Source organism: Triturus cristatus, chromosome 1_1 (assembly GCF_964204655.1).
Source record: "Triturus cristatus chromosome 1_1, aTriCri1.1, whole genome shotgun sequence".
NCBI classification, from domain to species: Eukaryota; Metazoa; Chordata; class Amphibia; order Caudata; family Salamandridae; genus Triturus; species Triturus cristatus.
Window position 1 is genome coordinate 634,242,829 of NC_140579.1, and position 576,716 is coordinate 634,819,544.

Sequence of the window (576,716 nt, forward strand, 5' to 3'; positions counted from 1 at the left end):
GTGCCACGCTGGTCACTGGCTAGTGACTGTGAACACTGTCCCCTCTGCTTACAGGTCTTCAACATCTCCGATCCACTCTTGGATCCACTGCATCTCTTCCCGACCGACCGCCTGCAGCATCTTTGTCCCAGGCTCAACGGAACAGATAGAAGAAACCCGACGCACTTTGAGGCCTATGCACCCGCTTCCTGTGGGTGAGGTAAAGCTGGTACTCCGGTGCCCATGTGTAGTAATACATCTCTAGTGCCTGTGTTCCAAATCTTAAGTTCCTAGGTCATCCGGAAGATTCCTTTTGCAGTAACTTTGTACTTTTTACGCACCCATTGAAACCTATGGGAGCCCGCGTGTGACTATTTGCTCTGCACACGCCACCCGTGGACCTCCTGGTCACTAACTGACGTTAGCTCCTCGTAGGCCCAGCGATTCTAGAGGCCCTAGGCCTTTTCCCTTTTCTGTTCGTGGTACTTATACCACTATTTTAGTATATGGTTCGAGTGGCCACCAGGGCCTATCCATATAAAGTGCAACTTCTGTGTATTCTGTGATAATCTTGTTTGACGATTTGTGCTCCTGTGCTCATAAAGAGACTAGGGGTTACTTTGAGAAATAAATACATATATATTTTGAATATATATCTGTGTGGTGTCCTTTCATTGGTATAAAAGGGGGTTGCATTTGGTAAAACAGCTGGCTTAACACGCATCACGAGTTTAGCCTCAAAGACTGCTTAGCCTACGCTACCACTAGGGCAGCTAGTCCAAAAAGGTTGACTTACAACCACACCATAAGGGTTGCTTGGCATGGTACAAGGTGGTCACTAGAACTAGTGAACAGCATATACCAGGCCAACTTCTCACAGTAACCTACTAATAAAGGCTACCAGACACTTTCTACCTTTGTCATCCAGTTGAGCTAACACACCTCCAACTTCCCTGTCAGAGGCATCGGTTTGTACAATGAAGGCTGACTGTAGTCAGGAGACTCCAGGACAGGTGCATTGCATAGTGCTGTTTTCAGTGCCTTAAATGCCATTTGGCAACACCGCTCAGTCGACATCACCTTTCTGGGTTGTTTCTTGGAGGTCAAAGAAGTCAATGAAGCAACTATACTTCCATAGTTTGCCATGAAGTTCATGAAGTTCATGTAATACCCATGTAATACCCATTGAATTCTAAAAAGGCCCTCACTTCAGTCTTGGTAGTAGGCACCTCCCATTCTATCGCAGGCTGAATCTTGGCATCCAACAGGCGATCTTCCAATTACCCACCCCATACCCAAGGTAAACTACAGAGGACAGCCGTCCCTCACATTTGGTCGCCTTGACTGTCAGTTTAGCCCCTTGTATCATAGCCAACACCTGTTCTTTGGGTATCAGTTGATCCCGCCAAAAATTGCTAAACATCGCAGCATCATCCAGGTAGGCCACACAGAACTCCTCCAGCCCTGTAAGAACATGGTTCACCAGGCGTTGAAAAGTGTCAGGAGCATTGTCTGGCCAAAATCATCTGGTACTAAGGTTATCTGCCAGTACCCAATGGTCAACTCAAGGTTGCTATTGTACTTTGCAGCACCTAACTGATCCACAAGTTCATCCACTCTTGGGATTGGATGGCCATCGGTCTTGGTTACCTCATGGAGGGCTTATCCACACAGAACCTCAAGTCCATAGACCCTTTCTTTGGTACTAGCACCACAGGACTAGACAATGGACTACGAGATTTCTCCAGGACCCAAAGTCCAACATCATGGCAACCTCCACGTTGATGCATCCCTGAACCCAGTCATACATTCTGCTCTTCACTGGCAGACTGCCGCATGTGTCTGTCATGCACACAGACAGATGTCAACCCTTCAGTCTGGGAGAAGAGTTTGGAGAACTATCCAAACCCTTCTCTACATTCTTTTTGTTGCTTTAACTCGGGGGCTAACTGAACACCCTCCGAATTACCATCGCTCATGTCACTATGCAGCAGGTCAGGAAGAGGCCTAATATCTTCCTCAGCCTCCTCTGTCATTGCCATGATATTAACTGTGTAATCACTCCAGTGGTAAAGCTTCAGTTGGTTTACATGGAGCATGTAGGAGAGTAGGATCTGCACTTATGTTGCCCTCACTTTTTTTCTGATGTTAACACTGGTTTCTGGCTATAGTCTGGCTGGGTCCCTGCTAATCAGGGCCCCAGTCTCTCTGTTCTCTCTAAACGACTTGGAGTGCATATTAGATGCACTAGTGATTGGATACTGTGGTGCCTTATGAGCCCCTAGTATATGGTACCTTAGGTACCAAGGGCATAGGTACTTTACAGGCCTACCAGGGGCTGAAGCATGTATTATGCCACCCCTGGGAAGCAGACTAAATCTGACACCTCAGGTCTGCTACTGCAGCCTGGGTGAGGTAGTGTTAGCACTCCTCACAGAGGTATAGGTTCCTATATCTCACCATACACACACATATAAACCTATCAGTCACCCCTAAAGCAGGCCCTATCAATCCTGAGGGCAGGGTGCTTGGTTTATATTGTGAGGGGGTGCCTCTGCCTGAGCAGGGCCCCTCTGCAGCTGTCAGGGTCTATTCCCTTTGGCTGTTTGTGGATGCGGTTAAACCATATACTCTTAAGTGCATTATAACCTCCCGGCATATGCTAACTTTGGAATGACTGCATCAAAACATGTTGTGTTTGGTGTCAAACAACTTGGAATCATAGCCCCACACCAGTAACTGGTGTGGGAGTATGATCCCACCCTTCTAGAGGGGACGACATGCACCCACTGTGGAAACACGGTAGAAATCTGAAAGAGTCCTAGCATCACAAAATGGATGCCACCAGCACAGACACTGGGCTGCCCTCCTGCTGCTGACTGAAACTCGCAGTGGAGGAGGCCCAACAATAGGCATCCTGTCACAGGGAGGTGTCACCACCTTCCAGACAGGATTTAGTGTATTGGAGCTGGGTGGGTGCACTCTTAGAGTGCTTTGAAGTCCTACACTGGGGGAGCAGTAGGCTCCTCTGTGCATATGCCAGGTCGAACCGGTTCAGGGGCTACCAGCCCCTGCTATGGCGCGAAACTGGACAAAGGGAAGTGGGTGTAACCACCCACCCCCCTGACCCTCCAAGAGAAGTGGTCATAGAGCTAGTCCCTCCCTTTCTTTTACTATAAGATAGGTACACCTTGCCATTGAAAGTTAGATATCCCTGGACGACGCTTTACAAGAAGAATCCTGGCCCTTCGACGTTCCACTACATTTGGAAGACGGAAGAATCTCCCTTGGAGTCAAGGAGTGACTCCCCTGCTTGGCGGGCACCAAAAACTTGAATCAACGGTTGCAAACTTTCCCGCTCCCGTCAAAGTCCGAAGTCCCTGCAGCCCCAGAAGTGGATTTCCTGACTTCTCGACGGCCATTGTGAGTCCCCAGCAGAGCTGAGGCGAGTGGACCCCACGAGTGACGAGGAACAGCAATTACCGGGTACCGTGCACTATTGTCAAGTGCAACCCCTTCACGACGTTCTGCGAATTTGTGCTTTGGACCACATGTGGCCCAAGACTCCAGCAGGATTTTTCTTGAAAATCAGAGGCCTGCCTTTTCCCGAGTGACCGTGGGCTCCTGTGAAGCGAATCCTCATGAGGCGTCTTTGCGATCCACTGCCGGCTGGCTTGTGGGTCTCCTGAAGACTTCTTCATCAAACCAAAGGGCTCCCCTGGTTGCTCCAGGCCTACCCTGACTTACCCTTGCTGGGTGAGTTCTTCAGACCTTGCTGGTCTGCACTGCTGACTTTTCTTAAATTCCACAAGACTTGCTGTTACCAAGGCTTGTTGGCTCCAATCCGGTTGCCGACACCTCAGTAGGCTGCAGACTTTGTGGGACACTCCGAATCGAGCTCCTGGCCATCGTCAACACCTCCTGGTCCTCGTGGTGGAAGAGTCAAAATACCCTAAATACCTTAGGCAAAAATGGGACCTTTTACTTCCCTGCCTTCTGTTTGCATACAGGGAGGTCCCACAGAAGGGGGTTGGCTACAGCCCTTTTGAACTTCTGTTTGGGCACCCTGTCAGAGGTCCATTATGTTTGGTGAATGAGGGCTGGGAGTTACCTCCCAAACAGGTTGTGATGGACTATGTACTTGGTCTCTGCTCCAGGATGGCTGAATACATGAAGAAGGCGACCAAAAACCTGGAGGCAATCCAAGAACTTCAAAAAGCTTGGCATGAACAAAAGGTTGTGCTGACTAAATACCAGCCAGGACAGAAAGTGTGGGGGTTGGAGCCTGTGGCCCCAGCAGCTCTCCAAGATAAGTGGAGAGGCCCCCATACAATTGTTGAGAAAAAGGGAGAAGTCACCTACTTGGTGGATCTTGGAACTCCCAGGAGCCCCCTTAGGGTGCTCCATGTCAACAGATTGAAACCATATGTTGACAGGGCTGACATGGACTTGCTCATGGCAACTGACGAGGAACAGGAGGAGGAGAGTGACCCTCTCCCTGACCTGCTCTCATAGAACCCTGATGATGGGTCAGTAGATGGTGTTGCTTTGGCAAGCAGCCTCACTGACCATCAGCAAACTGAATGCAGACAAGTTCTGCAGCAGTTCAGACATATGTTTAGCCTGACCCTTAGTCAGACTTCCTGGTGCACCCATGAGGTGAACACTGGAGACAGTCTGCCTGTCAAGAGTAAAATCTACAGGCAACCTGACCATGTCAGGGACAGTAAAACGACTGAAGTCCAGAAAATGTTGGAATTAGGAGTGATTGAGCTTTCAGATAGCCCTTGGACTAGTCCAGTAGTCCTCATGCCTAAACCTCATACCCAGGGTGGTAAGAAATAAATGAGGTTTTATGTAGACTACAGAGGCCTCAATGCAGTCACCAGGACTGACGCCTATCCAATTCAAAGGGCAGATGAGCTCATTGATACTTTGGCCTCAGCCAAATATATGAGTACATTTGATCTAACAGCTGGCTACTGGCAAATCAAGTTAGCTGATGATTTCAAGGCCAAAACAGCATTTTCGACCCCTGGTGGGCACTATCACTTTGTGGTGATGCCCTTTGGTTTGAAAAATTCACCTGCCACTTTCCAGAGGTTGGTGAACAAAGTTCTGACAGGTATGGAAACTTATTGCTCAGCTTATCTTGATGATATTGCTGTCTTTAGTTCCACCTGGCAGGATCACCTGGTCCACCTCAGAGATGTTCTGGAGGCCCTGCAGAAAGCAGACCTCAGTATCAAGGCCACTAAGTGCCAGATAGGGCAGAGTCAGGTTGTGTACCTGGGCTACCTTGTAGGTGGAGGCCAGGTTCAACCTTTGCAGAGCAAAATCCAAACCATCATGGAATGGGTAGCTCCAACCACCCAGACACAGGTGAGATCCTTTTTAGGCCTGACTGGGTACTACAGGAGGTTTGTTAAGGGATATAGATCTATAGTGACCCCCTTAAATGATCTTACCTCTAAGAAAATGCCAAAGAAGGTTCAGTGGACAGCTAGCTGTCAAAAGGCATTTGATGATCTGAAGCAGGCCATGTGCACTGCCCCCATCTTACAGAGTCCAGACTACACAAAAAAGTTCATTGTCCAAACAGATGCTTCTAAGCTGGGTGTGGGAGCTGTACTGTCTCAACTGAATGATGATGGTCAAGACCAGCCAGTAGCTTTTATAAGCAGAAGGCTGACCCCTAGAGAGAAACGTTGGTCAGCTCCAGAGAGGGAGGCCTTTGCTGTGGTATGAGCCATGAAGAAGCTGAGGCCATACTTGTTTGGCACTCACTTCATAGTTCAGACTGACCACAAGCCCCTCAAATGGCTCAAACAGATGAAAGGTGAAAATCCTAAATTGCTAAGGTGATCCATTTCCCTACAGGGGATGGACTAGACAGTGGAACATAGACCTGGGACCCAACATGCCAATGCAGATGGACTCTCAAGGTATTTCCACTTAGAACACAAAGACTCAACTGGCCAAGGTTATTTTAGTGTCCCTGCGTTTGGGGGGGGGGTTGTTTAGGAGAGTAGGATCTGCACTTATGTTGCCCCCACTTTTTTCTGATGTTAACACTGGTTTCTGGCTATAGTCTGGCTGGGTCCCTGCTAATCAGGGCCCCAGTCTCTCTGTTCTCTCAAAACGACTTGGAGTGAATATTAAATGCACTAGTGATTGGATACTGTGGTGCCTTATGAGCCCCTAGTAAAAGGTACCTTAGGTACCAAAGGCATAGGTACTTTACAGGCCTACCAGGGGCTGAAGCATGTATTATGCCACCCCTGGGAAGCAGACTAAATCTGACAGCTAAGGACTGCTACTGCGGCCTGGGTGAGGTAGTGTTAGCACTCCTCACAGAGGTATAGGTTCCTATATCTCACCATACACACACATATAAACCTATCAGTCACCCCTAAAGCAGGCCCTATCAATCCTGAGGGCAGGGTGCTTGGTTTACATTGTGAGGTGGTGCCTCTGCCTGAGCAGGGCCCCTCTGCAGCCGGCAGGGTCTATTCCCTGTGGCTGTTTGTGGATGCGGTTAAACCATATACTCTGAAGTGCATTATAACCTCCCGGTAAATGCTAACTTTGGAATGACTGCATCAAAACGTGTTTGGTGTCAAACAACTTGGAATCATACCCCCACACCATTAACTGGTGTGGGAGTATGATCCCACCCTTCTAGAGGGGACGACATGTACCCACTGTGGAAACATGGTAGAAATCTGAAAGAGCCCTGGCATCACAAAATGGATGCCACCAGCACAGATACTGGGCTGCCCTCCTGCTGCTGACTGAAAATCGCAGTGGAGGAGGCCCAACAATAGGCATCCTGTCACAGGGAGGTGTCACCACCTTCCAGACAGGATTTAGTGTATTGGAGCTGGGTGGGTGCACTCTTAGAGTGCTTTGAAGTCCTGCACTGGGGGAGCAGTAGGCTCCTCTGTGCATATGCCAGCTCAAACCGGTTCAGGGGCTCCCATCCCCTGCTCTGGCGTGAAACTGGACAAAGGGAAGTGGGTGTAACCACCCACCCCCCTGACCCTCCTAGAGGAGTGGTCATAGAGCTAGTCCCTCCCTTTCTTTTACTATAAGATAGGTACACCTTGCCATTGCAAGTTAGATATCCCTGGACAACGCTTTACAAGAAGAATCCTGACCCTTCGACGTTCCACTACCTTTGGAAGACGGAAGAATCTCCCCTGGAGTCAAGGAGTGACTCCCCTGCTTGGCAGGCACCAAAAACTTGAATCAACGGTCGCAAACTTTCCCGCTCCCGTCGGAGTCCGAAGTCCCTGCAGCCCCAGAAGTAAAATTCCTGACTTCTCGATGGCCATTGTGAGTCCCCAGCAGAGCTGAGGCGAGTGGACCCCACGAGTGACGAGGAACAGCAATTCCCGGGTACCGTGCACTATTGTCGAGTGCAACCCCTTCACGACGTTCTACGAACTTGTGCTTTGGACCACATGTGGCCCAAGCCTCCAGCAAGATTTCTCTTGAAAATCAGAGGCCTGCCTTGTCCCGAGTGACCGTGGGCTCCTGTGAAGCAAATCCTTACGAGGCGTCTTTGCGATCCATTGCCAGCTGGCTTGTGGGTCTCCTGAAAACTTCTTCATCAAACCAAAGGGCTCCCCTGGTTGCTCCAGGCCTGCCCTGACTTACCCTTGCTGGGTGAGTCCCTCAGGCCTTGCTGGTCTGCACTGCTGACTTTTCTTAAATTCCACGAGACTTGCTGTTGCCAAGGCTTGTTGGCTCCAATCCGGTTGCCGACACCTCAGTAAGCTGCAGACTTCGTGGGATACTCCGAATCCAGCTCCTGGCCATCGTCGACACCTCCTGGTCCTAGTGGTGGAAGAGTCAAAATACCCTTGATCACCTGAAATCACCCGACTTCCGTGGGCATCCATCTTCCTGGCCCCGGGTCACTGGCAAGTGACTGTGAACACTGTTCCTTCTGCTTTCAGGTCATCTTCATCTTGAATCCAGCCTTGGATTCCATCGGACACTTCTTCAGTCTTCGCAAACAGCAAATGTTATTTGGCTGCCATAGAAAACAGCGACGCGACCCGACATCAAAAGACACCTATGCACCCGGCTTCCCTGGGTGAGGTAACTCGTGCACTCCGGTGCCCTAGTGTGTGTTGGCCCTCAAATTACTTACCTTGTAAGTGGCTTGCTTGTAGACTTCCTCGAAGTACCCTAAAACTTTAAAAATCCAACCGCGACTTGCTCCATTGAAGTCAATAGGGAACCCGCGGCTGTGTTCTCACACTGCACACGTCTCCCGTGGGTCTTTTACTTACCTGCCTTGGGTGGATCAGTGAAGCCCCAGCGATTCTACAGGCCCTAGGCCTTGTCCCCTTGCAAGTCGACTTTCCTAAACCTCTTTTTTAGTATATGGTCTGGTACGCCCCTAGGACCCCAGCCATATTTGTGCTTAACTTATTGTGAAACGTTGATATTTGAATGTGTTCCTGACTTCTAATCTCATAAAGAGATTAGTAGAGTGTGTCTAGAAAAAAATACATATATATTTGATATATATACCTGTGTGGTGTCCTTTCATTTGGTAATTCAAGAGATTATAAGGTAAAACAAGCTGCTTTACATTCCTCTGAGACTTAGCCTGAAGGCTGCTCTCCACAGCTACCACTAGGATAGCTTTCTTTAAAAGGTTGTCTTAAACCTATCTACCATAAGAGTCGAATTGAACTGGTGCAAGGTGGCCACTATAACTTGTGACCAGCATATGCCAGGGCAACTTCTCACAGAGCACATTCCTAGGTTTCCATGTGACACCCGAGTAATTAACCTCAAATTTTCTGTACTATCTTGTATGGTCCATACCATTTGTCCTCTAAAGCCCTGGGGCAAATATACATCAGCACCAACACTTCCTGACCTTTCTGATGCCCAGTCAGTGCAGCTTTCAGGCCGTACCATTCCATCATAAGCGCTTGGCTAGCCTGAAGGATTTCCTTCGCCTGACTCCTGTATTGTGCCATCAATTTCTGAGGCCAATCACATAGTCCAGGACATCCTTCTGTGGAGACTCTGCGGTTCCTTCCCACCCTTCTCTGAATAAAGTGAGTAGACCCCGCTCTGGGCATCCATACAGAAGTTCAGAGGGACCGAACCATACTCCCTTCTGCGGATTCTCCCTGTAGGCAAACAAGAGGCATGGAAAGAGAAGATCCCACTTCCTCCTAAGGCTTTCTGGCAGAGTTCACATCATGCTCTTAAGTGTTTTGTTAAACAGTTCCACCAAACTATTGATTTGTGGGTGTTATGCCGTGGAGTAATGATAGGTCACACCAGTTTGCTCCTACAAAAGGAAATCCATGTGCACTAACAGAACTATTAGTCTCTCCATAGAGTATGCCATATTCCCAGCCAACATAGTGTTTCCTAACCACTTCCTTGCTGACATGTTCCTGGGCTTCCTTAAGAAGTCCCCACTCTTCCTGTGGTTTGCAGAAATTATCCCAGTTAGGTCCTCCAGAAGCTAACAAACTCTGTGGTAGCTCCTGGAACTGACTCAGACTCCTGCACCTTGTGTGCTTCAGGACCCTCATCCTCTTCTCCCCCTGGAGCAGAAGCAATGACCTCCACGGCCCATGCCTTCCCAGAGTCTGTCCTTTCCTGCAAACTACCTTGTTCTGTTCCGTGCAAATCCTGAGACTGAGACCTGGAATGGTCCCAATCTCATTCTGCAGCCTATGTTCTGGTCAACACAGCAGACGTGGACCAAGCCATTAAAGTTTTAGGTTTTGCACCACGCCAGGGGCAACCAGATCCTTCACCAAGGGACATTCAATGCCTTGCTTTTCCCTTACCCCAACAATGACCATGGCCACCTTGCAGTTAAGCTCAATCTCAATTTGAGCACGGGGGTATCCATGCCCTCCCCACTGGCTATCAAACCTGTATCCTTAGTAGCAAGGAGAATCTCCTTGGGTTTAAGGTACTTCCTCTCACCCATAGTGCTCAAGACTCCAGTTTGTCTCATGGTAGGCACTTTACTCCCAATTATACTAACACACTGTACAAACCCCATTGTGTTAAGATGAATGTTTCAGAGCATATGGATCCCTCTCCCAGATGTCCATCACCACTAGGTTGAGCACAAACGTGTCCTCTCAGGCCCCTTCCCCCACATGTACCATACTCGCTATCCCATACGCAGCTGAGAGAGGGTCTTTCACCTGAATGTCCCTCATATAGTGTCCCTACTGGTGTCACTTTTCACAAGTCACTACCTTGGACTTGGAAGAACCTCCCAATCCCACTTTTTCATGATGCTCCTTCCTGAACACACCATTACCACTCTCATTTCCCCTGGGCCCTCCTTGGGATCCATAGGAATTATCCTGGCCCTTATCTTTCGGTTTGGAACCAGTCTGTAAAGAGTTCTTCTCTCCCCTTGGGCTTAGAACCGTGGAGTTCTAGCCTTTTGTGAACCCGGTTAGCAAACCACTTGTCAGCCAACGCTGCGAGCTTCTCTGGATCCCTTTCTGTCATATCGGCCAGATGTTGCCTAAGTGGGGTAAAGCACTCCTCCTTGAGTCACTCTTTCACCATCAACTGGTTAAGGGACTGAAAATTGTTGGCCTCCATCCCTCTCACCCACTCATTCTAGTCATGCATTACATCATGAATCCAGGTCTCAAATGGAATACCATCTGTTTAGTTAGGGTGAATGAGGAGGACTGTTATGGCAAGACAATCACCCAAAAACGCCCTAGAAATTTTGCCTAGGGCAGCTTATGATCGGGGCTAAGATCTCACAAATACTTACCTTTATTGCTGGGTTTCAAACTTAGTGATAGTAAACAATTGCTTGTTCTGACTTAGACAGGATTCTTCAATTTGCGCAGGACATGTCTTCATTTGCTTTACAGAGGTCTCATCAGTGCAGACAGGAGTCATGATACAAACGAGCTGAAGAAAGGTGATAACAGTTAGGAAGGGTAAGATAATGGCAGAAACTCCGCTGTGGATAACAGCTCGCCTTTAGGGAAGTGAGAAAGCCAAGGGGCTTCAAGGTATGGAATCTTACTGGTATCCCAAAGGTGAGAGATTTGCCAATCAATAGGTGCTGATGCCATATAAGAGGTTAAAGGGAAAGTACAAATTACACAATAGGGAGTTTGGCAAATTCTTGCAAATTACATGACCTAATGAATCATGCAAATCTGCTGAAGTGATCCGCTTTAGATAGGAGGGTGCTGAAGCACAACACCAGCTCAAACATATGGGACACTGGTGAAAACTGCTCCAAAAATCTGAAGAAGCGGTTTGGAAATGAGAGAGACACTTTGGGGGAAATTAAATTGTAGCAGGGAAGAAATATTAGGTTATCCAGGAGAAACTGGATTCAAATCGGTTTCTCCTCATAAATCACAAACTTTCATGCAAAACCTGCTTTATAAGGGACCCCCTTATTTAGATGCAGGTGGAGGGGCTGCCTATTATGTTTACAATGTGGTTCAGAAAAGCGAACATTTTAGCTATCTTTTTAGGAATGCCAAGTGATTCTGCAATATTGGCCGGGGGGGGGGGTTTGAAGTAAAATGGGGTGCTTGGGCTCCCTATTGTGTTTACAGTGTGGTTCAGAGGCGCACACATTTTATCACAGATTTTGGGGATGTATAGCTAAGCATAGTCTGGAATGCAGTCTATTCATGGAACAGCACCAGATCAAACTTGTCTTTATTACTGAGGCCTGGACAAACAACTCCTCAGGCCCCGATATTCTGAAGGCCCTCCCGGTAAATTTCCTCTGCTTCACGTTGGACCGTCCGTCAGGAAGGGGGGTTTTCCATAGCCTCCAACAATGCGTGTGAGGCCCTATCTATCATCGCTCGCCTCTCTCCCCATAATACGTTTAAAGCACTTCTGATCTACCGTCCCCCTGGTATCAGATGCACGTTTTTAGAGGCACTTGGTACTTTGGTAGAGGATGGACATTGTGCCCACTCGTTCACCGTCATGGGTGATTTTAACTTCTATCTGGAGGATCTATCAGATCCAGACACTATGCAACTTACAGAATTTATGGTTGCAGGAGGGTTGGAACAGAGGGTGGCAGGACCTTCGCATACTGCAGGGCACACTCTGGATGGCATTTTTACTAACAATCATGACCTGGATATCGTAGATATTCTGCCACTCCCTTGGTCCGATCATGCGGCTATCATTTTTACACTTTCCTCTGGGTCCCAGACACAGTCAAGCTCCAAGCCAAGGGTTAATATTGTGAGCCGGGCTTGGAAAAACATAGATAGGGTAGAAATGTGGGAGTACTTAAGGCTCAATACCCCCTGTATCCCGTCGGACGTAAATAAAGCTGTGGACTCATATTCCAAGTGGGTTGAGAGGGCCTGCGATATTTTTGCGCCAGAAAAAGCTTTCACACCTAGAAGGGCGTTGCCTTCGGCGCCATGGTTCTCGGAATCTCTGCAGACTGCCAAAACGGTTGGTAAGAAATTGGAGAGAAAATGGCGTAACGGGTACTGTCCAACTAATAAAGAAAGGTACAAAAGGAGCCTCTCTATTTATAAAAATCTAATAAATGAAGCCAAAAAAACTTACTTCACGGAGCAAATAGAGAGGGCTAGTTCTTCCTCTACAGCAGGGGTACTCACAAACTTTCTCTCGGGGGCCAAATTTACAGTGTGGTTTGTGGCCGAGGGCCGCACCGGTGGGGGCGGGGGCAGTGGGGGAGGGGGCGGGGCTAGAGCAAAAAAAAAACTGTGACCATGAGGTTGAACACAGGCCCCTGCAGCAGACGCCTTCGTCCACTGAGCCACCAGACCCGGCATTCACACATCTCTATCTATCTATCTATCTATCTATCTATCTATCTATCTATCTATCTATCTATCTATCTATCTAGCTCTGTCTCCCTCCCTCCCGACCGACCTCCCTCTATCAATCTCCCTCTATCACTCTCCCTCTCTCTCTATCTATTTCTCTCTCTCTCCCTCTGTCTCCCTTTCTCTCTCCCTCCCTCAGTCTCTGTCTCCCTCTGCTCACTCACTCTGTCTCCCTCCCTCTGTATCTCCCTCCCTCTGTATCTTCCTCCCTCTGTATCTCCCTCCCTCTGTGTCTCCCTCCCTCTCTGTCTCCCTCCCTCTCTGTCTCCCTCCCTCTCTGTCTCCCTCTTGTCTCCTTCCTTCTTGTCTGTCTGTCTCCCTCCCTCTTGTCTGTCTGTCTCCCTCTTGTCTCCCTCCCTCTATCTCCCTCCCTCTGTCTCCCTCCCTCTGTGTCTCCCTCCCTCTGTGTCTCCCTCCCTCTGTGTCTCCCTCCCTCTGTGTGTCTCCCTCCCTCTGTGTCTCCCTCCCTCTGTCTCCCTCCCTCTGTGTCTCCCTCCCTCTGTGTCTCCCTCCCTCTCTGTTCACATGGTCCGGATGGGTACGTTTTCCTTTCTGCTCCTTGAAACAGTGTCACGCTGCCAATGCAAAAACAGAACGACTCAGAGTAGAATCGCATCCCTTTTCCTGCTAAAATGCGTTTCATAATCCTACACTAATCAACCGTGTTAAGCCTAGTGTTTTAAATTCTACCTCATGCCAATACCTCCCCCCAAACCCCCCATCAATTGCCCATGATCTTTCTGCCCCGGCGTGCACCCTTCTTCCCCAGGAGCAGCAGGTTGAGCTTCTTAGATATGAGCAGTCATTTCACCACGGTGGAGACATGGGCTGCGCTTCCGGGTGAGGAGCACAAAGTACAGAACTACTGCGTGCGAGAACATTTTACCCTTTTCATTTAGAACTGCATACACGTGGGAGTGACCGTATCATAAGATGTTTTTTAACATGGCGTTCGCTGCCACTGTTCTGGTTAGTCGGTGCTCCAGAATAACTTACTAAGCTTCGTTTTACCAAACACAAGAGTATCCTATTCATCAACATAAAAAGGCTAAACGGCAAAGTAGTCCCCGTCGGATTCGAACCCCTCGGATCTCAAAAGTGGTAAGTTAAAATAGGTTTCAGTTGTACACCTGCCACCTCCCCCCCCCCCCCCCCCTGTCCGTCACCTCACCCCGCGCTGAGTCAGCTTCCCTGGAACGCGCAGCCGCCGCACCCAAGTACTTCACAGGTCTTTTAAAGACCATTCACTTGGTAATGAGGCTTTGTTGTATTTCACTACTTCTTAGCGCCCCTGCATCTCCACTCAATCAGAGTGGAGATGCAGGGGCGCTAAAGAAGAGGTGAAATAGAACAAAGCCTCATTAACAAGTGAATGGTTTTTAAAAGAATCGCCCGGCCCCCATAGCTCCGCGCTGCTGCAACCGGCGGTGCTTCCACAGATACGATGTCTGCAAGGTCCGCGGGCCGCCAAGGAAGGCTTGCCGGGCCGCTGGCGGCCCGCGGGCCGTACTATGAGTACCCCTGCTCTAGAGAGTTGTTTAAGACCATAACCAAACTTACGACTCCGGCGGAACCGATCTCAGCAACCAGTGCTGATATGTGTGAGACCTTGGCCACCTTTTTTCAGACTAAAGTGGCGGGGATCTTCTCCTCATTTGACGAAGTTTATGGAGAGGGTGGAACTGCAGCACAAAGGGCGGATGCCGGGTCAGTTTGGCCGCAGGATAGATTAAGTGGCTTTAGCCCGTTTCAATTGGTGGAGGTCACTGGTCTTTTGCTGGCTGCACGCTCGGGAGCCCCTAGTGATCCGTGTCCGGTGGCAGTCCTAAAAAACTGCCCAGAAGTAATTGCCACCACGTTGACCCCTCTCTTCAACGCTATCATTGAGTCAGGTACTTATCCTAGGAGATGGAAAGCTGCTTCTATCCTACCTCTAATTAAAAAACCAAATCTAGATAAAAGTGACCCTACCAGCTATAGACCAATTTCGCGGCTCCCATTGCCTGCGAAATTATTTGAGAAGGCCATAAATAGGCAACTTAGCCTTTTCTTGGAGAGAACGAAGGCCCTGGATTCCACGCAATTCGGGTTTCGTGCAGGACATAGCACAGAAATGGCCCTGATTAAGGCGACGGAGGAGGTGAGAGAGGCGGTGGATCAGGGGGGTGAGGTAGTCCTGATTCTGCTGGACCTGTCTGCGGCATTCGACACAGTGCATCATGGTGTGTTGTTGGACCGGTTGGCCAAGGCTGGAGTGGAAGGCACGTCCGGGAGCCTCCTGAAGTCTTTTTTGGCCGATAGAACCCAAACCGTGGAGCTGGGTGCCGAGGTGTCCAAACCATTTTCCCGCCCGTGCGGTGTTCCGCAAGGGTCTTCCCTGAGCCGCACTTTCTTTAACATTTACGTTAGTCCGTTGGGAGCCTTGATTATATCCCATGGCCTCCAACTTACTTCGTACGCAGATGACACGCAAATCGTGCTATCGATACAAAGAGAGTCTAAAGTGGATATGACAACTACGTGTCATGATTGTCTGAAAGATATCGCAAACTGGATGGACGCAAATTGCCTCAAATTGAATGCCGGCAAGTCTGAGGTCATGATATTTGGAAATAATCCAAATACCTGGTCGCCAGCCATGTGGCCCGAGGCCCTAGGGAAGCAGCCAGTGCCCACCCCAAAAGCTAGGAATCTGGGAGTCATCATGGACCAGAAATTGGACTTTGGAGGTCAGGTCAGCGGAGTGGTTTCTTCATACTTTCACATCAGCAGGATACTAAGGAAGGTAAAAACATTCCTGCCCAAGGATGGTTTCTGGTTAGCAGTCTCAGCTTTGATCCTGTCGCGCCTTGACTACTGCAATAGTTTGTACCTCAATCTGAAAAAAAAACATCTGGACAGACTGCAGGTAGTTCAAAACGCGGCAGCGAGACTATTGACTGGTGCTCCTAATTATGTTTCAGTTCGAGAAGGAATAAGGAAACTCCATTGGCCTCCGATTCACAGACGCTCTCAATTTAAGGCCATTTGTACGGTTTTCAAGGCCTTGAAAGGCACTGGCCCAGAGTTCATGAGGGATTGTTTTAGGCGGTATGTGCCAGGGAGGGCACTGCGCTCTGCTGAGAACAACCTCGTGGTTGTTCCCAGGATAAAAAAGGACAGCTGGGGTGGAAAGATGTTTTCCTTTGGCGCGGCCTCCGCATGGAATTGCCTTCCAGCACATCTTAGGAGAGAGGAGAAACTTATGTCTTTTAGGAGAGGGCTGAAGACTTGGCTGTTCAGGGATTAGACCCTCGTTCTTTCAGGGATGCTCAGCATGACAGCGCCAGGACACCCTTAGGTATTAGTGCGCTTTATAAGCTCCTAAATAAATAAATAAATACACCAAAAATGGCTCAAGGTGGGCACCAAGACAAATTGGGAGTTCGGACAAGTAATCAGATTGTAAGCATAGCTGGTGTTGTTGGGGATGTTTTGGGAAATGGAAGGTATGTGAAACAGCTTACGGATTTGAGCCTGAACCTGGTGAAAGGGAATATTGGGGCCCCTGGAAGGATGGAACTAGGAGTTGGAGTAGCAAGTAACAGTGGAAGCAGGAAAGGTCACGAGGGTGTTGGAAATGGAAATATGGATGAAAAAAATAGTACCTGAAATAAAATTACTGGTGTGCCAGTTTCAATGCACTAGCTTCATCATAAATTAATTGTATCCAGATCAGTTCAGTCATGAAGCTGCGTTGTTCTACTGCTTCGCATTTTTACCAAGATGGAAGAGGTAGATTTAGATGGCCGCAGATTTAGGCATAAGGCTGGCAATCAATACAAAGACGAGACTGTTGGATTTGGTCCTTTTCCCTGAATTTATTTTGCTTTTATGAGAAACAACGTGTTATGTGAAAGCATGTTAAATGCAAATGTTAAATGCTGTGCAATGGTTTATGCACCTTTATCTCCCCCATGGTAGAGAAATGTATAGGCCATGTGTGGTGTGAGATGCCATAATGCATACTGCGCAATGGCGTGCGCAGACTGACTTTCCCTGTTTTAACATGCTACGTTTAAAATGGATGCCATGGCTGTGTGGGTGTGCCGCCTGACTGAGCTGGGTTACCAGTCTAGTTGTTATTTCTCAGCAACCGCAGCTTTTGGAGGGACGCTTGGCACCCAGGGTGCTCTACACCTCCCCCTGAACCAGTTAGAACCAGTTTCCCCAGACGCTTCTAGAAGCTTCTGGAACTGTCTGGTAGGCGGAGCTGGGCTGCCATGTGCTCAGTCAGAGCGTGGACCTGAACGATAGGGGACCTGCTTCCAGGAGGTACCGCCACATGGGTCTGTGTGCTGGGCCCTGAGCTTATCTGAACCCCTCTGCTGTCCACAGGGCTAGTGAGAGCCCCTCTGCTGGAATGGAGGCTGCTCTATCAGGAGGAGTGCCACGTTGCAGAGGAGGATGGTTCCTAGGACCTACAGCCCTGTTCTGATGAGTACCCACTGACTGCTGATCTCACCCTGTAGTGCCTGCTGCTCTGCTACCTTGCGCCTGGATAAGAAGAGCGCTATCCTGGACTGGACTGTGCTCCCTGTCTGCACCCTAGCGCCTTGTGGGACCCTGACTGCGTGCCCTCCGTAAGGTGAGCGCTGTATGGGACTGGACTGCACTTCCAGGAGGTGAGGCGTGTGGGCGCTCCGTGCTGGGGTGGGTCCCTGACTGCCTGCCTGCACCCTAGCGCCTCGCGAACGCTATATTCCATTGCCCCAGAAGGAGGGAGGAGCGAGTGACACCTGCGGCGCTGGGAGGCCTGGGAGAGCTGTTTATTTAAGAAGAGGAAGACTATCTTATGCCCCTGGAGCTGATGGGGCTGCCTAGCGCCTGTGAAGCGCTTTACTTAATGGCCCAGTAGCGCTGTGTGGAGAGAAGAACTGTTTCATTTGAAAGCGCCGCGTGGGTGCCGCTTTTCGGTGCGTGAGATTGCAGCGGGTGCCCACCCCGCATTTTGCCCCAGGAGGAGGATTCATATTCCCAGCGGGGCCCCCGTGTACCAGGGGGAGCCCCGCGTTCCAAGGAAGAGCGGGTGCCCACCCCGCGTGCGACCAGAGAGAGCGGCTATCGTAAAAGGCAGCGGGAGCCCACCCCACTGCCTGCTGAAGAAGCGGGTGCCCACGCCGTGTGTGTGCGCGCTGGGGCCTATTAAAATAAAGCGGGTGTTTATTGAAGTCGGCGGGAGCCCACCCCGCACTTCAAAACCGACAAAAATCACCGCCGCCGGCCCGAGTCCCGGCGCACCTGAAGCGGGTGCTGAGGATCACCGCCGCCAGCTCGGGAGGCTCAGGAGCGCCGCACAGGCTTCCCCGTGACGTCAGGGGAGTCGTGCAGCGATTGGCACCAGCTGGAACGCCGCCAGGAAGTCCCGCCTACCAGAGGAAGCGCAGGACGGCTCGCTCTGCCCCAGCAATCCACTGAAGTCGTCCGGAGCCCGGCGGGCTCAGCATCAAAGTCTCGGGTCCCAGGAGGGGGCCCGGGTGAAGTTGAAGGAGGAGCTGCCGTCAGCAGGGCTCCCCGTGAGCGGAGGAGAGCCCTGTACGTGGGGAGACGTCCGGAGCCTGCCCGGGACTGACGGTGAGTCCTGAGCGGCCCGCAGGATAGCGGGCCGCTCCAACACTAAGAGTGATCGCCGCTCGGAGGCTGCAGCGGACGGCGGCGGACTACTTGGCTCAGCCCCCAAGGAGTGGTGAGTGGGGCTGAGCCGCTCATGGTGATTCATCCCCCGTGGGGAGTGCCCCCCCCCACCCCGGGCCGCAGAGGTGACAGGCCTGGGTCTAGTTTAGCTACCCAGCGGCACCGCAGTTGCGGGCCGCTGCAGCGGTTCTTCTTGGGGGCATTGCTGATTTGGGGAGCCCCAGAAGAGGGGCTCCCACGTTACCAGTACCGTACTGGCTGTACTTGACGCAACTGCCCCGCCGGACAGTGGGCAGTTGTAACGTTGGGGGCAAGGGTTATTTAGAGGCCCAGAGTGGGGTTTATACCTGCCCAGGGTGCCAGTGTTATCTGCATCGGTGGGCTCTACTGACTATGTTGTAAGCCCCGTGAGTATGGGTTTATGCCTAACGTACCTGAACTAATGCTTTTACGCCTAATGAGACGCATTTTGTTTTTATGCCATGATGTCTCCATAATGCATGTGTTTATAATGCGAATTAGTTCTTTTCCCTAAGGCTACAGCGTTGGTGTTCTGCCTCAGGAGCTCTGCCTAATTTTTATGCCCACAGGTTCAGGCTCGAGAGTAATGCCTTATGCATCTGCTAATGCATAATGCGATGTTGCCTGGCGTTTTACCCTAATGAGAATGCTTCATGCCTGCTATGTTTATGCCCACAGGTGGATGCCTAATGTTGTCCCCTTACAGCGTTCCTGCCTCAGGGGTCATTCATATTGTTTATGCATATGGTGATGCCATGATGTTTTTTTGCAGGTGTTCCGGCCTAATGCCTAATGTTATGCCCTGATGTGTTTTATTGCAGGATTGAGGCTGATGGACTTTACCTTTATTCTTTGTACTTCGCAATGGTTCTGGCAGCGGCCCGATTGGCCATGCCATGTATATAATTCCCCCCTGTAAATATTGCCTTGGCGCCGGTTGGTGCAGTATAGAGATTACTGAAAAATACCTTGTGTTCCTACAATACAAAAGTTATTCTTACACAATCTTGTGTAGCGTCTCTGTTTTGAGTGTGCCTTGTGTGTCGCCTGTGTGTACTGCGTGGATGCTTTGCACATTTCCTTTGGAGTTTGGCCCACCCGCTCTGCACCACGCTTCCCGTTTCCAACAGACACCTTAAACTAGGGCACATGATTTTTCATCATTGGGAAATATTGCTTAATTTGTTTTAGATTTGAATGTGCATTATGTCAAATTTTAAAGCGTTAAGTGGGATTAAGATTATCCCCAAGCCCGACTGAAGGAGTTTCCAACTTTTACAAAAAATGCTGCTGTCTTCTGTAAGTCGGTAAATATTTTTATATGTATTTTAGAACCCAGTGTTTTCTTTCATATTTGACGGAGCCTAAGCTTGCATATCGATGTTGGGTGTGTGGAATTGTGAATCTTGATGGAGTGATGGCTATGACTTGGCTCAGACCAAAATGTCCTGCAGGACCGAGCAAGCAAAACGCCCCTCTAGACGAACCTGGCTGTTGAGGCAGTGGTGCTGTGTGCACGCATGTACCAATGCCCATGTAGCCACCAAACAAATGTCCAGGACAGGTACTTTGTGTGCTAGCACAGACATTAGCCTTAGCTCTAGTGAAATAAGACCATAAGCCCTCTAGATTCTGCTTCACCAGTGTGCAACAGATTTTTATGCAGAAAACAGTCAAACTGGAGAAAGTCGCTTTTCCACTGCCTTGCCCTGCTTTATTCTGGGGAATACTACAAAGAGATGATCGTCCACCCGATGTGCTTTGGTGCAATAGGTATAAAAACTTAGCTCCCTTTCTGGATTGAACCGATGGAATCTCTCTTCCTCCTTAGACAGATGAGGTGGGACAAAGATTGACAGAAGGGTGGTTGCATGAAATGTGGTGTCCATATATTTTTTAACATAACTTTTTATTGAGGACAAGATTAGACAATTTAGACATAATACAATCATGTCCATTTGGAGTATTATACTGGTAAAGGGTGAACAACAAACCTGTGGACACAGGTTAGCTACATACAGTTTGCACTGGACCCACTTATGGCAGGTCATTTGGATCATCGCCTCTTCTGGGTTGTGGGAGGATCACAAAGCTGGTTTACATTTAAATACAATATAGAGGATATATTTGTCCCAGACGTGCATCCACTTAGTGGGACACTCCCTGGATTCATATATGGCCCCCTGTCACCATATACCAGTCCATATCTTTCCCCCACTCGTCCAACGTTGGTGGCTCTTGCTCTCTCCATTTTCTTGCTATATTTCTTTTGGGAACCATAAGCCCATGAGTCACCCATATTCTCTCTTTAGTAGTCAAATCTGTTGGGCCCCAGATATTCAGGACACATAATTTAATGTTACAGTCGATTTTGTGTCCCATTACTCTTTCCATTCACCCCGCTAACGCTGACCAGTATCTCTGGATAGTTGTACACTCCCAGAGTATATGTATAAAAGTGCCCTCCTGTCCACATTTCCTAAAGCAAGCGGCCTCAGTGTCATACCCCATTCTTACCATTGTTGGTCCTGCTAGGTATATTCTGTGGAGTATCTTCAATTGCACTAATCTGAGCCTTGAGGAGATGGCTATTTCTCTAGGAGAGGCCAGAGCCTCAAGCCATTCCTCATCTTCGGGCCCAGCGACATCATAGTCTCACTTTGTTCGGAGTAGAGGGTCCGTCATATTGTTAATTAGTTTTTTATATACTAGTGATATGGCTTTTTCTGGGAGATTCCTGTCTATGACCCTATCTTCTAGCGGGGAGGATTCTGGTGGTGTCTCTCCCTTTTTTATTACCGCTAGCAAAGCATGTCGGATCTGCAAGTACCTGAAATATTCAGTGTTAGCCAGCTCATACTCCAGTCGCAGTTGGGCGAAGGGAATCACTCCACCCCCTTCCATAAATCTCCCATCCCTCGAGATACCTATCAAGTCCCAACGGTCAAATCCACGGGTATGTCTTAATTTGCCCAGTAGGTCAATGTCCCAAAGGGGTGTGGCTTGCGTGATCTTACCCTCCCAGCCCAGGCTCCTTGTAGCTGCCCGTCACACTTGGACTGCGTGTCCCGTAAGTTTCAGCTTGGCTGGGTTTGTATATAGTGCCCCTGTAAAACCTACCCCTGGGAGGTGCCTTCTATCCAAGTGGAATCAGGGTCTCCCTATATCCTGTATGTACATTGATTTATCACGGCGATTTGTGTTGCCCAGTAATATTTTCTAATGTCTGGGAGACCAATTCCACCATCATACAACCCTAATGTTGGCTTCTGAGTGGCAATCCAGTGGTTTCCGTCCCACAAAAGTTCTTTCAAGGCATTATTGATGTCTTTGAAGTAATCCGATCCAACCTGGTGTGGTGTGTTCTGTAAGACATATAAGAACCGAGGGAGGGACATCATTTTAAATAGGGCTGCACGCCCCAATAGGGACAGAGGGAGCGATTTCCAATGTAGGACATTTCTCTTAAGTTGCTGTAATGGGGGCAGAAGATTGTGCTCATAAAAATGGGCGGGGTCTTTAGAGACCCGGATTCCCAAGTATTTGAAATCTACCTTCGCTTCCGTGATAGTGAAACCTCTAGGCAATGAAGGCATCGTCCCATTTAGTACATAGATAACTGACTTAGACCAATTAATCCTGTACCTGGCCAATCTACCAAACACAATGAAGATGTGCAATATCCTATTCAAAGAGGCCGCCAGAGATGCTAGATACAATAAAATATCATCGGCATACAGTGATATACCGACTTCCCAGTCCTCAGCCCACCTGCGGCCCCTGATAACTGGGTCTTTCCGTATCCACATCGCTAGTGGTTCGAGTGTCAGAGCAAAGAGCAATGGGGAGAGGGGGCAACCCTGTCTGGTACCTCTACTAAGTTTTAAAGAATGGGATTTCCTATTGTTGACCACTATTTGGGCAAGCGGTTCCTTATATAAGAGGCGGACCTACCTCATAAATTCCTGGCCAAATCCCAGTTTCTTTAACACTGAGAACGTGTAGGACCATTCGATTGTATCGAATGTCATGACCGCATCAAGAGACACCACCACCGCTTCCTCACTGATCGTATTGGCTCGGTCTAGTACTCCACGTAGCCTCCGCAAATTAAGAGAGGTATTTCTGGACGGCATAAAGCTCGATTGATCCAGGTGAACTAATTTTGTGATTACCCATATTAAGCCAGTACCCAAGACTTTCGCTAATATCTTGGCTTCCGCATTAAGCAGTGATATTGGCCTATACGAGGAACACATGTTCTTCGGCTTCCCCTCCTTATGAATGACCACTGTCGTTGCCAACCTCTGATCAATGGGGAGCAAACCCACTTCCTTACTCTCCTAGAACATTTTAGTTAGGTGAGGTGCGGTTTTACTCGGGGCTAGTTTATATAATTCAATGGGCAAGCCATTTGGACCTGTTGCTTTACCAACATGCAAGTCTTGTATGGCCTTTTCTACCTCTACACTGGTCAGTTCTTGTTCCAGGTCCGATCGCTCTACGTCAGTAAGCATCGGCAGCGTAATGTCCCTCAAAAAGGAGTGTGCCTCCTCTTCTGTGTGTGGCGTCTGGGACGCATAGATATCTTGATAATGTTGACCAAATGCATCTACGATCGTCTGCGGTTCAGTGAGCCTCCTATCAGACTCTACCTCCAGTTCTACTACTAACCTATTGGCTTGGTCCCTACGGTCTAGCCAGGCCAGTAGTTTCCCCGCCTTGTCCCCGACATCATAGATTCTGCTGAGTGTTGCCCCATAGTGTGTCTTGGCTGCATCGTTGGTCAAGTCGGTGTATTCTTTTGTTTTCAGATGTAGAGCATGCCTCACCTCTTCAGAGTTATCTTCTCTGAGGTTTTTCTAAAGCTGCAATATATCTTTTTCTAAACGTACTACTACTGCCTGTTTCTCTTTTTCAGACCCCGCGATTTGAGCTATGGCTGCACCTCGGATAACGACCTTGTACGCCTCCCACAGTGTCAGAGCTGAATCTACCGAACCCTCGTTCTCTTGGAAATATAGTTCTGTGTCGCGTATAATTCTCTCTAATTTCTGGGGGATATTAAGATACCATGGGTTGACAGGAGCCGTCCTACTTGTAATGGGTTCTCTCACCTCCAACCGGTACCAGGGCGAGTGATCTGATATATCCCTGGCTAGGTGGTTCACTTCTTTAATGCTATTCATCTGGGCCGCCAGCGTTACGATGTAGTCAATCCTAGACATGCTTCGATGAGCCCCAGAGTAGAACATATACTGTTATTCCACTGGGAGGAGCATCCTCCATGTGTCAACTAGACCCATTGCTCCCAAAAAATTGTGAATTTGTGCACAGGCAGGTGGCAAATCTCTCGGGGTCCCCATTCTAAAGAATCAGAGACAATCGAGTTAAAGTCGCCTCCAATCACTAGTCTTCCCTCCAGTAGTTCAAGAAGAAGGTTGCCAAGATCCCTGAAGGCAGGGGCTTGAAGACCTGGCGGTATGTAGGCTGAGACTAGGTTTAACGTGCTGCCATCCCACGTCCCCAAGGTCGCTACAAATCTACCCAGGTTATCTGTCCATGTGCAGTTGGTCGTCATTTCAAAAGTTTTCCGCGTCATTATACCCACACCCCTTGAACCTGAACCAAATGCAGAATGTGCCACGAGTTTGAACACCCATCTCGACAGTGTGTTACATGCATTTCCTAGTAAATGTGTCTCTTGTAGCAAAATCACATCTGGGGAGTGCCATTTTATGAATTGGAGCACTATTCCCCTCTTTATCTTGTCCCCCAGTCCGTTTGCATTCCAGGACAAAAGCTTGAGTCCTTGTTTAGCTGTTGACCCCATAGTCGCTTAAAGTGTTTATCTGCATTCACAAGGGGAGTTCCCTGTAGTTTCCAGTGTTCTGTTCAGCATCCATCATCCACTCAACCCTACCATCTGCCAGTGTCACTTTGCCAAACTTACTACGAGGATTATCGCCAGTTTTCTGTCTGCTGTCAATCTTGCCCAAACTGTTCTTGAACTGAACTAAACTTCCCTGACCCCCCTTTGTGCCACTAGAGAGTTTTATCTGTTTTTTAGTGTTTTGGATATAAAATGTATTGGAGTTTCTCAGTGACAGGAGTTCCACCCCCCTTGTAGTAAACTTCACCTCCCTCCACGCCTCCCTGCATGGCGGTATCGGAACCTCCCACCACCTTTAACTTGCAGAGTGCCTATCACCCACCCCTGTAACTTAAGGTACGTGTGCCAACCCCACCCCGTTCGAAAATTACTTCAGTGAATTACTGGATCAATATTTCAATGCTCCCATCAACATCTTCATTGAGTGACTGTTAGAACCGGGGTCTCCAGTTGGCCGGGGTATGCACCTTAGTCCAAGTAGGGACCACCGCTTCCGACAGGGTAGCTTGGCACGAGGCACGTAGGCTAACGCAGGAGGCAACTTGTGAAGTGATTGTGCAGCACACTTTCACACTGACACAGTAAAGCACACACAAAAGAGACACTACTTCAGTTGTATGCAAAAATTGTAGTTATCATTATCTTAGGTTCAGGAAAAATCTGCCATAAAGGAATGCACTTATAATCAGGACTTTCCTTGTGCAGAATAACCATAAACGGAATGTACAGGCTCAAGGAGTCTCTTTATCCAACTCTTACCAAGCTCAGAAATAGAAGGAAGTCAGTGTCCACACCAAGCAGGGTTCACAGGGGTAATGTCCCCAACAAGCTCTCACTAGGAGGGTTCCATTAACCTACGTTCATGTGGGCGCAGTAATTTCTTTGGAAGTTACACGTCAGTCTCAGGGGAGATCAATATCAACGGAATGCACAATACTTATGAGCCTCTATCCCTCTGGAAGAACAGTACTTCCCAATCAGGGCCAAAGTAGGGCTGAAATAGCTATCAGGTTTGGGCGGGCAGCGCTGGGAAGAACAGTCAATTAACACAGGCAGAGTTCCAACTATCAGGGGTATGGCTGCATAGACCCTGGCGCGCTGGTTGAAAGAATACTGCTCCCAAGAGGAAAACCAACACCGCTATCCTGGAACCAGCCGACCTGCAACCCGCCCCTTGCAGCAATCTGGTGGCGCCGAGGCTTTACCTGGGGACGCGGTTGCGGGCGCTGGTGCGAGGCTCCTTTCACTCTGGGGCTCTCTCTCAGCTGGCGCTGCATGTTGAGAGGCCCCTGGTGGCTCCAGCTCCCGTGTCTCTCTTCCCGGCAGCAGTGGACCCGAGCCGGGGGTGCGGGGTGACGTCTCACGCTCCCAGGAGCTCCACGCAGTTTCTCCCGGGCGGGCCCCTCGTTGCCGGCAACACCCCGCGCAGGAGCCAATCCCTGCGCGGCTTCCCCCGAATGCTGGCGATGACGCGGCCGGGACTCCTGAGGTTCCCGGGCCGCCGCCGCGATCCCGGCAGGAACTTCAGGCTGTATGGACTCGGGCAGGGGCAGTGATCTCGGGCATCCAGCGCTTTCTGACACAGCGCCTCTCACCGCAGTAGGAGCCCCGGGCACCGGCAGCGATCTCAGGCCCACAGCGCCCTCCGGGCCCCGCGCCTCCAGCCGCAATGCAGTCCAGGCTCCCAGGCAGCAGGGGTGGGCTCCAGGCTCTCAGCGCTTCCAGTTCACAGCACTGCACACAGCATTTGGGGATACTGGGTAGCGGCGGTGATTTCTGGCTCTCGGCGCTTTCCAGGCAAGTTACAGTCCCCTGGCAGCGGCGGTGAGTTCAAAGAAATCAGCGCTCTTTTCCCAGCAGTAGGTGGAGACACTCTGGAGATGTTACCTCTGGCAGGGCAAGATCAGCAGTCAGTAGGGCAGCGCAGCACGTTGGGGGCAGCAGATCCTAGGAGCAGTCAGCCTCAACAGTGTGGCAATCCTCCTGGCACCACAGTCTTTACTCCTGCAGAGAGGTGTTCTGTCCAGCAGTGTAACCGAGATATGTAGCTCCCACCCTTCCTTTTATACCCTAAAGTCAGGTGATCAAAAAGGGGGGCAAGTTCTGGAAGCATCTAGGGGGATGGAAATCTCTGGAAGGTTTTAGGAGACTCGTGGGGCATTTCCTTCCTTCCCTACCTGTCCGTCTACCGTGACAAAAAGGCGGGCCTGTAAGGGCTACTGTTGCAAGAAGTCCCAGAAATGGCGGCCAAATAGGAGGCAAAAAGGGAAAAACATGTAGGGGAAGACCAACCTACGGCTAACAGGTCTAACACGTGTCCCCCCCCCAGCCGAAAGTGGGGAGAGCTACCCAACCTCTAGGGAGTTCTCGTCACTAAGGCGGAAAAACCTAGAGAGACCGTCAGCATCAGCGTGGTCTACTCCGGGTTTGTGTTCCACCCTGAAGTCCATACCCTGGAGGGAAATGGACAACCTCAACAATTTAGGGTTTTGGCCCCTCTTTTGCATGAGCCAACGAAGGGGCCGGTGGTCGGTCTGAATCCGGAAGTGAAAGCCAAAGAGGTATGGCCTCAGCTTCTTCAGGGCCGAGACCACCACAAAAGCTTCTCATTTGATTGCACTCCACCGTTGTTCCCGGGGGAGTAATCTTCTGGATATGAAAGCCGCTGGTTGGTCCAGGCCCTCCTCATTGAGTTGCGAGAGTACTGCCCCAATGCCATGTTCAGAGGCGTCCGTTTGAACAATGAACTGCTTAGAGAAGTCTGGGGTCCTAAGCACAGGAGCAGTGCACAAAGCCTGCTTGAGGGAATCAAAGGCTTTCTGGCAAGCTTTGGTCCAAATTACTCTCCTAGGTTGTTTCTTGGAGGTTAGCTCCGTCAAGGGAGCCACAATGGTGCCATAACCCTTGACAAATCGGCTGTAGTAACCAGTGAGGCCCAGGAAAGCCCGGACCTCCGTCTGGGTTTTGGGGGGCTCCCAGGCTAGGATGGTTTTGATCTTGGCCTGTAGGGGCTGCACCTTACCGCCCCCCACCAGTTATCCTAGGTATACTATGGACCCCTGTCCAATATGGCATTTGCTGGCCTTGATGGTCAGGCCCGCCTGCTGTGGGGCCTGAAGCACCTCCCGGAGGTGCCCCAGATGGTCCTCCCAGCTGCCACTGAAGACGGCCATGTCATCCAGGTAGGCAGCGGAGAAGGCCTCTAGACCAGAGAGCACCCAGTTTACCAACCGTTGAAAGGTGGCAGGAGCGTTTTTCAGTCCAAAGGGCATCACCCTAAACTGGAAGTGGCCCTCCGAGGTGGAAAAAGCGGACTTCTCCTTGGCTCCTTCCGTTAGGGCGATCTGCCAGTACCCTGACGTAAGGTCAAAGGTACTCAAATATTGGGCAGCCCCCAGTCGATCAATGAGCTCATCCGCCCTAGGGATGGGATGAGCATCCGTCTTGGTCACCAAATTGAGTCCTCGGTAATCCACAAAGAACCGAAGTTCAGGTGTGGTGCCCGGTGGGGCAGCTTTTGGTACCAAAACTACCGGACTGGATCAGGGGCTGTAGGAGGGCTCAATCACCCCCAACTCCAGCATCTAAGTGACTTCACTCCAGATGCTGGCCTTCACCTTATCTGACAGCCTGTAGGTCTTGGTCTTGACAGGGAGGCTGTCCCCTGTGTCCACATCATGGGTACACAGGTGGGTAATCCCCGGGATAAGGAAAAACAGAGAGGAATGCTGCTCCAATACCTGGCGGCAGTCCCTCTGTTTCTCAGGTGTCAAGGACGGGGAGAGGACCGCTCCCTCCACCGATCCATCTTTTTCCTGGGAAGCCAAGAGGTCAGGAAGCGGCTCGCTTTCCTCTTCCTCGCCCCCATCAGTCACCATCAGTAAGGTGAGGTCCGACCTCTCGTGGTGTGGCTTAAGGCGGTTGGCATGCAACACACGATGGGGTTGCCTTGGGGTCTTAAGATCCACCATGTAAGTGGCTTGGCCCTTCCTCTCCAATATTTCATACGGGCCAGTCCACCGGTCCTGAAGGGCAATAAGCTCTCCGGGCTCCATGACCCACACCTTCTGTCCAGGCTCCAACTACTCAGGGTGGGCATTCTGGTCATACCATTCTTTCATGACCGCCTGGCTGGCCTCCAAGTTGTCAGATGCCTCTTTCCACATCTTAGCCATCTGGCTGCGGAACGCCAACATGAAGCTCACTACATCTTGGGGACGCCTCCTAGGAGCCTTCTCCCACCCCTCCTTCACCAGACTGAGATGTCCCCTAACAGGGTGTCTGTACAGAAGCTCAAATGGGCTGAAGCCCACCCCCTTCTGCGGCACCTCCCTGTAGGAAAACAATAGGCAGGGCAAGAGGACGTCCCACATTTTCCTCAGGCCGACTCCGGATCATGCCTTTCAGGGTCTTATTGAATCTTTCAACAAGCCCGTTGGTCTGGGGGTGGTAAGGGGTGGAGAACTTGTAAGTCACCCCACACTCCTTCCACATGGCCTGCATATAGGCGGACATGAAATTGGCGCCCCTGTCCGACACCACTTCTCTGGGGAAACCCACTCTGGTAAAAAATCCCCATCAAGGCCCAGGCCACCGCAGGTGCAGTAATGGTCCGCAGAGGGATAGCCTCTGGGTACCGGGTGGCGTGGTCCACCAGAGCCAGGATGAACCTGTGTCCAGAAGAGGTCGGCGGATCCATAGGCCCAACAATGTTGATGCCCACCCTTTCAAAGGGGGTACCAATGACCGGTAGTGGTTCCAGGGGGACCTTCAATTTGGTCCCTGTCTTCCCACTAGCTTGACAGCTCACACAGGTCCTGCAAAAGGTATCAGAGGAAATCCTCATCCTGGGCCAATAGAAATGTGGGACTAGATGAGCAAAAGTTTTATCTTGGCCCAAGTGTCCTGCCAAGGGAATCTCGTGAGCTAACACCAAAAAGAAGGCCCTGTAGCATTGGGGGACCACTAAGGCCCAGATGACCCATGCACAGGAGCCTTAGGTTCACTGTAAAGGAGGCCCTGCTCCCAAATGTGGTATTTTCCAGAAACACTTCCTGCTGCCTGGGCTTCGGCCTGTCGCTGCATGCGCTCCAGGGTGGGGCACTCCTTCTGTGTCCGACAAAACTCCTCCCGGGTAGGCCCTCCTGCCACTCTGCAGGGGTAGGCAAGTCCCCCAAGGAAACAACGTCATCCTCCGTGGACTCCGGTGCAACCACGGCAGGTGCCCCATCCATCTCACGGGGTGCGCTTTCCAGAGTGGGTTTCCCACGCCCCTCAGGTTTTTCCTTTGTTAGCAGCTGACTGAGCCATTGTTCCAGGCTCCAGCCTTGGTTGACTCCCTTCCCGGGCAGCCATAGACCGTGTGGCAGGTCCACTCTGGTAATCCCAGCATCTCTGCGTGTGCTTTGTGCTCCACCCCCTTCCAGGCAGTGTACTCAAGGTCATTGCCCAATAGGCAGTCGATTGGCATGGCAGCGCTTACTGCAACTCTCAGAAGGCCTGAAACCCCTCCCCACTCAAATGGAACTTGGGCCACGGGACCCTCCCTGTTGTCAGCCATCACAACTGGGTGGAATACATCCGGAACCACTTGCTCCGGGGACACCAGCTGACTCCTTACCATAGTCATGCTGGCACCTGTGTCCCTCAGAGCCTCCACCCCCTGACCATTGATGTTGACCCACTGCCGATACTTGGTGGTATTTGAGGGCACATGAATCTTTGGGACCATCTCGCTGAACCCCAGGGATACTAGGGTCAGCCCTGCCCACTTTCGAGGGACAGCTCTTCCCCAGCGCTACACTCGCCACCCCAGGGTTCTTACCCGCAGTAGAGGCTGGGGCCCTTTTCCGACACTGGGGATCTGTCTTGTAGTGTCCGATTTTCCCACACTCATAGCACCGGACCGTTCTGGGCTGCTGACTCTTGTCAGGATAAATGGGCTTCTGATGGCCAGATTGGGCCTGGGAACCAAACCCTCTCCCTTGTGATCTGTTTTGGGGGCCTTTGGAGAACTCCTTTTTATCTCCCCCCTCTTTCTTCTGGTGGAAACCCTGTCCACCCTTTTGGGAGTCCCCCCCAGATCCCTTGTTGGACACCCTGGTACTGGCCCAGGTGTCCGCCTCCTCCGCAAGTTCCCTCGGATCGGTCAACTTGCGGTCAACCAGGTGTTGGCGCAGCTCTGGAAAACATTTCTCTAGGAGGTGCTCTCTTAGGAACAAATTATACAGCCCTTCATAATCAGCTACCTCACTGCCCCGCACCCAACCTTCCAATGCCTTCCTAGCATAATACAGGAAATCTAACCAGTTCTGTGTGGGAAGTTTGTGGCTATTCCTAAACTGCCTATACTTCTCAGGGGTAAGACCAAACTTTTTGACTAACACTTCCCTCATAACAGGATAGCTGGTCTAATCTGCCTTGTCTAGTGTAAGGAGTGTGTCCCTCCCCACCGGAGGCATGTACCTATATAGGCTACCTCCCCAGTAACTCTTGGGGACCCCATGGGCTCTTAAGGACACCTCATAGGCGGCTAGCCACTTGTTAATATCATCCCCCACGTTAAAACTGGCCACAACATCTTTAGGCATATAGAACCTGGACTCACGTGAAGCTTCAGTAGGTACGCTGCCACCATTTGGGTTGCTGTTAGCCCCTATTTGTAGGGCTCTGATTTCCAGCTCCTTCTGGCTGAGCTCATGTGCAAGTTTCCTTTTCTACATGACCAGACTCTTTCCCTCACGCTCCTTCTCTAACCTGGCAAGCTCTAGCTTGAGCTGTCTCTCCTCCCTCCTGTCCGCTAACTCCTCTGAATGCAGGCTCCTCACTGAGACACTACTGCCTGCCCTTGAAGGTATACCTGGCCCTGGCAATAAATTGTCACTATTCTCTGTCGGCAATGGGTCCAAGTCGTCTGGGGCATCGTGCTCCGTCCTCCCACCGCCCCTTTCCTCCTCTGGGTGGGCCATTGCCCATGCTCTCAAGGTTTTTGAAGCTCTTCCCTCTTAGCACCTCGCTTGAAGAACACTCCTTTCCCCTGGCAGAAATCCTTAAGCTGCACCACCGTGTAAGCTTCCAGGTTGGCCAGCTCGAATTCCATCTTGCTAGGTAGGGCCTCAGACGTTCTCAGGGAAAACCAATGGGACTTAGGCAACAAGACTTTGAACAAGATAACTTGCAATCAGGCAGTCAGGGAGAATTTCGAGCTTGCATTGCGTCAGGTGTAGGATTGTGGCGCACACTGACTCCCAGGCAGCGGCGGTGGGCTCCAGGCTCTCAGAGCTTCCAGTTCACAGCGCTCCACACAGCATTTGGGGATTCCGGGTAGCGGCGGTGATGTCTGGCTCCCGGTGCTTTCCAGGCCAGTTACAGTCCCCCAGCAGCGGCAGTGAGTTCAAAGTAATCAGCGCTCCATTCCCAGCAGGAGGTGGATACACTCTGGGGATGTTGCCTCAGTCCCTCTGGCAGGGCAAGATCAGCAGTCAGCAGGGCAGCTCAGCACGTTGGGCGTAGCAGATCCTGGGAGCAGTCAGCCTCAACAGTGTGGCAATCCTCCTAGCACCACAGTCTTTACTCCTGCAGAGAGGTGTTCTGGTCTGTGAGAAAGTGGCTCTGCATATACTGTTCCCAAATAGGTACAGGGTGTACAGAATCCACAGTCCCCAGAGGTTTGGCAGAGGCTAAAGTTAGATATAACCTTACTCTCTAAAGTGGTAGCTTGGTCGAGCAGTAAGGCAGTATCAGAGGACAGTGTAAAGCATTTGTTGCACACACTCAGCCAGCAAATGGTCTCACACACAATAACTGAACTCTAGGCCAATGGTTTATATATAAAAAATATATGCTTGTTTTATTTTAGAACCAACAATAGGTATTAAAATATACTTTCTCAGAATGAGATGCTTTATATAAATACTTTTGCAATATGCAATTGACTTTTGTAGAAAGTTACCAGTGGTTGCAATAGGCAACACAATTCTAAACACAATAATGCATTGAGTTCAATGGAAGTTTCAAGTTATTTGCCACAGATTACTTTTAGGATTACTTTTGGAATTCCAGGACTGGATCCTAGATTCAGCCCTGGGTCAATACTTGGAATCAAGTGATAAAAGTCGACTTAATTACTGTGATGATTTTTAGGCAATATTTTGCTATTTTAAAAGTTGACACTTAGAAAATATTTCATAGAAAACAATCAATGATTCCCTATGGCAGAAAATTCAAGTTGTAGGTATAGTATGTTCTCGTTACTTTTGTAATCCAGTACTGGGTGCCTAGACTCAGTACTGGGACCTTTATCCAAAACAGGTAAGTAATTACGTTTTCAGATATTATACAATTTTTAAAGAATATTTATAGATTGCAGAAATTGACACTTGGAAGAAATTTCACAGAAAAACAGTCAATGATTTCCTATGGAAGAAAATTGGGTTACGGGTAAGTACAGTTGTAAGTATTTTTCTGAGTCAGTGCTGGGCACCAAGATCCAGCACTGGGAGCTCACCTAAGAGCAGGTGAGTATTTTATTTTTCGTTATTCGGCTGATTTTTGGTGAATATTTTAAGTTTTGAAAAGTCTACACTTTGAAGAAATTTAAGGAAAAGCCAATTAATGTTACCCTATGGAGAAAATTGAGATATCGGTTTAAAGGTAAGTACTCGACTGGCAGAGTTAAGGTTCTGGGCATAGACTCAGGGGTCTCCCAGGGTCAGGTAGGTACAGTTGGTTCACCCTCAGCGGCACAAGGGCGGCCGGGTGCAGAGAGAGTTAGGCCAAATGTTATCCTATGAGAGGTAGGGGGGCCTTGATTAGTGACTGCTGACTAGCAGGCCACGCGGCTGTGGGAGCTGGGCGCCTGGTCACTTACTCAGGGCAAGTGGGGAAGTAGATAGGTGTAGAGGTTACACTGCCAGGGCCACTCGGGCGGCTGGGTGCAGGGTGCTTTTGAGCCTTCGGGCGCTCAATTGATTTCAATGGGAAATCTCCGGTTTAGAAAAAGACTACAAGCTCGGGACGAAGATTCTTCAGGTGCCACCACCACTTCGAGAGGTAAGTTGGGTAGTTGGAGGATAGGTAGGTACCCTGGGATTGGGCACAGGGGGCCGCGGGGCGCAGGGGTGCCTTTTGGTGTTGGGAAATCTTACCCTCTGTTGATCGCGGTTGGGGGGGCACCTGGTTCTGAGGCTGCAGGCTTCTTCAGGAGTGTCGAGAGATGTCCTTGGGTGCCGGACTCGGGGTCACAGTCGCCGTGGGGTCGTCCTCGTGGTCTTTGTTCACTCCGGCACAGGCCAGGCTTGGCGGATGCAGAGTGGGCTGGGTTCGCGGTTACGGGCTGCTGCCAGGGATTAGAAGTAGATTTTGAGTAGAGCCTCTACTCATGGGAGTCCCAGTGGGCTTAGAGTCAAGAGGTAGCCAGGTCCTCCGGTGTTTGTGAGGTTGCTGGCCACAAGAGATGCTGGGATGGAGCAGGAGCAGGTTCGAGGGTCGACAGGCCGGTAGGGCTGGGGCCAAAGCAGTTGATGTCTTCCTCTTCTTAGCAGCTGCAGGCCAGGTCTTCTTTCTTCTAGCTCTTCTTCGGATTTCGGAATCTGGAATCTGGGGAAGGAAGGTTCAGGGTGCCCCTAAATACTAGATTTAGGGGCGTTACAGGTAGGTGAAGGGCAGGGACCAATGGGTCCCTGTCCTGGGAAGGGTACACCCCCTATCCTGCCTCTCTCCTGTGGGAGGGGGGCAGTAGCCTAATCCTGATTGGGCAGGGCTTCCCATCTTCAAGCTGGCGAGAGCCCGGAGATGTGCTTCACCTCGCCTCCCCCACCTGAGGGGTGGGGTTGGCAGGCTGGCACATCCGTGTCCCTATTTGGGGTGTCCGGCCAAGCTTCCCGCCAGAGTGGGGGGTTGCAGTGACCTGGGAAAGCTCACAGAGGCGGCACGCCTTTGAAGCTTCTCCCTGCCCATCCTGGGGGAGGAGATTTAGCGCCTCGCCCAGGATGTGCATTGTTGCAGGCCCAGGGAAGCAGGGGCTCTCCTACCCAGGGGTCCAGCAACATGTCTGCTGTGTGGCAGCCTAGGCAGCCTCAGGACAGACATGGATTGAAGGTTAGGTTTTAGGGGGCATCTCTAAGATGCCCTCTGGGGTGCTTGGTACATTAAATCCCACACTGGCATCAGTGTGGGTTTAATGTGCTGAGAAGTTTGATACCAAACTTCTCAGTCTTCAGTTGTGCCATTATGGTGCTGTGGAGTTCGTGTTTGACGAGCTCTCAGTACCATGGGCTCTTAAATGGCAGCACTGCACTTACAGTGCCCAGGAATGGATCTGGGTACTGTAGGGGCACAGGGCTCCTGCTCCTGTGCCCACACCACTGGCATAGGGCACCCAGCTAGAGGGGTGGCTGATGTATGCCATGGCAGTGTAGGTGGTGGGCATGGCACACAGGGATGTGTGCCATGTCGACTCTTTGTTTTGTCTGGTACCCAGACACCCAGCCAGCAAGGGCAGTGTATGTGTGTAAGGGTACAGGGCCTCTAAGGGTGGCACAATGAGTGCTGCAGCCCTTAGAGGCCTTCCCTGGCCATGAGGCCCTGGGTACCATTTACCAGGGGCTGACATGTGGCCAGGGTTTGCCAATTTTTGTGTTTTGTGTTTTAGGGAAGGAACATAGGCCCTGGGCACCTGATTGGCAGGAGTCCGGGGCACACTCAGTCAAAGTACATTCAGCAATTCAGCAAAAAGTGGGGTCATACCATGCAAGAAAGATGGCACTTTCTCACACAACCCCCCACCCCCGCAAACGAAAGGTGATGAGACTAACCTTGCTCTAAGGAATCTTCATTGTCTAAGTGGAAGAACCTGGAAAGTCCATCTGGATTGGCATGGGCAGTCCCTGGTCTGTGTTCCACTTCAAAGTCCATTCCCTGTAGGGAGATGGACCACCTTAGTAGTTTAATAGTCCCCGAAGTAGTTTAATAGTCCCCGAAGTAGCCCTAGCAAATGATGAGAGACACCTTAAGAGGAGCAAGGTCGCTGAGTACCCCGAGACCTTGACGCTAATTAGGGAAGATGTAAATAAAGCATTAATAGATTTGGGATCCCTCGTGAAGACTGCTGACCCCCAGGCCTGTATTGTCCAAGTGCATGAAAAACTCTTTGATCTGCTGAAGACTTATTTTTGTAAACCGGGCCTTGGAAATAAGAAAAATAGAAGGAATGTAGAAAGTTGGTACAATGCGGCTTGTAAACAAGCCAGATTGAATCTGGGTGTAGCAATAAAGAAGCAGGATCCCGTTTTGGTAAGAGTGGCGAGGGGGCTGTATAAGAAGGTCCAGAATGAGGCGAAGAAGTTATGGGATAGATGTAAGTGGCAGGAGTTGAAAGACGCATGTAAAGCCAAGAATCCAAAATTGTTTTGGGATATATTTAAATGGGACAAGGGGGGGGGTGTCCTGAACGCCCACAGAATAATGTTGCGCAACACTTGTGGGTAGAGTATTTTAAACCACAATATGCACGCAGTGGAAGTTATGAGTGTGGTAACACCACCCAATATACATCTTATAAAGATGTTACCTTTAGTTTCAAAGATGTGGACAGGGCTCTAGAGACTGTAACAGATGGCAGGGCCCCAGGTATGGATTGCATCCCCGCAGATGTTTTCTTAAATGATAAGCAAACATGGCGGGTATATATAGCTCAATTGGCAAATGCCATAGCCCTGGGCGGGGCTGTTCCTCCCTCATGGAAGGAGGCAGAAATAGTGCCGGTTTATAAAAAGGGGGATAAGGCTGTTGTAGGTAATTATAGGCCATCAGCCTGATTGACTCGTGTTAGACCTGGCACCTTGGCGTGAGTTTCCCTTCCACTTTTTTGATGGTGTGCCTCAAATGTTTTGCTGGTGTTGTCCGCTCAGGGCACTGCGCCACGGCTAATCCGTGCCGCAGTGCAAGTGCTCCCTAGGTAAAGTGTACCTGTAATTGATGTTCATGATTGGTTTATTGGATTTACTGTCAGCCCCCAGTAAAGTGCACCAGGGGTGCCAGGGCTTGTGAATGCCAATGCTGCTGGTGGGCTTGCAGCGCTGGTTGCGCCACCCACAGAAGCGGCCCGGTAAAAAGTGTCTAGGGTCTGCCACTGCAGACCCTGCGTGCAGTCTGGTACTGTCGCGCTGACTGCGCAAGTGCCCCCACTTGCCAGTCCCTAAATGTGAGAAGTTGGCCTGGTATATGATGCTCACTAGTTAAAGTGATCACCTTGTACCATGCCAAGCAACCCTTATGGTGTGGTTGTAAGTCAACCTTTTCGGACTAGCTGCCCTAGTGGTAGCGTAGGCTAAGCAGTCTTTGAGGCTAAACTCGTGAAGCGTGTTAAGCCAGCTGTTTTACCAAATGCAACCCCCTTTTATACCAATGAAAGGACACCACACAGATATATATTCAAAATATATATGTATTTATTTCTCAAAGTAACCCCTAGTCTCTTTATGAGCACAGGAGCACAAATCGTCAAACAAGATTATCACAGAATACACAGAAGTTGCACTTTATATGGATAGGCCCTGGTGGCCACTCAAACCATATACTAAAATAGTGGTATAAGTATCACTAACAGAAAAGGGAAAAGGCCTAGGGCCTCTAGAATCGCTGGGCCTACAAGGAGCTAACGTCAGTTAGTGACCAGGAGGTCCACGGGTGGCGTGTGCAGAGCAAATAGTCACACGCGTGCCCCCATAGGTTTCAATGGGTGCGTAAAAAGTACAAAGTTACTGCAAAGAGGATCTTCCGGATGGACTAGGAACTCAAGATTTGGAACACAGGCACTAGAGATGTAATACTACACTTGGGCACAGGTGTGCCAGCTTTACCTCACCCACAGGAAGCGGGTGCATAGGCCTCGAAGTGCGTCGGGTTTCTTCTATCTGTTCCGTGGAGCTTGAAGACAAAGATGCTGCAGGCGGTCGGTCCGGGACAGATGCAGTGGATCCAAGAGTGGATCGGAGATGTTGAAGACCTGTAAGCAGAGGGGACAGTGTTCACAGTCACTAGCCAGTGACCAGCGTGGCACCAGGTGGGTACCAGGCAATGTCGGGTGCAAACAGGAAGAAAGGGATAGCTTGTCTCTGCAGCCACGTGGTCCCTGGAGGTCGACGACGTCCAGGAGTCGAGTCACGAGCTGTCCCACGCAGGCTCTCGCTGTCGGCGGTGTCGGCGACTTGATCGAAGCAAACAAGCCTTGGCAACAGCAATTGTTGTAGGAAAAGGAAATAAGCTGATGGTTCTGACCAGCAAGGTCAGAAGGACTGCTCCTTTGGAGGGGAGCAAGGGCCAGTCTGGAGCAACCAGACCAGCAGTGTATTTCTTGAAGTTCGTCGCCAAGATGGCTACTAGCCAGCGGGCCAGCAACCGGTTAGGCGCGTCGAGTGGCAAAATGCAGAAGGGCCCCACGCAGATCGTGGAGATGCTGGAGGGCTCACCTTTGGTGCAGATGCTGCTCGGGTGTTGGGCTTCTCAGATCCCAAAGCACAACTTGGAGGGAGCCTCGGTTGTTGCACTTGTCAGCTTGTCGTAGTCGTTCCAAGATGGCTGGCTCCACGTGTCTCGGTGCCTCCACGGGTCTCCTCTTTTCAGGGACTGTGGATCGGGCGGTGAGAGGTCTGGAGGTCCAGGTCTTGTCAGTCTCTGGGCTCGGGCTCCGGCGGGAGGCGGCGGCAAAGCAGACGTTGATTCGCTGGATGGTGCTTGCGTTAGCAAGGTGGTCACTCCCTGACCACAGGGGAGATTGGCTTCAGTCCTCTGTGCAGCAGAGCGTCGAAGTTCCCGTCTTCTTCTTAGTATTAAGTTGATTCCAGGATGTCTGAAGTCTTAGGACACAGCTCCTACCTTTAAGCGGATTCTAGGGGCCGGACTACCTGCTAGGTCCCTCCCTATGGGTGGGACCAGGAAGGGGGGTGGTTACACCCCCAATCCTTTGTCCAGCTCGCCCCAGGCCCGGGACTGGTGTGCCCCAGGACCGGTTTGAACTGGCATATGCACCGAGGCTCCTTGTGAGCCACAGGCATGTCTGGTTTCTTTCAAGCCCTACCTGACCAATACACAAAATCCTGTCTGGGGTGGTGCACGCACCTCCCCTGGCAGGAAACCCTTTGTCCACACCTCCCAAGCTGGAAGGACTCCCAGCAGCAGGAGGGCAGACTTGTGTCTGTGGTGGCAGCATCCATTTTGTGGAGCTGAGGCTATGTCTGATTTTACCCGGGTTTCAGGCACTGTACATGTCGTGTCCCTCTAGAAGGGTGGAATGCTAACCCCGTCGCCAGAATTGGCGAGGGGTTAGTATTCCAATTCGTATGACACCTTACTCGACATGTTTTGATAAAGCCAAACCAAAGTTAGTATTTAACCGCGAGGTTCATAATGCACTTAAGAGTATATGGTATGACGATATCTGGAAACAGTAGAAGGAAGTTGTTCCGACCACTGCAGACAGGCTCAGCTCATGCCAGAGCACCATCTCACATGGAACCAAGCACTCTGCCTTCAGGATTGTTAAGGCCTGCCATAGGAGTGACTTATAGGTTACCAGGTGTCCCATTTAAGGTTAGGTATAGGTATACTACACCTAAGTAAGAGGTGATTACACCAACTTACCCCAGCTGAGTGATCAGCCAGTTGTGTCAGATTGTTAGGCCAAGCCTGGGGTGGCATAATACATGCTTCAGCCCCTGGCAGGCCTTGGGTACACCAATGCCCTGGGTACCTAGTGTACACTGGTACAGGGGCTGACAGGGTGATCCACTTCCAATTGGTTATGCACCTAGGGTGCATAGTTTTAATTTAGTAGAGAGAACAGCAGGCTGGGGGTCTGATTGGCAGGCCCACAGCCTCAATATGTCAAAAACCAGTGAAGCAAAAAGCAAAAATTTGGGGTGACCATAGGATAGCAGACCCTACTCTCCTACACAACCCCCCCCCAAACGCTGGGACATTAAACTAGCCTTGACCAGTCTCGTCTTCATGTCCTAAGTGGAAGTACCTGGAGAGACCATCTGCATTCCCATGGTCAGTACCTGGCCGGTGCTCCACTGTAAAGTCCATCCCCTGTAGGGAAATGGACCACCTAAGCAGTTTGGGGTTTTCACCCTTCATCTGATTTAGCCACAAGAGGGGCTTATGGTCGGTCTGAATCTTGAAGTGAGTGCCAAACAAGTATGGCCTCAGCTTCTTCAGGGCCCACACCACAGCAAAGGCCTCCCTCTCAATAGCTGACCAATTCTTCTCTCTGGGGGTCAACCTTCTGCTAATAAAAGCAATGGGTTGGTCTTGACCATCTACATTAAGTTGTGACAGCACAGCTCCCACACCCAACTCAGAAGCATCTGTTTGGACAATAAACTCTTTGGAGTAGTCAGGACTTTTCAGGATAGGTGCAGAGCACATGGCCTCCTTCAGGTCATCAAATGCCTTTTGACAGCTTACTGTCCACTGAACCTTTTTGGGCATCTTCTTGGATGTCAGATCATTAAGAGGAGTCACAATGGACCCATAGTTCTTAACAAACTTCCTGTAGTACCCAGTCAAGCCCAAGAAAGCTCGAACTTGAGTCTGGGTGGTTGGAGGGGACCAGTCCTTGATGGATTGTATCTTACTCTCCAGTGGTTGAACTTGGCCTCCACCTACAAGGTGGCCCAAATACACAACCTTACTCTGCCCTATCTGGCACTTTGTAGCCTTGATAGTGAGGCCTGCCCTTTGCAGAGCCTCCAGAGCCTTCTTCAGGTGGATCAGGTGATCCTCCCAGGTGGAGCTAAAGACAGCAATGTCATCCAGATATGCTGCGCAAAAGTCATCCAACCCAGTAAGGACTTGGTTCACCAGCCTTTGGAAGGTGGCAGGTGCATTCTTCAGACCAAAGGGCATCACCACAAACTGGTAGTGCCCACCGGGGGTTGAGAATGCTGTTTTGGCCTTAGACTCCTCAGCTAATCTGATTTGCCAATAGCCAGCTGTTAAGTCAAATGTGCTCAAAAACTTTGCAGAAGCTAGTTTGTCTATGATCTCATCTGCCCTTGGAATAGGGTGTGCATCTGTCCTGGTGACAGCATTGAGACCCCTGTAGTCCACACAGAACCTCATCTCTCTCTTGCCATCTTTGGTGTGAGGTTTGGGGACCAGAACCACTGGGCTAGCCCAGGGGCTCTCTGAGGGTTCAATGACACCTAATTCCAGCATTTTATGTACCTCAGCCTTTATACAGTCCCTGACGTGGTCAGGTTGTCTGTAAAGCTTGTTCTTTACAGGCAGACTGTCACCAGTGTCCACCACATGGGTACACCAGTCAGTTTGACTAGGTATCAAGGAAAACATATGTGAAAATGATTGTAGAACCTGTCTACATTCAGTCTGCTGATGGGCAGTGAGGTTGCCTCCAAGGGTCACTCCTTCAACTGAGCCATCTTCAGGGTTCTGAGACAACAGGTCTGGGAGAGGGTCACTCTCTTCCTCCTGTCCCTCATCTGTAGCCATGAGCAAGCCCATGTCTGCCCTGTCAACATATGCTTTAAGCCTGTTAACATGGAGTACCCTGTGGGGACTCCTGGGAGTTCCTAGGTCGACCAAGTAGGTGACCTCTCCCTTCTTTTCCAGGATTGTATGGGGTCCAGACCATTTGTCTTGGAGTGCTGTTGGGGCCACTGGCTCCAACACCCATACCTTCTGTCCTGGCTGAAACTCAACCAAGACAGCCTTTTGGTCATGCCAAGCTTTCTGTAAGGCCTGGCTTGCCTCAAGGTTTTTGGATGCCTTCTCCATATACTCAGCCATCCTGGAGCGGAGACCAAGTACATAGTCCACTATGTCTAGCTTAGGCTTTTTGAGAGGTAACTCCCATCCTTCCTTCACCAAACACAGTGGGCCTCTCACAGGGTGCCCAAACAACAATTCAAAGGGGCTGTAGCCAACTCCTTTTTGTGGGACCTCTCTGTAAGCAAACAGAAGGCAGGGTAGAAGGATATCCCATCTTCGCCTGAGCTTTTCAGGTAATCCTTTGATCATACCCTTTAGGGTCTTGTTGAATCTCTCAACAAGCCCATTGCATTGTGGGTGATAAGGGGTGGTGAACTTGTAGTTGACACCACATTCCTTCCACATAGCTGTCAAGTATCCTGACATAAAGTTGGTACCTCTGTCAGATACTACCTCCTTAGGAAACCCCACTCTGGAGAATACTCCCAGCAGGGCCCTGGCCACAACAGGAGCTGTAGTGGTCCTAAGGGGAATTGCCTCTGGATACCTGGTGGCATGATCCACTACCACCAGTATAAATCTGTGCCCAGATGCAGTGGGAGGATCCATGGGACCCACTATATCTATTCCCACTCTTTCAAAGGGAACCCCCACCACAGGTAGTGGTATCAGGGGGGCCTTTGTTGTGCCACCTGATTTGCCACTGGCTTGGCAGGTAACACAGGAGCGACAAAACTCCTTTGTATCTTCATTCATATGAGGCCAGTGAAAGTGAGGGACAAGTCTGTCCCAGGTCTTATTCTGGCCTAGGTGTCCTGCTAAGTTAATATCATGGGCCAAGGTAAGAAGGAAGCCCCTAAATTGCAGAGGTATAACCAACCTCCTGGTTGCACCAGGCTTGGGGTCTCTAGCCTCTGAATAAAGGAGCCCTTCATCCCAATACACTTTATGGGTACCTTGAGCATTCCCAGCAGCCTCAGCAGCAGCCAGCTGTCTGAGGGGTTCAAGAGAGGGACAGGATAACTGAGCCTGCCTCAAGTCAGCCCTTGAAGGTCCCCCTGTCCCCAGAAACTCAACCTGATCAGGTTCAAGCTCTTCAGGGACAGTTCCTTCAGGGTCCTCTAGATCAGCTTCCTGGGAAGGCTGATCATCACTCTGAGGCAGGGGGGAAGGCACAGCCTTGACCCTCCTGTTCTTCTTCTTGGTAGGTGCTTGGTCCATTGTTCCAGGATCCAAGACCTGAGGTTCAGTGAGGCACTTTTTGGCCTGTGACCTGGTCACAGCAAGGACATGTGATGATATACCTAACATCTCTGCATGAGTCCTGTACTCCACTTCTGACCATAGAGAACTCTCTAGGTCATTGCCCAACAAACATTCTACTGGGAGGTCTGCACTAACCACAACCCTTTTGAGGCCAGTTACCCCTCCCCATGAGAAGTTAACAACTGCCACACTGTGTGAAGTAGTGGCATTGCTGGCATTGGTCACCAGGTAGTTCTCACCTGGTATGTACTGTCCAGGGTCCACAAAGCCTGGTGTCACCATAGTGACACTGGCACATGTGTCCCTGTAGGCTTGAGCCACTTTGTCATTAATTAAAGGAGTCTGTCTGTACTTGCCCAGGTTACTGGGGCTCACAGTCAGGGACAAATCAATGTCCCCATCACAGATCAAGACTGCCTGTGTCAGGGTTCTGTCTAAGTCAGAATCTCCTTCAGTTCCCATAGTGATTCCCACTACACCCTTTGTCTGGGGACCAACACTGCTAACAGTAGTACTGGGAGCAGGTGCCTTAGGGGCAACAGTGTTGGGGGCTCCACCCTTTTTGCAATCACTAGTCCAGTGAGTTGTATTTTTGCAATGATTGCACCAGGGTTTCTTTTGACCTTCTTTCTTCTTTTTGGACTGTTGTTGGGACCCACCCTCCTTAGCAGTAGTTTGGGGCCCTGTTGAAGACTTCTGGTCTTTAGATTTCTGATCTCCACCCTTTTGGTCTGTTTTCTTCTGATCACCCCCTTGGCCCTGGTTCTGGTTCTTTTGCTTAACCCTGGTTCTGACCCATTTGTCTGCCTTCTTTCCCAATTCTTGGGGAGAGGTCAGATCAGAGTCAACCAAGTGTTGATGCAGTTGCTGGTTTTGACAGTTATTTAAAATCTGTTCTCTCATCATCAAATTATACAATCCTGTAAAATCAGATACCTTACTTCCCAGCAACCAACCCTCCAAAGCCTTAGTGGCACATTCAACATATTCAGACCAGTCCTGAGTCTGTGTCTTTTGGGTGTCTCTGAACATTAACCTGTACTGTTCAGTGGTTAAGCCTAACCCATCTACCAGAACACTCTTCAGGACTCTGTAGTTTCTGACATCCTCTTCTCTAACAGTGAGGAGTCTGTCTCTGCCTCTTCCTTCAAAGGAGAGCCAGAGGATTGCTGCCCACTGGTCTTCAGGAACCTGCTGTACTTTGCAGGCTCTCTCAAGAGCAGTTATCCATTTGTGGATGTCATCCCCACTTTTGTAGGGGGGCACAACCTTAGACAGGTTCCTATTATCAAAGACCCTATCTTTGTCCTTAGGGACAATGCTGCCACCAGTGGGTATAGACCCACTCTCTCTAGGTTGCCTAGCCTTGTTCAGTTTTTCTTCCATCAGGGCTACTTCTAGCTCCTGCTTCCTGATCCTCAGCTGGGCTTCCTGCATTCTGGCCTCATGTTCCCTCCTCTGAGGGGTGGTCAGTCTCCTTCTGGAGTGACCTTGAGAGCCTCTAGAGCCATGGGAAGCATTGGAGTCACCTGAGCGATTCCTTTGCCTTCCAAGCCCTGTGTTAAGTCCACTGGGGAGATCCAATGGGGTGAACCCACTGTCAGTCCCCAATAGCCTTAGTTTAGCTGGGCCAAGTATAACACTTGGCACTGGGCTAGTTCTCCCTTCATCCCCACTCACATCTGTATCCCCATCACTTTCTTCCTCTGTGGTAGGCATCCCATCTAAGGGGTGACTATTGGAAGGGGGTACCTCTGTGGCATCTTCAGAAGGGGGGCCTCCTGTTCCTGTCCCTAAGGGGGCTAACTGGGAAGCTTTCTTGAGTTCTCTCTGATTCTCATCATTCTGTAAGAGTTCTCTGAGCTCAGCAGAGTTAGGGTTCTTGGGCTGTTTAAGGCCTCTAAGAGTTGCCAAATGCCTGAGCTCATTCTGATTAAGGGTAGCAAAGCTGGATGGTGCCCTCTGGGGGTCACTCTCAACAGAGATGGGTACAGTGGACCCCTCTGCCCCGGCCATTGCTCTTAAGTGTGGGTGGATGTGTTGCAATCTACCTACACTTGGGTTTACCTACTAAACCTATCTAGTAGTTGTAGTCAGGGTGTGCTACTCCCTTTGCTCTACAACAACTAAGTTCAGTAGAACTTATGTATATCTAATCTTGTTTTATATGTACCTACAGGTACCTATGTGATCTTTCAATTGGTAACCAAGAGATTACAATGGTAAAACACAGCAAGCTCAAATCCCACCGCTGCTCACCAATGTGAGAAGTTGGCCTGGTATATGATGCTCACTAGTTAAAGTGATCACCTTGTACCATGCCAAGCAACCCTTATGGTGTGGTTGTAAGTCAACCTTTTCGGACTAGCTGCCCTAGTGGTAGCGTAGGCTAAGCAGTCTTTGAGGCTAAACTCGTGAAGCGTGTTAAGCCAGCTGTTTTACCAAATGCAACCCCCTTTTATACCAATGAAAGGACACCACACAGATATATATTCAAAATATATATGTATTTATTTCTCAAAGTAACCCCTAGTCTCTTTATGAGCACAGGAGCACAAATCGTCAAACAAGATTATCACAGAATACACAGAAGTTGCACTTTATATGGATAGGCCCTGGTGGCCACTCAAACCATATACTAAAATAGTGGTATAAGTATCACTAACAGAAAAGGGAAAAGGCCTAGGGCCTCTAGAATCGCTGGGCCTACAAGGAGCTAACGTCAGTTAGTGACCAGGAGGTCCACGGGTGGCGTGTGCAGAGCAAATAGTCACACGCGTGCCCCCATAGGTTTCAATGGGTGCGTAAAAAGTACAAAGTTACTGCAAAGAGGATCTTCCGGATGGACTAGGAACTCAAGATTTGGAACACAGGCACTAGAGATGTAATACTACACTTGGGCACAGGTGTGCCAGCTTTACCTCACCCACAGGAAGCGGGTGCATAGGCCTCGAAGTGCGTCGGGTTTCTTCTATCTGTTCCGTGGAGCTTGAAGACAAAGATGCTGCAGGCGGTCGGTCCAGGAGAGATGCAGTGGATCCAAGAGTGGATCGGAGATGTTGAAGACCTGTAAGCAGAGGGGACAGTGTTCACAGTCACTAGCCAGTGACCAGCGTGGCACCAGGTGGGTACCAGGCAATGTCGGGTGCAAACAGGAAGAAAGGGATAGCTTGTCTCTGCAGCCACGTGGTCCCTGGAGGTCGACGACGTCCAGGAGTCGAGTCACGAGCTGTCCCACGCAGGCTCTCGCTGTCGGCGGTGTCGGCGACTTGATCGAAGCAAACAAGCCTTGGTAACAGCAATTGTTGTAGGAAAAAGAAATAAGCTGATGGTTCTGACCAGCAAGGTCAGAAGGACTGCTCCTTTGGAGAGGAGCAAGGGCCAGTCTGGAGCAACCAGACCAGCGGTGTATTTCTTGAAGTTCGTCGCCAAGATGGCTACTAGCCAGCGGGCCAGCAACCGGTTAGGCGCGTCGAGTGGCAAAATGCAGAAGGGCCCCACGCAGATCGTGGAGATGCTGGAGGGCTCACCTTTGGTGCAGATGCTGCTCGGGTGTTGGGCTTCTCAGATCCCAAAGCACAACTTGGAGGGAGCCTCGGTTGTTGCACTTGTCAGCTTGTCGTAGTCGTTCCAAGATGGCTGGCTCCACGTGTCTCGGTGCCTCCACGGGTCTCCTCTTTTCAGGGACTGTGGATCGGGCGGTGAGAGGTCTGGAGGTCCAGGTCTTGTCAGTCTCTGGGCTCGGGCTCCGGCGGGAGGCGGCGGCAAAGCAGACGTTGATTCGCTGGATGGTGCTTGCGTTAGCAAGGTGGTCACTCCCTGACCACAGGGGAGATTGGCTTCAGTCCTCTGTGCAGCAGAGCGTCGAAGTTCCCGTCTTCTTCTTAGTATTAAGTTGATTCCAGGATGTCTGAAGTCTTAGGACACAGCTCCTACCTTTAAGCGGATTCTAGGGGCCGGACTACCTGCTAGGTCCCTCCCTATGGGTGGGACCAGGAAGGGGGGTGGTTACACCCCCAATCCTTTGTCCAGCTCGCCCCAGGCCCGGGACTGGTGTGCCCCAGGACCGGTTTGAACTGGCATATGCACCGAGGCTCCTTGTGAGCCACAGGCATGTCTGGTTTCTTTCAAGCCCTACCTGACCAATACACAAAATCCTGTCTGGGGTGGTGCACGCACCTCCCCTGGCAGGAAACCCTTTGTCCACACCTCCCAAGCTGGAAGGACTCCCAGCAGCAGGAGGGCAGACTTGTGTCTGTGGTGGCAGCATCCATTTTGTGGAGCTGAGGCTATGTCTGATTTTACCCGGGTTTCAGGCACTGTACATGTCGTGTCCCTCTAGAAGGGTGGAATGCTAACCCCGTCGCCAGAATTGGCGAGGGGTTAGTATTCCAATTCGTATGACACCTTACTCGACATGTTTTGATAAAGCCAAACCAAAGTTAGCATTTAACCGCGAGGTTCATAATGCACTTAAGAGTATATGGTATGACGATATCTGGAAACAGTAGAAGGAAGTTGTTCCGACCACTGCAGACAGGCTCAGCTCATGCCAGAGCACCATCTCACATGGAACCAAGCACTCTGCCTTCAGGATTGTTAAGGCCTGCCATAGGAGTGACTTATAGGTTACCAGGTGTCCCATTTAAGGTTAGGTATAGGTATACTACACCTAAGTAAGAGGTGATTACACCAACTTACCCCAGCTGAGTGATCAGCCAGTTGTGTCAGATTGTTAGGCCAAGCCTGGGGTGGCATAATACATGCTTCAGCCCCTGGCAGGCCTTGGGTACACCAATGCCCTGGGTACCTAGTGTACACTGGTACAGGGGCTGACAGGGTGATCCACTTCCAATTGGTTATGCACCTAGGGTGCATAGTTTTAATTTAGTAGAGAGAACAGCAGGCTGGGGGTCTGATTGGCAGGCCCACAGCCTCAATATGTCAAAAACCAGTGAAGCAAAAAGCAAAAATTTGGGGTGACCATAGGATAGCAGACCCTACTCTCCTACACTAAACCTTCCCTTAACTACATATTAGCCACCCCTCTGGTAGGCCCAAGGGCAGGGTGCATTGTAGGCATAAGGTAGGACATGCCCTGATGTGTGTGGCATGCCCTAGTAGTGAATTACAGCCATTTCCGTTTTTCACTATTGAAGGCTACCTGCTCTCCATAGGCCAGACTGGGCTGCTGAAGTCACTACACGCTGTGACCCCAGTGGACTCATAGAGCATGGTAGAATGTCAAGTTTAGTATGCCTGAACTCAGAATAATAAAATACTTCTTGTAGTCAAGTTTATTTTAATATCCTGGGTTTGTAAATACTACTTTTAGAAAGTTAGTATTTACTGACCTGGCCATTTCAGTCCGCCTCTGCTGTGTGTGTGTGTTCTGCCTAGCAACAGTAAGGAGCAGGGTTGGGGAATCCCCAGAGACAGGCTGGCTGCCAGGTGGTGGGTAGAGAGATTACACCAGGATGGGTGGGAGGAGTACACCTTGACTCTTGAATAGACCGTGCTCTGCCACCACAAAGCCGGCTCCGCCCCCTGTGGAGCGGCTGATGTCTCTGCCCTGCTGCCGAAAGGAAAGAGCAGAGTCACCATAACAAAGTGCTCCAGAACTGGACTGAGCCAGGCCCAGGCCCCCTGGCGCTAAAGAACAAAAGAATCACTGTATAAAAGTAGGAGCCTGGCTCCTAAGAAATTAGAATCCTGTTTTACCACAAAGAACCTCTGCCCGACTAGAAGGAGAAGAAGACGCTGGAAGGACTGGCCTGCTGCTTGCCTTGCTGAGGAAGGAGAGGAAAAGACTTGCTGAATAGACTTTGCTGCTTTGTGCTTGAACATTCTCCAAGGGCTTGATCTGAGCTTGCCCCCTGAACTGAACCCCAGGACCAGTGGGTTCTCTGTGCCTTTGCTCGTCCTGAAGCTCGAGCTGTGTTTGCATCCCGCTGGAGAAAGACTGCGCCCCTCATCGCCCCCTCCTAGGGCCGTGACACTCGGGAGCTTGCCTGCCTTTGACCCCGTGAGAGCCTCGCTCCGACCAGAGCCGCTCTCTGCCCCGGGCTAGGCTACCTGCTCCTCTGCCACCGTTCGCTACTGGAGCGCGCTGAAACGCGGTCGCCCCTCCCGCCGGAATTCCTCCGACGATTGTGATCCTCGCCGGGTCATCAGCTGCACGAACCGTGCCCTGTGACCCCGCTTCGCTATCCCGGACTAAATCAGGCCGCGCCGCCCCCGCTGTGGAGACCCCCGCACCGCCGTGCTGAGGGTCGTGGGCCGCGCCTGCCTGCCTGCGTGCACCCGCTGACAAAAGGCCCCAAAGGTACCCCCAGAGTTACAGAGTCGCACTGACCCGTGCCGACTCCCAAAGCAACATTCCTCAAGTTCCAGTATCGGGCTCGGGGCCCGCAACGCCTTATTTCCCCGTCATCAGGAGCCGATCGAGCCAGAGGGCTGTGCTGTCGTCAGAGTCTTGCAGGGTGAGTGAGAGCGAGTGTCCATCTCCCCCCATCACCCCCGGGACCCCAAGCCCCCTGATCGGCACCCTGTTCCCCGTAGCCCCACCGCACCGCAAATCCGTCTCTCCTCCAGAGCTGTCTCAGAGCTGCTGAGGGAAGAGCCGTGCCCGGCGCAGGCGTGTCCACGCCCGATGCGTGAGTCGCGGTAGGGCCCGGGCCGCTACTTGAAAGGAGGGAGAGAGAGCGAAGCGCCCCGACGGGCTAAGACCGGCCTAACAGTGACTGGAACCCGGAAAGTAACATTGTTCAAAGAGACTGAGAAGTATCCATTTCTTGAAACTGCAACACAGAACATTCGCCTGCTATAACAACCTGGTGGCCTACAAAGAAACGTTATTGGTCTTGTGATAAGTCTGCATATATATCTATACCTATTTTTTTACATAAAGGAGCGTATTTTCACATAACCAAGCCTGGTGTCCGTTTCTGGGGGGATTAATGTGTTTACTGTGTGCGGTTACAATTGCTTAACTAAAAACGCCTGAAGAATCGCCTTGGCTGCTCACGCCACGCACCTAGAGGGTGAGCAAGGGTCATTCCCAAAGGGGTTATCCTGTGCCCTGACGTGGAGGAGAGGGTCCCTGCTTGACACAAGGACATCCTTGCGCCAATCAGAGATCCCCGACTCTAACAACTCCATTCAAAAAATTATGGGAAGGCTAGTCCTATTTAAAATGCAGGATTGGATGGATGACAACAATATCTTGAGTTCATTACAGGCGGGATTTCGTAGGAAAATTAGCACAATTGATCAAGTTTTTCGGTTTGTAACCTTCTACTGGCACACTGTGGTTCTAGGGAAAGGGTCTTTGTATGCAGTGTTCGTGGATTTGAGGGCAGCCTTTGACCTAGTCCCACGTGGCAAATTCTGGCAGGTTTTGAAAGATTTGGGGATGGCCTCGTAACTTCTAACATTGATCGTCCGCATGCATGAGGACACTTTTGCACGGGTGCGGTGGGGATTACAGGGGGAGGTGACTGTAGCCTTCCCCGTTGAGCGGGGGGTGCGGAAGGGGTGCGTAATGGCGCCTACCCTGTTCTCGCTCATTGTCAATGGGGTGGTGGATTACCTTTCTCTGACCCCCACTGACGCCCCGGTGCTGGATGGTATTCGCATCCCTGTCCTCATGTTCGCAGACGACACTTTGATCATCTCTAAAACTCCCTGCGGCCTTCAGAAAGCCCTATTGCGCTTTGAAGATTTCTGTCGCCTGCATGGGTTGGAGATAAACACTGCCAAAACTAAGTTCATGGCGTTTAATGAACACAGATCCTTTAGAGGCAATATAGTCATGGATAAATGCCAGAACAGGTGGACGTTTTTACTTACCTAGGGGTGACTTTGCAGAGGGACATGCGTTGGAATAACCATATTGATTTGGCTGTCCTTAAGCATCAGCAACAAGCAGGTTGTCTCTTGCAAAAATTCAAAACTTCACAGACAAAACCTATTCGCCCAGCTCTCGAGATTTATGGGATGAAGGTATTGAGTTCAGCCCTATATGGAGCCGAACTATGGGGCTTTGAAAATGTAACTCGTTTGACCAAGGTGGAAAATGAGTTTTTTCGCAAGATGACCGGTGTCCCACAAAGTACCCCTTTAATTCCCCTACAATGGGATCTAGGTAGAAAAGGGATTAAAGATTTAGTAATTTTGCGCCCATTGTTATACTGGTGTAGAATATGGAGCACAGAGGAATTAACGCAATATGCGCGAGGCCTCATGGATATCATTAATAATGATCCTTTCCATAAAATAAAATGGCTGAGGGAGATTAGATCCCCATTAGGGAAGATGGGAATGGCAGAACTGTGGGATAATCCTCAAAATGCAACCTTCCCAAGTAAAAAAATTCTGAAAGCAAGATATTGGGAAATGGTGCACCATTCAACAATGTTGGAAAAGCTATCAACAAATCTCACGGGTCGTTTTCTTGAATTTAAGACCAGGCCTGTGTTTAAAGAATATTGGGATGTTATTGAAAGACCTTATGATCGCAAATTGTATTTTCAATTTAGGGTTGGTACCCTCCCAATTAGGCAGTTTATGGTGAAATTGGAGGGGTCTCCAAGTGACAGATGCCCCTGGTGTCCGGCCAAACAAGAATCTGTCAGTCATATTTGTTTGGCTGTCCTCAATATCTTGCACCTCGCCGAATGTGGATAAAACCCATTTGTCGGCTCATGGGCACTCGGAGGTATGTTGATGCTCTGAGAATTTTAAGTACAGATTCTAACCCTACAATTGCGATAGCTGTGGCGAAATTTCTCAAATGGGCCTGGTCAATTTGTTCTAAACTACTGTCCTTACTTAGAGTATAATTGTATATAAAAGGAGTACGTGAGGTAACCATACAGCTAAATAGCCATATGTGATACATTAGATTAGTTGCTTCATAAGGTTCTGTGTTTATGTGCTGCGATGGAGATTGGTATCCATTACTGATTGAAATGTGTTAGCTATGATGGATTAGTTTTAGATTATAGTAAATTGGGAATATTTTAAAGATATCGTAGTTTGAAATAATTGTCGAGAGTTGTCTCATGGAATTTAATGTTATGTTTAACTATTTACGTATTTTGGGAAATTCGTCGTATTTTGAATAATTGATGTATTCTTTTTTTTTGTGTGCGTTTATGATGTACTTTGATGACTCAACCGTCGAATAGAGTTATGATGATGATTTTCCCCTTTCATCTGCATTAGCCATCTGAGTGGTCTGTGGTCAGTTTGAACCAGAAAGTGAGTACCAAACAAGTATGGCCTCAACTTCTTCAGGGACCAAACCACAGCAAAGGCCTCCCTCTCAATGGCAGTCCAATGCTGCTCTCTGGGGAGTAGCCTCCTGCTTATAAAAGCAACAGGTTGGTCTTCGCCTTCATCATTGGTCTTGGATAGGACCGCTCCTATCCCTAGCTCAGAGGCATCAGTCTGCACTATGAACTGCTTGGCATAATCTGGAGCTTTTAGAATTGGTGCTGAGCACATTGCTTCTTTCAGGGTGTCAAAAGCCTTTTGGCAACTAACTGTCCAGTTAACCTTCTTGGGCATCTTCTTGGAGGGGAGTTCTGTGAGGGGGTCACAATGGACCCATATCCCTTCAAAAACCTCCGGTAGTACCCAGTCAAGCCAAGGAATGCCCTGACTTAGGTCTGGGTTGTTGGAGCTATCCAGTCCGTGATGGCCTGGATCTTGGGTTGTAAGGGTTGTACTTGGCCTCCACCTACAAGGTGGCCCAAGTGCACCACAGTGCCCTGCCCTATCTGGCATTTGGATGCCTTGATAGTGAGACCTGCATTTTGCTGAGCCTCTAAAACCTTGCCAAGGTGGATCAGGTGATCCTGCCAGGTGGAGCTAAAGGCAGCAATATCATCAAGATAAGCTGCACTAAAGGATTCCTGCCCAGCCAGGACATGGTTCACCAACCTCTGGAAGGTGGCAGGGGCATGCTTTAGCCCAAAGGGCATTACAGTAAACTGATAATGCCCATCATGGGTGGAGAATGCTGTCTTTTCTTTTGCTCCTGGGGCCATGCCAATCTGTCAGTACCCTGCAGTTAAGTCAAAGGTACTGAGGAATTGGGCTGCCCCTAACTTATCTATCAGCTCATCTGCACTTGGAATAGGGTGAGCATCTGTCTTGGTGACAGAGTTGAGCCCTCTATAGTCCACACAGAACCTCATCTCTCTCTTTTCCCCTTGTTGATGAAGTTTGGGGCTCTCAGAGGGTTCAATGACCCCTAACTCCAGCATCTTGCTGACCTCAGCTTTGATGCTTTCCTTGACTTGGTCTGACTGTCGATAGATTTTGTTCTTGACAGGTGCACTGTCACCAGTGTCCACATCATGGGTACACCAGTTTGTCAGACCAGGGGTCAGGGAAAAGAGGCTAGCATACTGTTGCAAGACTTGCTTGCAGTCAGTCTGCTGTTGGGCAGAGAGGGTGTCTGAAAAGATCACACCATCTACTGACCCATCTTGTGGGCTGTAGGAGAGGATGTCAGGGAGAGGTTCACTCTCTGCTTCCTGTTCCTCATCAGTCACCATCAGCATGGTTTATGTCAGCCCTGTCATTGTAGAGCTTAAGGCGGTTCACATAGATAACCCTTTTGGGTGTCCTGCTAGTGCCCAGGTCAACTAAATAGGTGACCTCACTCTTTCTTTCTAGGATAGGGTAAGGGCCACTCCATTTATCTTGGAGGCCCCTTGGTGCCACTGGCTCCAAAACCCACACCTGTTGCCCAGGTTGAAATTCAACCAGTGCAGCTTTTTGGTCATACCAGTGCTTCTGGAGCTCCTGGCTGGCCTCAAGGTTCTTGGATGCTTTTTCCATGTACTCAGCCATTCTGGACCTTAGGCCAAGCACATAGTCCACTATGTCTTGTTTGGGCTCTTGAAGAGGCCTCTCCCAGCCTTATTTTACAAGACAAAGTGGTCCCCTTACAGGATGACCAAACAGAAGTTCAAAGGGTGAGAAACCTACTCCCTTCTGTGGTACCTCCCTGTAAGCGAAAAGCAGGCATGGTAACAGGACATCCCATCTTCTTTAGAGTTTTTCAGGGAGACCCATGATCATACCTTTCAATGTTTTGTTGAATCTCTCAACAAGGCCATTGGTTTGTGGGTGGTAGGGTGTAGTAAACTTGTACTGCACTCCACACTCCTTCCACATGTGTGTCAGGTAAGCAGACATGAGGTAGGAACCTCTGTCTGAAACCACCTTCTTAGGAAACCCTACCCTGGTGAAGACACCCAGGAGGGCCTTGGCTACTGCAGGAGCTGTAGTAGTCCTAAGTGGAATTGCTTCAGGGTACCTAGTAGCATGATCCACTACTACTAGAATACATTTGTTCCCTGAGGCTGTGGGAGATTCAAGTGGACCCACAGTGTCCACTCCTACCCTTTCAAAGGGTACCCCCACCACTGGTAGTGGGATGAGGGGGGCCTTTGGGTGGCTACCTGTCTCGCCTCTGGCTTGACAGGTAACACAGGAGCTGACAAACTCCTTCACCTTTTGGTGCAGCTGGGGCCAGGAAAAGTGACTCACTAGCCTTTCCCAAGTTTTGAATTGCCCCAGATGTCCAGCTAGGGGATGTCATGAGCCAAAGTTAGGAGGAACTCCCTGTATTTCTGTGGCACTACCACCCTCCTGGTGGCTCCAGGTGTGGGGTTTCTTGCCTCAGCATACAGTAATCCCTCTTCTCAATAAGCTCTGTGGGTACCACTGACATCTCCCTTTGCTTCTGAAACAGCTTGCTGCCTCAGGCTTTCAAGAGTGGGACAGTCTCGCTGACCCTGGTACAGCTCTTCCCTAGAGGGTCCCCCTGGGCCCAAGAGTTCAACCTGGTAAGGGTAAAGCTCCATGGACTCAGTTCCAACAGGGGTATCCAGATCCTCTCCTTGTGGAGAGGGGTCATGAATGTTTTGCTGTACAGAAGCTGGTTCCCCAGTCTACTTACCTTTTCTCTTGGTTGGTTGGGCCATTATTTCAGGCTCCAGACCTACTTTCTCACCCTTCCTCTTGCTCTGTGCTCTGGTTTGCACACACACCAATTCAGGGATGCCCAGCATGGCTGCATGGGCCTTTAGCTCAACCGCAGCCCAGGCTGAGGTTTCCAGATCATTTTCAAGCAGACATGCAGCTGGCAACTTTGGAGAGACCACTACCTGTTTCAGGCCAGTAACCCCCCCCCCCCCCCCAGCCTAATGTCACCATGGCCATGGGATGACTAGTGGTGACACTGTCAGCGTTGGTGACTGGGTAAGACTTCCCAATCAAATATTGCTCAGGGGAAACCAGTATGTCTTTCACCATCGTGACACTGGCACCTGTATCCCTCAGAGCTTCTACCCTAGTTCCATTCACCCAGGGGTACTGTAAATATTTCTTTAAGTTGGGTGGCCACACAGCTACAGTGGCAAACTCCACTTCTCCCAGGGAGACTATGCTTGCTTCAGTGTGATCCCAGATTTGCTCATTTCGGAATGGGCCCTTTGTCGATTGCAGGGGCCACATGGCCGGTACTGGCCGGATATACGCCTCATCCCCGCTACCTACAGGTGACGGTGGCTGAGTTGCGTGTACTGCACACTGCCCTTATTACAGTACATAGGGCTTTAGTGCAGTACGTGTCACGCAACGTGCAGGTGGTCGCTACTGCTGTTGCGGGACAACCGACGGACCACCACGCGGTGGTTATTAGTCCTGTTATGGTTAATTCGGTTGTGGGCAAGCGACCCCAAAATAGGGATGATTTCCCTTATTGGCTTGCTGAGAAATTTGACCAGATAGAAACGGTTTATCCGCATACGACTCCTGTGGAGAAACAAAGGATCCTTACCATCACTTTGCCGAAAGACTTAGTCCCAGACATGGCCGATTGTGAGAACTGGGGTAAAGTCTTTGCAGCGACATACTCGAAGTGCTTTTGCACTCCGTCTCTGTCGGTACTGCCCTCCGTTATAAAACGTGTTCAGGAGAATCATGGTGCGGAGGCTGCTGTTGAATTGGGAATGAGGCTTGTCGGTGTGTTCGATGTGGTTCCTACCATGATACTGGGCAACCTCAAAGGAGATGCTATGCAATTCCAGGTGCTTAATAAATTAGACGCAGTGAACGAAGACGACAAGCCGAGGGAATTTGCGAAAATTATCGTGAACGCCTATAAACAAGTTGGTCGTAGCGCCTTAGGTGTTAAACCAACTGTGAAGAATCCTGATTTAATACAGCAGACAAAGGCAAACTCGTCTGGTAAGGACGAACGCCCTAATTCTCCAAAACAAAGTTGGCGGGCGAAAAAACAGGAGAAGCAACAACAGAAACAGGGGTTTCGTCCTGCCTCTCCAGTACAGTCAGGTAGTGAACGCACTTATGATCTGCGTGATCGTGCTACTATTAAGTCACCGGATCGATTTCAGGTCTCTGAACAACGTTCTCCTCGTTCTTCACAGGAAACATCGGCTTCACAGTCCGGTGGCGGAGGCGGTGGCAAAAGTCGGGGTGCACCGCAACCACGTGAGCAATCCTGACGGCAAAGGCAAGCAAGAGGACTCTGCACGTCAACGACCCCCGTTTCAGAAGAAGAAAGTTGCTGCACTGACAGCGAGGTATGCCTCAGATGGTACGGACGCAGCTTCAGAACCTGACATGGGCGCTAACGATGCTAGACAGCGCAGCGGAAGTTACAGTAGTGCGACAAGCACTGCGTCCATATCTGGTGGCGACAGCAACTGATATATTTGTGAATATTGAAACTGCTGACACTCGGGTGTCTCCCCCTGATAGACTGTATAATATAGTCATTCAAATTAAAGGTGACATACAACGTACAATTCAAGGTTTTTTTTGGGATAATCTGACCACTACCTATGATATTCTGTTGGCGGAGGCAGATTGGCCCCAGGCTTTCGTTTTAGATGTTCCTAGAGGGGAGGAGGTGATCCTCCCGTCCTTTGCGCACACAGTGCCTAAGGTCCTAGCTAAAAAGTACGCCGGGCAAGCACCTGCGTTATATCGAAATCAGGTTGGCTGGGATAAAATGTCTCCCGTACAACACAACAAGACCTACCCCGAAAAGAAATTCTAATTAAAATTTATATAGTATCTAGGTACTCAATATCTGTAGTGCCTGTCTCACTGTCACTCACTGGTGTTTCTGCCACATAAAAATGAAAAGGTTGCTGTTAAGCACAACCTGCGCATAAATTCACGGGGTGTAACAACAACAACACGACCCTAAGTGTCAAAGTGTTTCCCTACACTGTGGTGCTGTAAAAACCTGCTAGTGATCAGGCCAAAACCGAAAAAGGTAAAAAAGGTGTGATAGGACGACCGCGCCTCACGGAAGCAGCCCCAACGAGGTTTATGTAGACAGGTGCTCGCCTACTACCTCCTGTTGTCATCATCGGTCACTGCCGCCCAAACAGAAACAGAAAAGTAGGAAAATGATAAAGAACGCTGGAACCCTCGTGTTAGTCCTAATGACTGGTGTCTACGGGGCAAACTATATAGTGAAATGTGTCTGGTAATCTAAGGAAAAGAGGAAGTGTCGACCCAACTGTTGGTGAACTGAGTCTGATCAGGACTCAAGTCACTCCAATTAAAACCGAGCAGCACTACACTGGCTATATGGTACTTTATTCTAAGCTGTGTCGCTGCTCATTAAAACCAACATGTTTCGTTGCCCGTTCAATTTACCGGCAACTTCATCAGGGCTTGGGTCGACTGGTCTCTCTGCAACGCTAGTGTAGACCAGCGATTACTTTTAGTCAGCACCTGGGGGAAACACAATTAAAAACACACATACTCAGTATCTCACCCATCCGGTCACAACTAGTCCTTCCGAGCATCTGCTCGTCATCCAAGTTACCAGCTTCACGCCTGACATGTGCATTTACCGTCAAAGTGGCTGTCTTTCAGCATACATGCACCTTCAGTGTGTAAGTATCTGTAAAGTTTTGCAAAGACCCTTTGGCTGTTTCTTCCAAGGCTGCGGAACTGCGTTTCTATAAGTGCACACATAAAAAATGTAACAGTTAATGAAATGGCATGGTGTATATACTGTATAGTCACCTCTGCTCAAGTATCGTGTATCGACTCCTTTACTAATGACTACATCCCAGTGATAGCAGAGCCCTGCCGTGATGCCTTTGTTCGAAAATCACCCTGGATTGATGCTGTTTATTTTCATGAATGGTCAGATGTAAAATTGTAATTGACACACTGCGCTGCGAAACGCTGTTGCCGCGGCTGCCTGAAGTTTGAAAACCCATGACTGCCCTGATGTTACGCGGCTAATCAGCGTGCGCTTGTCATGCGCTGGCACGGTGCTAAACAAACTGCCCTCGTCAGCCTATATGAGGAAATTACACTGCTCAGCCCGCTACACCGGGTCTTACCTCGTTAGCCTGTGCGCCGGGACTTGACTAATCCTCGATCACTGGGAAGTGGCCTGCTTCCTGTTTAAATGTGTCATTCGCGCGGCAACCGCGCATGCGCACTGAATTGCTGAGGGGATTGGCGGCCATCTTGTGTAAACCGCCGCTGTTGATTACACTATGACTACTGACTCCCTGATTGTTTTTAAATGTTTTTGAATGTTTTTTCAAAAAGGGGGCATGATGTGGTGTGCCAACAACCTCCCTAGTTCATAAATATGTAGTTTACACAATTCATTATGAAAATACGGAAAATAGATGTATTTATATATTTAAACTGGTATATTCCTATGGATGTCTTTATATATTTAAACTGGTAAATTCCTTATCTGCATGGTGCAGATTGTGGGGGCGGTTATAGATGTGCTGGGATCCTACACCTAAGCTCGGCCCCGGTCAGTGAGTTTATAGGTATACCTGACTCCGCTGAATTCTGTGGTCGATGGTGCGGGGTCAGCAGCCTCATGTGTTGATGCCTAACCCTGGCGATTGAGACCTTGTATCACAGTACCACCTTACCCCATTCAATGAAGTCATTAAGGCCCTGTTGGTCTGCCTTCTCCTGGTAAATCCAACGGGCCTCTTTGGTCGAGAGCCTTGCTTCCATATTGTGGGAGTCGCCCACCACCCGTTCTAGTACTACCCATTGTACATCTCTAGGGTTATGTCCAGTTGTCAAAAAATGCTGTACCAGCTTCGTTGTTAATTTGCCCACCCTGATAGTACTGAGGTGTTCCTGTATTCTGATTTTTACCTTGCGTGAGGTAAGACCAATGTAGTGCAAACCACATGGGCACGTTAGCCTATAGATGACATTTTGTGTGTTGCAGTTACTAAATGAGTTCAGGTACCAGGTCTTCCCATTTCTCAAGGTGACATTTTTAGTGGGGGTGGTAAGCTCACACACTGTACACCCACCACATTGGTAATGCCCCGGCGGGATGCCAGTGTCCGTGGACTTAGACTGGGGTCGTGAGTGCACTAAACGGTCACGCAGATTAGTGGACCGCTTGAAGGCAAATCGCGGATGTGGCATCGTCATGGTCGGAGTGTTGAGCAGGGGCCAGTGTCTTCTAATTACCTGTCTGATTTTGGTAGACAGGGGGCCAAAGGTGGTGACAACCGGAATGCAATCACCCTTGATTTTGGGTGTTCTTTCTAGTAGAGCAGCTCTGGGGGTGTTGAGGGCTCGTTTCCGTGCTTGTTTAATTATCTTTGTGGGATATGATCTTTCCTCCAGTTTGTTGGATAAGGCTTCAGCTTGTGTGATGAATTCCTCTGTGGAGGAACAGTTCCTGCGATACCGTAAGAACTGTCCCACGGGCAGATTGTCTCTCAAGGCCCTGGGGTGGTAGGATCTGTAGTGCAGCAAGGAATTCTTGTCGGTTGGCTTTTGATGGACATTGGTGACAAGTTTACGATTTTCTGCCCTGATGTCCAAATCCAAGTATGTGGCTGTCACATCACTGATGGTCCAAGTGAATTTCAGGCATTCATCCAAGTTGTTAAGCCACACGAGGAACTCATCCAAGTCGGTCCTGGGTCCCGTCCATATACACAGGACATCATCTATATATCGCTTCCAGAGGGCAATGTTCCTCTGGAAGGGATTGTCGTGATGTAGGACGTACCCAGTTTCGAATTGCCCCACATAGATACAAGCTAAGCTTGGAGCAAATGTAGCTCCCATGGATGTCCCGGACACTTGCAAATATAGCTGGTCTTTGTAAGCAAAGAAGTTTTTTGTGAGAGCCAATTCAACACACTGGAGCACGAATGATTGAGGGACATCGTAGAACCATTCACACGTCCCCAGGGCACGTGCTGCTGCCACCAGCGTGGCTGCCTGGGGAATGCTCGTGTATAATGATTCTATATCGATTGTCACCAGGAATTGATGTTGCGGGTCATACTCGATGTCATGGAGAATCCTCAGGACGTCGGTGGTGTCCTGGACGTATGATGGTTGCGTGATCACACATTCCCTGAGGAAGAAGTCGGCGTACTGGGACAATGGTTCCAGTATTGATTGAATGCCCGAGACTATCGGCCGCCCCGGAGGGGGCCTTTGTGCTTTGTGAATCTTCGGGACAATGTAGAAAGCCGGGACCCGAGGCTTCTCGTTGATAAGGAAATCGGCCTCCTTGGCCGTCAACCACTTCTTTTCTTTGGCCTCTGCGACCATTGTGTGGATAGTCGTCTGGAGGTTCTTGGTGGGGTCCCTCATCAAGGGTTGGTAATTTTGGCGAACACCCAGTAGCCTGAACACCACGGTTTCGTAATCGGCTGTGTTAAGCAGTACCACTGCCCCGCCCTTATCTGCAGGCTTGATGGTGATGGTATTATTCTGCTGAAGAGATTGTATAGCTAGCCAGTCAGCGTGTGTCATATTGCTGCGGCTGTAACTGTGTTGCTGTTCCTCGAGGGCGGTGATATCCTGTATCACCTTCTGTTCGAAAACCAAGACCTCTGGACCTATAGAGTGCATGGGGGGACAGAACAGTGAAGGGCGTCTAAGGTTGGTTGCAAAGACCGACGGGGCTTCGGCCTCCTTTCCCTCAAAATGTTTTTTGAGTTTGATTTTCCTCATTAGGCCATGTAGTTCACCCCTGAGCTTGAAGCTGTCATGTTTGGGTGTAGGAACATATCCCAGGCCCTTGTTCAAAACCCTATGTTCATCAGTTGTTAATACATGTGATGATAGGTTGACCACAATGTTATTTTCCTTTTTTGTTAGAGCGGTGTTCTGCCCCTGCTGCGTGTGATCCTGGGTGAGGAATTCTGCCATTGTACGTTGTTGTTGTGGCGTGCTCTGCCTCTGCCCCTGCCCCTGTGGCTGATCCCTCTCTGGTCCGGGGGGCGCTGTTCTAAAAAATTCCTCAGTAAGACTCCGAGGTCTTCATTGGACCTGTCTGTGGTGTTGAACCTCACTCTTTGGTTGGTAACTGGAATAGAGCTTGAGGTAGAGGGTTGTTCGGTGGTATCATCGTCCTCACTGCTCGTGTTATCAAACGTCCAGTTGTTGAACGTGCGTCTACCTTGGCGTCTGCCACCCCTGGACCCTCGTGAATAGAGTGGTACTTCTTGAGGTTGCTGGTAATGGCTGTCCTCAACATACGGGAAAGCCCATTCATGGCTGAACCTTTCGAGATTCCTTTTGAGTCCCTTGATCTTTTGGTTCACCATGTAGATCTGATATTCCGCCACATCATTCTGAATGATTGTAAGTTGCTCCTTAAGATCTTTTATGGTGGTATCGGCTTTCAGAGCTGTTTCTAGTTCTAAGATTTCCTTGAGCAACTCCTCACTTAGCCTTTTTGCAGTGTTGATAATCAATACCAACCAGTCACGGGTGCATTTATTTGCTATATAGCTCCAGTCTACTCGGAAACGCTTATCCTCTAAGAAGATCTTTGGTTCTATGCGGACCAGTAGACTGGCTGGTGCTGCCCCCGCTCTAAGGTATTCAGTCATGAGGGCGCCATGTAGGGCTATCCTGATTTGTCGTTTTTTGATGTTGGACAGTTTTTCCCATTCTTCCCTGGCTGAACCTATGCCGCTCAAGGGTGCATTAGGAAGGAGTGATGGGCCTGCTAGAATAGAGGCAATGTGGTCGTCTGTAAAAGCCAGACAGAAGCGGTCCATGGTGAAGGCCGGGACTGTCCACGTGAGGGCAGCCAAGCGGGAGAAGACAGTGGCTCAGCTACACTATGCTAGAAGAACAGGAATGACTAGGAATGAGAAATACTGAGTCAGTGTTCCCACAGATTGTGGGGAATAATCTGGTATGTGTACCTAGAAAATTGTGAATTAAAAATGCTCTCACGGCTAAGCTGCCGTTCTCTTATCTCTCAAACAAAGGAGCCTAGGGGGTTAAAGGGTAGGAAGCCCCCCTCTCAAGACCGTACAACACAACAAGACCTACCCCGAAAAGAAATTCTAATTAAAATTTATATAGTATCTAGGTACTCAATATCTGTAGTGCCTGTCTCACTGTCACTCACTGGTGTTTCTGCCACATAAAAATGAAAAGGTTGCTGTTAAGCACTACCTGCGCATAAATTCACGGGGTGTAACAACAACAACACGACCCTAAGTGTCAAAGTGTTTCCCTACACTGTGGTGCTGTAAAAACCTGCTAGTGATCAGGCCAAAACCGAAAAAGGTAAAAAAGGTGTGATAGGACGACAGCGCCCCACGGAAGCAGCCCCAACGAGGTTTATGTAGACAGGTGCTCGCCTACTACCTCCTGTTGTCATCATCGGTCACTGCCGCCCAAACAGAAACAGAAAAGTAGGAAAATGATAAAGAACGCTGGAACCCTCGTGTTAGTCCTAATGACTGGTGTCTACGGGGCAAACTATATAGTGAAATGTGTCTGGTAATCTAAGGAAAAGAGGAAGTGTCGACCCAACTGTTGGTGAACTGAGTCTGATCAGGACTCAAGTCACTCCAATTAAAACCGAGCAGCACTACACTGGCTATATGGTACTTTATTCTAAGCTGTGTCGCTGCTCATTAAAACCAACATGTTTCGTTGCCCGTTCAATTTACCGGCAACTTCATCAGGGCTTGAAGTTGCCGGTAAATTGAACGGGCAACGAAACATGTTGGTTTTAATGAGCAGCGACACAGCTTAGAATAAAGTACCATATAGCCAGTGTAGTGCTGCTCGGTTTTAATTGGAGTGACTTGAGTCCTGATCAGACTCAGTTCACCAACAGTTGGGTCGACACTTCCTCTTTTCCTTAGATTACCAGACACATTTCACTATATAGTTTGCCCCGTAGACACCAGTCATTAGGACTAACACGAGGGTTCCAGCGTTCTTTATCATTTTCCTACTTTTCTGTTTCTGTTTGGGCGGCAGTGACCGATGATGACAACAGGAGGTAGTAGGCGAGCACCTGTCTACATAAACCTCGTTGGGGCTGCTTCCGTGAGGCGCTGTCGTCCTATCACACCTTTTTTACCTTTTTCGGTTTTGGCCTGATCACTAGCAGGTTTTTACAGCACCACAGTGTAGGGAAACACTTTGACACTTAGGGTCGTGTTGTTGTTGTTACACCCCGTGAATTTATGCGCAGGTAGTGCTTAACAGCAACCTTTTCATTTTTATGTGGCAGAAACACCAGTGAGTGACAGTGAGACAGGCACTACAGATATTGAGTACCTAGATACTATATACATTTTAATTAGAATTTCTTTTCGGGGTAGGTCTTGTTGTGTTGTACGGTCTTGAGAGGGGGGCTTCCTACCCTTTAACCCCCTAGGCTCCTTTGTTTGAGAGATAAAATGTCTCCCGGCCATGAGATTCCGTTGCGGACTACGCCCCAACCTCAACCCCAATACGCCATGCGTTGCGAAGCTAGACCTCACGTCGCGTCGATCCTTGAACAATTGGAATATCAAGGAGTTATCGAAACATGTGTGTCACCTATGAATAATCCCTTGTTCACTGTGACGAAGCCTGACGGGTCGTACCGCCTAGTTTTGGATTACCGGCACTTAAACTCTCATTGCCGGACCTGTGCAGTACAGAACACCCACAGTTCGGCTCTCGTCGATAGTCTCGTGAGAAAAAGGTTTAAAACCACACTTGACATTTCCAATGGCTTTTACAGCCATAACCTGTCCTCTCTTAGTAGTGAGTGGACGGCGTTCACCTCTGGTGGCAAACAAAAACAATTCAAAAGATTACCAATGGGCTATAAGAACAGCCCGGGAGTCTTTGCCACTCGCGTGGTCTCCCTCTTGGAGGGTATAGACCCTGATGCGTACTCGTATGTGGATGACATTTATCTCACAGATGACGAGTTGGACCCGCATCTCTGTCGCGTTGATCGCATTATTGTTTTGTTTGCAGACTTCGGTTACAAATTCAACTTTGCGAAGTCACACATTGCGGAATATACAGTGTTGTTCTTGGGGTACGAACTCAACAATGAAGGTCGAGGATTGGCTCCGCACTTTCTAGAGAAGTGCGCATGCCTCCGTGCTCCTACTTCGCTGAAAAAATTACAATCTTTGCTGGGTTTTCTGAATTTCGGTCGAACTTACATCCCGGATTATGCCCAGCGTATCAAGCCGCTTTATGCCTTGGTACAACCTACTTTTTACAAATCTTGTTGGCTGCCAGAGCATTCAGCTATATTGCAGTTATTGCAAGCTGATCTTCTTGCTTCTAAATACTTACTGACGCGTGATAACCACACTAACCTGGTCATAAGAATAGTACCCGGCGCAGTTGGTTTCACATACTTAACGTTCAATGAGGGTGACACCGTCCCCATTGCTTACAAATCTCACTTGTACACTTCAGCTGAACTGCGTTTTTCCGCTGTCGAGAAAGTTCTGACAGCAGTGCAGATGGCGATTCTGAAAGAACGAGCGCTGTCGCAGGGAAAACGCATGTTGGTGGTAACACCCTATCCTGCCCTTGAGGCAGTGACAAAGGCAAGTGTACTGAATTCTAAAGCTTTGCATCCAAGGTGGATACAATGGGCCACTTCCTTGACCTCGCCGGACGTCACTTTTATCTTTGACGTGGCACTTCAGACTCAGGAGTTTTTGCAGTATAAATTCGTTCATCCGGCTCCTCTGTCCTTGCGCCCGCTCGAGGATTACCATTGTGTCATATACACTGACGGTTCTGCGCAACCCGCAACGGGATCAAAGCACGCCTATTCAGCGGCTTGCGCAATTGTGGTCGGTACTTTCGTAAATGGAGAATTCCAGTCCAATGTCGTGCATACGCAGTCATTAGGTGATTGTACCGCGCAGTTGGCGGAGCTCCGTGCTCTGGTGCTTGCACTGGAGTTTGCTGATCCCCGGGTCACTACTCTTATAGTGAGTGACTCCTTTTATTGTGTTCAATCTTACAACGACAATTTACACTTTTGGTCTCAGAATGACTACCATGATTCCAAAGGTAGCACAATTAAGCATAAACTGCTTTGGGTTCCAGTGGCAGATCTTAAAGAACGCCTGCCGCTCGTGAATGTAATTCACACTCTTGGTCACCAACGAGTTGGTGTCCATGCTGTCGGCAACAGCCTAGCTGACGAGGCAGCAAAAACAGCAGTGGCGACATACTTAGTAGCAGCAGTTACAAGATCCAAAAGTAAGATCGATGATGACATCTTGGCAGCTATTGCTGCTACAGAGCAGGGAACGAAGCCACCAAGAGGATTCCCTGCTCGTTACCATTATCGCTTAAGTCCTGCTAATGTCCCATTAGTGAGGATTAATGACGTTGGGGACAGATTGATTCCCAACGCGGACTGCAGACCTTCTTTGATATTAGCGGCTCACGAGGGCATGGCGTCAGCGCATGCCGGCGTTGCAGCTACTGTATCTTTGTTACAACAACGTTACTGGTGGTGCGGCTTGTATAAACAAGCCAGAGCTTTTTTTCTTAATTGTGACATTTGCCAGCAGATTAAACCTTCAACTGCGGCGCGCCCACCACAAACTCAGTTGTACATATCTAATAAACCAATGGGTTGTGTTTATTTAGATCATTGCGGTCCTTTTACCTCTGATACTGCGTACAAATACATCTTGGTTGTAGTTGATTCGTGCACACGTTTTCTGTGGGTGTGGCCACAAAGGAGTGCTGATTTTCGCACTGTCATACAAGATTTGCATGTCTTTGTTGGGAGTTTTGCATGTGGTACCTTTCATTCTGATCAGGGCCCGGCGTTCGCCTCTAAGGCGTACAAAGAGGCCATGAGAAATTTGGGGATCCAAGTCAAATTTTCGTCTCCATACCGGCCTGAGGGTAATAGTATAGTGGAGCGAATGAACCGTGACTTAAAGCAATCTTTGACAGCCAGAGTTTTGGGTACTGGCCGGAACTGGCTAGCCAACTTGTATGATGTGCAACGTGCACTTAATAATCTCCCTAGAAGGTCTCTGGGTGTGCGGACCCCATACATGATGCTCTTTGGTGTACGAATGTTTGTCCCAGACCTTGATGGTCTAGACATGGCGGCGTCAGCCGTACCCTTTGACGTAGATGAACACTGTGCTGTATTGCAGAATCTTCAAGAAGCCAGAAACAGTCTAGCGAAGGAACACGTACCCTCCTCATCTGAAGCTGAAATTCAGATTCCGGTAGTCGGCTGGCTACCTCGAGTTGGTGATCTGGTCCGTGAGAAGGTGGAGAACAAGAAGGAGTTCGGCCCCTCTTATTGTGCACCGGTTCCAGTGCTTGGAGTGCAGGGTACTAGAACAGTCATTTTACCTCCGCTTCCTGGTCGAAAGGATAACAGGTACATTTCGATTGACAATGTCAAACTACAGCGAGTGGCCGAATTCTTCTTAGTATGACTCCGGCAGTCTCCTGCCCTTCGATGCTGAGAAATTCTGTTGTGGCCCGAGCTTCTGACACAGTGCCTGATGTTGCCATCGAGATGCATGCCGTTACTGGTCCCTTGTTGCCACAAACGCCTAGTGGTGTGCTTGAAGAAGTTGAGTATGCTTATCCTGCGGATGTTACCTTGCCTGTTTTACAATCCACCACAGTTGCCCTCTCACAAGACTCTTTTGATTCTTGTTCAGTGACTTCCATTGCCCCGTCCAAAGTTTCAATTTTTGTGGCTTGGTTCAAAAGACATTTTTTAATACCCCCTTGGACTTACATTTGGCTGGTGCTCATATGTGTTTTTTTGTTTATGTCAATTGGCTTTGTGGTAGTGTTTTTTAGACTTATCAATGGACACTACCTGAATGAAAGGTCTACGATTCGACTAATTAATGGAACTTTGCCCCCCCCCACTCCTCATCACACATTATGAAGAGGGACCAGACTTTTGTGAACATTACTGCCTGGCCTGTACGTGATGGGATCGCTTGGGATGCCGTTAAATTTCAAATTCATGGCCCCACTGAAGTGATTAATGTGCCAAATGTATTTCGTGTTTCTATGGGTGATGTCGTTAAGCAGAACATTCATTCAGATGATTGGGATGTTCAAGCCATAGAAGCACTGTTTTCTGATTTGAAATATTATGCTGCATTTGATGCTGAGGATTTGTATTTGGAAACTGCTAATTATGATGAGCAATTTTGTTATCAACATTATGGCACGCATTTCCTACACAAAGCAAATACGTTTAGAAATTTTGTAAATTTTACGCAGTGGGAACACTGCCCCGCCCCTAGGATGGGCAGCTCTGCCACGTTAGTGGAAAAGATCACTTATTTTTCTGATTTTAGTGTGCCCAATCCGGCCTCCTTTTATTTTAAAGTTGCGCCTAAGTCTGCTTCTAAAGTTAGACTGACACACACCAAATTGTTGTATTCCAAGTCCTTTATGGACGAGTTGGCACTTGGCGGGTATGATCTGTGCAAAGCTACAGTCGATCTTAAATCGGTTTGGGGCTCCAAACGATGGCAAGTACAGGGAACAGAAGCTTTGCATCGTGCCTGTCTTATCCCGAATCACATGTTGTTTTTAAATTCATCCATTTTTCAGACAACCTGTTTTGGATTGGCTACTTCTAAAAAATTAAATTCTCCCTCCGTTCCGGGTCTGGGTGCTTATCCCAATTGGGGTAATCATACGGATATATCCCTTGCTATGTTGGAGACACAGGTTTCCAACACGTCCTTCAATATTTCTGAATTGAATCCGGAAGGGTGGTTGGTGTGGCAAACGAGTTCGGACTCCTGTCAACATCGGTTTCTGGATTTAAAGCAGGGGTATACACAGGTTCGTGTAGACCCCCGTTGTGAATCTTCTCACACTGTAACTACCTACTCAGTAGGGAAGTTATGCCAGTCTTGGCTGCAACATTCCACTTTAGCGTCTGTTAAACTTCATTTAGCACGTTTAAATGACAAAATAGATTTGAATGATTTTGTTAAGGGTCCTGCTGTTGGCAGGCCCAAACGATGGGTGTATGCTGTTTATAGCGAAGTTTGGAAGTTATCACAAGTTGAGGCTGCATCCAGATTACGTGCTATTGATCAAGCCAATATGGAAAAAGTGTTGGCTGTAATAGATAATAGTATTAACACCCTCTCTTCTAGAATTTATACCTTAGATAATATTGTATCGTCTGTGGTAGACATTGTGCAGGATGATTTGTCTGTATTGTATCATGATCAAAATCAATTGCGCTCTGTTATGCAGTTTGCATGGACGTTGCAAACTTTAAAGGCAGGGAAGGTCCCTTAGGATTATATGAATACTTCATCTTTATTCCTCCCTTTTAATTTAACTGCAAAACAGCAATTCATGTCCATGAAAGATGCTACATATTCATTGCTACACATTGAAAAGTTAGAACCTTTGCCTTTCTCTGTTGCTGAATTGAATTCTACTGTGTGGCTTGTACATGGGTTGATCACGTTACCGTTTCCCCTGTTTAAGTTTAGTTCGTGCATGAAACATTATGCTCTAGGCAGATACGAACAATTGGGAACTGCCTTCCTGCATGAAGTTTGGTCACTCCCTTTCACATACAGATGTGTGAGGGACGGCAAGGAGGTTTACTTGAAAGGTGAGGAGTGCACTTCCACTCCGGATCATTCTGTTGTGTGTAGGCACATTCAATTGCATGGTGCATGTAATGTGCACGCCCCTAATTTAGCTTGCGCCCTGAAAGGGATTCCTGTGCCAGTTATTACTCCGTCTTTTACGCTGCTTGCTAACGGTAGTTATTTGCTGTTAAATAATGAAGCTTGCTGTGGGATGTTAGTGGGAATTCCCTACATAGTGACTGTATCACAGAGAGTAGTTTGCTGTAATAACGTCCTGTTCCCACCCCCGCATGGCCGGCTCGATGTATCCATCTGGCCTTCCATTCCAACCTTGAAAGCAGAGTTCAACAAGATGTGCAGAATAAGGGCTCTATTGTCTCAAAAAGAAGTCGCGTTGACTTCGTCCCGGGAAACATTTGTCCTTCACGTAGCAAACACGCGCACTGAGGTGCAAGCACTTTTGAATACTGATCTACCACTTCATTTTGGGACTCTGATTCAGACTATCTGTAACGCCTCGTCCACAAGTGGCATAGCTCATTTTTTTTTAATTGTGGGCTCCGGCCTCGTGACCTCTTTTCAAGCTATTTTTGGTGTGATCCCGGCCTTTTTTCATTCTATTTTTTCCAGTGTCTTCGGAGGTCTCCCTTTACACTCTTTCTTCTAGAATTTATACCTTAGATAATATTGTATCGTCTGTGGTAGACATTGTGCAGGATGATTTGTCTGTATTGTATCATGATCAAAATCAATTGCGCTCTGTTATGCAGTTTGCATGGACGTTGCAAACTTTAAAGGCAGGGAAGGTCCCTTAGGATTATATGAATACTTCATCTTTATTCCTCCCTTTTAATTTAACTGCAAAACAGCAATTCATGTCCATGAAAGATGCTACATATTCATTGCTACACATTGAAAAGTTAGAACCTTTGCCTTTCTCTATTGCTGAATTGAATTCTGCTGTGTGGCTTGTACATGGGTTGATCACGTTACCGTTTCCCCTGTTTAAGTTTAGTTCGTGCATGAAACATTATGCTCTAGGCAGATACGAACAATTGGGAACTGCCTTCCTGCATGAAGTTTGGTCACTCCCTTTCACATATAGATGTGTGAGGGACGGCAAGGAGGTTTACTTGAAAGGTGAGGAGTGCACTTCCACTCCGGATCATTCTGTTGTGTGTAGGCACATTCAATTGCATGGTGCATGTAATGTGCATGCCCCTAATTTAGTTTGCGTCCTGAAAGGGATTCCTGTGCCAGTTATTACTCCGTCTTTTACGCTGCTTGCTAACGGTAGTTATTTGCTGTTAAATAATGAAGCTTGCTGTGGGATGTTAGTGGGAATTCCCTACATAGTGACTGTATCACAGAGAGTAGTTTGCTGTAATAACGTCCTGTTCCCACCCCCGCATGGCCGGCTCGATGTATCCATCTGGCCTTCCATTCCAACCTTGAAAGCAGAGTTCAACAAGATGAGCAGAATAAGGGCTCTATTGTCTCAAAAAGAAGTCGCGTTGACTTCGTTCCAGGAAACATTTGTCCTTCACGTAGCAAACACGCGCACTGAGGTGCAAGCACTTTTGAATACTGATCTACCACTTCATTTTGGGACTCTGATTCAGACTATCTTTAACGCCTCGTCCACAAGTGGCATAGCTCATTTTTTTAAAATTGTGGGCTCCGGCCTCGTGACCTCTTTTCAAGCTATTTTTGGTGTGATCCCGGCCTTTTTTCATTCTATTTTTTCCAGTGTCTTCGGAGGTCTCCCTTTACTTCTCGCCCTCATAGCTGGAATACTGTTGTTGATCTGCGCCCTGCGCTATGGATGCACAACTTGCGTCACACGACAACATGTCCTGGCTGCTCCATCTTCGTAACCGGATGCTTGAATACTATGGCACTTTACCACTGGCAACTCTAAGCATAGCCTATGGATTGTCTTTCCGGTTTCCCTACTTTACCTGTGTGCAGCCCATCTTTCATTGCCTAGATTGTCCGTTCCAATGGGCTCTGGATCTGTGTCTGTCAAACTCGGTGTCTCCTGTCCCGGATTATGATCGGCTAATGAGCCCCTTAGTGGCTCATGAGTTGGACTGTTCTGGCGTCGGGATTATGGCCTGTGGAGCAGCACATGGAGTCCTTGGGAATTGGGACATCGGAACGGCTGCGATTGACTTCTTAGCAAGAAGTTATCTTGAAGAACACGCCAGTTGTCCTCGTCTGGTGCTGGAAGCTCCGGTGGTTGAGGAGCATGTATGTTCCTTCCCCGTCCTGAACTGGATGGCAGATAATTTTGCGGAACGTTCCAATGATTTCCTCTTGGAAGCTGTTGCAACTTATTGTGCCTATACATTGATGGATTGACTTTTGTACTTTCATTTCGTCCTACGTCCTTCAATGATGTTTTTTTTTATCCTCTACATGGTTTTTTTCACTCCGTGTTTAACTTTTTTTTTTTTTTTTTTTTTTCTCTTTGATCTTTTTCACTTCCCTTATATGGACTTACAGTTCATGCCCTTGGTTCCGATCTATCAAACTTGAACTCTGCGTTCTTGCAAGTGCGCCCCTACTGGTTAATGGTCCGATCAAGGGGGGGTGTAGTGAAGATCATTATCTACATATGTACAATGCTAAGTTAGCATAACCGCGTTAGATGTTAGAAAGCCATCTTGCCGCTTTTGCTGCTTTTGCACACGACACTGTAGTCACATGTTATTAAATTGAGAAATGCTTACTCGACTTTGCTTCACATGAGAACTGTCTGTTGTTAACATCCCAAACAGTGAGCAGCGACCTTGGTCTGTACACAGTGTAAAAGAAACAGTCTGGGTCGCTAGACGGTGCATGTTGTTGAGTTCAGGTTGATCGGCCCACTAGTTTAGCCATAACACGCACGCAGCTGCAAATACCTGAAAATCAAGTGCTTTTAATATTGCAGTGTTACATGTTTTCAACACATTCGGAAGAAGAGCGTTCCTAGGAGCAGAGCATAGCTGATCCTGTGATGTGAACTCTCTGAGCTGATCTTTACGGTATGGGGTTCCCCATTCAAGCCTAGAGACCTTTTATTAGTCTAATAATACTATTAGTGTGTTAGAGAAAGGAAGGTGGCTTAGATCCACTGTCATTTTAGTATGATTGCTCCTTTCATATTCTATGGTATTGTAACTATGCTGATGATTTTGATTTTAATCGTTTGTCTGCTCATGTTAGCCAAACTGCTGCATCTTAGGACACGAGGTTTATAAAATAAACTCTTTAAACTTTTACCGTGTCTGTGTTTATTCTGTTGTGGACTGGTACGAGATTAATTACGAAAAGGTATTTCTGATTCCCACCATTCCTGAGATATATACTAAGTCGCTTGTTCTGGGTTGTCTATACATTGGGACCGCCGAGCTAAACCTCGGATAACGAATGGGACACTGATGCTGGCCGGATAAGGGGTTCTTGGTTCTGAGGTGAGTTTTTGGTACACCGCAATTCACTGAGGGCCTGGGTTCCTGCGCATAGTTCTGCGCATAAGCAGAATCCCTGCAACACCAGGTGGAGCTAAAGGCAGCAATATCATCAAGATAAGCTGCACTAAAGGATTCCAGCCCAGCCAGGACATGGTTCACCAACCTCTGGAAGGAGGCAGGGGCATGCTTTAGCCCAAAGGGCATTACAGTATACTGATAATGCCCATCAGGGGTGGAGAATGCTGTCTTTTCTTTTGCTCCTGGGGACATGCCAATCTGTCAGTACCATGCAGTTAAGTCAAAGGTACTGAGGAATTGGGCTGCCCCTAACTTATCTATCAGCTCATCTGCTCTTGGAATAGGGTGAACATCTGTCTTGGTGACAGAGTTTAGCCCTCTATAGTCCACACAGAACCTCATCTCTCTCTTTTCACCTTGTTGATGAGGTTTGGGGACCAGAACCACTGGGCTAGCCCAGGGGCTCTCAGAGGGTTCAATGACCCCTAACTCCAGCATCTTGCTGACCTCAGCTTTGATGCTTTCCTTGACTTGGTCTGACTGTCGATAGATTTTGTTCTTGACAGGTGCACTGTCACCAGTGTCCAAATCATGGGTACACCAGTTTGTCAGACCAGGGGTCAGGGAAAAGAGGCTAGCATACTGTTGCAAGACTTGCTTGCAGTCAGTCTGCTGTTGGGCAGAGAGGGTGTCTGAAAAGATCGCACCATCTACTGACCCATCTTGTGGGCTGTAGGAGAGGAGGTCAGGGAGAGGTTCACTCTCTGCTTCCTGTTCCTCATCAGTCACCATCAGCATGGTTTATGTCAGCCCTGTCATTGTAGAGCTTAAGGCAGTTCACATGGATAACCCTTTTGGGTGTCCTGCTAGTGCTCAGGTCAACTAAATAGGTGACCTCACTCTTTCTTTCTAGGATAGGGTAAGGGACACTCCATTTATCTTGGAGGGCCCTTGGTGCCACTGGCTCCAAAACCCACACCTGTTGCCCTGGTTGAAATTCAACCAGTGCAGCTTTTTGGTCATACCAGTGCTTCTGGAGCTCCTGGCTGGCCTCAAGGTTCTTGGATGCTTTTTCCATGTACTCAGCCATTCTGGACCTTAGGCCAAGCACATAGTCCACTAGGTCTTGTTTGAAGAGGCCTCTCCCAGCCTTCTTTTACAAGACAAAGTGGTCCCCTTACAAGATGACGAAACAGAAGTTCAAAGGGTGTGAAACCTACTCCCTTCTGTGGTACCTCCCTGTAAGCGAAAAGCAGGCATGGTAACAGGACATCCCATCTGCTTTAGAGTTTTTCAGGGAGACCCATGATCATACCTTTCAATGTCTTGTTGAATCTCTCAACAAGGCCATTGCTTTGTGAGTAGTAGGGTGTAGTAAACTTGTACTGCACTCCACAATCATTCCACATGTGTGTCAGGGAAGCAGACATGAAGTTGGAACCTCTGTCTGAAACCACCTCCTTAGGAAACCCTACCCTTGTGAAGACACCCAGGAGGGCCTTGGCTACTGCAGGAGCTGTAGTAGTCCTAAGTGGAATTGCTTCAGGGTACCTAGTAGCATGATCCACTACTACTAGAATAAATTTGTTCCCTGAGGCTGTGGGAGGTTCAAGTGAACCCACAGTGCAGGGCCGGACTGGCTACCGGGCGTTTTGGCATGCTGCCGAGCTGGGGGCTGATGTCACTGCAGTGGGGGCTAATTTTGTTGATGGAGACCTGCGTGTGCTTTGAAATAAACAAAGCGAAACGAATTTCGTTTAGCACAGGCAGGTCCCCATCAACGAAATCAGCCCCCAGCTCGGCAGCATGCTAAAACGCCCGGTAGCCAGTCCGGCCCTGCGACAGTGTCCACTCCTACCCTTTCAAATGGTACCCCCACCATTGGTAGTGGGATGAGGGGGGCCTTTGGGTGGCCACCTGTCTTGCCACTGGCTTGACAGGTAACACAGGAGCTGACAAACTCCTTCACCTTTTGGTGCAGCTGGGGCCAGGAAAAGTGACTCACTAGCCTTTCCCAAGTTTTGGATTGCCCCAGATGTCCAGCTAGGGGGATGTCATGAACCAAAGTTAGGAGGAACTCCCTGTATTTCTGTGGCACTACCACCCTCCTGGTGGCTCCAGGAGTGGGGTTTCTTGCCTCAGCATACAGTAATCCCTCTTCCCAATAAGCTCTGTGGGTACCACTGACATATCCCTTTGCTTCTGAAACAGCATGCTGCCTCAGGCTTTCAAGAGTGGGACAGTCTCGCTGACCCTGGCACAGCTCTTCCCTAGAGGGTCCCCCTGGGCCCAAGAGTTCAACCTGGTAAGGGTCAAGCTCCATGGGCTCAGTTACCTCAGGGGTATCCAAATCCTCTCCCTGTGGAGAGGGGTCCTGAATGTTTTGCTGTACAGAAGCTGGTTCCCCAGTCTTCTTACCTTTTCTTTTGGTTGTTTGGGCCATTATTTCAGGCTCCAGACCTACTTTTTCACCCTTCCTCTTGCTCTGTGCTCTGGTTTGCACACACACCAATTCAGGGATGCCCAGCATGGCAGCATGGGCCTTTAGCTCAACCGCAGCCCAGGCTGAGGTTTCCAGATCATTTCCAAGCAGACATGTAGCTGGCAACTTTGGAGAGACCACTACCTGTTTCAGGACAGTAACCCCCCCCCCCCCCCCCCCCCAGCCTAATGTCACCATGGCCATGGGATAACTAGTGGTGACACTGTCAGCGTTGGTGACTGGGTAAAACTTCCCAATCAAATATTGCTCAGGTGAAACCAGTGTGACTTCCACCATAGTGACACTGGCACCTGTATCCACCAGAGCTTCTACCCTAGTTCCATTCACCCAGGGGTACTGTAAGTATTTCTTTAAGTTGGGTGGCCACACAGCTACAGTGGCAAACTCCACTTCTCCCAGGGAGACTATGTTTGCTTCAGTGTGTTCCCAGATTTGCTCAGGGTACACTTCTGATCCCATCTCTATACTTGCTGCCCCAGGAGTAGCTGTACTGCGTGCCTTAGGGGCTTTGTTGTGGGGGAAAGATTTATCTACAGTTATTACACCAAGCCTTTAAGGCAGAGCTTTCCAAACTCTGTGTCGCGACACGGTACTGTGTCGCCTGGTAATGGTGGGTGTGTCGCGGGATTACGCCGGTACTTTGACGTTCATACGCCGGACGTATGTGGAGAAAGGAGGAGACTCTTAGGCGAGCGTGTGCGCGTGGCACATGCGCAGTTTCGGGACGATGAAGAAACGGCGGACCGCGAGAACAATCCTGTCCTGTGGCCGCGGCGTAAGAAGGCCTTGACATTCTTGACATTCTCACAAGTACCGGTGTTGACGTGCGCGCCTTTCTTATCTGTGTTTCAGATAACACAGCTGGCCGCAGCCTCAGCTGAACCGACCAAGGCGGATAATTGCTGCTGGGGTCACTGGCAGCCAGCTGATTGACTAAGCAGAGCTGCCAGGGCCGATTCGTGAAAAGTCACTGACGCGCCAGACCACGCTGCTGCAGCTGGCTAGCACTGACGATGATCTCCCCAACGCCTGCCACTTCACTTCAAGCACGCGTCATAACTTCTACTATTTCCGTTATATAAAACACAAAATAAATGCTTATGTCGATCAAATTATACATTTGTTAATGTTGTGTCAGAGCGCGCGATCTCGCTAAGGGCGTTTGGGGAACTTTAATCCGTCAGCCTACACAGACTCCATGAAGAGAATGCCCGACATGAAGTAGACTACGAAGTTGGGGTGGATGACACACACAGCGAGTTGTCAGTCACTCGGGGCATGACTGTGCACTTCAAAGATCCTAATGTTTTCACATCATTTTACCGATCAGGTTTAGCTGCCTTCGGTGCGGTCCATTAGGGCTGGCTGTCCGTTTCATCCTTCTCTGCAGCTAATATTTCTGTTAGTGCCATTCAGTTGGACAAGAAAGCATTGCAATACCATGCCTATAATTAACTTTTCAGTTCACCTAGAAACAATTATTCCTAATTTCCACAATGTCAGTAAGTAAACTGTAGCTGATAAAGACATATGGCTATGTTTACTTGTTTTATTTGCAGGAGTTCATAAAGAAGTGACGCAACGTATCGCACATTAAACTGCTAAAAATAAGTTTCTCGTTATGCAAATGGCTGTAATTTGGGATATTTATAGGTTTCCCTCTTCATTCCTTCATTTTGCTTGTCACTCATACTCGATCAACTGTCACTCATAATCGCACTGAAATTATGAAAATGTCACACGTGGCAATCTGAAACCCTGGAAGCTATGGTTTCCTAGCTGTGCTTTGTTTTCCCCAGCTGTCATTTGAGGTGTTCCTCAGAAAGTTTGGTGACAGGAGAAATTACGACTCCTGTTGATTTGGAGCAGTACTTGTCATTAACTCGAAGGAATTTTGTTTTCAGTGTATCTGCTTTAGAAAGTGCAATGGATAAATAAAAACGAGCACACAACAAACACACACCTGCATCAGGGGCGGCCTTAGGCATGTGCAAGCTGTGCACCTGCACAGGGCCACCAAACCCCAGGGGCCACCACGAGGAATCGGATACAATACATATTTGTGGCGGCCCCTGGCAGGGATTTGGCGCATAAACGACTGAGGCGTGCTAAATCTAATGTGATGCACGCTGAATGGTTGTTCTTATACTCTTTTCCTTTCTAACCCAGTCTCGTCTTTGTGTGGGGTCGGCCTTGTTTCGGGCTCTTCTGGTAAGTCTTGTGCTTGTTTAGAACTTTTTTTCCAGGAGAATCGAGCTTGTTTTAATAGTCCAGATCTGGCACCTCCGGAGGCTCGCATGCGCGCGCATGCGCAGTGCCCGCGAGTCCTGCAGCGAAGGGGTTACAGAAGCACCATGCATCACTGGCGGCAGGAGGGGTGGCAGCACCCGTGCCCGGCGTGCAGCGAGCAGCACCGAGACCGGCCGAGGCCATGCACCGGCGCGCCTAGAGACCCTGGGCAAGAAAGGCCGCCTTGCAGAGGATAGCATTCCAGTGTGCAACCTTTGGTGCCAGCTGCGAGGTGAGCAGCTGAGGGTCAGGGCATGGGGAGGGGGAGTGAGTAGGTCAGCGTGTGCCACTGCATAGTGAACCCGAGGGAAGGTGAGCCATTGGATGAGGGTGTGGGGAGCCCTGGGGAGGAGGGCAGATCAGGCATAGGAATGTATCCCAGCCCGTGGGGGTGAGGAGCCGGGGGCGTGGGGAAGGTTGGGTGAGGATGGTGTGTGCTTTGGGTCTGGGTGGAGGTAAGCCATGTGAGGTGGCGAGCTGGAGGTATTCTGGTGGTCATGGGAAGGGAGGGCATGATGAATCGTGAGAGAGAGCCTCTCTCTCACGATTCATCTCTGAGAGGGCACGGGTCGGAGAGGTGGTCACTGTGCGCCAGGGGTAAGGAGTGGTACAGATCGGCGCTGTTTGTTGAGGGAAATGTGAGTCAGGAGTGCAGGGGCGGTGTTTACTTGTGGCTGAGGGGAGGCATGGTGACTTTTGGAGGTGTAACTTGGGAGGCACGGTCGTATTGGGGGGAAGAGGAGAGCAGGGTACGAGGTGTTAGACGTAATGTTAAGGATTCATTAAAATGATTACAATTACTTATCAACAATCATGAAAACAGAGTATGAAGCTGATACTTGTGATCTAATGAGTGGATCTGCCTGCACAAATCTTTTAAAACATCGAGTGTTCGAATGTACTTGGCATTTGGTTATGTCTGTTTATATGGTGTTGAGGCAGACATGAAATGCAAGCACCTATGGATGGACGCCTGGAATAGGATGGCAGTGCCTACCCATGTTAACTCAATCTAATGCCCTTTTGCAGAGACCTTGGTAGGAGACTGGCTTCTTGATCATTTCTTTAATTACATTCCAGTGCTTGTCATGTGACTAGCAGAGAAAACTAGTTTAACTAGTCCTCAGTTTGCAATTGGTGAAGCAGCCTTCTCTGTCCATACTAGGGGCATAGTTACCATTGGTTCAGCAAGTACAGTGGTACTGAGACCCAAAATCCTCAGGGGCCCATTGAACCCTGATAATTGCTATATTTTACTTCCTGAGCAGCAGCCAAAGGGGCCATTTTCCTTGCTTATGCCACGGCCCATGGGGTCGTTGGTACGCTGTGCTAGTGATTCGTACGTCTGCTTGAAAGTTGTCTCCTGACTGGATGTTCCTTGCACATTAATTTTGCTTCAGTGAACCTCTAGTGCCTTTTCATAGCCTTAGGACTCACTGTAATTAATCTTTGTTTAATAGGTGCTCTGTAAAGCGAGCAGAACTGGTTGCTGGAATATGGCACTATACAAGAAACCTTAATTAAATATATTGTATTTTGTCTTTTGACAATGTGGTAAAGTGGACGAGTCTTTGGTTACCTGTAGGCTGTCTTCAGGATCAGTTAGTGACGTACTGAGACAGGTCTCTGTGTGCCATGATTTCAAGGTAGCTTACTCTCTTCCTGCTAAGGTCACTTCCCAAATAGATCATGAACTATTCTCCAGGCTCTACTGTTCTCAGTGGACTGAGAAAACAGACCTTGTATGCCAAGTCACATGATCTACCCTATAGTTTTATAACACTCTTCAAATAAACCTTCCATATGTGGCTAGTCCTCATAATGTGTCATACATGTAGTGGGAAGGGTAATTACTATCAATCAGTCAGAGTTTGTAAAGCTCAGCTGCTTCACACATAAGGGTCTCGAGGCTGTGTGGGATTCATGCTGCTGGATCATGCTGCTTGTTGGTTGAACAGCGAGGTCTTGTGGTCCTTCCTGAACTGCTGGAGCGATGGTGAGGCTCTGAGGTGCAGGGGGAGGGTTTTCAGGTCTTCACTGCCAGGTGGGAGAAGTAGCGGCCTCCACTGTTTTATCAGCGGCTGCATTGGGTGGCTGCTAGGGAGATGGTTCTGGAACATATTTTCCTGGTAGGTTGGTGGAAATTCACTCGTTCATTAAGTTATGCTGGTCCTTCATTGTGTAGTCCAGGGAAGACATGGCTTGGCAGTTCGGGCTGGACTGTTCCCATGAGACACAGGGTCAAGGCTGATTTGCATATGGCCATGTCTGAACTGGGGTGGTGTGGTGAGCAAAAAAACGATGGATTTAGGCCCAGATCTCTGTACTGGGGTGAATGTATGACATTGTTCTGCATTCTGTCCATCAACTGTTGTTTTTGCAAGAAAATAAAAATGACACATCAAAATTTTTCAGCAGCCGCCACTGCTGATTGTCTTCTTTTTTTCCCTACCCACTGCTAGCCTCGCCCGCTGCATTGCAAGCAAAATGAAGAGAATTCGAGTACACAAATCTGGTTATTCGAAACGAAAGAGAAAGGTGGCTCAGCAGGCTTTCGTAGTGTCACAGGAAGGAGCAATCCTGAACTTTATCACCCAAGGGAAACCTAAAGATGGAGAATCCTCTGGCCAGAGTACTGCTGATGCACTAGGTAAAACAGGCGCTGACGACCATAAAGAACAAAAAAATGATGATATCCATGAGCAGAATGATACTCATGAGCAGACCAATGAAAATGAACAAGGTGACTCTGAAATTGATACAAACATGCAGCAATTACCAACTCAGGATGAGGATTATTACAAAAGACCCTCAGACAGAGAAACTGAAACATCATTCATCGGTCCATCAACATCTGGCATTCTGAAGGAGGTTCAGAGTTTACAGACGGATGATGCTGGTATTGAAGAGGAAGCCAAAGAGCAAGACCATGTTACAGACCCGTGTTCTGAATATGATTTATGTGATTGGAGGGATCCTACTTTGTGGCCGAACTCTCTTACGGACGCGCAACGTGTTTTTCTTGTTGAAAGGGGTCCCTCCAGAGACCCAGATTCTAAAACAAAGTATCCAAGTGATGAGCACTCAAAAAGTAAACGTCGTTTTTCTGTTACCATGTTACTGCTCATCTAACGCCTTTTCTGGACGTTTTATTAAAACACCTTCCTGAGCTCCGCCCCGCCCGGACCCCCTCTTCCGGGGCCCCCTACCTGCGCTCCCTGCACAGGGCCACCATGAGCCTAGAGCCGCCCCTGCCTGCATGATACAGTACGACGTGGTTTTAAAATAGAGTGCAAAATCTTCTAAGTAAAAACAATTAGCTGTCCACGTCCAATCAGCGAAGAGCTAAAAACGATTGTGTCAATTTTTAGAACGGTGCAAAGTTCTATATATAAGAAGCAGTGGAAAAAGAAAAAGGGTTTCCTTCACAAAAACAATTCTCTTTCTTGTCATCTTTTTCCACATTATAAAATGCAGAGCTGCATTGGAAATTAACCCTCCAATCCCCAAAGCTTTGAATGGCCCTGGCTGGCAGCAGGACTCTTTCATGCGTTGGGCCAGTTTGTTGTCATCCTCAGCAATGCTCTGTTTGCTGGCTTGGCAAGCTGCCCAGGTATTGTTGTTCACGACTGAGCTTCGATGTCACAACACATGGGCGCAGAAAATCAACACTAAATTTAGAAGGCACGGCGTGAGACTTTGGTCTCCAATTAATCTGGCAACAACAAAACATTAGTTTAACCTCGTGTGAAAGCACCTCAAAGGATTTTGCTAGAGCGCTTGTGAAACAGCACTTGTCACATATTTCTATAGATTTGTCTTTAAAATTGAACATTGTTACATTAAAAAAAAGTACATTGAAGTTACCTTTACAGTGGTGCGGCTAGGGGGTGGGGGAGGCTATCCACCCCAGGCAGCACTCTTTTTGGGGGCAGCCACCTAAATGAAGTTCACAAAACTGTGGATTACGCCTTGCGCCTACGCTTGCCTTTTAGGTTGTGCCATAGAAGTCAATGTTCATGCTTTATTTTTTCATTTATTTTATTTTTACTTGTGAAGTTTGCCATTGTCGTATAAAAAAGAAGGCAAAAGTTGATGCACAATTTAATTTCTGATACAGATATGTGGTACCTCTGGCTATTTTATTGTTTGGTAATCAATTTGCATGGCCAGACAGGTTACGTTTTGCCACTTCAATTCTGCATGATGTCTGCTACATTCGCTGTCTCTCTTGATCTTAACGTGGAATAAAACTCAATCCAAGATTTTTTATTTTTAAGAGGAGGTCTTTCTTCAAATTCATAGTGGTCTTGCCCCAGCTATATCCCTTCTTCCAATGCAGAATAGCGCAAACTAGACCTGAAGGTATCAGAGCGCTTTATTCCACTGCACGTAACTGGTGCTCATGTAGTCAGCTATGCTTAATACAAGTTTCCAGACATTTCTTTGAATTGAGGCTGCAGGAGACCTCTTTGCTTCCTTATATTTGGGAACAAGAGGGATGTAATGTGCCTGGATTACATTACATGCCCAAAGAGAAAATTACATCACAGAATAAGAGTTTTTATTGGAAAGAAGCGCTATGACTTATGAAGAATGTGGTATTCAACTGTACATAATGCTGTTTAGTCATGTTACTCTGTCACTCACTGGACATTGTTACAGGTTTCCCACAAGACAATGGTCCATGGTTAATCAGGAAAATTCATAGCACTTTTTCCTGCTTCACTGAGAAATCCCACTACTAGGAACTTGGGGTGAAGTCAGGTTTTCAGGACATTCTTGGTGCAGTGTCTTTCTGTGACTGAAAACATCAGTCAGAATTACAGCAAGTTTGACCCACCCTTCCATACTTCCAAAACATTGGTAAGTATATTGCTTGTATTTTTACAGCACTTAGACACGGCCACATGCAAAATGTAGTGCTATATTTAAGGCGTAAATTCTCTTTTTCTTTCCAGTCTGCCCTATTTTTCATTTTTGAATTCTTCTATTTTTGCACAACATTGCCTTCAAGGTCATGAACATTTTCCACACCACCTACATTTGCTGTTGGTGGGTTCTTCAGTAGCTTGCAATGCATAATAAAGGCCGAAAGATGGAATTAAATTTTTTTCCATTTGCTATTGTTGGCAAAGAGGAGAATCACATTTACCTGGATGGGCCAGAGTGGGCCTAGTCTCGATGTTTGGGAGAGGGATGTGTGTGAATAGGTAGGTAGGCAGTGGCGGAGGAAGTACGCGGAGGAAGTAAGCCTCCATAAAATGTAGACATGATGTTAAAGTGGAAGATGATCTGCAGGTTTTGGGGGGTGCTGTCTTTGTTAGAACAGATTCACAATTGCTTTATTAACCTTCCTGCTTTCTCAAATTTGCTTGAAAATGCACCATTTGCCCACTATATTTTCAAAATTTTCTAGGAGGGAGAACCTCCCTGAACCTCCCTTAGGTGGTTCGAGCTCACTCGCTCACTTTACCGTGTCACAAAGCAGGAATGTATAAAAAGTGTGTCACCAACATGAAAAGTTTGGAAAGCTATGCTTTAAGGGATCAAAGTTCTTCCCCCTATAGGGTTGAGGACATAGGGAGTAGTTTGGGTCCCACCCACCTGAACAGGTTTTGGGGGCCCTTTGGAAGACTCAGACTTTTTATCTTGGGGATTCTCACCACCTTTCCCCTGGGGAGGCTTTGTGACCACTTTCTTCTGGTCACCCCATGTGGTTGTCCTTGTCACCCTAGTCTTGACCCAGTGGTCTGCCTTCTTTCCCAATTCTTGGGTAGAAATTAGACTTAGGTCTACCAAATGCTGATGCAACTTTTCATTTGTGCAGTTACTTAATATATGTTCCTTCATGAATAAATTGTACAATCCAGTAAAATCCTGCACACCATGTCCAGCTAACCAACCATCCAGTGTCTTCGCTGAGAAGTCAACAAAATCAATCCAGGACTGGGTCTGGGTTTTGTGAGCCCCCTAAATCTAATTCTATACTCCTCAGTGGTGAATCCAAATCCCTCAATCAGAGCTTTCTTCATGAGGTCATAGGATCCTGCTTCTGGCCCAGAGAGGGTCAGAAGCCTGTCTCTGTAGTTACCAGAGAACAGCTCCCACAGGAGTGCCCCCCAGAGAGGTTTCTTTACTTTTCTGATGTCACAAGCCCTCTCAGAGGCTATGAACCATTTGGTGATATCATCACCTTCCTCAAATTTAGGGACAATCCCTTTGGGGATTTTAAGGTCGGAAGTTTCCTCCCTATCCTTGTTTTTATTATTGCTGCCACCATTGATGGGTGCTAAACCCATCTCTCTCCTTTCTTTTTCTAGAGCCAGGAGCCTGGACTCTAGCTCTAATCTTTTGGCCAGCCTTACAAGGCTGTCCTCTTCACTAGTGGGTCCCCCAGTGATCTCTTTGGTACCAGAGTCACCTGTTTGATCTCTAGGTCCCCAGATGCTAATTCTTTAATTGAAGGGTATGGGTGCCCTCTCCTCCCTAGGGAATAGTGTGTGTGTGTATCCACCTCCTCTTCTTCCCCTTCCTCAACAGACTGGCCATCACCTTGTTCAGACGGGTGGTCCTTAGCATACTCAGCCAAGAGCTCCTGGAGCCCTGGTTTGGTTGGATGCAGGTCCATTGGTATATTTTTAAGTTTGCATAGGGACCTCAATTCCTTGAAAGACAAGTGCAAGGAAGGTGTGAGGTCGAGCTCTTCCACCAGGTCCATGTTAATATTTTCACTAATAGCTGGGTTTGTTTGAGTCATTCTAACCTGGCAGTTCTAATCCTCTACCCTGACTATAGTGACTTTTATTTTTCTAAAATAAATTCTAATGGGACTTAAGCAAGGCCCTAGCAAGACTTTTAGTATTTTTGGAAAATACCAATCAGAATTCTAAAGGCAATTTTAGGAGTTCTGTCGTGTGATCAGATGGTAACCAAGTAGTCCAACAAATGCAAGTTTGTATCCCACCGCTGATCCACCAATATGAGAAAGTGGCTCTGTATATACTGATCCCAAATAGGTACAGGGTGTACAGAGTCCACAGTCCCCAGAGGTTTGGCAGAGGCTAAAGTTAGATATAACCTTACTCTCTAAAGTGGTAGCTTGGTCGAGCAGTAAGGCAGTATCAGAGGACAGTGTAAAGCATTTGTTGCACACACTCAGCCAGCAAATGGTCTCACACACACTAACTGAACTCTAGGCCAATGGTTTATATATAAAAAATATATGCTTGTTTTATTTTAGAACCAACAATAGGTATTAAAATATACTTTCTCAGAATGAGATGCTTTATATAAATACTTTTGCAATATGCAATTGACTTTTGTAGAAAGTTACCAGTGGTTGCAATAGGCAACACAATTTTAAACACAATAATGCATTGAGTTCAATGGAAGTTTCAAGTTATTTGCCACAGATTACTTTTAGGATTACTTTTAGAATTCCAGGATGGATCCTAGATTCAGCCCTAGGTCAATACTTGGAATCAAGTGATAAAAGTCGACTTAATTACTGTGATGATTTTTAGACAATATTTTGCTATTTTAAAAGTTGACACTTAGAAAATATTTCATAGAAAACAGTCAATGATTCCCTATGGCAGAAAATTCAAGTTGCAGGTATAGTATGTTCTCGTTACTTTTGTAATCCAGTACTGGGTACCTAGACTCAGTACTGGGACCTTTATCAATCAATCAATCAATCAACAAAGCTTTATTTCGACATGTGATATCATAAAAGCACAATTACACATAAAAACACAATTCAGAAAAATACATTTAATAACAGGTCGTAAAAGAACCTTTTTGATACAATAAATATTTTAAAAATATATTAAACGTGAGCAGCTTTGTTAGTATTAAAAAACATTTTAAAAAATTAATCAGGTAGCCTTCTGCCTAATCAACCATGCCCAACCGAGAAATTTGGCCACCCCGCACACTATGGTAGTATTAACATCAGTCTTGAGGATTCTAAGTGCAACGGAATGGTCCCTGGTTCCAAGCTGCAGGCACACAGGTTTTAGCCATTTCTCTCTTACACCTGGACAATTTGGACAGTCCACAGGGGTCTGGTGCGGGGGATTCCACCTACTTGTACGATCACGAAGGGGAAGGGTACCAATCCTAAACTGAATAAAAAGTGATCTATCCCTAGGCTTCGTAATAAAATCTAAGTAAGGTTCCAGGCGGGGCATAAACTTGTGCTGCCGAAATGCCTCAGTCAATCTGCCTGGGTTATGATTTCTCTGCTCCTGAAGATCGACCCATGCCCAAAAGGCTCTCTTGGTTTCTTCCTTTGATAACCGCGCCCCAGACTCCCAAGCAGTTATGAGGCCAGTTGCCAACAAAAGCTTCTTTAAATTAGCAAACCAGCCTATTTTATGGGCTCCTTGAAGATTCATAACCTCTCTTAGGCCATCAGCGTATCTAGAGAGCTCAGGGGTACGCCATAACCGTGCCCAATATAAAAGAGGACGCAGAGTGGCTAGGTCTTTAACAGATCGCCGGCCCAGATCACTCAAAAGTGGCTTGGTTGGGGTGCCCCTCGGGAGCGATACAAGCTCCCTAAAAAACTTGTTTTCTCCAGTAACAAGTGCATCTATACAACCAAAACCCCATAGCTCTGCGCCATAGAGGGCACAACCTACAGCATAGGCAGCGTATATTTCCAGAGCTGGAGCAATGGGTTTGGTAGTGGAGGCACGAAGTTCCCTACCTAGAGCTCCTACTACCCGCCTATGATTGAGCGCCATTTTATCAATGTGAGGCTGCCACTTGAGTTTATCAGAAATTCTAATCCCCAGGTAGTCAAACTCTTTGACACGCTCCAATGGCTTCCCATCGAGAGTCAGGGTGGATCTGGATGATCTACTCGAGTTAAAATAGAGAAGTTTGATTTTAGAAGTGTTAATAACAAGGCCCCTCAGCTTGCAAAACAAAGAGAAGCAATCCAGTAGCTTCTGCAATCCTGCTGGTGTTTTCGATATTAAAAGCGTGTCGTCCGCAAAAAGTAATGCAGGGACTTTATCACCCGCCAGGACAGGGACATGGGCATTCACTTCAAGCAAGAAAGAAACTACACCGTTCACAAAAAGCGTGAAGAGTGTAGGAGCCAATACACAACCTTGGCGAACCCCTCTATTCACCGGGATTTTGTCAGTTTTTTGCTCCTGGGACCCCCATCTAATGCGAGCATAGTTACCATCATGCATCCGAACCAAAAGATTCAGAATGTATGGAGGAATCCCCATCTCCTCCAAGATCAGCCACAAGCAGTCACGGGGGACCAGGTCAAAGGCGGCCTTGAGGTCAATGAACGCCAAGTAAAGGCCGCCCTTGCAGATAGTGACCACCTTCCAGTATAGGAGCACCAGCCTAAATGCCTGGTCGATCGTGCTTGTGCAAGTCCTAAAGCCAGCCTGAAATTGTGAAATGATATCATTATCATCCACCCAAGAGTGGATCCTCTCCAGGAGGACCCTGCCAACCAGCTTCTGTCCAGTATCAATAAGACTAATTGGACGATAGTTGGCTGGGTCCCCCTTAAGCCCCTCTTGTAAATGGGGATTACTTCAGCTCCCTTCCAGGAGTTCGGTACCGGCGAGCCTTCCAACAAGGCATTAATAAAAATCACAAAATAAGAGGCCCGTCCCTCAACGATCGCTTTAAATAAATCACCCGGAATACCATCTGGTCCCGGGGCCTTGGCGGATACAATCTTATTGATAGCTGCCTCGACCCTCTATGCTCTATCCTGTTAAATAAAGCCTGATCAAGATCAGTTACTGTGAACCCAGCTCGAGGCCATGGATCACCCATGTGCTCATCCCCTACATATAGCTTCCTGAAATGCTCGAACCATTCCCTATCCGTAATGTGGTTGGGAATTTGGTCCGGTTCGCAGCTATTGGATCTTCTCACTATGGACCAGAAGAGCTTGCCGTTCTTTGAGTGGCTCGCAGTTTTTAGGGTATCCCAGCGTAACTCTTCCCATTCCTTCTTTGCAACTGCAAGGGCCTGCCTATATTGCAATCTTGCCAGCCGGACCTCACCCGGGTTGTTGGATTTGATAGCAAGGACCAAGCTGTCTTTCTTCGATCTGCAATTCCTATTAAACCACTTCTGTGCTGGCTTAACACTCATCTGACGCTTTATACTATGATCAAGAAACAAAGTGCCGATCGAATCTATAGTTTCCACATAGACTTTTACTGCAGCAGCAGGGCCAACCCTATCCCTGCAAACTGCAGAAAGCCTAAGAGTCTGATCAATGAGAATTTCTTCAAGGGTGGTTAGTTTTAGATAACTCAAAATAAACTTAGGCCATTTAAGGAACCTATTACAGTTAGATGGTAAGACTGTCTTAGATAGCATTTGCATTCCAGAAGTCGGGGTGTGCTTCTTCCTAAGCCACATTTCTGACATTTTAAGAGACAAGGGGTTATGGTCACTATTTATTGATGGTATAATGACCATATCTACAACAAATTTCCATGCCCTCCTGTCGACCAATATATAGTCAATTCTACTTTGGCAGGGGACCCTATTAAAAGTGTTGGCTCCCATTACGTCAGAAATTGTGCGCCCATTTACAGCTCTTAACCCAAATTCTAGCGATAAAGCATTTATTTGGATGACAGCCGGTGACCATCTTTTCACTGGCTTAAGTGACAATGAAGGAATGCCCCATCTAGCATCCTCATCATAAATACCCAGGATGTCATCTGTTGCGAGGGGCTCGAATGAACAGTTAAGGTCACCAGCAACCAAAACAAAGGAGTCAGAAGGACAACAACGGAGCATATCTGAAAGAGCTGAGATGGTAGAGGATTTTGCACCCCCTTGGGTTCCTCGGGCATATACGTTAAAGAGTTCCCAAGTATAATTACTCTTGGTGCACTTAATGGAGAGTCTCATTACATCTAATGTAGAGCAACTATGATGTGTGATCTTAAGGTTAAGTTCAACCCTGACCCAGATTAGGTGCTGCATTAGCGCAGGTCGCGCTGCCATTGCGCTGTGGTTTTAAAACTACCAGTTTTGTATTTTCGTTATTTTGTTTGGATTCTCCCTTGCTTTTACTACTATTCTGCCTGGGTACTCGTCCCCTTACCTGCATTTAATTTTTGGAAAGTGCACCGCTGTTTGGCGGGTCCGGGTCCCGGGGTTGGACTCTTGTGGGCGCCATCTTGGCTTGGGTTAGTGGAAATTTAGGCGGGCGCCATCTTGGAGCGTCCCGACGCTCGAGCTCTTCATTGCGACGTCTTCTTAAGGCGGACTCGCTTGTCTTTCACTCAGATTAGGTGCTGCATTAGCGCAGGTCGCGCTGCCATTGCGCTGTGGTTTTAAAACTACCAGTTTTGTATTTTCGTTATTTTGCTTGGATTCTCCCTTGCTTTTACTACTATTCTGCCTGGGTACTCGTCCCCTTACCTGCATTTAATTTTCGGAAAGTGCACCGCTGTTTGGCGGGTCCGGGTCCCGGGGTTGGACTCTTGTGGGCGCCATCTTGGCTTGGGTTAGTGGAAATTTAGGTGGGCGCCATCTTGGAGCGTCCCGACGCTCGAGCTCTTCATTGCGACGCCTACTTAAAGTCGTCCTCTCCCGCGCAGTGGGACGCCGTCGCTTAGCCGGAGTCGTGCCAGAGTCCTGCCCGTCTGCGCTCGTCCGCGTCGAGGAAGCGTGAGCGGGGCCTGGACTCTGGCATTTAGTCATCTTACCATCATGCAGAATACCTTGACGCTCAGGTACAATCGCGCCGCTCTGCTTTCTATTAGAGAGAGGCTCACGGTGTGTGTTCATGATCCTGGGCACCCGTTGTCGGGTCCTTATGACTGTGCCTGTGGCAGTTTGTCACTCGATACCCCGTCTGGGGTGCGCTCTGTGGAAAGGAATGCCCCAAATACACGTACTAATATCTCTGAGCGTGTGCTTAGCATCTGGAGTCTGAACGTGAGATCGTTGGTCAAGCACCATCAGTCCTTACGTGACATGATCGGAAAGGACTCTCCTGACCTCATCTTCCTCACTGAGACTTGGCTTCAGGATGCGGACACTGCAATAATCAATCTGGCATTCCCTTCCAACTACACAGTGTTCACTCTTAACCGCACTTCTAGAGGGGGTGGCATAGCTATGGTGATAAAATCTTACTTCCCGGCTGAATGGAAAGCTCTTGACTTACCAGCGTGTGAGAGCGCTTCTTTTAAGGTAGCCTTCAGTCATCAGTTTACACTTAGCGGTATGCTTATCTACCGCCCGCCAGGGAGGGAACGACACTGTCTTCAAGGCCGCTCTTGCTGACGTGGTTAGCTCTTTAGCTCCGAGATGTGCCAATTTTAACATCGTAGGCGACCTCAATATCCATTTTGATCAGGGGTCATCAGCACCTATTAATACCTTGCTAGCGGACCTTGAAGCCATGCAAATGATCCAACTAGTTACCTCCCCTACCCACATAGGAGGTCATATCCTTGACCCCTTCTTTACCACACTGGAGCGGGCTAGGGTCTCTGACCCGATGGTGGTAGGCTGGACTGACCATCTGCTGGTTAAAGTTTCATGTCCTATAGATGACCCACAATTTAAACCTGTGGATAGACTGATCCTTAAAAGAAATTGGCATAAGCTCAAACTGGAGGAGTTTTATAAGATCTTGGAGGCGCAGCCCCTGGGCAATCTGCTGAATGTGGAACAAGGATACGAGCAGTTTCGTAACTGGGTCCTAGCCACCCTTGACTCTCTTATACCGATGCGCTGGTCGAAATGCCATGCTAAAGTTCCCAGCCCATGGTATAATGACACTCTTGCCGAGCTTAAGAGAACGTGCCGGCAAGCTGAGAGGGCGTGGAGGAAATCCTTTGATCCCACCTTGAAATCTTTGTATTTTGCCCAGCTTAAGATCTATCACAGGGCAATCTGTCAAACCCGGGCCGCACACTATGCTTTCGAGTTTCAGAGTAGCCCCAACCCGTCTAAATTAATCTTTAAGGTTCTTAAAGACCTTATGGGGAAACGGGCCACCTCGGTGGAAATCTGCACGGACTCTCACTGTGAAAGTCTGGCATCCTTTTTCGTGGAGAAAGTGCAGGCGATTTACCGAGGATTTACGTCATCTGTCAGTGCCGTGCCTGGTGCTGAGCAAACTGGTGTGATGGCTACGGTTCATGAAACCCTGTCCTCCCTGCCAGTAATGTCTGACGAGGTCTTCGATACTCTGAGCCTCAAAATTAAATCCGGTTCTCCATTAGATCTGCTGAAGCCAGAGGTATTTAGACTTCTTCCTCCCTTATGTCGTGAGCCTATACTGGATCTGATCAATCTATCGCTCACATCGGGCGTGGTCCCTTCTTCCTGGAAGCAGGCAGTGGTCAGCCCAATTTTAAAGAAGCCTAACCTTGACCCCCTATTACCAGAAAACTACCGTCCCATCTCCCTCCTGCCCTGGACCGCCAAGGTTACTGAGGCACATGTGAACTCCATCTTGTCCGCCCACCTTTCTCGAAATAACATTCTAGACCAGAGCCAGAATGGTTTTCGTGCACAACACAGCACCGAAACTGCACTGCTCTTTATGACCGAGCACTTGCGAACGGTGCTGGATGCTGGGCAGACAGCGGCGCTCCTCCTGTTAGATCTGAGCGCCGCGTTTGACACGGTGTCTCACGACATTCTGATCCGGCGCTTGGAGGGAGTGGGAATTGAGGGTATTGCTCTCCAATGGTTTCGCTCTTTCCTCTCGGACCGGTTTTTTAAAGTGGCTATTCCACCTTGTCAGTCCTCTTTCCATCCACTGGGGCTGGGGGTTCCGCAGGGCTCTGCGTTGAGCCCCACTCTGTTCAACCTATATGTGAAACCGCTGGCTGCACTCGTCAGACAATGTGGCTTTGTGGAAATATGGATTTTTATGGTCGGTTATGTCCCCTATCTTGGACCCCAACGGTTTCATGTATAAATCACAAGTACATGTATGTTCCCTCCAGTTCCAGTTATGAAGACGCAAACACATGTGCGTCCACCGTCAACATGTCCTCTTTCAGATCCGCCATGAATGGGCTGGATATTCTATTCCTAAGTATGAAAGGCCACCGGCTTTATATGGTTCATTTATCCCATTTTACAGTCCAGGCGAGTAGGCCCTGATTCTGCCACCAAGCCTTTTCCTGCCTTCTGCCTCTGAAAGCTCCAGTCTGAGCCTGCATCTGTGACCATGAACTTTGTCCTACTCCCTGTGCGGCTAACGGTGCCTGATCCAGCCCGTAGCCTGCCAGAAAACTGTACTTCACCTTCAAGATTATCTCCTCCGCCCCTCATCCGATGCATTCCTGTCTCGTAGTTTAGGTAAACATTCCTCCAGCTACCGTGCAAAGGGGCCAGGCCTCGCTGTCCTCATGCAAGTAATTCATAAACCCTGTTACCATGGAATATTCCTACCCCCTCGCATCTAGTGTAGACACTTTGACACTTGTACACGCACTAACAGTCAGTATAGTCAGTATAGAATAAGATTCTATCCTAAGAGACCTCTCTTTTTGGATAACACAGTTCTTTAAACATAGGATATTAGATATGATTTGGGATTATGTTGACATAACCCCAGACTTTTGTCTCCACATGTAGAGCTAAATGTCAAGTCCCATTCTCCCCCTAGTTGCACGTCAAATCACACGTCATGCTGCCGCGCGCGCATCTCTGCCAAGTATTTTTGCTGACATTGCGAAATTCTTTCATGGAACCACCCATTTGTGACATCATACCTAATGACGTTCTTTAGTTACGCCTAGTTACACCCATTTTAGTTACGCATGTATATCTTTATCTCTGTTATCAACTGTTACGCCTCCTGCATCTGTTTCACTGTAATGCCTCTTCTATAAAAATGATTACCTGTCAATAATGTATTGTCCTTCACTTCCTGAACCTCCGCGGTGATGGAATATGAAGCCAACAATTCGAATTGTTATTGGAATAAAGCCCGTTCCGAATCTCTAATACCACGGATTCTGCCTCTTATTTTACTGAGCTATTCTTATTAATTTTCCGCATCAAATTAAGTACCGGTAATTAAATTATTTACCACATATATGGCGCCCGAAGAGGGACACTTTCTCATCTCACGCGCCGGAGGTGCGTTGCAGGCCCGGTCTCCTGCCACAGCTGGACGGACAACAACGCGTACCCACAGGATTTCCTGTATCTCCCTCCTGCCGAGCGGGGGTAACTGAGGCTGCGATCAACACCCAGACGAGGCGGTGAGAAGTGCGAAGTATCCCGACCAGAGCCTAGCTGAGAGAGCAAGATCCGAGGTATACAGAGGCCCACCAGGTTCCGAAGTTCTGAAGTTTCGAGTCGAGTCCAGTCCGGTCCAAGTCCAGTTCAGTTCAGTTCCGAGGCCTTCCGTTCCGTGCTACCCGGTGAGTACCATTGCCGGGGAGGCGTTCTGACGTGCACATAGGTTGTGCCGGTCAAGACGGGTTTGGGTACACAAATCCGGTCTGCACTGTTTCAGCAGTGTATCTGTACTGTTTAGCAGTATATCTAGTATGTCTAGTATATAATTCAGAATACCTAGTTAGTGCCGAGTATTATGCTTAGTGACTAGTTCCCTAAATGGCCATCATTGTTGTTTATTAAATATTAAATGTTAAATGTTTTAAATACGTTCTGCATATTGTGGTGTGAATGACTGTTCATTGTTGTGTTTTATTGTATTAAACGTGTTCAAAATTAGGTCTCAGATCAGTTCTCAATATGCCGCTCTTTTCGAAATTAAGACAGATCAAAACCAGAAAAGGGGTACTCGAAGAAGCTGTTCCCATTCCTCCTAGGGACACTCCAGGGTACTTCATGTATCATAAACATGGCCTAGACGCCATATTATTTCTTGATTTATGGGTAGACTACACCAAGGAATTACCAGAAAGTCAGAGGTGGCCCGCAGCTGGGACCTGGGATGCAGATTGCATCATGAAAATAGAGGAAGAATTATGGAAAAAGAAAGCTAGACAATCACAGAAAGATGCCATTGAATTATGGCGTAAAGAATCGTATAGACGTACAGAAAAAGCACTCAGACAGGAAGAGAAAAGTAAGGAGAATTCAAATAAAATCCGAGAAAATCTATTAATTGAAGAAGGTACCCGAGCAAAAGCAGAACAAATAGACAGACAAAGAAATGCCCTTATGAATGGTATGTATCCTCTTCTGGCCGAAGGGTTACCTAAGGCTACTCCGGAGATACCAAAAGACTTGCCACCTCCATTGTTTCCGATAAAAGCACATCCCAAAGGGCATCCCAGAACCGCAGAAGATGTTTTCCTTTCCTCTTATTTAGACGACGCAGCTCCCGAGTATGCTAATACTGCACCACATAGACCGCCTGCCGAGGGGGTTCAACGCCAAGACCCTCCGTCTGTACCTCCGCAACAACAAACTCCGACACAAGTTCCGGCAAGCACATCTGTTTCTACAGCTGTACCCACACCTATGGTTGCTATATCACGTTCAACGAATCCTTTCACATCCAGCACCCCAGGCGGTGCTACAGGAGGTACGACAAACATTTTTTCCACGCCACCCAGAGTAAATAAACTTTCCTTTCAAGAATTAGCCCACCAACGTACGCCCAAACTAGTAACTCCCGACATGCTTAAGGAACTTCTAGTAGATTGTAGATATGACCCTGTGCCCGGCAAAGAGGACGAAATGCTGCTGGCATCATTACGTATCCGACGAGCTGCAATATATTTAGGGAGGCTACCAGGAATGACTACACATTTAGAAAATATATATCACTTTGTCCAGTCAGGGCGAGATTCTGAAAGTATTAATAGAGCCATGGAGTACCAGAAAGTGGAGATACAGGGGGAACTGTTACGTTTCCTCATAAATTGTGTGATCAGAAATCAAGACCGACCAGGGGTAAATCCGGAGGAAATGCGAATTCTTACCACATGGAGTCGGAATATATCAGAGGGGAGACATGATAGATTATTAAATATAGTAGCTATGTGCCGAAAGATCCGCAAAGAAGTAGAACGAATACACGAAGAAAGATTGGCGGTAGACCAGCCTGAACAAAACGAGGAGGAGGAAGAATTAGAACTGCCCACAGGACAGTTAGAAACTATGGCCTATGTAGGTAGAGGAAGATCTTGTAATAATACTAGAGGCTTTACTGATCCGATACGTCCGATACGTCCAGAGAATAACAGAAATTTCCAAACCCCTATAATAAATATAAGGTCCCCCGAACATTCGTTCCAAGCCGCTGACAAATTACTCCGAGAACGAAGGGGTTATCATATACTCGATTCTATGGACGAACAAGAATTAGCCAGGTCAGCCGTTCACTGGGTTGACAGTCCCAGAAAATATAGTGATGATACACTAGCGCACACGTTTTTTAACCTCACCCCAGATGAACAGCGTTTAGCTGGTATCTACATGATTCAACAACTCCTTATATTATATAAAAGCCAACACTCCGATCCTAGTCCCTTACCTGATATATTGACTGAATTACTCACGAATAAATGGAGAGGTTCAGGTACTGAGTTAATTAGAGAAATACTAAAATCCAGAAAGCAGTACATTCTTTTTGTATGCCCCGAACATGTCTCACTGCCCATCAAGGAAAGAACGACGTATTATATGGATAGACAGAATCCCTTACGCGAAGTGCACCCGATAAAAGGTGATGACAATCAGTTTAAACGTGTGTTTGTATACACACCCATATCTAAAATGGAACTATTAGAAATGAAGAAAGTGGTACCCAGTCATGACAAAGACCCAGCGGGTTTCCACCGTGAAATTAAAGACATGCTGCTCATGGGAGAGTATACCTATCCCGACATTATGAAAATATTAAAGGTATTAATGCCTGCGGGCATTTATGAAAAACTCAAAGAAAAGGATTGGGAGGTGGGAGACCAAAAGATAGATTGGACAGCATTAGAAAACGAAGAAACAGCTCGAGGTCCAGGTTTAGGGCTTGGGGAAAAGACCAAAATACTACCAGGTTTATTAGTACAGGTACTGCCACGTTTATTAACTACGAAAAAGGAAGACTGGGGTGCAATATCAGCCTGTAAACAAAAGCAAGATGAAGACACTAGTGATTTTTATGCCCGATTCGAAAAATGTTTTGGTATAAATAGTGGAATAAAAGCAAGTAGCGAATCGTATCCACATCTGTTTGTGACAAAATTAGTTGAAAATGCCTTGCCCCAAGTTAAGAATAGAGTATTGAAATTCGAGAGTACCTGGCAAGGTAACACTCCGTCACAAATGTTACAAATGCTACAGTACCATCACAATAGAATTAGAGAGGAACAAGAACATGAACAAAGACGCATGAAAGACACGAAAATGAAAATGCTAGTTTCCCAGACAGTTCCAGCTGACGGTCATAAAAAGGGTATGACACAGTCCAGTGTTTCAGCAGGTTCTGTAAAAGGGACATGCAACTATTGTAAACAGCCAGGTCATTATGTACACGATTGTCCAGTTTTAAAACATAATATCGCCATAGGTAATACAAAAGAAAGACCACGGCCACTTAGACAGGATCAGAACCAACAAGGAGCCCCGCAGCATGCACAGGCCATGCCAGCTCCGCAACAGTCTATGCCAGCTCCATCACCGCAGCCTATTGCTGCCACACCAACAACGACACGACAGATGTACCAGACCGCACAGTATGACTATCCTGATTATCAACGATACTCATGAAACAGCCTAGAGAGGGAAGTTGGCTTACCCCTTATCGAGGTCCCTGTAGATCAAGAAGGACCTTATGTACACAGTGAACTATTAGGCCAAGATAGAAAATTTTTACTTGATACAGGGGCAAGCCGAACAACCATAAAACGTAGTGAAGTTCCAGGGGCACCCCTCTCAGGCTCACAGAATATTTCCCTTGGTTTTTCAGGAAAACCTATCATTAACGAAGTATCACAGCCTCTTCCACTTACGATTGGTCCCTTGACACGAACTACAGATTTATTGCTTACAAAATCATGTCCAGAAAACCTGTTAGGTATAAAAACATTGAAAGCTCTAGGAGCTATAATATATTGTTCTCCGGAAGGAGTAAGATTGTTTTTACGTGATTTCAAAGGGCACTATGTGTCCCGAGACATGGATCACCGACTACAGACTTTACCCACGCATTTATGGGCACAAGGCCCTACAGATGTTGGTTGCATGAACATTACACCATATCGAGTCACACTAAAGACAGGAGTGGTACTACCACGAATGCGACAATACAAGTTACCCCCAGATGCTGTAGTGGCTTTACTGCAAATCATTGACGAGCTTATTACCCAAGGAGTGGTTGTGGAAACCGACTCCAATGTATGTAATTCCCCTATAATTCCGATTCTTAAACGAACTGATCCAAAAGCCCCGCCAGTATATCGATTGGTTATTGATCTGCGCGAATTAAATAAATGTATCGTACCACAATACCCCGTAGTTCCAGACATTTCTTCATTACTGACAGCCATTGATTCCGAAGCAACATTCTTTACTGTAATTGATCTCAAGAATGCCTTTTTCAGCGTCCCAATAGATCCGGAAAGCCAATACTTGTTCGGATTTAGTTTAAATGGACGAAGCTTTAAATTCACACGCGCACCTCAAGGATTCACAGAAAGCCCCAGCATCTATAGCCAAGCACTGAAACGAGAACTTGACAGTATCCACATGCCAGTCAACACTGCCCTGCTTCAATATGTCGATGATCTGCTGATCACCGCTAGAAGCGAAACTGAATGTGAAAAAGCTTCACTGACGGTTTTACAATTTTTGGCCGAAAAGGGGCACAAGGTGTCCCCTTCTAAGCTGCAATTCTGTGTCCAGCGAGTTGTTTACCTTGGGCACTCGCTGTCCAAGGAGGGAAGGCAGCTTACGTCAGATCGCATCCAGTTAATTGCTAACATACCAATACCCAAGACACAAAAGGAGGTACGGGCTTTTATAGGCCTCACTTCATATTGTAGGCAGTGGATCCCTCAGTATGCATGTCTAGCAAAACCACTCATTCAGTTGACAACACAGGAGGCGGCCACATCGACTGTCCTCCCTTGGACTCAGGAACATACACAAGCTTTTGAAAGCCTAAAGAAAGCTTTATGTCAAGCACCTGTCCTAGCAACACCATGTTACAGTAAACAGTTTACACTCTTTGTTACAGAACGCGAAGGTACTGCTTTGTCAGTACTCACACAGGAACAAGCAGGATCACACAAACCATGTGCTTATTTTTCTAGTACATTAGATCCCGTAGCTCAGGCTCTGCCTGCGTGCCTGAAATCAGTGGCAGCGACAGCTTTAGCAATCAGAAAAAGCGATGCCATAGTGTTAGGACATCCATTGACAGTACAAGTACCACACGCAGTAGAGGTTCTTGTGAACCGAACGCAAACACAACACTTGACTATAGCAAGACTTACCGGTTACGAATTGACATTGTTTCAGCCACACATAGAAATCAGACGTTGTAATACATTGAATCCTGCCACACTTTTGCCAGTAAACGGAACAGACCCACTAGCACATGATTGTATCGAAGTTATTACTATCACGACGAAACCCAGACAAGACTTGACAGATATCCCATTGTCAGATCCAGACCTGACGTTGTATGTAGATGGTTCATGTATGAGAACAAGTACAGGAGAGCTAGTGGCCGCGTATGCAGTCACAACAGACACTGAAGTCATTGAAACAAATTGCATAAACACCTTGTCAGCTCAAGCAGCAGAGCTCATCGCTCTGACACAAGCCTGTATTCAAGCCACAAATAAGAAAGTCAACATATACACTGATTCACGTTATGCATTCGGAGTTGTACATGACTTCGGCGTACTGTGGCGAGAGAGAGGTTATTTAACTTCTCACGGTGCCCACATTCAGCACGGACCCCTCATTCATGCCTTATTAGATGCAATACATCTACCCACTGCAATATCAATTATGAAATGTAAAGCTCATACGAAAGTTACTGATATCATTTCCCAAGGCAATAACCTAGCTGACAGAACAGCTAAACAGACTGCTCAGAATCAAACTCACACATCTGACATGACAAAGACAATAGTTCTGACACCAACACATTGCATGACGGTTAAGGATCCCGCTCTTGACGTAATTGACATACAGACACATGCTACACCAGATGAAATAAAGAAATGGACTGAATTAGGAGGGATCCAAACGAATCAAGGATGGATGACGAAGGAAAAATCTATATGGTTTCTTCCCGACTCTATGGTTCAAGTTATCATTAATACAATACATAGTCCAGCGCACCTAGGAGAAAAAGCTATGCTAGACAGCATTCAACACATTTGGTTCAACAAACATTTACGAGCAGCAGCTAAACAAAAAGTTCGTACCTGTATGATCTGTTGTCAGTTTAACCCAGGTAAAAGCATTCCCGTAGAACAGGGTGGATTTCAGCCTCCTGATCACCCTTTTGAAGTCCTCCAGATGGATTATATCCAGATGGAACGATGTCGAGGATTCAAATATGTTCTTGTAGTTGTCTGTGCTCTTTCCCGTTGGACAGAAGCCTACTCGGTCTCAGATTACACTGCCCCGACTACTGCCAAACAGTTGGTTCGAGAATTCTTCCCACGGTACGGTTTACCACGTGTTGTCTACTCAGATAACGGACAGCCGTTCTCATCCGAACTAATGAAACACGTTTCACTTTTGTTAGGCTATCAATGGAGATTTCACTGTGTCCGACACCCCGAGGCAGCAGGTCTCGTGGAACGACATAATCAAACTCTGAAAATTAGATTGTCCAAAATATGTAGAGAGAAAGGTGTCGATTGGGTAGTAGCCTTACCAGTTGCACTCTTTTACATGAGAATGGTGGCGCACTCTCGAACAGGGCTATCCCCTTATGAGGTGATCTTTGGCAGACCACCAAATATGTGGGGGACGCCTATACCACGCAAAATAACTGATGTTGACTGTAATATGCTGACAGATTACCTGGCTTCCTTGATGTCTGCACTACAATCTTGTCGTTCACAGGTAGCTGCAGCCTTTCCCGACTACACCGAGGTGAAACCCCATGACGTAGTTCCCGGGAACCTGGTGTTAGTGCGTAATTTTGACCGGAAGACTCAGCTGGATCCTAGGTGGAAATCGCCTCAACTTGTACTACTCACCACGAGGACAGCCGTGAAGATCGAGGGTCGCAAAGGATGGTTACATTCAAGTCATATCAAGAAATTTCATGGACTACCGTCTGATGTAAACGTTACGCCTCGCGTGTCTTCACCGATTGACTCAAAGCTCCCTTTGGTTGAACAAAGCGATAAGGAACTATACAAACTAAAATTACGGTCTAATAAGTCAGACAATTTGATTGTTTAAGTCCTCTCCAAGGTGAATCGGTCGAATTTGTCTCTGACATGTATCCCCTAGACCTGAATAGAGAAAGAAACCGAAAGATGCAGTTGAAAAAGCATGCGTACTGTAAATCACTGTGTAGTCATTGCACAGTGACGTTATTAATCTTGTTTTTCTTAAGTCTTTTAATAATCGCTGCAAGTATATTGTTGCACATATATTATCCTATTTCTAAACATGTTTACAATATTACTGCTGAACATTCTTTTAGTGAATTACCCCCGCATGAGTTGTCCTATAGATTTGCGCTGCGCAATAACACTTTCATTAGTATGCTACATCATTCCCATCAAACCAGCAATGCCACAAATTGTTGGATATGTGGCCGACTCCCTCCCTATCAGAACTATAAGGGAGTTTTGCCCCTCTTTCCTTATCCGTTCACACACAATGGCTCCTGTGGAGCATGGTTTAGTTTGATTAATTCCCTAGATTCGAATTCCGCAGTCTATCAAGACAACTGGGTATGGGGAAACCTGAACTTAGTTTTGCTTAAAGTCTGCTACCCTAACAAGGAGGGACTTCCCAAAAGAACAGGAACTGATCTAGAAAATGAAGTATATGGATTAGGTAATTTTACACTTAACCTCATGATCCTGAACGTTGAATCTGAAGCTACACCAATCTTGCCCGCCATGTCCGTATTCCCAGAAAAAGGGGAACTATGTATAAGAAAGAATGGCTCCATACACATGGGCCATAGTAAATGCACCACTGTGATAAAATTCAGTGATCAAGGCAAGTCTACATTTAGAGCTTCTCGTCATTCCTACTTTATATGTGGCCAGACCGCATATATACGCCTACCTCTAGATTGGGATGGTACCTGTTACATAGCATTCCTCCTACCACCTGTTTTTCTAGCTCCTCCTGATTATCATAGAAATACTCATTTGGTACACAATAGACAGCAGAGAGATCTCCCAATCGTCGATTACACTGAAACAGCATGGGAAAAATACACAGATTTCAATAAAGGTTTCTTTCCCTATATAGGTACAGTCACTAATAGTAAATTGATACGTAGATTAACCAGAACCCTTGAAGCAGTAGTGAACGAAACTATTTCCGCCTTAGGCAATTTAACAGAAGAACAGTCTGCTATGCGGATTGTTGTGCTTCAGAATCGTCTTGTCCTTGACGTCATCCTGGCCGATAGGGGCGGAGCTTGTAGGGTCATCGGATCAAGTTGTTGCATTTTCATACCAGAAAATTCACCGTCAGTATATAAAGCCATAACCCGCCTTCATAAGATTGTAAGCCAGATACACCAGAGTCCAGGCACCTGGACTTGGTCCGGTTGGTTCTGGGGCGTGTTGTCAGCCTGGGGATGGAGAATGCTCTCCTTCCTAGGTATTGGCTTTCTCATACTATTCAGTTGCTGCTTATGTCTACAATGTGGGCCAGCGATTTGTGGTCTGTGTGCCACCTCGTGTATCCCACATCCAAGTTTTCGTTCGAGATCCCGGAAGAAGAAAGAAGAACAAATGATGTTATATGAACAGATCGATGGATTGATGAAGATTGATATCTCCTAAGGGCCAGTAGGGGACAAGGAGGGAATGTGGAAATATGGATTTTTATGGTCGGTTATGTCCCCTATCTTGGACCCCAACGGTTTCATGTATAAATCACAAGTACATGTATGTTCCCTCCAGTTCCAGTTATGAAGACGCAAACACATGTGCGTCCACCGTCAACATGTCCTCTTTCAGATCCGCCATGAATGGGCTGGATATTCTATTCCTAAGTATGAAAGGCCACCGGCTTTATATGGTTCATTTATCCCATTTTACAGTCCAGGCGAGTAGGCCCTGATTCTGCCACCAAGCCTTTTCCTGCCTTCTGCCTCTGAAAGCTCCAGTCTGAGCCTGCATCTGTGACCATGAACTTTGTCCTACTCCCTGTGCGGCTAACGGTGCCTGATCCAGCCCGTAGCCTGCCAGAAAACTGTACTTCACCTTCAAGATTATCTCCTCCGCCCCTCATCCGATGCATTCCTGTCTCGTAGTTTAGGTAAACATTCCTCCAGCTACCGTGCAAAGGGGCCAGGCCTCGCTGTCCTCATGCAAGTAATTCATAAACCCTGTTACCATGGAATATTCCTACCCCCTCGCATCTAGTGTAGACACTTTGACACTTGTACACGCACTAACAGTCAGTATAGAATAAGATTCTATCCTAAGAGACCTCTCTTTTTGGATAACACAGTTCTTTAAACATAGGATATTAGATATGATTTGGGATTATGTTGACATAACCCCAGACTTTTGTCTCCACATGTAGAGCTAAATGTCAAGTCCCATTCTCCCCCTAGTTGCACGTCAAATCACACGTCATGCTGCCGCGCGCGCATCTCTGCCAAGTATTTTTGCTGACATTGCGAAATTCTTTCATGGAACCACCCATTTGTGACATCATACCTAAGGACGTTCTTTAGTTACGCCTAGTTACACCCATTTTAGTTACGCATGTATATCTTTATCTCTGTTATCAACTGTTACGCCTCCTGCATCTGTTTCACTGTAATGCCTCTTCTATAAAAATGATTACCTGTCAATAATGTATTGTCCTTCACTTCCTGAACCTCCGCGGTGATGGAATATGAAGCCAACAATTCGAATTGTTATTGGAATAAAGCCCGTTCCGAATCTCTAATACCACGGATTCTGCCTCTTATTTTACTGAGCTATTCTTATTAATTTTCCGCATCAAATTAAGTACCGGTAATTAAATTATTTACCACAGCTTAACCATGACATCGTATGCCGACGACACGCAGCTGGCGGTGACACTCAGCGGTGATCCCGAGGTGAACGCTCCCAGATTCCGTGCAGGACTCATAGCCGTGGCAAATTGGATGCGAACTAACTGTCTGCAGTTAAATGCCAAAAAAACCGAGGTCCTGATCTTAGGAAAGCAGGCGGAGCTCTGGGGAGACCAGTGGTGGCCTCCAGAATTGGGGGTGACTCCCATCCCAGCTGCCGAAGTTAAGAACTTGGGGGTCTGGCTGGATCCTACACTCTCCTTCACCAGCCACACGAAGAAGGTTGCAGCTACCTGTTATGGTATTCTGCGAGGGCTGAGACCGGTCCTCAAATTCTTCGACCCCCCTACTCGGCAACTGGTGGTCCAAGCCTCCATTCTTTCTCGGCTGGACTATGGGAGTGCGCTGCTGCTCGGAGTGAATCAGGCGGAGGCTACTAGATTGCAAAGGGTGCAGAATGCCGCGGCGCGAGCCATCGTTGGCCTTCCTAGCCAGTGCTCTGTCTCTGCAGTTTTGACCTCTCTCCACTGGCTGCCGGTCAGACAGAGAATTAAATTTAAGGCTCTCTGCCTGACATTTAAAATCTTGAAGCTTTCCTCTCCTCCAGCCCTCGCTAAGCTTGTTTCCTCCTATGTTCCTACGCGGTCTCTTAGATTGGAATTTCTCCATCTGGCGGCCAATACACGGTTTAGACTGAGTAGGATGGGAGGTCGCTCCTTTCGAGTATTAGCGGCAGGATTATGGAATTCTCTCCCTGTCCATATTCGAGCCCTGAACAGCCTTACTTCTTTTAGGCGCGCCATAAAAACTTTTTTGTTTCCAACTGCTGACTGATTCCTTCCTCTCCTTCCCAGCATCGATTTGTTGTGTTGTGGTACCTGATCAGGCGCCGGGACGCCCCTTGGCTGGGGCAGCTGCGCGCGTTATAAAAATGACTAACATAACATAACATAACATACCATGAGCCCACCAGATGGACGACCTCGACCTACCGAGGTGGCTGGTACAAAAAAACAGGAGAAGCCCGGCTTATACAGCGGCTCAAGGCTCCAGGTTTCCTGGAAAAAACACAGGTCATACCCGTCAATAAAAACATTCCAATCCGGGAGAGAAAGCTTGATGCGCAAACCTGCCACATTCCATGAAACAAGCTTAAGATGGCTGGAAGGGCTGTCACGGGAAGTTAGGACACTTGGGGAATGATCCAAATATGTATCAGCGATGTTAGTAACCCTCTGTGGTGATATGACAAGGGTGGATAGTTCTAGACTCGGAGCCTTTGATGCAGTAATAGAACCAAAAGTACAACAACCTAGGGGGAGCAAAGGACCAATTGATGCTTCTCCTCCTCTACCCTCGAGTCAGTCGACAGCCTCCAAACTACTAAATCGATTTTGGGTGGAGATAGAATCTAGGGGCGGTAAGGGTCTAAGCCAACCCCCTTGTGTCAACCCCCTCCCATTACGCTGTACCAATGTCCAGCCATCCACTAGTGAAGTAAAATGACCAGGGGGATAAAAATAGGTCAGAGGAAGGGAGCGAATGGATGCTCCTGAGCTAGGGTGTCTCCAATTACAGATGTACTCAACTATTTTGGGGTCATTGAAGTTGATTATTATACAGTCCCCCCTTATATTCTTAGCCAGGTGACCTACCCATGGCACCCTCCTAACCATGAGTATCTTGCACACTGAATATATTGGCAATGGTGTGTTTTGATTAAGCCAATGCACAACCCTGTTCCTCAGGGTTGTAGGAGATTCAACTTCGTGTGTGCCCAATTTGGGGACCCCTGTTAAGATTACCACAAATGGAGAAACTTCTGGGGGTAGATTTGGAATATTTTCCCCCCTAAAGACCTGGGAATTAGAGATCCTACCATCCTCTTTAGGCTGGGATATATTATGCTGCGAAGATTTATTGTCAACATACGCAGCTGTACCCTTATTAGCTTCAGTTGGGGCCTGATGATATCGGGACAATACTGTGGGATCTTTTGGAAGAGCCGGGACATTTTCTACTCTGGCAATATCCAGTAATTTGGAAACCCTAGGGTGAGGATCATTCTTTAGAGAATCAACAATTCCCCCGAGACTTTGCTCAATCCTTGATAAGTGCTGTTCGATCTTACATATTCTATCCTCCACAGGGCGAAGGAGAAGCCTGATTGTATCATATATATTGAGCAACTCAGGGACCATTCCCGCGGCCCTATCAGCTTCACATATCCCCCCACTTGCGGCCTGATGTACCATTCCAGTGAATGGTAGAGAGTCTAAAGGTGCAACTTTATTTGCTAAGGCAACCATAACGGACAGCTCCAGTAAAGCCGGGGTTATTCTAGAATTTCTAGTATGACTCGCAGCTTTCGGTTTCTTTCTGCTAGTCTTATTCTTCCCACCATTATTGATAGAAGGCCCTTACTTATTTTTAGGAACAGCCCCAGGGTGTCTCTCTCGCAGTTGCCTGGTACTAAGCTCTGGCGCTAAGCTGGGGGCAAACGGCAACAAACAAGGGGATGTCAACAGTGAGTCAGAAACCGTAGACTGTTCCCCCAGGGAAACAGGAATAGCTCCACTGGGTAATACATCTGTAGTCAGAGAGTCTGGGCTTGAACATGCAGCAGCACCACCGTTAGCAACTTGATAAACAGGGGACCGTGCATTAGCAATGTGTCCCATTGAAGACCTCCTGGCCGCCGCAAGGTCCTGAGACACTAGACGTTCCAACAGCGTGATCTCTTGGTCAATGACACAGTTTACCTTGGTAATAAACTGATCCATGGTTCCTGTAAGATGAACATTAGCCACTCTGCCTCTAGTATCTTTAGGTGGCATAGTTACACCGGCAAAACAATATGATACACTTAGACACGGTGTACTCACAGATCAGAGGAACTCCAAACAGGAAGAAAGAGGACTGGCCCGTCCCGGCCTTTACCGGTCTATAACGGGCTAAAACGGGCTAAAACGGGCCAGCCCTTGGCCCGGGCTTCGCCCGGCACGTCCCGCGAATCCGGCCTCTGTGGTGCTTTAATGCGCCTCCGGGCGCTGGCGTGGCGTGCACAGTGCGCGCCGCCGCTGGGGGCTTCGGGAATTGTAGTCGCGTGGCGGCAGCGCATTTTACGGCAAGCAAGAACTCCTGGCGGTGTCAGCGTCTATGAGGCAAGGCTCCCCCCGCTCCGCCGGCCTCTGTGGTGCTTTAATGCGCCTCCGGGCGCTGGCGTGGCGTGCACAGAGCGCGCTGCCGCTGGGGGCTTCGGGAATTGTAGTCCCGTGGCGGCAGCGCTTTTTACGGCAAGCAAGGACTCCTGGCGGTGTCGGCGTCTATGAGGCAAGGCTCCCCCCGCTCCGCCGGCCTCTGTGGTGCTTTAATGCGCCTCCGGGCGCTGGTGTGGCGTGCACAGAGCGCGCCGCCGCTGGGGGCTTCGGGAATTGTAGTCCTGTGGCGGCAGCACTTTTTACGGCAAGCAAGGACTCCTGGCGGTGTCGGCGTCTATGAGGCAAGGCTCCCCCCGCTCCCTCTGTGGTGCTTTAATGCGCCTCCGGGCGCTGGTGTGGCGTGCACAGAGCGCGCCGCCGCTGGGGGCTTCGGGAATTGTAGTTCCGTGGTGGCAGCGCTTTTTACGGCAAGCAAGGACTCCTGGCGGTGTCGGCGTCTATGAGGCAAGGCTCCCCCTTTATCCAAAACAGGTAAGTAATTACGTTGTCAGATATTATACGATTTTTAAAGAATATGTAAAGTTTGCAGAAATTGACAGAAGAAATTTCACAGAAAAACAGTCAATGATTTCCTATGGGAGAAAATTGGGTTACTGGTAAGTACAGTTGTAAGTATTTTTCAGAGTCAGTGCTGGGCACCAAGATCCTGCACTGGGAGCTCACCTAAGAGCAGGTGAGTATTTTCGTTTTCGTTACTCGGCTGATTTTTGGTGAATATTTTAAGATTTGAAAAGTCCACACTTAGAAGAAATTTCAGGAAAAGCCAGTCAATGTTACCCTATGGAGAAAATTGAGTTATCGGTTTAAAGGTAAGTACTCGACTGGCAGAGTTAAGGTTCTGGGCGTAGACTCAGGGGTCTCCCAGGGTCAGGTAGGTACAGTTGGTTCACCCTCAGCGGCACAAGGGCGGCCGGGTGCAGAGAGAGTTAGGCCCAATGTTATCCTATGAAAGGTAGGGGGGCCTTGGTTGGTGGCTGCTGACTAGCAGGCCACGTGGCTGTGGGAGCTGGGCTACTGGTCACTTACTCAGGGGAAGTGGGGAAGTAGATAGGTGTAGAGGTTACACTGCCAGGGCCACTCGGGCAGCTGGGTGCAGGGTGCTTTTGAGCCTTCGGGCGCTCAATTGATTTCAATGGGAAATCTCCGGTTTAGAAAAAGACTGCAAGCTCGTGGACGAAGATTCTTCAGGTGCCACCACCACTTCGAGAGGTAAGTTGGGTAGTTGGAGGATAGGTAGGTACCCCGGTATTGGGCACAGGGGGCCGCGGGGCGCAGGGGTGCCTTTTGGTATCAGGAAATCTTACCCTCTGTTGATCGCGGTTGGGGGGGCACCTGGTTCTGAGGCTGCAGGCTTCTTCAGGAGTGTTGAGGGAGGTCCTTGGGTGCCGGACTCGGGGTCACAGTCGCCGTGAGGTCGTCCTCGTGGTCTTTGTTCACTCCGGCACCGGCCAGGCTTGGCGGGTGCAGAGTGGGCTGGGTTTGCGGTTCCGGGCTGCTGCCAGGGATTAGAAGTAGATTTTGAGTAGAGCCTCTACTCATGGGAGTCCCAGTGGGCTTAGAGTCAAAAGGTAGCCAGGTCCTCCGGGGTTTGTGAGGTTGCTGGCCACAACAGATGCCGGGTTGGAGCAGGAGCAGGTTCGAGGGTCGACAGGCGGGTCGGCCTGGGGCCAAAGCAGTTGATGTCTTCCTCTTCTTAGCAGTTGCAGGGCAGGTATTCTTTCTTCTAGCTCTTCTTCGGATTTCGGAATCTGGAATCTGGGGAAGGAAGGTTCAGGGTGCCCCTAAATACTAGATTTAGGGGTGTTACAGGTAGGTGAAGGGCAGGGACCAATGGGTCCCTGTCCTGGGGTGGGTACACCCCCTATCCTGCCTCTCTCCTGTGGGAGGGGGGCAGTAGCCTAATCCTGATTGGGCAGGGCTTCCCATCTTCAAGCTGGCGAGAGCCCAGAGATGTGCTTCACCTCGCTTTCCCCACCTGAGGGGTGGGGTTGGCAGGCTGGCACATCACCTGTCCTTATTTGGGGTTTCCGACCAAGCTTCACGCCAGAGTGGGGGGTTGCAGTGGCCTGGGGAAGCTCACAGAGGCGGCATGCCTTTGAAGCTTCTCCCTGCCCATTCTGGGGGAGGAGATTTAGCGCATCACCCAGGATGTGCATTGTTGCAGGCCCAGGGGAGCAGGGGCTCTCCTACCCAGGGGTCCATCAACATGTCTGCTGTGTGGCAGCCTAGGCAGCCTCAGAACAGACGTGGATTGAAGGTTAGGTTTTAGGGGGCATCTCTAAGATGCCCTCTGGGGTGCTTGGTACACTAAATCCCACACTGGCATCAGTGCGGGTTTAATGTGCTGAGAAGTTTGATACCAAACTTCTCAGTCTTCAGTGTTGCCATTATGGTGCTGTGGAGTTCGTGTTTGAAGAGCTCTCAGTACCATGTGCTCTTAAATGGCAGCACTGCACTTACAGTGCCCAGGAATGGATCTGGGTACTGTAGGGGCACAGGGCTCCTGCTCCTGTGCCCACACCACTGGCATAGGGCACCCAGCTAGAGGGGTGGCTGATGTATGCCATGGCAGTGTAGGTGGTGGGCATGGCACACAGGGATGTGTGCCATGTCGACTCTTTGTTTTGTCTGGTACCCAGACACCCAGCCTGCAAGGGCAGTGTGTGTTTGTGTAAGGGTACAGGGCCTCTTAGAGGCCTTCCCTGGTCACAAGGCCCTGGGTACTATTTACCAGGGGCTGACATGTGGCCAGGGTTTGCCAATTTGGGTTTTGGGTTTTAGGGAAGGAACATAGGTCCTGGGCACCTGATTGGCAGGAGTCCAGGGCACACTCAGTCAAAGTACATTCAGCAATTCAGCAAAAAGTGGGGGCATACCATGCAAGAAAGATGGCACTTTCTCCTCACACAACCCCCCCCCACCCCCAAACGAAAGGTGATGAGACTAGTTTTGGATTTTCCCATTTCATCTGCATTAGCCATCTGAGTGGTCTGTGGTCAGTTTGAACCAGAAAGTGAGTACCAAACAAGTATGGCCTCAACTTCTTCAGGGACCAAACCACAGCAAAGGCCTCCCTCTCAATGGCACTCCAACGCTGCTCTCTGGGGAGTAGCCTCCTGCTTATAAAAGCAACAGGTTGGTCTTGGCCTTCATCATTGGTCTGGGATAGGACCGCTCTTATCCCTAGCTCAGAGGCATCAGTCTGCACTATGAACTGCTTGGCATAATCTGGAGCTTTTAGAATTGGTGCTGAGCACATTGCTTCTTTCAGGGTGTCAAAAGCCTTTTGGCAACTAACTGTCCAGTTAACCTTCTTGGGCATCTTCTTGGAGGGGAGTTCTGTGAGGGGGGTCACAATGGACCCATATCCCTTCACAAACCTCCTGTAGTACCCAGTCAAGCCAAGGAATGCCCTGACTTGGGTCTGGGTTGTTGGAGCTATCCAGTCCATGATGGCCTGGATCTTGGGTTGTAAGGGTTGTACTTGGCCTCCACCTACAAGGTGGCCCAAGTACACCACAGTGCCCTGCCCTATCTGGCATTTGGATGCCTTGATAGTGAGACCTGCATTTTGCAGAGCCTCTAAAACCTTCCCAAGGTGGATCAGGTGATCCTGCCAGGTGGAGCTAAAGGCAGCAATATCATCAAGATAAGCTGCACTAAAGGATTCCAGCCCAGCCAGAACATGGTTCACCAACCTCTGGAAGGTGGCAGGGGCATGCTGTAGCCCAAAGGGCATTACAGTAAACTGATAATGCCCATCAGGGGTGGAGAATGCTGTCTTTTCTTTTGCTCCTGGGGCCATGCCAATCTGTCAGTACCCTGCAGTTAAGTCAAAGGTACTAAGGAATTGGGCTGCCCCTAACTTATCTATCAGCTCATCTGCTCTTGGAATAGGGTGAGCATCTGTCTTGGTGACAGAGTTTAGCCCTCTATAGTCCACACAGAACCTCATCTCTCTCTTTTCACCTTGTTGATGAGGTTTGGGGACCAGAACCACTGGGCTAGCCCAGGGGCTCTCAGAGGGTTCAATGACCCCTAACTCCAGCATCTTGCAGACCTCAGCTTTGATGCTTTCCTTGACTTGGTCTGACTGTCGATAGATTTTGTTCTTGACAGGTGCACTGTCACCAGTGTCCACATCATGGGTACACCAGTTTGTCAGACCAGGGGTCAGGGAAAAGAGGCTAGCATACTGTTGCAAGACTTGCTTGCAGTCAGTCTGCTGTTGGGCAGAGAGCGCGTCTGAAAAGATCACACCATCTACTGACCCATCTTGTGGGTTGTAGGAGAGGAGGTCAGGGAGAGGTTCACTCTCTGCTTCCTGTTTCTCATCAGCCACCATCAGCATGGTTTATGTCAGCCCTGTCATTGTAGAGCTTAAGGCGGTTCACATGGATAACCCTTTTGGGTGTCCTGCTAGTGCCCAGGTCAACTAAATAGGTGACCTCACTCTTTCTTTCTAGGATAGGGTAAGGGCCACTCCATTTATCTTGGAGGGCCCTTGGTGCCACTGGCTCCAAAACCCACACCTGTTGCCCAGGTTGAAATTCAACCAGTGCAGCTTTTTGGTCATACCAGTGCTTCTGGAGCTCCTGGCTGGCCTCAAGGTTCTTGGATGCTGTTTCCATGTACTCAGCCATTCTGGACCTTAGGCCAAGCACATAGTCCACTATGTCTTGTTTGGGCTCTTGAAGAGGCCTCTCCCAGCCTTCTTTTACAAGACAAAGTGGTCCCCTTACAGGATGACCAAACAGAAGTTCAGAGGGTGAGAAATCTACTCCCTTCTGTGGTACCTCCCTGTAAGCGAAAAGCAGGCATGGTAACAGGACATCCCATCTGCTTTAGAGTTTTTCAGGAAGACCCATGATCATACCTTTCAATGTCTTGTTGAATCTCTCAACAAGGCCCTTGGTTTGTGGGTGGTAGGGTGTAGTAAACTTGTACTGCAATCCACACTCCTTCCACATGTGTGTCAGGTAAGCAGACATGCCGTTGAAACCTCTGTCTGAAACCACCTCCTTAGGAAACCCTACCCTGGTGAAGACACCCAGGAGGGCCTTGGCTACTGCAGGAGCTGTAGTAGTCCTAAGTGGAATTGATTCAGGGTACCTAGTAGCATGATCTACTTATACTAGAATAAATGTGTTCCCTGAGGCTGTGGGAGGTTCAAGTGGACCCACAGTGTCCACTCCTACCCTTTCAAAGGGTACCCCCACCACTGGTATTGGGATTAGGGGGGCCTTTGGGTGGCCACCTGTCTTGCCACTGGCTTGACAGGTAACACAGGAGCTGACAAACTCCTTCACCTTTTGGTGCATCTGGGGCCAGCAAAAGCGACTCACTAGCCTTTCCCAAGTTTTGGATTGCCCCAGATGTCCAGCTAGGGGGAATGTCATGAGCCAAAGTTAGGAGGAACTCCCTGTATTTCTGTGGCACTACCACCCTCCTGGTGACTCCAGGAGTGGGGTCTCTTGCCTCAACATACAGTAATCCCTCTTCCCAATAAGCTCTGTGGGTACCACTGACATCTCCCTTTGCTTCTGAAACCGCTTGCTGCCTCAGGCTTTCAAAAGTGGGACAGTCTCGCTGACCCTGGCACAGCTCTTCCCTAGAGGGTCCCCCTGGGCCCAAGAGTTCAATCTGGTAAGGGTCAAGCTCCATGGACTCAGTTCCCTCAGGGGTATCCAAATCCTCTCCTTGTGGAGAGGGGTCATGAATGTTTTGGTTGGTTGGGCCATTATTTCCGGCTCCAGACCTACTTTCCCACCCTTCCTCTTGCTCTGTGCTCTGGTTTGCACACTCACCAATTCAGGGATGCCCAGCATGGCTGCATGGGCCTTTAGCTCAACCGCAGCCCAGGCTGAGGTTTCCAGATCATTTCCAAGCAGACTTTGGCAACTTTGGAGAGACCACTACATGTTTCAGGCCAGTAAACCCCCCCACCCCCCAGCCTAATGTCACCATGGCCATGGGATGACTAGTGGTGACACTGTCAGCGTTGGTGACTGGGTAAGACTTCCCAATCAAATATTGCTCAGGGAAAACCAGTGTGTCTTTCACCATAGTGACACTGGCACCTGTATCCCTCAGAGCTTCTACCCTAGTTCCATTCACCCAGGGGTACTGTAAATATGTCTTTAAGTTGGGTGGCCACACAGCTACAGTGGCAAACTCAACCTCTCCCAGGGAGACAATGCTTGCTTCAGTGTGTTCCCAGATTTGCTCAGGGTACACTTCTGATCCCATCTGTATACTTGCTGCCCCAGGAGTAGCTGTACTGGGTGCCTTAGGGGCTTTGTTGCGGGGACAAGATTTATCTACAGTTAGGTGTCCTGACCTCTTACAGTTATTATACCAGGCCTTTAAGGGATCAAAGTTCTTCCCCCTATAGGGTTGAGGCACATAGGGAGTAGTTTGGGTCCCACCCACCTGAACAGGTTTTTGGGGCCCTTTGGAAGACTCAGACATTTTATCTTGGGGATTCTCACCCCCTTTCCCCTGGGGAGGTTTTGTGACCACTTTCTTTTGGTCACCCCCAGTGGCTGTCCTTCTCACCCAAGTCTTGACCCAGTGGTCTGCCTTCTTTCCCAATTCTTGGGGAGAAATTAGACCTAGGTCTACCAAATGCTGATGCAACTTTTCATTTGTGCAGTTACTTAATATATGTTCCTTCATGAATAAATTGTACAATCCAGTAAAATCCTGCACACCATGTCCAGCTAACCAACCATCCAGTGTCTTTACTGAGAAGTCTACAAAGTCAATCCAGGACTGGGTCTGGGTTTTGTGAGCCTCCCTGAATCTAATTCTATACTCTTCAGTAGTGAATCCAAATCCCTCAATCAGAGCTTTCTTCATGAGGTCATAGGATCCTGCTTCTGGCCCAGAGAGGGTCAGAAGCCTGTCTCTGCAGTTACCAGAGAACAGTTCCCACAGGAGTGCCCCCCAGAGAGGTTTCTTTACTTTTCTGATGTCACAAGCCCTCTCAGAGGCTGTGAACCATTTGGTGATATCATCACCTTCCTCAAATTTAGGGACAATCCCTTTGGGGATTTTAAGGTCAGACGTTTCCTCCCTATCCTTGTTTTTATAATTGCTGTCACCATTGATGGGTGCTAAACCCATCTCTCTCCTTTCTTTTTCTAGAGCCAGGAGCCTGGACTCTAGCTCTAATCTTTTGGCCAGCCTTACAAGGCTGTCCTCTTCACTGGTGGGTCCCCCAGTGATCTCTCTGGTACCAGAGTCACCTGTGTGATCTCTAGGTCCCCAGATGCTAATTCTTGGATTGAAGGGTATGGGTGCCCTCTCCTCCCAAGGGAATAGTGTGTGGGGGGTTATTATCACCTCCTCTTCTTCCCCTTCCTCATCTGACTGGCCATCACCATGTTCAGATGGGTGGTCCTCGGCATACTCAGCCAAGAGCTCCTGGAGCCCTAGTTTGGTTGGATGCAGGTCCATTGGTATATTTTTAAGTTTGCATAGGGACCTCAATTGCTTGAAAGACAAGTGCAAGTAAGGTGTGAGGTCGAGCTCTTCCACCAGGTCCATGTTATTATTTTCACTAATAGCTGGGTTTGTTTGAGTCATTCTAACCTGACAGTTCTAATCCTCTACCCTGACTATAGTGACTTATTTTTCTAAAATAAATTCTAATGGGACTTAAGCAAGGCCCTAGCAAGACTTTTAGTATTTTTGGAAAAGACCAATCAGAATTCTAAAGGCAATTTTAGGAGTTCTGTCGTGTGATCAGATGGTAACCAAGTAGTCCAACAAATGCAAGTTTGTATCCCACCGCTGATCCACCAATATGAGAACGTGGCTCTGTATACACTGTTCCCAAATAGGTACAGGGTGTACAGAGTCCACAGTCCCCAGAGGTTTGGCAGAGGCTAAAGGTAGATATAACCTTACTCTCTAAAGTGGTAGCTTGGTCGAGCAGTAAGGCAGTATCAGAGGACAGTGTAAAGCATTTGTTGCACACACTCAGCCAGCAAATGGTCTCACACACATTAACTGAACTGTAGGCCAATGATTTATATATAAAAAATATATGCTTGTTTTATTTTAGAACCAACAATAGGTATTAAAATATACTTTCTCAGAATGAGATGCTTTATATAAATACTTTTGCAATATGCAATTGACTTTTGTAGAAAGTTACCAGTGGTTGCAATAGGCAACACAATTTTAAACACAATAATGCATTGAGTTCAATGGAAGTTTCAAGTTATTTGCCACAGATTACTTTTAGGATTACTTTTAGAATTCCAGGATGGATCCTAGATTCAGCCCTAGGTCAATACTTGGAATCAAGTGATAAAAGTCGACTTAATTACTGTGATGATTTTTAGACAATATTTTGCTATTTTAAAAGTTGACACTTAGAAAATATTTCATAGAAAACAGTCAATGATTCCCTATGGCAGAAAATTCAAGTTGCAGGTATAGTATGTTCTCGTTACTTTTGTAATCCAGTACTGGGTGCCTAGACTCAGTACTGGGACCTTTATCCAAAACAGGTAAGTAATTAAGTTTTCAGATATTATACGATTTTTAAAGAATATTTAAAGTTTGCAGAAATTGACAGAAGAAATTTCACAGAAAAACAGTCAATGATTTCCTATGGGAGAAAATTGGGTTACTGGTAAGTACAGTTGAAAGTATTTTTCAGAGTCAGTGCTGGGCACCAAGATCCAGCACTGGGAGCTCACCTAAGAGCAAGTGAGTATTTCCGTTTTCGTTACTCGGCTGATTTTTGGTGAATATTTTAAGTTTAAAATTAAGAAATTTCAGGAAAAGCCAGTCAATGTTACCCTATGGAGAAAATTGAGTTATCGGTTTAAAGGTAAATACTCGACTGGCAGAGTTAAGGTTCTGGGCATAGACTCAGGGGTCTCCCAGGGTCAGGTAGGTACAGTTGGTTCACCCTCAGCGGCACAAGGGCGGCCGGGTGCAGAGAGAGTTAGGCCTAATGTTATCCTATGAGAGGTAGGGGGGCCTTGGATGGTGGCTGCTTACTAGCAGGACACGCGGCAAGTGGGGAAGTAGATAGGTGTAGAGGTTACACTGCCAGGGCCACTCGGGTGGCTGGGTGCAGGGTGCTTTTGATCCTTCGGGCGCTCAATTGATTTCAATGGGAAATCTCCGGTTTAGAAAAAGACTCCAAGCTCGTGGACGAAGATTCTTCAGGTGCCACAACCACTTCGAGAGGTAAGTTGGGTAGTTGGAGGATAGGTAGGTACCCAGGGATTGGGCACAGGGGGCCGCGGTGCGCAGGGGTGCCTTTTGGTGTCAGGAAATCTTACCCTCTGTTGATCGCGGTTGGGGAGGCACCTGGTTCTGAGGCTGCAGGCTTCTTCAGGAGTGTTGAGGGAGGTCCTTGGGTGCCGGACTCTGGGTCACAGTCGCCGTGGGGTCGTACTCGTGGTCTTTGTTCACTCCGGCACAGGCCAGGCTTGGCGGGTGCAGAGTGGGCTGGGTTCGCGGTTCCGGGCTGCTGCCAGGGATTAGAAGTAGATTTTGAGTAGAGCCTCTACTCATGGGAGTCCCAGTGGGCTTAGAGTCAAAAGGTAGCCAGGTCCTCCGGGGTTTGTGAGGTTGCTGGCCACAAGAGATGCCGGGTTGGAGCAGGAGCAGGTTCGAGGGTCGACAGGCGGGTAGGGCTGAGGCCAAAGCAGTTGATGTCTTCCTCTTCTTAGCAGCTGCAGGGCAGGTCTTCTTTCTTCTAGCTCTTCTTCGGATTTCGGAATCTGGAATGTGGGGAAGGAAGGTTCAGGGTGCCCCTAAATACTAGATTTAGGGGCGTTACAGGTAGGTGAAGGGCAGGGTCCAATGGGTCCCTGTCCTGGGGTGGGTACACCCCCTATCCTGCCTCTCTCCTGTGGGAGGGGGGCAGTAGCCTAATCCTGATTGGGCAGGGCTTCCCATCCTAAAGCTGGCGAGAGCCCAGAGACGTGCTTCACCTCGCTTCCCCCACCTGAGGGGTGGGGTTGGCAGGCTGGCACATCCCCTGTCCTTATTTGGGGTTCCCGTCAGATTGGGGGGTTGCAGTGGCCTGAGGAAGCTCACAGAGGCGGCATGCCTTTGAAGCTTCTCCCTGCCCATCCTGGGGGAGGAGATTTAGCGCCTCGCCCAGGATGTGCATTGTTGCAGGCCCAGGGGAGCAGGGGCTCTCCTACCCAGGGGTCCAGCAACATGTCTGCTGTGTGGCAGCCTAGGCAGCCTCAGAACAGACGTGGATTGAAGGTTAGATTTTAGGGGGCATCTCTAAGATGCCCTCTGGGGTGCTTGGTACATTAAATCCCACACTGGCATCAGTGCGGGTTTAATGTGCTGAGAAGTTTGATACCAAACTTCTCAGTCTTCAGTGTTGCCATTATGGTGCTGTGGAGTTCGTGTTTGAAGAGCTCTCAGTACCATGTGCTCTTAAATGGCAGCACTGCACTTACAGTGCCCAGGAATGGATCTGGGTACTGTAGGGGCACAGGGCTCCTGCTCCTGTGCCCACACCACTGGCATAGGGCAACCAGCTAGAGGGGTGGCTGATGTATGCCATGGCAGTGTAGGTGGTGGGCATGGCACACAGGGATGTGTGCCATGTCGACTCTTTGTTTTGTCTGGTACCCAGACACCCATCCTGCAAGGTCAGTGTGTGTGTGTGTGTGTGTGTAAGGGTACAGGGCCTCTAAGGGTGGCACAATGAGTGCTGCAGCCCTTAGAGGCCTTCCCTGGTCACAAGGCCCTGGGTACCATTTACCAGGGGCTGACATGTGGCCAGGGTTTGCCAATTTGTGTTTTAGGGAAGGAACATAGGCCCTGGGCACCTGATTGGCAGGAGTCCAGGGCACACTCAGTCAAAGTACATTCAGCAAAAAGTGGGGGAATACCATGCAAGAAAGATGGCACTTTCTCACATGGTCCAGCAGTGTAACAGAGATATGTAGCTCCCACCCTTCCTTTTATACCCGAAAGTCAGGTGACCAAAAAGGGTGGCAAGTTCTGGAAGCCTCTAGGGGGATGGAAATCTCTGGAAGGTTTTAGGAGACTCTTGGGGGGGGGGGGCGGGGAGGGGGGGAGTTTACTTCCTTCCCTACCTGTCCGTCTACTGTGACAAAATGGCGGGCCCGTGAGGGCTACTGTTGCAAGAAGTCCCCGACTAGGCAGACTAACAGTGTGCAAGTGGAAGGTGTAGACCTCACCACAGTAACAGGGGCCTGTGGCAGAGATGTCACCATGCCTTTAAGGGAGAGCACCTGCACCTCAGCACTGTTTAGCAGTGGTAAGGGGCCCAGAGTCCTATGTCCAACAAAATGGCGGCCAAATTGGAGGCAAAAAGGGAAAATAAATGTAGGGGAAGACCACCCTAGGGCTGACAGGTCTAACAGTGACATTATTCAGTCCTGCACCGTCTAGAAAATTACCTACTTCATGCCTCACCCTTGCATGTTTCTCAACTGGAGGGACAAGCACATATAGGGCCCAGGGAAAGAGTTCTATAGGACCTCTGCAATTACAGTGATGCATACAGACTAGTCCTCACTTGTCGCCTTCAACCGCCGTGTATTCACCAGGTGGAGATCTTGCCCCCTGCTCCCCTCGAAGTTTCTCTTGTCTGTTTCGTTGGCTTTGGTGATTTTTCTTCCCGGACAGCCGAAAGCCATCCAGCCAATCCCATGCCTCTTCAGGGGTAACAAAGAACCAAACCTTTCCCTCTGATTCCACTCTTAATTTGGCTGGGAAGAGCATTGCGTATTTAATGTCCTTTTACCGCAGTGCTCTTTTAATTTCGAGGAAGCTGAGCCTCCGACGTTGTACCCTGAGCATAAAGTCTGGTAAGAAAGTCACTTTACTGTTTTGAAATTCAATTGGAGGTGCTGTGCGAGCAGTTTGTAGTATGATGTCTCTGTCCCTGTAGTTGAAGATTCTCGCCACTATAGGTCTCGGGGGCACCAGGTTTTGGCTTGCCCCCAGGCACTCTATGCGCCCTCTCGACCGCAAAGAATTTTGACAGTCTCGTAGGTTTCAGGTAGGTCGTGACTAGCTCCTCCACAGACAAGTCCATCGCCTGTTCTTCCGCGTGCTCCGGAACCCCAAGTATTCTCACGTTATTGCATCTTGAGCGGCCGTCATATTCGTCCAACTGAGCCTCCATCGTTCATCCCGGGCCTGAAGATCATCCATCATCTGCTGAAGGGTGGCCTTATCTTTGACTAGGGAGCCTGCAGTCGATTCGACATCCCTGAGTCTGGTGTTCGTAGAGCGCATATCCGCTCCTATTAAGGAGACTTCTGAGGACGCAGAGTCAATCCTGGACTCCAGTGATGTTCTCACCGTCGTGATGGCAGTCAGTAAATCCTGGAGGGTCAGCTCTTGCGCACCAGCAACTTCCTGCTGCTTCTCAGGCAGGTCTTCTGCATCCTTGTCTCTGGGGCCGGAACCGTTACTCCATGCGTACTTATCCAGTTTGGCCTGCATGGAGGACTGGGTGTTTCGACCTCCTGCTAGTTCAGTATTTCAAGATTACGTCCTCTCACTAGGATGAAGCGGACGGGTGCGTGCGCTGGTTACTGCCTCTTATTTTATGCCCCCTGAGCAAGTCTACTGTTACTCTGCAAGTCTATTGTTACTCTCTGCTGTCTCCGGTATTCCCCAGGTTCCTCTTTCAGAGCAGCAGGCTTCCTTCCAGGCTCACCAATGGATGTTAAGGCTTCAGGACGCAAGATTCCTCAAATCGATATCAGCCCTGTGTTCCCTTCTAATTAAGAGAAAGCAGTCTTTCGTCCCAGCTGTAGAATGGCATCAAGCTTGCGCTGCGTTGGAAGGGCAGAACCATGGAAGTCAGGCGGCGAGAAGCCTCTACTCCAGTGTCTACGATCAATATCCCAATAGGCTGCCTGTTAGGACACGTCTTCAACCGGGCCACCAGGATCAACACCCAAAGCGCCTGCTCTCTCAACTTTTCGGCTGCAACTTAGTGTAAGTTTGCTTTCACTGACCTTCAATGTTTATCTAGACATTTCCGGCTTCGATCGGGGAAGCCAGGCCTATGTCTCCTCCGGGAATATTTGGAGTGGGGTCAGGCTAATATGCGTCTCGCTCCTTTTGAGCTCAAGGGTATAAGTAGTCAGTGCCTAAGCCTTCCGCCGCCCCATCGCCTTCCAGGCAGACTCCAGCGGTCAGGGTTTTGTAGCGCTGCTCAAATCATGCAGGTTAGCCCCACAGTCAATCCCGCTTGGAGCTGCTCACCTCTCCGGCGCTTTGCTCACCGGAGTTACTGCGTCACCAGGGACCAGCGGGATTCAGGCACCAACCTCCACCGACCACAATCTGAGGCTCTTCAGGTTTGTGCGTATCACAGGTCTATCAGTCGGTTCGATGTCGAAGACTAATATTCACTATGAGCGCCGGGGCCAGAGCGCCCCTCCCCCACCGCCAGTGCTGCTTCTCCAGGCCAGCCGCGTGGTCAGGCCGATCTCAGCCGTCCCTCGCTCAATCCGCTTGGTTCATGGCTCTAAATGCTCTTGCTGGGTTCCTTGGCACAAAACTGGTATTATATTATCAGTATTCACGGATCATTGGACAAATTATCTCAGGAACCGGTGTGCTCGGACAGAGCCACCTCAAGGTGCAGCTATTTTGCTCGGCGGTTGGCCATGCCCTAGTGGTGTCTATTTTTGGTAGAAAGGAAGCTCAGGTCCACTAAACCAACTTATCTGGAAAGAATGTTGTATAAGGTGAACTGACAGAAAGAACGTGCAGCTCGCTCAAATGCCTAGCTGATGTTATGGGAATGAGAAAAATGTTTTTCAGTGTCTAAAGTCTTAACGGATGGCTGTGCAACAGCTGAAAAGGAGTGCACATCAAAGAGTGAAAACTAAATTCAAGTTCCACTGTGGCATCACAAAGGATTTTGGTGGAAATAAATGTTGCAAATCTTTAAAAAAATGTCATCATACCAGGGGATTTAAATAAAGAAGGCTGATCCAGCAACTGCAAAAAGCTGAAATCACCAACAAATAGCCCTTAACAGTGTCCAAAGTAAGTCCTTGCTAGGCCAGGGAGAAAACAAAACACTGTAAGCCAACCTAACTTGTAGGGTGTAGATTTTTCGAGTGCCACACGTTTGTCCCAACGACTGGCGTACACCAATTTTATAGATGAACGCCTCACAGCCACCATGACATCAATGGCCTCAGGAGGAAGGTCTAAAGGAGGTCAACTGCCACCGCTCAATCTCCAGGCATGAAGATGCAGTTTGTGCAGGCCCAGGAACCTGCCCTGTTGCAGCAAGATAAGATTCTTCCGAAGTGGCAGATTGGTCGGAGGACAAGATGCTCATGCCTAGAAGTTCCGTTTACCACATCGTCCCGGCCAAATCCGGTACCACTAGGATGCCTTGCCATGTCTTTCTTCATCTTCTTCAGAACTCGGGCAGGAGAGGGAGCAGCAGGGAGGCATACAGGTGTCCCAAGCTTCACTCTAGATGGAATGCAACTCCAAGAGACAGCTGACTTGGAAACTCCAAAGAGCAAAAGTGCTGACATTGCTTGTTATTGGCGGTGGTGACAAGATGGAGCCAGGGTTCTCCCCACTGATGGAAGACACCTGCACTACCTCGGAGTGCAACTTTATGATCTAGTAAGCGTCCTCAACTGAGTTTGCATGCCCTGGTGATTAGCGATCCCGCCAGGTGGTTCACCACCAGGGACATTTCCTGACGGTTCAGACACTTCAGAGGTGTAGAGCCTCCTGACACAGGGCCCATGACCCAGACCCGGCCTGCTTGTGGCAGTACTACATGGCGGTGGTGTTGCCCATGAGCTTCTGCACCAGTCTTTATCGGATGTTGGGCCAGGTGGTCTTCAACATCAAGAGAATCACCCTCAACTCTAACAAATTGATGTGAAATTAAGTCTCTACTGCCAGGTCTGGGTTGGGTAAGGCGAGGGGGTCTGCCACTGACCGAATCACAGTCCAGCAGCCACTACTGCAGTCTCCTCTGAAATCTGGATACAAGCTGACAGATTCCGCTGATGGTGTGCCCACTGGGTTTTGAGGTCCCACTGAGAACCTGCTAGTTCTACCAGGTATGCTTGGCCAGCAGGATGCAGGAAGCCAACAATCCCAGCAGCCTCAGAGTCATCTGTACTGAGATCTAAGACAGAGGATGAAGCATTGGGATCATTGCCCAAATGTACTGTACCCTTCACTGCAGAAGAAGGCATGAAACCGCACTGAATCCAGAATAGCTCCGATGCACTGGAGCATCTGCCAAGGAGGCAGGTGTGACTTTGGCACGTTGATAGTGAACCCCAATGATGTTAAGAGGTTTGATGTCATCTGGTGGTGTTCCACAACTGTCTGGGTGAGCCCACTTTCAGCAGCAAGTTGTCAAGTACAGAATGACTGGTACCCCTGACTTCTGAAGGTGTGCTGCCACCACTGACATCATGTTTGTGAACATTTGAGGGGCCCTAGAGAGGCCAAAAACCAGCACTGTAAACTGAAAATGCTTGTGGCCCACTATGAACTGCAGGTAGCTCCTGTAGGCCTGCAGGAAGTGAATATGGAAATAAGCATCTTGCTAGTTCCGCACTAACATCCAGTCTCTGCAGTTTAGGGCAGACACGACATGGGCTAAAGTGACCATTTTGAATTTGTCCTTCTAAAGGAAGGCGTTGTGAGGGCAAAGATCTCAAATACGGTGAGGGCCTCTGTCCTTCTACGGCACAAGGAAGTAACAGGAGTAACACCCAGTTCCTACTTCCGAGTGCGGGACCCTGTCTATGGCCCCTTTGGTCAAAGGGCATGCACGTCCTGCTACAAAACAGACAGATGATCCTCTGTCAGCTGCACTGATGGTGGTAGAAGGTGCGGCAGGAAGAGAGAAATAAAAGGTAGTAACCCCAATGTACACTTTGGAGGACGCTCTTGCCTGAAGTGATGGCCTGCCATCCTGGAGGGAAAAACTAGATCTCATGTCCGACAGAGTGACTGTGCATTGGCAAGGAAATACTCGGAGGTTTTTCTGGAGGGGTGGGGGACTAAGCTGCACGTTGTCTATGCTGCCCTGGACGATGTCTTTGAGAACAGCGGCCTCAACCACAAACGGCCTGCTGAGCCGGTGGAGGGGTCTGGTATTGCCAAAATTGAAAAACCCAACCATAGCCAGGCAAAGGACGAAATTGCTGGTGGAACTGTCTAGTGGGGACAGAAAGACTCAGGGAAAGGTGCTGTGGCCCAAATCTCCTTAAACCGTTTCAGGGTCACATACACTTTTTCGCCAGAAGTTAGAGCTGTTGAATGGCACGTCCATCAGGGATGCTTGGACGTCCCAGGAGAAGCCCGTAGACCTCACGCAGGCATGGCGTCAAAGTGCCACACTGGTGCCTATTGCTTGACCTAAACAGCTGGTCAGGTCCAAACAAGAACATATGACATATTTCGCTGCATTCTGGCCATCCTGAATAGCTTGAGTAAGAGACGCCTGAAGGACGTCTGGAACAACCAGTAAAACTTCCGTCACCTTGTCCCAAAGGGCATGGGAGTAGCTACTTTGAAGGCAGCTGACATTCACTGACCTCAGATCAAAGGCTCATAGACGAGAAAACCTGTTTGCCAAATGTCTATCCGTTTTGATACACAACCAGGTGAGGAGGTAGGAAAGGCATTGGGATTGACTTTACGGGTGGATGCCTGTACCACTAAACTTTATAATGAGATACTGTATAAGAAAGGCCAGGTCCCCCAGTGCAGGACGATGGTGATGAACAACCTGCCTATTACCAAAGTCCTGAACAAGGTTTTGCCAAAGTGCTTAAGAGGATAACTGTTGGGGCTCATTAAAAGGCAGCAGAGAGTTTGTCGGGGCCTTACGTGACTGAAGTACCTCTGCTCATACACCCCTCTAGTGGGCAGTTGCAGCCTAACACTTCTGCTGCCTTTCACAACACAACTGCAAAGGAGGCACATTCCTCCATAGCATAACCGGCAGGGGGCCACAAAACCAGTATCTGGAGAAGTATCCAGAACAGAGTCAAAACTGAAAAGAGTGTACAGAGCTTGGTCCCTACCGTGTGGTAAGGGTAAAGTCTCAGAATAGTAGGATTGTCTATTGGCCGGCCTCTGGTTGGACCTGGGCATGGCATCGGTCTTGGTGGATTCTGCTCAGAGTCGGCTAGCACAATGAGCTGCACCAGAATCAGAACCAAAGTTGGCACTGGAGATATGTTAAACCCAAAGCAGGCTCAAGGGGCACACTTTGCACCGAGAGCAGACCAACAGGCAGAAGTTTGACTGGAAGCCCCTCTGGATTCTTGGGGATGAAGGCAAGCAAGAGGGAACCGTTAAAATGTCAAAATATGTGCAGCATGGCTTCTCTGAAGGCCTCTACTTGCTGCAACATAGCAGACAGATCTGGAAACTCAGGCTATAGTGCGGCCCAATTCTGATCATCTTCAATGGAGATCAGGACTGAGACCGGGTCATTGAGCTCAGGACTGACACACTGACAACCTCATGCCCTCTCTGGAGTCCGAAAATGGAGGGAAGGGGCAGATTCACGCTTCAACTTCTTATGCTTTTCTTGTACTAATCCAAAGACTGTGTCCGTTCGTTTAAACTTCAATCGGCTGTGCTGTGGAGTATTCTTAGGTTGGTGATGTAAAGTTTGGCCTTGCTGTCGCCACAGGACCTGGAGTCGGGTTCCAATCCGAGGCTCCAAAGATGCACTTTGTGAGGGTCCATCACAGACATCTGTTTGCGACAGTCCCTACACTGTTTGAACCCTGTTTAAGGGGCGATAATTTTCCCAAAAAAGTGGTCTTGGAGACCAAAGAAAAGCCCAGGATCCCTCTCTGAAGGAGCAGAAAGAAAGGAACTGATGTCTGCACACATGGGTGGTGCTCGTACAAGTCTCCATCTGTCACTTCAAGAAAATAACAATGTGGTGTGGACCCCGCATGATGCCACTCACCAGAGAGCCGGAGTACTGCTCGAAAGTTCCCTGATCCAGGCTGATGCCTGGAGAATAATCACCAGGTGCGGTATCTGCGGTTAGAAGTATCCATCAGAAGTAAGAGTAACCCCTTGCATAGCTTCTGAACGATCGGAAGTGACTCCAATTGGGAGGGATTCAACTGCTGGTTCAGTCGTGGTTGTCTCATGTTAAAGGCCATTAGGAGCTTCATTCAATAAAGAGAAGTAAGAAAATTGCTAATGTACTTTCACAGAGAGAGGACTGCTAATGGCCTAAAACATTGTTCGTAATGTAATCACTAAAAATTGAGGTAGCTGTTTTATGTTTTATACTATTGTATTCTTGCTGCTGGATACAATAAAATAAATACTTGGGCAGTATCAATGACTGACCTACACTAATAAAAGTCTGACTTTTATTTGCGACAGCCTGGTTATAGCTGTTTGATTCAACAGCTTTCTGCTACATGACCCTGCGGCCCTCCTCCGAAAATGGTTTCTGTGTAGTTTGGAAGAGTCCTTCCCAGAATAGAAAACAGAAATATTTATATTAGAATTGTAACATCGCTGAGAGGAAAGAAAGCCACAATGACCAAGCCCAAACTGGTTAGTCTTTCATTCATAATCATATCCAGGGCACGAGTCGGGGGTACACGGCGTCCAACCACTCTTTTCACAGGGTGGACACCGTCCACCCTGCCCAAGAAGTTGGGCCCCACTGAAAAATATGCTGAATTCATCCTGGGGTAATTTGCACACACCGGGAGACATTTAGCAGCGCCTGCACGCTGTTTGTCTGCTTTTGATCCGCAACAAAGTGCAGATAGGGAGGGGGCTTTCTTAGTTCAGACTCCAGCTGGGCCCATAACAAAGGTCGAATCTGAGGGGTCATCAGGCCTCCTTTTGATGGAGTCTCCTGGCTGGCAGCAGTCAGGAGCCTCACACCTAGAAGCAAATGCAGCAGAGGGGAAACAAAGGCTTACACCTTGTTCACTTCACACATACTTAAGAGAGGCAGATTTTCACTTTGTTCAGGCTCTGTTTAGAATGTCAGATGCACTGTAAGAATGTTAGATGTTTAGGTCTTTCCCAGTATTTACACAAAATAAATAGCATTTATATAGTGCTTATTACCCCTGAGGTGTTTTAATAATTTAAATATCACTATTTTTTCTTGTAAAGCACTATGGGTAGAGGAAGTTTACGCTGACAAAAGGCAACATTGTTTTATGTGTAGCTTACTAAAGTGTGAACCTTCAGGAGGGTTTCCCTGTATACTGGAAATATGCTCCGATGTACTCATAATAGACATGTTAAACATATATGTGAGGGCTTAAGATCTGATGCCGCTTCCTGTGATGTCACGTGCTGTGACGTCACGCACTGTGATGTCCCTTGCATACTGATTAACTAGGGTAGTCCCCCCCCCCCCCCCCACTTCTTTTTTAGGACTTGTGCCCTGATTATATCCCTGGATTCCTTGTACTTCCCTAATGCTTATAGATCTATGTAATCTCTTTCATTCCCTAGCCAACTACAATGCCCCCCAACCCCATGCTTCCATATACCTCTGTGCCATTTTATTCATTCCTTCCTTTCTTTCTTTATTGTCTGATCGGATTATTTAATCTAAGTACAAGGCACTTTTAACATCCCTAAAAACACATGCAAGTACATTTGAGAAAATCCATTAAAAAATATTTAAAAAGATTAAATGGAAACATTTGAAAGAAAAATATCAGCAGCTATTATCTCCTATCCCCATCAGCTTAAGTCTTCTCAGCCATGCTGCATACAAAAGTCTAGAAACACAATACACACTAACCAGAGCTTCATTTGAGCTGCTAGTTTCCGGTGCTCTGCACCAGCCCTTAATTGTCAACAACAGCACTTATGACAGTCTGCCACATGGTGGTGCTCTTAAACTTATTTAGAGATGAGTATAGCAACAGTTGTTTAACATTTCAATATATATTAAAAAATACTATTACCAGCTGCCCATGCCATTCTTATAGCTTGAGGGCCTGGAATAGTCTGGATTGTCACACTTGTAGGAGCGTGATGGTTAGTAGTTGTGTTGGTAATGTCATTGGCAGCGCTAACAGGGCAATGGGTTGTGCAAGCAGCAGTGGCCTAATGACAAGGGAGATGGCACTTTTTTTTTTTTACAAATTAAAAATGGACGATAACCATCTTTGAATCAGTTTTGGAGATTCTAAGCGCATTTATCCAGTTCGATTTCACGATATAGCATTACAATCCATTTAACCCTGGATCTAGAATAAACGGGGCAAAAAACTTACTTTGGATTCTGCTATGCTAGGACCCATACATAAACATAAGCGATATTTAGTCCATGAAGAAGGCCACAAAGATGTACATTTCACTTGGGGTAAAACACCATATCTTAATTTCAGGTACAAGGATCTAGTGAATAGTGGATTAACAATCTAAAAATTCCATGCACTTGAAAACAGTTTTGTGTTGCAAGAATGCTTGTGATAAACTGCCTAGCATTGCAGAGGATTCCCTCCTCTTCATTAATATTTCCCAGTATCTGGCCTTCACAATGGTGGGTACATTTGGGCTTACGGAAGAAGGATTTTGCCAATAACCTCTCTGGCCAAGATCGACCAGGATCTTCTTAATGTAGCTTAGCCAAGGGATCTTTGATGATCGAGGTAGAGTAATAATATCTTGCAACGCATTCCTGAATGGACTGAGCCCAGTAGTGGTCCAAAAACTGATTAAGTATAGTATGGGCCTCAAACTTGGTAAGCTCTACAATAGGTTTTAGTACACGATCTAATCATAAAGAGAGCAGGGTTTACCCTGGCATAGGTTCTACAAGGACCTCAAATTTATTCTCTTCCATGCCTAAACTTGAAACATCACAGTGACCCTCATGGGTCAGCTCCATAAAGAGCAGTGTTAAATACTTGAACTTTATACATTTCTATTGCAGGGGAAATGGGGTATGAAGAGATGCAATTGACAAACCTAAGAATGGTCAAGGCCCTAATTTGTAATAGGGGAAAATGTTGCGATTTGTGACGTCCATAAATTAATGTAGATTAATTTAATCCCCAATCCCCAACTAGTCTTCTGGGCATTCACACTGTGTGGAAATTGTAGTATGTGCAAAATGTCAATAAATGGAATTAAGGAATTTAAATACAATGTATCCCATAGGTATCGGATAAGCACGCATATTGATTGTATGATGAAATATGTTTTTTATGTAATTATCTCCAAATGTGTGACAATCTACATTGGGAGTACTATACAATCATTGAAGGATCGTATTGCGGAACATTTCAGAGCTCTTAAGAACTTGGGCGATAGATATCCTTTTGGGGCTCATGCAAAGGAATGTGCAGCGCAAAACAAGCAACTATGTTTCAAATTTCATGGTATTGAATCTGATGCAATGATGTGAGGGGTGGAAATCTAGATCTAAAACTTAGACAATTTGAGGCCCACTGGATCATGAAATTACATGCTGTTGACAAGGGCCCCAGTATGGATAATGAACTACAATATTTCCTGGGTACTTAAGGTGCATGCTGACTGATTTAAACCTCTCTATATCTTTAAACCTTACATTTTACCTATCAGACACTATCTAATGGTACTTCACACCTTCTATAATCAATTCAGAATTGGGATCAGAAGGGACTTGGAATTTTGGCCTTAATACTTATAGACCATTAATGCCTATGAGCTTACTGTTTTAATGCTAAATGACTAGGTAGTTACAAATAGCGTTAAAACTGAGACATACTAATGTAGGTGCTTTGCTAACGGCTAGACATGACCCATTGATATATTAGTAGTGGATGATTTATACATGTCATTACCCTCTTGAACAAGGTGTTCATGAATTGTACGATTAATATTTTTATAGCACACTAGATGACTATACGATGCAGTTTGTATTTAATACAGTACAAGTACTCTCTGGAGTTAATTATTGAAATGATAGTCAGGAGTATTGAGGACTGGCAATAGATATGGATATGATTACATATTCGTGTATCCAGTTGGACTTCTAAGATGGCATTTAAGAACACAGCCTTTGTAAACTGTCTGCGTTAGTCCCTTGCGATCATTAGTAATTATGTACTTCAAATACTTATGGGTGTTTGAGAATGGTGTGCATGTGATATGCCGCTTTTTAGATTTGTAAATAAATTATGAATGATTTCAAACTCTGATCGTAAGCATATTTTTACCTTTTAGGAACAAGGTGCTTACGGGTTGAATAACTACTAATTTGGAACTTTTAAGATGGCACTTACGTATTTAGCCTTTTGAATATTTCTGTGTTAGTCCGTTCACGATTACAAGTATTACGCACTTCAGGTATATATGGGTGATTACGAATGGCGTGCATGCCGCTGTTCAATGAGGAGCACTTTCCTTTCGAGCAGGAGGAAAGATTAAACATTGTGATGTGTTGTTCTGTCCTTTTAGGTGATCTTTTTGTGATGAATATGCGGACTGAAAACTGTGTTTGTGGTCTCCCATTAGTTCTAAATATATTGACCCGAAGGTTTGTAGTGAGATTGTATAAATCTGTAAATTATAGTGTTCTTTGACTGTCGCTCAATGTTTAGTATGCGTGACCTTGTCTCTACTATATACCTATGCACTATTTATAATAGGTTGTCTTATGACATTTGAACCGCCTGCCCTTGTTTAGATCGATTTGGTTTTCCTTCGTATCAGTTGCTTTCTATAAACATGTGTTGGTACAGATAACATACCAATAATTTGACCATCAGTGAAGATTAAATAAGAACCATAGGTATGAGATGTCAATATACATAATAATTTTGATATTTTGTTTATGATTTACCTTATCACCAGATTATGACTAATGATACATCTCAATGACTAGGTGTTGGAGAGAATGTATGGCTCTATTTGGTGACATGGAAATTGTTTTTACTTTGAATAATGTGGTGAGTTGATTTATGTTTGTACTAGGGTTTAGTGGTAACTTGGAATTGCACTACCTTTTCATTTACTCACTTATTTGGCCATACTGTTGTACTGTTATTAGGCACAACTATTAAGATGCACAAGGGATAGACTTTGGATTCGATTTAGACACTCGTTTTACAAATGCAAAACTCTTTTATATCATTTTCTCTTTTCTTTATTACTTCTACTCTTTACACCCCCCTTTTTTCTTTTCTTTTCTATATTACTCATGATCACAGGTTCTTTTTCATGTCCGTTCATATCTTACAGGGTAAGTGGTCCAGACAGTCATGTGTTGTATTTGTCTTGATGTAGCCCTGAGGAAGTCGGTGGGAGCTTAGCCACAAGAGGAAAGACGTGTTGGCTACATTTGTGCTTTGGACTGGCTCCAATTTTATAGACTTTGGAATACAATACTAAAAATATAATGATGAAGGACTGGCTGTAATATTGCTGGATTTGGAATTCAACACTGAAAATAACAAGTACTGAAAATGCAATAGGTCTCGCCTTTGATTAAGTTAAAGGCAATTGCTTTGCTATGCTAATGGTATTGTATTCTAGCTTTGCATTATTTAGTGTATATTTGTGATATGTTGTAGTTGTATGTAGTTAGAATTGTTTTGTTAGCTGTGTAGTAGTTTAAAGCATAGCGTTTGTAGGAAAAGAGCAGTGTTTCAGATTTGGGAGGTGAATGAATAGAAGAGTAGTATATGTGTTAATTTCGTATAGTGAGGATTACAATAGCAAGAGGCAGACGAAAGGGGCGGTGGGAGAGCAAATATATGCACATATCACAAATATACACTAAATAATGCAAAACTAGAATACAATACCATTAGCAAAGCAAATGGCTTTAACCTAAAGGCGAGACCTATTGCATTTTCAATGCTTGGATTTTCACGTTTCACATCTCGCTCGAGTTTTAAGAACCGCTCCAGAAGTGCCCTGTAAAAATTGCACACCGAGCAATCCAACATATTAAAAAATATATATTTAGTGATTGCAGGCACTGATGTAAAGGTGTCCGTACACTGAAGTGAACATCGCCAGAGCAAGTTAAATAAAAAAAATGGGGGGGGGAATGGGGGAGGTAGGTTTAACGGGCCAAACTACACACACTTACCTATGCTTGCCCCTAGTACAGCCGTCAGTTCTGGAGGTGTAATACAAAGCGAGATGTGCTCTATTATCCACTCCTCAGTGCAGGGGGGTCCCTGAATCTTACTCCTGTGTTGGCCTGGAGAGTAATGGCCACCGCCCCGCTTCTCAAACAAAATATCTCACTACTCTCTTTGCGTATACTGAGCATGTAATTTTATGCATCGTGAAATTACTCAGCAGGGTTCTGAGCCCGATAATGTGATTTTTTTTGTAGCACTTGCCACTGCATTGTTGTTTTTAGCGCTCTAAATAGGGGTGTTAGTATCAACAATTATGAAGCGTCGGCATTGAAAACCTCTGCACGAAACGGGTTATAGTCAAATATTTAGTTACAGCCAGGCTGTATTTTAAAAAAAACATATTAAAAGGATTACTCCTCTTGTGTGTGCTTGCGTTCAAGAGATAGAGTCTCAGAGCGAGTAAACATCACACTAGTGCGGCACAATTGTATAAAAAAAAAAGCAGTTGAAATAAATCTTGCCCGCACTCCACAGTTCTGGACAGTGTGATATTATCAAGCAATGCTCCGGCAGGCAATGGATTTCACGTTTGACTTCTCGCTCGAGTTTTAAGAACCGCTCCAGAAGTGCCCTTTAAAAATTGCACACCGAGCAATCCTCTTCTTTTATAGGCCATCCTTTCAAATAACAGTAGTACTGAAATTGACATACATAGTTCCCGTTGAGAGGAAGGGCATGTCAGTTGTTCGCACAGATGATTGGTTTGCAAGCGAGTTAACCAAACTGCACTTAATTTAAATAGTTGGGCCCACCATGCTATCCAAATGCAAGAAAAGGGGGAAACCACTATTGACACTTGACAGCGGAGTAATGTTTCTTCACGGTTCAAATCGGTAACCTGTTGCAACTTTCTTGGGTGTTTGGAACGTCATGAGTGTTGTGCCTAGCTCGTGATTGGAAGCTGAGTTTCGACAGTTACCTTTTGTTTCTCATTTAATTGGTTTTGAGGCTACTTTGGCTATGTTACTGTTTGCTATGCAGTTGTTCTCCCCTGTGGTTGGTTGCCATGGCCGTTCCCAGAACCGTGAATAGTTAAGGGGAAGGATATTGACTTTCCTGTTATGTGGGCTGATCTCGGTAAACGAAAGTAGGTTTCAGCTTTACATTCAGCCGTGCACCTAGCCGCGGAACTGCATGTGCGCCTTGTGGACTTGTGTGTTTGTAGTGGATAAGGGAGTTAAGGGAGTGCTGGCTATGTCCGCTTCCCAAGAGCCAGGGGATTCTGTAGGTAATAGGAAGACGGGGGAAAGAGGCCAAGGAAGCCGAACTACACGTACGAGGAGCTGCAGCTGCTGATCCACATGGTGCACCACAACTACGACTGGTTGTACGGGGAGGGTCAGACGAAGAACGACCAGCGGCGAAAGGAGGTCTGGCACCGCCTGGTGGAGTCCATCAATGGCCAGGGCTTGGTGGTGTGCACCAAGGACGAGCTGCAGCACAAGTACCGTGACTTGCAGGCCGAGGTGAAGAAGAAGCTGCACGAGATTCAACGACAGTCGCAGGAGGGTAGAGATGGCATGCCAGTCTCAGTTTCGTTGACATTGCTGGAGAAGCCGATTGCTGCCAACATCAACCATGGCTTCCAGCAGCTGCACTGCACCCTTCCCGGTAAGCGTCATCAGTTTGTTCACATTTGCATCGCGCTTTCACTTTAAGTGAAAGCGCGATGCAAAAATAAACAAGCGGTCGCCATTGTGGAAAGGCTTTCTCCTTAATGAAAAAAACAAAGTGCCTACAACGACTAATGAAGGAGAGAGTGTCACGCTGCCAGTAAAAGATCTAGTCCACCTCGGTGGGGAAAAAAGTGGACAGGGTGGTAACCAGGAGAGACTAAAAAGCCTCCGGGACAGTCATGACACCCTGTTTAGCATAGTAGGTGATGCAAAATGACGCGCACCAATTGAAAATACACACGGAGCAGAAAGCCAGCTTCTGAAATCGTATTGATTCCAAGAAGCCCTTACATAGCTAGCAGCGCATGCGCGCTGCTACGCCAGGCGAGACCTAAAAAGAAGTCTCTTCGACAACATACTGGTGGATTCTATTTTGTACTGGATATTTGCTCAGGATAAAGATCTTTTGTGTAATTCACATCCAGACCATGCGTATCACAGAAAACAGGGAACTCATTCATTCTGCTTCTGACCTCAGTGGCTTCTCACTCACCCTCTCTTATAAAAAGTTTTTTACGTGGACAGGTACTGTCCAATACTGAGTACCTGCACTTCTTTAATTTGAAAGGGAGAGTACCTGCACTTCTCAGGACTGGTACAATACTTTTAATGGGAGTGTATCTGCATTTCTCAGGGGTAAGCAGGTACTCTGTAGAGTGAGTGAAAAGCACGTATGTATTTCCATTTAAAGGACTACACTGCAGTCTCCAAGCCCTCCCTTCCTGCCCCCCTTCACTTTGTAGCATCTAATCATGTATGTGATCGTCAAAGGAATTTTCTCGGTGACTTTAACAGCAGTCAACTCATGCTTCTATGAAGTCTCACTCATCTGACTCGTGCCCTAATATGTAGAGCCTGTAAAGCATGCATAAGTGGGACTTCAACATCTGCTCATTCATTTATCTACTCCCCATGTCCACTACTGCACCCATGCATCGGACAAGAAAATGCCAACTAACATGTTAGCTCAGGAGGACTGCAGGACATTCTGCAAGCAATCAGAGGTGAAAACAGAACCATCACAAAACAAATGCACATAAGCATGTAAACTACGGCATACAAGTCTGGAAACCTTTAACCACCCTCTTATGATCTGAAGGTACAAATGAAATCAGTCACATTTAATAGTGCAAGAAAGCAGTTTAAGTTTTAGAGAAGTGTTTCAGGTTCAACAATGCCCTCTTTGTGTCTTTGCCAGAAACAATAAAGGGCTTTGCAAAGTCTTTTTTTACTTAAAATGACTTTTTGTTATTAAATTAATGTGCATCAGAGTAGCCAACATGGGTCCTAGGCTTTCTCGAATAAGGCTCATTGTGTTATAGCACTGCTGGTTTTTCAGAGACACCAGACTTTTATGAAATCTTTCAGTTTACCTACAGAGTACGTGTCCTTCACACCATACAGTAAAGGATGGCACAGACATGTCTGTCATTTTTACAAAGGTATTGCTAAGTTTTTTTCTGTGACCACAAATAATATGAAATTAGATTACATTTTTCTGTCTGCATGTTCTACCTAATTTTTGTTATGTGAATAGCAAATGGGAAAACTGCTGTTATGCTTGCAAATTAGCTTCTTCCCAAGCTCCATTTTAGTAGAAAAGGAGATCAACACAAGAAGGTTTAATTTTTAGTAACAGTGAACAGAAGGCCTAGCTATTGCAAGACTTTAACGCAAAGAACCAGAATGTTGACAATAACTCAAAGAAACAGATCTCACAAATCTATCGGGAAGACATGGGGTTCTCAAAACTCTAACTTAGCCTAAAGAAACAGGGATATGTGAATTTCACCCTAAAGTTCAGAAGTGTAACCTAAAGATCTAGGGGCGTAATATCTCAAAAGCAAAGTCTGAGGACTCCAAATCAAAGATGCAAGGCTCTCAAAACACAACCCCAAGGACATAGAGCTCACACAATTCTAACCCAAAGTCTAAGCTTCTCAGAACCCTAACTCAAATACAGAGAATCCCTAAACCAAAGATTCAACAGTGTCACAACTCAACCCTATATGTAAATATAGATATGTAAGGACTGTAATGTAAATATACAGATTTCCTGCACGAGTTGGCGGCAGATCTAGAGAAAAAGGGTGTTACAACAAAAGTATTTAAATATAGCCCCATTTATTTGCTTTACCCTCTGTCGCATGGTCACTACACAACTGCTATTATGCTAAAGTGTTCACAATAAAATCAGAGGAACAAGTGATGATAAATTAGGATCTTGGTGGCTTGCATTGTTCGTATGAAGGCCCCATAGAGGCTGTTACTGATGAAAATCCTTTTTTCAACATAATGGAAGAGAGGCATGAAACAGCCGAAATGAGTGTTTCATGAGCAATATTATACCAGTCTTGCGGTGGTGTCTCAGAGCCACGTTCCAGAGCTCCCCACAACTTTGACTCCATGACCACCTCTACTGCACTGGTAAATCCTTCGGCCATGATGACTAAAACAAAAAACGTCAAGAGCGGGAGGGGGATGTCAATGATTTGAAGGGAGTGGAGGAAAGATCCAGTTCATAAAAGTTAACAAACAACTATCAAACAACTGCAGGTGCATCATCAGAGACCAATAGAAAGGGAAGCTGCTCTCCGCTCCCCTGTTCCATCATAGCATGTTTCCTTAGTTTATTTCTCTTTGCCGGCCAAGTGGACTCCACGTGTTGCCTCACTGCCAGGTGGCTGGGGTGAAGTTTGAAACTTCACAGACTTCTTGGACGGAATTCCCAAAGTGGGTGTAAGTCAGCCGAAGTCGCATCTTCAGTGGCACCTGGGAGGGGAAAGAGTGAAATAAAGTAGAGGTAGGAAGTTGAAAGTAGGATGGAAGGGGCAGTAACAGCAAAGCAGAAGAACAGAAGCAAGAGAAAGTAAAAGTGAATGATGTGAGACATTATATTAGACACAAACTGGATGTCAGCCAGATTATTGCATTAAGTCATCTCTGTAGGCTTAATTATCACACTCACTTTTTCTGTGTGCTAGTTGTCTCGTATTCTTAGTTTCCAAGCTTTTTACCTGTCATTGCTTCCATGCACTCTACTACAATTCTTCCTGTGAAACATCACCACATCCATTTTGCTCCCCGTGTCTGAATATCCCACCAACTGCTGTCCTTGTAACACATACACTCAATTCTCTTCCTGATGATCACAATCACTGTTCTTCAAGCCTTGAGTTTTCAAACTCGCTGCACTCCGTGTTTGATTATCACGTTTGCTGATCTACCAGTGTCTAATTATCACGCTGTGAGAAAGTGCCATCTTTCTTGCATGGTATGCCCCCACTTTTTGCTAAATTGCTGAATGTACTTTGATTGAGTGTACCCTGGGTTCCTGCCAATCAGGTGCCCAGGGCCTATGTTCCTTCCTTAAACCACACAAACTCCAAATTGGCAAACCCTAGCCACATGTCAGCCCCTAGTAAATGGTACCCTAGGTACCCAGGGCCTTGTGGCCAGGGAAGGCCTCTAAGGGCTGCAGCACTCATTGTGCCACCCTCAGAGGCCCTGTACCCTTACACACACACACTGCCCTTGCAGGCTGAGTGTCTGGGTGCAGGACAAAACAAAGAGTCGACATGGCACACATCACTGTGTACCATGCCCATCACCTACACTGCCAAGGCATATGTCAGCCACCCCTCTAGCTGGGTGCATTACGCCTATGGTGTGGGCACAGGAGCAGGAGCCCTGTGCCCCTACAGTACCCGGGTCCATTCCTGGGCACTGTAAGTGCAGTGCTGTCATTTAAGAGTACATGGTGCTGAGAGCTTGTCAAACACGAGCTCCACAGCACCATAATGGCAACACTGAAGCCTGGGAAGTTTGGTATCAAACTTCTCAGCACATTGAACCCACACTGATGCCAGTGTAGGATTTAATGTACTAAGCACCCCAGAGGGCATCTTAGAGATGCCCCCTTACAGCTAACTTACAATCCACGTCTGCTCTGAGGCTGCCCAGGCTGCCACACAGCAGACACGTTGCTGGACCCCTGGGTGGGAGAGCCCCTGCTCTCCCGGGCCTGCAACAATGCACATCCTGAGTGAGGTGAGAAATCTCCTCCCCCAGGATGAGCAAAGGGAAGCTTCAAAGGCAGGCCGCCATTTGAAGTTTCCCCAGGCCACTGCAACCCCCCACTCTGGCGGGAAGCTTGGCCGGAAACCCCATACAAGGACAGGGGATGTGCCAGCCTGCCCACCCCACCCCTCAGGTGGGGGAGGCGAGGTGAAGCACATCTCCGGGCTCTCGCCATCTAGAAGATGGGAGGCCCTACCCTATCAGGATTAGGCTACTGCCCCCCTCCCACAGGAGAGAGGCAGGATAGGGGGTGTACCCACCCCAGGACAAGGACCCATTGGTCCCTGGCCTTCACCTACCTGTAACGCCCCTAAATCTAGTATTTAGGGGCCCCCTGAACCTTCCTTCCTCAGATTCCAGATAGAAAATTACAAGAAGAGCAAGAAGAACAAAGACCTGCCCTGCAGCTGCTAAAAAGAGAAGAAGACACCAACTGCTTAGGCCCCAGCCCTACCGGCCTGTCGACTCTCGAACCTGCCCCAGCGCGGCATCTCTCGTGGCCAGCAACCTCACCAACCCCGGAGGACCTGGCTACCTTTTGGCTCTACGCCCCTGGGACTCCCATGAGTAGAGGCTCTACTCAAGAAACCTATTTTTAACCCCTGGCAGCAGCCCGGAACCGCGGACCCAACACACTCTGCACCAGCCAAGCCTGGCCAGTGCCGGAGTGGACAAAGACCCTGAGGACGACCCCACGGCGACTGTGACCCCGAGTCCGGCACCCAAGGACCCCCCCTCGACATCCCGGAGGAAGCCTGCAGCCTCAGAACCAAGTTCCACCCCAACCGCGATCAACCAGAGGGTAAGATTCCCGACGTCAAAAGGCACCCCTGCACCCGGCGCCCTGCGGCCCCCTGTGCCCAATCCCGGGGTACCCACCTAACCTACAACTACCCAACTTACCTCTCGAAGTGGTGGTGGCACCTGAAACATCCTCGTCCCCGAGCCTGCAGCCTTTTTCCAAACCGGAACATTCCCATTGATTTCCATTGAGCGCCCGAAGGCTCAAAAGCACCCTGCACCCAGCCGCCCGAGTGGCCCTGGCAGTGCCCTCCCTACACTAACCTACTTCCCCACTTGCCCTGAGTAAGTGACCAGGAGCCCAGCTCCCACAGCCGCGTGGCTTGCCAGACAGCAGCCACCAACCAAGGCCCCCCTATCCCTCATAGGATAACATTGGGCCTAACTCTCTCTGCACCCGGCCGTCCTGAAACCGCTGAGGGTGAACCAACTGTACCTACCTAACACTGGGGGACCCCTGAGTCCATGCCCGGAATTTCAACTCTGCCAGTCGAGTACTTACCCTTAAACCGCTAACTTCATTTTCCTCATAGGGTAACGTTGACTGGCTTTTTCTTCAAAAATCTTCTGTGTGAACTTTTCAAAACTGCAAAAATTCACCAAAAATCAGCCAAGTGACAAAAACGAATTTACTCACCTGCTCCTAGGTGAGCTCCCAGTGCTGGATCTTGGTGCCCAGCCCTGACCCTGAAAAGTGTTCACAACTATACTTACCTCTAACTCATTTTTCTCCCATAGGAAACCATTGTCTGCTTTTCTGTGAAATTTCTTCTAAGTGTCTATTTTTGCAAATTTGAAATATTCTTTTAAAATCGTACCATTTCTGCAAACGAAATTACTTACCTGCTTTTGATAAGGACCCCAGTCCTGGGTCTAGGTACCCAGTCCTGGATTACTAAAGTAACGATAAAGTACTCTACCTGCAATTTGAATTTCTTTCCATAGAGATCCATTGAATGTTTTCTTTGAAATATTTTCTAAGTGCTAACTGTTGAAATAGCTAAATATTATTTAAAAATCTTTACAGTTATTAAGTCGACTTTCATCACTTGATTCTGAATACTGACCCCAGGCTGGTTCTAGAAGCCAGACCTGGAATTCCAAAAGTAATCTGAAAAGTAATTTATTACAAATAACCTGAATTTATCATTGAGCTCAATGCATTGTTATGTTTAGGAAATAGGATTGTTTATTGCAACCAACTGTGACGGTTTACACAAATTTATTGCTTAAGACAAAAGTATTTCTATTCAACCTCTCATTCTGAGAAAGTATATTTTTACCCCCTTTGTGGTTCTAAAAATAAAACAAGCATATATTTTATATATATAAACCATTGGCCTAGAGTTCAGTTATTGAGTGTGTGAAACCATTTGCTGACTGAGTGTGTACAATAAATGCTTTACACTGTCCTCTGGTACTGCCTTACTGCTCGACCAAGCTACCACTTTTGAGAGTAAGGTCATACCTAACTTTGACCTCTATCAGCCTCTGGGGGACTGTGGACTCTGTACACCCTGTACCTATTAGGGAACAGTATATACAGAGCCACTTTCTCACATTGGTGGATCAGCGGTGGGATACAAACTTGCATTTGTTGGACTACTTGGTTACCATCTGATCACACGACAGAACTCTTAAAAATTGCCTTTAGAATTCTGATTGGTTTTTCCAAAATTACTAAAAGTCTTGCTAGGGCCTTGCTTAAGTCCCATTAGAATTTTAGAAAAATAAAAGTCACTGTAGTCAGGGTAGAGGGTTAGAACTGTCAGGTTAGAATGTCTCAAATAAACCCAGCTATTAGTGATAATAATAACATGGACCTGGTGGAGGAGCTCGACCTCACACCTTACTTACACTTGTCTTTCAAGGAATTGAGGTCCTTATGTAAACTCAAAAATTTACAAATGGGTCAGCATCCAACCAAACAAGGGCTCCAGGAGATCCTGGCTGAGTATGCTAAAGACCACCCATCTGAACATGGTGATGGCCAGTCAGATGAGGAAAGGGAAACAGGGGAGGTGGACAGCAACCTCCCCATACTATTCCCTAGGGAGGAGATGGCACCCATACCCTCCAACTCAAGACATAGCATCTGGGCACCTAGAGACCACACAGGTGGCTCTGGTCCCAGAGACAACACTGGGGGACCCCCCAGTGAAGAGGACAGCCTTGTGAGGCTGGCCAAAAGAATAGATCTAGAGTCCAGACTCCTGGCCCTAGAAAAGGAAAGGAGAGAGATGGGTTTAGCACCCATCAATGGTGGCAGCAATAATAAAAACAAGGATAGGGAGGAAACTTCTGACCCTAAAATCCCCAAAGGGATTGTCCCTAAATTTGAGGAAGGTGATGATATCACCAAATGGTTCACAGCCTTTGAGAGGGCTTGTGATATCAGGAAAGTAAAGAAACCTCTCTGGGGGGCACTCCTGTGGGAACTGTTCTCTGGTAACTGCAGGGACAGGCTTCTGACTCTCTCTGGGCCAGAAGCAGGATCCTATGACCTCATGAAGAAAGCTCTGATTGAGGGATTTGGATTCACCACTGAGGAGTATAGAATTAGATTCAGGGGGGCTCACAAAACCCAGACCCAGTCCTGGATTGATTTTGTAGATTTCTCAGTGAAGACACTGGATGGTTGGTTAGCTGGACATGGTGTGCAGGATTTTACTGGATTGTACAATTTATTCATGAAGGAACATATTTTGAGTAACTGCACAAATGAAAAGTTGCATCAGCATTTGGTAGACCTAGGTCTAATTTCTCCCCAAGAATTGGGAAAGAAGGCGGACCACTGGGTCAAGACTAGGGTGACCAAGACAACCACTGGGGGTGACCAAAAGAAGGTGGTCACAAAACCTCCCCAGGGGAAAGGTGGTGAGAATCCCCAAGATAAAAAGTCTGAGTCTTCCAAAGGGCCCCAAAAACCTGTTCAGGTGGGTGGGACCGAAACTACTCCCTATGTGCCCCAACCATATAGGGGGAAGAACTTTGATCCCTTAAAGGCCTGGTGTAATACCTGTAAGAAGCAGGGACACCTAACTGTATCTTGCCCCCAAAACAAAGCCCCTAAGGCACCCAGTACAGCCACTCCTGGGGCAGCAAGTATACAAATGGGATCAGAGGTGTACCCTGAGCAAATCTGGGAACACACTGAAGCAAGTTTAGTCTCCTTGGGAGAAGTGGAGTTTGCCACTGTGGCTGTGTGGCCCCCCAACTTAAAGAAATACTTACAGTACCCCTGGGAAAATGGAACTAGGGTAGAAGCTCTGAGGGATACAGGTGCCAGTGTCACTATGGTGAAAGACACACTGGTTTCCCCTGAGCAATACTTGATTGGGAAGTCTTACCCAGTCACCAACGCTGATAGTGTCACCACTAGTCATCCCATGGCCATGGTAACATTAGGCTGGGGGGGGGGGGTTACTGGCCTGAAACAGGTAGTGGTCTCTCCAAAGTTGCCAGCTGCATGCCTGCTTGGAAATGATGTGGAAACCTCAGCCTGGGCTGAGGTTGAGTTAAAGGCCCATGCAGCCATGCTGGGCATCCCTGAATTGGTGTGTGTGCAAACCAGAGCACAGAGCAAGAGGAAGGGTGAAAAAGTAGGTTTGGAGCCTGGAATAATGGCCCAACCAACCAAGAGGAAGGGCAAGAAGACTGGGGGACCAGCTTCTGTACAGCCAAACACTCAGAACCCCTCTCCCCCTGGAGAGGATGTAGATACCCCTGAGGGAACTGAGTCCATGGAGCTTGACCCTTACCAGGTTGAACTCTTGGGCCCAGGGGGACCCTCTAGGGAAGAGCTGTGCCAGGGTCAGCGAGACTGTCCCACTCTTGAAAGCCTGAGACAACAAGCTGCTTCAGAAGCCAGGGGAGATGTCAGTGGTACCCACAGAGCTTATTGGGAAGAGGGATTACTGTATGCTGAGGCAAGAGACCCCACTCCTGGAGCCACCAGGAGGGTGGTAGTGCCACAGAAGTACAGGGAGTTCCTCCTAACTTTGGCTCATGACATCCCCCTAGCTGGGCATCTGGGGCAATCCAAAACTTGGGAAAGGTTAGTGAGTCACTTTTACTGGCCCCAGATGCACCAAAAGGTGAAGGAGTTTGTCAGCTCCTGTGTTACCTGTCAGGCCAGTGGCAAGACAGGTGGCCACCCAAAGGCCCCCCTCATTCCACTACCAGTGGTGGGGGTCCCCTTTGAAAGGGTAGGTGTGGACATTGTGGGTCCACTTGAACCTCCCACAGCCTCAGGGAACAAATTCATTCTAGTAGTAGTGGATCATGCTACTAGGTACCCTGAAGCAATTCCACTTAGGACTACTACAGCTCCTGCAGTAGCCAAGGCCCTCCTGGGTGTCTTCACCAGGGTGGGTTTTCCTAAGGAGGTGGTTTCAGACAGAGGTTCCAACTTCATGTCTGCTTACCTAACACACATGTGGAAAGAGTGTGGAGTGCAGTACAAGTTTACTACACCCTACCACCCACAAACCAATGGCCTTGTTGAGAGGTTCAACAAGACATTGAAAGGTATGATCATGGGACTCCCTGAGAAACTCAAAAGGAGGTGGGATGTCCTGCTACCATGCTTGCTTTTCGCTTACAGGGAAGTGCCACAGAAGGGAGTAGGTTTCTCACCCTTTGAACTTCTGTTTGGTCATCCTGTAAGGGGACCACTGTGTCTTGTAAAAGAGGGCTGGGAGAGGCCTCTTCAAGAACCCAAACAGGACATAGTGGACTATGTGCTTTGCCTAAGGTCCAGAATGGCTGAGTATATGGAAAAGGCATCCAAGAACCTTGAGGCCAGCCAGGAGCTCCAGAAGCACTGGTATGACCAAAAAGCTGCACTGGTTGAATTTCAACCAGGGCAACAGGTGTGGGTTTTGGAGCCAGTGGCACCAAGGGCTCTCAAAGACAAATGGAGTGGCCCTTACCCTATCCTAGAGAGAAAGAGTGAGGTCACCTATCTAGTTGACCTGGGCACTAGCAGGACACCCAAAAGGGTCATCCATGTGAACCGCCTTAAACTCTACAATGATAGGGCTGACATCACCATGCTGATGGTGACTGATGAAGAACAGGAAGCAGAGAGTGAGCCACTCCCTGACCTCCTATCCTACAGCCCAAAAGATGGGTCAGTAGATGGTGTGATTTTTTCAGACACCCTCTCTGCCCAACAGCAGACTGACTGCAAGCAAGTCTTGCAACAATATGCTAGCCTCTTTTCCCTGACCCCTGGTCTGACAAGCTGGTGTACCCATGATGTGGACACTGGTGACAGTGCACCTGTCAAGAACAAAATCTATCGACAGTCAGATCAAGTCAAGGAAAGCATCAAAGCTGAGGTCAGCAAGATGCTGGAGTTAGGGGTCATTGAGCCTTCAGAGAGCCCCTGGGCTAGCCCAGTGGTTCTGGTCCCCAAACCTCATCAACAGGGTGAAAAGAGAGAGATGAGGTTCTGTGTGGACTATAGAGGGCTCAACTCTGTCACCAAGACAGATGCTCACCCTATCCCAAGAGCAGATGAACTGATAGACAAATTGGGGGCTGCCAAATTTCTCAGTACCTTTGACTTAACTGCAGGGTACTGGCAGATTGGCATGGCCCCAGGAGCAAAAGAAAAGACAGCATTCTCCACCCCTGATGGGCATTACCAGTTTACTGTGATGCCCTTTGGGTTAAAGAATGCCCCTGCCACCTTCCAGAGGTTGGTGAACCATGTCCTGGCTGGGTTGGAGTCCTTTAGTGCAGCTTATCTTGATGATATTGCTGTCTTTAGCTCCACCTGGCAGGATCACCTGATCCACCTTGGGAAGGTTTTAGAGGCTCTGCAGAGTGCAGGTCTCACTATCAAGGCGTCCAAATGCCAGATAGGGCAGGGCACTGTGGTGTACTTGGGCCACCTTGTAGGTGGAGGCCAGGTACAGCCCTTACAACCCAAAATCCAGGCCATCATGGACTGGATAGCTTCAACAACCCAGACCCAAGTCAGGGCATTCCTTGGCTTGACTGGGTACTACAGGAGGTTTGTGAAGGGGTATGGGTCCATTGTGACCCCCCTCACAGAACTCACCTCGAAGAAAATGCCCAAGAAAGTTAACTGGACAGTTAGTTGTCAAAAGGCTTTTGACACCCTAAAAGAAGCAATGTGCTCAGCACCAATTCTAAAAGCTCCAGATTATGCCAAGCAGTTCATAGTGCAGACTGATGCCTCTGAGCTAGGGATAGGAGCGGTCCTATCCCAGACCAATGATGAAGGCCAAGACCAACCTGTTGCTTTTATAAGCAGAAGACCCTAGAGAGCAGCGTTGGAGTGCCATTGAGAGGGAGGCCTTTGCTGTGGTTTGGTCCCTGAAGAAGTTGAGGCCATACTTGTTTGGCACTCACTTCCTAGTTCAAACTGACCACAGACCTCTCAGATGGCTAATGCAGATGAAAGGGGAAAATCCAAAACTACTGAGGTGGTCCATCTCCCTACAGGGAATGGACTTTGAAGTGGAACACAGACCAGGGACTGCCCATGCCAATGCAGATGGACTTTCCAGGTTCTTCCACTTAGACAATGAAGACTCCATAGGACAAGGTTAGTCTCATCACCTTTCGTTTGGGGGGGGGGTTGTGTGAGAAAGTGCCATCTTTCTTGCATGGTATGCCCCCACTTTTTGCTAAATTGCTGAATGTACTTTGATTGAGTGTACCCTGGGTTCCTGCCAATCAGGTGCCCAGGGCCTATGTTCCTTCCTTAAACCACACAAACTCCAAATTGGCAAACCCTAGCCACATGTCAGCCCCTAGTAAATGGTACCCTAGGTACCCAGGGCCTTGTGGCCAGGGAAGGCCTCTAAGGGCTGCAGCACTTATTGTGCCACCCTCAGAGGCCCTGTACCCTTACACACACACTGCCCTTGCAGGCTGAGTGTCTGGGTGCAGGACAAAACAAAGAGTCGACATGGCACACATCACTGTGTACCATGCCCATCACCTACACTGCCAAGGCATATGTCAGCCACCCCTCTAGCTGGGTGCATTACGCCTATGGTGTGGGCGCAGGAGCCCTGTGCCCCTACAGTACCCGGGTCCATTCCTGGGCACTGTAAGTGCAGTGCTGTCATTTAAGAGTACATGGTGCTGAGAGCTTGTCAAACACGAGCTCCACAGCACCATATTGGCAACACTGAAGCCTGGGAAGTTTGGTATCAAACTTCTCAGCACATTGAACCCACACTGATGCCAGTGTAGGATTTAATGTACTAAGCACCCCAGAGGGCATCTTAGAGATGCCCCCTTACAGCTAACTTACAATCCACGTCTGCTCTGAGGCTGCCCAGGCTGCCACACAGCAGACACGTTGCTGGACCCCTGGGTGGGAGAGCCCCTGCTCTCCCGGGCCTGCAACAATGCACATCCTGGGTGAGGTGAGAAATCTCCTCCCCCAGGATGAGCAAAGGGAAGCTTCAAAGGCAGGCCGCCATTTGGAGTTTCCCCAGGCCACTGCAACCCCCCACTCTGGCGGGAAGCTTGGCCGGAAACCCCATACAAGGACAGGGGATGTGCCAGCCTGCCCACCCCACCCCTCAGGTGGGGGAGGCGAGGTGAAGCACATCTCCGGGCTCTGGCCATCTTGAAGATGGGAGGCCCTACCCTATCAGGATTAGGCTACTGCCCCCCTCCCACAGGAGAGAGGCAGGATAGGGGGTGTACCCACCCCAGGACAAGGACCCATTGGTCCCTGGCCTTCACCTACCTGTAACGCCCCTAAATCTAGTATTTAGGGGCCCCCTGAACCTTCCTTCCTCAGATTCCAGATAGAAAATTACAAGAAGAGCAAGAAGAACAAAGACCTGCCCTGCAGCTGCTAAAAAGAGAAGAAGACACCAACTGCTTAGGCCCCAGCCCTACCGGCCTGTCGACTCTCGAACCTGCACCAGCGCGGCATCTCTCGTGGCCAGCAACCTCACCAACCCCGGAGGACCTGGCTACCTTTTGGCTCTAAGCCCCTGGGACTCCCATGAGTAGAGGCTCTACTCAAGAAACCTATTTTTAACCCCTGGCAGCAGCCCGGAACCGCGGACCCAACACACTCTGCACCAGCCAAGCCTGGCCAGTGCCGGAGTGGACAAAGACCCTGAGGACGACCCCACGGCGACTGTGACCCCGAGTCCGGCACCCAAGGACCCCCCTCGACATCCCGGAGGAAGCCTGCAGCCTCAGAACCAAGTGCCACCCCAACCGCGATCAACCAGAGGGTAAGATTCCCGACGTCAAAAGGCACCCCTGCACCCGGCGCCCTGAGGCCCCCTGTGCCCAATCCCGGGGTACCCACCTAACCTACAACTACCCAACTTACCTCTCGAAGTGGTGGTGGCACCTGAAACATCCTCGTCCCCGAGCCTGCAGCCTTTTTCCAAACCGGAACATTCCCATTGATTTCCATTGAGCGCCCGAAGGCTCAAAAGCACCCTGCACCCAGCCGCCCGAGTGGCCCTGGCAGTGCCCTCTCTACACTAACCTACTTCCCCACTTGCCCTGAGTAAGTGACCAGGAGCCCAGCTCCCACAGCCGCGTGGCTTGCCAGACAGCAGCCACCAACCAAGGCCCCCCCTATCCCTCAAAGGATAACATTGGGCCTAACTCTCTCTGCACCCGGCCGTCCTGAAACCGCTGAGGGTGAACCAACTGTACCTACCTAACACTGGGGGACCCCTGAGTCCATGCCCGGAATTTCAACTCTGCCAGTCGAGTACTTACCCTTAAACCGCTAACTTCATTTTCCTCATAGGGTAACATTGACTGGCTTTTTCTTCAAAAATCTTCTAAGTGTGAACTTTTCAAAACTGCAAAAATTCACCAAAAATCAGCCAAGTGACAAAAACGAATTTACTCACCTGCTCCTAGGTGAGCTCCCAGTGCTGGATCTTGGTGCCCAGCCCTGACCCTGAAAAGTGTTCACAACTATACTTACCTCTAACTCATTTTTCTCCCATAGGAAACCATTGTCTGCTTTTCTGTGAAATTTCTTCTAAGTGTCTATTTTTTCAAATTTGAAATATTCTTTTAAAATCGTACCATTTCTGCAAACGAAATTACTTACCTGCTTTTGATAAGGACCCCAGTCCTGGGTCTAGGTACCCAGTCCTGGATTACTAAAGTAACGATAAAGTACTCTACCTGCAATTTGAATTTCTTGCCATAGAGATCCATTGAATGTTTTCTTTGAAATATTTTCTAAGTGCTAACTGTTGAAATAGCTAAATATTATTTAAAAATCATTACAGTAATTAAGTCGACTTTCATCACTTGATTCTGAATACTGACCCCAGGCTGGTTCTAGGAGCCAGACCTGGAATTCCAAAAGTAATCTGAAAAGTAATTTATTACAAATAACCTGAATTTACCATTGAGCTCAATGCATTGTTATGTTTAGGAAATAGGATTGTTTATTGCAACCAACTGTGACTGTTTACACAAATTTATTGCTTAAGACAAAAGTATTTATATTCAACCTCTCATTCTGAGAAAGTATATTTTTACCCCCTTTGTGGTTCTAAAAATAAAACAAGCATATATTTTATATATATAAACCATTGGCCTAGAGTTCAGTTATTGAGTGTGTGAAACCATTTGCTGACTGAGTGTGTACAATAAATGCTTTACACTGTCCTCTGGTACTGCCTTACTGCTCGACCAAGCTACCACTTTTGAGAGTAAGGTCATACCTAACTTTGACCTCTATCAGCCTCTGGGGGACTGTGGACTCTGTACACCCTGTACCTATTAGGGAACAGTATATACAGAGCCGCTTTCTCACACACGCTTCCTCCTGGTCCTTCGTACCAGATTTACTGCTCTAACAGATCTTTTATCACACACGCAGTTCTCCCAGGCTACACAGTACAATCAGTGCCAATCACTGTTCTTCCTGTGCCTTATAATCACATTCATGGTGCTGCATGTGTCTGATTTCACTATCATGATGCCCGAAGTGTACACTCGCTGATCTTCTAGTGCATGACTATCACACTGAATTCTCAATGTGTGCCTAGAACACTACCTGAGTTTTCGTTGTACAGTTTTCATTCTTTCTCCTGGGCTTATCATCCCACACGGTGCACTTTAAACTCTTAGTGTCCATTTGTCATATTTAACGCACTTTCAGAGACAGATTACTATACTTTCTCGTTTTCTTGTGTCCATTATCTTACTCACTCTTGGTGGTTGATTATCACATACGCTAGACTTGGCACATAATAATCACATTCACTATCCTCTTAGTGCAGGAGTATATCTACCACTCTCTCTTCTCCGAGTATCTCATTCACTGCTCTCTCTCTGCCTGGTTAATACATTCATTGCCCTGTCGCTGCCTGGTTATTTCATTCATTGCGCTTTCAGTGCCTGGTTATTACATTCATTGTTCTCTCTGTGCCTGGTTATTGTATTCATTGCTCTCTCTGTGCCTGGTTATTACATTCATTGCTCTCGCGGTGCCTGGTTAATACATTCATTGCTCTCTCGATGCCTGGTTATTTCATTCATTGCTCTCTCGGTGCCTGGTTATTACATTCATTGCTCTCTCGATGCCTGGTTATCACATTCATTGCTATCTCAGTGTCTGGCTATTACATTCACTGCTCTCTCAGTGGCATATCCTCACAATCACCGCTCTCTTTGTGCCAGAATATTACATTTTCTATTCTCTTGGTGCCTTTTTGATGATTATATACTGATCCCGCAGTGCATCCTCATCATCTTCACACTCTCTCAGAGCCTGGTTACCACTTTCATTGTTCTCTTTGATCATGGTTATTCCATCGCTGTCCCCAAAGCTGGTTCTCACACACACTCCTCTTGGGGACTTTGCCTCCTTACCTTCTGGGGGTTCAGTATCCGTATCAGCTGAGTGATGACTCCCTTGTTGGAGGCTGGGACCACGCTGCCGCTGGGGGCCTGGAGCTGGAGCTGAAGGTTCTGGAACAGAAGACAGCCTCAAGTTACACCTTTCAACCGGAGTCTGTTCTCACTGTCCTTTGCCTGACATCTTAGAAAGGCCACTTTGTTACCGCTGTATACCGCACAGCCCCTGACAAACACTTTCTTAACTGTCCAGACCCACCAGTGCTGGCGACCATCTATACAAACCCACTGTGCACTTTAAAATTACTGAGGTTCAGGATCGAAAACCCAGACCCAGAGCAGACATAGAGCAAAAGTGGGCAGAGGGTTCGAATGAGTGCACAGCGAGGATCAGAGGTGACCAGCTAGGGATCAGAGGTGACCAGCTAGGGATCAGAGGTGACCAGCTAGGGATCAGAGGTGATTGGCTAGGTGGAAAGCACTTGGCTTTGCACATGTCGACATTCTTCCCCGTAGAAACTAAAGAAAAGTTCCAGAAATCATGCTGAAACTGTGGCCTCCACCTCTTCCTCAAACCAGGGTACCACATTCACAAATCGACTCAGACTGCACACTAAAAGAGGACAGCGATTAAAGCCACTCCTAGGAAGAGGCAACCCCTACAAGCACGGATCTGGTAAGTTGCTGGGTACTAGACAGGAAGCTCTAGTTCAGGTGTATCCAACCTTTTGTGGAATAAGATTTACTTGTGTTCAATGAAAGTCACTGCCAGCTACTAATATTGTTAGCGCTGTAATAGTGGCCACATCAGACAAGATTACATTAGTGGCCACCATATGTTACTAGCAGTAATTACCTCAGTGCATCAGACAGGGTTGCCACCAGTAACGAAAAAAAGTCTGTCTATTGGAATTCCTATACATGGGTAATACAAAACAGCTGGAGTTTCAATGCCCCTGGCACAAGTAATGATAATAGTAATGTCTCCTGAAATAATTCACTACAAAAAAAAATAAGGTTCAAAATGTATTTTGGAAATTCATCCATTTTTCTACGAACATCAGCTCATACGTTCTGAAAATACACGTTGTGGTCTTGCATACCCAGTTTTGGCATACATACATTAATGTAACCAAGAAAAAGGTTTTTAGTAGTCTGGAATGCATACAGAAGAGCTATTTACAGGTAGCTAGAGCGCCAGCAGTAGCTCACCAGCTACTCGTTGGAGAAGCCGCCTCGAGTTTAACCCATTTGCTCCATCTGCAAAACTGCAGCCACCCTCCCCAGTTCCCACTACCCAAAGTGATCTGCGATCCAAAATGTTTTCATCACATGTGGCTCAGAGCTAGTTGTGTATTAACTTGCAAACATGGTTTTGCTCATGAGGGCTGTTGCCAAATAGGTTGTGAAGAAGTCTAGTTACGCTGTTGTATGTCCTGAAATAATGAACGTTATATATAGGTTTAAAGGCTTTGTCTGAAGCAAAGTAAATCTCAAATTCAAGCGTGCTCAGTTATTACACAAAATATAGAATGCATATTTCATCACGAACACGTGCAACTCAAAAACAAAGCAGTAATGAAAATGAATCAAGGAACACTGATGTGTAGTTGTCTCTGACCAGCTAAATGTGGTTGCACATGAGAAAAAGCTGTAAAAGGTTTTTGCAATAAATAAACTTCAAACATACGCTACCAAACTCCTTAGTACCCATAAATACATTTGAACAAAATTTCCAGCTGAAGCTTTTTCTACCAAGAAGCACGCACCTCGAAATATGATAGCATTGGAACTGCAACATTATACGAGGACTGCCCGTCTTTGTGTGTGTGTAATACACACATACAGATTTACACACACACACACACACACATATATATATGTATATGTATATATTCACTGAAAAAACCACAGGTTTCAGGGACGTTCTAGTTAGACATTTCACTCGTACAAAACCAGAGAAATTCGGCCGTTATAGTTAGTAGAGCTAACTATAACTCGCGCCCCCGCAATGCACTGCTGATGATGTCACATATTATATCATGCATGACATGGTCGGTGACATCACTGATGAAATCACTGATGAAATCTCAAATGACATCACTGATGACATCACTGATGACATCATCCAGTAAATGTGTGTTTCTTTAAAGTTTAAATATGTTTTATTGAATTGAATTGAAAAGGCTCTTATATAGCGCATGGCTACTCGGAAGCAACCCAGTGCTCAGGAAAGATATATATATTTATATATATATGTCAAGGTGTATTGAAGAATGAGTGGGTGTTTAAGTGTCTGAATGGATGATTTAGTAGGTGAGTGACTGATTGTATAAGTGACTGATTAAGCGTATCTTACTGAATGCATGGGTTAGTGAGTAAACTGTGTAAATATCTGTATCAGTCTGTCAGTTGGTGTATAAGCGGCTGCATGGGTTGGTGAGTAGCTACATGACTGTCTATATGGGTTATTGATTGGTTGTCTGAGTATCTGTATGGGTGCCTGAGTGTCTGTGAGTGGTGGGGGTGGTTGACTCAGTGCCTAGATGTGAGAGTGGGTGATTCACTGGGTGTATGGGTTCAAGAGTGCATCTGTGAAGGGTTGTATGGGTGGGTGAGTGTGTGTATGGCTGTGTTGGTGAGTGAATAGATGTCCCAGTGGGATATGTGTGAGTAACTACATATGTGAAAGGCAGTATATATGAGTGTTGAGGTATATAAATAACTATACGTGAGAGTGAGTGATTGTGAGAGTGGCTGCATGGATGAGTGGCTGCATGGATGAGTGATTGTATAAGAGAGTAAGTATGTGTTAGTATTTGTATAAATAAGTGAGGTGGTCTGTGTAGAACTCTATAGGTGACTAAATTGGTGTGATTGATTCTTTGCATGACTGAGGAGGTGTGTGAGTAAGTCTATGGATGAGTGGCGGTTTGTCAGTGTATGTATAGGTGTACCAGTGCATATGATAGTGCTGTATTGATGAGTGACTGCATTTATGAGTTACTGTATGGGTGAATGAGTGGATGTGTGTGTGTGTAGACCTAAGAATCAGTGAGTGCATATGTAGTAACTGGTATTGGTGTGCCTATGATTTCAAAAATGGTGGTCTGTATTTTAGAGTGGGTGTATCAAAGGTCATATTAGGGTGTGAGGAGGTGCATCAGATTATCACATGGATGATGTCATCAGTGATGTCATTTGAGATGTCATCAGTGATGTTATCAGTGATGTCACTGACCATGTCATGAGTGATGTAATATGGGACGTTATCAGCAGTGCTTTGCGGGCGCGCGAGTAATAGTTCGCTCTAACTATCTATAACAGCCGAATTTCTCTGGTTTGGTACGAGTGAAATGTCCAACTAACTATAACGTCCCTGAAACCTATGTTTTTTTTCAGTGAATTTCTAAGGTTTTTTTAAACGCTAATTTCTAACTAGAACGTGCCTGAAACCTATGGTTTTTTCAGTGAATTTCAAAGGTTTTTTTAAATGCTAATTTCTAACTATAATGTCCCTGAAACCTATGTTTTTTTCAGTGAATTGCATAGATTTTTTAAAATGCTAATTTCTAACTATAACGTCCTTGAAATCTATAGTTTTTTCAGTGAATTTAAAAGGTTTTTTAAATGCTAATTTCCAACTATGGCTAAAAAGGTGGGACATGTGAAGAAAGAGGAACAAAGGCACAGAAAGAAGCAAGAGAAATGCAGTGATTGTTTTTATCTTATTATATATATATTCAATGTATATTGAAAAAATACATCATACTGATTACTATTTTTAATGTGTTGGTTTAAAATAATATCCTTTTTCATTGTTGCACATATTTATTTGCATATGTATTGGCATATTATATGTCTTCCTACCAATTGTTTTTTAATACAAGTTGGTATTTGCAAACGTGTAAAATTTATGTAATGAACTGAAATCATGAAATGGAGTTCATGAGAGTGAGTGAGAATGAATGAGTGAGTGCAAGTGAGTGAGAATGAAGGAGAGCAAGTGTGAGTGAGTGAATGGGAGTATAGGTGGAAATGTGGTGCAATGCTTGCAAGTTTTCCATTGTCTCCGACAAACTAAATTTAATTCTTGGATCTAGAGACACCTACACAAGACACTTGTGCCGGTATAATGTAAGTAATTCTTAGCATGACAGACAACTGTGACAAAATACTGGCATTTGCAATTTAGCACACTAGGGGTAATTTATAGCATAATGGGCACACATGGCAACAAAATAGTACTGGCATACTTGAAGAAATGTATACTATGGAAAACCCATGGGAAATGCTGGCTCTGGCACACTTGAGGAAATAAGCATAGGAAGCGCCCATGGCACAATGCTGGTGCTAACACACTAGAGATAATTCTTGCCATAAGGAAGGACAAATGTGGCATATGAGAGAGAGTAACCATGACACAATGCTTGCCCTGTCATACTAGAGATAATTATGACCTAAGGATCACCAATGGTATATGGACAGGATGGCATTAATGGCAAAATTCTGGCATGTTGTATTTAATTTGTGTCATAAGGGAGCACCCATGGCATATAGAATGCACTCATGACAAAATGCTTTCCCAACTCTAATGGAGGCAATTGTTTACATAGGAGAGCACCCATAGCATACTTTAAAAACAATGGAGTCAGTTCCTGGGAAGCATCAGGTTTCGCTGCCTTGTCACACCTTGAAAGGACTTTAAAATGTAATAACTGCCCTTACAGAACCTATGCCTTTTTAGCAAATGTATATGAAACTTATAGTTTAAAATGCTATTTGACCCCCATATTTTTCAGAATGTTTATAGGGGAGAACCCCTCTCCCCCCCGTAATCACATTAGAAGAGAGCTGACTCACTCACTTCGCTTTCCAGCTACAATTCAGGGCATGTACTACACCCAATCACTTTAAAAGTTCAAGTCAGCACCATGATATAGATGGTATTTAAAATAGACATTTGTCTGTGTTATGTTTTTATAATAGTCATGCAGTTATTATGGAACTTCAGCGAAGCCACTTATTGTAAAGTCATCAGAACTAAGGTAATGTGACATCCCTTCCTTGGAAGATTCAGGTTCAAAGGCCATATGATGTAATTTCCTGTTATGTCATTAAGGTCCAAGGAAGTGTGAGGTCCCTTTCGCTACCACTGGCATATTGGTGAATAGATGGCCAGGGAGCTTGAAAATGAAGGTTTAAATATATTAGTCTGTTGTTTCTACATCAAATCTATAGCATATATGCTGAAAATATTTACATGCACTCGCTTTCGTTAGAGAAACTGTTCCTGCGAGCTACTGGATGACAAGGTGAAGAGTGCTTCAGAGACTGAAATCTAAAATTATTGTTTTAAGTAAAAAAAACATTTTATTTTTATTTGAACTCAACAGTCTTGATCAGTGTTGCTCAACACACCCTTCTGTTATTGATAGATGGCTTAGCCTATCTAATTCGATGTAATGAATGTGCCATTTATGTGGATAAATAGCCTGATAATGACCGTCGCCCATCACCATCTCAGTCTTATTTAGCATATTATAACATAATATAGTGATGTGTAGGCCTGCCTAGTAAGAATAAGCTACGAAGTAAGGCTTGATTATTTCTCTTTCAGATTCTGACTTTATCTTGCTTAACGGCAGTGCTTGATATTGGCTTTGACCTGATCTTATGTCATCTTGCATACTAATTTTGCTCTTTTTCATGAATAGAGGCTTATGCTTGAGTGACTCAATTTTCTGAGCTGTCGCCATTTTCTGAGCTTCACTAGGTGAGAAGGCCATGTTTTCCTTTTCACTTGTTTTTCGCACTTTACTGACCAGAAAGAACTGGATCTTGTCAGAGGAATGTGCTCGCTCTGCTCTGAAGCCATAACAGACGCCTGGCCAGCTGAAGCTGTGGCCTTGGTGCGGAGTGGTACGGACTCTGATGGGAAAAGGGGGCGAGGCTCACCAGGAGCTTCGTCTTACGTCTCCACTTGTACTAAAGGAGGTGTCTGGGTTCTGTTTGGTGGAAGTTCATGCCGTGGAGCAGACATGTTGTCACGGAAGAGTGGGGGCTGGTGTCACCTCTGAGCTTTCACCCGGTTCAAGCAATGGACTCCCCTTGGGCGAAGTGGGGTGAAATGATGAAGCAGTAGGTGAGGTATCTCTGCTACTAACTGTCTCTTGATTCTTTACTGATTCTTTCCTTTCCCTCTTATTTTCTGATATATATATATATATATATATATATATATGCTTTGATTGTGTATTTCAATTGGTTATTTGATATGTGCGAGTCTGCCTTGATCAATATATATACTTGGCCTGCCCGTGATTGAAGTATTGTGTTTAATAAATTTATATATTCCATATGTTTGAATTTGTCTTTTCCTTGTCATAGGAGGTGATGAGTGTGTCCTCCTGGCAAGTGATGTGCAAAGTATATCTCGCTCTAGAGAAGTGTTGTGTGTGTTACCTTGGTCTAGAGAAGACTCATGTGATAGTTTTCTTGCCTTGCCTTTGGGGGAGTGTTGAAAGTTTGCCCACCTTAGGAAGTGCTGTGTATATGTTATATTCCATAAGTTTAGAACCGATATTCTCGCCCTGGGAAAGTGACTGTACATACCTTGGTCCAGGGGAGATCTGAAACCTTTCATTACATTTTGGCGTCATGACTCACGAACAGGATCGAAGATGTGGAATTAAGGGAAAGAAATGTGTTGTTTTCTAGAAATTGAAACCGGATTCTCAGATACCAATTGATTTATTTGAATGGGGGAAGCCCATATAGTGTGCTGGCTCGTGAAGTGAGCTAATTGTGCTGAGTTAGAATTGGTGTTTGTGTGTTTAGGTGTGTTTTGTAAAAAGTGTGTAGTAATCAAGTCCAGGCTGATTGTGATGTTTCAAGAGGATTTATTCAGGTTGGTTACAAGATGAGTAATACTGTAGTATTCAGCCCCACCAGGAGCAGCCAGCAAGGCGCTCAGCCCTTCTCCAACTGTGTAATTCATACACCAACATTCTATGTTACATCATCTCTAGAGTGTTCCACACTGGATGACATGTAAAGCATAATAACCAAGATACTACATATCCTCCTTTCTTCCAGAAGGAAAACAGAAAATAGAAATAAAGAATTAGATGTAGAAGCTAGAAGAACAAAATAGAGAGAAGATTTCTAGATAGAAACAAAGCAGAGGTAGAGAGAAAGAAAGCAACCAAAAATCTTAAAGAAACAGATAAACATAACCTGTTTCCCATCCTCCTTTCTATAAATGAGAGAAAGAAATAAAGAAAAGAAAAAGAAACCATCAATAAGTACTCTCTGTACACCAACTGGCCAGGTAAGTATGCAAGAGAGCAATCCACATCAGGAAGAAACAAGATGACAGAGAAGAAGAGAAATACAAAGGATTACTCATGCTTCCCTGTAATAAAACATATTAAGATAATAAAATGTTAACAGCACTGGGTGAAACAGTCTACTAAAACAAGAAGCAATACGTAGAGGATAAACATAACACCCATTGTACTGAAACCCTGCACCATAGAAATAGGACAAGAAGAACCCAAACTATGCACCCAGTAAGGGTAAGAATAAGCGTGTGCAGGAATGACCTCGAGAGAAGATCTAAATAATGTGCACTGTAGAATAAAACAAAAAACCCACACTAGACACCTTAAGTAAGGTAGGAACGTGCACTGCAGTGAAGGTATAAGTCATGTAATGACATGTGTAATGTCATGTCCGTGTAAGGACGCACCTCGACTGGAGGTACAATGTTATGCGCAAGATGATTGGGAGACCCAACAAACATACCTCAGAGAAGTCAAGAGAAGTGCATTGTTGATGCGCGATAGAAACCACGGAATGTGTGAACCTAGATAGGTGTGCACTGAAACAAAAGAAACAACTACCTCGTGAAGAGGTAAGAACAATGTGCACTGTAATGACAGGACTAAAAACCCCTGTGCACTGTAATGACGGGACTAAAACTCCTGCAAAACACCTTGTGTTGAGGTAAAGATTGTGCACTGTGTGAAGGTAAAACAATTGTGCACTGTACCACACTAAAGAAATTGTGCACCAAACAAAAAAACCCCATCCCATGAGGTAAAAACAAAATGCACTGTGTCAATAAACTATGTAATAAGAGAAAAACCAGAAGAAATATGTTGCCATCGGAAACATGACGTCAAAAAAACCCACACATTTCTTAAATGAATTAAACCACAACTACTTGGTAAAACAGTAAACAAAAAAATGCTTGTTGTTTAACCAAGATCAAAGGTGTGCCTGTCACCGCAATGATAGACAGGCTACAGTTCTTGAAGACGTGCATGATGGTACTCTGCAACATACACAATGCCAACAGAAACAGAGTACTTGGCAGCAGAACAAAGTCATTGAAGCAGGCATAATTCCCATCGAAGATGGAGATGAAACGTGAAGATAACTTACCGCAAGACTTAAAGGCACAGTCTGTTGTAAAATGTCCAGTGACTGGAAAAGAAAAAAACGTTGCCCAAAAGTTGAAACAGGAGAGGCGTATTGAAAATAAAGGCCGGTGTCGAGTGACAAGGTTACTTGAACGATGTACTGAAGAGGCGGACACATGAGGGTTAAAGAAACAGTACCTGCAGAGCAAAAGAATCCATTGTACCGTTGTCCTGAAGCATGAAGATAACCAACAGAGATTCCATCAGCACGAAGATCAAAGAGAAAAAAAAACAGGGTCTGAGGTGTAGGCGCTGGATTCGAACAGAAGATGGAGGCACGTTGAATTTTATTGTAAAACACTTCACTCAAACAAAAAAAAACGTGGTTGGTGGCCAGGGTTAAGAGAAACAGCATTGGCTGCCGCCAACAACAAGATGGCGGCCCATTCTCTGACGTCCGGCCGGGTGGCTCACAGCACCTCTGTGCAGGAAGAGATAGGTGGGAACAGCAGGCACAGTCATAAAGGACTCGAGGGAGCAAATAGAAATATGCGCGAGGAGCAACTTTTGAAGAGGTAAGGCTCGCGCTGGCTGACAGAAGATGTTGGTTATTTTCTCTATGGCGCAGCAATAAAAAAAAAACGTAAACCGTCATAACCATAACTGGAAGCAGGACCAGGCCCAAAAACATGTCTCCCTAACCTCACTAGAACATGTTTCTGCAACACAGTAGTATTCAGGGTGGAAAAGTCAATGAGAGCAAGCAGCAAGACTAGAAAACACTAACCTGGGTACTTAACAGCAGTCAGAACAAGCAAAGGAAGGCAGCAAGTAAAGTCTTTGGCAGTACCAATTTAGTGGCAGGACTCTCCATGTGAAATTTGGCAGAATCATATGATGGTGTGCAGGCATCTGAGCAGACACAAAGACAGTGTGCATAAGAGTTCAGAGACACCTTGACTGGCACACACATGAGAAAACAAACTTCTTCACCAGACAGTGTGTAGACATTGATGATGGCAGGCTTACAGCACAAGATGTAGGCGTTGTCAGACACAGGCGTTGGCAGGCTTACCCTCACTGAAGGCTCAGCACAAAAGCGTAATGGAGGAGACACAGGCAGCTTTGATGACATTTAACAAGGAGATGCAGTTGAAATAGACTGTAGGAACAGTAAGAACAGACCTTAGAGATGCTGTGGGAACAGCAGGCAGAGACTTGAGCTGCGTAGAAACTGGAACTGGCACCTTTGCGTTGAGGGCGACCGGTGGGAGGTCACTGGTGGGGCTGATGTGTGCCAGTAGAAGAGTAAGTGCAGCTGTAGATTCAGAAGTAGCTTGAGGTTGAGAGTAGGAACTCAAGATGTCCTCAAAGGTAGCAGACGCAGGTTCTTTGGTTCAAATCGTCGCCAATAAAATGTAGTAATCAAGTCCAGGCGGATTGTGATGTTTCAAGAGGATTTATTCAGGTTGGTTACAAGATGAGTAATACTGTAGGATTCAGCCCCACAAGGAGCAGCCAGTAAGGCGCTCAGCCCTTCTCCAACTGTGTAATTCATACACCAACATTCTATGTTACATCATCTCTAGAGTGTTCCACTAGTGGAGCAGTGGATGACATGTAAAGCATAATAACCAAGATACTACAAAGTGCTTATAAATAGCTTGCTACGTTAGGCAGAAAGGGCTGGATCCCTTTCAAGTGTTTATTAAGAAATGCATATAAAATGTGTTCAGCTGTAACATGAATGTGAGACATTAGAGAAAAAATTTGTTCAGCAGGAGATCAATGATATTTTAGACAGAGACAGGGGTGTTATTCTGAATGTGTTGTTGTTTGATATGCATCAACCATTTGAGCATTTGCAAAAAGAACGTAGTGAGCTGAAGAAACAGTTAGTTGATGTCCAGTTTGAAAATATATCTTTGAAGACAGAATTAAACACGTGTATGATTTAGATGTGAAAAATGTAACAGAGAATCCAGTCAGGCTACAAGTTGCACAGATAATTTTCATTAATTCTTCCGAAGAGGTTTTTCAGCCAGAAAGGAATGTGCAGGGAGATAAACAGACCAGTGTTTTAGACTTAACGATCACCGGTTGCGGATTTAAATTAGACATGACAGTGAATGATACATTTTGCTTCAAAAGAGAAATGCAACAATATGATTTTGAATGTAAACAGCAGATTGTGTACAATAATTCTGATATATGGTCAATTCAGAAATATGAAAATGTATTTTGTGAGTTAATTCAAGAGCAATTTGCCCTTTTTAGTTACAGGAAAGTGCAGGGAAAGAAGAGGTCACTTTTAAATTCAGATGCTGGACAAATGCAGATGATTCTGTGCTTTTGCGCACCAAAAGATACTGGACAGAACAGAGTTAGAGAAAATTTGATTTGCCGATGGGAGGAAGTAATGGTTATTAAGTGGCATGTACAGACAGAAAAACAGTTTGCACAGGATTTAATAGAAGGTCCAGAGGTGGAGTTTGAAGCACAAGATTCCCCAGTGAAGGTGCCCCATATTACAAAGGAAATTCATTTGAAACAGTATAGAATGCCAGATGGGCGCGAAGGGATCAGTGAGATCATACAGGGCTTGACAGATGCAGAGGTGGTGACCCTAATCACAAATGCTTGAAATGATTTTGTGTAGGACTGATGCTGTCCCAGATATTGTTACAGAAGTAGCATGGGACTTGGTATGTGACTTTTGATATTGCCAATGCTTTTTTCTTTTTGATACCAATAGCCCCTGAATGTCAAGAGCAGTTTCGTTTTTTTTTCATGAGGTGGTAGACTAATGACAGTTAAGAATTTGCTTGAATTAGTTAGACAGAATGGTGGAGCATTTTCAGATTAAAGAATGCGAAGTCTTGCTGGAGGTCAGGAGACGTTAAAGCGGTTTTTCCTCTCAGACATGTAAAGAGTTGTTCTGGGAGTGGGTGGCATAGAGATAGATGTTCGGGAGGCTTGCAAATAGGAGCAGTTTTCCCTCCTCCCCTCTGCAAAAGAATAGGGAGGGGTTGAGAGGAACAGGGCAGACAGGAGAGAGTTTGTTGCTGGCTTGCCATGACCTTGGTGCGATAAGATGGCATTCCACAGCGTCTGCAGAAGCTTTGTAAAGGAGGGGCTAGTGCAGGGAGCAGAGAAGGTTCTGCTTGTTATTTTTGGCAAGGGGCCAGTTAGTGTCCGCAGTGATTTTGTGAAGGCGGGGCAGCGCCTGTGAGGGGTGCAGTGAGTGAAGGAGACTGTGCCAGCCCTTTTGGCTGTGTAGAGAAAAAGAGAGATTTTATCAAGAATTCAGAGGTTAAAGTGTGGGTAGAATTCTTAGTCAAATTCCCTAGATCTAGAGGAGATCTATGTAGACAGAAATGAAAATATTGTACTTTCAGAAATGCAAGAAATGTGTGCTTTTGAAAAAAAAAGTATTTGCAAGAAAAGTGATGCTTGTTTCTTATTTCAGATTATTGTACTGCGGCGCCTTGGTGTGCGTGGTGCCCAGTCCCCGTATGAGTGGGTCCCCCCCCCCCCTCTCCCCTCCTTCTCCCCCAAGCCTGGAGTGATCACCAGACCAGACGATGGAAGATGATGTCCTGTGGCTGACCGGACAGGATGGGGTCCTCCTTTGTTGAGAAGATACAGATGAAGATAGATGCAGGAGAGTTGTGTCCTACACAGATGGACTGCTTCTGTCCAAGCGAGGAGGGATCAGCAGAGTTTGCTGCGATTGGAACGGTTTCCTTTACGTGAGGTTAGCTTTACATGCATGAGGGCTATGTGTCTTTCACACGGGGGAACTGCTTGTGTAAAAGTGAAGAAGAGGGAACTACAGGATGTGCTTTGCCAGAACTGTGAACTGTTTTATCAACGTGAAGTTCAGATGCGATGGGAGAAGGCTGTGTGTTTTTTCACGCAGAAGGACTGTTTTTGTTTTTAGGGATGGAGACCAATAGAGACACTTTGCTGCAATTAGAGTAGATATTTTCTGACCTAGAGATTGAAGAGAAAAAAAACCTGTTGCTGTTGCTACAATAAATGAGTTTGGCTACTTTAACAGTAGAGGTTCCAGTTTAACCATTGGAGATATTAGGGGCATTCAAGAGCTTGATAAATTGTATTCATTTAACATGTATCCAAATATCTATGAGCTATTTCTAGATGCACCTGAGGTATTGCTTTTACATGTATTTAGGGAATGCAGTCTTTATTTGCTCTAAAGTGATTATCATATACTTTTGATGAGTTTTTCAGTTTTGCAATGTATTTCGATCATAGTTGCTTTTTAGTCATGATTTGTTTGGAATTATATATTTTTGTGTAGCCACTTCAACACGAGTTGCTGTTTCAACATGTGCTTTTTAGTAGTTGTGTCTTTCAATTTAGAAATGTAGTTTTAAATGGTTTTGCTTTCAATTGAGACATGCAGTGCTTCAATGATAGTTTTGTTTTTCAGTTATGATTTTCAGTTTCTATTCGCTTTGCAATAATTCAATTTTGCAGTTAAGAGATGCAGTACTTCATTCATAGTTGTGCCTTTAGTTAAGAGATTTTGTTTTTGACATATGTGAATGGTGATGATCATGGGGTGCAATGTAGTGAATGAGCCACTTTTGTGGTCCGACACCCTATGGTGACCCTCAACCACCACCATTTCAACTGATTTTAGTGTGTTATGTTAGCCTAGCCTTAATGTAGGATGGTCTTGCATATGCCTGCTTCTCTTCTGTTCTATAATCTTGCTGTCTTTCAGTAGAATAGTTTTGCCAAGAATAAAGGGTGGTGGGACTGGTTTTTTGGGTGGCTACCAGATTTTGGTATGCTACGTTCTATCTTGGGTGGTGCACTCTTAGTTATTTGTTTTTTAGTTGCATTATGTTGTTGCATTCAATGTGTGCCTAATCTTTTTGGAATGATCCGTCCTCGGATTACCTATGCTCAGTCTATACGTTATGTTTCTTTTTATTCCAGAGATGGTTTGCATACTGTTTAAAGTTTTTGTATGTTTGATGGTGTTGGACGATGGTCATAGGTGGAATGTAATGAATGTGCCATTTATGTGGATAAATAGCCTGATAATGACCGTCACCCATCACCATCTCAGTCTTATTTAGCATATTATAACATAATATAGTGATGTGTAGGCCTGCCTAGTAAGAATAAGCTACGAAGTAAGCCTTGATTATTTCTCTTTCAGATTCTGACTTTATCTTGCTTAACGGCAGTGCTTGATATTGGCTTTGACCTGATCTTATGTCATCTTGCATACTAATTTTTCTCTTTTGCATGAATAGAGGCTTATGCTTGAGTGACTCAATTTTCTGAGCTGTCGCCATTTTCTGAGCTTCACTAGGTGAGAAGGGCATGTTTTCCTTTTCACTTGTTTTTCGCACTTTACTGACCAGAAAGAACTGGATCTTGTCAGAGGAATGTGCTCGCTCTGCTCTGAAGCCATAACAGACGCCTGGCCAGCTGAAGCTGTGGCCTTGGTGCGGAGTGGTACGGACTCTGATGGGAAAAAGGGACGAGGCTCACCAGGAGCTTCGTCTTACGTCTCCACTTGTACTAAAGGAGGTGTCTGGGTTCTGTTTGGTGGAAGTTCATGCCGTGGAGCAGACGTGTTGTCACGGAAGAGTGGGGGCTGGTGTCACCTCTGAGCTTTCACCCGGTTCAAGCAATGGACTCCCCTTGAGCGAAGTGGGGTGAAATGATGAAGCAGTAGGTGAGGTGTCTCTGCTACTGTCTCTTGATTCTTTACTGATTCTTTCCTTTCCTTCTTATTTTCTGATTCTTATATCCATACATGAGGAAGGGCGCACGCCCGAAACTCGTTGGACGGAGGGAACGCTTGAGGAGGATGTTCGTGGTTGCTGCTTTTGCCGATGGGCGTTTCCCTGTTTGCGAGTGCTGTCCCGCCGAGGGGCAACTCTTTTTCTGACATTTATGTGGCCGGCCCGGCCACGGGACGGCACCACCACGAGACCCGAATGGGTCCGCTGCTGCGGATCTATGCAGCTGTTATGCGGAGCAGAAGGGGCTTTTCATCTAGCAAGAGCAACTCTACAAAGACAATTCTTTCCTCGATGAAAACTTTGTTAATGGATTCAAGGCGGCGACCCACATGGGTTTACACTAACCACCAGTCCCATAATGCAACATCAATACTCACTTGAGTGACACCTGTTAAAGGAAATAAATGAGGGGTTGTACTGGTGCTGACTGCTTGCCTTGTTTCTTTTAAGACTGTCCATGAGGAAGGGCGCACGCCCGAAACGCGTTGGACGGAGGGAACGCTTGAGGAGGATGTTCGTGGTTGCTGCTTTTGCCGATGGGCGTTTCCCTGTCTGCGAGTGCTGTCCCGCCGAGGGGCAACTCTTTTTCTGACATATATATTTATATATATATATATATATATCCACTGAAAAAACCATAGGTTTCAAAGGCGTTATAGTTAGCTGGACTTTTCACTCGTACAAAACCATTGAAATTCCCCCGTTATAGTTAGTTCAGCTAACTATAACTCGCGCGCCCGCAATGCACCGCTGATGACGTCACATATTACATCACTCATGACATGGTCAGTGACATCACTCATGACATCACTGATGACATCTCAAATGACATCACTGATGACATCTAAAATGACATCATCCAGTGAATGCGTGTTTTTCTGAAAATTACATACGTTTTATATATGTATATCTCAAGGTCGATGGAAGAATAAATGGGTATATAAGTGTCTAAATGGATGATTTGTTTTTGAAAAAATGATTGAATAACTGACTGATTAAGTGTATCTTAGTGAATACATGGCTTAGTGAGTAATGTTTAAATATGTAAATATCTGTATCAGTCTCTCACTTTGTGTATAAGTGGCTGCATGGGTTGGTGAGTAGCTACATGAGTGTCTATATAGGTTATTAGTTGGTTTTTTGAGTATCAGTATGAGTGTCTGAGTGTCTGTATAGTTCGGTGGGGGGTATTACGTAGTGCATAGGTGCATGAATGAGTGACTCACTGTTTGTATGTGTTGAAGACAGCATGTGTGCAGGACTGTATGGGTGGATGAGTGTGTGCATGGGTGTGTTAGTGAGTGAATGACCGTCTCAATAGTGTCTTTATGAGCAACTACATATGTTTTAAACTAGTATATGTGACTATTGGTGTATATAAGTGAGTATATGTGAGAGTGAGAGATTGAAAGAGTTCCTGTATGAATAAGTATGTGTTTCTATAAGTGATTGTTTAAAAGACTAAGTATGTGTAAGTTTCTGTAGAAGTAAGTGTGGTGGTGTGTGTATAACTGTATATGCAAGTAAATGGATGTTTGATTCTTTATTAGCATGAGTGACTGTGTGTGTGAGTAACTCTATGGATGAGTGGCGTTGTGTAACAGGATGTATAGGTGTATGAGTACATATGATGAGTGAGTACATGTATGAGGGACTGTATAGGACTGTTGGTGAATGAGTGGATGTTTATGTGGATCTTAGAATTACTGAATAGGTTGTTGTAACTGATATTGGTGTTAGACGGACCGGGAGGGTCGGCCGAGGACAAGGGGAGAGGTCTCCGGGGAGAGCCGTCTCCAGCGATCGTACAGATGAGTAACTTCCCCCCCACAGATACACACCACACAAGGATAGGATTTAACGTTCTTTATAGGCGATTTCTTGAGGTACGATGCAATGGTACAAGGAGGTCTGGACTCAGGGGTCCCCTCGATTCTAGTCTCTGGGTTTGGGAAAAGGGGGTAGCGGGACAGTCTGGTTACCAATCTGGTAGCTGAGATGGTATGGTGGGTAGCTCACAATCCTCGAGCTCGGTGTTCTAGCTTGGACGGGCCGCGGCAGTGCCAGCAGGTCCCGGTGAAGGTGGTCGTTACACGGTCCGCGGCAGCGCCAGCAGGTCCCGGTGAAGGTGGTTGTTACACGGTCCGCGGCACCGCCAGCAGGTCCCGATGAAGGTGGTCGTTACACGGTCCGCGGCAGCGCCAGCAGGTCCCGATGAAGGTGGTCGTTACAACGGTCCGCGGCAGCGCCAGCAGGTCCCGATGAAGGTGGTCGTTACAACGGTCCGCGGCAGCGCCAGCAGGTCCCGACGAGGATGGATGATGCAGAGGGCCGCGGCAGCGCCAGCAGGCAGGACGATAATTCACAAGGCAGGGCTACGGCAGCGCCAGTAGTCCGTCAAGGCTGAGTTCTTCTCGGTGTCTCTCGACTCCAGGATACAACTGCCTTCCTGCTCTGGAGCTGCCCTAGTTATAGGTCTGGCGCCCTTTGATGTCCGGACCCTCGCACTTGGAGGTCGGGGGGTCCGGGATGAGGGAGTCCAGACACCCAGCAGGGGGTGGAGCCAGCGCCCGGGGGAGCTGGAGGCGATCGGCACCTGGCGGGGGAGAGCCATCGACACTTCTTTCTCCCATTGACCTGCCAAGTGGTCCGTTCACCTCCTGGGTGGATGGTGGTGCCGGGCTGTCGGGCCGGGCCAGGCCCAGGGTTAGGGTCGAGCTGAGGCCACGCGGCCTCGTGGCGCAGTGTCCAAGATGGCGGCTGATCCGGCCGGGGGAGCCGGTAGGGGTTCGGCCCCATGATACATGGATGTCCGGGGGCAGGAGTTCCGTCGGGAGACGGGGTGCGGGTTGCTCTTGTGAGTAACACCTAGGAGTCCGGGGCTTGGGCCGTGTCATGCGGGGAGGGAGCGAGCCCTTCATGTGGCCTGTCCAACATGCGTCCCCCCCAGCTGAAGGCGGGGAGAGTCACCCATCCTCTTGGGGACTCTCCTCGTCGAGGCGGAAAAAGCGTGACAGGCCATCTGCGTTGGCGTGGTCTTGGCCCGGTCGATGTTCCACAGTGAAGTCCATCCCCTGCAGGGAGATGGACCAGCGCAATAGTTTTGGGTTTTCCCCCCGCATCTGCATTAGCCACTGCAGGGGTCGATGATCGGTTTGCACCCGGAAGTGGGTACCGAAGAGATAGGGCCGGAGCTTTTTGAGGGCCCACACCACTGCGAAGGCCTCCCTCTCGATTGTGCTCCAGCGCTGTTCTCGGGCCAGGAGGCGTCTGCTGATGAAGGCCACCGGCTGGTCAAGACCCTCGGGGTTCAGCTGGGAGAGAACCGCCCCGATGCCGTGGTCGGAGGCGTCCGTATGCACAATGAATTCCCGACTGTAATCGGGGGCCTGGAGCACAGGGCGGCTTTCAGCTTCTCGAAGGCCGCTTGACAGTCGGGGGTCCAGTTAATCTTCTTCGGTTGGTTTTTGGACGTGAGACCCGTGAGGGGCCCCACAATGCTGCCATAGTCCCTCACGAACCGCCGGTAGTAGCCGGTGAGTCCCAAGAAGGCTCGGACCTCGGTCTGCGTGACTGGGGGTTGCCAGGACTGGATGGCAGCGATTTTGAGTTGCAGAGGTGCCACCAGACCGCTTCCCACCTGGTGTCCGAGGTAGGTCACGGACCCCTGACCAATCTGGCACTTGCCGGCCTTGATTGTGAGGCCGGCCCGCTGGAGGGCTTGCAGGACCTCTCGGAGGTGGTGGAGGTGGTCGGACCAGTGGTGGCTGTACACAGCGATATCGTCCAGGTAGGCGGCGCTGAACTCTTCGAGCCCCGCCAAGACCTGGTTCACTAGTCGCTGAAAAGTAGCTGGGGCATTCTTCATGCCGAAGGGCATGACCTTGAAGTGGTAGTGGCCATCGGGGGTAGAAAAGGCGGACCGTTCTTGGGCTCGGGGTGTGAGACCGATCTGCCAGTAGCCCGCTGTCAGGTCGAAGATGCTGAGGTAGCGGGCAGCCCCCATGCGGTCGATCAATTCATCCGCTCGGGGGATGGGATGAGCGTCGGTCCTGGTGACAGCATTCAAGCCCCGATAGTCGACGCAGAATCGGAGTTCAGGAGTGGTGCCGGGGGCAGCGGCTTTGGGGACCAGCACGACCGGGCTGGCCCAGGGGCTGTCCGAGGGCTCGATGACCCCGAGCGTGAGCATCTTGAACACTTCCTCTTGGATGCAGGCCCGCACCCGATCTGGTACGCGGTATGCCCGGTGTCTGATAGGGGGACTGTCCCCCGTGTCCACGTCGTGCAAGCACCAGGGGGTGACCCCTGGGGTGAGGGAAAACAGAGTAGCAAACTGCAGCAGGAGGTCCCGGCAGCCTTGGCGTTGCTCTGGGGTGAGGGCATCGGAGAGCCGGACCCCGTCCACGGAACCGTCTTTCTCCTGAGTCTTCAGGAGATCAGGGAGAGGCTCGGAGTCTTCTTCCGCCCCACTGTCTGTAGCCATCAGGAGGCTGAGTTCCGAGCGCACAAAGTGGGGTTTGAGTCTGTTGGTGTGGAGGACCCGGAGGGGGTTCCGGGGAGACTCCATATCGATGAGATAGGTGACGGGGCTCTTGCGTTCGACCACTTTGAAGGGCCCCGTCCACTTGTCCTGCAAGGCACATGGTTCGGTGGGGGACATCACCCACACTTGTTGACCAGGTTCGAATTCGACGGAGGAGGCATTTTGATTGTACCATTTTTTCATGTCCTCCTGACTGGCCTCAAGATTCGCTTTTGCCATTTCCCTGAATCGCCGGGTCTGATTGCGTAGTGCCAGGAGGTACTTGAAGACGTCTGGAGGGGTCTTTAGGGGGGCCATCTCCCAACCTTCTTTGACTAGGCTGAGGGGCCCTCGCACAGGGTGCCCGTACAATAGTTCGAAGGGGCTAAAACCGAGGGACTTCTGGGGAACTTCTCGATAGGCGAAGAGGAGGCACGGAAGTAGTACATCCCACTGGCGACGGAGGGGCTCTTCCAATCCCCCAATCATTCCCTTGAGCGTGCGGTTGAATCGCTCAACTAGTCCGTTTCCTTGAGGATGATAGGGGGTCGTGAATCGGTAGGTGACCCCGCACTGTTGCCAGAGGGACTTCATGTATTTCGAGATAAAGTTTGTGCCTCGGTCGCTGACGACTTCTCGGGGGAAGCCCACCCGGGAGAAGATCCCCATTAAGGCCCGGCCGACCACCGGAGCTGTTACAGTTCGCAGGGGCACAGCCTCGGGGTAGCGGGTGGCGTGGTCCACCAGTACCAGGATGAACCGATGTCCTTGTGCTGTGCGGGGGTCCAGGGGCCCCACAATGCTATTCCCACCCTCTCGAACGGGGTGGTGACAACTGGGAAGGGTTGCAGAGGTGCTTTGAGCTTGCGGCCGCTCTTCCCGCTGGCCTGGCACGTGGGGCAGGACCGGCAGTGGTTGAGGACGTCGTTTCGCATCCTCGGCCAGAAAAAGTGGGTCACCAGGCGACTGTAGGTTTTGTCCTGGCCCAGGTGTCCCGCCAGAGGGACATCGTGGGCCAAATTTAGCAGGAAGTCTCTGAAACGGAGGGGCACCACCAGCACTCGACTGGCCCCTAACTCCGCGATTCTCTGTTCACTGTATAACAGGTCGTTATCCCAATAGACCCAATGGGCTCCGGTGGAGTCCCCTGCGCTCTGGGCGATGGCTTGCTGGCGGAGTCCCTCGAGGGAGGGACAGGTCTTCTGCTCCTGGCGGAACTGTTCCTGGGTGGGCCCCCCTTCTTGACGCCACTGAGCCAGGCCGGGAAGGTCCTGGGGCTGGGCCACCCCTTCGGGGGTTGGCTCTGGGGGGTCGGTATAGTCGGTGTCCTCTACTGGAGCGATCGGGGGAGGAGGTGCAGGCCAATCTGGTTCTTCTGGTCGGGGGATGGCACGGGCGGCCATGGACCGGGTGGTTACGCACGCCCAGTCCGGGAGGCCCAGCATCCCCAGGTGCTCTCTTCTTTCGACGGCGGCCCACGGGGAACTCTCAAGATCATTCCCCAGGAGACAGTCCACGGGGGCATCATCCCGGACCGTCACCTTCAACATGCCGGAGACCCCTCCCCATTCGAAGGGGACGCAGGCCATCCGACATAGACTCTCGGAATTGTCGGCTGAGCGGACGGGGCAGAGAATGCTCGGCAGGATCTGCTCTGGTTTTACCAGGTGACAGCGGACGGCCGTCACACTGGCCCCTGTGTCACGTAGGGCTTCGGCCCGGCGCCCACTAATGTTCACCCACTGGCTATATTTTCTGGTGTTGGCGGGTAGGGGAGCCCGCGGGACCATGTATTTTCCCCCTAGGCACGCTAGAACCATGGCGGCCGGTTCCCACTCTTGTTGTGCCTGCTCATATTCTTCTTGTTCCTCGGAGATTTGTTCTCCCCCCAGGGCGGCGGCAGCTACCTGGCGGGGTTTTGGTGTTTGGTTCTGCGGGCAGTTCGGGTCATTGGCGTAGTGGCCGACTCGCTGGCATCGGTGACACGTGACGTTGGCTCGGAACCCCGGGCGCATCGGGGGGTTGCCCCGGCCGGCCGGGGGCGGGGTGCTGGCAGCGGGAGTGGCCGGGACGGTGTCTCTCCCTCGCCCCTGGCCTCCTCCTCCTCCTCGGGGACGGTGCTGACCTTGGTTGTTCCGCTTTTGCTCGTGTGGCCCTCTCCGGCCCACTCGGGTGCTTTCCCACCGGTCAGCTTCGGCGGCGAGTTGCCGTGGGTCAGTCAATTTACTGTCGAGGAGGTGCTGCCTGAGCTCGACTAAGCAGTTGTTAGACAGGTGCTCCCACACCATGAGGTTAAAAAGTTGCTCGTAGGTCGTTACGTGGCTTCCCTTGATCCAACCCTCGAAGGCTCGGCTGAAATAGTTGACATATTCCACCCCTGTTGTACCCGGGATCCGGGTGCAGTCCCGAAACCTCTGGCGGTACATTTCGGGTGTGAGCCCATATCGGGTGAGGAGGGCAGCCTTCATGTGGTCATAGGATGACATCTGATGGTCTGGGAGCTGCAGTAGGGCATCGCGGCCTTCGTTGACGAACCTCCCCCATAGGCCGGCTCCCCAGTCACTCCGATCGATCCGGTGGGAGGTCATGGCGATCTCGTAGGCCTTGAACCACTGTTGTATGTCGTCCTCTCGGACATACTCTCGGACAACATCCTTGGGGATGTGGACTTTCTTTTCTGTCACTCCCGGGGTGCGCGGTCGCTCGGGCACCTCCGGTTCTTTGTTCTGCTTCCGTAGTTCTATTTCTGCCAGTTTGCGCTCGTGTTCGAATGTTAGTCTTTTTTCTTCGAGCTCTCTCTGCCTCTGTTTTTCTTCCCGTTCTTCTCGGAGCCGCAGATGTTCTAGGTTCAGTTTTTGCTCGGCTAATTTTAGTTCACCGTCCATTTTGAGTCGTGCCATTTCCAACTCATGTAATCTGTTTTTTTCTCTTTCTTGGATCTCTTCCTGCGAGAGGCCCGTTCCTCGCTCCTCGGGAGCCGTGGCGTTCCTCTCCGATGCTGCACCGTTTTGGTCTGGGGATCCGGCGACCCCGGTTTCTGCCCACGACTCAATGGCGTGCTTAAAATCGTCTTTGGTACTCAGGCCGGTGGTAGCAATGCCTAGTTCCATGCAGAATTGTTTCAGTTCACGATGGCTATACTCTTCCAATTTATTCATCTGGAATTTTTCGGTGGATCCGCTCTCTTTGGTTGACATCGTGGTTTTGTCGTGGGGTGAGCTACTCTCTGTACGATTACGCGTTGATTCGGATCGCGCCGCTGGCCACCAATGTTAGACGGACCGGGAGGGTCGGCCGAGGACAAGGGGAGAGGTCTCCGGGGAGAGCCGTCTCCAGCGATCGTACAGATGAGTAACTTCCCTCCCACAGATACACACCACACAAGGATAGGATTTAACGTTCTTTATAGGCGATTTCTTGAGGTACGATGCAATGGTACAAGGAGGTCTGGACTCAGGGGTCCCCTCGATTCTAGTCTCTGGGTTTGGGAAAAGGGGGTAGCGGGACAGTCTGGTTACCAATCTGGTAGCTGAGATGGTATGGTGGGTAGCTCACAATCCTCGAGCTCGGTGTTCTAGCTTGGACGGGCCGCGGCAGTGCCAGCAGGTCCCGGTGAAGGTGGTCGTTACACGGTCCGCGGCAGCGCCAGCAGGTCCCGGTGAAGGTGGTTGTTACACGGTCCGCGGCAGCGCCAGCAGGTCCCGATGAAGGTGGTCGTTACACGGTCCGCGGCAGCGCCAGCAGGTCCCGATGAAGGTGGTCGTTACAACGGTCCGCGGCAGCGCCAGCAGGTCGCGATTAAGGTGGTCGTTACAACGGTCCGCGGCAGCGCCAGGAGGTCCCGACGAGGATGGATGATGCAGAGGGCCGCGGCAGCGCCAGCAGGCAGGACGATAATTCACAAGGCAGGGCTACGGCAGTGCCAGTAGTCCGTCAAGGCTGAGTTCTTCTCGGTGTCTCTCGACTCCAGGATACAACTGCCTTCCTGCTCTGGAGCTGCCCTAGTTATAGGTCTGGCGCCCTTTGATGTCCGGACCCTCGCACTTGGAGGTCGGGGGGTCCGGGATGAGGGAGTCAAGACACCCAGCAGGGGGTGGAGCCAGCGCCCGGGGGAGCTGGAGGCGATCGGCACCTGGCGGGGGAGAGCCATCGACACTTCTTTCTCCCATTGACCTGCCAAGTGGTCCGTTCACCTCCTGGGTGGATGGTGGTGCCGGGCTGTCGGGGCCGGGCCAGGCCCAGGGTTAGGGTCGAGCTGAGGCCACGCGGCCTCGTGGCGCAGTGTCCAAGATGGCGGCTGATCCGGCCGGGGGAGCCGGTAGGGGTTCGGCCCCATGATACATGGATGTCCGGGGGCAGGAGTTCCGTCGGGAGACGGGGTGCGGGTTGCTCTTGTGAGTAACACCTAGGAGTCCGGGGCTTGGGCCGTGTCATGCGGGGAGGGAGCGAGCCCTTCATGTGGCCTGTCCAACAATTGGTATGTCCATTGTTTTGAAAATTTTAGTTTCTATTTTTGAATGTGTGTAGCAAAGGTTATATTAGGGGGAGAGGAGGTCTGCCACTCTATCACAAGGATGATGTCATCAGTGATGTCATTTGAGATGTCATCAGTGATGTCATGAGTGATGTCACTGACCATGTCATGAGTGATGTAATATGTGACGTCATCAGCAGTGCATTGCGGGCGCGCAAGTTATAGTTAGCTGAACTAACTATAATGGGGGAATTTCAATGGTTTTGTACGAGTGAAAAGTCCAGCTAACTATAACGCCCCTGAAACCTATGGTTTTTTCAGTGAATTTCTAAGGTTTTTTAAAAGCGAATTCCTAACTATAACGTGCCTGAAACCTATGCTTTTTTCAGGGAATTTCAAAGGTTTTTTAAATGCTAATTTCTAACTATGCCTACAGAGATAGGACATGTGAAGAAAGAAGAAAAAACGCACAGAAAAGTGCAGGAAGAAGGATAACCTGCAGAAAGAACAAACAGAAGAGCAGAAAGAAGCCTTGTTGCAAAATCATCCTGTACCCTCAACTTTTTCAGACGGATACTGGTGGTAACTGAGTCTGACTAACCAGTCCTAGAGCCAGTGCTACGTTAAAAGACACTCAGAATACAGTGAAAACACCTACATACACTAGGGAACACTATGCGTTGGGGTCACCCTGTGATCAGCATGACCTCCTCTGTAAGCCCCTAGTATATAATAGGGCAGGGGATTAAAACTACCTCTCAAAACGCACCACAGGGCGTGTTTGCACACGTCACCTCAGGCCCCGTCCCCTCACTTCCCCACTGTGTAAACACGCCCTGTGGCCGTTTTAATTTGGGAGATTAAGTCCCCTTGAATCCTGAGGATCCCTAGGGTCCAACTAGACCACTAGGTACCTCCAGTAAGCGCCACAGATCTGCGTTGCAGAGAGATGTAAAAAGGGGCACAGCCCAGACCACCTCTCTGCAACGTAGCACAGTGGCGCTTACTGGAAACACCTGGTGGGCTAGTTGGCCCCCAGGCTCCCTCAGGATTGAAGGGGAATTATTTCCCCAACTTAAAATGCGCCACATGGCTTGTTTGCACACGTTAACTCAGGCCCCGTCCCCTCCCTTCACCACGGTGTAAACACACCCTGTGGCCGTTTATTAAGTTGGGAGATTAAGTCCCCTTGAATCCTGAGGATCCCTAGGGGCAAAATAGCCCACTAGGTACATCCAGTAAGCGCCATTGCAGAGAGGTGTAAAAAGGGGCACGGCCTGCACCACGTCTCTGCAACGCAGAGCAGTGGCGCTTACTGGAAGCACCTGGTGGGCTAGTGGGCCCCCAGGGTCCCTCAGGATTGAAAGGGAATTATTTCCCCAACTTAAACGCGCCACAGGGCGTGTTTGCACACGTCACCTCAGGCCCCGTCCCCTCCCTTCACCACTGTGTAAACGCGCCCTGTGGCAGTTCTAAGTTGAGAGATTAAGTTCCCTTGAATCCTAAGGGTCCCTAGGGTCAAACTAGCCCACTAGGTACCTCCAGTAAGCGCCACAGAGCTGCATTGCATAGAGGTGTAAAAAGGGGCGTGGCCCGGAACACCTGTCTGCAACGCAGCTCCCTGGCGCATACTGGAGATACCTGTTGGGCTAGTTGGCCCTCAGGGACCCTCAGTATTGAAGGGGAATTAATTCCGCAACTTACAACTAGCCAGGGGGCGCGTTTGCAGAGTGCTGCAAGGAGGGGGCGTGGCCTCCGGCGCGATGCCAGTCTTTTATTCATTTTATTTTTTTAAGAAGGAGGGCTGTGTGGCCCCCCTTCTTTTTCTAATTTACTGGCCCTGGGGACCCCATCCCCCAGGGCCTGCACCCTAATTTTTTTTGTTGAAAAAAATAAATTTGGCCCTCCCAAGGCCTTAATCAGCCCCGGGGACCCCAACCCCCGGGTCATGGCCTTTTTTAAAAAAAAAATTCTTTAGGAGGGGGCTGCGTTGTCCCCCTCCTCAGGCAACTTATGGCCCCGGGGACCCCATCCCCCGGGGCCGGCCTTTGTTTTTTATTATTTTAAAAAAAATATATATTTATAGAAACACCTAGGACATGCTGGACAAACCGTATGTACCTATCACCATGACGATTTGCGTGCTATTCATTAAAAGGCGACTATGCATAGAATGAATCCACGTGGAATGTATTTACACCGCTAGTGAAGCTCTGACGTGTCTGACGCCCTACCGTGCCTACTCCCGGCGCCCCCGCCGGTGGGTACTCTCTGTTGTTTATTTATACAAACATGGGTAGCTATTGACGGGCACATTTAATATACACGGACACCAAGCCATCAAAGGGGATTCGACAAAAATTCGACCAAACTATGCAAGAAACCCCCCTCACTGTTAATAAAACACACATCCACCGCCGGATGTGTAATACTTTTTATTTTGCTCTCTGGAAAGGAGACGAACCTCACTTGAGAGTCACAGCGTGCTCCTGGCTGAGCCAAATGCTGTGTTACACCCACCAGTGCCCGCCGAGTGCCTCACACCTCTGTGTTGTATTCCACCAGCTAGTGCGTATGCTATGACACTCTCTAGCCCATGTGCACAGTAACACCACCCCGTGAATATGTCATGCCACACTTGCCTTCGCACGGGTTATATTGCCCCATCTATCTTGTCTTCCTCAATGCCTATGTTATAACGCACAGCGCTATGCCATACATATTACAATCTGGGATCCATATCTTTGTCACAGTGCCTATGCAACGTTACACTCCCCAGGACATATTTTATATTACAACTTTAGAGACTAGTTAGGTTACACAACACTGCCCTGTGCATATTACACTCCAAGGCGCATATCGCATAGCACGCGCTAGTGCCTGTGCTATCTCGCGCTCTCCAATGAATCTGTCATTGCGCACAATGTATTGCATATTATATTTCACGCAACGGGTTCATCTTATATCACACTTTTTGGTGCATAGTTCATACCATATACTATATCTACCTTTCATTTTCAATCGTGCTCTCAGGACTATGTTCTATATAACACTGCGTCCACCTACCCTTTTCACGGGCATTACATTTTGCGATGGGGGGTGGAGGGTCAGGGGGTGTTTCTGCCAAGTGAGCCCGGAGTCACAGTCACAAACGTCCTCTTCTTCCTGAATAAAAGTGAGATTATGCTGCATACTTGTTCATATTTTAAGTAGTTCGCACATACACACATTTTAAAAACAATAAAGTTCCTAATACCCACCTTCTCTGAACAGTTAGCTTGCTGCCCCATCCACCTCCTCCCTATCCTCTGTTGTCTGAATCCATGGACTAGCCTCCTCCCTCCTGTCATGCATGGTCTGATGTGCTGCCACTGCCCTCCATTTAGCATGATGTACCAGTCCACTCCTCCTGCCCTCCATTGCCCAATTCTATGGCCCATCATTGACCTCCTGCTTAGCCTCTGTGCTTAGCTTGCTGCCCCTATTCTCCTTCCCCCCTGCCCTCCGATGTCTTTGTGCATGCCCCTGCTCCATCCTTTTTGCCCACCATGTTCCATGGACCTGCCACTCCTATCTACTCTGAGTGTTCTGTTGAGCTGCCACTCCCCTCCCACCTGCCTAGCATTGTCAGATGACTGTAACCTGTCCCTGCCACCTCCACTCTGCCTGTCCACATGCCATGCCCCTATCCCCTTCCTCCTGTCCTCCATGGTCCATTTTACTGCCACACCCTTCTGCCCTCCCTGGTCTGTTGTGCTGCAACTGCTCCTCCTGCCTGCCCCGTGCGGTCTGTTGTGAGGCCCCTTCCCCTGAACTCTGTTGTCTGTGCCCAGGTCCTGACCCTCCCTTCTATCCTCCATGGTCCTTTGTGCATGCCCCTGCATCCTCCTTCTTGCCCATCATAGCCATTGTGCTGCCACTAACCCTCCCGCTTGCCATGCATGGTCTTCTGTGCTGCCATGGCCCCTCCCACCTTCCCTGTGTGGTCAGCTAGCTGCCCCTGACACCCTCCCACCTTCCCTCCATGGTCTGTGTGACCCCCTGTGCTCCCACGGCTGGTCGCTCCTCACCTCCTGCTGCTGCTTGTCGCTAACGGACGCCTCCTGCTGCCTGTTACTTCGCGACTGCTCCTGCTGCCTCATGCTCGCTCCCCCAGTCCTCCGCTTCCTCTGCCTCACCGCCGCTGACCTTTTGCCTCGGTAGGTGCTGCCGCCCTCCCTCACACGCGCCTTCTCTCCTGCCGCTGCCCCGGGTCCTCTTCTTCCTTCCCGCCGCTGACCCCGGATCCCGCCCCCACTCACTGCCCATTGGTCTCCCGCCTCCCAGCTGACCCCCCCCTCCCGGCTCCTTACTTAAGGGGACCGAGGCGGGCTGGTCAGTGTGACCCCCTGTGCTCCCATGGCTGGTCGCTCCTCACCTCCTGCTGCTGCGTGCCGCTAATGGACGCCTCCTGCTGCCTGTTACTTCGCGACTGCTCCTGCTGCCTCACGCTCGCTCCCCCGGTCCTCCGCTTCCTCTGCCTCACCGCCGCTGACCTTTTGCCTCGGTAGGTGCTGCCGCCCTCCCTCACACGCGCCTTCTCTCCCGCCGCTGCCCCGGGTCCTCTTCTTCCTTCCCGCCGCTGACCCCGGATCCCGCCCCCACTCACTGCCCATTGGTCTCCCGCCTCCCGCCTCCCAGCTGACCCCCCCTCTCGGCTCCTTACTTAAGGGGACCGAGGCGGGCTGGTCAGTGTGACCCCCTGTGCTCCCACGGCTGGTCGCTCCTCACCTCCTGCTGCTGCCTGCCGCTAACAGACGCCTCCTGCTGCTTGTTACTTCGCGACTGCTCCTGCTGCCTCACGCTCGCTCCCCCGGTCCTCCGCTTCCTCTGCCTCACCACCGCTGACCTTTTGCCTCGGTAGGTGCTGCCGCCCTCCCTCACACACGCCTTCTCTCCCGCCGCTGCCCCGGGTCCTCTTCTTCCTTCCCGCCGCTGACCCCGGATCCCGCCCTCACTCACTGCCCATTGGTCTCTCGCCTCCCGCCTTCCAGCTGACCCCCCCTCCCGGCTCCTTACTTAAGGGGACCGAGGCGGGCTGGTCAGTGTGACCCCCTGTGCTCCCACGGCTGGTCGCTCCTCACCTCCTGCTGCTGCCTGCCGCTAACGGACGCCTCCTGCTGCCTGTTACTTCGCGACTGCTCCTGCTGCCTCACGCTCGCTCCCCCGGTCCTCCGCTTCCTCTGCCTCACCGCCGCTGACCTTTTGCCTCGGTAGGTGCTGCCGCCCTCCCTCACACGCGCCTTCTCTCCCGCCGCTGCCCCGGGTCCTCTTCTTCCTTCCCGCCGCTGACCCCGGATCCCGCCCCCACTCACTGCCCATTGGTCTCCCGCCTCCTGCCTCCCAGCTGACCCCCCCTCCCGGCTCCTTACTTATGACGCCCCCCCAGCGACCGCGCAGCGGGAGCGCCGAAGGTGCGCCAAAGGTAAGCCCGTCTGCGCCCGTCCGCGCCTGGACCGCGCCCAGCGCCAGAACCCCTGGCCCCCGCGTCCGCCAACCCCCCCACAGGACCTACGATGCCGCCACGCTCATCGCACTCAACACCGCCCGAGCCCCCGGGTGCTACCGAGCATCCCCGCGACGCACCCATGGACCCTTCGTCTGCCGATCCTGCAACTTCTCCTGCCTCCGAACCTGCACCGCACCCACCAAGACGGACAACAGCAACCACCTCAAGTGCATCCTGATCAACACCCGCTCCGTCCACAGACACGCCGTGGAACTCTGGAACCTCCTCGACACCGCATCTCCAGACGTCGCCTTCCTCACGGAAACCTGGATGAACGCCTCCTCAGCCCCCGACATCGCCATAGCCATCCCGGACAGCTACAAGATCATCAGGAAGGATCGCGCCAACCAGACCGGAGGGGGCATCGCCATCGTTCACAAAAGCACCATTCGCATCTCGACTGACTCCATCGACGCATTCAACGCCGCCGAATACCTGCACTTCCAGATCCACACCGACCCCAAGACTACCCTCAGAGGCACCCTCATCTACAGACCCCCGGGACCACGCGCACAGTTCTGCGAAGACATCACGGACTTAATCAGCCCTCACGCCCTCCCCTCCGCCGACTACATCCTCCTCGGGGACCTCAACTTCCACCTGGAGAACAACAATGACCGCAACACCACCACCTTGCTGGACAACCTTGCCAACCTCGGACTCAAGCAACTGGTCAACACGCCCACCCACTACGCCGGCCACACGCTCGACCCCCTCTTCTCATCCAGCAAGCATGTCACCTTCAGCCACTCCACCGGACTTCACTGGACTGACCACAGCTGCGTCCACTTCAGCTTCAAAAAGAACACGGTCCACCACCACCCGAAGCAGGTTCCCCAGAGAAACTGGAGCAAGATCACCGTCGACCAGCTCGCCACCTCCCTCAGCCAGAACCCACCTGTCAGGACAACGGACCCTAACACAGCAGCCCTCGACCTCACGCAGTGGCTGACCTCCTGTGCCGACGACCTCGCCCCACTGAAGAACCCTCTCACCAGGCACAGAAGCAAGAAGTCCCCCTGGTTCACCCACGAACTCAAGGACTCCAAGAAGGCCTGCCGCACCCTCGAGAAGGCCTGGATCCTCGAAAAGACCGCCGACAACATGACCGCCCTCAAACTCGCCACTCGCAGACATCACCAGCTCATCCGCACCGCAAAGAAGAAAGCTCTGAAGGAACGACTGGACAAAAACGCCCATGACAGCAAGGAGCTCTTCAACATCGTCAAGGAGTTCTCCAACCCCAGCACTGGCAACAATGACATCACCCCCTCGCAGGACCTCTGCGACTCCCTCGCCTCGTACTTCCACCGCAAGATCGCCGACATCCACAACAGCTTCGGCGTCCCTCCCCCGCACCCATCGGTCGAACCTACGCACCCCGCCGCCATCCTCCAGACATGGACCGAGGTGACCCACGAAGACACGACACGCATGATGAACACCATCCACTCCGGATCTCCGACCGACCCGTGCCCCCACCATGTCTTCAACAAGGCCGCCGCTACCATCGCACCCCACCTCCGAGACATCATCAACACCTCCTTCGACACAGCCACCTTCCCGGAGAGCTGGAAGCACGCCGAGCTCAGCGCTCTGCTGAAGAAACCAACAGCAGACCCGACCGACCTCAAGAACTTCCGCCCCATCTCGCTCCTTCCCTTCCCTGCCAAAGTCATCGAGAAGGTCGTCAACAAGCAACTGGCCGCCTTCCTCGAGACGAACGAATCCCTCGACCCATCGCAGTCCGGGTTCAGAGCCAACTACAGCACCGAGACCGCCCTCATCGCAGCCACCGACGACATCCGAGCCCTGCTCGACAACGGTGAAACAACGGCACTCATCCTCCTAAACCTCTCCGCAGCATTTGACACTGTCTGCCACCGCACCCTAGTCCAACGCCTCAACGACACCGGCATCCAAGGGAAGGCTCTGGAATGGATCATCTCATACCTCTCCGGCAGAACACAGAGAGTACACCTCCCTCCGTTCCGCTCTGAGGCCACTGAAGTCATCTGCGGCGTCCCGCAAGGATCGTCGCTCAGCCCCACTCTCTTCAACATCTACATGAAACCCCTCGCTGCCATCACACGCCAACACAACCTCAACATCATTTCCTACGCCGATGACACCCAGTTGATTCTCTCCCTCACCAGAGACCCCGACACCGCCAAAGCCAGCCTACACGAAGGGATGAAAGACGTCGCCGAATGGATGAACACCAGCCGCCTGAAATTGAACACGGACAAGACAGAAGTCCTCATCCTGGGACCGTCGCCCTCCGCATGGGACGACTCCTGGTGGCCCCCGGCCCTAGGCACCGCACCCAAGCCAACGGACCACGCACGCAACTTGGGCGTCATCCTGGACTCCTCCCTATCGATGACCAGACAAGTCAACGCCGTCTCCTCATCTTGCTTCCGCATGCTCCGCAAGATCTTCCGTTGGATCCCGACCGAGACCAGGAAGACGGTCACCCAGGCCCTCGTCACCAGCAGACTAGACTACGGAAACACCCTCTACGCCGGTACAATAGCCAAGCTTCAGAAAAGACTTCAGCGCATCCAGAAGGCCTCCGCCTGACTCATCCTGGACGTCCCCCGACGCAGCCACATCTCGAGCCACCTGAGAGACCTGCACTGGCTCCCTATCAACAAGAGGATCACGTTCAGACTCCTCACCCACGCACACAAATCCCTCCACGACCTGGGCCCAAGGTACCTCAACGACCGCCTGACCTTCTACACGCCCACCCGCCAGCTACGATCCGCGAACCTCGCCCTCGCCGTCGTCCCTCGCATCCAGAGAGCTACCGCCGGAGGAAGATCCTTCTCCTACCTGGCGGCTAAGACATGGAACTCCCTGCCCGTCCACCTGCGGCTGACCCAGGACCACCTCGCCTTCAGGAAACAGCTCAAGACCTGGCTGTTCGAGCAGTAGCAGACCCCCTCCCCCAGGCGCCTTGAGACCCTTCCGGGTGAGTAGTACGCGATATAAATTCCATGATTGATTGATTGATTGTGTGTATGCCATCATAGTCTCAGTGTTGCTCTCCATGGTGCGTTTTGTTTCTAGTGCCCATCCTGCCTGACCTCCATGGTCATCTTGCTGCTCCTGCCCTGCCCCCTTGCCCCCAGCCCTCTGTTTCCATGTGCAGACCCCTATTCCCTCCCTCCTGGCTTGTCTGTTCCATTGTAATGCCCCAGATCCGTCCCTCCGTCCCTCCTGCCCTTTATGGTCTGTTATGCTGCAGCTTTCTCTCCTGTCTGTCCATTATGGTCAGCTAGCTACCATTGCCTCTTTTCCCTCTGTTCTCTGTTGTCCATGTGCATGGTCCTGTCCCCTCCCTATTGCTTTCTATGGATTGTTGTGCTGCACTCCCGTCCCGCATGCGCTGTGTGGTGTATTGTGCTGCTGCAAACCCTCATGCCTGCCCTGTAGGGTCAGTTTGGTGCACCTCTCCATGTCCCTCCTGTTCTCTGTTATCCGAGTCCATGTCCCTACCCCCAATTCCTCCTGCCTACCATGATCCAATGTACCATACTTGCGAACATTTTGAACTTGGTAAGAGGGAGATTTTGAAAAAAAAACTGGGGTATTGATTTTCCCCTTTGAGTTGCATTGAAACAGAGGAGATTGTAGACAGGAGACAGATCAAATAAAGCCCATTTGAGTTTAAAAACATTGGACGTTTCCTGGCTGAAACGGGTCTGTTGGCATGTATGGTTGTACTACCACTGCCTCCTCCTTCTGCCCACAATGGTATATTATATTGCCACAGCCTCTCTTGCCAGTCCTGTATTGTTGGTTTGTTGCCCCCGCCCCCCTTTCCACTGCCCTCCATAGTCTGTTGTGCTGCCACTGCCCTTCCTGCCTGCCCAGTGTGGTCAAATTGTTGCCTCTGCACTCTCCTACCTGCCTTCAATTTTCAGAGTCCGTGCCCCTGGCCTCTGCCTCTCAACAGTATCCCAATGAACAACTAGATTGCTAACATTCTATATTTATTACAAAAGTGTGGAACGCCTGACGTCATCTTGATGTAATCAAAACTGTAATACCTAGAGTATTTCCTTTAGAAATTACATATATGAGAGGGTCTTATTTGCATCAAAATTATGGTTAGTGCTCTAAAAAACTAAAATGAGGACATATTTTCTGAGTTTTCAAATAGCGACAAAGAACTTTTAAATTATTTGTTATCTTTATGTTTTTTTATCCAGTTGACCACTTGATTAAATGTTGCACCTAGGGGAGAGGATGTGGTGTTACTTCCAGAGCTGCAGACTTTGCAACTGGGGAACCAGGTTGGAGTTTCTGCTTCAGCTCAACATTCTGTGATTCTGGTCAAATCACTTAATCTCCCCATGTCTACAACCAAACTGAATTTGATCTTGTGTGATGTAACCAATGCTCGTGTAAAGCACTCCAATACCTGACAAGTCTGCACTATATAAAACTGCAAATACACAAATAAGTGTTTTGCACACTTCTGTCATTGGGCTACATGTGGGCTACATCTGGGTGATATTTGGGCTACATTTGGGCTCTTTTGTCTCTGGTGGCCATTTTGGGAGACTTATTTGTTATGATGTTTCCTAATTTCCTCATTTACTACAGTCTACTCAGTAGGTAATACTTTGTTTTTTACTTTGATTCCATCAAGAAGGCATTCAGATGTGTCACGCATTTGCCATAAATTCAAAATGTTAGCACTCTAGTTGCTTATTAGATCACTGTAGTAAAGTTACTGCTCACCAGGGAAGTCTGCTGCTGGTATTGAAAGTGCATGTTTCAGTCTCAATTTTTTAATGCAATAGAAGAGGATTTGAGAAGTCACTCAAAATGTGCCCTAATTTTTCTTTCTGCAGCACTAATCATACTTTCTATGGCAATATGAACCCCCTCATTTTGTTCCTTTTTAAATTAAATGTTTTAAGAGTTACCACTTTATTCCAACCAAGATGGCGTCAGGTGTGCCATACGTTTGTCAGAAGTAGGTCTGTTAGCGCTCTAGTTGTTCTTTAGAACACTCTGGGAAGCTGCAGTAGAACACAAAGGAATCAACTGACAGTCTCTGCCCTTGTTGGATGTACATGTTTTACTGAGAATGTCAGACTTCATTCTCACATGACTGAGAAAGATAATGTGAATTTACAGAAAATATGCTCTCAGTTTAGCTTATAGATCACCTTCCAAACCTCTGTGGGAAAAGCATGAGAAAATAGTTTTCTCTCAAACATGATTCATGATATCACAGCAGAAGGCTTTTTCACATGGTAAAATCACCTTAGAACACACCACAATTCCTAAAATGAGTATGGTACCATCAACAAATGATTTATAATGTAACTAAAGTCTTAAAACCTTCTATTAACTGCAATGCTTTTTAATGAGGTGCTATCATGTATATTGGTCCCAAAATGGCTGCCAACACTTCTTGGATGAAGTGCTGACAGCCAATCAGATCTCACGATGAGAAGTGTGGTTAGGCTCTGCCCAGATATACATGTGATTTTACTTTTGATTTTCTCAGGAACTACTGAAGGGATTTACACCATTTAAGCAAAAGGCCTCTAGAGGTGCATAGGGGGTCCCAGAAGGACCCCCTGGGCCCCCCCCCCCTTTTTTCTTTTAAACAGTGAAATACGCGCACGGTGCGCGCATCCTAACGCGTTGGGTGCACAGATTCTCAAGCGTTGGGTGCGCGGATCCACGGCAATGTTTTTTGAAAAAAGACAAGAAATCATTGGTTGTATGACTACTTTCTACACTGAAAGGTAGGGTGTATATTTCTGTTTTTTAAAGGTATGATTCTTATTAGTTAACAAAAACAGATTGTAAGGAACATTATATATGATAAGCTGATATGTTGAAAAGTCAACCACACTTCCTGTCTTGTGTAGGAACATTGTGTGCTGAACTTGTGACCTGTGAGCTCAGTGCAGTGTTCCATGACCTGTTTCTATGGTAACAGGCAGAAGGCAGATTGGGGGAAGGGTTGAAATGTCTTTCAGTTGGAAAGGGTTGAAATGTTTAACCAATAGAAATGTGTGTTTGCTTTTGAGTTTATGTGTGAAGGATTCTGATTTGATGTTTACATGTATATGTGTGGAAAATGAAAGGGAAACTTTTCCATTCTTTGTTTTTGCTGAGAGGTGCACAGTGCAGAGATTCTGTAAAAGAAAATATGGTGAGTGATTGATATACTTCTTAATCTACAAAAGAACTTGAAAGATGAGTTATTTAATTGTGAGGGGATGTATGTAGACTATTTTGATTTTAATCAGACTAATGTATTTCTCCTGCTAAAGTGTAGGGAGTACTTTTTTTCTCTACAATGTGTGTGCATGTAGAAACCATTCTGTGATAAGCATTTGTGTTTTTCATGTGTTTGTAGACAGATAACTGTGCTGTTTTTATATTTTGGTATAATTAGAAACCAGTCATTGTTTATGAATTTGTGAAATGAGTTATGTTATGTTTCTATAGTAAAATGTAGTACTACTTCTAGATGAAGAAATGTGTTTTGGTATAGTGCAAGGGATAGTGTTGTTTGTCTAGAATCACACAGTGAGTCTGTGTGTATTTGGGAACCACTGTGAGAGAAGCTTTTGGTAACATCGTGTATTTGCTGACAGATAACTGTTTTAACTTGTCATGTTGTGAAGTTTTAGTAGCATTAGAAGACAGTTATGGCTTATGATTTGATTAAATGAGTCAGGCATTGGCAGTAAATTGCAGTCGTGAAATATGTAGATTACATGGAGTTCCCTTACCACTTGCACTGTAGTGAATGAGTTTTGGCAAACTCATAGGGATAGTGGTGCTTGTCTAGAATCACACTGTGAGTTATTGTGTATTTGGGATCAGTGTGAGACAAGCATTTGGTAACATCATGTATTTGCTGACAGATAACGGTTTTAAAACCCGTCATGTTGTGAAGTTTTAGTAGCATTAGAATCCAGTCTTTGCTTATGCGTTGATTAAATGAGTCATGCTTTGACACTGATGTGCTGTACTTAAATATGTAGATTGTGTTCAGTACCATTAACTCTTCTAGACTAGTGAATGAGTTTTGGTAAACTCCTAGGATAGTGTCGATTGTCTAGAATCACACTGTGAGTCTGTGTGCATTTGGGAACCACTGTGAGAGAAGCATTTGGTAACATCGTGTATTTACTGACAGATAACTGTTTTAAAACCGGTCATGTTGTCAAGTTTTAGTAGCATTAGAAGCCAGTCTTTGCTTATGCTTTGATTAAATGAGTCAGGCATTGACAGTAAATTGCTGTTGTGAAATATGTAGATTGTGTGCAGTTCCCTTACCACTTGCACTGTAGTGAATGAGTTTTGGTAAACTCATAGGGATAGTGGTGCTTGTCTAGAATCACAGTGTGAGTTAGTGTGTATTTGGGATCACTGCGAGAGAAGCATTTGGTAACATCGTGTATTTGCTGACAGATAACTAATTTAAACCTCTCATGTTGTCAAGTTTTAGTAGCATTAGAAGCTAGTCTTTGCTTATGCATTGATAAAATGAGTCAGGGTTTGACACTAAGGTGCAGTACCATGTACTATTCTGTTTACTGTGGCAGAACTGAAAATTTTAAAGTTTTACCTAAGCACTGTCCTAGAAGAAGTCTGATTATTTAGTCAGTTTCTAAGTACCAAATAGATTGCTTCAAATGTCTATGCAGTATGCATGTAGTGTTCTAACGTACTATACACTTGTCTTTTACACCTTCAATTCCCTAGTCAGTATCCATACACTTCCAGGAAACATCCTGTCACTTCCTTTGCAGTCCTCTAGAGACCCATTCAACAGCATGTACTAATCCATTCACTTTGCTAAAACCCAAACACTTATAAATTCACCAAGACACTCTCTTTCCAGTACTCTAATGATTCAGTCACTGCCTAAGTATTCATGCACTGAGCCAGGTCTTAGCACATGGACTTCTTCAAACCCCTATCCACTATGCATGCAGTCCTCTAACCATCTAAACACTTGTCTTTCACACCTTCAACTCCCCAGTCAGTATACGTTCACTTCCAGCAAACACTCTGTCCCTGCCGTTGCACTCCTCTAGTGACCCATTCAGCATCATGTACTAATCCATTCACTTCGCCAAACCCTAATAAATTCACCCAGGCACTCTCCTTGCTGTACTCTAATCATTCAGTCAGGACCCAAGTACTCATCCAGTGACCCAGGCCTTAGTATATGGACTGCTTCAAACCCTTATCCACTATGCATGCAGTCCTCTAACCACGTACACAATTGTCTTTAACACCTTCAATTCCCTAGTCAGTATCCATACACTTCCAGGAAATACCCTGTCACTCCCTTTGCAGTCCTCTAGTGACCCATTCAGCACCATGTACTAATCCATTCACTGTGCTAAAACCCAAACACTTATAAATTCACCAAGATACTATCTTTGCAGTACTCTAATCATTCAGTCAGTGCCTAAGTATTCATACACTGAGCCAGGCCTTAGCACATGGACTGCTTCAAACCCCTATGCACTATGCATGCAGTCTTCTAACCACCTAGACACTTGTCTTTCACACTTTCAATTTCCTAGTCAGTATCCATACAGTCCAGCACTTGTCACTGCCTTTGCACTCCTCTAGTGACCCATTCAGGACCAAGTACTAATCCATTCCCTGTGCGAAAAGCCTAGCACTTATCAATTTAGCTAGGCACTCTCCTTGCTGTACTCTAATCATTCAGTCAGTACCCAAGTAGTGATGCAGTGAGCCAGGCTTTAGCACATGGACTGCTTTAAATGCCTATGCAGTATGGATGCAGTCCTCTAATCACCTACACAGTTGTGTTTCACATCTTCAATTCCCTAGTTAGTATTCATACTCTTCTAGCAAACACCCTGTCACTCACCCAGTGTGTCTCCTTATAGTACTGTAATCATTTAGTCAGTTAGCATGTAGTTTTTTAGTGAGGTAGGCTTTAGGGCATGAACTGCTTCAAAGTAGTATGCACTATGCATGTAGTGTTTTAACGATCGTCACACTTGTGGTTCAGGGCTATAGTTTCTTAGTCAGTTTAGTGTGTTTGTACAGTAATGGAATAGTATAAATTTGAAAGTTATTAATATACATTTATTTGTGATTCTTTTTTACAGATACAGAACAGGAGTGTTTCTCATCTGTTTTCACTCTTCTCGTGCAAGATTGTTTGGATGAAGGGTCCTTAGGTGTTTCATAATACTTGCTGTGCCGCACGAGTATTTTTGGTTAGGATCCCCTCGTAACGGAACTCTTTGGCAAATCTTGCGAGTGATGAAGGTGGCATTGGTCTTTGTTTGCCCCTTGGGAAAAGTAAAACATTTCCTCACCACTGAAGAAAAACGTTGTGGGCGTGGTGCCTTCTGCAAAAAAAAATCCTCAGATTCGGTAAATATTTTAAAGCGGCAATATTTACAGTTTTTGTAAGTTAAACTTATAAAATTTTGTTAGCTGTATGCATTTTATATATCTGTGATTTGTTTCTTGTGGTATTTTGTTGAGAATACCATGTTGTTTTTTTTTTTAACAATCTTTCTGATTTTCCAGGTCTGTCGTCGACATCCATGATTCCCACAGGAGTGTTCCGCCTTGTTGTTTTGTATTATTGTTGTTACATTTTGTTTATTAGTTTATTGTTCATATATATGTTAATAAAAAAATTAAGTTTGAAAATAGTTTATCGTTTATATATTTATTATTATAAAAAATAAAGTTTGAAAAAAAAATTAATAATGTTTTTGGTTGTTCTCTTAACTGCTGTGTGACTCTTTCTTGTTCTTATTACTGTTATTTGATGGAGTCCACCATGGTGTTAAATTTTGGGGCACTTATCGCTGGAATACTGGTGATATCTGCAGTTTGCACCAACTTCTGAATAGTGTGTTAGATTTATCTCAACTTTACTTCCATTAAAGTGCTGATAATGAAATGGAGAGTAGCCGTTCCTGTGCAAAAAGACACGAGGTGCACCTTTCCGATTTATTCTAAATACTAAAATCCTGTATTGAATTGCACTGAGGTATTACAGTGTACACACAAAATCTATTAAGAAATCTCATTGTATTTATATTGACTGGGAATAGTGCGTCAGGTGCTGGATCTTGACGAGATACACTGCTCAGTTTGTATATTGTTCTGCACACGAAAAAAATCACATCACAACTTTCACACCAATTGCAATGCGAAACAAATTCCAGCGATAAGACACGTTAGCACCAGGGATTTTAAGCAGGACAACTACCTGCACCATGAAAGGGAACACGGCCAAGAGCCACACCAGAACACCCACAGGTGCCATAGAGTCAATGAGCATGATACAGGGATACCCATGAGGGCCACAAGACTCATCGCAACAACTTCAGGACCGCCAATGCCCCCCAAACCCGCATCTGAGCAAGTGTGTCCCCTGTGGTCATTGTGTTAGCATGATAGCCACGAGCCCTGCAATATCACAGTGTGCTGTCACCTCAGCTTTGGCAGTGAGCCTGGACCTGTAGCTACGCACGCATCCTCCTGCATGTACAACCGGCTTGTGTTGGTCCGGGGTACACAGGTCAGCGCAGGGGTGTGCCTATTCGGCAAGGGGAACGGGGTGTCTCGGACATGTCCGTGTACAGAAAGTGCGGTAAGTGTGTCTCTGTGTTCTGGTGTGGCCTGCCACAAGGGCCGCAGCAGTCGATGTTGTAAAGTGGCATGCACCACCTCCAAACGGCACTGTGATGGTGTAGTTGGAATGCAGCAGGACATGCGCGAAAAGGCATTACAATGGTGTGCCGTACGAGTTCACGAGATACAACAGCGCACCATACATAAGTGTGGGGGTCGTGTGAGGGAGGAGCAGCTGTTTGGCAACGTGACAGACAGTGAACTCGCCCATGTGCCACGTGCTGGGCATCTCATCCATGATGACCACGGTCGCAGACATCCCACAACACTAACGACTGGCCTTTGTACACATCCTGTATGAATGCAGCGTGGTTTTCACTTCTATGCTCGTTCAGTGGTGTGATGTTGGCGGGTTGTGTGACTTGTGCTCCTTGTTGGTGTGTTTCATTTTGGCCATTGTTAGTCTATATGTGTGTTGTACTTAATTGTGCATGTGTGCCATTCTGCCCATCTCCCCCCCTCCCCCCACTTTCTGCTTCTTCCTCTTCCTAGTGCTGTTGTGTCTATAATTTTGTTGCTGCACACATAAATACATGTAAAGAATAAATTAGAATAGTTGCTTGATTCTTTTAGGTTTCAAAACTTCTCTTTTGGTTTCTTTTTAATTTTCCATATGAACCGTTTTTTTAATATTCAACAACACATAGAAGTCAGAAGTGCAACGTATTCTATCAACACACTTTCTATAACATTCTACAATACGTTCATCAATTTTTTAAAACTTTACGATATTTTTTTGTAACATTTTCTCGAACATTTAATGACACGTGCAGGTTAAAATTTGACGATTGTTTTAAGTTCGAACAGTGCCTTCCAAATGCAAGTAGCAGGTGTGGTTGAGCTGAGCAAATTTTATCCTATGATATGTACTCCACGTTGAAACTGCTTTTTCTTAACCAATCACAAAGATGCTTTTCCACAACACTAATGTGCACCCTACTTTTAAAAAAGAATGCTTTTCATGATATCTTTAGAGATAAGTTATAGATAGGAATTAGCATTTAAAAAACCTTTGAAATTCACTGAAAAAACCATAGGTTTCAGGGGTGTTATAGTTAGGAATTGGCATTTGAAAAACCTTTGAAATTCACTGAAAAAACCAAAGGTTTCAGGGGCGTTATAGTTAGGAATTGGCATTCGAAACACCTTAGAAATTCACTGAAAAAACCATAGGTTTCAGGGGTGTTATAGTTAGCTGGACATTTCCCTCGTACAAAACCCTAGAAATTCCCCTGTTATAGTTAGTTCAGCTAACTATAACTCGCGCCCCCGCAATGCACTGCTGATGACGTCACATATTACATCACTCATGACATGGTCAGTGACATCACTGATGACATCACTGATGACATCTCAAATGACATCACTGATGACATCACTGATGACATCATCCATGTGATAAATTACTTCATCGTCTCACACCCTAATTTAACCGTTGATACACAAACTCAAAATTTCAGACGTCCATTCTCAAAACCATAGATACTCCAATACCAATAACTAAATACCCACTTATTAACTCTTAGGTCTACATACACCTCCACTCATTCACATGTACAGTCACTCATACTTACAGTCACTCCGTACAAGACTATCATATGCATGTATACACCTACAGAGACACTCACACACCACCAATCATCCATAGAGGTACTGTCACACCTAGTCAGTAATGCAAATAATTAATCACACTCCCATTTACTCACCTATGCAGTTATACACAATCAAGTTCACTTACTCATAAAAATAGTACCACATTCTTACGCTCTTATACAATCATTGATACAAGCACATCCATACAGCCACTCTCACAATCACACACTCTCACATATACCCACTTATATACTCTTACACGCATATATACTGCCTTTCACATATGTAGTTAATCACAAATTTACCACTGAGATATACATTCAATCCCTAACACACCCATACATACACTCACTCAACCATACAGTTAATCACAGATGCACCCATAGAATCACCCACTCACACATCTATGCAGAGTCACACACAGCCAACCCACACAAACACTCAGGCACCCATACAGTTACTCAGACAACCAATCGATAACCCATATAGACACTCATATAGCTATTCACAAAACCATGCAGCCACTTATACACCAACAGACAGAAACATACAGACATTCACACAGTTTAGTCACTAGTCTGCAGTAAGATACATTTAATGACTCACTTATAGAGTCAGTTACGCACCTAGAAAATCATCCATTCACACACTTGTACAGCCACTCATTCTTCCACAGGCCTTTCACTATAAATATATAAAACATATTTAAACTTTACAGAAACACACAGTCACTGGATGATGTAATCAATGATGTCATTTGAGATGTCATCAGTGATGTCATCAGTGATGTCACTGACCATGTCATGAGTGATGTAATATGTGACGTCATCAGCAGTGCATTGCGGGGGCGCGAGTTATAGTTAGCTGAACTAACTATAACAGGGGAATTTCTAGGGTTTTGTACGAGGGAAATGTCCAGCTAACTATAACACCCCTGAAACCTATGGTTTTTTCAGTGAATTTCTAAGGTTTTTTTAATGCCAATTCCTAACTATAACTCCCCTGAAACCTATGGTTTTTTCAGTGAATATATATATATATATATATATATATATATATATATATATATATATATATATTTGCTTTGATTGTGTATTTCAATCGGTTATTTGATATGTGAGAGTCTGCCATGGGCAAGTGATGTGAAAGTATATCTCGCTCTAGAGAAGGGTTGTGTATGTTACCTTGGTCTAGAGAAGACTCATGTGATAGTTTTCTTGCCTTGCCTTTGGGGGAGTGTTGAAAGTTTGCCCACCTTAGGAAGTGCTGTGTATTTGTCATATTCCATAAGTTTTGAACTGATATTCTCGCCCTGGGAAAGTGACGGTACATACCTTGGTCCAAGGGGAGATCTGAAACCTTTCATTATATTTGATACTATACATTTGACAACGCTTGTGATGCAGTTCCACGTGCACCTATTTCAATAACTAAAGTGACTCTAATCCCGATAATTAAGACGTTGTGCACACCACAACGATGTCTAGGCCCAGATAATAGGGGCTAAAAGAAGTGTCCAGTCAAACAACTCGTCCTGAGTCTCCAGTTTCACCCTTCTCTGCAAGGAATGACATGCAAACTCTGAACATCACACTTTGTTTGCCATGACATTCCGGCCTATGCCTGCCTGCCATTCTCTTCCACAAAAGGTACCTCATGAACGCGGGACATGGCAAATTCAACAGTGTACTGCATCAGAGTATTACACTCCCTCAAACAAACTATATTACCAGATTCCATCATCCAATATAGACAGACGACACACAATGCAGTGGCATAACGCAACATGATGCCCCTCCCCCTTCCATCTGCAGAATGTGATGAGGTGCCCCTAAGACTCCCATATCTAAAACATGTTAATAGCCCTAATCATATGACTTGTTTCCTCAGTAAACTCAGTCACGGACTGGACACATTCATAAAACCTACTTGGTCTTCAATATTCCTTTCGTCTATTTTACCACGCGAATTTGATAATGAAAAATGTCAGTGAGGCAATGATATGTGAAATTAGTAGGGCAGCATTCATGAAGATCTAGCTTCACAGACTGTCTTTGTATGGCCCGAACAGTACTGCAAAAAAGTAGCACGTTTGCTCTTTTACATGTGGAAATTCATCTGATGATCTAACTTTTTGCTCAGTTTTACTCTTTTTCTGCCTCTAAAGTAACGTATCAGTTATTTTGTTTTCATCATTAGTCACACGGCTCAATAAATTTAAAGTCACAAAATAAAAAGGAATACCATTACTCTTAGGGTGAAATAGACATTTGTAATCTGTAATATTATTGAATGAGAGCTGTTGTTGGTGGTAAATCTGTAGCCCCGGTGTGAGAAAGTGGCTCTGTATATACTGTTCCCAAATAGGTACAGGGTGTACAGAGTCCACAATCCCCAGAGGTTTGGCAGAGGTTAAAGTTAGATATAACCTTACTCTCTAAAGTGGTAGCTTGGTTGAGCAGTAAGGCAGTATAAGAGGACAGTGTAAAGCATTTGTGGCACACACTCAGTCAGCAAATGGTTTCACACACTCAATAACTGAACTCTAGGGCAATGGTTTATATATAAAAAATATATGCTTGTTTTATTTTAGAACCAACAATAGGTATTAAAATATACTTTCTCAGAATGAGATGCTTTATATAAATACTTTTGCAATAAGCAATTGGCTTTTGTAGAAAATTACAAGTGGTTGCAATAAGCAACACAATTTTAAACACAATAATGCATTGAGTTCAATGGAAGTTTCAAGTTATTTGCAATAGATTACTTTTGGGATTCCAGGACTGGATCCTATATTCAGTCCTGGGTCAGTACTTAGAAACAAGTGATAAAAGTCGACTTAGTTACTGTTGTAATTTTTAGACAATATTTTGCTACTTTAAAATTTGACAGAAAATATTTCATAGAAAACAGTCAATGATTCCCTATGGAAGAAATTTCAAGTTGCAGGTATAGTATGTTCTCGTTACTTTTGTAATCCAGTACGGGGTGCCTAGACTCAATACTGGGACCTTTATCCAAAACAGGTAAGTAATTAAGTTTTCACAATTTATACGATTTTTAAAGAATATTTAAAGTTTGCAGAAATCGACACTTAGAAGAAATTACACAGAAAAACAGTCAATTGTTTCCTATGGAAGAAAATGAATATGCTACTTACCAGTATGCATCTGTTCTTGGCATGTAGGGCTGCTGACATTCATATCTGTGCATAGATCGACGCCTAGTGTTGGGTCCGGATGTTTGCACGTTGTTGTCCTGGAAGAGTATTCGAAGTATCCTGAGATAGGTGACTCCTCCCCTGGACTACGGTGCGCATGGGCATCCTCTCCATCCTCAGATTGGTTTTCGCCATTGTGGCAGTGATGGAGTAGATACAGAAAGTGATGACCATGCTATACAGTAATTCTGAGAGCTGCAGCTGCTACAGGCGCCGGGGAGGAGGGTGGGCGATATGAATGTCAGCAGCCCTACATGCCAAGAACAGATGCATACTGGTAAGTAGCATATTCAGTTCGAGGCATGTGGGCTGCTGAATTCATATCTGTGCATAGAATACATAGCAGTACCTCCTATTAGCGGCGGCTACCAGTGCCAGCTGCAGCGGTCTGAAAAAGAGTTTTGAGAACAGCCTGTCCTACAGCTGCCTGCTGTTTTGAGTGTACATCTACACAGTAGTGTTTGTTAAATGTATGTAGAGTGGACCATGTGGCTGCTCTACATATTTCCTGTAAAGGAATGTTTCCCAGGAAAGCCATGGACGCCCCTAACTTACGTGTTGAGTGGGCTCGTGGGGGAATCGTTAATGTGCGTTTAGCCTTTTGAGAGCAAATTTGAATACATTTAACGATCCATCTGGCTATACCTGCTTTGGAAATGGCGTTGCCCTTGTGCTGTGGAGAAAAGGCAACGAAAAGTTGTTTTGTCTTCCTGAAGACCTTAGTTCTGTCTATATAGTACATGAGGGCTCTCTTTACATCTAGTGTATGGAGCATTCTCTCTGCTACATTCTGTAGATTTTGAAAGAAGACAGGCAGTTCAATAGTTTGATTCATGTGGAACTGCGATATTACTTTAGGCATGAATTTGGGGTTGGTACGTAGTACGACCCTGTTTGCGTGAACCTGTATGAATGGCTCTTGAATGGTTAGTGCCTGGAGTTCACTAACTCTTCTTAACGAAGTGATTGCCACTAGGAAAGCAACTTTCCAGGTGAGGAATTGAATCTCACATGAGTGGAGAGGTTCGAAGGGTGGACCCATCAGTCGGGTGAGGACCACGTTGAGGTTCCACACCGGTGCTGGTGGGTGTCTTGGGGGAATTACTCGTTTAAGTCCCTCCAAGAAAGCTTTGATGGCAGGCACTCTGAATAAGGAGAGGTGCTGCCTGTTCTGGAGATAGGCTGCTATTGCGGTCAAATGGATAAGTATTGAGGTGTATGCCAGTTGTAAGAGGTAACCGATTATATTTTGAATGGATGCGTCTAGCGGGTTAATGTCATTGTTGTTGCAATAAATGACAAACCTCTTCCATTTAGCTGCATAGCAAGCTCTAGTAGTGGGTCTCCTGGCCTCCTTAATGATCTCCATACAGTCAGGTGGCAGGTTTAGGTAGCCAAACTCTAGGACTTCAGGAGCCAGATTGCCAGGTTCAGCTGTTGCGGATCTGGGTGCTGAATTTCTCCATGGTTCTGCGTCAAAAGCGCGGGTTTGATCCGCAGCCTTTGATGCGGCACCACGGAAAGTTCCAGAAAGGTTGTGTACCATGGCTGGCGTGCCCATGTTGGAGCAACCAGGATGAGTGTCATTGAGTGCTGTCGCAGTTTGTGTGCCACCAGCGGTATCAATGGAGCTGGGGGAAAAGCGTACGCAAATCTGCCGGACCAGTTCATCCATATCGCATTGCCCTGCGACTGTGGATGTGGGAACCTGGCGGCAAAGCTTTGGCATTTTGCGTTTTCGCTTGTCGCGAATAGGTCTATCTCTGGATGACCCCACTGCTGGAAGTACGGTTGGAGTACTGATGGGTGTAACTCCCACTCGTGCATCTGGTGGCTGTGTCTGCTGAGCAGATCCGCCATCTGGTTGTCCTTGCCTGGGAGGTGTTCCGCCATGAGGAATATGTTCCTCTGAATGGCCCACTTCCACATGCTCTGAGCCAGATGAGACAACTGTGGAGAGTGTGTTCCTCCCTGTTTCTGTATGTAGTACATGGCAGTCATGTTGTCCGTCCGGATCAACAGGACCTTGTTGCACAGATGTACTTTGAATGCCTTCATGGCTAGGAAGATTGCCAACAGTTCCAGAAGGTTGATGTGCATCTTCTTTTGTTGTGTTGTCCATAGTCCCTGCACTGTGTAATTGAGTACATGAGCTCCCCATCCCTGGAGAGACGCGTCCGCTGTCAGTATTATTTGTGGAACAGGATCTTGGAACGGTCGGCCCTTGCAAAGGTTTTGTGGATTCCACCAATGCAGAGAGTTGTATGCCCGACCGCTCACCAACACTAGGTCTTTTAATTGCCCGTGAGCCTGATTCCATTGACGTGCTAAGCACTCCTGAAGCGGGCGCATATGTAGTCTCGCGTGTGGGACTATGAAAATGCAGGAGGCCATCATGCCTATCAACTGCATGAACACTCGCGCAGGAAGGGAGTGTTGGGGTTTGAACTTTGAGATCAGCAGTTGCATGCTGTTGATCCTCACTAAATTTGGCTGAGCTGTGGCTGCCAGAGTGTCTATGGTCGCACCTAGGTACTGTTGTACGTGTGCGGGTTGGAGATGTGATTTTGGGTAATTTAGTGAGAATCCCAGACTGTGAAGAAGCTGAATGGTGCGGGACATGTGGCTGGCACATTGCTGGGCTGACTGTGCCTGAACAAGCCAGTCGTCCAGGTAAGGGTAGACGTGAACGTGTTGCCTCCGTAGATGTGCAGCCACGGTAGCTAGGCACTTCGTGAAAACTCTGGGTGCTGTTGTCACTCCGAAGGGGAGGACTTTGAATTGATAGTGCTGACCCTGAATGGTGAACCGGAGATATTTTCTGTGTGATGGGTGTATGGGTATGTGGAAATGCGCATCTTTGAGGTCTAGCGTGGCTAGGAAATCCCCCTGTCTGAGGAGCGGGAGAACCTGCTGCAGGGTGAGCATGTGAAAATGCTCTGAGAGAATGTATTGGTTGAGGGGTCTCAGGTCTAGGATAGGTCTGAGTGACCCGTCCATTTTTGGTATTAAGAAGTACAGAGAGTACACCCCTGTTCCCTGCTGGTGTACGGGCACGACCTCTATTGCGCCTTTTTGCAGCATACTTAGCGCTTCCTGCTGTAATAACGCTAAGTGCTCTGAGGACATAGGACGGTGCCTTGGCGGTATGGTGGGTGGAGTGGAGGTTAATTCGAGACAGTAACCGTGTTGGATAACATCTTTGACCCACCTGTCTGTGGTGATGGAATTCCACGTGGACAGGAACCGCTGAAGTCTCCCCCCGACAGGTGTTATGTGGTCGGGGGGAAGGGAGAGGGCGTCACTGTTTGTTCTTAGGGGAGGACCTGGTATTGCCGTAACCGCGTCCTCTGCCCTTGGTGCTGGAGCCACGATATCCACCTCGGGTGTTTTTATCGTAGGAACTCTGTGTGCCCCCTTTATTGTAGGTTTGCTGTGCCCCCTGTCCTCTACCTGCACCTCTATTTCCGGGGCGACGAAAGGAGCCACTACGAAATGTCTGCGTTTGCAGGGGGCCCATTGACTTCGCAGTGTCTTTTTTTTATCTTTTCTAAGGTGGCGTCAACCTCCGGTCCAAATAAGTAGTCGGGGTTGACCGATTGATTGAGGATGTTATTTTGGACCTCAGGTTTGAATCCGGAGATTCGTAACCAGGCGTGTCGTCGTAGCATGACGCTGGTGTTTATTGCCCTTGCAGCAGTGTCTGCAGCATCTAGTGCACACTTGATGGATGCGTTTGTGAGCAGTTGTCCCTCCCTGATGAGGAGCTCCGCTGCCTCTTTGTACTCGTCTGGCAGGTGTTGGAGTAGGGACTCTAGCGTGTCATAGTGTGAGCGGTCGTAGCGAGCTAGGAGGGCCTGTGTATTGGCGATGCGCCATATGTTTGCTGCCTGGGCTGCAATCCGTTTGCCGGAGGTCTCTAGAACCTTGGACTCTTTGTCCGGGGGAGGAGCATCACCAGTTGTCTGCGAGTGTGCCCGTTTGCGAGCATTGGCAACCACAATGGAGTCCAGAGGCAATTGGCTCCTAATGTACGTGGGGTCCCCAGGTGCGGGTTTGTATTTTTTCTCGATCCTGGGGTTTATTACCCGTGCCCTGGTGGTCTCTTTGAAAATGTCCTTTGCTGGCTTGAGGACACCTTTTAACATGGGCAGAGTTTTTACAGTCCTCTCGGAGGATGCGAAAGTGTCCACCAAGAAATCATCCTCGATAGTGTCTGAGTGGAGTTGCACTTCATGATTGGCTGCGGCCCGTTCAATGAGGGCGTTGAATGCAGCAGTGTCCTCTGTGGGGGACGTTTTTGCGCCATAAAGTTGTGTGTCCTGTGTATCCAGAGCGGCACCTGGCTCTACGGGGTCATCCCAGACCTGATCAGGGTCTTGCTGGCCCTCAGGGTCCATGTCTTCGGGGTATGTGGCGTCGTCACCCATGTAGTCCTCCACTGCATCCGTGTCGGAGTGCGTTGGAGAGAATGATGGATCTGTGTAAGAGGTGTGGATGCGTTCATAAAGAACTGGTTCCGATTCCGCCGGCATTTTTTGTTTTAGCGGGATCCTATAAGAGTCCAAAGCGTGCCCTGAAGTGATCTTCCGCTTTCGGAGCATAAGCCTGCCGGTGTCGGCGTCAATGAAGTGGGACGGCGATGTCCCAGTAGTCGAGTGTTCGGTAGATGGGGACCTTGTCTGGGTAACGCGGGTTCTGATTTCGAACATCTTCGGCGCCGTGGATGGCGGCAAACCAAAGGTGATGTTGGCCGGTGCCGAAGGTGCCTTCTGTGCCCGTTTCGGTTCGGAGCCCGACGAGGTCTGGAGGGCTGCCTTTTCCCTGATGCGTTGCAAGGACGCTGCCACTTGTTGCACCTGGAACGCCGACGGTTCTTTGGCGCTGAGAGGTTCCGTCGAGGCAGGTGTGGACTTCTTCGAAGTCACCGGGTTATCGAGCCGAGGAGGGGTAGTAGCCGTCGACGGCGTCGATGAATGTACCTTAGTAGGTGCCTTCGAGGTTGATAGCGATGCAGTGGCCATTTTCACCTTGATGGCTGGTGCCGATTGCTTCGGTGCTGGGGGCCTTGGCGCTTTGACGGTACCGATGGATTTTCTTTTTGGGTCGGCGCCGACATCGGCTGCAGCGAGTTCGGCACCGAAGTCCCTTTTGGTGCGGTCGGAGCCGACGGGTTTGGCTGGCGTCGAAGGTGTGGTGGTCCTCGAGCCGGCCAGTGTCAGTTTCACTTTCGGTTTCTGTTGAACCGGTGCGATGATTGGTTTCGGTTTCGTGGTAGGGAAACCAGTCTTTTTAGGTAACAATGGCTCTCGCTGAACGTCTGTGGCCGGGCCAGAGGGCGGGGCCGAGGAACTGCGGGATTGGTCTTGGGTAAGGCCCGAAGGCGATCCCTCGACCGGAGCTGTCGACTGACTCACTGGGATATCCTCCATTTGGACGGGTAGGCCTTGCTCCTCACCGGAGCTACCTTCTTCGGCCCCTAAGGCCTCGTCGTAGTCTCCTACCTCATCGTCGGCTTCTTCCCTGTGAAAAAGCTCTTCATCGACATCTTCCGATCGGGAACCGTGTTCGGAAGTGGGGCTGGAGGGTGTATTTTCCACGCTTTCGACATCTTCGTCCTCGGTGCTGAAGATGTTGGTCGGGGCCGGTGCCGCTTGCTGCGCTTCCAGTCGCGCGGCTCGTCGATTCCGTAGAGTCTTCTTGGATCGGAATCGGGCACAGGCCATGCATTTTGATTCGTCATGATCCGGTGAGAGGCATTTGTTACACACCGGGTGGACGTCGATATGGGGGTATTTGGCGTGGCAAACAGGACACCGCTTGAATGGGGTCCTCGATTCCATCGTCGAAGTTCGGTCGATGGTCGGATTTAATGGATCCGAAAAGTTGTTAAAATCGCTAAACAAGCCTGTAAACTGTCGATACCGATCGGGAACAGTACCGTCGAAAACTAAAGGCCTTTTGGCCTAAAACTAGATTTTCCTAACTTGAGTCAAGATAAGCACATCCGAACCCAATGGCGGAAAAAAACAATCTGAGGATGGAGAGGATGCCCATGCGCACCGTAGTCCAGGGGAGGAGTCACCTATCTCAGGATACTTCGAAGACTCTTCCAGGACAACAACGTGCAAACATCCGGACCCAACACTAGGCGGCGATCTATGCACAGATATGAATTCAGCAGCCCACATGCCTCGAACTTGGGTTACTGGTAAGTACGGTTGTGAATATTTTTCAGGGTCAGTGCTGGGCACCAAGATCCAGCACTGGGAGCTCACCTAATAGCATGTGAGTATTTTCGTTTTCGTTACTCTGCTGATTTTTGGTGAATATTTTAAGTTTTGAAAAGTCCACAGAAGAAATTTCAGGAAAAACCAGTCAATGTTACCCTATGGAGAAAATTGAGTTATCGGCTTTCAGGTAAGTACTTGACTGGCAAAGTTAAGGTTCAGGGCACAGACTCAGGGGTCAACCAGGGTCAGGTAGGTACAGTTGTTGCACCCTCAGCGGCACAGGGGCAGCCGGGTGCAGAGTGAGTTAGGCCCAATGTTATCCTATGGGAGGCAGGGGGGCCTTGGTTGGTGGCTGCTGACTAGCAGGCCACGCGGCTGTGGGAGCTGGGCTCCTGGTCACTTGCTCAGGGCAAATGGGGAAGTAGATAGATGCAAAGGTTACACTGCCAGGGCCACTCGGGCGGCTGGGTGCAGGGTGCTTTTGAGCCTTCCGGCGCTCAATTGATTTCAATGGAAAAGCTCCGGTTTAGAAAAAGAATGCAAGCTCGGGGACGAAGATTCTTCAGGTGCCACCACCACTTCGAGAGGTAAGTTGGGTAGTTGGAGGATAGGTAGGTACCCAGGAGTTGGGCACAGGGGGCCGTGGGGCGCCGGGTTCAGGGGTACCTTTTGGTGTTGGGAAATCTTACCCTCTGTTGATCGCGGTTGGGGGGGGGATACCTGGTTCTGAGGCTGCAGGCGTCTCCAGGAGCGTCAAGGGAAGTCCTTGGGTGCCGGACTCGGGGTCACAGTCGCCGTAGGGTCGTCCTCGTGGTCTTTGTTCACTCCGGCACAGGCCAGGCTTGGCGGGTGCAGGGTGTGTAGGGTTCGTGGTTCTGGGCTGATGCCAGGGATTAGAAGCTGATTTTGAGTAGAGCCTCTACTCGTGGGAGCAGGTTCGAGGGTCGACAGGCCGGTAGGGCTGGGGCAAAAGCAGTTGGTGTCTTCCTCTTCTTAGCAGCTGCAGGGCAGGTCTTCTTTCTTCTTGCTCTTCTTTGTATTTCGGAATCTGGAATCTGGGGAAGGAAGGTTCAGGGTGCCCCTAAATACTAGATTTAGGGGCGTTACAGGTAGGTGAAGGGCAGGGACCAATGGGTCCCTGTCCTGGGGTGGGTACACCTTCTATCCTGCCTCTCTCCTGTGGGAGGGGGGCAGTAGCCTAGTCCTGATTGGGCAGGGCTTCCCATCTTCAAGATGGCGAGAGCCCGGAGATGTGCTTCACCTCGCCTCCCCCACCTGAGGGGTGGGGTTGGCAGGCTGGCACATCCCCTGTCCTTATTTGGGGTTTCCGGCCAGGCTTCCTGACAGAGTGGGGGCTGCCAGTGGCCTGGGGAAGCTTCCCCCTGCCCATCCTGGGGGAGGAGATCTAGCACCTCGCCCAGGATGTGCATTGTTGCAGGCCCAGGAGAGCAGGGGCTCTCCTACCCAGGGGTCCAGCAACATGTCTGCTGTGTGGCAGCCTAGGTAGCCTGCTGTGTGGCAGCCTAGGTAGCCTCCCATACCAGACGTGGATTGTAGGTTAGGTTTCAGGGGGCATGGGGTGCTTGGTACATTAAATGCCACACTGGCATCAGTGCGGGTTTAATGTGCTGAGAAGTTTGATACCAAACTTCTCAGTCTTCAGTGTTGCCATTATGGTGCTGTGGAGTTCGTGTTTGACGAGCTCTCAGCACCATGTACTCTTAAATGGCAGCACAGCACTTACAGTGCCCAGGAATGGACCTGGGTACTGTAGGGGCTCAGGTCTCATGCTCCTGTGCCAGCACCACTGGCATAGGGCACCCAGCTAGAGGGGTGGCTGATGTATGCCAGGTTAGTGTAGGTGGTGGGCATGGCACACAGGGATGTTTTTAAAATGAAATGCTTTTTTTGGACCTGGGGGTCCTTGAGCAGGCCTAGGAGGTTAGGGTGTTTCTACCCTGACCCCTTTTCTTGTTTTTCACCTTTTTTTCTACGGATTTCTTGTGACTCGGTTACCGAGTCACAAGATGCCTGCCAACACTTCCTGGTTTGGAGTGTTGGCAGCCAATCCGAAGTCAGCTCGTGCTCAGATATCGATATTTTTCATTTTTAAATTTGTCAGGAACTACTGAACGGATGATTTACACCATTTTAAAAAACAGGGCTCTTTCTGAACTAAGGGTTACCTTTTTGCCAAATTTGGTGTGATTTCGTTCAGCAGTTTGGGCTGTAGCCTGTTCCAATTTTTCCTATGGAAATTAACATGGGGAAAACGCGTTTTGGGACACCCTTTTTTCTTGGCCCCCGCTTGATGAATCACCCCAAAACTTCCAAGATCTGAGCTGACCAGCGCAGGCCATTAGTTTTGAAAATTTCACGAAGATTCGTCAACTGGCGCCAAAGATATTGGGAAAAGAAAAACGCTATTTGAATAGAAACGAGATCCTAACTATAACTACCTACTGGCGACCGCCAGTAAGAAGAAAATATTATATAAATAATAAATATATATATATATATATGCAAATTCACTGAAAAAACCATAGGTTTCACACATGTTATAGTTAGCGGAAATTTTACTGATAAAAAACCAATGAAATTCCCCCGTTATAGTTAGTGCAGGCAACTATAACTCACGAGACCGCAATCTTCTGCTGATGCTAATACTGTATTTAGACACTTATTTGCCCATGTCTTCTTCCATAAATTTTTAGCTATACATATATTACAAATATTTTTTTTTCATAAAGACACATATGTCATCAGCAGAAGATTGCGGTCGCGTGAGTTATAGTTGCCTGCACTAACTATAACGGGGGAATTTCATTGGTTTTTTATCAGTAAAATTTCCGCTAACTATAACATGTGTGAAACCTATGGTTTTTTCAGTGAATTTGCAAGGTTTTTTAAATGCTAATTCCTAACTATAACGTGTGTGAAACCTATGGTTTTTTCAGTGAATTAGTACGGTTTTTTAAATGCTAAGTTACTTTACGCCATTCGTGGCGTGCGCGCCCACTTAACGCAGTTCGTTCCGTGCGCGCACGGTGCGCTTTGCGCACCGTGCGCGCACAGTGAGCACGCGGTGCACTTCGCGCACCACGCGGCCACTTTACGCAGTTAGTGCCGTGCACGCACGGTGGGCACGCGGTGCGCTACGCGCACCGCGTGCCCACGTTACGCTAGATGGGCCATGTACGCACGATGCGCTTCGCGCACCGTGCGCACATGGGGGACATATGATGCACTTCGTTTTGAAAGGTAATATTTTACTTTTTCATACCAGTTGTAAGCCATGCACAAATGGTGCCCTTCTGGCACCATTTGCACACGGGGTGGGGAGAGTGTGGATAATTTGTTTTTTTAAATATTTTTTTACCGTACGCGTACGGTAAGCGTAATCGGCGAACTTTGCGAAAAAATAAAAATTCGGTTTTTGGCCTTGGGGGATCTTTGGGGACTCCCTCAACATGGCTAGGTGCTTTGGAGCTGTCCAAACAGCCCCTGTACATGTTTTTGTCCTTTGTTTTTAAATCCACACTCACAGTGCGAGAGAGAAAATGGCGGCCGCCGCTTCCTGGTTTCGGCCGATTCGAATGTTTACTAAGATCTAAGAGCCAATCAGAATCGCGTTCGCGCACGCCACCGTACGCGTACGGTAAGCGCACCGTAAGCTGGCTCAGATATATATATTGATTTAAAGGCTATTTTCTCAGAATCTACTGAACAGATTTACACCAAACCTACAAAAGGCACTTCCTTGACCTGAGGACTACCTCTCTGCCAAATTTCAAGTAATTCTGTTCAGCCGTTCGGGCTGTAGCTGTGTCTAAAGGTCCTATGGAAAAATGCATGGGAAAAACGCGTTTTGGGACCCCCCTTTTATCTCAGCCCCCGCTTGACGAATCCCCCCGAGACTTTCAGGGTAGGAGCGGAGCGTAGCGCCCCACCTATTTTGAAAAATTCGCGAGGATTCGTCGACCGGCGCAAAAGTTATTCAAAATAGAATGTTGCGGATTTCCTATGGAAACGTGGTCCTAACTATAACTACCTACTGGCGACCGCCAGTAGGTAATATATATATATATATATATATATATATATATCTCCGCAAATTCGTCAAAGTATTGGACGCACTCTCAGAGGTCAAGTTGCTACACCAAAAGTTTTAATTTTTGTTAACCGCTACGCGTTTCGACACCAACAAAGTGTCTTGATCACACGATAATTCAGTTTCACAAAAGTGCATAAATAGACAATGAACATAGAAGAAGGACCAACAAGTGCATAAGTGTACAAAGTAACGGTGGCGGCCATATTGTTAAAGGTTAGATTTCACCTAATGACAAGTCTTTACAATTTGTGTGTCACATAAAATTGGCCATTTCAATCAGAGGCATGTATAGCCCGAAGTAATAAGATTGCCAAATGCGAGGTGTCACAGGCACTCGTGTTATCAAAGGCAAGGCAATTTTAACAAAAATAGCGTTAAGCTAGTGTTTACTTCGGGCTATACATGCCTCTGATTGAAATGGCCAATTTTATGCGACACCACCGTTACTTTGTACACTTATGCACTTGTTGGTCCTTCTTCTATGTTCATTGTCTATTTATGCACTTTTGTGAAACTGAATTATCGTGTTATCAAGACACTTTGTTGGTGTCGAAACGCGTAGCGGTTAACAAAAATTAAAACTTTTGGTGTAGCAACTTGACCTCTGAGAGTGCGTCCAATACTTTGACGAATTTGCGGATTATTCACTTCTGGCTCAGGGCTTTGCCGGCTGACGCGCCACCTGACTCGGGACTGGTCCCAGGAGATAGATAGATAGATAGATAGATAGATAGATAGATAGATAGATAGATAGATAGATAGATAGATAGATAGATAGATAGATAGATAGATAGATAGATAGATAGATAGATAGATAGATAGATAGATAGATAGATAGATAGATAGATAGATAGATAGATAGATAGATAGATAGATAGATAGATAGATAGATAGATAGATAGATAGATAGATAGATAGATAGATAGATAGATAGATAGATAGATAGATAGATAGATATATATATATATATCCTCTTTAGGTAGAGGGGTGGATGTGCTCTGTAGTCCCTGTCACTAGAGGACACCAAAGTTAACCCTAAATACAGGTACAACTATCCTAACAACCAGCTACTGACACACATATGGACAGCCAAATAGTTTGAACGCAAGAGGACTCCGATTTTGAATAAGATCGTTCGGAAACTAAACAGGCTTCGGCTAGAAAGCGCTTGCCTCTCAGTTTGGTACCATTTCCCTCTCGGAAATCTGGATATTCTATGTGAAAGGGGGAGTCCTCCTATGAGCTTCCCATGGTGGCACTCTGCCTATTTGTTAGTTTCAGTTTCACACCATGCCACATGTATTTTAAATCTCAAATGGAGCAAACATATACATCCGATTATATAGGAGTAATATCTTTGGAGAGAACAGGGAGATGGCCCTGTAGCATTGTGAGGCCTGTATGAGTCCCAATATGTGGACATTCAAATCTGGGTGTCGAGGTGGGAGAAGGGGTCAGTGTCCCCTTACTTGAGTGTGGGCATCTTTACTTTACATATATTTAAGCCGAGCCTACTAGACAGTGAATGCGCTGTCCGTTGAAAGACATATTGTGGGTTTACCAAGAACCCACAGGGGCATGGAGTCCGCCCACTATTTACCATTGGCTGGTTTTCTTATCACTCTCATTTGCCTGCTTCTTATTCATGTCCAAGCGTGTAAATCTTGTGTTGTCCCTCCCATGGAGCATAGTCTCTTTACAATATCTTTTGAATGGCTGGCTTCCATGTAGTGCTTAATCTAAAAACAAAATAAGTGCAGGTACCCAAATGTTTTCTTAGGATGTGCAATCCACTTCCTCCACTGGATCCGCCCATTTCCTCAACTGGCTCCACCCACTTCCCCTATTTGCTCTACCAATCCACTGACTCTGCCCACCCCCACAACTGGCGCTGCTGAAAGCCAGGTGTAATACCTTGCATGAACTTCACCACGCGAGCAAAGTGTATGAACCTTCCTCAGGGAGGATTTTGAAGAGGGCGGGGGGGGGGGAGGGGCGGGGAGCAGGGTGCCTTTCTAACCAAATTACTCCTACATGTCACATGAAGCAATGGACTGTTTCAACATGGATACTCAATTATAAATACAGAGATTTCGAAGGCTGATGAAAATATACCTTTAAACTACATTGCAAATGTGAACAGTCATTGTGTGCCTAATAGGGTTAGTTTCACTCTGGTGTCTCCATCCTTGGTTATCTGGTTATGCTTTGGCAACAGATAAATTTAGTTATTTTAATTTTGTTTGGAAAGCCCTTAAGAAGAAGATCTGCACACATTATGGCATACTATCACACTTACCACTGTACACAAAACTGGAAAGGAGAAGAGAGAGGGAGTAGCCAGCCTGACACAAATCAATAAAGAAAACCTGTGCACGAACCTGCTCCACAGAATCATTCCCAAGCCAAATACAGAGTGCAAACATTGGCACTGATGTATCGGAGTGCCATGCAGGCATTTGACATCTGCAGAGTGGCAAGGATAGAAGACGAAAAGAGCAAGCTAAAGGGTGCAGCAAGAAAAAAAATTGGAAATTAGAGAGTAACGTCAAATCAAACAGAAAGCGAAGTAAAGTACTTGGTAAGAAGAGAAAAGGAGTACAAAGAAATATAATTGAAACTGTATGGAGTGCTTCACTCACACAATGGAAATTGCTGGGACACAAATAAGGTATAGTAGTAAATAAGCATTGGCATAGCCAATAGGTCTCGCCTTTGGGACGTTACAAGTGTTTAGCAGGAGCTATTTGCTTTGCAAATGTTTTTAAGCTACGTTGTAGAGCATTGTGGCTGCTGGGCAGCATATTGAAAAGTTACAATAAAAAGGTTTTATAAGAATTTTTGCTACCCTTTATATAACCAAGAAGACATTATGTACTAATGAACGACCCTTAACATAAACAATGTCTTCTAGTTTTTTCTGTCCTTGCAAGGCTGGCCACTTCTTCCTGCCTGTTCAAAACAGATATACAAGGCCCTCAAACAAGAAAATCCCATCTCACATAACCATATACAAATGTATGTCACCCCAAATATATCTATCCAAACTCTGGGCTGCTGGCAAGGCCACATCAAAGGGGAACACCGATGCGGGACTCCGCCATTAAATGCAAAGAGACCTTTGCAGAACAACAATGCTTGCACTCTCCAGAAAAGATATTCGACAAGTCCATCCCTAGAACTGAGGAAACAACTAGAAGTAGAGGAGTCATTACATACTTTTTTCACATTCAAAGCAGAAAACTATCAGTAAATCAAAAATGACACCATTATAATCTGGAGAGCTGGTGTGAGGAACGATAGTAGGTCAGGCTGTATTTACTCTCAATTAGGTGTTATAATAGAGTGTTATGTGCAAAACGTTATTGAGATCTTATTCTGAATTGTTTCCTGGAAACCGTACTTGATCAGATATTATTATTACTATATTGTAGAGGGTTATAAAATACCAATAAAGAGTGTTGCACAAAAAAGTGACATTTTAACACCCTATGCCACCATTTACAGAAAGTGGCATTTGTAACGTTCCAAGAAATACTGACAACAGTAGTACTTGTGCATCCTCAGACACCCAATGTCAGAAAGTGGCAATGATATCATAGCAAGACCACCACTGTCAAAGAACTGGCAAACATAACATCCACTATCAGTAAGTAGCGCAGGTAGTATCCCCATACACTGATTGTCAGCCAATAGAACTTCGAACACCCCCAAGCATTCAGAGTCCAATAGAACCACTCGTAATATACCAAGATACTCATTGTTGGTAAGTTGAGAACATAACACTGCCAGAAACAGGTAGTTGTAATTTCACATGGCATTTGCTGTCTGAAACAGGCACTTGTGATATCCCAGGTTGCCCAACTATCTGAAAATGGCATCTGTAATATTATGATACTAAAAGCCAGAGGTTGGTGATTGCAACATTTCAAGAAACAACGCCAGTCAGTGCAAAATATAACATCACAAGAAATTCATTTTTAGAAAGTTCCACATAACAACACCCTAACACAGAGGAACAGCCAACAACCAGAACTATCCAATGTTAGAAATGGGCATTGATAACATCCTCAACATCTAATTTCGGAAAATGTCATATAAGCATCCCAAGGCATTGTGAAAAGGCTTCACTTTGTTTCCTTAACATAGATTAAATAAATTACATAAAGTTTTACTCATAGCATCTGATCACGGAAAGTGACACTTGTATAATTCAAAAGCACTCACTGTGAGACAGCAAACCGTGCTAACATCGCGTAAAATAATCTCAGAAAAGAGCACTTGCAGTCTACCAATGCATTTAATGCCACATGTTGGCAGCTACAAAATCTGATAACATCCACGAAAAAAAAGTCCCTAAAGTGGAGGGTTGTTAAGGCAGACTAAACGGTCTACATATTAGACTGCAAAAACTATATGTTAAAGAAAATGAGTCGGATGTTAGAAAAAGGAAAATGAATACGTTAACTGTGACAGATGGGAGCCCTCAAAGTTGCACAACAATGGCCCCATCTCGCCATCAAGTACACTAACGGACAGCAGCAGGACACCTTCATCTGATTGTTGGGTGGGGGAACAGTGAGTGTGAGGGCAGGAGTGAACACAAACAGTTGGCACATGAGTGGGTAGTAGGAAGGCAAACTTAAGAATGAGAAGGCCGAGAGCCTCCCCTCTGATTAGGGGAGGCACTTGTAGGTTATTAGCACAAGGAAGGCACATGCTGCTGGACCAAGCACAAGAAAGTTGATGGGGGGAAGGCTGACAGAGAGATCACAGTCTTAGAAATAGCAGAAACTGGCACACGCAGAGGGACGGGCAAGTGTTGCTAGAGGCAAACAACCTCCTTAGAGGAGGGGGGGGGGGGGGGGGGTGATAATGGGATTTCACAGGCATAGGACAGGGTTAAAGAAAAAGCATTTGGTGTTCAAGCTTGGGTATAGGCAAGCCCCATAACAAAAGATTACAGTCACGTGCATGGAACCAAGGCACAGGGCAAAGGATTTGCTGGAAGCACAGCTCAAAAGGCAGGAGACAAGAAAGCATGAGCTTGGGGTTCAGGCAAATTTGGTATGTTATTAAGCTAAGCAGGAGTCAGGTTTTCATGCAAGCAGGTTGCACAGCCAGGAGCACTGGCAGGGGAGGACGGTAATCACCCAAAAGTCTCAGGCAGAGTTTTGGACAAAGGGCACACGGAGGAGACTCCTTAGTACAGGGGAGCCGCTGCAGAGTATCTACCTGGAGGACTCCACTTTGAAGCTGCTGCCGTCCAACAGGCAAATCTTGCAAACCAGGATCCAGTTCACGAAGGGCACAGAGAACAGCTTGTTCAGGTCTCAAACACAAAGCGCGGCGGCCATGAGGCAACCCTGTGCTGCTTTTCAAGCAGACCAAGCCCTCTACTAGTATGCCCCCAAAGCAGAGCAAGACGGAAGCTCTACATAGCAGCACCTCAAGTGTTTGAAAAAAAGAAAAAAGTTGACGCAACCAGTGACGGTGGGAGGTGGTGGTGTGAGGACGTTACCAGGAAGATTACGTGATTAATGGAACTGCGAGCAGTGACGGGCAAGAGACTAGAAGGAAACCATGAGAGTGGCCAACTTTGAAGCTCAGAGGTCGGCTCCTCTGGCGGGTTAATAAAAATAAAGCGGCGGCCCTGATGCGGTTACGCGCTGAAGAAAGGAAAAATAGCCATCAGCTGAGCACGAGCCGATGCAGGCAAAAAAAACAGTGCTCACAAAGTGTAATAAATAACATGAAGGGTAAGAGCACATGTAACAGGGGCAGTCCTCATGAGAGGTTACAAAAGTATAAAAGGAGGGACTACTAAGCATATTAACAAAAAAAAAGCAGGCAGTTACAAAGGACAGGAAAAGAAAAACAATTAAAATGATGGGTGGTGCTTGAAGCCCATATGGTAGAAAAAGCATGTCTCAAAGAGACAGCGTGCATGCGCTGCCTAACCGAGACCTAAAAAGGAAGAAAGTCGAAGGTGAAGAAACTGAAAACACAGAAGAGGTATGGGGTCTGGGGAATAGAGGCTGGGGAACTACTGAAAGCTCTAACCCAATATCTGGCTCTGCTTGAGACCCTCAAACCCAAATGAAGCCTCATTGTCTACGCAGTCCTCCCGTCCTGCAGTGGCAGCACTGGCCACCTGCGCGCCATGAGAGGTACTTTACCTGTTTTTACGTTATTGGCAGTCCACACGGCACCCCTTTACACTGACCTACTCCCTGCTGACGAGAGGCAACTACCTCGAAACACGTGTCCAGGGATGGCTAATGCGACACATACTTTTTTCAAACACTGTGGCATAGGCGTACTCGCCGTCGCCACTACATCTACCAGAGTTCTTTGGGGCAACTTGCTGGTGTGACGAGCAGTGTGCGGCCAACTGGATTTGTTATATAAAGGCTCCCTTGAGCCATTTGGGCTGACGAGCTCTGGACCAGCACCTGCGCGCCATGAGAGGTACTTTACCTGTTTTTACGTTATTGGCAGTCCACGCGGCACCCCTTTACACTGACCTACTCCCTGCTGACGAGAGGCAACTACCTCGAAACACGTGTCCAGGGATGGCTAATGCGACACATACTTTTTTCAAACACTGTGGCATAGGCGTACTCGCCGTCGCCACTACATCTACCAGAGTTCTTTGGGGCAACTTGCTGGTGTGACGAGCAGTGTGCGGCCAACTGGATTTGTCATATAAAGGCTCCCTTGAGCCATTTGGGCTGACGAGCTCTGGACCAGCACCTGCGCGCCATGAGAGGTACTTTACCTGTTTTTACGTTATTGGCAGTCCACGCGGCACCCCTTTACACTGACCTACTCCCTGCTGACGAGAGGCAACTACCTCGAAACACGTGTCCAGGGATGGCTAATGCGACACATACTTTTTTCAAACACTGTGGCATAGGCGTACTCGCCGTCGCCACTACATCTACCAGAGTTCTTTGGGGCAACTTGCTGGTGTGACGAGCAGTGTGTGGCCAACTGGATTTGTTATATAAAGGCTCCCTTGAGCCATTTGGGCTGACGAGCTCTGGACCAGCACCTGCGCGCCATGAGAGGTACTTTACCTGTTGTTACGTTATTGGCAGTCCACGCGGCACCCCTTTACACTGACCTACTCCCTGCTGACGAGAGGCGACTACCCCGAAACACGTGTCCAGGGATGGCTAATGCGACACATACTTTTTTCAAACACTGTGGCATAGGCGTACTCGCCGTCGCCACTACATCTACCAGAGCTCTTTGGGGCAACTTGCTGGTGTGACGAGCAGTGTGCGGCCAACTGGATTTGTTATATAAAGGCTCCCTTGAGCCATTTGGGCTGACTAGCTCTGGACCAGCACCTGCGCGCCATGAGAGGTACTTTACCTGTTTTTACGTTATTGGCAGTCCACGCGGCACCCCTTTACACTGACCTACTCCCTGCTGACGAGAGGCAACTACCTCGAAACACGTGTCCAGGGATGGCTAATGCGACACATACTTTTTTCAAACACTGTGGCATAGGCGTACTCGCCGTCGCCACTACATCTACCAGAGTTCTTTGGGGCAACTTGCTGGTGTGACGAGCAGTGTGCGGCCAACTGGATTTGTTATATAAAGGCTCCCTTGAGCCATTTGGGCTGACGAGCTCTGGACCAGCACCTGCGCGCCATGAGAGGTACTTTACCTGTTTTTACGTTATTGGCAGTCCACGCGGCACCCCTTTACACTGCCCTACTCCCTGCTGACGAGAGGCAACTACCTCGAAACACTTGTCCAGGGATGGCTAATGTGACACATACTTTTTTCAAACACTGTGGCATAGGCGTACTCGCCGTCGCCACTACATCTACCAGAGTTCTTTGGGGCAACTTGCTGGTGTGACGAGCAATGTGCGGCCAACTGGATTTGTTATATAAAGGCTCCCTTGAGCCATTTGGGCTGGCGAGCTCTGGACCAGCACCTGCGCGCCATGAGAGGTACTTTACCTGTTTTTACGTTATTGGCAGTCCACGCGGCACCCCTTTACACTGACCTACTCCCTGCTGACGAGAGGCAACTACCTCGAAACACGTGTCCAGGGATGGCTAATGCGACACATACTTTTTTCAAACACTGTGGCATCGGCGTACTCGCCGTCGCCACTACATCTACCAGAGTTCTTTGGGGCAACTTGCTGGTGTGACGAGCAGTGTGCGGCCAACTGGATTTGTTACATAAAGGCTCCCTTGAGCCATTTGGGCTGACGAGCTCTGGACCAGCACCTGCGCGCCATGAGAGGTACTTTACCTGTTTTTACGTTATTGGCAGTCCACGCGGCACCCCTTTACACTGACCTACTCCCTGCTGACGAGAGGCAACTACCTCGAAACACGTGTCCAGGGATGGCTAATGCGACACATACTTTTTTCAAACACTGTGGCATAGGCGTACTCGCCGTCGCCACTACATCTACCAGAGTTCTTTGGGGCAACTTGCTGGTGTGACGAGCAGTGTGCGGCCAACTGGATTTGTTATATAAAGGCTCCCTTGAGCCATTTGGGCTGACGAGCTCTGGACCAGCACCTGCGCGCCATGAGAGGTACTTTACCTGTTGTTACGTTATTGGCAGTCCACGCGGCACCCCTTTACACTGACCTACTCCCTGCTGACGAGAGGCGACCTCGAAACACGTGTCCAGGGATGGCTAATGCGACACATACTTTTTTCAAACACTGTGGCATAGGCGTACTCGCCGTCGCCACTACATCTACCAGAGTTCTTTGGGGCAACTTGCTGGTGTGACGAGCAGTGAGCGGCCAACTGGATTTGTTATATAAAGGCTCCCTTGAGCCATTTGGGCTGACGAGCTCTGGACCAGCACCTGCGCGCCATGAGAGGTACTTTACCTGTTTTTACGTTATTGGCAGTCCACCCGGCACCCCTTTACACTGACCTACTCCCTGCTGACGAGAGGCAACTACCTCGAAACACGTGTCCAGGGATGGCTAATGCGACACATACTTTTTTCAAACACTGTGGCATAGGCGTACTCACCGTCGCCACTACATCTACCAGAGTTCTTTGGGGCAACTTGCTGGTGTGACGAGCAGTGTGCGGCCAACTGGATTTGTTATATAAAGGCTCCCTTGAGCCATTTGGGCTAGCGAGCTCTGGACCAGCACCTGCGCGCCATGAGAGGTACTTTACCTGTTTTTACGTTATTGGCAGTCCACGCGGCACCCCTTTACACTGACCTACTCCCTTCTGACGAGAGGCAACTACCTCGAAACACGTGTCCAGGGATGGCTAATGCGACACATACTTTTTTCAAACACTGTGGCATAGGCGTACTCGCCGTCGCCACTACATCTACCAGAGTTCTTTGGGGCAACTTGCTGGTGTGACGAGCAGTGTGCGGCCAACTGGATTTGTTATATAAAGGCTCCCTTGAGCCATTTGGGCTGACGAGCTCTGGACCAGCACCTGCGCGCCATGAGAGGTACTTTACCTGTTTTTACGTTATTGGCAGTCCACGCGGCACCCCTTTACACTGACCTACTCCCTGCTGACGAGAAGGCAACTACCTCGAAACACGTGTCCAGGGATGGCTAATGCGACACATACTTTTTTCAAACACTGTGGCATAGGCGTACTCGCCGTCGCCACTACATCTACCAGAGTTCTTTGGGGCAACTTGCTGGTGTGACGAGCAGTGTGCGGCCAACTGGATTTGTTATATAAAGGCTCCCTTGAGCCATTTGGGCTGACTAGCTCTGGACCAGCACCTGCGCGCCATGAGAGGTACTTTACCTGTTTTTACGTTATTGGCAGTCCACGCGGCACCCCTTTACACTGACCTACTCCCTGCTGACGAGAGGCAACTACCTCGAAAAACGTGTCCAGGGATGGCTAATGCGACACATACTTTTTTCAAACACTGTGGCATAGGCGTACTCGCCGTCGCCACTACATCTACCAGAGTTGTTTGGGGCAACTTGCTGGTGTGACGAGCAGTGTGCGGCCAACTGGATTTGTTATATAAAGGCTCCCTTGAGCCATTTGGGCTGACGAGCTCTGGACCAGCACCTGCGCGCCATGAGAGGTACTTTACCTGTTTTTACGTTATTGGCAGTCCACGCGGCACCCCTTTACACTGACCTACTCCCTGCTGACGAGAAGGCAACTACCTCGAAACACGTGTCCAGGGATGGCTAATGCGACACATACTTTTTTCAAACACTGTGGCATAGGCGTACTCGCCGTCGCCACTACATCTACCAGAGTTCTTTGGGGCAACTTGCTGGTGTGACGAACAGTGTGCGGCCAACTGGATTTGTTATATAAAGGCTCCCTTGAGCCATTTGGGCTGACTAGCTCTGGACCAGCACCTGCGCGCCATGAGAGGTACTTTACCTGTTTTTACGTTATTGGAAGTCCACGCGGCACCCCTTTACACTGACCTACTCCCTGCTGACGAGAGGCAACTACCTCGAAACACGTGTCCAGGGATGGCTAATGCGACACATACTTTTTTCAAACACTGTGGCATAGGCGTACTCGCCGTCGCCACTACATCTACCAGAGTTCTTTGGGGCAACTTGCTGGTGTGACGAGCAGTGTGCGGCCAACTGGATTTGTTATATAAAGGCTCCCTTGAGCCATTTGGGCTGACGAGCTCTGGACCAGCACCTGCGCGCCATGAGAGGTACTTTACCTGTTTTTACGTTTTTGGCAGTCCACGCGGCACCCCTTTACACTGACCTACTCCCTGCTGACGAGAGGCAACTACCTCGAAACACGTGTCCAGGGATGGCTAATGCGACACATACTTTTTTCAAACACTGTGGCATCGGCGTACTCGCCGTCGCCACTACATCTACCAGAGTTCTTTGGGCAACTTGCTGGTGTGACGAGCAGTGTGCGGCCAACTGGATTTGTTAAACAAGAAAGAGGAGTTCATATGCGCCTCCTGCAAGTTCTCATGCAGTCTCCCATACCCTAAACCCACCATTCCTGCACCAACAGCACTCAGCACCCCACTCACACAAACCAGCCACCCGCTCACACAGGCCAAACACCACCCAAACAGGCCACACTTACATGCATGCTTCTCAACTCCTGCTCACTCACCAAACATGCTGCGGAGATATGGGACCCTCTGCATGACCAAGCTTTCTCATAGAAACATGGCTAAAATCAGCCTCGGCAGCAGACACTGCTACAGCCATCCCCACCTGCTAGGAGATTGTTAGTCAAGACTCCCAGCACAAGCCAGGAGGTGGAGTCACCATCATATTCAAAGATACCATCAGCTTTACTCCCTAAATGGACCCCCCTCCCAACAGATACCTAGAACACCTCAAGTTCAAGATATGCATCACAGCCAACTTCTCCCTGGGCAGAACCCTCATATAAAGACCACCAGGATTCTGCATCAATTTCGCATCGCAGACTTTGTCACACCCCCAGTCATCAAAGCCAGCACTTTTATCCACCTGAGACCTTAACTTTCACCCAGTAGACCGCATTGACCCAGGCTCTACAGCCCTTCTAGAAAACCTTGGAAACCTTGACCTTCCTCAGCAATTTACCAAACCCACCACCCACCGGACACCTTTTGGACCAGATTTTCTCCTCAATCATCAACATCACAGTCAACAAGCCAGCAACTATGAACTGGATAGACTACACTCTTGTCAGGTTGAGCACACCCATCCCACACCATCACGGACCTACCACCACCAGAACCGCCTGCTGCAGCTGGAAAATCATTGCAGAAGAGGAGTGGGCTTCCGCCCTCTACTGGCACTGGACCGATAACACCAGCAACTTGCTGAAAGCCACCAAAAACCCCAACAGCTGGCTCACCACATGAGCAGACACCCTGGCTCCCCTGAAGCGCAACCCAACAGCAAGAGCCCGGCCACAGTTCAGCTGCTGCATAGTTGAACTCAGGCTGACGAAACACCACTGCAAGCAACTGGAGCACAAAGGAAGAACAAGTATGGCACAGCAGATAAAGACATCTTCAAATCACCCTCAGACGCTACCACTAGCAGATACAGAAAATCAAGTGCACAGCTCTTGCAGATCGCACCAATGCCAGCACCAACAGCATCGGCGTACAAAAAAAGAGCCTGTCACCACCGCAACTCAACTTCCCATAACAGCGGTTGAACGGACCCTGGCCTCGTGACCTGCTGTCACCACCACCAGAATTGCTGCTACCATGAAGACCATCCACTCAGGGGCTTCATCTGAACTTGCCACCACTACATCTTCACTAAAGGGCTCCTATCGATCACAGAAGAGCTAACACCCATCCTCAACACCTCCATTGGCTCAACTATGTTCCCAGACACTTGGAAACATGCCACTGTCATGCCCCAGCTCCAGAAACCATCAACTGACCCAACTACACTTTCCAACTACAGACTCATCTCCCTCCTACCATACCTGGCAACGGTATTAAAGAAGCTAATCAACCAACCACCTCAGTAACCACCAGCTCCTCAACGCCATGCAGTCTGGATTTAGGCCAAACCACAATACACAAACAGCACTTATCGCCACCACAGATGACATCTGCATGATCCTTGACAGAGGAGACAAGGCAGCCCTCATTCTCTTGGACCTCTATGCGGCAAGTCACACCCCATTCTCATCTGGCACCTGTACGAGATTGGCATCCAAGGACTCACTCTCTGCTGGATCTCGGGAGTCTGCAAACTCATCTGCAGAGTGCCTAAAAGTTAATCGCTCAGCCCCACCTTCTTACAGACATATATGATTCCTATGGCCAACATCACCAGCGCACACATTAACATCCTTTCCTATGCAGATAAAACGCAACTCATACTCTCTCTCTCTCAGACAAGACACCCAACACAAGAAACAAGTTCACCGCCTGCATGACCAAAGTTGCCAACCGGATGAAAGCAAACAGTCTCAAGCTCCACACCAGTAGTGGTCTTCATCAAGAACACCTCACCATGGGACTCCAAATGATGGCTGGCCGAACTTGGAGCCACACCCAGAACCCATGCCAGGAACCTTGAAATAATCATCAAAAGCAACTGGGCACGACTGCACAAGTTAACACCATCACTGCATGCTGCTTCCACACCCTGAAATTGCTGAGGAAGATCTTCAAATGGCTACCAAGCAACACTAGAAAAAGAAGCCCAAGCCCTGATCACATACAAAAAGTGTCCAAGAAAAAAAGAGAGTCTCCACGTCTTGTTCCTGTATTCAGCCAGACTTCATTTTATTCAGAACGTCAAATCAGCCTCACCCCAGCCAAAACGTGTTTTGTCTTCGGGTTTAATGTCACCCTACGACTTCTTCATGGCTGCCAAAAGTACGGTTAGGCATCGTGTGTATGATGGTACTAACTCCTATATCCTATTCAAGATTCAGTCCAGTAAAGTAAATACTTGTGTGTCTTTTGGTGACACATCCAGAGTACGGGAAATAACGTCCGACTCCACCTTAGTGATCAGTAATGGCGTACATTGTACTTCCCGTACTCGGGAAGTGTCACCAAAAGACACGATCGCGTAGAGTCTTCGTGGACCGAAACGACTTACAAGTGTCGCAGTCTTCCTCCTTGTGCTCCAGAGAGAGGCATAAGTTACAAACTTGATGTAGGTCAGTGCGAGGGTACTTGGCGTGGCACCCTGGACACAACTGGAATGGAGTCCGTTCCATTGGCAGATGGCTGAACCGACACGGTTAGGCCCGATGGCCGCCCACTAGGTTTTCGATCGAAAATGGAGAGTTTGTTGAGCGATTCAATACGCGGAGAACAGGGAAACGTGTACGGAAACACTACCGTCGAGGGAAGAGTGGATTCCGCACCTAGGGGAACCCGAAGAAATGTTTTCGAACCGGAGCACAGCAATACACGTCCGAACCTGAGGGCAGAAAAAAACAATCCAACAAAGGAGTTAATGTCTATGCACACTTATCTCGTGGCTGGAAAGACTTCTTCGAAGAAAAACAACTTACACACATACAGACCCAACACTAGATGGCAGGAGTATGCAAAGCATGTGTATCTACAGCACACATGCCTCAAACACAGGTATCGTGGGTGGATGGACACAATAGGTGCCCACGGAAAAAAAAAAATTCCATCCTCTGACTTTCATCTCTGGAGCACTCGGAGTACTGCAAGACTAAGGCACCTGACCCACTGTGCAGCCAGGCTCCAATTGATCCAAGGCAGCTCTATCTGTTTGTTGATCTAGCAGATTTCTCTGCACCTACTGTCTGGGTTGGAAATTTCATCTACAAGGGATGCATTTTAACTACTGGTCCTTTAGTTGAATACTCACTGCACATAGAGCACAAGCACGCAGGTCCTCACACTAGTTGTGCCATTCTGCTCCTAATGTTTAACTTTTTAGCGGGTCTTATTTGTTCCCTTCCAGCAAAACTAACATCTGAGAGCACATCAGAGGTGTTCCATACTTTTTGTGTTGTGCACTAACATAGAATTGCATATAGCTCTGCTTGACTGAGGACATTCCACATAGTTGAGTAGCTACTGCCCCTTGAAAAGGGCTATCAGGAGGCTGACAAAGTCAGCTAATATTCTACTGAGGGGCATAGGTATTTTACAGATACACCTGAGAGAGGAGTCTACTCACTCCGAGTGAAATCCTTCCAATCACCCACAGGTGGTGTCATTATCCTCCCCATAAGTGTGTGCCGTTTGTTCGGTCTTGGAGACCATATAAGGCGTACAAATATGAAGATATTCACTCTATGAGATTTATTGTTAAACAAAAACATTGAACATATCCACATGGGGTACATCAGCTAGCAAAGTTCAAATATTCATCGTACACGGAAGGGAAACTCCATATACATAAGTTCAGAGTTGCTTTTCATAAATGTATGATAATCCACTCTTATTGTAGAAATAGTCAGAGTTTAGCACTTTAATTATGGATTGAATTTTCTCAATCGTAAGATTTGAACCAAGAAGTTGAACCATTGTCAACGTTTTGTTTTTTCTGGTATACTGAATAACTGAGACCAACTTTAGGACTATATTGCATAGGAATTAAATGACAGACCCCTAAATGATTCAAACTCCTTTGTAGGACGGCTGGAACATATTGTTAAGTGTGCTTAAAAGTCGTGCAAAGGCGACTTCAAGCACTGATTGGTGGTTGTAGATTTTAAATCAATTGTTCTTACTTTACATGCTTAATGCTGCAAGATAACGCTATATGTGTTATGATTTATTTCCTGCAAGCGAATGAATCAGGGTCTAGGCACGGCAGCAAGACAGCTTGGATACTGAGCAGCAGTTGGCACTGTTTAATGTAAATGTGTTTTTCATTCCTGTTTTTCATATTATTTTTGATGTTTTTGTGTTTTTTAACATTTGTTGGGACTTATTGTTTGAACAAGTACTTGCATCATAGATACAATAGTTCTTTCCGCTAATATTCTTGGTAGACAACTGGTCAACCATACATTGAAATCCACTGTTGAGTGATAACTACGTAGGCATGTATTGTACTTTCAAAAAATGTGTAGACCATAATGTTGTAGCATATGCTTTGACGTAAAACCTTTCAGTCCACTGTCTTATAACATTCTAAACTACCACTTCTCAACTCCTAACCCTCTGCGGCCCATTGAGTACTTCCTAGTATGCTGCGTATATTATATGAAGCAGCTCCTGCTGAGTCGATGTATTTGGTAGGAGGATAGTATATGTTTTGGATTACATACCAATATTTGTGTTATACCCGCTGCATTCGTGTAGTTCTCTAAATGGGCATTGTACTGTGTTGTTGTCTACCATATAGCTCTCCGCAGGGAGTGGAGCTAGTGCTTGATGCGTCTTTCTCATATTTTAAGTCCTGTAGAATGTCCTCCCAAGCCTTAGTCATTTCCATGGTGCTCTGTCCTCTTTTAGCCTCCCTAAAGAGATTAGCACTTTTTTATGTGCCCCATTGAAGAAACTCACTTTTTCACCGATTTGTGAGGTTTTCCGTGCTTTCAAGTTTATTGTGCTATGTCTTTTTGCTATGATGAATGCCAGATCAATAAATTTCGAGGTGACTTTAAACTTGACGGGTCGTGGGAATTGGCCCAGTATGCGTATCAGTGGAGTGTTAGGGATATTGCGGCCAGTAATATTGTTTATAATCTCTATGATATCGGTCCAGTATTCCATCAGGTGTGCACAATCTCACTCCATGTGAATCATGTCCGCCCCCTCCATTCTGTACCTGGGCCACCCTGTGTGGGCCTGTGGAAACCATGTTTTAATTTTACGGGGCGTAAAATGTGCCCTGTGTAGGTAATAGAAATTAATTTAACTCTGGCATTCTTAAAGACTCTTGGGATTCTATCTAATATTTCCATCCATCCTGCATTATCAATTGGGGGTACCAATATCTTCCGCCCACTTGTCTTTTACAGCAGACAAGCGTGTAGTTATATATGTTCTTGAAGCTTTGTTTAGCCCCGTAACTGCCTTATATCTGCCTTTGGTTGAGCATAATATATTGCATCCATGATGAGCTTTTGGTTCTTCCAAGCCTATCTTCCATTTTTTCTGTATAGTCGCTACCATTGCTCCATGGAAGAGGAAGTTTCCCACTGGCAGGTCAGACTGCGCCTGGAGTTCCTCAAATGATCATATTTCCCCCATTACATGTCTTCCAGTTTATTAATCCCTTCATTGGTCCATTCTGTCGGACAACCCCATCTGTTTGCCTGCATAATAATGGTTAGTGAATGCAGCGGGAAATTTGGGGAGTACGGGGTTTCTGTTTTAGTTTTTTGTAGCCAGCGCGTTCAGCAGTGCTTGGTGACAGCCCAGAGGGTACTGGGTCCCGTTTGCGTTTGTTTTGGTATATTATAATCTGTAGATTTAGCCAACGACGGTGCAGTGGCGGCTACTCCACTGTGGCAGAGGAGCGTCACTCCACTGCTTTTAAGCAGTGGCAAGTAGAAACATAAAATGATAATAATTTAGAGTTATCATCATTTTATGCTTCGTGTCCTGCTGCTTTGCAGGCAGGGCTGCTCTGCACTCGGATCAGAGGAGGTTTGTCCACTCCTAAGTGAGCAACGACTGTTTGGTAAGCCCTCTCAGGCTGCCCAAACAAAGTAATGCGCACTTTCCCCATTCTCCATGCAGGCTGCATTACAGCCTGCATGGAGAACATGCCCACCCCTCCAGCCCCTGGCGCTCAGACCAATACTGCCACGTTGCAGCGTTGTGATTGGCTTAGGGGAGGGAGCCTGGCTTCCTGCTCATGGAGTCGGAGGTAGGAGAACAGGAGCAGAGACGCGGGACCCGGCCTCAAGGTAGGCTTATTTATCCCCCTCCCCCCCAGCGACCCCTAGCACCCGCCCCGACATCCGTGAGCCATGTCGGCCACCACTGCAAAGGTGTGCCCACTTCTACCTGGTCTACCATACTATGCCATTACCCATTACCCATAGTTCACCCATCTTACTAACCATTGTATTTGTGCTGCTATTTAATAGGATTCAAAATCTGGGGCTGCTAGTCCTCCATCTGTTACTTGGTGCGCTGCATTTTCGACAAAGCTACTCTTTTCCTCCCCTTTACCTATATAAGATCAATGACCAGTGAATCCAATTCTTAAAACATGTGCCTGGGAATTATCACTGGGAGGACAGTGAAGAAATAGAAGCACGGTAATTTTATCATTTTTGCAATTGCAACTTTTCCAGCCACCGACAAAGAAAGTGTTTTCCAAAAAAATATTCCTGTCCGTACTGATGTGATAGCCTTTACTAGGTTTCCTTCTAGTATACTTTGGTCATCTCTGTATAGCCAAGCCCCCTAGTACGTCAGTGCTGCTTGTTCCCATCTGAGTCCCGTTATGGGCAATTGGTCATCTGGTTGTAGTCTGAGGGGGAATAAGGTAGACTTTTGCCAGTTTATACCTAAACCTGAAATTTCACCTAAGTCATTTAATAAATTGATGGCTTTTACAGTGTCTGATTGGATTTCATTAAGAAAAATCATCAAGTCATCTGCATATAGTGCCACATGATGTTTTATCCCCTAGTCTTGTATCCGATTAAAATGGATTCTCAGTCTCGCTCTGCAGGCCAATGGTTCGATTGCTAGAGTGAACAATAAAGGGGATAACAGGCACCCCAGCCTTGTGTCAAATTTAACTTTATAGGAGTCTTCACCCTTGCACTGAGATCGGAGTATCAGAGGCGGGTACATCCTATAAATCCCTCGCCCAGACCAAACCTGAACATCACAACATACAGATATTGCAATGTTCAGGCTATCACATCTATCGGCTGTGTCCTTAACAATATACTCTCCGGATGTTTATAGCTTTGGGTATAAAGCCTGTCTGGTCGGGGTGAATTAGTTGTTGAATGTGTGGCAGTAGGCAAGATGAGAGTATACTGCTTAATATTTTATAGTAGATATTTTGCATGGACATGGTCTGTAGGCCTTTACCTTGTGTGGGGCTCTGCCAGGTTTACGCAGGGGGACCACCAGTGCCTCTCTTGTAGACCTCGGAAATGTAAGGGCCTCCTTAGCAGCTGCATACATGTGCAGTAGATGTGTGGCTATTTGTACTAGATATGTAGCATAGAACTCCACTAGAAGTCCATCTGATGCCGGCACTTGCTTTCTGGCCATATTTGTAACTCCTCCACATATCTCTTTGATAGTGACATTGGATCCCAGAGTCTCTACCGCATCTGGTGGGAGCAAGGGTAGTGGCAGTTGTTCTAGGAAGTCTCTGATAGCATTTTCTGTCTGGTGGGGTTTTCTCAGCTAGAGCGTGGTGTAATAGCTTTTGAACCGCTCGTTTATATCTGACAGTCTATATAGTCTGACCGCTAGTTCATTTTTAAGTTCCAAAATCTGTAATCCCCCTTCCGCAGGTTAGCTAGCTAGGCCAGTAAAGATCCTACTTTGACATTTCCAGCATGCTTCCTAACCGAAGGAATTGTAGTTTTGGTCCAATGGGTCAAGTATAACCATGGATTGACACCTAGTTACATAATACAGAAAAATTGTTTGGTATCAAACTAACCTGCTGCTTTGGCCTGATTATCTTTCACTCTCTCTCCTAGTCTCACTCTAATAATAAACGCAAGAGGGCTGAATATTTTCAGTACTATGGCCCACATTTTGGAACTATCTTCAACTCCAGTTTTCGAAGATCTACTCTATGAGGCCCTTCCTAAAATGCTTCAAAAGCTGATTTCCTGCTAATTACCTTGTCCTTCATGGCATTTATATGACATTTTAGTGCCTAGATAGTTTAGTACATGTTGTCCGTTCCACAAATAAATACAGAAGTGATAATGACTGGATTATTAAGAGTTATCAAAATGAGGAACCTCTAGGTCTGGAATAAGAGTAAGTGGTTATTGATGGTTTGCAATTAGACGAAGAACCAGATCTAGGTGGTTTTACCTTAACTAAGTTTTTTACCAAAAAAATTAGGAAGAATTTGGTTCTCTCTTATAATATGGTTCTACGAGTTGGCATTGGGAAGAGTGTAGGTATTGGGACTAAAATGATTATATGCATGTAACGGATATGGAAGGTGTACCAGGAGTATAAGGTGGATACTTTTATTGTGTTTAGATCTACGTAGCAGGGTAACTGTGTAATTGACTTTGTTGAGTATTCAGAAATAGATGCATAATCATATACCAATCATTCTGGTGTCTACTTAATTCTTAAACAGGGTTTATTAACAGGAGATGTATTGGAGATACTGTAAAGCAGATAATTCATTGTTTGAGTAGAGTAAGAAACTGCTATAGTGTTGACGGACTCTGAAACCGTTTTGATAGGGTGGACTGGAGATATATAAAATCTGTGATGAACAAGATTTGCCTTTAATAATGTTTTGTTAAATTAAATAGAACTCTATAGTCTGGGCCACAGGCAAAGTATTGGCCCTAGGGTTTGATACAGAAAAGTTTGAGCTGAGAAGACGGAAGCAGGCAAAAAGGTCTTCTGTTCCAGCTAATTATTTGACATGGTGTTGGGGCTTTGGGGTGATTACTGGCACCGACTTTGGTTGAAGTCGTTAGAAATCAAGCAATACTTCTGTTGATCATTTTCAGCGCAAGCTACTATGAAATGAATGGCATGGCTCTGGAATACCAGATTAACCGCATGGTCTGAAAAAATAATTCCAGCTTCGCAAACTAAGAACACCTGTTGCTCCAGATTTACCGAGCTCTTTGGGAAATAGTCTAGCACTCAACAGCAATCTAATGACCATACTTTGCTGGCGGACAATACCTGGGTTTACATAAAAACCTCTTTAGCCAGAATGATCCTTTCAAAGAACCGTCACACTTCCCAGAGGTTCAGACACATCATTGATTGGGAGTAGTAGGTAAGCTAATCCTCAGGGTTCCCTGCGCTCCCACAAGAAACCACTGGCCCTCCCTAGTCTACTGAACATGTAAATTCTATCTACAAGCTTTAATATACATTGGTCCAGCTCTCAACGTCTGCTAGCACAGCTAAGATTTACCCAGGACACCGTAGCCTTGGGCCTTTCTGAATTCTGAGTTGCTGCGCATCTGGACTCTAACCATCTTCTAATGAAACAGGAAGACCTTAAAAAAGAGATAATCTTATTTTCCTCTGAACAATCATCTTCCCTTTTGCACATTCTGTGAAGTAGAGGTGTGCTATGTGAAAATTCTTTTAGGTAGTGAATTAATTCATCCATACGTTCACTCATTCTTTCCCAAATACCTAAAGCTACATAGTCCAAGGTGGTTAATTTTTGCAACTCTACAGTGAACAGCACAATCCCCAACTTAAAGATGAACATTTACAGCCCCTAATGATACCGTGTTCACCAAACATAGGAACCTACCTTGGGCACTGCAGCTTGGAACACAAAGTCGCTGATGTCGGCTGCATTGGAATTGCTGGCGGTAGTGGTGATGACCAATAGTGCTGAGCTGGACTCTGGCCTCTCAAAGGTGAACGAGACCTGTAGTCCATTCTTGTTGAACACCATAAGGGGCGGGATTGTTGCTACCAGGAAGAGGGCAAAAGGCAAAGATGTGAGATATAGAAAAGAATGCTTGTGACCAACAATGAAAGGTCTGTCTTTACTTTGTACTGTGCACAATGCTATCTCTAAAGCTTTGCATTCTGCACCCACAGCTCTGGGTTCCTCTCTCCGCAAACCATGTGGACCAGTACCTTACTAGTCTACAAAGAAGGGCTAATCTTGTAAAACAGCTAGTTTACTAACTGGTCATTTATACTGTGCTTGCTGCATACATAGGCAGACACTGCAAGGCCTATGACCAAGCCCTCTATGTACCAGACACAGCCATGCCATCTACCTGTTATTACAGGGGCAATAAGATTGACTCTGACTGAAATACAATTTGATGAGGTCACTGGTGATGTCGGATGTGATTTGTGAGGTCATTTGTGATGAAATCTGTGATGTTGTGCTAAATTATCAAAAATGCATTTGAAGATAAAAATGGGTGTGTAGTAAACATTTTAGGTAGTTCTTAATGTTTTCTTTGATGAGACAGTCCCAACTTTTAATAGTTAATTGTATAGTTCTTTTTGATCTGGAATGAGATACAGAAACAATTGTTTTCTTTAAAGGGGTTATGGAGCCCCATCTAGCTGCATCACATGACAAAACACACTTCTTTTCAACAGAGGGAGAATGACATCTCCAATTTACATTCAGGGATATTGTAACAACCCATATGCTAGCACAGCTTAACTTTCACGTTTTAGAAAGGCATTGTGTAAAGCCCTACAGGTTAATACACTGTACAAACCTAAACAGGACAAGGCTGTCTGGAAACATAATCAATCTTGGTCCTTAGGAGGAGAGAGGGTAGCCATCACTTCTGCTAGGGAAGGAAGTGACTATCACCATACCACTTACTAATCACTACCATGAAATGAGAGACACACCTTTTCTGGTGAACATGAACATAAACCCTTCCTGCAGAAATGTCAAGTGTAGAGTGGTACCTGGAGTAGGAAGCACACTTAGTAGGTCAAGCAGGATCCCTCCATATGGAGCGTTCTGATCAACAAGAGGAGCCACTGGGATGACAGGGTTATTGTCAGACTCTCCCAGTAGGTCCAGCAGATCTGTGACCTAAAAGTAACAAAGGCATGTGGATAGTAATAACTTATGGGACGATAAACCATCTAAAACATACTATAGGATACAGCATGCACAAGGTACAAAGGATAGCCATGTTAATATCAGAGCACCAGCAACACCATGCGTGAGTTTTGGAGGTGAGGTTAGACCCCGTTTGGTGGGAGGGGGACCACATCGCAGACAGAGGCTAACTGGCCTCGAATATTGGGGTTGAGATTGTTTGCCACTGGTGTCCTGGGGTTCCTTTTACTACGACTCTTCAAAGTGGGCAAAGTGCAACCCTGTTCACACCCGACTCTTACAGTAACAATGGCAAGCAGTCAAGACTCAAGCTATGGAGGACAGTGACATTGACACACCATCCCTAATACCCTACGGTACAAGAAAATGTGTATGGCTAGTTAAGAGGAGGATGGCACTTTCAGCACTATTGTGAATCCCAAGAACCACGGTTTGCAGTAGATGGAACAAGCAGGACTGCACTACCAATAGCACAAGGCCCTCTAAGACTAAGGGGTGCAGAAGATCAGGTATACCTATGGTATGGAGGACGGCACCCCTAGTGGGGTGGGACAGCATCCCTTGGCAACATGAGAAGCAGAAGACAGAGGAGGTCCAATCAAGACACCATCAGCAGCATAGCACCAAATAAACCAATGCTATTATTAAATGCAAGAGCAGAGGCATGCCCAGACAGAAGAGCATGCCTAATGCCTTGGCCATTGATGGTTTATGTCATTTGCATCAGTCAAAGAAGAAGCAGTAAAGCACTCCCTGACACTAGGCATGGGTAAACATTTGATTCTTACATGACCAGAGTGCTGGATGGAGTTCAGTGGTGGGACTTCCTCTTTGATACTAGGCGGTTTCTCCTCTTTTCTTGACTCATCGTCATCCTCATTCTGACCAGATTGCCCTTTGTCCATTAACGGCATTTTCTCCAATACAGCGCCCCTAGAGGAAAAGCAGACAAGGTTTAAGACGAGAGACAAGAGAGGGGAAAATGGTGGGGAAGACAAGAGAGGGTTGGAGAGGAAGCAGATCAATGGGTGAGAAAGTGAAGGAGTTGGGTACACTGGAGAAAAAGCACTGGCAAAGCCAATGTTTTGTAGCCATGCTGTACAGCCGAGCAGATAACATCAGGTGTCACAATAAAAGTAGACAACATTTATTTGAAGTGCATGTGGAATAGTAAAACATTGCTACAAATGGCAAGAGGTTTAACAAGTATGGCAGGGAAGAAGAAAAATAAAAATAGTGCCTCAATCACAACGCCGTCAGCAGAATGACAGTAATCAAGCTAAACAATCAGTATTTGGTCCATGCTCCAGCCGCAAGAAGAGGAAGTGAGGCCAGCATGCTCTGGTCAATTAGAAGGCAGAAAATAAGAGTGACAATGAAGCCAACAAATGTTTGGCAGTGGGCGGGCTGCACTCCCCTAGTTGTATACAATATCTCTCGCAAGCGAGAGCGCATACAGCGCGTGCCCTGTCGCAGGTGAGACCTTAAAAAGGGGTCCAACATGGCTAACAAAACTGCATCAACTCCATGGGCTTGTACTGCTGTTGTGAGAGCAGACCATAACATGTTCCCCAATGGGGTTCTCACTGCTGACCTCTGCTCCAGATTAGGATCTTGGTCTTATCAGACCCAATGAAATGAGAGTTTGTCCTCATCATCTCTGGCAGACTAAAAGGGCACCTCTCCATTCAATTGGTGGGCCTTCCTACCCGCCTGGGAGTTACTTTACACCAGAGACAGCAATCAGCCTGTTTAGTGTTCCTCCTAAACCTTTGTTTTTAGCTGAGCTGAAAACCCACCGACTCATCTTTCATTCTATGCAAGATCCTTCCTCTCTGTAGCAATGCTAGCAATGCACCAAATTATCGGGTCAAGTGGCTAAAATCAGGGCAATTGGTCAATCCCCCGGGGCCAGCATATCCCTTTAATCTGTAATCAGATGTATGGTTAATTTCTGGGGAACCATCAATGTGTATAAAGTGGAAGGGTTTGTCCTGAGAAACTTAAATTGACAGCAGAAAAAGTCAGTTCAACCCGCCTTAGTGTCACTTGGCCACCTTCATCCTCTCCCTGCCGGCTAACGATGGGCACAGTGATGTATAACCAGTCACGTCTGGTAGACTGTGATATTTCCTGGTTCCTATCGGCTTCTAACTGATTTTCATTTTGAATTAAGTAAAAATCTGAACTCTTTTACTTATCCAGTTTATTGTTTGAATGTCATCGAATCAGCCCCATCTCTACTTGCATTTGAAGGTATCAATCCATCATGAAGATGTAATAACAGAGGTCACAACTGCAATATAAATGCCAATAATGTATCAAAATCCCTGAGGCAATTACCCCATTAGGAATGGCACCTACAGTTCTCTGCATCTCGATCTAGTTGGCAAACTAACACACAGCAATAAATGACACAGACTAACTTGTAATAAACGACATTGCCTGCATAAAGCAGTCAATTAGTGCTTTTATTGAAACTTTGACATTCCCCAGACCATACCTTAATGCAGTGGTCTCCAAACTTTTTAGAACCACAACCAACTTTTTAGAACAACAAACTTTTGTGACTCACGTAACTTTTTGGGACGTGAGGAGGGGCTATTTTTAGGTCTTGCCTGGCGAAAGCAGCGCATGCGCTGCTCTCGTCAGAGAGACCTTTTGGAATCGATTCTCCCCAACGCTTGCATGCACGCGTCTGCATGAACAAAGATGGCTGCTCTCGCCATCTGTCCAATGCAGACAGCATGCGCGCGTCCATGGGACAGTGGACAGTCCCACGCCATTTTGTTTTCATAGCTCGGGTTTTCCCGTCGCACAAGCGCGCGCACATGGTGGCGTGCTTTTAAATAGCGTGGCCTTAGCGCGATCGCATTCACTTTCGCGCGGCCTTGCTTGTTCTCACTCTGGTAGAATGTACTGCTCCCCTAATACAGCCTTTGATCTCTTTTTAGAGGCCGAAAATAGCCAGTAAGCCCCAAATCCGACATTTGGCAGGCAGGCCTGTTTGGCATCTTTGATTAACTACTTATATTTCGCTGGATGTGTCTCGGGGCGAGCGATAGCGGATCCTTAATTTACATTTTCAACGCTTGCCGGAGCACTTTTAATTTAGTACACGACACACCTGCAGGACAGACGGAGATTTTATCAGTCTTGGACGTGTTCTCAGTGCGTGTGTGTGTGTGTGTGTGCGCACAGCTTCTCTCCTAATTATGCTTGTTCTTGCTGGGTATTTAGACTTCTTGAAGAAGTCTGCATTTTCCTGTTGCAGCTCCCCCGTGGCGTCCCCCCAACTGACTTAGAGTGCTGCTCACCTCCTCTTATCAATCGGTTCTGCCAGGCCCTGGGGCTGACTAGACCAGCATACCGCTAGGACATCCGGTCCGTCAACCTAGCCGGTCTTTGCCCTCAGGAGGTGTTTTTCAGGCTCTACAACTCACTCCGTCCCGCACCCGTTCTTTTCAGGGATCCAAAGAAGGTCTGTGTATCTACAGGCGAGCGTCGTCATGCAGGCCTCTGCTTATCTTCATTTCCTTTGCAGCTGCAAAGCATTTCCTCTACTGTAGATAAGCCAGTACAGCTCTACAGCTATTGATCCTTTCAGGTAGTCCGTCTAAGCTAGAGCTCCCTCGTTTCATTTTCAGTATCTACCAGAGTGTCAGAGAATAGTGCAACACTGCATGCATGTCAACATTTTCAAGCTGGTAAGAGAGAGATTTTGAAAACAAAATCTGGGGAATTTATTTTCCCCATTGTCTTATGTCGGAGCAGAGGAGAATATAGGTGGGAGACACCTCAAATACAGCCATTTTGAACTTACTAAATCAAGTGTCTCCCACCTGAATTGAATCAGTTGACATGTATGATACTATGTTTTTCTTCTGTGTATTTATGCTCTTAATCGCTAATGTTTTTTAGAAACTTGGAATTTTGGCAGATCATTAGTTCAGGTTGCAGACCTCTTTAGCAAGTGCTGCCATTTTGGATTGTGGTTCCTTGGTATTCCAAAACCCATCCCCCAGACCTTTTCCATCATAGTCCTAAAATTCCACCCATCTATTACATTTTTTAAATCATTTTGGGAAGATGTTAGCCTTGTTGTTTAACAAACAATCAGCATGGTTTTCCTTTCCCGCGTTTCTGCATTCACATGCTCTCAGTTGCACCCTTTTTCCCTTGCATTATTTATTAGGGTTTTAAGCCAAATAGAGCGTAATGTTCCACTTCTGTCCCATTTATATTGTAGCTGCTGTACCGGACATCTAAACTCCGTCTGCAGTCTCTTAACAGATTTGGTTCATTAAAAAAAATGGCCACCAACTTTGCACAGACATACAGTTTTATAGATAAAACTATTCAGTACTTAATAGTATTAAAGTTAACAATTCTGAGCTCTTCCTGGGGCTACTCATCTATAGGCCTCCAGGGGCAAGGTCATCCTTCACCAACTCACTCCAGACCTTTATGGAATCTTGTCTAGATATCCACACCTTCACGATATTAGGGGATTTCAATTTCCATTTGGAAGCGTATAACAACCATGATACCACTAACTTGACAGATAACCTTGCAGGTTTTGGGCTGCGGCAGATTGTATCCGAGCCAACTCACATAGCAGGCCACATGCTGGATGTTATATTCACTAACAACAAAGACATCGAAATAGTGAGTTTGATGCCAGTACCGTGGTCTGATCACAATGTTATTCTTTTTAACATAAAAATTCCTACAATAGGCGGCATCAGAATAGACCGCCTTTGGTTAAATCGCGTCCATGGAAATCAATTCTAAGAAATGATTTGATAACAGCCCTGGCATCTAATCCCCGAACCTGGTTCCAGACTCCAATATGGCAGCTAGAAACTATGAATACTGGATCAGGATATCAGTAGACAGCCTCACTCCTGAAATAACTAAGCACCCTCAGAGAAATCAGGCATCATCACCGTGGTATACAGCTGAGCTTAGACAGATTAAAACCAAATGCAGGCGCAAGGAGCGACTCTGGAGAACTGATTATAGTATAAATGGAATAGTTGAACATCTTAGTAGTTCCCCTACTGAAGCTCCCATATTGGCTGGAGCACGCGTACCTGTCCTCATGTTCGCGGACGACACCCTAATTGTCTCACGAACCCCGAGCGGCCTGCAGAAGGCCGTTAATGCATTTGGAGAGTTCTGCCAACAACGTGGTCTTGAGATCAATACCTCAAAGACAAAGTTCATGTCTCTGAACCAGGCCAATTCCTTTAAGGGTAAAATCTTTCTTGATGGTACATCCCTTGAACAGGTTGACTCCTTTGCTTATCTTGGAATCTTGTTACAGACTAATATGGGATGGAATTGTCACATGGATATGGCTATATTAAAATTCCACCAGCTTGCAGGTGCCCTATCTTTTAATCATAGGTCCTCTTTAACAAGGCCAATTACACCTGCCCTTGAGGTGTATAACATGAAAGTTAACACAGCCCTCTATGGATCTGAGCTTTGGGGTTTTTCCAACTTGAACCGCCTAGTTAAAGCAGAGAATACTTTTTTACGTAACCTGGTTGGAGTGCCTCAAAGTACCCCAACTGTACCTCTTCTGTTGGATCTAGGTAGAAAAAACATCGCTGACCTAGCCAGGTTGCGACCACTTTTGTATTGGAGACGTATTTGGACCACCCCTGAACTAACGCATTATGTACAGGGTTTGAAGGATGTGATCCCGGCCGATAAATTCCATAAAATTCAGTGGCTCAAGGAAATTAGGTCCCTTTTATTAAAGTTAGATCTGAGTACCTTATGGGATAAACCGGATCCTTCAATTTTCCCAACAAAAAGACACATGAAAGAAAAATATTGGGAAATGGTCCGGTAAGAATCCCATAGAGCTATTATGTCCACGAATCTAACTGGTCGGTTTCTAGATCACAAATCGCGTCCAATATGTGAATTATATTGGGACATTATTGAGAGGCCACAAGACCGGAAGTTATATTTTCAATTTAGAGTAGGTACTCTTCCGGTCAAGTCATTTACAAATAAATGGTCCTCAACTTTGGACGATAGTTGTCATAATTGCTCAGATACGCCTGAATCTGTTGCACATGTATTTTTTGCATGCCCTCTTTATGCTGCTCCGCGTCGCAAATGGCTTAAACCCATCTGTCTTAGGTTAGCCACCCGAAGACATATTGAAGCACTAAGGATATTGGGGTCTGATTGTTCACCTCCCATAGCTGTGGCTGTAGCTACATTTTTAAGTTGGACCTGGATAATACGTTCTCGTACTTCCTTCCAACCAGCTGTTAGTTTGTGTTCTTTATGAGCTAAGTACTCCTTTTTTGTGTTCTGTGAATGTTCACCTCCCATAGCTGTGGCTGTAGCTAAATTTTTAAGTTGGACCTGGATAATACGTTCTCGTACTTCCTTCCAACCTGCTGTTAGTTTGTGTTCTTTATGAGCTAAGTACTCCTTTTTTGTGTTCTGTGAATGTTCACCTCCCATAGCTGTGGCTGTAGCTAAATTTTTAAGTTGGACCTGGATAATACGTTCTCGTACTTCCTTCCAACCTGCTGTTAGTTTGTGTTCTTTATGAGCTAAGTACTCCTTTTTTGTGTTCTGTGAATGTTCACCTCCCATAGCTGTGGCTGTAGCTAAATTTTTAAGTTGGACCTGGATAATACGTTCTCGTACTTCCTTCCAACCTGCTGTTAGTTTGTGTTCTTTATGAGCTAAGTACTCCTTTTTTGTGTTCTGTGAATGTTCACCTCCCATAGCTGTGGCTGTAGCTAAATTTTTAAGTTGGACCTGGATAATACGTTCTCGTACTTCCTTCCAACCTGCTGTTAGTTTGTGTTCTTTATGAGCTAAGTACTCCTTTTTTGTGTTCTGTGAATGTTCACCTCCCATAGCTGTGGCTGTAGCTAAATTTTTAAGTTGGACCTGGATAATACGTTCTCGTACTTCCTTCCAACCTGCTGTTAGTTTGTGTTCTTTATGAGCTAAGTACTCCTTTTTGTGTTCTGTGAATCTTAACTATTAATAATGATTTAACTTTTTATCGACAGTAATCAATTGGATTAATGGTTTCTTTTAAAAAATGTGTGTTGATTGACTTGTGTATCTTAGCTATGAATAATGTTTTAACTTTATCATCGACAGAAATTAATTGGATTTAATGGTTTTTTTAAAAAAATGTTGTGGATTGTCTTGTGATATTTATTCTGTTAGTGTTTAATGTGTTGATGTGCTTTCAAGACATACTGTCGAATAAAGCTTTTTGATATGATGATGATTATAGTGTTGAACACAAAAAGGATTATAACAAAGCCCTAGAGGAATATAAGGCAGCAATAATAAATGCTAAAACTGTATATTTTACAACTAAAATCCTGGTGATCAAAAATTCCTCGAAGGAGCTTTTTAAAACGGTGACAGCCCTAAGTGCCCACAAGACTTCTCCCGCAAATGCACATGCTCCCATTCTTCCCCCACTGGTAACATTGCCGCCTTAATTTCTCTGTCCTGGGCTTGTCGAGTAGTCCATACCTCATATGGTCATATTTTTTGAACAGGGCGTTGTATTCCACAGCCCTCTGCTGAAGTTCCACGTCAATGCAGCTACCGTAGATAGACACCACCTGCCGGATCCGGCTGAAAGGGAAACCACATGAAATTCATAACTAACTTATCTGGGCGCGAGGGGCATGCACAGTTATTAACAAGCATTGGCAATGACATTCAGTCAGGCTCTGGCAAGTGAGTAATGTTTTTGCCGCTTTTTTTTGGCTAACACATGCAATTTGGCTAACATTTAAAAATATAATGATGAGTGTCTCCGCAGCCCAGGCTAATCATCCTTAGCACTGAAGTACACTCCTTTTCAATCAGCTGTGAACATATGACCAGGCAAAAGAATGTCACTCATAGCATAAGATAGTCAATGGATGAAGTGGACTAATCCATTGCACCGTGCTATTTGCTGTTGTAGGCAGGAGCAGAATGTGAATGACACTTGAACAGTTCAATTGATGAAGAACCAAAAGCACCTGTATGTATGCATTATTTTAATTATAATTGTTTTATTAAAGAAGACCTAAAGAGTACTACTGCAGAGATAATACATATAGAGATTTTTTTTGTTTTAAAAGACCGGAGATAGCAAGAAAAGGCGCAGTGCATTCAGAAATGAAAAAACCCTAAAGGGGGACCTACTCCACGTTCTCTCGGAGGCGCGTGCTCAGCTTCATGATGGCTGTAAGTGCGTATGCCCTTGTTGTGGGCAGCGACATGTGCGACTGAAGCACTCTCTCCAAAAGGTCCAGGACATCATCTTCTGATACCTGGGATAAAGAGTGGGACAAGCGGTCAGTCACCACAGAGAAATAAAGCTTTTGTTCTCCAACATGAAGCGTACCTAACAACTCATTCGCCTCCCACTGCTTTTTCTTGCACTGGGCACAGGTGGCAGCGACTGAACAGTATCTGTGATGTCTGCCTGCCATGGAATAAGCAGTGTTGTAAAAATGAAGCCCTGTTGCATCAGGTTTGTTCTGCATCTCATCAATGGGATTTCTGAATGCTGGGGAGTCCATTTCCTGTCCTAGCATTAAAAGATGGAGGACTACTCGTGCACATCACAGGGACCAGGCTGCAGCATGGAAAGCTTTAACCTACATCGCCCGCCCACATCCCTCCCTTGTGAGCTCTGGACATATGACGATGTTAGTTAAAGAGGACGTGCATTGAGCCAAGCACCCTTCACAGATGGCGCTCTACAGATGCTCAATTCAGATGATCACTTCCTCGTTTTGAGCCCAGAATGTAGGTTATCAAGTGGAGGAGATGCTGGTTGAGGTTAAATCTCTTCAGTTTGGGATTTGCCCTCTAGATAGAACTCTTCCTTGTACACAGGGAACAGGTTCAACTTAACTGGGCCAATACTACGAGATCCCCAATATAATAATAAGGTAAATAAAAGTGCTGGACTGGAAGCTACGTGTCCAGGTAACAGTGTCACATGGGAAAATCAGAGAAGTTCAAACCCAATGAAGGTGGCTTGGTGAGGTGAATTTATACTCTGGAGAAAAGGACAGGAGATCCCAGGGCCTGCCTGAAGTCCAAGGCCAGAAAGGGGCTTCGAAAAACATTTCCATTCTAAGTAACTCATTTCCACCAGCACTAGCACAGATTGTTGTGCTGGAAGCGTGTGTACCTGATCAACCCCTCTGCATTTTTTAGGGATAAGATTATGATAGAAATAGCCTGTAGCCAGGGTAGTATTTTCTTCTAAAGCTGCATATCAATAAACCAACCAACTAGTGTTGGTATGTCTGGGTGTGTTTTTCTCTAAAATTTTCTCTTAGGTCGGATTACGAGGTTGTTAGATTTTGGTGCAAGGTTGTTGAGGATGGGTGGGCAGAATGCAATATAAGTACCAAAAACAAGGAACTATGGGCCACACTGTATGAAAGTAGCATTTTGCGATTACCAAATAACAATTTAAAAAAAAAACGCTATTTGGTAATCACAAAATGCGATGTAACAAAACAGACCGGAAACAGCGATTTCCTAATTGCGATTTTTTAAAAATTGCAAACGCAATTAGGGGATTGCTTTTTGTAATTGCTACTCCATTAATTCCTGTGGGCCTCACGGCCCATAGGTGCAAATGGTCTTGTATTGCCTATATGTAATCGTAAATTAGGTAATGCAAAGGCAAGGATGTCCGGGGGCCTAAGGCCCCCTTTAAGCACCCCTAAAAAATTTTTTTTAAAAAGGTACACATGTAAGGCAAACACGCCACATAACATTTTGGAAAATGCATTTTGTTTTGCATTTTCCAAAATTGCACATCTTTACCATCGATTTGAAATCATGTTTACGACCGAATTGAAATCGATGGTAATAGCCTTTCCCAAATGCACAGTTCGCATTTAGGAAAGGCTTCTTACATGTGCATTAGGGATTCGCAAATTGCGATTTCCTATTTGCATTCACAATTTAGATAATCGCTAAAAATTGCGATTACCTAAATTGCGAATCTCATATCCTTTCATTAATTGAGAAAGGCCATTTTGCATTTGCAAACGGGTGAATTTTGCGATTCGCACCGTTTGCAAATGCAAAATACTTTGATACATGTGGCCCTATGAGTTTCTTTCCCTGGAATTGGCGAAAAAACAGCTAGACTCGGGAATACTTGGTCGTTTTCTGCTGTTTTTTCAAATGTGATTCCAAGGTCAAGTCTGTTGATATTTATGCCTGGTCAGAGCAGTCTAAAATATTAAGCCAAAGGGCTGGTGGGAGTCAGGGGTGAAGTGCGTGTAAAGGGGTATAGGGGTCAAGGGCAAGTTTGTGAGAGGTCATGAAGAGTGTTGTCTGCTCCCTTCGTTGTGCTGCAGAGGTCAGGCTTTGCTCCTGCCAAAGCCACTGACCCTACTATGGTTTCACCAGATGTAGAACTTGACCCGGTTTTCAGGATCTGAAATGATTAGGTCCAGAGAGACCAGACAACTTCTAATAGTGAGGAGCAGCCCCCTCCCAGGGTTAACGCAGCAGATGGCATACCGCCCTTGTAATCTGGGCTTGGTGCTTGCGTGCGTATCTGTCTCTTCCATTGTCTGCATACGAGTATGTCTCCCTGAAATGCTTTCAGTGTTTGCATATTTCAGCATTTCCTTGTCTCTGGCTTTTGTTAGAGGCTGCAGCTGACTTTGTTGTAAGGCTGCTGCCATGGCTACACACAAAACATGCTGGATTACCAGAGATCTAGATTTTTTCGCACATAGAAAATAATTGCATATATATAGGTAAACTAACCCTCAACACAAAAACTGGCACAGAATGGGCAGGTTTTCACCATGCTGCGATGTTGTATTAGCACATCTGTAACAGGATAATCTATTGATTTCAATTAATGAAAAGCAATCGGATTACTTCAGATGTGCCACACTATGGCCTTCTTTAAATAAAGGCCCTAGACTTTGTAAATCAGTTATTCCTGAAATACACTAGCATTTTACTCAAATCTTAACTTGATGGTTTTATTTAGGCTGTCCTTGAAATATCTCTGTGTTTGTATATGTGGCGTTCCTGACAATCTCCTCTGAATGTTTGTATATGTGGTGTCCCTTAACTCCTCTCACTGTATCATGTTCCTGAAGTCCTCTCTTAGTATTTGTATATGTGGCGTCCCTGGCATGAGCTCTCAATGTCTGTACATGTGGTGTTCCTGAAATCCTCTCTTAGTGTTTGTACATTCAGTGTCCCTGAAGTCACCTTTCAGTATCTGTGTATGTCGTGTCCCTAAAGTCCTCTTTCGGTGTCTGTACATGTGGTGTCCCTGAAGTCCTCTCAGTGTTTGTATACGAGGTGTGCCTGAAATCCTCTCTTAGTGTTTGGTCTGTACATGCGGTGTCCCTCAAGTCCTCTCTCAGTGTCTGTACATGCAGTGTCCCTGAAATCCTCTTTTTGTTTCTATAGATGTGTCCCTGAGGTCCTCTCTCAGTGTTGCTACAGATGTGTGCCTTCCGAAAATCCATTCTCAACACTGCGTACATTTGCTGTCCCTGGCAATCCTGCCTCATTCTTTGTATTTGTGGTGTATTTGAAATCCTGCCTCACTGTTAGTATATTCGGTGTCTCGACATCCCTCCTCAGTGCCAGCATGCAGTAGGCTTTCTGAGTTTCCAGCTCCCTGTTTGCATGTGATCTTCTCCTTGGAATCTTCTCTCTCGTGATCAGAGTTTGTTGCCTAAATAAATTTAAAAACCAAGAGACTCTAGCCAACATTGAGGTGAAAAACTCACATGGAGATGATGAAATCTAGATGTAGTTCTTGTTGCCCTCCTGGGGGATACCCACCCCATGGTCAGTATCTCTGCCTTGTGGCACCCCATATCTTGATGACAGTGCAGGCATGCATATGTACCCACATGATACTTACATGGCAGGCTACATTTGGGTGCCTTCTACTTATCTAAGCGCCATATCCTGGATAAGTTTCGCCTGTGGGAAAATGGAGTGGGTCCCATTGGCACCATATCTCGCCCACCGGGTTTCCCCAGCCCCTCTTTGTCCTCTGCACCTCAGTGAACTGGTAACTAGGATGGCTGCTGTGAATGAGCCCACTGATGGCTCACACCTAGGTGTGTGCTAGATCACTCATCGCGGAGGGTCCCGACCATCTTCCGGGAGAGACCTGTCCCTGCATGGACTGCCCTATACTTCCATGTCACAGACGCAGGGCCAACACAGCCCAAGTCCCAGCACTAACAAGTCACTCTTCCTTCCTGGCAAGAAGCCCATGTCCCTCCCCATCTCCTGGACCCACTAACAGTGGCAGTATTGAAGCACCTTAAGGGCCTGCAGGGGGAGCCCCACACAACATACATCTAAAGATTCGAGCTAGTCTCCATGCACACTCTCATGTTGGTAGAGAAAAAGACCCCTATGGTCTCAATCACCGTGGACCAGCAATGGAGGGCCCCTTACAACACTGCATGATCCCTTAGTCTCTGGACTCACAAGCACACACTTCCACACTGCCTGCCTTCCTTTGCACATCCCATAGAATTTCATGAAACTGCAAAGTGGCTTACCTCGGCAGGCTCGGCCTCCTCACAGGTGCCCTGCAGAAGCTGGTCTCCATACTCCCCGATGCACCAGGACGCCACCTGCACCAGAGGTTGCTGAGTAGAAATAGTGTAAGACAGTAAATCGTGGGGGTCAGTACTCCCTTTGCATGCTTTTTTTTCTTTTTAATAATACTTATTACATTTTCACCCGATCATAGAAAGATACGAAATCTGTAGCAGGATACATATTTTGGACATATCATCATAAATACAAATGCCCATGTGGTGGGGGCAACAGATTATGGTTGGGGCAGTAATCATGAACCAGTAACATTAATCTTTGCCAAAGTCTTTCCTAAGTACTTCGAGCTTAATAACTGTACATTTTTACAATAACAAACATTATTCACTATAACTAGGGTGCCTGTCCGGCTATTATCATACAAAAGTGACAGCTATCTTTGCTGTGTGCCAACAGTGATTACTGCGAGGTATGTAAACATGTGTAAAATGCGAGGGTGGGAGGGAGGCGATAGCACAGTCATAATTTCTCAATGTGGTCCTGGTGTGTCGGGCTTGGGTGCGTAGGTATGATTGCCTTGTGGCGCAGCAAATTTCCAGTTCTATATGTGTACGTATGAATTGTGGACACAATGTGACTCTATATCTAATGACGAGAGAAGGCGGATGGTGGAAGAGAGATAAAGGGTGTAATTGCACGTGGGAGATGCACCCCTAATACAGCCTATATATCTATACATTCCCTTTGAGGCATTCTGGTAGATCATGGCTGCAGTGTCGCTGGTATGTTACGAGTTTGTGTGTGCCCTGATAAGTTTAGATTCTATTAAGGATAAATAATTTTGGCACTCTACAGGTTGGGTCCTTAAGGACAATAGTAGACTATGAGATGACTAAGTTTCATGTCCAGCCACCAAAGCCCGACGGAGGGCCAGTAACCAGGCATGTATAGTGAGGTCTACAGGTGACTTCCAGGCCACAGCCAGTGTGAGTTTAGCCCAAACCAGTGCTAAATCCAGGAATTTATTAAAATTCTTGTGATGTGCATTGCGTTTCGTAATACCGAGAAGGAAATGTGCTACCTGGGCTGAAATTGGAGTTACCACTGCTGCTGTTTGTATGTCGGAGACAACCCCCCAGTATGTCGAAAGTTGAGGGCATGTCCAAACCATATGTGAGAATGTGGCATCTGTATTTTGGCATCTAGGACAGAGATCCATGGATGTTGGATACATGCGCACCTGTTTGTCGGGGTTAAATATGCATGATGGACGTAGTTGAATTGGGTACATTTTAGTCTAGCATTTGTGGATATTATCTTGGGGATCCCCACACATTGAGTCCATTGTTTGTCAGTAATTTCGACTGATAATGTTGTGTTCCAGAATTCACGCAGTGGTGTTAGTGAGGGGGCGTATCTGCTCTGAGGGAATTATAAATGGCCGCACTTGCCTTTCTGCCCGTACCATGTGTTAATAATGTCTGTAGGGCACCGGAGGATGTAGGTTCAGTGCTTATATTCCCCCATATTTGTAGTGTCTGTGGCGTTAATGTTGCATATTATAAGAAAGTCCCTGGTGACACACTGTAGTCGTCCATCAAAGTGTCAAAGCCACACAATGATGATTCGATGAATAAATCAACCCATGTAGCCAAACTGACTGCTTGCCATTCAGCCAATTCTGGGTGTTTTAGGCAAGTGTATGAACCAGGTGTCACCTCGAGGGGGAAGTCAGGGGCATAAGGTGGTGATTGGCACCTGGTAGTACATATTTCATCCAAGTGTTACGGGCTGCTGTCATCAGGATGCTCCCGTGGTTCCTTTATAGTGGCGTTTTGGAACCAGACAGCCACTATAGCATAGCTGTCGTAGTGATATTGTCCAGGCGTCTAATTCAGTCAAACTGTTTTCCCTCAACCATCGCATGTGCCACTGGAGTTGCTCAGCTGCGTAATAGTGTTCATAATTGGGCGCCCCTAGGCCACCTTCCGACAGGGGGAGGTACAGTTTTGAGTGTACTACCCTGGAACCACCCCACATCAGGGATACAAGTAGCAACCTCAGGTCTTTAAATATTTTCAGGGTGATCCTATGGGGGAGGAATGCAAAGAAGTAAAGGAGTAAAAGCATCTTGGAGATAGCTACATGACCCATGGAAGACAATGGCAGATTAGTCCAGAACGGGATTGTAGCACGAGCACCAGCAAACGCTTTGCCCAAGTTGCCATCAACAAGGTCTATCGGGGAATGGTAAATCTGGACCCCTAAATATTTAAAAGAGTTATATGCCCTGGCAAGTAGGGCATAGGGTTGATGCCATCTCTGTTGTATGGGTATAGGTGACATTGGGAACAGCATTGGCTAAGTCAAATTTATTTTCAAGCCAGACAGCCGAATGTGTGCATCCAACAGTTCAATAAGGCCTCGGAGGGCCTTTTATTTATTACAGAGGTAGATCAACGCATCATCCACTTAGAGGGAGACTATATGCCACTGTGTGTACACTTGTATGCTCCAATCCAGGATGCGGCTGCGTAATGTGCATGCCAGAGGCTCCATGGCCAATATGAAGATAATTGGTGATAGAGCAGGGAACCAGACAGAGTTGCCTGCTATCTCAAAAGGGGGCAAAACAATACGACCCGTCTTTACCCAAGCTCGTGGATTGGTATATAGTATCTTCACCCATCTTAGGAACTTGGGACCCATGCGGAACTTTGCCAACTCTGCTAGCAGATAATCCCAACCAAAAGGTATCGAATGCCTTCTTGATATCCAAGGCAGCGATCCAGTGCTGTTCATTTGTCGATTGTGCCTATTCTAGCAGTTTAAATGATCAACGTAGATTCAGTCCTGTGTTTCTGCCCAGGATAAACCGGTTTTGATCTGTATGTACCAGGATTTGAACAATGTCTATAAGCCTATTAGCCAAGGGCTTACCTGGAATTTTGTAGTCAGAATTTAATAAGGAAAACGGGCGATAAGAGCCCATGAGGAGTGAGTCCCTGCCGGGCTTCGGAAGCACCACCAATATCGCCTCACAAAGAGAAGGCGGTAATATACCTCGGTCAAATGATTCCTTATAAAAGGTAGATAAGCAGGGAGCTAACTGTGGTATAAAATTCCGTGGGCCATCCGTCCATCCCGGAGCTTTACTGTTTGCTAGCTGTTTAATTGTTGCAGAGATTTCAGCCTCTGTGATAGGGGCCTCTAGCACTGTGAATGGGAGATTGTGTTATCTGTGGAAGAGCTGCTCGCTCTAGGAAAGTTTGCATTGCCTGAGAATCACCGGAGTCAGGGGCTTTGTATAATTTGGTGTAATAATGATGGAAGGAGTCATTTATCTGTTCTTGTGTATTCACTAATTGGCCGTCTGAAGTATAAATAGCTGTGATAGGGCTGCAAGATATCGTTTCTCAGTAGCCATGCTAGTGTCTTACCTGCGTTGTCGCCCTCTACATGTCGTCTAGCTAAGTATTGTTTATAATCCAAAGCACATAGTTTGTCCAGTATTTCCTTATGAGTCAGTCTGGTTTTGGTTAGCGAGGGTATTATGTGTGGGTCAGTGGGGGCGATGCATTCACAGCGCATTGTTTCTGCTTCTAGTTCCTTCAGTTCCTTAGAGAGGGACAAACGAGACCCATAAACTGTTTTAATGACCTGTGCACGTAAAACCACCTTGAGCTCATCCCACTCAATGCTAGCATGTGTTGCTGTTACTGCATTAGTCTGAAAATACGTTGTTATGGATTGTGATATAGAGGCGCTAAGGGTGGGATCACGAAGCGCCTCCAGGGGAAGGCGCCAGGTTGGTATACTAGATTTATATGTATAAGGACAGCTGCAGTTGTAGGGGGCTGTGCTCAGAAAGTGTACGAGCTAAGTACTCAGCGTGAGACACCTGGGCTATAGCTGGTTCTGAACAATAAATGGCATCAATTCTTGTGTACAGGTCATGGAGTTTTGAAAAGTGTGAGTATACCTATTCTGTGGTGTGTCTAGCGCGCCAAATATCACTTAATTGCATATGGGTGGTCCAGATCTTCATGTGGTGTGCAAGCCCAACAGCCTGTGCCCCTGGAAATGGTGGATGTTAGCGATCCAAATAGAGGTCGGGACGCAATAAGAAATCCCCCCCCCCCCCCCCCGTATGTTGGTACTGACGGCTAAGTAATGTTGGAGTCAATGTTGCAGGAATGTGAATTAACCTGAATTTGGTGCACATAGGGAAACCAATATCAGAGGGAGGCTGTCTAGGGTACCCTCTAAGATTGCATACTGGCCTTGGGGATCAACTTGCGTGCGTTTAACTTCCATGAAGGAGGATCTGTGGCGTTGTACCAATTATGTAGTCCGGGTAAACGTGCACCATGGCATTCTCAATAACCCATGGGCCACGGGCCTGTGTCACCTGCAAAATATCATCCTGTCGCGGTCATTGAAGAGGCGTGCGACCACGGGTCTTGGGGGGGGTTGCCCGAGTGAAGGGGGAGGGGGTGGCACTATGAGCACGTTCTACTGGGAAGAACTTGGAGTGCTTGCCTTTAAGGATGTCTTCCGTGAACCAGTTATTGAGGTACAGTTCCATACTTTGCCCCTCAATGCATTCCGGTAGTCCCACTACGCACACATTGTTTCTGTGGGACCTGCCCTCCTGGTCGTCATCTCGATTCTTGAGATACTCCACCTTTACCTGCAATGTTTTGATCTGAGCTGCTGACGAAGCCACAGAGGGTCTGATTGAGGCCATTGTCGACTGAGTCTTCTACTCTATTCTTCAATTTTTTATTGTCTTCACGTAGAAATACCAACTCGGCGCATAGTGTGTTTATTTTGGGGACCAAATTGGATTTAATGTCCATTACAGCCGCCATGAATTTGTCGACTCGGTGCGAGAGGTCTGCCTGGGGCTTGGGTTGTACTGCCAATGGCTGCTCGGTGCTCTCGACGCAAGGAGGTTGACCCACTGTTTCGCTTGTTTGACCTCCAGAGAAGAAATCCGCTTTAGGCAATGTGCACATGTAGCGTTGTGTTGCGTTTTCTCTAAGCAGGGTGTTGTCCTGTCCCAGAATGTCCAATCATTGCCCGAGTTCTGAGCTGGGGTATGGTGAGGGTCCCAGGCTCCGCACCCCCACTGGTCCAGATAATATTGTGATGTGTTGTTGCGAGGTGTAGTGTGGCACTGCCAGAGACAAAAGGGGTGACAAAGTTCACCAGCACGTGTATGTAGGATTATGGTGACCACGGCTTGCAAACCGACGGAACACAGTGGGAGCGTCAATTAAAAGTAGTACAGCTTGCATGAGTCAATGCTTGTTCAGTCTAATTATGCAGGCCATTGTGGTGTGGAGTACGGCATATAGGGCTCAAGCCCGCGCAGTGGTCCGTGGGTCTTCACATGTGCCTGGACTGGTTAGGCCAGAGGGTACACAGGGTGTGTCAGGTCCCTTCAGGCCACACGGTTCCCCTCGCCTTGCTGATGGCCTTTTGGGTCTCTGAGCCCCAAACAAATGCCCAACTGGGGCAGGGATAGTTCGTTGCAGCATATGGTCCGCTTTTGAACTGCGGCCCAAGTGTTAGAGTCAGGCAGGGAGTTGCGTATCGGAGGGCCCAGGCCGTAAGGAAGCGAGAAATGGCTTACTGGCTGTGGTCGACAGGTTCACTCCAGGGAGCCTGATTGAGTCTCGGTTGAGCAGCAGAACAGCTCCGGGCACTCCCAGTTACAGTGGGGCGCCCGTCCCCGACACCCAGGTGGTATCTCACTTTCGTGCTACGGGAGGGGCAGGCGGTGAATTCCAACCATGCCAGCTCGATCATCCTCACCTCCAGCTGATGTTCTACGCAAGTCCGGGGGGACGCATAGCGGGTCCCCTGGTCTAGTCCGCCACGTGAGTATTGCACAACTGCTGCGCTGGAGGCGATGTCTGAGAGATTAGAATTATTAGCGTGACCGGGTGATGTGCCGTCGCTCTCCCAGGAGGCAATTTGTCACCGGTTACAAGAGTTTCAGCAGGTTTGTGAAGGCTAAGTTCAGGATATTTGACGGTCCAGTGCCGAGCTGATTACAGATGCGCCCGCTCACGTCGCCATCTTGGCCACGCCCCCTCCCTTTGCATGCTTACCAACATTTCCCACCACTCCTGCAACTCACATGATTCACAAGGAACCGCATGGATTGACCAAGTAAAGTGTGTGTGGGGGGTCCAGGACTGGTTCCTTGGACACTGCTGACCCAGGGTCCCTAATGCATCGGGTCGGATCCCCTGGCTTGGCAGTGAAAAGTAGTTAGTAACAGGGGTGAAGTGTGTTTTCCCCACCCCTCCTGGGCCCTGGTGCCACTGCATCAGCTATGCTGAGTGGTGGCCACGCACTGCCATCCCACACTCAAGTAGTGTGTGTATTGTGCCACACAGACTCACAGCACTGGAGACTCGGGCGTTTGCAGTTGGGGTGGTCAGCGCGACACTTTTGCGACAACATCCAGACTGAGGTAGTCGGTTTAGATTGCAGACGATGGCTATGATATGTGAGGACTCTAAAGTCACCCACTACTAAAAGGGTGTTGGCTGGCCTCATGCGTGGCCTCAAAGTTATTAGAACAGATGACCTCAACGGTCACTCAAAGGAAAAGGGGGCACATTATCATGTAAAGGAGCAAGAGCTCTTCGGTCATCTTATAAGAAGACCTCAAAGGTCACTAAATGGGCGCAGGGTGGCTGGGTAATCATATCCGATGACCTCTGAGGTCACAGGAGAGTGATGCCAAGTTATCATATCAGAGTACGTCAAAGGTCACAGAACAGGAAATGGGTCTTGGATCATGGTAGTTCATGAGCTGAACCTCATGAAACAATATGTTGAGTTGTGAAAAGACTGCACTGGGAGGGATGGAATACTTAAAGAGCAGCTGTGTTGCCACTGGACACACGAGGACACATCTGTAAAGCTGTAGCTCTTTCCGGAGGCCACACCTTGAGTAGTGTGCCGAGTGCTGGGTGTGCTTGGTGTATTGTGGCCACCTCTGGTGACCATACCACACTTGGAATACTGTGTCTCGTTCTGGGTGTCAATCCTATGTTATGGTGTTCTCTTCTGTAATAGTGTGTTTAGTTTTGGAGATCGCTGCGAGGAAGACCACATTGTGACTTCTGTGTCCCCAGTTCTGAGGTCCATATTTACAGCATGGTGTTGAGATATTGAGACCACGTCTGCGTATTGTCTACAGCTATAGGGGCTGCGCGTGCGTGTCCTTTTACCTGTCTATTGACCCCCGTCCCACCAAGAGGTTTTCCATCATTTCTCCACCATATCAACTGTACCAAACTTGTGATGGGTGGCACACGTGCCTGTGTGAAACATGTAACACTGGCGCAATCTGATGGTTTAAAAAGGTTTCTGCGGACAATTGAACTGTGTTTTTCAGTTCGGTGAACTCACCTGTGAAATATCGTCCTGGATGGCCGCAAAGAGCTTCAGCACCGTGTACCCGTGGAGTTCGCTGGCGCAGCTGATCAAGTGGATCAAGTTGGAGACTGCGTCGTCTCTTACAAACCCACCGGCCTGAGAAGCAAAGAGAGAACACTGCAGCACAATCGGCCTGTACAGACCACACACTTGTCTACAACACCGATGGCTGAAAGACACTTATTAAAAAGCCAATGGTTAAAAGGAAGATCAAAAGTTCACTCTATATATACTGTTGGCAATAAATCAGCTTGTAACACTGGCAAAATCCAGACCTACAAATGCTACATTTATGGAAGGGAAAGAGGTGAGAGAGAGTGTGTGAGAGAGTGTGTGAGAGAGAGAGCGAGAGAGAGTGTGAGAGCGAGAGAGTGTGAGAGCGAGAGAGAGTGTGAGAGCGAGAGAGAGTGTGAGAGCGAGAGAGAGTGTGAGAGCGAGAGAGTGAGAGCGAGAGAGTGTGAGAGAGAGAGCGAGCGAGAGAGTGCGAGAGAGAGAGTGCGAGAGAGAGAGAGCGAGCGAGAGAGAGCGAGCGCGCGTGTGTGTCTGTCTCTCTAAGATAGAGAGGGAGCACATTGAAGAGGAGGTAATGCAAGAAAGTGCATGCAGAAAGAACAAGCATTTGCAATGCAATAGGTCTCGCATTTGCGAAAGTTTGAGTTATTGGCATTGCAAATTGCGTTTGAAAACCTGCAAGCTGTGCGTAAACAAGCACTTTGTACTATAGTCCATGCTTATGAGAAGCAAGGCTGGCAGTCTCTTTTACTGCCAGCCTTGCTTCTCGTAAGCAAGGACTATACGTACAAAGTGCGTGTTTATGCACCGATTGCAGGTTTTAAAAACAAATAAATAAAAGGCATTGTCATTTACAATGCCAATAGCTCGAACTCTCGCAAATGCGAGACCTATTGTATTGCAAATGCTTGTTGAGAATTACAGCTGTGTCAAAAAAATACCCTACAACCATGCTGCTCAATTTTAAAACACACAAAATGACCAATGAAACTGTGACATGACTGGTGCAGTAAAATCCGCCACAAACTTCACCATAAAAGTGGAACTAGCAGACATATGTGGAAATTACAGAGAGCAACTTCGAAAAAGGGGTCTTCAAAAAAAGGTACTGCAATTTTTTTTAGGTCTCGCCTACGCAGCGAGCATGTGCTGTGTAGGAGGGCCTTTAGCCGTCGCTCTGCCTATTTTCAAGCACACACTCGTGCTTGTGGCAGCATCCACCTTGCGGGAGCGAGCAGCGGCGCGCCACACGCATGAGTGCAGTGCTTGAAAATGAGCAGACTGCTCTCCCAAGCGCGCGCGCGCACACACACACCACTCGCATGCTCACCTCCTGCTCCCTACCTCATCTCTCTCTCTCTCCTCGCCCACACGTCCCGGCCACTCACTCGCTCCGCCACTAGGCTCGTGCACAAGCTCTTAGAGCTAAGGCTGACCCATGGCTCTGCCCACGACCTTGCATGTGATAAACATTTCACCTAATGGAAGACAGAACTATTGGCTTGGTCAGTGCTTACTCAGTAAGGTTTTTTCATCGTTTGTTTAGAACGCACGCTTCGGGTCTGGAACAGCTTTCGGTGACTGGACAGCGCTCAGAGGTTTGTTTAAAAGTTGTTTTTAAAGAGGACCGGAAAGCAGCCTCAGGTATGTTTCTACCAGTCTGCCATGTCAACAGACAGGAACAAGCCTGGGCTTTATCGTTACCTCCGCACAGAACATCCGTTTACAAAACACTGTCACTCATCTCCCAGGCTCGTCATTTCCAGGCTGTCTCTGAGCTTTGTCGACATTCCGTTTCCTTCTTCCTCCCTGATGTTAGACCTGTTAAAAACATGTTTCTCTTCTTTTTTTAATTTTCCGACTTGTTGGCTTGTTTAATTTGACAAGTGTTTGTTTATCTGGATATGATCGGCAACAGCTGAGCGAGTTTACGGAGCTCTCAGCAGGATATGATCTAAACCTAAAAAGTAGGGTTTTGTATTCACTTTGAATTTTGGACGCACCATTCACCAGATAATACAAAATTTCCTTTAAGAGAAATTGTGCCCTCTTGGATCTTCTTAAATGTATGCACACGTTTCTTTAACAGGGGTATAAAATATACGTTTTAAAAAGCGTACAATCGAATTGCTTTCACCAACAAGGTTTGGCTGCGCATAGACTTTGATCATTAAACAAATGAAACCCAATAAAACATGTAAAGTCACGTCATCCTGTACTGCTTTCATAGTAGGGTGAAAACTATTGTGTTATTTTGTTGGCGATATGACACAAGCATTGGCAAAGCCAACATGTCTCGCCTTTATGAACTGTTGGCTTTTTGCCAAAAGTTTTAGCTACGCTGTCGTGCAGACGCACCGCAATGGTGTGCAGGGTGGCTACAGTTAACAAGCATTTGTAATGCACTAGGTCTCGCAATGACATTATTTTGAGCTATTGACATTGTAAATGGCAATGCCTTTAACAAAATTTAATGGCATTGTTATTTACAATACCTAAAGCAACACCTACTGCATTGCATAGCGCGGTGTCCGTGAAAACGACGCAGCGCTTATTAAAGTTTAAAAAAAAAAAAGTGTGTTGGGGGGCAGAGAGCATTGGCATAGCCAATAGGTCTAGCTTTTGGGACCTTATAAGTTTTTAGTTATGCAGCACAATATCCTTGGTGCAACAACATCAACTGTTTTATGGCTAAACACTTATAAGGTCCCAAAGGCGAGACCTATTGGCTATGCCAATGCTTGTGTTATAAAATCTGCAACATAGCATCCTGAAGATCTCAGTTTGCTGATAACACAGAGGTAGGTGGTATACGTATACAAATAGGAACAGGTGTTCACTTAGAAATAGGAGTGTTTAAAATTGGATCATGTTGATATAAACTAACAATGGACCCATTTACAGAAACATTTCACAAGTTGACTAACACAGGCATAATCAGCAATTAAAAAGCATGAATAAAAAATTATCGACACATACTAACCCTTGTTCATCTGAAAATGGCTATACAGCATAGAGTATTTTAGTACAGCAAAAGAGAGGTGCAATATAACACTTAAAGCAAGGTTACGCACAGCATCTTAGTTGATAAATATTCACAGGAATGCATGTAATGCAACGGTAACACATGTAAATATAAACAGAAAAATGGCATACATATGCACCCTTCTGCAGCAAAAAAAGACAGACATAGCAGGCAATGACCCATCAAGTGGGTAACAGAAATACTGAATGACCAACATTTCGCTAAATGAAAGGCTAACTTTTTTGAATGATAATGCATTTCAAAACACACTGACGTCCTGCAAATGATGTGGATCTTTTCATGCAAAGAAAGTACCTTCCAATCTAGAAAAAAAATTATTGATGCATAGTCTTCCGTAACATAAGACACTTGTATGGTGATGTTTGGCTCACTTAAAACCACCCACTATGAACAACTTTAATTTAAAGAGTCATGTGATCTGACAATATGAGCAACGCACGCCAAAGCATTGGTACAAACGTGGGTGTTTTCCCTCTCAAAAGAAGGCCATCAATAAAGATGAAGGGTGAAGATTCATCTGAAAAGAGAAACCTGTAGTCCAAACCTTCAACTGAGATATCTGCTTATGTAAAGCGACAACAGCTGTCCAGAGCTATCTTAGATTACACATAAAAGACCAAAGAATGTTCCTACTTTACCAGTTTTTATCCAATTTGTAGCTCACTAGCCTGGCAATAAAATTACACCGTCGATCCCTTGTACTGCACACACCAGCAGAACGCAAAATAATAAAATGTAAGCCCTGCAACGGAGAGGATGTGCGCATTCTGGTATCAGTGTGCTCCTCTCAGTAGGGGGAGGAGAGTGGTTGCAGAAAACACACACCTGCAGTGACTCTTGACGTTGCGTTCACCTGCGCTTAACAGAGAAATGGTGCATGTGCCAAGAATGCTGCTCAAGGGATGGAGGGTAAAACCACAAATAGACAATTAGCATTGCTTGTGCTCTAGGCTCCATACACTTGACCCTCCCCCTGTTTTACAGGATTCAATGGCAAAATTGGCGTATTTTGGAAAGCTTCCACTCTTACATTCTGCCTGGTCCATCCTCACTCTCCGGAGTGCGGCTCCAGACTGTGATGGAGAGCTCCTCTCAGGTGATAGCACACAGATAGAGCCTCCTCCCTCTGGAGCGGTGTGCTAGGAACACATTCAACCAGGGGCTGATTTTGGCTCCTTGTTTGGAGGGGTCCTCACGAAGCTGCTCGTCAGGAGTTGTTCCAGGGTTGCAAGCTGAGACTGTCCATGGTTCCTTATTGCCAGAATCCCTGTCAGCCAGTTAGGTTTTTTTTTTTTGGAAGGGTATATATTTTGACGGCTATCTTCTTCGGCCTCCCTGAGCTCGCGCTCGCCTAGGTGCCTCCTCTTCCTCTCGTGCACGCGCGAGCCAGCTCCTCTCAAGTTGGCAAACAGTGGCTGACAATGGCAAAGGAGCGCGAGCCGGTGGTACAATGCTGAAGCGTACGTTCTAGCCTGTCAGCGCCAGAGAGAAAAGCGAACCCCTCCTGCCATTGGCTGCTCTCGTGGCACGTGACTTTGAGTTCGAAAACCTCAAAGGGAGCCAGCGGTAGGTTGTATTGACGCCATTTTGGATGCCGGGGAACGAGGTTTCCTAGAGTACGTAGTAGAGGAAGTGGTAGTCCGTTGTGGAGAGTCAGTGGCATGTGTTCCTTTTACCGCCCTTGAGCTACGAGCAACGAAGCGGGCAATTCTGTTATTTTAAACGTAGTATGGCACAATTCATCTGTGAGGGCCTTCACGTTACCATGAGTGCGGGGAATACCTGGGGCTCTACTAGTCACCACACATTTCATCTTATCAGTGAAGCAGTGTTTTTGGGGAAATACGTTGAGATCCCGCCTCTCACTTACAAGCATCGGGTGATTCCATTCTGTCACCAAGTCATAGATGCCAAAGTGACCGCATGTTATGTGGAGACGCTGCCTGTAAGAGATGCCGTGCGCGAACGTTCGTGAGCTAAATCTCCAGTCCGGGTGGGCAGGGCCTAAGGGAGACAGGGCGGTCACCAACCCCACTTCCAAAGATACCAGACAGAAAACCAACGACAATAGATCTCGCCAAGGCGAGCAGCGCATGTGCTGCAACGCAGGCGAGACCTAAAAAGAGAGTAATAAGACAGATGGAGTCCAAGGAGATATGAGATATGTAGACAGAGGATTTTAGAAAGAAACCGTGAGAAAAAGAAAGTGAGTCTCTCAGAGTGAGATTGGTGTGAAGGGAAAAAACGGGAGTGATTGAGACACTTCAAAAACATAAGCCCCGCACAACCTTTAGTAATGTTTAATGTTCACAGTTTCATATTTTCTGAAACAAAACATTTTCAATTCTAATTATTCGCACGAAAATGACTATAGTTACCTATTTATCTGATACTTCTAACATGGTCTTTCTTGTTTTAAGTGAATGTCTATCATCGTTTGATAACTCTGAGTGCAATAACAGAAGGCTCACGGAGAAGCCACTACTACTGGTCAGGCCTAGGATGAAAAGAGAAGCTCACGATTTGTATTGAATATGCTACTTACCAGTATGCATCTGTTCTTGGCATGTAGGGCTGCTGACATTCATATCTGTGCATAGATCGCCGCCTAGTGTTGGGTCCGGATGTTTGCACGTTGTTATCCTGGAAGAGTCTTCGAAGTATCACGAGATAGGTGACTCCTCCCCTGGACCACAGTGCGCATGGGCATCCTCTCCATCCTTAGATTGTTTTTCGCCATTGTGGCAGTGATGGAGTAGATACAGTAAGTGATGACCATGCTATACAGTAATTCTGAGAGCTGCAGCTGCTACAGGCGCCGGGGAGGAGGGTGGGCGATATGAATGCCAGCAGCCCTACATGCCAAGAACAGATGCATACTGGTAAGTAGCATATTCAGTTCGAGGCATGTGGGCTGCTGAATTCATATCTGTGCATAGAATACATAGCAGTACCTCCTATTAGCGGCGGCTACCCGTGCCAGCTGCAGCAGTCTGAAAAAGAGTTTTGAGAACAGCCTGTCCTACAGCTGTCTGCTGTTTTGAGTGTACATCTACGCAGTAGTGTTTGGTAAATGTATGTATAGTGGACCATGTGGCTGCTCTACAGATTTCCTGTAAAGGAATGTTTCCTAGGAAAGCCATGGACGCCCCTAACTTTCGTGTTGAGTGGGCTCGTGGGGGAATCGTTAATGTGCGTTTAGCTTTTTGATAGCAAATTTGAATACATTTAACGATCCATCTGGCTATCCCTGCTTTGGAAATGGCGTTGCCCTTGTGTTGTGGAGAAAAAGCAACGAAAAGTTGTTTTGTTTTCCTAAAGTCCTTAGTTCTGTCTATATAGTACATGAGGGCCCTCTTTACATCTAGTGTATGGAGCATTCTCTCTGCGACATTTTGTGGACTTGGAAAGAAAACAGGCAGTTCAATAGTTTGATTCATGTGGAACTGTGATATCACTTTGGGCATGAATTTGGGGTTGGTACGAAGTACAACTCTGTTTGCGTGAACCTGTATGAATGGCTCTTGAATGGTTAGCGCCTGGAGTTCACTAACTCTTCTTAACGAAGTGATTGCCACTAAGAAAGCTACTTTCCAGGTGAGGAATTGAATCTCACATGAATGGAGAGGTTCAAAGGGTGGACCCATTAATCTGGTGAGGACCACATTGAGGTTCCACACCGGTGCCGGTGGCTGTCTTGGGGGAATTACTCGTTTGAGTCCCTCCAGGAAGGCTTTGATGGCAGGCACTCTGAATAAAGAGAGGTGCTGCCTGTTTTGAAGATAGGCTGCTATCGCGGTTAAATGGATACGTATTGAATTGTATGCCAGATTGCATCGGTATAAGTGTAAGAGGTAACAGATGATGTTTTGAATGGATGCGTCTAGCGGGTTAATGTCATTGTTGTTGCAGTAAATGACAAACCTCTTCCATTTAGCCGCATAGCAAGCTCTGGTAGTGGGTCTTCTGGCCTCCTTGATGATATCCATACAGTCAGGTGGCAGGTTTAGGTAGCCAAACTCTAAGACTTCAGGAGCCAGATTGCCAGGTTCAGCTGTTGCGGATCTGGGTGCTGAATTTCGCCATGGTGCTGCGTTAAAAGTGCGGGTTTGATCCGCAGCCTTTGATGCGGCACCACGGAAAGTTCTAGAAAGGTGGTGTACCATGGTTGGCGCGCCCATGTGGGAGCAACTAGGATGAGTGTCAGTGAGTGTTGTCGCAGTTTGCGTGCCACTAGCGGTATCAATGGCGCTGGGGGAAAGGCGTACGCAAATCTGCCGGACCAGTTCATCCATATCGCATTGCCCTGTGACTGCGGATGTGGGAACCTGGCGGCAAAGCTTTGGCATTTTGCGTTTTCGTTTGTGGCGAATAGGTCTATCTCTGGATGACCCCACTGTTGGAAGTACGGTTGGAGTACTGACGGATGTAGCTCCCACTCGTGCATCTGGTGGCTGTGTCTGCTGAGCAGATCCGCCATCTGGTTGTCCTTGCCGGGGAGGTGTTCCGTCATGAGGAATATGTTCCTCTGAATGGCCCACTTCCACATGCTCTGAGCCAGATGAGACAACTGTGGAGAGTGTGTTCCTCCCTGCTTCTGTATGTAGTACATGGCAGTCATGTTGTCCGTTCGGATCAACTTGACTTTGTTGCACAAGTGTACTTTGAATGCCTTCATGGCTAGAAAGATTGCCATCAGTTCCAGAACGTTGATGTGCATCTTCTTTTGTTGTGTCGTCCATAGTCCCTGCACTGTGTAAGTGAGTACATGAGCTCCCCAACCCTGGAGAGAGGCGTCCGCTGTCAGTATTATTTGTGGAACAGGCTCGTGGAACGGTCGGCCCTTGCAAAGGTTTTGTGGATTCCACCAATGCAGAGAGTTGTATGCCCGACCGCTCACCAACACTAGGTCTTTTAATTGCCCGTGAGCCTGATGCTATTGACGTGCCAAGCACTCCTGAAGCGGGCGCATGTGTAGTCTCGCGTGCGGGACTATGAAAATGCAGGAGGCCATCATGCCTATCAACTGCATGAACACTCGCGCAGGAAGGGAGTGTTGAGGTTTGAACTTTGAGATCAGCAATTGCATGCTGTTGAGCCTCACTAAATGTGGCTGAGCTGTGGCTGCCAGAGTGTTTATGGTTGCGCCCAGGTACTGTCGTACGTGTGCGGGTTGGAGATGTGATTTTGGGTAATTTAGTGAGAATCCCAGACTGTGAAGAAGGTGAATGGTGAGGGACATGTGGCTGGCACATTGCTGGGCTGACTTTGCCTGAACAAGCCAGTCGTCCAGGTAAGGGTAGACGTGAATGTGTTGTCTCCGTAGATGTGCAGCCACCGTAGCTAGGCACTTGGTGAAAACCCTTGGTGCTGTTGTCACTCCGAAGGGGAGAACTTTGAATTGATAGTGATGGTCCTGAATAGTGAACCTGAGATATTTCCTGTGTGATGGGTGTATGGGTATGTGGAAATACGCATCTTTGAGGTCTAGTGTGGCTAGGAAGTCTCCCTGACTGAGCAGCGGGAGAACCTGCTGTAGGGTGAGCATATGGAAATGCTCTGAGAGAATGTAGTGGTTGAGGGGTCTGAGGTCTAGTATAGGTCTGAGCGACCCGTCCTTTTTTGGGATTAAGAAGTACAGAGAGTACACCCCTGTCCCCTGCTGGTCGACGGGCACGACCTCTATTGCACCTTTTTGCAGCATACTTAGCACTTCCTGCTGCAATAATGCCAAGTGCTCTACGGACATAGGACGGTGCTTTGGCGGTATGTTGGGTGGAGTGGATGTTAATTCGAGACAGTAACCGTGCTGGATAATGTCCCTGACCCACCTGTCTGTGGTGATGGTTTTCCACGTGGACAGGAACCGCTGGAGTCTCTCCCCGACAGGTGTTCTGTGGTCGGGGAGAAGGAAGAGGGCGTCACTGTTTGTTTTTGGGTGAGGACCTGGTGTTACCGTAATCACGTCCTCTGCCCTTGGTGCTGGAGCCACGATATCCACCTCTGTTGGTTTTATCGTAGGTACTCTGTGTGTTCCCTTTAGTGTATTACTGCTGTGACCCCTGACCTCTAGCTGCTCCTCTATTCCCGGGGCGACGAAAGGAGCCACTGCGAAACTGCTGCGTCTGCAGAGCCCCCATTGATTTGGCAGTGTCAGTGTCTTTTTTAATTTTCTCGAGGGTAGTGTCAACTTCAGGGCCGAATAAGTAGTCGGGGTTGACTGGTTGATTTAAGATGTTGTTCTGAATCTCCAGCTTGAAGCCTGAGATTCTCAACCATGCGTGTCGTCTCAACATGACGCTTGTGTTGATTGCCCTCGCCGCTGTGTCGGCAGCATCCAGGGCGCACTTGATGGATGCATTGGTAAGGAGTTGTCCCTCTCTGATGAGGAGCTCCGCTGCCGCTTTATATTCGTCTGGCAAATGTTGGAGTAGTGATTCGAGTGTGTCGTAGTGGGAACGATCATAACGGGCCAGGAGTGCCTGTGTGTTGGCAATGCGCCAGATGTTTGCTGCTTGCGTTGCAATCCTTTTGCCTGATGTCTCCAGCACTTTGGACTCCTTGTCTGGGGGAGGAGCATCACCTGTTGTTTGCGAATGGGCTCGTTTGCGAGCGTTAGCAACTACCATGGAGTCCAAAGGTAACTGACCCCTAATGTACATAGGGTCTCCGGGTGCAGGCTTGTATTTTTTTTCAATCCTGGGGTTTAGCACCCGTGCCCTGGTTGTTTCCTTAAAAATGTCTTTTGCAGGTTTGAGAACTCCTTTCAACATGGGCAGAGTTTTTACAGTTCTTTCGGAAGAGGCAAAAGTGTCCACCAAGAAGTCTTCTTCGACTGTGTCAGAATGGAGTTGTACTCCATGATTGGCAGCAGCCCGTTCTATGAGGGCATTGAAGGCAGCAGTGTCCTCTGTGGGAGATGTCTTTGTGCTGTAAAGCTGCGTGTCATGGGTATCTGGTGCGGTACCCTGGTCTGTAGGGTCATCCCATGCTTGATCTGGGTATTGCAGATGCTCATCAGGATCGACATCCCCAGGGTAGGTGGTATCATCCCCCATATAGTCCTCTACTGCGTCTGTCTCTGAAGGCGTAGGAGAAAAGGACTGGGGATCCCGAAGGGAGGGTTGTAAGCGTTCATGAAGCAGTGGCTCCGACCCTGCTGGTAATTTGTGCTTGAGAGGGATTCTGTAGGAGTCCAATCCCCTCTCTGGCGTGATTTTCCGCTTGCGGAGCATCAGTCTACCAGTGTTGGCGTCGATGAACTGTGGCTGTGAAGGCTCAAGATCTGTGTGTCCAGGAGACGGGGACTGTGTCTGTCGGACACGTGTTCGGATCTCGAACATCTTCGACGCCGTGGACGGCGGCAAGCCAAACGTGATGTTGGTCGGCGCCGAGGGTGCTTTCGGAGCCTTGTGCGTGTCGGGGCCCGACGTGGATCGGAGGGCTGCCCGTTCCCTGATGCGTTGCAACGATGCCGCGACCTGTTGCACGGAGAACGCCGAAGGCTCTTTGGAACCGGTCGGCACCTTGGAGGTAGGCATCGACTGCTTTGGAGCCATGGGGTCATCGATCCGAAGAGAGGCATCGACGGTCGTTGGAGTCGACGACTTTGCGGGCGTCGCTGTCTTCGACGTCGACGCAGATGGAGCGGCCATTTTGACTTTGGTGGTCGTGGCCGACGGCTTCGGTGCCAGAGGCGCTTTGTGGGGACCGAGGGCCTTTTTCTTCGGGTCGGCACCGATATCCGCTGCAGTGAGCTGGTCGCCGAAATCCCTTTTACTGCGTTCGGGGCCGATGGCCTTTGCTGGCGTCGAAGGAGTGGAGGGCTTCGAGGCCTTCGAGCCGATTACAGCCAGTTTCACTTTTGGTTTCGTTGGAACTGGAGCGACGATTGGTTTCGGTTTCGTTGAAGGGAAGCCAGTCGTTTTCGGTAATAATGGCTCGTGCGGAATGTTCAAGGCCGGGCCTGAAGGCGGGGCCGAAGAACTTTGAGATTGATCTCGGGAAAGGCCTGGAGGCGATCCCTCGACCTGAGCCTTATGATGACGCATTTTGTCGGCCTCCGTATCGACGGGTGGGCCTAGCTCCTCGCTAGAGCTATCTTCTTCGGCCCCAAAGGCCTCATCGTAGTCTCCTACCTCGTCAATGGCTTCTTCCCTTTGAAAAAGCACCTCATCGTCGTCTTCCGATCGGGAGTCGTGTTCGGAAGCGGGGCTGGAGTCTACTTCTTCCACGCTCTCGGCGTCCTCGTCTTCGGTGCTGAAGATGTTGGCCGGGGCAGGCGCCGATTGCTGCGCTTCTAATCTCGCCGCCCGTCGATTCCGGAGAGTCTTCTTCGATCGGAATCGGGCACAGGCCATACATTTCGACTCGTCGTGATCCGGTGAGAGACATTTGTTGCATACCGGGTGGACGTCGATGTGTGGGTATTTTGCGTGGCATAAAGGACACCGTTTGAATGGAGTCCTTGATTCCATCGTCGATGGAAGTTCGATGTTCGGACCAAACGGATCCGAAAAGCTGGAAAAAGGTTCTAAAGTACTAAAGAAACTAGTTGATACCGAACGGGAACAGTACCGACGATAACTTTCGTTTTGGCCTTAATCTGAATTTTCCTAACTTGAGCTAAGATAAGCACATCCGAACCCAATGGCGGAAAAAAACAATCTAAGGATGGAGAGGATGCCCATGCGCACTGTGGTCCAGGGGAGGAGTCACCTATCTTGTGATACTTCGAAGACTCTTCCAGGACAACAACGTGCAAACATCCGGACCCAACACTAGGCGGCGATCTATGCACAGATATGAATTCAGCAGCCCACATGCCTCGAACTCACATCTTTTAAACCACTTCCTTAATTACGTAGATTGTCTCTTGGAAAGGAGATCTAATTAAACTTCTTTGGCCACGCCCCTTTTTAGAAACCCGCGCCCACCCCACCTAAAGTACTTACTTGCAGTGTGTAAAAGCACAGCATGTACAAACCGTCTGAGGTCACAGCTCAGCAGCTGCAAGGGACGGGCATTTCTGACGTTCAAGGCTGTGTTTCTCTTTGTGTGTATTAAATATAGGTTTCTTTAAAAATATAAATACCTTGGACTGGACTCTGGTGCGTCCGTGGTGTCACCATATGTGCTAAATTGTACCTGAAGCGTGAGTAGGGACTACGTGCTGCCCCGTAGCTATCACTGGAGATTGGGCGTGGGCAAGTCTTTGCGTACAAAAGCATGTGGGTGCATCTCTGCACTTGTCCAGCGCCCCCAACCCCCAGGACCCGAAGAACCAGCCTGACAACCACAAATGTTTGGCCTTCCTGTGAGGAGGTGGGGCCCCATGCACACAGGCTGAGGCAGCATGCTACAGACAACTTCAATTGATTCAAATGAAAGCCTCCAACTAGTCGCCACAGGCACGAGACCAGCTGGGAGCGGGCCACTGAGTAAATGTACACAGCACACGTCACGAAGACGGACAGTATCCACACACACGACAATGAAGCAGTCACTGCAAACACTCACAGTATGAGATGGGGTGGGAGGCCCGAGGCCAGACTGACTTACCGTGGTCAGCACCTGCATGATGGTGTCTATGTGCCAGCGCTTGGAGGGTGCGAACCTGAGGCAGGAGGCGTCAGCGAGGAGAGAAAAGGGGAGAGGTGGAGTTAAAGCAGTTCAAATACGCAGCCCAAACCAGCGTAACACTCGTACATGTCCAGCGTCGTCTAGTCACCCACCCGAGAGCCCCTCAAAGGTACTCCAGGTCTTTCATTGATTTGAGAAAACTTGAGTTTATTCCGCCCTAATGGCCGTTTAACCTACACTGTTACTTACAGCCTCCCTTTCTTTGTTTGGCCCACCCGTATGAGCTTTTTGGTTTCACCTTGGTAGAGTAATCACTTTTTCCTGCTCCGAACGCAGCATTTATTTTAAAGGTTTTATATAGCGCTGGCTGGACCCGGAGGTATCAGAGCGCTTTACATGAGTATCAAACCACAGTTGCAGGTTACATCGTTATAAAGGTTACACAGTTATTAGAGCATGGCAACATAGTTATATGTAAGGTCGAAACAAACAATAAGGACATATACATAAGGGAAAAAGCAGGCAAGGGGAGAGATTCAGTGGGGGGTAGGAGCAGGGGAAGTAGACAGAGAACGAATGAGGGAAAGAGGAGAGAAGGGTGAGAGACACAGCATGGAAAGAGGAGGGGGGTGACAGGGACACAAACCGGTTGACGAGTCATAGCTGCGTCCAAAGTCCAGTAAGCTGTGATCCCAGGGGAAGTGGTTCATTTCCCCATCTCTGTAGCGAGAGGTTCCCTTTACACAGTGGACTCTCTGAGAGGGGTCTCTGAGACTCCAAGGCCTACACACTGGATCCTTCCCCAAAAAAGGGGAGAGGGAGTGCTTTGGCAAGGGGGCCATACCATACCTCAACTGTGAGTGGCTCCCCTGGCGCTGTGGACTCTCTCAGCGGGTTCGCTGAGACTCCAGAGTATAAATATTGGATCTTTCCCCAACAAGGGGAGAAGGAGTGCTTAGTAAAAGGGCACAAAGGACAGGGGGCTAGGCAGTGTAGCAGGCAAGGGGAGAGATTATGGGGAGAGGGGATAGGAGCAAAGGAAGTAGACAAAGAAAGAAAGAGTACTATGAATTATGAGCGCTTTACATGAGGAGAGTTGCGTATCTTACAAATTCTACATTGTTACATCAGGCACAACAGTTACAAGTTACATTTTTTAGAAAAATGGCATGTAGAGGGGTAAGGGGTAAAGTAAAAGGGTGAGGGGAGGGAGAATTTAACGGAGCATAGGCAAAAGGATAGACAAAGAAAGCCGGTGGAGTGGAATTCTGGAGAGAGAGGAAGGGAAAGGAGAGGTAGCCAAGGGATGAAGGAGGGAAGCGGAGGTGGAGGGGGTAGGGGAAACAGCGTGGTGAACAAGGAGAGTAACTGTGTTTGAACGTCCGGTAGGGTGGGGCAGGGATCATTTTTCAGTCCTCAGTTTTGTGTGATTCCCAAATTCACGGTGGACTCTCTCAGCGGTGAGACTCCATGGCTCTCAAGGTCCCAATCCCAGACCCAGTCCTGAGGCGGAAGCCGGGAGCTGGAGGTACGATTCAGACCTTGCAACCATCGTGTTTTTAAAATTGTGTGGTGTCACTGATTGATTTGCTTTGTGATCATTACTGTTCCTGCCACTAACAGTAAAAGCCTCTTGAAGCTCACAGCGGTGCAAACGCTGTCGCGCTATTGTTTCGATAAAGCTGCCGCCATTAGACCAGGCGCGCTCGCCGACCACGCCCACTAGAGGCCACGCCCCCTTTTTAGACTACTTAAACGCTGATCGTCAGCGCAACGTTCCAATCCCTGACCCAGTCCTGAGGCGGAAGCCGGCAGCTGGAGGTACGATTCAGACCTTGCAACCATCGTGTGTTTAAAATTGTGTGGTGTCACTGATTGATCTGCTTTGTGATCATTACTGTTCCTGCCACTAACAGTAAAAGCCTCTTGAAGCTCACAGCGGTGCAAACGCTGTCGCACTATTGTTTTGATAAAGCGGCCGCCATTAGACCAGGCGCGCTCGCCGACCACGCCCACTAGAGGCCACGCCCCCTTTTTAGACTACTTAAACACTGATCGTCAGCGCAACGTTCCAATCCCTGACCCAGTCCTGAGGCGGAAGCCGGGAGCTGGAGGTACGATTCAGACCTTGCAACCATCGTGTTTTTAAAATTGTGTGGTGTCACTGATTGATTTGCTTTGTGATCATTACTGTTCCTGCCACTAACAGTAAAAGCCTCTTGAAGCTCACAGCGGTGCAAACGCTGTCGCACTATTGTTTTGATAAAGCGGCCGCCATTAGACCAGGCGCGCTCGCCGACCACGCCCACTAGAGGCCACGCCCCCTTTTTAGACTACTTAAACACTGATCGTCAGCGCAACGTTCCAATCCCTGACCCAGTCCTGAGGCGGAAGCCGGGAGCTGGAGGTACGATTCAGACCTTGCAACCATCGTGTTTTTAAAATTGTGTGGTGTCACTGATTGATTTGCTTTGTGATCATTACTGTTCCTGCCACTAACAGTAAAAGCCTCTTGAAGCTCACAGCGGTGCAAACGCTGTCGCGCTATTGTTTTGATAAAGCGGCCGCCATTAGACCAGGCGCGCTCGCCGACCACGCCCACTAGAGGCCACGCCCACTCTCCCTAGAAATGTGCATGCATAGGAAGCGCAGCGGACGAGCGCAGCGGGAGCGCCGAAGGCGCGCCGAAGGCGCGCCTAAGGCAAGCCCGTCTGCGCCCGTCCGCGCCAAGACCGCGCCAGGCGCAGGAACTCCTGCCCAAATTCCTCCCATCATCAGGTATGCTCCTAACGACCTCCACCAACTCCGAGGCGGACTCGGCTGCCCCTGTAAACTTGATCTATCAAAAGTACTCGGTTCCACCAGCTGTTACAAATGTCGCTGGACACTCAACTTTGATGCCGAGCGGCCAACCTCCCCCAAAATCCTGCGACCTTTCTTCACAGGTGGCCTGATAAACGCCAGATCGATGTGTAAACATAGCCAGGATATTCACGATCTCATCATTGACCATGACCTGGATTGTCTCATGATCACTGAGTCCTGGCTCACTGAAGACAGTAACCCAGACATAGCCGTTGCCCTCCCCCCGGGTTACTCCTTCCACAGACAGGATAGACAGAAAGGTAGAGGAGGAGGTGTTGCATTTATCCTAAGGAACACCTTTAGCTGCCACACCTTCTGCCTTGACCCTCTTACTGACGTAGAGGGACTAGGTTTTTGTATTAAACTCAGTGAAGCTCTCTCCTTTTCCGGTGGCCTGATCTACCGCCCACCTGGCAATGCTGCTAAATTCCTTGACTCCCTAAACGATGCCCTTGGACACTTCCTACTCCGTTACCCACATTTTACCCTGCTGGGAGATTTCAACCTACACCTCGAGACCTTAGCCGACTCTCACACCAGAAACTTCCTGCAGACATTGGATATCTTTAATCTACAACAAAGCGTCAAGCTGCCTACCCACTCCCTTGGCCATACCTTGGACGGCGTTTGCTCCAATTTCCCGTCCATCTCCACCCTGCTCCCCATTCCCCAGATTTGGACTGATCATTGTCTGATCCCCTTTCATATCTCTAGCTGCCACCCTCCTACCTGCAAAAAACGCACGCGCCAACACGTTCACTCCATTAATTGGAAAACTGTCCAGAAAAATCTTATTCTTCATCCCTTTTCCCCAACCAATGCCCCCTCTCCCTCTGGTAACATCGATAGAGATGCAGTTTGTCTCAATAACTGGCTCTCTCAAGAAATTACAAAACGATGCCCACCCAATCAACAGGACAGTACTTTGAAGAAAACTAAAATCAAAGCCCCCTGGTACACGCCTGACCTAACAGCCGCACACCTCCTCTGCAGGAAAGCGGAACGTAAATGGCGCAGAACCTACAATAATGGCGATCGTAGTAATTACATTCTACAGAGGAAAAACTATCTTTCAACTATCAAATCAGCTAAAAGAACTTATTATGTAAACGCCATTAAGGATGCAAGCCAAAAGCAAAAAACCCTCTTTACAATAGTAAAATCCTTCACCAAACCCAAAGCTCTCCAACCGGAAATCCCCCCATCTCAAGAACTATGTGACAAGATTTCCGACTACTTTGATGATAAAATCACCTCCATCCATAAAAACTTCCCCCCTCCCCCTCCTGTTCAATCAATCCCGGATCTGGATCAACCGCGCCTGATTGCTAACAGTCTCAAAAACTTTACCCCGGTGACTCTGACTCAGACCAGAGAAGCGATCCTTTCATGCAAATCTGGCTCCCCCTCAGACCCTTGTCCCCCAAAGGTCCTTCACCTCATCATTGATGAAGTTAACCCCATCATCAATGAAATAATCAACCTATCCCTCAATTCCGGTTCTGTTCCCCTCTCTTGGAAAAAAGGTGTGGTTAAGCCACTCATGAAAAAGGCGAACAAACCCCCTTCGGATTTGACCAACCTCCGCCCCATCACCCTGCTACCCGCGTTGGGTAAAATAACTGAACAGTTAGTCCACAAGGAGCTCAAGACCTTTCTGGATTCCCATAACATACTTCACCCCCAGCAATCCGGGTTCCGGTCTAAACATTCTACCGAAACTGCCTTGATCGAACTGACCGATACCATCAAAATCCTTCAGGATCAAAGGAAGAAGGCCATTTTGATCCTTCTTGACCTCACGGCAGCTTTCGACACCATTTCCCACTCCATTCTGATTAATAGACTCATGGACATCGGCGTTACCAACTCTGCTCTATCTTGGATTAGTTCTTTCCTCAGCGACAGGTACCAAACTGTCACCCTTGGCCCCTTCCAATCTAATGAGAAAAAGGTGTCCTGTGGAGTTCCCCAGGGTTCCATCCTAAGTCCCCTCCTCTTCAATATCTATCTTATCCCTCTTCTTACCCTTATATAGAATCGTTCGGCATAACCGTCACCTCCTATGCCGACGATACTCAGCTTATCATCCCCCTAGACGACAATTCCAATATGGCAGAGCTCAATCTGAAACACTGCCTAACAGAAGTCTTTCAATGGATGGACGCTAACCACCTCCACTGCAACTCTAATAAAACCGAGATCCTTCCCATTGGAAAGAATGCCTCTTTCTGCCCTGCCCTGTGGTGGCCTGACAATTCTGCTGCTCCACCTCAGACAGTTTCATCGGCCAGAAACCTTGGGGTCCTTTTCGACTCTGAGCTCTCTTTCGATCTCCACGTCTCGACCGTAGCAGGAAAATGCTTCGGCATAATTAAGTCCCTGAGAAAGTTTTTTGATTTCCTCCCGCTCGACTCCAGAAAGACTGTGGCGGTAGCCCTTATACTCTCTCGAGTGGACTACTGTAATGGTCTTCTGGCAGGGACCAAAAAGTCCACTCTTTCAAAACTTCAAAGTGTTCTGCACACTGCCGCCCGTCTTGTCTTAAAACTTCCACGCAAATCCTCTATTTCTACAGCCCTTAAAACCTTACATTGGCTCCCCTTGCACAAGAGAATACTCTTCAAAATTCTCATTGTAGCCTTCCGAGCCTGCAACAAATCCGGTCCGTCCTACTTGTCTAGACGCTTCCCTCACTATACTCCGTGCCGCTCCCTCAGATCCTCAAGAAAACCTCATGACCCCCACCAAATTCAATCTGAAGTCTAAAGGCGGAAAAACTCTCAGCACCCTGGCTATTAAAGCCTGGAACAGCATGCCAAGGCATCTCAGACTTCAGACACTCGAGAAGCCTTTTAGGAAGCTCCTCAAAACGTGGATTTTTAATCTTTCAGACGACTGGACTAAAGCTGCCATCTAGCCCCCCCCTCCTTTCACTCTGTGGACTGGTTACAGGATTTACAGCGCCATGATGCTCCTTCCGGAGCGAACGTCTGCGCTTTAGAAATACCCCTCCAAATTCCAAATTCCAAGAATGCAGGATCCCTCCCCAACAAGGGTTGAGGAGTGCTTTAGTCACGGGCACACTCTGAGGTATGAAGGAGGGAAGAGGTGGGGGAGAGGGAAGGAAAACCCAGCAGGAACGCAGTGTCTGACGTCCGGCAGGGTAGAAGACGGTTCCCGTTGTAAGGAGATCGGTGACCCAGGGACTGGCACAGGGGCTCTCACCCAGTCTCTCATCCCTCGGGTCTGTACTGTGATCACTGTCTCTGCCTCCCTGGACGGCTCACCACTTCTTCAGTCGCAGCTCCCTCGTTAATCACCGGCCTCTTACGGGTGCTGCCATGGATTTCCTATGGTCCATGCACCGGTGATCTCACCACAGGGCTGCATTACTGGGCCGTCGGGGGGGCCTCCCCCGCCCGTGCGGGTACAAATTAGGCCGAGATCAAGCACAGCCGCAATATCAGGACGCCGCCTGACTGTAGGGCGCCGGGACAGCTTCCCGTTTGTTCCGACCTCTCCCGAGCCGGCGCTTTGCCGTCAGGCTCTGGGGGAGAGCAAGCACTCCGCCTCAGCTCCCTCACCTCGGGTGAAGAGTTCTTTCCGTGGGCCGCACCTGATTGGACACGTCCTCAATCCTTGTGGCAGGCAGCCGAGGCAAATTCAAAAGCACCGTCGGCTCCGAACTCCACTCCTCAATGGCGATATCAGTGCGATCGCCGAGCCGCCGTCTTGTGGCGTATTCACCTCTGCAGCCTCCTCACTTCTTATCCTGATTTTCGCGCCATCAGTCATTAGATCCGTGGGCATCGGGTACTCGCCACTGCATGCCTGGCAGTGGCGCCCTCAGTGACTGACCACACTCAGAGGCAGCCTCTCTCAGGGGCAGACTGCCTTCAGTGACCCAGCAGCGCCCCTGGCCAGGGCTCCCTCCCTCGTTCTTCAGCAACGAAGATTCGCAGCCCGTTTCATCCGCGCATATTATCCAGCATTTCCACTTCACGCTGCCATCTTAGCCGCCAAGGGGGATGTGCCAGTTCACTTCAATTAAACACACAGCGCTGTCTTCATGTTTCATATAGACGTACAGCAGGATTGGCACTTATCAGTGCACCGATCAGGGATCGTCGGTACATACTAGTTAGGTGGTGTGTGCTGCTGGTGTGTTGTTTCTTCAGTCCGATTTGGTGGGCGCCGCCATTTTCTCTTCCTCGCGCACAGTACGATATCCGCATAGATTTCCTAAGCGTAGAAATCGAATTACGTGGACATAGTGGTGTCAATCTGCTCCGCTACCATTCCGATGTCCAAATTTGCTGCTTGGGTACTGCGGTGTTCGATATTTATGCCGATATTTTGCAAATCGCCGCTCCGGCCTTCAGAGCAGCATTAGTGCGCGGCCATTTTCAATGGGCAGGGCCGGCGAGAGCATTGTAAATAAAGCCATGTTTAAACACCGGTTTGCTTTTGGTGTCACCTAGCGGTCACTAATAAAAATGCAGCAGAAACTGGACGATACATAGAACATCGACCTTGGCAGGCAGATATGGAAACACTACTTTAAACAAACACTAGCTTAGCAAATTGAATAGGTCTCTTATGTAAAGGTAGGTGAGGCCGATTAGCATTGCCAATGCTTGTTTAGGGCTTGTTTCCAGCACCCCCACGTTCAAAGGAGAGCAGCAATGCTTGGCTGACGCTATAACAAAAACCATAAATGAGTGGCTTCTCCATGGTCCTGGAGTCTAAGAGGGCACGTGCTCGTTCAGGCACCTCCTCTAAGGACCATCGGTCTCCAGTCAGGGCATTCATTCAGAGGGGCACACTCACCTCTCTGGACCTGCTCATGTGAATGGGCCCACCAATAGCGTGATAAACCTGGCACGGTTATCAACACCCCCCAACTGACAGTGCTCAGTTCTATTATCTACTGCACCCCCATACAACTCCCTACAATCCGTGTTCCTGCGCCATTACCTACAGCCGCCGCAAACAGTGCTACGTCATTACCTACAAGCCAGCCATCATCTACAGCCCCTTAGCAGCACGCTCTACTTGTCTACTTACAGCCTCCCCAGATGACAGCACTCCTACGCCACTATCATCTGCACGCTAGTGGTAGCGCCCCAATACTGGTACTTGAAGCCCCATAATGACAGGACCCTACATCATAGCCAATTGCTCCCTACAAGCAGCGCTTCAACACTAGTAACCACAGCCCTCAGCTACCAGAGCTCCGGCCTCATTATTTCCAACACCCTCCAGCCCACGGGTAGTGCCCACTCCACTCTCCGCAGGCCCCTGGCGAGGCGGGCTCCTGCGCTGCACTGTGCTGGTGAAGGAACCAGGGCTCCTTACTGCCTCTCAGCAAGTCTTGCGCAGCGCTTTTCTGAGTGACGCACGTGATTCGATACCCAATGCGCAAACCGAAAGGTGTGTAAATGGACAAGTACTTCTCTGCCGCCAGGAACATTCCAGATGTGCAGTCGGCCTTCAGCTCCGGCTGACACGTCTCCAGGAAATGCTGCAGCTCCTTCATCATCCCACGCACATTGGAGCTGTTCACGAGTGCATAGCTCAGCTCAAGGGCTCTCCTGTGTGGAGACAGAGGGCACGGAACAGTGCATTAACTGGGGGCCATTATGAGGAAAAGTCCTACCTGATGGTGACACTGGAGATCAGGGAACGTGAGGTCTGGTGGCATCAATGTAATACACATGGCCAGGCTCTCTCAGCTGGGAACACTTAATAAGATGGCATGATGGCACAGAGCATGCATGCAGCGGTTCACAGATGACTGGGCTCTATCTGATGGGACACTGTAAATAAGATGGCATGATGGCACAGAGCATGCATGCAGCGGTTCACAGATGACTGGGCTCTATCTGATGGGACACTGTAAATAAGATGGCATGATGGCAAAGAGCATGAATTCACCCGGGGCACAGATGACAGGGCTCTATCTGAAGGGACACTGTAAATAAGATGGCATGATGGCACAGAGCATGCATGCACCGGGGCACAGATGACATGCACAGAGTATGCATGCAGCGGGTCACAGATGACAGGGCTCCATATGATGGGACACTGTAAATAAGATGGCACAGAGCATGCATGCACCGGGGCACAGATGACAGGCACAGAGTATGCATGCACCGGGGCACAGATGACAGGGCTCTATCTGAAGGGACACTGTAAATAAGATGGCATGATGGCACAGAGCATGAATGCACCAGGGCACAGATGACAGGCACAGAGTATGCATGCAGCGGGTCACAGATGACAGGGCTCCATATGATGGGACACTGTAAATAAGATGGCACAGAGCATGCATGCACCGGGGAACAGATGACAGGCACAGAGTATGCATGCACCGGGGCACAGATGACAGGTCTCTATCTAATGGGACACTGGATATGAGAAAGCAGGATCTCACAGGGCACCAGTGTAATGCATCACAGAGGGCAGGACCCAGTCTTAGAGGCACAATAGAGTTTACAGTTAATGAAGGGAAAGTGCATTAATGGAAGAGGTCCCTGAAGTTCTGTAACACTATATTAGTCTCACGCACACTGGAGATCAGAGGGCATAAAGGAAAAGGATATTTCTGTTGAAGTCTCAGAGAGCACACCATGTGCGTGAGTACAATGGTGATCAGCATGCATGGAAAAGGGCATACAGTAGTTACCCAATTAGTCACCTAACTAAGCTATCTATGTAAAATGCCACCGATAGTCATGGCAGAACACACTCTTGTTGACCTGGGACAAATAGAGCTATTGACTGGCTCATCCTTTCATTATCCCCAACTCCCACACTTCATCCCGGACTCACTCACTCTATCTCTGATTCAAGCACACTATATTCTGGATGTATCCAGTCACTTTCAATGACTATTTATCCCAATCCCATCGCTCACTCCTAGATATGACATCACCCTTCTCATCCCTCTCCAATCTCCCCTCTGCCTCCTATCTAGTTCCATCACACACCTGTTCACGGAGGCATCCGAATCCTTAAGTAAATCCACAATGGTGCTTCGATGCCTCTGTACGGCCGTGTGATCTGTCTGTACCAGCCGCAGGAGTGAGGTGAGCGCCACATATCTACAAAGAGAGCTGGCGTGAGAAAGGCTAGGGAATCCCACTCTCACCCTACTATTACCACAAACCCTACAATTGTTTATGCCCATCCAATGTCAATGTAAAGTAACCACTGTTGGGACGGGCAAATATTCCGCCTGCCAAGTTTTTCCTCCCCCCTCCCACCTTGACTATACTGCTACAGAGACAAAATAATTTGAAACACAAGGTTAAATACAGAGAATGATCGTAGACATTAATACTCTCCTGAGGAAGGCCATATACTATTTCAAAGCAGAAACATGTCGAGAAATTGAAATATTTAAATGCACCAGAGAAAGCAGAGATTAAATGTCAGAAACTTATGTTCGATTTTCACACATCATGAAAGTGAACACCTTCTCCTCAAATGTGGAAGAAACTCAATGAAGGTATGTATGTTGAATATCCTTAGTGAAGAGTTTGCTGGAATTTTCAATGAAATGTCTATTTAAGACTATTGTCTTAAAAGCAATACCATTCTAGAATATTCCTTATAATTCCTTTCCATCCTACACAAATATTGATCCGGTGCTAGTTCAACATCCAGTGAATTAATCAGCACAATAAATATTTAACAGCTCCATGAATAACAATAATTGTTTGATCAATAAAGGAGATTGCAATCTCCTTCCTAGCTTCAAGAACATAAAACAGTCCCAAAAAACATGTTCTAAATCAGCTTTTATATTCAACCAACAAATATATTGTTTGTTATGTTTTCTAATTTGTGTAGATAAAGCTGTAAACACCAAAAGTGTATTTATAGCCAAAATCCTACAATGGATCTAACTCCACAGATAAGGAAACATTGGTTGTATATATGGATGTATGCGGTATTTCTATAGCACAAACCTAACCAAAAAGCAGCCCTGCACAGGTTCAAAGAGAAGCATAAAGTCAATGAGTGATAGAAGTGGGTGATTTGTGGAATGCTAATCCACTGCGATGTAGTGTTCTTTAAAGAGGTGTATCTTCAACTCTTTCCCTAAATGAAGCATTGCGTGGTCTCAATCGATACAGGAATATTATTTCAGATCCTAAGGGTGCATAGATAGAAAAAGCCAGTGACCTTGTTTTTCTTTTTTATGCTCCTTAATGGCAGCGGGAGTACCAAGATCACCAGAGATGGTGAGCTTGTCTGGAAGATAAGCGGGAGTGCTGATCGTGATGGCCTGGCCAATCAGCCAATTCCTTTTTAGTGAAATGGAAGATCTGGCGCACACATACTGCTAAACAAAACATGAGGACTGCATGCAGGCCTAAAGATGAAGTGTCCTCCTCAGGGCCATCTCAGAGTAATCCCCCTCGAGTGGCCCTAAAGAGAAGACATTCAATAACTCCACCCATCTGTCTCTTAACCACATAGCAAGTCTGCTGCTTCCCTCCCATAACTATGTTCCAACAGTAAGAATAATTTTATCTTGACAAAAAAGGTGTACGGAGGAGAAGAAGAAAGGTTATCTTGGGGTGGCAAGTGCAAAGAGTAGGTGTATTTTACAGAGTGTTTTTGGCAACAGATTCTATATCTTATCCAACCCTACTGCCTCTAACTTAACACACGGAGAAAGATTCAAACTTTTCTACAGAATGCATCTTCCTAAATTACCCAATACACAGAGGGGTCCAACGAAGGCATTGCTGTGGGTTTAAAAGTAAGGGGTGGTGGGGGCATTACCTATAGAAAGAAGGGTGGACTTAACTACCATCTGATGCACTTTTCATTTCACATTATAAGCAAATTCTTTCCCTAAATATGTGTCCTGGGATACCTGTTCCAATTAGTTTCACATAATTGTCATAAAAATGGAAGTTAGCGCAAGGCAAAAATGATCATTTTCACTTCTTCAATAATAACTATTAGCTTATTAATTACACAATATTGCTTAGTTGTAAGTGATTAATATTAGTAGTGTCTGCTTTGGATTTGGAACTAGAACAAATAAGGAATTAATTTAAAGCACTACTGGGATATGGAAGAACACTTTAAGCGGTACAGCTGGTATGTTCAGCTAGCTGTTAGTCATAACATATAAGGAATTCACTGTAAGCCCTGTTTGGATGGGCAAGGAATTCGTTAAAAGCACTGTCCATAAATGCAAGTACCTTATTGGCAGTACTAGGAATTTGCAGCTAGCTGATCACCAAAACGATAAGGAATTTGCCGAAGGCACGTAGAATGTATACAAAGGTTCCATGTCTGGCATATGCAAGGAATTAAGGGAATGCATTGCCACAACGTGCACGAAACTCAGTGGAGGTCCTGTTGCGGTGTGAAGGCAGTCCTTTGGAACAGCCAGGACACAGAACTTATTCAGCAGAACCTCAGCAGAGATGTGTGATAAACTTAGTGTGTCTTGATCAGAATGCGGACAGCGCGGCGTGTAGTGGATGTCCTGTTGGATGTACAGGCAGCTCTTACCAACCATGGCCAGAACCAATGAAACATTCATTGCAAGGGCTATTGGGATGTGAAAACAATGCTAAAGATGTTTTACTGCTTGCTGGGCAGTGCGTGGAATTAGGTGTGGCACGAACTTTAGGGGATGTGCAGTTTGGTGTGGAGGTAGACCTAAGGCACTGATCCACTGGAAAATGAATTCAGTGAAGCGACACTGAGATGTGCACGGGATTCAGAGAAGGTATCTTTAGACTGTGCAAGGAACTTAGTGACGGCACTATAGAGATATGTGCACCATTGGGATAAGGAAAATGCTGGCATGCACAAAGGCTTCTGCCCCAGCTTCCCAAGGACACAGGGGCAAAAACCAGACACTTAAATAAGGATACCTAGGGGTAACAAAGGACACAATGCTCTCCTAACATCTTTACCTGATGTTCTTATCATTATTCACAAGAAAGCGTCCCAGGATGTTCACCGCCAACACCTGAGAAGACAGAAACCAGTATATGGCTAAAACAGAAGGTCAAATGAACAGTAAGGGGATGTACAGTGAGTTAGAGGGAGAAACTACATCAAGAAGAAGACGCCTTACACTTGATATTGACAAAACGTGAACTTCGTGGTTTAAGGTACATCTTTTTATCCATGGTATTCAATACTTACAACCCCAAAGCAGGACACACCCGATTAGTGACAAATGCTGAGGAAAAGGTAGGATTCAGAACACGTCCAAATACTCTTAGTGGGTAAAGATATGGGAGTTTATGCTGTTCCTGTTCCTACCACTTGTGTCTGTGATCCAAGTTGCTTACCCGCAGCCCACTGACAGATTTAATGTCCATAATGGTGAGAACCGTCTCGTACAGGATGGCGTTTCCGGCATTCCGATTGGTATCTGTGTTTGTGGCAACCTAAAAAAACAGAAAACCAGAAAGATCAGCAGGAGGTAAAGCAGCCCCCATGCTTGTTCCCGTATCTTTTAGAGGCATGTGCAGCCCTGTCCGAGCTTCTAGCTGTAAGAACAGCTGTGTTCCTCTTGCTTCCCTACACTCTCCTAGGCTGGGATACATCAAATGCATTCGCAGGCCCGACGTGTGGTGTCAGTGAAAGAAGAGCCATTGGATGCTTCTCGTACTAAGAAACAAGGGAGCCCTAGAGTCGCCAGGGACCTTGGGTAGTCCTAGTACATCAAAACAGTGGTCCCCAGATACACAATATCAGCAATCTTAAATAACGAATGGTTGTTTTATTTCTAACAAAAGAAAAAAATATTGTAAAAAATGGAAAATCAAACTTGTTAACAATAGCGCAGTGTGTAAAAACAAGATTGATGCTCGCTTTTAGGTGATACAAACTTGATAGTAGTGGTTAAAGTGCTTATCCAAAACAAGAACAGCACAGCCCATTGCAAATGAATAAACAGTGCAAATAGGGTCAGTAACAACAGCAGACGTTTCGATCAGTGGATATCGGGATCATCTTCAGGACTCAAACGTTTTTTAGGATTTTGATGGTAAAAAGCTTCAAAGCGCTATCGGTAGAACTACTGAAGATACTAGTAAAAAATCCAGACTAGGAGGTGTCAGTATCCCAAAGTGCTCCAAATAAAGATCTGAGGGCAGCCGGCGCTCCAGTGAAAAGGATGAGAAGTGCCGACATGGGGTAGAGTGCTCCGGGACCACAGCTGTTCAACCTAGGGGAGAAAGAAATATATACACAGATGTAATACAGTGACCAAACTTCTGCAGAGTCGCTCACGCTTCAGCAGCCTGGAGTCACAGACGATGTTCTTCCTGTCGCGGACGATGTTCTTCCTGTCGCGGACGATCACCAGTTCACTGTGGCACCAGCCTGGGTGCTCGATGGATTCAGTCTGTTTGACGGCTCTGCCTTGAAGTTGTTCTCACAGTCTTTTCTTCGCTTTACTTTCTTGGCGACAAATGCAGTTGAGTTCTTGTGGTTCACCGCTAGATGTTGCCGTTCATCTTTTCGTCCAGTCCTTTTCTTTATCTGTGGCGTGTGTTCTGTTGTGCAAAAGACGGGTCATTCGCAAGACACCCCTCTCACCAGGATGCCCCTCTCGCCGGTGTTCCCCTGCCACGGGATATCCCCGAGGCCCTCTTCATCAGATCTGGCCTGTGTTGAGTGTCCTGTATCGTGTTACTCCCATGCCGATAAGCGGGTGCGGAGGAGACGACAGGTCTCACCTCAGATTCCGCAGTCAGACCTGGAGGGTAGCTGTTGGCTCCTGTCTTTGCGCGCGACGTCTTCATCCTCCTGGGACCTTTGCTGAAGGGCGGCTGATGACCATCTCTCGTCGCGGGGACACTCTCTCTCACTGGCATCCCTGAGGCCTTTGCCCCTGAGTCACCACGGCTGGCATTGACCAGTGTCCGCGTGACCCCAAAGGTGGATTGTGAGAAGTTGGCCTGGTATATGCTGTTCACTAGTTCTAGTGACCACCTTGTACCATGCCAAGCAACCCTTATGGTGTGGTTGTAAGTCAACCTTTTTGGACTAGCTGCCCTAGTGGTAGCGTAGGCTAAGCAGTCTTTGAGGCTAAACTCGTGAAGCGTGTTAAGCCAGCTGTTTTACCAAATGCAACCCCCTTTTATACCAATGAAAGGACACCACACAGATATATATTCAAAATATATATGTATTTATTTATCAAAGTAACCCCTAGTCTCTTTATGAGCACAGGAGCACAAATCGTCAAACAAGATTATCACAGAATACACAGAAGTTGCACTTTATATGGATAGGCCCTGGTGGCCACTCAAACCATATACTAAAATAGTGGTATAAGTACCACGAACAGAAAAGGGAAAAGGCCTAAGGCCTCTAGAATCGCTGGGCCTACAAGGAGCTAACGTCAGTTAGTGACCAGGAGGTCCACGGGTGGCGTGTGCAGAGCAAATAGTCACACGCGTGCTCCCATAGGTTTCAATGGGTGCGTAAAAAGTACAAAGTTACTGCAAAAGGAATCTTCCGGATGACCTAGGAACTTAAGATTTGGAACACAGGCACTAGAGATGTATTACTACACATGGGCACCGGAGTACCAGCTTTACCTCACCCACAGGAAGCGGGTGCATAGGCCTCAAAGTGCGTCGGGTTTCTTCTATCTGTTCCGTTGAGCCTGGGACAAAGATGCTGCAGGCGGTCGGTCGGGAAGGGATGCAGTGGATCCAAGAGTGGATCGGAGATGTTGAAGACCTGTAAGCAGAGGGGACAGTGTTCACAGTCACTAGCCAGTGACCAGCGTGGCACCAGGTGGGTACCAGGCGATGTCGGGTGCAAACAGGTGATGAGGGGTAGCTTGTCTCCGCAGCCACGTGGTCCCTGAAGGTCGACGACGTCCAGGAGTCGGCTCACGAGCTGTCCCACGCAGGCTCTCGCTGTCGGCGGTGTCGGCGACTTGATCGAAGCAAACAAGCCTTGGCAAAAGCAATTGCAGGAGGATTCGGAAATCAGCTGTTGGTTCTGACCAGCAAGGTCAGAGGGATTGCTCCTTTGGAGGGGAGCAAGGGCCAGTCTGGAGCAACCAGACCAGCGGTGTTTGTCGTAGATTTCGTCGCCAAGATGGCCACTAGCCAGCGGGCCAGCAACCGGTTAGGCGCGTCGAGTGGCAAAATGCAGAAGGGCCCCACGCAGATCGTGGAGATGCTGGAGGGCTCACCTTTGGTGCAGATGCTGCTCGAGGGTTGGGCTTCTCAGGACCCAAAGCACAACTTGGAGGGAGCCTCGGTTGTTGCACTGGTCAGCTTGTCGTAGTCGTTCCAAGATGGCTGGCTCCACGTGTCTCGGTGCCTCCACGGGTCTCCTCTTTTCAGGGACTGTGGATCGGGCGGTGAGAGGTCTGGAGGTCCAGGTCTTGTCAGTCTCTGGGCTCGGGCTCCGGCGGGAGGCGGCGGCAAAGCAGACGTTGATGCGCTGGATGGTGCTTGCGTTAGCAAGGTGGTCACTCCCTGACCACAGGGGAGATTTTCTTCAGTCTTCTGTGCAGCAGAATGTCGAAGTTCCCGTCTTCTTCTTAGTTTCAAGTTGATTCCAGGATGTCTGAAGTCTTAGGACACAGCTCCTACCTTTATTCGGATTCTAGGGGCCGGACTACCTGCTAGGTCCCTCCCTATGGGTGGGACCAGGAAGGGGGGTGGTTACACCCCCAATCCTTTGTCCAGCTCGCCCCAGGCCCGGGACTGGTGTGCCCCAGGACCGGTTTGAACTGGCATATGCACCGAGGCTCCTTGTGAGCCACAGGCATGTCTGGTTTCTTTCAAGCCCTACCTGACCAATACACAAAATCCTGTCTGGGGTGGTGCACGCACCTCCCCTGGCAGGAAACCCTTTGTCCACACCTCCCAAGCTGGAAGGACTCCCAGCAGCAGGAGGGCAGACTTGTGTCTGTGGTGGCAGCATCCATTTTGTGGAGCTGAGGCTATGTCTGATTTTACCCGGGTTTCAGGCACTGTACATGTCGTGTCCCTCTAGAAGGGTGGAATGCTAACCCCGTCGCCAGAATTGGCGAGGGGTTAGTATTCCAATTCGTATGACACCTTACTCGACATGTTTTGATAAAGCCAAACCAAAGATAGCATTTAACCGCGAGGTTCATAATGCACTTAAGAGTATATGGTATGACGATATCTGGAAACAGTAGAAGGAAGTTGTTCCGACCACTGCAGACAGGCTCAGCTCATGCCAGAGCACCATCTCACATGGAACCAAGCACTCTGCCTTCAGGATTGTTAAGGCCTGCCATAGGAGTGACTTATAGGTTACCAGGTGTCCCATTTAAGTTTAGGTATAGGTATACTACACCTAAGTAAGAGGTGATTACACCAACTTACCCCAGCTGAGTGATCAGCCAGTTGTGTCAGATTGTTAGGCCAAGCCTGGGGTGGCATAATACATGCTTCAGCCCCTGGCAGGCCTTGGATATACCAATGCCCTGGGTACCTAGTGTACACTGGTACAGGGGCTGACAGGGTGATCCAACCAATTGGGTATGTACCTAGGGTACATGGAGTCCATTTTACAGAGAGAGCAGATAGCCTGAGAGCCTGAATGGCAGGATCTCAGGCCAACTAAGTCGAAAAACCAGCTAGACACTAGGCAAAAATTTGGGGGTAACCATAGTCAGATATCCACCTTCCTACACAACCCCCCCCCAAACGAAGGGAGATAAGGCTGACCTTGACCAGGTAAGCCTATATTGCCCAAGTGGCCATATAAGGAGGAACCAGCACTGGCATGGTTACCCCCTGTCTCATGGTCCACTAAGCAATCCCTCACACTAAGGGTATCAGAGGGTCTCCACCATAGGGAATCTCTACCTGTGGTGTGTCTTGGCAAAGTAAAAGGCTGGTGTTGAGATGGAGTACTGAAGTGAGTGTCCTCAAAGTGAGGCCTCAGCCTCCTCCAATCATCCTCCACCATGGATGCCTTTCTTTCTTTAACTGAGTTGCACTGTGCTCTCAGGGTCAGCCTCTGGCTACCTAAAGCTGGAGGCTGGGTCCCTTTTGTGGGCTTACTGGAGGGACAGGTCAGGTTTGGGGCCCTAAGGTCCCATGTTTGCCTGTGCCCAACAGAATCCCCCTGGGGGAGGTCCCTAACTACCTGTAAAGGAGATCCCTCAGGAATGTTTTTACCCATCACCTGACTAGGGCTACTAGCCAGGCAATCCTCATTCTTTTGATGGGGGGGTTCTTGTGGACAGGGGCCCTCTGGGGGTCCACTGGCCTCCCTGACCTCTGCAGCCCTGGGCTGACTGAGGCAGGGTAGAGAGAGGCAGGCTACCTGCACCAGACTGGATCCCACCTTGGAAGGGGCCACTGACATCAGAGGCTCTGCCAGGCCAGGCCTGGCTACCTCTGGGGCAGTTCCTTCACAAGGGGTGAGGTCAGATCCCTGAGGAGGCTGACCTTTTCCTAATGTCTGGGGAGAGGGAGACTTTTCTTCCTCCCCACTACTCTCAGTTTGTGTGGAGTGATCCATTGTTTCAGGCTTCACTACACCTATGTCAGTCTGAGTATAGGCTGAGACCATTACAGCCTTGCCAACCTTTTCAGGGGGGCACTCAGTTTGTGTTTGAGCTGTGACTGTCACAGCTCTGCCAGTCCCTACAGGGAAGTCTGTCTGTGCCTGGGCTGTGGCTACCACTGCCCTTCCAACCTTTTCAGGGAGGAAATCTATTTGGACAGGGGTTGTGAATGGCACAACCCCCCTACCCTTTTGTGAAAGGCCTACCATTTTAGAATGGGTGTCTTGTTCAACTCCAGCCCAAGCTGAGAGTTCTAAGTCATTCCCCAGTAAGCAGTCTACAGGCAAGGTTGGGGACACTGCTACCCTTTTAGGGCCAGTGACCCCTCCCCAGCTGAGACATACCTCTGCCATGGGATGACTGTTCTGTTTGCCATCAATGTTAGTCACCTGGTAGGAGAAACCGGGCAAAAGCTGCTCAGAGGGAACTAGCCAATGGGCCACCATTGTGATGCTAGCCCCAGTGTCTCTGTAGGCCTCAGCTTTTGTACCATTGATGTAGGGCTCCTGTCTGTACCTACCCAAAGTGTTGGGACAGGCAGTGAAGTTGGCAAACCCCATGCCACCATCACAGACAAGAGTGGTTGCTGTAGGGGAATTGGCTAAGCCAGGGTCCCCCTGTGTTCCCCAAGTAAACCCACCCAGATTTCTGGGGGCACTCCCACCACCTGGGGGATTACTGCTGACAGTAATAGGTGGTGTGACAGGAGTAATTGGAGGAACAGTTTTGTTTTTAGCCCTTGGGCAACCGCTGTCAGTTTTCCAATGCCCAGGAGTTTTACACTCATGGCAGTAGGGCTTTTTAGCTGTGGTAGAGGAGGGAGCTTGGGACCCACCACCCTGTGTGGAGTTTTGGGGCCCTGAGGAAGGTTTCTCTTTTTCTTTATCCCCACCCTTCTCTTGAGGCTTGGTGGTATCTTTCTTTTGGTCACCACCCTGGTTTTTAGGCCTGATCCTGGTCCTGACCCATTTATCTGCCCTCTTTCCCAATTCTTGGGGAGAGGTCAAATCTGAGTCTACCAGGTGTTGATGGAGAAGCTGGTTTTGACAATTACTTAAAATCTGCTCTCTCATCATCAAATTGTACAATCCTGTATAATCCGACACCTTACTTCCCAGCAACCAACCCTCCAAAGCCTTAGTGGCACATTCCACATATTCAGACCAGTCCTGAGTCTGTGTCTTCTGGGTGTCTCTGAACATTAACCTGTACTGTTCAGTGGTTAAGCCTAACCCATCAACTAGGACACTCTTCAGGACTCTGTAATTTCTGACATCCTCTTCTCTAACAGTGAGGAGTCTATCTCTGCCTCTCCCCTCAAAGGAGAGCCATAAGATTGCTGCCCACTGGTCTTCAGGAACCTGCTGCACTTTGCAGGCTCTCTCAAGAGCAGTCATCCATTTGTGGATGTCATCCCCACTTTTGTAGGGGGGCACAATCTTGGACAGGTTCCTATTGTCAAAGACCCTATCTTTGTCCCTAGGGACATTGCTGCCACCAGTGGGTATAGACCCACTCTCTCTATGCTGCCTAGCCTTGCTCAGTTTTTCTTCCATCAGGGCTACTTCTAGCTCCTGCTTCCTGATCCTCAGCTGGGCTTCCTGCATTCTGGCCTCATGTTCCCTCCTCTGAGGGGTGGTCAGTCTCCTTCTGGAGTGACCTTGAGAGCCTCTAGAGCCATGGGAAGCATTGGAGTCACCTGAGCGATTCCTTTGCCTTCCAAGCCCTGTGTTAAGTCCACTGGGGAGATCCAATGGGGTGAACCCACTGTCAGTCCCCAATAGCCTTAGTTTAGCTGGGCCAAGTATAACACTTGGCACTGGGCTAGTTCTCCCTTCATCCCCACTCACATCTGTATCCCCATCACTTTCTTCCTCTGTGGTAGGCATCCCATCTAAGGGGTGACTATTGAAAGGGGGTACCTCTGTGGCATCTTCAGAAGGGGGGCCTCCTGTTCCTGACCCTAAGGGGGCTAACTGGGAAGCTTTCCTGAGTTCTCTCTGATTCTCATCATTTTGTAAGAGTTCTCTGAGCTCAGCAGAGGTAGGGTTCTTGGGCTGTTTAAGGCCTCTAAGAGTTGCCAAATGCCTGAGCTCATTCTGATTAAGGGTAGCAAAGCTGGATGTTGCCCTCTGGGGGTCACTCTCAACAGAGATGGGTACAGTGGACCCCTCTGCCCCGGCCATTGCTCTTAAGTGTGGGTGGATGTGTTGCAATCTACCTACACTTGTGTTTACCTACTAAACCTATCTAGTAGTTGTAGTCAGGGTGTGCTACTCCCTTTGCTCTACAACAACTAAGTTCAGTAGAACTTATGTATATCTAATCTTGTTTTATATGTACCTACAGGTACCTATGTGATCTTTCAATTGGTAACCAAGAGATTACAATGGTAAAACACAGCAAGCTCAAATCCAACCGCTGCTCACCAATGTGAGAAGTTGGCCTGGTATATGCTGTTCACTAGTTCTAGTGACCACCTTGTACCATGCCAAGCAACCCTTATGGTGTGGTTGTAAGTCAACCTTTTTGGACTAGCTGCCCTAGTGGTAGCGTAGGCTAAGCAGTCTTTGAGGCTAAACTCGTGAAGCGTGTTAAGCCAGCTGTTTTACCAAATGCAACCCCCTTTTATACCAATGAAAGGACACCACACAGATATATATTCAAAATATATATGTATTTATTTATCAAAGTAACCCCTAGTCTCTTTATGAGCACAGGAGCACAAATCGTCAAACAAGATTATCACAGAATACACAGAAGTTGCACTTTATATGGATAGGCCCTGGTGGCCACTCAAACCATATACTAAAATAGTGGTATAAGTACCACGAACAGAAAAGGGAAAAGGCCTAAGGCCTCTAGAATCGCTGGGCCTACAAGGAGCTAACGTCAGTTAGTGACCAGGAGGTCCACGGGTGGCGTGTGCAGAGCAAATAGTCACACGCGTGCTCCCATAGGTTTCAATGGGTGCGTAAAAAGTACAAAGTTACTGCAAAAGGAATCTTCCGGATGACCTAGGAACTTAAGATTTGGAACACAGGCACTAGAGATGTATTACTACACATGGGCACCGGAGTACCAGCTTTACCTCACCCACAGGAAGCGGGTGCATAGGCCTCAAAGTGCGTCGGGTTTCTTCTATCTGTTCCGTTGAGCCTGGGACAAAGATGCTGCAGGCGGTCGGTCGGGAAGGGATGCAGTGGATCCAAGAGTGGATCGGAGATGTTGAAGACCTGTAAGCAGAGGGGACAGTGTTCACAGTCACTAGCCAGTGACCAGCGTGGCACCAGGTGGGTACCAGGCGATGTCGGGTGCAAACAGGTGATGAGGGGTAGCTTGTCTCCGCAGCCACGTGGTCCCTGAAGGTCGACGACGTCCAGGAGTCGGCTCACGAGCTGTCCCACGCAGGCTCTCGCTGTCGGCGGTGTCGGCGACTTGATCGAAGCAAACAAGCCTTGGCAAAAGCAATTGCAGGAGGATTCGGAAATCAGCTGTTGGTTCTGACCAGCAAGGTCAGAGGGATTGCTCCTTTGGAGGGGAGCAAGGGCCAGTCTGGAGCAACCAGACCAGCGGTGTTTGTCGTAGATTTCGTCGCCAAGATGGCCACTAGCCAGCGGGCCAGCAACCGGTTAGGCGCGTCGAGTGGCAAAATGCAGAAGGGCCCCACGCAGATCGTGGAGATGCTGGAGGGCTCACCTTTGGTGCAGATGCTGCTCGAGGGTTGGGCTTCTCAGGACCCAAAGCACAACTTGGAGGGAGCCTCGGTTGTTGCACTGGTCAGCTTGTCGTAGTCGTTCCAAGATGGCTGGCTCCACGTGTCTCGGTGCCTCCACGGGTCTCCTCTTTTCAGGGACTGTGGATCGGGCGGTGAGAGGTCTGGAGGTCCAGGTCTTGTCAGTCTCTGGGCTCGGGCTCCGGCGGGAGGCGGCGGCAAAGCAGACGTTGATGCGCTGGATGGTGCTTGCGTTAGCAAGGTGGTCACTCCCTGACCACAGGGGAGATTTTCTTCAGTCTTCTGTGCAGCAGAATGTCGAAGTTCCCGTCTTCTTCTTAGTTTCAAGTTGATTCCAGGATGTCTGAAGTCTTAGGACACAGCTCCTACCTTTATTCGGATTCTAGGGGCCGGACTACCTGCTAGGTCCCTCCCTATGGGTGGGACCAGGAAGGGGGGTGGTTACACCCCCAATCCTTTGTCCAGCTCGCCCCAGGCCCGGGACTGGTGTGCCCCAGGACCGGTTTGAACTGGCATATGCACCGAGGCTCCTTGTGAGCCACAGGCATGTCTGGTTTCTTTCAAGCCCTACCTGACCAATACACAAAATCCTGTCTGGGGTGGTGCACGCACCTCCCCTGGCAGGAAACCCTTTGTCCACACCTCCCAAGCTGGAAGGACTCCCAGCAGCAGGAGGGCAGACTTGTGTCTGTGGTGGCAGCATCCATTTTGTGGAGCTGAGGCTATGTCTGATTTTACCCGGGTTTCAGGCACTGTACATGTCGTGTCCCTCTAGAAGGGTGGAATGCTAACCCCGTCGCCAGAATTGGCGAGGGGTTAGTATTCCAATTCGTATGACACCTTACTCGACATGTTTTGATAAAGCCAAACCAAAGATAGCATTTAACCGCGAGGTTCATAATGCACTTAAGAGTATATGGTATGACGATATCTGGAAACAGTAGAAGGAAGTTGTTCCGACCACTGCAGACAGGCTCAGCTCATGCCAGAGCACCATCTCACATGGAACCAAGCACTCTGCCTTCAGGATTGTTAAGGCCTGCCATAGGAGTGACTTATAGGTTACCAGGTGTCCCATTTAAGTTTAGGTATAGGTATACTACACCTAAGTAAGAGGTGATTACACCAACTTACCCCAGCTGAGTGATCAGCCAGTTGTGTCAGATTGTTAGGCCAAGCCTGGGGTGGCATAATACATGCTTCAGCCCCTGGCAGGCCTTGGATATACCAATGCCCTGGGTACCTAGTGTACACTGGTACAGGGGCTGACAGGGTGATCCAACCAATTGGGTATGTACCTAGGGTACATGGAGTCCATTTTACAGAGAGAGCAGATAGCCTGAGAGCCTGAATGGCAGGATCTCAGGCCAACTAAGTCGAAAAACCAGCTAGACACTAGGCAAAAATTTGGGGGTAACCATAGTCAGATATCCACCTTCCTACATGGATGTTCCGAACGGTCCGGCCTGCTCACCTCTGCAGATCCCAGGTGTGCTGAAAGCATCGTCAAGCAGATGATCTTCTCTCCGTGCCTCGGGTGTTCTTCAGGACTTGCGCTCCGTGTTCTGACGCTTGTCACCTTCCTTGTCTTTGAGGTGTGAGTAGTCTTGCCACACTCTCCTCTCTTTCCTCTATTTCTTTCTCCGTGAGGGTGTCATGTCACTCTGACTTCTTCTTTTGTTGCAGTGGCAACCGTGCCACTCAGATCTCTTTCTTTCCCCTTTTCTTTTAGTGGCAGACGTGCCACTCTGATGTCATCTTCCTTCTCTTCTTGTAGTGGCAAGCGTGCCACTCAGATATCTTCTTCCCTTCGCTTCACGACCTACTCTGGACCATTTCTGTTCTCCTCTTGGTCTGGCCAGGCTTCTCCATGCAGCGCGCGCACTCTGCACGTGTTCCCCCTGGTCTTGTCCTCGTCCGAAAACACTCTCTTCATCTTCCTCAACATTCCGAGTTAGGGTCGTGACCTTCTCTTCATCTTTTCCTTTTCACCAGTTACTTTGGTTGAAGTTCGTGGGGCCATACTCTTGGTCCGCTTCGTTCTTCTCCTTTTCACCAGTTACTTTGGTTCTTCTTGAGCTTCTTGGACCACTTGACGGTCCGCGCTGCCGATCACTGGCAGGATATCTTCGGTCTTGTCGTCAGACCTCTTGCTTTGTAGCTTCACTGACCCGTGCGTCGGTCACCTCCTTGTGCAACCCCTGGCGGGTTGGCTTTGTGGTGCGACCATGTGGCTGGTCGGCTTGGCCTTTGTGGTGCGACCATTTGGCTGGTCGGCTTGACCTTTGTGGTGCGACCATTTGGCTGGTCGGCTTCACGAGGTGTGTCACGTCGTGTGACTACCTGTGTTCACGAGGTGCGTCACGTCGTGTGACTACCTGTGTCCGCTGCCTTGTCAGGCGCTGGTGCGTGCTACTCTTCGTACCGTCGTGGTACATCTTCAGTGTAGCGTTGCTCCTTGTACCATGATCTCTTGATGTGGTGGCTTCTTGGCGCCACTGGGTGTGGCTCGACATCCTTGCCCGCCAGTGTTGGATACTTGCTGCGCCCATCCTCTTCAGTGGGTTCCTCTCCTGTAGGTGCTGCAGTGTACCTTCCGCGTCCGGGGTACATCTGCGCTGAGTCCTTTAGTTCTCTCGAGGGTTCGCTCCACTTGATGCAGCGACAGCGCAGTCCTCGCTGGGGTGGATGTGGCTTGACACCGTTCTTCTTTCTTCCTCCTTGTCGCTGTGGGATAGCGCTGCATCCCTGTGGCACACTGTCTCTTCTCCCTTGCGCTTCTGTCGCGTTCCTGCGCTTCTGGCGCATTCCTGTGCGCCTCCGTCGCATTCCCGTGCGCTCACCATCGCGCATCCGTCAGACCTTGCGGTACGTGCCTTGCTGCCTCTTCTTCCTTGCGCTGCGATCCGTCGGTCTCCTGTGGCTGCTGGACTTCCTTGGCTTGCTGCAGGTTTGTTTGTTTCTCTGTTGCTGCAGTACCACCAGTGGCCACTAGATGGCAGCGTTGCTTTCCTCCATGCAGCAGCACCCTTCTTGGCTGCTAGAGCTTTCCTCCATGTTCTCTTCCTTTTCAGGCTTCACCGGCTGGGTAGGAGAGCTGGAGCCAGGCAGACCAGTGGAGTCCAGATGGGGCCAGAGCTGCAGCAGAGCAGTGGAGTTCAGGACAGCAGGTAAGTCTCTTTTACTTTAGTTTGTTGAGAGGCAGGGGGCACAGGCATTGCCAGGGAGCTGCCCAGGGGAGGAGGCATCACTCTATGGGGCACTGTTTATCCCTTTAGTTTATTGATCGCCGGGCTGTGCAGGGGAGCACACTCCACCTTGGCCTTGCGTGGGGAGGGAGGTCAGGCCGTGGGAGTGCTCCGCTTTGCACCGTGAGCCCCGTTGCCTTAATCCGACTTTTAAACCCCTTCTCGCCCCCTTGCTGCAGGCATTCCGACCTCACTGGCCTGGGGGCTGTTGCAGCTCTCTTCGGCCGCCTGGGTGTCCCTCGCGCTCTTCGCGCTTATGTCACTTTGGTCTTTGGAGCGCGCCACCGGCCACACGCTGCCCAGTACGTTGCTCTCCCCGCCCTCGGCAGCTCCTTCATTCGCTCGCTGGCCGGGGCAGGGGAGTGAGCTGCTGCTCTGCCGGGCGGTGTGTTTAAACAGGGGAGACAGGTCCCTGCTCCGTGCTGCGGGTGGGCTCCGCTTGTACTTTGGTTTTCGAACGGCCTCGGGCCGCGCGCCGATTCTTTCTTTCCCTCCCGCCCCCGCAGCCTCACTCGGCTAGCATGCCGCGCGGGGAGCGGGCGGGGAGACGGGATCTAATCACGATGCGGCGTTTGAGGGTGGGCTCCTCTTTTACGCCGGTGCCGCTTCTACTTTTCGTCGCGGGTGGGCTCCGCTTTTACTTTCAGTTCAGTCCGCCCCTTCTCGCAGCCGGTCTCCTCACCTCACGGGCCGCGCGGGAAGGGGGTGCAGGCGCCGCTCTGCCACGGCCAGTTGCGGGTGGGCTCCGCGTGGTTGCCGCCGATGCGGGTGGGCTCTGCTCGGCTTGCCTTCCTCTTCGGGCACCTCGGGGCACAGCGGCAGGGTCGACGGGGTCGGGGTGGGCACCCGACCTCCGCCTGCAGACTCACGGCGTCGCGGCCGATGCGGGTGGGCTCCGATCGGTCCGCTTGTCTTCGGGGCGCTTCCCCCCCCACCAGGGTCACAGTGGCGGGCGCCTGAGGTGCGGGGTGGGCTCCCGGTCGCCTCGAGGCATGCTGCGGGCTCTGCTTCGCCCTGCCGGCTTCTCGGCGCGTCGCGCCTTCTCCAAGGGGGGGGGGGGGGGGGGCAGCTCGCCCTCTCTCCCCCACCTTCTCGCCGAACGAAGGCTGCACACACGGGGTGTAGTACCACTCTCGTCGCCATTGTTATGTTGGGGCCCTAGGCCCTCATGCTCGGTAAAGGAGTGACACAGGACGCATGGCTGGGGTAGTGGGTTAACTGGCCTCGAGCACGTGCGCTCGGCCCTTTTATTAGCAGCGTCACCTGACCCAGGACACTACAACAGCATGCTCCAAATGGAAGGTCCAAACTGTCAGGGGAAGCAGCGCTTGAGAGGCTAGTACTGAAAGCACCCAGCTTGGAAAAGGGCCATGAAGGGAAGTGCAATGGGTAGTAGCAGGGAACCTGGCGAGCTGCAGGGAAGACTTCGAAGGGGGTCCTACTTCCTCCCCCCCCCCCCCCCCAAGCGCCCCCCCCCCCCCCACGTTGCAGAGCGGATGCCACTGAGAGTAGGTCTTGGCTCGCCTTCTATAGAGGCAACTTACGCCAGCTTGCAGCAGAGCCACCACCAGGGTGCAGGTGTCACTGGAAAAGGCAATCCTAGGTTCAGATCTTCCTCGTCAGGGGCTTGATCCCTTCAGCAGTATCCGTGCCAGCGTAAGAACTATGGGTATTACTGCAGGGGTAGTGATCCTCACTCATTTGCAGTCTATGCTCCCGATGTTCAGGCCACACAAACACCACGGATACTTCCAGGAGACCTGCCAAGATCAGGGTTGCATCACATCACATCAAAGTCCCATCATTTTTAAATGAAAAAAAATCATCAGCACACTGCATCGCTACTGGCGAGTTTATGAGTTGCAGCCAAATGATTTTAGGAGTGACTTAGTTCAAATTGAAGTGCAGCTTATTTCTGTATAGAAACCGCTTACATCTCGATAAAGAGTATAGCCATGGGCTCACCATTTTATACGCATAAGAAAATATGTACATCTGTGCATGGTCTGATGGCGCAAGAAGTGACGTGGGCTTTCAGAGGGCAATACAACATTAACATCCACGCGCAAGGAGCAGAGATAACCTGCTCAAAGTGTGGGACTGAACTAAATATGTGTTCACGTGACGGGAAAAATGCACATAATTAATTATACAAGGATATCCGTTTGAAATAAACCCAAACGCAAGAATTAATTAGCAATTTGGAAAAATTTCTGTTAAACAATAAATTACAACCAAAATGTTTACTAGGCTCACCGAAGTGAAAAGTACCTGGCAAGAAACACCTATACTGAAATTTAGAAATCTAAAAAAATTAAATTGCACAAAAGCTGAGAAATAGAGCAACTCGGCTGTGGAAAGCATGAAGAATTCCCATAATGCAGATGTGTTGGAATGGGCTTTCAATAAAGTAAAGAAGACTAGTAAATAGACGGTATTGTATCCTGGCAAAGACAAGAATGTTACTAAAATCCAGAGTTATAAACAGCATTAATATATATAGGTCATTCCTGCCCCATTAATTAACAATCATTGGGTGATTCAATCTGCAGATGACAGTCTTTAAAAAATACTAACTAACCATGTTAAGATAATATTTAGAAGAGCATTGAACTTAAATCAGATACAGACCTACAGTCAGCACCGTCTATTTCCTTTTCATAGCTGATCGCAGGGCACATTACCAGGTTTTCTCAAAAGTGCAAAATGTAGTATTTGTAAATACGAGTTACAGGAAAACACCAGTAAAAAAAAATAAGCGGAGACAGCAGTTGTGTCAAAAAATCAACTAACTTATTAATTGTGATGCCAAATACAAACTAGTCATGAGCACTTCAGAATGAATGGAACACTTTATGAATGTGAGTTGAACTATTCACTCTTTATCAAGACAATAACCCAGGAGCATGATAATGGCATTAGAGCCAGAAACAAGAAATATGCGACTCTGGAAGACCTCTCAGAATTACATGACGTTGATATATCAAGGTTACAGCTTTGGGAGACTGTGCAATATAGAATAAGAAATGTGTGAGTAAACACATACTGAGACTGTGACAATTAAAATCTAAATGCATGTGGTAATTCTGGTGCATCCTGGTAGTCTAGATGTACACCCAGGATTGCCTGTTTTTATGAGCAACACTTTATAGCTGCCTGAAGATGAAAGCAGATGTGTAAAAATAGTTTAAACAGGAATTTTCAACAGAATACTGATTTATCATATAATGTATGCGTGCTATATTGCTTTACTTAAGACTCACCATGTGCGTGCAGTTTTTAAGAAGCATTATTTTCTGTTTCATTTAGTTTGCATTTGGTTTCAATGATTTACTTCCCTATCCTCGATTGTATTAGAGGCCAATAATTAATCCCAGAGTATGATAGGATAAGAGATCTCAGTGTAACCAAACATACATAGTTACTTAAGAAGAACTATATTTTGCATGATAAAATAATCATTCTTTAAGGACACGGCGCATAAAACATTTTTACATTTGTAGCAGTTTTAAGCGGTCAACAAGAATGGCGGATTTCTACGTCTGAGAACCACGGTTTGTACGACACATGCAAAAAAGCTAAATTGTTCTATCCGATATTCTTGTGCTTGCCCTGACCAGCATCTGTGGAGGTGAAAGCACTTGGGTCGCAGTCTGTCCGCGGCCGATCTGGAGTGGATGATTTCATCTTTTCAGTTTAAATAGGGCATTTGTTGCAGGCCTCTTTGTGGCAATGTTGCTGCCTCTAAGAGCAATGTTTGGTCACTACAGCAAAAAAAGGAGTCCTTGGCTCTCTCCTCCCCAGCACTGCATTTCTTCAGCAGCACGGTCTTATGCAAACCAGCTCCATTTCATCTGTAACAACTGACCTTATGCCAACTGAGTTACTTTCAGCCAGTTCTGGATGTTTGTCCAACATCATTTACATTCAGAGTCCCATAGGTATATACTTACAATGGAGAACGTAAAACTACAAATCCCAACATACTTAAAATTTCACAATGAGTAAAATTGGTGCCACAACATGGGCCCCACTGCAAGAGAACACTTGGCCACTGCAACAAAATCACTTGACTCCATAATGCAATATAACCTCTCCTCCTCCCCCCTCCTCTTGCTTCACCCTTTACCTGCGCCAGGGTGTCGTTCATGGCATCACTGCAGGCCTCATCGTTCTGACCCAAAACTCTTAGAAGGTGTAGGATCTGAACCTGTGTGAAAAGAGAGAACAATAAGACAAGGTGTGTACCGCTGAGGGGGCAAGATGAAAGAGAGGCATATAAGAGCAGTAGATGCACACACTGAGGCGGAGGTTACGTGTGTAAGGGTGGACCAGAAAAATAGGGGGGGGGGGGGAGGAGAAAATCATTTATGGGGGAAATATATCTTACAGTAAAAACAGACTATGTTCCCGTCATCAACCCGTTTTAAAGTACTCATTTTCTTACAGCTACTCAACAAGCACACACCCATATGGGTAGCTGCTTTGGTGGGTGCGGTCAGTGATACAGAGCCACAAATTGGGACCTGCCTAATGATTATTAGGCAGGTCATCCTCCAACACCTCCCTCTCTGCCCCCGCAATTCCTTTTTTTTGAGAACCAACCTCTTGGTACATAAGTTGGTTCATAAAATAAAATACTGGTCCAAAAGGTTGATGTTTAAATCAAAGACACAAATTTTCATTTTATAAAAATTGATTTTTGTTCTGCAGGGAGTTTAGGACTGAAGGTCAGAGAAGGATAGGTAGAGTTGCCTAATAGTCTGTAGTAAAAGGCCCACTTATGTTACTGCACATATCAGAAACGTATCAGAAGAGTATTGTGATAAAAAAATCACACCCCTGCGAAGGCTGAACGGATTGTAATGAAATTTCACAGCAAACGTGTAGATTATCATTTTTGCTATTGCAAGTGATTATGAAGTTATAAGGGCCAAAAACGCAGAGCTATCAGAGTAGCACAATACTACTGAAAGTAGCAAGGAAGCCCAAAAAATAAACTAGACTGCATATGTAAAGTTTCAGATTTACTACAGGAACAACAGAAAGACCCATTTATGGTCATATGCTAATGGAAAACCAAAAAACAAAGACATAACAAATACAATACATCTTAAACTACATGTGTTTTCTTTGCATGCTCTCAGTCTCACAAAATAAAACTGTGCCCAACAACCCAAACAAAAAACATTTTCCCTATGCACTCCTGTGCAACAAAATGTAAAAGTGACCTAGCAGTGAGCTTCACAAACTACTATATGGAGGATATAACTGACTTTCATTCACTTTGGGCTTCGTATGTAGCACAATCCTACTATAAGTTGCAAGGAAGCACAAAAAAATAAACTAGGCTGCATATATAAAGTTTCAGAATTAATTCATGAACAACTAAGAGACACATTTGATTGCCACTCTGTAGTTATAATTAAAATTCCAAGAGATAAGAATTCCTCACATTTTTGCCCCCCAATAACTTTTTACCCATTTGACAAATCACCACAAAACTTTCCAGACCTATAGCATTTTCAACATTTTGTGACACTGTACATTTTTGTGATGTATCATTAAGGGGGTGCACAGATGAAAGGGGGGGGGGGTGTGAAGAGTCCCAAAACTTGTTTTTCCACAAATGCATTTTCCATAGACTACTATATTTCAGCACAAATGGCTGAACGGATTTACATGACAATTGGCAGGTTAATACATTATGGAGTGCAGATGATCCTTTTTGGATACTGGAGGTAAGGAGTGTAAGTATTTTTTAAGTTAAAAGACATTTAAACTTAGTGATATCTGTGACCACAGTACTTTCATGGATTTAGTGACATTTTGTGAATCTACTGTGGTACATGGCAATGACAAGTCATTATCTGATTGGATAATGACTGCCTTTACAAAAGTTTAATGTAACCATGTTGCTTTAAGGCCACTTTGCCAGTGTTCTGGCTTAGGGCCTTAGATATAGCTAAGTATTAGGTGTTATAGTTTTTCCCTACCTATTACCACTTTAGTAAAGTGGTAATAGGTAGGCAAAAATTATCGCTAGTCTCTATATATTCTAAAAACAATTTATCGAGTACAGCCATACAACCCAAGAAGTAATGAAGTACTTAAAGAAAAAATATCTTAAAAATATCTAAAAAGGGGGGCGTGTCCAAGATGGCGACGGAGTAGGACGTGCTTTCTGTCCCTCCGCCGCCGTACCTGCTTAGCGTTGTGTTGCGCCTTCCCTTGGGTCTCCCGGCTGACACCCGGAGCTGGCGCTTGTCCCCCGGAGGCCCTGGAGGAGCTTTGCCGCTTTTTGCGACCTCGGGAGCAGAGGCGGATCCACTGGCGGCGTTGGGGCCTATAGTGAGTGAGGCCGGCGGACAAGACCGGGAGCCTTGCGTGCGGACGCGGCTGGGGGCGGGCCCTTTGCCGCGCTCCCACTACAGAGTTGCTTCAGGCACCAGTGCTGCGAGCCTTACGGAGCGTCGACCGGCAGCCCGGCCGGAGGGGGACTGCCCGGTTGATCTCGCGGCAGGATCGGTGCTGTGAGGGGTGCGCGCTGGTGGCGGCCGCGCCGAGCGGAGGTCACGCCTGTGAGGAGCTGCGGTGAGATCCGGAGGGCGCCGACGTTGGAGGAGTGGCATTGGACCGTCGGGTTCGTGGACCACCCGGATCTGTGGAGAGCTGGCGGGAACTTGGGGGCCCGAGGAGACTCCACTCCAGCCGGGGCATCGGCAGAGGACCTGCGGAGGTAGGGAGCGCCCTCTTGTGCAACGCTCGGGCCTGGGCGATCATTGTTGGTGTGAGGCCTTCTTCATCCCTCGAACCGCTGCTTCCATACGCCGGTGAGCTTTCTCCCCCCCCCCCCCCCCCCTTCGTTGGAATGTCGCTGGGCCCGAGAGCCCTGGGAGGTTACATGTGGGGCATCGCTGCTGCTGCACCTAGCTGAGGGGAGAGACCTGCAACCTGCGTACCTGTGGGCCTGAATGCGGTTGGTGGGACGCGCATTCCCTGCCTTAGCTGTGCCTACAGGCGTCAACTGCTGACCACCTTGGCGGCTCAGGACCGCGACAACAGGACCTTCCGGGGGCCATACAGTGGAGGTGCGGACGCTGGCCTGGCTGGCGGGGTGTAGAGGAGAGGTGGAGGTCGTGTGCTCCAGCGACGGTGGGCTCGCCTTACGGTGTGTGGCGAGGAGTCCCTGACGCGGGGCCCCAGTCTTGCGATAGCACCGGTGGAGCAGTAGCGGAGGAGCTGCCCGCCGTGGTGAAGACGGTCGAAAGAAGAGGAGTCCACCCCCGGTCTTGCATACCATACGCCCACCAGATCGCGCACGATGTCAACTGGGCCCCGCAAGGGCAAAACGGGCAGAGAAGGGCCCCCAAGAGGCGCGCAGCCGGCGACGCCCCGGGGTACCAGCGCTTCCTCTCAGCAGTGAGACGAGGACGCACCTGCCACTAAAGCCTTTATGTTAGAACTTTTCTCTGCCATCAAAGAGGATATCTCGAACCTCCGCTCCCAGCTCGCATCAGATCTTAGAGAGGTGAGAAGAGATGTGGACGGCATTGGCGAGCGGGTGGCAACATTGGAGGAGCATGATCTCGGCCTGGCGGGCGACGTCCACCAGCTTCAACAGGAGGTGCTTCGACTAACGGAGCAGAACTTGGATCTTCAGGCCCATGCGGAAGACCTGGAAAACCGATCTCGTCGAAACAACATCCGTATTCGAGCGGTGCCCTGGGACGGCGAGGCGGGAGATCTGCGTGGATATGTTGAAGCTCTCTTCTTGCAAATCCTTGGCGACGATGATCTCCACGAGGTCAAGATGGACAGGGTTCACAGAGTGGGGCTGCCGCGAGGTTCGGGGTCCCCCCACCAGACATCTTGGTTTTCGTCAATGATTTCCAGCTCAAGGAACGTATTCTTCGAAAGGCGAGGAGTATCGCTAATTTACCCTTCAGGGATCACCATCCTCAGCTCTTCCAAGATCTGGCGGCCTCTACGCTGCAGAAGCGACGTGTATTTCGGCCCGTGACGATGTTCCTACACGACCAGAATGTGGCGTACTCCTGGGGTCATCCCTTTCGCCTCATCTTTCGATGGCAGAACAGGCTGGTCCAACTTAGATCACTGCAGGCGGCCAGGGACCTTCTTGGGTTGGAGGACACTGCACCCTTTCGGGGAGATGGGCGTTTACCCTCGGGGCGCCGGCGGTGCTCTTCATCCTGGCACTGATTAGGAAGGCAGGCGGAGCAGAACGGGCCGGACACGGCGGCCAGTCAGCAGGAACGGAATGGAGCGGTGGCCTCCGTGGTGACTGCAACGGGGGTATCGCCGCGGGACAGCTCGTTGGCTGCTTGAAGGCAGAGGGAAGGCTGTTTGGCGGTGGAGGGACGCCCCCCCCTCTTCCACTCAGGTACCGTGGGTAACTATGTACTTTTGGGGAAGACGCCCCGGGCCGATGAGCGACTGGGACACTGACTGTCTCCTGGGACATCGTTTCCTGAGGGTCTCAACGTCAGCCCTCTTGGTTGAAATGTTTGTGTTGTTGCAATTTTTATGTTGGGGTTGGTTTTTATTTTTTGCCTTTGGGTTTTGTTTGAGTGTTGGGTGGGGGGTTTTTGGGGGGAGAGGGGGGGCTGCGGGGAGGGGTGGGGGGAGGAGGGATGGGGAACTGTCAGTGGTGGTGGCCAAAAGCTGCTTGAAAGGTGGATTTGCGGGTCTCAATCAGTGGGGGTGTGGAGAGGGGGGCCGGGGAGGGTAGGGGGGAGCGGTTGTGTGGTGAGGGATGGGAGACACGCTAGGCTTCGAAGGGGCCTGTACTCGAGGCGGGGTGGGGGGTCTGCAGTTACGTGCGCTGTCACTTAGGCTCTGGGTCGCCCTGGGGCACGAGCCAGGGCTGTCGCTGGGGATGGTCTGGGGGTGGTGGCCCTGAGGTGAGCTACTGGCCTGCTTGGGAGGAGGCGTTTCTGGACAGCGATGGTATATGGAGCGGGGAGTTCCCTTTGTATAGATGGATTCTGGGTGAGCTGGGAGTTGGGCTGTGTGAAGAATGCCTGTTACCTTAGGAACTTGGAATGTGAAGGGGTTGAACTCTCCCCAGAAACGCCAAAAGGTCTGGAAGTATATCTTGGATCACCACCTAGATGTGGTTGGTCTCCAGGAGACCCACCTGGCTCGGCGAGATGAAGCCCGGTTGAAGCATAAGCAATTCCCCCTTATTTATAGGTCCTCGGCGGCTTCCAAGCAGCGGGGAGTAGCCCTGATGTTCCGCTCGACGCTTCACTTCCAACCTTTGGGAGTTAGAAGCGACAGGGAGGGTAGGTGGCTCCTTGTCAAGGGGGTGCTTCTTGGTAGGACTTGCTCGTTCCTCGTGCTGTACGCTCCCAACGTGGGGCAAAATAGGTTCCTCCTGGACCTTCTGCGATCTGTGGAGGACTTTGCGGAAGGGGCACTCTTCGTGCTGGGAGATTTTAACTTGGTGTGGGATCGGGAGTTGGACTGCTCTCATAGCCGGAGAACGGAGATAGGGGTATTCTCCGACGAGACGCGCAGGCGCTTTGAGGAGCTGGGCTTGTTAGACGGATGGCGTTCCCTATACCCACTCTCTCGAGACTACACTTTTTCTCCCATGTGCATCACTCGTATTCACGGTTAGATCACATTTCTTTTAGTCAGTCCCTCCGGGGGTCCCTGAGAGAAGCCAAGATTTTTCCTCTTGCTATCTCTGATCACAGCCTGTTTGCGCTGGGCCTCCAGTGGGCGCCGGAGGGGGATGCTCCGCGCCGGTGGTATTTTCCGGCGTCACTGGTGAGAGACGACCCCTCCTGCAGGGCGCTCCATAAGGCGATTTGGGAGTTCTTTGAGCTTAATCCGGTGCAGGACACCTCGGTTTTTACTACCTGGGATGCCTTTAAGGCTTCTATACGGGGTAGTTGCTTGGCCATTAACGCGGCTCTTAACAGATTGAGGAGGGCGGAGCGCGAGGCGTTGGAGGCAGAGCTCGCGGTGCGGGAGCAGGCGCATAAGGCCCAACCTTCCAGGCAGACGTTGCGGCCCCTGACTGCTATCCGGGGCAAACTCCGAGCTCATTAAAACAATCGGTCGGAGTGATGGAGCAGGGTTTTTACTTTAAACCCAAATACCTGTTTCATTTTCGCATGTTATAATTAAAAGTACTACTGATTAATTATTAATCACTAAAGATTTGTCGAGTCTTGTCTAATCAACCTTATTAACAGAAGAATTACACGTGGGAATGCTATTGCATGGCTAAAATAATAAGTGAACTAAGTTGGTGAGCAAACTGACAGAAATAGATGTTGCTTATGTAATGTTATTTTGTTTTGCGCTTATAATTAATACGCATTAATGGCTTTTGATGTCGCAAATGGCTAGGTAAATGCATACACATAAGGGTATTAGCAGGGGAATAATACTGTATAATCATTTCTATGCAGTAATTATGTTTTGTGTTTCTTTTTACTTAAGTTAACCATTGTGGCCTGTTAGAAAATGGCTACCACCCGCAGCCTGCATTTGTGTAGATGAATAATTGAAAGGAGGCTTCGCGCTGACTGCGACCTTGCCCTCCTGATGAACTGAAAAGCCATGAACATGATGACAAATCTGGGAGAGATGCCAAATGCCCCTGAACGTGGAGATTTGTTACTAATCCAAATACCGACATGATGAACTTATAGTGGTCCCACGGAGGGGATACAATTTACCCTAAAGAGACATCCGTAGAAGTAACAAATTAGTTATGGACTCCTAATTTCTATTAATTATTTGAGACTATCAATGCGTGAGAGAAACTACCGTTGTATCTCAATGTACCAAGACGACATAATTACAGCCATTCGACGGTTTTGTAAGATATGATTGCAACATTTGGAATGTAATTTTAGTATAAATATTAGTAGACTAGAGAGGTCTAGCGCCACTTCTTCCCAAACTGATGATCAGAGGTCCCGATGCTGACGGAGAGGACGGTGACTCTACATGACGGCTAAAACTAACTATTTTGCTGAGGACCGGTTCTGACTTAGGATCTGACTTTTAGCCAGAATAGGTAAATATGAGAGAAATGAACTTGCATTTAATTGGCTTTTCTTACAATTTTTAGATAATCAAAATTCTGTTTGAATTACTGTGTCGGGTGGTTATTTTATTGTCATGTTATTTGAATATGGAGTGTAATATGATGTTTTTCACCAAATCTATAGCAACTAGTTGATGCCATTGACCTCAAGGTATATGCAGATTTCTTTAGGTAAAGAAAAAGGTGTTTCCCCTTATACATGGCACGGATAGAGTGGTAGGATGAACGTTGGTGTTATGGGCCCCACCAGCGTGTGATGTGTGTGTGCGTGTGTGACTGTGAGATCATTCCGTCCGTGGAAGTAGAGGGGATTCGGAAGCTCTGATCTGCACCAGTTTCTTGGTAGCAGAATGATGGTTAACTATTGTCTTGATCTGGTGAATTTGCGTGTATATAAGCTTATTGATTATTGATTGATATTGATGTTTGCACTAACACTGTTTATTGAAATCGTATTGAGTTTTGTGTAGTGTGTACGGCTTCTGGGACGTAGGAAGTCGGTGACAGTTCCGTAGTAGGGCAAGGGAGTGCTGCTCTCGGAAAAAAGGCGGGATTGTTAGCCCTGTATGTAGACAGGGGAAAACGTGTGACAATTGAAGTTGCGCGTCGCATTGTCTGGGTTCGATGAGGTAGCATCGCTGTGTGTTACCATTAGAAACGTATTTTCTGTGTGAGAGAAGTGTATATGATAGCGAAGGTTATCTGTGAAGTTCTGGTCTTAGGTATCAGGGATCCTTATGGCATTCCGTTAACGCTTATCACTAGAAAGGTAATAGGTATTCTCTGAGCATGTTAGAAGGACAGAGCAGAGGTAAGCGCTGCTTTGTTAATGTGTGATATAATTCTGTAGTAGGACAGACTGTTCGCTGTTCTCGGGAAAGACAGAATTCTGTGTGAATGTACTACATTTTCTGGTGTGAAAGTGCGTGAATGAGAAGGCATTCTGGTTAATTGTGAAACTCTTAGGAGCATTCCGGAGAAAACAGTTAATTGGTGCTTGTTAGAAGGGTAGAGTAGAGGGATGTGCTACTTTATCAACGGAAGTAACGATTCTGTAGTAGGGCAGAGGTAAGCGCTGCTCTCGGGAAAGGCGGAATTCTCGTGGGAAAGGTCTTTTGCTGTTCTGTGGCTAGCGAAGCAGACAATGGAGATGTTTGTATGTTGTAACTAACAGACTCGTAGAAGTTGAAACAAAGTCTACCGAGTAGTTTTGTAAAGGAGGGGTAGACGAGAGAGACAGGAGACAGGATCAGAAGCTGCTGCAGCGACTGCTGACGTCAGGAAGACCGCGCTGTGATTGGACGGTGGGTTAGAACGGTGGAAGCACGGTGATTGGTGTGCTAGTGTACGCCGCGCAAGGATTGGGAGACATACAGGGTGACTTAGACGCTCCAGGATTGGTGCGTTAGTGTGAGTCGCGCTGCAATTGGACAGGAGATCGAACAGTTGTAGAAAGACAAAAGGGTTGGGGAAAATAAGAAAATGTATTACCACTCTGAGGAAAAGAAAAATAAATCCTTGTTTAGTAAAGTTAAGAACTGGTTTGACAAGGATAAGGATATTGTGACTAGGGAAGGACAGTTACTTCCTCCGATAAGGACCCCCGCATCCTTCATGGTTGCGAAATATGGGTATCATACCTGTATTTGGTTAGACAACTGGGTAAAGTATACTAAAGATGATGGAGTTTTAGCGTTCCCAGAGCATGGCTCATTTAATCTGGCCATAATGAGGAACTTACGGGAGAGGATGATGGGCCTAGAGCCTCGGCCTAGGCCAACGCAATTTGAGGCATTGACTGAATGGGAAGATGAAGTGCATGAGCGAGAAAAGCAGAGAAGTGGAGGGAATTACAGGTATATGTTCGGGCGGAAGTATGATCGCGAAACTCATCATGATCGGATGAGAAGATGGCGAGATGCCAGCATGACTGAGGGATTATATCCTGTAAGAACTGCAGAGGAGACAGAAGGGAGAAAGTGTACAGAGAAAGAACATAATGTAGAAACAAGGAGGTATGGGGCGAATGAGTCTGATGACGATGTCTTAGATGACATGTTCTACAAAAGACCACCCCCGTATAGACGAGAACCAGAGGTAGGAACAGCAGTTACCCCAATGAGAGACACCCTGCGGATTATAAAAACAGAGGTTATGACCCCTGAGTTGAAAAGCAGTAATTCCCTTGCAGAGAGAGAGAGAGAGAGAGAGAGAGAGAGAGAGAGAGAGAGAGAGAGAGAGAGAGAGAGAGAGAAGAGAGAGAAAGAGAAAGGGAGAATGAAATTGAGGATGAAAAGACAAGAGAACTAGCAAGGACCACATTTGAATTGACGGAGAAAATCAGAGAACTGACGAAAAATCTTGAAGCAGTTACGGTGCCTGTAACAATAGGTCCGGTTATGCCTGTGTTCGACAAGCAGAGGGTTGGCGAAAGTGGTTTGACAGTTCCATATGTAGCCAACAAATTGATTGTTCCTCCAGAGCAGACAGAAATGAAAACGGGAGAAAATCAGTGGAGACCAGGAGAAAATCAGTGGAGACATACCATATGTGGAGGAGAGTTGAATGTGCAGACTAACTCAGGTTTGAATTCTGGTTGTGTGGAAGGGAACAGAATGATTGGAGGATCGATCTTAGAACCACAAAGAGTGACAGAGCCAGGGAGTGCAGAAAAATCCGCAGGGATAACTGCGGAAGATTTGAATGATTGGCTGAAAGCTTTGCAGAGGAAAGAAAAGGAATCCCATGGAATTGATGTAGCTAGAATACGTATGGAAATGGAGGAGCTGATTGTAGGAATAATCCCTACAGAAACGCTGAAAAATTATCAGGAAGGGGAGATTTTATTCCTGTGCAAGAGTATCACATGGAGAGCAAAGAACATACATGACAGATTGAAAGGAATAGCCAGTGAAATGGGAATCGACATGGACAAGGTAAAAGCTTTACAAAAGCCTTACCGAGTGGATTTTACTGATAAAGACATTGAGAATCTGAATAATGCAGGCCGAACAGGACAGATTAAGGAGATGATTGCTTTGCTGAGAAAATGGGGAGATGTGGAAAGATGGAAAGATAGATGGTATAGAAAGCGAGAGGATGCAGCAGACAGAACTTACTCAACATTCCCCCTGAAAGAAAAGGAGAAAGCAGTGACAGCTTATCCCATGAGGGAGATTCCAGGAGGAGGGTACGTACATGTCCCATGGACCAGACAAGATATTTTGTCATTTACAAATGATTTCCCTCGGCTAAGGGAGAAGCCAGTTGAGTGGTATAGACAGGTTGACAGGTTTGTGAAGTTGTCAAAAGTGCTGTGGATCGACCTGAATAGTCTGTTTGATATAATTGTACCAGCAGATCTGTGGGCTGAATGTAAGATAGTCATAGACTGGCCCACTAAAGAATATCCGAGAGATCCAAACCCGGAGGTTATGAACAAAGTATGAGCAGGTTATGGCTTTCCTGAAAAATAAGATACCCCCCAAGGAAACAGACTGGGTTAAAATAGATCGAACACATCAGGAAGTGAAAGAATCAGTCCATGCTTACTATGAAAGGCTAATACTGGCTTTCAAACAGTTCAGTGGAGAGGAACATCTGGGTGACAAGGATCTGAGCCATTTTGTATATAGATTTGTGTATGGCTTGCGACCTGAAATCAGTGAAATGATAAGGCAGCATACCGTAGACTGGCAGAGCAAAAAGATTGATGAGATCCTGAGACATGCAAAATACTTCAGTGATGAGATTGAGGCAAAGCAAAGGAAACTGAAGGAAAAGGCAATGTGGGCACAGGTGAAAGTTGCAGAAAGACAGGAAGCTCAGTTGGCGGAACAAGCAAATAATCCAGGAAATAAACCTAGATTTGGCCCAGGAAAAGGGAAAGGTAATATTGAGGAAGCAAAGTTCCTGCCACAACTGTGGAAAATTAGGGCACTGGAAATCCGAGTGTAAAAATCCACCGTCTACTAATGATGACAATCCATCATTGAATTCACAGGTGCAGAGTGAGGGGTGTGGTCAGCATCAGCAACAGCAGAAGGCTGTTAAGCAGCAGAATCAGGTGCCAAAACCACCCTTGCCACAAAGAAGAGGATCCCAGAAGTACAGCCAAGATTTGGGGTTCTACGATGAAGAGCAGGTAAACAAGCCAAAATGCGCAAGCGCTGTGTCACAATATTGGCTAAGGAATGAGGGAAGTGATTGAGGGAGAATTTTGACGGTGCCGAAGAGAGGAGGAGGAGTGCGTACTTGGCGCAACTCTAGAAATAGACCAGGCAGGACCATTTGTAGATGGAAAAATCAATGGTGAAAGTGTTACTTTTCTAGTTGACACAGGAGCTACAAGATCGACTGTCAGGTCAGCTGATATAAAGAATCTTCCTCTCTCGGATGAAGCAATCCAAGTAGTTGGTGTATCCAACACACAGATAAAAACTCATCTTACTGAACCAGTAAGAGTTAGAATAAGGAAATTTTCAGAAATGCACCGATTTGTGGTGTGTGACACTAGTCCCGTGAACTTGCTAGGCAGGGACCTGCTGTGCAAGATGAATTACACTATTTTCTGTACTCCAGATGGAATAACCTTTGAAACACCAGACGAGGATGTCCTATACAGAATGACCATGGATAACGGGGAATGTGAGGCTTTGGGAACATATGCTGTGTTTAATCCAGGTGCATTACCCCCAGAATTAAAACAGACAGTAAAAGCAGCAGTTTGGGATTTTACTGGAGAAGATGTGGGCTTGATGAGAAATGTAGATCCAGTAAAAATTACCGTAAAAGAGGGAGTGGTTTACCCAAACATTCCACAATACAGACTGACACCTGAAATAATTGAAGGAATAACACCCATAATTGAGAAAATGATCCAGCAGGGGGTGTTAAGAGAAATATTGAGCAGCCCATGTAATTCACCAATAATGGGACTGAAGAAACCTAATGGAAAGTTCAGAATAGTACAGGATTTGAGAAAAATTAACAAGATTGTCGTGTCATGCTGTCCCATTGTGCCAAATCCATCAGTGATTTTGTATCAGATTCCCCATGATGCAGAATGGTATACAGTAATTGATTTGTGCCATGCTTTCTTTTCAATCCCGTTGCTTCATGACAGCCAGCCGATTTTTTCATTTAGATTTGGAGAGTGAATTTTGGCATGGTGCCGAATTCCACAGGGGTATATAGAAAGCCCTTCGATATTTAATCAATTGCTGAAGAAATCTCTGGAGAGTCTAACAATGCCTGAAAATTCAGTTTTGGTCCAATATATTGATGACCTGCTTGTGGCATCAAAAACACGTGAAGCTTGTGAAGTAGACACCATTGCTTTACTGAATCATTTGGCAGATAGAGGATTAAAGGTATCTCCAGCCAAATTACAATTCTGCAAGAAAGAAGTCCAGTATTTGGGACATAATATTGAGAAAGGCCTGAGGAAAGTGACCATTGACAGGATTAAAATCATCAGAGGAATGAGAGCCCCAATGACACAAAGGGAAGTAAGAATGTTCCTGGGAATGGTTGGTTACTGTCGTCAGTGGATAAGTAACTTTTTCCTGATTGCCAAGCCACTGATTAAAATTGACAAAAAGTGAGGTGAAAGACCCATTGGAATTAAACCGAGAAGAAATGGCAGCATTTAAAGAGTTAAAGAACAGGCTATGTGAAGCTCCTGCCCTTGGAATGCCAGATTACGAAAAATAATTTGAGCTGTACTGTAGTGAGAGAAATGGATGTGCACTTTCAGTGTTAATCCAGAAACATGGACGTCTGAGGAGGCCAATTGCGTACTTCTCATCAACACTTGACCCAGTAGCTGTGGGTTTACCAGGTTGCCTGAAAGCAGTAGCTGCTACATGCAGAAGTCTGGAACAAAGTGAAGGAATCATAATGGGATATCCTGTACGGGTATTCGTACCTCATGATGTGGCAATCCTTTTAACAAGGAGCCAGACACAGTTCATGTCTCCTAGTCGGCTGACTAAATACGAGAAAGTCATTCTTGGTGCAACAAATGTGAGCCTTGAGAGATGTGTGAATGTAAATCCAGCGACACTGTTGCCTGATGCTGAATGTGTGGGAGTGAGGATTTAAGTTAATCATGACTGCCTGGATGTGCTTGATTACTGTACAAAACCAAGACCAGACATAAGAGATCTGCCACTGCCTGAGAGTGATCATGTGTTGTTTGTGGATGGATCTTGCTTGAGAACAGATGAAGGAACACTGAGTGCCGCATATGCTGTGTGTACAGTTTCAGGAGTTGTGGAAGCATCACCTTTGAAAGGAGTTAAATCCGCTCAGGTGGCAGAATTGGTAGCCCTAACGAAAGCTTGCAAGATTGGAAGAAATGTGAGAGTGACTGTGATGACTGACAGCCAGTATGGCTTCGGAGTTGTCCATGATTTTGGCCAGTTATGGCTACAAAGAGGTTTCCTGACCTCAAGTGGAACTCCCATAAAGAATGCTGAAGTGGTTGGAAAATTGCTAGAGGCGATACAGCTGCCTAAAGAACTAGCAGTTGTAAAATGTGCTGCTCATGGTCAAGGTGATGATTTCGTCACCGTTGGGAACAGATTTGCCAATGACATAGCACAATACTGTGCAAGGAATAATCATTCCATTAATCGGAGTAAAGAAAGAGAAATGTCTTCTTGTTCCTTAATGTTTACTAATGTGGTGGGAACATGGGAGGAAGTGAAGCAGTTGCAGGATGAGGCAGGAGATGAGGAAATGAAAGATTGGGTGAAAGCAGGTTGCGCACCAAGGGAAAAAGACCATGTGTGGGTCTATAGGGATGGAAGACCAGTCATGCCCAATAGCATGTTGTCAACAATGGCAAGGATGTATCATGGCCAAGGACACCTGGGGAGGGATGCTATGATAAGGGCCTTTAGGCAGACCTGGTACAGTCCAAAATTCAGGCTGATAGCAGAGAGTCTCTGTCAGAGATGTCTGATATGTCAGCAATTCAATCCTGGAGAGAGAACAGTGGTGAGCCTAGGAACTATAGGCAGGGAGGGAGGACCCTTCACAAGAATGCAGATAGATTTCATCGAAATGCCCCAAGTCAACATATTGAGGTATGTCCTGGTGGTGGTCTGTTTGTTCTCCAGGTGGGTGGAGGCATATCCAACAAGAAGAAATGATGGGATAACAGTGGCCAAGCTACTGTTAAGAGAATTCATCCCAAGGTATGGGTTCCCAGTGACCATTGAATCAGACAGAGGAGGACATTTTTTATAATGAAATCATGGGTTTGATCTGTGAAGCATTGAGTGTACAGCAGAAGCTACATTGTGCTTACCGACCAGAGGCTTCTGGTGTGGTTGAACAAATGAATGGTACCATCAAAAATAGAATTGGAAAAATGTGCCTGGCCACAGGAATGAAATGGCCTGATGTCTTGTCTCTAGTCCTGATGACAATTAGGTCTACTCCAGACAGAACCACAGGTTTGAGTCCACATGAAATTATCATGGGACGTGCTATGAGACATGCCTTTGTACCAGTCAACAAGCTGATGACTATAACTGATGACATGATTTTGGATTACTGTAAGGGCCTGGCTGACGCAGTTCATTCTGTGTTTCACCAGGTTGGAGAAGACGCCACCACACTTGAAAAGAAACCAGCCCATGATCTGAACCCAGGGGACTGGGTAAGAATAAAAGTCCACAGAAGAAGGAATTGCCTGGTTCCAAGGTGGGGGAAGGCCAAGACAAGTCATTCTGACCACAACGACTGCTGTGAAGTGTGCTGGAGTGAAAAATTGGATACATGCAAGTCACACACAGAGTTCCAAATCCAAGAGACGGTACTGGAAAAGAATACTTTGAAGAAACAGATTCCAGTGATGATGCAGACAGTGAGGCAGTAAAAAGGAAAAAGAATCCTGAAAGTGAGTCAAGAGAAATTTTCATCCCACCAGAGGAAGTTGTAAAAAGAACATTGCAAACTACTGAGACTAGTCCAGATTCTGAAGAAGTGCCTGAAGTTCCAACTGACAGTGATAAACACAAAAAGAAAGAAAGAAAAGAAAAGAAAAGAACATTCCAACAGAAGTGATACCTGAATCAAATGAGATAATTGGACAGGTTCCACCTGAGATAATTCTTGAAGAAGAAGGGACAGAAAAAGAAAGAGAGAGGGACAGATTGCGGAAAAACCCCGAGGAGGTGTAGGGAACATCAACAACAAGCTAGGTGAAGGGACAAGTAGACAGCGAGAAGATTGCGTGTCGGAGACCCGAGGAGGGACAGAAGTAGGGAAATCTCAAGTGGTGGAAAAAGAGACTGTTGGAGAAAAGGAAGCTGTTGGAGAAAAGAAAACTGTTGATGAACAAGAGGCAACTGAGACAGAATCTGATGAAAGTGAAAATGAGATACATGGAGGACGAGTTCTGAGAAGGAGAACTTGGATTGGAGAAAGAAACAATAAAGAAGGAAGACAAAACAGAAATGCTAAAGGAGATCTTTGGCCCAACAAGATAAAGAGACTGAGGTATCGACTGACACGAGTTAACTCTTCGAAAGCTGAACAAGTGAACGAAGTGTCAAGTCAAAACCCAACAAAAGAAGAGGAAACAAAGATATCTGAAGGAACTAAAAGAATCAGAAAACCAAACCAGAAGTATAAGTCACCAGAATGGACGTATGTGGCACTGCCTGAACAAGGAGAAGAGGCAGACAGTCAAGGAAGTCCAGAGGAGGCTTTACTGAAAGTGGTTGATGAAGAAGAAGCAGTGGGAATCCTGAGAGTTATCTTGTCCGACATTGGAGAAGAGACGGATGTTCAGGACCTAATACAGTTTGATGATGATGAAGAAACAGTGAAAAGTGATGAAAATCCAAATTGAATAAATCCAAAAGAAATCTTTTGGAGAAGAAAGGAAAAGAAGTAAAATTAAAACTAGTAGATTGTAATAATCTGTTGGGTACTTGCTGCCCTAAAGTTCGGTAGTGGAGTAGAAGAGGCTAAGTCAAAAGACACGGTCAAATCTAACAAGATGGCTAACACTGAGAATAATCAAAGTAGATGTACCTTCTTGAGAAGATGGTGCAAAATGTGCTGCTGCTGTACAGGATTATTAATGCTGCTTTGGAGCATGCTTGCTCTACTGATCTCTTTTAGAGTAACAATAGACACTTTAGAAGGACATACTGAGAACAAGACTAATATAGGGAAAAGTTCACAGAAGATAGTTCCAACTAGAACTAGTAATGTATATATACATAAGGATAGGTCAATTAATGATTTTTCTAGCAATGTGTTTTCAAAATTGCTGTATGAATACGTAAAGACAATGGATGTAAGGGATTGCTACGTCTGTATGCAATTACCTGCTTCTGTTTCGGAAGGAGTGACTTATCATCTTCCGGCTACGTATGGAATTTCATGTAGTGTGTTGATTAGTATATTTTATCAATTAGGGAAATTAGATTATAATATGTCTAACATAGATAATATTCTTGGGCAACTGCCTTTGAATAAAGAACTGAATCCTGCAAAAGAAGCTAACACTTTAGGTGAGATTTTTATAGAAACTAGAGAATTAACATTAGAATATGTTTTTAGAAATAATTTAACCTGCAGTTTGAAAGAAGAAGAGAAAACTTTCCTAGATATGGTTGAGAGAAGAAGGTTAAACATGCACAAGAAAGCAGAAGGGCATAAAATGAGTGAAACAATGTGGGATATTGAGAAAGAAAAAGAGTTGAAAAATGAAGCCAGTCCAACTATGGCTATAGATGCACCACAGAAAGGCAAATTATGCATTACCAGGAAGAGATCCCAGTATGATTATTATTTCATAGGGACTAGTGAGTGCCATGATACATACTTTATTGCAACCGGATGGGGATTTAGAGGAGGAGAAGATCCAGTTTTTCCGGGAGTGTACTATATTTGTGGGAATAAGGCTTATTACCGTTTGCCTGACCATTGGTTTGGCACATGTTATGTTGGCCTGGTCTTTCCAAAGATTTTTCACATGGATAGAGTAGACAATGCTGAACATACTAATCCCTTAACCCGCTATAGAAGAGAAACATGGACAGAAATTGTAGGAGATATTTTTGGAGCTTTAATTCCAGCAGTGGGAATTTCATTGAATGCATTTGGCATTCGGAAGCTGTCAACAGTGGTAGATCGCTTGTCAACAAGCACCGCTGGAGGCTTTCTTTTGGTAAATACTGAAATGGTTGCTTTACGCGCTATGGCGATGCAAAATCGACTTGCCCTCGACATTCTTTTGGCAAAAGAGGGTGGAGTCTGTGGAATGCTGAAAGTTCAACATTGTTGCACTTACATTCCTGACGAAAGCAAAGATCTAAAGGTCTATATCAAAAATATTACTGATTTGCACGAAGAATTAGTACCACTGGAAGCTGAAAGTATCTGGACTAAAATGGCTAATAAGATGATTGCTATTAAGAATTTTGTAGCTAAAATAGGTGGTACCATTTTTGGTAAGATATTATTTCCATTAACGTGTGTAATTGTTGCTTTATTGATTCTTAGATTGGGGTGTATGTGTTGTAGATATAGAAGAAATAAAAAGAAAATAACAAGAGAAAATGTTAAAAAGAGACAAAAGAAACCAGAAAGAGATCCACAAGAAATAGAATTAGAAGAATTGAGAGAAAGCATGTATATAGAAACTAAGAGAGAAGATGATATGGAAACAAGAGTTAAAAAAATTAAACAAGAAGACATTTTGAATTCCTTCAAAAGGGGAAATTAAATTGATTTTTGGGGTTTTTGATTTTGTGGTGATAAGATATCACCAAAGGGGGGATTGATGGAGCAGGGTTTTTACTTTAAACCCAAATACCTGTTTCATTTTCGCATGTTATAATTAAAAGTACTACTGATTAATTATTAATCACTAAAGATTTGTCGAGTCTTGTCTAATCAACCTTATTAACAGAAGAATTACACGTGGGAATGCTATTGCATGGCTAAAATAATAAGTGAACTAAGTTGGTGAGCAAACTGACAGAAATAGATGTTGCTTATGTAATGTTATTTTGTTTTGCGCTTATAATTAATACGCATTAATGGCTTTTGATGTCGCAAATGGCTAGGTAAATGCATACACATAAGGGTATTAGCAGGGGAATAACACTGTATAATCATTTCTATGCAGTAATTATGTTTTGTGTTTCTTTTTACTTAAGTTAACCATTGTGGCCTGTTAGAAAATGGCTACCACCCACAGCCTGCATTTGAGTAGATGAATAATTGAAAGGAGGCTTCGCGCTGACTGCGACCTTGCCCTCCTGATGAACTGAAAAGCCATGAACATGATGACAAATCTGGGAGAGATGCCAAATGCCCCTGAACGTGGAGATTTGTTACTAATCCAAATACCGACATGATGAACTTATAGTGGTCCCACGGATGGGATACAATTTACCCTAAAGAGACATCCGTAGAAGTAACGAATTAGTTATGGACTCCTAATTTCTATTAATTATTTGAGACTATCAATGCGTGAGAGAAACTACCGTTGTATCTCAATGTACCAAGACGACATAATTTCCGCCATTCGACGGTTTTGTAAGATATGATTGCAACATTTGGAATGTAATTTCAGTATAAATATTAGTAGACTAGAGAGGTCTAGCGCCACTTCTTCCCGAACTGATGATCAGAGGTCCCGATGCTGACGGAGAGGACGGTGACTCTACATGACGGCTAAAACTAACTATTTTGCTGAGGACCGGTTCTGACTTAGGATCTGACTTTTAGCCAGAATAGGTAAATATGAGAGAAATGAACTTGCATTTAATTGGCTTTTCTTACAATTTTTAGATAAACAAAATTCTGTTTGAATTACTGTGTCGGGTGGTTATTTTATTGTCATGTTATTTGAATATTGAGTGTAATATGATGTTTTTCACCAAATCTATAGCAACTAGTTGATGCCATTGACCTCAAGGTATATGCAGATTGGTTTAGGTAAAGAAAAAGGTGTTTCCCCTTATACATGGCACGGATAGAGTGGTAGGATGAATGTTGGTGTTATGGGCCCCACCAGCGTGTGATGTGTGTGTGCATGTGTGACTGTGAGATCATTCCGTCCGTGGAAGTAGAGGGGATTCGGAAGCTCTGATCTGCACCAGGAGCTCACCCTCCTGAAGCTTCACCAGCTCTCCTACGCTCAGGGGAACAAGGTGGGGAGGCATTTGGCCCGCCAGTTGCGCCGCAAGCGTGAAAGAGACTACATAGGAGGCATCCAGGATACAACCGGCTCGTTACGGCAGTGTGATGCGGCCAAGGCCGAGCGCTTCGGGGAGTTCTATGCGGCGTTGTACGCGGGGAGTCCCTGGACCCCACTACCCAGAGGGAGTATTTGCGCGTGCTTTCGCTCCCACAGGTGTCTGGGGCCTGGAACGACTTGCTTTCTGCCCCCATCTCTAGCGAGGAGGTGCTGGGGGCCATTAAGTCCCTGAAGCCCCACAAGGCGCCAGGTGCGGACGGTTTCACGGCCCTTTTCTACCAGACCTTTGCCGCTGATATTAGTGGCTTCTTGGTTCAGTTGTTCAACGCTATGGCCGAATCGGGGACTTCCTCGGCATCTATGGCAGAAGCGGTTATCTCGGTCCTCCCCAAACCCGCTAAAGACCTCACAGTATGTTCATCGTACAGGCCGATCGCCTTGCTCAATATCGATGCCAAACTTTACTCTTCCATCCTTGCGGCCCGCTTGCAAGATCTGATGCCGGCTATTATCCACCCGGACCAATCGGAGTTTATCAAGGGGCGTCAAACTCATGATAACACTAGGAGGGTGATCCACCTCATTGAGAAGGCCCATCGCTTCAACATCCCAGCGGTATTAATCGGCTTAGATGCCGAAAAGGCCTTTGACCGGGTGAACTGGCAGTTCCTCTTCCATACCCTGGCGGCGTTTGGGTTCTCGGATCGCTTCCTGACCATGCTCAAGGCCAACTATAGCGGCCCCCGTTCGAGGGTCGCGGTTAATGGCTACTTATCACCCCTTTTTCCGCATACGCGGGGTACGCGGCAGGGGTGCCCTCTCTTCCCCTTGCTGTTTGCGCTGAGTATCGAACCCCTGGCGCTGGCGATCAGGGGTAACCCGGACATACGAGGTTTGCCCTTTACAGGCGAACAACACAAGATCTCCCTGTTTGCGGACGACGTCTTGCTTACACTTGCGGACCCTGTGCACTCCCTTCCCCACGTTCAGACAGCCCTGGCGAGCTTTGAGGCGGTGGCGGGCTTTAAGGTGAACTATGACAAATCTTATATCCTTAACCTCACGCTTTCGTCAGTAGAGGTGGAGCGCCTCCAACCGCTTTCACCCCTGTCGTGGGCTCATTCCTCCTTACTGTACTTGGGAGTGCATTTGACTCCCACGGTGGGGAAACTGTATTCTGCTAATTTCCCCCCCTTGCTGGCCACGATCCAATCTGATTTGAACCGCTGGAAGCCGTTGTTTATCTCCTGGCTGGGTAGGATACACGCGATTAAAATGACGCTCCTCCCGAAGCTCTTATATTTATTCCAGGCGCTCCCTATTGTCCTGGACAGTGACTTCTTCCGCCACCTAAAGACGCTTATGCTCCGCTTCGTTTGGCAGGGGGGACGGGCTAGATTCTCCTTTGCCGCTCTCCGGCGCCCTCTGGGGGAGGGTGGGGTGGGCTTCCCGGACCCGCTCCTTTATTATAAGGCAGCGCAATTGCGGATATTGGTGGAATGGACCCAACCACTCTTGGAGAAACACTGGCTTCACATGGACAGAAGTGTGACGGGGCGCACGATCTGGGACTTAGTATGGAAGCCTAAGGGGGATAGACCCAAGAATGCATACATCAGCACGCCTACCGGCACTACACTTAAGGTTTGGGACTTGGTTTCTGGAGACTAGCGTTGGACTACGTTCCCGTCGCCTTTTACTCCCATTTATTTCAATCCGGCCTTTCCGCCTGCAATGCAAGAGGGACCTTTTGATGCTTGGAGAGAGGGGGGACGTCTCGCTCTCACGCATCTGTTTCATGGCACTGCCCCGCTCTCGTTTACTAACTGTGGCCGGGATTATGAGGTTCCCCAGACGGAACAGTTCCGCCACACACAAATGCTGCACTGGGCCCTCTCCCCGTCGGTTCGAGAGGTGGCGACGCGGCCGCCCACCCCTTTTGAGGCCTTTCTTTCTCGCACCTCGACGATGCGCGGGGCCATCTCCTTTATTTATGGCCACCTCTTGACTACCGTGCTCACCCCGAGACCGCACTACATGGGCCTATGGGAGGACATCCTGGGACGTGCCGTCTCAGAGGAAGACTGGTCCCACTTGTGGAGAGATTTGACCAAACACAATCGCTCGGTGGAACTCCGCGAGGCACATCTCAAGACCATGATGGACTGGTACCTTTCACCCGCCAAGTTACACCGCATCTTCCCTGCCACTTCCGACCGGTGTTGGAGGGGCTGTGGTCTCCTGGGGGACTTCCGCCACATCTGGTGGGACTGCCCGATCATCCGGCCCTACTGAGAGGAAATACTGTCCCATATTAAGGAGATCCTGGGATATCCGATCGCGGGTTCCTTGGCCTACGTGCTGCTGGGCCTTCGGGATCCCCTTCTTGAGCACCAGACGCGTGCGGACAAAAAGATCCTTTGGCTTTGTGTAGGGGCGGCTAAGATAACTCTGGCGGCGGCCTGGAGGAGAAGGGAAGCCCCGGCGATCTCTTTGTGGCATGCGAGATTGTGGAAGTTGCTGAGCATGGAACGGATGGCTGACGTCTTCTTGGGGCTACCGGCGGAGGTGTGTCCTCCCTCGACTAGAGCCCTCCACTTGGTTCAAGTATAAATATGGCTAGGAGTTTGTCATAAGTATGACTGGTAGCCACCACCACTAGGGGGGGGGGATGGGGGGGTTAGGGGGGGGGGGGGGGATGTGGGGTAGGGGGAATTTGTTATTTTGAGTTTGGTTCCCTTTGACGCTACTGGAGGTGGAGGGGGTGCCAGAACGTGCTAAGTTTGAAACGACCAGCCCCAATAGCTTGAGCCCTGCAGGGTCATGCTGTCAAGCGAGAGAGGAGCCCTTCTACTGGATTTTGCACCCCAGGCCTAGTTTTGATCCCTCTATTATTATGTGGCTGGCTGCTTGGTTCGGTCGGAGACTTGGAGGCTCTTTGCGCTCTCTGGCCCCCCCTACTATTGTGAGTGCCCCCTGCGAGGGAAGTTGTGCGGGAATGTCGCCTGGTTTTTCTTTTCGTGTTTAAAATGTTTAAAAAAAATATTTAAAAAAATATATATATATATCTAAAAAAAACAAATCTAGTTTTAAAAAAAAGTGTATGGTGTATCTCAGAAATATCTTTAAAAAATTCCTCTACTTTAATAAAGTGGTAATAAGTAGGTAACTCCAAAAAAACCTACTACTTACCTATATCTAAGGCCCCAGCACTGAACACAGCCAAAGTGTAGTAAAAACAATATAGATGCCTCTAAAGACAGCTATTACCCAATTATATACTGGCTTGTCTTCTCCATGTACCACAGTATAACGCAAAGTTACCCTGGTATACCATGGGTCAAAATATAACTAAGGCCTATCTGTATCATTGTATTGTAATCCCCTTGTTTCACACATGGTGTTGCATGGGTAACACAATGCTTAAGTCAGATTTACAAAGTAACGCAAGGCCACCATGCGTAGCCCTAGTTGATTGATAAATCTGGAGAAACGCAACGCTGCACAATTCGCTGTTTGCGTTACTCTGCACACCCTAATCTACATTGTTGCTAAATTTCACATATATCCATACGCCACTCCACTGTACGCCACTACACTATACACCACTCCACACTACGGTATTCCAGCATACACCACTTTAGTGTACACAACATCACTGCGCCACTTTACTCAATGCAAAGCCGCTATGCCACTCCACTATACGCTATTCCACTCTACACCACTGCACTCTACTCACCTCCACTGTACGCCAATCTACTCTACGCCAATCCACTCAATTCTACTCCATTTTACGCCATTCCAGTATATACTACTCCACTCTACGCCACTCCAGTGCCTGGCACTCCACTCTTGCCACTACATTATACGCTATTCCATTGGACGCCACTCCCCTCCACTGTACACCACGCCAGTCTACGCTACTCCACTTTACACTATTACACTCTATGCATCTCCACTGTACAACATTCCACTCTATGCTATCACACTGTATGTCACTCCACTATACACTATTCCACTCTACGCCACTTCACTGCACGTTATTACACTCTATCCCACACCAGTCTACACTTCACTGTATGCCACTGCACTGTAAGCTACTCCACTCTACGCTATTCCACTCCACTATGTGCTCTTCCTCTCTACCCCACTCCAGTGTACCCCACTCTACAGCACTCCATTCTACTCTAGTCCATGGGATGCCACTCCACTCTATGCCACTCCACTGTATGCTATTCAATTCTACCCCACTCCACACCACTCTGCTGGACGCTATTACACTGCTTCACTCAAGTCAAGTTCCACTCTATGACACTCTACTTTACTCCACTCTGTGCTGTTCTACTCTACGTTACGCTATTACACTGTATGCTCTAACAATCTCCTCCATCTATGTAGACCATGCAAGTCAATTTTTAGTTAATAGAGGACAATTCTGCTCTTTGTACTGCCTCCTTGGTTCGCAACCTTAGAGTCTATATGGACAGTGACGTTTTCCTCATTAATCATGTCAAAAGTCTGTCTACTTCTTGTTTTTGCATAATGAGAGTTGTTCACAAAATCTTGCCCTTTTTCCCCTAGGCTGTGTCACCGCTCTGGTGGTGTAGTCTTCAGCCTGAGGACACTGAATTAATGCAACAGATTGGGGGCCACATTTATTTACTCAAATATGTTCATTGTATTCAACCTGCAACTGCTAGATTAGCACGGTCTCTTTCACCTCCCCTATCCAGAGATATACATCAGGTTAGACCTCATTTGTTAAAGAAGAAATGTAAATATTACTTCTCTCTTATAGCCCTGGCCAAATCCAATCTTTTCGTGTTTCCAAAGCTTAAAAATTCATGAGCAGGTGGTCATGCCTTTGCTGTAGAACCAGCTCGGCTTTGGAACAAAAGGCCTTTCTGTTTTCGCTACATCAGGGATCTTCTGGCTTTCAAGAAAGCCATAAAAACTTGGCTCTGTTCCCTTCAGTTCTTGGTGTGGGCTTACTGCAGTGATCAGTGCTTGGACATCTTTTTAGCTGATAGATTCTGCTCAGTCTCAATTGCTGGTGGTCGTGACAGATTGCCAGGCTACAACGGACGAGCAACAATATATTTCTCTCTCAAATTCTAGCAGTGGAGTGTATTCAAAAGAGAATTAAATATGCTTGTGCCAAAAAAGCACTGCTTCTTGACTGGGAGAGTCACTCTGTTCCCTCTACAACCCAGGTCAAACACTGTTTTAGTTTCCCTGTTAACACCACTGTATGGTTTTAAGGTCGCGCATGCGCTGCATAGGAGGGGACCTCTTGTAATCGACTCGCTTTTTTGGGCAAAAACGTGCACACATTGCATTGCTTTCAATGGCAACGCGTGCACGTTTGGTGATTCCCTTGCGGGAGCGAGCTTTGAAACCATCTGTTTGTAATTAACAGATGGTTCCTGCTCGCTCCCGCAAGGGAAACAGGCGCAGGCCCCCTCCTCTCTCCCCTCCCCCTCCTCTCCTCGTGAAACTTTTTTTTTTTTTTTAATCTTTCAGCGCAATGTGCGCTTGTTTGTCAGCTCATGAGCCCACTCTTTGCCTCTCTGAAATCAATGGTTCCTGCTTCTCTTTACTACCTTTCTATAAAGTTTATTTGCCTTGTCATACACACTGACAAGATACCCGTAGGATGTTGGATTCATCTGAGAGGTGTAGGGTCTTTGACCTGTGCCCTGCTGCCCATTTCCCTGAAACAGCCTTTAAAACAGCACCAGTCAGCTGCACAGAGCCGCGGGAGGAGGACCAAGAGATGCAGCACACGGGGAGAGACATTCTCTAGGGGTTTCCACTATAGTGAATCCACTAAAACACATAATAAAAACCAGATGTTCCGGAACGTACAGTTAACATACTTCAATGTTGAAATATTTAATCTTGAAAACTCATGTAAAATATTCATTTAATAGACTTCAAAACTTTTGGAAGTACAACTTCGATTCTTAAAAACGTTATCTTTGTTACTTTTAATGAACTTTTCACAAATCTGTATAATTCTAACGACTGACGGTGATACTTTTTTTTACTGTGCGCTGCTATGGGCGGCCCTAGTGTTAGTAGAGGGCTCAGGGCCAGCGCTGGGGTTAGAATTAGCTGTAGATGAAGACCGGGGCTTCGAGTAGTTTTAGGATCACAGTTCGGGGAGACGTATTTGGATCAGGTCCGTTAGGTTCACTTTTAATTACAATTTCGGTGCTATAGTAATAAATACTGCAATTATTTTAGGTATTTAAAATTCTGTACTTTGTTTGCAACATATGGGTTTTAGTCCAAAATGTGTAGGTATAATGGCATACAAACAGGACTCGTCTGCAAACACTAAGGGCTTAGCTTTACGGCGCTACTGCATTTTTCTTAGCTGTTTGCTTCAGATATGAAAGCCGGATCCTTTCAAACAACCTTCAACACACACTTGGGGGCTGCCCCACACTGCTCTGCCGCATGCTTCAGAGGTGAGGTTAACGCAGATTACCTACGCATTCCAGGGGGTGTGGGGGGCTGTGCGGGTCCCTTGCTAATAATGCAAGAATTCTCCAAGACCTGGGCTGTGACCTCAATGGAGGTCACGGAGAAGTCACCTCAAGGTCATATAAAGCTCAATGGGACATGCATCGCTAATTTATTGTGGACCACGGAATGTTAAAATATAATGCATAGGGTCACATACCTTGGACCAGCATGTTAGCATTAATTATTCTCCTCCCATTGATAGTGACCAGCTTACTTTTTCTTCAGGCACAAAATCTGGGGTCACTTTACTAACGTTTGGAAGAAATTGTTCCCGACTGAGGGGGAGGAACTCCTTGGCGGGCCTTGAACGTGTGCAATTTGCAATTCTGCAGCAAACTATTACAAAATGACAGATGTGTGGTTTATAAGCTTATAGTGCCACTTCAAGCAGTTTTTGTACATATATGTTTTTCTGCATGTATGTATGTTTCATATGGGTCGATCGGTATGCATACATCGCTGCATATCAAACGGCATCTGTCACGTGCCTCTAGTTACCTGTGCACGTGGTATACCTGCACGCGTGTGTTTCCTTGTTAGGTCTTGCCTGGTGTGGGCTGCGCACATGCACAGTCTCGCTGGCGAGATTTAATGATTTTGTGTATTTTGTGTAAAGGGCATTAAGCCCCGCCCCTCTTTTCCATTGGCTGGCATCACCGTTTATGCTAAACGGTGGCCAGCCATTGGAAAAGAGCTGTTCGTGACGTTTTTGTTTGGCTTTTTGAGCCCTCCCACTTGGACGGGCTTGTCTGCCTTCCTTGCGTCGTAAAAGAATTCTTATCTTTATGGGGCCATGTGTTTAAACACATGGCCCCATAAAGACAAGAGATCCTCTTTCACTTTCGGGACCGCGTCGTGGTTGTTAGCACTTGCAGGCTTGCTTTATGTGACTGCTTATACTTTTGGCCTCGGTGCGCTGTGACGAGATCTGCAAACAATAAACAGACCATGAGTACGTGGATTTACAATGAATGCATAAGCCACTTTTGTGCCTATTCAGGATGTTGCTGAACATCCAGACATGCAGTTGGCTCTGTTTTCTCCGCAGCATTTCTGCATTAGCTGTTTTTTTCACGAGGACACTGCTTATTTCTTTGTTACCAACACTCTTTCAAGACAATAACATTCCAGAGCGAACTAACAGCGTGACCTTCGGTCAGCAAGCCTTTTTTTTTTTCTTGCACGCATGTGAAATCCGAGCAGCAGTTCCTGGAATCCATGCAGCCTAGTGGCACACTTACATGCAATACTCCCAGAAGCAGGTCAGTTGTGTTGCCAGCAGTGCATCCGGGTCGCTGGGGGCCTGGGTGGGTGGTTCGGGGCAGAGGGAAAGGGAAATTACACGCAGACAACCAACGAGCCGGTAGGGTGGGGGCGAGTGAGGCAGAGAGACTCTCTGGGCCTTGAAAAGCAACAGCAAGGCATTCCTGCTCGAGTGAGGAGTCACTGGTAGGAAGAGGCCTCGCTGCTCGAGGGAAGCCTTGTTCGGTGATCTCTTCCACGTTGGTGCCTCACCGTGGGTAGGAGGTTATTATTGTACGGCACGGTGCGATCAAGAGCAGCACACTATATTTTTGTCCCTCCTTTTATTTTGAAAAACTAAGAGTTATAAATTGTTGCCATCCATGAGAAACGGAAATCCCCCGAGAGTGCAGTGTTGTCACAGGCGTAATTTATAAACACCCAGTGAGGTATACGTGTGTGTGTTTTTTTTCTCTTTCCCGTTAACGTTAATAAGGCCCAATACGTGGCATTAACATAGGTTATTTTGTTTGCATGTGTCAATCCAGATAAAAATATTTTGTAATAACTCTTCCAATATTGAAAGGGCAGGCACTTTCATAGTGTTTTTGTTGTGCATTTTTCACAGCATATGTAAAAACACCAGGGTTTGTCTGTTGGGCATTAGTATACACCCCATACACACACCTCCCCGTTGTCACAAGTGCAATCGATGGTCTTGCTTTATTTGGTGTCGCAGTGAAGGTACGTCCATCCCCATAGCTGACAAACCTCCCCTGGAGGTATCTGTTGTCCGTTTCACTGCTGGTGGCCTAGATGTGCCAACCCTCTCGTGAGACAGTCAGTTGACAAGCGACAGCTGAATGAGTTCTCTCTTGCTATGTTGGTGCAGCGCCCAGAAGTAGACAAATACTCTCTAAATACACATGTGCCTTGAGGTGCACCATATTCACAGGCGGCGCTGTGGGTCATTTAAAAAACAATGTTGTATACCTGGGCCAGTGCTGTGTGTTTAGAAATATATCGCTATAAATAGACCACTAAGGCGGGGCGGTGGCTCTTCCTGTGCCGTATTGGTTGAATCAGACTATTTAGTTAGCATTTGGGCTTTTGAAACTCTTTTCTTTCAGCATTTTTCCTCCGATTTATTGCAGAGGTAAAAACACAGACAATGCGACAGTTAGTTATAAGGGCGTTTTAAGAAAGATATGTGCTGTCTTGTGGCGACTGTTGTAGGGACCCAATTTGAAGGGGCGTTTTTGTGAAATATTTTCATCTTGTTTGATGCAGTCATTAATGCTGCGGAGGGGGCGGTGTCACCGGGGAGAAAGGTCTTGGTTCCCCCTTGTGTGCAAAGGTTGATTGCCGCTAAAAGCTGTGTGTAACTGGGGCCTAGCTGATGGCGTGCAGCAAGCAAGCACTGTGAATGGGGAGAGGCTAGGCCTGTGTTTGTCAGTGCTGGCTCCTGTGTGGTTTTCTTGTTAAATAGATGTGTCGGCGTTATCGTGTTCTGCTGCAGGCATTGTTTAGCAGAGTAAACCCTGGCTATTGTGCAGTTCTCTGTCCTTTGCCAGCTTTTTGAATCGCGCACCCACTTTCCTGTAGAGCAGTTCGTGGATTGTTAACAATGTGGGCTACTTCTCAGCCACATTGGAGCGAAGTGCTGGATGTGTACATTAACATTTCACCGGCAGTAGACAAGACCACACATGTTTTCATTGAAGTTAAATTATGCTGCTGGCTCCATTGCGTTGATCCTGTGACCCTAGGGCAGTATTGCCTTTTCTGCTCCCAATGGAGTGGTTTGCTGCACAAATGCCTTTAACACCATTGGAAGCGTTAGTGCAAAAACTCAAGAGCAAGAAATATAACGTACACTGATCAGTGACATGTTGTTTAAGGGTTAGTGTTAGGGAGGGATTCATCATAGAAAAAGGCAACAAAAGGAGGACTCCGAGTGGCACTGCCCGTAAGTGCAGTGTGGGTCCAATATGGCTTCCTTAATTTATACAGCAGGAACAGGATCCCTGGGAGGCCTCTCCTATCTACTATAGGGAGGAGAGGTATTTGCTGTGGCATTGGTATGAAATACTAAGTTGGGGTCCTCATAATGACGCAATAAGCTTCTTACTCACCTGTACAAAACCTCAGACGTGCACTGTCTCCTATAATAATTATTTTAATATGCTTAATCTAAAAATATTATGTATGAAATATTTGTCTTATATGCCATGTGCTTCCAATCAGTTTTAACACAATTCCTCTGACTTTGGAATTAAAACCTTAAATGAGAGAGAAAAAATGTGAGAACATTGGAATTGTCGTGCCCGCATACGTCATGTTTATTGGACTATCAACACATTATGGTAAATGGTGTGGTTGCTGCATAAAAAACGCTTGTAATCAGTTTACCTCAACACATATGTCGAAAGCATGGCATGTCTTTCCTTTTTCTGCATACATCGGAAGTTGTTTTACAATTGCTAATGTTCTATGGTGAAAGTGCACCCATGCTGAACAGTGGTGCAACTCCAGTGTGGTGCTGGGCATGAAAACCACACATGGTAGAGGGTTGATTCTTGATGGTTCCGGAGTGTGCACTTTACATGTGAAGGCCAGTTCTTGTTGATATATTGATTTTGTAGCGGGAGTGAACTAGCCTGCAAAATTTCTCACCCTCTTTTTGATATCGATACATTAAAAAAATATATACATAATAATCACCAGAAATCGTTGGGTCTGTGCTGTGGTGATTACCATCAGCTGGGCTTGTCATTGTGCTGAATATACGTGTGACTGAGGCTATGGTGCAATAATGTTTGATAATGTGCTGAACCGCTAAATACTTATAAGGTGTCAAAGGCGAGACCGATTGCATTGCAAATGCTTGGTTTTTCTGTGCGTCCGAGTTCAGAGATCGTGTTTGCTTGTGAGACCATGTTTGTGCCTGCCTTAAATCACCAGTGAAAGCGAGTTCTCCCCTCCTGCTTCTGATTAAGACGAGGTCCTATCAAACTCGGGGAACCATTAATCACCATGTGCCGAGCTCCAACATCGCCAGCACCAGCAGAGGCCCGGCTGACATGCCAGGGCTCTGGCTGCCCGCCTAGGGGGCGAATTAATATTTACGGAGTGTGCCCAGCTGGAGGCAATCAAGGTGGGATTCCGTCGGCCACTTCCAGGCCTTTTCAGCGCATTCCTTCCCCGACAAAAGGACGGAAGTAGAGAGAGTTCCACGGGGAGCGCTGCGGAGCCAGGCACGCGCCACTGGCACTGGCCGCCATACCGGCGCTCCACGCTGCAGGGCCCGGCCGGGGGCTCGGACGCAGCGCAGCAGAGGTCATGCAGAATGCACGTGCCGCGCAGAGCACCTCGTGTCTTGATCGGCCTGCACTACAGAAGTATCCGACCTCATGGCATGCCAGCCCAGTCCGTGCATGATGCACGGTGCATCCCTGCTAGTGCTGTAATGCGCAGGCTCCAATGGTCCAGCAAAGCACTACAGAGCTCACAGTGGCAGTGCTGGGCAAACTGCATGGACTGAGGCTGAGTGGCAGTCCTGGGGCCTGCAGGAACTTGGTCTTGCAGTTGGTAGTGCTGTGAAATGCAAGCTAGCATGACTGCAGGTCATACAGTGGGGATCACGACTAGAGTTGGCGGTAGCAGCCCTGTGTTGAGTGGGGTTAGGGGAAGAGAAGGGCAGATGAAGGGACTGAGAGGAACTGCAGGTCTGCAGGATGTCAGGGTTCTAGACCAAAATGCCACAAAAATTAGACATTAACATCGACGAGCATGTTAACTTAGAACCATCCCAGGAGACGGTGTGGAGGGTGATGGCGAGTCAAGAGAGGCTGGCATCATCCATGAGAGTGGGTGAATGATATGTCTGAGTTCGGAAAGCTCTAGGCAAGATCACAAACCAATTAAGGCTAACCTAATTGTACATGAGGGAACAACGGCAGTGAGAAAATACTGGTGCTCTATGGAAGAGAGCAAAGGGTAAATCTCTGAACATGAAGGTGTATATACAAGCAGAACAGCAACACAGCTGAACAAAGTAGCAAAAAACAAGATGTATTTTTCAGACTGTCCACTTATAACCAGCGTATGTAAAAGGCTAACTCTAGAAATAAAAACATATTGTAAGTTGGCACTCCTGAGAGTAACCTTAATCAGGACAGTTAAGACCCGCGCTGGCAAGCAGGCACAGACTGACTGGCATCAACTATACATTCTGTGAAAAGACAAACACTACCTCTCTTAGCCAAATTCAGACCCGACGTGCAATATCTACTACTCCCAATGAAGTACGTCCATCATGTCACAGTTAGACACATCAAATGCCTGAATAAATAAAACACTATCACTGGAAGAGCTTCACTGTCTGTGCCATCCCCAAAACCCATTGCATCTTCTTCAATGCGGTAACAGGCCACAATCCAACAGATTCTGCAGAAAAAACACAACACCCAAAGCCTTCACAATGCCAAAGAGGGAGTCACAAACTGCATAAGAAAACAAGCATTGGCATAGCCAATAGGTCTCACTTTTGGGACCTTCTAAGTATTTAGTTATGTAGCACAATACCCTTGGTGCAACTGATGGAGCTTAGATTTCACCTATAAAATGTATGCATTATTATATGACAAAAAGCTGCAGACATGAGTTTTATAATGGCACGCAGATTGTGGAAAAGCAAGTTGAAAACATAGGGCTTCAGTTTGGAGGTGCTTTTATGTGAAAACATGCTTAATTAGTTGAACAGCCATGCTTATATGTGATTAATCCATATGTAATCTCACTATAGAATGCACATTCATTTAGAAAATGTATTTGTACTTTTAAAATGGCATCATGTATTTTTGCAAGAGTAGAAATGTGCTGAATTGTGTTTCACAGTGTAGAAAACCACGTGAATTTAGTTTGCTTTAGTGGACTAAACTGAAACACTATTTTGGAATGTGCTCCTCTTTCCCTAGCAACTTTCAATGAAAGGGCCCTGATAAAAAATCCTGCTTACCGCTTCCTCCAACCTTCAAAATGTTGCATATTTTTGTAGCCTGTTTAAACGTGGAGAGAAGAACACACGTTTTTTTTCATAAATCACAAGACTGAAATTTGAACAGGAACAAGCCTGATTAATGACGTATCCAGTCAGCCCATGGGGAGATGATATGTCTTGAAGTTCTGATTGGACCAGCTATGAGGACTGAGCACGTGAACTTTTACTTGAAATATGGCTTACAAGTGAGAGGAGTGCCTTTTTTTTGCCTTGCTTTTTGCCTCTCTCTTCTTTTTTCATTTTCCTGAGAGCCAGGCCCAGTTTCTGTGCTGGAGACAGAGACAGGGAGGGGCTGCATTCTGTGGGGGCTATGGTGCAGCTTGAGACAGAGACACAGACTAGCACAGCGAAGCAGAGGCAGAGGGAAAGAGCTGAAAGGATCAGAACAGATTTAGATTTTAGGTGCAAAACTGCATTTATTTATCTTTATGGGATATTTTTGTGATTATTAATTATTGATTAACCTTGTAAGACTTACTCTTTTTCTTAGAAACTCTTTAAGAGTTTTGACTGAATTTGCGCCACATTTCCCTTCCTATATGTGATGCTTATTTGCAGACTGTAATATGTTCTGTATTAATGCTATTTTTCCTATTTTTCAATTCTGTAACCTGATTGATATTTGACTAATGAATAAAGAATTGGAGAACCTTAACTTTTGACTTAAATAAAACCCTTTAAAAATAACTCACCATTCTCATTATTGCCTCTAATATTGTTTGCATTTAATTCTTATATTTATGTAAAGTCTCCTGTTTGGTGAAACACGGTCATCAAAAGATCCATCATTTTTCACCCTTTACAGCGGTAAACCATAAGTGATGTGGTTTTGAACAGGGAAATTACCAGGTAATTACCGCTGGATAACAACCAAATCAACTGTTGCGTGGCTAAACACTTATAAGGTCCCAAAGGCGAGACCTATTGGCTATGCCAATGCTTGGTGTGGTTGTGTGTGTGGTTGTGTGTGTGTGGTTGTGTGTGTGTGGTTGTGTGTGTGGTTGTGTGTGTGGTTGTGTGTGTGGTTGTGTGTGTGTGGTTGTGTGTGTGTGGTTGTGTGTGTGGTTGTGTGTGTGGGTGTGTGTGTGGGTGTGGGTGTGTGTGTGGTTGTGTTTGTGGGTGTGTGGTTGTGGTTTTGTGTGTGGTTGTGTGTGTGGCTTTGTGTGTGTGGCTTTGTGTGTGTGGCTTTGTGTGTGGGTGTGTGTGTGTGTGTGGTTGTGTGTGTGTGGTTGTGTGTGTGTGGTTGTGTGTGTGTGGTTGTGTGTGTGTGGTTGTGTGTGTGGTTGTGTGTGTGGTTGTGTGTGTGGTTGTGTGGTTGTGTGTGTAAGGTTGAGGTTTTGTGTGTGGTTGTGTGTGTGTGTGGTTGTGTGTGTGGTTGTGTGTGTGTGTGAGGTTGTGTGTGTGAGGGTGTGTGTGTGAGGGTGTGTGTGTGAGGTTTTGTGTGTGTGGTGTGTGTGTGGTTGTGTGTGTGTGGTTGTGTGTGTGTGGTTGTGTGGTTGTGTGTTTGTGGTTGTGTGTTTGTGGTTGTGTGTGTGTGGTTGTGTGTGTGTGGTTGTGGGTGTGGGGTTATGTGGGTGGGTGTGGGGTTATGTGGTTGTGTATGGGGTTATGTGGTTGTGTGTGTGGTGTGTGTGTGGTTGTGGTTGTGTGTGTGGTTGTGTGTGGGGTTGTGTGTGGGGTTGTGTGTGTGGGGTTGTGTGTGTGGGGTTGTGTGTGTGTGGGGTTGTGTGTGTGTGGGGTTGTGTGTGTAGTTGTGTGGTTGTGTGTGTGACAGTAATACTAAAAGCATCTCAAAATAAAGGAACACAAACATTGAGTTTGTGGAAAGAGAAAGCACGTTGCAAGTCAAACGGAGCAGCAAAGCATTAACACAACAACAAAACAAACAAGATCACTTAGTGAAGACTGAGTGCTGATAATGGATACACACAGCCCATCGTCTTAAGAGTTCGATTGCAGCCAATGTGCACTCAAACCTGCCCCTGCCCCCTCCTTGTGAGTTGCACCCCATATTTCATGAGTTGTAACTGCTGCACCCACCATAGCGCTTTGAGATCTAAAGCGCAACATAGGTCTAATCGATTAACCAGTCGCCAACATGCTGTGCTTTTAAAGAGAATGTGCAAAAAGTTCCCAGCTTCCTCATCATGTCCTCATGAAAGCACCAACGGAAGGACTCCCTGAATGGTGCAACGGACATGAAGCATTCGCTGCGATCAGAAATAAACACTGTGAACGTTGTCCAGTTTCACAGTAACATTTCCTTAATGTTCTTTAAGTCACAAAACAGTAATACTAAAAGCTTCTCAAAATAAAGGAACACAAACATCGAGTTTGTGGAAAGAGAAAGCAATTGTAAGTCAAATGGGCGCAGCAAAGCATTAACACAACAATATGTTCTTTGATGTTTGATGTTCTTTGAACGAGAACATCAAAGGGGCGCCGCGAAAGTGATCGCGGGCGAAAGTGAAAATGATCGTGGGCGCTTAATGAGCATGATGTTTGTGTAAATGTTCCCTGAAATCCTAGCTCGGTGTTGTTCATACATGTGTCTTGCTGCAGTACACTACATGGGTGTCCTCAGGAAGTCTTCTACGTGCATTAGGTACAGATCTCTCTGAGACCGCATCAAAGTATATGTAGTGTAAACCATGAAGTGCCATCTCAGTGACAGTAATGGCCAACCACGTCTACAGGTATCCAGAAGAACACAGGGCAAGCCACATGTTTGGAGGACTAGAGGGAGTTGACTCAGCATTTCCTTATGGAACAAAAGGTTGATGTAACTGGTGATAGTGTAACTGGTTTCAGAATAATTGAAGACTGCTGTTGTCTGATTAGCGGCCAGCGTACGCGAGCCAGAGTGTATGAGGGAGTGGAAAGTTCAGAGAAATACACTGGTATCTAAGGAATCTGGAGAGATGTTTCTGAGTTCTGCCCAAGGGGCAGTACGTCCAGAACTAGTACAGCTAGTATGAAGGTGACATTATCTATTGTAGCAAGGACTCGGACAGGCCTAGGGCATCCAACCAAAAGGAAATGCCAGACATGAAGCGGACACGAAAGCTGAATAGCCTGACACTAAGAATTTGTTTAGCATTGGGCAAATTCCGCAAAGATCTTTATCTCATGAATCCCACTGTCATGCTTACCCATGGAAATTCCAAAGAAGGCAGTTTCAGATGAATAAGACACCCCTCCTCCCCACCCAATGGGACTTCCCGATATCAGGATCAACCAATGATAATATAGGGAGGGCAGCCTCCACGCTGAAATGACAGAGGAAATGATCAGAATAGACGAAATTCATAAGCTAGCATGAAATATCTGTCCAATCTACCCATTACCGTATAGGACTTCAAATGGGAGGGGAAAACTCAGATCTCAATAACATATCCAAGTAGAAGAGCCAGGAAATAATCAAAGGAACATGATTAATCTAAATATCCATAAACACAGTTCTATACTTTAAGAGGCTGAGCTTCAGACACAGTCCCATACAAGGTAAACCTAACCCATGAACAATACTCGGAAGGCAACCAAAGCAGTTTCTTCACGACTCGGTAAAAAGAAGGTGTAATAAGACAATGTACAAAAATGAATTTGCCTGAATGCAAACTGCTCCATTTGTATCGATGTGATATGATTTTGTGTCATTTGTGGCACCTCCGTCAGTACTAGCAATTGACACAACAGCACCGCAAGCTGGGCTTTTCAGCCTACATTTTACGGTTGTATGCCATTACAAATCATTCTGTTGCAACGCATGCCTTTACTACGCATGCGTTATAACACGAATGCGTTACCACGAATAACATTTACCACGAAAATGCATTTACCACGCATATCGGTAAAGGCATTTTCGTGCTAAATGTTCTTTTTTTTTTTTTTATAAATAATACCCCTGTGCGACCCCCCCGCCCCTTTTTCTTCTAATAAATTCCCCTCCCCTCAACATTTAATAATTTTCCCTGTGTGATTCCCCCACCCACAAACTCTTAAATTTACCCCTTCGCTACAAGTCCCCCTCTTTAATTCCTTAAACTAAATTCCCCCTTACCTCACTAGGTCCTCTCCTCTTAATGCTCTTCCGATCTGCGTCGCACGTCGTAAAGAGGAAGCGGAAGTGCCTTTCCGTTTCCTCTAACGACGGTACGACGCCGATTGCCTCCAATCAGGTTTTTTTTTTTTTGGGGGGGGGGGGGGGGGGGACACCCCCCCACCCCCCCTTTTTTTGATATTACGTTTACCACACATGCCTTTACTACGTATCTCGTAGGCAATCGTGGTAACCACGCATGCGTTGTAATGCATGCGTGGTTACTGTTATGCGTGGAAACGGCCGCGTTGTAGTGGCCGTTTCGCACATTTTACACAATGCTCCACTGGGTACAGGGAAACAAGCAACAACGACGTGGGAAGAAGAAGAAAAGAAAAGAGACTCCACCCCTGCACAAATGGCAGCGGAAACAACCTAATCAAAAAGAAGCTATCTGTACTTGGTCATTGCTCCATGGAAGGGTGAAACGAACGAAGAGAAAGTGAAACTGGCACGTGCTGATCAATCAGGAGCCAGCAGGGGGGGCGTGGCTTGACGCCCAATGGAGTCGGCGGTAAGCGGGTGAAGCTCCCTGGCGGATTTCGGAGCCATCACGCTTCCGACCCGTTTCGCGGCGACATGGTGACGAACCTGTGCCTATGAAGAACGGCGGAACAAGATGACATCTACAACGCATTTCAAAAGCCCCAGCAAGTAACTTTATTTTGCATAAGTGTACCTCACATTGGTCGCGCTATTCTGCGGCCGCCATTTTGACAATTTGCCGCGATCGCGTTTTACTTCAAAACGCATACATTTGTTCCATTAAGTGTCTCATGATGCTCCCAGGACTATTTCATCCTTGTCATATGCTGTTTTTCTCTTTATGGAGCCGTCTTTGATGCTGCACAACGTTCTTAAATATTTTTTTTTTTTACATGATGTGAGGTGCTGGGGTCTGGCAGCTATTTTGAGGTGTTCACTTAAGTTTGTCAGAAACTCCATCGTCCTTTTCCGTACATGGCTGACTGAGAATTGGCTCCTTTTGTTAACAATTCTTCGCACTGGTTGTTCTACAGAATTGTGGCATCACTTAGCTTTTTGAACACTTCAAGATAATTCAATGTTGCTGATACTGTCGGCAAAGTCTCTATGGTTTTTGTATATGAGCGGCCATTTTGCAAACTTCGGCACTCTTCCTCAGGAAGTACCCTTCTTCATTTATGAGAAGTTTTTTGGAGGAAATGTATTTATTTATTTATTTATTTTTCCTTCTTGATTTATGGGCAGAATAAGAGTGACTCGCCCTCCCTCTTCCAAGCAGCATATCTTCATAAAAAACTCAAAACATTTTTCAGAATTTTCCAAGTTTGAAGACTCCCTATCATTCACTTCTCAGTGCCTTGATACAAATATGGATCCTCCCTTTGGCGCCCCTGGGAAATCTATCTCCAAACGCCTTAAAAAATCCCCCCCTTCACCGCCTATGTCAGCATCACACTTGAGGAGATAATAACCCTCCGACCTTTTATGAAAGAAACCAACAATAAGTTGCAGACTCTCACAGATAATTGGTCTCAAATGGATATGAGAGTCTTCGCGGTTGAGAACACTGTTGCTTCCTTAAAAGAAACTTGCACCACAGTCTCTCAACTCAAGTCCCAGGTATGCACGCTTCAGAAGCAGGTCGAGGAACTTGAAAACCGGAATAGACGGAACAATCTACGCATTTATGACCTGGGAGAAGGACTTGAAGGATCCGACCCAATCTCCTTTTTCAAATCCTTCCTTCCTTAACTTCTTCATCTGCCTGATGGAACTTTACTCAACATCCAAAGAGCTCACAGGTTGGGACGTCTTCCATCTCACGTTTCTTCCCCACAAAGACCAAGAGGAGTCATTTTATATTTCTTGGAGTATACTGATTTGCTGAAAGTCCTTTCTGCGGTCAAAGCTTCTCCAAGACATACATGGTCAGGCTCAGCTCTATTCTTTGCGCAGGACTATGCTAAAGCTACTGCTAGTAGACGCAAAGCTTTCCTCGGCATGAGAGCTGATCTCCGTTCCATGGGAGCTCGCTACGGCCTTTTCCATCCTTGTCTTTTTAAGGTTACGTATAACAATAGAACTACGACGTATGAAGACCCGGCAAGGCTACAGAGCTTCATCAATTCCTGCAAAACGAATGCCATGGATTTTTCTGAACCCTCGACCTCTTCTATCACATGATAACAATTTTTCTTTTCACAGGTTCCCTAGTTTTTGATGTTTCTCTTAAGATATCTTGATCTATGAGTTTGTATCCTTTCTTTCGTCATATTTGTTGTTTCTACAGAGTTATGTTTCCCACCTACATTTGTTCTCTTCATCGTTGCTATTATTGTTCAGTATTTGATTCATCGCTTGTTTAATTCTCCTCCTTTCTTATTTAATTTTAATACTTTTGTTTGTCGCATTTACATGTTTTATAATCCCTTATCGTGAGGTCTCCTTGATCTTCCGTTTGGCTCCCCCGGATTTGTGGCCCTCTCCAAGTGGTTTCATCCCCCCCCCCTCGTATATTTTTGAGTCCTCTTCTGTGGGTATGTTACCTTCATGTCCTATCATGGATCTGTTTGTTGTAGTCTTTCTTGTTTTTCTCTATTGATTCGTATTTTCTATTTTGATGGTGTCCTTGGTTTGTTCATCACTTATTGTCTTTTCACTCTTGTTGATGTTGCGGTCAATACAATTTCTATTTCTCTTATCTTCTTATCCTTTTACTGCCTACCTACTTGGTCTTTCCCTCTCCTCCTTCATATTTTCTTCTCTTTTTCAGGTTTGTTGATACTTATACTTTTTCTTACTTCAATATTGCATTTATTCTTTTCAACTTCTCCTTTTTTCATTCGTTTAATAATCACTTTCATGAATTGGATTTATATTTGACAACTTTGGTTCATCTTACTTACCATTACTAATGTCATTAAAGTTGATTACATGGAACGTTAAGGGTTTACACTCTCCCATCAAGAGGCAGAGAGTCCTGACTCATTTAGCTAAATTGGGCGCTGACATCGTTTTTTTTACAGGAAACTCATCTCTCGGCCCCAGAGTCAATAAAGTTAAAAAGAGGATGGGTAGGGGAGATCTTTTTCTCTCCAGGGGACGGAAGACGTAATGGAGTAATGATATTATGTCGTAAGTCCCTTTCGTTTTCACTTATATCTCAAGAGTCAGATGCAGATGGCAGACGGGTGAATGTCAAACTATCCTTGAAGGGGGTTCCTGTCTCTCTTTTAAATATTTATGCCCCTACAGGTGGTACACCCTCCTTTTGGCCGACTTTGGCTCAACAAATTACACAATGTATACAAGATAATTTCATATTAGCTGGTGACTGTAATCACATTTTTGATCCGTTTCTTGACAGAAATTCAAAATCCCCCTATGTTCCTAATAAATCACACAAGTCTTTTGTGCAGGTTATTTCCCAATATAAACTCCTGGATGCATGGCGTCTTTGCAATCAGACTACTAGAGAGTATACTTTTTATTCCCCTTCTCACCATACTCATTCAAGAATTGATTATATATTTGTTTCACATAATATAATATCTCGCAAACTCTTACAAGTGCTGAGATTGGCCCTATTTTATTGTCAGATCACGCTCCAGTTTCAATAGGCCTCGACATCCTTCCCCCGGTCACTGGTCCTAGAAGGTGGCGTTTTTAATAATGCCCTCCTCCTAGATCCGAAATTTACTGCTTCCTTCACTACATTTTCTTATGAGTTCTTTGAAATAAATCAAACCCCTTCTATGCCACTTGCCACGATATGGGATGCATTTAAGGCCTCGGCAAGGGCATTTCATAATAGGTTTTGTTGCCTCGAAAAGGAAAATCTCCCGTAAGTTCACTAGCGATCTCCTTCAGGACATTAAGCGTTTGGAACATACATATTACACTTCACCTTCAAAAGATTGTCTCACAGCCCTCGTAAATGCCAAATTACAATACAATAAAAAAATCAACGGAAGATGCCTCCTTATATTCATTAAAATCAAGTGCGAAATATTATGGGGGTAAAAATAAAGCCGGGAAAATATTAGCCAATTATTTAAAAGTTAAACACAATAAGTTGAATATCGAATCTATTTATGACACTCAATCAGTATTACAATTTAAGGATGCTGAAATTTTGAATGAGTTTTCCCTTTTTTACAAGTCATTATACACTACCGAATCACAACCTTCTAATACTTCTCTTTCTCATTTTATTTCCAACATCCAGAAATCTCCACATAGCATACCTGATTTTTCCTCCTTAGAGCTTGACTTAACTGGTCAAGAATTACTAATAGCTTTGCAACATCTTAAAAAAGACAAAGCCCCGTAACCAGATGGTTTCACTGTAGAATTTTACCAACACTTCTCTAAACTCTTATTGCCTAGGCTACACTCCCTACTTACTTCTTTCACCACGGTGGGTAGTTCCTCAGGCACTTTTTCAGAAGCACATATATGTCTCATTCCCAAGCCTGGCAGAGACTCTAAACACTGTAAGAACTATAGGCCCATATCCTTGGTTAATATGGACTATAACATTTTTGCTAAAGCGCTGGCCATTCGATTAGACTCCTACTTACCTAATCTGTTAGGGAAAGAGCAATCTGGATTTGTCAAAGGCAGATTCATTACCGATAATACAAGGCTCCTTTTTAATGTTTTATCCAAGTCCTCTCGTCTAGACAATTCCCTAGCGGCGATAGCATTAGATGCCGAAAAGGCGTTTGATAGAGTTGAGTGGCCTTATTTATTCCACACACTCCATTGGTTTGGCTTTGGCCCTAAATTTATATCCCTGATTTCTCTTCTCTATTCTAACCCTCGGGCGGCGGTTTGCGCTAATGGGTTAGTCTCCGCATTTTTTGATTTACAGAGAGGTGTACGTCAAGGTTGCCCTCTTTTCCCTTTTCTCTTTAATTTGGCATTGGAACCTTTTCTTTCTAAATTACGGCAGAACCCAAAATGACAAGGCTTTCTAACTCCTAATTCCCATATTAAACTTGCGGCTTATGCCGATGACATTTTGCTTTTTATATCAAAGCCGAACGATTCGATTCCTGCCTTTTTGGCGGAAGTACAAGCTTATTCCCTTATTTCTGGATACAAATTAAACGAAGATAAATGTGAAATTTTACTCTTAAATAAGTTCACATTTAAGTCGTATTTCAGTGCTTCTAACTTTACTTGGAGTCCCAATCATATTAAATACTTAGGTCTACATGTTACTTCCTCAATTTCTGATACAGTAGCTTTATGAATGAATAAATGCATACAAAAGATTTCGGATCTAACTACTAAGTGGCATCCTCTTTACTTATCCTGGTGGGGTCGCCTAGACACTATAAAAATTATGCTATCGCCTATAATATTATATACTATTTCTAATATCCCGGTGTCTATCCCCATTAAATTCTTTAAGAAAATTAATTCAACCCTCTCTTCCTTCTTATGGAATAAAAAGAAGTCCCGAATGTCGCTACTTAAATTGACACGACCAAAAATAGAAGGGGGGGTCAACTTTCCCGACTTCCAGGCGTATCACAAAGCATTTCTTTTACGACAAGCTTCACTTTGGCTACTTAGTCCTACAGATGACTGTCCTTTATGGACTACGATTGAGCGTCTTTTCTTATCCCCCTTCTCTTTTTCTGAATAACTCTCTTTCTCACGCAAACCACAGAGTGTATCCACTCCCATAATTAAGCTGACCTCCAAACTCTTGGATACTACACATGCTTCTACACCTATTACCGTTCATTCTTTTCTTAATTCTACAATTTGACATAACAAAGAAAGGAAAGGTATTAGGCCAGGAATACCTGGAGGCAGCCACTTTTATAAGTGACCAATCACACTCAATGCAAGAAGCAGAAGAGGGGGCAAGCTCCACACGTGAAATAAAGTTTCCACAAGTGTTTCTATAGGAGTGTCTCTAAAATCCCCACTCAGTGTTTGTATATGTGCACCACCCTGAACTCCATATACAGAGGCAAAGGCCGCTGCAATCGAGGCAGAGATTTTCCTATGGAACAGTAGAAGGAAATTATTAATGTAAAAAAAAGAATTAACATTTTTCTATGTAAAATGTTATCGTTTAATAATTTTATATATATTTTAAATTCAAATTATTTTAAAGATTTTTTTAATTAAACTCCCCTAAAGTAAAATGTTTATATTATAAAAAGGTTACTAAAAGTTATGTATCAGATTGATTTAATTTTTATTTTCAAATAGGTATATTTATTTTTTTGTTTGAAAAATTCATTACAATTTCAAAATATTTTTTTAAAAATAATTTCTATTTAATTTTTAACATAAGTCTATTTTTTTTAAAGTTGTATATTAATTTTAATATTATTTCTTGTGGGGTTTTGAATGAATTCCATGTTTCCATTATTTTACTAAGGGGCGGTGTTGCAGTGCCTCAAAGTGGCGATGGGCAGTGCTGGACTTACTGCAGTTCTGAGCTGGAGTACATTTATGGCTGTTTTGGGTCCCATTTGTCTCTAGTAACTTTAAAAGTGCAGTTCCTGAATAGGAGAGGAAGGGGCTTACTTCAGTATCAAAACTCTTTATTCGATCAAAATTTAAAATGATCATAAAAGAATAAATACATTCACATCCCAAATTCATAAAATGGCATCATTAAAAACCAATCATGTTACAACATATCATAAAAAAAGATCAATTACTGTTCTAGGTACCTCTCACAGATCTCGTAACCAACCCCTTTCTCTTCTTCAAACAAGCCCATAAAAAAGAGGCCATTGAGAAACAGACAAACGGGTCAGGTAAAGATTTTAAAATGTATAAGGCCACCCGACATTGTGTAAACCTCATCTTATTTAAAATCGGCATCAGGTACGCTTTTCTTTCCTTTTTATATAATGTACAGAAAAGGACTAAATGTATCTCCGATTGAGTTGATGCATTGTCACACGGACATACACTTAAATCATTAATGCTATACGAGTTTTCAGGATAGCCTAGCATTCAGGTTAGCTCGAAACCTTAACAAAATGTATCTATGCTGTGGGATATTTACTATTGCTAGATATGAGAACCCTCCCTCTATCATAGGTGTGCTTCCATGGTATAACCGGAGAGCATGTTTCCCCACATCATTTTCGACCTCTTATATTCCGCCTTACAAGAAAACCCATTGATAACCTTTTGTTTTTATATCCCTTTACATACGAACTGATCGTTAAAAAGTTCTGGAAGCCCTATTTCTTTAAAAGTGTCCTCCACATAACTCAGCCACCTGGATCTCTTCCAGTGATCCATGTCTAGGCAGCTCTTAATAATTAGCTGCGTAAGCGGAACAGAATCCCTCCTCCAGATTGAGTACCACAAGAGTAATGGGGACACTTTAATTTGATCAGCGATATATGGGATATCTAACTCCATATGTAGTATACGATTTACGAAGGATGGAGGGAGACCTACTACAGATTTAAAATATTTATTCTCAGCTATCTGCAGTGCAGTAGAGTTGGCCACCCCCAAACTCCTGCACCATAAGATACAGATGCTTTTACCCGGGCCTGATAAATGTTCTTAATGGTAGGGAGGGGTTTGGTGCCCAGTTTTGTAGCAAAGGATTTCAGAGCGGTTATACCCCTCTTCATGACCCTCTTTCTGCCTTCCACTAGTTTTTTCCAAGAGAGATCTTTATCGAAGAGGATGCCCAAGTATGGGAAAGTATCTACCACTTCGATGTTGTTCTCTTCCGCATAAAAACTTGGGATTTCTCTTTTTTTCCCGCCCCTGCTACGATTACAAACGACTTTGTATGGTTAACTCTCATCTGGAGGATGCCCATTAAAGAGACATATTCCGTAATCAATCTCTGTAACCCCAGCCCCGTCTTTGCGATTAACACAGCATCATCTGCGTACGCCAGTATGGGAATTCTGTGAGTTCCAAAACTAGGGACATCCTCAGTTGCCGTTAAAAGTGCTTGCTCTACTCCATTGGTGTACAGAGAGAAGAGGTAAGGAGCCAGCACGCATCCCTGCCGCACCCCCCTACCAATTTTAAATGGGCGCGTGCAGTCTCCATTTTTCGTGTAACGGACTGAAGCAGTTGCATTGGCGTATAACTGCCTTATGAAATTTAGCATAGCCAGGTCGAACCCCATCTACTGCATTATACTCCACAGCTTGTCATGGACCACACAGTCAAAGGCTGCGCTCAGGTCCATGAACGCCATATATAGTTTTCCTTCCTTTATGCTAGTGTACTTGCCTATCGTCAAGGCTAAGTTTAGGGCTTGATCTATAGTGCCTCTCCCCTGCTGGAATCCGTATTGGGCTTGGATAAGGATGTTATTTTCCCTTCCCCATTTCTCTAACCTTGACAATAAGAGTCAGCCCATTAACTTTGAAGTTGTGTCCAACAGAGAGCTAGGTCTATAATTAATCGGATTAGACCCATCTCCCTTTTTGTAAATCAGGGCAATCACTCCGAAGGACCATGATGGGGGGGACCAACCCGGGTGATGCTGTTCAAAACATTTGTCAGTAGCGGTGTCCATAGATCTACATTTTCACAGAAAATATCTATTGGAACGCCGTCGGGCCCGGGAGCTTTCCCCAAGCTACAGGCCTCCAGCCCATTCTTGACCTCATTGTAAGTAAATGTTAGGGTTTGACTTTGAAACTCATTTTAAGGCCCGGTTGGATATATGTACCACAAAAGATTTGTTCAAAGTGACAGACCAAGCTTCCTCTCCCACATTTATGTCTAGGGACGGGTCAATTTCGGTTTTAAAATACGGGGCATTTATCAGTCTCCAAAACTCAGAGCTATTTCCGAGTTGGGCAGCTCTATCTAGGTCTGCCCATAGTTCTGCCCTAATCTCCCTCTCTCTGGTTTTCCTAGCTGCTTTATACGAGGCTCTGAGACTATTTATATGGGCTGGGTTCCTAGGTTTAGTCCTAAGCTCTCTATACAGGGTAGCCCTTGCCTTTATACAAGCAGCATCAAACCAGCCTTTCTTTACGTCTATGGCACTTTTTTTTTTGTCTTAATAATAGTGCTCCTTTGATATTTCTCAAGATTCCACCAAAAGCCTGTACTACATCCGAAGGGATCGCTTCCGAGTTCAGGCACATCTTAATTTCTTCCTGTGAGTTAGAGACTATCTCCTGGGTAACCTTGATATTGTCTATCTTTCCCCATTTTAACTGGACCCCGTTACTTCTTCCTACTGCGGGGTTACCAACATTTCTAATAAACTGTCTCACTTGGTGGGCAGACTTCAGCTCATATGAGACTATGGCGTGATCGCTATAGATGCTAAAGAGATGGCTAACCTTACATACCCTGTGACTTAGTGGAGAGGTTAGCAGAATATAATCAAGCGTTGTCTCCACTCCGTTCCTCCTAAATGTTTTCACAGTGCTTCCAGTCCCTGGGGTATCTTGGCATACCATGTCCATATTTAACTCTATAACCGCCTGGTTTAATCTGTCCGCATACTCATCGTGTGCAAAATGCTGGGTTGGATTGCCCCTTGTATCTACCACGCCACATATAGAGAGTACATTATATTTATTGGGGTGTATGTTAAAGTCCCCCTGCCATATTTTGTTGGTAATAACCCTACTGGTCTTATTCAATACTGTGGTGATCTCTTTCTCAACCTTCCCCACCAACTGATGCATCTGCGGTCCAAATCTGTTGTTATAGTAATTGACTAACAACCATCTCCCTTCATGCAGTATTTCCAACAATAGAATGTGAAAGTTTGGGTTATGATTACTCTGCATTGTCACAGTGGCCGATAGATCATTCTGAATTAAGGTTAATAGACCCCCTTTTGCCCTTCCTGAGAGGGATGGAATTGCTTTAGTTTGAAAGGATCTATAGCCATTTATAAAGACCGGATCCGTAGCCCAAGTTTCTTGGAAGCACACTAAATGGTGATCCTGCCACTCTTTCAACCACCTATTTCAGTCCGCTTGTTTGATAGTCCTGCCACATTCCAGGAGGCCATTTTTAAATTGTCCCTTTGGGCCCCAAACCCAATGCTGGTTGAGACAAAATATCACTTGCATTTTTAATAGTTAGGGGTGCCTGGTCTTCTAAATTACATTCAACGCACGGGGGGTTGGCTTGGTGTCAATCACACTCCTTTAAATCAGATAGGGGTGCAAAACATTTCTGGTGGTTCGTAACTAATAAGCCCCTATTACCATCAACCCGCTGGAAATTCGTGCCCTGATTGATAGTATACAGAATCTGTGGCTGCGCTCTCTGAACTCTGGGCGGCCTATAAAAATAACCCAGAGGTAAAGGTACGATATTGGAGAAACTTGGCGCCATTTGGCCTAAATGTGATAAAATAGAACCTACTGCATGCCTACTATTAAAATTCACAACTACACAGTCCCCCTCCCAGTGCTTGCTTGTGGGCCCCACCCATGCAACCCTTCTTGCCATCAATATTTGAATTGCTTCCAACCCACCCGACACTCCTGTTTTATTTAGGGTTCGATTTAACCAGTGAAGGGCTTTCGATATCAGCTGTGGGGTAGACTCATCTTGGTCCCTCCTTAACTGGGGGACGTTTCCCAGTACTAATCCAGGGGTGCCGCTGCTGGTGGGAGATGTAGGGTTTGATCCAACCTCACCACCTGCCCCTAAGTCTGACCTGTTTCCCTCCATACGGCATCCCCTCGTTGACCCGCTGGCATTGATGCCTCTTCCATGTCCCGTAAATTTGTAGCACTGATATTATTATTTCCTGGGTTCTTGTCTAAATGGCCCCGTGGCATCTTTGCATTCGGGTCTTCGGGGGTGTTTGAGTCTAAATCAGACCCTCTTGACCTGCTTGGTCTATAGTCGGTTGGCCTCATTATCGGAGACGCAATGGGAGCGTCCTGCCTCTGTGTGTTTTGCCTTAGCTCCTCCATTGTATTGTGTAATTCCGACACTTGCGCCCCAAGATCACTAATTTTTTGGTCCATCTGTGTCAGCCTTTCTGTGATAGGATTTAACAAGGAAGAGACCAGGGTTTCAAATCTAAGCCATGACGCTTCGTCGAGTCCAGGATTTGTATCTGGTATCACATTGTTTGAAATGGCCCCCTCACCCTGGCATCCCCCTCCAACATCTCCCTCATCCTCACATAAACTTTTACTCTTATTTAATTTTGAGACCTTTGCTGCGTCTGCCCTTTGCGGGCCCCCTGCCCGCTTTCTTTTTGCCCCCATGTCCCGTTTGCTTTCCTAGGATTTTGTCTTGGTTTGGGCCCTTGTGGAGGTCTTCTCTGCGTTCTTACTGGGTGCTATTAGTTCTGGGGTTTGCAGTGTCACATCCTCCATTACCACCGCTGATGCTTCCTCCGAAACCAACTCAATAGTCTCTTGGCCACCCAGACCAATGTTCTTTACGAATACTCCTAATGAGGATCTTTTCTGGGGTAGAAATTCCGCAGAGAGACAGCGCTTAGTCATCGCTATCTCGTTTTCCAAGATGTTTGTCGCTCTCGTCAGGAAAGAGTACAGGGTATTCACTATCTTACCCATCATCTGGAGATTCGCGGGGATTACCGAGCCTCTAGTACCTCTAGTACTCCGGGCCGGAGTTGGGGGCCTGAATGCAAACTGCTCCATTTGTATCGATGTGAAATGGTTTAGTGTCATTTGTGGCACCTCCGTCAGTACTGCCCATTGACACAACAGCACCGCAAGCTGGGATTTTCAGCCTACATTTTACACAATGCTCCACTGGGTACGGGGAAACAAGCACAACGACGTGGGAAGAAGAAGAAAAGAAAAGTGACTCCATCCCAGCACAGATGGCAGCGGAAACAACCTAATCAAAATGAAGCTATCTGTACTTGGTCATTGCTTCATGGAAGGGTGAAAAGAACGAAGAGAAAGTGAAACTGGCACGTGCTGATCAATCAGGAACCAGCAAATAAGAATGACAAGGAAACCAATGAAAGGTAAGCAATGGGAGGGCTTCAAGCCAGTTTTAGTCAACAAAATGTCTCACAAGTGACAGCACATGCAGTGTCTCAGGCGAGATCTAAAAATGAATTTAGAAAAAAGACAAGTCTACTGGAAATGGAAAGGTTCAGCAGGTGGCAGCACAGGATTAAGCAATTTTCAGTAGAGCAAAATTCCAGTAAGTCAGAAGAACAGCAAAGGGCCAGGATACAATTTTGCTCCCACAAAGAAAGGAAAGGTATTAGGGCAGGAATACCTGGAGGCAGCCACTTTTATAAGTGACTATTCACACTCAATGCATGAAGCAGAAGAGGGGGCAAGCTCCACACATGAAATAAAGTTTCCACAAGTGTTTCTATAGGAGTGTCTCTAAAATCCCCACTCAGTGTTTGTATATGTGCATCACCCTGAACTCCATATACAGAGGCAAAGGCCTCTGCAATCGAGGCAGAGATTTTCCTATGGAACAGTAGAAGGAAATTATTAATGGTTATTAAAGTGAAAAAAATAATTACAATTTTTCTATGTAAAATGTTATCATTTAATAATTTTATATATATTTTAAATTCAAATTCTTTTAAAGTTTTTTTTAATTAATCTCCCCTAAAGTAAAATGTTTATATTATAAAAAGGTTACTAAAAGTTATGTATCAGATTGATTTAATTTTTTTATTAACAAATAGGTATATTTATTTTTTAATTGAAAAATTCATTACAATTTCAAAATATTCTTTTAAAATAATTTCTATTTAATTTTTAACATAAAAAAGTCTATTTTTTTCGAAAAAGTTGTATATTAATTTTAATATTATTTCTTGTGGGGTTTTGAATGAATTCCATGTTTCTATTATTTTCTAAGGGGCGGCGTTGCAGTGCCTCAAAGTGGCGATGGGAAGTGCTGGACTTACTGCAGTTCTGAGCTGGAGTACATTTATGGCTGTTTTGGGTCCCTTTTGTCTCTAGTAACTTTAAAAGTGCAGTTTATGAATAGGAGAGGAAGGGGTTACTTGTTTGTGGATGCATGCATGTCCCTCACTAAACCCTCACTAGCCCCCATATACCCCTTTTTACTGCTCCCAAGACCCCTCCCATTTAGTTGTAAATATTGCCCATTATCCAGCTACTCCCCCCTTACCTCCTACCTATACTACAAAAAAAGTATACCTGCATGTGCGGAGATCTCTGCAGTTAGGCGAAGATCACCGCACATATAAGATAGGAGAGGTAGAATTAGAGACCTTCGCACATAGGTTTGTGAATAACATTTCCTGTATGGTACTAGCACTATTGTAGTACTACTAACACTTCAAAATGCAGTTTGTGAATAGCCAGCTTAGTGTTTGGGATAGTTCATCAATCTCTTGCAGTGCTGGCATATCATTCATTTACCTTCCTGGGGTATCCCATTGTTATTTATTTATGTGTCCCTCTATGAAATACCCCTTCATGCCTTCATTTAGAATATACTGGATAGTTTGCAGTAATGTCACTTCTGGAAAATGCATTATTGTAACTGGTGATAGCAACATTACCATACATTTAGATATAGCTGGGGGCTTATTTATTGGGGCGAAGTTAGCACCTGTGTTTTTTGCTAATACTAGTGGCCTCTAATTTGCCATTCAGATAAATACATAATACAAACACAAAAAGCTGTTGGAACTGTGTTGCTCAACGAGGCTCCATTGTGGTAACTTTGTACCAAAAAACGTATAGACAAAAATTAGAAGTATCAGGTCATAGATCAGACCCTGCGGCCAATCATCATTGTGCAGCCTGCAGGCCAAACACAGTGGGCAGCCTCCTGTAAGCTGCGTACAGGGCAACCCACCACTGCTCAGAGATGAAGGCAATGTGCATGGTGTAGGGGTGATTGTCTTTGAAGGGTGTTGGCAGTCTGCAGGGAGATGGGAGCCGGGCCTATACAGAAACCAATGGACGTCTCGACTTAATGAGTTTCAGCTCTAGAAGCAAACATAGCACTGAACTTGCCTTGATTACAGCTTCAGAACAAGTGAGACGAACGGTCATTGTAGGAGGCAGTGCGGCATTAGTTCCATTGGACTTATCCGCAGTGTTTGACAGGATCCACCACAACGCATTTTTGGACCGTCTCGCAGCTATTGGGATAAAAGGTCTTGCCCCTTCTCTACTCAAATCCTTTCTTGAAAATCGTGAGCAGTTTGTGGCTCTGGAAGATTACCACTCTCCTACCGTTTCCCTACCATGTGGCGCACAACAGGGGTCGTCACTAAGTCCCACTCTTTTCAATATTTATGTGGCCCCGCTGGCCAAACTGATCAAATCCTATGGATTTACAGTGGTATCCTATGCCGATGACACAGCGGTAGCCAGCAACCCTGATGAAACTGCCTTGCGCTTTCAGGACTGCATGCTCCAGGTCTGCAAATGGATGGCCTCATACTGCTTAAAGCTTAATTCTAGCAAAACTGATGTCATGCTTTTTGGAAGAAACAGCACCTTCTGGTCCCCTACCTGGTGGCCACAGGAATTAGGAACCTTACCCACTCCAGTTGACAAAAGTAAGGAATCTTGGAGTAGTCTGTAGTAATAACATATCCTTTGAGGGAAATGTTAATGCTGTTGCATCTGGCTCTTGTTTCACCATAAAAACTCCTTAGAAAATATTTCCGTTTATCCCTCCCGACCTTTGAAAAACATTGGCGTCTGCCATAGTACTTTCAAGGTTTGACAACTGCAATGGCCTGTTTGTAAACATCAGGAAGAAATCCTTGAATAAAATTCACATTGTGCAGAATGCGGCTGCACTCCTTCTCCTAGGTATCCCTAAATACATATCTGCTTCTTCTGCACTCCAGTTAGGAAGCATATAGATTTTAAAGCACTGTGCATTGCTTTTAAACCTCTTAAGGGCAATGGTCCTGAATATTTCAGGAACTGCTTCCAATGGTATGTTCCATCCAGACCACTTCGTTCCACTGCAGAACACAATCTTTTTGTGCCAACATTCAGGAAGCCAACTGGGGTGGCAGAGGCTTTGTTGTAGGCACCGCCAGATTATGGAACTCTCTACCTTGTATGCTGAAAGGGATTGCTAATCGGTTAGCTTTCAGGAAGGTACTTAAAACATGGTTATTTAATCTCTAATCTTATCTTCCTCTTTCATGCAGTTTACCTATCAGAGACTAGTGCCTAGATGCCCCCGGCAGTAGTGCACTTTACAAATCCCTTTGTCCTTTAATTTCATAGGATGCAGCTATCACATACTATGCAAGGCTTCGGCCGTGCGCAGTGAAGGCTGGCATACAGTGGGATGAGTGTAGGGTCAACCCACTGTTACACACAGTTGAAGGCTGTATCCAGTGGAGGAGGTTTGGCTGCCCATTCAGGAGATTTGCCACCTATGGGGAGCTCTGCACAGGGCCTGGCCAGCACCTAGCGCATTGCCTAAGGCTATGAGAAGGCCGTGCGCAGTGGGGTTTGGCAGCCCATGGGGGGGGGGGGGGGGGATAGCCATGTCTGGGGCTAACCCTAGCTGCACTTGACCTTCAGTTGGCTACCTGTGGGAACTGGGGGCAGGGCCTGCGACCAACCCCTGCTGCACAGAGTGAGGTTTGGCCCCTCTTGGAAGGCAGTGGCACTGGTTGCCCTTGGGGGTTATGCTTATGGTCACCTTTAAATAAGATCAAAAACCCATAAATCTACTGGTAAAAAAACAAATGTTAAAGTGATGTAATAGTTAGGTGTTGAAATTAGATAAGAACTAACACTTAAAAAACGAAAAATTGCTCACGTATGAAAATTATAGTCTAGTGAACTAACTGTAGACAGTTTATAATCTCACATATTACATAATTTATGATATGGTAAATTAAATCATTGATGACATCACTGATAACATCATCCAGTGATTGTGACAGTGTGCCATAGGGCTCCTGGACTGGAAGTAAGTCAACAAACTACGCCCAAGTTTGTAGCACCAACTGATAACGGACATAATCTTTGGCCAAATGCTGGACACATAGCATATTTGTCAATGCACCCACATTTGGCGGACGTTACCCTCTTGATAGTAGTATTCACTCAACTAACAAACAAAATGTTTCCATAGACTTTAATGGGGTCACCTACTTTATGGATCTTCAGCACTCTCAAAACAAAATTGTTTGTTCTCTACTCACCTTAATGGGATCACCCTTTTGAAGATTTTACATGATCCCCAATTTTAAGTCAAGTGGCTGACAGGTGTGCATTAGCCATTAATACAACACATTCAACCAGGTCCTATTGACAACCCTCCAAATTTTGGTAAAATACACTACAAACATTAATGAGATGACCACTACAGTATACAACCTAACAGCGTTGGTTACAACCACACTGCGAGTTAAACCACCTCTAATTGGGTCACCCCCACATTCTATATTATTCAACAGTCAGCAATTCCACAAGATCTTCCATGGATTTCTGTAAATAAACATCCACACCTTATAAACATCCTCTTTACATAATATTTTTCTATAGCATTGTAGAACAACTATAAAATATTGGCACATGCCCATACATCCACTGGTTAATAATCTACTGCGAACAGGAGCTTGTCTTTTCTCTCATTTGCTTTTCAACAGGGTTCGGCTGAAAGACACAACCTATTTTGAAATATGCTCCTTCAACCCACATCAGGACTGTTCAGCCAGAGTGCTACTTACTCTCAAAACTTTACAAGTTGGTAAACAATGCACCATATAACTCACAATGCACAGCCACACTTGCTTCCAGGTCTTACACTATTTCCAGTCTATTCACCCACACAGGTATACACAGCACTTCTATGTTTTATATATCTACTGGCCCCTCACTAACAACTTTCTTTTTTTAAATGATGTGATGATTTATGGAGTAATGTCAATAATAGCATTAAGGATGACGTCATCAGTGATGTTATCAATGAACATTATATATATCAGAAATGTGATATAACAGGTCCAATGCTGGGGGTTTGTGCACATGTGAAAAGACAGACCTGCAGAAAAGGGTCGCTGACTCCGGATACAGTATGCTCGGGCGAGTACCCAGACATCACAATGTTCTTCAGGAGTTGAACCAGCTGAGGGACGAGCTACAGAGAGGAGAGAAGGCCAGGAGTTACCAAATGCACCTTCATAAACAAGTTTACTGTGCTCCCTTACACACCCATAGCTAATTTGTAGTATGCTTTCATGGGCATCTGTAAGCGATATTGACTGTGCCCCTATAGAAATGAATAATGTTTCTATGTATGTATACACCTCCACTGGTCTCCACAGCACACCTTTACAGACTTTAGAAATATATAACTTTGCCATGTCTCTGTATACATATTCATAGGCCTCAAATGTGCATCTTTACAGACTTATATGAAATACCCATATAAATAATATCATATAGATAACTGAAGGCTTTTCTCTGACAACTTCTGTCCATATTTATAAAATGATATTTTCAGGTGCACCAGCATTAATATAAGGTTTCCTTGGATTTCCTGGACACAAGACTGCCTGTAGGCAATGCAAGATATGGAGAGTTTCTAATGCCCATCCACACACTTGTGGCATTCTCAGAGCTCCTAAATACAATTACCTGAAGATCACTCATTCTTCCTTCGCACTCATACTTGGTGATCAAAGTAGCATGCACAAATTGGGTTTTACTTTTAACAATGCTTTAATACACTCATTTGAGTGGATCTCACTGATGCTATATGAAACTCTTCTAGTTGTATACACATGGGGCCTCCTCCTTGGTCATGCCTGGGGCCTTATGCATAAAGGAGTTATTACTGTTCAAAATATTCTGGTTTATAAAGCTATATGAAGATTTATAAAGCTGCATACAAATCACAGTAGTTCCCAGACGTATTCTCTTTTCCAGCACACCTGCAGAATGGTCTCCAAGTTCGCGTGATGTAGGAAATGTCCCTGCTCTCACCTTTCGGAGGTCCTTTAATGCAGTCGGGCTCCGCTTGCACATCTCCGTCATCAGGATCACTGCTCCATGCTGTACACCTGAAAGAAGGCAATCATGACTAATGGTTCACAGAAAAGAAACAAATAATTCCTCTCCGGATCCCCTCACTGATAGCAAATCCTCACCTCAATAATTACAGTCTTCAAGCAGCTTTCCAGTAGGAGTGGGGCCTCTATGTTGAAATGTACATTCCCCGGTACAATACCCATCTCTTCTAGTTTCGAACATTAATTCTCTGCCTGAATTTTACCTCGTCCATTTTATGTTACCACATCTGTCTGAACAGTCGTCCAAAGTATCTAAGCTTTCTGGAGAAACATTCCCTTATCCAACTGATGTACTTGAGATTATTCACCAGTATGCTCCAACAGATTCATACTCTGTTAGAAAGTCCCCTTAGGTCACTGAAAGGCTTCTTTTATCTTTTCTTTGACTTTTTAATCATTGCTACCAATGCCAAAAATCTAGGATTGTGGAAGTGGTTGATCAAATACCTGTGCAGCACCTCCTAACTAGGTGGTGTTCAAGGCCTAGTGGCATATCTCCACATACTGTTTAACAAGATCATTCCTGTAAGCAACTTCAAATTGTGGGTTGATAAGAAATCTAGCAAGCAAGCATCCATTTGTAATATATACACAAACTCTTGGTCTGCACCTAGTTGGTACATGCCTCTCCAAGGCATGTACCAATGTATGACTCATTCTCTTCAATCATACGCTTGGTGTAGCCAAAGATCATGCCGCTTTCAAGGTTGAATTATGCACTTGTCTTCCTTGGAGGGAACAAGTCGAAATACCTACTGGAAATTATTCAAATGTTCATATTTGAATGCCACCATGAATAACAAGTGTTAGGCATGAGAGCCTTTCACAACCAATCTGGTGATGCATTGATTAAGTGCAAACCACCCTCCGTAGAGGGGTCACACTGGAATGACTGTGAACCACCACAAACATTAACATCATCGCTGCAATGCTGAACATGTTCATTCCCATCCATTCTCAACCAGCAGAGCTGTCTTGAACACTCTTGGTGTTTCACTAAATTTGAGGTATCCAAGACACAGTGCACAATTAACAAGAGGATACTATGGAGTCACCAACTGAGCAAAGAAAAACCATTATATAAAGCAAAGTAACTTAATCTGAAATTTAACAAGTGAACTCTTCAAGATATTCCATGAAATATCTGACCCATAGATTCTGAAAACTGCACACAACATCATTGTCCTCCATGAAATCTAACATCACTGAGAATCAACTTAAAGTTATCAAGGACTAACAGTCTGATCATTTGCTCAATGACTTCCTCTTAGAATCAGCACCAATCTTCTTGCATTCAAGCAGACAAACCTGACGCAAGTGCTAGATTTATTCACAAATAAGAACACCATGATCAGCCCAGCACATTTGTGCTCAAGGAGTTCTTCTGCTTGCTGGTCCCTAACCTAACCAATGTATATCGCAATGACGATGAGACAGGTAGTGAGCACCCTACTGCTCAAAAAGATTTTTCAGACCCAAAGTTAAGTCTGACTACAAAATCCATCTCAAACCTGCAAAATAGTGGAAAGAGAGGTCAAAATGAAACATAAGCAACACACAGAAACCAAAAATGTATTTCAAGGCAATCAGGCTTTAGATCCTCAAGAAAAAGATCTGAATGCTAACAAATGTCCGCGCAAGTATTTCCAAGGTGCCTATGATTGAATCTTCAGGATATATCTGCAGACTACCACACAATGCACCGCAAATGGGAAGAGAAGAGCATGCAGGTTACAACAGGGATCCACATTGCCCTTATCCAACATGTACAGGCGACTTCTGGCTTACGCTTTGGAGCCCTGCCACCTTTTGTTGCAGAAATAGCACTACAATATCATGACCAATCTTCATTTGGAGTGGGACCCAAAGCAACATCATCAGGCACCTCCATAGCATGTTTACCTGAATGAAGGAAAACATCCTATTCTTGAATGAAAGGAAGGAAGAGAGAGGTACATATCTGCTGGTTTTTGGAACGCTTCCATGAAAAACCTAAGATTTGTCCATTAGGACCAAGTTAAATACAGTGGACACATTTACAATCTTTCAGCTCTCCGTGATCAAACAAAAAGCTGTCCAGACTTTAAAACCACTGCGTTGGTTCCCATGACACCAAATGATTCTTTTCAACGTCCTTCATGCACAAGGATAGCTGGAAAAGACACCCACATTACCTGCAAATGTTGGCATCCAACAATGTTCTCACGAGGAACCAGTATTCAAGAATGTTTCATGAATGTGCCAGAGCAGGTTCAGCTAGATAAGACAAGGAGAAACCTTCTAGGTCCTGAAATACCACCTGAAGAACAAACTGGACCCTGCCTGATATGGCTACTAAGTGACAGTGAAAGTCAGAAAAGTGCTGAAACTACTCTTTACAAGTACACTTTTATAGCATGAAGTATGGAACAAGATCACCCTGAACCCCACCTGCCCATTTCAGGGAGTAGGACCTTGCTCGTAACAAGTGCTAAACAGGACCTCTTAGAGTTCTGAGTTGACAGCCAGAAGCAGGTTTCTTAACACATCCCCCTCACCAAAACACCAATAAGGTCCTCTCTTGAGAAGACAACACTCACCAGGAAGAGCATCAAGTAAGTGAAGCAATATTCTGAACTGGTCATGTGCTCCGCCACCCACCATGAAGCAACAGGGGATACAAATCCCTCTAAATTAATGAATACATTTTTCATTTCTACTGTAATTTAGGCATATCCATCTGAAATAGGTTTTTGTTCCCTCGACTCTGAAAGTTAAAATAGCTCAGTTGTCTGGGAGAATTTAGATGTAATCTATTTCAATGACCATAAATCTGACAACACTCATTTCTCCAGGAGAATCTAACATTTTGCCTCAGAAACTTCCTGGTTATCTTTACTGTCATATCTAAAGTAACTCAACCCCACACTCTTTTTTCCGCTGGTCTCTAAACAGCCCTAAATCCACTGTGGGATTCTCGCCTCAATCCCACCCTTTAAGGAGACTCTTCCCACTCCTTGCCTAGTACATACCGTGACTCCTTTCACTTAGGAGTTTCTTGCAGGCCGGCAGGAACATATCAATTTGGTCGGGAACCTTTCGGATGATGTGAACTGCACACACCACAGCCTGATAGAGGAGAAGATGGAATGAAAAGATGATCACCAAGTCTCATCACTGTGGCCTGCCTCGAAAATTCACCAACACAGAGGCACCGGGTCTTTTGCAGTTAGGTATTCATTCACAACTGCACAATGACACTTCACTGATTGACTGTGAGCTAATGCATAGCAAATTCCTCATTTTCAAATGGCCTTTTGCTGCGAATCAATAAATAAGAGTAAATAACAGTCCACTGCAGCTCTCAGAACCCAGACACCCTTCCAATCGTTTGATGACCGTTCCTATGGATTTAACCCGGTACAGTTCTCGGCTAGGTTTAGATTATTCGAATAGCACATATATACATACTGAAGAGTACACAATTTGATAGCAAATCAGGGTAACCTTCTCCTAGAAACGCCCACTGAGTACAGAGGTCTTGGTTTCATTACATAAGTTCCCATGCTCCCCACCACTCTAACCCCATGTGCCAGCTGTACCCATCATCCTGCAGTATATGTAAAAGATCACATCCAGCCAAGCCAGACATGCCATGAATTCTAAGTAATGGACCTTCAACATGCACATCACCTTCTTTTTGACGTAGCAGTTTGAGGTCTTGAGGAGCTGTGCCACCTCATTGGCCAGGTCCCTGCACATTTCCGAGGAGCCCATGCACCCAAGGGTGCAGAGCGCCAGTCCCTGCACAAACTGGACACTGCTGTTCAGGTCTCTGTGGAGAAAGTTAGGTAGTCAAGAATCATTTTAGAAAGCAGAAGGAGGAGAGATTTACCAACACATCTACTGAAAAATATCTAAGCTCTTTGAACCCCACCAATCAATGAAACCTACGAACACATCCATCAATCAACACATTTGATAATCGACCAACCCATTAATGAGTAAATCCGCTAGTTAACCGAGGACCTTCTAATATATCCATGGAATAGCCAACCCATTGCCATATCCACCTCATTCACTCCAACTCACAATCCATCCCTCCATAAATCCACCTGTTCAAAAACAGCCATTTCACGGTTCATGTACAACCACTAATTCATTATTTCAGTCAAATAATCTCCAACAAATCCACATCTACTTATGCATTGCTGTCCCCCACATCTCTCTAGCCCTCTAAGTTTATCGTCCAATACATATTGACTCTGCCCAGGCAACACACATATGTACTCACACATAACTCACGTTTTGATGCTGTTGGTGATCAGGAGATGAGCATCCTGCCTTTCGTCCAATAGAAGCATGGCACCAAGGTAACCAATCCGCTTGTCTGTAAACTTCTGGGAGGCAATCAGCTTTAAACACTCCATCTTGAGAAGGAGTTAGCAAAAGTGTGAAAAGAAGAGGATTCAAAATGGGTTAAATGACAAAGGAAGGAAGCATAATAAAGATTTCACACTGCATGCTACACTACACACTGAACTAAACACACCAAAGCATATCCTAAGGGTAGTTCACCATGTGCTGTCTGAGGGATATGAGTAATCTGAGAAATAGTGCTGTTGCACGCAGCCTAAGCCTGCAAGATGGGTGTCGTAGAAGGGATAGCTCTGCTGACAAATACATCAGCCTGTATGATGCAGCCAGACTGATATCTCCACTATATGAATGCGGAGTCTGCAATATCTGTTCAGTTTCAGGGATAATTATGCTCTTAGCACCATGAGCATGTTAATATGTAGGAAAGGTAACTCAGCTGTCTGTGGCCTCAGTCTGCAAGATGACTCTTTGGTAATACTTGGTATAACCTCAACTATATAGAACATTACACATGTTTTTTTAGACACAGGGAGATTAAGTAATTTACGCAAGATCACAGGATGTTAAGTTGAGAGGGGATTTGAATCTGGTTCCTCAGTTCCAACGTTGGCGCTCTAACTGCTGGGCCACATCTCCTCTTGGATATTTATATTTGCCTCGAGATAAACAAGGCTGACCAGCACTTTAGTGTGAAGGGGTGCTAGGTTGGAGGCTGAAGAGAGACCGAGGTTTCTACACAGAAGAATTTGGTCTATTTCCATATTACATTGAACTGTGGCGGCTTTAGGCTTCAGTGTTTTAATGGGTTCTCCTAATAGAGCTTAGGTGCAAAGGACCATAACTTTAGTCAAGCTTCTGCTGCAAAAGACAATGGGCCTTTTCAAGCTTCAAATATGGCCCCACGAGCCAAGGATTTCAAAAGCCTGCAGTTTGACCAAAAAAGCCTCAAGGTGCAATGAAGCTTGAAGTTAGCGCTTCAGTATAGTCAAGGTTAGAGTGTAAATAAGCTTGAAGGTGACCAAACTAGAGCACAGGTTTAATCAAGCTTGGAGACTGGTGACACAAGTTAATGAGTGTAATAGAGACTGGGGGTGGTCCAAATTGAGCTTTTAAATGTAATTACCTTGAAGGATGGTCAAACGTGAGGTGGCATAACGAGGCAAAGTTGCTGGCTGAACAAATAATTGGCACAACTGAGCTTCAGTTTTGGAGAAACAAATGTGCTAGTCCAAAAAGTCTTGCATGTTGGCCAAGTAAGGCTAGGGCGACAGCCAACAGCACCCTTCAACAATATGAAAATGTACTGAGCGCTATACCGGAAAGCAAGTGTCTTGCACAAATCTCACAGGTTTCCTTGTTTAAGGCAGGCTCACTTGGCATTGTGTGGGCAGCAATTTCCAATCGGACCCTGCTATGAAAATTCCACCACACTACCACTTCTTCTTGTATCTTGCTCAGAGTGATAGATACCTGACAGATCCCTCAGCTAATGTCCCAGAGCAGCCCAACATGAACCACACATTTAAGTAGCTAGCTCACTTTAGGATTCAAGCCAAATGAACAATAAAAAAAAGTGATGCTTAAATTAATACCGGCCACGGTCGATTACTCAGGACACATCCCGGACCATATATTTTTTTTGCCAACCATCCCACCTCAGATTAGACCTGCTATGAGCAAATCAGCCTTGGCAGTGCCCAAACTACCAAGGCAGGTCCTCTCTGACATGGAAAAAAAAGCAACCCAAGACTGGTATTGGCCTTTTAAGCCTCTTCAGTCGGGTGTAGCTTGGGTCAAGTGGAACAGAAAACACAGGGCCCATGTCTGGGCATACCTGTAAGACTTAGGATGTCACAATGAAGAATTTTAAAAAGTGATGGATGGACCGCTTGAATTAATCTCAGCCACTGGTAATTACCTGGGGCCGCGTCCCAGTCAATCATTTTTTTGCTCATAATGAAGTGAGTTCATAAAAGTTTTATAAATTTAGAGTAAGAAATGCTTCCACATAAATTAATTAAATGCCATTTCAGAAAGAGCCCTTTGTAGCAAAAACATAGAATCACTAATAAGTGACCTCAACTCAGCAATATCACTAAAATGTCAGCTTCAAATATATCACTGAATTGCAATATATTTATCCCCAAACATCAGCTTCACTTTCCTGGAAAAAAATACCAGATGTTCTCAAATTCCAGCTTTTTATTTTAGGTAAATAAGTTTACATTCTCCAGACTTTCTGTTAACATACGAGCCTTTCATTTCCAGAAATCCCACAAGTTTGGTTTCAAAAGACCATTTTCTCTTTTCATCAAATGCTCAAATCTACCACTGGCCACACATGCGCAGGATCAGCTTACATGCCTACCCACTGCAATCACATGCTAGGGATGCACATCATATGCCATTTGTAGCTACTATATGTAAGAGATTGGCACCATATGCCAGGTGGCTTATCAAAAGCTATCGGCAGACCCTATGTGCCGGAGATAGCCACCACTACGAATGGGCTGGCCGGGATTATGGCAAAGATTCTGGAGTTTTCGATTCTGATGGCCACTTCATTCCAGAGCCACCATTATACCAATGTTCGTCAGCATAATTCTTCTCGCTCTTCTTCCTTTCTGCAAACTCTCCGTTTACTTTCTTGCTTGTTCTTCCTCATTCTTTTTTCTTCACACTATCCACTTTTTTATTATAATTCTTTAACCTCGTTTTGTCGACTCTTCCTTCATCTCCCATTCTATCTTTACTCTTCTCTTTTGTGTTTTTTCTTGCTCTCCTTCTTTGCCCTAATTTTCCTTTCTTTCATCGCCCTTTTTTTTTCTTTTCTATTGTATTTTTATTATTTATCTTTATTACTCTCTGCCGCCTTTGAAATCCCAGAACTGCACTCTTTGAGTCTGTAACCCTAATACAGTGTTGTTGATGAGGCCCTCCAAGGGGAGAGTGCCCAAAAAGAGCATTTTGAAGCTGTAGACAACCCCAACACAGCAGCCGGTGTAGCAGATACTGGAAGAACAAACAAGTGCATTGGCCTGAATTTTTGTTGATTAGATTTTACATACTAACAAAGCTGTCAAATGTACTAAGTGTCAACTCCTCTAGCCAAGATGTTTTTTCAAAGTGAGACTTACAACAAACTTATGATTTTAGATATCTGAGATAACTTTGATAATTTAAGTGGAAACATAAGATTAGAGATTATGATACAGATTACCCTTATACACATGTTATCTGTTATGTAATTATTACGTACGTTATTAAGAATACATGTTATATCACATATATACAGTCTGTGGTGGTCTAGGAATTTATTTTGAATTACTTAGATCATAAATTCTTCAGTACATGTTAGGCTGAAAAAGACCGCAAATATTTATTTTGCAGAAAAATGATGTTTGTTTGCAACTACAGCAAGCATTTGCAATGCAATCGGTCTCGCATTTGTGAAAGATAACGCTGTTGGTGTTGAAAATTACAATGTTTGTAATTTTTATATTGGCAGTGGAGTCCGTCGCGGCTGGCATGACTCACGGGTGTTTGGTCGTGGGAGTTGGGGGGGGCGGGGATTTTAAATAAAAACTTACCTTCGCCAGCTTGGTCCGGTCCCGTGTCGCAACGTCTCGTCTGGTCTCTGCTGTTAGTCCTCGCAGGAAGCTGGCAGCCTCCCTCCCCTAAGCGGTACAAAAGGGGGTGGTGATGGACGGAGCATCAGAACCAATCAAACACTCACACCCAGTCAACAGATCTGGGTTTGATCCATCACCGTTCTTTAGCCCACTCTGCCACCCCAGTTCAGACATGGCCATATGCAAATCAGTCTGACCCTGTGCCTCATGGGAACAGTCCAGCCCGAACTGCCAAGCCATGCCTTCCCTGGACCGGAAACAAGCTTCCTAGGACCGGTTTCTGGCATTTCAGCCATCTTCAGCCAGGCTTGCTTGAATCCAGTGGCAAAGTGAGCAAGGGACTCAACCTCGGAGCATACCCTGCCAACTTATGGCGAACAAAGCGGTACTGATGCCAGTGTGGGCTTTAATGTACCAAGCACCCCAGAGGGCATCTTAGAGATGCCCCCTAAAACCTAACCTTCAATCCACGTCTGTTCTGAGGCTGCCTAGGCTGCCACACAGGAGACATGTTGCTGGACCCCTGGGTAGGAGAGCCCCTGCTCTCCTGGGCCTGCACCAATGCACATCCTGGGCGAGGTGCTAAATCTCTTCCCCCAGGATGGGCAGGGGGAACCTTCAAAGGCATGCCGCCTCTGTGAGCTTCCCCAGGCCACTGTAACCCACCCACTCTGGCGGGAAGCTTGGCTGGAAACCCCAAATAAGGACAGGGGATGTGCCAGCCTGCCAACCCCACCCCTCAGGTGGGGGAGGCGAGGTGAAGCACATCTCTGGGCTTTCACCAGCTTGAAGATGGGAAGCCCTGCCCAATCAGGATTAGGCTACTGCCCCCCTCCCACAGGAGAGAGGCAGGATAGGGGGTGTACCCACCCCAGGACAGGGACCCATTGGTCCCTGCCCTTCACCTACCTGTAACGCCCCTAAATCTAGTATTTAGGGGCACCCTGAACCTTCCTTCCCCAGATTCCAAAATCCGAAGAAGAGCTAGAAGAAAGAAGACCTGCCCTGCAGCTGCTAAGAAGAGGAAGACATCAATTGCTTTGGCCCCAGCCCTACCGGCCTGTCGACCCTCGAACCTGCTCCTGCTCCAACCCGGCATCTCTTGTGGCCAGCAACTTCACAAACCCCGGAGGACCTGGCTACCTTTTGACTCTAAGCCCCTGGGACTCCCATGAGTAGAGGCTCTACTTAAAATCTACTTCTAATCCCTGGCAGCAGCCCAGGACCGTGAACCAAGCACACTCTGCACCTGCCAAGCCTGCCCTGTGCAGGAGTGAACAAAGACCACGAGGACGACCCCACGGCGACTGTGACCCAGAGTCCGGCACCCAAGGACCTCCCTCGAACTCCTGAAGAAGCCTGCAGCCTCAGAACCAGGTACCCCCCCAACCGCTATCAGCAGAGGGTAAGACTTCCCGACACCAAAAGGCACCCCGGCGCCCCGCGGCCCCCTGTGCCCAATCCCGGGGTACCTACCTATCCTCCAACTACCCAACTTACCTCTCGAAGTGGTGGTGGCACCTGAAGAATCTTCGTCTCCGAGCTTGCAGTCTTTTTCTAAACCGGAGATTTCCCATTGAAATCAATTGAGCGCCCGAAGGCTCAAAATCACCCTACACCCAGCTACCCGAGTGGCCCTGGCAGTGTAACCTCTACATCTATCTACTTCCCCACTTGCCCTGAGTAAGTGACCAGGAGCCCAGCTCCCACAGCCGCGTGGCCTGCTAGTCAGCAGCCACCAACCAAGGCCCCCCTACCACTCATAGGATAACACTGGGCCTAACTCTCTCTGCACCCGGCCGCCCATGCGCCGCTGAGGGTGAACCAACGGTACCTACCTGACCCTGGGAGACACCTGAGTCTATGCCCAGAACCTTAACTCTGCCAGTCGAGAACTTACCTTTAAACCGATAACTCAATTTTCTCCATAGGGTAACATTGACTGGCTTTTCCTGAAATTTCTTCTAAGTGTGGACTTTTCAAAACTTAAAATATTCACCAAAAATCAGCCGAGTAACGAAAACGAAATTACTCACCTGCTATTAGGTGAGCTCCCAGTGCTGGATCTTGGTGCCCAGCACGGACTCTGAAAAATACTTACAACTGTACTTACCAGTAACCCAATTTTCTCCCTTAGGAAATCATTGACTTTTTCTGTGAACGCGCTTAGAAATCCTTGGAACCAGCTTTACTCACCCTGACAACCGCCGTGAGGGGAACGGCCTGTAAGGGGGTGAAATTGAACTCCTACAACTGATTGTCCAGCCCGCCGTGAGGGGAACGGCCGCTTGGGACTCCATTTCCCAGCATTCCAGTGCCTACTCTGGGCGCCTGCCTTAGTCATCATCAGGCAGCGCCAAAGGGACCATAAAAGACCTGATAGCACACCACAGCGCAGGCAGCGCCCGGGCGAAGCCCGGGCCAAGGGCGGGACCGTCCTTGCCCGTCGATGACCAGAGGAGGCCGGGCAGGGCCAGGACTCTTGGCTGCATCTCGCCGTTCTACCCGTTAGAAGGTATTGTGCCACGAAACAGCATTGTACGCTATACGGACCCAAACGCCTTTTGTTGTTTCAGGAGGTGTTTTCCCTGACTCTGGAGTTGTATAACCTTACACGGTTATTGTAGAGACAGTGTTTTGGCGTGGTTGATAACAGCCCGCACTGTGTTATAGATATCTGTAAGCAAGGGTCCTGTACTGTCTTACACTGATTCTCAGGAAGTGGGGAAGGGATTGTACACCGGACACATTATGGGGAAGAGGAAAACTTCTTCGATTGCTTCCTCTACTGCAAACAAGAAAACACTAAGTAAGAATGGGGGAGGGCCTTGCCTGTCATTATTGACAGGTGCTATGGGCGCTATAGAAAAACAAATTCTTACGGTAGAAGAAGCTATGAAACCTGATAAAACTGTTCCTGGCGAGGGTGCGGGCCCGACTTTATCGGTTAGTGATAAAGGAGTAACTGACCCTCCGGTGGACCCTTTAGCGGATAAACTTAGTGGGACAGGCACTAGTAATGGCTGTGTGGTGAATATATCTGACCATGTTAGTGATAGCGACTCAGAGAGCGACCCTCAACCACCCTCGAAGCTTCCCAGAAATCCTGATCCTATATGTAAAACAAGCATTTACAATGCAATGGTCTCGGCATTGGTAAAGTTAGAGCTATTGGCATTGCTCATGACATTTTTGTTTATGTTTTTTGTTTTTAAAACATTTAAAGAAACGGCATTGTCATGAGCAATGCCAATAGCTCTAACTTTAACAATGCCGAGACCGCTGCATTGTAAATGCTTGTTTTTAGACTGTACACAAACTCCCTGAAGGGGTCTAACACACTGAGCTATCCTACACGTAGTGCAATGTGTAATATGCGAGCGTCTCATGGATTTCCGCAGCAGGCACACGACCCACTGATCTGCCTTACTGAGTAGCCTATGGCGTTCAGCAGCATAGAAGACGGAGATCTGTACAGTAGGCACCTACAACACCCTGCTGGAAGTACTAAAACACGTGGTGTGCATGTGATAGGCTCATCTCATCGGCAGGCTCAGTCCGAGTTTGGAGCGCGAGAGTTACAGCAGATTAGACACAGAAAACGGAAGCAGGCGCCTAACCCGCGGAACTATAGCACCAGCTGATCGTGAACTCGGGTTGCAGTTTGAATAGTTATTTCCTCCTCTCTTTCAAGGGATTACATCGGTGATCCAGTCTGATGGGTCGGACAGCTCTAGTATTAGAAGCCAGAATTGTAAGAGTTCTGAAATGGATATGGAGCTAAATCCCACAACAATGTCAGGGAGTCTCTGACAGGGAGTTAGCCTACATTATTAAAAGCGCCCATTGAGACCACATATGACCCGTGTCACAGCCGTTAAAAGAACATAGGGTTGGTTACAGACAGAGATAAACCTCCTAGAAATGGAGGCTAGAAAATACAGAGTCCGTCCTTTCGCGCCTACAGTTCTACAGGCTATCTTTGAACCGGTGCGGGGTGGCAGATCTGAGGCTTAACTCACCCGCAGCCAGGAAACATGGTATATCCCGCTGATCTATCCACATCCAGAAATAGTGCTAGTTCTCACTGCACATACCTCCCTGTCCCCTCTATCCCGCCTGGAGAGGTGTGAGGATAAACAAACATCACAGGGGAGAGGCCCGCTGCTCCGGCTCCCGGGCCGGGGCCCCCCGCAGCGCTTCTCCTCGCCTCCCATGGCTTTCCCCTACTCATCTTGACTTTATCTCCTGTCGACTGCGGGAGGGGGTGTGGTGGTGGAAGTGGGAGGCCATGAGGCAGCAAGGGGCGTGGCGCATCTGCGTGTGACACAATGACGGGGCACTGGAGCAGGAACCATTTGAGGGGGAGGTGTGAGGGGAAGGGCAAGGAAGGGGTGAAGGTACCCGCTCCTGGGGGAACATGGGTACAGACAGTAGCTTGGGCAAACCCCGGTACATCCTCGAATTCTATACTTTCTAATGACTATCAGTTTGGTGCGAATACCACCTTAATTTGCACTATATTTACAACCTGAATACTAAGAAATAAAGCAAAATTGGTCAAAACCCTGGAAATTATTGCATCCAATTTTATACCAGCGCAAAACATAGAGATAACTGATAAGTCCATGAAATACCTCGGAATGAGAGATGCGCCGGAGGTATGTCGGAATGCTTTTCTGCGAATGTCTTTGTGCTGCGGGTATATCGGGAACGGAGCGCGCCTGCTTAAATTCCCTGTTAACGCCCTGCTGTTTTAGAGCGGAGCGGAGACTCCGGGTTACGGAATGAGCACGGACGCTGCCCATGACGCGGGTCCGTCACCTCAGCGGCCAAGCACAGAGCTCCTGCCGTACAGTAGGAGATCAGGTGAGGGAGCAACGCCGGGACACCACCGCCTTTCTCCGAGGCACAGCAGAAAATGCCTCGGAGAAAGGGAGTGTCCTTTTCGGATTGGGGGGCGTGTTTTGCTGTTGTCTCCTCCCTGAGACTTCTCGCAAAAAACACGCCCCCCGATCCGAAAAGGACGGGGCAGGATTAGAGTGACGGGACCTCTTCTCCAATGGCTGGCCAGCATTTACTAGGCCAGCCAATGGAGAACAGGGAAGAAGAGGGGCGGGTTCAAGCCCCTCTTCTCCCAAGTCATTATGTCTCACGAGCGAGACTGCACAAGCGCAGCCATCGCTAGCCGAGACCTAAAGAGTAAGGAAACAGGAATAAAGAATAAGACAAATGTGGGTTCAATACAAAAAAGGTTGTCAAACAAGGTTAAGGCATCCGCTGCGAACAAACAAACTAGAGGAGGGATAGCGACTATCAGCTATGGTGATTCAATGCAGAGTGAAGTACTGGATTTGAAAAATAAGTTTAATGCCCTAGACAGCTTTTTAAGGGAGTCTATAACTGACTTAATAAGTAGGGTGGGGGAAGTGGAAAAAGTATTGTCAAAATGTTATAAACGTGAGCCCCTTGAACCTAAGGATACTTTGAATAACAGGAAAATAAATATTAACCCTGTTACCCAGTCAAATACCCCTATCCGGCGAGAATACCTGCCAGTTGGCGATGACGTTATTAGGTCGCATTATAATTCAACTGACCAAAGTAGGTTGAGAACCGATTCTAAGGAAGGGCCCATGGCAGGGGGTATAAGGGGACTCACGACGGACGCGGTTTCTGAGAATTGGAATAGGCATATAGACCTACCCCTAGCATCAACACCATATACAATAATACTAGCTAATGTCCCCAGAATGCAACAGGGAATGAATGAAACCTGTGAGAGTCTAAGAAATAAATCGATATCTTGGTTGGGGAGCAGGACCGGGTTAACCGAGAGACTTTTCTAAGAGTTCAAAATGGCAAGAAGGATGAGGTGGATAGGCAGGGGGGCTAAAGATTTGGCAGGTGACTGCGTCATATTAAATTTCAAAACCCCCCAACTAATCGATTTAATTTTAAATAGGGCTGGAAGTAATCAGATTTCTGAACATCATATTGATATTGTACCTTTAGGTTTTTTCTACAAACCCAGCTACCATGGCCATATTGGACAAGGTATGGATGTACACATAACCGTTTTCAGGCGCTAACAAATCTGGAAGAAGTGGACTGACTGAAGGAACCTGGCACTAATATAACTAGGCTCAACCCCAGTAATAGTAAGGAAGAACTAGGTGTGGATAGACCACCCCCTGATTCCATCACTGGGAATAATAAATCTAGGAATTACCGTGATGAGAATATTACAGGGGGAAGGGACACACTGGCTTTACACGACTATAGGGGGCAAAGGGACATATTGAATCTTGTCCCGACACATAACTTGTATGAAATTGTCCCTTTAGCAGCCTGTGCAAAAATATCAACCTCATCGTTATCATCAGGTGAAGATTCCAATATACCACATTTATCACGGGGGGGGGGGGGTAGCCAGCCAGTACCTAAAACGGTGGAGAACTTTGATAATTGTATAAATGATCCTGATAATAACAGCTGTAACTTTTTGTTTTGGAATATAGCAGGCCTAAAATCAAAGATAAGGAATGTAGAATGGAATAATTTTGTACATAGGTTCGAATTCATTTGTCTACAGCAGTGGTTCCCAAACTTTTTTGACCCGTGGCTCCCTTGACCTAATTGGCAGTTGGCCGTGGCTCCCCACCATTTTTTTCCGGGTGGGCGTGGGGTGGGAGGGGGATGTAAGCCCGACCTCGGGAGTACTTCCTGTTGTCTTCCTTAAATTAATTGGGATGCAATGAAGGTATTATAATCATATTTGTAACAAAATACGAAGATAACAGCTGTTTAATAAAAATGTGTTAAGTGTGAAGCGATACAAGATTAATAGCCAAATATGTTTCCATGAAACTTTTTTTAACCACACAATAGTTCAAAATTTTTTATACAATAAAATATCTTTTCAATGGACAGGTAAAACAACAGAGGCTGAAATTTACTTTACAAATCCTAGTGAGATGGATGTGCTTGTTTTTCCTTACATAACTCCTGAAATCTTGGAGTTATTTTCGAGATCGCAACACGCATTTCTTTTTCAAGGTTAATTTTTGCCCTATATTTAGACTTTATCACTGCAACTGCTGAGAAACCAGCTTCACAAAGGTACGAAGTAGCAAAAGGGATCAAAACATGCAGGGCTCTCTTGCTTATCATTGGATATTCATCACCAGCTTGGCACCAGAAGTCAAGCAGTGACTGAGACTGGAACCTTACTTTCAATGTTGAGTCACTTGAAACATCAATAAGCTGTTCTGCTTCCTCATTGCTGAAATGCTGAGGTATCTCAGCATTGAAGGGGTCTCTCACCCATTTTATTGGCTCCACTTCATCCTCTGGAAAATATTTATCAAGGTAAAAACGCAGTTGAGACAAATACAGAACAAAAACGGTCCTCAGTTCCGCCTTTAACACCATCTCATTCTCCTGCAGAAACTGGTCCAATGAAGGAAAACATGTATAGTCACCTTTGCTTATACTACTTTTCCAAAGGATCACTTTCTTCTTAAAGCCTGAAACTTTGTCTGACAGTTGCAAGATGTTAGTATTATTGCCTTGCAAGGACTTGTTCAGTGCATTCAGTTTTTCAAATAGATCAGAAAGAAAAGCCATTTGTATTAGAAAGTCTGCATCACTAAACTTGTCAGCAAAACAATGTTCATCATCATGTAGATACGAGTATATTTCATTCCTCAGTTCATACACCCTAAGCAGGAAGTTACCTAGAGACAGCCACCGAGAACTGCTGTAGAACAAGAGACATGAGTGTTCCGCACCCATGTCCTCACACAGTTTAGCAAAAAATCTTGCTTTCAATGGTCTTGTTTTAATATAATTTACCACTCTGATGACAATTTTCAGAATACCATGCAGTTCTTCACTGAGGTTTCCTGCTGCCAGTGCTTCTCTGTGAATTATGCAGTGTGTCCAAACAGCATTAGGAGCTTTAGATCGTATGCGAGCTTGAAGTCCTTGGTAGCATCCTGCCATGGAACGGCCCCCATCTGTAAAAACTCCAACACATCTCTCCCAGTCAATTTGATTCTGTTGCATAAAATCATCCACAACGCATACAAGTCTTGGCCTGTAGTTCCACCTTTGATTTCTTTACAGAACAACAAATCCTCAACAATTTGTTTTTCGTGTAGAAACCTGACATAGCAAATAAGGTGGGTGTCTTTGTGGTTGTCTGTTGCCTCATCCAGCTGGAGTGCAAAGTCTTTGCCTCTTAGATTACAGATGAGCTGCTCGTTAATATCTTCAGCCATATCATTTATCCTCCGGCTGATAGTATTATTAGAAAGAGGCACTTTCAGCAGCTGTTTACCCGCATCATCGCCGAGCATGATTGTTACCATCTCAACAGCAGCAGGCAAAATCAGCTCTTCTGCAATTGTGTGGGGTTTTTTACTCTGTGCAACTAGATAGGCCACTTTATATGAAGACAGGAGGGCGTTACTATTAATTTTGGTTTGTTTTGAGAAAGTGGACTTTTGTAGTTTGGCTTCTGCAACTTTTCTTACAAAAAATTCCCTTGGCTTTCCGACCACATTTGGGTGAAGACTTTCAAGATGTCGCTTAAGTTTACTTGGAAGCATGGATTCCAGAGCCAAAACTTTTAAACAGATTGCACATTGAGGACGGTCCTCGTTATTAACCTGGACACACGTGAAACCATAATCCAAATACCTGTCATCGTACTTTCTGTACTTGGCCTTTCGTTTCCCGTCCTCTTTTTTGTCAGAAGAACCTGCAACTTCACTTTGCTCAGACGAACTTGACATTAGAAATCTCTTCATTGTCAATCAGAAAGATGGGAATCAGTTCCTCTCGTCTTAATTATTCGGATTGAGAAGAATATACAAAATACATAAAGAAAGGTCTTTCTATCTGTAAAGTTCCTGGCCGACTTTTCTTTTCCTTTGCTGAAGTATTTTCAGGTTTCTTGCGGGTCTCATCCACAGTCTCCACGGAATAATAAGCCTGAAGTACAAAACATCCAGGTAAGACAAGTAGAAGTAGAACTAAAGTTATTCTCTGCCTAATGATGGATCTGTTATTTCTGTTATTTTGCTATAGTAGCCCATGATGATGGTGACCATTTGGACTTATTATTCTTATTGGCACCCCGCACAGACAGAAAGAGCATTCAGTTTTTACACGAAATCTAAGGTCAAATAAAATGGCAAATGGAAAGTTTTCTGCAATTTAGTGCAGCGGTTGCAACCAACAATAGAAAACATGAGCAACTCTGACTTAGTTCAAACAGTGCTGGATTCCTGGGTGGACCGGCTTTAGAACTGGTGGTGCCCAGTGCCAATGTTTTTTGGCGCCACCCCTCACAATGACCACCTCCGACACGGATGCCCTCCCTACTACCCTTCAACAGTCTCCATAACCACTCTCTCTCAGATGCATTTAATACATTTTATAGCGTCACTCATAAAAGTGAAGGCAGGGCCGGCTCTAGGGAGGTGCGACCGGTGCCACCACACCGGGTGCTGACTTCGCACAGGGGCGTAAATGCACCTGCTGCCCCGTTTCTGGCCTCTAGCAGTGTCCAGGCAGCAATTAAAATGTCAATAAAGCTACGGTGATTAATGTTCTCCCACGCGAGATCAGAGTTTTGCCTAATAGAAGTTTTGACTCAAAGTTGTTATTCTTGGTTAGGTAGTGCAGAGGGTTGATATGCCTGCTGCACAGAACATTTACCATGCAGATCACCAAGCAAAATTCATTTTGCCAGTTCCATCGTGATTCTACCATACACTCAGCTGGGGTGAAAAGGGCGAGGCCGGGACAGAGACCCAGGCACAGCTGAGGCAGGCAGGGCCAGCAGGACTAGGCAGGGACACTTTGGGAACCACTGACCTATTGGTATTGTAAATGACAATGCCTTTTATTATTGCAGGTTTTTTGAACACATAAATAAAAGGCCTGCACACGTCACTTTTTCCTTTTATATCGTATCGTTTGCTACCTCTAGTATTTTATTTGCTCTTGATACTTGCACAATTGTAACTATTGCCTCATGTAACGTAACGTTCTGGGTGGAGACGAGGGAAAGTGTGCATGACTGTTATGGTCGGCTCGAGAGGGCCAGACAAACAGTTGTGTGCACCTTGGAGTGGTGGAAAATCACCCCACGGCTGCTCTGTCAGCCCCGCCTCGCAAAGCTTAACTGCCGTGCACTAATAAGGAAAAAATAAAATGATGATAACTCAGTTATTATCATTTCATTTTTTCTTACAGTGCTGAAAAAAACAGTGGGCAAGTCCAATATAAAGTCATACTGTATGCCAGACATGTGGCTGGTTGTGTGCATGTATGTACATCTTAAAAACAGGGACCATGAGAGTGAATGATAAAAGCGTGGATTCCCAACACACCTCTAACGCATAGTGGTTCCTCTATTTCTTTAATTCAGTGTAAATTGTTAAACAACAATCTAGTATTATATTAAAAAAGAAGCTAGAGGTTAGCCATGAACCTAAATAATTTACCTGCTTTCTTTTGGTGATAGATGTTTCAAGTTATGATATAGGATGTTTATGAAAAGCCTTTGAAATACTGCAACTTCTTTGTACTATTAGGGACAATCAGACTGTAGGCATTATATAAGGACTTTCTAATGGTAGCTGTTCTATCCTGAATCACAAAGTTTTCATGTAAAAATTAAAACCTATTAAATAACACACATTCAACGGAAAATCTTGTGTGTCATTCTGAGGCCTACAGAGAAAGTAGTGTTGAGCAATAACAGCTGTTTTTAATAATCAAATGCAAGCAATTGAGCTGTGGCGCACACTGCGTAAACGCCCAGTATTATTAAAAGTGCAGGCAGTCATGCACTGTGCTTGAATTACGTTTTTATTTTGGCACAGCTCCCTCAAATCATGTGCATTCAGTGTGGGTACCGACTCTTTTGTCTGGTTTCACTGACAGAAGTCATTATGCAGGAGGTCGCCGGCACTGGCTTTTCCCCTTCTGCTGAGCCACGTTTTAAATCTGTGGAGACTGCTGCGACCTGATCTGTAAACTACATGTAACGGACCTTCGTGTTTCACACCACAAAACCTTTTCGTTTCTAGGATGAGCCAGTGCAGTGCTGGAACGTTTCAAATATCAGCTGGGCCTTGTCCATATTTTGTGCCTCCATTTGATGAGTAAAGTCTGCCACCATAGTTAAAATCCACGAACGGAACGACGATAAAAACGGAGACCAGCTCAACAAAGACTTCAATTGCTTGTAATTCTCATTACGATGATTATTAAGCGTCATTAAAATGCAAAAGATAATTTGCTTAGAGTATTTCCTGTTTCTCTTTGTTTCTTGGAATGTCTAGATAATGTTCTTAATCGCAGAGATTCACCTGTTACAAGAAGCTGCCAATGTTGCCACGTACAGAAACTGAGTCACAGGCTGATCGAGTGGATCACTCGACAGCTCTCTGACACCTTCGCTTCGGGTAAAGTCCGCGCTATACAAATACGCATTAAAGAAATAAATAAGTCTCAACAGGACCCACAGGAATCCCTCCCAAGACAGTCCCAACAACTTCACTTACCTGATGTTGGAAGAGGGTCCTACAAGAAGACGGCGGGCGGCAGAAGACGGCGGGCGGCAGAAGACGGCAGCATTAACTTCCTGCAAACGACCGAGCTGCGTATGAGTAATGGAGACTGCATACGACGCGTATATGTACGCACGCATGGCGGCAGTGCGCCTCTTGGGACAAACCATGTCCCCAGTTTTTGAGGGTGAGTTCACATTGTCACATTGTGGTCGCGGCGCCCCTGGCTCCTCATTACGGCGCACCGGGGTGCCGCGGCGCACACTTTGGGAACCATGGGTCTACAGGAAACCTTGTCAGTGGAGCCGATACATATAAATGGATATAAAACCATACACATGCCAGCAATAACCTCAAACCATGGTAGAGCTAAAGGGGGCCTATGTACCTATGTTTCGAACCTGCTGAACTTAGGTAATATCTATACGGTAGCGGAGGACTTATATTACCATATTATTAGTCTATCTCTGGAAAAATCCCGAATAGTATTATTAGTGAACTTCTACAATAATGCGCCTCATGACCAAATAGAAAGGACTCTTAAAGCTATATCTGGCTACTTTCACAAGATTCAGGAATTTGCATCTAGGGACTTATTGATTATCTGGGGTGGGGATTTTAATTCTGGGCTGTGTCAACATTCAGATTCTGGGAATTGTGGCATGGTTTATGATATGGAAACAACATTTCCTCATTTCCCTCACTCGAAGTATGGTGAGAGCCTAAATGATATAGCGTCCGATTTCGATTTGGGTTTTGCGAATACCTTGTGTTCTCCTCCTGTTGCATTTGGTCCAACTTTCAATGGTCGTGGAATTTTTTCTACAATAGATTTTATTATGGTCACCAATAGGCACTGTTCGAGAATTACTAGTTTCCACATTCATAAGATTGCTATAAGTGACCATTTTCCACAGAGTGTTGGAATCTTACTGTCCAGAAACAAAAGCTTGAGATCTAAAAGCCCTAATCCCATATTAAGGGATATTCGTATCGCAAGGCAAAATGGATTTGCTTTAAGATGGGATAAAATAGATCCGAATGAGGTAATGAACAAGGTTCTATTGAAATGTAATGATAAGATACTGGTATGTCTGGATGAGTATTCCACAAGCAATGAAATCATTAAAGGTTTCACTGTTATTACAAATCAAATTAAGGAGGAGCTTACTGCTAAAATTAATAGTAAGAATGGTATTCAGAAGAAAGAAGGCTGGTTTGATTCTAATTGTACAAGGGCTCATAGGAATCTTAAAAAGGTCCTTCATATGGAAAATAAAGACAAGGTTAGGATCAGAGAGGCGCGAAAAGAGTACAATTGTCCCCTTAAAGAGAGAAGAAAGGCCCTAAAACTGGAAGCTTGGACGGCTTTACGGGAAGCCTCTCAAAGTAGAGATACTAGCGCCTTCTGGAAGGCAGTTAATGCCCCTTTTTTGATTTAAAAAGATACAGCTACAATAGAGGTGGCGATAACTGAGCAGGCGTAGATTTAGCATTTTTCCGCTCTGTATAATGACCCCAATGTAGGACCCCAGAGCTTTCCCGAACATGAGAGAGAGCAAGTGAACATAGTGGGTCAGGGTCTACAACTGCACTTTGAGCTCAATGAGGTGATCCTTGCAATTGATAAAAGCCTGGGGGGAAAAGCCGCCGGCCCAGATGGCGTCCCAGTTGATATTTTTAAATGTAGTTTGGAAGTATGGGCCCCATTGCTGACACAAGTTTTTAATGCCTGTGGCCCCGCAGGTTTTCCTGCCACATGGTATGAATCCATCCTGGTACTTATTTTTAAAAAAGGCGACAGGTCTGACCCGTCCTGTTATCGGCCAATATCCTTGCTGGATTCTACCGTGAAAGTCGTGGGCCGAGTGATCCTGAATAGATTACAGGAATGGGCGGAGGAACAGGCAGTGATAAGTGACTTGCAATATGGGTTTCGTAAAAAGCTAGGTACAATAGAGCAGGGCCTTAATCTTCAAAGCTAAAAAAGGTCCACTATACATGGCATTCGTTGACTTATCGTCAGCGTTTGACTGCGTAATCCACAACAAACTATGGCTCATACTTGAGGAGATGGGCGTGGAAGCGGTTTTGATCTCTTATCTAAGGCAGCTATATCAAGGGGCTAAGGCGCAGGTTCGCCTCGGGGTAAGGGGGGAATGCACTAGACACTTTTAAAGTGAGGCGTGGTGTGAGACAGGGCTACGTCCTTGCTCCATTTCTCTTTACATTATATATAAATAGTTTGGAAAAGGTTTTAATACAGGAATGCAGGGATTTACCAGTAGTTGCTAAACGACCTATCCCTGCCTTACTATATGCGGATGACGCGGTCTTGATGGCACACACCTCACAGGGATTACAAAGGGTTGTAGATAGTTTTGCAAATTTTATGTCTGAGAGGGGCTTAACCATTAATTCATCTAAGACACTTATAATGAATTGTGGGACAAGATGTATAAAGCCCCAGACTATTTTTATTGATAAAAAACAGATCGAAAGCACAAAAACTTTTTCCTACCTTGGCATTTTATTTGAACGTACGGGTTCCTAGGTGGGGGCGGTTAAAACCAGAAGGCTACTATTTACAAGAACCCTGACTGCCCTATCTAACTTTAGTAGGAAAATGGGCAGACGCCCGACGGTGGAACTACTAAATATATACAAAGCAAAATGTGTCACAGTAGCCACATATGGAGCGGGCGTATGGGGATATATGGATGTAAACCCCATCCAGGTAGCTGAGAATATTTTTTTAAGGTTTTTATTGATGGTCCCAAATAGCACTTCCTCTTTTATTTGCCACACAGAATTAGGGTTGACATATTTGGAAGATATCATAAAGATTCAACCGATTCTGTTGTGGCATAGGGTCTGGACAACAGAGAAGATGAAACTTAACCGCCTGATTATCACAGACTGTATGGGTTTAGATGGAGTGAAACAAGTTAAATGGTTGCTCTATGTCAAAACATTTCTATACAATTTGGGCCACCAAGAATTTTATGATGAACCTTTTACTATGCTCAGGATAACAAGGAAGGACCTCAAGAAAGAGTCCTTAAGTTTCCTGAGCGAACAGAGGTTATGTATAGAAATGAATAAAAAAACGGTCCAGGCTCATAACCTCATTTTAACATCCTTAAAATTGCAACCATACCTAGACCTGACAGTATGTGACTGTGAAATTTCTTCTGTCAATTTCTGCAAACTTTAAATATTCTTTAAAAATCGTATAATTTCTGAAAACGTAATTACTTACGATAAATGTCTCAGTCTAGGCACCCAGTACTGGATTACAAAAGGAACGAGAACATACTATACCTGCAACTTGAATTTTCTGCACTAGGGAATCATGGACTGTTTTCTATGAAATATTTTCTAAGTGTCATCTTTTAAAATAGCAAAATATTGTCTAAAAACCATCACAGTAATTCAGTCGACTTTTATCACTTGTTTCGAAGTACTGTCCCAGGACTGAATCTAGGAACCAGTCCTGGAATTCCAAAAGTAATCCAAAAAGTAATCTACTGCAAATAACTTGAAACTTCCATTGAACTCAATGCATTATTGTGTTTAGAATTGTGTTGCCTATTGAAACAACTTGTAATTATTTACAAAAGTCAATTGCCCATTGCAAAAGTATTTGCCTACAGCATCTCATTCTGAGAAAGTATATTTTAATACATATTGTTGGTTCTAAAATAAAACAAGCATATATTTTTTATATATAAACCATTGGCCTAGAGTTCAGTTATTGAGTGTGTGAAACCATTTGCTGACTGAGTGTGTACATCAAAATGCTTTACACTGTCCTCTGATACTGCCTTACTGCTCGACCAAGCTACCACTTTAGAGAGTAAGGTTATATCTAACTTTAGCCTCTGCCAAACCTCTGGGGACTGTGGACTCCGTACACACTGTACCTATTTGGGAACAGTATATACAGAGCCACTTTCTCACACCAGTGCATTCCATAAAGGAGGTGTGATTAGAATGAAAAAGAAGCTTTTAACACTGCTGGGCAAGCTACTAAAAATGTTTTGAAGCTTATGACCTACGTGGAATGTTGAAAAACATATACTTTTGTGTTTGGTGGGGTGGTAGTGGGGGTGGGCAAGGAGTGTTGTGGGAGGGGTGATGGGCTGGGCGAGATGGCATGGGCGCGAGTAAGTAACCCCCAAGTTCCCTTAAGCTATGTTGTTGCAAATAAATAAAATTCCCTAGGGAACCAGCAAGGTATCCGGATACATATTTTTGTAAAGACTTATGCTCGGAGAGTGTTTGTCCACTGGAGAAAAGAGAACGGGGTGGGAATACTACCAGCTCCTGCTGCTTGAGTGTTAATTACTTGATGTAGCTACTGGAAGAGGAAATGGGAGATGGGAGGAGGACCGTCAAATCATAGGGCTCTGCAGCTCAATAAACTTGTGCGAGAGCATAGGTGCTGGAGAGGAGGGAAGGTACTGGTGCCAAAAATGCATAGAGAAATCTGGCAGGTATTGAAGCTTGCACCAAACTCTCTTTATATGCACAGGCACTTGCTATACTGGTTTATGTGAATAATAGGAGTCCCTTAGACAAGGCTGCCCTATTCCTCTCAGCGTTACCGCTGTTCATTACACAAACCTTTGCGTAAACTGCCTGAGCTGTGAAGGTTGTTACTGTACTCTGAGAATTACAAAGAAGAAATAAACGCAAAAGACGCAATGTTAAAGGCAGCGGTTTAATGGCATTTCGTTCCCTGTTAATGCCTTTAAAGCGGAGCAATGCAGCGAAAGAAACAGAACACGCAGCCAACTGCTGGGCAACTAGCAGCTGCTACCCATCAGACGTGTGCAAGAAGTAAAATGGGTTAACGGCTTACCAAGCGGTTGCCGTGCGTTCTGGTCCATCTGTCTAGCTATCGGCCGCCTCTTAGTGTTGTGATAGAGCTCAGCCAGAACTCCAGCTCAAACTGAGCATGCCTAGTGCAAACAACAAATGATCTAATTCTATCACTAGGGGGAACATTAGATGGAAAGACATTGGCTGTCTCTCAGCAGGAAGGGACTGAAGTCACTAGGACATCAGCTAATTCTGCAGAACTTGGAGGTATGACATAAGCCATAATCTCTTTGATCAGAGGCATCCCTTCCTCATGCACTCTTCAAGAACAGTTATTCTCTTGAAAATGGATGTGCAATCTACCATAATGAATTTAATGAAAGCTGCTCAGAAAGGAATGTTATATTCATGCTGGGGTGTCTGCAAAGTTACACATCCAACAGGAGAGTTACTGGTGGCAACTACTGCAAAAACAAACTAAACATTATATATTACATTGTGAAATTTGTAAAAACAAAAAAAAGCATTCTAGGATTGTTGGACCTCCACCGGTTCTGCTGGAGAAAGTAGAAAATGCCTTCCAAATTGTTTACCTGGATCATATTGGTCCATTACAAACAACTGACAGGTATAAATTAATCAAGCAGCTGTAGACTCAGGCACCCGATTTATGTAGGTATGGTCCCCAATGGCAGGTAACAGTTTGCAGTCATAAAAGACTTGATTGACTTAGTGGCAATGGGTAGAGTTCATACATTTCATTTTGATCAAGGGCCAGCTTTTGCCTTTAAGGCGTTAGCAGAGGCATCTGCTAAGACAGGAGTACATCTCCAGTTCTCATACTCTCTTATACTCAGCTCAAACAGGGTCATAGAGGAAGCTAATTGTACCCTAAGAAAAGCTTAACTAAAAATGTATTGACAATGGTGGGCCATGGGTCCAACATCTGTTAGGAGAACAGAGAGCAATAACTAATATTGCAAGATGTGCACTGTCCATCAGTATGCGATGCTCTTCAGAAATAAAATGCATGTACCGGACCTTTCATGAAGGGAGGATCATGCTAATAAATCTGCCTTACTCTGTTGCAGGACTGTCAGCTATACATGGGATAGTCAACGTCAGACTTCAAAACCAGCGTTGTATCCAAGGCTGGCTAGTTACCAGAAGTTTGTGACCTTGTGGCAGGGGGATGAGACTGAAGGAAGAGTTTGGTCTGACATATCGAGCTCCTGTACCAGAGTGTGCGAATTGTAATATTAGCACCGCTGCCTAAGAGAAAGAGAACAAGACTGGCGTCAGTGGACACAGTAAAATTGTTATCATGTGGCCCATCCTTTACTGCAGACCAGTGCAACTTCTAAAACCACTGCTGACTAAAACTGGTGCCTTTATTGCAGTGTCCCAGTCAGATACATCTCATAGAAATGAAGAGCAACCAGTCCTACGCACAGATCGGCAAGTGGTAATCACTGTGAGAAGTTCTGACAATGAGACATTTCTGACTGGACTCCCTCTTCTATTGGAAAATGAACCAGATGAACATTTTGAAAGCTGTTGTGACCATAACTCTCAAGATTCGAGGACAGAATTATCAGAATGTGAAGGTATTCCTTTAAATGGTTTGATGTTGAGAAGTCATCCCACTCAGAGAACCTAACTGAAAAGCATAAAAAGCTAAATAATCAAAGTGAAATAAATAGAGTGACTAGGGAAGTATCTCAGAAAATAATGGTAGTCAACCTGATATAAAATGGTGTCTAAAGGGAGGAGTTAGCTCACCAAATGAAAGCACAAGCACGAACAGTTCACGTTCCACACCCTTTGTGTCTTGAGTCAGATGACATTTTAGCTCCAAGCATCTTACAAGTGAATTGTACAGACACACTGCGAAAAATGTGCTTAGGGAAGCCCAAATGCATGCTTGGATGTACAATGCTGATCCTCATCTCACTGTAGAGAATCAGAAGCAGATGTCCTGCTACACAATGTATGATGACTGGTATTTACATATATAAAATGCAACAAGAACATTACACAAACTTGGAAACAGTACCCAGTTCTGGTAATCAAGAATAAACCAAAGTTTGAAAAAAACTGTCCTTCATTTAACTCTCCAGTGATGTACAAAAGTGATGCTGAAACATACTTCCATAACCAAAATGCAACAAACCTTGTGTGTTTATATTTAGGAACAAAGTAATACATTAATTTGAATTCCCAGATGAGTATATTGACAAAGGATATTAGACTTGGAATATAACCATACCAGTAAAATCGGTATGGAGAACAGAAAGTTGGCAGATTCAAGGGGCACTTACTTTATTACAAGCATGTTATTTTCAAGAATATTTTATATTTTTGAATTATATAATTCAATAAATAATGTGTGCTGGTTTCACAGGTGTTAATGAATCACTAACACCTTTAATGCCCAGAGACAACAGTGTTTGCTTCTTAGATGGCAAGAAGAGCATTGAATGAGAATGAAATACAAGCATTGGCTAAGAAAATCTATCTCCTGAATCTGTAAAAATGTGTGTGTGGAATTCCCAAACAAATTAATGCTATGAACAATTTATTTCAGGAGCAATAGGACCATCGGCCAATAACCCAGACCTGAGGTATAACAAAGTACATATTGACACTGATAGTACAGGTACATTTTGTCTAGTAGGTGAATGACTTCTCTCTCTCACTAAAAGTTTTAAAACAACACAATTGTATGAAAATGTGAATGTTTATATTTTTCTTAACGGTTCAAAGGTGCATGGAACCTGATTAACAAAGTTGAAATATTTTGTGTATATAATTTAAGTGATCATCAGAAAATGCTAAGCAAGCATGAATCAACATATTATTTTTTTTCAGTACAGGAGTTTTCAATATTACTTTATTGCGGCTATTCCAGCCATAAAAGTACAGAATTTTTTTTTACAGCATTAAAAAACATACTTCGAGCAAGTAAAAAAGGGATAGTATCAACAGGGTGTTATATACATAGTTATAGATGCCAGGGCTTCAGGAGGGCAGAATAAAAGATACTTTATCGTTGTTACTAATAGTTACAAATAGGAATTTAATACAATAAATTAATATAAAAACTTTAAAATATCATTAAGCCATTCCTCGTTGGAAGTATCTTCGATTGCCAGTGTGGCCAGTGGGAAGAGCTTGATCTATTTCACATGTAATAGTTACAACAGTAGCATTGCGCTCTATAATTGCGGCAAAATAGAATATCGATGTTAACTATTTTGTACTTTTAACAGATACTTTCTTTTAATCCACATGGCCAAAAGGAATTTCGAAATTGCAACAACAAGAAGTGGATTCATATCAGATTTGAGAATTCTATAAAATTGGCGAAATTCCCTTATTCCCAAATTTTTGCAGAGTTGTAGGATCCATTTAGACCTAGACTGTTTATATGCCGGACAAAAAAATAATACATGAATCTCTGATTCCTCCTCCCTGCGACATCCAGGTCAAAGGCTAGGCAGGTCCCCTACCCACTTATTTGTTTTTACCAGAAGTGGAAGGGTTCCATACCTAAATTGGAGGAACAACTTCTTGGCTAGCACTGGCTGTATTATGTCTAACACCTGCTCAAACTGGTAATCTAACTTCAAATCCAGGAAGGCATAGGTTAGACTATTTGCTCTGGTGGCCCCAATTAGTTTATTCAGCTGGTACTCTTTCAATGATCTTGCCAAACAGTTTTTGGAAGTAGTTAGACACGATTCTTCCGGTGCATCCCATAGATGCCCCCTTCCCATGTGGCGCAAAGAGTCCCTCACAAAAGACAACCAGGGTATACCTCTAACAGCGCCTGGTATAAGCATTACCACTTTGAGTTCCTCCCTGTAGTGTCTCAACTCAGGCGTGCTCCATAGTCGATGCCAGTAAAGCAATGGGCGACTCGAAATCAGATCTACCACTGGGTGGATACCCAAGTCCATTCTCAAAGGAACTAGCGGGGTACTTACTGGAAGCGCCATGATTTGCCTAATGAACTTATTTTAAAATACATATGACAAAATCCACTGTTTACTTGAAGAACAATCTATATTTTCAAATGCAAAAGAATGTTCACGTGATTTCATAATTTAACTCACATATGTAAGCAATTGTTGCTATAATGAATGCACTACAACTATAGCTGCAAAATAATTGAACATTTAAGGTACCACCAAAAACAGAAGTTTTAATAACAAACAAAAAAAAATCTTACATTGAGAGATTTAAAGAAGATTTTTGGTTTCTCAGATGATTTACATACTTAGTGGCTGTGAATGAGATCGTTGAATGTCAGGGTTATATACCACACCTGCCAAGAAGTGAAAACTACACTCGGTTGGCCAAATATTAACAAACTATTGTATGTAGATCACAGTAAATTGCCAAATAAAATCATATTTTTTTCCAAAACAAGAATTAGTGATGGAATCAGTAAGCAATTGTTATGAAGCTTGGGTCGCATAAAGTGCATGTAGACTGACAGTTATTAGAAACAACATATCCACATTCATTTATTGAAGGACTAGAAACTATAATTCATGTATCTACTACAACAGACCTATTTACACATAAAAACAGCAAGAAAGAGTATGTTCGGGTTATTCAAAGAAACATTAAAGTCAGCTTCGCATACACTGTGGTATATATGTTCAAATTTTTACACAAGATTAGCTCCAAACTCATTAGTGGATGTAAGTAAGTAAGTAATATGTTTATGGTACAGTTAATTAAAACCATTACAAAAAAAAAAAAAAAATTAACCATCTCTTATTAACATGAAAAAAAAAATGGAAAGATAATTAGTTAATAAAAAACACACACATTTTAAAATTGCACAGAATATCCACTCCCCCTGCATTGGTAGCCCATAATCTTATTTCTTCATTTCTATTGGAGATATTAGCAGCAATTTGTTGGGTAAAATTACCCCCTTAATCAGAGTCTTAACTGCAGAATGATATCAGGCCATGGTGTGCAGGATTAAAATACATGTTTAAAGTGCATAGTGCCGCCACAAGGATGAGAGGTGGCCATTTAGATGACCTTTTGATGATTTACTTAGGGCATTTACTTGTGCTAAAAAGCTTGAGGTAATAAACTTAAAACACTGTTGCAGTACACTTATTTTTAAAACGAAGGTCAGCTACAGATAAGAACTTTACTAGGCGACAGCTTAGCTGAATGTCTTCACCAGAGAAGCTTGCAAGCACCGCTTGTCTGCGCGACCGTAATTGGTTTTTATTAAAAATAGGCCTAAGTAGTAACCGGCGTTCTCGCATCAGCTCACGGCAAATCGTTAGGATGTGAACTATGTCCTCCTCTCCTTTACCACAAAGACGACACATTGCCGGTTTAGGAGGGGGCAGCCAAGGAGGCAGATGGTATGCCGTCGGTAATAGACCTAGCCGAAATTTCAAAAATTTTTCTTTAATAGTTCTAGAGAAGTTAGAAAGGAGGTAGGCTTGAGGAGTCGCTTTCCTATAGGTTTGTATCGTAAACCAGCCGTGTGAGCGTTTTATCAAGGTCGCTTTATCTTGTAAAATGGACTCTTTTTTGACTATCTTGTTTACAATTTTCTTGAAGCTAGCCATGGTCCCGGGCAATGCCCAGAGTTGCCGTAGCCCCAGCTGGTCCAGTGCAGTGTTCAAGTAATGTCTGGCTGGGCAAGATCCTGTTGTTTCCACTTCTCTCCACAAGTAAAAATTCAGCGTTCCTGGGCGCCCTTTTTTTATCTTGAACCAGGTTTTAACAAAGGCTCCTTTTCTGGCTAACTCCTGCCCTTGTATCCCAAATTCCAACCTCATTTGTGCCGGAGAGGTAAATCCAGGCAATCCAAAAATTATTCTCAGTGCTCTTGTGATGGTGCCATTTAATATTTCCGCATCCCTCCCTCTCATGGCTTCACTTCCATAGGTGATTGATGGTATCAATTTTGCCTGAATCACCTTGGTCAGTGGGAGGTAACTTGGTCCAGCGGTTATATTCTTCAAGTTTCTTAAAGCTACTGCTGTTATTAACCCCCTCTTTTTTATTGCATCGAGCTGAGCTTTGTAGTTGCCTCTGCTGTCTATCATAACCCCCAGATATTTATAATCATGGACGACTTCAAGCTTGTTTTTTGCCAGATGCCAGTTGTATTTTGTTTTTATTTTTCGGTAATTTACACACATGACTTTTGTCTTGTCTTGGTTGATACTTAATTTGTTGTTTTCTGAGTATTGGGATGTGATGTCCAGCAGGCGTTGTAATCCTATGGGTGTCCGGCTGATGAGAACTAAATCATCTGCATATAGGAGGTTAGATAACTGGCAACCTCCCAACTTCGGGGCATGCGCATTGCTTCCATTGAGTTTGATTGAGAGCTCGGCCATAAATAAGTTGAATAGTGTTGGGGCTAATACACACCCTTGTTTTAATCCAGAGCTTGTATTCATCTTTTTTGATAGATGGTCTCCTGCCCCCAGCTTTACTTGTACCCAGGTGTTACTGTGCAGAAGGATTAATTGTGTTAATAGCAATGGTGGAATACCTAGCTTTTTTAATTTTTGCCACAGAATGTTTCTGTTAATATGGTCGAATGCGGAGCTGTAGTCGATAAAACAGATGTATAAAGGTTGTTTGATTAGAAGTGCAGCGTCCATCATTAGTGAGAGGGCAGAGATGTTGGTAACAGTACCCATGTCTCCACAGAAGCCGGTTTGGTTGTAAGGAATTGCTTTAATTTCTGTAGACCATGTTGTTAATTCTTGGAGGAGCACCCCGGCATAATATTTTGCGTCATTGTCCAAAAGAGCTACCAATCGGTAGCTCCTTGGATCATTCCTGTTGCCTTTTTTATAGATTGAACCTCTCCATGATGTTGGTATTATCGACGTCTGCAGAATTCAAAAACCGGTTTTAGGGCAGTAGCCCAAAATTCAGGGTCTTGTTTGAATAATATCGGCGGAATCCCATTAGGACCAGGAGCTCCTTCAAGTCTACCCTTCAAGATTCTTTTGTGAATTTGTATGATTGTTATTGTAATTGTACAGTTATGCACATTTTCTGTAATCAGATTCAGCTGGGACGGTTGGGTTTCCATGCTGGACACAGGAGTATTTGAGCCAGTTTGGGGGATCTGATTTTTATTAAAATGTGGTTCAAGGAAAGTAGTCCAAGCTTCTTCTGTGACGTTAGAACTGATACACTGTCCTTGAGGATTAGATAGGGCATTAATTTTCTTCCAGAATTGGGCGCTGTTGTTGTTCTTAATGTCATACAGAAGCTTGGCCCAAAGGGTTTCTTCTTCTTCCTTTTTATTTTGCCAGATGATTTTTTTCCGAGTCTCTTTCAACTGCCTCAGCTCTTGCAGTGCCGAAGGATCTTTCTTCAGTCTCCGCAGTGTGAAGTTTATCCGTGTTTTTTAGCTTTTTTAATTTGATGTTATTCCGTATAGTAGGGCCTGGGCGGGGATTTTGCTGTTGTTTATTACTCCCGTTAGGAGGGTTACCCTTTATAGCGCCATAGCTATTATGTAGGGCGTTTGTGAATGCCTCCCAGCATCCAATTATATCGGGGGTGGCTGCCTTCCCTTCTTCCCAGAGTTGTTTCGCTCGAGAGAGTAGACCTTCAGGGTCTTTAGTACTACATTTTACTCTTCTCTCATTGTTGGTAAATTCTGAGCAGAGTGTTTTTGCTAAGGGCAGTTTACATAGTGATGGCTCTTCTACCGTGATTTCCTGGGGTAGATGGTCGCTAAAATCTTCACTCCCAATGCAAAAGTTTTTTATTTTAGTGAACATGCTGCAAGAGCAGAATGTGTAGTCAATTGTTGACCTTGTTGCAGTGTTATTGAACGTTGCTGTTTGCGGGCGATCTGCCATTTAATGCACGTACACCCAGTTGCTCTAGAAACGATAGTAGATTTTTCGAGGTGTTAGTGGTTCTTCCAACTGTGCTTACGTCTTGGGGCATTTCCTCCCACGCAAATGGGTCCTCCTCTGGATAGATGTTGTTAGCTCGTCTCCTCAGCATGTTTAAATTGAAGTCTCCGGTGATTATCCAATTGTTTGTCTTCTCTCCTGTTATAATTTTCACCACCTCCTCCTTTAGTTGTTGGCTCCCTTTATTTGTGTCACGTGGGTGTAGGTAGAGATTTACAAGTATTATATGTTCTTTGCATGTCTTCCCCTGTAGGGTGATTCGGTTTACTTGCATTTCATTTGGTGGCGCTAGATTGTATGGTAGGGGTTCTATTGCGTAAATGCTGTTTATGGAAGTGTATGTAACAAGACCTCCCTTGTTATGACCAAATTTTGCATTTCTAGTTGCCGGTAAATGGAGCATATTATAGCCATGCAGAGCCGTAGGTAGTTCGCTCCATGATTCCTGAAGCGTAATTATATCAAATTTCTGTAGATAGGCTAGCAGTTCTGGGTCAGAGGTCTTGTCTCTCAGCCCGTTGATGTTCCAGGAACAGATTTTCAATGAGTTCTTATGTGGGGGTTCATTGTGCTTAATGTGTCATGGTCTTCCAGTTTTGGTGTTTATTGTCCTGGAGACCCTGCTCCATTCCAATGTGGACCTGCTTCTGTCCACAGGTGCCCTCAATACATTGTGTTCTCCGTTTGCCCTGTGCTCTATGCTTTTACTGCGTGCCCCTCGCAGAACTGAGAAAATTCGTGGGCTCAGAAGATCGTGACCGAGGTTTTCTTCTTGGTACTTTAAATTGGCCAATAGGGGGTCGGGATACCTTGGTTTTGGTAATGGTTGAAGTTTGATGCCCCATTCATTGAACCCGTTTTGTTCCTTTAGGACTCTCTCGGCTAAGTCTTGTGAGGCCAATACTGTTTTTGTTAGCTCTGATCCTGGACAGTCAGGCGACTCTATAAATTCAACTGACTCCAGATCAGTGGTTCTTATGTTCTCAAGAGTGTTAATGGACCTCAGTAAACGCAAGATGTTACCCCTGTTTAGTATGTCGACCCGGCCCCTTGATGTATACTCAGGGTGAAACATGATTGCTGTCATAGCGTCTGAGCTCCCTGTTTGTTGAGCCATGATGGGTTCTGCCGCTGTTGAGGTCTCTGTTGCCAGTGATAGTCCCCGTGATGTCATAGTCAAACCTAGTGACTGGCTATCGTTTACTGAAGCTTTCTCCATATTCAGTACTGATGTATTAATTATCGCCTCCTCCATGCCAATGCTGCTTTGTGGGACTGTTTTTTCTCCTGCTAATTCCCTCGAGCCATTAGTTGATGGTGAAGCTGAGCCTTGCATTACCTTATTGAGAGTACAGTCCGTTATTTTTAGTATCGGAGGTTCCCCTATAGAGCTCCCGCTGTTTCCTGGTTTCTGCCCCAGTCCATCACTAATCAATTCAATGGCAATAGTTTGTAAAATAGTTTCTAGTCCATTTTCCTGTCTTAGGCTCTCTTTTTTCTCCCGCCCCAGGGCCGTGTCTCCTCCCTCGCTGCACATGTGCACTGGTTGGTCTTCCCTTAGTTCGACCCGGGTCCTATCGGTTCTGTCCTTGTTGTGAGGCGATGCCTGCATTGGATTTTGGTTTCTCCCCTTCCTTCTTTGTTTTCTCCGCTGTTTAGCGGATAGTTGTGCCCCCTCTATTGGTGCCTGTTTTTCCAGAGAGTTGCTGGATTGAGCAGTATTACTCATCAGGGCTGCTGTTGTTCCTTCAGATAATGCACTGGCATTTGGCACTAGTGTGGATGAGTCCCCATCCTTGCAAGGCTGGTTGCCATCTGATGTTGATGCCGCACTTACGGTTTGCTTAACCTGTGCCTTGCGTCTTTGGGATTTGCTTAACTTGGTCGTTTCTTGGCCAATAACGCTGGAGGGGATCTCTCCTTGCAATGGTTGGGCAGGTACTGCTTTCCTTATATCAGCAAGGAGATTATCCAGTGCCGATGGTAATGTTGCTAGCTTGTCTACAATTGTTATACAGGAGCAGCTGGCCTGGGTGAATTTTGTCTCTGACTGTGCCCTCCTGATCAAATTGATGAGGTCGGCCAGCTTGTCATCAATACCAGCGACAAAGATGGAGAGTGAGTTGAGGACTGACAGCTGGAGGTCCATCTTGTCTGAATGGTACTGCAGTGCATTCACAGACATTTGCATTGTGTGCAGTAGTGAGGGCCAGATGTCGTTCTTATCCAATGATGTATCTTTCCCGATGTGGAATTTTGGAGAATTGTTATTACTTCTTTCTGATTCGCCTATGTTGGCAGCAGAATAGGACGCGACTAATCCCTCCCATTCTTCAGGTGTAAGATAAGATGTTTCTAGTTCAATTTCCTGAGATATTGGTGGTTGTTCTAAAATACCCTCAAGGTGTGGAGTGACAGGGCTGAGTTGGGTGTTAGATTTTGCCCAGAGTAGTTGAGTGTGCGCGTCTTGTGAAGTTGATAATATTTCGGTCACTGTTTGTTTTATCGTATTGTAAGTGTCTGTGCTATCTGCTTTGCTCATATTAGACGTGGTCATCTTAGCTTTGCACACCTCCGGGTACTTACATAATCCAAGTCTATCCAGTGCATTAGTGGATGTGACAGCATTGTTTGTGACATTAAAGATGAAATAATAAACTGACTCAGTAGACAAAAGAAGGTGTTCAAAGCATGGGTAAATAGAAGCTGGAAGAACCAGATTCGTCAACAACCCAAGACAAACACGCATATATCTGTTGAGAATTCAAGCGCTTCTTGGTGGGAGTTATCTTCTGGTGACATGTAAAGACTGAACCGCAGCAATTTTCTTATCCACTGAAGAATCAACACAAGCAAAATGGTCTGAATGAAAAACCGCAGAGGAATTATTTTGCTCATAGACCCTTTCCTATTATCGTACAAATATATTACATTAACATAGTGAGGATTACACATTTAAGAGAACTGTGTTCGATAGAAAGGAGTTAAACTTCATTTCTTCACCCGAGACAGAATTTCAGCTTATTTAGTAGTTCTTTCTTGTTAAAATAAAAGAAAAAAAAAAACTAGACTTCCCACTCAATGTTCAAGAGAGAAGTTAAGTTTAACTTTTTTGATAAACAAGTTTTTATTGTTTTACACGGTACAACAACAGAAACAGTCTGGTATTCCGAAGCAGTTCCACACAGCAATACATTAGGAAACACCCCCCGCTCCACCCTGCCCCCAGAAGCCCCCCCCCACCCCCCGAACCACCCTACTAAAGTATATTGCCTAGCCATTTCCCCCAAACTCTCCGGTATTTCTTGGGGCATCCGCGTGCCCGATAGAGAGTCCGCTCCTGCGCCGCGCACCAGTCCACCCCAGCTCCCCATTTAGCCACACTTGGCGGCAACGGCTGCTTCCATGCCGCTGCAATGTCGCGCTTGGCCACCATCAAGGCCGTCATGAGAAACAGCTGTTCTGAACGTGTGCCATCTAAGCCATCCGTGATGCCCAGCAGCGAGTGTCGGGGGTCATGTGGCACCTCCCACCCCAGGACCTCCGTGAGCTCGGTTTCAATGCCTCTCCAGAACCCCTCCAGGGCCGGGCAGGACCACACCATGTGCAGGAAGTCTGCCGGCTCGGAACCACAGCGGGGGCAGGCCGCGTCCCCGGAGAGGCCCGCCCGGTGAAGGCGAGCCGGTGTGAGGTATGCCGCATGGAGATAATAAATTTGGATGAGTCGTAGTTTAGCGGAGGCCGTCACCAAGCGGGGGGCCATAAGGGCGTCCCGCCAGTCGGCCTCATCCAGGGGACCCACCCACCCCTCCCAGCGCTCCCTAAGACCCGCAAGGGATGTAGGGGTGCAATTGACAAGGGAACGGTAAATCCTGGAAATGCCCCCCCTCCCCAGGTTGCCCAGCAGGACCTGAGCCTCCGGGGGGCTGTGGTCTGGCAGCCTGACGTCCAGTGGGGTGTAGGTGCGTATGGCGTGGCGCAGCTGGAGGTACCTATAAAATTGAGAGGAGTGAAGGGAAAAACGCGCCTGCAGCTCTGAAAAGGAACACATCCGCCCTCCCCGCCAGACGTCCCCCAGTTGGGAAATGCCGATGAGGTCCCATGATTTGAAGCCTTCCAGCTTCGTGACGTCCCGCAACCACGTCCCGTGCCACAGGGGGGTGACCCGGGTCAACCGTCCCGTCCATCGGGTGAGGCGGAGCGCCGCACGCCAGGACAGGAATACAGCCCTGGTGATGTCCGGGCAAGAAGCAGGGATGGGGGCGCCGTACAGGCGATCTTGGATGTCGGCAAAACCCAAGCCGTTAAGTTCAACCCTGTAGGCCGGGTCGGACCAACCCCCTCCGAACCAGTCGTGAATGACCAGGAGGCGGGTGGCCATGTAGTAGAGGTAAATATCGGACATGCCCAGGCCCCCGTCAAAGGTGGGTATGCGGCACGTCGACAGAGCCAGCCGCCGCCGCCCCTCGCCCCAGAGAAATCTCGTCGCCATCCCGTCCAGTTCACGGAACCACGGTCGCGGAAAGGAGTGGGGGGTGTTTTGCAATACGTACAGAAACCGGGGAAGGATCATCATTTTGTAGAGGGCGATCCTCCCTAGCGGGTTAAGGGGCAGCTGTTTCCATCGCTCCAGGTCGACCCTGGCCCTCTTGACCAGGGGGGCGACATTGAGCGCCCAGCTCAGCTCCGGGAGGAGGGAGACCCAGATGCCCAGGTACTGAAATGATAGGCGGCGCAGAGGGATGGTCTCCTGCCAGTCAAAGCATTCCCTGGAGGGGTGCAGCGGAACCAGGATCGACTTTCGCGGGTTGAGGGAGAGACCCGATGCCCGGCCGAAACGGCTCAGAATGGATAGTGCGCGCGGTCCGGAGCGCGCTGGGTCCCCAAGGTACAATAGGACATCATCCGCATAGAGGGCGATTTTGTCGGGTTCCAGGCCAGGCCATTCCCACCCCCGAAGGAGGGGGTCAGATCTAATCAGGGCGGCCAAAGGTTCCATCGCCAGAGCGAAGAGAAGGGGCGACAGTGGGCAACCCTGCCTCGTTCCCCGGCCGATCCGAAAGGGCCGCGACAACGCCCCATTAACCAATACTCTGGCACGGGGCCGGGCATAGAGGACTCGCACCATCCCCACGAACCGAGGGCCAAAGCCCATGCGGGACAGGACGTCGAAGAGGTAGGCCCACCCCACCGAATCGAAAGCCTTTTCGAAGTCGACGAGGAGTAGAGCGAGGTACGGGGTCAGACGATGGCGGTGGGCCAAGGCCACGTGGAGACGGCGCAAGTTAAGTTTAACTTATTGCACTTGAGAGAAAGAATCTTTAGAGGAAGGAGTCAAGCAGAAAAAAATTGCTCTATAGATGAAGAAATGCAGCTAAAACTACTGCTCCTTGGAGAAAAGAGTGAAGATGCAACCATTCTTCTTTAGAGAAAGAAGTCCTCATGAACTTACTACTGTTTAGACAAGAGTTAAGCTCGTTTTTTCTCAAAAGGAACAATGGAGATTTGCCTGCGCTCACATAGGAAGGTGTCAAGTTTGATCTTGGTCTGGAGGTCTCCAACACAACCCTAAATGATCATTGTAAGTTGCCTGCTACGTGGTAGCAATTGGCTTGGGTACCAAGGAGGATTTCTTAAAGATGTGAGTTAGAATCAAGTGTTTTTAATATACATGAATTTAGGAACTGATGAGTTAAAGAAAGTGGTGTCAGTAAGGCCATTGTGCCCTTTGCCAGAAGGACCACGATAGTATTGCTAACTGCCTTGGAATGGCAAAGGCCTTAGAACATTGTCCTGATGTTGCCTGTCATTATATAGCGATCTGAAGACCACGGTGTTTTGGGTTTTTGTGACCCCAGAGACAGCAACCGAAAGAGTGTTCTGCTTTGGACCTGGACCTTTAAGGTTTGATAAATCAGAGGCAGCTGTGCACCAAGGGCCTGTAAGATCATCTGTATAACCTCACGGAGCTCACCATCCAGACTGCAAAACAACTCTAATGCACACCTGGTGAAGATCAAGATCAGCAGAGTGACTTTGAAAACATAGGTCACAGCCACAATGCTGAAGAAAAAATTAGAAGATGCAAATAAAACCATAACTTAATTGAAAGAGTTCTTGGCACAGTCAAAAATATCCAAATTCCAGAGGTACTTTAAAAACGTTTCGATAGACGATATCTTCCCATATTCCAAGCCTGATTATTAACCTAAAGGCAATGAAAAATGTGACACTACTCAGTTGACAGTTATTCAGCTGAATTAGTTTGAAGCGACTATGAATCACCAAAAACAAAGACCAGAAAGACCAGTGGAAGAGGGCAAAGAAGCAGCCAGCAACACTAATTTCCACAACCTTATGGTCAACCAGTTTCTTCAATCATTTTATGGATGAACCCTTATATGAACCAGCCACAACCATCCCCAACTAACTTCTGTGGTTTCCTCAAACCAACATGCCTGTTTTTAGGCAGAGAGAAAAGCAGGAGAAAAGAGCAGAGACTACAAGGGATGACAGTCAACCAGGAACAGATTTAAACCCACCTCCAACTTGGACCAAACAGATAATGAAAGCAGTGATATACCTAAGCAATTACGTCTTTACCAGCACACATCTATAGCTTCTCAGTAGGGGTTTGCATTTTGTGCTAACAGTGAAGACAAACTGAACATCTGCAGAAATGTTTCAGAATTCTCCAGAAAAATCAGTCTAAAAACCTTCTTTGCCAACAGCGAAGCAGATGAGGGGGCAATCCAAATTAACACTGTTCTACTGGAAAAGTCGTAACTTAATCCTCCAACTGCATGTATCCCACATGACTATGGGTCTTTGAGCAAGCAGTGAATTGGGACATTGACATGCAGAAGGAAATGCCAAAAAGTATTTCACAATTTGACGCGGGCCAAAAAGAAAAGTGTTGAAGTCAGTGTCCGACCAAGATTCTGTGGTAATGAAACCCAAAGATAAAGGAGGTGCAACTGTTGTGATGCCCAAACTGATGTACAGAGAGAAGTATCTCAAACTTCTAGGCGATACAAGAAATTATAAGAAATTAGACAAAGACCCAACCAGAGACACCATCGAAGATATTGCTTATATTGTAAAGAACGCAGAAGAAAATAATTGGATAACTATGGAGGAGGTGGAATTCCTGTATGAAAAACAACCATGTGTGCCTTACTTTTACCTTCTGCCTATAAGTTCATAAAGACAGATTTCCACTACCAGGCAAATCAATTGTCTCATCAATTAGCTCCGCCCTGGAATCACTATTGAAGTTTGTGGATCATTTCTTTAAGACCCTTGGTCTGTGAGATGACATTGTATGTGAAGGACAGAAAAGACATGCTAAATATCCTGGAAGGGATAAGATTTGATCCACCCTTAGAAATAATGGTTACTACGGACGTGGAAGCATTATACACCAGTATACCCCGGAAAGAATCTCTAAGAGTAATTGAATCTTTGCTCAATATGACCAACTGGGTGTCCATCACACCTGTGGATTTCGCACTTGATTGCGCACATATTGCACTAACACGCAACTACTTTCAATTTGAGGTGGACTACTTTTTACAAATGCAAGGACATCACTTTTGCCCCAAGCTTAGCCTTCCTTTATGTGCATCACTTCAAGTCAGAGCATATTCTAAATCACACCAATTCCTTCCATACCCATATAACCATTTGGAAGTGGTATATAGATGATATATTCATCATCCGGAAAGGCACTAGGGGACAAATAGTAAAATTCACCACCTGGATTATTAATTTCAATCCCTTTTTGGCATACACGACCACAATAAGCAGTACATAAATATCCTTTTTTGGCTTCCGAACAAATGCACATGAGAACACTCTACAATGTTAAGTCTGTTATAAACCCACTGACAGGAACAACCTTTTAAGATGCAATAGTTTCCATCTGAAGGCACTCAGGAAAAACCTGCCAGTGGGCCAATGTTTGGGACTCCGTAGAAACTGCACCATAAATCGATAAAAAAAATATGCAGAGCTTCTAACCGAGAAGCCACAAGAAAAAAACATACCAGAAGAAAATCATTAAAAAATGGGTGAAAAGGGCACAAACAATCCCCAGGAACAACTGTCACCGACCTACACAAAACGAGAGACAGAATGCCTTATATGTGTTAATTCTGCAGCCACTCGAATCAAATTCAAACAATTAATGAAAAATCCGCGTCTCAGGACAACATGAACAGGAGAAACCCAAGTTTGCTTTAAAACGGGGAAAATCATTGAAAGACTATTGTATACAAAAGACCAAAGATCGGCACTCTAACTCAGCAAACAAGAATGTTGAGTACTAAACCACCTGCAATAGGACGCTTCCCTTGTGGGCATTGCAGTATCTGCCATTTACGAGAAAGAAAAAAGAATTAGAGTTAGGTCTTAAATCACCCTGTGTTTTAAAGAACTTCACAATCTGGGAAACACAGAATGTGATCTACATCAATAAAGGCACATGCAATTTAAAATATATCAGTATGACTATGAGGAAAGCAAAAACATGGATAACTGAACATAGAAGCACCTTTAGGTGTAAATACCAACAAAATTAATGCAACCCTTTCTTGAAAAAGGACAATGATAATGACTTTGAGTGGTCAATCATTGAAAAAATGTCTCTGGGAAACTACAACGTGAAGTGAAAACTGCTCCTGTTCAAACAATGTTGGATTCATCATTTGATAACATCCATATATGGATTTAACAATGAAGTAGCCTGGAACCTACCAAACGAAAGATGAGAACTGGGCAAAACATGCTATATCTTGAGCCAGACAATCCGCACGTCAGTTACTAGGAACAGCCTATGTTCTAAATGAACACAGAGGATTGGATGGACTGAAATGCTATATCCGAAAAATCTATTTTATATCATAATTCTGCCTAATTGCCAGCTTTACAGTTAATCCTGAAGTACTAAGAGCTCCTTTATACAATTTCCTTTAAAATATCAAAAAAGACATACATAAATCATACCATTCATAGACATTCTTTCACCTCAACAATAAGTAAAAACTGCTTGTCTCCTTTATATAATTTACTTTAAAATATCAAAAAAATACACAACTTACACCACTCAAACACTTTTTTCACTTTGAGAATAAGTATATTGTTTTTGATTGCATTGGATACCCCCATTAGAGGAAATTGCGAGATTGGAAGTAGATGCCCCATAATGCCCAGGCACATGGAATACATCACCTCAGTGGTGCTCAGATACTTTGTGCAAGTATGTCGGGCTGACTTAAAACATTGTGCCCTCTGCTTGGATTCTCTATTGGCCTGTCAGACAAGGAACCAGTAGGCTACGGGCAATGCCTAAACCCATGACGAGGTAAGATCTCCAGTGGGGGCTAGGAATCCATGTTAGATTTGAAAATATTGCTAACGATGCAAGTATAGTGAGTGTAGCAGTTTGACCATTGGCCACATATAGCGAATAAATGGGACCGCTCACATAAGCCAAAGTGTTTTTTCCCATTAAGTTGTTTAAAGGATACCAGAGAATATGGAGGGACTGATAAATATTTTGAGCAGATTTTACCATCCCCCAATTCATTTTGAGGTATACGATTTGATAATATGAATTAATTTGGTTTTACCTAGTCAGAAGATAGGAAACAGTCGTCCTGGTTAAACATTTAATGGCAGTGAATTACTGAGTTATCATCAACTATGCCCCCATTTCAAACAACAAAAACAGCCGGCCTTGGGCACTAGATACGGGACTTCGAAGTGAAGGACTGACTTGTCTGTACATTGCTGCCTAAGATAGCAGGATAGGTACCGTAATGTATAAAAAAAATACGGATCAGTACATATCAAGGTTTTATCAAGAGCAAAAAGACCACAAACAATAGCATTTGGACAAATTCAAAAAAATTACCCATTACTTGTTTTGACTCTCAGGGTTTCATGCTCATGGGCTTGGAATAGGCAAGAAAATGACTCATGCCATAAGAAAAGGGGATAATAATGATATTAGTACGTAATCCAGTAAATGAATAATGCATAACGCAATGTCCTTATAACTTTCTTCATATACAATACTGTGTGAATACAAGACGTTGTCTTCTCGTCATGATCTGATCACAAAATTAACCTGAATTAGGTTTAAGGCAAATCAGTGAGTATGTGAATAGAACATCTGCATGGCCATGTTGCTTGTGCTACAGAAATCACATTTCACTTGGTACACTTTGTTAAATGTGAGTTGTTTGCAGTGTCCACTCAGTATGGGTTGCCATTCTTTTCAACTGTTCTAATTATAAAATATTTTTCTTTATTTTTATTTTAAGGTTAAAAAAACACTAAAAAATTAGTACAGGCATGAGAGACTTATGCCTCATCACTTCGCATGATTGGCATGTAGGGCAGGCAGGGATCTGAATAGCCCCAATGAAGGCCACTTATCCATAGTGGGCATTTACAAGGCCAAAACTGTTGGAAATGTGACTGGATAGAGGAGTCCTGTTTCATCACACATCCACACAGGAAACATATTTTAATCATACCTAAGGTACCCCATTATTAAAAAGAGAAACCTCAGAGGGTATACCCTAGGATAGCCTGGATTCCTGTTTGTATCCAGATGATAAAAATTAGGAACTCCCAACTGGAAGTTGTGTCCACCAAGGTAGTATCTTCTCACAATGATGAAACATGGCACAAAAACCTATGGTTGGGGTGCGCTTTCCAAAATCTGTGGTGAACACCTGCTTTTTCGTTTGCCGTAGGACTTAGAAACCATTGAGCCTCATATCTGGATCCAAGCACTTTTGGTGTGATATAATCTGAAGGGCTGACCTACTGTATAAAGCATCTAAGATCCATGCACTCTGAAAACGAGTTCTGCTGTACAAGACCTATAGGTTTTCTGTAACCTAAATAGCCACTCTGGCTCTGCTGCACTAGCTCTGCTATATGAGTTATGAGCTTGACTTTACAATTAAAGGAGCAGCTCTTTTGTCTATGGCTTCAGTCTTTAATAAGCCTACAAAACATATGTAATTTAAGAGATAGCACTGCTACTGAGAGTTAAATCAGTAAGGTTTATTTATCTGAAAGTATAGCTGTTTGGTCTATGGTGTATGAGCTTGTAGGTCTGTGTAACTTTCAAGAACTATGAAGTTTGTTGTCAGAGACCGGAACATCAGTGTACCCTGAAAGGTTGCTTTCCTTTCGGAGTCCGGAGCCTGAGTAATATGTGTAAACTAAAGAATAGCTGTGATTTGAGAAGCATATAAGATTCAGGTAAACTGAGGGATGGGGTTTGCTGTCTAAGACTTGAGCCTGTAAGACCTGTAAAAAATCGGTTTAGCCTAAAGAATACATCTACTGTCTGAGGTATCAGCATGTTAGACCCAAACATCAGCTCTGCTGTCTGCCACTTGAAACATTAAGATGTGTGAAAACGGATGGTTTGCACATGTGTGCAATGCCTAACTTGTAACTTAAGAGTTACTTCAGAAGTTGATACGGCACGTCTAGCTTAATCCTATATGATCTGCGTAAACTGATGGGTAATTTGTTGCCTGTGGCTGAGACTAAGATCTGTGTAACCTAAAGCATACACCTGCTTCACAAATCTGTAGCCTTTAATGGCTCCCACCATCTGGAACAGTTTGCCTTTCTCTCTTCGAACTTGTCCTGACTACAGCAACTTTAGGAAAGCCCTAAATATAAAACTGTTCTAGACCTCATTCTCCGCTTGAGTTGACCAAGCGCAGAGATACCCCGGCAGGGGTGATTCACGCTCTATATCAAATTGTATTATTATTATTACTATAATGTTTCTGCATACCACAGGATAGGACTACAGTCTAAGGCTTACGCATACAAATCAATGAACCCTAAGCAATAGTAATAGAGGACCGAGCCTTCAAATCGGAGTGCTCTGAGGGGTGGCTCTGTTGTATTATCTGTGAAACTTGTAAAACAGCTCCACCATCAGTGGCCTGGCATGGGTAATCTGTATGACTGACTCTCTGAGCACTGATGTATGAGACCTGTCAGACAGCTCTGCTGGCTTAGCCACAAGTCTGTGAGACCTGTGTAACCCCAGAGGTGATTCTGCAGCCTGCGGACTATATCCGCTAACTGATGCATAATCCGGTACCTTGAGCTCAGATAAGCTATACACAAATGGTATCATACCTGTCCAAAGTGGGCCGGGTATCCCAGCATGTGCATGTAGAGGAGCTTGGCCACATTGCGGTAGCGGTACATGGGGTCTTCTTCGCGGAAGGCGGCCCGGATATCCGCACACTCCTTCTGGATGATTTCTCGCTCCTGTGCCTGCGTCTTGCTACTGCGTATCAACCGAATGAGCTCCTGGACCCTCAGTGGAGGCAACATCCTCCTGAAAGAGAGATACAACTAGGAGTGAGAAGATCTCGAGGTTACAGAAAAATGGCACAAAACTTTACTGTCTGGGGCTGCAAACTCTGTGGAATCTTGGGAATAACCCTGCAGTGAGATTCTAGCCAGTAAAACTGTAGTGATGACTCTTGACTTCGTGAACAATGTGGTTAAAGATGATTTATTAGTTTACAGGTGCCGCGCAGCAGGCAGCTCCCTCGGCTTCATCAACCTTGTTCCAGTACATTTTGAGTACCAACATTCTAAGTGGAATCTTGAGGCCAGAACATCATTGCTCAAGTATTGTAAAATTAGATGAAAACACTACATTATCCTTTTCCTCAAAAATAAAAGAAACATGAAACAGAGAAGGAAAGAGAACAATGATGTAAAATGAACAATAAGCAGGAACAGGAAAAAAAAAAAAGAAAAGAAAAACAAGAAAGAAAACATCAGCGATACCTAGCAGGCACAAAACGTTGTCGAGAACTCCTGCGTAAACTTTGTGTAACTGAAGAAGGAGTAGAATCAATATTTTGGTCACGCAAGAAATTTTGATCGACATTTCTGTTGACTTTGACCACTTTTGAAACATTCCACCAGTACTTAGAATTTACTCTTACAGCATTTCTGAAAACTTTGTCAACAGTGAACGGTTCAGAGAATTTTGAACTCCCTTTCTTGTTATGGACAGGGATTTTTATACGCACAATATCTCCAACCACAATTGGTTGAGAAAAAGACCTTTTCCTTGAATCAAAGTATGCTTTCTGACGTAATTGAGCTTGCATTACATTTTCTCTCACAAAATCATCTACATCACTCAAAGAATCCATTTTAACCCACTTTGACATCCACCCTGGACAAACCTTAGAACAAGGTTTCCTTCCTCTAAGCAGTTCATAAGGGGAAACTCTTGTCGATGAATGTGGAGTCGTGTGATAGAAACATAACATGGATCTCACTGCATTTTGTACATTACACTTACCAGCCAAAGCCCATTGAATACAATTGTTGAACACCCTATTCATTCGTTCCACCAAACCATTGGTCTGTAGATGATAGAGTGCGCTCCTGGCATGCGTTATACCTCCCTGACGTAAAAAGGAGTCAAAATTATGACTGGTGAATTGCACTCCATTGTCACTAACAATAGTGGAAGGAAAACCTTCACGCAGAAAGATGTCCTTTAGGAAATCAATGACATTTTTCGAATTGGGTTGATTAATAAAACGTATTTCCGGCCATTTGGAGTAATAGTCAATTGCCACAATGGCAAACCTAGAATTAGTCGGAAGCATGTTAAAAGGTCCAACCAGATCTATACCTATTTTTCCCAAGGCTTGTTGGGTAACACAATTGGCTGAAGAGGGGGTGTATGAACTTTTAAACTCTTATCGGAACTTGAACAAATGACACAATCCCCCACAAATAATTCTACATCTTTGTCCATCTGTGGCCACCAAAAGTGTTCACAAAGCCTTCTCTTCGTGAGAGTCTTACCTAAGTGACCTTCGTGCGCCCCTAACATTAATCTAGCTCTCAACTTGTCAGGAGGAACCAACCTGTCACCACGTACAAGCAAATCGTCTTCAACAGAAAGTTCAGGGGAAACCTTGACGTACGTCTGAAGAAAAAAGTGTACATTCTTCTCCCTTGGCCAGCCTTCTTTTACATATTTGATGACATTGCACAATAAAACATCCTTTGAGAGAAGATCTCTCCATTCAACCTCACTTACAGCACACATTTCATCTAACTCCAGGCAGGCTACAAAACATTCTTCGTCATCATCATCCACATTTTCATGTTCAGAAATAGGATGTCTTGAAAAATAATCAGCTCTTATATTTCTATTCCCAGGAATATGACTAACTTCAAAATCATATTGCAACAGTTTGGTTGACAATCGTGCAATTCTAGGGGTATGTTCTTTGATTTTGTCTCCAGAGAGAATTGATACAAGAGGACTATGATCTGTCCTTAATTTGAAATGTCTACCCCAAATGTATGGATTAAATTTTCTTATTGCCCACCAGCACGCTAGTAGTTTTCTCTCAATGACGGAGAAATTAAAAATCAGACCCACGCATAACTCTTGAAGCATAACCAATGTTATGCTCATTACCATTGAAAATTTGCCTAAGAACAGCTCCTAAACCCAAGCCGCTCGCATCTACAGTGATGCTGCATGGAACATTAGGATCAAAAGGTTTGAGTATCTTTGGACTAATTAGCTCACCTTTGATCCATTCAAAAACTTGATCGCACTGACGGTCCCACTTAAAAGGAACACTTCTCTTGAGCATGTTGGAAAGGGGTTGAAGTTTAGTAGCATAGCCGGGCACAAATCGTGAGTAAAACTCACACAAACCAATGAATGACTTAAGCCCCACCTTATCTCCCGGAGGAGGAGAATCAACTAACGGTTTTACAAGGCCTGGTCTAGGCTCTACTCCATGTTCAGAAAGCAGATGTCCCAGATATTCAATTTTTTGCACCCTGAAAACACATTTCTCTTTTTTTAAAACAACACCACCATCACGCAAGGCTTCTAGAACACAAAACAGTCTCGTCATGTGATTCACATGTTACACCATGTACTAAAACGTCATCTTGAAAATGCCTGGAAGAAGGATCAAGAACAACTTGGTGATAAGCTGATGCCAAATGTAGCTTACTAAACCATTTGGACCCATTGATAAGTGATAACATTTCGGGAATTTTTGGGAGAGGATGGGAATCTAGCCAGATGTTTTTATTAAGACTGCGCAAATCTATGCAAACGTGAATCTCGCCATTTTTTTTTTTTGCTAGGACCAATGGAGAAAGCCAAAGGGAAGATTCTATTGGTTCTATAATCCCTTTTTTGAAAAGACCATAGAGCTCTTGTTCTAGCGGATTCCTTACGCTGAACGGTACATTTCTGAGTCGATGTTTAACCGGTATAGCATCGTCTTTCACCTTGATAGTATGAGTGAACCCTTTAACTCGACCAAGACCGTCACCAAAAACATCGGGAAACCGCTATGATAACATGTCAATGAAATTGTCAGAGCGAAGAATGGAGACTTGAACCTTAGTACCAGGTCTTAGCACCATTTTAAACAAACCCTGATGAAACCATCCGAGAATGTTTAATCCTTTAATGGCTACATAAACCTTGCCAAAAATCTTCCTTCCCCTAAAAACTAAGGAGTCTTCAAAATAACCCGCTAATTCAATGGTTCTCCCTTCATAAGAAACAGGGGATCTGTCTGGCGGTAGTAGTAAACGAGATCCCCATACGTCTTTAAACTTTTCCTGCGTCAACATTGTTATCCTTGCTCCTGAATCAACCAAAAAACAAACATTCTTCCCACCAATCTCTACATCCACATAAGGATCCACACATTCAGAATGTGGGTTGGAATCTTGAACCACATCCTCCACCACAACAACCATGTCTCTCAAATCATCTTGAATCTTCTTGAAATCATCAGACTTAGATTCACACGAAGAGACATTAGCAACAGAAGGAGTAGAAGAAGAAGAAAGTCCGCTGTTCAGTTTTCCATCTTGAAAGGACGAAAAACTCCTTTTAACATTTTGGTACACTTTAGCAAAATGAACTAACTTACCACACGCTCTACAAATAACATTTCTAGCAGGACACACACGTCCAGACTTATAATGAGGAAAATTTCCACATTTAAAACATATGTTAGTTTGTTTAAAAAACTTATTGTCATTTCGAGTAAGAGCATTGTTCTTAATCTCCTTTGATCTTACTGCATTGATTGGTTCTTCCTCTTTGGTGGTGGAAAATTAAGCTTTTTCATCAAGCTCTTTAACAGAGAATTTAGAAAGTTCTATACTTTTTGCAATACGAATGGTTTCTTCCAACATGGGGTTACCTAAAGAAAGTAGTTTCTGTTGGATGCTTTTGTCAGTACACTTGCAAATATATTGGTCTCTTATCAATTGATCTCGGAACCCCTCAAACTGACAGTCTGCACTAAGAATTCGCAAAGCAGAAATGAAATCTTCAACTTTCTCACCATTTTTTTGCTATCTCTTGAAAAATTTGTGTCTCTCAACGCAAGACTGGATTGTACATCGAAACGTAATTCCAATTTTGTAACTGTTTCTTGAAACTCATCAATTTCTTCCTCATCAGCAGCATGTATTAAAGGAGGCAGATGTTTAAAAAGGTCTCTCCCTTCAAACCCCAAGACATTTAACAGGAGACACTTCTTCCTTTCAGCTCTGTATCGTGAACCACCTATAGCACCAATGTAGGTTATGAATGCGTCATACCATTTTTTCCAAGAGATTGGTGGATCCCCCGGTGTTTCTAGAAAAGGTGGAGGAGGAGAAACCGATTGCATCCTTAACCAAACCTGACGTCTCTGAAACCTAACTAAAATAAAGTCAACTATTTTTTTAATGAATTATATAACACTAACATGGATGTATACTTCTTGAATTTGAGACTAACAAAGTATGTTTTTATACTGCCCAATATATATTTTTTTATAAATTAGATTGAAAATGTGCTAGATGTGTACACCACCGTAATACCTTACAATTAATATTTCCTGAACATTCCTTTTTTTTTTTTTTATTTTGTAACTAATTCCTTACGATGGATATTTCCTCAAATTTGAAAAGAAAGTACCTTCAAAGATAGGTGTGCGGGTCACCGTTGAAACACACACTGGATTCGAATTCAAGAATAGATGTGTGTGTCATCGATAACACACGTTTTGAAATAGACGAATGACCCACAAATGTTGTATCAATGGATCACAACAAAAAGGTGTGCGCGTCACCGTTCTTTAACGCGCGAGTGAAATGCTCAACATATCATTAAGGTGTGCGTGTCACCGTTTATCGTCACGCTGTTGTATATTGTGGCTTCGTTACTTTTAACGCATACTGCTAACCTTCAACGAATCCGCATCCAAACACAAGATGGCGCCGACGTAAATCGTCAAATACAACCAATTAGAACTACTAAGAGATTACGCTTCAAAATGTTCCTCTCTCGTGTTCTACCAAGATGGCGTAAGGCGCGTGATGAACACTAGAATGCCGACACTCACCAACGTTGTGACGGGTCGACCCCTGTGACGAGACGATTTAGTCTGATGCCAAATTCCTTACAACAATTACACAGTACCTTGTGAGACGTGAGGAGTCTTTCCTGCTACTGTCGGTGAGTACTTTTCTTCAAAGATACCTCGAAAACTTTAACTTGCTTCGACGAGCATATTCAATTGTGTCTTCATGCGCATGGGTTCTGCAGCACCCGAGTCTGAGTCCAGATCGTCGCCAAATATTTCTGTAGTGATGACTCTCGACTTCGTGAACAATGTGGTTAAAGATGATTTATTAGTTTACAGGTGCCGCGCAGCAGGCAGCTCCCTCGGCTTCATCAACCTTGTTCCAGTTCATTTTGAATACCGACATTCTAAGTGGAATTTTGAGGCCAGAACATCATGGCTCAAGTATTCTAAAGTTAGATGAAAACACTACAAAAACTCATGCACTGAAAGCTAGCTCTGCCGAGGCACGAGCCTGCTTGAGCTGGGTGACCTGCATGATCCACGTAACTGGAGTTACAGCCCTGCTGATTCCCTTGCCAAGGGCCACGCATCAGGCTTTAGACTAACGCATTTCAGTGTCGTGGTCCGCATCACCGCACTGAAATGCAAAGTCACACATAATAGGTCTCCTCAGCCCTATCTAAAACATGCACCAATCCTGAACAAGGATTTGCAATGCAATCGGTCTCGCCTTTGGGACCTTATATGTATTTAGCTATGCAGCACATTAGCCTGGGTGCTGAAACATCTACTGTTCTTTAAAATGGAGGGAAAATAAGCACCAAACTGCGTGACACGCCAGGTATGGGAACACATGGAGAGAAATATTCCCTTTCAGCTGAAAATGGTACAGTCCAAAGCTCTGTTTTTAATATAAAATCAGGGCCTTCAGTGGTCAGATCACTGAAAATACAAGATTTGTAAAAAATATTATTGTCTACAGGTGCTCGTGGAAGACAATTTCTATGGACTGGAATCTAGAGAATGCTGAAGTGATTCTGGTATTTTTACTGACCTCTGCTGGTCGTTTTCTATAAAGAAAGTTAAATAGAGGCAGTTGAACAGAAAAAAAGTCCCTAAGCAGAAGCAGACAAGTCCTAGGGCAAGTATATACTAAAGTATATACAAGAGGTCTTGAATGCGCGACCTAAAAATTATCATGATTTCAACGCAAAATAGTTCTGACATTTGTGATGCAACTTTACCTTCGTGGTATTTGTGTTACCACTGCACAGCACACAGTGTACAAAAATGTCAAGACCGCTTGAAGATATTTTCTTCTTTTTCTGCTTAATTTCTGGGAATGGATATTAAAAGCTAGGAATCCACTGTGCACTCTAAGCCTCCCTAAGTTTTTCTTCATGTCTGTAAACTGACAGACGCCAGGAGAGGACAGCCGAGCTCACACTACAGTAAACAGAGCTCTCCGTCTGTGAGGCAGGAATCCACATTGAAGGGTTTCCTTTCCATACTCTTGTTAAAAGTTTCCTTTCCATACACGACGTATTAAGGATCTATCATGTCTCCTCTAAGGGTTTACTGGAATTTCGTTTGAAAAGAAACTTCTGCCGGCATGGACCAACTTACTAACTAAAACGTTTCAGAACCGACGGAAAATCCTGTGACAGAGCAAAATAACGTGCAGGCCAGGCAGCAACAGAAGGAACAAGCTCTCTCTCTCCTTCGAAAAACCCACAGCCATTATTTTATTAATTCATAGCATTAAGACAGAAGTGTATTTAAGTATGCAGTTTCACTAGTTACACCCCTCTCTGTAATTCCTATATTCCAGGAGGGAGACAGTCTTTATCAGTAAATCTTGCCATCATCCAAGTCTCTCAATATTTAATTTGGCGATTCTTCTTTGATATTTTCCAATTCTACAATCTTCTTTATCATGCCTGGTGCCCAAAAACGAAGAAAAAACATTACAACATAGCATTTCATCTATTTATTAAGAACTCGTAATTCACATACAAAGCCATGACCCGCTAGCAACAAAATCTGTTATAGAATTCCACCACCATTTATCCTATTTTGTTCATAGAAAGGGAGAAAAACACAATTATCAATCTCGGTCTAAAAAAGCATAATTGAAGCAGCAAAAGGGTTGGTTCTTGTGTAAACTTTTTTTCTTTTATAATCTTTATTTCGACCATTTAGATCATAAAAGATATACAACAATAAAAACATTAAAAAAAGAATTAACATTCAGATAAAAAATAACACAACATTTTGAGCAGAAGTATAAATAACAACGAGTAACAAAATACAATTCATTCAATAGTTCTGTTATCCCCAGCCTCAATCTGCTTTATATGACTTGCTCGAATGTGCCACATTGCACTTAAAAATGTAGCTACCGCAAACACAACCGGGGGCGAAAGATCTGTTTTTAGCACTCTGTATGCATGTAGATAATGCCTAAGACCCAGGTTCTTAAGAAGGGGAACAAGCCAGTAATTTCTGGGTCTACGGTATGCTTTACAGAAAAAGATCATATGTAGGTCATCCTCCCGGGATTGGGTGCATAGAGAGCATTGCTCTGATGAGGGGGGATTGGACCACTGCTTTGTGTATGATCTAAGTGGGAGTGAGCTGTGTCTCCACTGAAGGAACACTTTTCTGGTCAAGACCGGACTAATATTGTCAAGAACTCTCTCTTGGTGGTACACATCTTTCGTTTTAACAAATGAATTAGTAAGAGACCCCTCCTTTATAGCCCCTATAAGTTTTGATAATTTAAATTCATAAAATTCTTTTACCAGGAGTTTCCTAGGGATCCTACAGCACGCACTCTCTGGATCTAGCCAAACGTCCGGCCGTCCCAGATTCTCACATGTTTTTTTCCCATAGGTTAGCCATGGGATAATAGCAGCTTTTGGCAGAGTTAGAATCTCTTGTAGTTCAGACCTGTATGTTGCAAGTTCTGGCCTAGCCCACAAACGACGCCAGAAGGTCAGCGGTTTAAGTGCCAGCTCTTCACTAATGGGTCTCAGTCCCAGGTCCAACCTCAATGGCAAAAGGGGTGTACTTGTTGGAAGGGCTGCAAGCTGCCTAATAAAATTATTTTCAGTAACTAGTAAGTTCTGGGTGGAGGTGTGGCCCCACAGTTCCCCGCTGTATACTACTGCCCCACGCGCTTGCATTTTATACATTTGTAGGGCTGGTGTCAAGGGTTTGAAGGACGAAGTATTCCTCAACCTACAGATACCTCCAGTTAATTGAACCAGTCTCATATTGGCCTTGTTGCGGTGGGTGTCCCAGGACATTGTTTGATTAATGGTGACCCCCAAATACTCAAATGTAGATACCCTCTCCAACTTCTGAGTACCTATGGTGGGGTTGGGCCGGGTGGAATTTGGGGGATTGAAAATCATATATTTCGTCTTCGATGCATTAATCTCTAGACCCCTCTCAGTGCAGAAGGTCGAAAATCCATCTAAAATTCGTTGGATTCCCATGGGGGACTTGGACAGCAGCAGGGTGTCATCCGCAAACATGATAGCGGGCACCCTGCTGCCATTGAGTTTTGGTGCATCAGTATCGGCCACCCTCAACAGGTGGTCGATAACCCCGTTGGCAAAGAGGCAAAACAGGGCCGGAGCGAGGACACAACCCTGTCTTACCCCCCTGTCAACCGGGAATCTATCCGTGAGTACCCCATTCCTACCGCACCTCACACGTGCGAAATTTCCCGAATGCAATCTTATCAAAATTGAAAGGATGTCTTGCGGTATGGCCAGGTCCGCCAAGACGGACCAGAGTCTTACTCTTGGAACTAAGTCGAGGGCAGCACGCAAGTCCACGAAAACCGTGTTCAGGCTGCCACCCTCGATTATTGCGGTCTTCCAGTAAATAAGGTTCAAGCGGAACACCTGGTCCGTAGTCGAAACCCCCTTCCTAAAACCTGCCTGGTAGGGGCTAAGGATGGAGAAATCATCAATCCAAATTTGGAGGCGATCAAGAATCAGCCTACAAAAGAGCTTTTGGGAGACATCTATAAGGCTAATGGGCCTGTAGTTGGCTGGGAGCAGAGGTGACCCCTTTTTAAAGACCGGCACAATCGCTGCGCCCAGCCAAGTACTAGGCACCTCCATGCCCCCCAGAATAGCATTAAACATGGACACTAGATATGGTGCCCAAACATCTGGTTCCTGTTTAAAGAGATCCCCGGGGAGGCCGTCCAAACCCGGAGCCTTGCCAAGGGGTAGGGCAGAAATCGCTGCTCTAATTTCAGTCACCGTAAAATGGTCTCCAGAATGACATGATGTTACAGCGGGTAGTAATTCGCCGGGGGCCCCAGCCTCTACCCTATAAAGGGACCAGAAATGCTCCTTCCAAGCTTCAGCTGAGATGTTAGGTTCTATGGCCGATGGAAGATCTTCTGAACCAGTGTTTACAATTCTCCAGAATTTGCGAGAGTCCCTATTGGCTAGTGATTTAGTAAGGTCCTCCCACTTCTCCTGATCCCACTCGATCTTAGCATTAAAGATCAAACGCTTATACTCCCTTCTCCTAGCCTTGATCTCAGCTCGGGGTAGGATGTATGGGATGAACCAACCAAACGGCATCCTCGTCTAAAGAGGGTCCATCCACTAAGCCCGGTAGAGGCTCAAATTGAGAGTTCAGGTCTCCCCCCCACCACGAAGGGTATATCCGGGGAAATGTTATCGAGGAAGGCTGAAAGTTCATCCATCGTCCTCGATTCTTGAGTGATATTAACCGGCCTTGAATAGACATTAACCAAGGCGAGCCTGGAAGAATTTGACCATTCCAGTATCACGCCGAGGCTGTCCTCAGAATGGGTGATGATTCGTGTAGCAGAGCACCCCAGATCCGTTGCCACCCAGATGATAAGGCCTCCTGATGGACGACCACGACCCCCCCACCTGGCTGCCACTGAGAATGCTGCAAAACCCGGGCGGGAGTACTCCTCTCTCGCCCAGGTTTCTTGGAACATACAGATATCATTATCTTCCACAAAGGAGACCCATTTTGGGGAATCCAGCTTGTTCCAGAGACCGGCCACGTTCCAGGACAGTATCTTTAGATGCAAAGGACTGCTTATTTCATTGGGAACTGTGGGGGAATTTTCACCCAAGGTGGCCATGGATCTAATGTTTTGTCGGGGTTCCTCACTACCAGCCATAGGTATCTTTATACAAGGTGGGGGGCCTATTGGCCGTGACTCGAGGTCCTTAACAACACTGAGCACCTCGGACTGAACTACCTTGGGGGAATTTGACGTTTGACCAACTGGGGTACCCTTTCTCCTCTTAGAACCCTTAGGTGAGCTGGTGACCAACCCCCCACTCTCCTTGCTTTGTCAATCCACCATGTCCAGCGAACTAAACCTGTTAAATGTCGGAAAATAAACAGGCTGCTGGATGCCATGAGAGTTCACACTTTACAATGTTGAGCATTCTATATAAATGAATATCCCCCATTGAATAATCACAAGGGAACATTATGGTCAGAGCCTAGAGCTCTTTTACATTTCGATGACGAAACAGACTCTTTGGTGTTCTTACGACTTTTACCCACATGCTCATTATTTCTGTAACTCATTCCTTCCCAGATATTAACCCATGCAAGGACAGAGTACTGCAAAGCCGCCAATCAGGAGGGACAGTTATGTCTGTATTGCTATAATACTGCCCCTCTGTACAGTTTTACAATCAATCGCTGAAGGATTGCTGTTGTCATGTTCTTGAGTTTTTAAGCATGGTAGACAAGGAACTGTTTAGGGCACTGTGAGAAAGTGGCTCTGTATATACTGTTCCCAAATAGGTACAGGGTGTACAGAGTCCACAGTCCCCAGAGGTTTGGCAGAGGCTAAAGTTAGATATAACCTTACACTCTAAAGTGGTAGCTTGGTCGAGCAGTAAGGCAGCATCAGAGGACAGTGTAAAGCATTTTGATGTACACACTCAGTCAGCAAATGGTTACACACACTCAATAACTGAACTCTAGGCCAATGGTTTATATATAAAAAATATATGCTTGTTTTATTTTAGAACCAACAATATGTATTAAAATATACTTTCTCAGAATGAGATGCTGTAGGCAAATACTTTTGCAATGGGCAATTGAATTTTGTAAATAATTACAAGTTGTTTCAATAGGCAACACAATTCTAAACACAATAATGCATTGAGTTCAATGGAAGTTTCAAGTTAATTGCAACAGATTACTTTTAGATTACTTTTGGAATTCCAGGACTGGATCCTAGATTCAGTCCTGGGACAGTACTTAGAAACAAGTGATAAAAGTCGACTTAATTACTCTGGCGGGTGCAGAGTGTGAAGGGTTCGCAGTTCCGGGCTGATGCCAGGGATTAGAAGTAGATTTTTAGCTGAGCCTCTACTCATGGGAGTCCCAGGAGCTTAGAGTCAAAAGGTAGCCAGGTCCTCCGGGGTTTGTGAGGTTGCTGGCCACAAGAGATGCCGGGTTGGGGCAGGAGAAGGTTCGAGGGTCGACAGGCCGGTAGGGCTGGGGCCAAAGCACTTGGTGTCTTCCTCTTCTTAGCAGCTGCACTGCAGGTCTTCTTTCTTCTAGCTCTTCTTCGGATTTTGGAATCTGGGGAAGGAAGGTTCAGGGTGCCCCTAAATACTAGATTTAGGGGCATTACAGGAAGGTGAAGGGCAGGGACCAATGGTTGGTCCCTGCCCTGGGGTGGGTACACCCCCTATCCTGCCTCTCTCCTGTGGGAGGGGGGCAGTAGCCTAATCCTGATTGGCCAGGGCTTCCCATCTTCAACACGGCGAGAGGCCAGAGATGTGCTTCACCTCGCCTCCCCCACCTGAGGGGTGGGGTTGGCAGGCTAGCACATCCCATGTCCTTATTTGGGGTTTCCGGCCAAGCTTCCCGCCAGAGAGGGGGGTTGCAGTGGCCTGGGGAAGCTCACAGAGGCGGCATGCCGTTGAAGTTTCCCCCTGCCCATCCTGGGTGAGGAGATTTAGCACCTCGCCCAGGATGTGCATTGTTGCAGGCCAAGGAGAGCTGGGGCTCTCCTACCCAGGGGTCCAGCAACATGTCTGCTGTGTGGCAGCCTAGGCAGCCTCAGAGCAGACGTGGATTGTAGGTTAGGTTTAAGGGGGCATCTCTAAGATGCCCTCTGGGGTGCTTGGTACATTAAATCCCACACTGGCATCAGTGCGGGTTTAATGTGCTGAGAAGTTTGATACCAAACTTCTCAGTCTTCAGTGTTGCCATTATGGTGCTGTGGAGTTCGTGTTTGACGAGCTCTCAGCAACATGTGCTCTTAAATGGCAGCACTGCACTTACACTACCCAGGAATGGACCTGGGTACTGTAGGGGCACAGGGCTCCTGCTCCTGTGCCCACACCATTGGCATAAGGCACCCAGCTAGAGGGGTGGCTGATGTATGCCATGGCAGTGTAGGTGGTGGGTATGGCACACAGGGATGTGTGCCATGTCAACTCTTTGTTTTGTCTTGTACCCAGACACCCAGCCTGCAAGGGCAGTGTGTGTGTGTAAGGGTACAGGGCCTCTAAAGGTGGCACGAGTGCTGCAGCCCTTAGAGGCCTTCCCTGGTCACAAGGCCCTGGGTACCTAGGGTACCATTTACCAGGAGCTGACATGTGGCCAGGGTTTGCCAATTTGTGTTTTGTGTTTTTGGGAAGGAACATAGGCCCTGGGCACCTGATTGGCAGGAGTCCAGGGCACACTAAGTCAAAGAACATTCAGCAATTCAGCAAAAAGTGGGGGCATACCTTGAAAGAAAGATGGCACTTTCTCACACAACCCCCCCACAAACGAAAGGTGATGAGACTAACCTTGCCCTATGGAGTCTTCATTGTCTAAGTGGAAGAACCTGGAAAGTCCATCTGCATTGGCATGGGCAGTCCCTGGTCTGTGTTCCACTTCAAAGTCCATTCCCTGTAGGGAGATGGACCACCTTAGTCGTTTTGGATTTTCCCCTTTCATCTGCATTAGCCATTTGAGAGGTATGTGGTCAGTTTGAACCAGAAAGTGAGTACCAAACAAGTATGGCCTCAACTTCTTCAGGGACCAAACCACAGCAAAGGCCACCCTCTCAATGGCACTCCAACGCTGCTCTCTGGGGAGTAGCCTCCTGCTTATAAAAGCAACAGGTTGGTCTTGGCCTTCATCATTGGTCTGAGATAGGACCGCTCCTATCCCTAGCTCAGAGGCATCAGTCTGCACTATGAACTGCTTGGCATAATCTGGAGCTTTTAGAACTGGTGCTGAGCTCATTGCTTCTTTCAGGGTGTCAAAAGCCTTTTGGCAACTAACTGTCCAGTTAACCATCTTGGGCATCTTCTTGGAGGTGAGTTCTGTGAGGGGGGGGGGGTCACAATGGACCCATATCCCTTCACAAACCTCCTGTAGTACCCAGTCAAGCCAAGGAATGCCCTGACTTGGGTCTGGGTTGTTGGAGCTATCCAGTCCATGATGGCCTGGATCTTGGGTTGTAAGGGTTGTACTTGGCCTCCACCTACAAGGTGGCCCAAGTACACCAAAGTGCCCTGCCCTATCTGCCATTTGGATGCCTTGATAGTGAGACCTGCATTTTGCAGAGCCTCTAAAACCTTCCCAAGGTGGATCAGGTGATCCTGCCAGGTGGAGCTAAAGACAGCAATATCATCAAGATAAGCTGCACTAAAGGATTCCAGCCCAGCCAGGACATGGTTCACCAACCTCTGAAAGGTGGCAGGGGCATTCTTAAGCCCAAAGGGCATTACAGTAAACTGATAATGCCCATCAGGGGTGGAGAATGCTGTCTTTTCTTTTGCTCCTGGGGCCATGCCAATCTGCCAGTACCCTGCAGTTAAGTCAAAGGTACTTAGGAATTGGGCTGCCCCTAACTTATCTATCAGCTCATCTGCTCTTGGAATAGGGTGAGCATCTGTCTTGGTGACAGAGTTTAGCCCTCTATAGTCCACACAGAACCTCATCTCTCTCTTTTCACCCTGTTGATGAGGTTTGGGGACCAGAACCACTGGGCTAGCCCAGGGGCTCTCAGAAGGTTCAATGACCAGTAACTCCAGCATCTTGCTGACCTCAGCTTTGATGCTTTCCTTGACTTGGTCTGACTGTCGATAGATTTTGTTCTTGACAGATGCACTGTCACCAGTGTCCACATCATGGGTACACCAGTTTGTCAGACCCGGGGTAAGGGAAAAGAGCCTAGCATACTGTTGCAAGACTTCCTTGCAGTCAGTCTACTGTTGGGCAGAGAGGGTGTCTGAAAAGATCACACCATCTACTGACCTATCTTGTGGGCTGTAGGAGAGGAGGTCAGGGAGAGGTTCACTCTCTGCTTCCTGTTCCTCATCAGTCACCATCAGCATGGTGATGTCAGCCCTGTCATTGTAGAGCTTAAGACGGTTCACATGGATAACCCTTTTGGGTGTCCTGCTAGTGCCCAGGTCAACTAAGTAGGTGACCTTACTCTTTCTAGGATAGGGTAAGGGCCACTCCATTTATCTTGGAGGGCCCTTGGTGCCACTGGCTCCAAAACCCACACCTGTTGCCCAGGTTGAAATTCAACTAGTGCAGCTTTTTGGTCATACCAGTGCTTCTGGAGCTCCTGGCTGGCCTCAAGGTTCTTGGTTGCTTTCTCCATGTACTCAGCCATTCTGGACCTTAGGCCAAGCACATAGTCCATTATGTCTTGTTTGGGCTCTTGACGAGTCCTCTCCCTGCCCTCTTTTACAAGACAAAGTGGTCCCCTTACAGGATGACCAAACAGAAGTTCAAAGGGTGAAAACACCGACTCCCTTCTGTGGTACTTCCCTGTAAGCGAAAAGGAGGCATGGTAACAGGACATCCCATCTCCTTTTGAGTTTTTCAGGGAGACCCATGATCATATCTTTCAATGTCTTGTTGAATCTCCCAACAAGGCCATTGGTTTGTGGGTGGTAGGGTGTAGTAAACTTATACTGCACTCCACACTATTTCCACATGTGTGTTAGGTAAGCAGACATGAAGTTGGAACCTCTGTCTGAAACCACCTCCTTAGGAAACCCTACCCTGGTGAAGACACCCAGGAGGGCCTTGGCTACTGCAGGAGCTGTAGTAGTCCTAAGTGGAATTGCTTCAGGGTACCTAGTAGCATGATCCACTACCACTAGAATACATTTGTTCCCTGAGGCTGTGGGAGGTTCAAGTGGACCCACAATGTCCACTCCTACCCTTTCAAAGGGTACCCCCACCACTGGTAGTGGGATGAGGGGGGCCTTTGGGTGGCCACCTGTCTTGCCACTGGCTTGACAGGTAACACAGGAGCTGACCAGCTCCTTCACCTTTTGGTGCATCTGGGGCCAGTAAAAGTGACTCACTAGCCGTTCCCAAGTTTTGGATTGCCCCAGATGTCCAGCTAGGGGGATGTCATGAGCCAAAGTTAGGAGGAACTCCCTGTACTTCTGTGGCACTACCACCCTCCTGGTGGCTCCAGGAGTGGGGTTTCTTGCCTCAGCATACAGTAATCCCTCTTCCCAATAAGCTCTGTGGGTACCACTGACATCTTCCTGTGCTTCTGAAACAGCTTGCTGCCTCAGGCTTTCAAGAGTGGGACAGTCTCGCTGACCCTGGCACAGCTCTTCCCTAGAGGGTCCCCCTGGGCTCAAGAGTTCAACCTGGTAAGGGTCAAGTTCCATGGGCTCAGTTACCTCAGGGGTATCCAAATCCTCTCCCTGTGGAGATGATTCCTGAATGTTTTGCTGTACAGAAGCTGGTTCCCCAGTCTTCTTACCTTTTCTCTCGGTTGGTTGGGCCATTATTTCAGGCTCCAGACCTACTTTTTCACCCTTTCTCTTGCTCTTTGCTCTGGTTTGCACACACACCAATTCAGGGATGCCCAGCATGGCTGCAGGGGCCTTTAGCTCAACCTCAGCCCAGGCTGAGGTTTCCAGATCATTTCCAAGCAGATATGCAGCTGGCAACTTTGGTGAGACCATTACCTGTTTTAGGCCAGTAACCAGCCCCCCCCCCCCCAGCCTAATGTCACCATGGCCATGGGATGACTAGTGGTGACACTGTCAGCGTTGGTGACTGGGTAAGACTGCCCAATCAAGTATTGCTCAGGGGAAACCATTGTGTCTTTCACCATAGTGACACTGGCACCTGTATCCCTCAGAACGTCTACCCTAGTTCCATTCACCCAGGGGTACTATAAATATTTCTTCAAGTTAGGTGGCCACACAGCTACAGTGGCAAACTCCACTTCTCCCAGGGAGACTAGACTTGCTTCAGTGTGTTCCCAGATTTGCTCAGGGTACACTTCTGATCCCATCTGTATACTTGCTGCCCCAGGAGTAGCTGTACTGGGAGCCTTAGGGGCTTTGTTATGGGGGCAAGATTTATCTAGTTAGGTGTCCTGACCTCTTACAGTTATTACACCAGGCCTTTAAGGGATAAGAGTTCTTCCCCCTATAGGGTTGAGGCACATAGGGAGTAGTTTGGGTCCCACCCCCCTGGACAGGTTTTTGGGGCCCTTTGGAAGACTCAGACTTTTTATCTTGGGGATTCTCACCACCTTTCCCCTGGGGAGGTTTTGTGAACACTTTCTTCTGGTCACCCCCAGTGGCTGTCCTTGTCACCAAACTTCTCAGTCTTCAGTGTTGCCATTATGGTGCTGTGGAGTTCGTGTTTTACGAGCTCTCAGCACCATGTGCTCTTAAATGGCAGCACTGCACTTACAGTGCCCAGGAATGGACCTGGGTACTGTAGGGGCACAGGGCTCCTGCTCCTGTGCCCACCCCACTGGCATAGGGCACCCAGCTAGAGGGGTGGCTGATGTATGCCAAGGCAGTGTAGGTGGTCGGAATGGCACACAGGGATGTGTGCCATGTCAACTCTTTGTTTTGTCTTGTACCCAGACACCCAGCCTGCAAGGGTAGTGTGTGTGTGTGTGTAAGGGTACAGGGCCTCTAAAGGTGGCACAATGAGTGCTGCAGCCCTTAGAGGCCTTCCCTGGTCACAAGGCCCTGGGTACTTAGGGTACCATTTACCAGGGGCTGACATGTGGCCAGGGTTTGCCAATTTGGGTTTTGGGTTTTAGGGAAGGAACATAGGCCCTGGGCACCTGATTGGCAGGAGTCCAGGGCACTCTCAGTCAAAGTACATTCAGCAAAAAGTGGGGGCATACCATGCAAGAAAGATGGCACTTTCTCACAGGCACATTTACTTTCTAGCTATAAAATAATTGAATTAGAAATCATTTAAATTTGCTCACGGTAGCCTGCACAGAAAGGTCACATCACATTTAAGAAACTAGTGCAAATCACATTCAACAAGCTGGTGAAATGGTTTTAGTAACCAAGCAGAGGGATACTCGCACATACCTGAGAAGGAACTGTAACTGACAGATCTAAAACAGCATATTTCCTCGAGACCTCCAGCGGGTCAAAGCACTTACCCAGGCCGACAGGAATAAGACCATGCCAACCACTAGCTGTGCCTCAATGCTGCGGAAAGTAAAATTGTGCTACACTAGAGGTCCCTGCGATGAGGTTCTCATTCAACAATAAGCGGGCCAGCAGGCCAACAGGTCTGGGTCTAGCCTCACTAAAGAAGGTTCTCTCTTCAGGCCTTGTAGAGATGAAATAGGCTCACCTACTTCTGGTTTCATTTTATAAAATGCTACCAAGTAACAAAGCCATACGCTGTTTGTGTCCTGCTGGCGACATCGTTTGTGCCAAATTCGAAGTCCTTTTGTGTTTCAGGGAAAGCAGTAGAGGTAACCTCTATGAGCTCTTCTGTCAGTCTTACAATGAGCACGCAAAACCCATCACTAGCGGGGCAATGGTAACACAGACACCAAGCCTATTCGAGGCTTCAATGCACTTGGTCCCCAGCAGCAAGTCTGTTCACATCACTCCCTACAAGGAATCAAAGAGCTCCACTGGCCCTGGAGACAAGTGCGCTCTCGCAGGTGCTCAAGTACGTGAATAGATTATAGCGCAAGAGGCAAATCCAGGCACGGTCAAGAAAAGGGGGCCAAATCTAGAATTAATAATGGGGCATCCTCGGCAATGATTCTGTGATCTCCAACCTGCTAGTGTCTGAAGAGGCTCGGAATCGACACAGGGCTGCAATACTCTCCCAGATTCCACGTCCCATTTCCTTACTCTAAAAGCAGAAGAGCGGATGTATCCGAACAGAATGTCGATCCCCTGTTTGGAATCCAGTATCTCTGCTTTACTAAAACAGAGCGGCACAGGCAGCAATCCATTAATTTCCACATGGTCAATGGGAAAAAAGGTCACCATGAGGCCAAAGGTACACGAGGGATAATTTTTACATCGTTTACAAACGTATTTCAGAAATACTCCAAGTGGAATGGTTTATCATAAATCTCATCTGTGTATTTTGTTTGACTTGCATGCAGAGCGGTCACCTCAGTTTAAATAAAAAAATAAAAATTAAAAAAAATAATGCGTTATGTGACTAATTTCGGAGACTATGTTAAACCATCTAAAAACAAGCGTGCGGTGGGAGCGTGTGAGCGCGCGGTGGAAGCGTTTGAGCCAGAGAGGAGACGCCAAGCGCGTGCACATCGCCTGTCCATGCACGCACATGGTTTGTCTCCCTTCGCTCACCAAACCGACAACAATAGTCTCACCAAGGCGAAGCAGCGCATGCGCTACGTTCACTAAGCAAGACCTAAAAACTAAAGCTGGTCTTCCAAGCTCGTCTGGAGTGACAGCGCGCATGTGCGCTGCTTCAGCAGGCTTGGGGGTGAGCCTTCAGCTATAAACTGCTACAGTCTTAACAGAATTTACCAACATGCGTGGTAGCGCGATTTATGGCTATACGTTATGACACTGCTGCGCGAGTCGTGAGCAGGTGGCTCGTGGCTGTAGTTGGAATAAACTAGAGGCAGGCTGCAGGCAGTGGCAATGGCGGCTCTGCTCACACTCATTACCAAGTTGTGCCCCAGTAATTTAATCAAAGACACGATGGACCCGTCTGGCGGATAAGCTGACCCCTGCATGGACCGTGGTGGCCGCGGGAATTGTTCCTCAGCACACCAGCCCCTCCTGTGTAGCTGCTACTGAGCCACACAATCATGCCCGGGCCTGTTTTTGTTGCGGCCGAAGTCCTTGCGGCCAGGTGCGGCCTTTATGAAGAGCTGCATCGCTAAGTAAGTAAGTAGTGCCTCTTAAGGTATCTCTCTTCAAAATCATGTGCTTTTAAACTGTATTAATAGGTCTAGCGCATGCAGTGGTGCTTATCCGACTACCTGTGTTTTACAAGGATTCAGCAGCTTGGAGAACAGCAGTGATTGAGTGTGTCTTACCTTCTAGGAAAAACTAGGCCGGTCTAAGTGAGTCATGATTAGTTGGTGTGACGGGGCTCTGCATAAGTGACCGTTCACCCAGCATCGTGTGAATCCGTCTTCTCATCTCCCCACCAATCATCTCAACCCCCCCCCCAACAGGAATCATCTTAACAGATGTATCGAGTCCAGTAATAGTGGCAAAAACAACAGGCAGGCAGCGAGGAACTTCCCACAGAAACCCTGTATTCAGTAATAGTGACTTTTTGTTGTTGTAAAAAAAAAAAAAAAAAAAGTGTCAGGGCTCTCGTCAGGAGGCCACAGCAGCTTGCACTATACATTGCCCCTGCATTGCTGCAAATGATAGTAGCAACGCAACTACTGACTGTTAGAGCTGGCATCTTTGGCGTGATTTCCCCATACTTTTTGCCTCTACCTCCTGTATTTTTGACGCTATGCTGGATTTCGTTTTTGCTGGTTTAGATGCTTCGGGCACTTTGCCACTGCTGATCAGTGTCAAAGTGCAAGTGCTCCCTAGGTAAATAGTTATATTGATTGGTTATCCCTGATTGGCATATTTGTTTCACCTGTCAGCCCCTAGTAAAGTGCACTGAGTGTGCCAGGGCTGGTGATTCAAAAGCTACTAGTGGGCCTGCAGCACCGATTGTGCCACCCACAGGAGTAGCCCTAAAATGGTGTCACGGGCCTGCCACCGCAGTGCCTGGGTGCAGTTGCTAACTGCCATGCTGACCTGACCAGTGTCCACACTGGCCAGGCCTAACCCTTCCCTTTCTGTACACCCCTATGGAAGGCCCTAGGCACCCCCCCCCTGGGCAGGGTGCAGTGTATGTGAAAGGTAGAGCATGTACTGGTGTAGGTGACATGCTCTGGTAGTGAATTACAGCCATTTTCGTTTTTCACTATTGAAAGGATATCTTGCCCATAGGCTATAATGGGGAATGCAGAGTATAATGTTTACCTGCATATATTCCCATAGGAGCAAGATAGAAAGCTAAAGTCTGGTATCCCTGAATTCAGAATTTAATAACACATCTTTTAGGAAGGATGGTTTTTAAATCCTGTGTGTGAAAACAGCACCTTTAGAAGGTGGCTGTTTTCCTTTTCTGCCCTTTCTGTGTGCCTTGGCCTGTTTGTGAATTGACTGTCTGGTTTGTGAGTGACAGGGACAGTGGTGGCTCCCAGAGGCTGGATGAGTCAGCCCAGGGCTGAATAGGGAAATTCCCCTGTAGATGGGTGGGAGGAGTAGCACCTGGGCCTGAAGAGGGCTGTGCCTGCCTTCCACAATGCTGGCTCCACCCCCTGCTGGGCGGCTGATGACCCTGCCCCTCTCTCTCAAAGGAAAGAAGAAACCAAGTAAACAGAGTGCTCCAGGACTGGCCAGAACTGGTTCTGACTAGGCCAAGGCCCCTCTGCCAACAGAGGACAAAGGATGTTGGGGTAGAAGTATTGGGACCCAGACTACAGAAAATTAGATCAACCTGGAATCAAAAAGGAACCTCTGCCATGGAGAAAGCTGGAAGACTGAAGAGTAAGGACTGTCCTGCTGTGTGTTTGTGGGATGACCTGCAGTTGCTTTGCTGCCAAGGAGAGGGGAAGGACTTTGCTGTTGCTGTGTCCCCTTGCTTGAAGAGATCTTCAAGGGCCTGAGAAGAGCTGGCCTCCTGTTAAGAAGTCACAGGAACAAAAGGACTTCACCCCCAGCTTCCCCCTGAACTCTGCTGAGTGAGTTCTGCCCTTCCTAGAGTGCTTGATCCAATTGTGGGGCCTCTGGAAGTTGTGCCTGCTGTTGGGAAGCTGACCAAGAAGAAAGAAGCAAAGGATCTACACTTTTTCACGCACAGCCGGCTTAGCGAGAAAATTTCCGTCGCTCCGCTTGTTAGCGGGTAGAATTTTATCGCTGCGAACATCGTCGCAGAGCCTGCTGCCGCTGAGCCAGATCATCGCTGGTGAAATCGTCGCCCCGCTCGTTAGCGGGCCGAATTTTATCGCTGCGAACTTCGTCGCAGAGCCTGCCGCCGCTGGGTGAGATCGTCGCAGAGCCAACCAAGATCATCGCACCGCTCATTAGCGTGCCGAATTTTATCGCTGTGAACATCATCGCAGAGCCAGCCAAAATCATCGCACCGCTCATCAGCGGGCAGAATTTTATCGCTGCGAATACCGTCGCAGAGCCAACCCAGATCATCACTGGTGAAATTGTCGCCCCACGCGTTGGCGGGCCGAATTTTGTCGCATCGTGCCTTAGCGAGTAAATTTCTACCGGAAAAGTTACGCCTTGGAATCCATACAAGTATCGCCTCACTCCCAATACAGACCGGATTCGTCGCCCACGCCCGCTGCGTGCAGCGGGGTTGTCGCATCGCCTCCCCAGGGTCTCAGGACTGACGCTGTTGCTTGTTTTTCGACACCTGAGCGCCGCTAAGAACTTTTATCGCATCACCATGTACTGTTGGCTAAAATTGACGCTAAGGTGAATGATTTTGTCGCTAAACTAAGAACTCTTTTTGAAACCATATTCTTGAACTGTGTATGTTGGATTTTTGTCATTTTGGTCTGGTGTAGTTTATATAAAAGTACTTTATTTATCTACACTGGTGTGGAGTCCATTTGTGGTGTTTTCACTGTGTTACTGTGAGGGTTGGTACAAATACTTTACACATTGCCTTTGATAAGCCTGTCTGCTCGTGCCAAGCTACCAAGGGGGTAAGCAGGGGTTATCTAAAGAGTGTATCCCCCTTACCCTGACTAGAAGTAAGGGTCCCTATTTGGACAGTGGTACCTACCTCTGCCAACTAGAGACCCCCAGATCTAACATTGGTGGTCAGCGGTGAGGATTTGAACTTTTATTTGTACTTGACCCACAGTAATTGGTGTACATCACTAGTTTAAGTGCAGACCACTACGCAACCACATACTGTATTTTTGGTTCTATTTTTGAATAACTCTTCAGGAGCATCATGTCTCAGAAGGCAACTAGTGAGAGGGCAGAATTGGAGTTTTCCATTGAGGATCTGTATTCATACAAAGCTGAAGAGCTCAAGCAATTCTGCAAAGACCTTGGTTGCCCTGTGAAAAGCGGATCTAGGAAGGATGTGCTACATAAAGCCTTGAAGGCCTGGTGGGAGGCCCAAGATGGAAATGATGCAAATAGGGGGGATGGTTTTGAGCCCCACGATTTGCCTGTGAGCAACCCAGGCTCAAGGCCTGGCAGCACCCATTCCAGTAGGGGTCTCAATCCAGAGGAGTTAGAGGAGAATCAAAGAGTGAGAAACCATGAATTGGAAATAATGAGAATGAAAATGAAGCAATTAGAAGTAGAGAAAGAAAAGGCGGCGGAGGAGAGCAAGAATGCCCGTGCCTTGGAGGAGAAGAAATTGCTTCAGGCTCATGAGTTGAGCATGAGAAAACTGGATATCGAGGCCAAGCAGGGGGAGTCCGGTTCCAATGGTGGCAGCGCACAGCCAGTGCAGGGGGGTAAAGTATATATCCCCAAGGATTTGGTACAGAATTATAATAGGAGTGAGGATATCTATGCCTGGTTTACCTCGTATGAGATTGCTTTGAGAATGAATGGTGTGCCTGAACAGCATTGGGGGGCGGGCCTGTGGAAACATTTTGAGGCTTCTGGGAGGAGTGCTCTAGAGCCCTTAGAATTAGCAGGTACCATGACCTATCCCAATATGAAGGAGGCCCTATGTCTCAGGCATGGACTTACTCCAGAACAGTATAGACTGCAGTTTAGGAACTCCAAGAAGAAAGAGTCTGAGACTTGGATGGAGTGTGTGAATCTGTACTCGCGTGCACAAGAAGGTTGGATGAAGGGCAGCAAAGTAAATGATTATAGGGGGTTGTTGCATTTAATTAGTTGGGAGCACTTGAGTAGTCTATGTGTTCCAGAGCTGCGCGTGCATCTTTTAGACAGCAAGCTGACGGATCCCATTGAGCTTGCTAAGGAGGCGGACCGCTGGACCAGTACCAGGATCCACAGAGGAATTGTGGGTACCACAGCCAAAGGTGGGCAGGGTCCCCAGCAAAAGAGTGAGGGGGACAAGGGTAACCAAAAGGAGTTCTCTCAAGGGCCCCAAAACAGTTCCCAGGGGAAGAGTCCCAACCCCCCAAGCCCAAACCGACCTGGCCCCCTAGGGGCAGGCGGGACCCCAGGGGCCCACCTACCTGCTATCACTGCAATGAGGTGGGACACATTGCCCCTAAGTACCCCAAGAAACCTCCAGCACCCACTGGTGCTCCTAAACCGGGTTTAGTGAGTGTAGCTTTGGGGGAGGATTTAATTTCTAGTGAAGGGGCGGGACCAGCGGTTATGACCCTTGTCTCTTTAGGAGACCAAGGGATGGTCCAGGAAACCTACTGTCGGGTTCTGTGATATCTAAAGAGTGCCACTAACCTGGAAGCCGGGTACAGCGGGAATGATGCTAGTTTATCCCTACCCCTAAGAAGTAACCCCTGTACGTAGGTATATCACACGTCATAGTTGTCACCTCTACCGGGGAAAGGGAAAAAAGGGACAAAGGAAACAAAAAATAGTATTGCCTCCAGACGTTGGAAAGGAAAGAAGCGTGTGGTAACGACTCGTCTCTCCTGCTCTATGCCCACAATACCCTGTAAAGGAGACACAACAAATACACATCAAAATAGTAGTGAATACACCTCCCCGCCCTCTTATTATTTGGGAAGTCTAGGTACACTTACATGCATGGGTGCAGATCGAGAGTGTAGAAAAGAGGCAGTTCATAAACTCAGAAAGGAGGCGAAAATAACCATCAGGGACATTCAGTCTTGAATATAACTAATAAATGATATTTATCATTTTGATGTATATTCCTCGAGTCCCTCTGATTCTGTAGGAAAATGAAAGGAAAACCACCATGGAAGCGCTCACCCAGCACTCCCACGCTTCGGTCGCTGCGGAGAAATGAGGAGCAGCTCGGAGTAATGAGAACCAAGGGAATATGGATAGTTCCACGCGCGGACATAAACTCGCAATCCTTCCAGCAGGCAAAACGAAGGAGCAGGTTCAACCCACGCTGAACCCAGGAAACGCTCACATTCCCCACCTAGGATATTAGCGTAGAAGTCGCGGCTTCCAACGGAGTGTTGCTAGCATTCCCGGATTGTTAATGTCTCTCTCACGGCTACTCCGGACTGTGGTTGTAGGCGGGAAGCACCTCTGCAAAGATTGGTTCCACCGAGCCGACTCGCAAGACGAGACGCGCTCGGGAACCGGGGAAATACTTCCTCTCGCTTCCGTTTGCTTCCGTTTGCGTGCAGCGGAGCAAGGGCAAAAACCCGCGCTGCTCTTGAAGGCGGGATAAAGCTCGTGAACTCGCTCGAAACGGGGAACAGACAACAAAGGTGGTCAATCAGCAGGGCTCCTCCGAGGGTCCCAACCCAGGTAACGGATTGTTCGTGATTCAATAGAAACTTCTCAGGAACGGCTCGCATCCATGGCCACGCCAGGTGAACTCGAGTGACAAGCACTGTTTACCAGGGGGGCGGGGCTTATATACCTTGTGTGTTTCCTCCCCACTGCCTTATGGGAGATGTAGTGTATTAAGCCCGCAATCACACCCAACCACTATGCTCCTGCTCTTTGGCGCCCCCTCTGTTGGGTCATGACACCTACCTGCCCGAAAACACTAAGAAATACGGGCAGTGGGTGACCATCAATGGGAGGAGGGTGGAGGCTCTGAGAGACACAGGAGCCAGCGTGACATCTGTGAGGTGTCAGTGGGTGTCTGAAGAGCAGGTCATTCCCAATGTGCTTCACCCAGTAGTTGCAGCGGACAACTCGGTGCGCCACTGTAAGGTGGCGCAAGTTCCCTTTGAGTGGAGGGAGGTCTCAGGTCTCTTGAAGGTTGTTGTGAGTCCATCCATGCCTGTAGACTGTCTGCTAGGTAATGGCCTGGAGAGTTCCCCATGGAAGGAGGTAGAACGCCAGGCTCACATGGAGATGTTGGGTTTTCCTGAGTGGATCTGTGTGACCACTCGGTCTATGGCAGCCAGTAGGGGTGATTCCGCAGACCTGGAGCCTGAAACAGTGGCCCAGGAACCTGCCCAGAGATGAAGGAGCAGAGGGCGTGGGAAACCAGCCCCCACCATTCCCACAATCCAGGAAGGAGCAGAACCTGAGGGGGATGCCCTGGAACCTACAGGGGAACAGGTGGCCGAACTGGGGGAGCTACCTGAGCTGACCCATTGGCAGCAAGAGGGTGGTCCCTCCAGGGAGGAGTTCTGCAAGGAGCAGAAGGAATGCCCTTCTCTCATTGGTGTGCGGCAGCAGGCTGCAGACCAGGCAGCAGGTGGAGAGTCCAAGGATCATCTCATTTACTGGGAAGATGGGTTACTTTATAGTGAGCCTAAGGTCGCTGAGCCCGGTGCAGCCCGTGTGCTGGTGGTACCAGACCGCTTCAGGACCTTCCTAATGGGTCTGGCTCATGACGTGCCTCTCGCAGGACATCTGGGGCAAGACAAGACCTTCCAAAGGCTTGTCACCCACTTCTTCTGGCCCCAGATGAAGCACTTTGGTACATTCTGTAGGACTTGCCAGACTTGTCAGGCAAGTGGTAAGAGCGGAGGAAAGTGCAAGGCACCCCTCCAACCCTTTCCTGTGGTGAGCACCCCTTTCGAGCGGGTGGGCATCGACATTGTGGGGCCACTGGACCCCAAGACAGCCTTAGGCAACAGGTTCATCCTGGTCTTGGTGGACCATGCCACCCGGTACCCGGAAGCTGTCCCTCTCAGGACAATCACAGCACCCGTGGCGGGCCCTGCATTGATGGGGATCTTTTCCCGTGTGGGGTTCCCCAGAGAGGTGGTCTCCGACCGGGGTACCAACTTCATCTCTAGGTACATGAAGTCTCTGTGGAAGGAGTGTGGTGTAACTTATAAGTTCACCTCTCCTTACCACCCTCAAGGAAACGGGTTGGTTGAAAGGTTCAACCGAACTCTGAAAGGTATGATTATGGGCCTAGCGGAGCCCCTGAGACGGAAGTGGGACGTCTTTTTACCATGCCTGTTTGCCTACAGGGAGGTGCCTCAGAAGTCCTTAGGGTTCAGTCCCTTTGAGCTTCTGTATGGCCACCCTGTTAGAGGACCTCTCACTCTGGTGAAGGAGGGGTGGGAGAAATCCCCCGTGAAAACCCCCCCCAGGATGTGTTCAGCTATATGTTGGCCTTCCGCAACTAGATACTGCGCTTCAGGAAGCTCGCCCAAGAGAACATAGAAGCCAGCCTGGAAGAAATGAAAAGATGGTACGACCAGAATACCACTCTGGTCGAATTTCAACCTGGGCAGAAAGTGTGGGTGATGGCGCCAGTGGAGCCTTGTGCGCTCCAAGACAAGTGGACTGGGCCATATGAGGTGGTGGAGCGCAAGAGCGAAGTAACCTACCTGGTTAACTTTCAGACTCCAAGGCAGCCCCTGAGGATCTTACATGTGAACCGCCTCAAACCCCACTTCGAGAGGTCTGATGTAACCATGCTCCTGGCTACAGATGCTGGAATGGAAGAGGACAGTGACCCTCTTCCTGATCTCCTGGCAGCCAAGGAGCAAGACGGGTCAGTGGATGGTGTGGTCCTCTCGCCCACCCTGACCCTAGAACAGCAGAGGGACTGTCACCAGGTGTTGGGTCAGTTTTCCTCCCTGTTCTCCCTGACCCCAGGCGTCACCAACTGGTGCGTCCATGATGTGGACACTGGAGATAGTCCACCTGTAAAGCAGAAATTCTACAGGGTAGCTGACAAGGTCAGGGCCAGCATCAAGGAAGAGGTTTCCAAGATGTTGGCGCTAGGGGTAATTGAGCCCTCTAGCAGCTCCTGGGCCAGCCCAGTGGTCTTAGGTCCAAAAGCTGCTGTGCCCAGTGCCACCCCAGAACTCCGGTTTTGTGTGGACTAACGTGGGCTCAATGCGGTCACCAAGACTGACGCACACCCCATCCCCAGATCTGATGAGCTTGGGGATCGGTTGGGAGCTGCCCAGTACCTCAGTACGTTTGATTTAACATCTGGGTACTGGCAGATTGCCTTAACTGAGGGGGCCAAAGAGAGGTCTGCGTTTTCAACACCAGAGGGGCACTTCCAGTTCCGTGTTATGCCCTTTGGGTTGAAGAACGCCCCTGCCACATTCCAGAGACTGGTCAACCAGGTACTGTCCGGGTGGAGGAATTCAGCGCCGCATACCTGGATGACATTGCTGTGTTCAGCTCCACGTGGGAGGAACACTTGCAGCACCTCTGTGAAGTGTTGAAGGCTCTGCACAGTGCAGGCCTCACTATCAAGGCCAGTAAGTGCCAGATAGGGCAGGGTTCTGTGGTGTACTTGGGACACCAGGTAGGGAGCGGCCAGGTGGCGCCCCTCCAAGCAAAGATTGATACCATCCTGGCTTGGGAGCCCCTCAAGACCCAGACAGAGGTGAGAGCCTTCATAGGACTCACCAGGTATTATCGACAATTTGTCAAGGGATATGGCACCATTGTTGCCCCTTTGACAGAGCTGACTTCAAGGAAGCAGCCCAGGAGAGTGAATTGGACCGATGCCTGTCAAACTGCTTTTGATGCCCTGAAAACTGCCCTGTGCACGGCACCGGAGCTCAAGGCGCCTGATTTCTCCAGTGAGTTTGTAGTGCAGACAGACGCTTCAGAGCATGGTGTGGGAGCGGTACTCTCACAGATCAACGACGAGGGCTTGGACCAACCTGTAGCTTTCATTAGTAGGCGGCTACTTCCCAGGGAACAGAGGTGGAGTGCGATTGAAAGGGAAGCTTTTGCTGTGGTCTGGGCTCTGAAGAAGCTGAGGCCCTACTTGTGTGGGACTCACTTCCGGGTTCAGACAGACCACAGGCCCCTCAGATGGTTAATGCAGATGAGTGGTGAGAACCCAAAACTGTTGAGGTGGTCCATCTCCCTACAGGGAATGGACTTTACGGTGGAACACCATCCTGGTACAGAACACGCCAACGCTGACGGCCTGTCCAGGTTTTTCCGCCTTAGCGATAAGAACTCCCAAGAGGGTGGGTAGTTCTCCCCACTTTCAGCTGGAGGGGACACGTGTTAGACCTGGCATCTTTGGCGTGGTTTCCCCATACTTTTTGCCTCTACCTCCTGTATTTTTGACGCTATGCTGGATTTCGTTTTTGCTGGTTTAGATGCTTTGGGCACTTTGCCACTGCTGATCAGTGTCAAAGTGCAAGTGCTCCCTAGGTAAATTGTTATATTGATTGGTTATCCCTGATTGGCATATTTGTTTCACCTGTCAGCCCCTAGTAAAGTGCACTGAGTGTGCCAGGGCTGGTGATTCAAATGCTACTAGTGGGCTGCAGCACTGATTGTGCCACCCACCGGAGTAGCCCTAAAATGGTGTCACAGGCCTGCCACCGCAGTGCCTGGGTGCAGTTGCTAACTGCCATGCTGACCTGACCAGTGTCCACACTGGCCAGGCCAAACCCTTCCCTTTCTGTACACATTGGACACCCCTATGAAAGGCCCTAGGCACCCCCCTGGGCAGGGTGCAGTGTATGTGAAAGGTAGAGCATGTACTGGTGTAGGTGACATGCTCTGGTAGTGAATTACAGCCATTTTCGTTTTTCACTATTGAAAGGCTATCTTGCCCATAGGCTATAATGGGGAATGCTGAGTATAATGTTTACCTGCATATATTCCCATAGGAGCAAGATAGAAAGCTAAACTCTGGTATCCCTGAATTCAGAATTTAATAACACATCTTTTAAGAAGGATGGTTTTTAAATCCTGTGTGTGAAAACAGCACCTTTAGAAGGTGGCCGTTTTCCTTTTCTGCCCTTTCTGTGTGCCTTGGCCTGTTTGTGAATTGACTGTCTGGTTTGTGAGTGACAGGGACAGTGGTGGCTCCCAGAGGCTGGATGAGTCAGCCCTGGGCTGAATAGGGAAATTCCCCTGTAGATGGGTGGGAGTAGCAGCACCTGGGCCTGAAGAGGGCTGTGCCTGCCTTCCACAATGCTGGCTCCACCCCCTGCTGGGCGGCTGATGACCCTGCCCCTATCTCTCAAAGGAAAGAAGAAACCAAGTAAACAGAGTGCTCCAGGACTGGCCAGAACTGGTTCTGACTAGGCCAAGGCCCCTCTGCCTACAGAGGACAAAGGATGTTGGGGTAGAAGTATTGGGACCCAGACTACAGAAAATTAGATCATCCTGGAATCAAGAAGGAACCTCTGCCATGGAGAAAGCTGGAAGACTGAAGAGTAAGGACTGTCCTGCTGTGTGTTTGTGGGCTGACCTGCAGTTGCTTTGCTGCCAAGGAGAGGGGAAGGACTTTGCTGTTGCTGTGTCCCCTTGCTTGAAGAGATCTCCAAGGGCCTGAGAAGAGCTGGCCTCCTGTTAAGAAGTTCCAGGAACAAAAGGACTTCACCCCCAGCTTCCCCCTGAACTCTGCTGAGTGAGTTCTGCCCTTCCTAGAGTGCTTGATCCAATTGTGGGGCCTCTGGAAGTTGTGCCTGCTGTTGGGAAGCTGACCAAGAAGAAAGAAGCAAAGGATCTACGCTTAGCGAGAAAATTTCCGTCACTTCGCTTGTTAGCGGGCAGAATTTTATCGCTGCGAACATCGTCGGAGAGCCTGCTGCCGCTGAGCCGGATCATCGCTGGTGAAATCGTCGCACCACTCGTTAGTGGGCCGAATTTGTCGCTGTGAACATCGTCGCAGAGCCAGCCCAGATCCAAGCTCCGCTCGTTAGCGTGCCGAATTTTATCGCTGCGAACATCGTCGCAGAGCCAGCCATAATCATCGCACCGCTCATCAGCGGTCAGAATTTTATCGCTGCGAATATCGTCGCAGAGCCAACCCAGATCATCGCTGGGGAAATTGTCGCCCCGCTCGTTAGCGGGCCGAATTTTGTCGCATCGTGCCTTAGCGAGTAAATTTCTACTGGAAATGCTTGCCTTGGAATCCATACAAGTATCGCCTCACTTCCCATACAGACCGGATTCATCGCCCACGCCCGCTGCATGCAGCGGGGTTGTCGCATCGCCTCCCCAGGGTCTCAGGACTGATGCTGTTGCTTGTTTTTCGACGCCTGAGCGCCGCTAAGAACTTTTATTGCATCACCAGGTACTGTTGGCTAAAATTTACGCTAAGGTGAATGATTTTGTCGCTAAGCTAAGAACTCTTTTTGAAACCATATTCTTGAACTGTGTATGTTGGATTTTTGTCGTTTTGGTCTTGTGTAGTTTATATAAAAGTACTTTATTTATCTACACTGGTGTGGAGTCCATTTGTGGTGTTTTCACTGTGTTACTGTGAGGGTTGGTACAAATACTTTACACATTGCCTTTGATAAGCCTGTCTGCTCGTGCCAAGCCACCAAGGGGGTGAGCAGGGGTTATCTAAAGAGTGTATCCCCCTTACCCTGACTAGAAGTAAGGGTCCCTATTTGGACAGTGGTACCTACCTCTGCCAGCTAGAGACCCCCAGATCTAACACTGACCATCACACTCATACAAGTGTGACAATTCTGGGGCTGAACTATTTGTGTGTCCAAGAGTTTTCATGCGCCAATAAAAATGTCAAGATCACTCTAGTAAATATTGGAGTGCTGGAGCAAGATTAGCGTTTTGTTTAGTGACAGTTTTCACGAAAGAACATGAACCACACAGATTTTCAAAACTGTATTTAATGAGGATTGGCAGTGAGTTACTGCTTTTTACTAGGTTAGTGCCCATCCATTTCTGGTGCTATAAAGCAGTTAAGATCTTGTTAGAATTTTTGTGATTGTGATTTCTGATATTTATATGTTTTTGTGTCTTCATTTCTTGATTTTGCTCGTGAGAAAATAAATGTCACTCGTAGTCATTGAATGTCACTCATAATTATAGTGAAATTATATAAATTTCACTCATAAGCAATATGAAACCTTGGCAGCTATGTGCTGATTAAGGCTATGATTGCCCAAGCACGAGGGATAGCTGTGATGTCTCACTCTGTAAACCGGTCTGTCACTGGAGGAACCCCTCTGCAGCCCGAGGCTCAATCCTGTAAGATTTGCTTGGCCTGAGCACATAACTAAGGACAGTTATGCTGTGCAGAGCGTTAACTTGAAAAGTTGGTTCAACCTAGGAGATAACTGCCCAGCTCAAGCTTGGAACTAAGACAGCGGTGTTCAGGCACTCGACTCTTTCAAACCCTGTATTCAACCCTGGGAAACTGAACGGATGACCAAAACGGTTTCGCGAAGGGACACTACTTGCTTCGGACCAGGCAGGCATAAGGTAGAGAGCATTGTTAAGACTACCCACTGCCCACACCAGACATTGTTCAATGTGTTCTGGTCGGGGCCACTCGCTGTCCTGCACAGAATGTATAGTGCTGTGAAGGAGTGAAATGCTGTGTAATGTGCTACAGGAAGTCCTAATAAGCATTTGCAATGCAATAGATCTTGCATTTTTGAGAGTTTAAGCTATTGGCATTGTAAATGACAATGCCTTTTATTTATGTGTTTTAAAAACCAACACATATAAAAAAGGCATTGTCATTTATAATGCCAATAGGTCAAGCTCTCACAATGCAAGACCACTTTCATAGTGGCCGCGCCCCTTTCTTTAGACACTGCTCACCGTATTCAAGTTACAGCGAACTGCATCTAAAAAAAGGGGCGCAGACACCATTAAAGTAAAAGCACGTCATGGGGCGCTTTTACTCGGAACAACAACAAGCATTTGCAATGCAATAGGTCTCGCATTTACAGGAGTTTGAGCTATTCGCATTGTAAATTACAATGTTTTTTATTTATGTTTTGGTTTTTAAAACAAATAAAAGGCATTGTTATTTGCAATGCTAGTAGCTTAAACTCTCGCAAATGCGAAACCTATTGCATTGCAAATGCTTGTTTATGCTTCTGAAGCTGTTGGTGAGAGGGGTTCGTTCACCAATGGCCCCCAACAGCCAGACCCAATCTAGAGTTACACGGGGGCTATTGAGAGGGGTATTTAATACAGTCGATGTCTACACACACAGACAGTGGTCATCTTCAAACCCTGTACATTGGGGGTCCAGCCATTTTACAGATGCGTGCCAGAAGGCCACACAGTAACGCAACTGTCCAGGAGGGGAAATCCACCACCCTGCCGAGGTCAGGGAGCTCAGGGAGGTTTCCGTATGCACAGTAAACTTTCAAAAGTTACAACCTTAAAGAAATACTGATGGTCTGTGCGAAACGTCTCGGACATGTTGTTTGAGCAAAAAAACTCTAATAAATGGCTAATTCCATGGAAATATGAGAACTGTATTTATAGGCAGATAAAGCACATGATCTCCCACAGTTTGACATGTCTGTGATTACTTCACCCATGCTTCCCACATACCTTTCCACTCACCATATCTATCACATGTGTGAACTTCGAGCAGTTCTGAATGTCCTGCCCCAACACTTTCCATTCTGAGGCTCTGAGTTTTAGGACTGTGCCTAGATGCTGCTCACACCAGGGGCCGTCTTGCACACAGTGCTGGGTGGGGGTTTACGTGCGTGCCCCCAGGGCACTGCTGTAGTACACAAGGGACTCCCAGTAATGAAGGTGCCATGCCGCCGCTGCCTTTCACGCCCCCTCATTACTCCTGGCGCTCTCAGCCCAAACAGCAAATTAGTGAGAGGGCCTGGAGCCACCCACCGCGCGTGAAGAGCAAAAACAGAGGGGGAGCTGCGCACGAGGAACGGGGAACATGCGCGTTCTTGGACTCTTCCCACAGGCACGCAACATGGGCGGGCGGAGGGATGGACACGTGAGCTGATGAATGAATGGATGGATGAACGGCAGGTGCATGCTTTGATAGATGAGTGGCAGGAAGGATAAGTGGATGGATGAGTGGCGGGAAGGATGAGACGATGGATGAGTGGGTGGATGAGTAGGTGGGCGGCTAGAGGGAGGGACAAGGGAGCAGATGGATGACGAGATCAGCGGGCACCTGCTTTGATAGATGAGTGGGTGGCTGGAAGAGCGGGTGGAGGAATGGTCGAGTGGGCAGATGGGTGGATGAATGAGAGATTGGTAGGTGCATGTGTTGATAGATGAGCGGGTGGATTAGTGACTGGGTGTTCTGATTGGTTAGATGAGTGGTTGAATTTGATTCATCTCCCTCGAGTGCATCAAAGCAGCCATGTGGTGAGGTTATCACGCAGCGTGTTTGTTTAAAGACCCGATTCAGCTGGACAAGAACACAGAGGTCTGAGGTGTGACCTAGAGCAGGGGTGTGCCGCATTTGCCTAAGAAGACTCGATCGATGCCACATTTTTAGAACCACCAACTACATAAATGGCTCCTTCTCATTTGAATGAATTCTCCAGACCCGTGTACCCATTGGACGCAGCGCCCATGCAGAGACGGGGCAACATTACAGGACAAGCAAAGGGTGCAGCCTGTGTGCCTTGTGCTGCGTACAGTGCAGTCTTTCCTGTTTTTGTGATCGGCACTTCTGCAAGCCTAGGGGGTGTTTACTGTATGCCTTCACTTGCTTAACTTTTCGTTAAATAATATATGCACTATATTTCTAAGTGTTATCTTTGAGTTCTATGAACGACCCTGCATCAAATTCCCCGCTCTAATCGCTAGTTCTAAAGGTCACTGGTTTGCAGAGGATGGGTCAATATATAGAGATATGGAAACAAAAACTAATACTTCTTATCCAATGAGTTGCTTACACTGGCGAGAAATACAGTTGAATCAAAGTTCACAATTTTAGAAATATCTACAAATAGCACTGAAGGAGTTATCGGCACATGTGATTTGGGATATGACCATAACAACAACATCCTTAAAGAAAGCGAGAAAAAAAATTGTCGCACCAGGCGCTTCTGACTCTAAAGCCCATCCAGACCTAACGTCTGTAGCTGCATCAAGGAAAGCAATGTGTAATACAAGTTTCCCTGAAATAATAATAATACTCAGTGCGTCTATTTTAGAGAAGATGCAGAGGAGTAGAGTAATGGGTGCTTGCAATATCACTGCAAATAAGGGCAGGGGACAGGCAACAGCCTGACCCACTCTGGCAGGAGGTGACGCCGGGATGGCGAAGACAGGCAGAATGAATATAAGTGCTTTGCCCCTTGGTTTGGCCCCCTCACCCCAAAGGGAGGGGATTGTGGCTGGACCGGGGGCCTTAGTGGAAGCCACCCCCCCCCCGGGAGCAGAACCCGGGCTGCTGGAAAGGGTGGGGGTAAGGGAAGCGTAGGCAGGACATTACTGGGCAGCAGATTAGGACATGATAGGACAGGATAGAGGCATGGAAGAAGGAAAGAAAGTAAAGGAGAGGCATTCATGGAGGGAGGAAGGGAAGCAAGGGAGGGATAGAGTCATGAGGGAGGAAAGGAAGCAAAGGAAAGACAAAGAGCCATGGAGAAGGAGATAAAGTAAAGAAGAGAGACATTCATGGGTGAGGAAGGAAAGCAAGGGGGGGTCAGAGACATAGAGGAAGTAAATGAAATGCAGGTGAGATAGAGGGAATGAGGGTGGAAAGTAAGCAAGACATGGGTAAAGGCTTGGAGGAAGGAAAATAAGTAAGGAAGACAAAACAAGCGGCAAACATCAAAGCGGATGCGAAAGTGAAAGCAAATGGTGTGCAGGCTGCCAAATGGTGTGCGCGCCCGGCGCACATGCACTGTATTTGGAGGCCTGAAAGCACTTGCTTGCACTTCCAGATCCCCCATTTACAAAAGCTCTCGCGAGAGCAGCGCTAAAGCGCTGGCTCAGGCGAGACCTAAAAAGTGCCCCATAACCAGATACTGCAGTAGAGGGCAGCGTTTCACCAGAGGCCAAATACATCGTTATCCTTATTTATTTTGTAACTTTCCCCATATTTTTGTAGCCTTACATCTTCCTTTTATAATTTTTTGTTCTTTTCCCACCTCATAGAACACGCTTAATTGACACCTTGTCAACGCAAAACATCCTACTGTCAGTCCATGAGACCAGCCATGCATGAACATGCATTGCCAGCTCCGTATGGGCACTCAGTCAATGGCAGCTGAGTTGACGTTGACTGGGTGCCCATATGGGCCCAAAGCGCATCTCTTTTGACTCATGAAGCAGAATTTACGAATAGGGGTCACGGTGATTTATCTTTCTTCGAGTGTATGGAATGGGGTTCCGCATCTTTACGTGATAGCATTGCTGGATTCATGACCACCCAAAACTGTGCAAAACAGATGTAAAACACAGATATTAAGTGTTCAGTCACAGTTATGTTAAGGAACTTGTGAGCACAAATATGTCCAGAGGCCTCATGGCGCTGAGCAGTGTCAATGAATCTCGTTCCCTGTTTGGCCTTTAAATAGTTTTCACTTTGACAAAACTTCAGTTGCAAAAAGCAAAGCCCCTCCTCCCCCTGCCTGGCCTGGCGAACTGGTCCCAGGACTGAAGTCAATGCCCCCGTGTGTAAGGAAACGTGAAATAGAACCCCTTATCCTGCACAGAGAGGCCTTTTAACTTCTACAAAGGCAGCAGTGTAGGAAGTACCTGGGGAACTGATACCGGTTAAAAGAGGCAACGTCACGCCAAGACAAAAATACCATTCTGAATATTTTCTACAGAGACCAACATGGCGCTTGCCAAACACCCCTCTTCCAGGTTTGTATTTGAGCAGGTCTTGACAGTACTTTGAATTGTACCATTGACGCATGACATAATTTCATATATTGTCTTATGCTCAAGCCTATTCCTGATGCGCCTTACCACCACTGGCCAACAATCCATGTAGACTTCAGCGTAAGGCGTGGATAATGCAGTTAGAAAGAAAACTAGTACTTACTGCAACATTGTCGCCGAATTATCCTGTTTCTCCAAGGACGTTTTCGAATCCACCTCAAACGCGACGACAGATCCATTGCCTGCCGGCAACAGGGTGGCCAGTAACATCTCAGAGCACCGAAACAAAATCCATCATCACCAGAAACCGTGGCATACCCACAAAACAAAAAATTCCTGCCTCGCTTCTGACACAGAAGGTCCGGTTAGCCTTGCGAGTCAAGTATGCCGTTTCACGACAGTGCTCCGGCTATCGCGCCGTGACAACGAGAGGCCGGGTTTCCCATTCTCGCATCACCGTCAATGTTTTATGCATGAACACGGAGGGGGAGGTAATTTCTTCCAATAGAAGCTGGTAATGACTCCTTTCGACTTCTTAGCGAGCAGGAAATGGAAGGGGCTGGACAGCAGAGCAGGCGCAGCCAGAAGATAACCTGCTGTCTGTCACACAACCCTTGCGAGCGGACAGAACCCCTTCTGTACACTTCCTGTGCAGGGCCAGCGAAGGATTCTAGTAGAGCGTGACACACTTGCGTGACAGACACACTTGTTGACTGGACTCACCCTGGCTGCTGGCCCGACATCATGAGCACGCATTAATGGGCTATCGACATCGAGAGCTCCTTATGTACTAATACCATGCAGCGTTTGACATTATCATATTTAATACGAAGGGCCCCGGAGTATATCTCCGATATGATTTCCCTGCGGATTCACTCTTATATAAAGTGGTGTCACCCCTGGTTCTGGCCTGTGCCATACACAGCTCCCACAATATATATACATAAATAAATATGTTATGTAATGAACTAAGGAGGAGGCATCGAAGCTAAAGGTTTAGAGAGTATGGGATGCCTATTTTTTCAGGAGTTTGATATAGCGCGAACTCGACCCGAAGGTATCGGAACGCTTTACATGAGCACCAGTTGCCTTACAGACGGACACATTCATTTTGTTGGGGACGGGGGATTACGGCCGCGAAAGTGAAAGCAAATGGTGTGCAGGCTGCCAAATGGTGCGCGCGCCCGGTGCACATGCACTGTATTTGGAGGCCTGAAAGCACTCGTTTGCACTTCCAGATCCCCCATTTACAAAAGCTCTCGCGAGAGAAGCGCTAAAGCGCTGGCTCAGGCGAGACCTAAAAAGGCTTTCACAAACAAATCTTTTTTTGGGTAAAAGCACCCCATCCGTGCTTTCACTTTAATGGTGTGCATGCCCCTTTTTTTTACGTGGCTCACTGTAACCTGAATACGGCAGCCGCGTCTAAAGAAAGGGGCGTGGCCACTATGAGTGAAAGCATGGTATACGGGTGTAGGAGAGTAGGGTCTGCTATCCTATGAAGACAAAAACGAGACACTGTTCCAAGGGCAGAGTGCACACTTGCGCTTTCAAGAAGAAGAAAGAAAAAGAAAAAGGGTGATCCTAGGTGAGATGGACACATAAATCAGGGGGAGGGATACATGTTACCTCCTGTTGCCCTCACACACCCCAGAGGGTGTCATGCTTCATCATCGGGCGTTTTGCTCCTCGTTGGGCCGGCGCTGCAATTCCCAACGGGGCCCCCGAAGGGTCACTTTATCGGAGTTCTTTTGAGGTATGCCGGATGGTGCATGCGGGTGTGTGGGGGGGTTAGGTCCTAATGAGGGTCAACAAGTGTGTGCATATTAATAACTGGTGAGGGGTGACCTCAAAAAGATAATTCAATGAGGTAACAACCTTCACAGAATAAAAAAACCAAGACTAAGGTGTAATCCCAAAAAGGCTCAATGTGCCTAAATAACGTAAAACGGTCAACATGTTTCACGCCTGTGTTGCCCTAAAGGTCACCCCAAATTTTTGCTTCACTGGTTTTTGACATATTGAGGCTGTGGGCCTGCTAATCAGACCCCCAGCCTGCTGTTCTCTCTAACTAAATTGACACTATGCCCCCTAGGTGCATAACCAATTGGAAGTGGATCACCCCGTGAGCCCCTGTACCAGTGTACACTAGGTACCCAGGGCATTGGTGTATCTGAGGCCTGCCAGGGGCTGAAGCATGTATTATGCCACCCCAGGCTTGGCCTAACAAATTTGACACAACTGGCTGATCAATCAGCTGGGGTAAGCTGGTGTACCCACCTCTTACTTAGGTGTAGTATACCTATACCTAACCTTACATGGGACACATGGTAACCTACAAGTCACTCCTATGGCAGGCCTTGACAATCCTGAAGGCAGAGTGCTTGGTTCCATGTGAGATGGTGCTCTGGCATGAGCTGAGCCTGTCTGCAGTGGTCGGAACAACTTCCTTCTACCGTTTCCAGATATCGTCATACCATATACTCTTAAGTGCATTATGAACCTCGCGGTTAAATGCTATCTTTGGTTTGGCTTTATCAAAACATGTCGAGTAAGGTGTCATACGAATTGGAATACTAACCCCTCGCCAATTCTGGCGACGGGGTTAGCATTCCACCCTTCTAGAGGGACACGACATGTACAGTACCTGAAACCCGGGTAAAATCAGACATAGCCTCAGCTCCACAAAATGGATGCTGCCACCACAGACACAAGTCTGCCCTCCTGCTGCTGGGAGTCCTTCCAGCTTGAGAGAAGTGGACAAAGGGTTTCCTGCCAGGGGAGGTGCGAGCACCACCCCAGACAGGATTTTGTGTATTGGTCAGGTAGGGCTTGAAAGAAACCAGACATGCCTGAGGCTCACAAGGAGCCTCGGTGCATATGCCAGTTCAATCCGGTCCTGGGGCACACCAGCCCCGGACCTGGGGCGAGCTGGACAAAGGATTGGGGGTGTAACCACCCCCCTTCCTGGTCCCACCCTTAGGGAGGGACCTAGCAGGTAGTCCGGCCCCTAGAATCCGCTTAAAGGTAGGAGCTGTGTCCTAAGACTTCAGACATCCTGGAATCAACTTAACTACAAGAAGAAGACGGGAACTTCGACGCTCTGCTGCACAGAGGACTGAAGGAAATCTCCCCTATGGTCAGGGAGTGACCATCTTGCTAACGCAAGCACCAACCAGCTATTCGACGTCTGCTTTGCCGCCGCCTCCTGCCGGAGCCCGAGCCCAGAGCCCGACAAGACCTGGACCTCCAGACCTCTCACCGCCCGATCCACAGTCCCTGCAAAGAAGGGACCCGTGGAGGCACCGAGACACGTGGAGCCAGCCATCTTGGAAGACCAACGACAAGCTGCAAGCGCAACGACAGAGGCTCCCTCCAAGTTGTGCTTTGGGTCCTGAGAAGCCCAACCACCGAGCAGCATCTGCACCAAAGGTGAGCCCTCCAGCATCTCCACGATCTGCGTGGGGCCCCTCTGCACTTTGCATCTCGACGCGCCTGCCCGGTCCCTGGCCCGTTGGCTAGTGGCCATTTTGGCGACCTATTTTGAAATCAACGACGCTGGTCTGGTTGCTCCAGACTGGCCCTAGCTGCTCTCCAAAAGAGCAGCCTCTCTGATCTTGCTGGTCAGAACAATCAGCTTTCCTCTCTTTCCACGACTCCTGCCTTTGCCAAGGCTTGTTTGCTTCGTTCGAGTCGCCGACAGCGAGAGCCTTTGTGGGACAGCTCGTGAACCGACTCCTGGACGTCGTCGACCTTCAGGGACCACGTGGCTGCGGAGACAAGCTACACCTCATCACCTGTTTGCACCCAACATCGCCTGGTACCTACCTGGTGCCACGCCGGTCACTGGCTAGTGACTGTGAACACTGTCCCCTCTGCTTTCAGGTCTTCTACAACTCCGATCCACTCTTGGATCCACCGCATCTCTTCTGGACCGACCGCCTGCAGCATCTTTGTCATCAGGCTCCATTGAATCGATAGAAGAAACCCGACGCACTTCGAGACCTATGCACCCGCTTCCTGTGGGTGAGGTAAAGCTGGCACTCCGGTGCCCAAGTGTAGAGAAACATCTCTAGTGTCTGTGTTTTGAATCTTAAGATCGTAGTCCATCCAGAAGACCCTTTCTGCAGTAACTTTTAAACTTTTACGCACCCATTGAAAACCTATGGGAGCCCGCGTGTAACTTTCCTCACTGCACACGCGACCCGTGGACCTCCTGGTCACTAACTAAAGTTAGCTCCTTGTAGGCCCAGCGATTCTAGAGGCCCTAGGCCTTTTCCCTTTCCTGTTCGTGGTACTTATACCACTATTTTAGTATATGGTTTGAGTGGCCACCAGGGCCCATCCATATAAAGTGCAACTTCTGTATATTATAACATTGTCTTGTTTAACGATTTGTGCTCCTGTGCTCATAAAGAGTCTAGGGGATACTTTGAGAAATAAATACATATATATTTTGAATATATATCTGTGTGGTGTCCTTTCATTGGTATAAAGGGGGGTTGCAATTGGTAAAACAGCCTGCTTAACACGCTTTAACGAGTTTAGCCTCAAAGACTGCTTAGCCTACGCTACCACTAGGGCAGCTAGTCCGAAAAGGTTGACTTACAACCACACCATAAGGGTTGCTTGGCATGGTACAAGGTGGTCACTTTAACTAGTGAACATCATATACCAGGCCAACTTCTCACAACGGGCTTTCACTGAAAGAAAGAAAAAAAGTTTTGTAGCGCGGCCACTGAATTTAAAGTAGACCACGCTGCCGAATTAAATAAATAAGCGCGACCTCTCTACTTAAAGTGGACTGTGCGGCTAAAGTAAATAAAGAAACGCAGCCGCTATTGTTAAAGCGGACCGTCTTTAGTAATTAAAATAAAAGCGGGCGGCGTACTGCTTGTAGGAAAGCACGTAGTGGGTGGAACAGGGGAAAATCATTGAAGAAAATAGTGCTCACAACCTAGATAAAGCAGACAGTGTAACAACACAAGTAAAATGTCCAGTCCTCATGGGAGGATATGCAGACAAGGCGGTATCAATGAGGGACTACTAAGCCAATTCATGAATGAAAAGCAACGATTTAGAAAGGACAGTAACATTGAAAAGATGGGCGGTATTTGGAAAGACCTTCAAGTTCCAACCTGAATACAGTATGCATCGCAGAGCTGCGCATGCGCTGCCCATACTCTAACTAAAAAGGAACACATCTCTGAGGAGAGGCACAGCTCTATGCAGCATACAGCGCATGTGGCCGTGCGCGAAGGCCAGCTGGGAGGTAGTGTCTACATATGCAGTGGGAAGTTACCATTTCAAGATGGCCAAAGTGTTAAATGTGACAGGGGTACATGATTGCTGCTGACCTAATAAGAATAAAAGGCTAAGTAAGCAAGCTGGTTTTCAAGCCTGTGTCCTACATATGATGTAAATGCAAGGGCTCCAAAACACTGGATGTTTAAAGGCTTCTTGCTCACAAGAAGTTAGGGGTGCTCAGAGGTATTACAAAGCTCCCAAGCGAGCCCCCCCCCCCCTTTTAATGCACCCTTACATTGAAGTCCGGTGGCTGTGCCGTGCCGCACTAAGTGGGAAGTGCTTGGTCTTAATGTGCAGTGCACGTGGGCACATACCACGGCAAGTTGTTACGTGTACAGTGGGAAGTTACCATTTCAAGATGGCCGAGGTGTTAACTGTGACAGGCATACATGATTGCTGACGACCCAATAAGAATAAAAGGCTTCTCTGCTATTCCAAACTGTGTGGACCTCTACAAATATCTTATGTGACCATAATCACATATGAGAGCACTGTTGTGTTTGATTTAACAGAATATACTGTTGCTCTATCTATAATAGGAATCTAGATGCTGAATTGCACAACCTGAGCCTAGAAAACCTGGATCAAGCCTTGCTTCTCTGCTATTCCAAACTGTGCCAACCCTAGGCAATTATCTTATTTGACCATTATCACACATAAGAGCCCTGTTGTGTTGGATTTAATAACTATACTGTTGCTCCATCTGTAATAGGAGTCTCGGCCCCATATAGAGGTAAAACATGACGCGTGACATGCCTCTTAGTTCACTCATGGCATTGCTGTCCAGGCGGGGTAAGAAATGTTTCTAAGTTATAGTTTAATGACTATCACTTTTAACACATGCTTTTTAGAGCAGCGCTGGATGTAGTACTAATTTGAAAAGCTTTCGCTATAGAAATACATATTTTTTAATTTTGAAGAGACTTTATCGTATTTTACGTGTTGCACGACTTGCATACCAAATAAATGCATGGCTCGCTTCGTGTTATGGCTTGTTTAGCCGAGCCAGACCCTCGGTTGGGCTCCAGCCTGTATACGAAATGTATTATTTATTGTAAGACGTGTTTTCCCCAGACTCTTGTCTTACGCATGAGCATTTACAATCAGTGTGTGTGTGCGTGGGGGGGGTTCGCTGAGGCCTCAACTTCTGAGAAGTGTGGCGTATGCGGCGAGGGGTCTTCTACAGCGTACGATCGGAGTATCTGCCCCCCTCACCTTGATGTTCAGTGGGCGCAAGCAGAGGAGCCTCTTCAATAATAACCACCTGTCCCACCTCGAGCCCCCAGCAGGTGTTCCCGGCACGGCGCGGACAGATGGCTCAGACTCCTCTGGAGACTCGTCTTAAACACTCTTCCGGGATGGACGGTACCTGGTTCCTCCTCTCCGGAAGCCAGCCCTCTCGGCCCCTCCCCGCGCTCGGCACACACTTCCTGGTGTTCATGCAGCAGTGGAACTCACCTGGGCAAGTGTGTGGTCGTAGTCACCATTAATGAGAGATGTAGATGTCCTTTTTGTGGCGTCTGCAGGATTGGCACGAGGAGGAGCAACAGACACGGCAGGAAAGATAAAATATTTTAATATTCATGACGGTTTGAATTGCAGACTTCGCATCCTGAATTGCCTCTATAAAATGCTAGGTGGTGTAGTATCCGGCTGGATACATTCTAGTGGTCAGCCCGTGATGTAACACACTGTACACCCACCCACCACAGGCGTCACCAGTCAGGTGACCCTGTTAATAAAAGAGGCCGGGCGCACGTGCCCTGGGCCAATTATCTACCATCCATCCGGTGTCCGTGTGCTCCTTCACAACATATGTGGGCCTAGTGCCCAGTAACTTTACAATGGCGACGAGGCGGGTATCTCACCCCGTGTGCCTTCCGATCTGTCATTCCTCGTGGGGTAGGAAATGAACCTGTCAAGCGGGACCCCCGGTGAGCCCTCTACAACTACCCGTGTCTGCGGAGGGGACTGAACCCATCGTGGTGCCCGGCCACCGGCTCCCAGGCCCGGGAGGAGAAGCGGTGCCTGCATGGTGCCTCACACATGCCTGTTGCTGGCACGAGAGCCGTGGCCGTGCCGAGGGGGAGAAAGGCCACCCAGAGCCTACATCGCCACCCAGGGCCTGAGCCGGTGCTACGGAGAAGGTCTCGGCAGAAACGTGCAGGCGCCCACACACTGCCGCCGTTGCAGCCCTGATGCCGCCCGGCCAGACAGAGGAAGGTCAGTGGCCACGCAAGCGGACAGACCCCATGTGACTGGCATCCGCTAGTGCTGCGCGAGAGGAACCGGAAGCTCGGACCCTCCAAGTACACACACTCATGCCCTGAGGCGCACACAGGCTGTCTGCTGCGCCGATAACAGAGGGAGAATGGACGCAGCCAACCCCAGTGCCCACAGCAGCAGCCTGAGGTCGAGGGGAGGCACTGCACAGCATGACTGCCCCTCTACGCCGTCCTCACACCCCTGCACCTTAGCCACCGGGATCAAGCGGACAACGGCGCACCAACCGGCACAAAGCGGAGCCATCCCTGTCCTGGTGTATCACACAAAGCCTGCGATCACACGCACCACCCCAGTGAACGAGCAATCACGTCCGCCAGCCTGTCTGTCTCCCAGCCGCTGGTAAGGACGCAGCGCCCCCTCAGACAGTAGCACCAAGGACACAAAGAGAGGGACACCTACTGTCAAAGCCGCTCCCCACCTCACACCAGCATCCGTCTGTACAGCGCCCGCAAGACATCGAAGCTCACGGCGTGAGAGAGTGGCTGCCGCGGCCGCGTGGGACGCACCTGCGCCACCTTGCGGTCGGCGGCAAAACTGCACCACGAGCTTCGAAAGAAAGTGGTGGATGAGTGCGACCACATGCCGACATCCTCTGGACCCGCAGCGCGCAGGGCAGACACCCAAGAGGGACATCACCAGCATTGCCCCGCCGGTACCCACGAAAACTGTCAGGTTCCCAGAGGAAGACTCAGCTCACGTTAAAGAGCCAGCAGCACCGCCCAGCTGCAGTGTTGTGCACCACACCCTGCGGCATGACTGCCATGGGCATGCGCCAGCCCGAACAAGTCGGACACTGCTGAAAGTACGTGCCTGGCAGCGCTACATGCCCATGCGGAAGAGGCCGCAATGCAGAAGACATAGTGTGACCACACACTTGAGTATCCAACCAGAGGCCACAAAGGCTGCCATCATCCCAAGCCTGCATGCAACAGGTGCACACTGTCTCACTCGCCACCTCCTAGAGCCAGCACACAAGGCTGATCAAGGTTGAGCTGCACAGCAATGCCCAGGACCCCACACAGTCCTCCCAGCTCCTTCATACTGACCACTGACAGGAAATCACCACACGGAGCAGTACACCTTCTCGTCCAGGACACAAAGGTCGCAGAAATCAGGGCAAGCCACCGCAAAGGCCGCAGCACCGCCCTACCCTGCAGGGAGTGATAGGCTCAGTGAGGAGATCTGCAAGGTGTTCCAAGCAAGGGGTTCAACACCGGCACATCCAGAGGGTGGTCAAGCACACCAACTGGCCGCCACGACCAGCAGTCAAACGGCACAGTGTCCAGCTGACCACCCGGCGGCAGCAGCTAACAGATCACAGAGTGTGCACCACCACCCCAAGAGAAGACTGCCCGCTCACACCCGGTCGTGAAGACAGACTGCCCCAGGCACAGCGAGATGTGCCCGTGGAGAGGAATGCTCAGAGAGTGGCTCTCTGCAACTGGCAAGTGAGAGCAGCATCAACCCCTTCAGAGACAGTAACGTCTCCAAGGAGCTATCCCCACCGACAGCGCAAGCAGAGACTGGTGCAGAGCGCGCACCACAAGCGGCTGCCTAACACCACCGCCAGAGGACAGGCACCACCGCAAGCTGCACCACAGGCACCCCAAGTGCCACAAGAGAGCGCCCGAGAAGAAAACGAAGCGCACCACGTCAGGTGCGTACAGAAAGCTGCGTCACTTGAACCCGACAGCACAGGCAGGTGCCTCGGAAGAGGGCAAGCATCTCCACGAAGGAGCACTGCTGAAAGGAGATCCCCTACATCTCCACTGCCTCAGCAAAGCCCCACAATGGGCCGAAGGAAACACAGTGTCTCAAGACGGAGTCGGCAGAGACCCAAGACAGCAAGAGAGGAGTCGCACACCACACGTGGCAGGCCGCCACAGCAACGGACACTCCTACAGCACAGCGACACGTGACCGGATGTCACAGCGCACAGCAAGCAAGGAGCCCTTCACGCAGAGTAAACAGTCCGGACGAGCACAGTGGAATACCGGAAGGAGCAGCCGCCAAGACGGCGCAAGTACAAAGCTTCTCGAGGGAAGAGAAGAGGGACCCTGCGAAATCCCCGAGGAGGGGATGGTGACATGGGAAGTCCCCTAGAGGTACACGCAAGTCGTACCAACAGGAAAGGAAGATCGTCACAAGAGAGACGCGACCAGTGCAATGTCCATGTGGATCAACATGAGACAGGTGGCAAGACGCCACATCCAAAGAAGAGCCTGGTCGGAAGAAGGAGAAGAGCGTGGCACTGTGCCATTCCGCAAAGGAGGAAAGAACAGTGGCATGACGCCACAGGGCAGATGACCAACACAGGCGTGCACGATGGAACAGAGAAGAGCAACAGGACCAAGGACTCGCATCAGCACGTAGGAAGGTATTCATCCACACAAGCCAGCCACCGGGGGGCAGAGATGTCACTGGAGACAGCTCCGCGGGAGGACCTACCGTAAGTCCCTAGCAGCGCAGTCTGCATCCCAGCTCCAAACTTCGCAGTTCGACCGTCCTCTCACCTGTCACCGGCTGCTTGTTATCGATAACATCACACCTCGCAGTGCACCTGCCTACAGCCACGGAGCAGCGCCACAAAGTCCCTCAAGTCCTTCTCACTCCCTCAAGTCACCCCAACAGAAGATCACCGCCTGCCTGCCCACTGAAGAAAACTACCATCTTGTTACCACCGTCCAGGTGCATCACCACCAAGGAGCATCACACCACCCTGGTGAATCCACACGCCCAGAACAATCGGAGCTCAAAGAGGCGAACCACCCAGGAACAGTCTGCACACCCCAGTCCACCTACAGCCTGCCGAAATCGAGTACACCCGGCCATTGGAAGATCCGCCCTTGGGGACTACACAAGACTTGGCCGTGGCACTGTTGGGAGTTCCGCAGTGACCCCAAGCGTGGCCTACGCAACGTCCCACACAGCCCACGCAGTCACGTGGCAGTCCAGGGGACAAGGGCCTCGACGGAGTGCCCGTGCACATGGGGTCCGAGTAGGAGAGATGCGTCGGCCGCCGCTCCACGTCAGGCGCAGGAAGCACGAAGGTTAAGGCTGAAGACTTGTCACCCACAAGATCGGCAGAGGAAGATGCAACACCCGAGTCCATACGGCGAGGACGTCCAGACTATGACACCACCCTCAGAGACTACATGAGTGACTTGGCTGTGAGTCCGTTGGCAGTTCCCCAGTGAAGCCCCGCACGGTCCACACGGTCCCATGGCAGCCAACAGAAAAAGCCCTCCAAGAGACTCCTGTGGCAGAGGAGTCCAGGCGAGAGATGCAGTCGAACGTCGCTCAGCCGTCAGAGATAGGAGAGTCACCAAGCACGACACCCCGCAGGAAGGCCTCCCTCACAGAGACCGTCTCCGACACCAAAGTGGATTTCCACAACAGCTCCAGATGCATCGACACATAATTTGTCCATATGAACTTCACCACTGCGAGACCAGGCCGGTCTACCTGCCTAGGCGAAGAAGGCATCCTGACCATGCGGTCCCGAACTCGAACACTGCCCAGCAGACAGCCTGAAGAGACTCATTTGGTGGTGATTTATGCTTAGTTGTTTTTCTTGCAGGTTGGACTTTTGTTTGTTTTGCTTCATTAAAAATTGGGAGGGATGTAGTATCCGGCTGGATACATTCTAGTGGTCAGCCCATGATGTAACACACTGTACACCCACCCACCACAGGCGTCACCAGTCAGGTGACCCTGTTAATAAAAGGGGCCGGGCGCACGTGCCCTGGGCCAGTTATCTACCATCCATCCGGTGTCCGTGTGCTCCTTCACAACGTATGTGGGCCTAGTGCCCAGCAACTTTACAGGTGGGACTTTTACGCGTACTCGATTCATCCACCTCAGAAGAATAAAAGGCTGAGCCGGTCCACGCCAGGATTCAAGCGTTTCATCGGACTACTGCACATATATTTTTTGTAGTCTGTTTATCCGCAAATGCCTCGCGCCGTGCATCGCGGCGGTGGTTACAAGAGTACACGCATTTCTAAATCCAGTAGGCTTTTGAAAGACTGATTCATATCCCGTCAGCAGGAACCTCCCTTCCTCTTCACTTACACCATACTTCATCGTTAAGAGGCGGCCCCCGTCAGTGCGTAGGAGAGACTTCTCCATGAGTAATAGCATCTCTTTCACTGTTTAGAAGTAGTCACTCAGTGAATAGCTGCAGCCCGGTAGGGAGTAGCTGCAGCCTTTCAGTGAGAAGCAGGTAAGTAGCTGCGGCCATTTAGTGAACAACTGCAGACCTTTGAGTGAGTACAGTAGTCCTTTGAGTGAAGTGTCAGCGAGTAGCAAGCAGCTTCAGTCCAACTCCAATCAAGCACAGAATCTAGCCAGACCTTTAGATAGGCTTCCACTCGAGGAAGGCAGAGTGAGTGACCCACCCTATGATGGCAGAGGAGGGCTATCCAGAGCTCTGATATTATTAGACCTATACCTAGTATTCTGTAGACCAGCATCTGTTACTTCAGTGCCCCTGTCTGAATGTCACTCACCCAACTGCACTAAATTGGATTTAATCTTTGTTACATAGAGACTTCGGGAGCCAAGTGGAGATAAGTACAGCGTTTATTTAGTTGAATACAAGATAATAAATAAGGAGCCCACACACAGCCTATCTTCATGCATCAGACACCCAAGGAAGACTGAGCAACCGATGCAGGACAGCAGTGCGGGCTATAAAGTAGTAACCACGAAGGAAACATAGCTACCGTAACACATTTACTTTTGACAAGTGAGCTCACTCAGCAAAACAGGGTTTTGCTTGCTCATAACAAGTTATTGAGTCTACCGAGCACTCCATACATTACTGCATTGTCTTATGGTACAACAATCTTCCTTACTTGACCCGGCGAAGGCCATCGAGAAGACCGTCAACAGACCCTCTACCTCGAGGAGAACAACATCCTGGACCCGTCCCAGTCCGGGTTCAGCAGCAACCACAGTACCGAAACTGCCCTCAACGCCGCCACCGATGACATCAGGGCCCTGCTGGACAACGGCAAAACAGTGGTCCTCATCCTCCTGGACCTATCAGCCGCCTTCGACACTGTCTGTCACCGCACTCTAGGCACACGCCTCCACAACACAGGGATCCGAGACAAGGCTCTGGAATGGACCACCTCCCTCCTCTCCAGCAGAACCAGAGCGTCCGCCTCCCCCTTTCCGATCCATAGCCTCCGAGATCATCTGCGGCATACCCCAAGGATCATCCCTCAGCCCGACATTGTTCAACGTCTACATGGCACTGCTCACCCACGTCGCCCGACTGCACAACCTCAACATAATCTCTTACGCCGACGACACCCAGCTGATCCTCTCCCTCACCAAGGACCCCCTCACCGCCAAAACCAACCTCCATGAAGGAATGAAGGCCGTCACCGAGTGGATGAAGAACAGCCGTCTGAAGCTGAACTCGGACAAGACGGAGGTCCTCATCCTCGGCTCCACCCCCTCAGCCTGGGACGACTCCTGGTGGCCGACCACACTGGGAGCAGCACCGACACCCACCGACCACGCATGCAACCTGGGGTCATCCTCCACTCAACACTCTCCATGACCAAGCAAGTCAACGCCGTCTTGTCCTCCTGCTTCAACACCCTCTGCATGCTCCGCAAGATCTATAGGTGGATTCCCACCGGAACAAGAAGAACGGTCACCCAGGCCCTCGTCAGCAGCAGGCTGGACTACGGAAACGCCCTCTATGCAGGAGCCTTGGCCAAACTCCTGAAACAACTTCAACGCATACAGAACGCCTCTGCACGCCTGATCCTCGACATCCCTCACCACAGCCACATCACACCCCACCTGAGAGACCTACACTGGCTTCCCGTCAACAAAAGAATCACCTTCAATCTCCTCACCCACGCTCACAAGGCAATCCACAACACCGGACTGGCATACCTCAACAGACGACTCACCTTCTACACCCTGAACCGCCAGCTCCGACAACCTCACCCTGGCCACCGTTCCCCGTACCCAAAGAGTGACAACCGGCGGCAGATCGTTCTCCCACCTTGCCGCCAAGACCTGGAACACCCTCCCCATCCTCCTACGGCAGACCCCGGACCTACTAACCTTCAGGAGGCTACTCAAGACCTGGCTATTCGTCGAGCAGTAGCAGCACCCCCCCCCAGCGCCTTGAGACCCTCACGGGTGAGTAGTGCGCGTTACAAATGTTCTGATTGATTGACTTGACTCAACACAAGCAGTTAGCCCGGGCTCCTTCACATCCTTAACCACCAACCCCCAGGTCGGTATGTTGGAACGTTCCACAGCACTGGGCCCTGTCTCAACTTTTATTTAACATTTCCCGAGTGAGTGGCATAGCAAAGGTGTCATTTTGTGTAGGCACCTGAAGATTGGGTGCAAACCATGTCAAATGCTAAAGAGCATATCTCCTCTTAGCGACAGAAAGAGGAGAAAGAAAACATGAAAATAGGATATGGGAGAAACTGAAGACAGAGACAAAAGGGCAGTAAAAAGAGAGGGTGAAAACCAGAAAGGACAGTAAAATATGAGAGAAAATCGAAAAAGGTTAGGAAGAGAAAGAGAGAAAACAGTTAAGAACAAGCAAAAGAAAGGGGCTGAAATAAGAGTGTTAGAGAGTCTGAAGGAAGATGATGATCAAAAGAAGGTGGGAAGTAAAGACAAAATATGGATGTGAAAGGGAGTAAGAGGTTAGAGAGAACAGGAAGACTAAACGAAGGTTGAGGAAAGAAAGGTATGTGGTAGAAGAAAGAGGAGAAGATGAGGGAGAAGTGAGATGAAATTGAAATAGGGAAAGAGGGAGGTAAAGGGGAGCAAAGAGAGAATAAGGAAAGGAGGAATGAGATAAGAACGACTGACAGGAGGGGGGTGTTGAGAGAAAGTGGATGCAGGTAGGGAGAACCAAGTCTCAAAGAGAACAAGGAGGGGAGGGGGACAAGGGATGGAGTCTGAGAGGATAGAAGAGCCAATAAATAGTGCATTAGTGCTGAAGGTCCAAATGCACTATTGCCCAGGGGCTCACGCAGCCAAATGAACCAAAACTGTCTTTTAATACCGGCCAGGACTGTGATCAGGCCCATTTTGATTTTTTTTGGCTTGTATTCATAACAATTGGCATCCTAGGAACCGCTCTCTGCTGGAACTGCTCTTTTCTAATGGATAGAATACAAGCCGTCAGTCTGGAACCTTACTCTTTGAAAGCCCGCAAACTCATCTGTGGAGTGCCTCAAGGTTCGTCCCTCCACCCCATCCTCTTCAGCTCATACATCATCCCTGTGGCAAATGTCATCTACACTCGTCTCATCAACATCCTCTCCTACGTCCACAACCTGCAGCATATACTGTTTCTGTTGGATGAAAGCCAACCACCTCAAGCTCAACACCAACGAGACAGTATTAGTGATCTTTGGCAAGGACACCTAAACATGGGGTGCTAACTTGTGGCCAGCCAAACTGACCCACGCCGGGAGCTGCGGGATCATTGACAGCAAATTGGAGCTGTCTGCACAAGTCAACACCATCACTGCATCATGCTTACACACCCTGAAGATGCCGAAGATCATCACATGGCTCTTAAGCAACACCAAAAAAAATGTCATTCACACCCTTGTCGCCAGCAAGCTGGACTACAAGAGCACCTGATACATCAGTATCACCAAAGAACTCACCAGAAGACTATGACCCATCCAGAGTTCAGCTGCCAGACTCATCCCCAATCTCCCACGTAGAAGCTCCATTCTACCACATATCAATGAGCTCAAATGCCTCCCAATACACAAACATGCTCAGTTCAAACTCCTCACTCACACGTTCAATGCTTTACACAACTTAGACCTCACATATCTGATTAGTCACATTTCCTTTCACCAACCTACCGGATACTTCTGCTCTGCAGGACTCCTAGTCGCACACATCCCTCGCATACACAGTCATATATAGAAGACGAGCCTTCTCCTACATCACCCCACATCAGAGCCTCCTCCTGCTCCTTTCTTGAATTCCAGAAGAAGCTGAAGACATGCCTGTGATCCAGCGCATGGGACAACATTTACATATTCTCCTTATGTCACAGATTCTTCTTCACAAAGGTATATTCATACATTCATTGGTGGGGCCCATAACACCAACACACTTCACATCCACACAAACTCAATCGAATCTGTACACAGGAGAAGAGCTGCTGGACATGTGGGTACCTTATTATTGATCAGGATAAATTTTATTACTACTTTATATATACATTCTATATACACTTTTCAGAATCCTGACTTAATCATCAAGGCACTCCACTGTTTGGTCAATGGACCAACTAGTTGGACTGGCTGATGGTGAATTAGAACCAGCTAACACACAATAAAAGTCTAGGAAACAATCTCTTCAGTTGTTAATTTAAAGAATCACAAAACTCTCTTCTTGTTATTTCAATGTTGTTTATCTAAATTATTAATCATTCCCTTTAAACATGCATTGATTTACTACAGTTCATAATTTGAAATGCAGATTTATTAATGAGTATCAAACATTTAGAGATTTTATTTAAACATACATTTTAGGAAAATGGAGTAAATCATTTACCAAGGAACAGGCGACGATAGCTTCAGATCGAACAATGAGTTGTCCGCATTCTCAGGTAAAACTCCCCTAGACAGGCTGTCTGACCCACACCAAGGGATCAAACCGTCAGGCAAAAATACAGGATACAATGTAACAGCTCTGCAAAGTCCGTATATCAATCCGCAGTATGGATCAACTCCACACCCAGACTGGCCGCATAGAAATTAAAGAAATTTCAGAAAGTCGGAAATTTAAAGGAACAACCACCCAACAAGAACTCCTTTTTAAGAAATAACTCAAAGACTATCACGACCCCAACTGCGACTCTCGAACTCCTCCTGAACCAACCCTCAATCCCACACCCGTAATAACAGATGAGGGGTTATTATACCCTTTTTGTGCATTACTTCATACAAAATATGACAATTTTAGGGGCAGACCAAATGTTCTGATTGGACAGTTTGGGGTTATCAATAGTTCATTGCACTCTTCCCAGTGCAAACTGGTTCTGGATAGTGCCCTCCGATTCTCATGCGGGGACCGGCAAATTTATCTTTTCAAGGCAAAAGGGTCCTATTTACAGGTTCATTCTTTTTCACTTCCTTGGTTCCCATACGCTCATCTTCTGGCTTGCGGTCAAGTCCCCAACACATCGACCTTGGTAGGGAACACGATGTCAGGAGTTCATTTCACCTCGTGGTCTCCAGAGCTATCTGGGCATGCGCAGAAATCATCGCGCGCACATGGTGGCCTCTGCTTCAGAGAACCCCATCTTGAGTACTGCGGCCTAGTAGGTCCGAATGTTAACTAAGCGAAAATAGACATAACAGCAATTCAAATTTAGAAATGAAGGTTCTAATGTTTAAACCCACAATAATCCCACTACATATTAGTTTTTTCCTAGCTGAAGCAACATTTAAAGTGATACTTACCATACAATAACTTTAAGCCACAATACAATCACAAAGCAATACAAACCACGCAATTTCACTATTTTAACACAATCTAAGGTTAGTTTGCGTACCATTATTAATTATTTAACTTTGCCATGCAATTAGCAATTTAGTCCCACGTGTATTTATGTTTACCAAGTTGTAAATGTTGATTAGTACCACTTCCTCTTCAAACATGTTATGTAAATTAATTTTAGAATGATTACATAATTAATTTCATGCAATTTAGAGCAGGTATACAAAATCTTGTTTTACCTGCTCCATCAATCCCCCTTTGGTGATTTTAAATATCACCACTACTCACTAATTTCACTAAATTTAACTAAGGAAATTATTTTATTCAAATCCGCTTTGCATTTGTTAGTTTAAACAATAGTGTTCTCAACGCTGTTCTTTTTTGTTTTCTTGTACCCATTTTCTTTACATTCTTCTAACTCTTTCTTCTATTTCTCTTTCTCTTATTTCTTTCTCTTTATTTTTCTTATTTTCTCTTTTTATCTTATTTTGTAGTTTTCTTCTTTTTATGCACAAACATCCTACTCTCATTATTAACACTAGAATAATCACAAAAGTCACAGGTATTAGTATTTTGCCCACAAACGAGCTACATAACTTTGTTAATACATTCTTAATAGAAGAAAAACTTTTACCAAGTTTCTCCCATACATCTTCAACCTCCATTGGAACATTTTCGTCATGCAATTCAGTTATATTCTTAATATATTTCTTTATATTCTGACTTTTGTCAGGAATGTAAGTACAGCAATGTTGTACTTTCAGCATTCCGCAGACTCCTCCCTCTTTTGCCAATATAATGTCAAGGGCAAGTCGATTTTGCACTACCATAGCTCTCATGGCAACCATTTCAGTATTTACCATTAAGAACCCTCCAGCTGTGTTTGTTGATAAACGATCCACAACTGTAGACAATTTTCAAATTTTATGTGCATTCAGAGATATTCCAACTGCTGGTATCAGTGCTCCAAAAATATCACCAATCATTTCTGACCAACTTTCCCTCCTTCTACGTGTTAAATGTCTATCTATTTCATGCAATCCATTTTCTCCCCTTTCCATATGAAATATTTTTGGAAAGACCAGGCCTACGTAGCAAGTTCCGTATCAATGGTCCGGTAACCTATAATAAGCTCTGTTCCCACAAATGTAATATATTCCAGGGAATACCAGACCTTTTCCTCCTTTAAATCCTGGCACTCACTTGCACCCACAAAGTAATTGTCATATGCAGTATTATCTCTACTTATGCATAATTTCCCTTTCTGAGGCCAATCTTGCCGGGTTTGTTTCTCCTTTTAAATGATTTTCCTTCCCAACATCCCAAAATGGTGTTTCCCTTCCTTCCCCAGTCACCTTCTTTTGCATTTCAATTCTCCTCTTTTCCACCATATTCAGGAAAGTGTTCTCTTCTTTTCTTAAACTACAAGTAAGGTTATTTTTAAACACATCTTCTAAAGTTAGTTTTCTTGTTTCGAAGAAAAATTTGCCAAGAGTTTTACCAGGCTACACCTTGTTTAATTCAGGAACTACAGGAACTTGTGAGAAAATATTATCTATGTCAGTGTAATAATATTCTAATTTGCCTGTTTTATAAAACAAACTTGCTAGGACACTACAAGTCATCCCATTTGCCAAAGGAAGGTGATGATAAGTGACACCTTCAGATACAGATGCAGGCAACTGCATACAGACATAACAATCTCTAACATCCATTGTTTCCACGTACTCATATAATAGTTTTGTGAAAACATTCTTAGAAAAATCATTTATAGACTTATCTCTGTGAAGTTCTGTTCTATCTACCGGTTTTGTGATATGACTGTCATCAGAGTTTTGACTAATGGTTCCATTCATTTATTGTCTGTCTACGTTTTCGAATGTTATTCTAAATGAAACAGTTATTGCCAATATAATCCAAACAAGCATTAATAATCCTGTACAACAAAAACACATTCTACACCATCTTCGGAAAAATCCACATGTTGGATTTCTATTTTCAGTGTTTGCGATGTTGTCAATAATCAGTGTCTTTTGACTTAGCCTCTTTCTTCAAAAATGTTCTTTGTCTAAACCTAAGGCTTTAGTTGCCTTCTTGGTCATTTGTCTTATCCAGGCTTTCAATTCCTTTCAAAGTTCTTCTGTCTCCTAATTCATGTGTGAATCATTCTTATCCATAGGCTCACAATCTCCATTCAAAATTTCTTGATCATCCGTTTCTTCTCTGGTGTCAGTCAATATTACTCTCAGGATTTCCGAGCCTTCTTCTTCCTTGTCCACTTCCTGCACAGTCACACTCAGACGTTCTTGGCTATCAGCTTCCTCTTGTATATCAGGCAGTGCCCTATATGTCCATTCCGGTGACTTGTACTTATGGTTAGGCCTTTTTATCCTTTTTGTATGTTGCAAGTGCTTCTGATCCGTGTCCTCTTGTTTTTCCAGACTGGACACTTCATTCACTTGTTCAGCATTATTACGCTTTATTCTTGTCAGTCGGTATCTCAATTTCTTGATTTTGTTGGGCCAAGTATCTTCCTTCAATGGCCTTTTTAAATTTAGTTCTTTTCTAATCTCGTTCGGTTTTCCAAGCCCTTTTTCTCAAATTTCTTCCCCCTTTATCTTCTGCTTCACTTTCTTCTGAATCTGTTTCCGTTTGGATATCACTTTCTTTTAATTTTATTCTCAATATTTCAGGTTCACTGTCAGACTCTATCCCTCCTCGTGTTTCTTCCACACAATCTTCCTGCTGACTATCTGACCCTTTTTCTACCTCTTTGTGTTGTGTCCCTAAACCTCCTTGGGGTTCTTCCGCAATTACTTCACCCTCACACTCTGTATCTAATTCCTCTCCTTCTATCTCTACAATTTCTGGAGGAATCTCTCTGGTACTTGTACTCGGGATTTCTTTGTCAAAGATTACTTGTTCAGTTTCTCCGGTTTCATGATTAGTTCTTTCTCGTATTCCTGCTTGTTCTGTCTCAGATTCAGAAATAGTATCTGAAATTTCAAGGCGTCGTCTTAATGGTACATTTTCTTGACCAATAATTTGACTTGGACCTTGTTCATCTGCTTCTGGTTCTTGTCTTGTTTTCGTTTCTTCTGATTCGGATTCTGAACTGGTATCTGATACTTCTCGATGTTCTTCTGCCGATTGGTCTTCCGGATTTGGGACTCGAAGTGTATGACTGGCATGAATCCAGTTCTTCACCCCTGCACACTTCACAGCAGTTGTCGTTGTCAGAATCACTTGATGTTGCCTTCCCCAGCGTGGAACCAGACAATTTCATCTTTGGTGTACTTTTGTGCGGACCCAATCTCCTGGACTCAGATCGTGAGCTGGCTTCTTTTCAAGAGTGGTCGCATCTGGTCCAACCTGATGAAACACAGAATGTACCATACCAGCCAGTCCTTTACAATAGTCCAAGATGAAGTCATCAGATATAGGCAGCAATTTGTTGACAGGAATGAAAACATGTCTCATTGCTTTGCCCATTATGATTTCATGGGGGCTCAGACCAATTTTCCTATCAGGAATTGATCTAATGCTCATTAAGACAAGAGGCAAGACATCTGGCCATTTGAGACCTGTGGCTAAACATATCTTTCCCAATTTGTTCTTTATGGTGCCATTCATTTGTTCCACCACTCCAGAAGCCTCTGGTCGGTAGGCACAATGCAATTTTTGTTGTACTTTTAATGCTTCACAAATCAGTTTTATAATTTCATTCTGAAAATGTTTTCCTCTATCTGTTTCAATCGTTACTGGGAAACTAAGCCTAGGAATGAACTCTCTCAGTAGGAGTTTCGCTACAGTAACTCCATCATTCCTTCTGGTCGGGTAAGCCGCAACCCAACGAGAAAAGAGACAAACAATCACTAGTACATATCTTAACCTGTTGCATGAGGGCATTTCAATGAAATCAAGCTGCATACGAGTGAAAGGACCTCCCTCCTGTCCTATGGTTCCCAAGCTCACCACAGTTTTCCTTCCTGGATTAAATTGCTGGCATATGAGACATCTCTGGCAAAGGCTCTCAGCTATAAGCCAGAATTTTGCATTATACCAAGTTTGTTTGAAAAGTCTAATCATGGCATCTCTTCCAATGTGTGCTTGGCCATGGTACATCCGTGCCATGGTAGAGATCATGCTATCAGGCATTACTGGTCTTCCATCTCTGTAAACCCAAACTCTGTCTACTTCCCGTTGTGTACATCCTGATTTTAGCCATTGTTTTTTCTCCTCTTCCTCTGCTGCTTCCTGTAATTGTCTCACCTCATCCCATGTACTTACTGTGTTAGTAAAAAGCAAGGGACATAAATCAACTTCCTTTTCCCTGTTACGATTCAAAGAGGTCTGATTTCGAGCACAGTATTGGGCAATGTCATTTGCAAATTATTTACCAGCTGACACATAATATGTTCCTTTCTTGTGTGCTGCACATTTTACGACAGCTATCTGTTTAGGCAGCTGTATCGCCTCAAGTAACTTGCCAACTTTTTCTGCATTTCTAATTGAAGTTCCACTCGACGTCAAGAAAACTCTTTGGGACCAAATCTGCCCAAAGTCATGCACCACTCCAAACCCATATTGGCTGTCAGTAATCACAGTGACTCGCAAATTCTTTCCCAATTTGCATGCTCTAATCAGTGCAAACAACTCGGCAACTTGAGCAGATCGTACTCTTTTCAAACAAGATGCTTCCAAGACGGTTGCAACAGTGCACACAGCATGACCCGTCTACAAACACCACATAGTCAGACTCTTTCAAAGGCATGTCCTTTATATCAGGACGTGGTTTGGTGCAAAAATCAAGCACTTCCAGGCAATCATGATCAACATCATCCTTTACTTCTGCATTCACAGCATTAGGCAGTAACGGTGATGGGTTCACATTAGTGCATCTTAAAAGATTCACATTTGTAGCACCCAAAATCACCTTTTCATATTTAGTTAGACGACTATGCGTCATGATCTGTGTTTTACTTCTTGTCGAAAGGATTGTCACATCATGTGGGGCAAACACTCTCACAGTATATCCCATTACAATTCCTTCACTTTGTTCTAAGCTCTTACATGTGGCAGCTACTGCTTTCAAACATCCAGGCAATGCTACAGCTACTGGATCTAGTACAGCTGAAAAATAGGCAATTGGTCTTCTCAATCTTCCATGTCCCTGCACTAACACAGAAAAAGCACACCCATCTCTCTCACTGCAATAAAGCTCAAATTCTTTTTCATAATCAGGCATTCCAAGAGCCAGTGCTTCACACAAGCTGTCTCTCAATTGTTTAAAAGATTTCATCTCTTCTTTATTCAGCTCAATTGGATCTCTCACATCACTCTTTGTCAAACGCACCAATGGTTTTGCAATCAAAGAAAAATAACGAATCCACTGGCGACAGTATCCCACCTTTCCAAGAAACATTCTGACTTCTCTATGTGTCATTGGGGCTCTCATTCCTTTAATGATTTTAATCCTTTCCAATGTTACTTTTCTCAGGCCTTTTTCAATCTTATGACCTAAGTATTGTACTTGTTTCTGACAAAACTGCAATTTTGATGGTGATGCCTTAAGTCCTCCATCTGCCAAATGATTTAACAGTGCAATTGTGTCAACAACATAGGCTTCTCGCGTCTTCGATGCCACTAATACGTCATCGAAATATTGGACTAGCACTGAACTTTCTGACATTTTCAAATCTTCCAGTGATTTCTTTAAGATCTGATTAAATATTGAAGGACTTTCTGTATACCCCTGGAGGATACGGCACCATGCCAAAATACGCTCGCCAAACCGGAACGCAAAAATTTGTTGGCTATCAGGGTGCAATGGAACACAAAAGAAACCATGACACAAATCAATGACTGTGTACCATTCTGCATCATGAGGAATCTGATATAGAATTACTGAAGGGTTTGGCACAATGGGACAGCAAAGAACAACAATCTTGTTCACCTTTCTCAAATCCTGCACTATTCTAAAAGTCCCATTCGGCTTTTTCAAACCCATGATCGGTGAATTACATGGACTGCTCATTATCTCTCTTAGAATTCCTTGTTCAATCATTCTGTCTAATCTCTGGTATCAACTTGTACTGAGGAGTATTCGGGTAATTTTCTCCTTCTTTTACAGTTATTTTCACAGGATCTACCCTTTTCATTAATCCGACATCTTCTCCTGTGAAATCCCACGCTTCTGTTTTCACTTTCTCTTTTAATTCCTGAGGTATTCCCTCTGGATCAAATACAACAAATGCATCAGTAATTTCTGGTTCTAGGTTAGCCATTGTCATTCTATAAAGAACATCATCATCTGGAGTTTCAAAAGCTATACCATCAGGTGTATAAAAGATGGTGCAATTCATTTTACAAAGTAAGTCCCTACCTAACAGATTTACAGGACTAGTGTCACATACTACAAAGCGATGCATATCAGCAAATTTCCCTATTCTTACTTTTACAGGATCGGTAAGATGGGCTTTTTGTAAGGGTTCTCAGGGTTTTCTGCAGGAGCGTCAGGAACCTGAAGAGTAGGTCTCAGTCCTCCCCTACGGCCTTCCGTCTCTATCAAACACTAGAGTACCGGATGACACGCCAGGGGAAAACAGGGTAACAAAACAAGGGAAGGTGGGTGTGACGTCAGTGGTGTTGCTGTGGCTGGACCAAGGATGAGGCTCTTCTCTGCTGTAATATAAAGGCCTGATTAACTTCAATTATCACAATGTTCACTACAATTATTAAGACATTACTAACTCTTGAATCCTACCTACCGATGGTGGTTATGCTCTTCTCTATGGTGGGTCTGTCACCTCCACTCAGAAGTGGTGTGAATCTTGGGAAGTGCAGGCTGGGAAGAGCGGGCCAGGGTTTCCTATACCACACAAAGCAAATGATTCAGGGACTGTCCCCTCCAATGTAACAAATGGCTCTCCTCATACAACCAACTCACCCTAATAATCAACAATAGAATCACAGATTCTCCAGCTATGGTCCATGTGACATGTTAAAACGAGAATCTATTCAGGTGTAGGTAGAGAGCTGGAGAGAGCTGCAGAGATAGAACAAAACAACAACTGTTACCCCCACCCGATCTGTATTTTTGCTATAGGTAAAATAAAGGTCAGCGCACAGCGCTGTTACCGTGCTTCAGTTGTACAACGGCCACCGGTACCGTGATCCACGCTGGCGTCCCCTTCGGACTTCAAGATGCTCTTCTGCCCCGGGGGGGGGGGGGGGCGATTCTCGCTGCACTGCGTGGCGAGTAGGTCTGTCTTACAGCGGAGAGGCAGTGAGGATATGCTTGGTGTGTTGCCCGAACTGTGGGCCAAGCGCCAGCGAGGCGTGACAGTCCACACGTAACAAGAGGCTGAGGTTAGGAAGGGAGTAACAAGGGGTTGTGTGTAAAGCTCGAAATATCCGGGACTGTTAAATACCGCCTTTTTGAGGGCGCGGCTAGTGGGGGCCAAGTCCTGGGAACTAGGAAATCTTGGGATGTGGGGGCATAAGGAAATGGGCTGCAACAAAACAGGGAACAAATACCACTCACGCTATACGCCGCCACCAAGGAGTGAATGCAACTACGAGAGGAGGTGCAAGAGGAAAGGGTATATAATACACTCACGCTTCACGCCGCCACCAAGGATGGAAATGTAACGACGATGACAGCGAGAACAAAGCGGCACGAAAACTGCACTAAATTAGCAGGATCGCTACTTGGATCAGATAGCGTCTCACCGAGAACGCCAAGAACGCGGGCATTAACCGCAAAACACTCAAACACAACGAACGCGACTCCGGAAGCAGGAAACCACAAACCGGAAGTCAGGCAACACGAACCAGGGACGGAAACAGGTCTCCAGGCTAGAACGCTAAGCGCGTTCGAGAGCGCTTAGGGACCTTATATACTGGACCGTCTACCGATCCGAACCTCGGGGCATGACACTTTTATCTGTTTATTAGAAACTCCAACCACTTGGATTGTCTCACCAGAGAGAGGAGGATTTTTTACTTCAGCTGATCTAACAGTTGAACGAGTAGCACCAGTATCCACTAGGAAAGTAACATTTACTTCATTCACCTTTCCATCCACAAAGGGTCCCGTCTGGTCTACTTCTAGAGTTGTGCCAAGTACGCACTCCTCTTCCTCTCCTAGGCACCGTCAATAACTCTCCTCTGACTCCCTTTCATTGCATTGCAGCCAATACTGCGAAATGGCACCAGCGCGCGGTAGCTTTGTTACCTGTTCTTTGTTGTAGAATCCTGTCTATTTACTGTATCTTTGAGGATTTAGGTTCTGTGGAAAAGATGGCTTTGGCACCTGACACTGTTGGGTAACAACCTGCTGCTGTCGCAGCGGTTGGCAACTCACCTCATTCTGCACCTGTGGATTCAATGATGAATTATCACCATTAGCTTTCGGTGGCAATTTACACTCGGAATTCCAATGCCCTAATTTTCCGCAATTATGACATGGCCACTTCTTTTTAGCTTAATCTCTGCTAATATGCCCTTTTCCCTTTCTAATATTAGGTTTTTGTCTTGCTTGTCCTATTCCACTGGTTTGTTCAATTAACTGGGCTTTTCGTCACTCCGCTACTTTAACCTGTGCCCACATTGCCTTTTCCTTCAATTTGCGTTGTTTGGCTTCAATTTCATCACTAAAATATTTTGCATGTCCCAACACTTCATCTATTTTCTTATTTTGCCAATCTACCATATGTTGTTTAATCATTTCCCGAACTTCAGGCTTTAAACCATCAACAAATCTGTAAACAAAATGACTCAAATCCTTTTCACTTAGTTTCTCATCTCCACTGTATTGCTTAAAAGTCAACAGTAACCTCTTGTAATATACATGCACTGATTCTTTGACCTCCTGGTGAGTTCTATCAATTTTTAACCAATCAGTTTCTTTCAGAGGTACTTTATTTTTCAGAAACGTAATTACCTGATCATATTTTGTCATTACTTCTGGATCTGGGGCTCCTGTCTTAGGATCCCTAGGGTACTCCTGAGTTGGCTAATCTATAGTAATTTTACATTCTGTCCATAAATCTGCAGGCACAATTATGTCACAAAGACCATTCAAATCTATCCATAATACCTGTGAAAGTTTGACAAACCTATCTGCCTGTCTATACCATTCAACTGGCTTTTCTCTCAACCTTGGAAAATCATTTGTAAATGACAAAATATCCTGTCTAGTCCATGGAACATGTACATATCCTCTTCCAGGAATTTCTCTCATGGGACATTCTGTTACCACTGGCTCTTTCTCTCTTATCGGGAAAGCTAGAGAGGCTTTGTCTGTGGTTTCCTCTCTCCTTCTAAACCATCTACTTTTCCATCGATCCACATCACCCCATTTTCTTAATAATGCAATCAACTCTTTAATTTGGGTTAACCTTCCTGCCGTATTCAAATTTTCAATGTCTTTCTCAGTAAAATCTACTCTGTATGGCTTCTGCAATTACCTTATTTTTTCAAAATCTATTCCCATTTCACGTGCTTTCTCTTCTAACTTTTCATGCAAAGTCCTTGCTCTCCAAGTAATGATTTTACACAAAAACATTAATTCTTCATCTTGGTATGCTTTTAATTTTTCAGTTGGAATAGTTCCTCCAATTAATTCTTCTAAAGTTACTTTTAATTTCGCCACATCTAAAGGTTGTGGTTCTGTAACCTTTTTCTGCAAACTTCTTAACCAATCACTTAATTCTTCAGATGTTGGTCCTACAGGGGTTGTCGCTATTCTCATTTTATCTACCATTTTCTCTGGGGTTTCTGTGGCTGATTCTGTTGCCGTAAGTGTCTTATTTGCTGAACTCTGGTTTACAGTCAAATTTTTAGGTGTACTTATTCCTGATATTCCTGCAGTAATCTTCCATTCATTTTCTCCTGAACTACTCCTTTCTTTCTCCTTTTGCATACCGCCATTATACGGGACTGTTAAACAATGCTCATTATCTTTTTGTTTATCAAAGACTGGTATCACTGGTCCTATAGTTACAGGCACAGTCACTGCTTCCGTATTCTTTGTTAATTCTCTAATCTTTTTAGTTATATCCTGGGTTGTTCTAACTAGTTCAACAGATTTTTCATTATCAATTCTTACCGTCTGTGACATTTCTGAATCATTAAATGGATTATTTTTCCCAAATGTATTCGGCATTTGTTAAAAACTTTTATATGTTATAGTTTCCTTTGGTGGTGCACTTGGTGTCACTATCGCAGAATCCTGTTGATATGGAGGTGTTTTTTTATAGAAAATGTCCTCTAGCACTTCATCCTCAGATTCATTCACTCCATATCTGTAACCTTCTGACTCCGTATAATTTCTTTTTTCTGTACATTTTCTACCACCTGTATCTCCAACACTTCTCAGAGGAAACATGCCTCCAGTCATGCTCGCATTACGCCATCTTCTCATTCTGTCATGGCTTTCTTGACCATAATGTCTACCAAACACATAATTATACCTTCTTCCACTCCGATGCCTTTCTCTTTCATACATCTCTTCTTCCGTCAAAGCCTCAAATTGGGTAGGTCTGGGTTTCGGTTCCAATCTCATCATTCTATCTCTCAAATTCCTTAGTACAGCTAGACTAAATGAACCATTTTCCGGAAACGCTAGTACTCCATCATCTTTGGTATATTCTACCCAATTTTCCAACCAAATGCATGTATGATTACCATATTTCGCCACCATAAAGGATGCAGGCATTTTGGGTGGAGGAAGTATCTGTCCTTCTCTAGTTACAATTGGCTTATCTTTCTTAAATAGGTCTTTGATTTTTCCAAACCATGACTTTTTCTCCTTTTCAGGTGGATCGTAATACATTTTGTTTTAATTTTCAAACACTTAATCAATGGAGCTCCGCAATTCACCTTTTCACGGCTTCTCAGTTTTCTGACCAATCCTAGCCTGACTCACACTAAGGCACCAATCCAGAGCATTTACGTCATTCTTGTAGTTCTCCAATCCTAGCGTGTCTCACACTAATGCATCAATCAGTGAAAGCTTCATCTTTCCACGACTGACCAATCCCAACGCGGTCTTTCTGTCGTCAGCCTTTCCAAATACTCCTGCTCTTGCTGACCCCTTTACAAAATGTATCAGCAAACTTTTCTTAAGTTTTCTTTAATCAAAATCTGTTAGCAACAACATAAACACATCTCCATTGCCTGTTTCTCTAAACCAAAGAGATAGCTTTGTTCATTTACACAAGAATTCTGTCTTTCCAGTAGGCAGCGCTGTAGGAGAGTAGGATCTGCACTTATGCCCCCACTTTTTTTCTGATGTTAACACTGGTTTCTGGCTATAGTCTGGCTGGGTCCCTGCTAATCAGGGCCCCAGTCTCTCTGTTCTCTGTAAACAACTTGGAGTGCATATTAGATGCACTAGTGATTGGATACTGTGGTACCTTATTAGCCCCTAGTATATGGTACCTTAGGTACCAAGGGCATATGTACTTCATAGGCCTACCAGGGGTTGAAGCATGTATTATGCCACCCCTGGGAAGCAGACTAAATCTGACACCACAGGCCTGCTACTGCAGCCTGGGTGAGGTAGTGTTAGCACTCCTCACAGAGGTATAGGTTCCCTATATCTCACCATACACACACATATAAACCTATCAGTCACCCCTAAGGAAGGCCCTATCAATCCCGAGGGCAGGGTGCTTGGTTTACAATGTGAGGGGGTGCCTCTGCATGAGCAAGGCCCCTCTGCAGCTGGCAGAGTCTATTCTCTGTGGCTGTTTGTGGATGCGGTTAAACCATATACTCTTAAGTGCATTATAACCTACCGGTAAATGCTAACTTTGGAATGACTGCATCAAAACATGTCGTGTTTGGTCTCAAACAACTTGGAATCATACCCCCACACCGGTAACTGGTGTGGGAGTATGATCCCACCCTTCTAGAGGGGGCGACATGTACCTACTGTGGAAACACGGTAGAAATCTGAAAGAGCCCTGGCATCACAAAACGGATGCCACCAGCACAGACACTGGGCTGCCCTCCTGCTGCTGACTGAAACTCGCAGTGGAGGAGGCCCAACAATAGGCATCCTGTCACAGGGAGGTGTCCCCACCTTCCAGACAGGATTTAGTGTATTGGGGCTGGGTGGGTGCACTCCTAGAGTGCTTTGAAGTCCTGAACTGGGGAGCAGTAGGCTCCTCTGTGCATATGCCAGCTCAAACCGGTTCAGGGGCTACCTGTCCCTGCTCTGGCGCGAAACTGGACAAAGGGAAGTGGGTGTAACCACCCACTCCCCTGACCTCCCAGAGGAGTGGTCATAGTGCTAGTCCCTCCCTTTCCTTTAGTATAAGATAGGGAAACCTTGCCATTGCAAATCAGATATCCCTGGACGACGCTCTACAAGAAGAATCCTGGACCTTAGACGTTCCACTACCTTTGGAAGACTGAAGAATCTCCCTTGGAGTCAAGGAGTGACTCCCCTGCTTGGCAGGCACCAAAAACTTGAATCAACGGTCGAAAACATTCCCACTCCCGCCGGAGTCCAAAGTCCCTGCAGCCCCGGAAGTAGATTTCCTGACTTCTCGACAGCCATTGTGAGTCCCAAGCAGAGCTGAGGCGAGTGGACCCCACGAGTGACGAGGAACAGCAATACATGGGTACCGTGCACTATTGTCGAGTGCAACCCTTTCACGATATACTACAAACTTGTGCATTAGACCATGTGTGGTCCAAGCCTCCAGCAGGATTTCCCTCGAAAATCAGAGGCCTACCTTGTCCCAAGTGACCGTGGGCTCCTGTGAAGCGAATCCTTACGAGGCATCTTTGCGATCCCTTGCTGGCTGGCTTGTGGGTCCCCTGAAGACTTTCTCATCAAACCAAAGGGCTCCCCTGATTGCTCCAGGCTTGCCCTGACTTACCCTTGCTGGGTGAGTCCCTCAGACCTTGCTGGTCTGCACCGCTGACTTTTTTCAATTTCCATGAGACTTGCTGTTGCCAAGGCTTGTTGGCTCCAATCCGGTTGCCGACACATCAGTAAGCTGCAGACTTAATGGGACACTCCGAATCCAGCTTCTGGTTGTCATCCACACCTCCTGGACCTCGTGGCTGAAGAGTCACAACACCCTTGATCACCTGAAATCACCCGACTTCCGTGGGCATCCATCTTCCTGGCCCCGGGTCACTGGCAAGTCACTGTGAACACTGTCCCTTCTGCTTTCAGGTCTTCTTCATCTTGAATCCAGCCTTGGATTCCACCGGACACTTCTCCAGTCTTCACAAGCAGCAAAACTTCTTCGGCTTCCATTGAAAACGACGACGCGATCCGACACCAAAAGACACCTATGCACCCGGCTTCCCTGGGTGAGGTAACTCGTGCACTTCGGTGCTCCCGTGGGTGTTGGCCCTCAAACTACTTACCTTGTAAGTGGCTTGCATGTAGACTCTCTAGAAGTACCCTTAAACTTTAAAAATCCAACCGCGACTTGCTCCATTGAAATCAAAAGGGAACCCGCAGCTGTGTTCTCACACTGCACGCGTGGGTCCTTTACTTACCTGCCTTGGGTGGATTAGTGAAGCCCCAGCGATTCTACAGGCCCTAGGCCTTGTGCACTTGCAAGTCGACTTTCCTAAACCTCTTTTTTAGTATATGGTCTTGTACGCCCCTAGGGCCCCAGCCATATTTGTGCTTAACTTATTGTGAAACGTTGATATTTGCATATGTTCCAGACTTCTAATCTCATGAAGAGATTAGTAGAGTGTGTCTAGTAATAAATACATATATATTTGATATATATACCTGTGTGGTGTCCTTTCATTTGGTAATTCAAGAGATTATAAGGTAAAACAAGCTGCTTTACATTCCTCTGAGACTTAGCCTGAAGGCTGCTCTCCACAGCTACCACTAGGATAGCTTTCTTTAAAAGGTTGTCTTAAACCTATCTACCATAAGAGTCGAACTGGACTGGTGCAAGGTGGCCGCTTTAACTAGTGACCAGCATATGCCAGGCCAACTTCTCACATTGGTGGGCAGCGTGTGGGATTCCAGCTTGCCATTGCTTTACCAGAAAATATCTATTTGAATTACTAACTGAAAACCACTAAAGGTACTCAAGGTACATATAAAAGTCAAGCTTAGTATCAATAAGTTCTACTGAACTTAGAGCTGTGAGTGAAGGGATAGCACACCCTTGCTACAGCTCAAGCTAGGATCAGTAGGCCACAAACTAGTGTAGGTAGTACAACACTGCACAACACTAGAATGTCCCCAAGGGATGGAGCCAGTGTGTCCACCCAGCCTCAGTATAAGGACATGACCCTCTTTGACTTGAAGGCCATGTGTGTTGCAAGACACCCGAAGCTAGGACAGAGTCCCTCCACACTAGGCCTGATAGATCTGCTGATAGCAGATCATCTGAGGTTGGCTCTAGGAGCTAACAGATCTGAATCAGGGAGTGGGTCAATTACAGTGTCTGGGTCAGATGATGAAAATCAAGATGACCAGGACTCTGTGGTTGAAGGCCCAGACCCATATGGGTCTGAAAAAGACAGATGAATTCTCCCTAAGAGAACTGACAGAGTGGAGGAGAGGCCTAGGTCCCTTTCTAGGGACTCTGACCACTCATCTCACTCTGGCAGAGAATCTGTCCATCAGAGGTGCTCATACTTTAACAGAAGACTGAAAGAATGTACAAACTGCTGCAGTATGAGGAAGCAAGGTTTGCCCTTAAGGCCAAGCAGTTGCCATTAGATAAAGAAGCCTTTGAGCTCCAGAGAGCTTCTAGAAAAGAGGGGTTAGAACCCCCTGGTGGCAGCAACAGTGTCCCTAGAGTCAGAGATTACATTCCAGACCATATGAATCTGTCCAAGGTTGTTCCTCCCTACCAGAGTGGGGATGATATCCACAAATGGATAACTGCTATGGAGAGGGCCTGTAGAGTACAACAGGTCCCCCAGAAACAGTGGGGAGCAATCTTGTGGCTCTCCTTTTCAGATAAAAGTAGAGACAAGCTCCTCACTGTTAGAGAAGAGGATGCTGATGACTATGAAGTCCTGAAAAGTGCATTAATATATGGGTTTGGCTTAACCACTGAACAGTACAGGTTGAAGTTCAGAGACACCCAGAAAGCACAGAATCAGGACTGGACAGACTTTGTAGATTGTGCAACCAAGGCTCTGGAGGGTTGGCTGGTTGGTAGTAGAGTAACTGATTTTAAGGGATTGTATAATCTTATGATGAGAGAACAGATTCTTAGAAAATTGCCAAAACCAGTTGTTGCATCAGTACTTGGTGGACTCTGATCTGACCTCTCCGCAAGAATTGGGAAAGAAGGCAGACAAATGGGTCAGAACCAGGTTGAGGCAGAAAACCCAGAACCAAGGGGGTGACACTAAGAAGCAGGATCCTAAAGGCTCTGAGAAAGGTGGGGATAAGTCAAAAGACCAGAAGTCTTCACAAGGGCCCCAAAAATCTGCATCTGGTGGGGATTCACAGTCTACAAAGGGAAAAGGCCAAAAGAAGCCCTGGTGCAAATTCTGTAAACAGAAAGGGCACTGGACTTCTGATTGTAACAAGTCCAAAGACCAAACTACCACCACTCCTGCCCCTAAGGCATCTGATTTCCCTAGTTCAGCTACTGGTGGAGGTGGTACTCAGAATAAGGGTGTAGTAGGGTTGACCCTGGGTTCTGGAGTGGACTCTGTCCTAGTCAGAGTACCCACTCAGGCATTGCTGATTTGTGATGGAGACATTGGTATGTCCTTCCTAGTGACCCCCAGTAATCTGGGCAAATACAAACAGCAGCCTGTAATAAATGGCAAACAAGCTTTGGCATTCAGGGACACATGTGCTAGTGTCACCATGGTGGCAGAGGATCTTGTGGACCCTTAGCAGATCATCCTGGGTGAAATGTACCAGGTTACCAATGCAAGCATGTCAGGACCAACCATAGTCTGGCAGTTGTGAATTTCTCCTGGGGAGGGGTAACTGGCCTCAAGAAGGTAGTAGTCAGTGCAGACCTCCCTGTAGAATGTCTATTGGGCAATGATCAAGAGGCTTCAGCCTGGTCTGAAGTAGAGTTATGCACTCATGCTGAGATGTTGGGCATACCTGCAGAGGTATTTACTGTGACCAGGTCACAAGCCAAAATGCATCAAACTGAACCAGCTCTGGATCCTGAAAGTATGGACCAGGTGCTACCCAAGAGGAGGAGCAGTAGGGTTAAGGCAGTGCCTTCCCCTCTGTCTCAGATCTCAGATTCCCCTCCTGAGGGAGGAGAAGCAGATCCTGAAGAAGGAACTGCCCCAGAGGGACTTGAGCCTGATCAGGTTGAGTTCTTGGGGGCAGGGGGACCTTCCAGGGAAGATCTGAGTCAGAAGCAACAGTGCTGCCCCTCTCTTGAATCCCTCAGACAGCAGGCTGCTGCTGAGGCTGCTGGGAGTGCTAGTGGGTCCCATAACGTTTATTGGGATGAGGGATTCCTATATTCTGATGCTAGAGATCCTACCCCTGGAGCCACCAGGAGGTTGGTAATACCTCAGAAGTTTAGGGGGTTCCTCTTGACCCTAGCACATGACGTCTCTTTAGCAGGCCACTTGGGCCAAAACAAGACCTGGGACAGGCTTGTTCCACATTTTCATTGGCTACACATGTCAGAGGACACAAAGGAGTTTTGTCGCTCCTGTGTCACTTGCCAAGCCAGTGGCAAGTCAGGTGGCACAAGAAAGGCCCCCCTGATACCACTACCTGGGGTGGGGTACCCTTTGAAAGAGTAGGGATTGACATTGTTGGTCCCCTTGACCCTCCAACAGCATCTGGGCACAGGTTTATCCTTGTGGTAGTGGATTATGCCACCAGGTACCCAGAAGCAATTCCCCTCAGGACCACCACAGCCCCTGTGGTGGCAAGAGCCCTCATTGGAATTTTCTCCAGAGTGGGTTTCCCTAAGGAGGTTACATCTGACAGAGGCACCAACTTCATGTCAGGGTATATAAAAGCAATGTGGAAGGAGTGTGGTGTAAACTACAAATTCACTACTCCCTATCACCCACAATGCAATGGGTTAGTTGAAAGGTTCAACAAAACCCTAAAGGGAATGATTAAAGGCCTCCCAGAAAAGCTTAGGCGAAAATGGGACCTTTTACTTCCCTGCCTTCTGTTTGTGTAACGCCCTGAACGTCTCAGGATCGTTTAACAGACACGATAATGAGAACGCAACCACTTGTGAAGGTTTAGTTATTTTAATGAAGGCAAAAATAATACAAGGAATAAACAAAGGTTATAGTCACTGGAATCCTCCAGGCTAAGTACGTTACCAGCCCACAGCATGGATGGTCCTAACCGTCCTCTGCATATACGCCGATCCCGGCGTATGCCAACAGAGGGCAGAAATGAAATGGCCGACAATGCCAATCGGTAGGCTGTGAGGGGCACGAAGAGTGTTGGGGAGAATCGAGGAGTCAGGGAAACACCCAGCCGGGGTCTCTACCTGAAGGGAGCAGCCGCTCAACCTCTTCCTCAGACTGCACCGGGACGCGGAGTCACCTCCTGGTGATGCGTCACCGATACCCCAATCACAAGCAAAGAAGACTGAACCGAGAGCAGCCGCTCGATCGATCCTGTGGACTTCCGAGTCTGTAACGCGGCAAACACCTCCTGGTGTGCGTTACAGCTGGCAGTCCCTGTATCTCTGGTCGGGCTGGGAGTTACGACTCCAACCAGCAAAAGCGCCACTGCGCTTTGATTCAGCCGAGTCAAAAAGCGAAGCTCAATGGTTATCCGGTAGAGCTTCCGGGTCCTTCACAGGTAACGATGGGGCAAGACACGGCCCAGGGAGTAACGACTCGACCTACGTCCGTTCTTGCCTTACTGGAGCACCACTCCGGAACACTGCTCTTCACTAAGCAGGTACGTCGGTTGTGAACACAATATCCGACAGCGTTGTACCTCCCGGTTCCTCCCTTTATAGGGCGTGTTTTCCTTGAGTTATGTAACAGCTCTCCTGTTTACATAAGGGCGTGTTTTCCTTGAGTTATGTAACAGCTCTCCTGTTTACATAAGGGCGTGTTTTCCTTGAGTTATGTAACAGCTCTCCTGTTTACATAAGGGCGTGTTTTCCTTGAGTTATGTAACAGCTCTCCTGTTTACATAACCTCTCAACCGCTAAGCATCCTGGGAGATGTAGTCCGTTTTCGCTGGTTACCGTTTTCCTCCCCTCGCATGACAGGAATTCTTGACAGTACATCCTCCCTCTCAGCGGCTCCCCACGGGTCCAGCGCTGGCAGGAAAACGCCGATGGAACAAGGAGACCAAGCGCGGAGCATGAACCCCTTCAGCCGGTTCCCATGACTGCTCCTCCGGGCCATAGCCTTTCCACGCAACCAGGTACCACAGCTTCCCCCTGCGCCATTGGGACGCCCGTATGCCCGACACTTCATACTCCACCTCCGACTCCACGCATACCGGCCTAGGTGTCCCAGACGGCTTGGAGGGTGCTGGTTTGAGCAATGATACATGAAAGACAGGGTGTATCCGCAATGACTGGGGCAGGCACACCTTCACGTTCACGGGACCCATACACTTGGTAATTCGATAGGGGCCCATGTACTTGGGATGGAACACACTGTTCTTTCGAAACCTCATGTTTCTTGTGGATATCCAGACGTAGTCTCCAGTGCGGTACAGTGGCCCGGGCCTTCTCTTCCTGTCTGCCGCAGCCTTGTATCTTCTCTTGGCCTCTATTAGGACAGCCCTTGAGCGCGTCAACGTGTCTTTTATGTGTGCCACCCTGTCCGCTGTGGCGGGAATCCTGTCCTCTCTGAACGGATGTAGAAATGGCAAGAACCTGGGATGTTGGCCATAGTTGCTATAGAACGGAGATGACTGTGTGGAGCTGTGAGTGGCGTTGTTATAGGCGATCTCTGCAACCCATAGCAAGTCGACCCATTCTTCCCTGCCCTGGTCCACAAAACATCGCAGATACTGTTTGAGCGTTTGGTTCAGGCGCTCGGTTTGGCCGTCCGTTTGAGGGTGGTAGCTGGTGGACAGGGCGGTCTTAACATGCAGCGCAGTGCACCAAGTCTTCCAGAATTGTGCAGTAAACTGCGCCCCCCGGTCCGACACGATCACCCCAGGTAATCCATGCAGTCGTACCACATTCTTTAGGAGTAGTGACGCCAATTCCCCGGCCGTAGGGACTCTCTTGCAGGGGATGAAGTGCCCCATTTTCGACAAGTAATCCACCACCACCAGTATTGTCGTCATCCCCTGGTCTACCGGTAGGCCCACCACGAAGTCCAGTGATATGCTATCCCATGGTCTATCCGGGGTCGGAAGTGGATGTAAGAGCCCTTGGGTTCGGCCATGGTCGGCCTTCATGGTAGCACACGTAGGACACTCCTGTCCCCACCTCCTGACATCCACTCTCATGGTTGGCCACCAGAAATGCCGTCCCATGCTAGCCACCGTTTTTTCAAAGCCCAAATGACCTGCGCATGGAGAGTCATGGCACCAGATGAATGCTTGTTTCCTTAGCCTAGGCGTGGGTATCAATAGGCACCTGCCCTTCAGGGGTATCCCGTCCTTCAGCTGCCATTCTCTGTGACTGAGGAGCCACCTCCGCCATGCGAATGACCTGATCCCTCTCTTTATTCCCCTCAGGAAAGTATCCGGTTGGATAACCCCCAATCACAAGCAAAGAAGACTGAACCGAGAGCAGCCGCTCGATCGATCCTGTGGACTTCCGAGTCTGTAACGCGGCAAACACCTCCTGGTGTGCGTTACAGCTGGCAGTCCCTGTATCTCTGGTCGGGCTGGGAGTTACGACTCCAACCAGCAAAAGCGCCACTGCGCTTTGACTCAGCCGAGTCAAAAAGCGAAGCTCAATGGTTATCCGGTAGAGCTTCCGGGTCCTTCACAGGTGACGATGGGGCAAGACACGGCCCAGGGAGTAACGACTCGACCTACGTCCGTTCTTGCCTTACTGGAGCACCACTCCGGAACACTGCTCTTCACTAAGCAGGTACGTCGGTTGTGAACACAATATCCGACAGCATTGTACCTCCCGGTTCCTCCCTTTATAGGGCGTGTTTTCCTTGAGTTATGTAACAGCTCTCCTGTTTACATTAGGGCGTGTTTTCCTTGAGTTATGTAACAGCTCTCCTGTTTACATAAGGGCGTGTTTTCCTTGAGTTATGTAACAGCTCTCCTGTTTACATAAGGGCGTGTTTTCCTTGAGTTATGTAACAGCTCTCCTGTTTACATAACCTCTCAACCGCTAAGCATCCTGGGAGATGTAGTCCGTTTTCGCTGGTTACCGTTTTCCTCCCCTCGCATGACAGGAATTCTTGACAGTTTGCATACAGGGAGGTTCCACAGAAGGGGGTTGGCTACAGCCCTTTTGAACTTCTGTTTGGGCATCCTGTAAGAGGTCCATTATGTTTGGTGAAGGAGGGCTGGGAGTTACCTCTCAAACCTCCCAAACAGGATGTGATGTACTATATACTTGTTCTCCGCTCCCGGATGGCTGAATACATGAAGAAGGCAACCAAAAACCTGGAGGCAAGCCAAGAACTACAAAAAACTTGGCATGACCAAAAGGCTGTGCTGACTGTATACCAGCCAGGGCAGAAAGTATTGGTGTTGGAGCCTGTGGCCCCAGCAGCTCTCCAAGACAAGTGGCCCCCATGCAATTGTTGAGATAAAGGGAGAAGTCACCTACTTGGTGAATCTTGGAACTCCCAGGAGCCCCCTTAGTGTGCTCCATGTCAACAGATTGAAACCATATGTTGACAGGGCTGACATGGGCTTGCTCATGGCAACTGATGAGGAACAGGAGGAGGAGAGTGACCCTCTCCCTGACCTGCTCTCACAGAACCCTGATGATGGGTCAGTAGATGGTGTTGCTTTGGCAAGCAGCCTCACTGACCATCAGCAAACTGAATGCAGACAAGTTCTGCAGCAGTTCAGACATATGTTTAGCCTGACCCCTAGTCAGACTTCCTGGTGCACCCATGAGGTGGACACTGGAGACAGTCTGCCTGTCAAGAGTAAAATCTACAGGCAACCTGACCATGTCAGGGACTGTATCAGGACTGAAGTCCAGAAAATGTTAGAACGAGGTGTAATTGAGCCTTCAGATAACCCTTGGGCTAGTCCAGTAGTCCTTGTGCCTAAACCTCCTACCCAGGGTGGGAAGAAAGAAATGAGGTTTTGTGTAGTCTACATTGGCCTCAATGCAGTCACCAGGACTGATGCCAATCCAATTCCCAGGGCAGATGAGCTCATTGACACTTTGGCCTCAGCCAAATATCTGAGTACATTTGACCTGACAGCTGGCTACTGGCAAATCAAGTAAGCTGATGATGCCAAGGCCAAAACAGCATTTTCAACCCCTGGTGGGCACTACCACTTTATGGTGATGCCCTTTGGTTTGCACACTGCACCTGCCACTTTACAGAGGTTGGTGAACAAAGTTCTGACAGGTATGGAGACTTATTGCTCAGCTTATCTTGATGATATTGCTATCTTTAGTTCCACCTGGCAGGATCACCTGGTCCACCTGAGAAATGTTTTGGAGGCCCTGCAAAAAGCAGGCCTCACTATCAAGGCCACTAAGGGCCAGATAAGGCAGAGTCAGGTTGTGTACCTGGGCCACCTTGTAGGTGGAGGCCAGGTTCAACAATTGCAGAGCAAAATCCAGACCATAATGGAATGGGTAGCTCCAACCACCCAGACAAAGGTGAGAGCCTTTTTAGGCCTGACTGGGTACTATAGGAGGTTTGTTAAGGGATATGGATCTATAGTGACCCCCTTAAATGATCTTACCTCAAAGAAAATGCCAAATAAGGTTCAGTGGACAGCTAGGTGTCAAAAGGCATTTGATGACCTAAAGCAGGCCATGTGCACTGCCCCCATCTTACAGAGTCCAGACTACACAAAAAAGTTCATTGTCCAAACAGATGCCTCTGAGCTGGGTGTGGGAGCTGTACTGTCTCAACTGAATGATGAAGGTCAAAACCAGCCAGTAGCTTTTATAAGCAGAAGGCTGACCCCTAGAGAGAAACGTTGGTCAGCTATAGAGAGGGAGGCCTTTGCTGTGGTGCGGGCCCTGAAGAAGCTGAGGCCATGCTTGTTTGGCACTCACTTCATAGTTCAGACTGACCACAAGCCCCTCCTATGGCTTAAACAGATGAAAGGTGAAAATCCTAAACTGCTAAGGTGGTCCATTTCCCTACAGGGGATGGACTATACAGTGGAACATAGACCTGGGACCCAACATGCCAATGCAGATGGACTCTCAAGGTATATCCACTTAGAACACGAAGACTCAACTGGTCATGGTTAGTTTAGTGTCCCTGCGTTTGGGGGGGGGGGGGGGTTTGTGTAGGAGAGTAGGATCTGCACTTATGTTGCCCCCACTTTTTTTCTGATGTTAACACTGGTTTCTGGCTATAGTCTGGCGAAGTCCCTGCTAATCAGGGCCCCAGTCTCTCTGTTCTCTCTAAACAACTTGGAGTGCATATTAGATGCACTAGTGATTGGATACTGTGGTAGCTTATGAGCCCCTAGTATATGGTACCTTATGTACCAAGGGCATAGTCACCCCTAAGGCAGGCCCTATCAATCCTGAGGGCAGGGTGCTTGGTTTACAATGTGAGGGGGTGCCACTGCATGAGCAAGGCCCCTCTGCAGCTAGCAGAGTCTATTCTCTGTGGCTGTTTGTGGATGCGGTTAAACCATATACTCTTAAGTGCATTATAACCTACCGATAAATGCTAACTTTGGAATGACTGCATCAAAACATGTTGTGTTTGGTGTCAAACAACTTGGAATCATACCCCCACACCAGTAACTGGTGTGGGAGTATGATCCCACCCTTCTAGAGGGGACGACATGTACCTACTGTGGAAACACGGTAGAAATCTGAAAGAGCCTTGGCATCACAAAATGGATGCCACCAGCACATACACTGGGCTGCCCTCCTGATGCTGACTGAAACTCGCAGTGGAGGAGGCCCAACAATAGGTATCCTGTCACAGGGAGGTGTCACCGCCTTCCAGACAGGATTTAGTGTATTGGGGCTGGGTGGGTGCACTCCTAGAGTGCTTTGAAGTCCTGAATTGGGGGAGCAGTAGGCTCCTCTGTGCATATGCCAGCTCGAACCGGTTCAGGAGCTACCTGCCCCTGCTCTGGCGCGAAACTGGACAAAGGGAAGTGGGTGTAACCACCCACTCCCCTGACCTCCCAGAGGAGTGGTCATAGTGCTAGTCCCTCCCTTTCCTTTAGTATAAGATAGGGAAACCTTGCCATTGCAAATCAGATATCCCTGGAGGACGCTCTACAAGAAGAATCCTGGACCTTTGACGTTCCACTACCTTTGGAAGACTGAAGAATCTCCCTTGGAGTCAAGGAGTGACTCCCCTGCTTGGCAGGCACCAAAAACTTGAATCAACGGTCGCAAACATTCCCACTCCCGCCGGAGTCCGAAGTCCCTGCAGCCCCGGAAGTGGATTTCCTGACTTCTCGACGGCCATTGTGAGTCCCAAGCAGAGCTGAGGTGAGTGGACCCCACAAGTGACGAGGAACAGCAATACACGGGTACCATGCACTATTGTCAAGTGCAACCCCTTCACGACGTTCTACGAACTTGTGCATTGGGCCACGTGTGGTCCAACCCTCCAGCAGGATTTCCCTCTAAAATCAGAGGCCTACCTCGTCCCACGTGACCGTGGGCTCCTGTGAAGCGAATCCTCATGAGGCGTCTTTGCGATCCCTTGCCGGCTGCCTTGTGGGTCCCCTGAAGACTTTCTCATCGAACCAAAGGGCTCCCCTGGTTGCTCCAGGCCTGCCCTGACTTACCTTTGCTGGGTGAGTCCCTCAAACCTTGCTGGTCTGCACCGCTGACTTTCTTCAATTTCCACGAGACTTGCTGTTGCCAAGGCTTGTTGGCTCCAATCCGGTTGCCGACACCTCAGTAAGCTGCAGACTTTGTGAGACACTCCTCATCCAGCTCCTGGTCATCGTTGACGCCTCCTGGACCGTCGTGGCTGAAGAGTCAAAACACTCTTGATCAACTGAAATCACCTGAGTTCCGTGGGCATCCATCTTCCTGGCCCCGGGTCACTGGGAAGTGACTGTGAACACTGTCCCTTCTGCTTTCAGGTCTTCTTCATCTTGAATCCAGCCTTGGATTCCACCGGACACTTCTCCAGTCTTCAAAAGCAGCAAAACTTCTTCGGCTTCCATTGAAAACGACGACGCGACCCGACACCAAAAGACACCTATGCACCCGGCTTCCCTGGGTGAGGTACCTCGTGCACTCCGGTGCTCCTGTGGGTGTTGGCCCTCAAACTACTTACCTTGTAAGTGGCTTGCTTGTAGACTCTCTAGAAGTAACCTTAAACTTTAAAAATCCAACCGCGACTTGCTCCATTGAAATCAATAGGGAACCCGCGGCTGTGTTCTCACACTGCACGCGTCTCCCGTGGGTCCTTAACTTACCTGCCTTGGGTGGATAAGTGAAGCCCCAGCGATTCTACAGGCCCTAGGACTTGTCCCCTTGCAAGTCGACTTTCCTAAACCTCTTTTTTAGTATATGGTCTGGTACGCCCCTAAGGCCCCAGCCATATTTGTGCTTAACTTATTGTGAAACGTTGATATTTGCATATGTTCCTGATTTCTAATCTCATAAAGAGATTAGTAGAGTGTGTCTAGTAATAAATACATATATATTTGATATTTATACATGTGTGGTGTCCTTTCATTTGGTAATTCAAGAGATAATAAGGTAAAACAAGCTGCTTTACATTCCTCTGAGACTTAGCCTGAAGGCTGCTTTCCACAGCTACCACTAGGATAGTTTTCTTTAAAAGGTTGTCTTAAACCTATCTACCATAAGAGTCAAATTGGACTGGTGCAAGGTGGCCACTTTAACTAGTGGTTATCAAAAAATTGGGGGGAAGTAGAGGTTCAAGGCTAGGTTCACCCTCCAACAGTACATATATCATAAACAACCTGAATTTATCAGGTAAAAGAACCTAACCTAAGAGAGAGAGAGGTGTCAGAAAGATTGGATAAGCAAAAAAGAAGCAGATTTTTTGGAGAACAAAAAACCCATAATCCCTTATTTTTATACTATTCCTAAAATACACAAATCAATGGTGGCACCCCCTGGTAGACCAATAGTATCAGGGATAGGTTCAATTCTAGAACCATTGTCTAAGTTTGCGGACGCATTCTTACGACCCTTGGTCCAAGCCACTGGAACGTATTTACAGGACACTAAAGCAGTCCTTTGTTTGATTCAGAATCTTGAATTCAACCCCACAACCAATATACTGATCGGTTTGGATGTGGAGAGCCTCTATACCAGTTTACCACACAAGGACACTTTGGACATCCTGGAGGAAGTACTTTTTCAGAATAATTGGGGATACCACACACCAAGACACGTGGTTCTTGAATGCTGTCGTCTAGCTCTGACAGAGAATTTCTTCCAATTTAACGACTCTCTGTACCAACAAAAGCACGGTACCAGCATGGGAAGCACCTTTGCGCCGAGCGTAGCAGGGCTCTATGTACATCACCTGGAGAAACAAAAGATACTCCACCAAAACAATCCGCATACCGACCATATCAAACTATGGAAAAGATACATAGATGATGTGTTTTTGATTTGGGAAGGTAGCGAAGCAGAGGCAGAGGTTTTCCTTGTTTGGCTCAATCAACAAGATCCTTTTCTGAAATTCACCTGTACTATGAGTAGGTCCAATCTGGTTTTTCTTGACCTCAACATAACAGCGCACGAAGGTCGCTTGATCACCACCACACATTTCAAGCCCACAGCAAGGAACTGCCTACTAGTGTACGACAGTTTCCATCCCAGAAGTTTGAAAGATAATCTTCCCTTTGGGCAATTTTTGCGCCTGAGACGTAATTGCACCACAAGACAAGATTATAACATCCAAGCTAAGGATCTATCACAGAAACTTATACGACGACAATACCCACAACATCTAGTGTCCAAAGCACAAAAAAGAGCTTCCAATAATAACAGAGAAGCACTACTTGAACACAAACCTGAGGACACTGATAAAGACCACAGAAGACAAATCTGTATCACCACCTTCAATATCGCATCAGACCAAGTCACAAAAATAATAAATAAACATTGGCGAATCCTGAATAGTGGAGGTCTGAATTTACAAAAACCTATGTTCAGTCATAGGAAAGTCAAAAATTTGAGAAACTATCTGGTACACACCCGTCCCAACCCTACCAAGACCGACGGCCCTTTACGTGTGCTCCATCCATTACCTGAGGGCCATTACCCATGCAGCAACTGTAGTGTTTGTCACTTAACCAGAGCTACGAAAAAAGTAACCTACAACGATGGTATGACATGGGACCTTCGATGTTTTACCAATTGCAATACGACAGGTGTGGTATACCTTATCACCTGCATTTGCAACCTCCATTATGTGGGGATGACTACAAGAAAAGTGAACACAAGAATAATCGAACACCGGAGCAATTTTAGGTGTAAACGTAACAACACAAAAATGACCACTCATTTTCTAGAACAACAACACACACCTAATGACCTTAGCTGGGTCATTCTTGAACATGTAAAAAACCACCCTAACATCGAAAGAAAACTGCATGAAAAGGAACAACGTTGGGTGTTTAAGTTGCGGTCTGACACCAATGGCCTAAATGATGATATACCGTGGGGACAATTTGCATAAAACAAAGGAGATGCACCGGCCATAGCCAAATAATCTTATACAATCTAGAGTTATTCTGAGGTTTTCTTGAATCTCATCGGGCCTCCTGTCTTTTAACTACCTGTTTTTTCAATCAACTTTATTTAAAGTATTGTGTAAATTCATACCTTTTGGCTTCCACCTGGATAGTTCAACACACCATGACAATTTTTTCAGGAATAAATTTTTTTCTCTTACTGGTATAAGATCGATATACTATTAGGTGTTTTTTGTGGGCCTTAAAACAATATTGAGGTGATCATCCACCCGTTTCATTAATAAATTCCGGATGTGGCCCGATCCATCATGGCCGCACCATTGAGACTATGCCCTGTGAGCCTCTACAGGATACATTGTATGAGGCATATTATAGTGCTTTTCTGATTAATATTTCCTCATCTATATACATTTTCTTTACAATTTTTAGTGTATGATCCTTGTATTTAAAGTTTGGGCCAATCGAACGCCAGTACACTAACACGTAGAACCCCCAATCCAAAATGGCCACAACGGAAAGGACTTCCTATTGCGAGTCCTTCCTCGTTTTCTATGCGGAAACACCCATTGATAACCGGCCCCTCGCCCGGGACACTTCAGTATGCGGTCCGTGAGGTTTGGCTCCAATAGGTGTACAAGAGTGTGGGTGTCCACGTACAAGTAAGTGGGGAAGCTTGGGAAGATCAGCCCGGCCCATTAAAATCCCGGAGTTCGATTCCTTTTTCCCGTTTTTTTCCTTAAAAGGGCCTGCTATAGACTCGGAGCCCGACGCCATTAACGACCTAATTTACCATTCTTCTAGGTGTACGAGATCTCCACACCCCCTCCGTTGACCATGAGGCACATTGTTGCTTCTTAAAATGTATGTAATGTCGTGCAACAGTCAGTCTTGTATGTGTTTTATGTTGTGTCAGGCGCATGAGGTTTTTTGCATTTTTTGCATTTTAATTCACTTCTCAGCACAGCGCCTGCATGGAGAATGTTCTTTATTTAATGTCTTCTTTTGAACCACATAGAGGCACAAAAGAGTGAAGACTGTACCAACACTAGTGTGTAGTGTGATCACAATTGAATTGACAACTATGCCAATGATCTTTTGTTCCTTTAATATATGTGTTTTATGTACCCTACAGATATTGCCTGACGTTTATTTACGAATGTATTACTTATAACGCATGCCTATTAGTTGCAGCGTCTCACTTTTGCACGTTAATCAGGTCGACTAGGAGTGGTTTTTACACTGGGCTGGTCCCGTTGTAGTCCTGAGGAAGAGCTGGGGGAAGCTCGAAACTAGTTGACTATATGCTAGGTACACCTATCCATTATAGTTAGGGCCTTTAGCATATCACCCCGTTTTTAATCCTATTAGCTAGGAGCAAGAATAAAATGGATTTGGCCCACTAGCTAATTATTTTAATTCATTTTATCCCACTCCACTACACTTTCACTTGCACTACACATAATTTGTACTTTTTAGTGCTCCTACGTAATCCGCAAGTCGCAGCACGCCTCAGCCCGTAGAGGACTGAGAGGACCCCAATGATGAAGCATGTCACCGTGGGAAAACCCTGGTGAGTGAGGGGACTCAAGAAAGAAAAAATCTTTTTCTTTCTCTCTTTTTGGTGGACTTCAGAATCCAATAGATTTCTGACACCTCTCTCTCTCTTAGGTTAGGTTCTTTTACCTGATAAATTCAGGTTGTTTATGACACTTTAACTAGTGACCAGCATATGCCAGGCCAACTTCTCACAAGCGCTTACCTCTACCCTACCACAGAATTTTTTTGTTTCGCCGATAAAGTAGCACTTCACTCTACCTTACCCTTCTAACAAGCAAAAGTCATGTGGTACTTTGAAATTTGGGACCGCGTGGGAGACAGGGCCCTACAACTGTCTATCCCGGTATTAGCGAACCGCGAATGGTCAATGCGGTATGTACAAGTGCTTTATATAACGGTTCATTGATAAATGCACTATGTATACGATATTATGCATTGACTTCGTGGGTTCCATCTTAGAGCGGTGGCCATCTTATGGTTGCCCTCACATAGGCTACATATTATGAAGCAAATACGGGCCTTTAGAGCACATGTGCCTTCCTTTGACTTCTCTGTGACCTGGGCAGCTTGGCTCCGCTGCCCCAGGTCAGTCCGGTCTCACGAGCTCCCCGTCCTACGGCCACCTGTGATTAGCATCAGGGTTTGACACACCATAAAGCCTTTTCATCCCACACAAGCCTCCGGCTAATCTCTTTCACACCTGACTCTTCCTGCTTTATGGCTTGTTTTCCATACAGGAGATGCTCGTGTTTATTGGGGCCTGTTGATATCTGATGTGGGATCTGAGCCTTGCTGGGTAAATAATTGTGGGCTGGCTTAACTGGAATGTGGGATGGTCATCATGACTCTGCCTTTACGTTTGTAATGAATATATGTATATGGCCATATCGTAAAACAAGGAATGTGTGCCTGAAGCATGATATTTTGTATTTAAGGAGGAGCCCGTTTCTGTAATTTTAAGCAGTCTCATGAGAACATACATGCTGTTGTACTTCTCGGATACCTGTAATTGGTCTGCAGCCAATAAATCGATCTTTGACTTCACCTAGAAGACTCTGTGTTTCTGTAGGTCTGAAACAGGAAGAACCCGAAGTCTTAGGGTGTGTTCCCCTGCACCGCTGGGCTTTAAATTTCCAGTACTTCAGTTGGCGCCCAACTCGGGACGATTTCAGCGGTACCAGTCCAAGCCAGAGGTTCGTGAGGAGCTTCGTGTGGAAATTCTGGAGGAAGGCCGCCACTTCATCGACCCCTGCATATCGACGTGGTCCAAAAGTCTTTTCTGCGAGGTTCTCCGCGTCCCAACGGCTACGAAGGACTGCTGCCCTGATTAATCGCCCTGTTTTGGATCCTTGACGATTTTGGTAGAGCGAAACAATCGAGAGAGTCTTCTGGTGACGCCATCGATCATCGATATTCAGTTAAGTATAAGTGGAGCGTCTCCCAGTTTGTTTGGTATCCTTCGGGATTTTTGGTATCCTTCGGGATAATTTTGATTTGGAGCTTGCAAGCACCAAAGCCAGAGGACTCGTGTATTCACGAGACTATCGTAATCGATAATCCTTTGAAGTTTGAAACTAGACTAGTGAGCGAAGATGCCTGATGCTAGTGTATTTGGAAGATTGTTTTGTTTGGGTTGTGGAAGAGATTTCCAGTTAGAGGGTTCATGTCCGGTTCCTCCAATTGGAACTCCAACTTATGAGCTTTATGTAAAACATGGCGTGGACCCCATTGCATATAATGAAGTATGGATCCGATACACCAGAAAGGACGGTGTTTTAAAATGGCCCCAAAATGGTAGTTTCGATACAGATATCTTAGATAATTTGGAAGTTAAATTGTTTAAAAAGAAAGCCCGGCCGGCGATGTTTGATTCTTTCCGCCTATGGCGCAAGGAAGCCAAACAGAAGGAAATTAAGCTAGCGAAAAGGAATAAGAGAGAAAGAGGTATGTCAGTGATGCAAGCAGCTGTGCAATTTAAAGATAATGAGGAGGAACAAATGAATGAACAGTTGCATAGACAGTGCAAACTAGGGATCGATAAATGTTACCCTGTTTTGTCACCCCTTGTGCAAGATAAAACAAAAGAGAAAGAGAAAGATTCCCTAATGTCCCATTTGCTAAGTTCGCCACCCCCGTATGCGCAAAATGCCACCGCACCTCCACAGCTTGTAAATGTGCAGCCTCCAGTAAATGTGCCGCAAGCCTTCCCACAACCGCCAGCTCCTCCTCAGCTGGCTCCTATCCCTGCAGTGCAGCCCTCTCAAGGGCCGCCAGTTTTGTTACCTGTTGCCCCCGCGCTTCCTGCGACTTTTCCTAGCACATCAGCCGCCTCCCCTGGCGCTCCTTCTTACACTACCCAGGTACCTGTATCTGAATCCGCTTTTCTTCCCTCTGTCTATCCCCCCGTTTTCGCCTCAACTTCTCCTTCAGCACGACAACGACTAGCTAATGTAGTTACTAGTTTAATGTCGCCTCTCTTTGGGTCATCTAGTGTGACTCCTGGTTTACAACGTAAGCAATTGCGTAGTCAGCTGCCTGGTCCTGACGAGAAGGAGGTGTTAGATCATCTGGCGCGTAGGTGGATTGGTTTCCCTTCACTCTATAATGTGGAATCAGTTGTTAACGTTTTTCACCAATGGGATGCCCCAAAACAGAGGTATGTCTTTGATAAAATGTGTGAATTCCTCTGTGAGGAATTGGAGGATAATGGTTCAAACCCAAACCCACAGGAATTGTGTCGAGTGCGATTTGATTTTGAAACAGGTACAATTGTGGGTCCCAATGTAGATAAAGCAGTTGCGACTTTACTGTCCTTCAGAAATGGCGATGGTCAACAATCATTGTTCGAACAGGAATTCCCTGTGGGGAAAAAGGGAAAAGTGCGACAATACCCTCTGAGAGAAGTCCCTCCGGTATGGAAGGAAGCCGTTGCGTCTGATGCCGCTAGAAATATTGTTGCTGCTCCAGCTCATTTTCAGCGTGTTTGGCTACATGTCCCATGGAAGCGTTCTGAGGTGTTAGCGCTTAAGCAGACATTGCCTGACCCCCGTAAAAACCCTACAGGATATTATAAGGAGTTATCACAAACTGCAGAATCGTGTGTAATGAATCTGGCTGACATAGATATGTTGTTTGGGAATGTGGTTCCACAGCCTTTATGGGGATCCATTCGTAATGTAGATCACGCTGCAGAATTGGGTAACACATAGGCTAATATCATTGCTGCAGATGCTGGCCAAGTTGGTGGCGCGAAGCCTGACCCTTTGGTAGCAGAACTCCCTGGTAGAATTATTACATACATGAAGACTATAATGCCCGCGATGCGTGTAAATTGGGATAAACTATCTGCATGCAAGCAGAAGAAAGATGAGACAGTGTCCGATTTCTTTACCAGGTTTGAAGAAACGTTTATCGACCACAGTGGTCAAGACATGAGTACTGAAGGTGGCCAATGGTTATTTGTGGATAAATTTGTGCAGAATCTACTCCCCGAGTTGTGTAAGAAATTAAAAGATTCAGAAAGTTCTTGGGCTGTTTCCTCTTCAGCGCAAATACTGGCTACTGCACAGTATTATGAAAATAGAGATAAAGATGAGAAGGATAGAACAGATAAGAAAACGAAAGAACTGAAAACGAAGGTCCTTTTACAGCAGGCTTATCCGCCACGTGGAGGACAGAATAATTATAGGCAAACACAAGGTATTTATCAGCAACCCCAACAATTTCAGAATAATCAGCAAATGAATGGGTATTATCAACCACGTATCCCTGTAGGTCCCAATCAATGTTCATATTGCAGAGAGGAAGGTCATTTCAAGTATAGTTGTCCTAAATTAATGCAGCGTACTAGTAATGCGTATGGCGCAAGAGGTAGAGGTGGTCAACAAGCTCCTAGAGGTAGAGGGCGTGGAAATGTTCCCCAGAACGCGCGTCCTCTTCCGCCTCAAAATACCATAAATAGCTTTGATCAGCAAGCCAATGCTACTGGTAATACAGCTCAGTACTATAATAATGATTATTATGCAGAAGACGACAATGTGGAAGGTAATGATTACTAGGACAGCCATAGACAGAGAGAGGGAGTTGTTTCAGTGCCAGTGGATCAGAGCGGACCATATGTTAAAGTGACTACAGCGGGTGTAACAGAGCCCTTTCTGCTGGACACTGGTGCTGCAAAGAGTTCAATCATGCATTCAAAACGCCCTGGCGTGCCTTTGTCTGGCGAAATGAATGTTTCAGTGGGTTTTTCTGGCGCCCCAGTTAAGAACCTGATTTCTAGTCCTATGTCACTTTCTGTTGGACCTTGTGAGCTAAAAGCACCCCTCATCCTAACGACAGGTTGTGGTGAAAATCTATTAGGATTGGATCTGTTAAAAAGATTGCATGCAACGCTATATTGTTCTCCCTCGGGAGTACAACTTACATTAGGTAAGGAAGTGATTTCCCCAATGTATTTGTCTAAAAATGCAATGCCACCTGAATTGTCATCCCTTCCGGATGTCCTTTGGGCTACTGGTCCCAATGATGTGGGTCTTTTGGAAATACCGCCATATGTGGTCAATTTAAAAGCCAATGTCAGATTGCCACGCATTCCCCAGTACAAGATTTCCAATGAAGGTCATAAAGCGTTGTTAGCAATTGTCAGCGATTTGATTAAAAAGGGTGTAATTGAAGAGACAAGAGGCAACGTTTGCAATAGTCCTGTATTACCTGTCTTAAAACGAACGGACCCTTCACAGCCACCTGTTTACAGATTTGTGATTGATCTTAGAGAGGTAAATAAGATTGTTGTGCCACAGTTTCCAGTTGTCCCTGATATAACTGCCTTGTTAACTATGATTCCAGCCTCCGCTGCATGGTTTTCAGTGATAGATTTGAAGAATGCTTTCTTTAGCATCCCAATTGCAGAGGAGAGCAGAGACATTTTTGGCTTCAGTTTAGGAGGTCGAAGCTTCCGCTTTAAACGCACTCCCCAGGGCTACTGTGAAAGTCCATCAATATACAGTCAGGCTTTGAAAGCGCAGCTTGATGCACTTGTTTTACCTAGTGGTGCTACCCTCATTCAGTATGTTGACGATTTGCTAATCGCCGCGGATACTGAAAAGATTTGTAAAGACGCTACATTGTCATTGTTGCGTCATTTGTCTGCCTTTCATCACAAAGTGTCTCTCTCAAAGATGCAATATTGTCGACAAGAAGTGACCTACTTAGGTCATCTCTTATCGAAGGAGGGAAGGAAACTGACCCCAGAAAGAATTCAAGCCATTGCACAGTTGAGTGTGCCAAGAACACAGAGAGAAGTGCGTGCTTTCTTGGGCATTACTTCATACTGAAGGCACTGGATACCAAATTTTTCTTTGCTGGCAAAACCTTTGTTAGCACTAACATGTAAAGACACACCGAATCCTATTCCATGGTCTGAAGAGTGTCAGAAAAGTTTTTGGGAATTACGTGATGCATTGTGTTCAGCTCCTGTGTTGGGTACCCCTGACTACAGTAAGCCTTTTCAATTCAATTCAATTGTTCTTTATTTCGGTCACTTGGACCATAAAAGAATTACAGCGTAAAAAAATTCATAGCATTGGAATACAGTATAATTTGCAGATAATTTAACAATTTGTAAAACCATCATTCGTTCAATAATTTAATACACTGGGTGCGTCTGCGCCACATTGAAGTTAAAAATGTTGCCAACGCAAAAACAATTGGGGCAGACAGATCACTTTTCAGGATCCTGTAAGCAGGATAATAGCGCCTAAAGCCCAGATTTCTCAGTATTGGGACAAGCCAGTAGTTTCTTGCTTTCCTGTATGCTGGACAGAAGAATATTATATGCAAATCACATTCCCTCCAGTAGTCACAAGCTGGGCATTGAAGTGAGCTCTCAGTATTTGTCCATCGTGCAGTGTGCGCCTTAAAAGGAAGGGTGCCATACCGCCACTGCAGAAAGAGTTTCCTGGAAATGGGGGGGGGGGCAATATTGTCAAAAACATCCTCCTGGAGATATAAGTCTTTTACCGCCAAGAATTTGCCCGTCATAGATCTCTCCTCTGCGTTGGTTATGTTAGTACGCAGTTGATATTCATGATAGACTTTGGAGAGAGACTTTCGTGCAGTTCTAGGGCAGATGTTTTATGGGTCGGACCATAGATTTTGCCTGCCCAATACCTCGCATATTTGTTTGACATGTCTGAGCCAAGGAAGCCGTACAGGATTGCACAGTCTCAATATTTCCTGTAGCTCGGCTCTGTAAATAGACAGTTCTGGAACCGACCATAGTCTCTGCCAATACAATAGCGGTTTCAGGCTTAATTCTTCCAAAATCGGTCTTAGGCCTAGGTCCAGTCTCAGTGGAAAAAGAGGGGTGCTAGACGGGAGCCCTGCTAAATGTCTAATAAAATTGTTCTCAGTGACCTGAAGAGTATGGGTGGCAGAATGCCCCCATAATTCAGCACCATAAATCACTGCCCCTTTTGCTTGCATCCTATAGATCTGTAGCCGAGAGGAAAGTGGCTGATAGGTCAAACCACGGGACATCCTTGCCAGACCACCTGTCATTTGAGTTAGTTTGAGTCTAGCCTTAGTGCAATGTGAGTCCCAGGTCATGGACTCATTTAGTGTTATCCCTAGGTAATCAAATTTGGAGACCCTTTCCAGCCTGATGGGTCCTAGTGTGGGGTTGGGACGTAATTTCTGGGGGGGGTTGAAGATCATGTACTTGGTCTTCGAGGCATTGATCTCCAACCCCCGAATCGCACAGAAATTTGCGAATCCATCAAGGATCCGCTGGATACCCATTGGAGACTTTGAGAGCAACAGGGTGTCATCCGCAAAAAGAATAGCAGGTACCCCTGTGCCTCCGAGTCTGGGAGCATCAATATTTTCCAACGCATTTAAATGATCGATCACCCCGTTGACAAAGAGGCAGAACAGAGTCGGCGCCAGCACACAGCCCTGTCTAACCCCCCTGTCAATGGGGAATCGGTCAGTCAAGGTGCCCCCCCTTCCAAACCTCACCCTTGCATAATTCCCCAGATGGAGTCTTTTTAGGATGGCTAATATATCATTGGGAACCCCCATGTCGTCCAGGACTCCCCAAAGTTTGTCCCGAGGGACTAAATCAAATGCGGCACGTAAGTCAACGAAAATAGTATACAAAGTGCCACCTTCTATTAAAACAGTTTTCCAATGGATACAGTTTAATCTAAAAATCTGATCAATGGTGGAGACTTTCCTCCTAAAGCCAGCCTGATATGTGCTCATGATGTTTGATTCATCTATCCACTCTTGTAAGTGATTAAGAATAAGTCTCCCAAATAATTTTTGGGAGACATCTATGAGGCTAATTGGTCTATAGTTGGCTGGGAGCAGAGGCGAACCCTTTTTGAAAATTGGGACGATCTCTGCTCCCAGCCAAGTATCAGGAATCTTCATGCCCTTTAAAATAGAATTGAATAAAAACACAAAATATGGTGCCCAGACTGCAGGTTCCTGTTTAAACAGGTCTCCCGGAAGGCCATCCAGACCCGGTGCCTTTCCTGACGCCAAACCCATAATGGCTACTTTGACTTCTTTATGTGAGAAGGATAGGGACGAACACAAGGGTATACTTGTTTGTGCTTGGACAGGATCGACCACCGTCCCCTCTAATGGCATATATAGGGACTGGAAGTGGTCCTGCCAGGTCTTAGCAGAAATGTTGGGTTCGACCGCAGAGACCAGCTCTTCTGAGCCTGTGTTTGCACAGCGCCAAAATTTCTTTGAGTCTCTGCACGCCAGGTATTTCGTTAATTTCTCCCACTTTTCCTGTTCCCATTCTAGCTTTGCATTCTTAATTAAGAATTTGTATGCCTTTCTTTGTTCGCTGATTTCGTCCCGATCGTGTCCATTCTTTATTAGTAATAGGAGGTCACTTTTGGCCTTCCTGCAGGCGGAATTATACCAAAGGGGGCCAGAGGTAGTCCCACGGGCCCTGTGGGGTTTGCTAGTTAAAATTTCTGACACAGATGTAGTGAGATCTGCATGTAGCTCGCCCAGCTCCATAAATAGACCCATCGTACTGGAACCATTATTTAAGACTTGAGCCTTCTCTAACAAGGGGGTGACTGAGGCGTATAACTTAGGGAGCAACCCTTGTTTCGTTAATAACGTCTCCCATTTTATTCTTCGCCTATTGTTGGAAAGAAGTAACCCAACATCTGGAGACTCTCTATTCTTTTTCAGAGGTTCAAGTCCCGCGCAAAGAAGCTCAAGCTCCAAAGCATTATGGTCGCTATCCTCTCTTGGCAATATGCGAAAGTCGCTTAGCTTTGCCCATAATGCCAGTGGGACTAGGATGTAATCGAGGTTTGATGTTGTATTTCCCCTATGAAAGGTACATTTTGGAGGTATATCTGATGGTAACCTTCCGTTGCAGGCCCTAAGTCCGTGTTTAAAAGTAAGTGATGAGATTTGCACCGCCAGGGGGGACCAGGCTCTTGGAGCCGGTAACTGGGAGGGGGGTATAGACCAAACAAGATCCTCCTCCTTGGTCAAGCTATCCGATGAGCCCATGAGGGGCTCATAATGGCAGTTAAGATCTCCTCCTATTATGTAGGGGACGCCTTCAGGGATTGTATTGAGGGCAAGATCAAGCTCATCAATAGTACTTGATTCTTTCGAAAAACTAACTGGCCTTGAATAGACATTTATTACCAAGAAGCGGTACGAGTCTGGCCATTCTAGGAGTACGGCCAAGATATCATCCGAATTTAGTGTCAACGGGGCAGCCCTGCAACCTAGATCTGTGGCTATCCAAATTGCCAGACCGCCAGAAGGGCGGCCCTTGCCGCACCATTTAGCATTCTTCGAAAAAACAGCGAAGCCAGTGCGGGTAAAGTCTTCCCTCAGCCAGGTTTCTTGGAACAGACAAATGTTCCTATTCTCTATAAAGGTATTCCAAGCCGGGCAGTTTAGTTTGTTGGACAAACCTGCCACATTCCAGGATAAAATATTTAAAAAGGGAACTTTGATATTCCCTAGGTTGGGAGATAATGGTATAGTGTCCATGGGATTTGCATTGAAGTTGGCATGGATTTGATCTAGTGCAAGGCTCCCCTGTACCGCACCACTAGGTTCAATAGGAGACACTTCACAGGGTTGCAGATTCGTTTGCGTCTGCTGTGGTCCAATGATCTGAGTAAAAATGTCAGGTGGGGCAACGTGTAGTGGGGGACTGTTGCGGTTCTCCGCCTCCCCTGAATTTTGCCCATCCAGTCAATCCACTCTATCTAAATAGCTAAACCTATTGTATGTTGGAAAATAGTCATCCCTCATGTTTCTAGGGATAGGGTGAATTTTTTGTACAATAGATCTCCGCCTCCAGTTCCTTCTGCTAGACACAAGTTCCCATCCCTCTCCCTCTCCCTCCCCCTCACGTCCCTTTGAGGGATAAAAGAAGGACAGGGGGAGTGTTTGAATTGGCGACCCCTGCGTGTTCCGGGGCCAACTACAGATATACTTAACAGTAGCAGGGTCCCTAAAATTTATCACGACACAGTCTCCCTGTATAGACTTTCTAGTGGAGCCTATCCAGGGGGTTCTTCTAACCATAAGAACCTCGCTGTGTGAGCCCTCTGGCAAGGGTCTGTTAATGGACAACCAGTGAATAATTTTATTTTTTAGTGCGCCCACTGATTCTCCGGAAGAGGTGGTTAATTCTGGAATACCTGCCAGAATCACCACGTATGGAATAGCCTGAGGTGGGAGATTAACTATCCTGTGCTGTGGGGCCAGCGTTGGTGTCTCTAGAGGGGGAGGAGCCAAGGGTTCTTGTCGAGTTGTGTTATCGCTGGTTGGATTGGGTGATAGTGGTTTCCCTGATGTGCATGCAGTAGGTTGTTGCGTTAGAATAGGCATGGATAGAGGTAGGCCTCTTCTGGGTGGGTGTTCAAAATTGTTATCCCTCTCCTTACTAGTCTTGCCATTGGAAGACTCCTTTCCCTCTACTGTAGCTAGTAGACCCGTGTGAATATTCACTAAAAGTGACTCTATCTTGGAGATGCGAGCCTCCAGGGGATTAAGAATTTCCCTTAGAAGGATTCGGATGTCCAAGAGAGTAGGTACCTCATTCCCTATTGTGCAGTTAGAAATGGGGGGTGGCGCAGGGATATTTTTAACAGAAGATACCTCATTTTGCTCAGGTTGCCTTGATGACTTAGGTTTTGGGATCTTGTAGGACGAATCGTTTTTGGTAGAACACTTGGAAGCGTTCACCTTACGTCCGCCAATGGAGCCAACCTTTTTTGGGGGTTTCTTTTTCGGTATTGCCCCTTCCCTCGACCTCCGTGTTAAATCTAAGGTGGAGATGGGGTTGTCGGTGATTAAGTCACCGGAAGGGAGGGTAGAAGTCCCCTTCAAGGGAAGTGATGGCGTTCTGGCAGAGGCATAATGCTTAATTCCGTGATAGCGGACAACTCGCAGTCAGTGGTATTTGAAATAAGACTGCACTGGTCAGCTAGATCAGGGATAACATGTGGTCCTCCTGGGTCTGCCATGTTTAGGTCGACAGTTTGTTCAGGCGTGGTAGCAAGTGCCAAGGGCCCTAGCGAAGATCTTCTAACCCAGTCAATTTCCTGGGATATTCGCCGTTCAAGAATAGAAATTTCGTCAATGATTAGGGAACCAGCTTTGGGAAAGTAGGCGTCTAGGGGGCCTTTTGGCGCTCCAGCAGCCCGGGTAGATCTACTTCTGGTTTCCCTGGCCGACATTCTCATACAAGTCTTCCAATACTAAATGCTGGGCTTGTTAACACGGTGGGGCCTTGGCCGTACCTCGGCCGTCCTCGAACGGCCTCAAACGGCCCGCTCTTTGCCCGGTCTTCGCTCCGCTCTTCGTTCCGCACGCGTTCCGCTACCGCGGATATTGGTGCGGTATATGTAGAGCTTAAGTGACCAAGGGGAGGGGCTTGGAAGAGGACCCAGCTGCGCCGCTGCTTCTCCAGGCGCTGTGGAAGCTGGTCCTCGCAGTCCCGCCCTCCTCGATGTGCTGGTCGCAATCTGGCGTGGAGCAAGATATGGGGTAAGTCAGGGCACAGAGGAATCAAGTGTCCACACCAATTTATAGGCGCGAGCGGCTCCCGCGAAGCGGGGGCCGCGAGCTGCTGCTCCGTTAGTAAGGGGAGGGGCTTGGAAGAGGACCCAGCTGCGCCGCTGCTTCTCCAGGCGCTGTGGAAGCTGGTCCTCGCAGTCCCGCCCTCCTCGATGTGCTGGTCGCAATCCGGCATGGAGCAAGATATGGGGTAAGTCAGGGCACAGAGGAATCAAGTGTCCACACCAATTTATAGGCGCGAGCGGCTCCCGCGAAGCGGGGGCCGCGAGCTGCTGCTCCGTTAGTAAGGGGAGGGGCTTGGAAGAGGACCCAGCTGCGCCGCTGCTTCTCCAGGCGCTGTGGAAGCTGGTCCTCGCAGTCCCGCCCTCCTCGATGTGCTGGTCGCAATCCGGCGTGGAGCAAGATATGGGGTAAGTCAGGGCACAGAGGAATCAAGTGTCCACACCAATTTATAGGCGCGAGCAGCTCCCGCGAAGCGGGGGCCGCGAGCTGCTGCTCCGTTAGTAAGGGGAGGGGCTTGGAAGAGGACCCAGCTGCGCCGCTGCTTCTCCAGGCGCTGTGGAAGCTGGTCCTCGCAGTCCCGCCCTCCTCGATGTGCTGGTCGCAATCCGGCGTGGAGCAAGATATGGGGTAAGTCAGGGCACACCACTTTAGGCAATAATTTGTTTTTAACGCTTTTCCTCCAAGTTCTTGTTTCCTTCTACTTATATGAGAATTTTTTGGCTTTCTCCTCCATATAGTTTGTCACGTGGTATTTTTTTTAAAAGATCTCTATTTTCAATTTTCCTCTCAGCAAGTCCTCCTTGAACTCATGTTGGCGAGGATATGAATTTGCAGATAATCCCCGACGCTGCGCGCGGCGCAGGTTGGTGCTAATCTCAGGCACGTATGAATTCAGCACTAACAAGAACCTGGCGCCTTACGTCCCTCTCAGCCATGATCCTATTCCATGGTCTGAAGAGTGTCAGAAAAGTTTTTGGGAATTACGTGATGCATTGTGTTCAGCTCCTGTGTTGGGTACCCCTGACTACAGTAAGCCTTTTACATTGTATGTTCACGAAAAGAACGGTTGCGCATTATCAGTGTTGACACAGCCTTTTGGCGACAGACCGCGTCCATGCGCATATTTTTCGTCAACCTTGGACCCGGTAGCGAGGGCATTGCCAAGTTGTCTGAGAGCCGCAGCCGCCGCAGCTATGTCTATTCGACAGTCTGCTGGCCTAGTGATGGATAATACATTGATTGTTATGGTTCCACATGCTGTGGACACATTGTTAAACAGGACCAAGACACAGCACTTAACTAGTGCGCGATTGTCAGGATATGAATTAACACTGTTAGCAAATCATATACACATAAAGAGATGCAACACGTTGAATCCAGCTACATTATTGCCAATTCCAGCAGACCTAGATGAGATTGAGCAACACGATTGTCTGTTCAGAACAGAAGAAGAGACAAAAGGGAGAATAGATCTTAAAGATACTCCCCTGACTGAGTGTGATGGTACCTTATGGGTGGATGGTTCGTGTTTCAAGCTTCCAAATGGTGATACGACTGCTGCATATGCTATCACGACTTTGCACACGATTGTGGAAACTGCACGTGTGCCACATAATTCGGCCCAAGCAGCAGAATTAATTGCCCTTACAAGAGCATGCGGGTTGTCTGAAGGAATGAAAGTGAACATATATACGGATAGCCAGTACGCCTTTGGCGTGGCTCATAGTTTTGGGCGATTGTGGAAAGAACGTGGGTTCCTGACTTCGCATGGAGCTAAGATTCAGAATGGCAAGTTGGTGAATGATCTCCTTGAGTCACTGACCCTACCGTTACAAGTTGCGATTATGAAATGCAGTGCGCACAAGAAAATCACTGATGATGTTGGTCGTGGTAATGCGTTTGCTGATGAAATCGCGAAAGAAACAGCAAAAGATGTGAAGACTCGAATGTATGTTGCAGGCCCTGCAAGATGGGTTGGTGATGTTGGTATGTGTGAAAACACAATAGAGAGTGTGAAGTCCCTTCAAGCTGAAGCCACAGACAAAGAGTTGAGCAAGTTGAGAGAAAGTATGGGTAAATTGGATGAGAATGGTTGTTGGGTTGATTTGTCAGAACATCGGCGATGGTTGTTACCTGATGCATATGTGCTTCCAGTGGTTACCATGGCACATGGAATGGCACATATCAGTATGAAAGGAATCTGTAAGTTGTTGGCTCCAGTATGGCAGAATGCTGGAATTCCCAAGTGTGCAGAGAATGTGGTCAAGAATTGTATGGTATGTTTGAAATACAACCCTGGTAGAGGAACCCCAACTCCAGCTGGTCATTTCGCGCCTCCATCATATCCATTTGAAGTTTTGCAGCTAGATTTTATCCACATGGAAAGGTGCAACAACTTGAAATATGTATTGGTTGTTGTTTGCGCTTTTTCAAAATGGATAGAAGCATATCCCCTAAAAGACAACACTGCTTTATCCACAGCCAAAGCCCTTGTGAAGGAATTTTTTCCTAGGTTTGGAATGCCAAGAATGGTGTGGAGTGATAATGGGAGTGAATTTGTGGGTCGAGTGATGAAGAATGTGTGTGAGGGATTAGGGATTAAGCAGAAGTTTCACGCTGCAAATCACCCCCAATCAGCTGTATTAGTAGAGTGCTACAATGGCACCCTGAAGCTAAAACTGGCCAAAATCCAGGCGAGCTCTGGTCTTAAATGGCCTGACGCTCTGCCTCTAGCACTCCTATCCACAAGAATGACTGTGCATTCACGAGTGGGACTTAGTCCATACGAGGTGGTTTTTGGCCGACCGGCCAATGTATGGGGTGTGCCAAGACCGACAAAATTCAGCGAAATCGAACATCCAGTACTGCTTGATTATTTGTCTGAATTGACGGCTAAATTGCGTGTTTTACACCAACAGGTACATGATACTCTCCCCCAGGCCTCTGAAGCTCCAGGACACCCTATCGACCCTGGCACGTGGGTCCTCATCAAGAACTTCCAGCGAAAGAGCAACGATGAGCCCCGTTGGATTGGCCCTCACCTCGTACTTCTGTCTACAAGATCAGCTGTTCGGGTAAAGGGGAAGAAGAACTGGATTCACGGCGCCCACATCAAGAGGATCCCTTTGCCTCTACCATATGACCAGTGGGTCCAGGAGGGTATCGCTGACTCTGAAACAGACACTGTACCTCGTTTTGTACCATTCAGTGATGCACGCGTAAGAGGCACAACTTCAGCACAACAGAGTGACGATATTTTGCAAGAAGCTGTGCCACCGTCAATTCGATTGGACACCACAGAGCCTGAACTCTTGTTTCAAGATCAGACAGTACCTGGCCGTTTCCGCTATAACTTGAGACCAAGGCCTATGGACAAATAAATATTCTTTTTCCTTACCTTTTTGTTTTCGATATCATAGCTCTCCCATCTGAAGGACTTTCTTGATTTTTGTTTTTCGAACCACCATCCGGGTTCAGCCGCAGGGTCGCGGTGCCAAGACTTTGGGGTACAGGCCGAAGACGTTAGGTCAACGGTTCTGGTTGGTCTAGGGCGTTCCCTGGACCGACAGGCGTACTCCTTAGCAGAAGATACTCACCCGCCGCGAGCGGCACGATTAGAGGATGGAGTTTTTCAAGATGGAGAGACTCGCTGAGGAAATGAACTTTAAAGCAAAAATATGTAAAATAATGAAGAGCAAACGTTTTGTATTATTATGTCTGTTTATACTATGTAGTATGATAGTGTTTACCGTAGGATTTGTATTCTTTTCCTCTCAAGAGCCCATTGCACCCACTGAACAGCCTATACATCCTCCTACTGTCTCCTCACACTCTTTTCACCCTCTGCCTGAACATGAACAAGCTAGACGATCAGAGTTTGTAAACAACTCGTTTATTCAGCTCCTGCACCAGCACCAACTAGTCATGAATACAACCAATTGCTGGGTGTGGGGGTTAATGCCACATACCATTAACAAGGGTATTCCTTATCTAGTGCTGCCGTTTAGTTACAATGGATCGTCATGGGCATTCCAGACCATGTTTCTCTTTGCATTAGACGCCTACTCCCCGCGACAACCGCGTTCCATCAGACCTAGCACAAATAATAAAGCTTTAATGAAAGGAGTTGCCGATATGAGCAGAGATATCGACGCATACTCATCTATTCACAAAGAAGTATAAATTGCGAGCATATGTAGGGTGGAACGCGACGGGGTATAGTATTAGTCTGGTTGAAAGGCAGCGAAAAATCTCATCCCCAATTTGGGTCGTACCCCACATAGGTCGGTTCTGTTTACAAGGTAATGGTCAGAATCCAAGAGCTCAACTGGGGAGAATTGACTGTACTGAAACGTACACTTTTCCATCACAGTTTTCCCCTGCGTTTTTGGCTGCCAAGGGTACATATTTTGTCTGCAATGACCGAGCATATACATGGTTGCCCCCTGACTTCTCGGGCACATGTTATATTGCAAACTTGCTACCGCCGACATTTACTGCTGCCTCTGACTATCACAAGACCAGAGTTGTGAGAGGCGTGATTAGTAAGGAGGATACTGCCGGTCAGGAAGCGGGAGACTTCTTTTTGGGTTTCCTGCCGTTTTGGGGACCGATGGTCAATAGTAGGAACCTGAGACAACTGACTTGTGTGGTTGAATCCACTGTTAATGTTACGGCTGGTGCCCTTGGTAATTTGACAGCTGAGCTCCAAGCGGATCGCCTCATGACTTTGCAGAACCGCATGGTTCTAGACGTCATACTTGCAGACCGCGGTGGGGTATGTAAGGTTATCCAATCTAGCTGTTGCATTTTCATACCAGAGAACGCTCCAACGGTTTATCAAGCCATCTCCAAACTGCATAAAATATCTGAATCCATACACGTGGATAAAGGAGATTGGTCACTGATGGGGTGGTTCTGGGAACTGATATCTGCCTGGGGTTGGAAGATTCTGATGGTCATTGGAATGATCTTAGCCATCCTTTTCCTGTTCTGTCTGTGCATACAGTGTGCTCCTGCGATATGTGGCCTCTGCACTACATTATGTGTAAGGAAACCTGTATCGAGGGACGAGCTAAGTAATAGGATGATGCTACAGCAACATCTCCATGACTTCGTGAATATTGACCTAGACTCGGACTGATGTGAGCATAGTTATTGCCTATGTAAGGGCAAAAGGAGGGTCTGTGGTACTTTGAAATTTGGGACCGCGTGGGAGACAGGGCCCTACCCCTGTCTATCCCGGTATTAGCGAACCGCGAATGGTCAATGCGGTATGTACAAGTGCTTTATATAACGTTTCATTGATAAATGCACTATGTATACGATATTATGCATTGACTTCGTGGGTTCCATCTTAGAGCGGTGGCCATCTTATGGTTGCCCTCACATAGGCTACATATTATGAAGCAATTACGGGCCTTTAGAGCACATGTGCCTTCCTTTGACTTCTCTGTGACCTGGGCAGCTTGGCTCCGCTGCCCCAGGTCAGTCCGGTCTCACGAGCTCCCCGTCCTACGGCCACCTGTGATTAGCATCAGGGTTTGAAACACCATAAAGCCTTTTCATCCCACACAAGCCTCCGGCTAATCTCTTTCACACCTGACTCTTCCTGCTTTATGGCTTGTTTTCCAAACAGGAGATGCTCGTGTTTATTGGGGCCTGTTGATATCTGATGTGGGATCTGAGCCTTGCTGGGTAAATAATTGTGGGCTGGCTTAACTGGAATGTGGGATGGTCATCATGACTCTGCCTTTTCGTTTGTAATGAATACATGTATATGGCCATATCGTAAAACAAGGAATGTGTGCCTGAAGCATGATATTTTGTATTTAAGGAGAAGCCCGTTTCTGTAATTTTAAGCAGTCTCCTGAGAACATACATGCTGTTGTACTTCTCGGATACCTGTAATTGGTCTGCAGCCAATAAATCGATCTTTGACTTCACCTAGAAGACTCTGTGTTTCTGTAGGTCTGAAACAGGAAAAACCCGAAGTCTTAGGGTGTGTTCCCCTGCACCGCTGGGCTTTAAATTCCCAGTACTTCAGTCAAACCCGTTTCTCTGGGGATAAAACCCATGTGGAGACTACAATGCTCCTGAGAATTAAGGCCAGAGTTTCACAAAAAAACCTATTGCTATTCCACTCACACACATTCATACGGAGATTCCCCTAACATAACACAATTCCGTGCTATCACAATTCTTGAAACCAGACAATGTTAATTCCATGTGACTTCTCTTGCCACATAAATCCATTCCCTACTTCCCAGAAGCTTCAAAATTTCCAACTACACTTAACATAAACAATACCCAAAAAAAGTGTTAAACATAAATCAATAATCACCAAACCAATACAATAGAAACCATCACCTCTGCTACCATGAAATACTGATCCAGCACATGGGACAAAATTTACATATTCCCCTTATGTCACAGATTCTTCTTCACAAAGGTTCATTCATACATTCATTGGTGGGGCCCATACACCAACACACTTCACATCCACACAAACTCAATCAAATCTGTACACAGGAGAAGAGCTACTGGACATGTGGGTACCTTATTATCTATCAGGACTTACTACTTTATATATACATTCTATATACACTTTTCAGAATCCTGACTTAATCATCAAGGCACTCCACTGTTTGGTCGATGGACCAACTAGTTGGACTGGTTGATGGTGAATTAGAACCAGCTAACACACCATAAAAGTCTAGGAAACATTAAGCTCTTCAGTGATTAATTTTAAGAATCACAAAACTCTTTTCTTGTTATTTCAATGTTGTTTATCTAAATTATTAATCATTCCCTTTAAACATTCATTTATTTACTACAGTTCATAATTTGAAATGCAGATTTTTTAATTAGTATCAAACATTTAGAGATTTCATTTAAACGTAAATTTTAGGAAGATGCAGTAAATCATTTACCAAGGAACAGGCGACTATAGCTTCAGATCGAACAGGGAGTTGTCCGCATACTCAGGTAAAACTCCCCTAGACAGGCTGTCTGACCCACACCAAGGGATCAAACCGTCAGGCAAAAATACAGGATACAATGTAACAGCTCTGCAAGGTCCATATATCAATCCGCAGTATGGATCAACTCCACACCCAGACTGGCCGCATAGAAATTAAAGAAATTTTAGAAAGTCGGAAATTTAAAGGAACAACCACCCAACAAGTACTCCTTTTTAAGAAATAACCGAAAGACTATCACGACCGCAACTCCAACTGCGACTCTCGAACTCCACCTGAACCAACCCTCAATCCCGCACCCGTAATAACAGATGAGGGGTTATTATACCCTTTTTGTGCATTACTTCATACACAATATGGCAATTTTAGGGGTAGACCAAATGTTCTGATTGGACCGTTTGGGATTATCAATAGTTCATTGCACTCTTCCCAGTGCAAACTGGTTCTGGATATTGCCCTCCGATTCCCATGCGGGGACCGGCAAATGTATCTTTTCAAGGCAAAAGGGTCCTATTGACAGGTTCATTCTTTGTCACTTCCTTGGTTCTCATACGTTCATCTTCTGGCTTGCAGTCAAGTCCCCAACACATCGACCTTGGTAGGGAACACGATGTCAGGAGTTCATTTCACCTCGCGATTGCCAGAGCTATCTGGGCATGCGCAGAAATCATTGCGCGCACATGGTGGCATCTGCTTGGAGAACGCCATCTTGAGTACTGCGGCCTAGTAGGCCCGAATGTTAACTAAGCGAAAATAGACATTACAGCAATTAAAATTTAGAAATGAAGGTTCTAATGTTTAAACCCACACTAATCCCACTACATATTAGTATTTTCCTAGCTGAAGCAACATTTAAAGCGATAATACTTACCATATGATAACTTTAAGCCACAATACAATCACAAAGCAATATAAACCATGCAATTTCACTATTTTAACGCAATCTAAGGTTAGTTTGCGTACCATTATTAATTATTTAACTTTACCATGCAATTAGCAATTTAGTCCCACATTTATTTATGTTTATCAAGGTGCAAATGTTGATTAGTACCACTTCCACTTCAAACATGTTATGTAAATTAATTTTAGAATGATTACATAATTAATTTCATGCAATTTAGAGGAGGTATACAAAATCTTGTTTTACCTGCTCCATCACCTGTTAGTACCCTGTCCTAGGCAAAGCTAGACACACACACCTGCTCAGTGCCAGGATACCCTCGCGGGTGTTAGTGCGCTTAACAAACATAACACCATACCTCTTCTTTTCTACGTCTTTGTCTCCACCCTCTCTATTTTTGCTCTTCGTTTCTCTCTGTATTGTCTCCACTCTCACTTTCTTTTTCACCTCTCTGGTTTCCTCCTTCTCCCCTTCTATCACTTTCTTTCATTTTTTTTTGTTCTTGCGACCTTTTCTCAATACCCCTCCCATTTCCTTCCATTCTATATCCTTCTTATCTTCTATCTCATTATCTCTCTTCCGCGCTACCGCTGTACCTTGCTGCACTGCTAACCCAACAGAACTCTGCCTTCATTCCCCTGCAAGTGCAACACGCCTTTGCAAGCTAAAAGGTCTTGCTGCTGTGGAACATGGCTAAAAGTTAGGAAATAAATCGCTATGACATGGCCGTGTAATAGCGCTTATTTTTCCGGTAGGAGGGGTTGGGGATAACGGGTAAAAAAAACAGGAGAGGTGGTTGAGGGATAAATAACGGGGGCAGGTGGGGTTACAGGCAAATAACTGAAGCTGGGAGATGGAAAAAAGCTATATGATGCGGCCAGCACTAGCCGTGTCATAACACTTGTTTTCTGAAGTGAGGGGGGCGAGGAAGAGACAAACAATGTGGGAAAGGGTCTGGGAGGGGGGGCAAGGATATGGGACAAACAACAAGGCAGGTAGGGAAACGGGCATGTAAGAACAGAATATGAAAGTGGGTGGTAGGAATGGGGAAGGTGCAAGCAAAAACACGGGGTGAAGCTTGAGGAGAGATGGCCTGCAAACACGTGCACTCTTACGGAGTTCTGCAACTACAATTTTTAACAAGCATTTGCAATGCAATAGGTCTCGGAATTGGCATTGTAAATGACAATGCTTTTTATTTCTGTGTTGAAAAAAACCTGCAATAATAAAAGGCAATGTCATTTACAATACAAATGAGTGAAAGTTTTTAAGATGCATTGCAATAGAATCCAAACAATTATATTAGTTGAAACACATGGCCCCATAAAGAAAAGAAAAGGCTTTACTACAAACGTAAAGCAAGCGAGCCAGTCCAACTGGGACGGCTCTAAAAGAGAAAAGTGTACGTCACTAGACGCTCTTTTCCAATGGCTGGCCACCGTTTAGCATAAACGGTGACGCCAGCCAATGGAAAAGAGGGGCGGGGCTTAAAGCCCACTAGAGAAATCACTTCAAATCATTAAATCTCGCCAGCGAGACTGCGCATGTCTACGCAGTCTTACGCTAGGCGAGACCTAAAAACGTACCCCTGCTCCACCCACTTCCACATGACACACATCCTTCTGGCCACAGCACACCAAAAGATTTCTACTCTGAGGTCCAGTCTGCCACCGTTTGCCTTCCCCTCATCTAATCGGAGCCTAAGTAACACGACGTGTGCAGGGCCTGATTAAAAAACAAAAAACGCTGCATACTATAAATGTCTAGCTACAACTCCCAGCCAAAACACACTGTTGACTAAAAGCAGTCTGTAGCCGTACGTAAACCGGAGGCACGCCATGCACAGCCATGCATAAACAAACAAAAGCAGGTTGCAGCTACCTTTAGTAAAGTGAAAATGCGCCATGCCACACACTAGCATTAAATTAAATAAACAAGTAGTCATCAAATACCACATACTAGTCTAATGGAACTGTAATAGGTCAGTGCTCCTCGCGAAAAACCTGAACTAATAAGGAGCAAGGAAACAAAAAAACGATGCACAAATTAACCAATTGCAAGAGGTATGCCAGAATGGCAGATTACACTCCATAAAGTGATTACTGCATATCTTGCACATAGTACTTGCGTGCTGATGCTCGACCTAAACATTTAAGCTTTTTACAATTTCCATACAGATAGCTTCAGGCTGGCACCGATGTAACTCTACCAGCTTCAGGCATTTTTTAAGGGTAACGATGCAGTGAAATATACATAGATCTCACTAGGTTTCCTTGCCCAGGATGCCTGGCAGATTTGTATTTTTGCAGTTTTACATAGCGCAAACTCGAACCAATGGAATTAGAGCCATTACATGGGCACCAGTTAGTTTACACATGGGCACATTCATTTTTGGTAGGCAAATTTAGTGATTTGCACAGAATCACGTTATCTGAAGACGAGGCCGAGGCTCAAACCTGATTCACAAGTTCCAAAGTCGGTAGCTCTGCCTGTTACGACACATGTAGAAAGCTCTATTTGTACATAACTATGTGATAAAGAACTTTCAAAACACAAATATTGGTCTGAATAAATATGAGAGCATGTTTAATCACTTAGATTTTCAATTTTCACATTTGGTCGCCGAAAAACAGATGAATACGGAAAGAGGAAAGGATTAGCCAGAGATGGCAGAGGACAAAGAAGGAGAAAGTCCAAAAAGAGGGAACATGAAAGACTCAGGAAGTACTGAAAAATGCATCATCATTTCCATGCCTGTTTTGTTCCAAAAAATGTTTAGTTATCATAGGCTAAACGTCTGTTTTGTGTGCATGAGAACTGATTACAAAAATGTAACACAACTTGAAAACACTGACCTCAAGTGAGATTTTGATTTGGGCTAGGACCATAAACATGTTCCGTGGCAGTTTGCCTAATCTTCTAGATTCACATAATTTTCACTTAGGTATTAAGGATGTGTACAACATTCTAAACACCTTCAGGTCATTGCACTGTAAACCATGCACAGCAAAACACTGTAGCCAGAGACATGGCACGAATGCCGACTAATCTGTCTTGCCAGGCCTAGAGAGTTGAGGCCTACAGAGAGTGAGGTTACTGCTCCTTGTAACGCAATAGCTGGCTAATTCCATAAGTGTGCTTGCTTTCACATGCATTGGCCAAGAACAAAGCCCTAACTCGTGTGGTTCCATTTATTATGTGTGCTCTCATTTCAAGGCGTTTCCCAGAGATGTTTAGTGTAAGAGAACAGTTAATGAGACAGGTGAAGCCAATCTCAGCAAAGGAATTGTGAGTAAACAACAAATAACACAAATTATTTAGTATAGTCCTTCATACCTCTCTTTTGCAGTTTCTAAATGCCCTAAACAACAGATCTTAATACAAGTGAATGACATGCACGAAGACAACTGTATGTTAGCTCGTGTGCCTGTCTGTGCAAAATAAGCTGGTTTGCCAAACATAATTAAATTGTAAACGAGCATCACATGAAAAGATAATAAAATGAATGAGCAATTGAACATTGCTCTAATTATCTTGAACTCTTCACAGCAGCTATCAAAAGAGCAACGTGTTTTGAAAGAGCAAAGCTTCACATCCAGTTATAACCACTGTTAGACACTATGACCTGTGGGCCTTTATTCACTGCATCTGCTTGCAGTCAGCACTTTTAGATTTAGACATTTTGTTTAAAGAAATGTTATATTACTGCATTACGTACATTTAAAGGTGTTTGAAAGAACGGACAGCAGTGTGTAAGACTTTCTTAAGTAACTTTGATGTTGGAAGACTGAAATTCATGAACATTAAATTCCTCATTTCACACTCTAGCATTAAATTAAATAAACAAGTAGTCCCCACATAACACTTACTAGTGTAAGGGGACTGTAATTGGCCGGTGCTCCTCACGAAAAAACGGAAATGATTAATCGGAGTGCTAAAGAGTAAGGAGACAAAAAACGATGCACCAATTAACCAATTGTGAGAAGCATACCAGAATGTCAGAGATTACACTCCCTAGAGTGATTACTGAAGGTCTTGCAGACAGTGCATGCGCGCTGATGCTTGACCTAAAAAGTACCTTCGAAAGAGTGCAGGCAGAGAAAAGACACTGGGTGATGAAAGAAAGCAGTACTTGGTCCATGCTCCAGGGAAGGGACAAACACACATAGAGGAAGTAAAGTTGGCACACGCTCACCAGTGAGAAGCAAGGATATGAGAGCGATGATGAAGCCACCCTATGGTAAGTAATGGGCGAACTCTGAGATAGCAAATGTCTTGCAAACAACAGCGTATACTGTATCTCAGACGGGACCTAAAAAGCTCCATGCAGATACTTGTAAAAAAAAAAAATATATATATATATATATACATACATATTATCTACTGGCGGTCGCCAGTAGATAGTTATAGTTAGGACCGAGTTCCCATAGGAAATCTGAAAATTCTATTTTGAATAACTTTGACGCCGGTTGACTTATCTTCGTGAAATTTTCAAAACTAATGGGGCGCTCCGCTCAGCTCCTACCCTGAAAGTCTCGGGGTGATTCGTCAAGCGGGGGCTGAGAAAAAAGGGGGGTCCCAAAACGCGTTTTCCCCATGCATTTTCCCATAGGACCTTTAGTCGAAGGTACAGCCCGTACGGCTGAACAGAATTACTTGAAATTTGGCAAAGAGGTAGTCCTCAGGTCAGGCATGTGCCTTTTGCTTAAATGGTGTAAATCTGTTCAGTAGTTCCTGAGAAAATCAAAAGTAAAATCACATATATATCTGGGCGGAGCCTAACCACACATCTCATCGTGAGATCTGATTGGCTGTCAGCACTTCATCCAAGAAGTGTTGGCAGCCATCTTGGGACCAATATACATGATAGCACCTCATTAAAAAGCATTGCAGTTAATAGAAGGTTTTAAGACTTTAGTTACATTATAAATCATTTGTTGATGGTACCATACTCATTTTAGGAATTGTGGTGTGTTCTAAGGTGATTTTACCATGTGAAAAAGCCTTCTGCTGTGATATCATGAATCATGTTTGAGAGAAAACTATTTTCTCATGCTTTTCCCACAGAGGTTTGGAAGGTGATCTATAAGCTAACTGAGAGCATATTTTCTGTAAATTCACATTATCTTTCTCAGTCATGTGAGAATGAAGTCTGACATACTCAGTAAAACATGTACATCCAACAAAGGCAGAGACTGTCAGTTGATTCCTTTGTGTTCTACTGCCGCTTCCCAGAGTGTTCTAAAGAACAACTAGAGCGCTAACAGTCCTACTTATGACAAACGTATGGCACACCTGAAGCCATCTTGGTTGGAATAAAGTGGTAATTCTTAAAACATTTAATTTAAAAAGGAACAAAATGAGGGGGTTCATTTTGCCATAGAAAGTATGATTAGTGCTGCAGAAAGAAAAATTAGGGCACATTTTGAGTGACTTCTCAAATCCTCTTCTATTTCATTAAAAAATTCTGACATGCAGACTGAAACATGCACTTTCAATACCAGCAGCAGACTTCCCTGGTGAGCAGTAGCTTTACTACAGTGATCTAATAAACAACTAGAGTGCTAACATTCTGAATTTATGGCAAATTTGTGACACATCTGAATGCCTTCTTGATGGAATCAAAGTAAAAAACTGAAAGTATTTCCTACTGAGGAGACTGTAGTAAATGAGGAAATTAGAAAACATCATAACAAATAAGTCTCCCAAAATGGCCACCAGAGACAAAAGGGCCCAAATGTAGCCCAAATATCACCCAGATGTAGCCCAAGTATAGCCCAATGACAGAATGTCCCAGAGTGTTCTAACGAACAACTAGAGCGCTAACAGTCTTACTTATGACAAAAGTATGGCACACCTGAAGCCATCTTGAATGGAATAAAGTGGTAACACTTAAAACATTTAATTTACAAAGGAACACAATGAGGGGATTCATTTTACCATAGAAATTATGATTAGTGCTGCAGAAAGAAAAATTAGGGCACATTTTGACTTCTCAAATCCTCTTCTATGTCATAAAAAATTCTGACATGCAGACTGAAACATGCACTTTCAATACCAGCAGCAGACTTCCCTGGTGAGCAGTAGCTTTACTACAGTGATCTAATTAGCAACTAGAGTGCTAACATTCAGAATGTATGGCAAATGTGTGACACATCTGAATGCCTTCTTGATGGAACCAAGTAAAAAACTGAAAGTATTTCCTACTGAGGAGACTGCAGTAAATGAGGAAATTAGGAAACTTCATAACAAATAAATCTCCCAAGATGGCCACCAGACACAAAAGAGCCTAAATGCAGCACAAATATCACCCAGATGTAGCCCACATGTAGCCCAATGACAGAAGTGTGCAAAACACTTATTTTTTGTGTATTTGCAGTTTTATATAGTGCAGACTTGTCAGGTATTGGAATGCTTTACATGAGCATTGGTTACATCACACAAGATCAAATTCATTTTGGTTGTAGACATGGGGAGATTAAGTGATTTGACCACAATCACAGAATGTTGAGCTAAAGCAGAAACTCCAACCTGGTTCCCCAGTTGCAAAGTCTGCAGCTCTGGAAGTGACACCACATCCTCTCGCCAAGGTGCAACATTTAATCAAGTGGTCAACTGGATAAAAAAACATAAAGATTACAAATAATTTAAAAGTTCTTTGTCGCTATTTGAAAACTCAGAAAATATGTCCTCATTTTAGTTTTTTAGAGCACTAACCATAATTTTGATGCAAATAAAGACCCTCTCATATATGTAATTTCTAAAGGAAATACTCTAGGTATTACAGTTTTGATTACATCAAGATGACGTCAGGCGTTCCACACTTTTGTAATAAATATAGAATGTTAGCAATCTAGTTGTTCATTGGGATACTGTTGAGAGGCAGAGGCCAGGGGCACGGACTCTGAAAATTGAAGGCAGGTAGGAGAGTGCAGAGGCAACAATTTGACCACACTGGGCAGGCAGGAAGGGCAGTGGCAGCACAACAGACTATGGAGGGCAGTGGAAAGGGGGGCAGGGGCAACAAACCAACAATACAGGACTGGCAAGAGAGGCTGTGGCAATATAATAGACCATTGTGGGCAGAAGGAAGAGGCAGTGGTAGTACAACCATACATGCCAACAGACCCGTTTCAGCCAGGAAACGTCCAATGTTTTTAAGCTCAAATGGGCTTTATTTGATCTGTCTCCTGTCTACAATCTCCTACTTTTCAATGTAACTCAAAGGGGAAAATCAACCCCAGTTTTTTTTCAAAATCTTCCTCTTACCAAGTTCAAAATGTTCGCAAGTATGGTACATTGAATCATGGTAGGCAGGAGGAATTGGGGTAGGGACATGGACTCGGATAACAGAGGACAGGAGGGACATGGAGAGGTGCACCAAACTGACCCTACAGGGCAGGCATCAGGGTTTGCAGCAGCACAATACACCACACAGCGCATGCGGGACGGGAGTGCAGCACAACAATCCATAGAAAGCAATAGGGAGGGGACAGGACCATGCACATGGACAACAGAGAACAGATGGGAAAGAAGCAATGGTAGCTAGCTGACCATAATTTACAGACAGGAGAGAAAGCTGCAGCATAACAGACCATAAAGGGCAGGAGGGACGGATCAGGGGCATTACAATGGAACAGACAAGCCAGGAGGGAGGGAATAGGGGGTCTGCACATGGAAACAGAGGGCTGGGGGCAAGGTGGCAGGGCAGGAGCAGCAAGATGACCATGGAGGTCAGACAGGATGGGCACTAGAAACAAGACACACCATGGAGAGCAACAATGAGACTATGATGGCATACACACAGACCATGGAGGGAAGGTGGGAGGGGGTCAGGGGCAGCTAGCTGACCACACAGGGAAGGTGGGAGGGGCCGTGGCAGCACAGAAGTCCATACATGGCAAGCGGGAGGGTTAGTGGCAGCACAATGGCTATGATGGGCAAGAAGGAGGGTGCAGGGGCATGCACAAAGGACCATGGAGGATAGAAGGGAGGGTCAGGACCTGGGCACAGACAAGAGAGTTCAGGGGAAGGGGCCTCACAATAGACCGCGCGGGGCAGGCAGGAGGAGCAGTTGCAGCACAACAGATCAGGGAGGGCAGAAGGGTGTGGCAGTAAAATGGACCATGGAGGACAGGAGGAAGGGGATAGGGGCATGGCATGTGGACAGGCAGGGTGGAGGTGGCAGGGACAGGTTACAGTCATCTGACAATGCTAGGCAGGTGGGAGGGGAGTGGCAGCTCAACAGAACACTCAGAGTAGATAGGAGTGGCAGGTCCATGAAACATAGTGGGCAAAAAGGATGGAGCAGGGGCATGCACAAAGACATCGGAGGGCAGGGGGAAGGAGAATAGGGGTAGCAAGCTAAGCACAGAGGCTAAGCAGGAGGTCAATGATGGGCCATAGAATTGGGCAATGGAGGGCAAGAGGAGTGGACTGGTACATCATGCTAAATGGAGGGCAGTGGCAGCACATCAGACCATGCATGGCAGGAGGGAGGAGGCTAGTCCATGGATTCAGACAACAGAGGATAGGGAGGAGGTGGATGGGGCAGCAAGCTAACTGTTCAGAGAAGGTGGGTATTAGGAACTTTATTGTTTTTAAAATGTGTGTCTGTGCGAACTACTTAAAATATGAACAAGTATGCAGCATAATCTCACTTTTATTCAGGAAGAAGAGGACGTTTGTGACTGTGACTCCGGGCTCACTTGGCAGAAACACCCCCTGACCCTCCACCCCCATCGCAAAATGTAATGCCCGTGAAAAGGGTAGGTGGACGCAGTGTTATATAGAACATAGTCCTGAGAGCACGATTGAAAATGAAAACTAGATGTAGTATATGGTATAAACTATGCACCAAAAAGTGTGATATAAGATGAACCGGGGCGTGAAATATAATATGCAATACATTGTGCGCAATGACAGATTCATTGGAGAGCGCGAGATAGCACAGGCACTAGCGCGTGCTATGCGATATGCGCCTTGGAGTGTAATATGCACAGGGCAGTGTTGTGTAACATAACTAGTCTCTAAAGTTGTAATATAAAATATGTGCTGAGGAGTGTAACGTTGCATATGCACTGTGACAAAGATATGGATCCCAGATTGTAATATGTATAGCATAGCGCTGTGCGTTATAACATACACATCGAGGAAGGCACGTTAGATGGGGCAATATAACCCGTGCGAAGCCAAGTGTGACATGACATATTCACGGGGTGGTGTTACAGTGCACATGGGCTAGAGAGTGTCATAGCATACGCACTAGCTGGTGGAATACAACACAGAGGTGTGAGGCAATCGGCGGGCACTGGTGGGTGTAACACAGCATTGGGCTCAGCCAGGAGCACGCTGTGACTCTCAAGTGAGGTTTGTCTCCTTTCCAGAGAGTAAAATAAAAAGTATTACACATCCGGCGGTGGATGTGTTTTTTATTAACCGTGAGGGTGGTTTCTTGCATAGTTTGGTCGAATTTTTGTCGAATCCCCTTTGAATGGCTTGGTGTGCGTGTATATTAAATGTGCCCGTCAATAGCTACCCATGTTTGTATAAATAAACGACAAGGGTGTCTACTTGGAGAGTACCCACCGGCGGGGGCGCCGGGATTAGGCACGGTAGGGCGTCAGACACGTCAGAGCTTCACTAGCGGTGTAAATACATTCCATGTGGATTCATTCTATGCATAGTCGCCTTTTAATGAATATCACGCAAATCGTCATGGTGATAGGTACATACGGTTTGTCCAGCATGTCCTAGGTGTGTCTATAAATATATATATTTTTAAAATAATAAAAAACAAAGGCCGGCCCCGGGGGATGGGGTCCCCGGAGCCATAAGTGGCCTGAGGAGGGGGGCAACGCAGCCCCCTCCTAAAGAATTTAAATAAAAAAAGGCCATGACCCGGGGGTTGGGGTCCCCGGGGCCGATTAAGGCCTTGGGAGGGCCAAATTTATTTTTTTCAACAAAAACAAATAGGGTGCAGGCCCTGGGGGATGGGGTCCCCAGGGCCAGTAAATTAGAAAAAGATGGGGGGCCACACAGCCCTCCTTCTTAAAAAAATAAAATAAATAAAAGACCGGCATCGCGCTGGAGGCCACGCCCCCTCCTTGCAGCACTCTGCAAACGCGCCCCCTGGCCAGTTGTAAGTTGGGGAATTAATTCCCCTTCAATACTGAGGGTCCCTGAGGGCCAACTAGCCCAACAGGTATCTCCAGCGTGCGCCAGGGAGCTGCGTTGCAGACAGGTGTTCTGAGGCCACGCCCCTTTTTACACCTCTATGCAACGCAGCTCTGTGGCGCTTACTGGAGGTACCTAGTCGGCTAGTTTGACCCTAGGGACCCTTAGGATTCAAGGGGACTTAATCTCTCAACTTAGAACGGCCACAGGGCGCGTTTACACAGTGGTGAAGGGAGGGGACGGGGCCTGAGGTGACGTGTGCAAACACGCCCTGTGGCGCGTTTTAAGTTGGGGAAATAATTCCCTTTCAATCCTGAGGGACCCTGGGGGCCAACTAGCCCACCAGGTGCTTCCAGTAAGTGCCACTGCTCTGCGCTGCAGAGAGGTGGTGCAGGCCGTGCCCCTTGTTACACCTCTCTGCAATGGCGCTTACTGGACGTACCTAGTGGGCTATTTTGCCCCTAGGGATCCTCAGGATTCAAAGGGACTTAATCTCCCAACTTAAAAAACGTCCACAGGGCATGTTTACACAGTGGGGAAGGAAGGGGACGGGGCCTGAGGTGACGTGTGCAAACACGCCCTATGGCGCGTTTTAAGTTGGGGAAATAATTCCCCTTCAATCCTGAGGGCCCCTGGGGGCTAACTAGCCCACCAGGTGCTTCCAGTAAGCGCCACTGAGCTGCGTTGCAGAGAGGTGGTCCAGGCCGTGCCACTTTTTACACCTCTCTGCAATGCAGCTCTGTGGCGCATACTGGAGGTACCTAGTGGGCTAGTTGGACCCTAGGGACCCTCAGGATTCAAATGAACTTAATCTCCCAACTAAAAACGGCCACAGGGCGTGTTTGCACAGTGGTGAAGGGAGGGGACGGGGCCTGAGTTAACGTGTGCAAACAAGCCCAGTGGCACGTTTTAAGTTGGGGAAATAATTCCCCTTCAATCCTGAGGGACCATGGGGGCCAACTAGCCCACCAGGTGCTTCCAGTAAGCACCACTCCGCTGCATTGCAGAGAGGTGGTCTAGGCCGTGCCCCTTTTTACATCTCTCTGCAACGCAGCTCTGTGGCGCTTACTGGAGGTACCTAGTGGTCTAGTTGGACCCTAGGGACCCTCAGGATTCAAGGGGACTTAATCTCCCAACTTAAAACGGCCACAGGGTGTGTTTACACAGTGGGGAAGTGAGTGGACGGGGCCTGAGGTGACGTGTGCAAACACGCCCTGTGGCGCGTTTTAAGAGCTAGTTTTAATCCCCTGCCCTATTATATACTAGGGGCTTACAGAGGAGGTCATGCTGATCACAGGGGGACCCCAACGCATAGTGTTCCCTAGTGTATGTAGGTGTTTTCACTGTATTCTGAGTGTCTTTTAACATAGCACTGGCTCTAGGACTGGTTAGTCAGACTCAGTTACCACCAGTATCCGTCTGAAAAAGTTGAGGGTACAGGATGATTTTGCAACAAGGCTTCTTTCTGCTCTTCTGTTTGTTCTTTCTGCACGTTATCCTTCTTCCTGCACTTTTCTTCGTCTTTGAGGACTTCTGTTGCTTCTTTCTGCATTGCTTTTTTTTCTTTCTGTGCGTTTTTTCTTCTTTCTTCACATGTCCTATCTCTGTAGGCATAGTTAGAAATTAGCATTTAAAAAACCTTTGAAATTCACTGAAAAAACCATAGATTTCAGGCACGTTATAGTTAGGAATTAGCATTTAAAAAACCTTAGAAATTCACTGAAAAAACCATAGGTTTCAGGGGCGTTATAGTTAGCTGGACTTTTCACTCGTACAAAACCATTGAAATTACCCCGTTATAGTTAGTTCAGCTAACTATAAATCGCGCGCCCGCAATGCACTGCTGATGACGTCACATATTACATCACTCATGACATGGTCAGTGACATCACTCATGACATCACTGATGACATCTCAAATGACATCACTAATGACATCACTGATGACATCATCCTTGTGATAGAGTGGCAGACCTCCTCTTCCCCTAATATAACCTTTGATACACACATTCAAAAATAGAAACTACAATGTTCAAAACAATGGACATACCAATACCAGTTACAACAACCTATTCAGTAATTCTAAGATCCACATACACATCCACTCATTCACCAACAGTCCTATACTGTCACTCATACATGTACTCACTCATCATATGTACTCACACACCTATACATCCTGTTACACAACGCCACTCATCCATAGAGTTCCTCACACACATAGTCACTCATGCTAATAAAGAATCAAACATCCATTTACTTGCATATACAGTTATACACACACCACCACACTTACTTCTACAGAAACTTACACATACTTAGTCTTTTAAACAATCACTTATAGAAACACATACTTATTCATACAGGAACTCTTTCAATCTCTCACTCTCACATATACTCACTTATATACACCAATAGTCACATATACTAGTTTAAAACATATGTAGTTACTCATAAAGACACTATTGAGACAGTCTATCACTCACTAACACACCCATGCACACACTCATCCACCCATACAGTCCTGCACACATGCTGTCTTCAACACATACAAACAGTGAGTCACTCATTCATACACCTATGCACTACGTAATACCCCCACCGAACCATACAGACACTCATACTGATACTCAAAAAACCAACTAATAACCTATATAGACACTCATGTAGCTACTCACCAACCCATGCAGCCACTTATACACAAAGTGAGAGACTGATACAGATATTTACACATTTAAACTTTACTCACTAAGCCATGTATTCACTAAGATACACTTAATCAGTCAGTTATACAATCAATTTTTCAAAAACAAATCATCCATTTAGACACCTTTATACCCATTTATTCTTCCATCGACCTTGAGATATACATATATAAAACATATGTAATTTTCAGAAAAACACACATTCACTGGATGATGTCATCAGTGATGTCATCAGTGATGTCATGAGTGATGTCATGAATGATGTCACTGACCATGTCATGAGTGATGTAATATGTGACGTCATCAGCAGTGCATTGCGGGCACGCGAGTTATAGTTAGCTGAACTAACTATAACGGGGGAATTTCAATGGTTTTGTACGAGTGAAAAGTCCAGCTAACTATAACGCCCCTGAAACCTATGGTTTTTTCAGTGAATATATATATATATATATACATATATATATTATCTACTGGCGGTCGTTAGATAGTTATAGTTAGGATCGTGTTTCCATAGGAAATCCGCAACATTCTATTTGGAATAACTTTGGCGCCGATTGACGAATCCTCGCAAAATTTTCAAAATAGGTGGGGCGCTCCGCTCCGCTCCTTCCCTGAAAGTCTCGGGGGGATTTGTCAAGCGGGGGCTGAGAAAAAGGGGGGTCCCAAAACGCGTTTTCCCTATGCATTTTTCCATAGGACCTTTAGTTCAAGCTACAGCCTGAACGGCTGAACAGAATTACTTGAAATTTGGCAGAGAGGTAGTCCTCAGGTCAGGGATGTGCCTTTTGCAGGTCTGGTGTAAATCTGTTCAGTATTTCAGTACGGTACGCGCACGGTGAAAAACCTTAAAAAAAAAAAATACATAACTTAGCATTTAAAAAACCGTACAAATTCACTGAAAAAACCATAGGTTTCACACACGTTATAGTTATGAATTAGCATTTAAAAAACCTTGCAAATTCACTTAAAAAACCATAGGTTTCACACATGTTATAGTTAGCTGGACATTTCACTCGTGACCGTGCACGCCTCGCCATTTTTTAGAAAATATCAATTGTTTTTTTCTCCCTTGGGGGTCCTTACATTTATATATTAAATGTGATTCTTAATTCTTTTTATTTTTTTTTACCGTACGCGTACGGTAAGCTTACCGTACGCTCACTCCGCGATTTTTTTTAAAAATTATTACATTTATTTTTCGTACTTTTTGGTCCTTCGTGGACCCCCTGACAAACGCTAGGGGGTCTGCAACTCTCTTCGTTTCCCCCTTTTCACGTTATCCACCTTTGTTTTTCAGAGCGAGAGACAGAAAATGGCGGCCGACACTTTCTGATTTCGACCGATTCGAATGTTTACAGTCATGTAACCACCAATCAGAATTGAGCTCGCGCACGGCACCGTACGTGTACGGTAAGCTTACCGTAAGCGCACGGAGCGCGCTTACAGATATATATTGATTTAAATGCTATTTTCTCAGGACCTACTGAACAGATTTACACCAGACCTGCAAAAGGCTCATCCCTGACCTGAGGACTACCTCTCTGCCCAATTTCAAGTAATTCTGTTCAGCCGTTCGGGCTGTAGCTCGGACTAAAGGTCCTATGGGAAAATGCATGGGGAAAACGCGTTTTGGGACCCCCCTTTTTTCTCAGCCCCCGCTTGACGAATCCCCCCGAGACTTTCAGGGTAGGAGCGGAGCGGAGCGTAGCGCCCCACCTATTTTGAAAAATTCGCGAGGATTCGTCAACCGGCGCCAAAGTTATTCCAAATAGAATGTTGCGGATTTCCCATGGAAACACGGTCCTAACTATAACTATCTATGCTAGGGTCGCACACCAACCACTGAAACGTCTGCACCACTGATAGCTATGCCTCCGTTCTTACTTCAACTTCTTGCTGTGTGTAAGCATATAAAATGGAAATATTTTATGCAGCTCTTCATTGTGTTTGTTAGTAGCTGAGTGAAAACGTCTTGAGTGTGTGATAATGCTAACTGACAATGATCTAGTAAACTGGGATAAAACTCTTTCTCCTCCTTTAATGGTCTGTGCCCTGCCCTCTTCCCTCTCTGTGTCTGTGCCCTGCCCTCTTCCCTCTCCTGGTGCACGTCCCATACTGGTTCCCTCTATGGCTCCGTACTCTGTTCTATCTCTTTTATGGATCCGTACCTCATTCTATTCACCTCTACGGGTTCATGTACTATGTTCCTGCTTTCAGTGTCCCTGCCCTGCACTTCCCCTCTCTGCATTTGTGCCCTGCTGCCTTAGTCTGTGGGTTTGTACCCCGTCTCTTCACCTCTGTTGTACATAGCCAATGTGACGGGGCTCACTCTAGACTTGTGCCTTTATTGTAAGGCAATCCAGGCACTACATGATTCCACTTTTGTGTTTTGTAGTGGGCGTTCCTTGGTGGGCAGTTGGACACTGGCCAGCAGAGGGGTGGCTGCTCTGATCTGTTGTTTCTGAATATAGTATCGTCATTGGCATCCTTTTACACCCCTCCAACAATATATACGTTTCCCAAGAATAAACACACAACACAGATATTTGTTTGGGTAAAATTGCTGCAGGTTTATTATATACACCGTTATGTAATGGGTCGGTTATCTTACGGGCGATCCAAGGGCAGGCAACCAACTGGGCCGTCTGCCCGCCTGATGAGCCAAGCAGCACCAGGGCGAACCCCGCATGTGCTGCGCCTTGCTAGTGATCCTCTTCTCTGATCACATAACCGTTGGTACCTTCTTACTCACGCCCCTTTCAGGGCGGAGCGTCGCATAGCAAACCCCCCGGTTGTTCAGGCCCACAACCGCCCAAAGGGCTAACGGGGCGCCAACAGGGTTTTCCAGGAACCTCCCATGATGCTCCTATGATTTGGCTCTGGCACCCACCATGGTGCCGCGCAGAGGTACCCTTCTGTACACATTTGCTTCCAGATCGCCCTGTAACTCCGCCTGCAACGAAAATGAAAAACATTACAATATTCTCTGCCCCCCTCCTGCCACCACCACGTCGGGTAAGCGGTAGGGAGGGAGACGGCGTGCATGGCGACAAAGAGGTCGCCAACTGGTGGGGGAGGGATATATACCCTCCTCCAGGTCCAGATGCCCAGGAAGTGACGCCCCTCGCGTCATGACCAGGCAGGAAGTAGGGGGGGGGCTCAAAACGGAGTCCCTGCCCCTCCAAAGGGGGCGGGGGTGTAGGGTGCCCAGACTATACTATAGCGCCGACCTCTTTAGGGCCCCCTGCGGGTGCCTTGGTCAGCGGCATAGTATTGTCATTGGCATCCTTTTACACCCCTCCAACAATATATACGTTTCCCAAGAATAAACACACAACACAGATATTTGTTTGGGTAAAATTGCTGCAGGTTTATTACATACAACGTTATGTAATGGGTGGGTTATCTTACGGGCGATCCAAGGGCAGGCAACCAACTGGGCCGCCTGCCCGCCTGATGAGCCATGCAGCACCGGGGCGAACCCTGCATGTGCTGCCCCTTGCTAGTGATCCTCTTCTCCGATCACGTAACCGTTGGTACCTTCTTACTCACGCCCCTTTCAGGGCGGAGCATCGCATAGCAAACCCCCCGGTTGTTCAGGCCCACAACCGCCCAAAGTGCTAACAGGGCGCCGACACGTTTTTCCAGGAACCTCCCATGAGGCTCCTATGATTTGGCTCTGGCACCCACCATGGTGCCGCGCAGACGTACCCTTCTGTACCCATTTGCTTCCAGATCACCCTGTAACTCCGCCACAGCTCCGGAGGCAGCCACCGTCGCCGCCAGGGCCCCCCACCAAAATAGCAATAGTCTTGCCCGCTAGATCGTCTGTCTGGAGCCTCCTGCAAATCTAGATGAAAAGGCATCCCTGCTGGATATCGATGCCCCGTCTATCTCCCAATAGCCCTAGCCGTTAGCTTGGGTCAGCTAGTGTCTGGAGGAACAGACGCCCTATGCCTGTGAAGTAGTGCCCAGCACTAATCACCTCACGCAGCAAGGTTCCACTGCGTCACATGACTCATCCCCGTCCCACATGGGGCGGGACAGTTTCAGACACCCTAGCTCCTGATGCCCCGCCTATTTGCTGATCACACTGGATGCCACCCTTCTGGCACCGTGTGTGGCTGGACACATGTGTCTCCTAACTCTGGGCCAGCTAGGCTATTAGGGCGGGAAGGGTTATACTTAACTTTGGCACCGTCCCTTTACTCGTTAACTCAATGCCCGCATGGATGTCCATACTGCGTATGAACATTGGGCACGGCTGCACCCCAGCGCTTGCCCTGCATCCCCTATTCTTTATAGGAATTTCGACCGCTCAGCTCCCTCTGGGAAGTCCCCTGGGCATACCCGCTTAGAGAATCTGCTGATACGATACAGGGCGCACTGTCTGTAATCTAGTGCCTAACCTTAGGTGTGGGAGATGCCACACACCGTCTAGGTCATGGGAATCTAAAGGAACACACCCTTATCCCCCGGGCGTACCTCTAGGTGCGACTGATTCCACCCAGCTGTAACGCCAGAGACACACCTCTAAACATCTTTACTCATTGTGCCACTTGGCACCCTTCGGGTTGCAGCTCTGTGCATTTGAAAGCGTGCATGCCCCCGGGGCACGATGACGCTGCTGGCCAGTGTGTGACTCACCTGCTGATACTTCTCTATCCTAACTGCACTTACTTGGATTGGAGGGGTTGCTAGATGCTGCCACAGGACTGCAGACTTACTGCTCCAAACCACTTAGACCCCATAACTTGGGGACAAACCCAGTGGTGACCCTGCCTTACATGGTACATCTACTCCAACGCTTGACTATCAATGTGATAGGGGCCCCAATCCAAAAAGATGCCCCTTCTATTATCTGGTTCCAGCCTGCCGAAGGGTAGCCCCGGGGGAGGGGGGGGCAGACAAATCTGCAGAACCAGGGGGGAAGTTGTGTGCCAATACCTGTCCTTCCTGAATTTTGGGACGCCAAAGGTCGAAAATACCCTGTCGCCAATTGGCACTAACGCAGGGTTTCACAAACTTTTCCGCGCCACAGCACACTTGTTAGCTGACAACTACCTTCACCCGCCTGCTGCCCTGGTTAACGCGCGGGTGAATATGTCTTACTGAAGCTACCTGATACCGGCCCTTGGCTGCAGGGGAATGCCCACCCAGTGTACATGGTACCTGATTCTATATGGTACCCGCCGGTGTTCCCCATGAAGGCCCTCATAGCCAATTGCGCAATGCCGTCCCAGTATTTCGCAGTGCCTCTCTTTGCGTTGAAATTAATTGAGTAAGTGTAAAATTATACTTTTCCACCATTGGGCTGATAACCGGCGGCAAAGGCAGACTGTTATTTTGTGGCTTCTGACATTGCCTCCGGATATATACTACAAACCACAGTACCTTACTACACTCCAGTACCCTTGGCTTTAACAATGCTTGTTAGTTGTATAAGATAACTGAAGCCACACTTCTGGCTTTCCTGCGTAGCATATAGACAATGCTTCCAATCTGAACTGGTGGGACTGTCACCCTAACGTGTTGAACATTCATTAAATGTGTCCCTTCGATGAATAGCAAGCTCAACCTCAAATGGGACCATTACACTAATCAACTTCCGCAACAGCCAGACAGGTCGTCTGCACGTAATCTAGTTGCCGAAAGCGGGAGCCCTTTGGAAACGGAATAGTGGCGCCCAATCCCCGCGTTGGAGACAAAATTGACCTAGTTGTACTGCGAGAGAGGCACATGCGGAGACAACATAACTATTCTTTACCAAACAGAGCCTGTCCGTAACTTTTGTCTATATTGGGTAGAGGAGGAACCATGATAATATCACTGATCAAATCTGTGATGTCATATACGCTACCTCTGGCATATTTCTCACAATTCCCATATAAGGCTGACGCCGCACTCTCCCGTTGTGCTTTGTGTGATCTTGACCCACTTTGGTGTGAGCAGAGCCCCGTGAAGTATACTTGGGTTCTAGGCCGATAGTGCACAAGTGTTAGGTGAGAAAGATGAAACCATACTTGCCGAGCCCCGGCCAAAACCGACAACCATTTTACCCTTTGTCAACAGTAGCACATGCATCAAAAAGACATTGATAGGGGCCACATGCATAACTCCTGGTGGCCAAAGGCCTTGTTGGCCAAGCAGCGAAAACATCGCTCCATGCAATAATACGAAACTGACATTTCCACAGCGCACGCTACCCAGGCACCAAACAGGACACCGAGGTTTACACCGAACATCCCTAATCCAAAGGAAAGGCACCACAAACCCAACCCCCTGCGCAAGTCACTCACCAAGGCATCGCTGAAGGGTCCACCCTGAACAGCTCCTTCAATGAATAGCAAGCTCAAGTGCAAGTGGGACCATTCCACTAAGCAACACCACCCATCGACAGAAATCAACCATACCCCCCTGCCAAACAGGTAAAGTGTGTGCGAGACCCAGCCATGGCCAGACGAAACCATGTAAGCAGTTTATCTGGGGCATTGTAGAGACGTAACCGATACTAGACAACCTATCCCTTCTATCTGAAACTCGATAATCATTAGTAGAATGCCAGGTGACTTAAAAGAGGCATAACACTGTAACAGCGCCACGCGCTGCAAAGGCTCTTGCTATAAGAGGGAACCTCAAATCAGGTGCTTTCTTTACCTGCCTACGCATGTGACCTTGGCTGGTGGAGCGCTATCCCTGAACCTAACGGAAAATGAAAACTCTGGAACTGCAGCCATGAAAGCTAATTAACTGAAGGCCAGTGAACCGAGGCAACTCCTCAGGAGTTTATACTCGCAAAGCTGAAGTCATGAGACAATCGACACCTTTAGGGTACCAGAGCATGTTCAAAATGATCCCTTAATATCCTTCTTGAATGCTTTAAACCTATGATGCATAAGGCTGCTTAGACCACCTTTGGAATTGCCCACATTTGTGAATGGTCCCGTGATTGTATATTAGCCACCCACCGGTTAGCCAACTCCATGTGCTTGCAAAGAACACAGTCCCTTATCAAATTGGTGCCAACCCAGAACTAGTTTATTTCTAATCCTCTCAACCTGTGGGAGCAAAACTAACATCAATGGTCGCACTACCGACCCACAGCGCTCCAATTACCGGCCCCGGTATGCCTACCTGCAAAGCTTCACCATGCGCTGCTTGGGCTATGTGTTCCACACTTCGCACATAAGAACTACATTTCTCAAATTTGTTACTGTAAAATGCTCCCTGCTGTGTTATGTCACGATTGCCGGTCAACATTGGAGCGGCTGGTGTGGGCCTCCTTCGCCATCATAACAGGCGGTCTGGAGCTTGTTGCCTCCGGTGACTGCGAGCAGCCATGTGCGCCCCAAGATATCAATGCTCTGAACCCCAATTGCTGAAAACTCGCATCGCTATTTGCTATGGATAAGTAGCTGGCAGGGTGTGCAGGCCTAGCGCTGCGTTTGTCGGGGGAGAACTCTATGGGGAGTCGGGGCTGCCTAACTCGTGCGTCCCAGTAATAAAGTTCTCCGGCAAGCCGCAGGCTATTAGCAAATACACCGGGGCGCAGGAGAGGTCACAACCAGCCATGTGCACCTCATCGTAATTCCCGGCGCATAAGGGCACAGCCGGGCTCGGCGCAACATACACCCACAGGGTCTAATTCCGTAACGTAACGGTTACCCAACATAGTCCCTCCCTACAGCCTTCCTCAAGATGCGGGTCTGAATGGGCCCTGTTGGGATCCACTCATGGCATAGGCTCGGTGGTGATTAATATCACTCAGCTGCCTCGACCTTGCCACCCGCAATACCGTGACTAATCAACCGAGGTTGATGCGGTTCACTGAACCGGGCACCCCGCGCTTCCGAAGCTGCCCCAGCATGCTGAAGCTGGGGCGAAAGCAGCTTGCCTGTGGGGCCGGGGAGGGCCCAAGGGCTCTCCTGGCACTCTCCCCGCAAATGCTGGCTCGCTCGACGGAGTCCTCAGCATTGCGTCGCTCGCTGCCCCCCCAGCACGCCGGGGCCACATCTGTGAGCGCGTACCCGGTGCGATTGTGGCTGGTGGGGAGAAATTATACCTTGGCCCATTGGGGCTCAAACCCGTGACCTGCAGGCCGCACATGTGTGTACCGACACCTCTAGCCGAACCAGATCAAGGGAGGACACCTTGATTCGGTACTGTGTTCCTTAAGTGAATCTCTTTGCTTGGGGATGCGAAGCACAGCCAGCCCGCTCACCGCGCGCTGGAGTTAGGATCGCCTGATCGGGGAGAGGCCGGCTGAAATTCCTCTCAACTCTGCCCCCAATCCGGGCCACAAACACAGCTGCACAGACTAGCACTGAGCCGGCGGACCTCCTGCGGGGCCGCACCACAGGGTATGCAGCAGGGGCAGAGTACCGCACGGGCATCACCGCGAGGTGGGACGGAGAGAGGAGGGGGAGGCAGTGCCTGCACTTACCAGCCTCATGTATCCAGAAAGCCCGCATCACGACCAGGGAAACGGCGTGCCAGGCGACAAAGAGGGTTATTTAATTTAAATATCATTTATCCATAACTGTCATGTTATACCGGACCCTCTCTGAAAGCCCCTGCTGTTCCGACATGAATCATTGTAAATATGTTTCTCTGATCTCCCTCAGGGCCGGCTTTAGCGCTCGTGGCGCCCGGTGCGACAATGCTTGTCGGCGCCCCCAATGACCACCTCCACTACGATTCTTCATAACCATCCTTTCACAGTGCCCCTCAAGCCTCTCTAACCATTCAGTCTCAGGTGCATTTAATTCATTTTATAGCGCCGCTCCTATCAGTGTAAGGTGTCGGAACACTTTACATCACACAGATTACATAGAGACAATCAATCATTAGTGTGTAAATCAGTGCATAGGAAATGTTACATAAGAGAGAGGACAAGAAGGTGTAGGAGTCACAGGTCATCCATACAGGTAGGCAGGATAGTTTAAGAGTGCTTGGTCAGGAGAATCAGAAACTTAGAATTTAAAACCTAGCACCATGGATGGGGGGTTCGCTTTAATAATAAGAATAAGAATTGATTTCTACCAAAATGAACCCAATTTGCAACATTAGGATAATGAAAAACTGGGGGGAAATCATAAGGCTCTAGCCTATACCCTGCAGGTTGCATGCATCTTTGATAACAGTTACTTGCTCACTGTTCTTCATTAGGATTTTAACTAAAGAGCTAGCAACAATATGGTCTCTCAAAACCCACAAAACCCACTGACCTATTTACATTACATTATATGCACTTTGTGAGCTGCACGTTCTTTGCAGCAAGCATAGTAACCCTCTGCGCTACCTTACGATGAGTAGAATCTGCCATTACACAAAACTTCGATCTCTCCCTCATTCTCTCAGAAGTGCATTAATCACTGCAGTCATTTAAACCTTTTTATTGGTGGCTGAACATTTCCGGACTCCAGGAAAGCAGCAGGTGCTTTTAAAATCATCAAATTAGCGCCCCACATGAAGTTAGCACCCGGTGCACTGGCACCGGTCGCACCGGCACCAGTCGCACCACCCTAGAGTCGGCCCTGATCTCCCTTTAACACGCCGCGCGGGCCCCGAAGCCCCAGCATTGAAAGTTGTGAATTGAGGAGAGAGATAGCGTGAGGTGTCTCGAGTCATTGTAAAGCAGTGAATGTAAATACAGTTTAAGGCTGCCATTAAGAGCGGTTACTATGGTGCAGCCTCGGGGGAGGGGTCTTTCTTGTCTCTTTGGCTGTCGTACTTCTATCTGTTGGCCTGACGTGGTCAACCTGGTGTAAGCGCAAAACCCGAGCTGGGGACCAAGTACTGTCTGTGACTCGTGCGGGGTAGCTCCCCTAGACCCCTCTTTTGTTTTTGGTTGTTACCTTTCTCCCAGTTGGTGCCTGTATAGCACCTTGAAGCCTGTGCGCCCCGTACAGAGCTATGTATGCATTCAGCCACTTTACAGCGCCCTGCAGGTTCCGGTGGCTCTGCAGCGCTTTAAACGACTGTGACGTACGTACAACAAGCGTGGGCGAGCGGAATCACACACAGGGGGGGGGGGGGGTATTTTCCGATATGTTAGCGTCTATGAGAAGTGGAGGGGCCAATGTGGGGGCATTGAGGATTGAGTCTAACTTGTACCACCACACGAAGCCCCCCGCCCCTCTTCCATCAGCTGAGGGGCGTGTCCTGGTAGAAGTGATTCAATCCAGCAGCACTGCCGCAGCCGCACACGAGCAGGAGGAACCGGCGCCCCTGCCCCAGACATAATGCAGCGCATCCCTCCCTACAATAAACACCACCGCTCCGCAACGGGGGAGGGGGCTCAGACGCACCAACTTCCTGACGGCTCGGATGCCACCCGACACGACGGTGAGGCATAGCCACGGTGTGTCCGGCTTCAAAGCGTTACCCAAAACCTAGCATGGACGCTGAGGCCAGACCCCCTAGCGGTCTGGCCCACTGCGCCGCTTGCAGCCTTGCCACCGGAACCCTCAGAGGGCTGCTAACGGGACGGGCCGTGCCTGGAGGGTGAAACGAGGAGCTAGAGAAGCTCCGTCGTGTGCAACTGCATGGACAGGGATGCGCGGCGTGAGGCTGGGAAGCTTGAACCCCCCCCCAGCCCTGCCCCTTGTCACAACCCCCGGCCGAAGGCACCAACCCAGTGGCCCTCCGGGGGGCCGGACCTGGGAGCTTGCAACTGGGACGGGGTCCCACAACGGCAATGGCCTATGTGGTGGCCCTGGGGGAGGTATGGGTGATTGACTCTCACCTCGCTTCGCCATCGGCAGACCTCACGACCTCAGGCACCATCCCCAGCAGCCCGACCAGACAGCGTGCATGGCGACAAAGAGCTCACCAACATGGTGGGGGAGGGATATATACCCTCCCCCAGGTCCAGACGCCCAGGAAGTGACGCCTCTCGCGTCATGACCAGGCAGGAAGTAGGGGGGGGGCTCCAAACGGAGTCCCTGCCCCCTCAAAGGGGGCGGTGGGTGTAGGGTGCCCAGACTATACTATAGCGCCGACCTCTTTAGGGCCCCCTGCGGGTGCCTCGGTCAGTGGCAAAGACCACTTACCTTTATCTGCTTGGTGTTGCCTGAGTTTCCTTCACAACAATTTATGGCAATTATCGGCTGCCCAGTGCAGGGAAGGACTTCTACAGAGGAAGTTGCTGTAAAAGTGGTGCAGAACATCAATAAGGGAAACAGAGCAGCAGATCACGGGAAAACCCATTGGTGCAGTGAGTCTCCAGACTGCCTCGACAGCTGACTTTTATCTAAGTAAGCTGCGCAGCGAATATTCCTAGGGCCCAAGTGACTGAAGGGTTATGGGCCCAAGTAACTGAAGTGCAGCGGATGTGATGTAAAACGTCACGGCAGCTATCTGTTTAATCAGGAGCATGCATGCAAGTGCGTTCCTTCATGCAGAACGCCATGGCTATCTACGCACAGGAAATACATTGGGTACAGTTGATTACGGTGATGCGCACACCTCATTAAAGCTCGCACACACTGTGAGAAAGTGCCCTCTTTCTTGCATGGTATGCCCCCACTTTTTGCTGAATTGCTGATGTTCTTTGACTGAGTGTGCCCTGGGCTCCAGCTAATCAGGTACCCAGGGCCTATGTTCCTTCCCTAAAACTGCATTGAAGCCAAAAACCCAATTGGCATCTCTGGCCACATGTCAGCCCCTGGTAAATGGTACCACAGGTACCCAGGGCACTGAGACCAGAGAAGGCCTCCAAGGGCTGCAGCATTTATTGTGCCACCCTTAGAGGTCCTGTACCCTGACACTCACACACTGCCTTTGCAGGCTGCGTGTCTTGGTGCAGAACAAAGGGAAGAGTTGACATGGCACACATCCCTGTGTGCCATACCCACAAATCACTGCTCTGGCATACATCAGCCACCCCTCTAGCTGGGTGCCCTATGCCAGTGGTGAGGATACAGGTGTGTGAGCCCTGTACCCCTACAGTGCTCAAGTCCATTCCTGGGCACTGTAAGTGCAGTGCTGCCATTAAGAGTATATGGTGCTGGGAGTTTGTCATTACGAACTCCACAACACCATAATGGCTACACTGAAGACTGGGAAGTTTGGTGTCCAACTTAGCACATTAAACCCACACTGATGCCAGTGTGGGATTTAATGTAAAATGCACAACAGAGGCCATCTTAGAGATGCCCCCTGAAACTCGACCAACTTCTAGTGACCTGACTGAGTGGCTGCTTAGGCTGCCACCAACAGAGATGTTTCTGGACCCCTGGATCGAGAGCCTGCTGCCCTTGGGGGCCTGAAACAATGCACATCCTGGGACGAGGTGCCAAGCGTCCTCCCTCAGGATGGGCAGGGTTCACGAAAGGGAAGCTTCAAAGGCATGCCAGCTTTTTGAGCCTCCCCAGACCATTTGCTGCTTTCAGCAACTGGTCCCCACTGGTTCTATCCCCCTCTTTGGGCGGGAGAACCAGCGGGAAAAACAAGTGAGGGAAAGAGGTGTGCCCACTTCTGCCAACTCCACCCCTCAGGTGGGGGAGGTGAGGTGAAGCACAACTCGGAGTCCCCGCCATCTTGAGGATGGGGGGACCTAGCCAACCAGGGACAGACTCCTGCCCCCCTCCCACTGGAGGGTGGCATGATAGGGGGTGTACCCACTCCAGGGAAGGGACCCATTGGTCCCTGCCATTATACCTGCCTGTAATGCCCCTAAATCTAGTATTTAGGTGGCACCCTGAACCTTGCTTCCTCAGATCCAGTCTGACAACGAGAAGAAAAGAAGGACTGAACAGCCGCGCAGCCAGCTAAAAACAGGACGACGCCCACTGACTTGGCCACAGCCCTGCCGGCCTGTCTTCCCTTGAACCTGCTCCTGCGAAATCCCGGTGTGTCCTGCAGCCAGCAACCTCGAAAACCTCGGAGGACCTGCCTGCCTTCACTTCCAAGACTGCTTCTCCCATGAACACCGGATTTGTTCAAACTGCAGCTTCTGGCTCCGGCCGGATACCGCGAATCCAGCCCACTCTCCACCTGCCGAACCCGGCCCGAGCTCGAGTGGAAAAACACAACGAGGAGGTCCCCCCGGTGACTCCTGACCTGCCTCAAGCCTCCAGCCGACGCCTGCAGCCTTAATCTAGAAGGCCCCCCTGATCACGACCCGGAGCTGGTAAGAAGATCCGACCCCAAAAGGCACCCCTGCGCCCGACGCCCCATAGCCTTGTGTGCCCAAACCAACGGTGCCTAACCAACCCTTAACTTCACAACTTACCTTTCAAAGTGGTGGTCGCACCCAGAAGTCCTTCGTCTCCCTGCCTGCAGTGCTTTTGCAAACTGGAGGTTCTCCATTGAAAACAACAGGGCACCCGACCTCAAATAGCACCCTTCACCCGGCCGCCCTAGTGCCGCTGAGGGTGCACCTTTGGTGTTAATTTGGTTCCTTATTTACCCTGACCTAAACCCTAGGAGCTTTGCTCTCACAGCCGTGTGGCCTGCTTGCCAGCAGCCACCAACCGGAGGCCCCCTATCCTCCATAGGATAACATTGGGCCTCAACACTCTGCACCCGGCTGCCTTAGTGCCGCTGAGGGTGAAACAAAAGTGCATCACTGACCCTGGGGGACCCCTGAGTCTAAACCCAGAACCTTAACTCCCACAGACGATTACTTACCTGTGAACCGATAACCTGTTTTTCGTCCATAGGATAACAATCAATCAATCAGTAGTTTATAGAGTGTGCTACTCACCCGTGAGGTTCTCAAGGCGCTGTGTGTTGGGAGCAGATCCGGGTCAGTCGAAGAGCCAGGTCTTGAGGTCCTTTCTGAAAGTGTGAAGGGTTGGGGAGCATCTGATGTTGACCGGGAGCTTGTTCCAGGTTTGTGCTGCGAAGTAGGAGAAAGCTCTCCCTCCTGTTCTGTTTCTGTGGATGCGGGGGACCTCTGCCAGGGTGAGGTCGGCAGAGCAGAGGTTTCTCTTTGGTACGTGGAAACATACTCTGTCGTTGAGGTATTTGGGTTCGATGTTGTTGAGGGATTTGTAGGCGTAGGTGAGGAGTTTGAAGGTGACCCTCTTTTCGACGGGGAGCCAGTGGAGGCTTTGTGGGTGTTGGGTCATATGTTTGTGGCGCGGTGTCCCTAGGACGAGCCTGGCTGCGGCGTTCTGGATGGTTTGAAGTTTATGTAGAAGAGTTTTGTTGATTTCGGCACAGAGGGCATTGCCATAGTCTAGTCTGCTGGTTATGAGTGCATGGGTGACGGTCTTTCTGCAGTTGGGGGGGATCCATTTGAAGGTCTTGTGGAGGATGCGGAGGCAGTTGAAACTGGGGGATGCAACGGCGTTGACCTGGCGGTTTATGGAGAGGGAGGAGTCGAGGATTATGTCGAGGTTCCGGGCGTGGTCTGTCGGGGTGGGAGGGCTCCCGAGGGCGAAGGGCCACCAGGTGCCGTCCCAGGCGGAGGAGCAGGGTACGAGGATGAGGACTTCGGTCTTCTCAGAGTTGAGCTTTAGGCAGCTGTCCTTCATCCAGGCTGCTACATTTCTCATTCCTTCCTGGAAGGAGAGCCTGGTGTCTTCTGGGTTCTTGGTGTGGGTGAGGGAGAGGATGAGCTGGGTGTCGTCGGAGTAGGATACGATGTTAAGCCCGTGCTGTCTGACGATGGCGACGATGGGGGCCATGTAGATGTTGAAGAGCATCGGGCTTAGTGATGATCCTTGGGGTACTCCGCAGATGATGTCGGTGGGATCGGAGAGGAAGGGGAGAGCCTGATCTTCTGGGTTCTACCGGAGAGGAAGGATTGGATCCAGTTGTGGGCGGGTCCCCGTATTCCTGGGTAGTGGAGTTGAAGTACTGGGTTTTTAGAACCCAGCGGTGCAGGGGAACACACCCTAAGACTTCGGATTCTTCCTGTTTCAGACCCACAGAAACACAGAGTCTTCTAGGTGAAATCAAAGATCGTATTTATTGGCTGCAGACCAATCACAGGTATCCGAGAAGTACAACACGATGTATGTTCTCAGGAGACTGCTCCTGAACCAAAAAACAGTCCTTTCTTATATACAGAATATTACGCTTCTGGGCAACACCGCCCCTATTTTACAAGTGGTCATTCACATATTTTCGTTTCAAAGGAACAGCAGAGCCATAATGACAATCCAACATTTCAGTTCATTAAGCATGCAGTCATTGTACCCAGCAAGGCTCAGAACCCTCATCAGATAACAGCGGACCCCAATAAAACGGGCACCTCCTGCTCGTAAAACAAGCCATAAAGTAGGAAACAGAGTCAGGTGTGAAAATAGCTTAGTCAGAGATCGTGTGCGAACAGGGGCTTTATGATGGGCCGAGCCCTGATGCTAATCACATTAGGCAGCGAGGAAAGGAACCGGCCGGACAGGATTGACCTCGGCCAGCGGAGTCAGTTTGCACAGGTCATAGAGAAGTCATAGAAGGTGTACGTGTCTTTCAGGCCTAGGCAGGGCCTTAGTGCGCAGCCTATGTGAGGGCAACCACAAAATGGCTACTATTCTAAAATGGAACCCAAAGGGTTCAATATGTGGCATCGTATGCACGGTGAATTCATCAGTGAAACATGACAAAAACACTCATACATACCGCGTTACTCATTTGCGGTTCGTTGGTACCAGAATTGGCATGGTGGGACCATGCCACCTACACGATTCCGAATTTTACAATACCACAGACCCTCCTTTTGCCCTTACATAGGCAAGAACTATACTAATCTGAGTCCAAGTCTATGTTCTTAAAGTCATGGAGATGTCTACTGCTCAGCTCGTCCCTTGATACAGGTTTCCTTACACATGATGTAACACAGAGGCTACACATTACAGGAGCACACTGTATGCATAAACAGAACAGGAAAAGAATGGCTAAGATCATCCCAATGACTATTAGAATCTTCCATCCCCAAGCTGATATCAGTCCCCAGAACCACCCCATCATTGACCAATCTCCTTTATCCACGTGAATGGATTCGGAAATCTTATGTAGTTTGGAAATGGCCTGGTAGACTGTCGGAGCGTTGTCTGGTATGAAAATACAACAGCTCGATTGGATAACCTTGCATACCCCACCACGGTCTGCAAGTATGACATCTAGAACCATACGGTTCTGCAACATCATGAGGCGATCCGCTTGAAGCTCAGCTGTCAAGTTACCAAGGGCACCGGCCGTTACTTTAACAGTGGATTCAACTACACGAGTCAGTTGTCTCAGGTTCCGACTATTGACCATTGGTCCCCAAAACGGCAGGAAACCCAGGAAAAAGTCTCCCGCTTCCTGACTAACAACGCCTCTCACAACTCTGGTCTTGTGATAATCAGAGGCGGCAGTAAATGTTGGCGGTAGCAAATTTGCAACATAACACGTGCCCGAGAAATCAGGGGGCAACCATGTGTATGCTCGATCACTACAGACAAAGTATGTACCCTTGGCAGCTAAAAACGCAGGGGAAAACTGTGATGGAAAAGTGTATGTTTCAGTACAGTTACTCTTCCCTAGTTGAGCTCTTGGATTTTGACCATTGCCTTGTAAACAAAGGCGACCCATGTGTGGTACAATCCAAATTGTAGATGAACTTTTGCGCTGTTTTTCGCCCAAAACTGATGCTATACCCAGTCGCGTTCCAACCTACATAAGCTCGCAACTCATCCTTGGGAATAGATGTATATGCATCGATATCTCTACTCATATCTGCAACTCCTCTCATCAAGGCTTTATTGTTCGAGTTAAGTCTAGTGGAACGCGGTGGTCGCTGGGAGTAGGTTTCAAGCGCAAAAAGAAACATGGTCTGGAATGCCCATGATGAACCATTATAGCTAAACGGCAGTACTAGATATGGGATACCCTTATTAATGGTGTGAGGCATCAAACCACACACCCAGCAGTTTGTTGTATTCATAACTAGTTGGTGCTGGTGTAGGAGTTGAATAAACGAATTGTTTACAAATTCAGCACGTCTAGCTTGTTCGTGTTCTGGCAGAGGGTGAAAAGAGTGCGGAAAAACAGTAGGAAGAGGTGTGGGCTGTACAGTGGGTGCAGATGACACTTGGAAGGACAATAGTACACAACCTACAGAAAACATAATTATGCTAGATAGCACAAACAGACATAATACTACAAAACATTTGCTATTCATTATTTTACATATTCTGCTCTTAAAATTTATTTCCTCGGTGGGCCTCTTCATCCTGAAAAACTCCATCCTCTAATCGTGCTGCTCGCGGCGGATGAGTATCTTCTGCTAAGGAGTACACCTGTCAGTTCAGGGAAAGCCCTAGACCAACCAGAACCGTAGACCTAACGTCTTTGGCTTGTACCCCAAAGTCTTGGCACCGCGACCCTGCAGCTGAACCCGGATGGTGGTTCAAAAAACAAAAAGTCAAAAAGTTTTTCAGATGAGAGAGCTGCACTTTTGAAAATATCAAAGAAAAAGAATTTTTATTTGTCCATAGTTCTTGGCCTCAAATTATAGCGATGTCTGCCAGGTACTGTCTTGTCCTGAAACAAAAGTTCAGGTTCTGTGGTGTCCAATCGGATTGATGGCGATCTAGCTTCTTGCAGAATGTCATCACTTTCTTGCTCTGTATTTGTTCCCTTTACACGTGCATCGCTAAAAGGCACAAAACGAGGCACAGTGTCAGCCTCGGAGTCAGCGATCCCCTCCTGGACCCACCGATCATACGGTAGGGGCAAAGGGATCCTCTTGCAATGTATGCCGTGTATCCAATTCTTTTTCCCTTTCACTCGAACCGCTGATCTTGTTGATAGCAGGACTAGGTGGGGGCCGATCCAACGGGGCTCATCATTTTTCGTACGTTGAAAATTCCTAATTAGCACCCACGTTCCAGGATTAATAGGGTGTCCTGGAGCTTCAGAGGCCTGGGGCAGAGTATCATGAACCTGTTGGTGTAAGACACACAATTTAGCCGTCAATTCATACAGATAATCAAGCAGTACTGGATGTTCGATTTCACTGAATTTTGTCGGCCTTGGCACTCCCCATACATTGGCCGGACGGCCAAAAACAATCTCATACGGACTAAGTCCCACTCGTGAATGCACAGTTATTCTTGTTGATAGGAGTGCTAAGGGCAGAGCTTCAGGTCATTTAAGACCGGAGCTCGCCTGAATTTTGGCCAACTTAAGTTTCAAAGTGCCATTGTAGCACTCTACTAATCCAGCTGATTGGGGGTGATTTGCAGCGTGGAACTTCTGCTTAATGCCTAGTCCCTCATACACATCCTTCATCACTCGACCTACAAATTCACTCCCGTTATCACTCCATACCATCCTCGGCATTCCGAACCTAGGGAAAAATTCTTTGACAAGGGCTTTAGCTGTGGATAAGGCCGTATTGTCTTTTAGGGGATATGCTTCTATCCATCTTGAAAAGGCGCAAACAACAACCAGTACATATTTCAAGTTGTTGCATCTTTCCATGTGGATGAAGTCTAGTTGCAGAACTTCAAATGGATATGATGGAGGCGCAAAATGACCAGGTGGAGTTGGGATTCCCCTACCAGGATTGTATTTCAGACATACCATGCAATTTTTGACCACATTCTCCGCACACTTAGGGATTCCAGCATTCTGCCATACTGGAGCCAACAACTTACAAATCCCTTTCAAACTGATATGTGCCATTCCATGCGCCATCGTAACCACTGGAAGCACATATGCATCAGGTAACAACCATCGCCGGTGTTCTGACAAATCAATCCAACAACTGTTTTCATCTAATTTACCCTTACTCTCTTTCCACATACTCAATTCTTTCTCTGTGGCTTCAGCTTGAAGGGACTTCACACTCTCTATCGTGTCTTCACACATTCCAACATCACCAACCCATCTTGCAGGGCCTGCAACATACATTCGGGTTGTCACATCTTTTGCTGTTTCTTTCGCGGTTTCGTCAGCAAATGCGTTACCACGCCCAACATCATCGGTAGCCTTCTTGTGTGCGCTGCATTTCACAATCGCGACTTGTAACGGTAAGGTCAGTGACTCAAGGAGATAATTCACTAACTGACCATTCTGAATCTTAGCTCCATGCGAGGTCAGGAAACCACGTTCTTTCCACAAACGCCCAAAACTATGGGCCACACCAAAAGCATACTGACTGTCAGTATATATGTTCACTTTCATTCCTTTCGACAACACACATGCTCTTGTAAGTGCAATTAATTCTGCTGCTTGGGCTGAATTATGTGGTATGCGTGCAGTTTCAACAATCGTGTGCAGAGTCGTGACAGCATAAGCGGCAGTCGTATCACCATTCGGAAGCTTGAAGCATGAACCATCCACCCATAAGGTACCATCACATTCAACCAGGGGAGTATCTTTAAGATCCACTCTCCCTTTTGTTTCTTCTTCTGTTCTGAACAGACAATCATGCTGTTCCACGTCATCTGTGTCTGCTGAAATTGGCAATAATGTGGCTGGATTCAGCGTGTTGCACCTTTTTATGTGCACATGGTTTGCTAACAGTGTCAATTCATACCCTGACAATCGAGCATTAGTTAAATGCTGTGTCTTGGTCCTGTTTAACAATGTGTCCACCGCATGGGGAACCATTACAATCAATGTATTATTCATCACTAGTCCAGCAGACTGTCGAATAGACGCAGCTGCTGCCGCTGTGGTCTTAAACAACTTGGCAATGCCCTCGCTACAGGGTCCAAAGTCGACGAAAAATACGCGCATGGACGCGGTCTGTCTCCAAAAGGCTGTGTTAGCACTGACAATGCGCAACCGTCCTTTTCATAAACATACAAGGTAAAAGGCTTACTATAGTCGGGGGTACCCAACACAGGAGCTGAACATAATGCCTTGCGTAATTCCCAAAAACTTTTCTGACACTCTTCAGACCATGGGACAAGGTTCGGTATATCTTTATATGTTAATGCTAGCAATGGTTTTGCCAGCAAAGAAAAACTCGGGATCCAGTGCCTTCCTTAGAGATCTTGTACTGGGGAATGCGGGGCAATTTAACATTGGTTTTCAAAGTGACAACATACGGGGGTATTTCCAAAAGACCCACATCATTAGGGCCAGTGGCCCAAAGGGCATCAGGAAGAGACGACAATTCAGCTGGTAGTTTATTCTTTGACAAATACATGGGAGAAATCACTTCCTTACCCAGCGTAAGTTGTACTCCCGAGGGGGAACAATATAATGTCGCATGTAATCTCTTTAACAGATCCAATCCTAACAGGTTTTCATTACATCCTGTCGTTAGGATAAGGGGTGCTTTCAGCTCACAAGGTCCAACAGAAAGGGCCATAGGACTTGAGATCGGGTTCCTAACCGGGGCGCCAGAAAAACCTACGGAAATATTCATTTCGCCAGACAAAGGCGCGCCAGGGAGTTTTGAGCGCATAATAGAACTCTTTGCAGCACCAGTGTCCAGCAGAAAGGGCTCTCTTACACCCGCTGTAGTCACCTTAACATACGGTCCGCTCTGATCCACTGGCACTGAAACAACTCCCTCTCTCTGTCTATGGCTGTCCTAGTAATCATTACCTTCCGTATTATCATCTTCCACCTAATAGTCATTATTATAGTACTGCGCTGTCTTGCCAGTTGCATTGGCTTGCTGATCAAAACTATTCATCGTATTTTGAGGCGGAAGAGAACGCGCGTTCTGGGGAACATTTCCACGCCCTCTACCTCTTGGGGCTTGCTGGCCACCTCTACCTCTTGCGCCATAAGCATTATTCGTGCGCTGCAACAATCTAAGGCAATTATTTTTAAAATGACCTTCCTCCTTGCAATATGAACACTGATTGGGACCTACAGGGACACGTGGTTGATAATACCCATACATTTGCTCATTATTCTGAAATTGTTGGGGTTGCTGATAGATACCCTGGGTTTGCCTATAATTATTCTGACCTCCACATGGCGGATAAGCCTGCTGTAAAAGAACCTTTGTTTTCAACTCTTTCGTTTTCTTGTCTGTTCTCTCCTTCTCATCTTTATCCCTATTTTCGTAATACTGTGCAGTAGCCAGTATTTGCGCTGAAGAGGAAACGGCCCAAAAACTCTCCGAATCTTTTAATTTTTTATACAACTCCGGAAGCAAATTATGCATAAATTTATCAACAAATAACCGTTGGGCACCTTCTGTACTCATGTCCTGACCACTGTGGTCGATAAATGTTTCTTCAAACCTGGTGAAGAAATCGGACACTGTTTCATCTTTCTTCTGTTTGCATGCGGATAATTTATCCCAATTTACACGTATAGCGGGCATTAAAGTTTTCATATAGTTAATTATTCTACCAGGGAGTTCTGCTACCGCGGGCTCAGGCTTGGCACTACCAACCTGTCTATTGTCTGCATTAATGATATTAGCCCATGTGTCACCTAGTTCTGCAGCATGATCTGCATTACGAATCAATCCCCATAAAGGCTGTGGAACAACATTTCCAAACATATCTATGTCAGCCAGGTTCATGACACACGATTCTGCAGTCTGTGATAACTCCTTATAATATCCTGCAGGGTTCTTACGGGGGTCAGGTAGAGTCTGCTTAAGCGCTAAAACTTCAGATAGTTTCCAGGGAACATGTACCCAAACACGCTGAAAATGTGGCAGAACGGGTGGATTAGCCTGTGCATCACCAGGTCTCCAGACTGGAGGAACCTCACGCATCGGGTATTGTCGCGCTTTTACCTGTTTCCCTTCAGGGAATTCCTGTTCAAACAACGACTGCTGACAATCCCCATTCCTGAAAGACAGCAGTGTCGCCACTGCTTTCTCAACATCAGAACCCACAATCGTACCTTTTCCAAATTCAAATCGCACTTGACACAACTCTTGCGGACTGGAGTCTAAATCATTATCTTCCAATTCCTCACATAGGATTTCACATATTTTCTCAAAAACGTATCTCTGTTGTGGCGCTTCCCACTGATGAAAAACGTTAACAACAGATTCTACATCATATCTAGAAGGATAAACAATCCATCTACGTGCCATGCGGTCCAGTTCTTCTTTCTCTCTAGAACCAGGTATTTGACTACGTAACTGCTTACGTTGTGGACCAGGGGTCGCAGTAGACGACCCAAAGAGGGGTGATATAAGACTAGTGACTGCACTAGCTATTCGTTGTCGTGCAGAAGGAGAAGTTGAGGCAAGAACCGGGGGAAAAGCAGAGGGAAGAAAAACGGGTGTAGATACAGATACAGGAGTAGTAACAGGTAGGGCAGCAAGGGAGGCAGCTGATGTGCTAGGTAAAGTCGCAGGGAGCGCAGAAGTGGTAGGTAGCAAAATCGGCGTTCCTTGGGAAGGCTGTGCTACCGGGACAGGAGCCGGCTAAGGAGGAGCTGGCGGCTGCGGGAAAGCTTGCGGTGCATTAGCTGGAGGCTGTACATTTACGGGTTGCGGAGGCGCTGTAGCATTTTGCGCATACGGGGGTGGCAAACTTAGCAAATGCGACATTAGGGGGTCTTTCTCTTTTTCTTTTGACTCATCTTGTTGAAGGGGTGGCAAAACAGGGTAACATTTATCAATGACTAGTTTGCGTTGCCTGTGCAACTGCTCATTCATTTGGTCCTCTTCATTATCCTCAAACTGCAAAGCTGCTTGCATTATCGACATACCTCTCTCTCTTTTATTCTTCTTTGCTAATTTAATTTCTTTTTGTTTGGCTTCCTTTCGCCATAGGTGGAAAGAATCAAACATCGCCGGCCGGGCTTTCTTCTTAAACAATTTAACTTCTAAATTATCTAGAATCTCTGTGTCGAAACTACCATTTTGGGGCCATTTTAAAACACCATCCTTCCTGGTGTATCGGATCCATACTTCATTATACGTAATGGGGCCCACGCCATGTTTCACATAAAGTTCATAAGTTGGAGTTCCAATTGGAGGAACCGGACATGAATCCTCTAATCGGGAAACCCTTTTACAACCAAAACAAAACAAATTTCCAAATATACTAGAACCAGGCATCTTCGCTCACTAGTCTAGTTTCAAACTTCAAAGGATTATCGAATACACGAGTCCTCTAGCTTTGGCACTTGCAAGACCCAAATCAAAGTGATCCCGAAGGATACCAAAATCCCGAAGGATACCAAACAAACTGGGAGACGCTCCACTTATACTTAACTGAGGTATCGATGACTTCACCAGAAGACTCTCTCAATTGTTTCGCTCTACCAAATCGTCAAGGTTCCAAAACAGGGCGATTAATCAGGGCAGCAGTCCTTCGTAACCGTCGGGACGCGGAGAACCTCGCAGAAAAGACTTTCGGACCACGTCGACATGCAGGGGTCGATGAAGTGGCGGCCTTCCTCCAGAATTTCCACACGAAGCCCCTCACGAACCTCTGGCTTGGACCGGTACCACTAAAATCGCCCCGAGTTGGGCGCCAACTGAAGTACCGGGTTTTTAGAACCCAGCGGTGCAGGGGAACACACCCTAAGACTTCGGATTCTTCCTGTTTCAGACCCACAGAAACACAGAGTCTTCTAGGTGAAATCAAAGATCGTATTTATTGGCTGCAGACCAATCACAGGTATCCGAGAAGTACAACACGATGTATGTTCTCAGGAGACTGCTCCTGAACCAAAAAACAGTCCTTTCTTATATACAGAATATTACGCTTCTGGGCAACACCACCCCTATTTTACAAGTGGTCATTCACATATTTTCGTTTCAAAGGAACAGCAGAGCCATAATGACAATCCCACATTTCAGTTCATTAAGCATGCAGTCATTGTACCCAGCAAGGCTCAGAACCTTCATCAGATAACAGCGGACCCCAATAAAACGGGCACCTCCTGCTCGTAAAACAAGCCATAAAGTAGGAAACAGAGTCAGGTGTGCTAATCACATTAGGCCGCGAGGAAAGGAACCGGCCGGACAGGATTGACCTCGGGCAGCGGAGTCAGTTTGCACAGGTCATAGAGAAGTCACAGAAGGTGTACGTGTCTTTCAGGCCTAGGCAGGGCCTTAGTGCGCAGCCTATGTGAGGGCAACCACAAAATGGCTACTATTCTAAAATGGAACCCAAAGAGTTCAATATGTGGCATCGTATGCACGGTGAATTCATCAGTGAAACATGACGAAAACACTCATACATACCGCGTTACTCATTTGCGGTTCGTTGGTACCAGAATTGGCATGGTGGGACCATGCCACCTACACGGTTCCGAATTTTACAGTACCACAGAGTCTGGCGGCTAGCGTGCGATGTGAGACGGTGTCGAATGCCGCGGAGAGGTCTAGGAGGATGAGGGCTGCGGTGTGTCCCTGGTCTAGCAGCATGCGGATGTCGTCGGTGGTGGCGAGGAGGGCAGTCTCGGTGCTGTGGTTGCTGCGGAATCCAGACTGGGATGCATCTAGGATGGAGTTTTCTTCGATGAAAGCGGTCAGCTGGGTGTTCACGAATTTTTCGGTGATTTGGCTGCGAAGGGGAGGAGAGAGATTGGCCGGTAGTTCTTTACGTCAGTTGGGTCGGCCGTGGGCTTCTTTCACCTCCGCCTGATTCCAGTCGTCTGTGCAGATGCCGGATGTGAGGGAGGAGTTGATTGTCCATCCTAGTTCGGGTGCGATGACAGCGGCGGCCCTGTGGAAGATGTAAGGGGGCAGGGGTCCGTAGGGGCTCCTGAGTGCGTTTTCTTCATGGTTGAGGAGATGAGCTTGATGGAGCGTGGAACCTGGGTAACGGGAATCAAGACAAAACCCCGTACCAAATGTCCTCCCTTCGTCACAGGCCAAATATCACATTAACACATTCACTCCTACAATCAGTGGTGGGGCCCATAACACCAACTTTCACACTTCACTTCTCACTGGCCTGCACTTACAGGAGAGATGAATGTTCCAAGCACTGACATGAGAGGAATACCTTATAACCTATAGAGAGAAATTTATTTACACTTTTATACATTAATATCCCATATCCTTACCCCTACAGATCTCAGACCTAAACATCAAGATACTCCTCTCACGTGATCAATGGATCATTTAGTTGGATCGGTAAGGTGATTTAGTCCGTCTAAACAGTTATATTTTTAATATAGATTTTCAAATCTTTACTTTCATCTGGAATGTAAGTACAACAATGTTGAATTTTCAGCATTCCACAGACTCCACCCTCTTTTGCCAATAATATATCGAGGGCAAGTCGACCTTCCATTACCATGGCACGCATGGCAACCATTTCAGTATTTATCAATAAAAATCCTCCAGCAGTGCTTGTAGACAAGCGATCCACCACTGTTGATAGTTTTCTAATTTTATTCGCATTCAGAGATATTCCCACTGCAAAAATATCACCCACAATTTCTGACCAAGATTCTCTCTTTCTACGTACTGAATAACTACCTAAATTATGTACACCATCTTCTCCTCTTCCCATATGAAAGATCTTTGGGAAAACCAGGCCTACATAACATGTGCCATACCAATGGTCTGGCAAACGATAATACGCCCTGCTCCCGCAGATAAAGTATAATCCAGGAAAAACTGGATCATTTCCTCCTTTAAATCCCCATCCACCCATGATTCGGTATGTATCATGGCACTCACTGTTACCTACAAAGTAATTATCATATGCAGTCTGATTCCTTCTAATACAAAATGTTCCTTTCTGAGGCCAATCTAAAGCCATAGTTGGACTAGCTTCTCCCTTTAAGTGTTTTTCCATTTCTATATCCCAAATTGTCTTTTCCACCTTTCCCTCAGATGCCTTCCTTTGCATTTTCAATCTCCTTTCTTCAACCATATCCAAAAACGTCTTTTCTTCTTTCTTTAAACTGCAAGTTAAATTATTTCTATATATATATTCTAATGTTAATTCTTTAGTCTCTGAAAAATTCACCTAATACCTTTGCAGGTTTTACCTTATTTAGTTTGTTAATTGATGGTACGTGTGAAAATATGTTATCTACATCTGAAAAATAATACTCTAAATTCCCTGTTTGATAAAATAAACTAGCTATTACACTACATGTTATTCCATAAGTTACAGGAAGGTGGTGATAAGTCCCTCCCTCCGAAACAGATGCTGGTAACTGCATACAGACGTAGCAGTCCCTTACGTCCATTGTCTTTACATATTCATATAGTAATTCACTGAAAAAACCATAGGTTTCACACATGTTATAGTTAGCGGAAATTTTACTGATAAAAAACCAATGAAATTCCCCCGTTATAGTTAGTGCAGGCAACTATAACTCACGCGACCGCAATCCTCTGCTGATGCTAATACTGTATTTAGACACTTATTTGCCCATGTCTTCTTCCATACATTTTTAGCTATACATATATTACAAATATTTTTTTTTCATAAAGACACATATGTCATCAGCAGAAGATTGCGGTCGCGTGAGTTATAGTTGCCTGCACTAACTATAACGGGGGAATTTCATTGGTTTTTTATCAGTAAAATTTCCGCTAACTATAACATGTGTGAAACCTATGGTTTTTTCAGTGAATTTGCAAGGTTTTATAAATGCTAATTCCTAACTATAACGTGTGTGAAACCTATGGTTTTTTCAGTGAATTTGTACGGTTTTTTAAATGCTAAGTTACTTTACGCCATTCGTGGCGTGCGCGCCCACTTAACGCAGTTCGTTCCGTGCGCGCACGGTGCGCGGTGCGCTTCGTGCACCCACTTTACGCAGTTAGTGCCGTGCACGCACGGTGGGCACGTGGTGCGCTACGCGCACCGCGTGCCCACGTTACGCTAGATGGGCCATGTACGCACGATGCGCTTCGCGCACCGTGCGCACATGGAGGACATATGATGCACTTTGTTTTGAAAGGTAATATTTAAATTTTTCGTATATGTTATAAGCCATGCACAAATGGTGCCCTTCGGGCACCATTTGCACACGGGGTGGAGAGAGTGTGGATAATTTTTTTTTTTATTATTTTTTTTTTAAATATTTTAGTTTAACTCATACTTTAATAAGCCATGCACAATTGGTGCCCTTCGGACACCAATTGCACACGGGGTAGGGAGAGTGTGGATCATTTTTTTTTTTTGATAATTTTTTACCGTACGCATACGGTAAGCGCAATCGGCGAAATTAGCGAAAAAATAAAAATTCAGTTTTTGGCCTTGGGGGATCTTTGGGGACTCCCTCAACATTGCTATGTGTGTGGGAGCTGTCTAAACAGCCCCTTTACATGTTTTTGTGCTTTATATTTTAAACATCACTCTCAGTGCGAGAGAGAAAATGGCGGCCGCCGCTTCCTGGTTTCGGCCGATTCGAATGTTTACTAAGATCTAAGAGCCAATCAGAATCGCGCTCGCGCACGCCACCGTACGCGTACGGTAAGCGTACCGTAAGCGCACCGTAAGCTGGCTCAGATATATATATTGATTTAAAGGCTATTTTCTCAGAATCTACTGAACAGATTTACACCAAACCTACAAAAGGCACTTCCTTGACCTGAGGACTACCTCTCTGCCAAATTTCTAGTAATTCTGTTCAGCCGTTCGGGCTGTAGCCCTGTCTAAAGGTCCTATGGAAAAATGCATGGGAAAAACGCGTTTTGGGACCCCCCTTTTATCTCAGCCCCCGCTTGACGAATCCCCCCGAGACTTTAAGGTTAGGAGCGGAGCGTAGCGCCCCACCTATTTTGAAAAATTTGCGAGGATTCGTCGACCGGCGCCAAAGTTATTCAAAATAGAATGTTGCGGATTTCCTATGGAAACGTGGTCCTAACTATAACTACCTACTGGCGACCGCCAGTAGGTAATTTCGAAAATACATTGTTAGAAAACTCAGTTATAGACCTGTCTTTATGCAAATAAGTTCTATCTATTCTATTCGGAACTATCTCTTGTATCTTTTCTATATTAGTCTTATTTTCACTATGTCCTTCTATTGTGTCTATGGTAACCTTAAATGAGATCATCAGAGCTAGTACACTCCACAGAAGCATTAGTAATCCTGTACAACAACAACACATTTTACACCATCGCTTCAAAAATATACATCTATCTTTTCTACTATCTGTGTTTGCCATTTTGTAAAAATGAACAGTGTCTTTTGACATCTCATCGTTCTTCACTTTTCCTCCGTGATCTGAATACAGAATTTCCTGAACATCCGTCTCTTCTCCAATATCGGACAAGATAACTCTCAGGATTTCCGATTCTTCGTCTTCTTCAACCACTCCCAGTACAGTCACCTTTGGATCTTTTTGGCTATCCGCCTCTTCTTTTACTTCAGGCAGGGCCACATACATCCATTCCGGCGACTTATACTTCTGGTTAGGTATCCTCGTTCTTTTGCTTTCTTCAATTACAACTATTTCTTCATCTTTCGATTTCTCTTGACTTGTTATTTCATTCACCTGTTCAGCTCTTGGTGAGTTTACCCGTGTCAGTCGATATCTTAGTCTCTTTATTTTATTCGGCCACACTTCATCCTTTGCTGATCTTTTCAGTTTACTTCCTTTATCATTCCTTTCAGTTCTCCAAGCTCTCTTTCTCAAGACTCTACCTTCTGGTATTTCATCTTCGCTTTCTTCAGACTCTTTTTCAGCTTGCTTTTTCCTTTCAACAGCTTTTCTTTCTTTCGCTTCTTTCGTTTTCCCTACTTCTATCCCTCCTTGGGCTTCTTGCGCACAATCTTCCTGCTGACTGTTTTTCCCTTTCTCTAACTGGATATTGGAATTCCCTACACCTCCTCGGGGGTCTTCCGCAAGAATTTTTCCCTTTCTCTCTGTATCTAGCACCTGACCATCTAATTTTGTTATTTCAGGTGGAATTTCTCTCAATCCTTCATCTGGAACTTCTTTATCAACAATTTATTTGATTGTCTTTTCGCTCTCTTTTTCTTTTCTCGAGTGTAAAGTTACTTGTTCAGTCTCTGAGTCTGAGCTGGTATCAGAAATTTTTAACCTCCTTTTCAAGGAAATGCTTTTTGGGACAACAGTTAGATCTATCTCTGATTCCCCCCTTTCAGGGTTTTCTTTTGTTGTTGTTTCTTCCTCATCTGACTCAGTACTTGATTCTGTTTCATCAAAATATTTTCTTTCTGTGCTATCCACTGGATTTGGAATTCTCAATGTATGACTTGCATGAATCCAGTTCCTGATTCCAGCACACTTCACAGCTGTTGTTGTAGTCAAAATCACTTGTCGTGGTTTTCCCCACCTTGGAACATAACAATTTCTTCTTCTGTGTACTTTGATTCTTAACCAGTCCCCTGGGCTCAGATCATGAGCTTGCTTCTTTTAAAGGGTGGTGGCATCCGCTCCAACCTGATGAAACACAGAATGAACTGAGTCAGCCAGGCCTTTACAGTAATCCAACACCTTGTCATCAGTTATAGGCAACATCTTGTTGACTGGTATGAACACATGATGCATTGCTCTACCCATGATAATTTCATGGGGGCTCAACCCTGTAGTTCTGTCTGGAATTGATCTAATAGTCATGAGTACTAGAGGCAAGACATCAGGCCATTTCATACCTGTGGCTAAACACATTTTCCCTATCCTGTTTTTGATAGTACCATTCATTTGTTCCACCACACCAGAAGCCTCTGGACGATAGGCACAATGTAGTTTTTTTTGTACATTCAATGCTTCACAAATCAGTTTTATGATGTCATTATGGAAATGTCTTCCTCGGTCTGATTCAATTGTTACTGGGAACCCGAATCTGGGAATAAATTCCCTCAAAAGCAATTTGGCCACTGTGATTCCATCATTTCTTCTCGTTGGGTATGCTTCTACCCATCTCGAAAACAATCAGACCATAACTAGAACATACCTCAACCTGTTACAAGGAGGCATTTCAATTAAATCTACTTGCATTCTGGTAAAAGGCCCTCCTTCTCGACCTATTGTTCCTAGACTCACCACTGTCTTTCTTCCAGGGTTGTATTGCTGACATATAAGGCATCTCTGACAAAGACTTTCTGCTACAAGTCTAAATTTTGCATTGTACCAGGTCTGTTTAAACGACCTTATCATGGCATCTCTCCTTATGTGTCCCTGTCCATGATACATCCGTGCCATGGCAGACATCATGCTATGAGGCATAACTGGTCTTCCATCCCGATAGACCCACACATGGTCCTTCTCTCTTGGTGCACATCCTGCTTTTACCCACTGCTTCATTTCCTCATCTCCTGCTTCTTCCTGTAATTGTCTCACTTCCTCCCATGTCCCCACAATGTTAGTAAACATTAAGGTGCAAGAAGTCACTTCTTTCTCCTTTCCCCGATTAATGGAATTCTGATTTCGTGCACAGTATTGGGCCATATCATTGGCGTATTTGTTGCCTATGGGGATGTAATAGCTAGACTGACTATGTGCAGCGCACTTCACAACAGCCAATTGCTTAGGCAGCTGTATCGCCTCAAGCAATTTTCCAACCACTTCAGCATTCTTAATAGGAGTTCCACTTGATGTCAAAAATCCTCTCTGTAGCCATATCTGGCCGAAATCATGCACCACCCCAAAATCATACTGACTGTCAGTTATCACAGTCACCCTCACACTCTTCCCAATCTTACATGCTCTAGTCAAAGCAACAAGTTCAGCTACTTGGGATGATCTTACCCCTTTCAGGTAGGAGGCTTCCATTACTGCTGCAACCGTGCATACTGCATATGCTGCACTCAACATTCAATCATCTGTTCTTAGGCAAGAACCATCTACAAACAAAATCACTTTCTGGCAATGGTACATCTTTTATGTCCGGACGTGGTTTGGTACAGAAGTCAAGTACATCCAGACAATCATGATCTGCTTCATCTCTGACTTCCACTTTCTCAGCATCAGGTAATAACGTTGAAGGATTCACATTCAAACACCTTTCAAGGCTCACATTCGTTGCACCTAATATGACTTTCTCATATTTAGTCAGCCGACTATGTGTCATGTATTGAGTGCGACTCCTTGTTAAAAGGATTGCCACATCATGAGGTACAAACACTTTCACAGGATATCCCATCACAATTCCTTCACTATGTTCCAGACTTCGATAGGTAGCAGCCACTGCTTTCAAGCACCCAGGTAAGGCTACAGCTTCTGGGTCTAGCATTGATGAAAAGTATGCAATTGGCCTTCTCAATTTTCCATGCTTCTGAATTAATACAGAAAGTGCACATCCATTCCTCTCACTGCAATACAACTCAAACTCCTTCTCGTAATCGGGCATTCCCAATGCTGGCGCTTCACACAAACCATCTCTCAATCGCTTAAAAGCTGCCAACTCCTCTTTGTTCATATCAATGGGATCTTTCACATCACTTCTTGTCAAGCATACCAAAGGTTTTGCAATCAGGGAGAAATTGCTTATCCACTGACGACAATATCCAACCATTCCAAGAAACATCCTCACCTCTTTTTGCGTCATAGGGGCTCTCATTCCTTTTATGATCCTGATTCTGTCTATTGTTATTTTCCTCAGACCCTTTTCGATGTTATGACCTAAATAATGTACTTCTTTCTTACAGAATTGCAATTTTGATGGTGACACTTTAAGTCCTCCATCAGCCAGATAATTCAACAAGGCTATAGTGTCCGTTACACAAGCTTCACGAGTCTTCGACGCCACAAGTAGGTCGTCGATATATTGTATTAACACTGAATTCTCGGGCATCTCTGGACTTTCTAAGGATTTTTTCAATATCTGATTAAAGATTGAGGGGCTTTCTGTATACCCCTGTGGAATTCGGCACCAAGCCAAAATACGCTCGGCAAAACGAAACGCAAAAATCTGCTGGCTGTCATGGTGCAATGGGATGGAAAAGAAAGCATGGCATAAGTCAATTACAGTATACCATTCTGCATCATGGGGAATTTGATACAAAATCACAGATGGATTTGGTACAATGGGACAATATGACACAACGATTTTGTTTATCTTTCTCAAATCTTGCACTATCCTGAACTTTCCATTAGGCTTTTTCAGTCCCATAATTGGGGAATTACATGGACTGCTCATTATTTCCCTCAAAATGCCTTGTTTTATCATTTTCTCAATTATAGGGGTAACTCCTTCAACTATCTCAAGTGTAAATTTATATTGAGGGACATTTGGATAGCTTATTCCTTCCTTCACTGTTATTTTTACTGGGTCCACATTTTTCATCAATCCCACGTCTTCTCCCGTGAAATCCCAGACTTCTGCCTTTACAGTTTGTTTCAATTCTTTGGGTAATTCATCAGGGTTAAATACAGCATAGGCTTCAGTAACCTCAGTTTCCCTGTTTGCCATAGTCATCTTATACAGTACATCTTCATCAGGGGTTTCAAATGCTATACCATCAGGGGTAAAGAAAATAGTGCAATTCATTTTGCGCAACAAATCCCTTCCTAACAAATTCACAGGACTTGTATCGCACACAACAAAGCGGTGCATTTCAGAAAATTTCCCTATGCTAACTTTTATGGGTTCTGTCAGATAAGTTTTAATCTGTCTGTTGGATACACCAACTACTTGGATTGTTTCATCCGAGAGAGGAAGATTCTTAACATCAGCTGACCTAACAATTGATCGAGTAGCGCCAGTATCTACTAGGAAAGTAATATTTTCATTATTTATCTTTCCGTCCACAAATGAGCCTGTCTGGTCTACTTCTAGAGTTGCGCCAAGTATGCACCGTCAATAATCTTCTTCTGATTCGCTCTCGTCGCGTTGTAGCCAATACTGCGAAACAGCGCTAGCGCGCGGCAGCTTAGTTACCTGTTCTTCGTTGTAGAATCCTGTCTCATTACTGTATTTCTGTGAGTTTTTGCTTTGCGGAAAAGGCGTTTTTGGCACCTGATTCTGTTGGGTAACAACCTGCTGTTGTCGCTGCGGTTGACCACTCACCTCATTCTGCACCTGTGGATTCAATGATGCATTTTCATTATTAGTACTTGGGGGAAATTTACACTCGGATTTCCAATGCCCTATTCTACCGCAATTATGACATGGGAATTTCTTTTTGGCTTCTTCTATGTTAAAATTTCCCTTACCTTTCCCAGGAATGAATTTCCTAGGGCCCATGTTATTCGCTTGTTCTACTAACTGAGCTTCCTGTCTTACTGCCACTTTTACTTGTGCCCACATAGCCTTTTCTTTTAATTTACGCTGTTTGGCTTCAATCTCATCACTGAAATATTTTTCATGTCTCAATACTTCATCTATTTTCTTATTTTGCCAATCTACGGTATGTTGTTTAATAATTTCACTAATTTCTGGAAGTAGACCATATACAAATCTGTATACAAAATGACTCAAATCCTTTTCACTCAAATTTTCATCACCACTGAACTGTTTAAAGGCCAAAATCAATCTCTCATAATACGCATGTACCGATTCCTTATTTTCCTGATGAGTTCTGTCAATTTTCACCCAATCAGTTTCTTTGGGAAGTACTTTATTTTTCAAAAAGGCAATAACCTGTTCGTATTTCTTCATTACCTCTGGGTCAGGGGCTCCTGTCTTTGGATCCCTAGGGTATTCTTGTGTGGGCCAATTTATCATCAGTTTGAACTCTGTCCATAAATCTGCTGGTACTATTATATCAAATAAACTATTCAGGTCAATCCATAATACTTTAGATAATTGCACAAATCTGTCCACCTGCCTGTACCACTCGACGGGCTTTTCGCGTAGTCGAGGGAAGTCATTTGTGAATGACAAAATATCTTGTCTAGTCCATGGAACATGTACATATCCTCCTCCTGGAATTTCTCTCATGGGACATTCTGTTACTACCTTTTCTTTTTCTCTAACAGGGAACGCTGCAAAAGTTTTATCTGAGGCATCATCTCGTTTTCGGTACCACCTGCTTCTCCATTTATCCACATCGCCCCATTTTCTTAGCAAGATAATTATTTCCTTGATCTGACTTATTTGTCCTGTGGTATTCAAATTTTCAATATCCTTTTCAGTAAAATCTATTCGATATGGTTTTTGCAAAGCCTTCACTTTTTCAATATCTATTCCCATTTCATTTGCTACTTCTTCTAATCTTTCATGCAGATTTTTTGCTCTCCATGTTATACTTTTTCACAAAAACATTAACTCCTCATCCTGGTAGGTTTTTAACTTCTCTGTGGGGATAGTTCCTACTATTAATTCTTCCAATACCATTCGTAGTTTGGCCACATCTATTGATTGGGATTCTTTGTCTTTTTTCTGTAGGCTTCTCAACCATTCGCTCAGTTCCTCTGAAGATGGGCCTACTGATTTCTCTACATTATTTTGTTCTAAGTCCTTTTGAGTCTCTAATACTGATTTCATTGTCATTGTAGGTCTTTCTGCTACATTCGGGCCTATAAATGGGTTATTTGAAACATTTGGCTCAATCGTACCTATTGTCTGTCTCCATCGATTTTCATTTAAATTCTGTTTTGACTTCTCAGTCTGTTTATTACTGTTATAAGGGATTGTTAAACAATGCTCACTATCTTTCTGTTTATCAAAAATAGGCATCCCAGGGCCTATTGTCACTGGAACAGTTACAGCTTCTAAGTTTTTGGTCAATTCTAATGTTGTTTTTGCTAATTCTACCGAATTTTCACCACTCATTTTATCATCTAATTTTCTCTCCATCTCTCTTATGGAATTATTTTTCTCTATTTCTTGGGGTACTGGTTCAGTCTTAATGATTCGCAAAGTTTCTCTCATTGGGGCACTTGGTGTCAACATTTCAGATTCTGCTCGATATGGAGGTGGATTTTTATAAAACATGTCATCAAGAACATCATCCTCCGATTCATTCACTCCATACCCCCTTGGTTCTATATTATGTCTCTTTTCCATACATTTTTTACCTCCAATTTCTTCAGCAGTTCTCACAGGAAACAAACCTTCAGTCATACTTGCATTCTGCCATCTTCTCATTCTCTCATCATGAGTGTCATGCCCATATATACCAAACATATACTTATATCTTCCACCACTTCTCTGTCTTTCTCTGTCATGCATCTCATCTTCCCTTTCCGTCAATGCTTCAAACTGTGTCGATCTAGGTCTCGGTTCTAGATTCATCATTCTCTCTCTCAAATTTCTCAAAACCGCTAAATTAAATGAACCATGTTCTGGAAATGCCAAAACTCCGTCATTTTTTGTATACTTTGCCCAATTATCCAACCAAATGCATGTATGATACCCGTATTTTGCAACCATGAAGGATGCGGGCGATTTTGGTGGAGGAAGCAACTGTCCCTCTCTAGTCACAATCGGTTTGTCCTTTTCAAATAAACTCTTGATCTTTCCAAACCAGGTCTTTTTCTGCTTTTCTGGTTGATCGTAATACATCATTTTGTCTTTCTTGTAGTCTTAGTCTTTTCCCTAACGACTGTTCTGTTATTTTAACCAATCGCAGCGCGACTCACACTAACGCACCAATCCGGAGCGTCTTTATCACTTCTTCAATTCTCCAATCCCAGCGCGTCTCACACCAATGCACCAATCAGCAGTGTCTACGTTACCCTGTAATTCTCCACTCCTAGCGCGGCATGCACTAACACGTCAATCAGAGGCGTCTATGCTTCTCACTGACTAGCCAATCCCAGCACGGCTTTTCTGACGTCAGCTTTTCTCGCTGCCGCAGCTCCTGCTCCTGCTGACCCCTCCTTTACAAAATGTATCGGTAACTTTTCTTTATGTTCTTTTAACCTACAAATCTGTTAGTAACGACATAAAAACGCCACCATTGACCGCTTCGCTAACCAAAGAATAGTTAATTACTTTTCTTACAAGAATTCCGTCTTTCCCGAGAGCAGCGCTTACCTCTGCCCCTCTACGGAATCGTTACTTCCGTTGATAAAGTAGCACATCCCTCTACCTTACCCTTCTTAAGTTCAAAAGATCTTTATTAGAGAAGTAAAGGTGTCAATACATAAGAAAAACTAAAACATAACAGCAATATAATAAGTAGAATAAACATGTCTGTGGAAATAAACATGAAACTGAGAGATAACAAATAATTGAGGCTATATAACAGAAAGCAGTACTGGAAATAATATGCAATAAAATGAATTATGGAAAATGCAAAGGAATAAAAAAGGTCAATCAGGGAGGCTTGGGGACCTCCTGCTGAAAGGGAGGCAAATGAGATGAGCGCTTAGCGCAAATATCAAGGTACAAAGTCACAGGTAGCCAAAGGTCATGTCGCTTTTTAGCCAGACTAAGGGGATAGAAAGAACGGTATCTAGCCTGTGATTATGGCATACATTGTACCACCATGCTCTAAAAGAGATATTAGCAAAGTTTTTCCAATTTACAGTAATTTGCTGGAATGCAACAGCTAGCAACAAGTCAACAATCTGCGCATTAAAATCAACATCTGCCCAGCAGGAAGAGAGACTTCCTAAAAAAACATTGACAAAGGAAAAGGGAAATGTAGTGTGAAATATGGCATTAATCTGAGCCCAAACTTGTTTCCAAAAATTGGTCACAGCAGTACATGAAAAAAGCATGTGAAAAAGAGTAGCCTTGGGTGTCGAGCAGGACCAACAATGGTCAGGGACTAAAGGAAACCTCTTATTCAACATATGGGGTGAAAAAAGAAGTCTGTTGTAAATTTTAAAAAAGGGTTTGCGTAAGGGAGGCAGCCCTGGATGATTTGCGAAGTTTGGTCCACACTTTATCCCAAAGAGAGGTGGGTCAAGATCAGATTCCCATTGTTCCTCTACCGTGGATTTTGGCCTGGGGGTAAGAGTCTTGTGAAATGAGTGGTAAATTAATGAGGCAGTATTATGAGTGCGAAGCAAGGAGTGGAGGCGTAGAGTAGGGTTGGAAGGATCGGGTTGGGCGGGAGAGTTGGAAAGTTGGGTATAGGTGGACATAACTGCATTCTTGAGCGTGAGGTACTTACGGGCAAAGGAGGAGGGGAGATTGAAGTTATGGCAAACAACGGAGAAAGGTAAGAAATCAGAGCCAGAAAAGAGGTGGGATACCCAGATCAGTCCTTTTTGTCTCCAAGATTTCCAATAAAAGGGCTTGTGATTAATGAGGATGCTATTGTTATACCAAATGGTGGTATTGAGAAAATCGGCTACAGAAGAAGGAGGGCTTGGGGAAGTGGAAAGAAGAAGCTTGGTGGTGAATTTGTGGATGGGAGTGGAAATGAGCTGGGGTTTACGAGAAAATGAGAGATATTCAGCGAAAGTAAAGGGGGATAGAGAGAGACGCTCAATAACAAGCCATAAAGAGGGAGAATCAGCAGGCTCTCGCAACCAAAGGGAAGCTTGTCGTAGAAGGAAAGCTTTGTGGTAAGTGGGAAAATCTGGAAAATTGACCCCACCCTCTGATTTGGGGAGTCGTAGTCTGTACAAGGACATACGCGCTTTTTTGCCTGACCAGAGGAAAGAAGAAAGAATAGTGTTGATTTTCCTAAAAAATTTAGCTGGAATAGGAATTGGAATATTGGAAATAGTGTAAAGAACTATTGGGGAGAGCATCATTTTAATCGTGTCGAGGCGACCCCACCAGGAAAGGTAAAGCGGGTGCCACCTGGAAGTAAGGTCAGACAGTCTCTGGGTGCACTTGCTAAGGCATAGCGAGACAGTGTCTGAAAGGGAGGGGGTAATATGCAAACCAAGATATTTGATATGTGAGGTACTCCAAGTGAAATTGGACGTAACAAAATCAGGTTTGAAGGTGAATTTTGTGAGGGGTAAAATTTCACATTTGTCGTTGTTCAACTTATAACCGGAAATTTGGGAGTATTCATGGACTTCAGTTAGAAATGCAGGAATGGAGGTGGCAGGGTTGGAAATAAAGAGAAGGATGTCATCCACATAGGCAGCAAGTTTAATGTTTGTTTGAGAACATTGGAAACCGTGCAGATTAGGATTTTGGCGAAGTTTTGAGAGGAAGGGTTTTAAGGCCAGATTAAAAAGGAAAGGGGAAAGGGGACAACCCTGACGAACTCCTCTACCTAAGTTGAAGAAAGAAGAGATTAGGCCATTAGCAAAGACCACCGCTCTGGGATTGGAATAAAGGAAAGAAACAAAGGAAAGAAAAATTAGGACCAAACCCAAACCATCTGAAGGCGGAAAAATAAAAGTCCACTCTACACTGTCAAACGCTTTTTCTGCGTCCAAAGCAATTGCTGCTAACGAATCCTGGAATCGTGAGGATTTGGACAGGACATTAAACAGAAGTCTAGTATTGTCTGTGATGAAACGACCTTTAACAAATCCAGACTGCTCTGGGCCCAATAAATCAGGAAGAAAGGGGTCTAGTCTTATGGCAAGGGATTTAGCGTATATCTTGTAATCAATGTTGACTAAAGAGATTGGTCTATAATTCTTGCAATACTGGGCATCTTTTCCTTCTTTGGGTATTATGCATATGTGGGTGTCTGAGAAAGTGCCAGAGGAAGTACCACTAAGGACAAAAGAATCAATAAGAGAATGTAATCTGGGTAGTAGTAATTTAGAGAATTGCAAATAAAATTCAACTGTAAATCCGTCCGGACCCGGGGCCTTATCCTTCTTAAGTGACTGAAGTGCAGTGTGTAGTTCGGAACTGGAGATGGGCGTTTCAAGAGTGGATAAGTCAACACGAAAATTGGGGGGAGCCTGAATGCTGGAAAAGAAGGTAGCAAGGGATTGGGGAGTAGGGTGAGTTTCAGAAGAGTAAAGCGTGGCATAAAAGCGGGAAAATTCTTCTAAAATATCAGCATCTGTGCACCTTAAAACAGAATTAGCATCAAAAACAGACTCAATATTCAGTTTGTGTTGCTTAACTTTTAAATAATTGGCTAAAACCTTCCCCGCTCTGTTCTTACCCCCATAAAATTTTGAACTAGATTTCAACAGATATAACAAAGCATCATCAGTGGATTGTTTGTTAAATTGCATCTTAGCTTCAATAAGAGTAGTCAAACTTTCCTGCGAATGGGAGGTATAAAAGGAGTGCTCCAGTTTTTTGATCGTAAGGAGGAGATCACTAGTACGCCTGCGAGCGGTTTTACACTTTTTAGCCACAAAATCAATGATGAAACCTCTGGCTGCAGCTTTGTAAGCATCCCAGATAACATGCTTGGGCACATCGGGCGTATCATTGATGGCAAAAAATTCTGTGGTAAAGTCAACAAAGGAGGTTGTGAATTTGGGATCAAGAAGGAGAGTGTTATTAAAGCGCCATCGCTTTGGCCCAGTGGACTTGGGTAAAACATCAATGTTAACCAAAACAGGGGCATGATCAGAGAACAAAATGGGGCCAATATCGGCGTGAGTGAGGGAATGAGAGATATGATGGGAAAGAAAAATATAATCAATGCGGGACTGGGATTGGTGGGATGGGGAGTAAAAGGTAAACTCTTTAGTAGTAGGATTGCATAAACGCCAGGCATCAACGAGTTTGTGCTGGGACACTGCCTGAACAAACAATTTGTGAGACTTATTAGGGACATAGGATGCTTTGGAATGCCTATCCAAAAAGGGGTCATGGGGTAAGTTGCAATCTCCTGCCATAATAAAATTATCATCAACATATTCAGAAATACGAGAAGCCATTGTGCGCCAAAAGGCGGGGTCGCCACCAGTAGGTGCGTAGATGTTGAAAAGGGAGATGGGAATACCCTTCGAGGAAAGTTTGACATACAACCATCTGCCCTCGGGATCTGACTCAGAAGACAAGAGAGAATGAGAGAGAGATTTGCGAACTAACACAGCCACACCATTTCTTTTACCATCCCCAGGGGCAGAGAAAACATCACCAACCCAACCCCTCTTGAGCTTAGCAGCTTCAACATCAGACAAATGTGTTTCTTGCAAGAAGGCAATGTCTACATTCAATTTGGCTAGATGAGAAAGAATTTTTTGCTTCTTAATAGGAGAGTGAAGACCTTTAACATTCCAGGATACAATACGCACTGACATTAAAGATTAATAAAAGAGTGATGCAAAGAGGGAATAAAACATTGAGAGAAAGCCTCGTGAAAAGTAAGAGACGTAGGAAAAAGAAAGAAAGAAAAAGAGTAGAGAAGAAATGGAATGGACAGGAGCAGGAAGAGGAAGAGAAGGCTGAGAGATACCATAAAGATAGAGGAAAACCAAAGTGTTACTAAGATCAGTGAAACGATAAGATAAAGTCCGGAGATAATAATAATAAAGAGCCAATGAAAGAGAAAAAAGAACATGCGCAAAGAGACCAATGGTAAAACAGGATGAGAGAGAGAACGGCCAAAAGAAGAGGAAAGTAAATATAAGTCAAAGGAGAAGTGAAGTGACAAGGGAATGGAGTGTATAATGAGAAGGAAGCATGACCGAGGGAGCCAATGAGAGGTGAGGAAAAAAGGGGAAAGAGAGAGAGAAGAGGAAAAAGGTCGTAAAAAAGGTAATGACACCAATAAACCTGAAAACATGAAGGGAAAAATCAAGGTCAATAAAAATAGAACAAAAACAAACATACCATAAAGGATATGAGGAATACTTACAAGGGGTAAATTAGGGGAGGTACGATCAGGAACAGGAACATGCAAAAACGTACGTGGAGACGAGGGGAGGGAGGTAGGGCCAACTGGAGAAGGCAGGACACTCGGGGTCAGCGAGACATCCGACCAGAGGAACAAGGCGGAACGCGGAACATTGAGCTGCGAGGGAAGAAAAATAACAAGGTTAGGCAACGGCAAACGTCAGGGACATTAGACAAGCAAAGGATAGGGCGGACCAAGAAACTATGACGTAAATAACAAACATTTCTGTAAAAAGTATAAACTCATCAAGAGAACATATAAGTCAAAGAACATTTGAGTTAGAAAAATCAGCAACAATTGAAAACTGGAACAGCATAATACAACTTCGGAAAAAGTCACGGTGGGAGAGAAGAGGAAGGCCCAGAGAGCTCCATGTCAGACTGGCTGCAAGAGTTCAGGAAACTCCGAAGTCGCGTAGGCTCCTCATATGTCGTGGTTTTATTATTGTAGGTGACTTTAAATAAGCAAGGGTGGAAGAGACCGTATCGGGCACCAATGGAGCGAAGGTCAGGTCTCATGTCCAAAAAGGCCTTACGTCGGTTCGCAGTGGTCTGGCATAATCTTGCGCAAAGAACAGATTGGAACCCGACCATGTGAGACGAGGAGAGGCTCTGGCTGCTGAAAGAACTTTCAGCAGATCTGTATATTCTAGAAAATACATTATTACACCTCTGGGCTTCGCTGGCGTGGATAGAGAGGAGGAAGCTCGTCCAAGCCTGTGGGCACGCTGGATATTGAGCGGTGGGTCTTCGGGCAAGTGTAAAAGCTTGGGAAGAAACGACTTGAAAAAATTGATAGGGTCACTCCCCTCGCATCCTTCCACCAGGCCGTAAAGGCGAAGATTGTTGCGCCTGTTTCGATTTTCCAAGTCCTCCATCTGCTTCTGGAGAGAAGAGACTTGCGCATGCAGATGGGTGACTTTGGCTGCAGAGTCCTAAAGAGAAGAGACATCACGCTCCACTGACGACACTATTTCATCCATCGAAGCCCAGTTGTCAGTAAGAACCTGCAACTTAGCATTGGTTTCTTCCATAAAAGTGCGCAAGGCCCGTATCTCTTCAAGGAGTAACTCCATCGAGATGGTCGAAGAGGACTTGGGAGGCGAAGGTGGATCTTTTTTCAACCTCTTAGGCATCGTTTTTGCTGAAGGCTATGAAGAGGCTTCCATATGTGACGTCATCTCACTGGGAGGTAGAGACTGGGAGGCTTCTAAATGGGCCAGTTCCGTGAAAAGCCTGGAGTTCTTAATATAATTGCGCTTATGGACCTTGCTGGAACAATCAGCCATCGACTCGTCTATGAAGTGCAGGTTCACCGGGGACACACCGGAAGACTGGAAGCGAAACAGGCACCTTGCGGGATCAAAAGAGCGTGAAAAATAAAAGAGAGGCAGCTAAAAAGAATTGGCGAGAAAATATGCCAGGCCAAAAAGAACAAAAATACCAAGAGCCAGGAGAAGCAGAATAAAGTCCCAAAATGGCTGCAGGGTTTGAGGAGAACAAGAAATGTCCATTAAGTCACAAAAAAGCCGTACGAGTCAAGAAAAAGTCACCTGGAAATACTTGGCTGTGGCATCTGTGTCACCCATAGTGCTGTGAACAATGCAGGTCCGTAGAAACATCCAGGACTTCAAAGCGGGCTAGACGCGCTGCTGAGGGGATCTCGGGCATGCATGAAACAAAATGGCGGCCGCGGCCGTTACAGAGCCGCGACCGGGACCAAAAGGGACAGCAGAGTCGGAAGGAAGACCATCACGGCGGCATAAGTGGGCTCAGGACATGCCCGTCACCTTGAGACTGCAGAGGCTTCCCTTTAATGTTCGCGTGTGACGCGTGAACCACCGTTGAACCCTGGCTCGGACGGAGCTCTACTCTGATGCCGCCATTCTCCTCGGGCACCTAGCCACACGCCCCCTACCTTACTCTTCTAACAAGCATTAGCTAACCGTTTCTCCAGAATTTAAGACACCTAGTTGGAGACCCAATGCTCCTGAGAAATAAAACCAGAGTTTCACAATTAACCTGAATGCTATTTCATTCACGCACTTACATACGGAAAATGTAGTTCATTCACACAGAATTCTGTATTTCCCGAGAACAGTCTGTCCTACTACAGAATTATGACACACGTTAATAAAGTAGCACTTCCCTCTACCAAATCCTTCTAGCAAGCTTAGGGAACACCTATTACCTTTCCAGTGATAAGCATAATCAGAGTGCCTTTTGGACTCCTGGTACCTAAGACCAAAATTTCACAGGTGACTTTCGCTACCATATATTTCTCTCATACAGAAAATGTCCCTAATGGCAACACACGAAGATGTTACCAAATCGAACCCAGACAATGCGTCGTGTAACTTCAATCGTTACACGTTTCCCCATGTACCTACAGGGCAACAACAATTCCATCTTTCCCGAGAGCAGCGCTTCCCTCTGCCCTACTACGGAACCGTTACAAACTTCCGACTTCCTACATCCCAGAAGCCGTCAAACAACATAGAACTCGACGTGACTCAACATAGAATGTTAATACATAAACCAATTCTTTCCAATAATCAATAAGCTATTTACAAGCAATAATCACCAAACCAAAACAATAAAAACCATCCTGCTGCTACCAGAAAAACTGATGGAGCGCGGAGCCTGGGTAACAGGAATCAAGGCAAAACCCCGTACCAAATATCCTCCCTTCGTCACAGGCCAAATATCATCTTAACACATTCACTCCTACAATCAGTGGTGGGGCCCATAACACCAACATTCACACTTTACTTCTCACTGGCCTGCACTTACAGGAGAGATGAATGTTCCAAGCGCTTACATGAGAGGAATACCTTATAACCTATAGAGAGAAATTTATTTACACTTTTATACATTAATATCCCATATCCTTACCCCTACAGATCTCAGACCTAAACATCAAGATACTCCTCTCACGTGATCAATTGATCATTTAGTTGGATCGGTAAGGTGATTTAGTCCGGCTAAACACACTCAAGATCCTGATCTATCCTTTCTTAACAAACGACCAAAACACATTTATTTGTTAATCAATATTTTGTTTATCTAATTAATGCAAGAATTTAGTTTCATCTGTTAAATTTTATTAAGTTGCAGAACATCATATGCACCTAATTTGGATATTAGTCGTCCTCTAAGTCGTCAAGTTTAGTCAATCTGTCGGGATTCGAAAGTTCTTCATGCGGCACACTATAGTCCCAAAGATGGACATAGACCAGAGATGTGCAAGCATCTATCAATGCCCATAAAGTTCGTAGTCCATCAAAGAAATGGGCAGCATTCAGTCTGTTAAAGTTTCAGGAGCGCAGCTGTCATGTAGCGTCACCGTCGTCTCCGTCAGCATAACATCGCCAGGAAAAGAACAACCACCACAACCTATTCTACCGTGATTTTTATAATAAATTAACGTCAAAAATGTAACACTTTGCAGGGTTTGGGCTTCTCTCATTGGTCAATTGGGATCGTCCGACGAGGTTTCACACAGTTCAGGGGGTTAAGTCATCTAGCATGTTCTTTCCGGTTTCTTGTGTCTGTCCTTTGTTAATATACTTGGCAGACTTCCCACCGTGACCTTGCTTGGGTACATCGAGTGTTGGATCATGTCGAGGCTACAGGAACAAGTCGTAGCGCAGGCGCACTTCACCCAAAGCCTCGTGGAATGGGGGCCATCGCGTCAAGTTAGTCAGCGGCCATCTTGGGTGTTAGGCCCAAAGGACAACTTAAGCGAAACAAACACAAAAGAGTAATTAATACATAGAAATAACAAATAAAATGTTAAACCCTCACTAATTCCTCCATGTGCTTGTAATTTATCTAGCATATAGCAACATTTACAGCATTCATATTCACCCATTGGTGTCATCTGGGGCGACTTTATGGAAACATCACAAAGCAACATATACCATGCAATATTCTATTTTTCTACTGTTAGTATGCGTACATAGGTTAATAATAATAATTATTTAGCCATGCAAAATGCTAATCCCACGTGTATATTGATCATTAGTAAGGTTGATTAAACCTCATGCAAACACATTAATAATATTATAATTAATAGATTATTCTAATTGTTATAGGCATGCAAATTGGGGGAGGTATACAACATTTTGTACTACCCGTTCCATCAAGCTCGACGGACGTGGGGGCCCAGGAGGTGATGGTTGGCTTTTCGGCGGTGGTGGGAGGTGTGGTGCTCTCTTCTGCTGGTTCGCTGAAGTTGTCGTAGAGGGCCTTGATCTTCAGGTGGAAGTAGGAGCTGAGTTTGTCGCAGAGTTCCTGGGACCTGGGAGGGTGTGATGTCTGTGGCTTCGCAGGTGGGTTTTGTGAACTGCTGAATGACGTTGAACAGTTCCTTGACGTTGACTGCGTTGGTCTTGTCTTTATCTCTGATGAAGGTTCTTTTGGTGTCCCTTATACGCTGGTGGTAGTCCTTCAGGGCGCTTTTGTGGTTGTTCCGTGCTTCTGTGGTCTTCTCGTTCCGCCAGGTTTTCTCCAAGTGTCTGCAGCTGAGTCTGGCTTCTTGGAGTTCGGAGGTGAACCAGGCGGCCTTCCGCGGGCGTTCTTTGGCAATGCGGAGGAGAGGTGCCAGCTTGTCGGCGCAGCGGGATACCCAGCGGTGGAATTCCCTGGCTGCGGAGTTGGTGTCAGTCGTGGTTTTGGGGGGGGGTCTTGGAGGAGTTCAGGTGTTCCTCGGTGATCATACTCCAGTTCCCTTGGAGCGGGCGCGGGGCGGGCTTGGGTGCGGTGGTGGTGTTGAAGGTGAAATGGACGCAGTGATGGTCCGTCCAGAGGGGCTGAGTGGTGTGGCTGAAGTGGATGTTTGATCCTCCTGCAAATATGGGGTTGAGGGTGTGACCCGCTCTGTGGATGGGAGTGCTGACGAGCTGTTTCAGTCCTAGGTTGGCGAGGTTCTCGAGGAGTGTGGTGGAGTCGGGGTCCTGGCTGTTTTCTAGGTGGAAATTCAGGTCCCCGAGCAGAATGTAGTCCGTGGAGGTGATGGCGTGGGGTGCGACGAGCTCGGCTATGGTGGTTGCGGGCTGGGCGCGGGGTCCTGGCGGTCTGTAGATGAGGGTGCCGCGTAGTGTGGTCCTGGGCTGGTCTGGATCTGGAAATGGAGGTGTTCTGTGTTGGAGTGGGGGTCGTTCATGCAGGATGCAGAGAGTCGGAGGGGGGTCTTGTGTGCGATGGTGAGGCCTCGTCCCGGGTGGTGTGGGCGGTCCTTTCTCTGGATTTTGTAGCCGTCGGGGATTGCTGTGGCAACGTCGGGGCCTGAGGTGGCGTTGGTCCAAGTTTCCGTGAGGAAAGCGACGGCGGGCGAGAGGGTGTCGATCAGGTCCCAGATCTCTACGGCGTGACGGTGTAGAGAGCGCACGTTGAGAAGGATGCAAGTCAGGATTTCAGTTGGTCGTTCAGTAGGTGGTCCTTCGGCGGCTGCGGGCGCCATGTCAACAGTGAAAGATCTTCGGCAGTGTCCGCACGAGACCTGCCCATGGGTCGTGGTGGGGGAGGATCTTACGCAGTCGGCGTGGCCTCCGGTTTTGAGAGCATGGACGGTGGCTGCGTCGTAGCGGTGGGGCCCAGGAGAACCAGGGTTCTTGGCGCTGGTCGCGGTCAGGTCGCGGACTGGCACAGATGGGCTTGCCTTTGGCGCGCCTTCGGCCAAAAAGTTTCTATGTGTCAAGTTTTGAAATCTAAAAATATTCTTTAAAATTCGCACAAATAACCAAAACGTATTTACTCACCAGTTTACAGGAAATGTCCCAGTGCTGAATCCAGGCATCCAGCACTGAGTAAGAAAAGTAACGTACAAAGTAACTTACCTGCAAATTACTGAAAAAGCCTATTCATTTCAACGCACTGTTTTTCTTCCAAAAAACAACTAAGTGTGGTGTTTTGAAATCTAAAGCTATTCTTTATTCTTTAAAAATCCTGCGAATAACCAAAACGTATTTACTTACCTGTTTCCAGGAAATGTCCCAGTGCTAGGTATCCAGCACTGTGTTAGAAAAGTAACGAGAAAAGTAACTTACCTGCAATTTACTGAAAAAACCTATTCATTCCAATGTACTGTATTTGCTAAGCAACCTACTGCATTCCCTGTAAATCAAACAAAGTACAATTTCTATTTCATTTTCAAACTGTTCTCTATCCAGTAACTTATTGCTGAAAAGTATTTAATGCTTACCTGTGCCAGGCTTGCATGGTTCTAAAAATACAACAGGATATATTTTTATACAAACACAATTGGCCTAGAGTTCAGTTACTGAGCGTGTGAATTCATTTGCTGACTGAGTGTGTACATCAAATGCTTAACACTGTCCTCTGATACTGCCTTATTGCTCGACCACTCTACCACAAATAAAGAGTAAGGTTCTATCTAACTTTAAACTCTGCCTAACTCTGGGGTCACTTGAACTCTATACACACTATACCTCATTTTGGTGTAGTATATATAGAGCCAGTTTCCTACACACACCAACAAGTGTTTTCCTTTTCAAAGGTAATGTGCAAACCTCACAATTAAGTTGGGATGCGGCACACAATTTGAAGTTTGTCTTTTCAATGTAATTCAACACGGTGATGTGCACACCTTACAGTTAATCTTTGGATCTGTGTGCACACTACTGGTGAAGCATCATTGTCGACATCTCGTCTTACAGTGTGTCTCACAGTGACACACTCACTATTCTCTGTACTTTCAGACATTATGTATTTTTAATTACAGTAAAAAGTATTCTGTCTTCGTTTTCAAAGCTGTTTAAAACTAGAGCTGCATTGTGTCTTGTGCCGTTGGCGCAGCTGTGCCGGCCGGGCCGAGCACATGATCCCACCGCCCTCAGATGAAAGTGCGATGGAGCCCTTCTGATTTGTGTTTTGTCCTGTGGGCTTCTGTTGCGGAGACAGGGTCAGTGTGGTTGCCTTGGCTCTGCCTGCCTGTCTCCTGGTGCTCACAGGGAGGAGCTTGTGTGTGTTCCGTGCCTGAGCGATCTTCACCCGGTCTACCGGCACGTCTCGTAGGGCGGCGTCTGGACGCACTGATTGCCTTGGCTCTGCCCGCCTGTCTCCCAGTGCTCACAGGAAGGAGCTTGTCTATGGTGTGTGTTGGTGGGTTTCCACCCAGGCACTTTGGGTCGTTGCCTGAGCTGTGTTATGTTGTGTGTCCTGTTGGTCATTTGAGATCACTCCATTCTGGGAATCTATCTCCCCAGCTAGGATCAGAGGCATGACCAGCCATTAAAAAGAAATAAACAAAATACCATCATAGAAAGCATAGGTGGACTCTGGGCATTTTGACTGTGCAGTGAAAGAAAGGCAGGACTCCTTACTTGTTATGCCCTGGGAGCGGCCATCTTGCAATGGGCATGCTGTAACAAGTCACAGTGTACTGTTTCCATAGGTGTTCTGTTGGACATTGGAGAGCGCTCCTTTCTGGAATTTGTCTCTCCAGTTCTGATCTAAGGTTCGACCAGCTAACTTAAAAATATACAAAAGACTATTGATTCGAGTCCTAGAAGGTTTCTCAGAAAATAAAAGATGACTGTATGACCTTGCATTGAAACAAAGGCAGGTCTCCTTACCTGTTATGCCCTGGGAGCGGCTATCTTGAAATGGTCCTGTGTAGCAAGTTACAGTGCATTGTATCTAAAGGTGGGCGATTCCACTACCCTCTGGTGTCATCTCAACGACGAGCAAGTGTATCTTTACACAGTGCCCTGATTGCTTGGAATCTAAAGGAGGAATATTACACTACTCTCTGGTGACACATCAACATCGATCCTTGATCATCTCTCACCACTTTTAAACTGGTCGCTATCCTCACCATGGCACAACCTACTACTTTCTCCTCTGACATCCTGGCACAGGTAGGTCTTAATGCTTTTAAGATTGCCTACACCCGTAACCTTTCTAAGAAAACGGCAAAGACCTTCAAGCACAATCTGCTCAAACGATTCCCTGAAATGCTCATCTCTGATACCCAATTCTGGACGCCAAAGGGTATTGTGGTACCTACCTAATTTTCTACACTGCCAGTCAGAAGAGCTCAGTGGAGAGGAGTCTTAACATCAACACTTTGATCCAAACCAATGAGCAGAAACCCCTCATGGTTTCCGAATAAACCTATTACCTTCACCAGACTTTAATGCTGATCTTGCAATATCCCTCTACAATAATTATACAAGCTTCAGACCTGAATCATTAACGCTTTGACAGAATCTTCATGAAGATTAAAAATACACTTAATAATATAGTCCCTGCTAGTCTATTGTAACGCCCTGAACGTCTCAGGATCGTTTAACAGACACGATAATGAGAACGCAACCACTTGTGAAGGTTTAGTTATTTTAATGAAGGCAAAAATAATACAAGGAATAAACAAAGGTTATAGTCACTGGAATCCTCCAGGCTAAGTACGTTACCAGCCCACAGCACGGATGGTCCTAGCCGTCCTCTGCATATACGCCGATCCCGGCGTATGCCAACAGAGGGCAGAAATGAAATGGCCGACAATGCCAATCGGTAGGCTGTGAGGGGCACGAAGAGTGTTGGGGAGAATCGAGGAGTCAGGGAAACACCCAGCCGGGGTCTCTACCTGAAGGGAGCAGCCGCTCAACCTCTTCCTCAGACTGCACCGGGACGCGGAGTCACCTCCTGGTGATGCGTCACCGATACCCCAATCACAAGCAAAGAAGACTGAACCGAGAGCAGCCGCTCGATCGATCCTGTGGACTTCCGAGTCTGTAACGCGGCAAACACCTCCTGGTGTGCGTTACAGCTGGCAGTCCCTGTATCTCTGGTCGGGCTGGGAGTTACGACTCCAACCAGCAAAAGCGCCACTGCGCTTTGACTCAGCCGAGTCAAAAAGCGAAGCTCAATGGTTATCCGGTAGAGCTTCCGGGTCCTTCACAGGTGACGATGGGGCAAGACACGGCCCAGGGAGTAACGACTCGACCTACCTCCGTTCTTGCCTTACTGGAGCACCACTCCGGAACACTGCTCTTCACTAAGCAGGTACGTCGGTGTAAACACAATATCCGACAGCGTTGTACCTCCCGGTTCCTCCCTTTATAGGGCGTGTTTTCCTTGAGTTATGTAACAGCTCTCCTGTTTACATAAGGGCGTGTTTTCCTTGAGTTATGTAACAGCTCTCCTGTTTACATAAGGGCGTGTTTTCCTTGAGTTATGTAACAGCTCTCCTGTTTACATAACCTCTCAACCGCTAAGCATCCTGGGAGATGTAGTCCGTTTTCGCTGGTTACCGTTTTCCTCCCCTCGCATGACAGGAATTCTTGACAGTACATCCTCCCTCTCAGCGGCTCCCCACGGGTCCAGCGCTGGCAGGAAAACGCCGATGGAACAAGGAGACCAAGCGCGGAGCATGAACCCCTTCAGCCGGTTCCCATGACTGCTCCTCCGGGCCGTAGCCTTTCCATGCAACCAGGTACCACAGCTTCCCCCTGCGCCATTTGGACGCCCGTATGTCCGACACTTCATACTCCACCTCCGACTCCACGCATACCGGCCTAGGTGTCCCAGACGGCTTGGAGGGCGCTGGTTTGAGCAATGATACATGAAAGACAGGGTGTATCCGCAATGACTGGGGCAAGCACACCTTCACGTTCACGGGACCCATACACTTGGTAATTCGATAGGGGCCCATGTACTTGGGATGGAACACACTGTTCTTTCGAAACCTCATGTTTCTTGTGGATATCCAGACGTAGTCTCCAGTGCGGTTAAGTGGCCCGGGCCTTCTCTTCCTGTCTGCCGCAGCCTTGTATCTTCTCTTGGCCTCTATTAGGACAGCCCTTGAGCGCATCAACGTGTCTTTTATGTGTGCCACCCTGTCCGCTGTGGCGGGAATCCTGTCCTCTCTGAACGGATGTAGAAATGGCAAGAACCTGGGATGTTGGCCATAGTTGCTATAGAACGGAGATGCCTGTGTGGAGCTGTGAGTGGCGTTGTTATAGGCTATCTCTGCAACCCATAGCAAGTCGACCCATTCTTCCCTGCCCTGGTCCACAAAACATCGCAGATACTGTTTGAGCGTTTGGTTCAGGCGCTCGGTTTGGCCGTCCGTTTGAGGGTGGTAGCTGGTGGACAGGGCGGTCTTAACATGCAGCGCAGTGCACCAAGTCTTCCAGAATTGCGCAGTAAACTGCGACCCCCGGTCCGACACGATCACCCCAGGTAATCCATGCAGTCGTACCACATTCTTTAGGAGTAGTGACGCCAATTCCCCGGCCGTAGGGACTCTCTTGCAGGGGATGAAGTGCCCCATTTTCGTCAAGTAATCCACCACCACCAGTATTGCCGTCATCCCCTGGTCTACCGGTAGGCCCACCACGAAGTCCAGTGATATGCTATCCCATGGTCTATCCGGGGTCGGAAGTGGATGTAAGAGCCCTTGGGTTCGGCCATGGTCGGCCTTCATGGTAGCACACGTAGGACACTCCTGTCCCCACCTCATGACATCCACTCTCATGGTTGGCCACCAGAAATGCCGTCCCATGCTAGCCACCGTTTTTTCAAAGCCCAAATGACCTGCGCATGGAGAGTCATGGCACCAGATGAATGCTTGTTTCCTTAGCCTAGGCGTGGGTATCAATAGGCACCTACCCTTCAGGGGTATCCCGTCCTTCAGCTGCCATTCTCTGTGACTGAGGAGCCACCTTCGCCATGCGAATGACCTGATCCCTCTCTTTATTCCCCTCAGGAAAGTATCCGGTTGGATAACCCCCAATACCATCCTCGGGGAAATGATGGAATGCTCGGTCGCAGGCAATGGTTCCTTAACTGCAGATTGACGGGACAGGGCGTCCGCCTTCCGGTTTTCCGTCCCCGGCCGATATGTGATGCGGAAGTTGAACCCCGCAAAGAAGATCATCCACCGCAGCTGTCTGGGAGAAAGGTGCCTTGTGGCCGTCATGAACTGTAGGTTCCGATGGTCCGTGTACACCGATACCACATGTCTTGCCCCCATCAACCAATGCCTCCATTCGGTGAAGGCGTCCTTGATTGCGAGAAGCTCCTTCTCCGCAATATGGTAGTTGCGTTCGGCGTCGTTGAGTTTGCGGGACATGTACGCAACGGGATGAAGCACCCCTGTGTCGTGGTTGCGTTGGGACAAGATAGCCCCCAGCGCCACATCCGATGCGTCCGCTTCCACCACGTAGGGGAGATCCGGATCGGGGTGAGCCAACACCGGCGCCTTACCAAAGGCGCTTTTCAGGGCCTCAAAGGCTTTGTTCGCTTCAGGGGACCAGACAAACTCCTTGGACTTCCTCAGTAGCTGTGTGATTGGGGCCACCAATCCTGAAAATCCATCTATAAACCGCCTGTAAAAGTTGGCGAAGCCAATGAAACTTTGGACGTCCTTCACGCTTTGGGGCACCGGCCATTCTTTCACCGCCTTGATCTTTCGTTCTGCCATCTCCTGTCCCTCTGGACTCAGCATCACTCCGAGGAATTCCACGGATGTGACGTGGAAGTCACACTTGCTGAGTTTACAAAACAGCATGTTTTCCCTCAGCTTTTGGAGCACAGCTTTGACGTGGTGTACGTGCTCCTCCACACTGGACGAATAGATGAGGATGTCGTCGATATATACGACCACGTAGATATCCAACTCCTCTCTGAATACCTCATTCAAAAAGTACTGAAAGGCTGCCGGGGCGTTGCACAGACCGAACGGCATGACGTGGTACTCAAAAAGGCCGAACCTGGTCTTAAAGGCGGTCTTCCACTCGTCTCCGTCCCTCATGCGCACCAGATGGTATGCCCCTTTCAAATCCAACTTGGTGTAGATACGAGCTTTCTTGACCTGTTCCACAAGTACACTGATGAGAGGCAAGGGGTACCGATTCTTTACGGTTATCGCATTCAATGCCCTAAAGTCCACACAGGCTCTCAGCTCCCCATTAGCCTTCGGGATGAAGAAGAGTGGCGAGGCGGCCGGAGACTTGGACGGGCGGATGAATCCTAGCTTGAGGAGTTTATCCAGGTACCCCCGGAGATGCACGTTTTCAGGCTCCGTCAGGGCATACAGCCTGCCGCTGGGAACGCTGGCCCCTGGCACCAGGTCGATCTGGCAGTCAAACTGTCTATGTGGTGGTAGCACTTCCGCCTTCACCTCATCAAATACATCCTCAAAACTGTGATAAGCCTGGGGGAGAGCCACATCTTTTTCTGCCGCTGTAGCCACCGTCTGACTCCCGCTCTCATCTGAATCAAGGGATTCCGTTCTTATTCCACAATGCAGGATGCAATACGGTGACGTCAGTTCGATGCGATGTGTTGGCCAATCCACAGAGGGGTTGTGTTTCTGTAGCCACGGCAATCCCAATATGACGCCATATTGGGGCGCTCGGATGATGTTAAAATCGATTTGTTCCAAATGGTTCCTCCCAAATCTCATCGGAAGGACCCCCGTGTGCTGCCCGATGGGCCCCGTCACCAATCGCCTTCCGTCTACAGCATAGACGTCTTCGGGTACAGCTTTGGGAAGAAGCACTAGCCCTAGCCTGCATGCCTCGTTGTGGTCCATAAACATGCCAGTGGCCCCTGAATCCACCATGGCCACAACGGGTATCCACTGGTCATGCACTCCCACGTGCACCGTGAGAAACAGGTGTCGTTGTCCCTTAGTGACCGAGTTGGAAAGTGAAGGGATGGATGAGTGACTCCGAGATGCCCCTTCTTTGGTCTGGGAGTCCTCTAGTTTTCCGCCGGTACGTCCACCACGGCTGTTACCGACCGGTTGGCCCGATAACGTGACGTCTTCGGTTTGGCAGGGCATTCACGTACGTAGTGGCCTTTTTTGCCACAATATAGGCACAATCCTTGTTTACGGCGTGACTCTTTCTCCGTGGCTGTGAGGCTCGCTCGTATTGCGCCGATGTCCATGGGTTCTCCCTTGGATGCGGTGGAAGTTTCAGGACTTCCCACTGTCACATAGGATGGAAGGGAGTTTCCTTTTCTCCCATGATCCCCCTTTCTTTCACTTAGCCTATGTTCCAGCCGTAATACCAGGTTGATAAGCCCCTCACATGTCTTGGGTTGTGGGTCAATACGAGCCACGGCGTCCTTGAGCTCATCGCACAGCCCGTGATGGAGGAGCGCCGTCTGTTTAGCAACAGGCCACTTGGTTTCCGCAACCAGCCTTCGGAACGCGTTGAGATACTGCACCAGGTCGTTGGATCCCTGTCTCAACTCAAGCATTTCACGGTCCGCCGTGTACGAGTCAGCCCTTCTGTCGAAGACTTTCAGGAATTCCTCGCGAAAAGCACCCCAATCACATAAGATGGGGTCGTCCCTGCTCACCAGAGGTACGGCCCATTGTGCCGCGTTTCCAGCCAAATAGGATATAAGGAAAGCCACACGAGCCTGACTCGTGGGGGCCCTTGGTTTGCACGATAAATGTAGCGCCACTTGTGTGAGGAATACCTGCACTGTGTTAGGATCCCCACTGTACCTCTCTGGTGTTGCCAAGGGGACGGCTACCGGCATTTCCACTACTACCGCAGGGGTCTGGTTCGTGAGGGAGGTGCTGGGCGTGAGCGGGTCCAATTGGATAGCATCCAGTCTGGCTTTTACATCGGCTGTTTCTTGCCTGGAGGCAGCCAATTCAATTTGCACGGTCGCTAAAGCAGCAGCACATCATCAAGTGTTGCCATGTCTGTTATCGACCGGGAGACAGTTAGTGTTATTAAGGTCGGATATTTTGTAACGCCCTGAACGTCTCAGGATCGTTTAACAGACACGATAATGAGAACGCAACCACTTGTGAAGGTTTAGTTATTTTAATGAAGGCAAAAATAATACAAGGAATAAACAAAGGTTATAGTCACTGGAATCCTCCAGGCTAAGTACGTTACCAGCCCACAGCACGGATGGTCCTAGCCGTCCTCTGCATATACGCCGATCCCGGCGTATGCCACAGAGGGCAGAAATGAAATGGCCGACAATGCCAATCGGTAGGCTGTGAGGGGCACGAAGAGTGTTGGGAGAATCGAGGAGTCAGGGAAACACCCAGCCGGGGTCTCTACCTGAAGGGAGCAGCCGCTCAACCTCTTCCTCAGACTGCACCGGGACGCGGAGTCACCTCCTGGTGATGCGTCACCGATACCCCAATCACAAGCAAAGAAGACTGAACCGAGAGCAGCCGCTCGATCGATCCTGTGGACTTCCGAGTCTGTAACGCGGCAAACACCTCCTGGTGTGCGTTACAGCTGGCAGTCCCTGTATCTCTGGTCGGGCTGGGAGTTACGACTCCAACCAGCAAAAGCGCCACTGCGCTTTGACTCAGCCGAGTCAAAAAGCGAAGCTCAATGGTTATCCGGTAGAGCTTCCGGGTCCTTCACAGGTGACGATGGGGCAAGACACGGCCCAGGGAGTAACGACTCGACCTACCTCCGTTCTTGCCTTACTGGAGCACCACTCCGGAACACTGCTCTTCACTAAGCAGGTACGTCGGTGTAAACACAATATCCGACAGCGTTGTACCTCCCGGTTCCTCCCTTTATAGGGCGTGTTTTCCTTGAGTTATGTAACAGCTCTCCTGTTTACATAAGGCGTGTTTTCCTTGAGTTATGTAACAGCTCTCCTGTTTACATAAGGGCGTGTTTTCCTTGAGTTATGTAACAGCTCTCCTGTTTACATAACCTCTCAACCGCTAAGCATCCTGGGAGATGTAGTCCGTTTTCGCTGGTTACCGTTTTCCTCCCCTCGCATGACAGGAATTCTTGACATCTATATAATCAAAGTCTCCCTCAGCTGCGGAACCTTTAGTTTCCTCCTCCTCGTATTCACCTACTCTGCTTTCCCCTCACTCCCCCTAGCCAGTTTGACATATTTCCCGACACAGATAGTGAGTGCAATACCAACACACCTAACCTTGATAGTTCATTTAGTCTCCCTGAATAACAAATGACTGCTTTTCCTACCTCTCACCAGCCTCATACTCCAGTACTTCACCCGCGAACCCTTCAACTTCCCATCTCCTCTCCCAGTACTTACCCCTATCCCACAGGATAAAGCCACTTTGCTCCTCACCAACCCTCCCCAAGGGTTGTCTCTTTAACCAGTTACCCCTAGACCTGTCGTCCACAATGCCAAACCTCCCCATTGAGGATAATATGACTGACCTCAAGCCGGATCCTGTCCCCTCACTCAATAAGTCCCTTAGCACCTGTGAGGAAAATATTTTGCCGTCTAACACCCTCTCCCTAAGGGGTCCTATCCACTATCTACTCCTAGACCAGCCGCTGGTAGTGATAGCTTGCCCTACATTGAGGATAAGCTGGCCGACCTCAAGCAGGATCTCAATACTGTTAAGTATAACCTGCAGACCCTCTTACTTTCTCTTTGCAGATGGAGAAGTTTTTGAAACTCTATCCTACCCTTGAGACCAATCAACCTAGCCATCCAGCAAGGGATAAACACCGCAAGAGGGGAAATTTCTTCTTCAAAGCCCGCTCAGCTACTCTGGAGAACTCTGCCTCTTCCAAATCACCACTCCAAGGCCCCATAGTCTAATGCACCATATGTCTGATGATGGCACTCTCTCCCTTCTTCTATCTTACACTGGCTCTTGTAGTGTCTCCTCTCACTCACCACTCAACATCCAAACTATTTCCTCTGACCTGTTTAGAGAACAAAACATTAACCTGAGATCTGTGAACAAAAATAACCTACTACTGGTAGCACTTCTCACCTAGGAAGTGGTAGCAACTAACTTGCACATAAAATTGATGCTTCTCAACTGCAGGTCAGCAGTGAAGCATGCAGCGGACATCTGACATCATCATGCAAGAATTGGACCTCCTGATCCTAACGGAAACCTGGCTTAATGCTCCTCCTCCCCAATTTTTGACATCTTAGTCCCTCCTGAATATGACATTATCAGACGCGATAGACCTGTTAAAGTTAGGGGTGGCATTGCTTGCATCTATCGCTCCATCCTCACGTTGAAACAGGCTCAAAGTGCTATGATGTCCTCCTGTAAACACCTAGACATTGAAATGTGGAACAATGGCAAGATTGTCTGTTTGCTCCACACAATATATCATCTCCCAGGTGATAATCTGCTCTTCATCGAGGAAATGATGGAGTCCATTACGTCATGCTCTGACCAACACCCCAGCCATATCTTCATTGGGGATTTTAACCTACACTGGAACAACACAAATGATTCCTTAATGTGCTCCTTCAAGGCTTTCCTCTCCGACCTCAACTTCACCCAGGCCTGCAAGGGACCCACCCACAACAAGGGCTCCACCCTTGATCTTATCATACCCAAAGATAACAACATAAAATTTGATGACATACTTGGTCGGATCATTACCAAATCTCTCTTCACATCCTGGAAAAGGTTCTGGTCAGACATGGTCAGCCGCTCAAAACCAAACAGCTGGTTCGAAATCTGAGAAACATCAACATTAATGATCTAACATCCATTAGCAAGAATCTTCTTCCATCAACACCTAACATAACTAACATGGATGACCTTATTGATCATTACATCCACGCCATGACAAATATTTTCAACACAATTGCACCAAAGCAACTCAGAAGGACTCCGCTCAAACAGTCCAAACCCTGGTTTAATGGCTCACTAAATGAGGAACGTCGCAAACTAAGGCTTTCGGAGAGACTATGGAGAAACTCACCCTCCATTACAAGCCTCAAACAGTTAAGGATGACTAGAAGCTCAAATACCAAACATATCCGTAGTGCCAAAACTGATTATATCAGGGCACAGCTTGACAGCGCCAAAAACAGACTAAAAAAACAATTTGAAATCATCAAACAACTAGCTAACCACTCTACCAATGAAACTCTCTGCACCCATGATTTCTTGTCCCAGTGGGGAGGACTTCTCAGCACACTTCACTAAAAAGGCAAGAAAAATTGAACTTGAACTGCAATGCGCTTCACCTAATTTGCTGCTTCTGACCTCCTGCTCACCCTCTTCTGGGCCAATGGTAGCACCTACATCCTACCCCACAGTTTACCCTCCTAAAAATTGTGCATCATGGAATTCCTTTCTACTTCCAGATGATGTGGAGCTGCTCAAATCTATCGCTTCTTTAAAACCTTCCAATCACTTCAACGATCCTCTACCCGCCAAGTTTTTTTAAGAATTCAAATCAGCCATTCTTCCACTATGGTCCCTGATTATTCATGAATCTCTTATGCAGGGTAGGATTCCTGATTGCCTCCAGATGGGTCAAGTCACTCCCATCCCAAAAAAGCCAAATGCAGACTTAGCTGATTCCCAACAATTTGCGTCCAATTACTAATTTCATGACTTGAGCCAAACTGCTTGAGAAATGCATTCACATACAGCTCTGCAACCACATCGAGAAGTTTCAGCTCCTTGACCTTTACCAGTCAGGTTTCAGAGCGAGTCACAGTACTGAAACAGCCCTAACTCACATCGTTGATGACGCCTAGAGATCTCTTGACCAGATTGTAACTTGTCTACTGATCCTTCTTGATTTCTCCTCAACATTTGACACGGTCAAATACGAAAACCTGATTTCTCTTCTTCAAAAAAGGATGGGGCTATCAGGCCCTGTCTAAAATTGGTTTGCCTCGTTCCTCTGAAATAGAGCACAAAGAATCAAAGTTTACCACTCCCTTGCAACCAGTACCCCATCACAATTGGAGTGCCTCAAGGTTCCACAAACTTGCCCACGATTTTCAACCGTTTTTGGACCACTCTTTGAAATTCTGAACTGCTCTAACATTCAACACCATATGTATGCTGATTACAGTCAATTGTAATTGACAATCTCTACGCCAGATGACATAAAAACTCTTAACGGTGCGCTGCTAAAAACTCAACAATGGTTAACTCATAATCATCTTGTGCTAAATACTCTTAAAACAGAATTTCTCCTCATTGCCCCCCACAATCACTCTGCACCCACTCAAGACTGGCTCAAACAAATTACAACGCTCAACTGCACGCCTCATGTTGTTTACATCAGTGCAACTATAAGGGGAGCCAATCATCATCTCAACACATTAAGGAAAATCAAGTCATTCTTGCCTTATGAGGACATTCAGTTTGCAGTCCAATCCCTAGTTATCTCACTCTTGGAATATGGATTGGTGACCCTAGCTGGGTTACCTAAAGCTAGGTTGGCACCTGTTAGAGCCACTCTGAATTCTTCGGCTGGACTCATCACTGACACCAGAAAACATGACCACATCACACCAGACCTAATTCAACTAAACTGATTGTCTAATGAAGCAAGGATCTGTTTTAAGATAGCTTGCCTAACGCACAAAGCTATTCACTACAACACCCCTGTTCAGGGACGGGCTGGCAGTAGCGGGCACCGGGCATTTTTCTGGTGGGCTGCCTGGGTAGGGGCCGGTTTTGGGCCCCTGGGTGGCCGTTTTTGTTACCGGGCTGGCAATATCAGCTCCCTGCAACAAAATCGGCCAAATTTGGCCGTAGTTAACAGCTCGGCCACATCCCCCCTAACCCCCAGGGGGGGTCGTCCAACCTAGGAAGCTCTAATACCCTACTGTTGAACCCTCCCAAATTCAATAGGAAAAGAACATACAATGATGCTTTCTCTGGTCTTGCACCAACAATATGAAACACTCTTTCTCCCAAGATCAGATAAAACCCCTCTACCGCCTCATTAAAAAAACATGTCAAATGGTTACTCATGAATGACCATCTACAACAATAGTCCCGTAGCCATCTTAACTTCTATCTCATGTTGACACTCGTTGATTCTTTTGTTCAAAAGTTCCTATTTTGTCTCTTCATGTGCCCTATGAGATTTATTGCTCTTCTGGAACTTTACATGTCCCACAAGATGGGCTGTTACCTCGGTTCAACATTGTAATTTTGTTTTCCCATGTGCCCCCTATGTTGCTTTTCTTGTACCTCACATGTTCCTTTAGGATGTTGTATTCATGCTTTTGCCTCCTTCCACTTCCGCTCCTTTGTACAGCGCTCTGATGTCCTTTTGTATCATGTTCGCACTTTATAAAACTTTTCAAATAAATAAATATCTTGTTGTGCTTGAAGGAGGATATTATGGGGCTTCTGAAAGTATTCATAGTGAAGTTGCACCTGTAACCTCATCTGCCCACATATCTGTCATCCCACCACCTTGTTTTTTAATGCAACCAAGTTCCCCACCCATGCCTTGGGAAGACTGGGTATTGATGTTTGATAATTATATATAGGGATAGCCAGAGTGCTAGAGCAATCAGATTTGTGCATGAGAGAACTGGAGAAAAATTAATTGGGGGATGTAGTTTCGGAAGTTGAAGCACTGACTAGATCAGGTGAGTCTTCTGCCACGGTAAAGCCCAACACTACTAAGGGAAGAAGATACGCACCATCCACACAAAGGAACAAAGGGTGCACTAGGTGTGGGAGTGTGAGTAGGTGCAAGAGGTGTCGGAATGCGAGTCATGACTCTGATTTGAGGTTTTGCTTTGCGAATGGGCAGGTCATGGAAGGGTGACCTGTGTCTCTGACATATTTACATAATCAGCTGAGATACCTGAAAGTATCTTAGGTGTTGAGGGGAAATATAGGTTATAGACGAGAACCAGAGGAGGAATAGGCTCAAAGCAAAGTTTAGAGTTAATGAGCGTGAAATTCAACTTATCGACGACACAGGTTCAATGCACACTATTGTGCCCAAAGCCATTTTTGAGCTACTATAGGAAGGTACATCTCTACAACACAAAGATATTTCCACTTTGGGTTACCAAGGGGAGGTTATCAACATTGTAGACTACGTAAATGCTGATATAGAATTTGGAGGAAGGAGTACAGAGGAAAATTTACATAGTAGAACATGGTCCCCCAATTCTAGGTTGTGTACTCCAAAACTATTTACTCATCCTTTTAAATCCCTGTGCACCTGCTCAGGTGATGGGTATTGAGGATGAAGCAATATCTGACATTTTGAATTCAATGGGCAAAGTCTTTTTGACAGCAAACTAGGTATGTTGAGGGGTTATGTACACAAAATATTTCTTAACAGGTGTTTCTGTCCAGCAATAATTTAGGAAGATACCAGTTATTGTCAGGGAACGGGTGAAAGAATTGATAAGAGAGATTCTTCAAAAGGGAGTCATTGAGGCTGTAGTGGCTTCCAACTGGGTGTCTCCGGTGGTAATTAGTAAGTTGATGGACATTTAAGGCTCTACGTGGTCTTAAGATCATTGAATCAGAACATTGTAGCTGATACCTATCCTCTACCTAACATATCAAGTTAATTCTAATGCTGAGAGGGAAAGGTACTTTTCAAAATTGGATTTGAGGAGCGCGTATCATCAGATTAAGCTCCATGAAGATTCAAAACCACTCACTGCTTTCAAAATGGTGGAAGGGATTTTTTAATTCATGCGCATGATGCTTGGTTTATCATCAGCGGCAAGCGCCTTCAACGTATGACCTCAGATGCCTTTCAGGGAATGCACAACATAATATATGTTCAAAATTATATTTTGATTTTTGGAAAAATCATTGACGAACACAATACAATTTTAAAACAAGCTCAGCAGTGGATAGTAGAGGTGGGTCTCACTTTACGTAAGTACAAGTATTATTTCTTGACAAAACAAGTGGAATACTTGGGGTACACGCTGTCGTCTGATGGAGTTAAGCCAAAACAAAATCGAACTGGTACCAAGACCCATGGACAAGGAGCAACTGAGGTCCTTCATGGGCCTCATAGAATATTATGAAAAGTTTGAACAAAGTTTTGCTGATAAGACAGAACCATTACGATTGTCATTGAGGAAGGGTATAGCATTTGGTGGGGACAGAAGCAAGAGGAGTGTTTTAATCTCATCAAAAAAGAGATTTACTGAGCAGAGATTCTTGTGCTGTCTCATTTAGCTGCAAATCCATTATAATGATAGATGCGAGTGCAATAGGCGTGGGTGGCAATTTATCGCAAAAACATTCTAGTGGTGAAAAAACTGTGGCATTTGAATCAAAGACACTAACAGATACTGAAAGAAACTATTCTGTAATAGAGTGGGAGGCTCTTGCTGCTGCGTGGGGCGTAGATTACTATAGAACATACATATGGGGCTCAGGGTTTGTCTTGAGATCAGATCATAAGCCCCTAGTTAAAGTTCTTCTATCTGGTGGGTCTGGCAAAGGTTCCGCCAGGTTGGCTAGACTGGCTGCTAAGCTTCCAGAATATCGTTATACACTAGAACATTTACTGAACATACAGGCAGATTGTCTGTCTTGGTTGGCAGTCGATTATAAGAAAGTGAATGGGTCAGATAAGTGGGGTGACAAACTTGAGGAACCTGTAGCCTCTGTGCAAGATGCAGTGTTGGAAGGGGCTGGTGAGTTTACAAAGGAAGAAAGGTGCCAAGAAATGTATAGTATGCAGATGGTGGGCTTTGGGAGAAAGAGAGAGAGTTTTGTCGCAGTATCAGTTCGCACATATATTAAAATCTTTGAAGAAATGACCAGGTATGGGGATGCAGTTTTGATGAGGGGTGACAGTTTTCTGCCACCAGTGGGTTTGAGAAATAAACTCATAAACATGACACATGAGGGACACCGGAGACAAAATTTGACACTCCGTTGTCTCAAAGCGCAGTTCTGGTGGCCTGGCATGGATTATCAGGTTGCGACTTGGGTTGTGAAGTGCAGTGTATGCAAGGAAGGAGAGAAGAGACTCAAAGTGGGTAAACAATCGGTCATGGTACACATAACCAACCAGGGGAAGGCTTGGCATAGTGTTTGTGTTGATTTTATTGGTCCTATGTCAGATTTGAATAGCGGATGTAGGTTTGCTTTGGTGGCTGTGGATGTGTTTTCTAGGTGGTCTAGTGTATTCTTCATGAAAGAAATCACCACTGAAGCCACCATTGCTGTACTAAGATGTTTTTAGAAGGGGGCGTCCCATCTAATCTCATAACCGCCAATGGCACGCAGCTGGTCTCTTGCGATATGAGGGAGCTTCTCCTTAGCCTAGGCATCAAACACCATTCCACTTCCTTTTACAACCCACAAGGGAAGGCTATTGTGGAGCGAGCCAACAGGATGGTTAAGGGTGTGATTCAAATGGCAGATGTGGTTGGACACAATATCAAAAGAGCAATAGAGAACTTACTATGGGTGTACCACACTACTAAACATGAGATCACTGGCAAATCCCCCTTCTAACTCATGAGAGGGAGAATTCCCAGTTCCAAAATGGTACCCTCTTGGATGAAAAAGTGGGTAGCAGGAGGTGGTGTGAGTGAGCACAAGTCCAGAGAAACTGAAATGAATTCCAGGAGTAATATGGAGAAGCAGTGGCGTAGCAAGGTCAGGTGGTATCCGGTGTGGAAAATTTCTTGTCATCCCCGGCTTGACAAAATTGGAAAAATATGTGTTTATGGGCCATTTGTATCAAACTCCCCTTTAGCGATTCTCAATTTGCGATTTTTAGCGAATCGCAAGTTGAGAATCGCAAAACGGGTTGTAAACAAAAAATCGCAATAAAATAGCGATTCCATAAAAATCGCTATTTTATTGCGACATTTCAAATAGCGATTCCTTATCCGAAACAATCGCAATTTTGCGAAATTTGCAAATTAGAGAATCGGAAACTCAGGTGCAGCATGATGACATCACAACCAGGAAGTGTGACTACCCATGCTGCACCTGAGTTTCCGAATCACAGTAAGAGAGAAGGAGTGGAGGTGAGGGAACTCTGCAGTGCAAGAACCAATGGCAGACACTGGAGACATGGCCAGCCAGGACAAACAGCAGCAGGGGGAAACACCCAGGAAGAGAAAACATAAGTTTTCTGAAACTGAACTGGAGGTCCTGATACAGGAAATGATGATAAGCCACAAACTGCTCTTTGGCAAAAAGTCCCTGCGGGTGCCGGAGACACGCAAGCGTAGGATCTGGTCTGATATCCAGTGCAAAGTCAATGCAGTTGGCGTCACCCACAGGAGCGTGGAAGATCTAAGAAAGCGCTGGTATGATATGCACCAGCGTTCCAAGGAGAAGGTGGCTGCCAGGTTGGAGCAAGCAAACTAGACTTGTGCTGGGACCTCTACTGCCACTGACTCCACACCACTTGAGGAACTGGTTGAGGGGACCCTGCTACCAGAGAGTGTTATGGGCGTGTCTGACCTGGACAGCTCCGACCCCCCGGCACCAAGGCAAGGCAAGAAGCATGCATCACACCCCTGATACCCCCTTAATACCCCCACACACCCAGTAGCGACCCATGGGCAGAACAAAACTAAAACTCCAGTGCAGGTACCCAAGCCCACACAGCAATGTATTATGGGAGATGTAGTCACATGCACATTAAAGTGGTGCATTTACACACAGCCAGTCCCTAACAGCATCGGATGAATCCGATTCACTTAGCTCCACTGGTGTGCCTTTCCTGGTGGCGATGTTGTGCAGCATGGCACATGCTACCACTATCTTGCAACAGGTCTGGGGGCTGTATTGTAGTGTCCCTCCACTTTTATGTAGGCATCTGAATCTGCTCTTGAGTATCCCGAAGGTACGCTCAATTGTACATCTGGTTGCTATGTGGGCACTGTTGTACCTCCGCTCCCCAGCGTTGGCAGGATTCAGGTAGGGAGTCAGAATGAAATCACAGACTGCATACGCACTGTCACCTGTGGGGTGTCCTGCCAATGCTATCCTTTACTAGTGTGTCCTTTGTACAAATGCATTTACCTAGTAGGTATCCCTCACCAAACTCCCCACTTGTGAGTCGACGGTGTATCCCACTGTGGCGGAAGATGAAAGCGTTGTGCGTGCTGCCTGGGTATTTTGAGACAATGTCGGTGATGATGTGCTTGGCATTACACACCACCTGTATGTTCAGGGAATGGTAGGATTTGCGATTCCTGAACACATACTCGTTCTGTGAAGGGGGGGATATGGCGACATGTGTACCATCTATGCATCCAATGACGTGGGGAAATTGTACTATTTGATAGAACTCCTGCTTGGTCTGGTCTAGTGCCTGTGGTGTGCTGGGGAAGTGGATGTGGTGATGCAGTCTCTGGAGCATGGCATCAAGGAACGCGTGGAAAAAGCGCGACAATGCACTCTGTGAGACCCCTCCTGCTGAGGCTATCACCCCCTGGAAGCTACCTGATGCCAAGAGGTGCAGTGAGCACAGGACCTGGATGTGGGTGGGGATGGTGTGTGTCCTGTGTGTGCGGTGTTCAAGGATAGGTTTGAGCTCCTCAATTAAATCAAGGAAGCTCTCTTCATCCAGCCTGTAGTTTGTATGGGTCTCCTGCTCAGTCTACTGGAACAGGGTTATGCGTGCACGAAAGATCCTCTCCTGGCGTCTCCTCCTCTGTGCAGAAGCTCTGAGTCGCAGCCTCCTGGCTATCACATACAGTCCAGCCATTGTGGAAAAATCTGTTGCATTGTGGGCCTCCTTAAATAGTTTGCACCTGGTTACCACCTGCTCAGACTTGGTGGTAGTTGCGATTCTCAAAATTGCGAATTTGGCGAAATCGCAATTAGCGATTTTTTCATACATTTCATTGCGATTTCTAAAAATGCGGATTTTCAAATTGCGATTTCGCAAAAGGAAAATCGCTATTTTGGAATTCGCACTATTATTCGCAGATTTTTTGGTTCACAGTATGAGTAATCGCTATTTTAGCGATTCCTTATTTTTGCAATGCGAGAATGTCTCATACATCACGTTTAGCACATTTTTAGTCGCAAACGCTGTTTTTTGCGATTCGCAGCGTGTGCGAGTAAAATTTAGTTTCATACATATGGCCCTAAAACACATATTTTTGCCATTTTGTCAACCCCCACAGTGATGCCAACCGGGGCGGCCCGCACCCACCGCACCCCCCTTCCTACGCCACCGTGGAGAAGGGTGATTGGGTCACGGTCATATCTTGAAAGGTAATGAACGGGTTGTCTAAGTTTGAAGGACCTTATAAGGTGAGGCAGGTATACAAATATTATGTTGTCTTGGAGAATGGTGAAGGTGGAATAGATTCAGAGTTGCATTGTATAAGAAGGGTGGAAATTGTGATGCAAAGAAGTTGGAGGATTGTAGGGGGTACATGTTGATGGAAGATGGTGAATTTGGAACCATTTTGACAGAAAAGGGAATGAGTGGTGCTGTACCTTCGTCCCCATCGTAAGACAAGTACCAGAGGAAGGAGTGAAAGAGATCGCAGACCCCCAGCATATTTGAAGGATTATATTTATTAGAAGTTGTTATACTTCTAGTTTCAAGCTGTAACATGTGGAATGTTTAAAAGTATTCTTTCTTTTGTCATGCAATTGTGTGTAATTTGTTGTATTCAGTTAATGCAAACCTAGGTTACTTTTGTTCCTAAAATACATCTTTCTTCCTCTCTTCAACGCCATGTGGAATGGAAGGGGATTTGTTGTACATAGCTAATGTATCAGGGGCATGAGACAGGGCTCGCTCTTGATCCATGCCTTTATTTTAAGGGAATCATGGCACTACAGGATTCTGTTCTGGAGAGGGTGTTCCATGGTGGGCAGTTATACACTGCCCAGCAGAGGAGCGGCTGCTCTGAACTGTTGTTCCTGAATAAAGACCCCTTACCTTTTTCTGCTTGGTGTTGCCTGAGTTTCTTTCACAACACTCTCTCCCCCTTTAGACTGGGGGTCTGTGACCCGCTCTTTTCTTTCCTGTTAGTCCATGGCCCACCCTCTGTGGGTCTGTGCCTTACTCTCTCGGTTTGCACCACTCTCTCTCTTTCTAGAGCCTATCCACGGCTCTCTTCCCATCTGTAAGTTTCTGCTCCACTCTGTCCATCGCTTTGTGTCTGTGTGCTGCTCTCCCTCTATGGGCCCATTCTCTCTCTCTCACTCTTCTTCCCCCCCACTCTTTCTCCCTCTGTGCGTCCTATTAAAATCCGTAAAATGGGTAAATCTTCAAATAGTTTATTACAAGACAGCTTGGCAGTATATCCTTCCAGAAGAAGACCCCAAGTACAACTGAGTCTGGAGTCTGGAACACAGACAAACAGATCCACATAGTAAAAGATAACATAGCGCATGCCACTGGTAAACAAGATACATGTAATTAAAGGGATATGAACTTAAAATACAACACATCGCCCTCATTTAATAGAACAGAAAAACAAAGAAAAATAAACAGAAGAAACTAAAATTAAAAAGAAAACAGAAAAGAAATCTAAACATAGTCATTCAACTTCCTGGGAAAATATTTTACACGGTTAGAGGTTCTAACCTTAGGAAAAACAGAATCATCTTTGTTCGCCTTGTTGGATTCACCAGAGGTACCAGCATTAAATTTGTTACTATGGTCTGACTCATTAGAAGGGCTTGTTGGTGAATCGCCGCGCACACTGAGTGGACATCTTGCAACCCTTCTAACGTTCCATACCTTACCATCTTGAGTGGCAACAGAGTTCCTGAAAACTCTTAATTTGAATGGCCTTTCCAAATCTGCTAGCACCCTTACTGATGATTCCAGGTTTTAAAATTCTAACCCAATCACCAACTCTAAAAGATGGTACTTGAGTTTTCCACTTCTTATTAAACCAAGCACAAGTTTTCTGTTGTTTGTTCACCACTCTAGAAGCAATGTCCTTAACACATTCACTGCTCATATTTTTTTTAACACACTTCTGTCGAAACCACCATGGGCAAATCTTAGAGGCTGGCTCTCTTCCCTTCAACAATTTGAACGGACTGACTTCAGTTGTGGTATGAGGAGTTATTCTATATAACCATAATTTCTCTCTAACTCTACTTAACCAATCATCCCCTAGTTTGACAGATTCAACTATGAAATCCTTTAAAACCCTGTTAAATCTTTCAACCTGACCATTTTCATGCGGTCCATATAAAGAAGTGAAAACGTGTTTGATGCCACATTGACCTACAACATTTTTCATCTCTGACGAAGTAAATTGTACACCGTTGTCAGTGACAAGACACGATGGACAACCCTCACGTGCAAATATTTCTCTTAAAAAATTTAAAACAACTTCCGTTGTAATTTTGTTCACAAATTTTACCTCAGGCCACTTAGAATGGTAATCTACTAAAACCAACGCAAATCTAAACTTTTCTGGTAGCATATGAAAAGGACCAGAAATGTCAAAAACTAACTTTTGCCACGGTTCCTTTGGCCATTCAACCATTCTTAAAGGAGGAGTTTTAACACTCAGCATCCTCTCACTAGACACACATAATTCACATTCCCTGACTACGCGAATGATAAATTTGTCAATGCCTGGCCACCCAAAAAAAATCCTGATTAGGCGTTTCATAGATGAAATGCCAGTATGCGTCTTATGAGCTATTTTAAGAATAACGTCCTGTATTCCTTTCCGGGGAATGCATTAACAATTTTTAAAAAGAAAATCCCCCTCAAATTCTAGTTCCCCTGCGACCTTGAACAAAGGTAATAACTCAGGTCTAATCTGATGTTTGTTGGGCCATCCTTCCATAACATATTTTTTAATTTCTAGCCAGTCCCTATCCTTATTAACACACTCTTCCCATAGGTTCTCACTAATCTCATGAAATTGTGCAGGCATGATGTCACAAATGTTAAGTACAAAATCAGTTTCTTTAACAACATTCACTCCATTTTGAACACATGGTAACCTTGAAAGAAAATCAGCTGTGACATTTTTCTTCCCAGGTACATACTCCGTCTTAAAATTATATTCTTGAAGCCTAGATGAAAGCCTAGCAATCCTAGCAGTAGAATTCCACCCTCCACCGGATGAAAGGGTGTTCACTAATGGTTTGTGGTCTGTCCTTAATGTGAATTTGCTACCCCATATGTACAACTTGTAGTGTTCAATGGCCCAAACACAAGCAAGTAGTTCTCTTTCTATCACAGCATACTTTCTCTCTGTCTCATTGAGCATTCTTGAAGCAAACGCCACATTCCATTCTTCTCTACCATACCTCTGCGACAGTACACCACCAATACCATATAGGCTTGCATCAACTGTGATAATGCACTCCTTTTTTAAACAAAACGGTTTCAAAGTAGGTGCACGCACTATCTCCTGCTTGATATCTTCAAACGCTTTCTGTTGACAACTGGTCTAATTGTAGTTTGCATTATTCCTAAGTAACTCTCTCAAAGGTTCCATTGTACATGCAAAGTTATTGACAAAATTGCTATAGTACTCACACATTCCCGCAAAACTCAATAATTGTTCCTTGTTTACGGGAGCTGGGGCATTAATGATAGCATCCACGTTCGATTTCTTTGGATCAACACCATCCCCTGACAGGGTATGTCCTAAGTACTCTACTGACTTCTTATACAACTTGCATTTGTTTTCCTTGAGTGTGAGACCAATTTTCTCCAATCTACTGCAGACCTCTTTCAGATGTACATTATGTTCTGCCTCATTTTTCGAAAAAAATTAAGATATCATCTTGGAAACATTTAACAAAATGATCAATGTCTCTGAAAAACCTGAACATCACTCTTTGAAAAAACGATGCGGCTGATGCCAAACCAAACAGCATCCATGTGTAGCGCTATAGGCCTTGGGGAGTTATGAATGCCGTTAGGTTTTTTGACTCTTCAGACAGACAAATTTGATGATACGCAGACCTTAGGTCTAAAGTTGAAAATACATTTGCGCCTTCCAACATAGACACGACTTTGTTTATATTTGGAAGAGGAAGCAATCAATAACAATATTGGAATTTAAAGCTCTCAGATCCACACACACCCTCAATTTTTTATCAGCCTTACGTACTAAAACTATGGGTGAAACCCATTCAAAAGACTCAATTTCTTCAATGATTCCTTCATTGGTGAGTTCTTTCAACATGTCCCTAAGTTCTTCTCTCACATTAATGGGTACTGTAAAATTATGAATAATCTCCAGAATGATGAAAAAGGATAAGTTTATTCAGTAGCAGGATATGTCTCATCCACCAGCTTGATCTAGTCAGATGCAACTGACTTTCTTGATCATGCATATACATTCCATTGCCATGGTGCTGCATGAACAATAACTAAGACCCTTAAAGGGACAACAAGGTATATTTTATACAAAGGCACAATGTTACACACCTTCCTTCCATACAATAAAAAACAAACACACAACAACAAAAATACTATATATATAAACAAAGCAGGATAAACAAGAGATTAAATCGATTTCATACCTTGTGTAGCATATCCTAGAAATTCATTTCAAAATCACATGTATCAACCTTGTTTTTATCAACGAATAAGGTTTTATTTTTCAAAACAACAACTCTATTTAAATTCCATATGCGAGAGTAATCTGTCTTGATAGCATTTCTCAAAATCGTGACCACTTTGTGGGGTTTTGAAAATAAACCAGAATTTTTTTTACCCATAGGAGCCCTTATCATGACCAAATCTCCTACTTTAACTGTCGTAGATTTCACACCCTTTCTGGAATCAAAATTCTCCTTCTGAAGTACTGGGTATTTTAAGCCCAGCGGTGCAGGGGAACACACCCTATGACTTCGGGGTTCTTCCTGTTTCAGACCTACAGAAACACAGAGTCTTCTGGGTGAAGTCAGAGATCAGTTTATTGGCTGCAGACCAATTACAGGCGTCCTAGAAGTACAACAGCGTGTATGTTCTCAGGAGACTGCTAAAAATCACAGAAACGAGCTTCTCCTTAAATACAGAATTTCCTGCCTCAGGCATACATTCCTTAGTTTATGGTATGGTCATTCACAGGTGTACATTACAAACGAAAAGGCAGAGTCATGATGACCATCCCACATTCCAGTGAAGCCAGCCCGCAATTATTTACACAGCAAAGCTCAGATCCCACGTCAGATATCGATAGGCCCCAATAAACATGAGCATCTCCTGTTTTGGGAAACAAGCAATAAAGCAGGAACAGTCAGGTGTGAAAGAGATTAGCTGGAGGCTTGTGTAGGATGAAAAGACTTTATGGTGTGTCAAGCCCTGATGCTAATCACAGGTGGCCAGAGGACGGGGAACTCGTGAGACCAGTTTGACCTGGGGCAGCGGAGCCAAGCTGCCCAGGTCACAGAGAAGTCAAAGAAAGCCACATGTGCTTTAAAAGGCCCGTATTCGCTTGACACTACATAGCCTATGTGAGGGCAACCATAAGATGGCCACCGCTACAAAATGGAACCCACGCAGTGATGTAAAATAGCGTATACACAGTGCATTCATAGCTAAAACGTTACAAAAAGCACTTGTACATACCGCATTAATCAATCGCGGTTCACTATTACCGAGATAGACAGGGGTAGGGCCCTGCCTCCTACGCGGTCCCAAATTCTAAAGTACGACAGACCCTCCTTTTGCCCTTACATAGGCAATAACTATACTCATTTCAATCCGAATCTAGGTCAATATTCACGAAGTCATGGAGTTGTTGCTGTAGCATCATCCTATTACTTAGCTCGTCCCTCGATACAGGTTTCCTTACACATAATGTAGCACAGAGACCACATATCGCAGGAGCACACTGTATGCACAGACAGAACAGGAAAAGGATGGCTAAGATCATTCCAATGACCATCAGAACTTTCCAACCCCAGGCAGATATCAGTTCCCAGAACCACCCCACCAGTGACCAATCTCCTTTATCCACGTGTATGGACTCAGATATTTTATGCAGTTTGGAGATGGCTTGATAGACTGTTGAAGCGTTGTCTGGTATGAAAATGCAACAACTAGATTGGATAACCTTACATACCCCACCACGGTCTGCAAGTATGACGTCTAGAACCATGCGGTTCTGCAAAGTCATGAGGCGATCCGCTTGGAGCTCAGCTGTCAAATTACCAAGGGCACCAGCGTAACATTAACAGTGGATTCAACCACACGAGTCAGCTGTCTCAGGTTCCTACTATTAACCATAGGTCCCCAAAACGGCAGGAAACCCAAAAAGAAATCTCCCACTTCCTGACCGGCAGTATCCTCCTTACTAATCACGCCTCTCACAACTCTGGTCTTGTGATAGTCGGAGGCGGCAGTAAATGTTGGCGGTAGCAGATTTGCAATATAACATGTGCCCGAGAAATCAGGGGGCAACCATGTATATGCTCGGTCATTGCAGATAAAATATGTAACCTTGGCAGCCAAAAACGCAGGGGAAAACTGTGACGGAAAAGTGTACGTTTCAGTACAGTCACTTCTTCCCAGTTGAGCTCTAGGATTCTGACCATTACCTTGCAAACAGAACCGACCTATGTGGGGTACGACCCAGATTGGGGATGAGATTTTCCGCTGTCTTTCACCTAGACTAATACTATACCCCGTCGCGTTCCACCCTACATAAGCTCTCAGCTCTTCTTTGGGAATGGATGAGTATGCATCGATATCTCTACTCATATCGGCAACTCCTTTCATTAAAGCTTTGTTATTGGTGCTAGGTCTGATGGAACGCGGTTGTCGCGGGGAGTATACTTCTAGTGCATAGAGAAACATAGTCTGGAATGCCCATGACGATCCATTGTAACTATACGGCAGCACTAGATAAGGAATACCCTTATTAATGGTATGTGGCATTAAACCACACACCCAACAATTTGTTGTATTCATGATTAGTTGGTGCTGGTGCAGGAGCTGAATGAACGAGTTATTCACAAACTCTGATCGTCTAACTTGTTCATGTTTGGGCAGAGGGTGAAAAGAGTGTGAGGAGATAGTAGGAGGAGGTATAGGCTGTACAGTGGGGGCAATGGGCTCTTGAGAGGAGAAGAATACAAATCCTACAGTAAACATTATCATACTACATAATACAAACAGGCATAAAAACACAAAACGTTTGGTTTTCACTATTTTACATATTCTTGCTTTAAAGTTCATTTCCTCAGTGAGTCTCTCCATCTTACAGAACTCCATCCTCTAATCGTGCCGCTCGCGGCGGGTGAGTTTCTTCTGCTAAGGAGTACGCCTGTCAGTCCAGGGAACGCCCTAGACCAACCAGAACCGTCGACCTAACGTCTTCGGCCTGTACCCCAAAGTCTTGGCACCGCGACCCTGCGGCTGAACCCGGATGGTGGTTCGAAAAACAAAAATCAAGAAAGTCCTTCAGAAGGGAGAGCTCTGGTTATCAAAAAATAAAAAGGTAAAAGGAAAAGAATATTTATTTGTCCATAGGCCTTGGTCTCAGATTGTAGTGGAGACGGCCAGGTACTGTTTGATCTTGAAAAAAAAGTTCAGGCTCGGTAGTGTCCAATCGAATTGACGGAGGCACAGCTTCTTGCAAAATATCGTCACTTTCCTGCGCTGATGCTGTGCCTTTTATGCGTGCATCACTGAACGGCACAAAGCGAGGTACAGTGTCTGTTTCAGAGTCTGCGATACCCTCCTGGACCCACTGGTCATACGGCAGAGGCAAAGGGATCCTTTTGATGTGGGCACCGTGGATCCAGTTTTTCTTCCCCTTCACTCGAACAGCTGATCTTGTAGATAGGAGCACGAGGTGAGGGCCGATCCAACGAGGCTCATCATTGCTCTTGCGCAGAAAATTTTTCACCAAGTCCCACGTGCCAGGGTCGATAGGGTTTCCTGGAGCCTCAGAGGCCTGGGGAAGAGTATCATGCACCTGTTGGTGTAAAACACGCAGTTTAGCTGTCAATTCGTGCAAGTAATCAAACAGTACTGGATGCTCGATTTCACTGAATTTCGTCGGCCTTGGCACACCCCATACATTGGCCGGGCGGCCAAAAACAACCTCATAAGGACTAAGTCCCACTCGTGAGTGCACAGTCATTCTGGTGGACAGGAGTGCTAGAGGCAGAGCGTCAGGCCATTTAAGACCTGAGCTCGCTTGGATTTTGGCCAGTTTAAGTTTTAGAGCGCCGTTGTAGCGCTCTACTAATCCAGCTGATTGGGGGTGATTTGCAGCGTGAAACTTCTGCCTTATACCTAGTTCCTCACACACATTCTTCATCACTTTACCCACAAACTCACTCCCATTATCACTCCACACCATTCTTGGCATTCCAAACCTAGGGAAAAATTCCTTCACAAGGGCTTTGGCTGTGGATAGAGCAGTATTATCCTTTAGGGGATAGGCCTCAATCCATTTTGAAAAAGCGCAAACAACCACCAATACATATTTCAGGTTGTTGCACCTTTCCATGTGAATAAAATCTAGCTGCAAAACTTCAAATGAATATGATGGAGGCGCAAAATGACCAGCTGGAGTTGGGGTTCCCCTACCAGGGTTGTACTTCAAGCATACCATACAATTCTTGACCACGATCTCTGCACACTTAGGAATTCCAGCATTCTGCCATACTGGAGCCAACAACTTACAGATTCCTTTCGTACTGATGTGTGCCATTCCATGTGCCATAGTAACCACTGGAAGCACATATGCATCAGGTAACAACCATCGCCTATGTTCTGACAGATCAATCCAACAACCATTCTCATCTAACTTACCCATACTTTCTCTCCACTTGCTTAACTCTTTCTCTGTGGCTTCAGCTTGAAGGGACTTTACACTCTCTATTGTGTTTTCACACATTCCAACATTACCAACCCATCTGGCAGGGCCTGCAACATACATTCGAGTCTTCACATCTTTTGCTGTTTCTTTCGCGACTTCATCAGCAAACGCATTACCACGACCAACATCATCAGTGATTTTCTTGTGCGCACTGCATTTCATAATCGCAACTTGCAACGGTAGGGTCAGCGACTCAAGGAGATCATTCACCAACTTGCCATTCTGAATCTTAGCTCCATGCGAAGTCAGGAACCCACGTTCTTTCCACAATCGCCCAAAACTATGAGCCACGCCAAAGGCGTACTGGCTATCTGTGTATATGTTCACTTTCATTCCTTCAGACAACACGCATGCTCTCGTAAGGGCAATCAATTCTGCTGCTTGAGCCGAATTTTGTGGCACACGCGCAGTTTCAACAATCGTGTGCAAAGTCGTGATAGCATATGCAGCAGTCGTATCACCATTCGGAAGCTTGAAACACGAACCATCCACCCATAAAGTACCATCACACTCAGTTAGGGGAGTATCTTTAAGATCTACTCTCCCTTTCGTCTCTTCTTCTGTTCTGAACAGACAATCATGTTGCTCAATCTCATCTAGGTCTGCTGGAATTGGTAATAGTGTAGCTGGGTTCAACGTGTTGCATCTCTTTATGTGTATATGATTTGCTAACAGTGTCAGCTCATAACCAGATAATCGCGCACTAGTTAAGTGCTGTGTCTTGGTCCTGTTTAACAATGTGTCCACAGCATGTGGAACCATGACAATCAATGTATTATCCATTACTAGTCCAGCAGACTGTCGAATAGACATAGCTGCAGCGGCTGTGGCTCTCAGACAACTTGGCAATGCCCTCGCTACAGGGTCCAAGGTTGACGAAAAATATGCGCATGGACACGGTTTGTCGCCAAAAGGCTGTGTTAATACTGATAATGCACAACCATCTTTCTCATGAACATACAGTGTAAAAGGCTTGCTGTAGTCAGGGGTACCCAACACAGGAGCTGAACACAATGCATTACGCAATTCCAAAAAACTTTTCTGACACTCTTCAGACCATGGAATAGGATTCGGTGTGTCTTTGCATGTCAATGCTAACAAAGGTTTTGCCAACAAGGAAAAATTAGGATTCCAATGCCTACAGTATGAGGTAATGCCCAAGAAAGCACGCACTTCTCTCTGTGTTCTTGGCACACTCAACTGTGCAATGGCTTGAATTCTTTCTGGGGTCAGTTTCCTTCCCTCCTTCGATAAGAGATGACCTAAGTAGGTCACCTCTTGTCGACAATATTGCAGCTTTGAGAGAGACACTTTGTGATGGGAGGCAGACAAATGACGCAACAATGACAAGGTAGCTTCCTTGCAAATCTTTTCAGTATCCGCGGCGATAAGTAAATCGTCAACATACTGAATGAGGATAGCGCCACTAGGTAAAACCAGTGCATCAAGCTGTGCTTTTAAAGCTTGGCTGTATATTGATGGACTTTCACAGTAGCCCTGAGGAGCGCGTTTAAAGCGGAAGCTGCGACCTCCTAAACTAAAGCCAAAAATGTCTCTGCTCTCTTCTGCAATTGGGATGCTAAAGAAAGCATTCTTTAAATCGATCACTGAGAACCATGCAGCGGAGGCTGGAATCATAGTTAACAAGGCAGTTATATCAGGGACAACTGGAAACTGTGGTACAACAATCTTATTAGAGATCTTATACTGGGGAATACGTGGCAATCTAACATTGGCTTTTAAAGTAACCACATATGGCGGTATTTCCAGGAGACCCACATCATTGGGACCAGTAGCCCAAAGGACATCCGGAAGGGATGACAATTCAGGTGGCATTGCATTCTTAGACAAATACATTGGGGAAATCACTTTCTTACCTAATGTAAGTTGTACTCCTGAGGGAGAACAATATAGCGTTGCATGCAATCTTTTTAGCAAGTCTAAGCCTAGCAAATTTTCACCACAACCTGTCGTTAGAATGAGGGGTGCTTTTAGCTCACAAGGTCCAACAGAAAGAGACATAGGACTAGAAATCGGGTTCCTAACTGGGGCGCCAGAAAAACCTACTGAGACATTCATTTCGCCAGACAAAGGCGCGCCAGGGAGTTTTGAATGCATGATTGAACTCTTTGCAGCACAAGTATCCAGCAGAAAGCGCTCCCTTACATTTGCTGTAGTTACTTTAACATAAGGTACGCTCTGATCCACTGGCACTGAAACAACTCCCTCTCTCTGTCTACGGCTGTCCTAATAATCATCATCTTCTACATTGTCATCTTCTGCATAATAATCATTATTGTAGTACTGAGCTGTATTACCAGTCGTGTTGGCTTGCTGATCAAAGCGATTTATGGTATTTTGAGGCGGAAGAGGACGCGCGTTCTGGGTAATATTTCCACGCCCTCTGCCTCTAGGAGCTTGCTGACCACCTCTACCTCTTGCGCCATACGCATTACTGTTACGCTGCATTAATTTAGGGCAACTATATTTAAAATGACCTTCCTCTTTGCAATATGAACATTGGTTGGGACCTACAGGGATTCGTGGTTGATAATACCCATTCATTGGCTGATTACCCTGAAACTGTTGGGGCTGCTGATAGATACCTTGTGTTTGCCTATAATTATTCTGTCCTCCACGTGGCGGGTAGGCCTGCTGCAAGAGGACCTTTGTCTTTAGTTCCTTCGTTTTCTTATCTGTTCTATCCTTCTCATCTTTGTCTCTATTCTCATAATACTGTGCAGTAGCCAGCATTTGCGCTGAAGAGGAAACAGCCCAAGAACTTTCTGAATCTTTTAATTTCTTACACAACTCAGGAAGTAGATTCTGCACAAATTTATCAACAAATAACCGTTGGCCACCTTCAGTGCTCATGTCTTGACCACTGTGGTCGATAAACGTTTCTTCAAACCTGGTGAAGAAATCAGACACTGTCTCATCTTTCTTTTGCTTACATGCAGATAGTTTGTCCCAATTTACGTGCATCGCAGGCATTATAGTTTTCATGTAGGTAATAATTCGACCAGGGAGTTCTGCCACTAAAGGCTCAGGTTTTGCGCCACCAACTTGTCTAGCGTCTGCAGCAACGATATTAGCCCATGTGTCACCCAATTCTACAGCGTGATCTACGTTACGAATGGATCCCCATAAAGGCTGTGGAACCACATTCCCAAACAGCATTTCTATGTCGGCCAAATTCATGACACACGACTCTGCAGTTTGGGATAACTCCTTATAATAACCGGTAGGGTTTTTACGGGGGTCAGGCAATGTCTGTTTAAGTGCTAACACCTCAGATCGCTTCCATGGAACATGTACCCAAACACGCTGAAAATGTGCTAAGACAGGTGGATTAGCATTTGGATCAGCAGGTCTCCAAACTGGGGGAACCTCACGCATCGGATATTGGCGCGCTTTTACCTTTTTCCCCACATTGAGTTCCTGTTCGAACAATGATTGCTGGCAATCACCATTTCTGAGGGACAGTAAAGTCGCAACTGCTTTATCTACATTGGGGCCCACAATTATACCTGTTTCAAAATCAAATCGCACTCGACACAATTCCTGTGGGTTTGGGTTTGCACCATTATCCTCCAATTCCTCACAGAGGAATTCACACATTTTATCAAAGACATACCTCTGTTTTGGGGCATCCCATTGGTGAAAAACGTTAACAACTGATTCCACATCATAGAGTGAAGGGAAACCAATCCACCTACGCGCCAGATGATCTAACACCTCTTTTTCGTCGGGACCAGGCAGCTGACTGCGCAATTGCTTACGCTGCAAGGCAGGCGTCGCACTAGATGACCCAAAGAGAGGCGACATTAAACTAGTAACTACATTAGCTAATCGTTGTCGTGCTGAAGGAGAAGTTGAGGCGAAAACGGGGGGATAGACAGAGGGAAGAAAAACAGATTCAGATACAGGTACCTGGGTAGTGTAAGAAGGAGCGCCAGGGGAAGCCGCTGGCGTGCTAGGCAAAGTCGCAGAAAGCGCGGGGGTAACAGGTAGCAAAACTGGCGATCCTTGAGAGGGCTGCACTGCAGGGATAGGAGCCAGCTGAGGAGGAGCTGGCGGCTGCGGGAAGACTTGCGGCATATTTACTGGAGGTTGCGCATTTACAAGCTGTGGAGGTGCGGTGGCATTTTGCGCATATGGGGGTGGCGAACTTAGCAAATGGGACATTAGGGAATCCTTCTCATTCTCTTTTGTCTCATTTTGCACAAGGGGTGACAAAACAGGGTAACATTTATCAATCCCTAGTTTGTGCTGTCTGTGCAATTGCTCATTCCTTTGTTCTTCCTCATTATCTTTAAATTGCACAGCTGCTTGCATCACTGACATACCTCTCTCTTTCTTATCTCTTTTCGCTAGCTTAATTTCCTTCTGTTTGGCTTCCTTTCGCCATAGGCGGAAAGAATCAAACATCGCCGGCCGGGCTTTCTTTTTAAACAATTTAACTTCCAAATTATCTAAGATATCTGTATCGAAACTACCATTTTGGGGCCATTTTAAAACACCGTCCTTTCTGGTGTATCGGATCCATATTTCATTATATGCAATGGGGCCCACGCCATGTTTTACATAAAGCTCATAAGTTGGAGTTCCAATTGGAGGAACCGGACATGAATCCTCTAACTGGAAATCCCTTCCACAACCCAAACAAAACAATCTACAAAATACACTAGAACCAGGCCTCTTCGCTCACTAGTCTAGTTTCAAACGTCAAAGGATTATCGAATACGATAGTCTCGTGAATACACGAGTCCTCTGGCTTTGGGACTTGCAAGCACCAAATCGAAATGATCCCGAAGGATACCAAATTCAAACTGGGAGACGCTCCACTTATACTTAACTGAATATTGATGATCGATGGCGTCACCAGAAGACTCTCTCGATTGTTTCGCTCTACCAAAAATCGTCAAGGGTCCAAAACAGGGCGATTAATCAGGGCAGCAGTCCTTCATAGCCGTCGGGACGCAGA

General features: G+C 46.7%; 1 protein-coding gene across 2 annotated transcripts; it reads right to left on the bottom strand.

Annotated features, from left to right (window-relative positions):
* Nucleotides 1–133,024: 133,024 nt before the first annotated feature.
* LOC146870743 (AP-1 complex subunit gamma-1-like) lies at nt 133,025–427,269 on the bottom strand. Of its 2 annotated transcripts, none has more exons than XM_085646315.1 (22): nt 427,084–427,269; nt 384,363–384,567; nt 344,109–344,233; nt 343,497–343,638; nt 342,836–342,932; nt 339,739–339,815; nt 338,795–338,890; nt 285,701–285,781; nt 269,354–269,452; nt 268,970–269,025; nt 266,009–266,122; nt 264,470–264,610; nt 256,128–256,182; nt 243,482–243,604; nt 236,047–236,136; nt 231,659–231,786; nt 230,993–231,097; nt 224,242–224,386; nt 223,294–223,423; nt 222,155–222,318; nt 146,668–146,766; nt 133,025–133,689 (listed from the first exon to the last, which is right to left on the bottom strand). In XM_085646315.1, exons 2-22 carry the CDS (start codon nt 384,561–384,563, stop codon nt 133,588–133,590), a joined length of 2,370 nt encoding a protein of 789 aa, XP_085502441.1. In that variant the 5' UTR covers nt 384,564–384,567; nt 427,084–427,269; the 3' UTR covers nt 133,025–133,587. The 2 variants fall into 2 exon arrangements, with proteins under 2 accessions (XP_085502441.1, XP_085502443.1); XM_085646317.1 differs by having other exon boundaries at nt 427,142–427,248.
* Nucleotides 427,270–576,716: the final 149,447 nt, after the last annotated feature.

Bases quoted from the DNA above. Each gene is read 5' to 3' on its own strand.
- LOC146870743 (XM_085646315.1), bottom strand. From the start codon at position 384,563: ATGTTGCCTCCACTGAGGGTCCAGGAGCTCATTCGGTTGATACGCAGT. The intron at 269,453-285,700 runs GTAAAGGGTGAA...CTGTTTTTTTAG, and splicing joins TGAACGACACCCTGGCGCAG to GTTGCCACAAACACAGATAC. The intron at 231,098-231,658 runs GTAGGTCCCCCT...TTTCCCTTTCAG, and splicing joins CGCCTCCGAGAGAACGTGGA to CCGGATCCGGCAGGTGGTGT.